At 50.0% G+C, this 526,679-nt stretch overlaps 5 protein-coding genes, 2 long non-coding RNA genes and 1 other non-coding gene across 10 annotated transcripts; 2 read left to right on the top strand and 6 right to left on the bottom strand.

Annotated features, from left to right (window-relative positions):
• Positions 1-70,363: 70,363 nt before the first annotated feature.
• GOLGA5 (golgin A5) lies at positions 70,364-107,031 on the bottom strand. Of its 3 annotated transcripts, XM_047794977.1 has the most exons (13): positions 106,841-107,028; positions 103,390-103,960; positions 97,053-97,280; positions 95,668-95,887; positions 94,871-94,994; positions 92,065-92,268; positions 88,061-88,231; positions 85,065-85,193; positions 82,609-82,707; positions 77,397-77,622; positions 74,947-75,052; positions 72,922-72,985; positions 70,364-70,831 (listed from the first exon to the last, which is right to left on the bottom strand). In XM_047794977.1, exons 2-13 carry the CDS (start codon positions 103,928-103,930, stop codon positions 70,751-70,753), a joined length of 2,193 nt encoding a protein of 730 aa, XP_047650933.1. In that variant the 5' UTR covers positions 103,931-103,960; positions 106,841-107,028; the 3' UTR covers positions 70,364-70,750. The 3 variants fall into 3 exon arrangements, with proteins under 3 accessions (XP_047650933.1, XP_047650935.1, XP_047650934.1); XM_047794979.1 differs by lacking the exon at positions 85,065-85,193 and having other exon boundaries at positions 106,841-107,025; XM_047794978.1 differs by lacking the exons at positions 70,364-70,831; positions 72,922-72,985 and adding an exon at positions 73,821-74,070 and having other exon boundaries at positions 106,841-107,031.
• A 2,153-nt stretch (positions 107,032-109,184) lies between these two features.
• On the bottom strand, positions 109,185-135,473 carry LOC125136406 (uncharacterized). Its single transcript, XR_007137174.1, has 3 exons — positions 135,430-135,473; positions 114,229-114,441; positions 109,185-109,891 (listed from the first exon to the last, which is right to left on the bottom strand). It is a non-coding gene; the product is annotated as an uncharacterized LOC125136406 (long non-coding RNA).
• On the top strand, positions 110,482-111,717 carry LOC125136405 (uncharacterized). The gene is made up of 2 exons (XR_007137173.1): positions 110,482-110,665; positions 111,211-111,717. It is a non-coding gene; the product is annotated as an uncharacterized LOC125136405 (long non-coding RNA).
• Positions 135,474-135,589: 116 nt separating the features above from the next.
• LGMN (legumain) lies at positions 135,590-168,825 on the top strand. The gene is made up of 14 exons (XM_047795500.1): positions 135,590-135,694; positions 145,566-145,732; positions 154,842-154,939; positions 156,104-156,185; positions 156,808-156,893; positions 158,249-158,324; positions 158,810-158,872; positions 159,648-159,714; positions 160,546-160,664; positions 161,007-161,096; positions 162,767-162,967; positions 166,002-166,172; positions 167,931-167,998; positions 168,273-168,825. The coding sequence occupies exons 2-14, from the start codon at positions 145,595-145,597 to the stop codon at positions 168,313-168,315; spliced, it is 1,302 nt and encodes a 433-aa protein (XP_047651456.1). The 5' UTR covers positions 135,590-135,694; positions 145,566-145,594; the 3' UTR covers positions 168,316-168,825.
• A 9,706-nt stretch (positions 168,826-178,531) lies between these two features.
• RIN3 (Ras and Rab interactor 3) lies at positions 178,532-309,382 on the bottom strand. Its single transcript, XM_047796137.1, is given in 11 exon segments — positions 178,532-179,671; positions 182,904-183,067; positions 188,442-188,573; positions 201,900-202,208; positions 204,474-205,845; positions 205,847-206,070; positions 214,740-214,831; positions 223,833-223,905; positions 250,931-251,048; positions 266,797-266,998; positions 309,083-309,382. Coding segments are annotated over 11 exon segments (3,051 nt in total). The 5' UTR covers positions 309,127-309,382; the 3' UTR covers positions 178,532-179,350.
• LOC125137047 (small nucleolar RNA SNORD77) lies at positions 217,007-217,072 on the bottom strand. Its single transcript, XR_007137355.1, has one exon. It is a non-coding gene; the product is annotated as a small nucleolar RNA SNORD77 (small nucleolar RNA).
• Positions 309,383-334,781: 25,399 nt separating the features above from the next.
• SLC24A4 (solute carrier family 24 member 4) lies at positions 334,782-506,261 on the bottom strand. The gene is made up of 17 exons (XM_047796192.1): positions 505,424-506,261; positions 503,339-503,449; positions 393,297-393,373; positions 389,659-389,733; positions 386,940-387,024; positions 386,297-386,400; positions 385,392-385,466; positions 382,130-382,155; positions 381,127-381,180; positions 379,415-379,557; positions 374,777-374,946; positions 368,906-369,101; positions 349,417-349,583; positions 343,729-343,843; positions 339,260-339,372; positions 338,774-338,839; positions 334,782-337,193 (listed from the first exon to the last, which is right to left on the bottom strand). The coding sequence occupies exons 1-17, from the start codon at positions 505,551-505,553 to the stop codon at positions 337,041-337,043; spliced, it is 1,860 nt and encodes a 619-aa protein (XP_047652148.1). The 5' UTR covers positions 505,554-506,261; the 3' UTR covers positions 334,782-337,040.
• A 6,603-nt stretch (positions 506,262-512,864) lies between these two features.
• Positions 512,865-513,468, bottom strand: LOC125135353 (thymosin beta-4). Its single transcript, XM_047795397.1, has one exon. It carries the CDS (start codon positions 513,398-513,400, stop codon positions 513,266-513,268), a length of 135 nt encoding a protein of 44 aa, XP_047651353.1. The 5' UTR covers positions 513,401-513,468; the 3' UTR covers positions 512,865-513,265.
• Positions 513,469-526,679: the final 13,211 nt, after the last annotated feature.

The raw sequence follows: 526,679 nt of genomic DNA, 5'->3' as shown, positions 1-526,679 counted from the left end.
CGCATTACTGCTCTCAACCTGGGGGCCACACTGGGAACCCTTTTTACCATACCGTGGTGTCATAGTGAAGTTGGTATCTGGGCTACGGTTTGGCACTGCCTGGCATCGTCCAAGAGCCCGTCATTCTTCCTGGAAGCCTCCCCTCCCATCTGCTGCTGCTCCTTCCTACCTCCTGCCCCACACCTGTGCCCACTCCCGCCTCAAAGGACAACCTGGCAGAAACTCAGAAGAGACTAAGCTGGTCCTGTTGGTGCATTTATTCGTTCATTCAACAGCTACTTGGTAATCACCTACCTAAGAACAGCACTTCGCTGTTTTAGGGAGGCACAGTCTGTCAGGTGGGGACAAGTACTATGGACAAAAATGAAGAGGCAAAGGGGATGGGTGTGCTGGCAGGGAGGGATTGGGGTTATCTTTTATTTATTTATTTATTTATTTATTTATTTAGTCTTTCTAGAGCCGCACCCGCGGCATATGGAGGTTCCCAGGCTAGGGTTCGAATCAGAGCTCCAGCTGCCAGCCTACGCCACAGCCACAGCAATGTCAGATCCGAGCTGAGTCTGTGACCTACACCACACCTCATGGCAACCCCGGATCCTTAACCCACTGATCGAGTCCAGGGATGGAACCCACGTCCTCATAGATGATAGTCAGATTTGTTTCTCCTGAGCCACAATGGGAACTCCAGGTTATATTTTGAATAGGGTGGCTCTAAGGAGGACTCACCAAGAAAGTGACATTTCAGCAAAGACCTGAAGGTGGTGGGGGAGGGGGTTGCTGGTGTCCAGGGGCAGAGGGCTCTCGGTAGAGGGACAGCAAGTGCTGATGCCCAGAGGGAGGAATGAGGCTGGAGTGTTCAAGGAATATCGAGGAGCTAGAGGGAAGACGGCCTGGAGGATAGAGCTGAATAGTAACGCAGAGTCGGGTCTCAAAAGCTTGCAAACGCACAGAAATTCAGACCATTGCCTGTACTCACACAACCCATACAGAAGCACCGATCATTTTAAAATATATGTTCCACTGTCTTTGTTGAGATGGCTCCCTTTGTAAAGGACAGTTCCCGGTGCAAAACTGGGAAACTGAAAGAATAAGGGCCATCGTGATGTGGGTCACCCTGAACGTGGTGCTGAGGCCTGCAGCGTGCCACCTTGTATGCCAACCTCTGTAGCATCTGCTGTTATTTCATGTAACAACAGGTGTACTCTCGGTCAGAGAAAATGGATGTTTTAAGGCGTTGATGTGCAGTGCCCAACTATGGAAAAAAGGCGAACCACTTTCCCAGCTGAGTGTGTTTTTCTCCTGGGAGGTTTCGGAGCCCCTGTCGCTTTCCCAGGAGCACTCGTTCTCCAGGAGCCTGATAATGTTTGGCTCCTGAAGCTGAGGATAATGGACCAGAAAAAACACAGGCTTTACGAGTGACGATGCCAGTAATTCGCAATGGGGCCATGCTCTATGGCTCTCCAGCGTGTCTGTCACTGATACTTTAATTTTAAATAATTTAAGAAAAAATGTCATTGAGTCCTTACGCTACCCCCTAAGCCAAAGTTAGAACAAGATTTTTGTTTTGGTTTGTTTTGGTTTTTGTTTATTTGGTTTTTGGGTTTTGTTTGTTTGTTATTTGGCCACATCCACGGCATGTGGAGATTCCTGGGCCAGGGATCGAACCCGTGACACATCCAGGGGCGGGGGTGGGGTGGGGTGGGGGAGTGTTCTGATGACTGAAGGAAGAGGAGAAGTGGAGGACAATGCACATTCTCTACCACACAACCCATGGGGGTGATGCCAAATCTAACCCTTGTGGGAAACATACTAGGAACCAGGAACTGTCCTGAGAGTTGCAGCCTTGTGAGGTAGGTACCAGCGTTTTGCTTCTTTACTGATGGAGTTCTACAAGAGAATTAAGCCCACATACCCTAAGGCCTTCATCCCGAATTAGCATCTCTGGCATATGCATCCAGAATGGTATAATTATGCTCCATCCTTGGGAGAACTGAGAATGGTTCTGAGGAGGAGGCCTGTATGGTGCCGTTGAGGGTCCCTTTTAAGCAGCCAGGCACTGGGTTGGGTGCTTTCCTTGGTTTTGCTTTCCCCCAAACTCCCCAAAGCAGAGATTTGGAAGTGCTTCATTTGGAAGTGATTCCATCAACGAGGAAGTAGGAAAGTGAGAGCAGGTAGAGAAAAACCAATCCAGTGTGGGTCGATAAGTGAGTTACCACTGAGGACCGTGGAAACTCAATCTAGCTGGGACTTACTGGGAAACTCATCTCGGGATTTTTCCACTGGGGCAAAGAGGCTGGGATACTTAACTGCCAATTCCTCTCCTTCACTGAAGGTCTCTCCTGGAGGCGTCGACGTCCCCAAACGTCCGTCCTGCCTGCTCTGTAAAAGGACCAAGCAAACTCCCACTGCCAGAGAAAACCCTCAGGCAGAGAAACATCGGAAGCGGAAGCGGTTGGGAAGCGTGTTTGGGAACTGTCTACAGGTCACCTCCAGGGTAGTGCCAAGTGCCATAAATGGGACACTGGCACCTTCTTTGGGGCTTTATACATGTTATTTCATTTAATCTTTGCAATAAACCTGTGACTAGATTGTCAACCTCTCCGCTTCTTGTATGCAGAAGTTGAAGCTCCCAGAAATGAAGGAACTCGTCCAGGGTCACACATAGCTGGGAAATGGTGGAGTGTGGGGGCCAGCCACCTGTCTCATGTCACCCCACTCTCCTTTTCTTGTGCCTTAAGCCCTCTACCAGCCTAATGTTTAACTGGTCTTCACCAGCAAACCTCACCCAAAACTACTACCCTCAGGCTTGCTAACATCTCTTATCTCTGAAAAAGATGATTGACGTTTTTCCAGCTTTTTGGTGGATGAAGCATGGAGAAAATCTCTTTTTATTGCTCCAAGTCTATACATGTAACCTCCATGAAAAACCATGACCTGGAGTACCCTTGTGGCTCAGCGGGTTAAGGATCCAGTGCTGTTACTGCTGTCACTCTGGTTACTGCTGTGATGTGAGTTCAATCCCTGGCCCAGGAACTTCCGTATGGTGCAGGAACAGCCAAAACAAATAAACCAAAAACTATGACCTCACTCTATATATAAAGCTTCAAACACGTTTCCTAGCCTCCATTTCCTTTTTTTCTTTTTTAATTTTTCTCTCTCTCTCTTTTTTTTTTTTGGTCTTTTTGCCTTTTTCTAGAGCCACTCCCACGGCATATGGAGGTTCCCAGGCTAGGGGTCGAATCGGAGCTCTAGCCACCGGCCTACACCGCAGCTCACGGCAACGCCGGATCCTTAGCCCACTGAGCAAGGCTAGGCATCGAACCCGCAACCTCATGGTTCCTAGTCGGATTCGTTAACCACTGAGCCACGACGGGAGCTCCAATTTTTCTTCTTTTTTTAATTTTTGTTTTCGCCCCCATTTCCAATCATGTTGCCGCTCCCTAAGCAACACTTGTCTTGCCATTCTGGAGCTGCTCTGGCTAAAACAAGTAGCTCTCATCTGATGCAGGCGGTCAGATTCTCATTTTTTCCCCAAACAGCTGTTCTTTCTGTGCCTTGCTCCTGCTGAAGTGCAAAGACCTGGGACAGCAAAGCCACATGTGGCTAAATCTCCATTCCTCATGCGCTAAGAGGGAACCTGAGAGGAGGATGGTGAGCTCTGAAGGCGAGTGTTGCAGCCCATCTTAGAATCATGTTAGAGCGCCAAGGAACCAGTATTTCTCAATCTACCCACGGCTCATGCTTCCCCATGACAGTTTCCCAGATCTGCTGCCAAATTTTGATCCACACACAAAATGTGTTATGGTTATAGCTAAGTATATACTGCCTTGGTTTTGTTTCTCTCTTTCTCTCTCTCTCTCTCTCTCTTTTTTTTTTTGTTTTTGTTTTTGTTTTTGTTTTTTTGGTCTTTTGTCTTTCTAGGGCCGAACCCACGGTATATGGAGGTTTCCAGGCTAGGGTCTAACTGGAGCTGCAGCCACCGGCCTTCGCCACAGCCACAGCAACTCGGGATCCAAGCTGCGTCTTCGACCTGCACCACAGCTCACGGCAACACCGGATCCTCAACCCACTGATCGAGGCCAGGGATCGAACCTGAAAGCTTGTGGTTCCTGGTTGGATTTTAACCACTGAGCCACAGCGGGAACTCCCCTGCCTTCGTTTTGTATATTAGATGAAGCATGGGGGTGGGTGGGTATGGGAGCTGTGACATAGCTCACTGAGAGCAGGAGGCAGGGGGGCAGAGTCAGGAGCTCTTTGTCTTGTGAATACATGGAGGGCACTGTGGGTTCATTTGTTCAACCTCTAGTCCAACCCTCTCCAGGTAAGCAGAAGTAGGAAAACAGAAAACTACATTTCCCAGACCCCCTTGCAGCTAAGGACCTGGACATGATTTAGGTTCCACCAATCAGTGGTACCTGCTCAGGAGCAGCGTGGAGGGAAGCTACAGAGTCATCCTGCTGCTAGTGTGGACATGGCAGAGGTGGGTGGCCCTAGAGTCAGTGGCTGTGCAGTTTCGTGATCCTGGCATGGGCAGCAGTTCCTGTGGCAGCTCAGTTCTGGGGTGTGGCTTTGTGAGTTGTTTCGGGAAACACACTCTATAGTCAGCTTCTTCAGTCCCCCTGTAATTCTGTAATCATTTAATATCCTGTTTTCTGCTACTAATCCCCAACTGACACCAGGGAATAGCCAGTTAGGACAGTGAGCAGTTCTGGCAACAAATGGCAACACTGGGGTAGAAGGTGCTCAGGTGAATAGGGTGCTGATGGTGGGTGTGTTTGTAGATTCCTCTCGCTATGTCAAAGAAAAGTGCCTGCTCAATGCCAGGCACTACCTATTTCTGTAACCCAGATAGCGCTCCTCAAATTCATTCAAACCATGAGGGCTTTATAAAGGATGCTGACACTTCAGAGTTTCATCATAGGGATAGAAATCTCCTGGTTAACGGGTAGCTGTCTGAATTAAGCAGTAAAATGATCAGTTACCAGGTCTTTAAGAAACTCAGTGAATGACATTGGTATCGCCAAGATTCTAGTCCCGTTGCTGAGGGTTAGAGAGGGCAAGGCACTTGTCCAAGGTCACACAGCAAGTTGTAAGAGCCAGAACTGGTTCTCCTGGCCCTCAACCTAATTGTTCCACTGCTCCAGCGAATGAAAAAGAGTGAAGAAATGAATGAAAGAGGTGTGGGACTGGCATTCAAAATGCTACCTCCTGACCCTAGAATCCAAGGGCCAACCAGGGCTGAGGAAAAGGAGAGGAAAAAGCAGGTTTGGGTAGTGCAAACTGCACTGAAACGCTTTTTAAAAACTCGCTCTTGGAGATCCCCGCTCTGGCTCAGTGAGTTCAGCATCTGACTGCAGCAGCTCGGGTTGCTGCAGAGGCACAGGTTTGATCCCCAGCCTGGCACAGTGGATTAAAGGATCTGGTGTTGCCATAGTTGTGGCATAAGTTGTAGCCGTGGCTCAGATTCAGTCTCTGGCCTGGTGACTTCATATGCCATGGCGTGGCCATAAAAAACAAAAACACAAACACAAACACCTCACTCTTTAGCCAAATTCAAAGACGGGAAATAGAATGGAGGTTACCAGGAACGGGGGTGGGGATGGGGGTGGAGTTTTTGCTTAATGGGAACAGCTTTTCTGTTGGGGAAGCTGAAAAATTATGGAGATAAAGGGTGATGGTTATGCAACAATATGAATGTACTTAATGCCACTGAGTCGTACACCTAAAAATGATGAAAATGGTAAATTTTATGTTCTATGTATTTTTTTACCACAATACAAAAATTAAAAAGCACTCTCTATGCCCACTCCTGTGTGGGGATGTTGGCCACGGGAAGGTGGCAGCCTCCTGGTCTGAAGGGTACAGAGCAGGGGGATGGAACCAGCATCCCAGTCTCCCTGTGGGGCGGAAGCTGTCACCCATGGCATCCTTGGCACAGGCACGCCAGGCTCTAAGCCAGGAAAGTAGGAACCCAGCTCAGCTGGGGTTACCCACTGGGGAAGGGCACCGGAGCCCTGGACAGAGCTGGTGTCCCAGGGCATCAGAGGTGATTCTCACAGATGCAGCCCCCAGAATTCTGATGCTGAGAGAGACCCCAGAGGTGGCCCGCTGTGTCTGTGAGAAGCACAGGCTCTGGGCTGACCCAAGCCCCAGCTGCCCCCCGCCCCAAGCCAGTGAGTGCAATTCTATAGGATGCAGTCTGCGCCCTGCCCGTGTTCCTTGGACCTCTCAGGAATGCGGCACATGGAGGTTCCCAGGCTAGGGGTCAAATCAGAGCTGTCGCTGCTGGTCTACACCACAGCCACAGCAATGCCAGATCCGAGCCGTGTCTGTGACCTACACCACAACTAACGGCAACGGTGGATCCTTAACCCACTGAGCAAGGCCAGGGATCGAACCCAAAACCTCATGGTTCCTAGTCGGATTCGTTTCCACTGCGCCAGGACGGGAACTCCCCGTACTGCTTCTTAATAGCTCCCTGAGGGATTCAGCTCGTTCCTTGCAGTGGGGTGGGGCTCACACTATTGCTAGCACACTCTTTTTTTCCCCCCCTTTTGGGCTGTGCCCATGAGATGTGAAAATTCCCCGACCAGAGATCGGACCCATACCGGAGCAGCAACCTGAGCTGCTGCAGTGACAACACCAGATCCTTAACCCGCTGAGCTGCCAGAGAACTCCACTGGCACACTATTTATTGACTTCTTTCCTCTTCTCGTCCCCCACCCTCCACCCCCACTTCCCTCCCTCTCCTCTGCCATGACTCCTGGAATCCTTGACCCTTCCTTGACTGGGGGAACCCAAGCCAAGATGCTGACTGTCCCTCCCCCACTCCCCTGTGCTCTCTCTGGGCTGTGGGGGGTCTGACAGCATCCGTCCCTTAATGGTCCTCCATCCTGGGTCACCTGGAGCTCAGGGATGCCAAGACTCTGCCCCTTCCAGACCTTGATGGATTTCTCTCCATCCCTGGCTCTGGGGCTTGACTGTTCTTCAAATTAATTTGGAGGGTGGTTCTGGACTCCTGTCCTACTTAGGAAGTGTCTGGTCTACGAGAGGCCACTTCTGGGCCTCTGACCAAGATGAGGCCCCAATGGGGAGGAAGGACCAAGGCCAAAATCCACTGGTCGGATTGGGGAGCAGGCACTGCATCAGCCCAGCTAAGTGCCAGAATGAGGGGTGGAGAGAACCCTGGAGCCAGACGTAGAGTCTTCCCTGGAGCTACCAGCGAATGGCCAAGTGACCCTGGCTGGTTTCCTCTCTGCCTCTGTGTCCCCGCCCGAAATACAGCACATGGTTGTGCTGAGTGTAAATGAGATCTGAGCCACATCAGCTGACTCTGCGTATGAAGCGTGCAGTCACTGCTTCACACACCTGCCAAAAGCGCCATCATTATCCTCATTAACTTCAGGATGTGGAGTTCCCGTTGTGGCTCAGTGGGTTAAGAACCTGACTAGTCTCTATGAGGATTCAGGTTTGATCCCTGGCCTTGCTAGGTGGGTTAAGGATCTGGTGTTGCCCCAAGCTTTGGCTTAGGTCACAGGTGCGGCTCAGATCCAGTGTTACTGTGTGTAGCTGTGGTGTAGGCTATCAGCTGCAGCTTCGAGTTGACCCCTAGCCCAGGAATTTCCATATGCTGCAGGTGCAGGCATAAAGAAGACAGAGAGAGAGAGAGAAAGGAAGGAAGGAAGGAAGGAAGGAAGGAAGGAAGGAAGGAAGGAAGGAAGGAAGGAAGGAGAAAAAAAATCAGGATGCGGTGGTTCAGAGAGGTCAACTAACTCACCTAATACCACACAGCCTGGTGAGTGGCAGAGGCAGGAAGAGACTCGGGCTGTCTTACGGAAAGCTGTAACGTGGAACTTGACTGCTTTTAGATAAAGAGGCTAAATATTAATATCATCTGACGAAAGAGGAAACAGACTCAGAGACGGGCAGTGCCTTGTCCCAAGTCACGCAGGGCTGCAAAGGCAGCCCAGCACTCCTGGTGCCCAGTCTTGGTTTTCCTTCCTGGACAAGGCTGCCTCACTGCCAGGTCACTAATGATGGAGCTGTCGGGGGAGGGCTGCCCGGGCCTTTCCTGGGGCACACAGTTTCCCCAGGAGGTGCCTTTAGGAGATGCTGCACCTGGGCCTCTCTGGGCCTGCCTCTTTCTCAGCAGTTCTACCAGAGCTTTTAGAGGACTGGGAAGGGTACATTCCTGCATTCCACAAACATTTTGTTGAGCACCTACTCTGTTCCAGGCTTTATTCTCAATGCTTGGAATATGCTAGTAAAGAAAAGAAATGAGAACCCTGCGTTCCAGGAGGCTGAAGAGACAGGCAATAAATAATAAAAAAAATAAGACAGAGAAAGACAAATATCATATGATATCACTTATATGTGGAATCTTAAAAAAACGATACAAATGGGAGTTCCCGTTGTGGCTCAGCAGTATCCATAAGGATTCGTGTTCAATCTCCGGCCTTGCTCAGTGGGTTAAGGATCTGGCGTCACTGCGACCTGTGGTGTAGGTCGCAGACACGGTTCAGATTTCGTGTTGCTGTGGCTGTGGTGTAGGCCAGCAGCTGCAGCTCAGGTTGGACCCCTAGCCTGGGAACCTCCATGTGCCATGGGTGGGGCCATAAAAAGACAAAAAAAATTATACAAATGAACTTATTTATAAAACAGAAGTCATCTCACAGACATAAGAAGCACACTTAAAGTGATCCAAGGGGATGGCAGGCAGTGGGGTGGGAGAGATAAATTAGGAGATCAGGATTAACATATATATGGCACTGTATACAAAACAGGTAGACATGGAGTTCCTGTCGTGGCGCAGTGGTTAACGAATCCGACTAGGAACCATGAGGTTGCAGGTTTGGTCCCTGCCTTTGCTCAGTGGGTTAACGATCCGGCGTTGCCGTGAGCTGTGGTGTAGGTTGCAGACGCAGCTCGGATCCCGCGTTGCTGTGGCCCTGGCGTAGGCCGGTGTCTACAGCTCTGATTAGACCCCTAGCCTGGGTACCTCCATATGCCACGGGAGCGGCCCAAAGAAATAGCAAAAAGACAAAAAAAAAAAAAAAAGAAACAACAACAAAAAGAAAACAAAAAAAAAAAACAGGTAGACAATAAGGACCTACTGTGTAACACAGGGAACTCATTCAATGCACACGTATGAGCATAGTTTCATATATATGAAAATGAAGTATATATGCAAAAATGAATCACTTTGCCGTATACTCGAAATGAATGCAACATTGCAAATTAATTATACCTCAGTGAAAAATGGTTAAAAAACCAGAGTTCTGGAGTTCCCGTTGTGGCTCAGTGGTTAACGAATCCGACTAGGAACCATGAGGTTGCAGGTTTGACTCTGGCCTTTCTCAGTGGCTTAAGGATCTGACGTTGCTGTGGCTGTGGTGTAGACTTAGCAGCTGCAGCTCCAATTGGACCCCTAGCCTGGGAACATCCATATGCCACTGGTGCAGCCTAAAAAGCCAAAAAAATAAAAATAAAAAAGCTTAGAAACCAATAAAACATAATATGTAAGCACATTATATAGTAGGTTAGAAGGTGGTGACGTTGGGGAAAACAGGAGCAGAGCAAAGTGAGAGGCTCGGGCATAGCAGGGTGGGAAGATGTGGCCTCATCAAACAGGTGGTCAGAGTTGGCCCCACTGAGGTGGTAACTTGAGTGAAGACTGGAAGGAGTCGAGAGAGAGAGGGACCCACGTGGATATCTGGGAGGACATGAACAGCCAGTGCAAAGGTCCTGGGGCAGGAGTACACCTTGCAGGTTTGCGTCAGATCAAAAAGGCCAGAGTGGCTAGAAGCAAGTGGGGAGGGCAGTGGGTGATTGACATGAGACAGTTTGGGGCCAGATCATGTAGGGCCTTGGCAGGGACTTCAGCAGTTATTGGAGGAGATGGGCAGCAGAAGCTGAGGCACCCGGAGGCTACAGGGTGTTACATAGATGTGCCCATCAGGCCCAGCTAGCTCTTAGTAGCCCTGACACCTCACTCCATCCTGGGTGGTCAGAAATGTCACCTCTGGGAAGCACCAGATCTCAGGTGCGACTGACTGTCCTCTGGCCGGGGTCCCAGACATCTTTATTTGGGGGGCGGGGGTCCCTGCCAGGGGTCCTAAAGAGATGCTTCCTTCTGTACCCCAGGGAAAGTGGCAGCTGCTCCTCTGATGGGGGAGCCCAGGGCACTGGGCAGAGTCAACACACCCTTGGCCCCGCTGACAAAATCATATTTTCCAAACACACAGCTCCTCCAAGCCCCTTATCGGGCCTCCAGGTAACAAAGCTCTGTTGCCGGGCAATGCTGTTTTATCTACGAGGTCTGCTCGGGGGCCGGTTCGAGGTGATTTCATTAGATCCTTTCCCATCTGTCTCCACAAACATCCCCAGGGGCCTCCAATTAAGGTTTTGCTTTTCTTCTCCGGCAGATGTTTGTTTTAATCTAATAAAGTGGTTTACAGGCCTCGGTGGGTGGACGAGGGCTTTGGGGGCCCCCTGGCCCAGGAGGGTGGTGGGAAGGACAGACAGAGACGGCTGTGGTTGCCAGGCCCTGGCTGTGGAGGTTAGCTCCCGAAGGCCTGAGGCATAGCAGGTTAGAAAGAAGGACGGGACCTGGACCAAGCTGAGACCCGAGGGGTCTTTCCGGCATCCCACCTCCTTTCCTCCACCTGCGGCCGTTTCCCAGAGGGGTCCCCAGCAGCGCCTCACTCCCAAGAAGGAGTTTTCTAGGGAGTCACATCAGGGCCAGAAACTTTTGATCCCCTGGGAGGTGGGTCTGCAGAGGCTCCATTGAGACGACGCTGTGGAAAGATGGCTTAGCGGTATGCAGATCCAATGTCACGCCAAGGAGACCCCACCCAGGAAACCAGGGTCTTGGGGAGAGATGGTGGCAAAGGGAGTTTCAGAGCAGAGGAGAGTAGAGGGGGTGGCCTGCCTGCTTGGGCAAGGTGCGGTGATGGGGGAGGAGGCACCCCTGCCCTAACGACAGGGTCAAAGCCACACAGGGGGCTTCGAGGATGGGGCCAAGTGGCCAGGACACTGAGGGAGAGAGGACCCCCCCCACCCCCCGCCTGCCCAGGCCCCAAGCCCTCCCCTGGGAGAGGACCCTGTCTCCCAACCCCCAAAAGGTTGATCTCTAGGGCCACCCAGGGGAAAGACTGCAGGTGATTTAGGGAGACCCTGGTCCCCCAGGCTAGCTGGCAGAAGCCACTTAGGATAATCAAAGAGCTGCACTTTGGGGTCCGGCTTAGGTTTGGATCCTGGCTCTACTAGGCCTGCTGTGTCGCCTTGCTAAAGTCACTTCCCCTCTCTGAGCCTTATCCGACAAAATGGCCAAAGTAATTTCTTGTGTGATTTCTGTGAATTTCACTTAGAGAATCCAGTCCCCAGGATGGGTCAGCGCTAAGACTGGGGTGGCTCGGGTGCCGATCACAGGCGGGAAAGGCCCTGCACGGTTCCTGGTGTCTTTCTCGTGTCCCCGGTGGCTGTCGTAGCTCTGTCCCTTCCCTCTCACCCTTGGGCTCTGTTCTCTGGTGCAGCACTCAGTTCGCATGGTTCCTTTCGTATCTGACCGACTGAATGAACCACGTGCTCCACGCTTCAGCCTTGGTGGGGCTGGGTAGCTCAAGGTCTGGGAGTGCCTCTGTTTTCTCATCTGTAAAACGGGGGCATTACTGATAGTACCGACCTCCTAGGGCTCTTCTGAGGCTCTTGGGGCTCCTGCGCATGTGTTTTGACACAGGGCCTGGTCCACAGTGAGTGTCGTCTCACTCTATTGTTTTGGATTTTTTTTTTTTTTTTTTTGCTTTTTAGGGCCGCACCTGCAGCATATGAAAGTTCCCAGGCCAGGGGTCAAATCAGAGCTACAGGTGCCAGCCACAGCTACACCAGATCCAAGCTGTATCTGCGACCTATACCACAGCTCATGGCAACATCGGATCCTTAACCCACGGAGCGGGGCCGGGGATTGGACCTGAATCTCCATAGATACTAACTAGTCGGGTTTGTTTCCGCGGAGCCATTATGGGAACTCCTCACTCTTATTATGGAAACTTCAGGATGTGATTTTCCTTCAGGTGATTTGTATCCTGACTTTCGACTCCCCATTCCTGCGTCTAGTGCCCCCCGAAGTTGAGGCCTGGAGGAGGGATGTTGGGGGTGGGGTGCTGGAGACCTGAGTGGGGCTGAGTCTACCCACCACAGAGGGGCAGGTGGTGAGCGGATCCCCCAGCATCCCAGCCGAGGGGCTCTGGGGAGCACAGGCCTGGATGGATGCAGAGGGAGCTCCTAGCCCGAGGGTCCTGCAGGCAGCGTGAGAGCCTCTTCTCTCCTTCCTGGCAAATGACATTTCAGAGCCAATGAGCTGAGCAGCCTTCTCCCCCAAAGAATAGGCTTTTCTCTCCCACCCCCGACTCAGCCCCCTAGCCGGGCTCAGAAATTGCAGCGAGGGAGTTCCCATTGTGGCTCAGCAGTAACGAGCCCGACTAGTATCCATGAGGACACGGGTTTGATCCTTGGCCCCGCCCAGTGGGTTAAGGATCCGCTGTTGCTGTGGCTGTGGTGTAGGTCAGTGGCTACAGCTCTGATTTGACCCCTAGCCTGGGAACTTCCGTATGCCACAGATGAGGTCCTAAAAACCCCAAAAAATTAAAAAAAGAAAAAAAGAAAGAAATGGCGGTGAGCCATCTGGGTTACCGCCTCCTGTCCCCTCTGTGCAGGAGATGGCAGAGCATCCTGGACCACGTGGATTTAGTCGTCGACCTTCCTTCTGACCAGGACCTGAGTCCACGTGCCAACCTGGCATCCTCAGCTCTGTCCCCTGCCCTGGAAGACCTCTCTTCCTTCTCTGGCTGGACTCCGCTGGCAGTGCTCTTCCTCCCTATGGTCAAAGCTCTGCTCCCCCACCTGCACCTCCCAGAGGAGGTGCCACATGCTTGGCTCTCTCAGGCACCTATTCCACAGCATGGGGGACTCACGGAGGTGGGGCGACAGGGCGCCAAGCACAGGGAGGCGAGGAAGTGTCACCCAGAGGGAACGGAACCAAGAGTGTGAGGGTCTGCTGCTGCTTTACCTTCCAGAAAAGGCAGGAATTTGTACCCTTGGAAGGGTCCCGTCGTATTTTGTGGGCTTTTTCTCTTATTATTTCCCTCTTATTCGCTCTCATTTCTCTCTTATCAGTCTGATTCCTATTTCTCTCTTATGATTATTCTTATGATTCGCCCATCAACCACACCATCCTAATGACTGTCCAGACGTCTCCCCACTTGCCCTGTGTCACATGTATTGTCACCCACACCCCTGCCTCCATACCTTTTTCATGTGCTCCCCTGCCAAGAAAGCCTTGTACTCTTATTTCTCTTTCCCAAACCTTAAGCCTCAGACCAACTCCTCTCAACTCCTTCCATGCCAGAAAGTGTTTTTGACCAGCCCAGTCCACGCAGCTCTCGCTCTGCTCAGATATCTTCTAGTCCTTACTGTAGGCAGCACTCTTTTTTTTTTTTTTTGTCTTTTTGCCATTTCTTGGGCCGCTCCCATGGCGTATGGAGGTTCCCAGGCTAGGGGTTGAATCCGAGCTGTCGCCACCCGCCTACGCCAGAGCCACAGCAACGCGGAATCTGAGCTGCATCTGCGACCTACACCACAGCTTGCGGCAACGCCGGATCCTTAACTCATTGAGCAAGGTCAGGGATCGAACCCACAACCCCCTAGTTGGATTCGTTAACCACTGAGCCACAACAGGAACTCCTAGGCATCACTCTTTGACCCTTCTCAGCTACTGTATTAATGTTATCTGGGCATTAACTTCGTATGCAAACATTCTCTCTGCTCAACTAGATTTCAAGCTGTTTGAGGAAAAGGACATTGTTGAAATCATCCTCAACCCTATAGTCATAGGAACAGGATCTATGTTTTTTCATGGAGATGAAAATAACTTAACCCAAATACGAGGACAATGGTGGGTGGAATTTCTCACAAGGTGAGATACTGACTGGAGAGATGTTTGCGGGGGGGGGGGGGTTGCTGTCTGCTTTCAGAATCCCATCAATGTTATATTGCCCTGTGAAGATACTTGCCCTGGCTCTTCATGTAGCGGCATGAATGCTCCACAAACTCTGAACTATTCTGCTGCTACAGATGGAAGGAAGTGCATGCCCTCTCTCGCTCTCTCGCTCGCTCTCTCTCTCTCTCTCTCTCTCCCACACCATGTAGAATTTCCCAGGCCAGGGACTGAACCTGAGCCACAGCAGTGAAGGTGCTAGATCCTTAACTTGCTGAGCCACCAGGAAACTCCAGCAGTGCTCTCCTAGAGGCGCAGATACAACAAGATCCAGGGTGGCCTCATGGGCTGCTGTCTATGGTCCTGAACCATCACCTCGAGGAGAGCCCACAACGCTGCTTAGTGATTTCTGTCTGACAGGTCCCAGGGGTCATAGTTTTTAAGATCTCCCCCCACCCCAATCTAGTTCAAGCTTCTGAAAATTTTATATAATTATGGAATAATTAGAATTGTGGATTTTTTTCAATTAACATGGTTGGTTTATTTCATGGGGTCTTATTTTCAAATAGACATTTTCTACCACTGAGAAGCTGGATGGTAGGGAAGTCACGTGTACACACCATCAAGTCCCTCCCATGATGTTTTTGTGATTCATGACCCTCCTTACTTCACAGGAACAAGTGCAGCCCCACATCTTGCCTCATTTTACAGACATCGTCCCAGCTCTATCTCATAATGACTGGATGATCTTGGGCAGGTCCATTCATTTATCTGAGCCTCAATTTTTTTCCTCTAGAAATGGTTGAAATGATGGAGGGAGGGGTTTGGGCTTGATTTTCTGAGCAATCCCTTTGTCTTTTCTTTTCTTTCTTTTTTTTAGCTGAAATGGTAGCTCCTGAGTCTCTGACCATGTCTCCCCCATCTCCATGAATCCTTCCTCCCAAGCTTTTTAAAATAAACAAGAAAATCTAGGACATTTCCCACATGAAACTCAAGACAGTTTCTTGTGGGTGGCCTCACTTCCAATCGCCAAGAATAAAGGGAGGACTCTGCCTGTGAAACCCACTGGCATCACAGAAGCACATTTAAAACACCCATCCTCTGCTCCTCTTTTTCCAGGTGACGTTAACAATAGCTTATTTTCTCTGGGGGAAGTGACAGGGTGAGAAGCATTTGGCCCTAAATGTAAAGGATGACTTTTGTTCTGTGAACACCACCTCTTCTGGGGAAGATCAGTACCTGGACAGGAGGTTTGGGAGGCAAAAGCCTTCTGACTTGGCCTCAGAACCAGGGAGCTGCCAGCGCAGAAGCCCTCAGAGGACTGCAGCTGCTGTCCCACCCCTGCTGAGGGTGCTCTGAAGAAGCCACAGTCCCCACCCTAACCCCAGACCTCTTGGCCCCCCAGCTCCAGCAGGTGGTTCAGGCTGCTTAAGCACATCATCCAGGGAGCCCAGCGAGAGATCTTATTCCTGAGGCATTGAATACGCATTAGTAAGACATGCCTAAGTGCACACAGAACAATGATACTGGGAGGCCAGAGAATGTTTACCAAAGGTGAGAGCTTGATCTCACCTGCGTTTGTCCCAGAATCACAAGGCTGGAAAGGTACTTGGGAGGTCCCTTTGTGTCCCTCATAGCCTCTCTGAGAGCAGAAGGGAAGAAGGAAAGATGCAGACAGAGAATTCCAGTGGCCACCACACCTCGCCTCACCTCCTAACTAAGAAAGACAACTTGGCCTTGATCAGGGGCGCCTGGGACCCCAGGTGCTTCTCTGGGCACAGCTCACTGCAAGGAGATATCACCGCACCCCTACTGGAGCATCTAAAATTAAAAAGAGGGGTTCCCGTCCAGCGGAAATAAGTCCAACTAGGAACCATGATCCCTGGCCTTGCTTAGTGGGTTAAGGGTCCAGCGTTGCCATGAGCTGTGGTGTAGGTCCCAGACGGGGCTTGGATCCTGAGTTGCTGTGGCTGTGGCACAGGCTGGCAGCTACAGCTCCAATTCAACCCCTAGCCTGGGAACCTCCGTATGCTGCGGGTGCAGCCCTAAAAAGCAAAAAAAATTTAAAAAATTAAAAAAAATAAAATTAAAAAGATCATAGCCCTGTAAATCAACTATACTTCAATAAAACCTAAAAAAAAAAAAGACCGTGCCAAGTGTTTGCAAAAATGCGGAGGACCTTGACCTCACACACTGCTGCTGGGAAGGTAAAGTGGCACAATGACTTTGGAAAACGATTTGTTATTTCTTTACAAATTAAACATACACCTCCCCTATGACCCAGGCATTCTACTCCTAGGTATTTACCCAAGAGAAATGAAAGCTTTCAACGCTGAGTGTATGAATATTCATAGCAGCTTTATTTGTAATCACCCCAAACTGGAAACACCTCAAGTATCTATCAACAGATAAATGAATAAAACATTGTACCATATGCATTAATGGGCTGTGACTTAGCAATAAAAAGAAATGAACTGTTGAAATACACAGTATGGATGAATCTCAAAATAGAAGCCAGACCAAAAAGCGTACATGGTGCCTACTTCCATTTATACAAGATTCTAGAACATGCGGATAAATCTGTAGTGACAGGAAGCTGATCAGTGGTTGGTTGCCTGGGAGGCGGGAGTGGGGGGGGGAGGAATGGATGTGTTCACTCTCTTGATTGTGGTGACGGCTTCACAGGGGTACACACATGTCAAAGCTCACCAAGTGGTACATTTTCAGTATATGCAAATATATGTCAATAAAGCTGTTTTTTAAAAAAGAAGCTGCCACAAGAATCCAGAGCACGCCGAGAGTACACGGAATTGATGGTGTCTCCCAGCCTTAAGCTGGCTTGGTTAGCATGCAGGAGAGTGATTGTCCTCATCTGACCCATGAAGAGCCTGGAACCAGAGAGGTTAAGCGCTAAGCCTGAGGTCACACAGCGAGCCTAGGGCAGAGCCTGGGGCAGAGCCCATGGCAAAGTCCACACTTCCCCCTCTGGATCCCGCGCTTCTTCAGTGGGGCTCTGGCTCTGTTCCCAGGAGTCATTCAGGGCCTGTCAGCACGTCCCGAGACAAGGGACAGGGTGTCCCTGCCACCTGAAGATGTAATCTCCCCTGATAGTGGTCTCTCGCTGTGTGTTTGCAGCCAGGAGCCTGGCTTAATTTGCAGAAAGGCCACGGACACAAAATCTCCCCGGGGAAGTAATAACGAGGAAGAGTGAGATAAGGGACAAATGGAATTACCCAATAATGCTGTTATCTGTGGCAGAGAAGGACCCAGGCCAGGATGGTGATTCCTGTTCTTGTCCCAGCATCCCGGAGAGGCTGACGGGGTCACCAGCCCAGGAGGGCCCCCCGGGACCAGGGGTCATACGTAGGGTGTGGAAGGGATGGGGGACAAGTAGGAGTCAACTACCCACTTAGTCTCTGTCTGGGGGGGTCTCCTTCAGCCCTGGGGACCCAGGCAGCGCTTGGACTCAGTCGAACAGGGGTGCTGGTTGAGCTGAACAGGCACCGGCTTTGAGCATGAACAGGCCTGGATAGGAAACTCAGTGCCAGCAGGGCCTCAGTGACCCCACCTGAGGTCCTTGCCCCCTTTCTAACGGCCTCCCCTGTGAGGTGGGGCTCCCTGCTTCCCCTCCCCTTGCTGTCCTTCTGGTTTATTTTCTCCTCGAACTGTGCAGACCCAAGACGGGCCCAGCTGCCCCATGAGCTGGTGGAGAAATGGGGCCATATTTCCTGGATGCTGCTGTGTCCCAGGAGCCAGACTGAGCTCCTCAGAGGCTCGTCCCAACCCCCCCACACCACGTGTCACACCATGTCGCCAAGAAGGGCACTGAGGCCTTGTGAGATTAAGTTGCTGGCCAGGGCCACGGACGGCAGAGAGAGACAGGGGCAGGCCTTGAACCCAGGCAGTCTGACTCCTGAGTCCATGGCTTTGTGGATGAAGCTCCCCACTGGGTTTCTGGGTCTTTCCTTTCCTGAGTCCTGGTCCCCCCTGGCTGGGAGGCTTGCTCCGACGAGGCTTCAGGTTGAGGTTCTTTCTGCTACTCAAGCCAATCTCATGATCCTCACATGAGCACAGCACTCTACAGTCTACAAAGAACTCTTCCATCGCTTACACCAGAAGTGGTTCCAGATCCCTTGAGAGAGGAGAGGGCTGCTGCTATCCCCACTTCACTGCCCTCACCCCTGGCAGAGAGGGTCATGAGGTACGCTAACTACGAGGTCGATTTGGCCCAAAGGCAACTTGCTAAGAATCATTTTGCCAAATAGCCAACTTGGCGAACTGACCAATTCACTCAAAACTTGTTTCTTTTAGGGAGTTCCCGCTGTGGTTCAGCAGAAACGAACCCAACTAGTATCCATGAGGATGCAGGTTCAATCCCTGGCCTCACTCAATGGGTTAAGGGGCCCGAGATGCCGTGAGCTGTGGCGTAGGTCGCAGCGGCAGCTCGGATCTGGCGTGGCTGTGGCTGGCAGCTACAGCTCCAATTCGATCCCTAGCCTGGGAACTTCCATATGCCATTATACTACTGATATAATTTATATTGAATAAAACATCTTAAAGGTGAGGGTGGGGTGGGGAAGATATGGCTCCCTTCCCAGGGGCAAATGGCTTTACACACATCGGACCCTTTTATCTGCAGAGTGTTCCCGAGATGCAAATGTCATCAAGCCTAATTTACAGAGGCTGAAACTGAGGCTGAAGAAATGAAATAACTTTCCTGCGTTTACAAAGCTGGGGCGTGGCTGAGACAATATTTTCTCCCCGATTTGATGGCTCCCCAAAGCCCAAGCTCCTTACTACCTTGGAACTGAACTTGAACATGGCCTAATCCTATTTCAGCAGAGGGTGTTAATCATTCTAACTCTAATCTAATCCAGTCAAGGGGGACAAGGCTCTGCGATCCTTTAATGAAGGCTTATTCCTGCTATTTTCTGAGCCAATCACATAACATTTATTTATTCGCTCAACAAAAATTCATCAGCACATGCTGTGTCTCAGTAACCATATCAATATTTGGTTTCAGAGGGTCCAGAAGTCACGGGCCCCAGCCTGGAAGAGTTTACTCTCTGCTAAGGAGAGAGATGAGCAAGATGGGCGAGGAACCAACCTGCCCGCTTTGTGAGTGGCGACGTGAAGAAGCCCCACGTGTACCTTGATGTACTCAGTGTATACAGCAGGAACCTCTCTCTATTCTGAGCCTCACTATTCAGCAGTTTCCACGGATACCAGATCATAATAACTAATCAGACCAAATCAAGTGCAAATCAAGGGTCTTTTTCAATGTTTGATGTCATCTGCCTCCAGCATGTGATCCACTTACATTTATTTCAATCATTTGTCCAACACAGAGTACCTGTAAGGCTCTGGACTTGAAGGGATGGCATTGATAATTGTCATCGTGACAACAACCACCAAAAAATAACATTCACTGAGAATTTAGGAAGCGTCAGGCACTGTTCTAAGCACATACGCATCGATGCCTTCACCGCACAACAGCCAGACGTACGGTTACTGTTCTCATATGGGATAAAGAAACAGAGACAGAGAGAGGATGAGGGTTGGGGGCACTCAAGAGGGTATTGGGTGGCTGTTGGCCATCACTGGATTTCTGGGGGATCCTAATACGACCGGATCTGAGCGTTAAGACCCTTCCCCAGGGCAGGTCCCCTCTTCCTCTCCTTCGTCCCTGATTCCAGCGTCAATTTTTCACATCCTGTGCCTTTTATTTATTTAGTCTTTTTAGAGCTGCACCTGTGGCCTATGGACATTCCCAGGCCAGGGGTTGAATCAGGGCTGCAGCTGCCATCCGTCACCACAGCCACAGCCACGGAGAACCCTAGCTGCCTCTTCGACCTACACCACAGCTCACAGCAACGCCAGATCTGAGCCACATCTGCAACCTACACAGCAGCTTGTGGCAACAACGGATCCTTAATCTACTGAGCAAGGCCAGGGATCGAACCTGCATCCTCACGGATACTAGTCAGGTTTTTAACCAGCTGAGCCACAACAGGATCTCCCCTTGTGCCTTTTCTCTAAGGCTCCATGAAAAGCCGCATGGACCTGTAGGCCCGGGGCCTGTAGGCAGGCTCCACGGCAGAGGCCTAGCTGGATGAATGGCTCAGGATGGAGGTACAGGGGACCCACCCAGCAGGACAGGAAGAGGTCTCTGAGAAACATTCAGGGGGGACATGTGACTCCTTCCCCTGTCTGGCCTTGTCCCATCGCCCAGCACACCCCTTCTCTCCTACTCGGTCTATGGAAGGAGGGCGCTGAGTCCAGGAGAGGGAGGAGCCAGCGGGTCCTCAGGCTGAAATGGGGCCGGGCTCTCTCCACTTGTTCTCGTTGCCCTGGGAATGGATAAGCTTGTCCTCCTCCACCCTCCAAACCCAAAGGTTGGCTCCCCTCCAGCCCTCCCCTGACTCTCCCACTCTCACTGACCTTGTCCACAATAAGATCACTGACTCCGAAAGGGCCCTGAGGTCCACCTGAATGCGAAAGCCAGGACCAGCCCCAGCACAGAGTCCTCAGCACGCGACTGGACTGTTTGTGTTGGGTTCCCACATGGCTTCGAGACAGGTCCCGACTTCCCCTCCCTGGCTCCCGACCTCCCCTCCCTGGCTCCTTCTGAGATGCTACGAGTCTTGGGCGCTCTTCCAGGAACATGGCCTGGTCACGCAGCCCTCCTGCCTCACCTTATCCTGGGGTCCTATGGCCAGGGCAGAGGTCTTCCTGTGGCGTCCCCACCTGGAGAGCTGTCTTTGGGTTTGTTCCAGAAACGTGGGATCAGAGGAGCTTCGGTCTCAGAGGAACTCAGAGGGTTTCCTGCTCCAAGTTGGTTTGACGCTTTGAGGGGCAAGACCCGGGGTTGCCTCTGGTTTCAGGTGACTTCTCCGTACAGCGGGGACTGAGCCTTCCGTGGTTGTGGGGATCAGTGACAGCTCCCGTTGCCATGCTCAAATATGTGTTTCACACACAATATTCTGATGTGCCCATCGGCCTTGGTAGCTGCGCAGTCAGCTTGAACCCAGGGCATTTTTGTTTGTTTGTTTGTTTGTTTGTTTTTAGGGCCACACCTGCAGCATATGGAGGTCCCCAGGTTAGGGGTCCAATCGGAGCTACAGCTGCCAGCCTACGCCAGAGCCACAGCAACACCAGATCGGAGCCACATCTGTGAACTACACCACAGCTCATGGCAACGCCGCATCCTTAACCCACTGAGCAAGGCCAGGGGTCGAACCCACAACCTCATGGTTCCTAGTTGAATTCGTTTCTGCTGCGACATGATGGAAACTCCGAACCCAGGGCATCTGCTTCCAGGCTGGAACTCTTCCACCTGCACCACGCTGCCTCTTGCCATGGAAGGTTCTTGAAGAACCTGGAGGCTCCAAACCCAGGAGTGGTGTCCTCTATCTCCTGGACTTTCTAACCACAGGACATGGCCTAATAGACCTTTCTCTGTGTCCTTGGGTGTCTCATTCACATTTTTCTGACTTCTGGACAGGCTGTGTCAGAGCCAACAAGAAACCCCTCCTCCTGGGCACCTGTGGCTGCCTGTCATCCTGTTCCCACGCCTGAGGCAGTTGGCACCGCAGTGCTGCTGTGTCCCTTGTTGTTTTCATGTGGAGGCGTTACCTCCTTCCAAATTGGGAAAGGAGGTTGGAAGAAAATATCTCAGCAGCTGGACCGAGACACGCTCGCCCCCAGTGTTTGGCCAATGCAGGGCTGTTTGTGTTGGGTTCCCATATGGCTTCGAGACAGGCATGGCTTTTCCTTTAGCATCCCTCCTGGGTGCCACGGGTACTCTCACCTCGTCCCCGCGGTTCCCATCGGACCCCGATCGAGGCAGCACAGGCCCCAGTGAAGTGTGGGGAATTCACTTCCCCAGGAACAGCCCTCCTGCCTTCAGTGGGAGATGGTGGTCGGTGGGCATGAGCCCTGCCCCCCCCGCCCCCACTCAGGACTGTTCTGAGGTGCTTTATTTTTTTTCTTTTTAGGGCCACACCCCCCGCACATGGAGGTTCCCAGGCAAGGGGTCACCTTGGAGACGTTGCTGCCAGACTATGCCACAGCCACAGCAGTGTGGGATCCAAGCCGTGTCTGTGACCTACTCCACAACTCACGGCAACGCCAGATCCTTAACCCACTGAGTGAAGCCAGGGATCGAACCTGAGTCCTCATGGATATTAGTCAGGCTCATAACCACTGAGCCACCATAGGAACTCCCCTGAGGTGCATTTTTTGGCTGCACCCATGGCATGTGGAAGTTCCTGGGCTAGGGATTGAACCCTCACCACAGCAGTGACCCAAGCAGCTGCAGTGACAATGCTGGATCCTGAATCTGCTGAGCCACAGGACAAGTCCTGAGATGCATCATACACAGCTCCTGAGAGGCCCCGTGGTGGGATGGAACCCCAGCTGCCCATGCTGCTGGCCAGCTCACTAAGGCACCTGTGGTTGGCGTCCCTCCTGCCCTGCGTATTTCTCTCACTCTCTCACTGTAGCTGCTTGGGCTCACCTCCCAAGTAAACTCCTTGTCTCAGGCTCTGCTTTAGGAAGAAGCCAAACTAAGACCGAGATGTGAGCCAAGTTGGCAGAGAGCCTGAGTAGGAGGAGGGTGAAGCCCTGGCTTAGGAGCCAGGAGACCCAACTTTCAGTCCTACATCACTGTTTCACCAGCACCTCGCCCAGTGGGTTGAATAGGTAAATGTATCAGTGAGCAAAGGAATGATGGTGGATATCACTTTGCCTATTTTGCACATTTGGAAACAGTGATTGGCAGGTTGAGGGCTCACCAGCCAGTTCTGGACAGACACAGTCACCCTCCAAAGAGCACGGTTCCCTTTCTTGAATCAAGTGTGATCATGTGACTCTCTTTGGCCAATGAAATGTGATCAGATGTGATGTGTTTTACTTCTGGATGAAAGCAGTTTGAGGCCAGTTATTTTGTGTGCCCTCCCCTGCCCTGGCCAACCCCGAAGCTGAGTGTTGAGAAGGAAATGCCAGAAAGTTAAAGCAGCTTGATTGCCTAGTCACCTCACAGGGAACAGTGACCCTAGAGTGGCCCAGGCACTGGGCCAGTAATCTGGCAGTAGATTTTTGTGTGTGCATGAGTGAGAAATAAACTGCTGTTGTTTTGAGCCAGAGATTTGGGGGATGCTTGTTACTGCAGCATAACGTAGCTCATCCTGACTGATACACAAACCAAGCCTGGAGCAAACTGAGTTGGGGACCTGGAACCCAGGCATTTCTTTTCAGTCTGGTTAACTCTTGTCCCCGATAGAGGCCTCTATTAACATCCCTATAACTGGAAGTAAGAAAGTGTGGCCAGGAGTTCCCGTCGTGGCACAGTGGTTAACAAATCTGACTAGGAACCATGAGGTTGTGGGTTCAATGTCTGGCCTCCCTCAGTGGGTTAAGGATCTGGTGTTGCCATGAGCTGTGGTGTAGGTCGCAGACACGGCTCGGATCCCAGTGCTGCTGTGGCTGTGGTGTAGGCCAGCAGCTGCAGCTCCGATTCGACCCCAAGCCTGGGAACCTCCATATGCCCCGCGGGAGCAGCCATAGAAAAGGGGAAAAGACAAAAAAATAAATAAATACAGTGTGGCCAAAGCTTTCAGCCATTTCCATTCTATTCCACTTGGTCAACCTCAGGTGAGCTCCTCAAAAGCTCTGTCTTCGGGTTACTCATTTTTTCAAAGAAGAGGTTGGACGAGCTCAGTGGTTCTGAAACTACACTCTGCAGAAGTCCTGGCTACACAGAAGTGTCCTGGATTGGGGCTGGTAGATGGTGGCCACGCTCTCTGTCTTCCTCCTTCAAGCAAAGCAGCTGCGCTGGTGTCTGCTTTGCAATTGGAGAGTTTCACACTAGAGAGGATCCACTGAGAGCAGTTTGATGAATGCGGCCCAGTTGATCTGCGACTTCAAGAAGAGGGCATTTCACCTGCAGACAATGAATTCATCTAGTCCCTCCCACCACTGTCCAACGGTGAACCTCCAGGGCCCTCCTCCCTGGTTCTCAGCCACCCTCCCATCTCCAGGAAGAAGAGCACAGAGAGGGCACTTTCCGTGGACATGGTCTATGTGTCCAGGGTGTGGGAGCCACATGGCTCCTGATGGGTCAGCCACACCCAGAGCCTCCCTTCTGCTGTCAGCCTCACCCCGCCCGCCCGCCGGCAGGGTGAAGAAGCTGGAACCAGGCGTGGTCTGGAGACCTGGTCTCTAACCTCGGCTCCACTGATTTCTCACTGTGTGGCTCAGGTTCCCTTCCAGGAAAGAATAAAGCTAAACCACTGAGAGGCGGGCCAGCACTGTGCTAAGAAGGTGCCACGTGAGGAGTGGAAGAAGGGAGGGGAGGGTGGGGGCTTTGGCCCGCAGGGGAAAGTCAGAGGAGGGGATGAGAACAGGCTTCAAAACTCCAAGAGGAGTTTCCATTGAGCTCAGCAGGTTAAAGACCTAAGTATCCGGAATTCCCATCATGGCTCAGCAGAAACATATCTGACTAGCATCCCTGAGGATGCAAGTTCGAGCCCTGGCCTCACTAAGTGGGTTAAGGATCCGGCGTTGCCGTGAGCTCTGGTGTAGGTCACAGATGTGGCTTGGATCCCGCATTGCTGTGACTATGGCGTAGGCGGGAGTTTCCCAGGCTAGGATTTGACTCCTAGCCTGGGAAACTGTATATGCCGCAGGTGCGGCCCTAAAAAAAAAAAAAAAGAAAAAGAAAAGAAAAAAAAGACCTAATGTATCTGTGAGGATGAGGGTTTGATCCCTGATCTTGCTCAGTGGGTTAGGATCCTGCCTTGCCACAAGCTGTGGTATAGGTCACAGATGCAGCTCCGATTCATCCCCTAGCCCTGGGAACTTCCATGTGCTGCAGGTGAGACCATAAAAAGAAAAAAACAAAACAAAACTCCTTGAGACTCTACCAGAGAGATGGATCAGACGTTATTTTTCATCATTGCAATTATCACCACCAAACAACGTTTTCTATTTGTTTATCTAGGATGTCAGCCCCACGAGGACAGGTGGGGACGCATCTGTCTTGTTTACTGCCATGTGGAGAACAGAGGTGGTGCACAGTAGGTGCTCGGTAATTCTAACTGAACGATTAAACTCGTCCTGTGTGGCTTCCAAAGGATGAAAGTTCCAGGGAGTCCACTGATTTCTCTCCGCCTCCCCGGCCCCCAAGGCTCTCTTTATCCCTCCCTCCTCTGCCCTGTACCCCCTCCGCCTTCTGGAACCAGCCACTTCCTCTCTTAGCTGGAGTCTGAGCCAGACTTCCTGTTGCTTAGGGTGGCGGCTCAGAGGAATCTTGGGGCTGATGGAAAGTATGGGATTAATTAGCTGGGGAGGCTGAAGGTGGGTGGCTGCTGAGCTGAGCCAAGCAGAGAAACAAAAGGAAGTTGTCCCCAGAAAGGGAAGAGCACCCCCAGCTTCCACCCCCCTCACCCAACCTCAGGAGTGCAGAGCTGTGGGCTGTGGCAATCCTTATGTTGGCACCAGCCCGAGGTGGTGTGAGGCGGGGGTGTGGGCTGGATGAATTGGGATTTACTGCAGTGACCGCATCATTTCAAAGTATGATACGGAAAGTGGGCTCCGGATGGGAGAAGGTGTCCCGTTTTGACATAGAGGTAGGTGGGGTTGGACTGATTCCACAGCTGGGAAGAGGAACCCCCAAAGCCAGGGCCATCTTGGGTTGTGTTCCTGGAAGTCTGTTGCCCAACATGAAGGGTTAGTCCGCCGTGGGCCAGGCAGACGAAGCTCTCACTTTGCTCCCCTCCTGAGAAGCCCAGGACCTCCCATCTGGGTGGCCATGGACTCGGTGTGTCAGAGCTGAAAGGCTTTGGAGTCCGACGGACCTGGAGTTCCGATTCTGCACCCACTCCACATAGCTAAGTGACACAGAGCAAGTTACAGACTTCCTGAGCTTTCTAAATGTGTGAAAATGTGGGCAAGGTAATGGAGAGGGTCAGCCCAGTGCCTGGCACAGGCAGGTGCCCACAGATGTCCGTTCCTGCCCCCACCCCTCCACCCTGTGCCATCCTCGCTCCCCAGCCACAGGCTGCCTGCATCTCTCTCTCTCTGCCCCTGAAGTGGGGAGCTCCACTTTTTCCTATTGCCAGGGCTTTTCTTGGCTGCTGGCCCCATTCTGACCCCGCCCAGTCCTTCCTGCAGCTGGTGAGCGGCAGGGCTAACAGCCCATTTCTGACTCAGGACGCCAATTTTTTTTTCTTTTTAGGGCCGCACCATGGAGTATGGAGAGTCCCAGGCTAGGGGTCGAATTGGAGCTGTAGCCACCAGCCTATGCTACAGCCACAGCAATGCCAGATCTGAGCCGCGTCTGTGATCTACACCACAGCTCATGGCAACGCCAGATCCTTAACCCACTGAGGGAGGCCAGGGATTGAACCCACACCCTCATGATTCCTAGTCAGATTCGTTTCCTCTGTACCACGACGGGAATTCCAGGACACCAAATTTATAACCACTCTATAAACTAGCGTGTGGAAGGTTCAGCCACAGCACCAAGGAGGGAGTGGTTAGCTCTGGGGCATCCAGGAGGACTTCTTGGAGGAGGCGAAGCCGGAACAGAGATCTAAAGAATAAAGGGGAGGTCAGTTGGCAGATGGGAGTGGAAAATGACATTTCAAATGCCGTTCACAGCCCCAGGGAAGGGGGGAGGTGGGCAAGTAAGAGTGGAGGAGGGGAGACCGATTGGGAGATAGCTGTTAATCCTGGGGGAAAAAGGTGATGGCTTGGAGCGGGATGGAGGCAGTGGAACAGAGGTTGTGGGCGGATCTGGGGGCTTTTTAGAGCGTGGGGGTGGGTGGAGGGGGAGGGAGGAGTGGGGACGAAGTAAGGATTCAGACTCAGGTGGTCAGGTGGATAGTCCTGCCCGCTGCGCTAATCCAGAGGGCTTGGGGTAAATGAAGGCAGTGCTGGCCATGGGGAGGGTAGAGGCCAGTGGCCCCGAGCTGGGTGGAGATGGGCTCAGGAGGCATGGATCCTAAAGCGGGAGGGGTGGAGCGAGGCCCGGGGAGGGTGGAGCAGAAGCTTGAGGACAATGATATAAAGAACAGGTGAGAACAGCCCACAGGCAGGTTGGAACCCTCCTCTCCTGACCCTGGAGAGGCTTCTCCGATACCAAGGTTCCTTCCTATTCAGCATCCAGAGGATGCTGGAGTCTCCAATCCTGCTGACCCTCAGCCCTCTCTCCAGCACGCCCCTGCCCCCCGGCTCATGCCTTCGCACTTCTGGGGAGCCTGGAATTATGTAAACCCAAATCCCACCATGCCCACAGCTAACTCCACTCCTTCCAGGTCACAGGATCCAATTACAGGATAAATTCTCACTTACATGTTTCATTTGCTTAATCTCATGGGTTAAGTTTCCGTCTTTTGTAACAGAAAGAATTCTCACTAATATACGCACCAAGGCTAATGTCTCTTGGGTGCTAATCTTGAGTCCTGTTGTGAAAATTTTGTTTTAAAGATTTTTTTCCAGGAGTTCCTGTCATGGCTTAGTGGAAATGAATTCGGCTAGGAACCACGAGGTTGCGGGTTCGATCCCTGGCCTTGCTCAGTGGGTTAAGGATCCAGCGTTGCTGTGAGCTGTGGTGTAGGTGGCAGACGCGGCTCAGATCTGGTGTTGCTGTGGCTGTGGTGTAGTCTGACTGCTACACTCTGATTCGACCCCTAGCCTGGAAACCACCATATGCCACAGGTGTGGCCCTAAAAGGCAAAAAAAAAAAAGAAAAAAAAAAGATTTTTCCAGAATCACCCAGACGCTTACAGTTCTCAGGCCACACAGGTTTCTCTAAGGTATTTGACTAATATTAGTTATCTATCATTGTGTAACTAATCACCCCAACATGTAGTGACTTAAAACAACAATAAAGAGTTAATTGCCTCGCAGGGTCTGAGGGTTAGGAATCCTAACAAGGTTCTGGCCCAGGGTCTCTCCTGAGGTTACAGATGTCAACCAGGGCAGCAGCCTTATCCGAAGACTTGGCTGGGGCTGGAGGATCTGCACTCACACAGATGGACAATGGGTGCTGGCTGTTGGCAGGAGGCCTCGGTTCCTCCCTTCATGGAGTTCCTCACCCCTCACAGGGCTGCTCGAGGGTCCTCATGGCATATGCTGCCCCGGAGACAACGGTCCCTTGCCACCTGGCCTCCGAAGCCGTTCCCTGTCCTTTCTGCACTGTCCTGTGATTCACATGAGTCCGCTTGATTCAGTGTAAGGAGGACTACACACACAGGTGAGGATTACTGGGGGCCGTTTTGGGGGGTACAAAACTGGGCCACCTGGTGGCTGTGACTAGGGGACCTTCCTAGCACCCCTGCTGCTCTGGAGAAAAAGTGTGCCCCCTACCCTGTTTCAGCAAGTCTCATCCACAAGGGAAGTAGCACCAACTCGCCCACCCCTGTAGGTGGCTGCCCCTCCCTCTCCCCCAGAACCCTGGACAGCAGGACCCCGAGAACAGCCTCAGGCCCCAGTTTAACACCACGGCTGGGGGCTTCTCTGCTTCTCTCTTCTCCTTGAGTGCAGGAGGCACCGTGACAACTCTCTTGGGAGTATGACTCTAACTGTGGCGTCTTTGGTCTTCTTCTCGGTCAGGGGTGTCATGAGCCATAACAGGTGTCAGACCAGAGGGGTGGAGTGTGATGGGACATGGGCCGAAGCTCCTCTTTCTTTTTTTTTTTTTTTTCTGTCTTTTTAGGGTCACACCCAAGGCATATGGAGGTTCCGAGGCTAGGGGTCAAATCGGAGCTGTAGCTGCCGGCCTACACCACAGCCATGCAACGCTGGATCCAAGCCGCGTCTGCAACCTACACCACAGCTCACGGCAACGCCAGATCCTTAACCCACTGAGCAAGGCCAGGGATCGAACCTGAAACCTCATGGTTCCTAGTCAGATTCATTAACCACTGAGCCACGATAGGAACTCCCAAGCTACTCTTTCTAACACAAAGCTACTTCTAACAGCAAATGTGCAGGAACAGGTCTGTTTAAAAATCTCATTTAGGGGAGTTTCCTGGCGGTCTAGGGTTTATTACTTGGTGCTTTCAACTCTGCAGCCTGGATTTGATCCCTGGGATGGGAACTGAGATTCCCACATTAAGCTGCTGCACGCCGTGGCTAAAACAACAACAACAAAAAAAACAAACTTGTTTAAAGAAGTATGGGGGGAGCAGGGGCTACGGACCAGAAAGGTTCTGATACTGACTCTTTTCCTTTGGCCAAGGTAACCAAATGTTCCTTTTTTTCTTTTCTTTTTTTGCCACCCCATGGCACATAGAGTTCCTGGGCCAGGGATCAGATCCAAGCTGCAGTTGCTGTCTAGGCTGCAGCTGTGGCAACGCAGCAATGCTGGATCCTTAATCATTATGCTGGGCCAGGGATCAAACCTGCACCCCAGGACTTCCAAGATGCTACCTATCCAGCTATGCCACAGCAGGAACTCCTACAACCACATGTCCGGATCCTCAGTTTCCGACCTGTAAAATGGGATAATCAGAGTGCCTGACTCTAGCCTTGAATGAGTAAGAAGACCCGGATAAAGTTCCAACAGTTACTGACCCTCAGGGGGACTTCCTCCTACTGCTTAAGCTCCTTTCTCCGGGAGCAAGGGCAGGGAGTCTGACTCCTCCACTGCCGGAGGGATGGAGGAAGAGGACAGACCGGAATTGGGTTCTGCTGACCGGCTTCCTTCCTTCTCCCCACGGTCCCTGGGCTGCAGGGGGTCCATGCCCCCGCTCAATAACCCCCACCTTGGTGCCATCCACTTGGTCCTGGCAGCCTCCTGGCTTTCTCTGCTCTTTCCCAGGCTGCTCCCAGAACCCATGCAGGATCAGGCAGAGGGATGCTCGCTAACTTGTGAAGGGAGAGGTACGACATTCTAAATTACTTTATTCTTCCTGCCCTGCACAAAATCCTTCAGTGGCCCCCCCTGGTCAAAAGCGCATCTCCTGCCTCGAAAAGCTATGCCAGAGCCCCAGCTGGGCCGCGGGGGTGGGGGTGGGTTCCTTTTTCAAATTCCACTGATCTTCCCCACCCCCCCACCTGCCCTTTTGATACCTTACTAGTTTTTTATTTTTTATATGTTTTTGGCCATGGCCGCAGCACGCAGACGTTCCCAAGCCAGGGACTGAACCCGAGCCACAGCTATGACCAGAGCCACAGCAGTGGCAACGCCAGATCCTGAACCTGTTGAGCCCCCAGGGAACTCCTTGATATCCTACTGGCAGGATGGGTCCTACCCACCAGGTAACCTGAGGCAGAGCAAGAGAAGAGAAACACCTTGAGAATGGCTGGTGTCCACTAGGGACTTTATAGGATAACACCCCCAAATTCCTAAGCCTCTCAAGAGTGTGAGGTTCACCTCTGACCAAGACCTGGGGGTCTGATATGCAGCCCAGCAGAGCCCCCAGACACAGCCCCGCACGTGGAACGTTCTCAGCCAACATTTGCCCACGCACTGGAGTCGCTTTGGGAGGGGAACAGGTGGCTCTGGGTGGGGGGGTGGGAGGGGGCTCATGGCGTGGAAGCGGAGCCTGAGCAGCTCTGGGCCCCGGGCGGGGGTGGAGGCTGCGGTTTGCTCTGGCCTCCACTCTGAGGCCCCACGCTCGGGTTGCCTGGCAACCATTGTTCATTTACTCGGCACCGACTTTGAAAATACAAATCAATTTCCTTCATGATGTGAGTCAGAGGGGCCATATTAACCCCCAGGTTTGAACAGGCCGCTTTTATCGCTCAAAGATCTACCAATAAGGATGTAGAGAGAGCATGATTTATACAGGAAAAGTGTTTGGAAGGGCTGACCCGAAATGTGTCTCCGAGGGGTGGGAGTCAATCCAGGCCCTTTCTCACCACAAAAGATGCTTCAGCCAAGGAAGAAGGACAGTGAAGATCTAGGAGTGCCGTCGGAGTCTCATGAAGGAGGTGCCGAATAACCAGCAGGTTTCAGAACAGTCTGTGCAGCTAGCTGCCAGTTACTATTTCATGAAAAGGGGTGTGTGAGCACCCCTGCATGCCTATCAATAAAACATTCTGGAAGTAATGGCAAGGACGATTTTCTCCAGGGAGTAGGACTGTAAATCAGTTCAATTTTCTGTCTGTTTTTCTGGATTATCTGACTTAAAAAATAAAACAAGGATTTGTTACTTTTTCAACCTGCAAAAACAAAAACAAATGGTATTTTTGCAAATGGAGAATTTCAGCTCTGGGGCCAAGAGGTCCTCAAAGGCCCAAGGAGGTTGAGGTTCCTTGATCAGCAAGGAAGGGCCAGGTTGGGGCGGGAAAGGGGGCAGGAGAGGAAAGGAGACTGCCCCCCCCCCCCCCCCCCCCGTATCTATCCATTTCTCACCCCACCCCCACCCAGGGCAATGAGACCCTCCAAGGTAGTGAGTTCTGCTCTTTGGACTCTTGGGGGGTCAAGGTTGAAGCTGGATGCTGAGGTGGGGGCGGTCCCAGCAGTGATGGAGCCTGAGCCAGATGCTTCCTGGGTCCTAGGAAGTGGGGAAGATTGAACCCATTCCCTGAGAGGCAGAGCATGGGCATCAGGCTGAGATGGACTGGGCGTGAGTTGGAGGCAGCAGAAGGTCCCACCTCCTTTAACCAGTCATCCTCCTCCTCCTCCTTTCTCCAGGCTGGTGTCCCTTTGGGTCTCTCTTAGCCATGCTGCACCCCTCTGGCTGGTCTCATTCCCACCCATGACTTCAACCTTCTGGATGGTGCCCTCTTCTCCACACCTGCCCTCCAGGCTGCCCACCTTCCAGGCTTCTCCCCTTTCCTCAAAGGTCATCCTGTCACTCCCTCACCCAAGATCTTTCATGGGTTTCCCTGTGTCTGCAGAGAAGGGAGGTAAGGCCCTATAAAGCTGACTCCCACCCAAGCCCTCCCCACTCCCATGTAGAGGGTTCCCCTCTCTCTGTGTGTCCACAAAGCTACCCTTCCTTTGTCTACACAGCAAATTCCTAGTCTTCCTTTAAGACCCAGACCAAAGATCAATTCCTCTGGGAAGGCTTCTAAATACTCCAAGCATTCTACATTTTTTTGTTTCTATAATCCTTTGTAACATGCCTGGTCATACTATTTGTTACACTCTATAGTTACCAATTTTGACTGTGACCCAATCTCAGCTTGTGAGCTCTTGAGGGCACATGGCTTATGGATCCCAGCTCACAGCTCAGGGCTGGCACATGGAGACACTCAGGAAATACTGGTGGATGGATGGGTGGATGGATGGGTGAGTGGATGGGTGAGTGGATGGATGGGTGGGTGGTGGATGGATGGGTGGATGGGTGAGTGAATGGATGGGTGGGTGGATGGATGGGTGAGTGGATTGGTGAGTGGATGGATGGATGGATGGATGGTGGATGGGTGGATGGATGGGTGAGTGGATGGATGGATGGGTGGGTGGGTGTATGGTTGGGTGGATGGATGGATGTGTGGATGGATGGGTGAGTGGATGCATGGGTGGGTGGGTGGGTGGGTGGATGGATGGGTGAGCAGATGGATGGGTGGGAGCATGATGGCTGGAGGATTGTTCCTTTCAGTATGTGAACATGTGATTTCTCCCATCTTAAAAATAAAAAACTCCCTCAATCCCACACCCCTCCTTCCATTTGTATCAAAGTTCCTTAAGAGTTGTCCACTGTACCAGCCTCTGCTTCACCTCTCCTGCTCTCTCGCACCTACTCCAGTCAGGTTTTCACTGCTCTACGTTGGCGTTGGGCACGGTCGCCAATGATTTAGTGTTGCTAAATCAAGTGGTCATTCTCCGTCACCTGCTTACTGACCCTTCACAACATTCAACACAACTCCTTTCGCCTAAACACCTTCTTCTCCTGCCTTCCAGGAAATTTACTCTCCTGGTTTTCCTTTTGCTCCACTGACTATTCCTTCTCAGTCTCCACTGCTGGCTCCTCCTATCTCCCCAGCCAGAGACCTTGACCCTCTCCATCTAGTACAACTCCCTTGACGATCTCTTTAGTTTCACAGCAAACTCCTGGGCCACGTGTGACTCTCTTCCATCGCTTCCCCATCTGAAGAAACAGCAATGGCCTCCTTCCAGATGCTCAGGCCAAGGACCTTTTTTTAAAAATTGAAGCAGAGTTGATTTACAATATTGTGTTAGTTTCAGGTATACAGCATAGTGATTCAGTATTTTTGCATATTATCCTCCGTTATAGGTTATTACAAAATAATGGCTATAATTCTCTGTGTATCCTGTTGCTTATCTACTTTATACGTAGTTGTTTGGCCTCTGTTAACTCCATTCCCCCAATTTGTTCCCCTCCCCTTTGGTAACCACAGGTTTGTTTTCCATATCTGTGAGTCCGTTTCTGTTTTGCATACACATTTATTTGTATTATTTTTTAGACTCCGCATATAAGGCATGTCATACAGTATGGGTCTCTTTCTATCTGACTTATTACATCTTCTCTAGGTCCATCCCTGGGACTCCTTTTTCACCCACATCCAGCTTGTGGCTTGTGATGTTGGCGCCGGCTTCATCACATAAGCAAGCAGCCTCAGCCACGTCCGACTTCCTCCATAGCTTCCGCTCTGACTCAAGCCACCACCAGCCCTTGCCCTCTAACAGCACCTCCCCCATCACCTCAATCTTCTCAACCCAACAGCTGGAGTGATCCATTGAGTGGGTCCAGTCCGATATGCGACTTCTCTGTGTAAAAACATCCAGTGTCTTCCTGGGGTTGAGGTCTCCACCGTGGCCTCCCAAAGGCCCCGTGGGAGCTGTGCACCTCCCTCCCCACTCCCTTGACGGCATCCCCACTAGTCTTCCCAGGCACCTCTATGCTGCTCCTCTCATGTCCTCCCAGGTCCACTTCTGCTCACAGGATTTGCACTTACGACTTTCTGCCTGGAGTGCCATGCTCCCAGAGAGCCACCCAGCTCATTTCTTCACCTCCTTAGGTCTGGACCCAAACATCACCTTCTTCTTCCTTATTTACTTATTTATGTTTAGGGCTGCACCTGTAGCATGTGGAGGTTTCCAGGCTAGGGGTCAAATTGGAGCTGTAGCTGCCGGCCAACACTGCAGTCATAGCAACGTGGGATCCTTAACGCACTGAGTGAGGCCAGAGATCGAACCTACACCCTCATGGATGCTAGTCAGATTCCACTGAGCCACAACGAGAACTCCCAAATGTCACCTTCTAGGTGAGGCCCTCCCTGGTCACCCAATTTAAAGTTGCAGCCCAGGAATTCCCATTGTGGTGCAGTGGAAACAAATCCAACTAGGATCCATGAAGACACAGGTTTGATCCCTGGCCTCGCTCAGTGGATTAAGGATCCGGTGTTGCCATGAGCTGCAGTGTGGGTTGCAGCTGTGTCTCAGACCCACGATGCTGTGGCTGTGGTGTAGGCCAGCAGCTGTAGCTCCCATTTGATCCCTAGCCTGGGAACTTCCCTATGCCGCAGGTGCGGCCCTAAAAAGCAAGAAAAATAAAATAAAATAAACTTGCAGCCCAGCCCCAGTGACAGCACTCCCCACCCCCTTCCCCTCGTCGCTGTTCTCCACGGCGCTTACTTTATAACTGCCTCACCTGCTTATATGTGGTGTCTCCCTCCACTAGGTTATTGGGGTCGAGGTTGGGAATGTTTGTTCCCTGCTGCATCTCTGGTGCCTAGAACAGGACACAGCCCACGGTCGTCTCCTTACAGGTGTGTATGAACGGAGGAATGATTTTCTCAGTCCTTGCCATGCCCTCCCCTTCATCCTTTGGATGAGGAAGCAGAAGCACAGAGAGGTTCAGTCCTTGATGGTCACCCCAGTCCTAGACTGAACTCTAGGCCGCCTGAGTCTGCACTCTAAACACTGGATGCTACTATTCTGAACATGAGTGTCTCTGTTGGTAAAAGAGAGATTATCATATAGCCTCTCTGAAGTTCTCACTGGTTGTTTGAGGCACCCATGATATGATGCTTGGGAATGAGTGTTCTTTCAAACAGTAAATGTTGGCTGTTATCATTTTCCCTCTTCTCTAAAGAATTAATGTCCCATGGAGTTCCCATTGTGGTTCAGTGGTAATGAACCCTACTGGTATCCATGACATGGGTTTGATCCCTGGCCTCACTCAGTGGGTTAAGGATCTGGTGTGGCCGTGAGCTGTGGTGTAGGCTGCAGAAGCAACTCGGATCCCACACTGCTAAGGCTGTGGTGTAGGCCACCAGCTGCAGTTCCAATTTGACCCGTAGTCTGGGAACTTGTATATGCAACGGGTTCGGCCCTAAAAAGACAAAAGAAAGAATTAATGTCCAAAGGGCGGTAACTAAGATGAAGACTTTAGAGATCAGCACATCTAATCCACTATTTTACAGGCAAGGATGAAAAATACTTGAATTTAGGACTCCTGGGTCACTTCTGGGCACATGCTGAATGCTTTGAACAAAAAAATTGGGGGCTGACTGCTCAGATTTGTTCCTGGGAGGAACAGTCTGCGAGGCATCCATTTATCTTTCAGTCCTTTCATCCTGCCACTGAGCCTTTCACTCTTCCTTCTATCCATCCAATCATCCATCCATCCTTCCATCCATCTATCCATCCAACCAACCATCATCTACCCTTCTATCCATTATCCGATCCATTCTTTCATTCTCCACCCATTCGTCCTTTCTTCTTTCCATCTGTCCATCCATCCATCTTTTCGCTCATCTACGTATCGCCCAACCCTTCATTCATCCAGCTACCCATCTGATCATTTCCCCGACTATTCTTTCTTACAGTCATCATTTTACACAGACCATTTCCTGAGGCTCTGCTGTGCACTAAATCCTGGACTTGGAGCTGGGGACACAGACATCAACAAGACATCCACCCTTGGAGCTCCTGGCAGCGTTGAGAAGAGAAAGTGTAAAGAAATAGTATGGGAAACCACCCAGCAAGGCCCTCGGTGCACATAAGTGCTTAAACCAGGAGCTCTCTCTATGCTTAAGTCACTTGCTGGAGGTTCCACACTAGTAAGTGGGGGAGCTGGTCCCAGAGCCCAGCTTTCAGTATTCTTACCCTACCATGCTGTCTCTATCCTGAAAGGCTACCCTGACCACTGTCAGCTGTGGGGAGAAAATGCTAATGGGGCAGGGAGGGGAACTCCAAGGGCAGGACTTCACACTATGATGAGGATGCCATGCCAGCCATCCTCACGGTTCTCTAGGATGCCCTCTGGTCTGTGACACATCTCTGCCCAGGAAAGAGTCTAGGCGCAGGCAAGCAGGTTGGGTGCCAGCAGGCAGCAGGCTGCAGGGGGAAGGGAACGGTTAATTCATTAGTCATGCAGGCAAGCCGAGCTTTCGTGTTGAGCCCGTGCGTCTCTGTGCAGTTGCATCCGATCAAGGCAATAGAAAGCAATTTGGGTAAGTGGTGAATTTAATCACACTGCAGCCATTCAGAAACCACTTAACGCCTTTGACAGCACTTGTGCTCTGCTTACCTGGAAAGCACTCTTCTTCAAACACAGGGCTTTTGTAGTTTCAGCTCCTGGTTTGTAGGATGATAAAAACTACAGAACATCAGAGCTGAAAGGCAGCTCCAGGAATGTCCTTCTGGTTCAGCCCTTTCGTCTTAAGGGATGAGAGAGCAGGACTGTGACGAATTCCATGTTTCTCACCTGTTCCTCCTTCCAATCCTCAGGACACAGACTCACCTTCGTCTTCCAGATGCTGAAACTGGTGCCGGAGAGGTGAACTTCTTCGCCTGAGTTCAAATCTGAGAATAATTTATTCCCAAGCCTTTGCTTCCTATTCATTGGACTCATTTTTTGGTAACTACATCTTCACATATTACTTTTGTCATTGAAAAATTTTTCCCCTATGCTACTCGGTCGACTGAGTCTCTTCCATTTTATCTCCTAATCTCGCTCAGGCCCTCATAACTTTGTGCCAAAATCATAGCCACCTCCACCTTCCCCTATGGTCTCTCCGTCTGCCACATCATTCAGCTGCCAGGTTCGCAGCATAGCACACAGCCCTCATCCTGCCTCTTCCTGGCTCAGAATCTTTCTTTGGCCCCCGTTATTTACAGGGTAAAATCGAAGGACAAGGTGCCAGATGCAACCCTGTCTTCCCTCCCACCCACTCGCCATTTCCCAAACAAAACATGCACTTTCCTAGTTCTCTGGTGGCTCAGTGGGTTAAGGATCCCGTGTTGTCATTGCCGTGGCTCTGATTACAGCTGTGGCACGGATTTGATCCCTGACCTAGGAATTTCCACATGCTGTAGGTGCAGCCAAAACAAACACCACCCCTGCCCAAAGCAGAGGCACTTTCAAGCTTCAAACTTAGCAAGTCCCTCTCTACCTCAGATGCTTTGCACATGCTATTCCCACTTCCCCCAAATTCAGCCTCTCCCAGACCCTCTCTGGCTCTTGCCCTAACTGGCTACTTCTCCCACTTTACATCTCAGTCTCAGGATCATCCCCTCACAGAGGCTGTCATTGGTCAAGTTCACGTCAAGCAAGCCCTGAGCTGGGGAGGCGAGGGTGAGTGATTAATTAAGTAATGCTGCAGTGGGGAAGGGAGATGGAGGGAGCTAGGGATGCAGGACGGGCAGAGGGGAGGCACTGGGCAGGCATGTGATCTCAGGCCTGACCCCTTGCGGAGCCTTGGGCAGCAAACTATCACTTGGAGTTTTCCTTGATTTTAGGCAAGGGGGTGGGCTTGGTACTCCTGCACTGGTCAGTGGTGGCCACGGGTCCCAGGCACTTCCCACGCCAATGACCCAAGGGCAGTTCCCTAAAGAGAGCAGATGTGAGCCCTGAGAAGCAGAACCGAAGCAGGGGTGTGGGTCACAGAAGAGCTGATGGGACCCGAGGACGTCTGGGCACAGTGTCTGCCCGAGAGATCATCCCCAACCACCCATCCAGACAGCATCCTTCTTCCCCTGATTCACAGTCTCAACCCCGGCTTCCTTCTGTCCTTCCTTTCATCCTTCCATCCTTCTTTCCTTCCTTTTTTCTTTCTTCTTTCCCTCCTTCCTGCCTCCCTTTCTTTTCTTTTCTTTTCTCTTCTCTTTTTCTTTCTTTCTCTCCTTTTTTCTTTCTTTTTTCTTTCTTTCTCCTTTCTTTCTTTCTTTCTCTCCTTTTTTCTTTCTTCTTTCTTTCTTTCCCTTTCTTTCTTTCTTTCTTTCTTTCTTTCTTTCTTTCTTTCTTTCTTTCTTCCTTCCTTCCTTCCTTCCTTCCTTCCTTCCTTCCTTTCTTTCTTTTCCCTTTCTTTCTTCTTTCTTTCCTTCTTTCTAATAATCACATGCATTTTCCTGTCTGGTTTCTTTGCCTGTTTGTGGTCTCTCTCCCCTTAAAGACCGTGAGGGTCTTGAGGACAGGGAGACCCTGTCTGTTTAGTCCACCATTGTATCTCCAGCGCTCAGCATGCACTTGGCGTTCGTGTAAACAGGCAATAATGGAATGAATGAATGAATGAACAGACACAGCCAGTGAGTGGTAAAGCCCATACCCAAACTCAGGACTCCAAGCCCAATAAACAAGGGATAGAAAATCTGAGTGGGCTAGTGGCCAAGAAAGTGATTGGCAAAGTTATTGTTTAAAAAATGCTTTCAAGTTGGATTTTTTTTTTTTTTTGGTCTTTTTGCCTTTTCTAGGGCCACTCCCCCGGCGTATGGAGGTTCGCAGGCTAGGGGTCTAATCGGAACTGTAGCCACCGGCCTATGCCAGAGCCACAGCAATTCGAGATCTGAGCCGCATCTGCGACCTACACCACAGCTCACAGTAACGCCAGATCCTTAACCCACTGAGCAAAGGCCAGGGATCGAACCTGCAACCTCATGGTTCCTAGTCAGATTCATTAACCCCTGAGCCACGACAGGAACTCCCAAGTTGGATGTTTTTATGGATGAATTCTTCCAAACTGTCAAGGAGGAAATAATCTCAAGGAATAAGTACGCTTGGCAGAGAAAAATAGAATTACCCATCCAATTGATTTTACAAAGCCAATATACCCTAGATGCTACCTGGAGACAGAGCAACACCTATAAACTGGTGATGAATACAGAGAAAACTGTACTTATTTTTCCTCCCCCTTGATCAAAGAGCCCTGATTTCTGGCTGAGCACACTGATGTCTGGATTAAATGTCTCCATTTCTCAGTAGTTAGGATTCAATTGTATATTAAAAGAATACTATGATGTAACCAAGTAGGATCTGTCTTAAGCATAGAAATCTACCAATAAAACGTATCAGTATTAAATTCATATAAGAAAAAGCATGCAGTTATCTCAGTAGACACTTGAAAAGCACTCAATAAAAACTAATCTTTATTCTATTTTTCATTCTATTATTTAATGTTGAATTGAAGATGTGATTACCGTATTTTCCCAAGTAACTACTGTTTTCCAAGGATATCAAGAATTATGGGTCAATTCACTTCAGATTCTTCAATTTCTCTTCTTATCTGATAATAGATACTATAATTCCATTGTTGGTGAATAACTACTTTCTTACACACTGTCAGCTTCATCTTGAATACAATCATGCTCTAAATACGCAGGTTTTATCTAGAAATTTTTTATTGCATTTCCCTAACATCGCTGGGGAATATACAAACTTTACTATATGTTGGCTCAAAATAGATCTTCCATTATAAAGAAAGCCTTTCACAGACCCAGGTATCATGATGGAATAAAATATTGGTTTACAAGTTTACTGTCTTTTTTTAAAATTAAAGTATAGTTGATTTACAATATTGTGCCTATTTCTGCTGTACAGCAAAGTGACTCCGTTGTACATAGATAGTCTTTATTTTAGAAATTAAAAATTAAAAGTATGAGATTGTCTTAACACAATAAAGAATGGGTATTTCAACTTATATGCTTGTATCCCATTTTATGATGGAAGACTAGAGTAAGTCTCATTAAAATCAAGAGGTGGGAGTTCCCGTCGTCGCTCAGCGGTGAACAAACCTGACTAGCATCCATGAGGATGCAGGTTAGACCCCTGGCCTCGCTTAGTGGGTTAAGGATCCAGTGTTACCGTGAGCTATGGTGTAGGTCACAGTTTGACCCCCAGCCTGGGAACTCCCGTACGCCGTGGGTGCGGACTTAAAAGGACAAAAAATTTGAAAAATTTTTTAAAATTTAATAACTTCCTTGTCATTAGGGAAGAAAAAAATCTCTTGTCTATTTTTCACCGTCCTAGTGTTGCCATTTATCCTTAGGTCTGCATGAGTGTCCTATTGCTGCTTTAACAAATTACCACAAGTGTAGAAGCTTAAGTCAACACAAATGTTGTCATAATTCTGGAAGTCAGAAGTCCTAAGGAGCCTCACTGGGCACAATCCATTTGCCAGCAGGGCAGCTTTCCTTCTGGAGACTTTAGGGAAGAATCCGTTTCCTTACTTTTCCAGCTTCTAGAGGCTGGAATTCCTTGGATCACAGCTTCAGCATACCAACTTGACTTTTTCACATTGTTTTTTTTCTCATTCTGACTCTCCTGCCTTCATCTTTTCTTTATACAGAATCTTATGACTACTACTGAGCCCATCTGATGAACCAAGATAATCTTCTGTAGCTTAACCACGCCAGCAAAGTTCTTTTTGTCATGTAACTAACAAACTCACAAGTTCTAAGGATTAAGACAGGAACAGCTTTGGGGGTCATTATTCTGTCTATCAGGTGGCGCAAGACGGCAGCCAGAGTCCCAGCCATCACATCAACATTTCCAGCCATCAGCCTGTAGAAGGGAGCAGAAGACAGAGACTTTGCCAAAGTCCCACATAACACTTGCACTTACATCTCATTGGCCAGAATTTAGACAAAGATTGCTGAGTAATAATGCATCTAGCTAAAAATCACAGTTCTGTTATTAAATAGGGAAGGGAGAATAGAGGTTGGGGTAGGCAATTCACAGGGTGTGCCACAATCACCATTAGTATTTGATAGTATTGGAGATTCTGGCCAATGAAAAAAGACATAAAATAATAATAACTCCCAGAAAGGAATAGATATAGTAGCACTATCTGAAGAGGGTATAATTTAATTACTTAGAAAACCCAAGTTCAGTGAATCTCTGTGAGGGAAGGACCTCCTTAGATAGTTATTGCAGAATCTCTGGAGAATAAATGCTATGTAAGCATGCTGGTTGAAGGAAATAAAAGAAAATGTGAATATTGAACAAGTTGAATAAAATACGAGTAAAGTCCTGTTTCTTTAAATTTGGCATAATTGTTTTCAAGTTAACATGGAAAAACAAATGTAAAAATACAGTTTAAAAAGGTTGAAATGAGAAATGACCCTAACCCGATATAAGAATATAAAAAGACAATAATTAAGATAATGTGCCAACGCATGGGAGTAAATTAGTCAATGGCCTAATCGGATGTTACTCTGACGGATGATCTACAGCTACAAGGGACACATGAACAGGGGAAAGCAAGAAGGAAGTACAGACGTAGGGCCTTAAGGGCACTAAACTTGGAATCCTCTTGACCTCGATTGAAATCCTACCACTCTAGCTGAGGCAACTGGGATATTATGCAATTTATCACAGCTTTGATTTTCTCATCTGTATAAAGAGGATAGTCCTATCTGACTCTTGGATGATGCTAGAAATACCTTAAATGTTCAAAAAGAAAAAAAAATTGCTCATGGCAAATGACAAATATCTTGGGGTCAGGGTCTGAATCTGAGTTCTTTTTTACCAGCAGGCAGTGGCTTTTTCTGAAACACAATCTGACAATCCTTACCTTTTAAATGGCAAAAATTTTGTCCATTTATCTTTACTGTGACTAGTAATGATTTGGACTTATATATACCCTTTTTTCCCAGTTTTCTATTTACTTGGCTAGTTCATCTCTTTTCCTTCTTTAGTGTCTTTCATTGAATTGATTGGGTTTTCTTTTTCCCCTTTGCTCTTCTACAGGGTGTAAAGTCATATATTCCATTTTCCTTCTTGAGTGATTGGTCTTAAATTTTTAACCCCCTTGATTTAATAAAGTCTAAAGTTAGTCAGGATTTCTCTTTTATCCCAAATAATGAAAGAGACTTTCAGAGTTTCCTGGTGGCGCAGAAGGTTAAGGATCTGGTGCTGTCACTGCTGTGGTTCTGGTTACTGCTATGGTGCAGATTAGATCCCTGGCCCAGGAACTTCCGAGTTCTTGGCTTGGCAAACAAACAAACAAACAAACAAACAAAACAAAACAAAAAAACCCAGCAAACAAACTGGGAGTTCCCACTGTGGCTCAGCAGTAATGAACCTGACTAGTATCCATAAGAAAGCGGATTCAATCCCTGGCCTCGCTCAGCGGGTTAAGGATCCAGTGTTGTTATGAGCTGTGGTGTAGGTTGCAGACGTGGCTCAGATCTGGTGTCGCTGTGGCTGTGGTGTAGGCCGGCAGCTACAGCTCCAATTTGACCCCTAGCCAGAGAACTTCCATATGCTGCGGGTGGGGCCCTGAAAAGACAAAACAAAAACAAAAACAAAAACAAAACAAAACCCGCAAGTTTTTCCTTCCAATTCTGCCCAACGTGTTGTCTTAAATGTCATTACTGATCAGTATTTCTATTGTTTTTTCCTTTTTGTCTTTTTAGGGCTAAACCAGCGGCATATGGAGGTTCCCAGGCTAGGGGCTGAATCAGAGCTACAGCTGCCAGCCTACACCACAGCCACAGCACTGTGAGATCTGAGCTGCGTCTGCGACCTACACCACAGCTCACGGCAATGCCAGATCCTTAACCCACTGAGCGAGGCTAGGGATCGAACCCTAATCCTCGTGGATACTGGTTGGGTTCATTAACCACTGAGCCACGACGGGAACTCCCAGTATTTCTATTTTTTAACTTCCTCAAATTAGTCATTTTATGATTGCTGTTTTCCTACAGTGAATATTTGTTTAAATATATCCATGTTTACCAATTGATGTAATCAAGATTCCTTCTTATGACTCTTTCTTCCTTTGGAACTGGCTTTTCTTCTCCCATTAGGAGCCCTTTACACAGAGCAGTGATAACTCAGTCTCTGTATCTCCTTCGTTCTTACATTGATGTTTGCATTTTCCCCACATTCCAAACTATTATTTTTTTCAAACTATTAAGTAAATATCATTCCATCATCTCCTGGATTCCATTGCTATGGTTAACAATCTGTGCTCCTTTGTAAGCACTTTGTCTTTTCTCTCTGAGTTTCTAAGATCTTTTCTTCTATTTCAGGGTCCCGAAGTTTCTCTGAAGTGTGTCCAGCTGTGGAATCACTTATTTTAACCCTGCTCAGATCTCCTAGTGCCTCCTTGTGCCTTATAGCTTTTCTCTATGATGGAAAATTCTCAGCTGTTATTTCTTCCAATATTCGCTCTCCCGATCCTGCATTTGCTCCTCGTTCTGTCCTCTGAGCGATCCTTCGGATTCTCCATCTCCGGAGCTTCTCTATGTCGTTTTCTCCTGATGGAGAACATACTTCCTTATGAAGATGAGCTTCTTCCCAGCCCACCAATCGCCTTCCCGAGTCACCCCCTCAAGGAGGATGAAGTCTCCGAGCCCAGCCCCGATGCGCCAGCAGCTCCTGAGAAGCCCAGATCCTGCTGCCAGGCTGCTCCAGGTTCACAGGAAGATTCCAGAAGCAGGATACGAGACTTTCTTCCAATTTGCCTCCAACATGGCCTACAGGGTGGGCTCAGAAGGTCCCAGCCAGGAGTTTCCACTGTGGCTCAGCAGGTTGAGGATCCAACTAGTGTCCATGAGGATGTGGGTCGGATCCCTGGCCCCACTCAGTGGGTCAAGGATGCAGCCTCGCCATGAGCTGGGGTGTAGGTGACAGACACAGCTCCTATCTGGTGTTGGTGTGGCTGTGGCATAGGTTGGCCGTCGCAGCTCCAATAGGACCCCTAGCCTGGGAGCTTCCATATGTCGCAGGTGCAGCCCTAAAAACAAGGTCCCAGGCCCAACAAAGACAGGGAAAATGGTTCATCAGGAGGCATGAGAAGGCCACCTGAGGCCCGTTCTTCCTATAGCAATGAAAACATCAGAACCCATTAGCTGTGACCCCGAGTGAAGCCCAGGCTCTGCCACTTGCACGGGTTCCTCTCAGTTTAGTCAAGTCGGGGAAGGGAGCGCTCAGGCCTGTTTGTTGTCACTGCTGTTCCCACAGCCCATGCCCTCACGTCACCTGCCCACCCCCAGGAGCCCATGAAGACCCCACACCCAGGTGCTCCAAGCCTGCCTGGGAAACACCCCCTGTGTCCCTCAGACACTTGGGGTCAGGCCTTGACCTGAGGGCCATCGCTTCGCCTGCTCGCTTCCTCCTTTGGCTGCTGAAAGGACTGGCCGGGGACCCCATGTGGCCTGGGGCCGAGGTGGAAAGCAGGACTGTGGAGCCACGTGGCTCTGAGAGAATCCTGCCTTCAACAAACATCACAGGCAACTCTCGGGGGCCAGTCAGGTCTGTGTCATCTGAGGAGGGAGAGGTCACTTTATCGGGGAAAATCCAACTTCACCCCACAATAAAATGCCATCTCCCAACCGTGAATGCTCAAAGCTTGTAAACATTAGTGGACTAGCATTTGCCAGACTCTCAGCTCTAAGAGGGGAAGCAGCTCCGAGGCGGACCTTAGCTGTATAAATACTAATACTGCAGAGCGTTTCTGTGCTCCAGGCGCTGTGCTCAGAGCATTACCTGATGTAACCCTGTGATGCAGGGATCTACTCTCTGCCTGCTATTACTGCGAGGAAAGCTCAGAGAGGTCGGGCCACTTGCCCAAGTTCACAGAGCACGGAAGTGTCTGGGTGAGGACGGAGGACCATTGGGAAAGGAGGGAAGGGAGCTCAGGGTGGAAGCAGGGCTTGAACCCCGACCTCCTGGCCCCTTGTCTGTGCTTTGTGGGTACTAAGGCTGACTCTGCAGAGGTGGCCCTGCTTCATGCAACTCAGCTGTAACCCAAGCCCTCCAGCTGCAGGTTTTGTTAAGTCACAGCTCCCTCTAGTGCTCTGAAAAATGACTGAATGGATAATTAAAGAGGTCGGGGGAGAGACGAAAGGAAGAAAAGGAAAGAGAAGGAAAGAAGTCTCTGGAACGGCTTCTGAGAGCTATGACTTGTGCACAGGAGGCTGGAGTTATTTAAGGAAGGAGCAGCAGCCACTGGAGGCTTGGGGAATAACTGTTCCAGTAAATGCGACCAGGAGGCAGGTGGCTCTAAACACCACAGGGACGTCGGCAAAGCTGGCAGGCTTCCCAGCCCCCAGCCCTGGGCACCGTTTTCGAAGGCTGACAGTGGCCAGGCCGAGAGCTGGGGTCGCCTTGTACCAGGTGAGCCAGCTGCCTTCAGTTCTCAGGCTGCAGGAGCCGGGACCAAGCTCATTGCTGCCAGAAAGGCACCCTGGGTGCCTTCTTCCTGAACTGATTCCAGAAAGACTCACCAGGGAGGGGCGGCGAGGCCCACACCCAGCTCCCCAGCTGAGATGAGACCAGTGTGGGCTGTTTCCCACCCCAAACTGCTTATTCAGAGGGACAGTCACAGAGTGGGGCTGTTGACCCCACTGTCCCAGTGTCTCCAGTCATTTCTCACCCTTTCCCAAACTCCCTTTAAGGCAAATTCCTACTGACCAGGGGAGGCGCCTGAGACACAGTCTCGCTCTAGATTGTCCACCCAACCAACCAACCAACTGTATCTGTTTGCAGGAAACACAGGGGACAGAGGAATGCTAAATCACACTGTGAAAGCCCAATCAGAAAAGTCCAAGAGTTCCCATTGTGGCGCTGTGGAAACAGACCCAACTATATCCATGAGGATACAAGTTCGATCCCTGGCCACACTCGGCGGGTTAAGGATCCAATGTTGCCATGAGCTGTGGTGAAGGTCACAGATGCAGCTGGGATCTGGGGTGGCTGTGGCATAGGCCGGCAGCTGCAGCTCTGATTCGACCCCTAACCTGGGAAACTCCATATGCCACAGGTGTGGCCCTAAAAAGAAAAAAAAAAAAAAGTCCAAAATCTCTGCAAGAAAAAATGCCCTAGCTTCTTTCATAAACAAATTGTAAGGTAAAAAAAAAAATGAGGGAGGGACACATAGAGACTTAAGCAATGTAGCAATGAAATAGAGACTCGCATAAAGATAGACGCTTTGTTCAGATCCTGATTTGAACAAACCAACTATAGAAAAATAAAGACATTTGACTCTGCTGCACAGCAGGAATTGACAGAACATTGTAAATCAACTGTAATTTTTTTTTTTTTTGTCTTTTCAGGGCTGCACCCCTGGCATACGGAGGTTCCCAGCTAGGGGTCAAATAGGAGCTGCAGCTGCCAGCCTACACCATAGCCATAGCCACAACCACAGCAACACGGGATCCGAGCCGCGTCTGCAAACTACTCCACAGCTCACGGCAACCCCGGTTCCTTAACCCACTGAAGTGAGGCCAGGGACCGAACCCGCAACCTCATGGTTCCTAGTCAGATTCATTAACCACTGTGCCATGACGGGAACTCCCATAGTACCTACAACTACTACCCTCTTGTTTCCTTTCACATTTGCTAAGAGAGTAAATCTTCTGTTTAAGTGTTCTTATCACAGCGTAATAGTGATACTAGTAAAGGGAAGAGACTTTGGAGGTGATGGATGTGCTTATGCCAATGGCTGTGACCATAGGTTCACAAGTGTGTACTTATCTCCAAACTCACAAGTTGCATATGTTGCTATGTTAGGTATAGATTTTTGTGTCAATCATACCTCAATAAAGTTGTTTGAAAAAAGAAAAGAAAAAGAAAAAGAAGGACATTTAACACTGACTCAATGGAGTTCACGTTGTGGTTCAGTGGTTAACGAATCTGACTAGGAACCATGAGGTTGCGGGTTCGATCCCTGGCCTTGCTCGGTGGGTTAAGGATCTGGCATTGCCGTGAGCTGTGGTGTAGGTTGCAGATGCGGCTTGGATCCCGTGTTGCTGTGGCCCTGGTGTAGGCCAGGGGCTACAACTCCCATTAGACCTCTAGCCTGGGAACCTCCATATGACGCAGAAGCAGCCTTAGAAATGGCAAAAAGACAAAAACAAACAAACAAACAAACAAAAAAAACACTGACCCCATATTTTCATGGTATTAAGAAATCATTGTTATTTTTAGGTATGTGATGATATTAGGATGATATTAAAAACAAGAGGACCTTCTGTTTTGCAGACAAAAACCAAAGTGTTCCCAGAGGAAATTATATGATAACTTGAAGTCTATTCGGTATTCATCCAGGAGGTGGGGTGTGAATGAGACCAGATCTTGGGACAATCACCTGGGGATCCCTTCTCCTAGTTCCTCTTTTACGTATTTAAATTCTACCTTATTAGAAAAACTTGACATGAAAGGAGAAAAGTCAGAAGAGTCAGATTGTAAATATTCAAATTGCTTTTTTTTTCCATTTTTTAAAGTTTTTTTGGTTTTGTTTTCGTCTTTTCTAGGGCCACACCTGTGGCATATAGAGGATCCCAGGCTAGGGGTCGAATCGGAGCTGCAGCTGCCAATCTATGCCGCAGCTCATGGCAACGCCGGATCCTTAATCCACTGAGCAAGGCCGGGGATCGAATCCACAACCTCATGGTTCCTAGTCGGATTTGTTCATCACTGAGGCATGATGGGAGCTCCTCATTTGTTAATGTTTTATTAAGGTATAGTGGGTCTACAAGGTTGTGATGAGTTATGCTGCACAGCACAGTGATTCACTCCTACACACCCGGACACCCATTCTCTTCTGATACTTTTCCCACATCGATTATCACAGATTATTGGGCAGAGTTCCCTGTGCTATACAGCAGGTCCCCGTTGGCCAGTCATTCATAAACCAGTGTGTGCCTTTGCCAATCCCAAACCCCCAGTCCAAAGTTCCCATTGTTGCACAGCGGAAATGAACTCGACTAGTATCCATGAGGATGCGGTTCAATCCCTGGCCTCTCAGTGGGTCAAGGATCTGGCATTGCTGTAAGCTGTGGTGCAGGTTACAGACGCAGCTTGGATCCTGCACTGTCGTGGCTGTGGTGTAGGCCGGCAGCCGCAGCTCTGATTGGACCCCTAGCCTGGGAACTTCCATATGCCTTGGGTGCAGCCCTAAAAATAAAAAGGGGGAAAAAACCCAAACTCCTAGTCCATCCCTCCCCACCCCCCAACCCGGCCCCTTTGGTAACCATAGAAGTTGCTCTTTCTTATAGTTGGCTTTTTATGCCTCCCCAAGAGTAGTAGCTGATTTAATAAAATCTACGTACAAAGTAGCCTTTCTAAGTGATGAGACAACACTGAGCAGTGCTGGCATTGGTGTCTCAGAGTCCATGAGCCTCTTCTGGGAAGAGGAGAGGGCTCAGCTGGGTTGAGGGCTTGTCCCAGGCAGGTGCAGCTCAGAGCTGGTCCGGGTCCAGCCCCTTCAGCACCCTGGGGGACTTTCCATTGCGCACAAGCCCTGCTCCCGGGAGACAGACCGGCCTCAAGATGCCAGGAACCATTGATCAATAGCAACCTTGGGGGCCACCGACACTTAGCAGGTGGCCTCTCGGAAACAGAGCCCGGCTTGGCTGAGGGTCAGATCCAACAGGAAATGTCAAACCCAAACAGGAATCATGTTCCTCCTCCCCAGAGTTGGGAAGGGTGGATGGGGCGTCCTCACTCAGATCAGGCATATGTGCTGTTTCAAAACCCTGGCCCAAGTCTGATCTGGGGACAGGGCGCCAGGAGGCTCTGGGGGCAACAGGGCAGCCCTTCTTCCAGAGCAGGGGCTGCTTGTGAAAGATCACATCTGATTCCTAAAGTGCTGGTATAAATCCAGCAGAGAAAGAGGTCACCCCCACCCCACCCCAGCACAGACATCAGCAGCACGTGAAAGGAGACACACAGAGGAAGGACTCACACCCAAAGAAATGCAACTCTTCACCAGAAACCAAAGACAGGAAAATTATACCAGGAGGCCATTTGGAGCCTGTCGAGTCAGCCAAGGTATTAAAAAGCTATAACCATCCATGGTGGTTAACAAAGGGGAGGGGGAGGGAGTGGGCTGGACTGGGAATCTGGGGTTAATAGATGCAAGCAATTGCCTTTGGAATGGATAAGCAACGAGATCCTGCTGTACAGCACCAGGAACTGTATCTATAGTCACTTATGATGGCGCATGATTATGCGAGAAAAAAGAATATATGTGTGTATGTGTGACTGGGTCACCTTGCCATACAGTAGAAAATTGACAGAACACTGTAAACCAGCTATAATGGAAAAAAAATCACTAAAAAATACATTTAAAAAAATGCATAATGTTCCAGATTAAAGGTGAGCAAAGAGACGTGGCAGCTAAATCCAAGGTGCAATCAGTCCTGCTTTTGGCTCTTGGATGGGAGGGACATTGTGAGAATAATTGGTAACATCTGAATGTGAACTATGGCTTAGAAAAGAATAGCATTGTCTCAAGGCTAAATTACTGAAATTTATCACTGTACAGTGGTTATGTAAGAAGTTGCCAGGAAACAGCGAAATACTGGGGGGGTGAATCAGCGTGATCCTGCACCTTCCTCTCAGATTGTTTGGGAGGAAGGGGGGAGGACCAAATGGAGGAAATGTTAGCACTTGATAAACCTGGGTAAGGCGAGAGTTCTGTGTACTCTTCTGGTAAGTTTTCTGTAAATCTGAAATTATATTGAAGAGTTTAAAAAAAAAGCTTCGAATGCTGGACAATGCTGAGGACGTTGCACCAGGAGGACCTAAGAACCTTCGTCCTGCCAAAGGCAGAGGAAGCCGGCTCTGTGCTCTGGAGGAGAGTTAGGCCATAAATAGTACCATGACTTTTGCCCTAGCAATTCCCCTCCTAGGTAGTGAGCCTAAAGAAATAACCATCCCTCTGCACGAAGCGGAGCTATTAGGAGTTTCACTGAAGCACTAACTGCTCAACAATAGATTGGTTAAATAGATGATGCCACATGCACAGAATGGAACACTAGGTAGCCATTTAGATGAGTCTGTGAAAGCGTATTTATTCACATGGGAAAGTGTTCAGAATATGTTAAGTGGGGAAAATGTCCCAAGATGTTATGTCCTTGCTGATCATGTGTTGAGCACCAGTCAAAGCCAAACCAGACTGTGTGTGATGGAGGGTGTGTGTGTGTGTTTCTCCATTTCAATCTCCTTGAGGTCTGGAACCCATCTTACTTATCGTACTGTGTTCCCGGAGCCTAGCCCGGAGCCTGACCACCAGTAAGGGCTGATAAGATTTTGTTTAATGAACGAAGAAAGAGCCATAGAAAAAGGCACCCAAAGGGTGTCCTTCACTGTGTCCAGAATGGTATTTCTGGGTGGCGTGACTATAGAAGATCTCAGCTTTCTTTCTTTTTGGTCTTTCTTCAGGGCCATGCCACGGCAATAGGAAAGTTCCCAGGGTAGCAGCCGAATGAGAGCTACAGCTGCCGGCCAACACCACAGCCACAGCAATGCCCCATCTGAGCCAGATCTGTGACCTCCACCACAGTTCATCGCAACGCCAGATCCTTAACCCACTGAGCAAGGCCAGGGGTCGAACCTGCATCCTCATGGATACCAGTAAGATTTGTTTCTGCTGAGCCACGATGGCAATTTCTTAGTTTTCTTCCTTTCTCTCTCTTTCTTTCTTCCTTCCTTCCTTTCTTCCTTCCTTCCTTTCTGGCCATGCCCACATCTTGTGGAAATTCCCCAGACAAGGATTGAACCCATGCAACCGCAGTGGCCCAAGCCACTGCAGTGACAACACTGGATCCTTGACCAGCTGCACCACAAGAGAATTCCAGGTTTCCTTTTTCCATCTGTATTGTTTAAATGTTTCGCACAAAACACTCATCAGTTTTCCAGTAAATTATTTACAATAAGAAATGCAGTTACGTAAAACAATGGTAAATTACTTAAAAACAAAAATAAAAAGCAGGAAAAAGGCAGCCTTACTCTCAGGGCCCTTGGGTCCAGGAGCTCTCTGGACAAACGTTCAAGGTTACCTTAAACCTGGGAAGTCACTCTGGCAAATCCTCAGAGCACATCGGCACCCCCAAAGCCCAATCCCCCCAAAGTGGGAGGAGGCTGTGATCTGAAGCAGGTCCTTAGACCTCCCTGTGGCCTCTGCTTTCTCCCCACAGGGCATCCACACCCAGCACCGGGCTGGACCCCTCCACGCTCACCGCACATCTGGGAGAGTCGGCTCGGGTGGGGAGCAGAGGAAGATTATTGTTCCATTTGCAGACAATGTGACTGAGGTCTGAGGCTGGAACTGGGACTCCAGCGGGGCTGGTTCTCATCATCTCTCTCCCTCCACTCTTGCGCCCGATGTCCAGGAACCACCCCCCCAATCCCGGCTCTGACACCGCCTGGGAACTGACCTCCCCAGGGCGGGTGACCCAGGTGTCCCCTGTCCCATGAGTGTCCCTGGAGAGAGCAATGTCCCACCAGGATGACAAATGGCTGCTCTCGAGTCCAGGCTGAGAGCATCACCTCTGCGACCCAAGGAGTGATTCATAGCTGACCCCTGTCTCTCAGCACAAGAGCCTGTCCAGATCCATCAGGAAGATACACAGCCTGCTAGACGGCTGTTGACAAAATCCAGGCTTTGCTTTTAATGGAAAGCTAAGTAAGGATTTTCTTTTAAAAAGAATTAATACACTTTATTTTTTGAACAATTTTAAGTTTACAGAAAAATTCAGCAAAAATTACAGAGAGTTCCCATGGAGCCTCTACCTCCCCTCCCCCAGCCCGGGGCACATTTCTTCCCATCTGTGAGCCAGTGTCGTTATTATTGCCTAAAGTCCAGAGTTTATGACCTTTTTTTTTAAGTCATGGTAAAATAAATATAACACGAGTTCCCCTTTTGGCTCAATAGAAACGAACCTGACTAATACCCATGAGGATGCGGGTTCAATTCCTAGCCTCACTCAGTGGGTTAAGGATCTGGCGTTGCCATGAGCTGTGGCAAAGGCTGGCAGCAGCAGCTCCAATTTGACCCCTAGCCCAGGAACTTCCATACGCTGCTGCACCTGCAGCCCTTAAAGCAAAACAAACAAAAAACCAAAAAAACCCCTCATACAACAGAGAATGTATCATTCTAACCATTTTTAAGCGTGCGGTTCACTAGCCTAAAGTCCTTTCACGCTCTCGTGCAGCCATCACCAGTGTCCGTCCCCCAGACTGAACCCCTGAACCCTTAAACAGCACCCCGGCTCAGCGCTCTCTGGGCTGCACATTCTGTGGGTTTGGACAGATGTATAAGGACATGTAGCCACCAGCACGGGCCACACAGAGCAGCCTCACTGCCCTCAGCACCCCCTGGGCCCCCCTTCGTCATTCCCCGCTTCCCTCCTAAGCCCTGGCAACCACTCATCTGTTTATGCGCTCCAAAATTTTGCTTTTTTCAGAATGTCAGGGTGGTGAACGCATGTAGCTGAAAGAAGATGTGGCCTTTTCAGACGGGCTGCTTCCATTCAGCATTTGCATCTAAGAATCCTCTTGTCATTCGGGGGGCCGGAAGGGTCATTTCTTTTTAGCACTGGGTGATATTCTGTTGTCTGGAGGCACCACAGTTTTTTTCACTTTGCAAATGTTGAATTGTCCATGATCAAAAATTGTATGCTCATGTTTGGAAACTGAAAGAAACTAAGAGAAAAGGAGGAAGAAAAACAATGCCCTGGGATCTTACGTCTGAAGATTGTGTGGGGAACATTCTGCTGTCATGTCCTGTGTGGGGATGTGTGTGTGTGTGTGTGTGTGTGTGTGTGTGTGTGTGTGTGTGTGTGTGTGTATGAACATCTTTTTTGGCTTGACACAGCATGGTACATAAATCAAATTTTGACCCCTCTTTTTTTTATGAATTACAGCTTTGCTTTCTTCGTGTTATAAATTCTCTGTAAGCATTTTTTTTCTTTTTTTTTGGTGGACTGTTTTAAACGTCTGCAGTATTTTTCCTTGATAGGGGATGTCACGATTCCTCTATCTCTAGACATTGGGGTTGTTTTCAGTTTTATACTAATATAAATGAGCCTACCTTGAACTGTTGACACGTGCATTATTGTATAGGTTTTCGCCCCACTTGCTAAGAAGTGGAGTAGCTGAGCCTTAGAGCATGAAAGCTGTCCCAGAGATTTTTCTTTTTTTAAATGCATTTAAAAATTTTTTTTCAAAACAAACAACTGCTTATTGAAGGATAGTTGATTTACAATTCGTTTCAGGTGTACTTCAGTGCATTTTTATTGTGATAAAAAAACATAAATTTTACCATGTTAACCACTTTTTCTTCTTTTTATGACCACACCCGTGGCATATGGAAGCTCCGGGCTAGGGGTTGAATCGGAGCTGCAGCTGCCAGCCTACACCACAGTCACAGCAATGCCAGATCTGAGCCACGTCTCTGACCTACACTGCAGCTCATGGCAACACCGGATCCTTAACCCACTGAGCGAGGGCAGGATTCAAAACTGCATCCTCAGGGACACGAGTCAGGTTCGTTCCTGTTGAATCGCAACGGGAACTCCTGGAGGATTTTTTGGTTTGATGTTTTGTTTTGCTTTTGAGACTTCTTTTTAGGAGCTGGAAGGGACCCTCAGTCAGTGAGTCCCAAACTTCATGACTTTCTTTTGAGCCCGTGCTTCAAGAGATGTTTGTTCATCAGATACCCATTACCAAGAACTCATTATTCTCCGGTTTCTACCCATCCATCCAGCACACACAGGTCTGGAGATTTTCCCTGGGGCCGACTGCTGGCTGTCTGCCCAATTCTGTGCCCTCTTTTTCCAGGGATGCTTCCAACTGGACATGCTGCCCGGCTGTGGCCACACCACCATTTCCTCACCAGCGGAATGGGGACAGAAGTGATCCATGCAACTTCAGCTGTTTAAGGGCTCATTTGCCTGGGGTTTCTCTTTTTCCTTCCTTCAAACAGGGCCTGGAAGAGTGGCCCACGGAGTGGTGGAACATCCTATCCTGCCAGCCACGGTCTCTTTGTCACAGCATTTGGCCTGAAGGCACCCTCCCCCACCAGGCAAAAGACTGCAGAAGGTACTGTTCCTTCAATGTTATTCCTTGGGGCATTGCTTGCCAGAGCAAAGGACTGCAAACGCCCTCAATGTCCACTTAGCAGGCAACAGCTAAAAAACTGAGACACCAGGGAGTTCCCGTCGTGGCAACGAAATCAACTAGTATCCATGAGGATGTGGGTTTGATCCCCGGCCTCGCTCAGTGGGTCGAGGATCTGCCATTGCCGTGAGCTGTGGTGTAGGTCGCAGACGTGGCTCAGATCCTGCATTGCTGTGGCTGTGGTGTAGACCGGCTGCTCCAGCTCTGATCTGACCCCTAGCCTGGGAACCTCCATATGCCACAGGTGCGGCCCTAAAAAGACAAAAGACAAAAAAAAAAAAGAGAGAGAGAGAGACAGAGACACCAGAAGAATTCCATGCAGCTACTTAAAAAAATGAAGCTAAGGAGTTTCCTTGTAGTGCAGTGGGTGAGGACTGGCCTTGTCACTGCAGCAGCTCAGGTTGCTGCTGTGGCTCAGGTTTGATCTCTGGCCTGGGAACGTCCATGGGCCCTAGGGCACGGTAAAAAATATTGAAGTTAGGAGTTCCTGTTGTGGCGCAGTGGTTAACAAATCCGACTAGGAACCATGAGGTTGCGGGTTCGGTCCCTGCCCTTGCTCAGTGGGTTAACGATCCGGCGTTGCGGTGAGCTGTGGTGTAGGTTGCAGACGCGGCTCGGATCCTGTGTTGCTGTGGCTCTGGCATAGGCCGGTGGCTACAGCTCCGATTCGACCCCTAGCCTGGGAACCTCCATATGCCGCGGGAGCGGCCCAAGAAATAGCAACAACAACAATAACAACAACAAAAGACAAAAAAAAATTGAAGTTAAAAAAATTTAATGACATTTTTCAGAGCAGTTTTAGGTTCACAGCAACATTGAGCCAAAGGGACAGCTATTTCCCACGTACCATGTGCCCTGACACACGTAACCTCCCCACCACCAACACCCCACACAGAGCACTCGTTACAGTTGGTAAACCCACCCTGATGCATCAACACCCAGAGTCCATAGTTGACATTCGGTTCATTCTAGTACATTCCACGGTTTGGACATGTGTATAATGACTTGTAAACACCATTATGGTATCACACAGAGCACTTTCACTGCCCTAAAGAAAAGCTGTATTGTTTAAAAAAAAAAAAAGCAAGAATTGAAACACTGCATTTATATGCTCACATTTTTTTGTTGGCTGCACCCAACAGCATGTATAAGTTTCTGGGCCAGGGATGGAACCTGAGCCACGGCAGTGACAACACCAAGTCCTTAACTGCTAGGCTACCAGGGAACTCCCACTAATATTTTTTTAACTTTTTTTTTTTTTGTCTTTTTGCTATTTCTTTGGGCCGCTCCCGCGGCATATGGGGGTTCCCAGGCTAGGGGTCGAATCGGAGCTGTAGCCACCGGCTTACGCCAGAGCCACAGCAACACAGGATCCGAGCCGCATCTGCGACCTACACCACAGCTCACGGCAACGCCGGATCGTTAACCCACTGAGCAAGGGCAGGGACCGAACCTGCAACCTCATGGTTCTTAGTCGGATTTGTTAACCACTGCGCCACGACGGGAACTCCTAACATTTTTTTTTTTAAGTGGGGAGATGGGGAGTTCCCATTATGGCTCAGTGGTTTCAAACCCAACTAGTATCCATGAGGATGCAGCTCAGATCTGGAGTTGTTGTGGCTGTGGCGTAGGCCAGCAGCTGTGGCTCTAATGAGATCCCTAGCCTAGAAACTTCGATATGCCAGGGGATGTGGCCCTAAAAAGCAAAAAAAGTAAAAATAAAAATGAAGTGGGGAGAGGGCATACATTTGGATTTGCTTGTACATGCAAAGCACCACATCTGAGAAGGAGCCAGAGAAATCCAGAATCAATAGTTACCGGTTTCACCCTTGGGTACGGATCAATGGAAACGGGGCAGACAGGAATCAGGGTGGGAAGAAGATTTCCACAGCTTTTCTTTTCACCCATTTTGATGTTATGTGAATATATAATCTATTAAGAATGTAAGCAAAGGCAATGTAAAATTTTAAATAATTTATTTTTCCATTTTATTGTAACTCAAATTTCCTATACACCCCATTCAGTCTTCAGTTGACCCCTTGAGCTGAAAGCGTCTGGCTGAAGGCAGAGCTGCTCAGGGTTCAAGTTGTCTGTGTGGCCTCCATGCACAGAGGGCAGCTCAGCCACAACCCCTCTCAGGACTCCTGGCCCCGGCCAGCCCGCATCCAGCCTGCTCTGCCCAGGCGAGGCCCAGCCCTCCATCTGCTGCCCCAGACAGGCAAGCTGCTCACCCCTTCCTGCCAACTGAGCATCCTAATTACACGATAAATACTAATTGCCCATGACTAGGATCTTCCACAGTCACAGACATTAACCAAAGTCACGCCTAACGAGCCTCACCGTTAATTATCTGTGCGCACTGCTCCAGGATTTAATTAAGCCTTGGCAGAAATAGCAATCCACATAGGCTGAGCAAGGAAATGGAGCTTGCAAAGATGCCCTGTTTTCATCAAGTGGCCTGGCAAAACTGCTCCAAGTCTTCCTTCTAAGCCCCAGTGAATGGAAGACACTGGGGAAGGAAGCCTGTATTTATCCAGCACCTGCTATATGCCAGGCAAAATCAGATGTGGTTGCATTCAGCACCCCATCTAATCTTGGCAGTCACCGCAGGGGCTTGGTCTCCCCTTTGCAGATGAGGAAACAGAGGCTCAGAGAGGCCCAGTGATTTGACAAGCGGTTGGCAAAGCCAGGTCTGTCTGAACCGCAGGCCAATAAGTCCCACTACTCATTGCTGGAGGAATGGTCTTAATGACACTAGTTTTGGCTCTAACCTTGAACTTGCCAGTGTTCACACTCATTTCTTTCTTTCACGTTCTTTTTTTTTTTAAGTTTTATTGAAGTATAGTTGATCTACAAGGTTGTGATAATTTCTGCTGTACAACAAAGTGATTCAGCCATACATACACACATATCCATTCTCTTTCAGATTCTTTTTTCTCAATGAATTTTATGACATGGATAGCTGTACAATGATCATCACAACCCAATTTTTTTTTGTCTTTTGTCTTTTTTGTTGTCGTTGTTGTTGCCATTTCTTGGGCCACTCCTACTGCATATGGAGGTTCCCAGGCTAGGGGTCGAATCGGAGCTGTAGCCACCGGCCTACGCCAGAGCCACAGCAACATGGGATCCGAGCCGCATCTGCAACCTACACCACAGCTCACGGCAACGCCGGATTGTTAACCCACTGAGCAAGGGCAGGGACCGAACCCGCAACCTCATGGTTCTTAGTCGGATTCGTTAACCACTGCGCCACGACGGGAACTCCACAACCCAATTTTATAGCACGTCCATCCCAAACCCCCAGCCCACCCCTCCCCTCCCCCAATCTCTCTCCTTTGGAAACCATACGTTTTTCAAAGTCTGTGAGTCAGTATCTGTTCTGCAAAGAAGTTCATTTTGTCCTTTTTTAAGATGCCACATGTAAGTGATAGCGTGTGACCTTGGCCTCTGTCTGCTAACTTCACATAGCGCTCTTTCGGATTCTTTCCCACATAGATTATCACAGAATATTGTGTAGAGTTCTCTGTTATACACCAGGTCCCCCAACCATTCAATATACCTCAGTGTTGCATATGCCCATCCCAAACCCCCAGTCCATCCTTCCCAGCGCCCCCCCCCCCGCCACCGCCTGTCCCCTTTGGTAACCGTAAGTTTTTCTGTGAATCTGCTTCTGTCCTGCAAATAAGTTCATATATACGATGGAATGTTACTCAGCCGTAAAAAAAGAATAAAATAATACCATTTGCAGCAATATTGATGGACCTAGAAACTATCATACTAGCTGAAGTTAGACAGTGAAAGACAAACATCATATGATATCACTTATATGTGGAATCATATTTATTTATCAAGAAATCGAAAGGCTGAAGCACCTGAAGCCCAGAGAGACTGTGATGTATACAGAGCCACGCACCAGTCCTCATAACCCCAAGGTCACGGCCAGGAAGACAATGGGGTGGGAGTGGGGGTAAGAGACCGGTCCTGGGGTCAGACTGCCCGGTTCCAGTCCTGGCACATCCTTCTGGGGTTCATTGGACTTCTTGAATCTAAGGCTTGGTTTCTGTGTTAGTCAGAACAAGTAATGCTAGCTGCTGTAACAGACAGCTTCTAAATCTCAGTGGCCTAGCAGAAAAAGAGTTCATTTATTGTTCTCTCCAAACAAGTAGGAGGTCATCAGGTGGCCTACCCAAGGTCCTTCCATCCATGCAGAGGTTGTTAACCACAGTCGGACTGTGGAAAGGTTTATGGATAGAGTTCAGGGGGCCCATGAACTTAAATAGGGAAAGTTAACATCATTATTTAGTCTCAAACTAAAGTTTAGCGTTTTCCTTTAATTATGAATATAGACAGCAAGCCACAATTTTATACTTGTGAATGTTTCCAATGGAAGTCACAGATATTTTGACGTCACATTGTAGTTGTTGCAGATATCTTGAATAATAATAATAATAATAATAATAATTATTATTATTATTATTATTGTCTTTTTAGGGCTGCACCAGAGGCATATGGAAGTTCACAGGCTAGGGCCTGAATAGGAGCTGCAGCTGCTGGCCTATACCACAGCTCACAGCAACACCAGATCCTTAATCCACCAAGCAAGGCCAGGGATCGAACCCGTGTCCTCATAGATGCTAGTCAGATTCGTTTCCTCTGAGCCACGAGGGGAGCTCCTTGAACTATTGTTTAGACTCATTCACTACTTTGAAACTTTGGTAGCAGTAAACCTACCACTAGATTGCATGTGATCAAAGCCTTTCTGACTATAGTTGATTTGTTCAAAGCGGCCGCCCTATTGCTGGAGGACTATGTACCTAATTGTTCAGCCAAAAACTGGTGGCGTTGGTGCTCTCATGTTGGTGATGAGCCTTCTGGGGCTCGCCAGCATTTTCCTGTTGTTGACTCTTGATTAGTACATCAGAGGAAGAGAGCCAAACCCTGAGAGGTGTGCTGCTCCCTCCTGAGAGCGCCCCTGCCCCCGACCTCCCAGGAAGAAGCGCTAAGTGTGAGCAGGTGGGATGGGGGCCACCACCTGTGGCTGGAAGGGTTATTCAGCAGGAAGTAAGGGCTCCTCTGTGGCCTTGATCACCCACCTGGCTGTGCAGGCCATGAAGGGCTGCACTGTTCACCAAGGGGCACCAGGTGCCCCCTGGGTGCTGCCCCTAGGCTGCGGGCCTTGGACCTTTGAGCCTCATTTGCTGGTGACTCCAACACAGTCTGTCCCCCTCCCACTCAGCTGAGCGTGCCAAGCACACACTGTCTAGAAATTACAAGAACCTAAGTGGTATTCATTAGTTCCTCTTTTGCTGAGTCTTCCTCTTAAAATGACCTGATTTTATAAAACATACTCAAATAATAAACATGAGAAATGTTCTACCTGATTATATTCAACCCAACCAGTAATCAACTGAATATTAAACCAATTAGGTACCGTGATCTCCACTGGATTTAAAAAACTCTCCCTCTCTCTTTTTATTATTTTTTAATTATTTTTTATTTTTTTTGGCCACCCCTTGACATATGGAATCCCTGGGCCAGGGGTCCGATCCAAGCCCGAGTTTTGACCTAAGCTGCAGCTGCAGCAATGCCGGATCCTTAATGCACTGCGCCAGGTCAGGGAATCAAACCTGCATCCCAGAGCTACCAAGAGGCCAACAATCCTGTTGTGCCATAGCAGGAACTCCTTAATGTATTTTCTAATAAAAGTGTAGTTGATTTACAATGTTGTACCAATTTCTGTTGTACAGCAAAGTGACCCAGTCATATATGTGTGTGTGTGTATATACACATTCCTTTTCTCACATTATCTTCTCCCACGTTCTATCCTAAGAGACTGGATATAGTTCTCTGTGCTGCACAGTAGGACCTCCTTGCTTAGCCATTCTAAATGTAATGGTTTGCATCTACTAACCCAAAACTCCTGGTCTCTTTTCTGTTCTAATATTTGATCCAGATAAGAAGAATGCACTAAGAATCTGGTCCACTCCTGTCTGACGGCAAACTGGCCACTGTCTCTCTGCAGGGCAGTGAGGCGATTTGCAGAGAGTCTGAAACTTTGCTCTACTTTTAACCCAGTGATTCTGCTCTAGGATATGTCCTAAGGGACTCATTCTCAATTCAAAACAAATTAAAAAAATTTAAACTCACAGCATTTTATCACAGTGTTTGTTTGTTTGTTTTCCTTAGGGCTGCACCTGCAGCATATGAAAGTTCCCAGGCAAGGGGTATCACTAGTATCACCGGGCTTTCTTTTCAACTTTTCTGTGAGTATAAAAGTTTTCGTGTTTATTTTTATGAACATTTGCAAAAATTAGGTGGGAGGTATTTAGTACCGTATTGTTAAATACTGTTATGATATCAAAGTAGGATATGAAGTTGTGTATAAATCTTGAGGTACAACTATGCCTGAGCCCACAGTGGACAGCTCTTGTTTATAATGATTCCACCTTTGACCAGCAGTGCCTTTATTTTCTTTTGGTCCTTTCTCTCCCTCTTTTGATTCGTGTAGTTTGGGTGTGGGATACAGAGCACGTCCATCTGTCCCCAGGGATTGGTGGGCACAGGTCTTCAGTTAGTCCCACCAGAGCCAATGGACATCAACCCCAGGGCTCCTGCTGGACCTGTGGGAAAGAGGTGGTGCTTTTTTCCCACTGAGTTGTCACGCTGACAGGCTATGGACGGAAGCAGTGTGGTCATCTTTGTTTGGGGAGTGGCTGCCTGTGAATCAAGCTGACACAGGAGAGCCAAGAAAGAGAAAGAAACCTGTTTACAATGTTTGAGCACCTGGATTTAAACTCACCGGAAGTTAGGTGAACCTGTGGACTTCCTTTTTGCTTGTACCAGTTTGAGTTGGTACCTGTTGCTTGCATCCAGGGAGTCCTAGCCCTACTCTACGGAAATGCATAGCAAAGGTGTATTTGTTTCCCATCACCACAACTCTAGCACCTTCAAAGAACAGCCACTGGTTATCTCAAAATTTCTGTGGGTCCGGGGTCTGGGCTCAGTTTAGCTGGGTCCTCTCATCTGGGTCTTAAAAGGCTATAATCAAGATGTTGGCCAGGTCTCCGCTGGAGGCTTGACTGGGGAAGAATCTGCCTCCAAGTTCATGCAGGCTGTGAGCAGAATTCATTTCCTTGCAGGTGGATTACTGAGGGCCGGGCTTTTTGCTGGCTGTCAGCTGGAGGCTGCCATCAGATCCTCACATTATGCACAGTCCCCTGACACATGGGCTTCCTCAACACAGACACCCACTTCACCAAGCCAACAAGGAGACTCCAGGCTGCTGAGATGGAATCTTATATAGTGCAAGGTGATCACAAGGCTGATATCCTGTCACCTTTGCCTTATAATGTAACCAAATCAAGAGACAGACATCCTATGGATAAGCAATGAGGTCCTACTGTACAGCACAGGGAATCATAGCCAATCTCTTGCGATACAAGAAAAGGAATGTATATATAGGTATGACTGGCTCATCTCACCGTACAGCAAAAATTGGCGTAACTATTGTAAATCAACTATACCTTAATAGAAAAATAAATTTTAAAAAATGAAATAAGGAGTTCCTGTTATGGCTCTGTGGGTTAAAAACCTGACTAGTATCCATGAGGATGCAGGTTCGATTCCTGGACTCGCTCAGTGGGTTAAGGATCCAGGATTGCCATGAGCCATGGTATAGGTCACAGACATGGCTCGGGTCCCTCATTGCTGTGGCTGTGGCATAGGCCGGCAGCTGCAGCTCCTGTTTGACCCCCAGCCTGGGAATTTCTGCATGCCACACATGCGGCCCTAAAAAGAATAATAATAACAATGATAATAAATTTAAAAACTAAAAATAAATAAAATAAAAGAGAAGCTGACATCCAATTACATTTGGCATATTCTATTGAAGAGATGCAAGTCATGGGAGCACATTGGCAAGGGAATTGTGCCAGGGAGGCAGGAAATTGGGGTGAGCTTAGGGTCTATCTGCAACAAAAGGGATGGGAAGTATTCACTCGACGACTCCCACATCTGCCCCTACCCAACACTAAACAGCTACTTACTGAGTATTCACAACTGAGCACTAAAGCGCACTTCTTCCTTAATTGAAAATTGAAGAGGAGTTATCACTTGGGAAGTAGCTGGGTGGGGAGTGCTGAAAGGGCACTAGTATATGCTCTGTATATGGTATTGCTTGGAATGTTTACAATGAGCGTGTATTATGTAATTTAATAGTATGATTAAAATTGAAAATTTTGTCTCTAGTATGGCTTTCACTATAAGCTGCTTTTTCTCCACCTCTGGACCTTCCTGTGTATGCACACATACACAGCAGGGAAAAAAGACTGGAAGGAAACAAGCCCAAATGTGAAGACATTAGGTTAGAGTGGCGGGTCTATGAATGAATGATACTTTCTCCTTTACACGTCTCTGTATTTTTCACAATAGGAATAATACTCTAATAATCAGATTTTTTTTAAAAAAAAAAGCGATTTGAAATTTTTCTTAGGTATAATATTTCGGCTAAAAATAAAGCAAACCCTCTTGTTTACCTTCTGCAGAAAAGCAATTTCCTGCTTGGGTGGCTGATGGAGTGTCTGCTTCTAAAGCTCAAAGAAATAAATCAGATGGCAGCAGGGAACACACACCTGCTTCCTCTCATGCTGATAAAGAACAATTAACTCTCATCAGAATGTATCTGGCTTTGTCCCAGGACTAAGTGTTATTTGAAAATATATGCCAGGTTTTCTCCAGTAACTAAAAGCTACTTACTTGAAGGTTCCAGCTGCGATGGGAAATAGAAGACTGGATGCCAGACAGAGCTGGTAAGTAACCAGCTAGGCCAAACCCTTGGCTGTATGAAAACAAACAAAAGATATGTTTGATCTTTTTATAGCTAAATGGAGGACCTTGATGGGTTTCCAAGTCCGATTGCTTATCTGTGAATTTAGAATTAAATATGAGAAGATGCTATTGGACCAAAGGCCGCACCTGGAGTCAAAACAAATACATAAAACCCAAACTCCCAGAGCGAGGTTTACCAAGCTTGCTACAGCCAAGAAGACATCCTCAGGAGCAGGGGAGACGAGAGGTGCTTCCTCTAGGACTTGGGTTTGTGTGGGATCATTGCGGGAGCATTAAAGAATCAGGGGCCTGTTCTGTGCTGGACGCTGTCAAGAAGCAGGGGCCGAGTTTCCGTCGTGGCTCAGTGGTAACAAATCTGACTAGTATCCATGAGGATGCGGGTTCGACCCCTGGCCTTGCTCCGTGGGTTGAGGATCTGGCGTTGCTGTGAGCTGTGGTGTAGGTCGTAGATGCGGCTCGATCTGGTGTTGCTGTGGCTGTGGCACAGGTTGGCAGCTACAGGACCCCTAGCCTGGGAACCTCTCTATGCTGTGGGTTTGGGCCTAAAAAGTAAAAAAAAAAGGTCAGGGGGGACCTGGGTGACTGAGTATCTCAGTGATTATTACCTGCTCAGAGAGGTAAAAGGGACTTCAGTTGTTACTGGTGAAATAGCAGCAATTGCTCTGAAAGGAGGAATGCTTGTTGGGGGGGGGGGGGCGGTGTTTGGTGATTTGGGGGCTGACAAGAGGGGCCTTGTCAATGTCTTGTTCTGAGTGCTGTTCATGAGCTGCTGGGAACACGGCTGACGGGTTGTCAGCAGGGCCATTTTCCACCCTGTCAGTCCCGTCCAGCTTTAAAATAAACATTGGAAAAACGAACATTCACATATACTCTCAACTTGGCAAACTCTCTTTTTACTTGGGGGAAATTCTTTGCGATTCTTTCCGGCTTCTAAAAGACGAGGAAATCAGGGTCAGACATGTTTAGGGACTTGCCCATCACCACGGCTAGCAGAGCAGCCAGAAAGCAGCGCATCCAGCCTTAGACTCATGCCCCTTTGTCGCCCACCACTGTGCCTCACTAGTCCTGGTTTAGGAAGTTGTTCATTCCAGAATGATGGAGGGATGGGAAGGGAGGGAGGCATTTGATTCCGTGTCAGTATTATGTTGAGGACACTGCTGGGCTACGGGAGCTCCCAAGCAGGGCAGGACACGGTGTGAGCAGTCTGTGGCTGCAGTAACAAATCACCACAATCATAGCGCCCTAAAACAACTCAGATTTACTCTCTTACTGTCCTGAGGGTCAGAGGTCTGAATTGGGTCTCACTGGGCAGGGCTGCATTCCCTTGTGGAGGCTCTAGGGGAATCTCTTTCCTGCCTTTTCCAGCTTCCAGGTGCTGCCCGTGTTCCTTGGGTCATGGCTTCTTCCTCCATCTTCAAAGCTGGCAATTCAGTTTTGCTTTTTGTATTTTTGTTTTTTGTTTTGTTTTGTTTTGTTTTTGTCTTTTTAGGGTCCCACCGGAGGCATATGGAGGTTCCCAGGCTAGGAGTCAAATTGGAGCTGGCCTACGCCACAGCCACAGCAATGCCAGATCCAAGCCATGCCTGCCAACTACACCACAGCTCATGGCAAGGCCAGATCCCTAATCCACTGAATGAAGCCAGGGATCAAACCTGTGTCCTCGTGGATCCTAGTCAGATTGGTTTCTGCTGAACCACGACGGGAACTCCAATTCAGTCATTCTGAATCCTTCTGTCACGACATCTCTGATTCTGCTGCTTTCTTCTTCCATCTTTTAAGGACCCTTATGATTACACTGGGCACAACTAGTTAATTAGGATAATTTTTTTGTTGCAATCCTTCACTCAATCACATCTGCGATTTTTGCCGTATTTATATGTTCTGGGGATTAGGACACGGATGTGTTTGGGGGGGGGCATTACTCTGCCTACTATAGACACCTAGTCTGGTGTTCTGTGGCGGGGAGGGGAAGGGAGAAGTTCTGACTTAATAGAGATAGAAGCATCTAAGCTGACAGCAGGAGGATTCAGGAGCCCATCAGGGAGGGATGTGCTCTAAGCCGAGGGGAGTAGGGGTGGAGAGAGAGCAAGGGCATCACTGGGTCCATTAGTCACCCACTGACGGGTTATGATGCAGTCATGACCAATCTCCCAAGTCTCAGGGGCTCACAAAAGCTAAACTTCTACTTTTTTGTCCAAGGTACATGTCCACCGTGGGCATATTGCATGTTTTGGCTCTGCTCAATGTCCTCTTCATTCCGGGACCCAGGCTGAAGGAGCGGCCCCTGTCTAGAACACGTTGGGCTCAAGGTGGAGGAACGAGTGAGGGGGAAAGCCACGAGATGATGTTTAGAGCTTCTGCTTGGGAATGGCCCACGTCCCTTCCACTCACCGTTCACCAGCCAGAGCAACTCGGGTCATACGGCCAAGGATGACAGCAGCAGGACAGTAAGCCTGCGACAGTGCAGTACAAGGCAGGAGTGTAACATAAGATGTGGGGGTGGCTTGAAGCTCACGAGGTAGCGAGGGCCATCAGATCATGCAGGACTTTAAAAGCCCAGTATTTCTCAACCTTTCTCCCCTTATTACCACTCTCCACTCCCATAAAATCTTTTTATTTATTATATTTTTTAGGTCCCAGGCTATGGGTTGAATAGGAGCTACAGCTGCCGGCCTACACCACAGCCACAGCAACACCAGATCCGAGCCGCGTCTAAGACCTACACCACAGCTCATGGCAATGCCAGATCCTTAACCCACTGAGCGAGGCCAGGGATCGAACCTGGTCCTCACGGATGCCCGTCAGATTCGTTTCCACTGAACCACTCCTAAGGCTTTAATAATTCTTGAATTCAATTGACGTAAACCACACGTGTGCGTTAAAGCTAGTAGTTGATAAATTTATATACGTAAAACTGCTTACTTCCTATAAACTCAGTTTAACTAGCACTGCAAGGCCAGAGGCCAGTTGGCTAAAGAGGAATCGGTCCAGTGAAGTAGAGGAAACTTAACGATATTAAGGAGGAACCTGATTGTACCTTGGTGTTGCTTTGCAGAACTTTCAAAAATTGAATCTGCATCTTAATTGCTTTAAGAAGCCTTCTCTAGGAGGCCGCATTGCTGGGCTTGTGGGAGAATCGTTAAGCATGACTGAACTTTCCCTGATTAAAGGTCTTCGCTATGAATATCTAGGACCAGCAGTCAGGTCACATTTTGCTTTTGTATTTTATTTTATTTATTTATTTATTTATTTATTTATTTATTGCCATTTCTTGGGCTGCTCCTGCAGCATATGGAGGTTCCCAGGCTAGGGGCTTAACTGGAGCTTTAGACGTTGGCCTATGCCAGAGCCATAGCAACGTGGGATCCGAGCCGTGTCTACGACCTACACCACAGCTCACGGCAACGCCGGATCCTTAACCCACTGAGCAAGGCCAGGGATCGAACCTGCAACCTCATGGTTCCTAGTAGGATTCGTTAACCACTGAGCCACGACAGGAACTCCTTGCCTTTGTATTTTAAAAAAATATATTTATTTCATATTTATTTATTTATTTCAGCATATGGAAGGTGCCAGGCCAGGGGTCGAATCCGAGCTGCCGGCCTACACCACAGCAACATGCTACTACACCATAGCAACATGGGATCCAAGCTGCATTTGAGACCTGCACACAGCCTGTGGCAAGGCCAGATCCTTAACCCAGTGAGCGAGGCCAGGGATCAAACCCCCATCCTCATGGAGACTATGCTGGGTTCTTAACCCGCTGGGCTACAAGGGGAAGTCCCTGCTTTTGTATTTTAAATTCTTACAGCTTTTCCCTCTTTGGAAAATCCCTGACAAGCTGCCCGATCTAAGTTCTCCCCACTAGCAAGACACATGGCCCGTTACAGTTTCTGTTCATTGTTCTGGTTTGGGAAACGATTTAGTCAATGAAGTTCAATGAGCAACAAGTGAAGGCCAGGTATGTGTCGGGCACTGTTCTCGGCACTGAGGCTGTAACAGTGGATTCAACAGGCAAGGTCTTTGTCCTCGGGGCGTCAGAAATGGCAACCAGGGTTCATGAGCTTGGAGAGCATGAAGCAGTAATGCTGGACAGTGAGCTGTGCCAAGGCTGGCTGTCAAAGGACGAGGGACCGTCGTCTGCAGACACGAAGGGCTCCACGCTCGAGTTTCATGTTTCTCTTTGTCCTTGACTTGCACAAAGAGGAGATGTTAATAGGACTGCGGAGACCACGAGGTCATGGGGAAAGGGCAGGTCCACTGATTCGGTATTCTCATAACTACATAGGAAAATTACATCAACTATATAGAAAAAATAAAAATCTTTAAAATTAAAAAAAAGAAAATGACCTCTTCGGGTTCAGTCTGTCTTCACCTCAACAAAATTAGCATTTGCATGTGGAGCCACTTTAGTCTGTGTATTTCTAAGACAGATTTTTTGGAGTTCCCTGGTGGCCTAGTGGTTAAGGATCCAGCACTGTCACTGCTGTGGCTCGGACTCAATCCCTGGCCTGGGAGCTTCCACATGCTGCAGGAGTCGGGGCGTGGGGAGGGGGGAGACTTTAAAGGTTTTCCTTCAAAAAATAAAAATTTTTAAAGGTTTTCCTTGTTTAAAGAAGGTACTGCTTCAGGGGCAGAGGGGTTACCAAGGAGAAATTAAATGGAGTTTCAAGTTCAAAGTCCTTACCTCAGCCCAGAAGACTCTGCCCCCCACCTGTCTCCCTCACTCCCTCTGTTCTAGCCACACTGGCCTCCTCCTTGCTGTTCTGTTCCTTGAACACACCAAGCATGCTCCCCTTCCAGGGGCTCTGCCCCCTGCATGGCCTGTCACCTTATTTGGGCTCTGCACCAGTGTGTCACCTCTGCAGGGAGGACTTCCCTACCCCCTCCATCTCTGTCATCTTACACTTGTCTCATTTTATAGGTACTCCCAGCATTTAACACTTAGTGACCCAGTAGGCATATGCCTGTAGTCTGCCTTCCCCACATAAAGATAAGCTCTGCAAGGGCAGGGACTTTTTTTTTGTTGTTTTAGGCCCACACCCTAAGCATATGGAGGTTCCCAGGCTAGGGGCTGAATTGGAGCTACAGCTGCCGGCCTGTGCCACAGCCACAGCAACTCGAGATCCAAGCCTCGTCTGCGACCTACACCACAGCTCATGGCAACGCCGGATCCTTAATCCACTGAGTGAGGCCAGGGATCAAACCTGCATCCTCATGCATACTACTTGGGTTCTTTACGGCTGAGCCACAACGGGAACTCCAAGGGCAGGGACTTTTGTTCACCACACTATTCTCAGTTCCTAGAAGAGGCCAACAGCACACAGGCACTTAATTTGAACCATCTTATAGTCTTGTGGTGGTTTAAAATCACTTTAGCACCATTTTTTTTTTTTAGACATCTTTTAGAAATGAGGTTTCTGTATGTGACATACTTGACAACTCAATGGGTCATACAAAAGAAACAATTTCACTTACTTTGAAGTGTTTATGTTGGGGAACTGTGGAAGTTCAGAACCATTTAATCCACGGTTTTCTTACTTAAGAAAGAGGCCCTAGGAATACCAGCCTTGGCATGTTCAGAATAACCACAAAGATTTTTCTGTCCTTCCTTCCTGCTGACCAATCACAGCCTCAAGCGCTCTAGCTCATTCGTCCCTTTGGCTTTACCAGTTCTGTCCTACTTCACCCACACCAAGATGCCCAGGCTGGCCTTTTCCAGCTGGCCCTTGCAATCAGGAGCTTGGAGCCCAGAGGCACATGTGAAAAGGTTGCTTTCTTCCCCTCCCTCCAGGGTGAGCTCTGAGTCTTCCTAAACTGAGGTTGAACGGCCCAGCCCCACACACCATTCCCTAATCTGCCAAATAGACAGGGAAGACCTCGGTTCACGTTGTAACAAAACCCAGGCTTCTTCCTTGAAGTTTCTGTTCTGCGGCAGTAGAAATGCTAGCTTTGGGAAAGCACAAAGTCTAGCGAAAGAGACATTTTCTTATAATAAAATAATCATCTTAGTTTCCAACTGACAGCTACAGATACAAAGCAGTTCATTGAGAAGGAAGAAAATTCAGCTCTCACATAATCCTTTTAAGCAGGTCAAGAAGGTTTTGTGTTATCTGAGAATAAGTGAATGGGAGGCTTTACAAAAATCCCCCAGTGCGTTAGTGGTCAAGAATTCTGAAACTGAAACTCAAAGACTTAAGTAACTGCAGAAAAATAATCTCGGAAACACTTTGTCAAACTATTTCCAAGGCCAAGAATGTGTAAAAACCGAACAAAAGATTTAGAGCCATCCCAACAAACGCCAGGAGGACACTGCAGAGACGGGAAGTCTGGCAACACACGATGATGAAGCCTGTGCTGTTTTCCATTTTAAGTGTGCAACCTGGTTTTAATCATTTTCCAGAAATGGTTCCAAATTAGAAGAGGAAAAAAGACCTTTGAAAGATATTAACAGACTGAACTCTTTACTCTGCGATCAGACTTGACTTCAGAGCTCAGACTGACAGGCTATCACACCTAAGAACTATGACATAAATCCTACAGGTTTAATAACGTGTCTTTAACCCTAGCCTCCAAGACCTCATACCCACTTTTAGATGGTGTGGAGCTGCCTTTTAGTATTCCTGTTGAGTTGGAAAAAGGCCCAAACACACGTGCCTAACATGATCTTTAAAATTTCACTGTGTGATGAAAACTAAGAAGGGAGTATATCTACTATACCAAACTTCTGAAGATTTTATAGGACAATTAAATTAATTTCATAGTAGAAATATCATTAAGAACAGAAACTGGTCAAGTCTTCAGTTAGGCACAGCAGGCTGCTGCAAAGGCGTTCCTGATAGGAAGGACCATACCTCTGCCCAGCCCAGGACCTACACGTGTTAATTCCTCAAGAAGAAAGACCAGCAGTGCCCAGGATGGACAAAAAAAGGTTTTAGACATGCAGATGAAATGGAACGCCAAAACACACATTACATGGGACGTAAGGAAAAGAAATGTCCCTTTTCAAAGAATAACTATATCATCTCTGCCTCAGAGTGTTTTAAAAATGTAAAGGGTATTAAACCAAATTTGATTCCTAAATGCTACCAACAGGGGCTACAGACATCCTGAGCTAACCCAAGGTACAGGCTGGAGAAAAGGAAAAGAGCCGGAGGAAAACGTCGGAGGAGTGAACACAAATCAAAGCGAGACAGCACATGGGGCGTGGAGGGGAGGAAAAGACGTGCCCAAACCACTAAGGCAATTACAAGTGACAGTGATTCTGATTTCAGCTCTACTCACGAACGCCCCATCTGCAAAGGTCTTGTTTAATGGGGGTGAAAAACCATTATCTTACATAAAACTCGCTCTGCATTTTTCCTTATTTATAAAAAGATTTACATCAATTGGGCCTTTAACATGTAAAGAGTAAAATCTGTATTTGCCAAGTTAAATATATGAAACTACAAAGCAGACTGAATTATCAAAAGGAAAACATTTTATTTATATTACTAAATACAATTAGTTTCCCTGATTATGACCCATAATGAACATCACCTAAGCTACAGGATGGTCTGTACAGAGGCAAACAACCCCAGCATCTGTGTGTACATATGTACACTGCACCACTGACCCTCAGAAAAAGCAGAGCTCAGCTCATTAAATTGCTGTTCATTTTAGAAAACTCTTACCAGCTGAAGGAAATCAGAAGAAGATTTAGGTAGCACAGTACTTGTATAATAACTTAAAAAGTTAAAAGCTTGTAAAATAATCTTGTGCACCCTTCTCAGGAAGTTTAAGCAAGTGACCCCTTGGCAGACTGGAGACTGGAGACAGACAACCAAGCACTGAAGCGGCCGGGCTGAGTTCATTTGCCATGTGGTTGGTCATGGTGCATTTCTGGTGTGTACGTCAACAGAACGATCATGACCCACAGGTGAAGCAAAGCCTAAAGGAAGAACAAACAACTTATGGATGAGCCGACGAATCAATCCCCCCACCCCAAGGCCCACTGTACAGTGCACTGAGGGCAGCCGTGTCTTTGTATGCTTGCGGCTGGCCCTGCGTCTGCAGCAGCGCAGGGGCTCCACGCGTGTTTACTGGATAAAAGTCAAATGAGCTAAATGCAGGGAGGGGAATAAGAACCACAATCTCAGTTAAGAGGAGCAAAGTCCTGAAGGCACTCATAACACGTACACAAAAATAGCAGGTGCTTTGAATGCAGAGCAGACAGCGTGATGAAAACTGGCAGATGTACACGAAGTCGGCTGGAAAGGCTTTTCCGACCAGGGTTATGGTTGGTGTTTTGACAAAGGGTTTAGCTGTGATTGGTGAAGAGGAGATGGGAAGATATTCCTGACAGGAATAATGGTTCGGGTAGCGGAGGCTGATGCGAGGTCCAGCACAGGCCCTGCAGTGATAAATGCCACAAGCTTCCTCCTGGTGGTGCTGACATGAGGGGTTCCATCACCAAGTGCCCTGCACATGAGCTGTGCAGACGGCATCGCGTGCTGACAGAGAGTGCCTGTGTCCCTCATAACCCCCCACAGCTGGGACATCAGCCCAGATTTGGGCACATTCTGAACCCTTTCTGATGCCATCCAATTTTTTTTTTTTTTTGGTCTTTTTAGGGCCACACCTGGGACACATGGAAGTTCCCAGGCTGGGGACTGAATCAGAGCTGCAGCTACCAGTCTACACCATATTCACAGCCTTGCGGGATCCGAGCCATGTCTGCGACCTACACCACAGCTCATGGCAATGCCAGATCCTTAACTCACTGAGGGAGGCCAGGGATGGAACCTGTATCCTCATGGATACTAGTTGGGTTCATTTCCACTGAGCCATAATGGGAACACCCCCCCCCCTTTTTCTTTTGTTCTCCCCATCCGTCTCTTTTTAAAAAACTTTTTATTTAAAGGAGTAACTCTTCCCTCTAGTGGACCACAAGGAAATTTTTTTGTAAGTATGCTTTTTTTTTTCCTTCTCAAGAAAACTGCCCACCTTAATTCAACTACTTTTAGACATCCCACTCAGAAGAGTTAGTGGGCTTTTTAGGCTCACAGGAGATATGACAGGGCAGCCCAAGCTATGGGAACCAACTAAGAGCTAAGAAATCTAAAAGAATATACGTCAACCTCAAGATCCCTTTAAGAAATACAACAAAACACATGGAAATAATTTAAAACACCTTATATCAAGGTAAACATGAAATCAATTACTTTGCATTACGTTTTTATGATTAGAGGGGTTGAGAAATAAAGGTAACCATTAAACTGCACTATAGTTAAGTTTTCTTGTAGGAGATGAACTGTCAATCTTACTTGCATTTTAAGAAAAAATACATATATATATATATATATATATATATATATATATATATATATTTAGGGCTGCACATGTGGCATATAGAAGTTCCCAGGCTAGGAGTCAAATCAGCCTATACTACAGCCACAGCAACTGGGGATCCCAGCCATATCTGCGACCTACACCATTGCTCATGGCAACGACGGATCCTTTAACCCACTGAGCGGTGCCACGCATCCTCATGGATAGTAGTCAGGTTCTTAACTAACTGAGCCACAGTAGGAACTCCAAGGGGAAAAAAAAAATTAAACTACAGGAGTTGCCGTCGTGGCACAGTGGAAAGGAATCCAACTATGAACCATGAGGTTGCGGGTTCAATCCCTGGCCTCACTCAGTAGGTTAAGGATCTGGTGTTGCCGTGAGCTATGGTGCAGGTTGCAGACACAGCTCAGATCTGGCGTTGCTGTGGCTGTGGTGTAGGCCGGCAGCTGTAGCTCCGATTCGATCCCTAGCCTGAACCTCCATATGCCGCAGGTGTGGCCCTAAAAAGACAAAAAGACAAACAAACAAACAAACAAACAAAAAACACCAAAAAACAAGACAAAACCTAAATTACAAAAACAGAGTTCTCTTTCAAAACTGATTGCTAAATGTATAGTCAAAGAGATCAGCAGCAGAAAAAACTTGTTGAAAATCAAATGCAGCACTGTTTGTTCAAACAGGTTTACTTACCATATATATAATTACAAAAACTCGTGCTATGGGGTATCTTCGGAGAAAAATTCCCAGACGGATGCTGTGCAAGTGGTGGCGGGGAGGGGGGAGAAGAGAAGAGAGTTACACTCAAAACAGATGTTCCTGTGGTAACAACTCATGACGCCTTTGAAAACTTTACTCGTTTAAACCTTTTATGTGGCCACCATAAAAGAAAGATTATTTTTGTTTCATAGCAGATTGTTAAACGATTACCTGAAGAAACCACATAAAATGCCATAGTAGTGAACAAATACTCTGATCATTATTTGGGGATTGACTGTTCACTTTAGCACAAGCTACTTCTCTTAATTCTTCAGCGACAAATGCAGGAGGCAAACTTGGTCCCTCTACCTGTCATTTATCTTTTAGGAACCAAAGGTAAGTGTGAACATAGGAACAGGAAGAAAAGAGTCTAGCTGGAATTAACCTGCACAGAGCTCATCTGGAAGCGTCTGCCTGGACACAACTACAGAAACTCCTTGAGTTTCCATCCAAGGAAGACTGGGAGGCATTACGGTGTCCAGGCCTTCCTACTCACCTCTTCGTGCAACATTTTTCCCCAAGACGATACTGTACTGAGACACCTTGCTTCCCTGCCCTTCTCCTTCTTTCATTACCACTAGCATATGCTCTGCGCACATGTTCTCCAGAAAGTGGCGTGTACGGTGAATAAGCTAACAGCTGAAGGAGATGTGCTCACTAACTTGGTGACGGTGACTATGGTATCCAAGGCCCGGGGCTTCAGGAATCTTGGCCCATCACCCTCCTAATTTTTAATAGCACAGCTCTGTCCTGACACAAAAAGGTATGAAAAGACTGCTCTACTATGCAACAGTTCATGTAAATGATGTTTAATTATAAAAACTAAAAGGCAAAAGAGTTTAGTAGTTTATTTAGACATGAACTTTATCAAGGCTCTATATACATACTGGCAAAACACTTTCGTTATAAGGTGGATGACTACTAGCATAAAAAGTTTATAAATATGGAGGGCCCTCTGTGGCACAAAGGAATGAGCAGTGTCTCTGGAGCACTGGGACATGGGTTCAATCCCTGGTCCAGCCCAGTGGGCTCAGAATCTGGTATTGTCCTAGCTGCAGAGTAGCAGCTCGATTCTGATCCGGCCTGGGAACACCATATGCCATGGGGAAGAAAAAAAAAAAAAAAAAGTCTTATGAATACACATATCATAGAAGTTCCCGCTGTGGCTCAGTGGGTTAAGAACCTAACATAGTGTCTGTGAGGATGCAGGTTCAATCCCTGGCCTCACTCAGTTTGTTAAAGATCCGATATTGCCGCAACCTGCAGCTCAGATCTGGCATTGCTGTGGCTGTGGCATAGGCCGGCAACTATAGCTCTAATTTGATCCCTAGCCTGGGAACTTTCACATACTGTAGGTGCGGCTATTAAAAAAAAAAAAAAAAAAGAGCAAACATATATATAAATTATGTTATCTATGTAGTATATATAAAATACATACTAAAATGAGTACTATTCATTTACATGCAGTGGTACCTCTCTCTCTCTTTTTGGCCTGTGCCTGTAGTATATGGAATTTTCTGCCAGGGATCAAACCCGAGCCACAGCAGGGACCTGAGCCACTGCAGTGACAACACTTGATCTTTAACTCACTGCACCACACGGTAACTCGTATACACAGTAGCACCTTTTATTCTAAGCATATGATAAAGTAAGGATATAAAACATTCAAATGGATGCATGTACAAGATAGAGGCTTTCTTGATGAAATTTAATAAGAAATAAAACTCTATAGAGTTTTTTATAGAAAGAAGACAAATGGTCAGGGTTAATGACCTTCAGTAAAATACAGGCACTGGCAGACCTTTTAAAGCAAGTTCATGTCACTGAAATATCATGAAAGGAATAAGGAAAATGTCATTTGAAGTATCAGCTCTGCTGGGCAGGATTCACTATGCCTGAAACCGATGGAAAAAGGTAAAAAAATCTGGCCCATCACTCCTGGGAGCGGGCACTGCTTACCTAAATTGGTCAATTGAACTAGCAGCTTTGCGGACTTTTCCATACATTCCGGCCAAGTTAGTTTCTGTGTCATTAAAAAGAACAGGAACATTTCGCAGACGTGTGCCTGTTTACATAAGAAAATAATTAATGTACATACACCAAAATTAACTTTCTAACAAAATTACAGTTGAGTATACCTTACATATGGAAGAAATTCTGAAGGGCAACTTTTAAGCAATACAATCAAAGGTGAAAGCATAATGAAGACAGTTTATACCCGTGAAAATAAAATCTTAAATTTAAGAAAATTATTTTCCCATGAAATGAGAAAAATGACAGTTTAAATACTAAACTTCCACACCCGCAAAAATAAAATTTTAAATGTAAGAAAATTATTTTCCTATGAAATGAGAAAAATTCAAGTTTACAAATACCAAGCGTTGGCAAGAATCAGCATTAACGGGCATTTTCTTCCTGTGCCAGTAAGAGCGAGGCCGCACAGCCTTTCCACAAAGCTGGTAGCTCCAGCCCTGACCACCCCCAACTCCAGTCCCCTCCCTTCTCCCCTTTCACTTCCCTATGGAGTCTAACCGGCATCTCGAACTCAACTCGGCATGTCCTAGACCGGTATCCTGCTTTCCTGCCCTCGATGCCACCCTTCTCTCCCTGCAGCTTTCCCCATCTCAGCACACAACTCTGTCTTGCCAAAAACCTTGACTCCTTTCTTTTTCTCGAATGCCCTATCTGCTCTGCCAGCAAACTCTATCTGCTTCCCTTTAAACCAAATCCAGACAATCCCCACTCTGGTCTGAGTCACCAATATCCCTCCTGTGGGTTAATACAATGGCTCCTCCCCGTGTCCCTGCCTTAGGGCTCAGCTCTCCGCAGCCTATTCTTGACACAGCAGCCAGAGGCATCTTGTTACAACACAGGTCAGTTCAGTCGCCCCTCTCAAGAGGCCTTCCTACTTCATTCAGAGCAAAAGTCTACACAGACCTAAACAGCCTCCTCCAAGCTCTCCCCCCTCACTCGGTCTACTCCAGCGGCACTGGCCTCCTGCAACATGCCAACTACACTCCTGTCTCAGGGCCTTTGCACCTGCTCTTCTCTGACTGGAACAGTTTTGCTGTAGACCTCTTCACAGTTTACTACCTACTCCCTCTGCAGCTTTAAGTGCCATGCTTTCAATGAGGTCCCCCTTGACCACCCTGTTTAAATTCCAATCCCGTCCCCACACCTGGAACCCTGTACAACCTTCTCGGCTTCATTTTTCTCTGTTGTGCATCTCACCATCTCACAGAGGCTACTGCCTGTCTTCTCCACCTGTCTTCCCCACCACACCAGAATGTAAGATCCACAGGACAGAGATTCTGGTTTCTCTTGCTGACCACTATTATCTCTGGAACAGCACCTGATACTGAGTAGGGACTTAATGATTTGCTGATCTTGTCAACGAACAGCAAGAGCCTTAAATGTATATACTTATTGACCCAGCAATTCAATTTCTAATGATTTATATTAAAAAAATAGACATGTACAGAAGATATTTCCTTCTGCTTCTACTAGTGACAAAACTGGCAACGATCTAAATCTCCAACCACAAGGAACTGATTAACGAAATTATGGTATTTCCATGTGATAAATTTCTATGAAGCAATACATACATTATTGTATAAAATATATTATTCAACTATATTTATATGAAAAATTACAAATCAATAAAACAGATATTACAAACATATATATGTCTGGAGGTAGATGTTCCAAAATGTTATCTGAGGGTGAAAGATTATCAAGTGATTTTTAATTTCCTTTTTTTGGAATTTCCTTTTATAGTGAGGCCGTGTTATTAAATACATATATATAAAGTAACATATTATTTGAAAAAAAGTTATAAAAATGTAAAGCCAAAGAACTAAGATTTGCTGAATGACTACTTTCGTAGACTTTATGAAGTTCTAAGATTAAAAACCTGATTTTCTTGAAGCTCATGCTAAAATCTTCAACATTCTTTTTGATTAAGTATTTTGAGAATCTATCATTTCTTTATTAAAATTATAGAGCATGGATATACTCATAGGACTACGTATTAACTTGAATATTCATAGTTGTAGATTGGAGGGTGATTAAAGCAAATCTATTTGAAGATTCCTGAAAACCCCTCTTAACTGAATTGTCCCCAACGCCCTGCTAAGTGTCCTACACACTTCGGTCAGATCCTCAGTCCCTGGGCCTCCTCCTTCAGGTCCCAGACCAGTGAGGGATACTAGTCAGCCCCTCATCCGTTCACGAACCATCACATCACCACAGCACTCAGCCTAGGCCTCACATCAGGAGAAAAACAGGTGCTCTGTTGGATAAAGCTTCTTTTAAACAAAAATGGCCTTTCTGTAACTTTTCAAAATCATTTTTGATTTAGCAAGGGTGGAAATAAGGCAATGAAATATTCTTTTGACTTTTTTTTTGACCTTCTCCACTGTCAACTCCAGACATGTTAATAGAAGACCCGTTGCTACTGCTTCCAGAGGCAGAGTTCATCTGCTGCTCGAGGCGCTCCAGCTGGAAGACGAGGGAGTTCTTCTCCGTGCTGAGGCTCTCCAGCATGGTCTGCTTCTGGATGAGCGTCTCTGTCAGCTGATGGAGTCGATTCTCTAACTCGGACTGACTGCTATTGCTTAAAGTTTTATTGGTAAGCTGAAAGGCAAAGTGTTCATGAGATTATTACACAAAAGGAAAAGCAGACCACTTAGAACCACATCACTACATTGCTGCCGGTAAACTCCGGCACTAAGTCGCTTCTCAAATCTCTGATTCCTTCGATTATCTACAAAAGCGGTTTCAAACTGTCACTGGGTCATGACATCAGTTTGGAGCGTCACAGATGGCATTTAAACACAATGTAAACTTTACTTCTTGCTAGAGCGTCATGGTTTAAAACCTCTGAAAGCACTGGTCCATGGGACGAGTTCAAACTTGTCAACCTGGATTCCAAACCCTCCAAATTTCAACAATTGTGCCGTGCAAAGACCACACCTGAGGTTTCCCTCTCTGTTCTGCAAAACGTCCCAGAGACCTGATTTTGGACAAGTTGCCACATCTCTCCAAATCTGTCTGCTCATCTGCAAGTGAGGAAAACAGTGCCTTTTGCACATGGTACTTAGGCGTATGAAAGCATTTTCCTGGCAGGGTCGGGCAGACAGTCGCTTGTAAAAATTCCCTGCATTCGGTCTTCTATTTGTTCTCCTTATATCATTTTCCTCTCCTCTCACTCGGCCTCGGCTCTGCTGTTCACATTTTCCCTGTTTGGCAAATTCCGTCCTCTTCTCTTCTCTAGGCTCTACCTGCCTTCAAAGCCTCTTCCTTGAAGCCAACTACTCCAGCCTGAGCTGATCTCAGCCTCCGTTCAGACTCCCACTGACTGTCTTGGCATTTACCAGTGACTGTTTAGTAAGAGTCAATTCTGCTTCCTCAATGAAACTGCCAATCAGGTCTGTGAAGGCAAGAATCACTGTCTGCATCCATGGAGTTTGGAAAAGAAGCTGACTGACAGTTTAAAACCCCAGCTCTGCCCTTTCCCAGCTATGAATCTGGGACAAACTACACATCTGAGCCTCAGTTTCCCTGCTCAGGGGATGTGATGCCTAAATGAAGTGATAGACACAAAACATCTACCACAGTATCTGCAATATGGCAAGCACTTAATACAAATTGGCTTTTTTTTTCAACTTGTTAGAAACATCCTTAAGTGGTTTTTTTTTTTTTGTCTTTTGTCTTTTTTGTTGTTGTTGTTGTTGTTGTTGCTATTTCTTGGGCCACTCCCGCGGCATATGGAGGTTCCCAGGCTAGGGGTCGAATCAGAGCTGTAGCCACCGGCCTACGCCAGAGCCACAGCAACGCGGGATCCGAGCCGCGTCTGCAACCTACACCACAGCTCACGGCAACGCCGGATCGTCAACCCACTGAGCGAGGGCAGGGACCGAACCCGCAACCTCATGGTTCCTAGTCGGATTCGTTAACCACTGCGCCACGACGGGAACTCCCCCTTAAGTGTTTTTATTTTACATTTTACTTTTTTATTGATGTATAAGTGACATTTAATATCACATTAGTTTCAGGCGTACAAATTAATGACCTGATATCTGTATACACTGAAATGATAAGCACAATAAATCCATCAAGCGTCCTTCCTTCTGAGTCCCTCACAGCACTCTCACAATTAAATGCAGGGCTAGGCCTAAAACAAGTAACCACGAAGTGGAATTATATTGAGTATAAAATAGGGTGTACTTACTATCAGAAAGGAATGCTCAACTTTCAGACTGTACTGTGATCCCCTAATCCACTTACTCCCTATTTCCATGGTTTTTAGTTGAGGTAAAAATTACATTCAGAGTTCCCATCATGGCACAGTGGAAAATAATCCGACTAGAAACCATGAGGTTGCAGTTTGATCCCTGGCCCCGCTCAGCGGGTTAAGGATCTGGTGGTGCTGTGAGCTGTGGTGTAGGTCTCAGATGCAGCCTGGATCCCGCGTTGCTGGGGCTACGGTGTAGGCCAGCAGCTGTAGCTCCAGTTGGACCCCTAAGCCTGGGAACCTCCATATGCCGCAGGCTCGGCCCTAAAAAAAAGGAAGAAAAAAAAAATTACACTGGAGTTCCTGCTGTGGCACCAATGGGATCAGCAGTGTCTCTGGAGTGCTGGGACATAGGTTTGCTCCCCAGGCCGGCACAGTGGGTTAAGGATCCGATGTTGCCGCAGCTGCAGCGTAGCTCTTTCCATTCAGTGAACTGCCCGGATCTTAAGCAGTATGAGTAGCAGAGTATGAGAGTTTCAACTGCACCACATTCTCACCAACACTCGGTATGGCCAATCTCTTCTTTTCTTTTTTTTAAGCATAGCTCACAGCAACGCTGGATCCCTGACCCACTGAGTGAGGCCAAGGATCAAACCCGCATCCTCATGGATACTAGTCGGATTCGTTTCCACTGAGCCACGATGGGAACCCCAATCTTTTCAATTTCTGCCATTCTCGATGGTGTGTGGAGCTACAGCTCCCTGAGGTTTTAATCTGCATTTTCCTGCTGATTGATGATTTTGAGCTATTCATAAATTTTCTTTCGTGAAGTATCTACACAAGTCTTTTGTCCATGTTAGAAAAAAAAAAATTGTGCATCTCTTTCTTTGTAGTAAGAGTTCTTATCTTGGTTACAAATCCTTTGTCAGACATATGTACTGCAAATATCTTCTCCCCGTCTGTGCCTAACCTCTTTTCACTTTTGTAACTTCTTTTAATTTTGTTTATTTAGTTATTTTTCATGGCCACACCTGCAGCATATGGAAGTTCCCAGACCATGGACTGAATCCAAGCCACAGCTGCAGTAACAGTGGATCCTTTAACCCACTGCACCGGGCTGGGGATTGAACCTGCACTTCCTCAGTGACTCAAGCTGTTGCAATCGGGTTCTTAACCCACTGCACCATAGTGGGACCTCCGAAATTTTCAATTTTGATAAAATCCAGTTTTGTCACCTTTTTCTTCTATGGTCAGTGCTTTTTATGTCCTAAAAAATCTATCTGCTCTCAAATTGCAAAATATTTTCCTACACTTTCTCCTAGAAGCTTTGTAGCTTGGGCCCAGCTCCATTCCAAATCAACTTTTGTTAACTTTACAAGTCTAATTAAGGGATAAAGATCAAGGTTCATTTTTTTCCCCAGAGGTTTTTATCTAGTTCCATAGAACAGCTGTTAAAGAATAAAAAATCAGCCAAACTGCAATGTAAATTTTTTTTTTTTTTTGTCTCTTTAGGGCTGTACTTGCAGCATATGGAAGTTCCCAGGCTAGGGATCATATGGGAGCTACAGCTGCTGGCCTACACCACAGCCACAGCAAGGCTGGATCTGAGCTGTGTCTGTGACCTACACCACAGTTCATGGCAATGCCGGATCCTTAGCCCGCTAGGCAAGGCCAGCAGCGATTGAACCCTCATTTTCATGGATACTAGTGGGGTTCGTTACTGCCGAGCCACAATGGGAACTTCTGTAATCTTTTAACCAAGGTATTTTTCTCCTAGGAGGCTCAAAGGTAATAAGACAAGCAGACAAAGCATTTCTTATTATTCATTCAGTATAAATCATAACTCACTCTGATTGAGGGAGGGTTTGCAATGTATTAAGATGCTGATCTCTTTTAAAACTATACAAATTAGCTACCTTCTATGAGACAGCAGTTTTTCTCTTCTTATTTAGAGAAAAAAATCTTAAAGAGGTAGCCTCCTATGGTTAATTCTTTTTTATTTTTTAAATTTCTTTCAGGGCCACACCCGTGGCATATGGAGGTTCCCAGGCTAGGGGTCAAATTGGAGCTGTAGCTGCCAGCCTACACCACAGCCACAGCAAGGCCAGATCCTTAATCCACTGAGCAAGACATCGAACCTGCATCCTTATTGATCCTAGTAGGGTTTGTTAACCACTAAGCCATGAAGGGAACTCCTGTGGTTAATTCTTAATTAACAAAAATAGCAGAATATCTTAGACATAGCACATATTTAACAAATTGGACTGTTTAAGAGTAAACTGATTGGTAGTTTATGTTTAGTAAGTCATCTTATTTGTAATCATTTCATGAATTTAGAAATAGGAAGGAGAAGGGAACATTCAAAATCAGTTAGCTGTCCCCAGCTCCTATTAAAATGGAAAGTTTTTAAACATTTTTTAAAAATGCAATTCATTTTATTTATAGTTGTAAAACATTTTAAATTATGGACTACTAAGAAATCTAAGAACTTAAAAAACTAAAATTATTTCACTTCATGTTCAAATCAAGTCACAGCTAATGGAAAAATGAATTAGTCCATCTTTATGTAAATTATCTGAATGATTAATAAGTTCACTACTTAGTAAGTCAATTGTGTGAGTATAAGGGAAGAAAGGACAAGGCAGTGACAGGGTAAGTGAATGCATCATTGTGTCAGTTAACGGCAAGACTGGTACATCTGAGTGGTAGGCACATGTTATTTTCTATGTTTTACTTTTTCAGTTAAAAAAAGTCTTAGTGACACTAATGAAAGACCTATTAATAAGAAGATTTATCATTGTGGTTTCCTAAGGAAGCTGGCAAGCAGCACACCCAGCACTACAGAGAGAAGGTATAAAATTCTGAAATAATTAGTATCTCCTCAGTGACTGCTACAAGATCCTTGTCTAAGAAGCAAGCCACAGAATATAGCAAATGCAGGCTCAAATGGCATTAGATGAAAACTCTATCAGGTTGAAAATAACTAATCTCACTCCTCTAAACTGGAGAACTCCGGTAAAAATATGGGAAAAGAAAGTCTTACCGTATCCTTTAAAAAAACGTAGTTTTGGAGTTCCCCTCGTGGCTCAGCGGAATCTGACTAGCATCCATGAGGAGGCAGGTTCAATTCCTGGCCTTGCTCAGTGGGTTAAGGATCTGGAGTTGCCATAAACTGTGGTATGAGTCACAGACGTAGCTCAGGTCCCATGTTGCTGTGGCGTAGGCTACCAGCAACAGCTCCGATTTGACCCCTAGCCTGGGAACTTCATATACCGCTAGTTTGGCTCTAAAAAGACAAAAATAAATAAATAAATAAAAAATAAATTAAATTAAAAAACGTACTTTTACAATGGCATCTTTCCCAAGTTGTGAAAGCCGATTCATACCTGATTCCTGAGTTTCTGAATCTCATCTTCTCGATCTTTAATTCTGCTTTGCAATGTGTTCTTTGTTCGATACAGATCTTCTTCCATGTAGTGAAATTCCTACGAAGTGAGGCACAAATAAACCAAAGCTAAATCAGTGCTCTGTAGTTCATCTCCAGTACCTGGAAGTACCTGCCTGACACAAAGCAGGCAGGCACTCGGTCGTTCTGTGCTGGGTATATACTGAATGAAGGAATGAACAGCCTTCAATGGATCCAACGAGAAGTTAATGCTTCGGCCTGACATGTCAATTTGCATGAGATGACTATGCAAGCACAAGCCTTTATTGGTCATACATTTTTGTTTTTCTTGGATAGATACGTAGGAACAGAATTGCTGGATTATATGATAAGTGTATGCCTAACCTAGGAAGAAAATCTGCCAAGTTGTTTTCTGAACAGTTTTCAAAATACCTGTACCATTTTGCATTCCCACAGCAAGATGAGAGGGTTCCGGGTCATCCACAGCCTTTCCAACATTTGGTACTGTCAGTCTCTGTAAGCGTGGCTGTCATAGTGGGTATGTGGTGGTGTCTCACTGTAGTTTCAACCAGCATTTCCCTAATGATTTTAAGCAGTTTTTCATAGGCTTAGTTTTATCATGCAGTATCTTGCACCTGTTTTACTCATCAGTGATAAAAGAGAGGTAAGAAAGAAATACCTCCAAATTTACTAACAAGTACACCAAGCTGGCTTGTCCAAGGTATACAATCCGTGGCGTCAGACCCGAAGTAAAAAGTAAAGCACACGTCGGGGAAGAAAGAGTAAGTCATTAAGTATCTTCAAAGGCACCATGCTTAACTGTGCAGGCAAAGTAGAGGGAGACGTATGAAAAAGCAAATGTGAAATGGAATCAAACTGCTAGAGGCTAATTTAAACATTTATTTCAACCTGCTCATTTCAGACGGAAAAAACTGAGACAAGTGAAAAAAGAGAAAATGAGGAAGGTAATTAGGTAGGGGAGTAACAATTCACAAGAAGTTCTGCCCGGCTTCCTCTAAGCTCTAGGTTAGATTATTTAATCCCAAGATGAAGTATTTCCCATCCAGAACATCTGGTTACTAAATAAACAGCCTAGAGCTACACTTGGCTCCACTCTGCTTACTCACCTCCCTCAATTTAGAAAAGGGCACCGAAGGGGATGTGGTGAAAACATCGGCGGTAACACAGTGAAAGTTATCTCATTAACCATCAAGAACATCCATTCTTTGCCTTTTAATATGTAATAGCTCCTTAAATATGCTAAAATGCAATCTGTAAAAGGACAGCTAATCTTCTAACTAAATTATCTCCGACAGCCTAGGATGTGCCCAACAGGCTGCTACTTAGAGATTTTTTTCTCTAACTACTCAGAAAACAGAATCAAATGCCACTTTCATAAGAAAAACAAACATTTCTCTGAGAATAGAATCAGTTTCAGAAACAATACATCTTCATAAGAAAATATTTAAAGAATATAAATATGCAAAGCTAGAAATGCTATAAATGAGGCGCTGAGAAATATACAAATAGTCTTCTCTTGTGTAAAATGAAGAGAACAATGATTTTACTGTTTAGAGAGAATAAGATAATGCATTCTAAGTGCCTATAATATGCTGTTGCTCAGTAAATTATAGATGTTATTAATATTAAATACAGATTCTTATTCCAAAAATGTTACTGTAAACATGTTTAACTGCATTAATACTATTATACAAGTATATTAATGTAAAATAGTTTGGCTTGGGAAGCAATTATACTAATCAAAAGAAACATAACTTTAAACATCATTTATAAGCATTTTTTCAAACAGAAAGAGTAGTCTATACAACTAATGCTGTATTTCTATTTCTATTAAGTAATATTTATTTATTTTGGTTTTTTTAGGGCCACACCCACAGTATATGGACGTTTCCAGGCTGGGGGTTGAAGTGGAGTTGTAGCTTCTAGCCTACGCCACAGCTCACAGAAAAGCCAGATCCTTAACCCACTGAGTGAGGCCAGGGATCGAACCTGCGTCCTTGCAGATACTAGTCAGTTTCATCACTGCTGAGCCATGACAGGAACTCCCTTAAGTAATATTTACTACTGTTTTTAGAAAGTACAAATGAAATAAAATATGAAAATCGAGTGATGTTTTAAGTGCTCTATACATACACACTCTGACAAGGAGGTATAATAAAACACAGAACCGTAGAAAGAATTCTGGGTTCTGTTCTGGTCTCTAATCAGTTGTGTGATACTAGGCAAATCTCAAAACTATTTTGTGCTTCTATTTTTCATCTGTTAAAAAAAAACAATGAGGAAGGTGGGGCAGCAAGGCAGGAGGGATCTCTGAGCACAACCTCGAAGAATTTCTCTAAGCTGCTTCACTAGATGTCTCCTCACAGGACCGCTAGTGGGCAGTCTTGCCTGGTCGTCATCAACCTTAAACTTCACCTGCTTCTGTCGCTCCAACTCGGCCTCAAGTTCTTGTTTAGATGCTTTCTGTCCAGCTATTTGGTCTTGCAGATCCTGTAGCCGTTCTCTTGCTGATTCTGCTTCACTAACCTGCTGAGCTTCCATGTCCTAAAAAGATGCATTTACATGTGAAGGCAATAATGAGCTATTCAGTCCAATATTTACTAAGCAATCACCAGGCGCTGTGAACAGGGCTCAGCAGGCACTGGAGGGAGAGAGGTGAATGAGACACAGTCGCAGCCTAAGAGAAGCACACAGACTTCACTATAAGACACGGCAAACGGTGAAAGAAATGGACAGGATGGCACAGCAGAAACCACCGTTTGAATAAGTATGCGCAGACAGCGCGGCTCACTGGGAGATTTACCTCTCTATTCAAAAACTAATGATTTTGGAGTTCCTGTCATGGCGCAGTGGTTAACGAATCTGACTAGGAACCATGAGGTTGCAGGTTCGATCCCTGGCCTTGCTCAGTTTCAGAAACAATACATAAGGATTAAGGATTAAGGATCCGGCATTGCCATGAGCTGTGGTGTAGGTCACTGACGCAGCTCGGATCCTGTGTTGCTGTGGCTCTGGCATAGGCCAGTGGCTACAGCTCTGATTCAACCCCTAGCCTGGGAACCTCCACATGCTGTGGGAGCAGCCCTACAAAAGGCAAAAAGACAAAACAAAACAAAACCACTAATGATTTCAAGAAGAATAGAGACATAACCTCAAAGACGATTCACTGCCTTAGTCCCCTGAAACTGCAGGTTATAATTAGCTTTTGTATATGTGTGTATATCAGTAATCCAACACACAGTAAAAACAGAACTTTTCTCTCATATCACCTAAGGTTATTAGCACATTATTTTCCTTTTTAGCTCTATTACTACTATCTGTTTGCACCTCTTCCCACACTAACTTCTTCACTTGGTGTCACTATTCTCACTTCTTCAAACTCAAAAACCACCTTCTAGGTTTCCTGTGAAAGCCACCAGTAAACACAGCTCCCTGTCTCTACGTTTTCCCCACGGGGTAAGCATCAGTGCAGTCATGCAGTACTGCATGAGACAAAAACCTGCACCTTCATGTCGCTTTTCAGCTCTTGGTACCTTGTGTTACACACACTCATCTCCACAACCGCTGGCACCTGGCATGCTGTTTGAAAGAGCTGACAGATTAATGATACTCTCAGATGATCAGTGTCATCACACAATTTGGTGGACTTAGACGAAAACAGCAATAAGTTAAATTATCTTTCCCTACCACTTTCAGGTCAGCAGAAGGGGGGCTAATCTCTGTCATCAATTTAACTAAAGCACATGAATTCTTGAGAGGTAAGCAGTCTGCACAGTGGTTAAGGATACATATTCTAGAATCAGACAGACTAGCTTTCCAACCCTGGCTCTGCCACTTCACGAGTCATGGCAAGTTACTCTCCTCCACACCTGTGTCTCCTCAAACTGTAAAATGAGAACACGGTAGCGCCCTCGTGGGGTTAACGACGAAGAATAAACGACAGGATATATGGTGAGCGCTTCGTGAAGTGCTTGGCATATTAAGTGCTCGGTAAATGACAGCTACTAAAACTGTGAACAGTTCTTCCATGTTGCCAGACTTAATGCTATACTCTTTATTATCAACTTCACAAACTTCTTGAGAAAGGGTAGGAAAATGTGTCAGTGTCATCAGTGATGCTGGGGTAGGGATGCGATATAAATAAATCATTTCATAATTGCAACAAAAAGACCCTAAATAGGTATGAATAAGTGTAGCCTTTACTCAACTTCTAAATTTATGGGACCAAACTCTTTGGAATTGAAAATTATTTACAGAAAAAAGACCCTACTTCAAAGAATAATAAGGAACCCCCCCCCCCCCGCCCAGAAATAACAGCAGCTGCTATTTACTCAGCCTGCTATGTGTCAGGAGCAATGCTCGGCCCTTTACACATATTATCCCTTGTTCCTAAGAGAACCAGGTTCTTTTCTTTTTTTTTGCCCCCTCTGCAACCTACACCATAGCTCACAGCAACGCCGGATCTCTGACCCACTGAGCGAGGCCAGGGATCGAACCTGCATCCTCATGGATACTAGTTGGGTTTGTTACCGCTGAGCCACCATGGGAACTCCTGAGAACCACGTTCTTATCTGCAATTTACAGATAAGAAAACTAAGACCCAGTGAGATGAAGTACCTGGTGCAAGGTAACCCACCTCTTAAGTGTGACATCGGGACCCAGGATCTGCATCTTGATCTGACAGTCAAACCTGAGCCCCAGACAAACTAGCCCACTCCCACCACCGCCACGTTTTCCATGATAGTTCACGTACATCTTACAAATCAGTAATGTGCCGAGCTATGCGAGGAAAACTATTCTTGGCAGAAAGGTTTTTGTTTTAAGAACAGAAGGCTCATTACCCTGCACTTTATCTTCTCTCATCCTCAGAGACCCTCTTATATCAAAGACCCTTATGTCCAAGACGTATGTTTAAGATAAATAAGCAGCTCAATTTTACCTTTAAATATATGAATTACACAGAAACTCTAAATTATTAAGATTATTCATGAAATTATAAAAGATCATCCCTAAGCCCGTTCTAATATTAGAAAACACCCTCTTGCTTTAGAAATTTGCCCAAACCTAATTTTTTTCACTCGAGTGAAAGATCCATAAGTATGGAGATGCTGTCTGGTTCCTTGTTCTAACTCTAAGCCTAGACTATGCCTACGCCTGGCAAATACTTGGTATTTGCTGAATGAATGAATCTGATTACCTATGTTTCTTATTCCTATAACGTGAAGTCAATCAATAGACAGGAGACCTATTGCTTTAGATTCATTTCTATACGGTAACTAGGATTCCCGAAGTTTCACACCTTATCTTACTAATACCCTCCCCGAAATGAATCAATGAATCTGTCATCTCTCAAACCACTAAGAGCTGGGGGTAAATGGCTGACTGTGAAGCTCAACTCTAATGAATCTTACCTGTAACTCAGAGCGCAGCTGATGTATCTGCCCCATCAGTTTCTGAATTTCCTCCCTTTGCATCTCCTTCTCATGCCGAAGTTCTTCTAGTTCCATGCTATTAGCAGTACTGCTATCGAGGCCTTCAAAACCAGAGCCTTCCTTTAAACTGTTAATCAGCTTTTCTTTAGACTATTATAAAAAAAAAAAAAAAGAATAAGCGAAGCAGAGATTAGCTTGCACACTGAGTATCATCTACCACACACCAACTAAACCACTATGGAACTATTCCAGTTTTTTCTCCATCAAAAAAAGTCCACAGATTGTTAAATCCATAGGGATAAAAATGCAGCAGAGGAGTTCCTGTAGTGGCTCAGTGGTTAACAAATCCGCCTATCAACCATGAGGTTGTGGGTTCGATCCCTGGCCTCGCTCAGTGGGTTAAGGATCCAGCATTGCCAGGAGCTATGGTGTAGGTCGCAGGCTCAGCTCGGATCCCACGTTGCTGTGGCTGTGGTATAGGACGGCAGCTACAGCTCCGATTAGACCCCCAACCTGGGAACCTCCATATGCTGAGGGTGCAGCCCCAGAAAAGACAAAAAAAAAAAAAAAGCAACAGAGCCTTGTCATACAGTGTTTTTGGATTTTAGTTCCCAGGACCATGTCATTGTTGGAAAATTTTTATTAACAAGATTTTTCTCACACTTTCTTCTCATCCTTTCTTATGCTTTTTTTCCCCATCGTGTTCCACTCAACAAATATTTATGAAGAACCTACAATGAGTCTAGTGCTGTGCTAAGCATTCTATGTACTAAAGATAATGTCTCTCACTCTGGACAGGGCCCTCTGCCACCAACTTTGCAAACTCACCATAATTTATCACTGTCTCCTTCAATACTAACCTGCTTTTTCCTTTGGTGGCACAAAGGAATATTATTCATATACTCAAACCAGAAACCTGGAAATCATCCTAGATCCCATTTGCCCTTTTCTCTCTTTTTCCAATTCAATCTCCAAGTCCCATACCTTCTACCTCCCACATTGCTCCTAGCAGTCCCTTGTTTGCCATCTGCACTGCCACAAACTCAGATCAGGTCCTCGTCATTTCTTACCATTACTTTGAATCATGGCCTCTTTATCATCTTCATCTCACCACCCCAGGCCTCATCCCTCCAATGTATTCAACACCTTACCGAGTGAGTACCCACTAAGGGCCAGGCAAGGTGCTAGGGATCCAAAACTCCTCTAAGCTATTCGCAGCTGCCATGGTCTTTATACCCAAATCTGACGGTGCTACTCGAATCCTCTAACGGCCCCCGGCCTGCCCCTACCATCACCTATAGGAAAAAACCAAAACTCTTCTGCATGGTAGGCAAGGCCCTCCAAGATCTGACTTCTGCTGTCACTGAGCTTTATCTCCCATCTCTTCACCTCTAACACTTGATGCTGCAGCAATAGAGAACCAGCTACAGTCTCCTAAACACGCCATGTTCTCTCGGGGCCCCTCTGCTCTAGCCCAGGCTATTGTAGCTGAAAGCGCCTCCCACTGATGAGTCTTCCCACTCATCCTTCAGGTTCCCCTTCACACAGCGTCTCCAGTGACCCCTGACATCTCCAGGTTTTAAGAGCCTCTTCTATCAAGCTCCTATGTACTTCATCAATAATTTCATTATATCAATTATAATGAAGTGCCATCCCACTAAAAAGAATACTCCCTTAAAAAAAAGGATACCTTTTAAGCCCAGTATCCTCAGCACCTATTATAGTCCACAGTGAATAGTGAGGAGCTCAATTGAGTACCTCTTAGATGATTTAACAAATTAGTGATATAAACTCAAATAATTAGAGAGAAGAGTTTGGAGGAAATGGATAATGATATTTCACGAAAATGGAATTAAAAGAGGTGTTTGTTCACAACCAATAGGAGGTAGGGGCTAAGGGGAAATAGTGGAATCAAAATGATACTGCCATTTCGAGCTTCGCTGTCTAGGAAGATGTTGATATTATTTGCCAAAACAAAAGGATGAAGGGGAAGCTGACTTGTGCGTTGGGACAGCCCATGTAGAGATGCATGGCAGGCATTTAGAAACCAGGTAGGAAGCTGGAGTAGGGGCCATGCTGAAGTCACAGCAAGTGACAGAAGCAGAGTATAGGATAAGGCAAAGTAAGAAAGAATAACAAGCTCTCTCTTCTCCGCCATCCTATGTGCGGCTGAATGAGTTCCTCACCGTGTCTTCTCACAAGACTTTCAGGATCAAGCAATTCCTGGCCAAGAAGCAAAAGGAGAATTGTCCCATCCCTCAATGGATTCGAATGAAAACTGGTAATAAAATCAGGTACGACTCTTGAGAGAAGACATTGGAAGAACCAAGCTGGGTCTATAAGGAGCCTCCGCACATGAGTTGGTGCACATATTTATGCTGTGTGGCAGTCACTCACTTGCATCGTACCCTGTCACAGTGAAAACAGCACAGCCACTGTTGGATATATATCAGGAAATGGGTTCTCTTTATGTTGTTTCTGTATAGCACGTTGCCTCGGTAATAAATATGTGAAGGCCTCTTGTTGGAAAAAAAAAAAAAAAAGAAAGAATAACAAAAGAGCATGGAAGAAGAGGACCTACCAGAGACAAACAGCAGTCAGGATAAGACAGAGAGCTAAGGCAATACAAGTAGCATTAGAAGGCAGGAAGAGTCACAGTGTCAAAAAACTCTACCAAAATAAAAGAAATAAAAGGGATGGAAACTGGCAAGAGGACTGAAAGTAATTATTTAACAGTGAATAGTTAGGTCATTAAAGACTTTTGAGAAGACAATTTCAGAAACGTAGTGGGGACAGAAATCATGTGACAGGTTAACAGCTCTAGAACAAAGATAGCAGACCTCAGGAGTTCCAGTTGTGGCTTAGTGGAAATGAACCCGACTAGTATCCATGAGGATGTGGGTTCCATCCCTGGCCTCACTCAGTGGGTTAAGGATCTGGTGTAGCTGTGGTGTAGGTCACAGACGCGGCTCAAATCCTGCAGTGCTATGGCTGCGGTGTAGGCCAGCAGCTGTAGCTCTCTCTGATTCAACCACTAACCTGGGAACTTCCACATGCTTTGGGTGTGGCTCTAGAGAAAAAAGAAAAGAAAACAAAACAGCAGATATCACATGAATTCTGACAAGTCTGGCATTAAAAGGAGAAGGACAGGGAAATGGATCAAAGTGGTCAAAAAGGTAAAAGCAGTGTTTTCTTCCTCAGGCAGGTGTTTCAATATCTAGTCTTTGTTCTTCTACTAAGTAACCACGTACCCTTGAGCAAGCTGAGCCAGAAGAATGCAGAAAAGATACAAAGAAAGAAAGAGGACAGACTTACAGAGAAATGGCTTAAATGAGGTGGGAGGAGACAGAAACAAGGCACAGGCAGGAAAATTATCCTAGAAAAAAAGTAAAGGACAGGTGTTCCCTCTGGTGTGAGAGGCAAAGGAAGGAGAAGCTGAAAACCACATTAGATGACTAGTAAAGTGGAGGGTAAGGTCATCTCAGGTCTAAGGGAGCGGGGAAGAGGCTGCGAGAGGGGATCTGTGAGCTGGACGAGGTAGGCCAGCTTCTCTGAAAGATTCAAGGGATCAAAGGAAGAAGATAACACTTTTTAAAAACAAACGCTGGTAGGGAGTTCCCTGGTGGCCTGGTGGGTTAAGGACCTACTGCTGTCACTGACATGGCTTGGGTTCCATCCCTGGCCTGGGAATTTCCACATCTCGGGCACAGCCAAAAAGCCTCAAACAAACAAACACTGATATTGTCAAGGTGATTAAGGTGACAGGTTGAAGACCTGAATTAGGTAGTGGCAAAATGAATGTTTAAAAAAGAAAGAAAGAAAGAAAAGTAACAGGAGACATTTCATCTTTTTTATATTTCCAAGAAAAGGAAGGCAACCAGCCAAATAGGAACAAACCTTCTCATAGCTCTGTAGAGAGCCTGAGTGTCTCTCAGTCAAATGGCCCAGTTTAACCCTCACACATGTGCGTCTCTCATGCTTACCTGGAGTATTCTCGTGGCTTTTTGCTTGTAGTCAATTAATTCCTGCTTGGAGGAATCCACATTGGACTTAAGCGTTTTGACCTGCTGCTGTAGCTCATCCACTCTCTTCTTCTCATCTGAGTATTTTCTTTCTGCCAGAGTGACTGCTTCTGCCAAATTCAGACGCTCTACTTCCATTTTATTAAGACGGGCCGCAAACTCACTCTGTGACAAATGTTTGTATCATGTGTATTATACTATTTTGCTCTGAAATACATTTTACAGCCATCCCTTTAGATACCTTATGGGATTTATTAGCTCAGCCCAACAACGTAACACAGAGGTAAAAAAGTTCTTCAATGGTTAGGAAGTGGAGAACAGGAAATCTAAGGATGTGGCTCCCAAACTTGGCAACAACAACAAAAAAAACAAAATCAATTAGGGAGTCTGTTAAAAATACTGCCCCCCGGGAGCTCCTGTCATGGCTTGGTGGTTAATGAACCCAATGAGTATCCACGAGGACTCGGGTTCCATCCCTGGTTCTGCTCAGTGGGTTAAGGATCCAGCATTGCCGTGAGCTGTGATGTAGGCTGCAGACAAGGCTTGGATCTGGTGTTGCTGTGGCTGTGGTGCAGGCCAGCGGCTATAGCTCCGATTCGACCCCTAGCCTGGAAACCTCTATATGCTTTGGGTATGGCCCTAAAAAGACAAAAAAAATAAACAAACAAATACAGCCACCCAAGGCTGTCCGCAGGCTTACTGAATTGAAATTTCCGAGAATGGGCTTGGAGTTCTGTTTTTAAGACGCTTCCCAGGTGAACCTGGTCACTTGGATACTAGGTCTGGTCTGGTACTAGCTAATCAAGGAATAAAGGTCTACGGAAAACTAGAAAGTCTATTAGAAAACAAATGGAAGATGCAACTACACAGTTACATCTTTTCCAATGTCATGGCTAATGTTTTTCCTTTATTTCAGATTTTCTAATAAACTATTCCTATTCAATGCAATTTTCTTAGCTTAAGAAACTTTCGAAGCACAAACTCTAAAACACACATGGTCTGACCCTTACTAGCCTAGATTTAGTTCTGAGAATTATTTCTATTTTACCCTTATTTTCAAAAGCTCCCATCACCAAAAAACTCAGAAGGTGAGGCAGAAGTAAGAAAGCCTTTATAGACACACACCAGTAACTAAGGCCCACAAACCTTTGATCCAATACTAACTTCCATTTGGAAGAAAAGGAGCAAGACGAGGCCTTAATGAGCATGAAAAATGTGTCCAATGCAACTGAGACATGAATTTTTAAGTTGACTTTAATTGACATAAAAATTGAAATTCAATTCAATTAATAACAGATTTATGGGGATGTAATTCACACACCACAGGGTTTATCGTTTTAAGGTGTATAATTGGGTGCATTCCTGAATACAACTCAGTGTCGTTTAGTGTTTTCAGAGTTGTGCGACCTTTACTATTACCTAATTTCAGAACATTTTCACCCCAAAGAGAAAACTTCCTCCCTCCTTCCCAGCCCCTGGCAACCACTGCCTACTTTCTTTCTCTATAGATTTGCCTATTCTGGACACTTCATATATGTGGCATCATATAATACGGGGCCTTTTGTGTCTGCCTTCCTTCACTCAGCATAATGTCTTAAAGGTTCATGCATGTGATAGCATGAGTCAATGCTTCATTCTCCTTTATGGCTAGATAGTATCTCCTCGCAAGGAGAGACAACATTTCATTTATCCATTCAGCAACCAATGGACATTTGTATTGTCTTCAGTTTGGGGCTATTATGAATAAGGTTGCTATGAACATGCCATGAACATTCATGGGCAAGTTTTTGTGTTGACATGTATTTCCAATTTTCTTGGGTATATACTGAGGAGCAGAACTGCTGGGTCCTATGGTAACTCTATGCTTAACTTTTTGAGGAATTGGTATTGGAGAACTTCTGAGTATGTTTACAACTTTTTCACCTGTAAATCTTATGAACTCTAAATACAGATCAAGTATTTCTGAAGAAAATTTAGTGAATGAATTGAAAGAGGCTCTAAGTGTAAAATATACCATACTTTAAAGAATCGGTGTGCAAAAAAGAATGCAAAATATCTCATGAATAATTCTTAATATTAACCGCATATTGAGATGATAGTACTTTGAGATATACTGGGTAAATATATTAATAAAAAATTTTAAAAGGCTATATTATCTGTTACTCACTTTTATGGCTGAACTATTTTCACCTGTTGAATAAAGACAGCCCTAAAGAGTGGATCTCAACCCTGACTGCCCATTAGCTACACGAGAAAATCTGTAAATCCAAAACACCAACACCTATGCCCCACCTCATACAATGGGATCAGAGTCCCTGGGAGCAAAGACAGCATCAGAAGGTAATAAAGCCACACAGGAGATTCTAATGTGCAGACAGAGCTGAAGATCACTAAACTAGATCCAAAAATTCAGGTAAAAATAAAACTCTAAATAAATATTATGTACATTTTTCTCTTGAAATAATAGACTCAGATTAAACTGAAATCAGAAAAAGCTTAAAAAAAAGAATAAAGCTTTTTATCAAATACTGGTAATGCTGGCTGCACAACCAAATTAAATGAAAAGACGTCGCCAACGAACATGATTTGGATTGTTTTTCAACATACAAAATTAAATAAATTTAGCAAAGATCAAGCTAAAAGTTCAAACATTTAGTTTCTGTCACAGAAACAGCATTTTCTGAAATGCACTGTTGAGTTTTATTAGAGTAAAATGCCATTCCTCCTCATTCAGACGATAAAAGAACCCTGCTGTTCCCATTCTAACCTGCATTTGTTTATAGCTCTCCTGCTCTCTCTTCAGACTGGCGTCTGCTTCATGCAGTCTCTCCTGAAGAGTTTGTAGAGCCTGATTCTGCAGGCTACTGCCTTCGCTGTGATCCTGCATTATTCTAAAAGAAAATAAATCACTTGAAATAAGTCACTTCCACAGTATACGACTGAAAAGTAATTTCTAGACAACTGGCATACTAGTACACAAAAAAGGTGGTTTGATTAAAACGTTCTTAGAGAAATATCTTCTCCTTTTACTGGACTGTAATCGATATTTTTAGGCATCCAAATATAAACACACACCACACATCATCATCTGTCAAAAGATTGATGACACTGCTCTTCAAATATTTTTAAATTCAGAATTTGCTAACAATGCATTGCAAGATTTAAACAATAGGAGCTCCCATCATGGCTCAGTGGTAACGAACCCAACTAGTATCCATAAGGACGTGGGTTTGATCCCTGGCCTCACTCAGTGGGTTAAGGATCTGGCGTTGCCATGAGCTATGGTGTAGGTCAAAGACACAGCTCGGATCCCACATTGCTGTGGCTGTGGTGTAGGCTGGCAGCTGTAGCTCTGATTTGACCCCTAGAGCCTGGGAACTTCCATATGCCGCAGGTTTGGCCCTAAAAAAAACAAACAAAAAACGATTTAAATAATAGATCCATTTTTAATGGCACCACTTTAAGCACTACCAAGAGCTAACCTTTCGTAAGAGAGTATCTGTTTATCATTACTTGCATGGAAACATTCGAGATCATTTCTTCATTATTCATATAGATAGCTACCGTGATTTTTCATTCTGTAAGGCTTCCAGTGCTTCTGTGCGAGCACTCAACAGCTGGTCAGCTTCCTGGAGTCTCACTTTCAAAACGGCCAGCTGGGAATCCTTCGCAGCCACCGCTTCAGTCAGGTCATCGACCTGGGCTCGAAGTTCTCGAGTTATTCGATCACTCTTTGAATGGTCAACATTCCACTTTTCAACTCGTGCTCTTGCTTTGTTTAATTCTTAAAAAGAAAAGAAATGTCTCTCTATAAATAAACGTATCTTTCTCAGAGCACACAGAGATTCTTCTTTGAGTCCCTTTAGGACTTATTGCTAAAACTGGAGCTTAGAAATATCCTCAAATTTTTTGCTCCAAGAGGGACCTCTATTTTTCGAAGCCAACATTCAAAGCTATATTCATTACAGTTAACTGGTTGGAAAGGGGCATGAAGCTAGCTGCTCTTCTACAAACATTTTTCCCTGGAGACATATCATAAAGCATCTGGGAGTCAAAACCAGTAGACAGAGGAGAGTTCACAACACTCAAGTGGTCAGTGAATTCTTGGCATTCTGCTAGAGACAGGAAGGAATGCGAAATCCTAATCAAGGGCAGACAATTTACACCTCAGTAAGACCAAAAGAATCAAAAACAAAACCCGAAGATAAATACTGGAAAGGCTGTTTCTTTAAATAACTATGGCAAAATGATATTCTTTTAACTTAGAAAACTGGTGCAAAAAGAGCAATGTAGCACAGATTTCCATACCCTTTTTTTTCTTTTTTTGCTTTTGTAGGGCCGCAACCGTGGCATAAGGAAGTTCCCAGGCTAGAGGTCGAAACAGAGCTACAGCCACTGGCCTACACCACAGCCACAGCAACATGGGATCCAAGCCTTGTCTGTGACCTACACCACAGCTCACAGCAAGGCCGGATCCTTAATCCACTGAGCAAGGCCAGGGATCGAACCCGAAACCTCTTCATTCCTAGTCGGGTTCGTTAACCACTGAGCCATGAAGGGAATGCCTCCATACCCTTACATACCACCCGTAATTGCAATCTGCCAGCAAAAAAATTTCTTTGATATTAAAGCAAACTGTTCAGGGTCTCTGGAAAAATTCTCTGTCTAAATTAGTTTGGGTGAAGTGAAGCGTCTTCTAAAGTTAGTCCAATGAGTCTTAAACTATCTTCCTATTCATGTTTCCTAAAGAATGACCAAGTGGGCCAGGATTGTTTCAGATGGGTGGGGGAATCATCGGGCCCATTTCCAAACCTGGGCCCTATATTTCTATGGAATTACTATGTCATGGCTCATCTGAAATATTTTTCATAGTTTAGATACAGTCAAACTTTTAGTTTATTTTTGAAATATGAAATTCCTAACCCTGGAAAATTTAATTAAGGTTCTACCTTCCTGAGTTTCCTTGGATCGCTGAAGCAGTGAGGCCATTTCTTGATTTAAAGACTGAACTTCATTCCTCAGCAGTTGATTTTCTAGTCGAAGGTTAGACAGTTCATGTGATTTGCCGTCATCATTAGGTGTTGGGTTGTGATCAGCACAGGCAGCGTTGGGTGATATATTTTCCTTTGAAGAATCCTCTTGCCCTTCATGGCCAGAAACTGAATTAGTGGCGGCTTCTGTAAAGAAGCAAATACATCGTTACATTGAAATGTTTGCTGCATATGCATTAGCAGCTTCTTTTATTATTATTATGTTTTTTTGGCTCAAGTTGACTGCTATAGCTAAAATATCATAAAAAGTGAAGAAATTTTTTTTTTTGTCTTTTTTGCCATTTCTTGGGCTGCTCCTGCGGCATATGGAGGTTCCCAGGCTAGGGGTCGAATCGGAGCTGTAGCCACCAGCCTACGCCAGAGCCACAGCAACGCGGGATCCGAGCCACGTCTGCAACCTACACCACAGCTCACGGCAACGCCGGATCGTTAACCCACTGGGCAAGGGCAGGGACCGAACCCGCAACCTCATGGTTCTTAGTCGGATTCGTTAACCACTGCGCCACGACGGGAACTCCAAGAAATTCTTAATAGATTTCCCTTTGATGAAATTTCTTTCTCATTCATAAAGCATATAGACCTCTAAAGATCCTCAAAGTCTGGATACATTGAAGGAGTGGTGATAAAGAAAGAAACAAGAATACAGTCCCACAAAGGGGAAAATCAGAGAAAACTCATGTGGTTGGGTTTAAATAAAAAGGGTTTTGGTCCCCCTTTTGGCTAAGAATCACTTTTGAGATAAATGAAGTTTCAACATTGGAAATATTGGAAAGGCATAAAAGAACAGCTGTAGGTTTCAGGACAAAAAGAGTAGTAACAGGTCAGAGCAATTTGTTATGTACCAAATTGGTTCCTAAAATGCCTTATCCAAAGAGATACTTGTTCATTCAGATTCATCACTTTAAATTTATTACTAAATATGATACCACCTTTTACTTATTCCAAAAAAATTAAGTATATTCTAAAAAATGAACTATATCTAAATGAAAAAGTTCTCAACACCTTTAGCAATCAAGAAAATGCAAATTAAAACCATGAGAACCAATACACACAAGTTAGATGGCTAAAATTTAAAAAGACAACACCAGGAGTTCCTGTGGCTCAGCAGGAACAAACCTGCCTAGTATCCGTGAGGATGCAGATTCGATCCTTGGCCTTGCTCAGCAGATTAAGGATCCAGCACTGTCGTGAGCTGTGGTGTAGGTCGCAGACGTGGTTCAGATCCTGCATTGATGTGGCTGTGGTATAGGCCAGGAGCTGCAGCTCTAATTCACCCCCTAGCCTGGGAACTTCCATATGCCTCAGGTGTGGCCCTAAAAAGCAAAAAATAAAAAAATAAAAAGACAATACAAAATGCTGGTGAAGATAGGGAGCAACTGGAACTTATCTTAAGACTGCTGGTGTCAGTACAAAGTGGTATAAACCCTATAGAAAAGTTGTCACAGTGTCTTATGAAATTAAATAGGTACCTACCACTTCATCCAGTAATTCCACTCCTGGGTATTTATCCAAGAAATATGAAAACATTGTCCCACAAAAAGACAAGTATAAAAATGTTCAGAGCACCTTTATTCACAATAACCAGGAGTTCCTGACGTGGCTCAGCAGAAACAAATCTGACTCATCCATGAGGGTGCAGGTTCAATCCCTGGCCTCGCTCAGTGGGACAAGTAAGGATCAAGAGTTGCCATGAGCCGTGGTGTAGGTTGCAGATGTGGCTCAGAAACTGCATTACTATGGCTATGGTGTAGGCCAGCAGCTACAGCTCTGAGTGCCTAGCCTGGGAACCTCCATATGGCTATGGCTGCAGCCCTAAAAAGATAAAAAAAAAAAACCAAACAAAACAAAAACAAAAGCACAATAACCAAAAACTAGAAGCAACCCTAATGTTATAAAAGAGAGTGGATAATTTGTGGTATATCCATATACAAAAAAATCCTACATGATAAAAAAGAACTATTAACATAATAACATGAATGAATCTCAGTAACACACTGAATAAAAGAAGTCAGGTGAGAAAGTGCTCATACTATATGATTCTACTTTTTTGCTGGCAAACATTAAATTTTTGAACAAAGAGTAATCTAAGGTGAAAAAAAATCAGAACAGTGGGTGCTTGGGTGATGGGGTGGGGAGATTAACCAGAAAAGGACATGAGGCATTCTGGGCCAAAGGAAATGTTCTCCCTTTTTTTTTTGTCTTTTTTTTGTCTTTTCTAGGGCCGCACCTAAGACACATGGAGGTTTCCAGGCTAGGGGTCTAATCGGAGCTGTAGCTGAGGGCCTATGCCAGAGCCACAGCAATGCCAGATCCGAGCCGCATCTGCGACCTACACCACAGCTCACGGCAACACCGGAACCGTAACTCACTGAGCGAGGCTAGGGATTGAACCCACAACCTCATGGTTCCTAGTCAGATTCGTTAAACACTGCGCCACAATGCGAACTCCAGGAAATGTTCTTTATCATAATAAAGGTGTGAGTTACATCGGTATAGGTATTTGTCTGTCTGTACAGCTGAGATCTGTACACTTCCATACATGTAAAAAGTGATGAGACAAACATGGAAATTTGAATACCGACCACATGTTACTTAATACTTAGGAATTATTAAATTTTTATGGTGATGATGGTGTGAGAGGTTTTTTTTGGGTTTTTTTTTTTTTTTTTTTTTGCTTTTTAGGGCTGCACTTGCAGCACATGGAAGCTCCCAGGCTAGGGGTCGAATGGGAGCTATAGCTGCACCACACCAGAGCTACAGCAATATGGGATCCAAGCTGTATCTGCAAACTACACCACAGCTCACTGCAATGTCGGATTCTCAACCCACCGAGCAGGGCCAGGGATTGAACCTGTGTCCTCAGGGATACTAGTCAGTTTTGCTACGGCTGAGCCACTACAGAAAATCCCTCAATGTTTGTTTTTAAAATCTGCATTTTTCTAGAGTTAATAAAATATTTATAGAAGAAATGATATGAAATCTGTGATTTGCTCCAAAATAATTCTGTGGAGGTAAAGAAAGGGATTAGAAATGAGAGGGTAAAAATGAAACATGAATAGTTATGAGCTATTTATTAGCATCGCTGGATAAAAGGTAGCAGGGAGTTGGAGGGACGTCATCAACCTCTACTTTGGTATATTTGGAAATTATTTTTACTTTTTTCCTTCAGCCACACCCATGGCATGCGTAAGTTCCTGGACAAAGGCTGGAACCTGAGCCACAGCAGTGACAACGACAAATCCTTAACCACCGGGGAACTCTGTGAAATTTCTAAAATAAAGATTTTTGGAGGTGTTCCCCTGGTGGCCTAGTGGTTAGGACTCAGTGCTTTTACCACTACGGCCTGGGTTCAATCACTGTTCTGGAAACTCTGATCCCCCATCAAGCCCCTGCACACTGCAACCAAAAAATTAAAAAGTAAATAAATAAAATGTTTTTAAATGAATACAAATAGGAGAAATTTTAAAAATTACTTTTAGGGAGTTCCTGTCATGGCTCAGTGGCAACAAACCTGACTAGTATCCATGCAGACATGGATTCGACCCCTGGCATCACTCAGTGAGTTAATGATCTGTTGTTGTTACAACACAGGTCACAGATGCAGCTCGGACCCAGTGTTGCTGTGGCTATAGTGGAGGCTGCAGCTGCAGCTCTGATTAGACCCCAGCCCAAGAACTTCTATATGCCACAGGCAAGGCCATAAAAAGAAGGAAAAAAAAAATGAAAGGAAGGAGCTCTTCCTAGTGAGTTAAGTATCTAGCATTGCCACTGCAGGGGCCAGGTCACTGCTCTGGGGTGGGTTTGATCCTTGGCCTGGGAAATTTTTGTATGCTGGAGGCACAGCCAAAAAAAAAAAAAAAAGGAAGGGGAGGTTCTCTGGTGGCCTAGCAGTTAAGGATTCCGCGTTGTCATTGCTGTGGCTCAGGTTCGATTCCTGGCCCAGGGAATGTCCATGTGTCCCAGGCACAGCAAAAGAAAAAAAAATAGGAACTGATAAGTTATGCACCCACCTTAAGAATTACGAAAACAACAAAAATAAACTCAAAGAAAGCAGAATAATAAAGACCAGAAATAACAAAATAGAAAAGAAACACACTAGAGAGCATCAATATACCAAAAACTGTTTTCTGAGGGAGCTATTATAACCTATATTACGTCAATACACTTTTACATGTACATGATGCTGAAACCCATCGAACTGTATAATTTAAATATGTGTAGTTTACTATGTCAATTACACTTTATTAATACTATTTTTAAAAACAGGCATTTAGCACAGTGCCAGATATTGGTATTCTTCAGGTAGCATCTGCGATCTTTTGTTTCTGCAGGGTTAGAATAAATATTTAGTGTGTGCATTAAAATTTCAGCTATAACAACATTATATCCGTGAAATTAGGTAAAATAAATATAGTCCTCCCCAATATATATGAAATAGATTCTCAGGGAAAAAATGTAACTTACCAAAAACAGATTTTTAAAAGATGGAAAACCAATTGAATAAATAGTTAAAAATCCTTCACTGAGAACACACTAGACCCTGATGGCTTTACCAGTGAGTTAGTTATAGCAGAAATCTACTGAAACTTAAGTTTGGTTTTAGGTTTAAATAAGTCAACTGATTTATATACCACATTAATATTAAAAAAGAAAAATAATCTCAATACATTCAGGAAAAAAGCATTGCTAAAATTCAACATAAAAAACCTTAAACTGAGTTCCTGTTGTGGATTAGTGGTAAAGAAGTAGACTAATATCCATTCGGATGCAGATTTGATCCCTGGGCTTGCTCATGATTCCTAGTCGGATTCGTTTTCACTGCACCACAATGGGAACTCCTACGGTTGTTTTTAATCCATCAACTGCTAGCACATGAGCCTGTCTTAAAAGCCCAAATCCCGTCTCTTTACCACTTTACCTTGAAATACAAGAAATATTTTATTCACTGAGTTGAGACTGTGGAAGTAGCTATAACATTTAAGACCATAACAAGGTTCCATTAATCAACTCTATAAAGAATCCCTGTAAGAACCTACCATGTTTATTGTTTCTTTTAAACACTTGGTAGATACATTACCCACATAAATACGTTAATATTTCTGCAAGTGAGAAGATGTACATGCAGAGCTAATTTCATAGCAAATTATACAACTGAAAATCAGGAGTTCCCGTTGTGGCTCAGAAGAAACGAATCTGACTAGGATCCACGAGGACGAAGGTTCGATCCCCAACCTCACACAGTGGGTTAGGGATCTGGCATTGCCGTGAGCTGTGATATGGGTTGCAGACACCGTTCTGATCCTGCATTGTTGTGGCTGCGGTATAGGCTGGCAGCTGCAGCTTTGATTTGCCCCCTCACCTGGGAACCTCCATATGCCGCAGGGTTCAGCCCTAAAAAGACAAAAAAACAAAAACAAAACAAAACAAAAAAAACCTGAAAACCAGAATTCTAAGCTCTTACTTCACTGCTAGGTCAGTAACTTCAACCCTTCAACCTGGGTCAAAGTTCAGTTTCTCAGCTTTACTTCTCGGGGAGGAAGGGGCGAAAACATGCAAAAAACAAACAAAACCCTCACAATCCAGAACATATGTGAAGTATGGCCTCCTGTCTTTTTTTTTGGGGGGGAGAGGCTTTTTAGGGTCACAGGCTACTTGCCAGGCTAGTGGTAGAATCAAAGCTGCAGCTGCCAGCCTATACCACAGCCATGCCAGATCTGAGCCATGTCTAAGACCTACATGCAGCTCAAGGCAATGCCAGCTCCTTAACCCACTGAGCAAGGCCAGGGATGGAATCTGCCTCCTCGTGGATACTAGCTGGGTTTGTTACTGCTGAGCTACAATAAGTCCTAGGCTCCTGTCATTTTTCTAATACCAATGACAAAAAGAAATGAATGGACATGGTCCCAAATCCAAAACTATGTTTTCTTTCAGATTTCAAAAAAAAAAAAAAAAAATTATCTCAAAACATCTTAGAGAATCATTTTGGATATAATTTCTTAAAATGCTGGGCTGGGTAAAGCTACTAACAAACACTCAAAGATCCCTCCTACAACCGTATGTTAACTAATCATGTTCCACATCGTCTCTCTTGTTTACACCGCACGTTTCTGAGAGCCTGCCCTTCCACCAGCAGCAATAGGTAACAAAACAGAGGACAGATGCTCCTGTAACCTTTTAGGCTATGAGGACATCCAATTTACTTAACTCTAAAAGAAACACAGGACTGAGTAACTACCATGGCCTTGGCTCCCAGGATCCTCCTCAACGGTTTTGACGGTGGGCACACCGGTGTTCACAGAATTGACACCTGTCCGAGAACTCTGAAAGACAGGTGTCTTGCCCCTCTCTTTTTTGATTTCCACTTTTCCAGTAGGCTCCTTCTGTGAACTATTAAGAAAATCAAACAGCAGTTCATCATCAGGTTCTGACTTTTTTCTTCGCACAAACTGGGATGAAGGCCTAGGAACAGATGCATTTTCAACAGGGTGGGACGCCTCCCCTGACGTCCGAGATCCTGCTTTCACATTTGCGGTGCCAGCTAAGATGGTGGCTTTTTGATTTCTAATGTTATCAGCTGCTGAGGAAATATAAGTAGTTTTAGATCCCGTCTGATGAGTCAAATCTGCATTTTGCTGGTGAAGCTCGGGATAGTCAGTATTTTTGCTATAAGGGATGTTGCTGGTGTTCTCTTTCCTACTAAGAGCCGTTGCAGCTCCTTGATCAACTCTGTTTAAAAGATCTTCTGCCTTCCCAGCAAGATCAGCAAACCAGGACATGATGGCAGCAGAATAATCCTACTGGTGCACCTGTTAAGAGAGACATAAAAACATCAGTGGGCTTAATAACAGAGCAGGGTGGCTAAGACCAGGTTCTGGAGTCAGGCAGTCCTGGGTTGGAAAGCCTAACCCTGCCTCTTACTATGTAACTTTGAGCAAACCGCTTAACTTTCCCTAGAAAGTCTCCCTAGAAAATGAGGAAAATAAGTGTACTTACACTATTGGATGGTTTTAAGATGAAATAACATATTGAAAAACACTTTGGAGTTCCCATCGTGGCGCAGCGGTTAACGAATCCGACTAGGAACCATGAGGTTGCGGGTTCGATCCCTGGCCTTGCTCAGTGGGTTAAGGATCTGGCATTGCCGTAGGCTGTGGTGTAGGTTGCAGTCGCGGTTTGGATCCCACGTGGCTGTGGTTGTGGCGTAGGCCAGCAGCAACAGCTCCGATTAGACCCCTAGCCTGGGAACCCCCATATGCTTCGGGAGCAGCCCTAGAAAAGACAAAAAGACAAAACAAACAAAAAAAAAACACTTTGAAAAAGGCCTAGCACATAGTAGGCACTCATTTTAGTAGTTGCTGTTACCATATTCCAACTACCACTATTACTGTTGTTCTTATTTCAACGAAGGATAAATCTTAATGTAGCAAAAGCACCCAAATATCAAATAATCAATACCGCAAAATTCCAGTACAATCAAATAAAAATGACACTTCTCTGAAGTGTGTTTTAAGGTGCTGAAACTTGAAACTCCTCAGTAATACAAAAGCTACCTTAGCATTAAACTGCAGCACTATCATGGGTAATTTAGGTGCCCATATATGTAATCTGTCTAAAGTACACCTTCAATAACTTAAATTCTCAGTACCTACCATTTGCACATTAAGCAAAGTTCTGAATAAAACAATATGACTGCATAGCCATTCATTTGATACATAAGTATGAGTACTTATCCAGTGCCACAATAAATCAAAACAATGATAATGAAATCATCAGTCATCATGCTACAGAATAGTATATTAAAAAGTGAACAATTTCTTTCTTTTTTTTTTTTTTTGGCCTTTTAGGCCTGCATCCAAGCTAGGAGTCGAATTAGAGCTGTAGCCGCTGGCCTACACCAGCCACAGCCACAGCAACGCAAGATTCCAGCTGTGTCTGCGACCTACACCACACACAGCTCACAGCAACGCTGGATCCTTGTCTCACTGAGCAAGGCCAGGGATCGAACCCAAGTCCTCACCAATGTTAGGTTTGTTACCAATGAGCCATGACTGGAACTCCCCCAGCAACAGTTTTTTGAATGTGCACACTGTCCCTTCTGCCTGCAGAGCTCTTTCAAAATTAATTCTCATTTGTTCTTGGTAGTATTTAATGTCATCTGCGGAAAAAAACAGCTCTTTTTCATTCCATCCAAATTTGGTCCTATCATTCTCCAGTCGCACGCTATTCTTCTCCCTCATAGCCCTTTATGTTTTATCTGGGTTTTTTTCTTTTTTTTTCTGTTTCCCTTGGGGAAGAGGAGGAGCAGAGTGTGTGGGTAGAGGCCATGACTGTTTTGTCCAATGAATTCTCAGCACACAGTAGGCACCCACAAATACTGCCGAATGGAATTAATTTCTGTTAGATGCCCTGGAGACATTATCTTTAGCACACATAATTTTCACAACCACACTATGGCTAAGTAGCAATACTCCCCCACCCCCCTTTTTTTTTTCACAAATAGGGGAAAAAGGTTTAGAAACAGCCCTAAGTCTAGACAGCAGCTCAGATAGGGAAATCAGCCAAACCCACTCTTTTTTTTTCCTTTTTGTCTTTTCAGGGCTGCACCCTCTGGCATATGGAAGTGTCCAGGCTAGGGGTGGAATGGGAGCTGTAGTTGCCAAACTACACCACAGCTACAGCAACGCCAGATACCAGCCTGCAGCCTACACCTCCTCTCTCAGCAATGCCGGATCCTTGACCCACTGAGCGAGGCCAGGGATTGAACCTGCATCCTCATGGATCCTTGTCAGATTCGCTTTCCCTGAGCCACGATGTAAACTCCAAGCCCACTTTTTAACTCCTTCCTCCCCTATCTAGCCTCCCAGTATCTGAATAACCTAAAGAAGAAACTCACCCTCTAAACCTGTTCCTTATAAAACGGGACGATTATATGCCCGTGTATTATTTCAAGGAGTTTAGGTGAAAGCAAATGAAAATGTAAGTGAAATGTTTGATATATAAAACTCCCTACGATTTATTATTCCCAAATAAACGTTGGTAGTAATCAGGGGACAAATTATCTCTCCTAAGAAAGCAATCAAAACATACTTATTAATTCCTTATATCTTGCCTCCCACTTTAAAAGTTTTAAAGGGCCTTAAAACAAAAGCCTGTGCCTTAAGATTACCCAAATAAACACGAAGAAGGGCCCTGGGCACTTGCCCCAGGAGACGAACAAACTACTCCAACCGACTTCAGAGGTACAGAGCCCTCAAGAAATTCCCCCCAGTAAACATTCCAGGCCCCAGTGGAGAGAAGGTGAGTGTGGGTGGGATGGGGATGGGTCGGCCGACCGCGGTGACAGGGGCTGTTACGAAAGCCAAGTATAAACACAGAGGAAGGGAGACTGCGGTCCGCCGGCTGGTCCCTAGAAGTCCGCTGTCAGTGGATACAGACCCCTACTTCGCTCCCCACCCAACTCGCTGAGGGGGAAGAGCGGCCAAACGAGGCCGGGGGCGGCGAAGGGAAGAAAAAGGGGGGCACAAAGCCACGCCGATGGGGCCCAAGGGGGCTCTCTGGTCCCCTTCCCAGTCCCAGCGGGGCGGAGAGACCAGAGTCTCCGATGAAATGACGCCGCCCCCGCCCCTAATGCCGTTCGCGCCTCAAGCGGAACTATCCGGCCTACTAGGATCTCGCCGCCGCCTCACCTGAGGACTCTGAAGCGGCTGCTGCGCGCGGCCTCCTTTCCCTCCCGGGCCGCCCCCTCAACAGCCGGCCGGGAAAGGGCCCAGGCTGAGCAAACCCAGTCCCCCACCAGCGGCGGCTCAGCTACTCTTCCGGGAGACGTGGAAGAGCAGTGAGGACCCCAAAACAGAGTGGCTTTCGAGCTGCCTGAGCGGCCGGGAACCTAGAGCAGCCAGCTGAAGGCAACTCAGGCGGCAGCACCGGCGGCTTCGGGGTCCTCGCGTCTGGCCACGCCCCTTTTCCTCCCGCGGCGAGAGACGGGGTGGGCGGGGCTTGTGTGCGTGTGACGTAGCTCGCCTCCCGGTCGACGGCCTGCACGCGGCCGACACAACACTGCAAGCCACGCCCTTCGGGGGGCGGGCCCCGGTGCGGCCCATGTGAGTGGCGGAGGCGGTGCCCCTCCTGGAAGGAATTTGAGACTTGAGACCCGCCCGTGCTTACCTCTAAGGCACTTAGCTTAGGCCCTTCTGGTTTTTCTTATGACGATGTCGAGGCCCACGGCAGGAGGTGGGAATACAGAAAATAAGATCCTTGATTTTATACATCTTGCTTTCTAGTTGCAGGGGTATAGTAAGGAAACCAGTGGATGAACAGGAGGATTGCAGGGCCACCAGAGCTGTAAAGACGAGATAATGGGGGTGGGGGAAGTACTTTAAATGATATTATGCTCAGGGAAGTTCTCTTTGAGGAGGTGACATCTGAGTTGAGACCCAAAAGTGAAAAAGGCCAGTAAAGGGCTTTCCATACAGCAGTCTTGTAGCTGTGTATATGCACACGGTTCACTGAATATTTGAAATGAGTCTGAAATCCACGTTCAGTAATTCAAAGAAGGAGTTCCCCTTGTGGCTCAGGGGAAAAGAATCCTATTAGTAACCATGAGGTCGGGGGTTGGATCCCTGACCTTGCTCGGTGAGTTAAGGATCCAGCATTGCCGTGAACTGTGGTGTAGGTCACTGATGATGCTCAGAGCCTGTGTTGCTGTGGCATAGGCCTGCATGTGTAGCTCTGATTCAACCCCTAGCCTGTGAACCTACATATGCCTCAAGTACAGCCCTTGGTAAAGCCAAAAAATTTTAAAAAAAATTAAAAATAAAATAATGCAATGAATACTCAGCACCTACTTTGTGTGCAAGGTTGGACTAATTTGGCCTAAATAACAAGCCTACAACATAGTCCCAAGGACTTCAGAAGTTAATTTATCTAAGATCACGTGCCCTAATAAGGAATCCACATTATTCCCTTAGGCACAGTGTTTTACTGTCTCCAAATTAAATATTGGGTGTGTTAACAGCTCCTTCTTTTCCACCTCTCAAGACAGGTTTAGCCCAGTCCAGTGAACAGAAAAACTCGGCAGCACTAGAAATAATAATGATGATAATAAGAGCCTCTAACTGTTACTGTGCCCTTGTTGAGTGCTGTATACTGTGTTAAGCGTTAGACATGTTAGACATGTTTCACGTCTTACACTAGCCATAAGCAAGTACTGTTATTATCCTGTGGTAGGTGGCATTGTTGTTCCCCTCAGAGATGTAAAAAATTAAGAAACAAGCCTAAGTTAGATAGAGTTGGGAGACCAGAAGGGGGAGCTCTCACACTTTGTTTTGTTTTTTTTTTTTATATATATTTTTTTTATTTTCCCACTGTACAGCAAGGGGATCAGGTTATCTTTACATGTATACATTACAATTACATTTTCCCCCAGCCTTTCTTCTGTTGCAACATGAGTATCTAGACAAAGTTCTCAATGCTATTCAGCAGGATCTCCTTGTAAATCTATACTAAGATGTGTCTGATAAGCCCAAGCTCCCGATCCCTCCCACTCCCTCCCCCTCCCATCAGGCAGCCACAAGTCTCTTCTCCAAGTCCATGATTTTCTTTTCTGAGGAGATGTTCATTTGTGCTGGATATTAGATTCCAGTTATAAGTGATATCATCTGGTATTTGTCTTTGTCTTTCTGGCTCATTTCACTCAGTATGAGATTCTCTAGTTCCATCCATGTTGCTGCAAATGGCATGATGTCATTCTTTTTTATGGCTGAGTAGTATTCCATTGTGTCTATATACCACATCTTCCGAATCCACTCATCTGTCGATGGACATTTGGGTTGTTTCCATGTCTTGGCTATTGTGAATAGTGCTGCAATGAACATGCGGGTGCACGTGTCTCTTTTAAGTAGAGTTTTGTCCGGATAGATGCCCAAGAGTGGGATTGCGGGGTCATATGGAAGTTCTATGTATAGATTTCTAAGGTATCTCCAAACTGTTCTCCATAGTGGCTGTACCAGTTTACATTCCCACCAACAGTGTAGGAGGGTTCCCTTTTCTCCACAGCCCCTCCAGCACTTGTTATTTGAGCTCTCACTTTGTGACCAAAGCAGAGCCCAACCAGAAGTATCTTTCTTGGTAACAACTCAGCCAATGAAAAGCTTCAGACACTTTGTTTACTAAAGCCCTCCCAACTTCCTTTCCCCCTCTATAAAAGTGGTCTCCTTCCTTTGCACAGGTGCACAATTGCAGGCGATTCACCATGGTTGCAAAACCACAAACTGCAGGAGTTCCCTGGTGGTTCAATGGGTTAAGGACCTGGCATTGTCACTGCTGTGGCTCGAGTCGCTGCTAAGGTGCCAGTTTGATCCCTGGCCTGGGAACTTCCACATGTGGCAGGTGTGGCCGAAAAAGAAAAAAATGCAAATTGCAACACTCTGCTGATCCCAGATAAACCCATCTTTGGCAGAGAAATACATGGGAGTCTAGTTGTTTCAGGTCAGTAAAGACTGTACATCATAGCTGTTGCCATGTGACTTACAAGGCATCCTGTAGGAAGAGTGTCTTTTCCAGCCTTTCAGATGTCAGGCTTGATCATGTGACTTGATTTGACCAATAGAAGGGATATGCCTTTCACCACATCTGAGCAGTCATGTTAAGAGCCACTGTGTATTTCTACCAGGGCTCTTGATTTTTTCCTCTCATGAGAATGGCCTGTCCCAGATGGAGCTGTTCTCTCAGCCTGGGTCCTGGAAGGAAAGAGGTGGGAAACAGCCCATGCCTTCCTAACAAATTACATGAGCACAAAATAAACCTTTGTTTTTAAAGATGTGAAGTCATTTCTTACACAGCCTTATCTAATGAAATCTGACTGATACATACCCCGTTTAACAGATGGAGACATTGAGATTTAGAGAGGTTTAAGTTAGGAGTTCCCTTTGTGGTGCAGTGGAATCGAATCCGACTAGTATCCATGAGGATGCAGGTTCGATCCCTGGCCTTGTTCGGTGGGTTAAGGATCTGGCGTTGCCATGACCTGTGGTATAGACTACAGACAAGGCTCGGATCTTAGGTTGCTATGGCTCTGGCATAGGCTGGCCGCCTGTAGCTTTGATTCAACCCCCAGCCTGGGGATCTCCATATGCCATGGATGCAGCTCTTAAAAAAAAGAGAGAGATTTAAGTTACTTTCCCAAGGCCAAACAGGAAGCAAGTGGTACTTCTGGGACTGCAGAAATTTTTTTTTTTTTTTTAGGGAAGTTCCCCAACCAGGGGTCGAATCAGAGCTACAGCTGTCAGCACATACCACAGCCGGAGTGATGTCAGATCTGAACTGAGTCTTCAACCTACACTGCAGCTCACCACAATGGGAACTCCAGAAAGAGTATTGTTCATCATTGAAAGGATGAGAGTGAAAGAAGTTGAAGCGAACCAAATCTCCCATCCCGTCTGCCTAACCCTCAATGCCAATCTCATCTCAAGTAGCTTCCCTGCTTGACTTTCAAGGACGCCAGGAACATGGAGGTAGAACATTCTGCTGAAATGCTGGAGGCATTCCGGCATGCAGGTGTAAAAAGACCTGGTGGAGTTCCCCAGGCCTGAGGTGGGGGGCGGGGTCTAAATCACCCCTCAGGAAGATGCCGTCTTGCAGTTGCGTGTGACATTGGTGGAGGGGCCAAGTGGCAGGGCCAGAGTAGTCCCCTCCCCTTAGGAGCCAGGAGGCTGAGAAGGTGAGAGTCTCAGGAAGAAGGGCTAGTGCAAGCCTGCCTGGTCCTAGAGGGCAGAGGGAGGAGAGAAAGATGCCTTGTGATGGGGCCAGGAAGGGGCACTGCTGTGTCATTGATCTCACCCCCATGTAAACTGCTGTTACTCTCCACTTGGAGGTACAGCATCTGAAGGCAAGTGTGGAAGGTGGGTGAAGTGACTCCCCCAGAGGAGCAGCCAAATAAATGTGTGCTTGCTTCAACTTGGGTCCTTCCCGACTGGCCTTTTCTCCCCCAAGGAGAGAATTGAGGCAGCCTGCGGAGACTCAGTGCCTTGCTTAACCCGTGCAATGTGATTCCCAACAGGTCCCCTCCACTCCATCCAGACAGGTGTCCCCCTTCTGAAGACAAGCCTTGTGTATTCCCCGGGTGCTGGCCTTCTTTCACACTCACCACTCTTCCCATTCACCTATGTTGGGCTCCAAGGCCCCTTCAAGGAGATAGAACTCAAAGCTTCTGGCCAAGACAAGGGTTACCAGACCCTTATCATCACCCCCCACCCCTGTCTCATTGTAATGCCCCTCTCCCACCTTGAGTGACCTGTCTTACTTCTTCCTACCCTCTACCAGGAAGGGTATGTGGCCCACTCTTCAGCCAGTCCCTATGGGCCCTTATATGCTCCCAACCAGCAAGTGTATGTAAGACCCCGCTTTCTCCAACCAATCAGCAGGTCAGCAGATGTATCCCGAGACTTCTCCTCTCCCTGAGCTATGAAAACACACAACCGCTGGCCCGGGGTCGGCTCCCCCTGACCATCAGGAAGTCCCACTGTGCTTGCAGTGTCTCTTATCTCAATAAACGTCTTTCTTTTCACCTCCTTATGCTGGAAAATTCTTCTTTCTGATCCGTGTGCACAGACAATGACCTACTCATTCCATTTTTGTTGAGTTGCCTAGTCTGTGCCAGGCATGGCTAGGCATTAAGATGACAGATAAAATGCTCTCAAAGAGCTCAAAGTCTATGTGGATAGATAAGGACATTGACAGTTATGAACAAGGTAGTGAGTCCTGCAAGGGAGGCCTGAAGCATGAATGACTTGGCACATGGATGAGTACATGTGGCTGTGTGCGTATGTACACCTCATTCTACTCAATGCTGTAGCCCCAGCTGCGTGACGTGACTGACCTCAGAGAGACAGCAGTGCGGAATGGCTTGGATCAAGATCTTAACTCTCTGCTCAGGAACTGCACCGGGGGCACCCCAGGTGAAAACCAGGAATTCTAGCCACGAGACTAACTAGAGGCTAAAAGCAGAATTGCCCGGACCCTTGCCCTTGTTGAAAGCAAGAATGTTTCGAGGAGGCAAAAGACTGTAGAAAGAGGTACAAAGTTTACTGTGAGAAACACAGGACAGCATCTAGGAGAGCACACAGTGCAGTCTATTTATCTAGGGCAGAAGCCAAGCAGGAATACACACTTAGAGGAGCACAGGTGTGAGTGTCCCCCTGCATGAGCAGCTCGCCAGAGAGGTGATTTAAATCACTTACATAGAACAATTCTTCTGAGTCACTGTTTTCCATTGGTCAATTACTATTATTATTATTATTATTATCTCAGCTTTTTAGGGCCACACCCAGGGAATAGGGAAGTTCCCAGGCTAGAGGTTCAGTCGGAGCCACAGCTGCTGGCCCCAGCCCCAGCCACAGCCAGAGCAACGCCAGATCCAAGAGGCATCTGTGACCTATGCCACAGCTCACGGTAATGCCAGATCCTTAACCCACTGAGGGAGGCCAGGGATCGAACCCCTATCCTCATGGATGCTAGGCAGGTTCATTACCACTGAGCCCCGAAGAGAACTCCTGGCCAATTATCCTGTTTCGTCTTTCACACTTGACCAGATCCAGGACACCCTCCCTGATCTCCGTGGGCATTTTTGGCCAAGATGGATTCCCAAGCAAGGCATGGTGGGAAGGTCATCCAGATTTATTACGGCTGGCACCCCCTCCCTTTTTGACCCGGATGGGTCTCTCTGTGCATGTGGGGTTGGGGGGGGTCTCCCTGACCCTAAGGATGGGAACTATGTGACCGCTTGGTCTTTTGCCCAAGCAGGGCTTAGCCCCTCTTTTGATGCTGCCATTACCATTCCTTAACAAGGTCACAGTACCGATTATCTGCCTTGTGCCTATTACGTCTGTCTGGACGTATAGATAGGCGGCTGACAGTAAATGCCTATCCCAGAGCCCACTCATCTCCTGCCTCAGGAGGTGTAAACAAGAGGCTGGTTGCGAATGTCTGTCCTGGAGCCCCATCTGTCTCCTGCCTCATGACCAGTCTTGTGATCAGCAGGTAAGAGCAGACAGATCTAGGACTGAGCTCACAAGGTCATGCTGCTCTCTTCTAAGGATACGTGTGGCATTTTTAAGGCAGGGACTTGGGGAAAGTGGAACCCTTCAAAGATTTCTCCTTTCTATGAACAATAAGGAATTTTACTCTTGATCAGTACAAACTCCAAACTCCATTTCTTTTTTCTTTCTTTCTTTCTTTCTTTCTTTCTTTCTTTCTTTCTTTCTTTCTTTCTTTCTTTCTTTCTTTCTTTCTTTCTTTCTTTCTTTCTTTCTTTTTTTTTCCCTTACCCATGGCATTCGGAAATTCCCAGGCCAGGGATCAAACCTGTGCCACAGCAGTGACAATGACAGATCCTTAGCCTACTGAGTTATCTGGGAACTCCTCCTTTTCTTTTTTAAAATTATCTTTTGGGTATTCCCATCATGGCACAGTGGAAAGAAATCCTACTAGGAACCATGAGGTTGTGGGTTCAATCCCTGGCATCGCTCAGTGGGTTAAGAATCTGGCATTGCCTTGAGCTGTGGTGTAGGTTGCAGATGTGGCTCGGATCTGGCGTTGCCATGGCTGTAGCGTAGGCCAGCAGCCGTAGCTCTGATTTGACCCCTAGCCTGGGAAACTCCATGTGCCGTGGCTGCGGCCCTTAAAAATAAATAAATAAATAAAATTACCTTTTGGAAAATTCATTGATTGATTCGGCAAATATTTATTGAGCTTTGCTATGTGCTTAGTATAAATCTAGGTTCTAGGAATATGTACAGAAGGGACCAAAACAAAGATTCCTGTTCTCATGGAGCTTATATTCTAATAAGAGGATACAGATAAAATAAATCAAATTCTGGCACCTGGGATGGTGCTAAGTGCTAGGGAAATTACAAAGCAGGGAAGGAGAGGCTGGTGTCTGGGATGGAAGTTGTGGTTTTCAATAGGACCGTCAGGGAAGGCTGAATGAGAAGGTGACACCTCTGCAAAGGCCTGAAGGAGGTAAGGGAGTGAGCCCAGAGGACCTGGGGCAGCAGAGAGGAGGAGGGAGTGCACATACCTGGAGGCAGGGCCAGCTGGCCAGGACTGCAGGAGCGGAAGGGGCAGGAGGGTGGACGTCGGGGTGGAGAAGCAATCGGGCTTGAGACATGTGAACTAAGAATATCACCTGCCGTATCAGTAAATGAAGGATGCTCCAGCCATCAAACTTCCGTCTATAATTTTGTCTTGGTCCACATTCCAGGCTCAAAATCCCCAAAATGCTAGGAATTTCCTAAGTGTTGAGAGTGATAAAAAGTTACTTGGACTTCCCATCGTGGCTCAGTGGAAATGAATCTGACTAGCATCCACAAGCAAGCAGGTTTGATCCCTGGCCTTGCTCAGTGGGTCAAGGGTCCAGTGTCGCTGTGAGCTGTGGTGTAGGTCACAGACACGACTCAGATCTGGCCTTGCTGTGGCGGTGGTGCAACAGCTCTGATTAGATCCCTAGCCTGGGAACTTCCATATGCCGAGGGTGCATGTGGCCCTAAAAAGACGAAAAAAAAAAGCCCCCCAAAGTGTCTTTTGTTATGTTAATGAGATGGCTTTTGGAAGCACTAAGAATGGGCTAAACGTGGAATAAATCCAATAAATCTCCGGTGGTCAATGAATATGTAATAAAGCCTCCATAAAAACCCACAGGGACAGAGTTTGGAGAGCATCCTGATTGGTGAACAAGTGGGGATGCCCACAGAGTGGCATGGAATCTCTGCACCCCTTCCCACCTACCTCGCCCTTGAAACCAAGCCCCCCCAAAACAGTTTTCTTGCCGAGGTTTCCTTAGCCTCTCTATCCAAAACCTTACTCCTTTTCTTGTCCCACCCCTATTCCCCTCAGGATTGAGAAATAGCCAAGAAAAAGGGGAATTTAAACTGAGCAGGACCTTTTAGGGCCTTTTCCTGGGTACAAAAGCCCCCTGTATCCCCTGTTTATTGTTTGTAGAAAAAGGCATTGGTCTCCCAGGGCTTCCTTGAGTTCCAAAGAGCAGACTTAAGCAGTTACTAGTTAGGGAAGTGAAGGAATGCAGAAACCAAGGGAAAGCAGCCGAGAAACAATAGTTCAGCAATAAAACGGACCCTTAGTTCCTCCTCAGGGGACTATGTAGAACAATCTGACGCATTTTAGGTGGTTCTGCAGAACTGAAGATCCTCCTCAACCCCCATCTCCATTATTTTTTTCTTTTAATTTTAAAAAATTGTTTTCCTGGGAGTTCCTGTGGTGGCTTAGCAGGCCAAGCATCCGTGAGGACGCAGGTCCAATCCCTGGCCCCTGATCAGTGGGTTAAGGATCCAGCATGGCCGTGAGCTGTGGTGTAGGTCACAGATGTGGTTTAGATCTCGAGTTGTTGTGGCTGTGATGCAGGCCAGCGGCTGCAGCTCTGATTAACCCCTAGCCTGGGAACTTCCATATGCTGCAGATTTGGCCCTAAAAAGCAAAAAAAAAAAAAAAAATTCTTTTTTGGCCTATCCATGGCATGTGGAATTCTCAGGCCAGAGAGCAGATCTGAGCAACAGATCCCATGATCTGTAACCCCTACCCATGCCACAAGCTGCAGCAATGCCAGGTCCTTAACCCACTGTCCTGGGGCAGGGAATGAACCTGCATGCCAGGGCTGTAGCAGGTTACTACATGCCAATCACCAGACTGGTTGGAACCAGGAGGTAGGTGCTGAAGATTCCTGGAACATCGCTCTGTTACCTCATCACTGACCAAGCAGAAAAAAGTCATGCAGGACTTCCCAGGTGGCCTGGCAGTTAAGGATCGAGCACTGTCACTGCTGTGGCTCAGGTTTGCTCCCTGGCCCAGGAACTTCTGCATGCCTCGGGCGCAGCCACAATAACTATATAAATAAAAAAGAATATAATAAAATAAATCTCCCTCAAAAAGAACAAAAGAGGAGTTGCTGTTGTGGCTCAGTGATTAACGAACCCCACTAGCATCCATGAGGATGCTGATTCGATTCCTGGCCTCGCACAGTGGGTTGGGGATCTGGTGTTGCCCTGAGCTGTGGGAGTAGGTCGCAGGTGTGGCTCGGATCTGGCTTTGCTGTGGCTGTGGCAAAGGCTGGCAGCTGCAGCTCTGATTTGACCTCTAGCCTGGGAACCTCCATATGCTGTGGGTATAGCCCTAAAAAGACAAACAAAACAAAACAAAACAAAACAACATCTCTGAAAGCCATTCCAGTCTTTTGAGCATGAGCTGACTATTCTGCCTGTTGGACCCTGCAATCAACACCGTACTTTCCTTCAGCACAACCTAGTGTCAGTACATCAGCTTTGCTGCGTGACAGGTGAGCAGACCCAAGTTCAGTTCATTAACACCCCGGGTGGTTCTCCATCTGGCTTGTCCTGAGTTATATCCTTTCACTACAAACCAGTGATCTAGTAAGTAATATTGTTTCTCTCTGAGATATTCTAGCAAATTATTCAAACCCAAGCAGGGCATTTTGCGGACCTCTGATTTATAGCCAGTTTGTTAGAAATACAGGTAACTTGGACTTGCAAGGAGTGTCTGAAGTCCAAGGAGGGTGTTGGAAGCTCCAACCTTTAGCTGGTTGGTCAGAAGCACAGATAAAACCTGGGTTTGTGACTGGCCTCTGAAGTGGGGCTGGGGGTGGGGGGGAGTCTTGTAGGACGGAGCCATTAATCTGTGGAATCTAATGCTCTCTCCAGTTGACACTCTCAGAATTGAGTTGAATTCTAGGACACCAATTTGGTTAGTTTTCTTAGACTGCTTTCTGTCTACAGAATCTAGGGGGTACAAAGATTTCTTAATTTGTAATATCAGTGCAAACTAGTGGTGTTTCTTCTAACATAATTCTCTTTAAAACTTTGTGAGGAGTTCCCATTGTGGTGCAGCGTAAACGAAAATAACTAGTATCCTTGAGGATGTGGGTTCCATCCCTGGCTTCGCTCACCTTGCCATGAGCTATGGTGTAGGTCACAGATATGGCTCGGATCACACGTTGCTGTGGCTGTGGTGTAGGCCAGCGGCTACAGCTTCGATTTGAGCCCCCTAGCCTGGGAACTTCCATATGCTGTGGGTGTGGCCCTAAGAAACAAACAAACACAAAACCCCTCGTGCTTAATAGTAAGCATTTCATTTTCCTTCATTCTAATTTTTTTTTCTTTTTACGGCCACACCTGCAGCACATGGAAGATGCCGGGGTTGGGGTTGAATTGAAGCTGTAGCTGAGGTCTATGCTACAGCCACAGCAACGCCAGATCCAAGCCACTTGTGCGACCTATGCTGCAGCTTGTGGCAACACCATATCCTTAACCCACTGAATGAGGCCAGAGATAGAATCCACATCCTCACAGACAATATGTTAGGTTCTTAACCCACTGAGCCACAATGGGAACTCCATAATTTTTCTCCATTCTTTCTGTTTTTTTTTTTTTTTTTGGTCTTTTTAGAGCCTCACCCGAGGTATATGGAGGTTTCCAGGCTAGGGGTTGAATTGAGGCTACAGCTGCCGGCCTACACCACAGCTACAGCCACAACCACGCAGGATTTGAGCCAAGTTTGCCACCTACACCACAGCTCATGGCAACACCGGATCCTTAACCCACTGAATGAGGCTGGGGATCAAATCTGTGTCCTCGTGGATGCTAGTCAGATTCATTTCCTCTGAGCCACATGGGAACTCCTCCTCTATTCTTTTTGCCTTTTCTAGGGCTGCACCCACGGCACATGGAGGTTCCCAGGCTAGGGGTCTAATCGGAGCTGTAGCCGCCGGTCTACACCAGAGCCACAGCAACGTGGGATCCGAGCCTCGTCTGCGACCTACATCACAGCTCACGGCAATGCCAGATCCTTGACCCACTGAGCAAGGCCAGGGTTCGAATCCTCAACCTCATGGTTCCTAGTCGTATTTGTTAACCACTGAGCCACGACAGGAACTCCCTTCCTCTATTCTTTTAACGGCACTATGTACTTTTCGTGGATATATACATGCACATTAAAAGTATAGACATTTGCAAGAATAATGAACATTCACTTATGGCAGGAGTTACTTCTGGGCAGAGGAAGCAGGAACAGAGGGGCCTTCAGATATAAGTTGTTCAAGGCTCAGAAACAAATATGGTATGATGTTATTTGACAAAACTGTAATGAGGGTATATGGGCATTTGTTATTCTATAGTCCTGTCTTATATTTGAACTATTTCAAAATAACAAAGTAAATTATTTTTTTAAAAAGCCAGGATACCCACTGCCATTCAGTATTATACTTAAAGTCCCAGCCAATGTAATGAAACAAGAAAAAAAAATAACATATTTGTGGGAGTTCCTGTGGTGGCACAGCAGACACAAATCCGACCAGTACCCTAGGATCCATGAGGATGCGGGTTCGATCCCTGGCCTAACTCAGTGGGTTGGGGATCCGACGTTGCCCTAAGCTGTGGCATAGGGCACAGACGTGGCTCAGATCTTGTGGCTGTGGTGTAGGTTGGCAGATGTGGCTCCAATTCGACCCTTAGCCTGGGAACTTCCATATGCCATAGGTGCAGCCCTAAAAAGCACACACACATACACACACAAAAGAAATAAAATATTTTCAAATTTGGCAAAGATCCATCAAATACTGCCACAGTGCTTAAAATAAGGAGATCTGTTAGCGGAGCTGGGTAAAGACTTTTTTTTTCTTTTATAACAAAAGAACATTTGTTCGGGGGTAGGAATAGTATAAAGCCACAAGGGGTCCTTCTCTGAATGATGTGCGGGAAGGTAAGGGGCCCTGGGAGTTTATTAGCATAAAGCATCCCTGAGAGGATGAGCATTGAATCTGTTTTTATACACTGCATATCTGTTTGTCAAGTCAGGGTCTGTCCACTCATTTAAGAAAGCATGAGGTTGTGTGGGAGTCTCTTACTGAGTACAAAGTTTTGTTAGCCGTTTGCTGCTTCCTGTTTCGATCTTTTATTTCCTCAGTCAGCAATCTCACTTTTAATCAAGTGCTTTGTTATAAAGAAAGAAGAAAAAAGAGGAACTTTGGTCAATCTTTGGTTAACTTGGTTAAGTATTTTGACTTTGGAAATCATGTTAATTACTCTCTGCATGTTTTGCTGAACGACCCAAGCCAGTCTCACTATTGATGCAATTCATCCCTGGTCTGGGGAAGTCATGGGTTCCAGAACATCCCCCTAAGATAACAGTGGCTTTTGCCAATGTTGCTTCCTGATCACTGGAGGCTGCAGAAAGAAGATATGACAAGAGATAATATTGATAGCATTTCTTTGACTTACTGGACACTAAACTTGAAAAAAGTTTTATTTGGGAGAGGAAGTATAAGAAAATGAGACAAGGTGATACCAGGAACTTGATTCAACGAGTGGTTTCCAGGTCATGACCCGAGATCAGCTAGATTCAGCCCAAAGTCTTACACTCTTGGATGAGCAGTAATATCTAGAGAAGCAGCTGGGCTAGAAACCAGAAGAGCCATGCTCACGTCCTACTTTTTTTTTGTCTTTTGTCCTTTGAGGGCCACACCCACGGCATATGGAGGTTCCCAGGCTAGGGGTCCAATTGGATCTGTAGCCGCTGGCCTACACCATAGCCACAGCCATGCCAGATCCCAGCTGCATCTGTCACCTACACCACAGCTCATGGCAACACCGGATCCTTAACCCACTGAGTGAGGCCAGGGATGGAACCCTCATCCTCATGGGTATTAGTTGGGTTCGTTACCACTGAGCCACAACAGAAACTACCTAATTTTTAGGATTTTGTTTGTTTGTTTGTTTGTTTTCTTTTGGCAGTTTAGGGACGCATTCATGGTGTATGGAGGTTCCCAGGCTAGGGGTCAAATTGGAGCAGCAGCTGCCAGTCTACGCCATAGCCACAGCAATGTGGGATCGGATCCGAGTCTGGGACTATACCACAGCTCACGGCAACATCGGATCCTTAACCCACCGAGTGAGGCCAGGGATCGAACCTGCATCTTCATGGATACTAGTTGGGTTCTTTAACCACAGAACCATGACAGGAACTCCCAAGTCCTGCTTTGTAGCTAACTTGCTCTTGATCTCAGGTGTCGTGTTTCCTTCAGTTCCTCAATTTCTTTTTTTGTAAAATCAGGGTCCTAGGCTATATCATCTCCAAAGTTATTCTACATCCAAAAGTCACGAAGGGACTTCACATATCCTAGAAAGAATGTCACCGGAAGTTGCAACCGCAGCACTCCTCTGGTCAACTCTCATGCATTCATTTGATGCACAGCCAACATTTGCAAAGTGCTTATAATGTTTTGAGACACTGGATAAAGACACATATCAGGTAGTTTCCTGTGGCCCAAGCAGTGATTTCTGAACAAGATGTGGTGGAGGCAACCCGATCTGCTAGGAGCATTTTGGCAAAATGCCACTGCCTTCCTCATCTGGGAGCTTGGGCAAAGCCTTGTTCCCAAAAATAATTCTCTAGGGAGGGGACTTTCTTGAAGCTTTTTTCTTGAGCTCTAGGGGAAAAACCTGGTCTTAAGAAAACCCTGAGGTCTTAATAGGGTTGATGGGAGGAAGCAGACATCTTTTGAAAAGTTTAAGCAAATTTTTGTTTTCGTGTCTGCGTCAGGCTATAGCAGTTCCTTTGTTCTGGGAAGACCACATGAATAACAATGACAGTAAATGATTCTGTGTAGTGCTTCCCACACACCAGGTATTGTGCTGTCATTCATTTCATCCTCATAACAGACTGTAAGGGAGGTATTATATTTAACCCCATTTTACAGATAGGGAAACTGAGGATCCGAAAAATTAAGAACACTTATTTGAGATCACATACAGTGAGTAGTCAGGTTGGAATTTGAACCCGGACATCTGGTAAGAGCTCTCAATTGCAACCACTGATGCCTCCCTAAATGGGTCTGTTGGTGACAGTAAAGTAGAGCTAGGATTCTCTCATGACCCAGTGTCTTAGTTTCTGATGGCTGGTGTGACAAATTACCACTAACTTTGTGGCTTAAAACAACACCACTGTATTTTCTTACAGTCCTGGTTGGTTATAAGCCCAAAATGAGTGTCACTGATATAAAATTGAGGGGTTGGCAGGGTTGCGCCCCTTCTTGCTGGCCCCAGGGAGGAATCTGTTTCCTTGGTTTTTCAAAGGCTGCCTGCATCCTCTGCCTGCATCATCAGGTGGTAGAAAACAGCAATAATAGAGGTTTTTTGTTTCCGTTTTTTATTTATTATTATTATTATTATTATTTTTGTCTTTTTCTAGGGCCGCTCCTGTGGCATATGGAGGTTCCCAGGCTAGGGGTCTAATTGGAGCTGTAGCTGCCAGCCTACGCCAGAGCCACAGCAACTTGGGATCCGAGCTGAGTCTGCGACCTACACCGCAGCTCACGGCAACGCCAGATCCTTAACCCACTGAGCAAGGGCAGAGATCGAACCCTCAACCTCGTGGTTCCCAGTCAGATTTGTTAACCACTGAGTCACGTTGGGAACTCCTTGTTTCTGTTTTTTAAATTGTCCCTGGAGGGCCCATTTTGGCTCAGCCATAACGAACCTGACTATTATCCATGAGGACGCAGTTCAATCCCTGGCCTCGAACAGTGGGTTAAGGATCTGGTGTTGCTGTGAGCTGCAGTAGAGGTCACAGACTCGGCTTGGATCTGGTGTGGCTGTGGCTGTGGCTGTGGCGTCGTCCAGTAGCTACAGCTCTAATTGGACCCCTGGCCTGGGAACTTCCATATGCCACCTGTACAGCCCTAAAAAGACTAAATAAATAAATTATCCTTCCTTGGAAAGTAAAAAGGAAATACCTTGTGCCAGTTCTGGAAAAAAAAAAATTTTTTTTTCCCTTTTCTTTTTTAGCTGCCCCTGAGGCATAGCGAAGTCCCCAGATCAGGGATCAAATCTGAGCCAGAACTGAAACCTATGCCACAGCTGCAGCAATGCTGAGTCATTAACCCATGATGCCACAGCAGGAATTCTAGTTCCAGGAAGTTCGTGAGAACTGTGATGATCTGAGAAATCTAAGATTTTGGGAAAAGCCTTAAACCAGCTGTAGAGCCAAAAAAGGTCTTAGGGATCACTGAGTTCGACCTTCTCTTTTCTAAGAAATGAAAGGACTGGAGGCTCCTGGCATTGGAGCCACTCTTCCAAGATTGCCTATGTAGTTTCTGCATAGTTCATTTTGCTGTCACTCTCGCTGCCTCCTCCAAGGTGCCTTCTGATTCCTGATATCTAAGAATTTATCTATCTGCCTGTCCATGCACACTGCAGTATAACATTCTAGGCTGTCAAAATGTTAAAAGGATTCACCCAGGACACAGTTCTAGGGGAAATGCTTGGCTCTATGAACTCAATCACCCTGGATACATCAGCTGACCCAGCGCAACCCACACTGTCACAAGATAGTCAAGGGCAGTGAAGTGCATCTGCCAAAAGACTAAGAAGGGATTTCTAGCCCAAAAGAGATGTTGACTATTTGTGCTGGTAACTAAGGGTACTTCCTCAAGACTCACCAGGATCAGGCATGTGACTTGTAACCCCTGGGACTGGACCACACACCGCATTCTCAATTTTACTCTTGCTGCTGAAAATAAATTGCAAAGGCATCTGTGGAAATGTCCAGAGCCCCAGGGGTCAAGACAATTGGGGAATGTAAAGAAGAATGAGGCATTCTGTCTTTATTTATTTACATCTAACCTCAATTCCAGAAAGGACTGAATGCAGCTTTCAAGGTTGCGTAAAACACAGAGAGTGTAAATTAAAAGGGAGAGCGGGGAGTTCCCATTGTGGCTCAATGGTTAGCGAATCCGACTAGGAACCATGAGGTTGAGGGTTTGATCCCTGGTCTCGGTCAGTGGGTTAAGGATCTGGTGTCGCTGTGAGCTGTGGTGTGGGTCGCAGACGCGGCTTGGATCCCGAGTTGCTGTGGCTCTGGCGAAGCCCAGCGGCTACAGCTCCAATTAGACCCCTAGCCTGGGAACCTCCATATGCCATGGGTGTGGCCCTAGAAAATTAAAAATAAATAAATAAATACAAGGGAGAGTGGTATGGAAAAAACCTAAGTGTCCATCAAGGGATGAACGGATAAAGAAAAGGTGGTGTACATGTGTATGCACATATGCCGGAACACTACTCAGCCATAAAAAGAATGGATTTTGCCATTTGCAGCAGCACAGATGGACTTAGAAAGTATTGTGCTACATGAAGTAAGTCAGATAAAGACAAATACTGCCTGATATTACTTATACGTGAATCTAAAAAGTACAACAAACCAGTGAACATAACAAAAAAGAAACAGACTCACAGAAATAGAGCACAAACTAGTGGTTACCGGTGGGGAGAGGGAAGAGGGAGAAGAAATATAGGAGTAGGGATTAAGAGGTAGCAACTATCACATATAAAATAAGCTACAGGATATACTCTAGAGCACAGGGAATATAGCCAATATTTTATAATAATTATAAATGAAGTACAACCGCTAAAAATTATGGGTCACTATACTGTACACTTGTAACATATGATATTACACATCAACTCTACTTCAATTTTTAAAACATTTTTTAAAAGGGACAGTGAGGAGTTCTCCTTGTGGCTCAGAAGATTAAGAACATGACATAGTGTCCTTGAAGATGCAGGTTTGATTCCCTGGCCTCACCCAGTGGGTTAAAGATATGGTATTGCTGTGGCTGTGGTGTAGACCAGCAGTTGCCTCACTGATTTGACCCCTAGCCTGGGAACATCCATATGCTGCAGGTGTGACCATTAAAAAATAAATAAGTACTTAACTGACTAAATAAATAAATAAAATGGGAGCATGATACTGAAGTTATATAAATATGGAAGTCATGTTCTAACCCCAAATCCAACTTTTTATTAAAAATGTCTACAAAAATAGCCAACTAAAGCTGGTATACCTCTTAGTTCTAAAGTACAAATTTTAAAAACTTTATTGCAGCTTAACTCACATACCATAAAATTCACTCTTTTAGGAAGTTCCCATTATAGCTCTGCAGTAACGAATCCCACTAGTATCCAGGAGGACTCGGGTTTGACCCCTGGCTTCACTCAGTGGATTAAGTATCTGGCATTGCCCTGACCTGTGGAGTAGGTCGCAGACACTGCTCAGATTCTACGTTGCTGTGGCTGTGGCGTAGGCTGGCAGCTGCAGCTCTGATTTGACCCCTAGTCTGGGAACCTCCATATGCCACAGGTGTGGCCCTAAAAAGAAAATAAATAAATAAATAAATAAATAAATAAATAACAATAAATTAAAACTTAAAAAAAATTATCTTAGAAAAATATAAAAGAACACTCATTCCTTTCTGGGGAGAAAACAAAATGGTATGGGCACAGCCACTTTGGAAGAGAGTTTGGCATTTCTTAAGCAAAACTAAACATACTCTTTCCATGTGATACAGCAGTTGTGCTCCTTGGTATTTACCCCAATGAGTTGAAAACTTATGTCCACACAGTATCTGCCCAGGGATGTTAATAGCACCTTTATTCATAATTCCCCAAACTCCAAACTCGGAAACAGCTAGGATGCTCTTCTGCAGATAAATGGATAAATAAACTACGGTACAGTCAGACAAGGGATTATTGTTCAGTGCTCAAAAGAAATGAACCCTTAAGCCATGAGAAGATAAGGAAGAAACTTAAATGCATGTTACTAAGTGAAAGAAACCAATGTGAGAAGGCCACCTACTGCAGGATTCCAACTATACGACGTTCTGAAAAAAGCAGAATGATGGAGACAGTAAAAAGATCAGCGGTTGCCAGGGGTTGGGAGGATGGAGGGATGAACGGGTGCAGCACAGAGGTTTTTCAGGGCAGTGAAACTATTTTGTACGATACTATAAAGGTGGGTCAATATTACTGTATAATTTGGCAAAATCCATGGATTGTACAACACCAAGAGTAAACCCTAAGGTAAACTATGAACTTTGGGTGATATGGATGTGTCAGTGGAGCTTTATTGATTGTAATAAAAACATTGCTCTGGTGGAGTTCTCACTGTGGCATAGGGGGCTAAGGATCCGGCATTGCTCTGTGGCAGCACCGGTCCAATCTCCAGCCCGATGCAGAGGATTAAGGATCTGGCCCTACCACAGCTGTGGTGTAGGTCGCAGCTGCAGCTTGGATTCAATCCCTGGCCCAGAAACTTCCATACGCTGCAGGTGCAGCCAAAATAAATAAACAAAAAAGCAGGACTCTGGTGCAAGAAGAGACTGTGTGCATGTGGGGAGCAGGGGGATATACAGAACTTTCTGTAGTTTCTGCTCAGTTTTGCTGTGAACTTAAAACTACTCTAAAAAATAAAGTCTATTAAAAATAACCCACATAAAGAGATAAACAGAATAATACACCAGGAAGCTATCATATACACCTGACTTTAACAGGATGCATATGTTGTGATGGTTCCAGGGCAGTGGATGCTCCTGGTGTCTTGCCCAGGATCTGCTCGCTGGGCCAGCACCACCTCCTGCCTGCAGGTGTTGGCTGCTAAGATGTCTCTCCATGCCTTTCTCAGGTCAGTTCCCACTCTGCCTTTGGCTATGGGAAGCTGTGTCCTGCCAGGAGATGCCTGGGAGGTTACACTCCCTCTTCATGGCCAATGACTGGCCAGTGTGGGTACCTGACAGCTCAGCCCTCTTGCCTCTGGATGGGACAACCTCTATGGCAAGAGTTGTGCTTCAGAGGTCCTCAGGGGAATCAGGACGAGGTCCACATTTTTGCACAGTTCTTTCCTTTGCTCTGTCCCTTCCCCCACACCCCCTAGTTCTCTCCTGAGTGTAAACCCCCACCCAACAACCCATTGGCACAAGAAGCACCTCTCAGGCTTTGCTTCTTGGGAACTGATCTACGACAGATCCTATGGGCCGCCCTGTCTTTCGAGTGAACCCTGATTTGTTTTGCAAAATATTACACGGAAGTTCATCTTAAAAGGTCAGGTGATTCACTGTCCACATTATTCCTGTGATACAAAGACCTTTAACTACTTTTTCTGTGTTGGTGGGCCGAGACACATGGCATTGCCCTTGAGTCTGTCTCCACAAAACTGAGTCTTTTCCTCCCAAGCACAAGGTTTCACATTAAAAGAGGGACTTTGGAGGGGGGAAAAAAGTGGAAGTAAAAGAAGAAAGGATAGTGGTGGTGACATACAATGTGGCCAGAAATGAGTCTGAAAAACTCTGGGTTTCCTTTGGGTGGGCCACAGATTTCACAATAAGCCACGTGCTTACACACCCACACCCACACCCACATTCACATCTGTTCGTTTATCCAATCCAGTATCTCCCCTTTAGAGACCAGCTCTATGGAGACCAGAAAGAATTTCTACCTTGGTCCTTTTGGGGTTTTTTTTTTTCCTTTTTTTTTTCTTTTTCGGCAGCACCTGCAGCCCATGGAAGTTCCTGGGCCAGGGATTGAATCCGAGCCTGAGCAGCGAGTTACGCCACAGCTGCAGAGACACTAGATCCTTAACCCACGTGCACCGGGCTGGGGATCAAACCAGCACCTCCACAGAGACAAGCTGGATCCTTAACCCACTGTGCTACAGCAGGAACTCCCACCTCGGTCCTTCTGAAAAGCGTGCCCTGCCAGGTGATGCAGACGACCTGGACAGCAGCCGCGGGGGAGAAAAGCCTCAACCCAGTTTGATTCCTGATCCCTCTCTCCAAGCTTATCTCCCTTATAGACTTCTGGCCATTTATTTAATTTTTCTGAGCCTTCATTTTTTAATCTGTAAAAGAGAATAGCAACAGTCACTACTTCATAGGTTTTATTAGTTAATTAATCCTTGATAGAGGATTAAATGATAAAACAATACTCTGCTGACAGGTCCTGAGCAAGCATTGAAAAAGCATGACAGGAGTTCCTGTTGTGGCTCAGTGGTTAATGAATCCGATTAGGAACTATGAGGTTGCGGGTTCGACCCCTGCCCTTGCTCAGTGGGTTAAGGATCCGGCGTTGCCGTGAGCTGTGGTGTAGGTCGCAAACGCAGCTCGGATCTGACGTTACTGTGGCTCTGGCGAAGGCCAGCGGCTGCAGCTCCAATTAGACCCCTAGTCCAGGAACCTCCATATGCCGCAGGAGCAGCCCTAGAAAAGGCCGAAAGACAAAAAAAAAAAAAAAAGAGCATGACAGCTTTAATACTAGAGGGAGAAAGGACTTTTTTTTTTAATCTCTTGTCTTTTTAGGGCTGCACCCTCGGCATATGGAGATTCCCAGCCTAGGGATCCAACTGGGGCTGGAGCTTCCGGCCTGCACCACAGCCACAGCCGTACCAGATCGAGCCACGTCTGCGACCTACACCACAGCTCACGGCAATGCCGGATCCTTAACCCATTGAGCCAGGCCAGGGATCGAACCTGTGCCCTCATGGATGCTCGTCAGATTCGTCTCCACAGAGCCACAACGGGAACTCCAGAAAGGACATTTTAAAACTGGGCTCGTGGGATCCTTGACTTCGGGCCTATCTCCAACCACCCTACAACCTCCTCCTCTTCTGTCATCACGTGGTATTTACTGAGCGCTCCCAGGACCTCTGTGGAGGCTCCGACTCCTCTTGCTATAAGTGCTTCATGGTGACAGTGCTCTTAGGCAACAGAGCTCCCTTCTCCACCTCCCAGCGGTGAGTTGTAGACCTGCCTGGCTGTCCTGGAACAGACTTTGGAATACAAACAGACTCTGGAATACAAACTTTATCTTACTCTGTTTTCTTTCTTAGCAGAGTTAAAAATTTACACAGTGCCCTTAGATGTGCAGAAAATGCTGTGTTCCTCTCCTTCTGCTGGGCCTCAGAGGGTAAAAGAGCAGAGGAAAGATGAGGTCTTAGAGATGCCAGTTAGAGGCTTCACAGATTCTTCTGGCATAAATCACTTTCCTTCAGTTTTTTTTTTTTTTGAAAAGTGATTAGTTGGCGTTCCTGTTGTGGTGCAGTGGAAACGAATCCAACTAGGAAACATGAGGTTGTGGGTTTGATCCCTGGCCTCGCTCAGTGAGTTAAGGATCTGGCATTGCCATGAGCTGTGGTGTAGGTCGCAGATGTGGCTCAGATCTGGCGTCACCATGGCTGTGGCCTAGGCCCGCGGCTACAGCTCCGATTAGACCCCTAGCCTGGGAACCTCCATATGCCATGAGCATGGCCCTAAAAAACAAAAAACAAAAACAAAAAAGCAAAGTGATCAGTCTTTCAGGCTGTCTTCCTCATGGCAGAAATGGCTATATGTCCCCAAATATCCATTCTCTGTTACTTTAATAATAGAACCCCTGAGAGTTTCCAATGTGGCTCAGTAGGTAATGAGCCCGACTAGTATCCATGAGGATGCTGCTTTGAGGATCTGGCCTGGCCATGAGCTGTGGTGTAGGTCACAGATGTGGCTCAGATCGTGTTCCTGTTGGCTGCGGTGTAGGCAGGCACCTGTAGCTCTGATTCAACCCCTAGCCTGGGAACCTCCATATGCTATGTGTACAGCCCTAGAAAGAAAATAAATAAATCAATAAATAAAAGAACCCCTGGAGTTCCTGTTGTGGCTCAGTGGGTTGAGAACCTTGACTAGCATACGTGAGAATGTAGGTTTGATTCCTGGCCTAGCTCAGTGGATTAAAGATCCTGCATTGCTGCAAGCTAGGACATAGGTTGCTGAGGGGGCTCGGATCTGGCATGGCTATGGCTGTGGCGTAGGCTGGCAGCTGCAGCTCTGATGAGACCCCTATCCATATGTGACCCTAAAAAGCAAATAATAATAATAATAGTAATGGAACCCCTGAGTTTTAGCCAGATCCATGGCAGCCCAACTGAAGTCTACAATTCCCAGCCTCCCTTGAAGCCAGGTACAGTCATGTGCCTCAGTTCTGGCCAATAGGACATACCATGCATGTACATTTTCCAGCCCTTCTCAGAATGTGACGTGGTCTGGAGCCATCTTGGACCAACCATCCAGAAACAGAAGAGCTGAAGACAGAAGGAAACTGGGTCCCCAACATCAAGGTATTTCTCTATCAGCCCTCGACTGCTAACAAAAGTGTTTCACAAGGGGGAAACCTATCTTGTTATGTCACTGTCACTTGGGTCTTTGTCAGAGCAGCTGACTCTGTATTCTAACTAATACACTTTCTGTTCCCTCTTTTTCTTTTCCAAATGGCATCTGGAGATGGGGTAGACTTATGCAGCCTTGTGGCCATTGGAAGTAAACTCAATTTGGTTCTCTGTTTAGGGTCTCACAGGCTGAAATCAAGGTGTTGCCTGGTCTGGGTGCCTTCTTGGGTGCTCCGGGGAAGAGTCCAGTTCTAAGCTTATTCAGCTGGCTGGCAGATTCACATTCCTTGTGGTTGTAGGACTGATGTCTCCATCTCTTTGCTAGCTGTCAGCTGGAGGCCTCTCTTAGCTTCTTAAGCTGCCTGCCTGTGGCCCCTCCACCCTCAAACCAGCAATGAATCCCTCTAACACAAACCAGAGAAAACTCTGCTTTTAAAGGGTTCATGCAATTAGAGTAAGCTCACCTGCCCAGATAATGTCCCTTTTGCCATATAACATAATTATGGGAATGATATCTCGTCATATTCAGAGGTTTTACCCATATTGAAAAAGGAGCAGATTATACATAAGTGAGAGGTATAAGGATCATTTTTTTTTTTCTTGTCTTTGGCCATTTCTAGGGCCGCTCCCGCTGGCATATAGAGGTTCCCAGGCTAGGGGTCTAACCGGAGCTGTAGCCACTGGCCTACACCACAGCCCCAGTCTGCAACCTACACCACAGTTCACGGCAATGCCGGATCCTTAACCCACTGAGCAAAGCCAGGGATCGAACCTGAAACCTCATGGTTCCTAGTAGGATTCGTTAACCACTGAGCCAAGACGGGAACTCCTATGAGGATCATTTTTAAACTACTGCTGGAGTTCCCATTGTGGTACATGGAAACAGACCTGACTAGTATCCGTGAGGATGCACGTTTGATCCCTGGCCTCGCTCAGTGGGTTGGGGATCCCGAGTTGCCAGGAGCTGTGGTGAAGGTTGCAGACATGGCTCAGATCCCGTGATGTTGTGGCTGTGGTGTAGGACAGCAGATATAGCTCTGACTCAACCCCTAGCCTGGGAACTTCCATATGCCTCAGGTGTGGCCCTAAAAAGCAAAAACAAACAAACCAACCACTGCCTACCACAGAGGTAAATAAATGCTTATTGATTGACTGCAAATCTTTTTTTTTTTCTTGTTATTTTAGGGCCGTACCTGTGGCATATGGAGCTTCCCAGGCTAGGGGTCCAATCAGAGCTGTAGCCACTGGCCTACACCAGAGCCACAGCAATGCCAGATCCAAGCCGCATCTGCAACCTACACCACAGCTCACAGCAATGCTGGATCCTTAGCCCACTGAGCAAGGCCAGGGATTGAACCCAAGTCCTCATGGATACTAGTTGGGTTCATTACTGCTGAGCCACAACAGGAACTCCAATTGACTGCAAAACTTTCAATGACCACCAAGAAGAGAGGGAGCCTCCCCCAAGTACAGGAGCATAGCAAACAGCACCTAACTTTATCATGCCATTTAATTCAATCAATATTTATTTAATGAGCACCTACTCTATGACAGCTACCCTTCTGGGCTTGGTGGCTCTGAATAAGATCGGCTGGTGATTTAAAAGTAGTTTACGATTTAGTGGAGCCCTGGGAAAGTAACAAATATATAAAGTGAGGTAGTAAAACAAGGTAATAGAGAATGGTGGAGGTTTGTGTGCTGTTTAGGTCCGCTGGCCCAGGACAGCCTTTCTGAGCAGGAGATGACATTTGGGCAGGAGCTAGCTGCGTGCCTGGCAGGGAAAGGGCTTTCTAGGAAGAGGGAACTGAAGAGGCAAAGGCAAGAAAGCCATCAGGCTGGAGTGGAGTCAGTCATGTGGCAGGAAATGGGTCAGTCATGAGAGTAGGCAGGAGTAAAGTGATGCTAGCCGGGCAGGATTTTATTCTGGCAAGGATAGCATGGTTTTGAGCTGGAAATCATGATGAAAAGTCTTGTAAGTCGAGGGTGGTGATCCATAGCCATGTGAATGTAATTAATGCCATTGAACCACACGTATAAAAATGGTAAAATGGTCATTTTTATGTTGTATATATTTCACGACAATAAAAAAAAATGAAAAAAGGAGTTCCCATCATGGCTCAGTGGTAACAAACCTGACTAGTATCCATGAGGATGCAGGTTCGATCCCTGGCCTTGCTCAGTGGGTTAAGGATCTGGTGTCGTCGTGAGTTGTAGTGTAGGTCAGAGACATGGCTCGGATCCTGTGTCGCTGTGGCTGTGGTGTAGGCCGGCAGCTGTATCCCAGATTTGACTCCTAGCCTGGGAACTTCCATATGCCACAGGTGTGGCCCTAAAAAGACCAAAAAAAGAAAAAAAAGAATAAGTAGTACTTGGTCAGAATAAAAACAAAGGGAGTCAGTCGGGGGTCAGAGGGAACAGCATAATTAAATGCCTCGGGGAAGGGAAGACATGAAATATTAAAAGAAAAAAAGATTATCTTAAGAAGCCCTAAGGGAAGTTCCCCTTGTGGCTCAACAGGTTAAGAACCTGACTTAATATTCATGAGGATGTGGGTTCGATCCCTAGCCTCGCTCTGTGGGTTAAGGATCTGGCATTGCTGTGAGCCGTGGTGTAAGTTGCAGATGCAGCTCGGATCCCTCATTGCTGTGTCTGTGGTGTAGGCTGGCAGCTGCAGCTCTCATTCAACCCCTAGCCTGGGAACCTCCTCATGCCCTAAAAAAAGAGAGAGAGAGAGAGAGGAAGGCATCTAGGGTGCTGACCAGGCTCAGTCTTTCCTCTGGATTCTGGTTATCTGGATGCCTTTGGTTTGTGAAAATATATGGAGCTACACATTTCTAATTTGCGCATTTTTCTCTATACTTCCATTGAGATACCTAAATTAAAAAACCTTTCCAGTCTGTCTGAGGTAGGGGGAACAGACTGCAGGGACCCTCAGGGCTCATTTAGCTCACACTTACCATGCCCTCGGGGAATAGCTGACCCTACCTGGACCTTGAACCAAGTTTTTTCATTACCTGAATTATTCCTTTGATCTTTACAACGACCCCATGAAGCACAGAGAAGTGATGTGACTGCCTAGGGTCACACAGCCAGGAATCAGCAGAGATGGAGTTGAAGCCCAGGTGGTCTGGATCCACAGTCCATGCCTTTAACCATCACATCAAATGGAATGAAGGAATATTTTCAGCTCTTTCCCTCTTTAAACCAGAGGTTCTCAACTCAGGAAGGTGAGGGTTTTGTACTTGCCCCCCCCTCCACACACACACACACTTCTGGCAAAGTCTGGGGACATTTTTGTCTGTTTGTCTTTTTGGGGACGCTCCTGAGGCATACGGAGGTTCCCAGGCTAGGGGGCCAACTGCAGCTGCAGCTGCTGGCCTATACCACAGTCATAGCAACTCGGGATCTGAGCCACATCTGCAACCTACACCGAAGCTCACGGCCATGCCAGATCCTTAACCCACTGAGCAAGAGCAGGGATCGAACCCCTGTCCTCATGGATGCCAGTTGGGTTCGTTAACTACTGAGCCATGATGGGAATTCTTGGAGGCATTTTTGGCTGTCACAGCTTGAGAGAGGGGTACTTCTGGCATCAGGTGGATAGCAGCCAGGGATGCTGCTAAATATCTAAGGATGCACAGGAGAGGCCCCACCCTCCCAGGCACAACAAGGATATTACTGGGCCCCGAACCGTCAGCAGTGCTGAGAAGTGTTGAGAAACTGCCCTCAACCAATTTCTTTCACATTCTCCCCAACTCTTGTTGCTTTGTAATCCTAATCTCTCACTTAATCTCTTTTAGACATAAAAAAGGCTGAATCTGCTATGGCTCCTCCTTGCTCTTATCTCTGGTAAGAGTTATCTGCCACATCCATATCTGGCTGAGCCTCATTAACCTCTGATTGCATGATATGGTTGCAAGAGTTCCAGCCTGTGATTTCCTTTGTGAGAATTCTGCTGGAGGCAGTTGATGGGGGGGGGGGGTCCCCATGCTGATACGTCCACAGGGAGCCTAACCCTTTCCTGACACCTGTATCATCCTGCCACGCTGGTGCTGTTTTGCTGCCTACCTCTCTGTCCTGGCGCTTCTCATTGGCACAGCACACCTGACACTGGCTGCCATCCTGTGGGTGGGTACCAGGAGCACAGATGTGACCCAAATCGAAGATTCCCATCATCTTTTTCTTATTGGGATTCTCAATTTATAGCCTAGCAATTCAAGGCATCCCATTGACACAGGGGGTAGCTAACTTTTATGGGGCACTTACTTGGTGTTAAGTACTGTGGTAACAAATTTCATTCTGAGTGACCTTATGAAATAGGTGCTGGTTTTTCTATTCGACAGTAGAGGAAACCTGGGCACTGAGAAGCTAAGTAACTTGCTCAGGTCATCCAGGTTAGAAGGGTAGAAGTGGGAATTTGTATTGCAGAAGCTTGATGGCAGAGCCTGCTGTGCCATCAAGCGCACCCAGTTCCCATCCCGGTCTGTCTCATCTCAGCTTCCTCCTTGTGGTGGCTTAAGCTAGCCACCTTACAGCCTCTTCTGAGGCTCACTGACCATCCCTATGGCAACCCCCAGCAATCCTTTTGGCCCTCAGTTTTCAGCCACCTTCTCTTGTCCTAACTCTGAGCTCTCAGCCCCTACTGTTCTTTGTTTTTTGGTTTTTTGTTTTTTTGCTTTTTAGGGCCGCACCTGTGGCATATGGAAGTTCCCAGTCTAGGGGCTGAATTGGAGCTGTAGCTGCTGGCCTACACGACAGCCAGAGCAGTGTGGAATCTGAGTTGCGTCTGCGATCTACTCCACAGCTCACAGCAACACAGGATCTCCGACCCACTGAATGAGGCCAGGGACAGAACCTGCCTCCTCATGGATACTACTCTAGTTCTTAATCCACTGAGCCACAACGGGAACTCCGTCTCAGCCCCTGCTGTTGCTGAGAGACTGAGGGGGCTACCCCTGGCCCTCTGTTGGCCTAAACATGTCTGGCACCAGGTGACCACTTTTATTCTGTTTCAACTGTGAAAGCCTAACAGCCGAAGGTCACCATTTATTCCAGGTGAACTGAGGGTGTAGTTGAGGTTACACTCTGCCTCTCTTATGAAACAGTAAATTCTCAAGGAGAAGGAACAGAATCCTATTTCTCTCCATGCTCAGCTACACCTGGTGCATGATGCTAATGCTCCCCATTGAGGAAGGCTGTGAAAACGAAGCCATGAGAAGGGAATTTGGGTTTGGATAGGCCTGAGCTTGAAGCTCACAGTCACTTGTGAGCTGCGATCCTGGGCCCAGTATTTAACTTAGGGTTGGAAAACTTTTTCTGACAATATATCCTTTCAACTTTGTGGGCCATATGGTCTTTCCTATAACTTTTTTTTTTTTTTTTTTAGAATGATTTTTATTTTTTCCATCATTGCTGGTTTACATTTTCTATAACTTCTCATCTCTGCCTTGTTCCCCTAAAACAACCAGAGATAATATCTAAACCAATGGGTGTGGCTGTGTTCTTACAGACCTATACACATAAAATAGGCAATAGGCCCAGTGTAATAGGCTGACCCTTGTTTACTGTAGATAAAAGATTATGAAAGATCAAATGAGATACCCCAAGAATGTAGTCCTAGAGCTTGCTCTTGATGTCCTTGGGAAGGACTGAACTTATTCCCCCACAATAATTCCATTCCATTCACCTTTCTGTGCTTCACGACATGGCACTTGTACGTACAGTATTTCATTTTTCTCTCCCTCTGAGATAATACCAAACATGTGAGGAGTAGCATTGCATAGGGATTAAAAGCACAGGATTCAGGAACTAGACTGCCTGGCTCTGCCACTTCAGAGGTATGTGACCTTCAGAAAATTAACCTCCTCCCTCACATAACTTCCCTCAGTTGCCTTATGTGTAAAGCTGGGGTGACGTTAACATCAGCTACTTCTTACAGGGTTGTTACTGGGATTAAACGAATCTGCACATCGAATCACCTGGGGATCTTCAGAGATTCCAAAACTCAGGCCGCACGCAGACCAATGAACTCAAAAGCAAATCTGGGATGAAACAGAGCCCTCTGTGTCTCGGAAGCTTTCCTAGGTGGTTCCAATGAGGGGGTAAGTTTGGAAACAGAGGGTTAAAGGGCTCGGCGCACTGGGTTTGATCCTTCAGCGGACACTGCTGGAACCACTGCGTCCCTGCTCCCAAGCGCACCAGGACCCCCTGCCCTGGATCACCAAGTACCCACCTCTCTCGGTTCCCCCGGCCTCCGGGTCCAGAAGGCCCTGCGCGTGCACACTGGGACTTGTAGTCCCTGCTGCTGTCCGGTCTCGTTCCCTTCTCCCATTGGCTTTCTCAGACGCCCCGCCCCGAAGCTTCGCCAATCAGCGCGGAGCAGCAGGCCCTCATAGTGGAGAGCGAGGGCACAGCGCAGCAATCACTGCAGGGCGGGCGTCGCGAGGTGGCCTGTCTGAGGCTGCGCGCCGTGAGGCGTTCCCACGGTCCTGCAGCAGGTAACCACGGTCTGTGGCAGGGGACTGGGTCTGGGCCCCACGCGCGGGGACAGGATCGCCCTTCTTCCTCGGCTCTTGGCCTCATGGCTGGGATTTTCCACTTTCGCCAGCCCTAAGTAATCCGTTTCTCAGCCAGCGAAAGGGAGTTTCGGCAAATGACGAATCCCGAGGGAAACCCTGAGACTTCTCAGCCTGCCCTCCTGTGGGGCTGTTGAGGGGTGGGGGTGGGGGCAAGGGGTCTTTTCCAGCTAGAGCAGTTGCGCGTGCTCTAGCTGGAAGCCCAGACTTTTGCAAGCACAGGAAGAAACAGGCGCGAGAGAAGGGCACATGTGCTAAGGTTCCAAAGCCAGGGAATGCCAGGAGGGGTCTGGGGCTTGGCTCCGACTTTCGTGATCCAGAAACAGTTTGGGCTGTTGGGGCTTTTAATGCAGAGGATTGCACCTATTTCCAGTAGGTTCTCAGTAGCCTATGGGGAAGGACTCAGGTTAACCACAACAAATATACCCAGACATACACAAAGATACCTTCCGAGAAGTCAGAAAAAGCTCTACTTCTCAGAGGCTTGAGCCGGTGGGAGTTACAGGATGATTCACATCAACCCTGGAAGTGAAAGTTAGCTGGATTTGGTCCCCAGCTCCTGACTATTAGAGTTGAGTTTATACCTACATGTATCAGGCGGTGCCAGGAGTTCCCAGAAACAAGGGGCTGGGAGAAGGAACTTTGTGTCACGTGCTTCCTTTGAGAGGTGAAAATAAATGCCCACGGTTTGAGATTTACCTTGTGGTATGTCCGTAGTGAGTGGAAAAGCCCGGGTTTCTTTACCCCTCCAGGCGGCATTAGTTAACAAACAGGTATTGAGCCTTATTAAGCTTTTTGAGCAGGGATTATTTTGTAAAGGGGAGAGGCAGTCTATAGTGAACCATTCCACTGTGACAGGGACAACATCTAACTCTGACTTGTGGGAAGAGGTCAAGTGTTGTAGAGAAGAGGTTGATTAAGTGGAGTTTGAGGGATGGATAGAGCTACTGAGATGAAGGAGAAGAGCATTTTGTCTGGAGAACAGCTTGATAAAGGCAGAGAAAGAGCTCCAGTTATGCACCTGGAGTCCTGGTGCCTGGTTGGAGCAAGGGATTTCATGTGGATAGTGGAGGACTGAGAGGTACATCTTGCAGGGCCTCCTGTGCTGCTGTAAAGGATTTGGATTTAGTCCCGAAAGCCCCGGAAGCCGAGTTTCGTAGATGTGTATCTTAGATACCTCTGTAATGTGGAGAAGTGTTGGAGAGAGGGCACACTGGGGAGCTCATTGCAGGAATTCTCAGGAGAACTGCTGAGGGTTTTAAAGACACAGAGTTCCCATCATGGTTCAGCGGAAACGGATTTGACTAGCATCCATGAGGATGCAGGTTTGATCCCTGGCCTCGCCCAGTGGGTTAAGGATCCTGTGTTGCCGTGAGCTGTGGTGTAGGTTGCAGACACGGCTCGGATCTGGCATGGCTGTGGGTGTGGGGTAGACCAGCAGCTGTAGTTCCAATTAGACTCCCTAGCCTGGGAACCTCTGTATGTGGCGGATGTGGTCCTAAAACATAAATAAACAGGTAAGGAAGTAGAATTCACCATACCTGCTATTGTTCAGTGAAAGTATGTTGAAAGTAAATTCTGTCTCTTGAGTTTTCCACCTAAGACTATCTTTTAAGGAAATAACCAGCATTTATTTTTTTCTTAAACTGCCGAAGTTGCTTTGTAGTCCAAAATTCAAATCCCAGTTTATTTGGCCAAATTTTACTTTGCTAAATTCCTAAATTTTTCCAACCATTAGTAGATTTAAAAAATGCCTTCCTGGAGTTCTCTGGTGGTTTATCAGATTAGGATCTGGCATTGTCACTGCTGTAGCTCAGGGCACCCTTGTCGCATGGTTCAGTCCCTGACCGGGGAACTTCCACATGTCATGGTGTGCCCCTCCCCACTGCCGCCCCAAAAACTTGCTTTCTTGACTATGTCTATTTTGTTATGTGCTTTTTTTTTTAACTTTTATTTATTTATTTTTGTCTTTTTTTTCCAATTTCTTGGGCCGCTCCCATGGCATATGGAGGTTCCCAGGCTAGGGGTCTAATTGGAGCTGTAGCCACCGGCCTACACCACAGCCACAGCAACGCAGGATCCGAGCCGAGTCTGCGACCTACACCACAGCTCACGGCAACGCCGGATCCTTAACCCACTGAGCAAGGCCAGGGATCGAACCCGCAACCTCATGGTCTAGGTCGGATTTGTTAACCACTGCGCCACGACAGGAACTCCTGATATGTGCTTTTTAAAAGTAAGTCATCACTCCATACAGACATAAAAATGAACACATGTTAAAGGTTATATTTAACTTATTAATGAGGAAACTTAGTGAGGTGTTACATTCTGTTCAAAGGAGACTCCAGAGTACGAAGTACACTTGTAGATGAGGAATATTGAAATGCGTGATGGAGAACCTGGCTTCTTTCTTACCATGGGGAGTCCCTGGAACCTCCCCTAGATAGAATTCCTTTGCATGCCTTTAGAATTATTTGCACTGCTGCTATCCATAGTTTACCGAGTCGAGGAGAAAAATTCCCATAGAATCAGAATTTAAAAATCTCGAAGGACATGCTCTAATCCAGAATCTGCTTTGCCAGCATTGAATCAGAAATTTTCCCTATGGGAAAAAAAGTGGATTAACTTGAACAGAATCCATGTTTCATTTGAGATAAGACCTAGTTGGATTTTGTTTTCATTCCACTTTTTTTTTTTTTTGGCTTTGTAGGATTGCACCTGCAGCATATGGAAATTTCCAGGCTAGGGGTTAAAACGGAGCTACGGCTGCCTGCCTACCCCACAGCCACAGCAACTGAGCTGCATCTGCAACCTGCGCTGGATGAGGCAGTGCCAGATCCTTAACCCACTGAGTGAGGTGAGGCCTGGGATGGAACTCGAATCCTCATGGATATTAGTCGGGTTTGTAACCTGCTGAGCCACAACAGAAACTCCCTCATTCCACTTTTAAAAAAGAAAATCAAAGGATTTGAGAACTGGATGGGCCTTTAATAATTTGGTTCCACCGTCCATTTCACAGACAGAAAATTAAGGCCCAGAGAGGGAAGGGTCTCCCTCGTGTTAGTAACCATGTATCCTGTGTTAAAGAGAAAATTGCGCCTGGCGTTTGTTAAAAATGGCAGGACAGGTTTTATTCCAGCTCTTGCCTCAGAGGAGAGAAATTAAAGTATAGAAGTGAGTTTAACTCTAGATGCATCTGGACAGCTAAGATTTATCACCAGTAGGCAACGCGCGAGGGTCAGTGGCTGGAAAATTACTAGGAGGAGCTTGATTAGATATCAAAGATGGGAGATTCTCGCAGGATCCTTGCTAAACCTGGGCTCAGCAGGCCCAGTCTAGTCGGGAAGAGGGCTTGGAGGGCTTGACTCAAGTTTGGTGAAGGAGGGGCCCTTGTCACCTGTCCTTGTCTCTCTCGCATGTTTCAACCAGGGGTCACTTCATGATGATTTTGTTGTAAGCCCCTGGAGAGCAGAGCGCAGGAGCAAAACTGCGCAGGTTCGAAAGGCCCTTTGCAGATGCCATTGTCTTACTAGAGCAAGTACAGGGCTGACAGCGAGAGGTCACAGTGGTGGTTAAGGTGAGGGCTTTGGTGTCAGATCTGGATCTAAACTTGATTCTGCTGTTTAGATGGTCCTGTAACGGTAGCCTTCTTACTTGTCCTGCTGGTGACAGTTGTATCTAGAATGGGCATTCCATCCCAAACCTCCCAAGTGGATCAAACTCCACCTGACCCTATGCTTCCTGAAGTCAGGTGGAATCCATTGATTGAATCACTGACCTGTAGCCCTGGAGGCTGAGGGGGTTGCAGGACCAGTGGGAAGAGCCTGTCATTGGAGGCTGTGAAATTCATTTGTTAGAACCTTGTACTTTGACTTTGTGTGGTTCAGGTTCTCCTTTGATAGGCTCTTTTTTGGGGGTGGGGGGTGCTGCACCTGTGGCATATGGAGGTTCCCAGACTAGGGGTCTAATCGGAGCTACAGCTTCCGGCCTTCACCGCAGCCACTGCAACGTGGGATCTGAGCCTTATCTGTGACCTCCACCACAGCTCACGGCAATGCTGGATCCTTAACCCACTGAGCGAGGCCAGGGATCGAACCTGAAACCTCATGGTTACTAGTCAGATTCGTTTCCACTGCACCACAATGAGAACTCCTTTGATGGGCTCTTCTAAGAGCTTTTTATACCAATTATCTACAAGTACCTTAAAATAGTAAGGTTGGGAGTTCCCTGGTGGCTCAGTGGGTTAAGGATCTGGCATTGTCACTGCAGTAGCTCAGGTCATGTCTGCGATGAGGGTTTGATCCCTGGCCTCAGAACTTCCACATGCCATGGGTGTAGCCAAAAAAAAAGAGGGCACTGAAGAGCACTGTGGGTGTCCTCCTGGTGGGGGGAAGCTTGGAGACCCCAGGGTGTGGGGTGTAGTGCTCCACCCCTGGTTACCGGGCCTCCTAGATATTCCTATCAATGCTTTCTTGTGACAACTGAGGTTGTATAATGTAAGAAGCAGTCTTTGAAATCAGATCTACGCATCACCCAACAGTGGTAGTTTCTGCCCTCTGAGTGTGTGTCAGTTGAAGGGAGTAAGGAGACTGCTCCAGGCTGTTGTGAGGATTGTAAAGTGCCTGGCACCTCGTGGCTCATAGATGCCCACCAACATCCCACTCTCCCACCCTGTGCAGCACAGCGACACATCGCACTCTCTCGGGAGGCTCTCATCTCTCCCCTGCTTAGAGCAACAACTCTCTGGGTCATTTTCTCCCCGCAGGTGGTTTGCAGCCCCAACACATATCCCCCAAGCCACCCCTTGGAGGACTTTCCACTCTTGGCTCACTACCATCTTCCTGACTCTTTTTTTTTTTTTGAGTCCTTTTAGGGCCACACCCGCCACCTATGGAGATTCCCAGGCTAGGTGTCGAATCAGAGCTGCAGCTCCCTGCCTACACCACAGCCACAGCCGTGCCAGATCTGAGCCGTGTCTGCGACCTACGCCACAGCTTACGGCAACGCCAGAGCCTTAACCCACCAAGCGAGGCCAGGGATCGAACCTGCATCCTCATGGATACCAGTCAGATTTGTTTCCTGCCTTACTCTTTGAAAGGTCACACTGTATCCCATTATAAGGTTGTGTCATAATTGATTTAACAAGACAGTGTCCCATGGGCGACCATTTATGTTGCTTCCAGGGTTTTGGTGCTGTGAAGGGGCGGGCTCCCTCTTGGTACAAATCTTCCCCTTTTGAAAATGATACCTTCCGCTCCCACTGGGATTTCCTGACCTGCCTTTATTTCTTCCGCGCACTCAGCGCCCTCCCCCGCAAGCTGTGCTCTTGAATGGTGTGTCCCTTCCTGTTAGACGGTCCGCTCTGCCGAGGGTTGGGCTCCCTGTCCAGTGCCCGTGAGCAGCCGGTGGGCGCTCAGGCCATGCGAGTTGGGTGGAGGGACAGGAAGACGTAGATGAGAGAAGAAAAAAAGTAGTAGATGATGAATGACGCCTATGTGCTGGGGTCCCCGGAAGGCCCCCAGGTGAAAAGAGCAATCACCGAGAGCTGGTTTGGCGGGAGCATTCACTTTTTCTCCATAAACCTTTCACTCTGATAAAACAAGAATAACAGGGATGCTGCAGGGTTTTTGTGACTTTGTTTTCATGCTTTGACTTTGTCAAGAATATCGCTGACCAGGAGGTGGCCATCCGAGACCTGCCGCTTTGAGACGTGGTCATGGCCAAGGGGAATGGGATGATTCTATTAATTTCACATCTTTCGGAGTTCCCGTCGTGGCGCAGTGGTTAACGAATCCGACTAGGAACCATGAGGTTGCGGGTTCGGTCCCTGCCCTTGCTCAGTGGGTTAACGATCCGGCGTTGCCGTGAGCTGTGGTGTAGGTTGCAGACACGGCTCGGATCCCGCGTTGCTGTGGCTCTGGCGTAGGCTGGTGGCTACAGCTCCGATTCGACCCCTAGCCTGGGAATCTCCATATGCTGCGGGAGCGGCCCAAGAAATGGCAAAAAGACAAAAAAAAAAAATAATAATTTCACATCTTTCCCGTACCTCAGGCTCCAGTATGTTTCCTGAAATAGTAGTAGTGTTCTTGGGTTTTGTTTTTTTTTTTGTCTTTTTGCCATTTCTTGGGCTGCTCCTGCAGCATATGGAGGTTCCCAGGCTAGGGGTCTAATCGGAGCTATAGCCGCCGGCCTATGCCAGAGCCACAGCCACGCCGGATCCTTAACCCACTGAGCAATGCCAGGGATCAAACCCGCAACCTCATGGTTCCTAGTCGGATTCATTAACCACTGAGCCACGACAGGAACTCCAGTGTTCATGTTTTTTTTTAAGTGGGATTTTCTATTCGATTCGGTGCCTCACTGTGAGGCTCTCACCTTGGCATTATGTGCAAGGAGCCACAACGCTGCACATATGGGAGGAGAAGGGACCATGGCCAGACGTTAACTGTGAATCTCTCGTTAACTGTGAATCTCTCACTTGCGTATGAGTGAGGTACTTTCCTGCACTTAGGAGTAACTGGCTAGTATTTTAGTAGAAGCATGAAAGGTAAACTGGAATTTGTAAAAATCAGCGGTGTTTTTCATTTGCTAATTGAGACCCCTGAGCTGGTGGTGTCTGTTCTGTTGTTCACAGTCAGGCCACCCATTCGATTCTAGTATTTGATGAGTTCTTTTGTCTCTGACTATGACGGGAAAAAGTCCCAGACCAGTGCCCCCAGAGGGATGCGCCTCTTTGGGATCAAGTCCCTTGATCCAAACTCCGAAGAGACTGGTAGAGCCTGTTTCCTGATTGCTGGTGAAGGTGATGAAAACCCCAGGCTGTGTGTGGGCTCTCGCCCTGAGGCGGGAACACAGAGGCCGCCTGTTTCACTTTTATTTGAACGTAGCCTTTCCGCATTGTCTCTGGCTGCATTCGTGATACAGTGGGGAAGTTCAAGAATTGAGATGGAGTTGGCATGACCCGCAAAGAATTGGGATGGAGTTGGCATGACCCGCAAAGTAAATGATTACTCTGCAGCCCTTACAGAAAAAGTTTGCTGACACTGCCCACCCCCACCCCCACCCCCACCGCCCCCGGAAGGCTTCCCAGGAGGCTTGGTTGCAGCTGGGGCGCACCTCCCCTCCCGTGTGGGGGCCACTGGAGACCTCTGGGGACAGGAACTCCTCGGCTCTCTCCTGCCTGACCTCACTGTTGCCTCTGCCTACATTTGTATAACGGCACCTCTCATGGGTCCCCCTCTAGCCCCACGGTGGGCCCTGAGCAGGTTGAGAGCATCCTCTGATACAGGCTAACATATTAACAGGTCAGTGGCTTCCGGTACTGGGGTGGCCTTGGGCAGACCGCTGCCCTCATCTGCTCTGCACCATGGCCGTTTCAAGACAATTTTCTTTTCTTTTTTTTTTTGGCTTTTTGCCTTTTCTAGGGCCGCTCCCGTGGCACATGGAGGTTCCCAGGCTAGGGGTCTAATTGGAGCCGTAGCCACCGGCCTACGCCAGAGCCACAGCAACTCGCTATCTAAGCCGCATCTGCAACCTACACCACAGAGCTCATGGCAACGCCGGATCCTTAACCCACTGAGCAAGGGCAGGGACCGAACCCGCCACTTCATGGTTCCTAGTCGGATTCATTAACCACTGCGCCACAACGGGAACTCCTTAAGACAATCTTAAACACCAATCTGGGGCACTGTAGTGTAGTAATGACCTTGCAGTGGGGCTAAAGAAACCTGAATGTGGCACCAACTCAGATTCTTAGTTCTTACAAATTAAGAAGTGAGTCCTTGGGAGGAGTCATCCAGGGATAGAACAGTGTGGTTCCTTGACTGGGTTGCTGGGCTTCTGGACACAGCTGCCAGGAGCCTGCCAGGGTCCAAGAACAGGCCTGCTACATCTGAGTGTGGCCCTGGGCCTCTCCCAGAGCTTTGTCCAAAATGCAGTCTCTTGGAGTTCTTATCCTGGCTCAGGGGAAACAAATCTGACTAGCATCCACGAGTGCAGGTTTGATCCCTGGCCTCACTCAGTGGGTTAAGGATCTGGCATTGTGGTGTAGGTTGCAGATGCGGCTTGGATCTGGCGTTGCTGTGGCTGTGGTGAAGGCCAGTGGCTACAGCTCCGATTCAACCCCTAGACCCTAGTTTGGGAACCTCCATATGCTGCAGGTGTGCCCCTAAAAAGACAAAAAAAAAAAAAAGAAAGAAAGAAAAGAAAAGGAAAGAAATGCAGTCTCAGGCCCCTCCCAGGCTTACTGAATCAGATCTGCTCCTGACAAGTCCCCTGGGTGATCTGGACACACAGTCAAGTGGAAGAAGCACAGCCCAAGGGCTTTTACTTTTGTACACTTTTGCCAGACTCAGGGCTTCCTCTTTTTTCATGTGGGGTAAAAATCCGTGATTTTGCGTTTCCGTGCAGTTTTAGGCACAGATGCTGAAGGTGGTTTCTTAGGCTTAGAGGTGGTTCATACCTTCGAGGGCTGTGCAGCCTGTGCAGACAGAGGCTTTGTCCATCCCTGCTGTGTTCCCAGCACCCAGCCTGTTGTCTGGAGTTCAGGGGACCCTGGCCAGGTGGGTGAGTGAATTACTGAATGAGCAAATGGCCCCTGTTTTGCCAAAAGGCATCAGAGGCAGAGATGAGCCTTGGAGACTGTCCTGCTCTGAGTCCCTGTATCTCAAAACTATTTTCCCTTTGTCTCAGTGTCAGGCCTGGCTTCCATCACAGGAAGGCTGTTCTTTTAAAATAACACGATCAGGACACAGGGCAGCAAAATGTCATACTCATCTGAGTAATGCAAGGTGGCCAGACCCTGGCCTTTGTCTTGCTTTTTGTGCTTTAAAACTCTCTTTAAAGTTTTGGCAGTGAAGTATAAAATCGGGTGTGGACTGAAGCCTTGAGTTCTCTTGTGACTTAGCTGGTTAAAGATCTGGCGCTGTCACTGCAGTGGCGTGGGTTCAGTCCCTGGCCTGGGAACTGCCTCCTGCTGTGGGTGCAGCTGGGAAAAAAGAAATAAAGTCTTGAGATGTAGAACCATGTAGCAGAAAGGCTGGATCAGGTATTCAGAAGGCAAGGGTTCCGATCTGTGGCCGGAGCTGAAGGTCCATTGGGCAAGTCCCTGCTCTCTTGTTTCAACCTCCCCTTCCTGTAAAGCAAGGATTAAAATGTTTGCCCTGCTTCTTGTACAGAAAAATGTAAATGGATTGTCAGGGGGATTCAAAGACATTCATTTGGGCTGCCAGTGTTTGACTGTAGCTTATCCAGATCACTCAGGAACATAAATTGCCCCTCAGTGTTTTATACTGAATGTATGTTGAATTTTTTGCGAACTTTTATTGAAGGAGTAATATACATTACTCTAGTAAAAAGAGGCAAATAGAAAGATCGTCCTTAATTCCACCTATCACCCAAGAATAACCACTGTTAAATGTTGTCTTCCTTCCACATTTTGCTGTGCACATTTGAACAGTACAAACTGTTCATGGTCTGGGGTAGATGTTTTTTCCTGCAGTGAGTTTCGTTGATGGATAGTATCTGCTGTATTTCAAGTTGTGACAGAGTCTTTGGTTTATACTTATAATTTCCGCCTGTAGTGAAGGCTGGGTGCTAGGGGCCACCCCCTTCTCCACCCGGGGAAATGGGCAGGCAAGCTAAGAATAAAATTCTGCTCTGTCATCATTTTTTCCCTCGGTGTGTTCCATCTGACCCTTTTTGACCCACTTACTGAGGTCTTTTCTTAGGGGCCAGGAATGTTCTTTTGTTCTCGTCATTCCTTTTTTGCTTGACTCTGCCTTTTCCTCCCCAGATTCCTGCAGTCGAACGCCAGGGCACAGGATGATTTGGGAAGTAGCCGTGCTGCTCAGCCTGGTCCTGGGAATTGGTGCTGTTCCCGTGGATGATCCTGAGGATGGAGGCAAACACTGGGTGGTGATTGTCGCGGGTTCGAATGGCTGGTATAACTACAGGCACCAGGTAAGGAAATGACTAACCTTTTCCTTTGTGACTCCGACAGTCTGTAAACAATCCTGGATGCTGTTAACAGGAGGGACTTTTTTTTGTTGTTTTTTGTCTTTTTAGGGCTGCACCCATGGCATATGGAGGTTTCCAGGCTAGGGGTCGAATCAGAGCTGTAGCTGCCAGCCTACACCACAGCCACAGCAATGCCAGATCAGAGCCACGTCTGCGATCTACACCACAGCTCGCTGAAATGCCGGATCCTTAAGCCACTGAGCAAGGCCAGGGATCGAACCTGTGTCCTCATGGATGCTAGTCAGATTTGTTTCTGCTGAACCATGGCAGGGACTCCCAGAAGAAGGGACTTTTACATTCCTACTAGGTTGGCAAAAAGATGTGTGTTGGTGAGGATGTGGACAAATGGAAACCCTCTCACGTTGCTGGGGGGGGGGTGGTTAAAATGGTACAGGCTTTTTTTTTTGTCTTTTTAGGGTTGCAAGTGCAGCTTATGGCAGTTCCCAGGCTAGGGGTTGAATTGGAACTACAGCTGCTGACCTACACCACAGCCACAGCAATGCTGCATCCTTAACCCACTGATCGGGGCCAGGGATCAAACCTGCATCCTCATGGGTACTAGTCAGGTTCATTACCACAGAAGCCACAACGGGAACTCCGAAATGGTATAGCCATTTTGGCAAACAGTTTGGCAGTTCCTCAGAATGACGCTTAGGAGGGTCACCTCAGTCTGATGCAGGGGTGCTCAGCCTCACTGATACTTGTGGCCAGGTCATCGTTTGTCATGGGAGGGGCTGTCCTGCACTTTGTAGGATGTTCAGCAGCCTCCGTGACCTCTACCCACTAGACACCAGGAGGGTTACCCCCCCCCCCCATTATAAGAACCAACATTGTCTCCAGCCTTTGCCAAGTGTCCCCAGTTGAGGCCAACCGGTCCAATGCCTTCATTTTATAAATAAGGAGACTGAAGAATTCCTGTAGTGGCTCAGCGGTAATGAACCCAACTAGTATCCATGAGGACGTGGGTTCAGTCCCCAGCCTCGCTCAGGGGGTTAAGAATCTGGCGTTGCTGTGAGCTGTGGTGTAGGTCGGAGACGCAGTTCAGATCCTGTGTGGCTGTGGCTGTGGCTGTGGCATAGGCCAGTAGCAACAGCTCCCATCCAGCCCTAGCCTGGGAACCTACATATGCCGTGGGTGTGGCTGTAAAAGGAAAAAAAAGTTACGTTCTTTTTTAAATTGCTCGGTCACGAAAATGCAGTGTGCATCCACCATTACCATGCATTTGGTTCAGACTGGTCACATTTGAAGTGCTTATCACCAGGGTGGCCCGGGGCTGCCCTGCTGGTCTGTGCCACTCGGGTCTAGCATCGGTGCCCTGACAGCTTGGTAGGGCTGCCTCACGTGCATTTCCCGAGGTGTCAGCTTTCGTATCTGTTCAATAGGGGTTGGTTTAGATGAACTTCCTACCAGTCTGTAGCTGGATTATTGAATGATGGATTTCTTGAATGGTTTTTGTATGTTAGCTGAATAGGAAATTTGGCTTGATTGGAAGGTTGTTATCATGGCAGAATGATCCCTTTTCCTTTTAATACTTAGCCTGGACCTGCCCCAGTTAAAGAGGAGCAACCTGATACTAACTGCCCAGGTCAGCTTCTCCTCCTCCTCTCACCATGCGGTAGAAAGATGGGGTATCAAATACAGGTCATGGACAGCGGATGGGCTCTTTCATCAGCCACCCTGGTTTTGATACAACCATTTAAAAATACATTAATTAAACATTTTTAAGAAGAGGAATCTGATTACCCTTTGCTCCCGGAAAACTTTTGTGTGTGTGTGTTGCTAGGTTCCTTGGGTAAAATACTCAGTATCAAAATGGAATGAAGGTGGAGTTCTTACTGTGGCTCAGCGGTAATGATCCCGAGCAGTATCTGTAAGGATGTGGGTTCAATCCCTGGCCTCGCTTAGTAGGTTAAGGATCCAGGATTTCCGTGAGCTGTGGTGTAGGTCACGGACGTGGCTCAGATCTCGCATTTCTGTGGCGCTGGCGTAGGCTGGCAGCTGTAGCTCTGATTAGACCCCTAGCCTGGGAACCTCTGTGTGCCGTGGATGCGGCCCTAAAAAAGACGAAAAAAAAAAAAAAAAAAAGGAATGAGGGCAGCAGAATGGAATGAAGGCTGAACTCTTCATCCCCATTGAGGGCGGATGTTGGCACCGAGGCAGTCTGTACAGAGGAAATGTGGATGCTGAGTCATCGCTGGGTCAGCCCATGTCCCTGCCGGCCAGGGTGTCTTCTCAGCCAGCTGCCAACATTTGCTTTCTTGACGGAGGCTGAGCATTCAGAGAGCGTTTGAAAGAACTTTCAAGTAGAACCTACACATACTTTTAAACTTAACATTTTTATAGAAGTTTACATTATCCTTGGGTTAACATAGCACTCGTTATCACAAATTTCTTTAGGGAGGATTAATATACCAAGCACGGAGTTCTCGTTGTGGCTCAATGGGTTAAGAACCGGACTAGTATACACGAGGATGAGGCTTTGATCCCTGGCCTTGCTCCGTGGGTTAACCATGTGGCATTGCTTTTTGATCCCTGGCCGTGCTCCGTGGGTTAACCGTCTGGCGTTGCCAAAAGCTGCAGTGTCGCTCACAGATGTGGCTGGGATCTGGCATTGCTGTGGCTGTGGTGTTGGCGGGCAGCTGCAGCTCTGATTTGACCCCTAGCCTGGGACCCTCCACATGCTACAGGTGTGGTCCCTATCCCCCTCAAAAATACACCAGGCTCAATCAAATCATTGCAGAGTGCTTTTCTGCGCTTGAAGATGGTTATTTACACCGCGTTAGTTAAACCGAACGGATTTCTCTGTTTTCCATTTCGGGTTGGGATCCTGGGATCACTGGGTGACAGAGCGGGAGCCGGTCTAGGGTGATGCTGGTGGGACAGGCTGGGAAAGGCCTTGAGGACAGGTTCCTGCAGTGGCGGGGCAGACCCAGACTGCAGCGCTTGGAGGGCAGAGAGAGGTCCCGCAGTGCAAGCTGCACTTGGGGACGGCTGTGTGGTCCAGCCTTCCAACAGGCTTGGAGGGATGCAGAATGAGTACCTCGGTCACCAGTGGAGGAGTGGACAGGAGGAGGGTTTCTTTCAAAGCCGAGATTTGAGCCCATGGAGAAGGAAACTCTTAGGCCCAGCTGGGGCAGAGAGGTGGTGGTGAAGTAGGTTGAACGCCAAGGTCGCTGTTGCACAGGCCGTGGGGAGGACGTTCAGGATGCCGGGAGCTGGGAGGAGAGGCAGATGGGAGCCGGGTGTCACTAGGAGGAGGGCGTGAGGGGGGAGGCTTGAGGTCATTGCTGCCCATGGGGCTCTGAAGGAGAAGGTGGTTTGGCATTTTGGCAGAGTTACTACATTTCTGAAAGATCACCTTTAATTTTATGTATTTTAAAAGTGTGTGCAGTTACCATTTTTTGCAGGCAATATTATTGAGGTATAATTTTGCATGTCATACAATTCACCTGTCCTATAATTTAGTGATTTTTATTTATTTATTTATTTATTTATTGGTCTTTTTAGGGCCACACTTGTGGCATATGGAGGTTCCCAAGCTAGGGGTCCAATCGGAGCTGTAGCCGCCGGCCTACACCATAGCCACAGCCACAGCAACGTGGGATCCAAGCTGTATCTGCGACCTACACCACAGCTTACGGCAATGCTGGATCCTTAACCTACTGATCGAGGCCAGGGATCAAACCTGTGTCCTCATGGATGCTAGTCGGGTTCACTAACGGCTGAGCCACCACGGGATTTTTAGTAAATTCATACAGTTGTACAGGGTTTACCACAGTCCAGTTTTAGGACACTTTGGTCATTCTACAAAGTTCGCCTGTGCCCATCCCAGCCCCATGCATCCAAGGACCTGCCCTGTGTCTCTGTTGTTTTGCCTTCTCTAGAAATTTCATATAAATGGAAACATACAATAAGCAGTCTTTGCTGTCTGGCTTTAGCATAATGCTTTGGAGGTTAATCCATCCTGTTACAAAGTATCACTTTTATGTTAAAACAAAAAAGAAACGTGGATGGAGGGGGGGGGGCTGAGCTGAGGGAATGCGCTTTGACGAGGCAGAGGCTGGGCGGGGTGGTGGAGGTTGGGGCCCGTGGACTTGCACAGACCCCGGGGTGTAATTACCAATCACGTAATTGCACTCTAAAGCTCTGATTCTCCTCTGGAAAATTCGAGATGGCTGTGGTCATGCAAGGGCTCCGTGAGGCAGTCCCATGAAGCCCGGACCCCCAGCCCAGCCTCGGCAGCACTCCGGAGCGGCAGTGTGCATGCTGCTCTCTGCAGGCAGAACCCCGACCTGGCTTGAAAGGGGACCCCTTGGCAGTGACTGAACATGTCAGGTATTTAGACTTTGCTCCGAGCTGATTGACCTCATTTAGCTTACAGTTGGCCTGAGGTGGAGACAGCAAATCAGAGTCAGGACAGCAGCTGGCACCAGGAAGTCACGGGGTGATGAGTAAAGTGGCAGAGCTCCTTACGCAAGCTGTGAAACAGCTGTCAGCAGTCTCTGCTCCGTAGTCCAGAGGCCTTGCCCTTTCTCTGAATCTTGCTCAGTGCCTGCTTCTCACGTGCTCCCACCTACGACATTTCAGTTTTTATGGGGGGAGCGCATATTGATCTGATACGGTCCTGGGAAGTCATTCAAGTGACCTTTATCATTTGACTTGGTTGACTGCTTTTCTCTCTCTCTCTCTCTTTTTTTTTTTTTTGTCTTTTTGCCTTTTCTAGGACCGTACCTGTGGCATATGGAGGTTTCCAGGCCAGGGGTCTAACTGGAGCCACAGCTGCTGGCCTACGCCAGAGCCACAGCAATGTGGGATCCAAGCCGTATCTGCGACCCACACCCATGCTGGATCCTCAGTCTACTGAGCGAGGCCAGGGATCGAACCCACAACTCCATGGTTCCCAGTCGGATTCGTTAACCACTGAGCCATGACAGGAACTCCTCTTTTTTTTTTTCTTTGACTGTGCTTGGGGCATGCAGAGGTTCTCGGCCAGGGATTGAACCTGAGCCACAGCAGTGGTAATGCTGGATCTTTAACCCACCGAGCTACCAAGGAACTCCTAGCCCTGCCTTTATTTCTTTTGGGTGCCAGTAAATGCTTGGCTCCAACCAAACCTCCTTTTTTTCCTGGTCTTTTTAGGGCCTCACCTGCAGCATATAGAAGTTCCCAAGCCAGGGGTTGAATCGGAGCTATAGTTGCTGGCCTATGCCACAGCCACAGCAACTCGGGATCTGAGCTGCATCTGTTTGTGACCTACACCACAAAACCCTTTTGAATTAAGAAAGTTGGAGGCACCCAAGTAACTCCAAGGACCCAAGAGAATCAGGGCTCGACTTGAGACAGCTGCATGTGGCAGCAGGGGTCAGGCAGGGTCAGGGGCAGAAGACCTGGGGTGGATACCCTGAGCCGTCTGAGCTTGTCCCCATCTGTGAAATGGGCGTAAAAGCACCTGCCTGTTAAGGTGGGGGTGAGGAGCCAAACAGTATAAGACAACACTAACGGGACAGGCTGAACCTACCGTTTCTGAAATATAGAACCTTATTGAAGCATATTTTACAGATCATGTATAATTCACCCATTGCAAGCATCCCACTCAGTGATTTTTTTAGTCAACTTGCCAAGTCATGCAAACGCCACGGGCAGTTTTAGAACGTTTCCATCTCCCTGGCAAGATCCCTTGGGCCGTTTCCAGTCCCCACCCTCAGGCCCAGGCAACCACTAATACGGATTCCATCTCTGTAAATTTGCCTTTTCTGAGCATTTCATATAAATGGAGCTGTGCAGAGTGGTCTTTTGTGTCTGGCCTCTCTTAGCATCATGTTTTTGGGGTTTCTCTGTGTTGTAGGGCGTATCAATACTTCATTCCTTTGGTTGCCAAACGGCATTCCAGTGTATGGATGGACCACATTTTGTCTCTTTCTGTGCTGATAGACATTTGTCTCATCAAATCTCCCTCCTCTCCTGCCAGAGGCAAGCCCTTGGGATTTTGGTCATTCTCTTGCTTTGTTCTAGATTTTTGCCATATACAATATATCATGTAATATATACTGTATTATATATACTATATATATAATGTATATACTATATATTTAGTATATATATTTAACTGTTTAAACAGCAGTGTTTACCCTGTTTTGACCTTATAAAGGTACTCATTGTGGATTTTTTCTCTACGACTTATTCTTTTTCTCATTATTGCTCTTGAGATTTATATATTTTGAAGCATGGGTTGCACTTTCATTCATTTTTAGATAATTCCATTTGTGTGAAGTTTTTTTTTTTTTTTTGGCTACCCCCATGGCATGCTGAAGTTCCTAGGTCAGGGATTAAACCTGTGCCACAGCAGTCACCTAAGCCAAAGTAGTGGCTGTGCTGGATCCTTAATCCGCTGAGCCACCAGGGAAACTCCCTGTGTGAGCTTTCTGATATTTTGTTGCATGAATGTAGACAGTTGATTCTTCCAGCTGTTGATGGTGCTTTGGGTTATTTCTTGATTTTGCTGTCACAGCGAGGCAGTGAACATTCCCGTGACACATGGGCCTGGGTTTCTCGAGGGTATAGCTTGGAACAGAATTGCCAGGGTGGAGGGCGACTGGATGACATCAAGACGTTTCCCCGAGCCCAGTGTGCTTTCACCATCACTGTTTCAGTTCCCTACTGTTGCTGTGACAAATTGCCACAAATTTAGTGGCTTAACACAGATTCATCCTGTCACAGCTCTAGAGGAGAGGCATCTGGAATGGGTCTCACTGGGTCAAATCAAGGTGTTAAAAGAGCTACGTTTCTTCCTGGTGACCCTTGGGGAGGTCCGTTTCCTTACCTTTTCCCACCTCGAAAGGCTGCCTACATTCCTTGGATAGTGGGCCCTTCCTCCGTCTTCAGAGCCAGCCGTGGTGGCCCAGTGTTTCTTACATTATGCCTCTGACCTGCCTGCCTCCCTCATGTAAGGACCCCTGACTACATTGGGCTTATTGCAATAATCCAGGGTCATCTCTTTATTTTAGGGTCAGTTGACTAACAGTCTTAAATCCATCTGCTCTCTCAATTCCCCTTTGCCAGTAATGCAGTATATTCATGGGCTCTGTGGGTTGGGATTTGGACATGTTCAAGGGGTAAGTAACCCTACCACGACTGGTATTTAGAAACCCTGTTATCTTACAGCAATAGGGGCATAAACATTTTAACAGAGTGTGTGTGCGATATTTAGTAACTATTTTTAAATCATCTAGATTTAGATTTTCGGAGTTCCCATCGTGGCTCAGTGGTTAACGAATCTGACTAGGAACCATGAGGTTTCCAGTTTGACCCCTGGCCTCCCTCAGGGGGTTAAGGATCCAGCATTGCCATGAGCTGTGGTGTAGGTCACAGACACGGCTCGGATCTGGCGTTTCTATGGCTCTGGCGTAGGCCGGCGACTACAGCTCCGATTCGAACCCTAGCCTGGGAACCTCCACATGCCGTGGGAACAGCCCTAGAAAAGGCAAAAAGACCAAAAAAAAAAAAAAAAAAAGATTTAGATTTTCAGCCTCTCACTCTTGCTAGGCCTCTACAATTTTAATGGATTTCTTTTTTTCTCTCTCTTTTTTTGGCCACCACTCGGCATATGAAGCTCCTAGGCCAGGGATTAGATCCAAACCGTAGTTGTGACCTAAGCCGTAACTGCACCAACACTGGATCCTTAACCCACTGTGCCAGGCCAGGGATTGAACCCGAGTCCCAGGGCTCCCAAGACACTGCCCATCCCTCTGCCCCACAATGGACACTCCTTAGTGGATTTCTTGGTTGTCCCTGTCTGAAGCAATGTCGAGTTCTGGAGTCAGAATGCCTGGGACCTTTCGCTGTGAGCTGTGTGATTTAGACACCCCCGCTCCAGCCTTGATTTCCTCATCTCTGAAATGGGATTGTTACCTTTACCACAGAGGGTTGCCATGATAATTTTTTTTTTGCTTTTTCACACCACACCTGCAGCACATAGAAGTTCCCAGGCTAGGGGTCTAATCGGAGCTACAGCTGCTGGCCTACACCACAGCCGCAGCAACGCCAGATCCAAGCTGAATCTGTGACCTACACCACAGCTCATGGCAATGCCGGATCCTTAACCCACTGAGCGAGGCCAGGGATTGCACCGGCATCCTCATGGATAGTAGTCGGGTTTGTTACCGCTGAGCCACAACAGGAACTCCCCTCATTGTTATTTTTTAAAGAACACGTACTTCATTTCAGTTCCTGAGTGGAACGTTTGAGTTTTCACTCAATTATCTGAATAGTGACTGTGGCAGTTAAAGTTACTGGAACTAGAAGAATCCTGTGTGATACAGAACCAGCTGCTAAGCTTTTAATCTGTTGATTAATCATGCTAAGTCATTCTGTTTTTCAGACCAAAATTGGTGCTTTCAGGAGATTGTTATGTGGTGTAGAAGGAAAAATAAGTTTTTTAGGACTTATAAATGTCTTTGTCACCTGTAGAGGTGGTGGTGGTGGTAGTGGGGGGTGTCTCTGTGTGTAAAATCCATGTGTATACTAACTGCCTGATGAATGAGAGTTTCACAGTGGGTGGTGGTGTGGATTTTAAAAAATTGAGTTGAGTTCCTGTCATGGCTCAGCGATAACAAACCCAACTAGCATCCATGAGAACTGAAGTTCGATCCCTAGGTCACAGACACAGCTTGGATCCCATGTTGCTGTGTGGCTGTGGTGTAGGCTGGCAGCTGCAGCTCCAATTGGACCCTGAGCCTAGAAACTTCCATATGCTGCAGGTGTGGCCCCAAAAAGACTTAAAAAAAAAAAAGTATGTGTGTGTATATATATATACTCATATATATATACATATATATATATACTCATATATATATACATATATATATACTCATATATATATACATATATATATATATATATATATATGAGTTGAAAAAGATACATGAATGTGTTTTAAAATAATTTCAATACCTCACAGCTGGTCTTCCATAAGAAAGGACCTGTTGCTCGTTAGAACTCCAAAACTGACCTCCTTCCAGGCAAAATCTAACACTTAAGCAACCACTTTCCCCAGGCAGATGCGTGCCATGCCTACCAGATCGTTCACCGCAACGGGATTCCCGACGAGCAGATCGTCGTGATGATGTATGATGACATCGCCAACTCTGAAGAGTAAGTCGGGATCACTCCCGCCTGGGTGGTGGGGAACGTAGGGCATTTGGAAGAATGCATACAGGAGTTCCCGCTGCGGCACAGTGGGTTAAGGATCCAGTGTTGCTGCAGCTGTGGCTCAGATTCAACCCCTGGCCCAGGAACTTCTCCATATACCTTGGGGGCAGCTGAAAAGAAAAAAGAAAAGAAACATGTGTACAGACGCGCAGGAATCCTTTGATCAGCGGCCTAACTTTGGAACATAAACAGACTCTTGGGTGGAGTTCCACACAGCTGCTTCCTGGAGGCTTTGGAGGGTTTAAAGTGTGAGTTCCCTGCCCACCGTGTCCTGCTGTGCGTGTCCCTAACCTCCGAGCCCAGAAACGGCACAGATGGTCGCCTCCGGGGCCCTGTACACAAGGGTTCCTTTGTAATAGACCCTACTACCCTTCTTTCTGTGCCTTTTTTTTTTTTTTTTTAATTTGTTGAATTTAATTTTACAGGTAGTCCTCTCATGCCCGCTTGTCTGATTTCTTGAGATCAGAGGCAGCAGATACGGGTATTAAACCTAGCCCGTTTCATCTCCCAGCTCCTCGGTTACCCGACTATGGCCCTGTGGTCACAGGACAGCCCGTAGTCCATTCTGAGCTTTTAACATCTGAGCGCTTGTATTTATTTATTTCCTTATTTATTTAGGCTGCGCCCTCAGCATTCAGAAGTTCCTGGGCCAGGGATCGAACCCATGCCTCAGCAGCAACCTGAGCTGCTGCAGTGGCAATGCCGGATCCTTAACTCGAGGTCCCACGGGAACTCTGGTCCTGTCTTTTTCTGAAAGTAGTTTCACTCTGAGAGATCTCTTGACGAGATCTGGCCCCCAGGATGTAGTCTGGTGTCCCGTGGCAAGCCAGGCGCACCAGGGCTGGGGTCCCTGGCCTCAGTGTTCCCAGCTCCGCCCTTCACTACTCTTGCCAAGAGCTCAGGAGCTGGGGGACATCTTGTGCCCTGAGATGCTAATAAAATCACAAACGCGTTGCTGACCTTGGAGGGGCGGGGGGTGGGTGATGAGAAATGTCTGTGACAGTCTTGGCCGTCCAGTATTCTTATGCACATTGGGCCTGTTCATGAAGAAACAGACTTCAGAGATGTATCAGGTTGTGTGCTTCAGTTGTGTCCTTTGATTCTCAGCAATCCCACCCCAGGAATCGTGATCAACAGGCCCAACGGCTCGGACGTGTACAAGGGGGTTCTGAAGGACTACACCGGCGAGGTGAGGTGGGGCGCGGGTTGGAGCAGCGGGGACTGTTCTTTTCCAGGCATGATTTCCCCTCTCTTTCTTGTATTTCTAGAGTCAGAACCTCGTGAGACTGATTTCTGGTCCATGTTTCATGTTTGTGTTGAGATTTGTGCTTAAAGGCATAAGTTCTGAGAATGGTAATAGAAAGCAGAGGAAAATAAAAGAAAAAAATGTTAGTTGTAGCCTACTGATCTCTTTTTTTTTTTTTTTTTAATGGCCACACCTTTGGCATATGGAAGTTCCTGGGCTAGGGGACAAATTGGAGCTGCAGCTGCAGGCCTGCGCCACAGCCACGTAGTATCTGAGCCGCACCTGCGACCTACATACACCACAGCTCATGGCAATGCCGGATCCTTAACCCACTGAGCGAGGTCAGGGATCCACCGTGCGTCCTCAGGGCTCCTAGTCGGATTCGTTTCTGCTGCACCACAACGGGAACTCCTGGGTCTTTGTTCTTGCTTGCGAAATGTTTGTCCTTAAACTTGAAGCCTTGAAGGTGTGTGCATTAGTGGCCCAGGATGTGTGCCACAGACTCAGCAAGGGCACTGATTTGGAATGACAGTTGTGTCTGATCTCACCTCCCAATTCTTTGTAGGATGTCACCCCACAGAATTTCCTGGCGGTGTTGAGAGGCGATGCGGAAGCAGTGAAGGGCAAAGGGTCTGGAAAGGTCTTGAAGAGGTAATGTCTGTTTTCGGGCTGTCACGCTTTTCTGGCTGACCTGGCGCCCCAGAGTCGAGACTTCAGACAGACCTTGTTCTTTGCGTCCGGCCTGTTTACCCACGAGAGGCGGGGAGCTCTGCCCTAACAGGCTGCACAGAACTGAGGCTTCCTTCCCCCCCATTTCTGTCATGAGGGAACCTTGTGATCCGGGTTCCCTCGTTGTTCCTCGCGAGATATTTCCCGTCAGTGAACATCGCTGCTTTTGCTCTCTCGGATCCTAGCGCAGATCTGGTGGGACACGGAGACAGGCGTGAAGCCCTGCGGCCAGTCAGGCTGCCGGGCCCCTGGCCTGTGCTCTGATCGGAGGTCAGCCCGGTGGGAGCAGGAGAGTCCTAGGTTCAGAGCCAGCCCTCGTATTGGAGAAAAGTGATCCCAGGGCTTGCCCCCCCGGCTCCGGGTTAGAGAGGTCTCCTTTAGCATCTCTTTATGCAGCATTTTTACATGATGTTGGGGACCTTCGAAGCCAGACTTCAGAGAGTCTCAGCTCCTTGGCAAAGGGTGTTGTTTCTCTTGTGCCTGGGGCGGGGGGGGGGGGGGGGGAGCAAGACTTGGCACAAGTAGCTGGTGAGTTAGAGCCCAGACGGACATGTGCGGGATGAGCCAGATTGCTTCCAAGTGAGTTATCACACCTCTGCAGCCCTGAGATGGTGCCCCAAGTGGGAGCCTGGTGAGGGCGCAGGTGGGCTTTCAGGCTGTGCCCAGGCTGAGGGGCCTGGAGGGGCAGTCGGAGCTGCAGGACCGTGTGTCCTGGCCCCGTTGGGGGCGACCTGTGGGGAAAGTGGGGCCACCTGGGAGGAGGCTCATTGGCAAAGACCCCACTCTCCGGATCACCCTGGCTGTCTGTTGAGTGCGTCCCCGCCACAATCCAGAGCTTCAAGGCTGGGACACGCTTCGTGGTTCAGAAGAGCGAGCACTCAGCTGAAGCAGAGGGAGCAGGCCAACGGCAGCCTCTTGGGCTTCTCCTCCCTGGTTGGAAGACTGTCATCCTCAGGCTTCTCCTTCGTTTTTTGCCTTTTTAGGGCTACACCTGCAGCATATGGAAGTTCCCAGGCTAGGGGTCGAATCAGAGCTGCAGCCGGCGGCCTACGCCACCGCCACCACCATGCCGGATCCTTAACCCACTAAGCGGAGCCAGGGATCGAACACCTGCATCCTCATGGACACCAGTTGGGTTCATGACCGCTGAGCCACAGTGGGAACTGCATACCTCTCCTTAGTCTTTTGATCGGGGCGACTTTGCAGAGAGATGGAAACAGATTTCGATAGGAAGTGGTTGGCTTCACTCTCACGCTCGTCTGCGTCTCTCTCGGCAGCGGCCCCCGGGACCACGTGTTCGTTTACTTCACTGATCACGGAGCCACTGGGATACTGGTGTTTCCTAACGAGGATGTGAGTTTTTCTTAACGTCTTAAAGACAAACTGGGAGAATGGGAAACAAAAATCTCGGTGGTGACTATACCCCTGTGATGTGGGTTTCTGACGTCCCACGGGCTGGGTTTGCACGCGGCTGCTGAGTGTAGGGTCACGTTTAGCAGCTGGACATCCGCCCAGAGGCATCTCTGGGGCACATCGGTCTTCCTTGCACGTCTCCTGATGTCTCAGCATCAGTAGCTGTCGCTGAACTTGGGTGCATGGTGCCAGACACAGTAATAGAACACAGGTCCTGAAGGCACTGGGCTCAGTGACAAGGAAGCACATCCTCTTCCCCTTTTTCATGTGTGAATAAAGCCCTTGATGACGTTGGGGGATAAATCTGTGCACTGCGGTTACCTCTAAGGATTTCCCAGTAAGAATTTATAGGGCATCCCTGCCTTATCCGGCCAACAGTCTCTCTCGATGTGTTTGGCCTCAGCGTCCGTGTTCTTACCTTTCAGCTTCATGTGAAGGACCTGAACGAGACCATCCACTACATGTACAAGCACAGGATGTACCAGAAGGTATGTCAGTGCTCGCGGCAGCCCTGGCCATGAACCTGAGGAAGGCGGTGGGAGCAGAGCACACAGGCGACCCGCCTTCTCACTCCGCCCTGCCTGCAGTTTCCGGAATGGGTGACCTTTTGATCAGTCTTGACCTCTGATTTCCCGGGATTAACTTTCTGTGATTCTACCGCGTTCGCTGTTAGATCCGAATTACAGGTGATCCTGTTAAAACATGGGGCGAGCCCCCCCCCCCCAGAATTTGACTCCCCATAGTGCTGGGGAGAGGCCTGAGGGTTTGCCCTGCTGAGTTTCCAGCTGCTGCTGCTGCTGCTGCTGGGCTAAGGATCCCACTTCCAGACACTGTTTCTGGGGCTGTCACCAATTCAGGGCAGCTGGGGAGGAAAGCACTGCCTCCTTATTTTCCTGTGGCCTTTCCTGCCCCGTAGCAGCCTGTATAGCATCTGCACAGCTTGGGCGTGTATGTGTCGGCAGTGGTTTCTCTCTCGCAGGCGGCCTTGTATGGCAAATCAGTTTCCCTTAGCACCATCTAGGGCTCCATTTTCTCTGCATCATTTCAGCCCATCGGTTATTTTATTCTATTGGCCATGTACAAATTTGATTCTTTCTGGCTTGCATGACAACATTGTCTGTAGCCTGTGGCAGCAGCTGTCTCCCCAAAGCAAAAGTGAAGGACTCCTAAGCCGTGGGTCAAGAGTGTGGGAGAGGCAGAGTGGCATTTGCAAGGGGTCTGTGCCCGGCCAGGGTGAGTTCATGTGTCTCCTTCGCTTCCCAGATGGTGTTTTACATTGAAGCCTGTGAGTCTGGGTCCATGATGAACCACCTGCCCCCCAACATCGACGGTAGGTGGTGGGAGCCCTGGTCTTCAAGCCCAGCTGGGTGAGCACCTGGCTAAGTGGTGCAATTGGACATTCTCTGATTCTGTCCATCGGAAGGACCAAGGCAGAGGCCTGGAAGTAGGGGACCTGGGGGCAGCTCTGAGCATCTTCTGCTCCTGGAGATCAGTGGTCAGGGCATGAAGCGATGTGGGCTCTGGAGGTGAGCTCCAAGTGCTCTGCCAGGTTCTGGTTGGATTACCTAAGTCTGAAATCACAGATTGTGGACTGGCCTCCATCCTTTGCAATATGTTGGCTTGCTGGCTCTCTGATCCTGGGGCAATAACTTATCTGTTTGACCTTCAGTTATCCCCATCTATGAAATGGGGATAAAGGTAGCATCTGTGGGAAGAATTACATGTCCAGTGACATTTGCCCAGCACAGTTTTGAGCCCATGGCAGCTCAGTAGTAAATGGTGACTCTTTCATACGTTTAGTCTAAATGTTTCCTTCAATAAATATTCACTTTCTCTGGAAATGAAATTAGGTACATATCCTTCAAGTTTTCTGGCGCTGTGAAAATCTGTCAGCATCCATGTCCTAATAAGCATGCGTGCTTGCTCATTGGTGTAGAAAGCATCTGTCAGCTGGCTTCTCTTTCTTCCACATTTAGTTTTAGATGAGTTACTGTAACCGAGTGAACAGGGGACACCCCGGGGTCTCCCTGCCCTCCCGGAACTGATTACAGGTGATGTGCTTTCAGCACACTGGGAAAGGAGAAGGAACTCAAGCTTCTCGTGGAATCCACGGACAGCCAAGAATAAAATGTGACTGAAAGATGTCTTTAATTTCTCGTAGTTTATGCCACGACCGCCGCCAACCCGAGGGAGTCATCTTACGCCTGTTACTATGACGAAGCGAGGGCCACGTACCTGGGAGACTGGTACAGCGTCAACTGGATGGAAGACTCAGACTCGGTGAGCTGTCCGGGGGGCCGCCTGTCTTGAGGCTTAGCTGTCAGGGGTGACAGTCCAAGGCCTTGAATGTTTTCCTTTTTTTTTTGTCTGTTTAGGGCCGCACCGTGGCATATGGAAGTTCCCAGGCTGGGATTGAATTGGAGCTCTATCCGCTGGCCTACACCACAGCCATAGCCACACCAGATCTGACCCGCATCTGTGATCTACACCACAGCTCACAGCAATGCCAGATCCTTAACCCACTGAGCGAGGCCAGGCATCGAACCTGCATCCTCATGGATGCTAGTCAGATTTGTTCCCGCTGAGCTACAACGGGAACGCCGAATGTTTTCCTTCTTGCAGGAGGACCTGACCAAAGAGACGCTCCACAAGCAGTACCAGCTGGTGAAATCCCACACCAACACCAGCCACGTCATGCAGTATGGAAACAAGGTGAGCGGGGCCTCAGGCTCACTCGCGTGGAACACTTACCTCTTGATGTTGAGAACCAGGACCCATCATCATGAGAAAAGGCCGAGGCACAGAGCCTCTCACGGCCACTCCATCCCAGAGATTCTGTCCAGGCTTTGGAATTGTACCTGCTAAGTTCAAACCACCAAGCAGTGAGATTCAGCGCAACCTACCTGCCCGCTCTGGGTCTCCGTTTCCTCCTTGGTCAGAGCCCTAGCGCCCAAGGTCATCGGAGCATTGAAGAAGGTGGCGCACAGGCCCAGCACGTGGGAAGTAGTCATTGAATCGAAAGGTTTGGTGGCCTTGCCGCCTTGAGCCCCACACCATGGATCCTCCGGGCTGCAGCCTCCCCGAGGATGCAGAGTGTTACTTGACTTTTTGGCTACAAATTTGAGGCTTTTCTCCCCTGCATTTATGTTCAGAAGGGACAGCTGGTACAGTCGCTCAGTCCATCAGGGCTGTCCAGCCAGAGGTCGCAGCAGGTAGTCGCTGGAGGCTTGGGCCGTAGGGACCACCCCTGCGGCTATAGCCCTTGGGATGGGCAGAGGAGGTGATCGGTGCGGGGTCCCCGTCCTAGTCCTTATGACCTGACACCATCCCCCAGGCGGCCTAGCACCATCTGCGAGCTCGCCAGCTGAGATCTCTGATCCAGGCATTAGCCTTCTAGAAGAACATGTGAGCCAGTCAGTCCAGCTGTTGTCTTCGGAACTTGATGGGCAGGGTGTGGTCTGGAAGGGCTTTGAGCCCTCAGGGCAGTCACAGGCTGTGAGATGTGCACTCCGGGGGCCGTGGGCCTGGTCCGGCTTTTGGGGGGCGGTGGGGAGTGGTCCAGGGCGGGGCAGAGCAGAGAGGAGGCTGGGGAAAGGTGACTCAGAAGAGGCAGGGTCACAGGCAGCCCTGGCTTTAGGGGAGATTGGAGGGAAAGGGTCCCCGGCCACAGCAATTCTGCTCCGGGCTTTCTGTCCTCTTTCTGGTTTCCGCAGCATCCGTCATTCCTGCTCTTGGTTGAGGAGATACGAAGGATCTTTTGTAAACATTACGTTTCTACATATGTGGGTGTCTATTTTATTTTTTGTTTTAGAACTGTTTATAAATTAGCGTCGCTTGGTTTAGGAACATGAATGCCCGCAGCCTTTTTTTTTCCCTCTCATCGGGTTCGTGTCTGCAGTGACTTCTGTGGGGAAACAGAGCCTGGGGGGCCGGGCCCGCTTGTTAGGCCCTGATGCCAAGTCGGCTCCCGCTCCCCCTGGCTTTAGCTCTGCCCACCTCAGTGGACCAGACCTCGGCTCTAACCTGTTCAGATGCTCTGCGCTGTCCTCCTGCTTGTCCCTAGGGGGTAAGAGAGTGAGCATGGGGGCAGTGAGCACAGCCTAGGGCCACCGCTGGCTGAAACGACTCTGGTCCAAGCTCGGCATGACTGGGTAGCAGTTCTGCCAAGGGCGCCGGGCATCTTCAGAGTTGGTCATTGATGGGTTTCAGGCACTCAAAGGCGTTGCCCTGCCCGCTGCTGAGAGCTGAGCGCTTGCTTTCAGGGTGCCCTTATGCCCCCTCAGTGGTCCCCAAACCACGTGAGGGAGCTGTGAATTCCAGGACCAGGGTCCCTTGGCACATCTGCTTGTCGCACTCAAAGTGACTCTCTCTCTCTCTCCTAGTCCATCTCTGCCATGAAGTTGGTGCAGTTTCAGGGTCTGAAACACAAAGCCAGCTCTCCCATCTCCCTGCCCCCAGTCCAGCACCTCGACCTCACTCCAAGCCCCGAGGTGCCGCTCACCATCATGAAAAGGAAACTGATGCGCACCAACGATCTGCAGGAGTCCAGGCGTCTTGTCGCGGAGATCGACAGGCACCTGCAGGTAAGTGGCGGCGAGGCGCAGCTCCCAGCCTCGCCGGGCACCGCGCTCAAGCCCTCTCTGCTGCCTCCTGCCCGTTATTCCATGCTGGTGGCAGCCAGGTGACAGAGCTCTGAGGTCACCCTCCTCTGGCCACACGGGTGTATATGGGAAAGGAACCAGCGTCTGTGCTCGCTGTGAAATGGACACGAGTGGGCAGGGCAGTGCAGGCGTCCCTCTTCGTCAGTAAATTAGCCTGGACCTCTTGGAGGCAGGGAGCATAGGAAAGGGGCCTGTCTCTCCCTTCCTTGTCTCCTGCTAAGAAGCCATGGCACATGGCCATTTCTAATTCTTCTTCTTCTTCTTTCTTTCTTTCTTTTTTTTTTTTTGTATTTCTCTAGGGCTGCACTCATGGCATATGGAGGTTCCCAGGCTGGGGGTCTAATTGGAGCCTACGCCACAGCCACAGCAACGCAGGATCTGAGCTGTGTCTTCGACCTACACCACAGCCCATGGCAGTGCCGGATCCTTAACCCACTGAGCGAGGCCAGGGATTGAACCCTCGGCCCCATGGTTCTTAGTCGGATTCGTTAACCACAGAACCACAACGGGAACTCCGGGTGTTTCTTCTTTTATACGTGGTTGCTTGCTTGACATTTTTATTTTGCTGTTTAGTGAGTTATTAGTGAATCCATTTTTTGAAAAAAAAAAAAAAATCCAATCCACAGAACGTTTCTGCTGCTTTGGGATATCATAGTCACAGCCCCAGCTTCTTCCTGAAACGCTTGAGCAGTCTCTTGTGATGGCTCGGTGTGTTCGACATCCATTTGTTTGGAACTGGCCAAATTTCTTTTCAAATTCTAGCTGCGCGACTAGAACCACCAGGCCTGTACTTACGAAATGCCGGGCAGAGATTTACTGTCTTTCCAACAAAGCGAGCTGTGTTGACTCTGTCTCCTTCAGCAGCACAGCTCAGGGATTGACGTGCTGGTATCTGGCCTGAAATGACGTTTTCTTTTTTTTTTTTTAAATGGCCACACCAGCAGCATAGCGAAGTTCCCGGGCCAGGGACTGACTCTGAGCCACAGCTGTGACCTACACTACACCTGCAGCAATGCCTAATCCTTTAACCCACTCACTGTACTGGGCCAGGGATGGAATCTGCACCTCTGCAGCAACCTGAGCCACTGGCTGCAGTCAGATTTTTTTTTTTTGCAGTGGGATTCTTAACCCACTATACCACAGCGGGAACTCCTGGCATGAATTTTCTAAGAAAAAAAAAGTCTGTGTGATCTTGGAGTTCCCTGGTGGCTCATCAGTTTAAGGATCTGGCTTGGGTCACTGCTGAGGTGCAGGTTCAGTCCCTGGCCTGGGAACATCCACATGCTGTGGGCATGGCCAAAAAAAAAAAAAAAAAATCTGTGATCGCTCTTAAGTCGTATAACTAATACTCCTGATAGTTAGTGCCCCATATGTGGTGTAGTAACCAGGCTGTACTTTTTTTTTTTTTTTGCTATTTTTAGGGTCATACCTGAGGCATATGGAGGTTCCCAGGCCAGGGGTTGAATCAGAGCTACAGCTGCCAGCCTACACCACAGCCACAGCAACGTTAGATCTGAGCTGCATCTGCCACCCACACCACAGCTCATGGCAATGCCGGATCCTTAACCCACTGAGCAAGGCCAGGGATCGAACCCATATGCGCATGGTTCCTAGTTGGGTTCGTTGGCTGAGGAACCACGAAGGGAACTCCTCACCAGGCTGTACTCGTCTGCTGGCGTCAGCATGTAGCGCAGGAGTCCTCTGACTTTCTCCTCTTGGACTCTTTACACCCTTCACATTATTGATCCCAAAGAGCTTTTGTTTATGTGGCTGTATCGATTATTTACTGTATTAGCACTGACCGGAGCTTTTTTAAAGATATTAACTCCTTTAGAAAAACATAATAAAGGCTTCCCTGCAGGTACCAAATCTAGAAAAGTAGCACCGAATGTTCATGTTCATTAAAAATTTTTTATTTCAATTAAAAAAAAAGAAAAAAGTAATAGACCCATTTTGTGTTGATATATGGTTTTGTGAAAAACCATCATTTGCTAAAGCGAAAACAACTGGGGAGAGCAGAGGGGCATGACATGACATTTTTGCACACCTGCTTGCCGCCCAGCGTACTGAAGACAGCGGGATCCTTGCACCCATGTCTGCATTCCTTCTGTGGGGCTCTGCGGTTCTGGCTGAAGTGTGTGAAGAGAGCGCTGCCTCCCATGGATGCCTGGTTGGGAAAAGGGAGGACCTTATGGAGCCCCTAGGGGTCTGGGGGACCCCCGTGGTCCCGGACCACCTGTTGAGAACGGCTGGCCTAACACAGTGGGCAGGGCGCATCCAGACAGGAATGAAACGAACCCTGGCAGGGGGTGGGGGGTTGGGCTCGTTGTCCGTTTTGGTCAGTGTAGACGACGCACAGAAGCAGATCCCTCCATGTGGCGCTGGTTTGCATTATCTGATGGGAAGAAAATGATGCCCCTTTTGGTGTCCTTTGAAGCCTTCGATGGCTTCCAGAACAAGCAAAGGTCCCTGTGAGCGCACTGCACTGCTTAGACAGACGGGCTGCTTTGGGGTGCAGTTCCTACGCACCCCCTCTTTCCTCACACTGGGTCATGCCTGCTCTTCAGGTAGATCTCAGTGTCGTTGTCACGCCGGAGGAGCCCTAAGAGGCAAGGTGTTTTCCAAGGTTTCTAGCTGGAACAGAAGCCTTGCTTGGAGTTCCCTTGTGATGCAGCTGGTTAAGGATCCAGCATAGTCACTACTGTGGCTCTGGTTGCTGCTGTGGCATAGGTTCGATCCCTGGTCCAGGAATTTCCTCCTGCTGTGGTCCCGGCCAAAAAAAAAAAAAAAAAGAGCCGCCTCGAATGCACCTCTTTTGCTGCAGGACGCCTACATCTGTCAGTATCTGTTAGCGTACGGGGTGGGGCGCCGTGTAAAAGAAACTGGGAACGGGTCCAGGGCTCCAAAGAGGCTGCATTAAGTCAGGGACGTCTGGCACAGCCGTGTCTCTTCCCAGGCCAGGAACATCATCGAGAAGTCCGTGCGCAAAATCGTCTCCTTGACCGTGGGGTCCGACGCTGAGGTGGACAGGCTCCTGTCCCAGAGAGACCTGCTCACGGCGCACGAGTGCTACCAGGAGGCCGTGTTGCACTTCCGCACACACTGTTTCAACTGGCACTCCCCCACGGTAAGCCCAGGCCGCCGGCCTCTGCACCCCGCCTTCCCTGGGCCCACCAGCTTGGCCTCTCCGTCTCTGCATCTTAAACCCCAAATCCGAATGATTATTGTCCACTGGGAATCACATCAGACGCATTGCCTTGTAGAAGGTTCCATCCAGGCTAAGGAAACCACAGGCGCCTCCAGAGGCCGTGAGTGGGGATGGGAGAGGAAGAAGGTGGCCCCAGATTCACTGACCTTAAGTCTTGGCGCCAGACGCTCTGAGTTGTCCCGGTGGATGGGGGAGCTTCCCACTCAGAGATGATTCAGCGCCCATTTCGGTTGGCTTTTGAGGGGGGGTTTCTTCTCTCCATGCTGTGCTGTCCCCGCCAGGCCCCCGTCCCTTGCTCCTCCCCCTCACACCAGCCACACAGGTTTCTCCCCTTTGGGCCTCTTCTGACCTCTTCCCCAGGTTTATTAAGTCAGACCCTGACCCAGGGGGGAGAAAAAAGTACCTGGTTTCTACATGTCGCAGAATGTCAGGGGTGGAAGGTACCTAAAAAGTTTTCTTGGGAGTTTCCGTTGTGGCTCCGTAGGTTAAGGACCTGATGTCTCTGTGGATGAGGATTTGATCCCTGGCCTCACTCAGTGGGTTAAGGATTCAGCGTTGCCACAAGCTATGACATAGATGACAGATGTGGCTCAGATCTGGTGTTCCTGTGGCTATGGCAGAGGCTGCAGCTGCAGCTCTGGTTCAGCCCCTGGCCTGGGAATGTTGATGCCACAAGTGCAGCTGTAAAAAGTTTCTTTCTGGGGAGTAGCCCCATGTAGTTAGTGGCTGCTGAATTGAGAATGGTATGGAATGTTCTCATCGATGCAGAAAGTTCCCTCTGGGTTGTAGTGTGCAGACCGCGGTCACCCTAGATGCTTCCAGAGGTGGAGGGCAGGGCACGTGGAGGTAGCTCTCCTTTATTCATTATTTGTTTTTTAATTTTTTTTTTTTTTTTTGCTTTTTGGGGCTGTACCCATGGCATATGGAGGTTCCCAGGCTAGGAGCGAATCTGAGCCATAGCTGCTGGCCTACACCACAGCCACAGCAATGCAGGGTCCAGGCTGCATCTGCGACCTATGCCACAGCACATGGCAACGCCAGACCTTTAACCCACTGAGTGAGGCCAGGGATCAAACCTGTGTCCTCATGGATACTAGTTGGGTTTGTTACAATGCTGAGCTACAGTGGGAACTCCTCTCTCTTCGATTTCTCATTTATTTAACAAAGCATTTTCTTTACTTAATAATTTAAAAATTCCCATTTATTTAATATATGTTACCCCCCGGTGTTACTTTTTTGTCCTCTGGAATCATATCAAGGAAATCTCTTCTTTCTTCCTCTTGAGAATTCTGATTCCCTTGAAGTGTTTTTCAGGATAAACATCCCTATTTTGGTCTTATCGGTTGTCATCTGGTTCAGCATTCACTCGCCAGGGTGTCCCTGAACCAAGAGCCAGGCTGCCCGGGGAGGTCCTCACTAATGGGGGGGGGGCTTCTCCCCCAGGAGTCCTGGGCAGGCACTGTAGGAGCCTGCAGAGCCCCTGCACACGTGCTCTTCCTTGAGAGATGGTCCGGAAATCTCAACAGATTTTCCAAAGGTGGGGAGGGGACCCCTGACCCGATAAAATCAAGCACCACTGGTCTAGATGCTTCGCATTTTCCCAGGGTGGGATTTGACTCTGTGTGTGTGTGCTGAAATGGTGATATTTGATTGTCTTTTGGTTTTGTCTTCTTCTAGTATGAATATGCTCTGAGACATTTGTACGTGCTGGCCAACCTTTGTGAAAACTCGTATCCGATTACCAGGTGAGCCAGCACTTGCAGGGGAAGGGTCCGAGGCCTCCTGAAAGCGGAGGGCTGCAGGCGGCTCTGCTGTCCTTTCCCGCACGTGGGCCGTTCGCTTCTGCCGGCTGCCGCCTCTCGCCGGGGAGGGCTTCCAAATCGATGCGTGTCCCCGGGCTCATCGTCGGGCAGGTCCTTCCCGCGTGACGTTCTGTTCCATGTTGGGTTCTGTTTGTCTTCATGGCTTCAGGGCGGACCGACGTCAGGGTCACCACCTTCTTCTTTCCGTTTCTCGCAGCATAAAATTGTCCATGGACAAGGTGTGCCTTGGTTACTACTGACACCGCGCCCCCTCCTGACACTTTTCCAAATGTGAACGCCGCCGTCCCTTAGAATGTGTGCCGATCGGAGACCGAAGACGTGGAGCCAGAGGGCAGCTCGCCTGGCGCCTGCAGGCGCTCCTGGGGATGCGGTCAGGCCTCTCCGGAGCCCGGCTGTCTTTTCCGACCTCCGCAGCTCTTACAGGTCGCCTGCGATCCTCTGGAAAACCCAGATCTGAGCAGCAAAGTTCTGTGCTGAGCTTGGTTCATTTGCTTTTGAAGAGGGTTTTTTGCCCAAACCTTGTAAGGAGTGAGAAGTTCACTGGGGCTTCTGGAGCCAGTGAGAGTCTTTGTTCTGTGGAATTTGAAGCCAGAACCTCTTAAATCTTCACAGTGATTTTATTGAAGAGGAGCATAAACCCCCAAATGCAAAACTATTTTTAGAAAATAGTATCATTTTTGATTGCTTTTGTATTTTATTTTGCAATAACGGACACATCTAAAAAATAAAGATTTATAACTGAGTATTAATTTCAGGTCCCCGACTTTGTAGTTCCTGCTCCTGGTCCCTCCTGGCCCACCCCCCATCTGTCTGTCTCCTAGCCCCGCCACCCCCTCCCCCACCTGCTGCTTCCTGCTCCCCTCGCTCCCCAGACTCTTCAGCCTCTGTGCCCTTGCTCCCTGCCCTGCCCCATGCCCAGAGCGCCCTTCCCTCCAGGTGACAGATGGATCTCAGGGTGGATCTGAAAGTACCGTGTCTTCCTCAGCTTCCTCCTCTCCCACCCAGCAAAGTCCCCTCGTCTCTGGCCATTGGCATTTGCAGTTTCTTCGGTTCTTTTCCAGCACATGTCAGGGTCTGCTCTGATACCACACACGGGTTTTCTGAGCTTCTCTGAGGGCAGAGGCTGCCCGACTCACCCTGCTTCCCTCCGCCCAGTGCGTGTGGGGAGGTACTCACCACGGGTTTGTGAAAGATGGTTCTTTTGTTTTTGTTTTTTGCTGTTTATGGCCCTACCCTGTGGCATGTGGAGGTTCCCAGGCTAGGTCGAATCAGAGCTACAGTTGCCAGCCCACGCCACAGCCACAGCAATGCAGGATCTGAGCTGAGTCTGCAACCTACACCACAGTTTATGGCAACGCAGGATCCTTAACCCACTGAGTGAGGCCAGGGATTGAACCCGCCTCCTCATGGATGCTAGTTGGGTTTGTTTCTGCTGAGCCAGGGTGGGATCACCTGAAAGATTTGTTTAAAAGTAACACTAATGGAGCACCCACTGTGGCGCAGTGGGTTAATGATTGACCTATCTCTGGTGTTGCTGGTTTGATCCTCGGGCTTGTCCTTGATCCGACAGTGCCGCAGCTCTGATGTAGGTTGCAGACGAGGCTTGGATTCGATCCCTGGTCTGGGAACTCCATATGCCATGGATGTGCCTGAAAAAGGAAAAGAAATACAAGTAACATTAACTTGGAGTTTCCTAGTGGCTCATCAGGTTAAGGACCTTGTATTGTCAGTACTGTGGTGAGGGTCCCTGTTGTGGCACAGGTTGGATCCCTGGCCTGGGAACGCCTACATGCCACTGGCCTGGTCAAAAAAAAAAAAAAAGAATTCTCCCTGCCCATGCAGTGGGATATTGTGTGGCAACAAGATGGATAAAGCACTGATAGAGCGCCAGCATTTGGCCAAGGGGAAGAGGCAGACATGCGAGACCATGCATCATATGGCTCCATCTGTGTCTAATGTCTAGAATAAGCTGCTCCAGAGAAACAGAAAGGAGATGAGTGGTTCCCAGAACTGGTGATGGGGAGAGGGAGATGGGAGGAGAGGCAACTGATGGGGCTGGAAATGTTCGGAAACCGATCGTGGTGATGGCTGCCCTACCCGACTGTGTAGAAAGCCATTGCCTGGTACACATCAGATGGAATTATGTAGTTTGCTAATTATATTTCAGTAATGTTTTTAAAATAAGCCCTCTAGGCTTTCCTGTCATGGCTCAGTGGGTTAAGAATTCAGCATCGTGTCTCTTGAGGATGTGGGTTCAATCCCTGGCTTCCCTCAGTGGGTTAAGCTGCAGCGTAGGCTGGCAGCTGCAGCTCTGATGTGACCCCTAGTCCAGGAACTTCCATATGCCGCAGGTGTAGCTGTGGGAGAAAAAAAAAAAAAAAAAAAAGTCCCTATAACTAGATGACTGTTTAAATAGAAAGCAAAGAAAAAAGGAACACCAGACAATGACACTTGGGTCCATCTGACTTTCTGCAGTGAAACATGTCTTAATTAGCAGCAATTGACACCTTCAAAATGTGGAGGTACAGATTGGAAATTGAGATACTGGCAAAAAGGGTTATGTCTTTGACAAATTCTGTGTCTAATGGGTCCGTCTTTATTTTTGGCCACACCCAGGGCATGTGGAAGTTCCTGGGCCAGGAATGGAACCTGCTCACACAGCAGTGACAACGCTGGATCCTTAACTCACTGAGACACCAGGAATTCCTCTAATAAACCCACCTTTAATCAGATTATCCTTTCTCTGTGAGGTTGTCCTACCACAGCCAGTCACACGGCCAGGATAAAGAACTCTCACTGTCCTACAGATCTGGGGGGAGCTTATGGGGGGTGTGTGTGTGTGTGTATCACTAAAGCTCTAGAATGGGCAACCCTGAGGGCCAGCTGATGTTCAAAGATATGTAAATGCTGAAAAGAATTTGGTTTTTTTTTGGTCTTTTTGCCATTTCTTGGGCCGCTCCCGCGGCATATGGAGGTTCCCAGGTCTAGGGGTCTAATCGGAGCTGTAGCCACCGGCCTACGCCAGAGCCACAGCAACTCGGGATCCAAGCCTAGTCTGCAACCTACACCGCAGCTCACAGCAACACCGGATCCTTAACCCACTGAGCAAGGCCAGGGATCGAATCTGCAACCTCAAGATTCCTAGTCGGATTCGTTAACCACCGCGCCACGACAGGAACTCCTGAAAAGAATTTTTTAAAGGAATCTCTTAAAAGACCTCAAGAGTCAGGTGCTAAAAACGGAACTCTCTTCTAGAACTGTCAACTATCGTGGTGATCCTGCCTCTCTCTTTATTTGTCCTCTCTGTGCAGCAGAAATATACTAAACTATTTAACAAGTGCAGAAACTTGAATGTATGTGGTTCTAAAGGTCGCAAGCGGCTTGTTCACTTCTCAGATGATTGACAGTTGCACATGTCTCACTGCCTGGACTTGTTTTCCTACGGTCAGTAGGACCCCAACAGAGTGGCTTTCCACCCCTCCTATTAAGCCATTTTCTGTTAGAATTCTGGTAAGGGTGGCCTTTCTATGTGTGTCACACTTGGACCGGCATTTTTTCCACCTACTTATATCCATCACACCAGCCACCCTGGCAGCCCCTGCCTGCTTGTGCTCCATTCCAATCACAGCACCCCACCCCCGCCCCCCAAAAGTAATCGCTCTGGTGTGTTTTTGGGGTTTTTTTTTGGGTTGTTTTTTTTCTTTTTTTGGCTTTTTTGGGCCACACCAGCAGCATATGGAATTTCCCTGGCTAGGGGTTGAATCAGAGCTACAGCTGCCAGCCTACATCACAGCCACAGTAAAATGAGATCCTAGCCATGTCTGTGACCTACACTGCAGTTCCAGCAACGCCTGATCTCTGACCCACTGATCGAGGCCAGGGATCGAACCTACGTCTTCACAGATACTAGTTGGATTTGTTTTCACTGCGTCACAATGGGATCTCCACGTTCTTTGCGGTTTTATCCTAAGTGTGCATCCCGAGGAGTTCCTGCTGTGGCGCCACAGGATGGGGGGCATAACAGGATGCGTAGCATCTCTGCAGTGCTGGGATGCAGGTTCCAGCCCCAGCAAGACACAGTGGGTTAAAGATCTGACATGGATGCAGCTGTGGCACAGGGCGCAACTGCTGCTCGGATCGGATCCCTAGCCCAAAACCCCATATGCTAAAGGGTGACCAAAACAAAAACAAAAATAAAAACAAACAAAAAAACCCAAGTGTGTAACCCTAGACACTTGCCCACTTAGAAAACGGTCCTGTCTTTTCCGTCTCCCTTAGGCTACAGGTTTCCTCCTCATCTTTTTTTCTTTTCTCCCTTCCAATTTCTGTTGCAGAGTCCAGGCTGTTGATGGGAGGAGTTTCTCAGGCTGGACCTGCTGATGGCATCCGCAAGCTACTGGTGGGCATGGGTTTCTGTCACTGGGGTCTCTTACAAGTCAGCAGCTGTATCCAGAGGATTTTTCCATGACTAATTGGTTTCAATCCATTACACATCTGTATGGGGTTTTTTTTTTTTGGTCTTTTTTTTTTTGGGTCTTTTTGCCATTTCTTGGGCCGCTCCCATGGCATATGGAGGTTCCCAGGCTAGGGGTCGAATCGGAGCTGTAGCCACCGGCCTACGCCAGAGCCACAGCAACGCAGGATCCGAGCCGCGTCTGCCACCTACACCACAGCTCACGGCAACGCCGGATCGTTAACCCACTGAGCAAGGGCAGGGATCAAACCTGCAACCTCATGGTTCCTAGTCGGACTCGTTAACCACTGTGCCACGACGGGAACTCCTTTTTTTGGTCTTTAGGGCTGCACCTATGGCATATGGAAGTTCCCAGGGAAGGGTCGAATCAGAGGTGTAGCCGCCAGCCTACCCCACAGCCACGGCAACGCCAGATCCTAGTGGTGTCTGCAACCGACGCCACTGCTCACGGCAACGCCGGATCCTTAACTCACTGAGCGAGGCCAGGGGTCAAACCCACATCCTCATGGATACTGGTCAGTCAGATTCGTTTCCATTGCACCACGACGGGAACGCCATTGCCCGTCTGTATTAAAGTTCGGCTTGTCTGGTTTTGGCTGATGGAATCTTCCAGGTGGATGCCCTGGCCCTTTACAAGTGACCCTAAAAACTTCCATAGCTTCCTTCCTCTCTGGTGTCTCTGATGTTTTGCTCCACATTTCCTGTCCGGAGCTGCAATCAGCTGTTTCTTCAGGCAACTCTGGTTTCTGTCCCTGAGACACGGTAATTCAAGACAACAGTCTGACTGCCGAGCGCTCATTACAGCCTCCAGCCCCCCCACCCCCCAATCCTGTTCTATGTGGTGGAGAATTTCCAGACTCCCTGTGCTGCAAGGCAGGGCCATTCAGGGCCTGCTGGCTGCCCCTTTGGTCTCCCCGCCCCCACCCCCACCAGTACTCTGTTTCAGGCTTTACGTGCAAATAACCCAGAACAAGCAACCTGGAAACGCACAGTGACTGCATTCAGCACGCGCCTATTTCATTTCTCTGTGCTTTGTCCCTTTCTTTCATCTTCCTGGTACAAAACTGTCAAGAGAGAGTTCCCACTGCGGCTCAGTGGCTTAAGGACGAAACCTAGTCTCCGTGAGGATGTGGGTTTGTTTGATCCCTGGCCTTGCTCAGTGGGTTAAGGATCTGACATTGCCCTGAGGTGCAGTGTAGGTCTCAGACACGTCTCGGATCTGGTATGGCTGTGGCTGTGGTATAGGCCGGCAGCCACGGCTCCGATTCCACCCCTAGCCTGGGAACCTCCATATGCTGCAGGTGAGGATGGAAAAAGAAAAAGAAGAAACAAAAACGGTCGAGAGTCAAAGAATTTCCCCCTCTTGCACGCAAACAAAGTCACCACCACAGTTTCACAGGTGCTGGCAGGAGATATGAGACTCCTGGATAAAGACGCAGGACTGCTACCTGTATGTGTGACTGGGTCGCCCTGCTGTACAGTAGAAAATTGATAGAACACTGTAAACCAGCTATAATGGGAAAAAATAAAAATCATTACACATATATATAAATGCTTCAGAAAAAAAGCTGGCCACTAATGTTTCATTAAAAAAAAAAAAAAAAAGGAGTTCCCGTCGTGGCGCAGCAGAAACGAATTCGACTAAGAACCATGAAGTTGTGTGTTCGATCCCTGGCCTCATTCCATGGGTTAAGGATCTAGTGTTGCTGTGAGCTGTGGTGTAGGCTGGCAGCTATATCTCCGATGAGACCCCCAGCCTGGGGACATCCATATGCCACAGGTGCAGCCCTAAAAGGACAAAAGACAAAAAAAAAAAAAAGAAAAGAAAAGACACAGGACTGCCTACTTCCAGCACCCAGATGCACAGGCTTCATATATGCTTGGACTCCCCTGCCTGCGGAGCACCCTGTGGGGATGCAGAGGGGGGCCCTGGTGGATGCTGTGTGCCTGGGGTGTGGGTCAGGCCGAGATACCACAAGCTGTGGAAAAAGGCTGCGAGCAAACGTGTCTAACATTTGCCCCGGGAGCAGACATGGTCTTCTAAGGTGAGCGTCATTATTATCTTGATCAGGGAAAAAAAAAAAAAAAATCTGCCTTCTTCCCAGGAGGGAGACATTATCTTTATCCTCCAAGGCAAGGCAGCCTGGAATCAAAACACCTGAGGAGTCTTCACCAGACCGGCAAGAGATCCGTGGAAGATTCCAGCAACCTTCAGGGGCTCTTCCTCTCTGCCCTGCTCCTGGCCACCCGTTCTCCTTCCAGACCCCAATCAGGCAGCCCTGTCTGCAGGGGGCCCTCGGCTCCCTTGGGATGGGGGTGGGGGTGGGGGTTGCGGTGGGGTGTGTCCTCTCTGCTCCCAAGGCCCCGAGAACGCCCCCTGCTGGCTGCTGTCATTACACTGATCACATTAAATGGAAAATATGTGCCTGGCTCGGTGGCCTCCAGGTTTAAGGCCACATGGGCCCCCTGCAGGACCACACGATGCCTTCATGCGGAAGAAGTGTCCCGTGCCAAGGTGCAGGCCTTGACAAGTGGAGCCCAAACTTAATTTCTTTTTTCCTTTCCTTTTTGCTTTTTAGGGCCACACCCGTGTCGTATGGAGTTTCCCAGGCTAGGGGTTCAATCGAAGCTACAGCTGCTGGTCTATGCCACAGCCACACCAGATCCAAGCTGTGTCTGTGACTTATACCACATCACACGACAACGCCGTATCCTTAACTCACTGAGCGAGGCCAGGGATCGAACTCACAACCTCATGGTTCCTAGTCGGATTCGTTTCTGCTGTGCCAGCGTGGGAACTCCTCAAACTGGATTTCAACCCCACTAATCCCCGGCAGTGACTGACCTCCCAGCCCTTAGGTGATAGCCCCGAATTTAGTTCTCTTTTCCAAAGCACCTGAGACTTTGCCTACCTGCCCCCACCCAGGAGCGTGTGTGATCCCGGCAACAAGCCTGGGAAATCGGGACATAAGCCCTCTTCTTTGAAGATGGGAGAGACGGAGGCGCGCAGCTTCCCTGGAGCCCAGGTCTCCTGACTGCCAGTTGCTGGTCTCCCCACCCTCCTGCTGAGCACGTTTCCGACTTGGAAGCCAGAGCTCAGAGCTCCCTTTTGGATGAGTTCTGTAGAGAGCCGATTCCTGGAAGGCGGTCCTGGGATAGCGCTGTCTTCCAGCAAATAGCGTGATAGTCGAGGAGGGCAAGCAGCTGCCTTGGGTCAGCTTTTTTCTCCCCAAAGCCCTGCTCCACGTGACCTTCCTGGAAGGGAGGGCCTGGTTCCTGCCCCAGCCGCTCCCCTGCCCAGACGCCCCTGCAAAGGATCAGCCGGTCCCTGGATTGCAGCCAGCTGAGTGCATTCACAGCCGCCCATCTGCAAACCTTCGCCCGGCCTGCCAGCCACGGCATGGGCCCCCAAATGGGGGTGACAGCCTGGTCCATGGGTGGGGGGAAGGGAGGGTGTCTCCAGCACAACCAGAGGACCCTCCCTCCTCTCTCTGTCCCTCTCAGGGCCTCTGTTTTTCTCTGCCCACCTCCCCTGCAGATCTGTCCCTTAACCGCCTCCCCCCCGCCCCCCGCCCCAATGAGCTCATAACTAGGGCGAGTTGGATACAACACACTAAGGTGCCATGAGGCCAGGCATCTGCTGGGCCGGTTTGAGAAATGTCTCGTGATGGCCAGGACCTTGCATCCAGCTGGGGACCAGGGAGCAGCAGGCCCTGGGCATGCCCTGGTCTCTACAGAAGCCCTGGTGGCATCTCCCAGCACTGCTGGCCCTGGCCCAGCCTCGGGCGGGGGGGGGGGGGGAGATGGCGCCAAAGGCAGAGGGCAGAAGGGAGCCAGCAGGACAAGGGGAGAGGGGACAAATGCCGGGAAGGAGACACAGACGAGCTCTTATCCTATGTCACAGCCTGTGGCCCCATCACCCTTAGAGACACTGACCCCTCGATTGGGGCCTATGGAGAAGCCAGGCTGGTTCACTTGGCTCTTGGGCCTTTGGGTTGGTCAGGTCAGCCCTGCCATGCTCACCACGGCCGGCCGTCTCAGGCAAGTTCATCCAGAGGGGGCCTGGCAGGCAGGTTCATCTGACTTTGGTTTTTGACCTTGGAAGGCTGCGTGGGGTAGAAAGAGAGCTCTGAATTTGGGGTAGGTCAGCCCTGAGCTCAAATTTCACTTTGGCCTCTCACCAGCTTTGCGATCTTGGGCACGTCACCCTCTGTTATGAGCTGAACTGTGTCCCCTCAAAGTTCATGTATTGAAACTCTAACCCCTGACATCTCAGACGATGACTGTATCTGGAGAATTCCTTAAAGTACAATGAGGTCACATGGCTGGGCCCTCATCCAACAGGACCCGCGTCCTTCTCAGAAGAGAAGGGCCCAGAGCAGGGGCTGTGTGAGAACACGGCAGGAAGGCAGCGTCTGCAAGCCCCGGGGAAACCAGGCCTCATCTGGGACTTGCACCCTCCGGAATGGTGAGAAAATACATTTCTGCTATTTAAGCTGCCCAGTCTGTGGTATTTTGCTAAGGCGGTCTACGCAGTCTAATTCTCTTCCTTTCTTTGAGTATCTGAGTCCTCATCCATAAATACCTCCCTCAAGGGGCCGCTGTTCAAATTAAATAAAATCACGCAAGGGGAGCTGCTAACCAGCGCCAGGCGCCCATGAGGGCTCAGCCCACGTAAGACCCTGTTTCCGGGCCCTGGGGGCAGAAGCATCCAGATAATGGGGCTCCAGGCAGCCCCGCCCCCTCACTCTCTAGCCTCTCCTGCTGATGGACCTTAGCCCTGGCCTTAGGAGAGTGAGGCTGGCACGCACGCTCACCCATGCACAAGCTGGTCTGGCTTACTGGCTGGCTCTGCACACTGCCCCCCACCTGGGGGCTGGACATAAGAACCTCAGGGCTGGATTGGTGTCCAATCCACCCTCTAAACTTCCACCCACCCCAGGTTTGGGCACCTGTGCTGGGGCAAGAGGGTGCCTGGTTAATCGGATCCCCCTCTGACCTTTCCCACTAGCCTCAGGCCTAGCGGGAGGCAGTGGGCACGAGGTTGCAGAGCCAGCTCAGTTCAGGGCTGCAGGGATCACTGGAGCTCAGAAAGGGGACAATGTCTGCATCAGGTGATACATGGCGGTGGGGGGTGGGGGGAAGGCAAGCTAGGATCGTGGCTGGCTACCTTCAGCTCCTGGGTATCTGCCTGCTTTCTCATGTCTCTTATACTGACCTCCAGCCTGGAAAGTCCTCCAGGCCTGGCTGGTGGCTGCATCCTAGAGCAATCCCTGCATCTCATGCAGGACTGGCCTGGAGCCAGAGTCTGACAGGTGTTTGTTGACTGGCTGCATGAGCTGCTTGCTGCCCAGGGGTATAGTCCAGGTATGTCTAGTCAGCCTGCCCTTGGGGGCATTGCCATTCACACCTGGGTTCCAGGGGAATTTTGTTTGCTTTGCTCTTCGTTGTTTCCCAGGGCCCAGAAGCGTGCTGACATTTAACAGGCACTCAACAAACACGTATGTTTGATCCATGCTGACTGGTCCAAATCCAATGGAGAAAGTAGACATATCCACCGACAAATACAATTTGATAAGCTAGCTCTTATGAGAGAGATGAGCCCCGGGTACTGGGCACGGGAACAAGGACTATCTGGCCAGCCTAGGAAGTTGGAGAAGCCTTCCTGGAGGAGATGGGCTTTGAAGGATAAATAGGAGTTTGACCGGGCAAAGACTCTAGGGATGGTATTCCTGGGATGGGTAGCAGAGGCAGGAATGATGGCAACCACAGAGGGTGGGGAGGCAGGAAATAACCCGGTCGAAGGGCAGACAGGACCAGGGCCCCGAGAGCTGAGAGCATCTGCAGATTCTGTCAGCAGATGGAGCCCTTGGTGGAAAGAAGGGGCTCTTCTGTACCCCACCTGGGAGGAGAGTCGGGCTATTAATGGGGGGCCTGGCAGGCTGAGCAACGCTCTAGCCCCTTGAGAAAAGGAGATGCCATCATCTTCAAAAGGGCTTTTATTAAACACTCCCCACAGTGCGTGTCGCCACAGCTGCCACAGTCCTGGGGTGCCCACCAAGGAAAGGGCCCCATCCATGTCCCCTGGGGCAGAGGCTGGACACATCCATGGAGCCATGGAGCTGGCCTCACTGGGAGGTCCCGGTGTATGTCTGGCTGCTTCTGGAGGGGCTCAGGAGCTGCGGCGGGACTGCGGGCGCTTGATAGCCGAGGGCAGGCTCTGCTGCAGGGTGGGGGGGCCTGTCTCCTCTTACACCCTGAGAAGCTCCTGAGATGCTGAGCAGGTCCAAACAGCGCAGCTCCATCCTGGGGTGGGGACAGCTGTGGCCAGGCCACTCCTCTGCAGGGCAGTCCTGGGGGAAGGAAGCCCCCCAGGAAAGACAGAAAATTGGGTGGGCCTGCGGCAGGGGGCGGGGGACGGGGATGCGGATGTCGAGGCCCGCCCCCCCCAGGGGCTGTGTGAACCAGAGCCAGGCTTGGGCTCCGCTTGCTGCGAGGGCTAGAGAGTCCCATCTGTCTCTGTGAGCCTGGGTTTCCCTTTCTGCCTCATGAGGAATCCGGCCTCTCAGGGCTCGGACCGCCTTCAGGAAGCACGCTGGACACTGCTGGTCATGTCTTCACAACTGTCCTGCCATCTTGGCCTAGGCACGCTCAGTCCGTTGCAAGCATGTATGACGTGTGGACATCCCTGATGGGAGAGTGTGTGTGTGTGTGTGTGTGTGTGCAGCTGAGTGTGAGTGTGGGGGTGAGGATGGGGCCAGAGATGGGTGAACACTGCCTTTGGAAGGGCCCAGGCCGCTTCACAGGAAGTTGGGCTCCCGCACCACGAGGCACGGCGGGCCCCCGCTGCCCCCGCCGCCGTCCAGGGGCCGGTACACGAAGTGGAAGTCGCGCTTGGGCTCGCTCCGCAGCAGGTAGCCCTTGATCCGATGCGGCAGTGCCTCGTCCGCCAGCTGGAAGCAGCGCCCGTCCACCAGCACGAAGAGCCGGTGGTCCTGCGGCTGCACCACCTCGAACTTCTCGGCGCACTGAGCGCACAGCGCCTCGGCTTGCGTGTCCGCCCGCGACGCCAGCGTCCGCGACTGCTGCTCGGGCTCCAGGTATGACACGCAGATGAAATCCTGCGGGGCGAGAGGGAGGGGGCGTGGGTCACCAGCAGGGTCAAGTGGCATCCGGTCTCATCACCCCCACTCCAAGGTTGGGAGCTTGACAGGGATGAGGAGCTGCATGGCTTTGGTCAAGCCCTTGTCCTCTCTGGGGGTGGGGATGGATGGCAGGAGGGGTTCGTGAGGCTGGCAGTCGGGGTGCCTGCGGCTGACCCTGCTGTGTGACCTCAGGCAAGGCTTTTCCCTCTCTGAGCCTCACTTCTCGATGGGGCCTATCACTGTGTGAGAGGCGGTTGGCTTTGGGTCTTGGCCGTGAGCGCGCTCCCTGGTGGCCAGTCCACGGGCTCGCCGTCATTTATTCATCCGTCACCCACTTCCTCAGGTCTTGCTCCCTGAATCCCCTTGCCTCCCAGTTGCTACGCTGGGACCGCAGGGCAGCGGAAGTAAGGTCAGAGGTGCAGACCCACCCCCAGAACCCCACCGAGGAACAGTTCAGCCCTTAGGGGTGGAAGAGCCTGGGGTGGGGGTGGGGGTGGGGGGTGGCTTCTCCCAGCCCTTCCCTGTCGGCCTCGGCAAGTTTCCCAGGATGTTCCAGGGAGGGAGGTGCAGGCAAGCAGGGAAGGGCGGGAGAAACCTCGGTGGAAGCGGGTTGGGGAGGCTGGGCCTGAAGGATGCGGGCTTTAGGACAGGTGGAGAGGCTGCAGCTCTTGTGCTGGGTGGACAAGGGTGAGGCGACGCCTGCCAAGCTGGCGGTGGGAGCATGCGCACACACCGGCACACGCACACCTTGCTCCACCAGAGCAAGATTCAATGCCTGGCTGGCATTGAATCTGCTCCCAGTCACTGTGTAACCTTGACCTCACCGAGCCTCCATTTCCTCAGCTGTGAACTGGCGATAAACCAATCCTTAGACTGCGGCTGTGAGGAAGCACATAAACCTAGTTCAGAGCCTGAAAGAGTCCCCTTCGGCCCAAGCACCCTGTGGGCGGGGAGGCAGTGTGTGCAGGGCTGCCCCCTTGTGGAAGGATGGTAGCATCACAGCCGTCTCGTGATGAACCTGAGGATGAGCACTTCAGGGTGGTGATAATTACGGCTACAGAGTGGCCAGTGGGAAGTGCCAGGCTGTGTCAAGATTCACTGGGATCATTCCTTTCTTCCTTGGGTGTCAGAGGCTGCCTGTGCTCTCCTTGTCCCCCAGTAGGCCAAGGGCCCTTTACACCTGCTGATGACTGTCAGGCTCTGGGCTTTCATTCCCAAGGGAGGGATTTAGGGTGTGGGGTGCAGAGGAGGCAGCGGGAGGGGGCAGAGGGTGGCGCCCTCGCCAGACGCCATAAACAGCGCTCATCCCAAGCATCTTTCTGAGCTTTGCCTTCCCAGTGGGAGGCACTAATTCACCGCCTGGCTCAGCACTGGGGATCCACCTGGTAGAAGTAAGAAGTAATGCCTAGGTCAGGCTTGGACCAAGAGCGTCCATAATGCGAGAGTCGGTAGAGGGGGAGTTCCCACTGTGGTGCAGCGGAAATGAATCCAACTAGTATCCATGAAGATGCAGGTTCGATCCCTGGCCTCCCTCAGTGGGCTAGGGATCCAGCGTTGCCGCGAGCTGTGATGTAGGCTGCAAATGTGGCTTGGATCCCCCATTGCTGTGACTGTGGTACAGGCCTGAAGCTCTAGCTCCAGTTTGTCCCCTGGCCTGGGAACCTCTAAATGCCATAGGCGCGGCCCTAAAACACACACACATACTCAAAGTGTTGGTGGAGGGACAGGTGTCCCAGGAGGCGGTGGAGAGTGGTGGGGTGCTGGAGCTGGCTCTTGCTGACTCATGCTGGCTCCCACCAGCTTGAGAAAACCAATTGTGTACACCTCTTCCCAACTCCAAGTTCAGTGATGCCAAGTTTGTAGTTTGAAACTGGCCACGGTGGGAGTATGTGTATCATGAAAATCAGCAGAAGCAAAAATCAGAGCTTCCGCCCTGCCCCCAGAGGACCAGTTACTAAACATTATCAAGACACCATTGATTACAGGAGGGGGGACATTAGCTTGGCAGCCTAGAGCAAGTGCTGGCAAGGCAGAGTTCCATTGGCTCACAACCCCCTGTTCTGATGGAAACTGAGCCCTAGAGAGGGTAAAACACTGCTTAGGGTCACACAGCAAGCTAGCGGAGAGCTGGGTCCATATCTTGAGCCGTTTGCCTCCTAGGCAGGGTCTCTGCTGGTTAAAGAGCCAACTAGCAAGCCAGGAGTGGGGTTCAGGTCCAGTGTGCCCTGGGTGCCAGGAAAGTGAGACTGTATAGCTATTTACAGCTCTGAACTGCAGCCTGGCTCACTGTCTTAATTCCCTCCATTCTGCATACACCCCAGTCCCCCTTGGTTCCAGACTCTGGGGCCATGAAACTTGTGAGCCATGGGCCCTGCTCTCTCAGGGTGACAGCTTCATACCCAGATGGTTACAATTCAGTGTATATGTGTTGCAATGGGCAGAGCTGCAGCAGGAATCACAGAGGAGGCATCTAACCCAGGCCGTGGGGAAGGGGGGGGGGCGCAGGTGGAGGGTGTCAGGGAGGGCTTCTCAGAGGAAGGGCTGTTGGAGGGCAGTGGCAGCCAGTGAAAACGGAGATGGATCAGCACCAACAAAGGCTTACGGGAGGGAGTTGAGCTTGGCAAGTTCCGGGAGTGAGGGGTGGCTGAAGTGATGCAGCCTGGGGGTGGGGGGATAATGGGAGTCAGGGAGGAGCTAGAAGTCTGGCAGCCAGTGGCTTGGATCCTGAGTTTGTAGAGAGAAGTGGGGAAGGATGGCTGGCTGGATTGGAGGGGGCAGCTAGGGGCAGAGCATCCTTTGATAGCGGCTGCATTTGTCCAGGGGCAAGGCTGCAGATCAGCTCGAGGGCTTCTGTTCCCATCATCAGCCCTAACAGCCTGCTCCATCTAGTGGGTGCCAAGGAATGATGGGTAAAAGTCTCAATCCTTCTATCTCTGTCACTTCCACCCAACTGCAAACACTACAGCCTGCTGATACTTTTTTTAGTCTCTTTAACTTCCACCTCCAACTGGGCTCTGGACTGGGCACACACTGGCAGGCCTGGGCTGGTGCCTCTGTCTGCCACGTGGACCTCTCAGAGCTCCCCTGGGGGCAGGGCTGGCTGGCCAGAGCAGCCGGTTGGTGTCAGGCTGCTGAGCCGGCAGGCAGTCGTGGTGGTCTTGGGGCAGGGTCCCGCCGGCCCCCTCCCACCCTCGGTCCCCGGCCTCACCTGCACGGAGGAGCGCGAGGCCCGGGCCTTGTTGAGTGTGCGCCGGCGCTCCCAGCGATGGATGGAGTCCTGCACCTCCACGCTCAGCTGTCGGGTCACCGAGATCTTGTCGTAGTTCTTGATGTGCTCCAGGGCCCCATAGGTGGTGGTCAGGTAGTAGGAACCTGCCAAGAGGGCAAGGGCCTGGAGGTTGAGCCAGGATCTCCTCTGCCCACCCGCAAGGGAGGGCGGTGCTCTTCCCCGCTAGGCCCGCCCCGCCCACCTCCCCAAGCCCCGCCCACCACCGCTGCCCCGTGGCACCCGCGGCGTGGTCCCCAGGGAAGCACCAGCCTGTGCCCACAGCAGCCTCACAAACTTCGTCAGGTCCAGTCCTGAGCTGTACGGCCCTACTCAAAACTTGTCATTGGCTCCTGTGAGGGCGGGAACTCTTGCTTATTTTTATTTATTTATTTATTTGCTTTTTAGGGCCACACCTGCAGCACATGCACGTTCCCAGGCTAGGGGTGGAATCCGAGCTACAGCCGCCGGCTTTCATCAGCCACAGTAACGCGGGATCCCAGCCGCCTCTGCGACCTACACCACAGCTCACAGCAACGCCGGATCCTCCACCCAATGAGCTAGGCCAGGGGTCGAACCTGCATCCTCGTGAATACTAGTCCGATTCGTTTCCACTGCACCACAAGGGAACTCCCCCCATGACTTCTTTTTTCTTTTTAATGATTTTTATTTTTTCCATTATAGTTGGTTTACAGGGTTCTTGCAATTTTCTACTGTACAGCAAAGTGACCCAGTCTCTCTCTCTCTCTCTCTCACACACACACTTACATTCTTCTTCTCACATTACCCTGCATCACACTCCATCACAAGTGACTAGATATAGTTCCCAGTGCTATACAACAGGATTTCATTGCTCATCCATTCCAAAGGCAATAGTTTGCATCTATTAACCCTCCTTAACTACCTCTTCTTTTTTTTTGCTGCTCTTTTAGGGCCACACCCACGGCATATGGAGGTTCCCAGATTAGGGGTCTTATCAGAGCTACAGCCACAGCAACACCAGATCTGAGCCACGTCTGCGACCTTCACCACAGCTCACGGGAATGCTGGATCCTTAAACCACTGAGAGAGGCAGGGATCAAATCCGCAACCTCATGGTTCCTAGTCGGATTAGTTTTCACTGTGCCATGACAGGAACTCCCGCCCCATGACTTCCTGATGTAAGACACAAACCTGATTCTGATTTAAACCACTGTTACATAGTGAGTTATCTGCAGCCTGAAGCATTCCTAACAGCTATACTGGATGAGGCTGCCTACATATTCCTACAGATTTTACTACTGATGTGGAAAGGGTCACACCCTGGCCAGGGTTGGGGGGATAAGATAAAGTGGTTTATGGCCACAGGATCACTCACCCTTTCATAGCAGTGTGGGAAGGAGACCTGGTTTGGAAGTAGGCATGTCCAGGGCAGCATGGAAAGCTTGGTGTCCCTTATCAGAGAAGGGCCAGTAGACCACTCACGTGTCTCCTTTCCAGCCCAGCTCAGAGCCTGTCTTGCCAGGAAGCTGCTCCTGGTGCCTGCAGCCCTTGCCGGCCAAGAGGCCCTGTCCTCTAGCTGCATTCTTTCCCAGTCCTGTTTCTCATTGTGATCCTGCCCCCTGGCTGGGAAGGGAGGAGCTGAGGGTAGCATGCAGACTGGGAGTTTGCAGTCACAGAGCAGGGCCCAGGTCTCTGCCTTCAGCAGACAGCCTGTGCTCGCAGGTGCGTCAGTGTCCACTCTGCTCCCATTTCCTCAGCTGCGAATTCCTTAATGTGGTGAAAAGTAGATGAGATGAATGCCCATTAGGTGCAGTGTTCAGGAACTGAGTGGCGCATGGGGATTAGGTGATCCTCTGGAGGGTCACCACCCTCTTGGGCAAAGGGGAGGAACTCCTAAACCCTGCCGGCCCACTCCTGCTTGCTTCAAGCCCTGCTTTTTGCGAGCCTCCTGGCCCTCCCAGCCCACTTCCCTTGGACTTGGGGCCCTGCAGTTCCTCACATGACCACTAGATGGCAGGCAACTCCTCCCACTGTGAGTTTGTCAGCCTTGGGCGTGCTCTCCCCTGCATTGATGGGAAAAGCTCATTGCCTCTATTAAGATATTATTCGTCCAGCATGGCCAGCTGTCTGCCAGCATGCAGAGGGGGTGTGAGTAAAGGAGTCCCTGAGGATGCCTCTGGGGGAAGTTTGGATTTTGAGCTGGCTCCAGCTAGGTGCCCAGCAGCTGCCTGGGTCTCCCATCTGCTCCATAACTGCCTAGAGGGAGGGGAGCTGCTGAGAGAGGCTAGAAAGGGGCCAGGGTCCCATCAGCCTCGTGTTCAGGTCCTCTCTACTTCTCACAGAAGGTCCCTCATCTCCCACTTCCCAGAAGGCTGCTACAGGCAAGTGGGCTCCATCCCTGGTCTTTGCCAAATGACAGCACGTGAAACCAGATGAAGGAACACGAAGGTCTACTGTGTGCAGAATCCGACTGGCAGGCTTTTTGTTGACTGCGGATCTGTTTGTGCACACAGACTGTGAACCACAAGAAGGCACCTCTCATCCTGCACCCGGCTGCCTCTGTAGAAGGCTAAAGCGCCCAGACTGTCTGAAAAATCCCCAGTCTAGCCCAATGTCAAGCCAGAGAGGTTCAGCCAATCCCCTTCCCAAGCCGGAAAGGTTAAGTGACTTGCCCAAGGTTTCCAGCCAATCAGAGGCAGACCTGGGACCCAAATCCAGCCTCGAACTGCTGCTCTTTTTTCCTCCACCCTGGCTTCGTTCTCCTCTCAGGGTGCAGCAACTGAAGTTCTCAAGAGTGGGGACTCCCTGGGGGCCTGCCCCCCGTCCCCGGCATCTCTGACTCCGCAGGGTATCAGGGGTGGGGACCAGCCAGCGGGAGCTGGGCCTCTCCCTCCCCTCCCCCGCCAGACATGCACCTCTTTTCACTGCACCTCAGAGGCTTTGGTGCAGTGAAGTCAGGAGGGCAAAACTGGGGGACACAGACCCCATTCCTCTGGTGCTCCGTCCTCCTACTCTTGGACCTAGATACGTCTAGATGGAGGTCTACTGGCTGGCAGACATGGGTGGAAGCCCCTGCTGGAAACCCCCAATCATCCTGCTGCTGGAGTCCAACACTTGTGAGGTCGGGCTGTCCCGGTGCTGTGACCTTGAACCTTGGCTCTGGGAGTAGGGAGAGAGAGAGGGGCAGTGAGGTACCCACGCCACCCAGCTGGTCCCCTGGTGTGCAGCAGGGCCCTCGAGCTGCCCTGGGCGGGGATGGGGCTGCTGGGAGAGGCATATGGGGCTCTGCTCTGCCATCTTTCCTTCCAGCCAGCGCCTGGAGGATTCCTTACAAATCCCCCATGGGGCAGGGGTGGGGCAGAGGCTCTTCCTGCCCGTGTGTGGAAAGGAACAGGCCGAAGGGTGCTCAGGCAGCTTTGAGTCTCAAACTGAGAACTATTTTAAGAAAACATTTTTTTTTGGCCACACCCACAGCATGCAGAAGTTCCCGGGCCAGGGATCGATCAAACCCTCCCCACGGCAACGATCCCAGCCGCTCCATTCACAATGCCAGATCCTTAACACACCGAGCCACCAGGGGACTCCAGATCTTTATGTATTTTTCTTGTACTAGGCTTGTCTCAAAATATTTAATGTCGGGAGTTCCCATCGTGGCTCAGGTTAAGGAACCTGACGAGCATGCATGAGGATGTGGGTTTGTTCCCTGGCCTCGCTTAGTGGGTTAAGGATCCAGTGTTGCCGTGAGCTGTGTTATTGGTCACTGATGCGGTTCGGATCCTACACTGCTGTGGCTCTGGCGTAGGTCAGCAGCTGTAGCTCCGATTTGACCCATAGCCTGGGAACCTCCATGTGCTGCAGGTGCGGCCCTAAAAAAACAAAAGACAACCCCCCCAAAAAAAACCCCTTAATGTAGCTCTATACATAAATTAGATAGACAGTAGGATTTACAGTATAGCATAAGGAACTATATTCAATATCTTATAATGACCTACAATGGAAAACAATCTGAAAAAAATACATATATAACTGAATCACTTTGCTGGACACTTGAAACTAACATAATTTTGTAAATCAACTATACTTCAAAACAAAAGCAAAACTTGCGGTTTCCTGTCACGGCTCAGTGGTAACGAACCTGACTATTATCCATGAGGATGCAGGGTTTGATCCCTGGCCTCGGTGGGTTAAGGAACCAGCGTGGCTGAGAGCTGTGGTGTAGGCCGTCAGCTGCAGCTGTGATTCAACCCCTAGCCTGGGAACTTCCATATGCCTCGAGGGCAGCCCTAAAAAGCAAAAAAAAAAAACAAAAAACAAAACAGCCAAGACGCAATATAGCCCAGAGAAGACCAGCTCTCCTGCCTGCTAGACCTCAGCTTTCCCACCCAAACCCCCATTGGGTTTTGCAAACAGGAAGAAAGACCCCCAGGAGGCCACGGTAGGGTTGGAGTGGGGGATTCAGGTCCATAAGGAGAGGGCAGGTGGGCCAAGGCTGCCCCTATCCTGTCCCTGCTCACCACTGTGCCTGGCCTGGTGCCCCATTGGGCAGCAGGATTCAGACTGCAGACGGAGTAGGAAGCTGGTGGCCAGGGCCTGGCTGCCCACTGTGGGGGCGACGGGTGGCGCTTAGACCGTCTGCAGAGCCTACGACCCCATGACAACCCACAGGGCTGGGCCAATCCTTCATGGCTTCATGCTCCCCTGAGCCGCCAAGAACCGGCCACGTCACGCTGTCACCCCAGAGACTGATGCCTACTAAAAGTGCAAACAGATGCACGGGGGGGCCGGCTGGTCTCAGGAACCGCAAAGCCCAAAGAGGCTGCTGGGGGTCTGAGAGGCTCGCTCATCCTTGGGGGTGATGTCTCCAAGGGCTGTCCAGGGGGCTCCCGCAGCCCGATATCTGGGTGGGCAGGGATTCTTGGTGGAGGGATGGCCAAGGCTAAGTGGGGAGGAAGCGGTGGGAAGGAGGAAAGGGAAGGGAAAGTAAGGGTGGGACAAATGACACCTCGCCCTCATCCTACAGGGCGGCCTCGCCCACAACGTCAACCTCCTCTCACTGACTCCAGGGCCACCTTCATGCTCTAAGAATTGATCATGATCCCTGCTCAAACACCTTCTCATGGGCCCTGCCCACCGCTTCAGCCTTGTCTTTCACCCTGCTGGCCACTGCTCCTTCTGTGCAGAGTGCCTTTCCTCCTCCTTTAGTTGACTGGCTCCTATTTGTCCTTCGATGCTCGGCTCAGGCATCACCTCCTCCAGGAAGCCTTCCCTGATTGCACAGCCTGGGTAATGTGTTCTCATGCCCTCTGGGCCTCTCTGGTCAAGCCTCAGTGGCATGATCCCTTTACTGGCCCAGAGACTGATGCCTGCTAGTCTGTGAGCTCCACCAGGGCTCAGTGGCATCCGGCCTCCAGGAGATGCTGATGGGGCCACCCAGAGAGCCCCTGGGATGGCTGGGTCGGGGGTGGGTGATGGGCCCCCCGGGTTCCAGTAGTGACTCACCCTCCCCCAGCTGCAGGGCGGGGTCCATGAGCTCCATCATGTACTCCACGTTGAGAAGCATCTCCGTGAGGTTGCTGCGGGCCAGCACGTACATGAGCACCGGCAGGAAGTCGTCTGCGCCGTAGGGCTTCCCTGGGAGAGGAAGGGGGCAGAAGGTAGTGAGGGGGAGGTCCCCAGCCCAGGGCCAGGGGACCGTGCTGGGTGGGGGCGGCGGCTGCCCCTGGAGGAGAAACCTTCTTGTTTTCTCTTGACTCTCAAGACAGGGGCCACCCTGGGATCAGGTTGGGTCGGTGTGGGTTGAGGAAGAAGGAACTGAGAAAGGTGCCCTCTGCTGGGTGGGAAAGGCTCAGCTCCTTCCCCTTTCCCAGCCCTTCCCTTTAGCACCTTCGGTCAAGTTCACCTCATTGCAGTTCTTCACCAACCCACCCAGGAGCAGCTGCCTGTCTAACACTGATGCCTTCTGGCGACGGCCCCTGTCCCTTTGAACCAGGCATGTCCTACTCCATCCACCAAACAGAAGCCCTGCCTCAATCAGATGCTGCAGGGTCTGAAGCCGCCCCCCACCCCCGGCCCCCGCGCCTTCCTTCTTTTGGGTTAAGCAGGGCCCTTTCCTGAGGGTTTCTTTTAAAAAGGAAGAACGTCTCACTGCTGCTCTAGTGGGAGATATTCATGGTGCTCAGAGCCTCCTGACAGCAACACACGCCTTGGAGAAGACAGGGGTGGAGGTGGACCCTGAAAGATGGCCTTTCAGGGGTTTTGAGAATGAAATGAGAAAAAGAATACGAAAGTGACTCGGTATCCGTAAGCGCAATGGAAAAGTGAGGTATTATTGGCATCTGTGTTCTGCTTTCTCAAGTGGCCTCAGTTTTTCCACCTGTAAAATGGATAGGCTGAGGGGGTTGGTAATGCGCGGCACTGAAAAGCATCGTCAGACCCAAAGCAGGAGTCCCAGCGCCCTCCTCACCAGCTGTGTGACCTTGGGCAAGCCGCTCTACCTCTCTGAGCCTGCCTTTGTAGCCATGTGTGAACTGGCACAGACAGCGTGAGATTTACAATGGAGGCTCCTACATGGCCCCACGGAAACACCCACTGAGAAAGAACATTGTTCTGGTTCCAGCTCTGTGCTCTGAGGCTCGCTGACCATTTCTCTCAAGGTTCCTGTGCCTCCCTGCACAGGATTAGTCAGTTTCGGAGAAAGCCTTTCATAAACCTTTTTTTTTCCCCCTTTTTAGAGCCACACCTGTGGCACATGGAAGTTCCCAGGCTAGGAGTCAAATCGGAGCTGCAGCTGCCAGCCTACGCCACAGCCACAGCAACACCAGATCCAAGCTGCATCTGTGACCTATGCTGCAGCTCACACCAATACCAGATCTTTAACCCACTGAGTGAGGCCAAGGATCGAACCCGCATCCTCAAATAGTCAGGTTCTTAACCCCATGAGCCATAACAGGAACTCCAGAAGGCCTTTCATAAACCTCTTTCATAAATCTTTATAAGCCCAAGACACTTTTTTTTTTTTTTGCTTTTTAGGGCTGCACCTGGGGCATATGGAGGTTCTCAGGCCAGGGGTTGAATCAGAGCTATGGCTGCCAGCCTACACCACAGCCAGAGCAACACGAGATCTGAGCTCCGTCTGTGACCTACACCACAGCTCATGGCAATGCCGGATCCTTAACCCACTGAGCGAGGCCAGGGATTGAACCCACAACCTCATGGTTCCTAGTCGGATTCGTTTCTGCTGCACCACGATGGGAACTTCAAGCCCAAGACACTATTAAAGCATTCCTGGGGAAAAATTATTTTGTGCTTAGAATTATTTTTCATGTTGATAATTTGATTATTAGAATTCTGGCACACAGGAGAGTCTTTTCTTGTTTGATTTATGAATTAGGGAACAAGGTGTGTCCGGCAGCCCGGATGTGAAACTGCCCTGTGCTTTTTGGAATTTACCTATAACTCCTGCACTGGTTTAGAGCTGATTGAATTTTTCCTCTGCCTCCAAGAACACATTTTTTTTTTCTCGGTATTGTATTAATAACTCAGCAAGGAATCAACCAGGCAACTTAATTTGCTTTTGAGCAGCACTCAACCAGGCTGATTTTGCCCTTCAGGGGCCGTGGAGCAATGTCTAGAGTCGCTTTTGCTGCTGGCATCAAGGCAAGGGACACTGCTAAATACCTTCCAGACCAGGCCTCCATACAAGTGAATTACCCAGTCCGAGTGTCTACAGAGCCAAGGTGGGGACAGTGACATTCAGCCAGAAGGCTGCTCTGGCTCCAGCCGCGGGTCTGAGGACTTAGACGGGGAAGGAAGGCCTCTGGACTGTGGCTCTGGGTCCAGCGGGGATGGAAAGTGCTTTGTCCCCAAGCTCTTCTTGAGAATCTCGGCTGACCCTCAGGAAGGGCTTTGGGGCCCATCTCCATGGTCCCCCCCACCTTGTGTTTAGCCACGCCCCCATCAGGGGACTTCAGCCACCCGTGTCTGTTGCTCTGCCTGCCCGTGAGCACTGCCTCTCTCTCTCCCCAGGGCACAGAGTGCAGCCAGCAGCGGGGCACAGAAGACGGTGCTGAGCGAATGAATGAATGAATGAATGCTGGGCTCCCCACAAGACTCCGGAGCCCGGGGCCTTGGCGCTGACGCAGATGGGCCTCTGCACAGACTCCAGGGGTCCGTCCCCCATCTGGGAACCAACGACATGGTGCCATCCCTCTCCCACTGGACACCTTGCCCACTCCGAGGGCACTTGCATTCCTCTGGCCTCTGAACACGCGGCTCCCGCTGCCTGGGACGCCCTCCCTCCCCTCCCCTCTAGCTTCTCCTTGGCCTCCCACAGCCTCCGGCACAGTTGGACGGCTCTTGCCCATACCCTTGACTCTTTCAGAGCCCGCCCTTTCCCTTGGATAGTGAGCTCCCCAAAGGCAGAGATGGAGGCTGTGTGAGCTTGGGGAAGTCACTTAACCGCTCTGAGCCCCTGCCCCATCACTCCTTCCTGGTCTCCAACAGAGAGCATTGGATGTGACCCTGAGCTCAACTGACCCCACATGAGCTCCAGTAGGCACCACACTGTCCTGCCCAGGGTTGGGGCCATGGTCAAGGGTACTGGGATCCTATGGGTCTTAGACAGTGGGTGTTGGGAATATTTAACAATGGTTCCCCCCACCTCTCCCCGAAAAAGCTCTGATTTGTAGCATTTGTCAATTTTTTTTTTTTTTTGGTCTCTTTAGGGCCGCACCCACAGCATATGGAGCTTCCCAGGCTAGGCGATGAATCAGAGCTACAGCTGCCGTCATACACCACAGCCACAGCAACACCACATCGGAGCCGCGTCTGCAACCTACACCACAGCTCATGGCAACGCCAGATCCTTAACCCACTAAGCGAGGCCAGGAATCAAACCTGCAACCTCATGGTTCCTAGTCGGATTCGTTTCCGCTGCGCCACAACAGGAACACCAAGCATTTGCCAGTTTTTATGGCATAAATATTTCCACAATGGCCAACTTCAATTTTCCACTGTGACCGAGGAGCAGGGAAGAGATGCAGGTGATTAGCTTCCACGGGATGGTTTGCGCCATCACCAGCACAGCACAGCAATGGCCTTGGATTCATCAAGTCCAACCTCACTGTGAGGAAACTGAGGCTCAGGGATGGGGGAAACTGCCCCAAGCCCCACAGTTGGCCAGTAGAATCTGGGTCTCTCTTCCCTGATATGGTGAGAAATACCCACACAGGCTTTCTGACCTGAGACCTACTGCGAACAAAAACAAGCTTGAAGCATCATTGAGATGCTCTGGCTCAATCCACTATCCCGGGGATACTTAGGGCTGTATTGTCCTTCCCTGAAGGCTGGGGCCCAAGGTTCAGGGCTCAGGGCTCAGCCCTGCACCCAGTAGGGCCTCAGGCAGCAGCAATGGGATGCTGGGGCCAGTTGCAAAGTCATTTGCCTGTGATCGGAAAGTCTGTCTTGCGTGGATCAGCGACCACATCCATCAGGCCGTGCCTCTGAAAGCCCTGCTGGGCTGCAGTCTGCATTTCCTGCCTTCTCTTTTTGCCAAAGTCTCATCTGTTTTCCATCTGTAGATATTGGGGGAGCCGATTACATTTTAAAGAGCTGGCTGGGGGCCTTATGCGTGTTTCATCGGCTGGAAGATTTTAGAGGAGAAGAGCTCTGATAAGAATAAGAGCTGAAGTGTGCACACCTGAGTCTCACAAACAGTGAGGACACTGGATTAGGACCCCCCCCCCAATCAACGAGCTGTGTGATCTGAGGCCACTCCCCCTGAGCCTCCGTTTTCTTATCAGCAAGGTGGAGAAAATAATAAAACTCAGTCTGTTACTTAGAGCCCTTGTGAGCATCTAATGAGTGGCTGGGTTAAAAATAAAGTTTTGTCTTCTAGGAAGCATTCTCTGCCCCCACCCATCCCATGCTCACAGCATGCAGGAGTTCCCAGGCCAGGGATCAAACACACACCACGGCAGTGACAATGACAGATCCTTAACCTACTGAGCCACCAGGGAACTCCTAGGAAGCATTTTCTAAAAGAGGAACTGGCAAATTTTTTTTCTGTAAAGGGCCAAGCAGTAAATACTTTTAGTCCCATGGGCCACACGGTTTCTGTCCCACCTTTCCAACTCAGCCATTGTGTAAAAGCAGCCACAGGCACTGTGTCAGTGAATGGCCATGGCTGTTTCTTTCTTTCTTTCTTTTTTTTTTTTTTGCTTTTTAGGGCTGCACCTGCAGCACCTGGAGGTCCCCAGGCTAGGGGTCGAATCAGAGCTATAGCCGCCAGCCTACACCACAGCCACAACAACGCAGGATCCAAACCACATCTGCAACCTACACTGCAGCTCACGGCAACGCTGGATGCTTAACTCAGTGACCAAGGCCAAGGATCGAACCCGAGTCCTTAGGGGTGCAAGTCGGGTTTGTTAACCACCGAGCCACAATGGGAACTCCTGACACGGCTGTTTCAATAAAAATTTATTTACAAAATCAGGTAAATTGGGGGGGGGGGGCTCCTTGCATGGGTCGATCAGGCTCTTACTGAAAGCAAGTGGCTGATGCAACAATCCTGGGGCAGCGAGAGGCTCACAACTACGATGTGCTCTGGTCCTTACCCCCAACCACAATTCCCATTTGAAGCCACTTCCCTCCAGGAAGTCCTAACCCCAAACCCCCTCTTCCCCCATCCCCAATCAGGTTCGATGCTCTAGTCATGCATTTCCCTGGCCCTGTCATGGCAGAATGGAAACCTGTTAACTCAGAGAGGCCTCCCTGGACCTCCCAGCCCAGAACAGCAAAGGCCCTCACACTCCCCACAGCCCTGAGCCTGTTTCAGTGACCCCGAGAGCATATGCGTCAGGGTCTGAGGCTCCACTTTGTATTTCTGTTTCCCTCTTCCTTACCTGTCTCTGCGCTAGAATGAAAGCTTTATGAGGGCGGGGACCTCACTGCGCTCACTGTTATATCCAACGCCTCAACAGTGCCACGCGTTTAATAAATACACTCGCTAAACGAACGAATGCATATCATTTATCGTCCTGCACAGCACGGTTGTCACATGTCACATGCTGCTCTCCCACTTGAAGTGTGACCATCCTAAAAACAGGGGCTGTGTTTTCCTGCTAACATCTGTACGGTCAACAAACGTTTGTTGAACCGCTGAATGAATTTATTTGATAAAAACACAGGATGGCAGGAAGCAGACAGCATCTAGAACAGATGTTAATTTTACTTTTGCAGTGGAAGCCTTTTGTTAAGAGGTTTTTGGGGTTTGTTTGTTTGTTTGTTGCTTTTTTTCAGTTTTTCTGGGGTGCCCTGAGTTCCTGGGGGAGCTGCAGTTGCCACCTAGTTGTAACCTAATGCTCCAGCTGCAGCAATGCCAGATCCTTTAACCCACTGTGCCGGGCCGGGGATCAAACCTGTATCCTGGTGCTGCAGAGATATCACTGATCCTGCTGCGCCACAGCAGGAACTCCTGCTAAGAACTGTTTTAGGAGTTCCCTTTGAGGCTCAGTGATTGATGAACCTGACTAGAAACCATGAGGATGCAGGTTTGATCTCTGGCCTTGCTCAGTGGGTTAAGGATCCGATGCTGCCGTGGGCTATGGTGTAGGCCAGCAGCTGTGGCTCCAATTCGACGCCTAGCCTGGGAACTTTCACGTGCCGCGAGTGTGGCCCTAAAAAGTAAAAAAAAAAAAAAAAGAACTGTTTTATACAGAACTTGGCTTCTCTGGTTGATCAAAGCCGGAAGCTGGCCTGCTGTCCCCTCCTCTCCCCTCCCCCTGCAAGAGGTCTCCAGCCCCTCGAGACTCCCCAGGGAACAGTTTGAAAATCACTGGTCTGGTCTGAACTCCCAGCTGCACCGATGCAAGAGATGGAGCATGCGGGGAGTTCCCTGTAGCCTGTGGCTGACGTAAGACGAGATGCCAGCCTCCCTCCCACTAAACCCCGTTTGGTTCTTTGGGCTTTTTGCAGACACTGCTTAAGTCTCAGTTCTGCTTTGAGCCACCCCGCATCCCTAAGGAAAGCACTCCCGCTCCCTGGGTTCCTCTTTGGAGAGCTCCGCCCACAGGCTGGTCAGCTGGGCAGGCCTCGGGCTCAGAGCCCAAAGTCCAAAGTCCCAGCCTACGATTGGGCCTGGCCTCTCTGAGGTCATCGCGGACCCCAGGGTGCCCTGGAGAGGCAGGAGAACACAGTGGTCCCCCACAGAAACCCGGATCCAAGTCCCCGGGCCCCTACTCATGGCTCAGGTGTAATCCTGAGTGCACAGCTTAACCTCACCAAGCCTCAGTTTCCTCAGCTGTAAAATGGGGAGCACCCCAGTGTCCACACCTCGTGGGGTGGTTATGATGTTTCAGCGACAAGACAGACAGAAAGTGATTAATGTGGCGCCTGCTGGGCTACTGGATTGCAAGAAAGGTTAGAAATGGTTATTATTCAAGACAGGAGGGTAACGGGTCTTCTAATCCTCAGAATATGACATCTTAGAGGTTTTCCGAACCCATTTCTGCTGGGTAGGCTGCCAGGCCTGGCCCATGTGTTCTTTGTCTGTCTGCCTCTCTCTCTGTGTCACCTGGATGTCAAGGCCCAGAAAGCCTCCCTCAGCCTGAATGCCTGAATGACTATATGGAGCAGAGCCCACTCCCCAACCCTCCTCATCCATTCAGCTGTACTTACATGGGTGAGAAATAAATTTGTATTGAGTTAGAGACCACAGGCTTTATCTATTATAGCAGAAAGTATTTCCTTAACTAATCTTCTATTTACCTACCTATCTATGTCTATTTCAAAGAGACCAGATAGAAATTTACCACAGTACTAATCACCTTTTCAAACAATAACCATAAGTGACTTTTGTCATTAGAAATCAGTTTAGATTTTTTTTTTTTTTTGGCTTTTTAGGGTTGCACTCATGATATATGGAAGTTCCTAGGCTAGGGTTCGAGTTGGAGCTACAGCTGCCAGCCTATACTACAGCCACAGCAATGCCTGATCTGAGCTGCATCTGCAACCTATACCACAGCTCACAGCAACACCGGATGCTTAACCCACTGCGAGGCCAGGGGTTGAAACTGCATCCTCATGGGTATTAGTTGGGTTCGTAACCTGCTGAGCCACAGTGAGAACGTCAACATAGATTTTCTTTTTTTTCCTTTTTTTTTTTTCCCCCTTTTTACAGCTGCACCTGTGGCATATGGAAGTTCCCAGTCTAGGGGTCAAATCAGAGCTGCAGCTGTGGCCTATCCCAAAGCAACGGCAACACACTAGCTCCAAGCCGCAAGTGTGACGTGGGTCTCAGCTTAAAGCCATGCCAGATCTTTAACCCCCTGAGCCAGGCCAGGGATGAACCCATATCTTCATGGAGACAACGCTGGGTGGAGCCACCTCAGGACCTCTTATCATAGATTTTTAAAAACCACAGCCTGATCTCCTCTCTATCCCATCTACCCCTAGGCAATGTCACTGGCCTGTCAATCCACACACCCCTGGGGTCTCGCAACCCCTGCCTCTGCTCTGCCTGAACCAGCTACACCGATTATACAAAGAAAAGCAGAGCCGGTTGGCTTTCACTGCCCCCTGGGATGTTGCTTGCTGCTTATCTATGTTAGAAGAAGGTCCTTTGTAACATTTCAGAAGGAACCTCGCATTTGCATGCGCTGCATTCCTCTTTCCTTCCCCACCTCCTATCTCAGGGAGGAGTCCTTGACCTTGATGCTAGTTCTCCCCAACAGCAGGCCAGCCTGAATGGCCGGTCTTAGACACCGCAGAGGTGGCAGGCACTTGCTTGTCAAAGTAATGGGAGAGATGATTCGAACTCCTCTCATCAAGCCTCATGAAGTCCATGAGGTCCAGTCTGCTCCTGGTGGCAGGACGGAGGGCCAAGTTTATCCAAGGCCATTAGACGCCGTGAACTCCCCACCCTGCCGGACGCAGGCCCCTCAACCTGCTATGGTGGAGGAAGTACTTGGCTGGAATTCAGGAACCTTGGGCTCTGTTCTCAGGCTGGCTGCTTGGTACAGTGATGGAAGCATATAGGCTTTGGAGTGAGGAAATTCTGGCTTTGAAGCCTGGCCCATCCTTATCATGGGTGTTAACAGCAGTTATCTTTTTGAAAAAGATGTCCTGGCCTGTTATCTCAAGCCTTGTATCTCTAAAGTCCTGCCCTTTCCCACTGCCCCAGCAGGTGTCACCACCAGTCACGCCCTGTAGGTACCAGTTACTAGTGCCAGCCTCGTGCAATGGGAGAGACAGAGAGACAGAGACAGGTGGAGCTTCTTCCCTGGACTCTGGGGGCTGGGCCAGGGCGGGTGGGGGTGGGGGAGCAAGGGGAGGGCTGATTTCTGAGCAGTAAGGCTCTGGAAGCATCTGGCAGGGGGAACGTGTGAGCTGGAGCCCTGGGGTAGAGGGCCTGGTCCCAAGATCATTGAAAGTCAGAAGAGAATTTAAGAGTCAGTCAAGATCTGGCTGACGGACCAGACCTAACCTCAGAAATGCTGAACTTCAGCCTAATCATGAGGAAACATCTGACAAACACAAAATGAGGAACTTTCACTGCAAAGAAAAAAAGCTGGGGGGCAGGGAAGGGAGCCCGTGTTCCTTAGCATTTCAACGTCAGAAAAGGCAAAGAAAGGATGCGGTGCTCCGGATTGAAGGAGACAACTCAGCGGGCCACCTGACCCTCGACTGGAGGAAAAAATGCTAAAAAGGACCTCGTTAGGTCAGAGACAACCTGGAATTCCAAGGAGGGGATGGATTAAAATACTGTATCCATGCAAATTTACCAAGTGGACAACTTACTGTGGCTTAGGTGATGGAAGAGCCTTATTCTTAGAAGTATTTAGGGAAAAAAAAGAAAAGAAAAAAGAACTCTTTAGGGGTCCAGGGCCAAGATATATGTAATTTACCCTCATATGATTCTGGAAAAAACTACATATGCACAGAGAGAGAGTATAAATGATGACGCGCATAAGATGTTGACAGCCCACTAACGGCAGGTGGATATTTTTATTTAAGGTGCTATTTCTACTCTTGAAGTTTTTGAACTCTGATATTCTTTCTAAATGAAAGATTTTTGTTGTTCAAAAGCCATAATATGTAGCAGCCAAACTGCTTATCTCAAACAAAATCCCAGGTGGAACCCCATGTGTAAAAACAGGGTGGTCTGGGGCCAAGCCCAGCCTTGTGTCCCTTGGCTGGCACCCGGGGTGCCTCCTGGAACCCAGCCTGGAGACCACAGAGTGGATGCAGTGTCCACGTTGTTGGGAACATGTTGAGGAGGCAGCCATTCCTGCAGCCTCACACCTACTCACGCGCATGTCTGGTCGCATCTCATCTTTGCAAAAGCCCCAAGAGAGGCCCCCCTCTTAAGGGAGAAGACCGAGGCTTTGGAAGATTAGTACCTCCTCGGGCCCAGTACCTTCCAGGTATTTTCTATGTGATCCCCCACGCCCTGCGTGACAACCCAGGAGGCAGGTCTTATCACCCCCATTTTATACACAAGCAAAGGCCCCATGAGATTCAAGGCCAGGGCTACAGCACTGAAGCTGGAGTTCAACTTAGGTCCTCGAATGAACCCCCAACTCCCTGCTCTTGGCAGAACCTTCTTCCTCCCAGGTGAAGAGGCTGAGGTTCCAGGGGGCAGCCCGGGCCAGCTAAGCTCACTGGTGAGGCTGGGAGCCACTGGACCCACAGGCCAGCACTCAGCAATGGGAGGGGACACGCTGCCCGCCTCTTGATGAGAAACCCACCTGTTCCTGGCGGATCTGTTCCTGGTGGGGAATCTTCACGCAGAGCCCTGCCCCTGCCCTGAATTTCTGGGCTCAGGGTCTCCCTGTTTCTGAGCTGGCTTCTGAATCAGCAGAGAGATTCCTGTCTCTCCACGTGGCCCTCCTACCCTCCCCACCCCGCCCCCACATGCCCAGGGTCAAGGCCGAGGAAACTACGGCTGTCCTCGTTCTGTTCCATCTTTCCCCGCTGAGCCCCGCTGTGCCTCTCCAGCAACCACCTTTCTGCTCCCTCAGATTCAGCCTTTCCCTCCCTGGTCCCTGGTGGCTGATAAGTTTTTAGCAAGTGAATTCACTGTCAGCAAATCTCACAGGTGTTTGAAGTCACCGCCAAGAAAGTGGCTGTTGAAAAGAAAGCAAAAGGCTTCTGCCTAAGTGGGGACTTGCTGAGGGTGCGGGTCCAAGCTGTCTCCCTGATCAAGTCCCAGGGTCCACACAGCCCTTGGCCCTGACTCTACCCCGAGCCCCCGGCACGGCAGGGAGAATGGCTGCCCGTGTTAGACGTTCAGACAGGGAAGGTAACCGGGCCGGATGCAAACGCAGATGCCACGACATCTGATGACCGTCCCGGAGGGTGGGTGTGGCGGTGCCGATTTCACGCGGGGGACACGGAGGCTCAGGGCAGCAGAGGAACCTGAACACAGACAGTCAGGACTGGGAGGGAAACCTGGGTCTTGCTCTCCCACATTCCTCCCAGGTGCCAGGCCTGCCTGTTCTCCCTGAGGCTGCTTCCAGCCAGGGAGCCTACGGGGCTGTGGCTTCTTTCTGGCTTGATCCAGTGCTACTGCCGTGCCCTCTACACACCACGCAGGGCACCTCCTGAGCCTGCCTCCCTCCCCAGCCGCTGCTGATCTGAGGCTGCCTGGGTCAGAGACGTCTGGCCAGCCCTCGGCCACACCGCCGTGGGACGTAACCTTCAGCTTCACACTGCTGCTGTGGGCTTGGGGTCCCTTCCCAGGTTCCAGACCCCAGGGGCAGGGCGTGTCCAACCCTGAGAACACTGGGTTCTGCAGGCTGCCCACCGACCCCCACCTTCCTTCCTCGGGGGTTTCTGAGGAGGTGCCTCAGGTGCAGATTCACATGCTGGCCTGTTCTCTGGGCTCCAGACGGCACGGGACACCCTGTCTCCAAGTCTAACTTGCATTCCATGAAAAAACCGCTGCACCCTGTCTCCGCTGTTACAACCCTCTCCCTTCCAACCACATTTCCAATATTATGCTAAAGGGTTAATGGGGGCAGCTGCCACTCAGCCTGGCATCTGCTTCCAGGGAATGATATTTGTTCTCACGATTGACAGCTGGACACAAAGCAGTGTAATCCACCAGAGTGACTCCAACCTGGAACCACAGCTCGTACCCGGCCTGCGAGGGAGCCTCTCCACGGTGAGAGGACCATGCACCATGCCCCATCGCACACTAACCAGCGCTTCCTGTTGGCCTGTGGCCAAACGGGCCTGGCCTCTAGGCAGGCGGCGAACCCCTTCCCTCAAACAGCCACCCGCGGGTAAGCCCACTAGGTACCGTGCACCGAGGGTGACATTTTACATATGCTGTTTCTAATAGTCGCAAGTGATCAAGCAGGGCTTCTACCGTGAGGGGGTCTTAGGTTCGCCTCTTTGAAAAGCAGCTTCCCCAGAGGAGGACACGGAGTCTTCAGGGGTTAAGGAGAGCATTCAAGGTCACACAGGTAATAAGGGACAGATCAGGAATTTGAATCCAGGCCTGTATGGCAACAGAGGTAACAATCCTTCCGCTCTCTGTCACCACGGCTGCCATGTACAGTTACACAGGTTGCTTACTGCACAAGGACCTCCAGCCCAAGCAGTCATTAGGAGATGAAATCCAGCTAGCGTTCTGTTCACCAGGCGCGCACCACGTGCTGTGATGCCGGCTCTTGTCTGCCTGGAGGAGCACCGTGGCAGATTGTATGTGGTCCCTCTGATTCCCTCCCTCCATCCGCACCCCTCGCTAAGTGCTTCTGCGGCTCTTCTCATGAAGAAAGGAAGTCTGGTTTCTCATCCCTGAAATCCGGGCTAGTCTTGTGACTAAACAAGTCAGAGAAATGTGTCAAGGTGGCATGGTGCCAGTTCAAGTCCAGGCCGAGAGGTCTTGCAGGCTGCATTCATCCTCCTGGACCCCAGCTACCCGCATGGGCACAAACTCGGGCTTACTTGCTGGAGGAGCAGAAACACGTGGCCCAGGCACCTCCCTTCCAGACCAGTCAACAGCCAATGAACCACCCAGCATATGGGCAAGGCCATCCTCACCCAGCCGGCCTCCTAGCAGCCTCTCTGGGCACGGACCCTCGAGCCAGCACAGCAAAGCTCAGGGACCCCAGACCACATCAGCAGGACTATAAACTGACTTACACGGCTGCCATGGGTGAAACTGGGTCCTTCTGAAATTCGTATGTTGAAGTGCTAGCCCTCAGTGGCTTGGGAGGTGACCTTATTTGGACATAGGTCATGGTGGATATAATTAGTTAGGATGAGATCATCCTGGTGTAGGGTGGGCCTCTAATCCAACATGACTGATGTCCTCAGAAAAAGGGGAAATTGGGACACAGGCACGCACACAGAGAGCAAGCCAGGCCGAGGCTGCAGTGATGCTGCCCCAGGCCCCAGGCAGAAAGGATGAGGACACATCTTCCCTATGGCCTTTAGGGCACAGGGCGCCGTTGACACCTCAGTCTCAGACTGTCAGCCTCCAGACTGTGAGGCCTAGGAGGTGCACAGAACGCCGATTCCTGATTCCTGCAAAGGCACAGCATGGGCTGGCTTGCTCACCTGCCTCCAGTGAGCCAGCCAGTCATGGCCCTCCTCCCGTCCCCAAGTAACCCCTCGAGGTACCCAGGAATTCCACCGCACCACGTCTACTCCTGCCTCCACAGGCTGAATCGGGGAGGCTTCTCTGGTGCCTTCCAGGGGCTCGGGAGTTCTGCTTTTTGGCTACACTTGCAGCATGAGGAAGTTCCCACGACAGAGATGGAATGAGCACCACAGCAACACCCCAAGCCACAGCAGTGACAATGCCAGATCCTTAACCCGCTAAGCCACCAGGGAACTCCTGGCTCTGGAGTTCCTGAGGCGCAGAGGTCGCAGGCTCCTCCAACACTGCTGCTCTGGGGATGGAGTGAGAGCCCCCAGCCCAGACCCTCCCGGCTGCCTGCCTACCTGGGTTGCCGAGGGCCATGGAGTCGTAGATGAGCTTACAGGTCTTGAGCAGGATGGAGATCTTCTTCTCGGGCGAGTAGGCCTTGTGCATGCTGGCAAACTTCTGTAGGATCTTCTCCATGATGGGCACCTCGGGCACGCTGGTGGTCACGCCCAGGTCGGTGGTGGTGGTGGCCAGGATCACCAGCTGGTTCTCCTTGAGCTGCTGCAGCGAGCCGTCCTTGCTGTGGATCTCCCACAGGCAGGTGTTGATGGCTTCCTTCAGGGGCTTTAGGACACACTTGTACAAGGCCGACTCCACGATCGCTTCTGCGGGCGGGCGAGAGCGGGAGGGTGAGGAAACCAGCTGCGGGGATCCTGTGCCAGGCCTGCAGCTATCCCATCCCTGGTCCTCGGTCACACGCATAGTCCCAGCACACCCTACAGTCCCGACATGTGACACACGGTAGCACACTCAGCAGAAAGCCACTCTGCCAAGGGCCCAGGAGCCCTCCAGGATGGAGGCATGGTATCCTAAAGCTTTTTACAGGGCCTAGCACAGGTTAAACTCTCACAGGGCTGCCTACCAGTACAGAGCCTCAGAGGGCACTAGTCACATGGGAAGTTGTGCAGTGTATAACCTGTGCAGCAGTACCTGGAGGGCCTGGGTACCCAGTAAATGTTTGGTAGAGTTATTCCTTTTTTTTTGTTTGGCGGTGCCCACAGCCTGTGTGAGTTCCTAGGCCAGGGACTGAACCCTCACCACAGCAGTGACCTAAGCCACTGTAGTGACAATGCCAAATCCTGAACCTACTGCACCACGGGAGAATTCCAAGGCAGAGTTATTCTTACTTTTGTCTTTTTATGGCTGCACCCAAGGCACATGGAAGTTCCCAAGCCAGGATCTGAATCTGAGCCGAAGCTGCAGCAACAATGGATCCTGTAACCCACTGCGCCAGGCTGAGGATTGAGCCCGCACCTTCCGTAGTGACCTAAGCTGCTGCAGTTGGATTCTTAACCCACTGTGCCAGGGTGGGGACTCCTAGTTATTCTTCATGTCTCTCAATCCCCAAATCCTCTTGCCTCTGATCTCAAGAGTATGGTATAGCCACTTCCACAGCTACCACCTTGACCTGGCTGTCATCATCTCTTACCTGAGCTATGTTCATAGCCTCTTGCCCTGGCTTCTTTTAGTCCATTCTCAACACAGCAACCAGCATAAGCCTTTTATGCCATGTTTGATCACGACATTCCCCTGCTCAGAACCCTGTAACGGCTCCCATCTCATGCACGATGGAAGCCAAAGTCCTTCCTGTGGCCTGCAAGCCCTCTCCGTGACCTTTCTCTGTGACCTCTCTCACTCATCACCTTGCTTGCTCCCTGGGCTCATGCTGCTCTGGCCACCCCGGCCTTCTTGCTGCTCTGGCAGTCTGCCAGGCTTGCTCCTGCCTCAGGGCCTTTGCACCTGCTACTTCCAGTGCCTGCAGGAACACACAGGGTTCTATCCACATGGCTTATTCCTTCTCTGTTCAGAATGTCAGCTTATCCAAGAGGAGGGCTGATCAGCTAGTGGAAGGAGAATTAGTCGTCTGTGATCTCACAGCAACTCTGCGACATACACGCCATTACCCCACTGGACAGATGGACCAACTTCAGGCTCTGCAGGTGGGGGGGCGGTCACACAGCAAGTTGGGGGTTGAACAAGGATTTGAACCTGGGCTGACTTGACATCAGGGCAATGACCAGCTTTGGTTGGCAGTAAGGAAATATTCCTGGGACGTCTCTGTGGATCTACCCAGTCCCAGGGGGAAGATCTCAGCTATTGGTCCAGTGGGGGAAGGTCCCTGTAGGGAGACGCCTGAGCTGTCCCAGGGCCTGGGAGGCGAGGGAGGGGCCCAGGTTCCCAGGACTGAGTTCAGCGGAGGCCCAGATAAACTCCCTGGCCGTGTGGGCGGGGCTGGCCCAGGACTGGGTTTGGGGCTGGTCCTGGCTGCCCTGGGGCCTCATCTTCCACCTCCCTCCTCCCCTTTGCTTCTCCAGCCTCTTCAAGAGGAGAACACGTGGCCGTCCTTGCCTTCCTCGCCCCTCTCCCGTCCATCCTTCCAGGCCCTCAGAGCCTCTGCAGCTAGAGGGGTGGCGACCTGGAAGTGGGGACCTGCGGTCAGCTTCCCCACTGCCCTGCTCCCCCACGACCTTGGCCAAGTCCTTTCCCTTTTCAGGACCTTTTTCCTCATCTGCAAAATAAGACCCCAGGCCCTCTGGGGTCCCTTTATCTCTGAAGCCACCAGGTCTCCAGAGACTGCCCCTGGGCCTCAGCAGCCACGCGTGTCAGCACTTCTTTGGCCTCTGACTGCTCCTGGTGACTTCTCTCCCCCATACCACCAGGAGCAGGGCGCAGCCCAGCTCTTAGGTGGTTAAGGGTCTTCTGCCACCTAACTGGGCACACGGGCCGAACGTGGGACAAAGGGGCAGAAAGGAAGAGGGGTTAGTTCCTGGAAAGGGTGGACTGCCCGGGATTAGCCCTGGCTCCCACCCACTCCCAGCCGCTGCGCTGCCGGGGACTGGACGGGCTGGGGCCGGGGGCCGGGGACCGACCTAGCTCCTCCTCGGAGTGCAGGGCAGGGTCCACCAGCGCCTTGAGCTCGGTGCTCTGCAGCAGGTAGCTCTTGAGCTGGGTCATCATGGTGCGGATCTCCTGCAGCATCTCGGTGCTGGAGGCCTGGTGCGTCATCATCTCCAGGCTGTACACTTTGTAGTCCTGCACCAGGTTGCCGAAGTACGTGGCCTTGTCCTGGGCCAGCTCCACCACCTTCTTGTACAGCTTGCGGTTGTTGGAGAGGAAGGCGTTGAAGACGCTGGAGAAGCTGGCGAAGCTCAGGCGGTGCCGCGCTTTGCCCAGGATCACGGAGGGCTTCTTCTTCATGCCGCCACAGCCGCCTCCGCTGGGGCCGCTGAAATGCTCCAGCTCCTCCTCCGTGCTGCTGGTCGAGTAGGAGTCCTGGTCTGTGGCCGTGGCAGGCACTCCCAAGCTGTCCGAGAGGGAGGCCAGGGAGCCCTTGAACTCCGACGCGCTCTGAGGCTGGGCCCTGGCCCGGGCCTGCGGGCTCTGAGTCCTGGTAGGGGAGGCAGGACCCTGGCCTTCTCTGGGTGGACCAGGCGTGGGATTCTTGGGCGCCGCCCGCTCCGCAGAACGTTCAGCGCTCTCCAAGGGGGTTGGCAGGGCCGAGGCCAGCTGCCGGGAGATCCGTTTCTTCCTGGGGGGCGGGACCGGGGGTTGCCGGATCTTCCTCGGAGGCTCTGGCATGCTGCCCGGCTCGCTGGCTTGGGCCGCTGCTTCCTGGCCTGGCTCTGTGGTCCTCTGAGGCCTGTCCCCAGGACTGTCTGAGGTCCCCTGGGGAGGCAGGCTGAGCGGTGATGCCCTGGAGAGGCTCGGCGGGCCCCCCTCTGCCGCTGCCCCACTGTCCACCTTCCCTGCACCCTGGCCCTCCAGGGAGACCTTCTCCGAGATGCGTCGTCTGGGAGGGGCAGGGGGGAGGGCCTTCTTGGCAGGCACTGGAGGGGCGGGGGTCTGCAAGGGGCTGGGGGCCGCCCCCGGCTTCATCTCTTCCTCCCTGAGGGGGGCCAGGCCTGCGAGGAGGCGTGGGAGCCTCTCACAGGCTGTCATGGGTGGCTGGCTCGGAGAGTCAGGGGGGCCTGGAGCATGGGGTGCGAGGTGGGGGGCAGACGCTGGGGGTGTGGGAGGAAGGGCCTCTGGAAGTGGGGGAGCAGCCGCTGGGGGAGAACCAGGCGAAGGGCAGGCCGGAGCGGGAGCGGGGGGTGCAGGAGGTCGGCTGGAGCTGGGGGGATGGAGGGGCAGCACCGGGGGAGGGGGCGCCGGGCGGCGAGGGGCCCACCTGCAGGTGGGTGAGGTAGCGTCGGAGGTGGGAGGCGGCGGGCGCGAGGGGCCGCTTCCAGGGGGCGGCGGGGGGGGCCGGCAGGGCGCTGCTGCAGTCCTCGATGAAGATGGGGTTCACAAACCACAGGCGGCCGTTTCCTAAGGACAGTTCGATTTCACACGAGCAGTTTTCGCAGTTTTCGCAACGCGAGGGGGACCTGAGGCTGGAGGCTGGGGGTGCTCCGGGGGCTGGGTCTCTTGGGGGCTCTGCTGGGCTCCCACCTCCTCGCCGGGGGTTCAGCGAGGAGTCCCAGAAGCCTGTGGAGATGAGAGAGGGAGAGGCGGTCAGTCCTGATGATGAGGCGGGGCCTGCCTGGCCGGGGTGGTGTTTGTGGTCCCGATGACTGGGGGCAGGGCCGGGGGAGGGCCGTCACGGTGTTTGCTTCAGTGCTCAGAGGGTTGTTTTCCCTTCTCAGACTGTTTTAAGCCTCGCCCACCACTTCCTGCCTCGAGAGGGGAAGCCCCGTGCCATCCTCCCCAGCAGTGCCAGGGAGGGGTCTGGAGGGGGCTGGTACCAGGCTCAGCTTCAGTTCTGTCCACTGGCGTGTGACAGCCCACCATGGAGGGCGCTCATGACCCAGGTGGAGGCAGGTGCGGGATGGGGGGGACAGAAGGCCTGCGTCCCCTGCAGCTGAGCCGGTGGGTGCTCTGGGGCAGGTCACCGGAACTTTCTCGGCCTCAGTCTTGTCATCTTTAGAAGGTGGTTGTGGGGGGGGGGGGGGTCCTGAAAGGAAAGATGCTTTGGGCCTGTTTCGGCCACCATGGTTGTCACAGCAGAAAGAACGAACCTGTGGATTGTGGCCAGTGAGCTCAGACCTGACCACCCGAGTGGGGAATACCTGCCTGCTTTGAAACGATGCTGATTCTGGTCAATCTCGGTGCTAAAACAGGAAACTGCCCTGCGCCCCCAGCCCAGAGAGCTGGGCCGCCTCGCTGCTGCGTGGAGTTCCCGCCCAGGGCTTTCTTCTGACTCAGCCCATGGCCATGGCCACCAAAGCAGGCCTGTCTCTCTCTCTCTCTTTTTTTTTTAATCTTTCTGCCTTTTCTAGGGCCACTTTCCACGGCATATGGAGGTTCCCGGGCTAGGGGTCTACTCAGAGCCGTAGCTACTGGCCTATGCCAGAGCCACAGCAACATGGGATCCGAGCCGTGTCTGCGACCTAAACCACAGCTCACGGCAATGCCGGATCCCTAACCCACTGAGCAAGGCCAGGGATCAAACCCGCAACCCCATGGTTCCTAGTCGGATTTGTTAACCACTGAGCCACGACGGGAACTCCAGGCCTGTCCCTCTTCAGACACTGTTGGCCAAGGCCAGGCTCGTTCAGGGTAGGGGCATGGAATGTCCAAGCTGAAAGGGCGCTGGGGGTCAACTAGCTCAGGTGAGTTCTTGACCTCTTGGTACCAAGCTCTATGAAGAATCTGACAAAAGCCCAGGATGCTCCAAAAAAGGGCCCAGGGGCCCAGTTTGAGAACAGTGTCAGGTGTCCGGCAGGTCACTGTGAGCTCAGTCAAGCAGCTCCTCCTGGAGAGGAGTGTGGAAGCCAGGCCTTGTTCAGTCTGTTAATTTCAGAGATGGATAATGCCAATTCCTGGTGGATGACAGGGTCAGGCCTCCAGCCTCTCACCCAGGGCTCCGCACTGGAGTCACCAGCAAGAAAACTACCAAAAATAACATCAAAGGCAATACCAGGGGAGTTCCGGTCGTAGCTCAGGGGTTAATGAATCTGGCATCCACGAAGACGCAGGTACGATCCCTGGTCTTGCTCAGTGGGTTAAGGATCTGGCGATGCCATGAGCTGTGGTGTGGGTCACAGATACAGCTCAGATCCCGTGTGGATGTGGCTGTGGCTGTGGTGTATGTAGGCTGGCAGCTGTAGCTCTGATTCAACCCCTAACCTGGGAACCTCTATATGCCGAGGGTGTGGCCCTAAAAAAAAGACAAAAAAAAAAAAGGCAATACCAGGAACACACATACATTGAGTTCTGGCTGTGTGGGTGCCCTGCCTCAAAGGAACCTTGTCACCGATCCCTGACCACTGGCCTTTGGTGTAAGCCGTCATGTCCTCATCTTACAGATGAAGATAAGAGACCCAGAGAGATGAAAGAATTTTCCCAAGGTCACCAGGTCACACATGAAGGAGATGGAGTTTGAACGAGGTCACACAAGTTCTAAAGGCCATGTGCTCAGCTGCTGTGTTGCTCGGTCCCCCTTCATAGGAACTTGCAACACTTCCCATCTCGGTTGCTCTCCTGGCGTAAGTGAGCAGCAGGGCGGTGTGCGCCCCGGGACTGGGATGTGGTAAGAACACAGCAGGCTCTTGACGTGGAAAGAAGGGAGGCGTGGCAAGATGGCTGAGTGTGTGTGTGTGTGTTGGGGGGGCGCCCTAAGCAACGGGCACCCCCAGGGATGGGGGGCTTAGTACCTTGCTGGCCAGGGTATCATAAACCCAATCAGGGTGAGCAGGATGGGATCCCAGGGCAGGGGGGCTGCTGAGAAACGGACAGAGTGGTGTGTGAGTCCTCTCTGAGCTGGGCAGTTGCAGAGGAGGGGAGCGGGGCTCCTGGTTTAGCTGGGACCTGGGCAGAGACTTCATGTCTGGAAGTCCGACTGTCATGGCCAACTTGGATGATAAGTTTTACCTTGTCATCCACGGTCAAAAGGATGACAAGCTTTCACGGGACCCTTGCCAATGTGCAAGCCTCTGCGCACCTGCCAGCCTCGCCCGAGGGCACCACCTGTCTCTGGGCTCCCACACCATCCTGGCGGGCTGTGCTTCACGGCTGCCTGGGTGCTTTGCTTTCTTGGGCAGCTATGGACCCCTCCAGGACCGGTCCATTCTCCTTGGAGGTCTTCGTAGCAAGGAGCGACAAGCAGCCAGTTTGACTCCAAAGTGACGGGGCAACAGCCCCATAGGTGAGCTGAGGTCCCCACGGCTCACCTCCAAGTTCCCATAAAGCCCTTCCTTTGGGTGAAGGTGCAGTCACAGGGTAGATGATCCACAAAACTTCCCACCTATGGCCAGACCCTCCCACCATTGCTCCCCTAGATCAAGGTCACAGCCTGCCTCCCCACCCCCACTGTGACCCCAGTCTGTTCTACTCTTCGGGGTGCCATGCTAGGCATATGGTAGGCCCTGGACTGCTATTTGTTCCAGAATTGCTTTGGCCTGGCATGCAGGGGCTGGGGGTTCTGGCTCTGTACATCCTTTCTGCTGCCACCTGCTGGATCTCCACCTGACTCTGCTGTCGTTTTTTCCTGGACGGGCCGTGGGCTGGCCCTCCCCCCTCACCCCCGAGCTTGAGGTCTTGGTCGATGTTGTTCCCTCCGCTTGGAATGCTTTTCCCAGCCCCGCCACCTGGTAAATCCCTGCTCATCCTTCAAGACTCAGGTCAAAGATCACCAGTTCGGAGGAGCCTTCCTGACACATTCAGGCCTCATCCACACTCCCCCGTCCTCCCCAGGCCTGGGTACATGCTCTGACTGAAGAAACCAACCCGGTGGCTGTAATTCTCTGGTTTCATCCTGAACCACGGGAAGACGTCTAAAGGCCAAACGTGAAAATGTGAGACAACGAGAGGAGGGAGGCCAAAAGCTCCCTAAGTGATGGACCCCCAGCCAGACAGCTCACCCCGGGATAACAGGGTTGGGGGTCGGGGTGGGGGCGTGGAGGGGTGGGGGTGGGGCGCTCATCAAACAAAGAAAAAAGAACACATTTTCCGCCCCAGACTTGGATTCTGAGATGAGTGGAAGAGACAGCGGGGTTCAGGGAATCGGGCTCAGGGCCTGGGTGTCTAGGAACTGCTCCCCTGTGCCGCACACAGGCCTGGTGGGTGCGCCCCACCGCACAGAGCCTCCAGGGAAGCTGAGACTTGAGGAGCTGTACCCTGGGGTCTGGGGGCCTTTGAAGGGAACTCAGTGGCAGTGCAGGTCGTTATGCTTAAAAAAGGAAGTGGGTAACTTTCTCTGCAGCCTACAGATGTCAAGGCCAGGGGAGAAGCGGAAGGCTGTCATGCAATCCCAGTGGTTGGCAAGACTGGGAGCTTCTGTGCCCACTGGCACCAGGCCAGGCCTCAGCTCAGTGGCCGGAGTTCCCCTGAGGGCCCAGGCCTTCACGGCTTCTGGGCTGCTCTTTGACCAAGGCAGATGCTTTGCTGGCCCTGTGGCCTCCTGTGTCTCGGCTGGGGATGTCTCTTGGCAGGGGTCCAACCCTCCAACCCTTAGAGAGCCTGGGAAGGGCCAGGTGCTGGACTGTTGACCCTGAGGGCAAAGACGACAGTTGTTTTACACCTGAGGAGCCCTGGGCGCATGGCAGGACAGAGGAGGGATGAGTAAATGCAGCCAAGTATTCCAGGTGCCATGGAAACTGCTAGAAAGTCCAATAAGATCAGTGAGTAATGTCTTTGTGGCATCCCAAAGACAGGTTATGGGACAGCCATTCAAAGTGGACTGTTCAATGAATTTTTTTTTTTTTTTTTTCTTTTTAGGGCCACACCTGCGGCGCCTAGGGGTTGAATCAGAGCTGCAGCTGCCGGCCTATACCACAGCCATGGCAACCCCGGATCTGAGCCGGATCTGTGACCTATGCCACAGTTTATGGCAATGCCGAATCCTTAACCCACTAAGCAAGGCCCGGGATCAAACCCTCATCCTCATGGAGACTATATCCCATCCTTAACCCACTGAGCCACAATGGGAATTCCCTCAATGAATTTTTAATAACTAGGAAAATTCTCATTATATAACATAAAGGAAAAAGCATGGAAGAGCTATGGGACGTATGCTTTTTTTTTGTCTTTTTTTTTTTTTACCGCACCCATGGCATATGGAGGTTCCCAGGCTAGAGGTCTATTCGGAGCTGGAGCCATCGGCCTATACCACAGCAACAGCAATGCCAGATCCAAGCCGCATCTGTGACCTACACCACAGCTCACGGCAACGCTGGATCCTTAACCCACTGAGTGAGGCCAGGGATCGAACCCACAACCTCATGGTTCTTAGTCAGATTTGTTAACCACTGTGCCACGATGGGAACTCCACATATGCTTTTTCTAAACATAGTTTTAAAATATTAAACATATGTACACTGCAAAGCAAACCTGTCTGAGAACCCCTGCGAATTGAACCCCTATGTACCACTGCTTTCTCTAGGTTCCTTTTGCACTTAGAATTAACTGCATGCAGTTTAGTGCTGAACTGTCCCCTGTGTTAGTTTTCTGGCCCCAACATTATACCTCCGTAGCCTGCCCTTTCGCATGTTGGCTTTTTCAAGGCCAAACGCAGACTTTCTTACATCAGCTCATGAGAGAATGTTCTGGGCTGTCACATGGTGCTGAGCCTGCAGGTCAATAGCCGTGTTTCAGCAACATCGCTTCTGACCGAAGAGCGGGCTTGTGCAATGATCTGGATATTTATGACATTTATTCATTCTGTTATAAGTGAGTAGCGTGCCAGAAAAAGAAAACTGCTGACCCCAGTGATAGGAAACACATATGCCTCGTCGACTTATTGCAACGGCGAGATCCTCAGGTGGGATGTGGGTGGGAGGCGGAGCCTGGCTGACAGAGGGATCAGAGCCGGAGCCTGGGGTTAAGGAGGAGGCTGAGCTGTGTGCAGAGATCATTCTGCTGCCCGCAAAGCCCGGCTGAACTTTTGCTCCATGTCACGGAGATTCGCCAGCGTCCTTTCATCAAATCCACTTTTATCTGAGCTAGTTTGAGTGGGTTTCACTTTTTGGCCGCTTTGCCTGGCACATCTGGGCCCTTGGCAAGTGCCGCTCTTTGCATGTCTATCGTCTTGTCGTCACCAGTGCAGGGGAAGGGCGGGGAGGGGGGGCTGCACATCTCAGAGTCAAGGTCTCCAGCTTCTGACAGGACGTGCCCCTCACTCCGGTCTCTGTCCATGCTCAGGATGGGCTGAAAACTTAACCCTTCCTCGGCTCTAGGGCAAGCCTATCCTGGCGAGCCTTGCTTACGTCCTTCAGCCCTTGGGGACGCCAGATCTGATGAGAATCCTCCGGTTCTTAGGCTGCAATGTGCTCAGGTTTCATTTAAATCCCCTTCTCAAGGAAGTGCATGTGGCAGACCATCTGAACTGCTGCTGGCTTCCTAGACGGCAACCTCCCCTCTCCGCGTCCTTGATGTGCCTGAGGTCAAGCTGGCCCAGGATAGAAGGGCCTGTCTGTTCCAGAAAGGAATGTGGTTCTCCCAAGAGGAGCAGCTTGTTTTATAATCAGATGTTGCTAGGGCTTAGGGCCCTCCCCATGTGCGGTGAACCTGCCGGGCCCTGGGGCGGTGGGTCCCCGGGGTTCCTGCCTCCACCCACCCCCAGTGAGCCTATGGGCTGCAGCAGAACGAACCCCCCCCCCCCCCCCCGCCCCAGATAAGCCTCCCCAGACAGAGCTCTTGCTTCTCACTCTCCCCACCAACTTGGCCTCAAAACTGGCCCCTGAATGCTCACGGCAAAAGCAACTGAGAAGGTGCGGGGGCTGTGGGGCGACTGCAGGGAGTCAGGAAGCCCTGGCGCACATCCCAGCTTGCTCGTTCCACCTGGACCGCATCGCGCAAGCTTCTCAGCTGTGCAAAGACTGGATTTTCTGTCTTTCAAATGGGGACACGAGGATGACACAAGCAGTGCCAAGGGCGTGGCAACGAGAGTGTCACTCATGCCATTTGAGACCTTGTCATTGGCACTGTGAGAGTTACAAGACGGTCACCTATCCCACATCCAAGCTTCCGGGAGGCGAACAGCCCAATAACTATACTATATGGGCCCAAGTACAGGGTTTATTCCCAATATCAACTGAAAACTGGCCCTGGAGTTTAGAAACAGGGTAAAACAAACCGAGGAGAGCCTGGATAAAAGTTTAGGGGCAGGACGTCTCCTGTAGTGCAGCAGATTAAGGATCCAGCATTGTTGTGGCAGCAACTTGGGTCACTGCTGTGGCGAGGGTTTGATCCCTGGCCTGGGAACTTCCACATGCCTTAGGACCAGCCAAAAAAAAAAAAAAAAAAAGAAAAGAGTTTAAGGGCAGCATGAGTTAGTGAGTGGGTGCTGGAGCCCAACTGCCCAGCCTTCCACAGGCCATGTGACACTGGACATGTTGCTCAACCCCTCGTGCCTGTGTCCTCTGCCAAACAGCAGGGATCCCAGTGACAGAACCTACTTGATAGGGTTGTTTGAAGATCTGACAAGTCAATGCAGGTAAAGAGGTTAGAGCACGGTCAGTGATCATTAAATATTGACTCCTACTGAAAGAGGACTCCAACTCCCTGGCCTTGGACCATGAGCTGCCTGGTGGCACTTCATGTTTTGCTGCCCCTGGGTGGTGGACAGCGGCTGGCCTGGGAGCCAAGGGGTGTCTTCTCTGATCCCAGATCCGCACCTAACGTCTTCTATGGCCTGGTCCTGCCGTCTTGGTCAGCCTTTCTTCCATTCAATCAGCACTGGTGAGAATGCACCTCTGTGTTCCAGGCACCGTGCTCAGGCAGGTGCAATGCAGGTTCTTGACTGCGGTTTATTTATTCATATATTTATTTATTTATTTTTGCTTTCTAGGGCTGCACCTATGGCATATGGAGGTTCCCAGGTTAGGGGTCTAATTGGAGCTGTAGTTGCTGGCCTACACCACAGCCCCACACAGCAACATGGGATCTGAGCAGAGTCTGCGACCTACACCACAGTTCATGGCAATGCTGGATCCTTAACCCACTGAGTGAGGCCAGGGATCGAACCTGCATCCTCATCCTCATGGATACGGGTCGGGCTCATTATCGTTAAGCCACAACAGGAACGTCCTATTTATTTATTTTTTAAAATATGGCGAATATTTGTTTATTTATTTGTTTGCTGTATCCCCCTCTCCCCACTGCCCCCCAAGGCATATGGAATTTCCCGGGCAAGGGACTGAACCTGTGCCACAGTTACAACCTGCACCACCACCGTGATCCTTAACCTGCTGTGCCACATGGGAACTTCCATCCTGGGCACAATTTAGAGTTCTTCTTCTTCTTCTTTTTTTTTTTTTTTAATTGAGGTATGATTGATTTACACCTATTATATTAGTTTCAGGTTACAACATAATAATTCAACATTTTTATAGATTATCCTCCATCTAAAGTTATTATAAAATATTGGCTATAATCCCTGTGTGTTTTAGTCTTGATTAAAGGCTTATTAACTGCTTTGTCCATAAGGTGACCTGGCCTCTGCCAGGATTGGGGGGCCCCCAGAGGCGCTGGCTTGGCCCTGGCAGCTCCAGACTTGGTGAGCTTGGGTTCCCCGAGGGCCAGCATGGTGAGGCCGTGTCCGGGGTTGGTGCTGGCTCAGCGAAGCCCATCACATGGAAAGGGCCCAGCGAGTGAGCGCTCTCCCTGTAATTATGTGGAAGGGCTGAGATGGAAACTCTCTTGCCTTCTTCTCTCCTTGTACTTCAAAAGGTCGGAGGGGTGAGGGGCGGGGGGGTGCTAAGTCTAGCACTGGGTAGGGGGCAGGCCAGGGAGGTGGGGGTGGGTGGTGGGGACACTCCAGTTCCTGACCACACTCAGACTGCTTTTCCTTCTGTGACAGCCGCTGTCACCCAAGTCTCTGGCCATCGCTGAGAAGGACATTTGGTTCAGCTTCTCCTAGCTACACCCTGCCCCGGGTCAGCCTGGGCAGGCCCTGACCAGCCACAGCTCCCTCAGACCCAGCGAGACTGTGCAGCAGACCTCCCGGCCGCTGTTAAAGGCGCCACTTTGAAAAATGGGGGAGTGTCCTGCCACAGGGCTTCGGCAGCCTGGGGTAGGGTGCAGGTGGTCCCGTGGGAGCTAGGGCTCAGGATCCCGCTTGGGCTCAGCCTGAGGGGCTGCCCCGCTGCACAGGTGGTCATGGGGGCAGTTCTCTCAATAAAGCCTCGCCACCTCCCCTGACCCCCGAGGGGACTTACCCAGGCCCAGCTTGGAGATGGTCTCCAGGTCTGGGAAGCTGCTGGCTTCAAGGATGGCCTGCGGCAGCCTCAGCGTGAAGGGCAGTAAATCTCTGTGGAGACACAAGGGGTTGAGGGTCATGCCTGGGGAGGGACCCCTGTATCTGTTCCCAGCCTCCACCGCCCAGACCCCCAGCTCATAGAGGAAGAACCCTGGAAACCCTGCTGGCTACCAGGCTCTCCACACAGGCTGGAAACTTCCCTGGGACCGAGGGGCAGAGTCCTGAGGCTGAGGGAGCAGCTGGTCACTCCAAGTCCTGTGCCTGCGCCAGCATCCCAGAGATGCGAGGCCCTCCTTGGGGGTAGGGGTCGGGGAGAGGCTTTGTCCCCAGTTTTCCTGACCCCCGGAAGCCAGGCAGCTTCCTCTAGAGGTGCTATTCCAGGTAGAGTGAGTGACCCACCCCTTCCAGCCTCTGACTCTCTCTGCTCCAGACTGAGCTGTGCACTGGGCGCACAGTCAGACTGTCCCTGTGAGCACACAGTCAGACCACCCCTATGAGCACACGGTCAGACACTCCCCAGTGAGCAGAATCAGACTGCCCCTGTGAACACAGTCAAATATCCCCCCAGTGAGCGTACAAACAGCCCCCCTGTGAACACAGTCACCCTCTGTGAGCACACAGTCAAATATACCCACTGTGAGCACATAGTCAGACTGCCCCTGTGAGCGCAGACCTCCCCTGTGAGTGCACAGTCAGACCTCCCCTGTGAACACACAAATATCCCCGTGAGTGCAGAGACACCCCCCCGGTGAGCACACAGACCTCCCCTGTGAGCACAGATATTCCCCAGTGAGCACACACACACCCCCCAGTGAGCACCCCCCCCCCCCCCAGTGAGCACCCTTGCAGCACAGCAGCCAGCTCTATCTGCTGCCATTGGTCTCAACAGGGACCCGTTCAGGGATCTCTCCAGAGACCTCCCAGAAGGGACCTGGAGACCCACCCCCTTCACTGTACAGCTGGGGAAACTGAGGCCTAGAGAGGGAAGAAAGACGTCCAGGCCTGGACGCACGGTGGGTGGAGGGCAGACGGGCTGAGCTGGGCCTCCTGACTTCCAGCCCAGGGCTGTTCTGTGGGGCCAGGAAGGGGGCGTGTGGCCCTGCAGGGGCCCCAGGCTGGCTGGGTCCGATTCTACGTCTCAGCCAACCATCAAGGCCTGTCGCCGTCTGACCCTGACCACTTTTCCAGCCGTATCCCCAGCTCTGTCCACCCTCTCGCCAAACCCCAATTCCATTCCCTGAAATCCCACCCTTCCTTGTCCCCTGACAGCCTTCCCTGATGGCCCTCTGTCCCCGGGGGTCCCCAGGGGTCTTCACGGCCTTACTATCTGCACCACAACCTGGGAGCTTCTGGGGACGGGGGGAGGCAGCTTCTCACCTCTCCGATGCCCCTGCAGTGCTTAGTACACACCGCAGAGGCTCAAGGAGCCTCTGCTGAATGGATCCACCTGAACTCGGAGAAGTGGATCGGGGGAGATGAGGGTGGAGGGAGGGGGTGGGGACGGCAGGGGGCTGAGCCACGATGGGAACTCCTCTGTTATTTGATTATTATTATTCGCACCACTACGACCACAACACAGCAACCTTATGGAGAGGCAAAATAATATCTTCGTATGAATTAATTCTGGATCAGAATCCCCTGGGGGAGCTGCTCAAAATGCAGATTCCCAGATCCATGCCCAGGGGCTCCCAATGTTGGCTCTGAGGGTGGGCCAGGAATCCACATTTTTAGACAGCTCTCAAGTGGATCCTGAGGGCCAGAGTGCTGGGTGGGGAATCAGGGACGCCAAAGCAAGGGCTCTCGATAATTAGAAAAATTAAGCACCTCTCCAGATCTGTATGCGTGTATGTATGTATATATTCCTTATAAACTATTAAACTATTTTTAAGTTAAAAACATTTATTAAAATACACAGTTGTTTACTTTTCTTCTATCCATTCCACAAGCATCCATCCAGCTACCTGTCACTTGGAAAGTGGCATTGACCGCTGCATCTTCCATGCCTTGTGGCCAACCCCTCTCTTCACAGCTTTATACAAGAGTTCCCCCAAATCTGCACCCCAAGCAAGCCCTCCACAGATAATACCAGGTGCCCCCTAAAAAAGCTTGTCAAAGACTCAAGTCCATCCCTTCACCTTTCAGCTAATTCTTGCCTCGCACCTACAAAAATAGAAAAGTTAGATTAGAAGTGGTACTTTAGGCTATTAGCCAAAGTTTGACTAATCCAGATACATCAGACACATGTTACCTCTTTTACATTCAATCTACCAAACTATGCAACCATCATAGTATAAACTATTAAACTATTAAGTCTGTTCAAATTCATTCACAATGGTAGAAATCTGAAAAGCAAGATTTTGAGAATAAGTGTTTTAACATTTGCCCCCGAGCTCTGGTGGGTCAGCTTGTGTACCTTGAGGGGTGCACACGCCCCTCCCTGGAGACTTCTGTTCTTGCTGGTGATTTTTTGCTTTTGTTTTTGTCTTTTTTAAGGGCCACACCCACTGCATATGGGGGTTCCCAGGCTAGCAGTCAAATCAGAGCTGTAGCTGCGGGCCTATGCCAGAGCCATAGCATCGCCAGATCCAAGCTGCGTCTGTGACTTAGACCACAGCTCACGGCAACACTGGATCCTTAACCCACTGAGCAAGGCCAGGGATCGAACCCTCGTTCTCAGGGATACTAGTTGTTCATTATCACTGAACAACAGCAGGAACCCATAGCTGGTGATTTTCAATCATGACTGCCAGTAAGAGACACAGTTGGTATCATGTATAGCGCGCACACACACACACGCACGCACACGGACCCATAGAGTTTTGCAAAACAAGACTTATTCCAACTACATGAGACATGCTCTGATATCTCCCAGCCTAGCCTAATTTTTTACAAAGAGCCGTACGCGGTCTGCTCAGCTGATTTCACGCCCCCTGTGAGGTGTTTTCTCACACCAACAACCAGCTCTCCAATTCTCCAGACACCAGCGGGGTGGGGTGGCCCACAAGTTGATTCCGACACTAAGCGCCTGGAGTCAGTGCAGACCCACAGGTTGGAGCTCAGTCCCACCACTTCAGGTGCCCCCTGCAAGTCCCAGGCCACCCGGACATCTGAGCGACTGGCTACAAATCAGGGATTCCTCAGGTTTCCATAGTTTGCTGGATCGGCTCACAGTACTCAGAGAAACACTCCACTTCCTTTTCCTGGTTAATTATAAAGGATCCGAGTCAGAAACAGCCTGACGGAAGAGGCACAGGCAAGCCTGAGGGCCAGGGGCCCCTTCACTGCTGCTCTGGACGTGCCCCCTCCTGGCACCTCGGGGTGCCCATCAACTGGGAGGTCGGTGGGTGGGGCTGAAAGTTCCAGCCCGCTGAGTGCCTGTCCTCCTGGTGACCAGCCCCATCCTGAAGCTGTCTAGGCCCCCCTGTTTACGGGTTAGCATAAAGTCAGGTGGGACAGAGAGGGGCTCACTATGAATAACAAAAGACACCCCTATCACGCAGGAAGTTCCAAGATTTTAGTTGCTCTGTGTCTGGAAACTGGAAAAAGCCAAATCTATTTTATTTATTTATTGTATTTTTAGGGCCACACCCATGACATATGGAGGTTCCCAGGCCAGGGGTCAAATCAGAGCTGGAGCTGCGGGCCTGCGCCACAGCCACAGCCATGTGGGATCTGAGCCGCGTCTGCGACCTACACCACAGCTCACAGCAACACCGGATCCTTAACCCACGGAGTGAGGCCAGGGATCAGACCTGCATCCTCATGGATGCTAGTTGGGTTCGTTACTGAGCCACGACCGGAACTTCCAAATCTATTTTTATATTATACCCTTACCTTCTAATGGGTTGTGACCCATGGATTAAAACCCCTGGACCATGTGTGTTATCTCTTTAGATCTTCAGTGCAGGCTGGCTTTCTCTTCCCCCGAGGTACCTGGCATTCCCCACCCTGCCCAGTCCCTGTAAAGTTTTGAGGTGACCAGGGGAGCACCTCCAGGATGGAAGGCCCTCAAAGCCCCACAGCTCCATTTCCCCACAGATCCTGGGTGACTTTTGAGGTTTTGAAAGTCGACCATTGTAAGAAGGCAAAACACAAATTCCTTTTGGGTAAAATGTTCTTAAGTGTCAGAATGGGAGAAAGACAGGAAACCAGCAGCATCTTCTGGAATTGACGAGCAGGCTAAAACCCTAGCTGGGTGGTTCTTGGCCAGGTGTCACTTTCATCTCCTGGTCTGACCTTGGACATGATGCCCTCTCATGGGATTACTATAGAAACCACGCAGCACAGCAGGGGGGCACCTAGTGGGGGCTTGTTTGTTTCCTCCTCCTGCTGGGAGCTCTGGTCAAGGGTGCTTCTCCGGGCCTCTGAGCTGTGTGGCCAGGCTCCTTCCCTGGGCCCCTGTAACCAAGACCAGTCCAAAGGCACTAGGCCCCTGGCCAAGGGGGCTGGGGGGGCAGCTCCAGACACTGTGCTAACAGCCTCCTTCAAAAGCCGGGAGGCCCAGCCCACCTCCCACTTCTCCTGCCAGGAGGAAGGGGACAGCTTAGTCACAACCTGGGCGCTGGGCCACTTCCGGTGGGTCCGCCCTTCTTTCCTCATTTTAGTTACTGGCATCCACTTCTTGAGGCTGCTGACTCCTGACCAAAGGTTGCGCTGAGGATCAGACCTCACCATCCCTGTAAGGGGCTTAGCAGAGTGTCTTGCAACAGGAAGTGCTCCAGAAACGATCAAGTGTGTCCAAGCTCCTGTCCCCCAGGACAGGAACCCAGGCTCCCCTCCCCCTGCCCAGTCCTCCCTGCAGTGACAGCTCCACCCTCTCCTTTTCCCCACCCCGTGCCTGGGGCAGATGGCTCCACGAGGGCCTGGATGGCTGTGGCGCCCCCAGCTGGTGTCCACGCTCCGCTTGCTTCAACCCACCACCTGCTGCAGCCCCTGGGCTCTGGGGGAGGGCAGCCTGACCATGAGCAGCAGGGGGCTCCCAGCACCCAGTGCATCTGATGCCCACCCACTGTCCAACTCCCCGGGCAGCCATTCCCAAGCTGCCCGCAGCCTGCCCACTGCCAGGCTTCTGCCCACGCTGTGTCCTCTGCTTGCATTATCCTCCTGCCCTTCTTTGCCTGGCCTCAGTGTCACCCTCCCTCGAAGAGGGCCTGGACCCGCCCACCCGGATGTGAAGGGGAGGAGCTGCTGCTGGAGGGAAGCGGCAGGTGCCTCTTCTCGCTGTGGGCTTGGTACTGTGTGCTGGGCAGCAGCCTCAAGACTCAGGAGTCGGACATGCTTGGGTTCAGACCCGGCTTAGGATTTAGCTGTGTGACCCGAGGCTGGTCACACTCCAGCCACAGCATCCTCACCTCGAACAGCAGTAAGAACACGCTCGAGCCTTTCTGGAGCGCTCACTCCGTGCCAGGCACTCTGCTAGGCTCCTTACAAGGCTCTCCCAGTCCAGTCCTCCTGGGTATAGGCTGGGGCGGGGGTCCGGAGGCTCCTGAAGTGGGTCTGCAGTGATAAGACCTCCCCTGCAGCAGGGGTGCAGGGCAGAAAAGGCTCCGGGCAGCTCCGTGCAAGGCTGATGCCACGCAGACGCTGCCGCCCCACACGGACCCCTCAGGCGGTTTTTCCCAGCTCGGCCCACCCATCGTCCAGCCTCTTCGGGGTTCGCTCCTGATGACCCGGTGCCTGTGATCCTCAGAGGCTTGTCCTGGCACTCTGGAGCCTCACGGCCCACCCCACTGGCCCTATGGAGAGCCACAAAGCCTGGGTGTGCTGGCTTGAGGGTATGGAAGCCCATCCCCGTGGCTTTGTGGTGGCCTCGAGGTCTCCTTTCCGCGCCACAGCTGCCCTGGAGATCTGGCTGTGGCTGTGAGGCCCCTGCAGTGGCACCCCTGTCCCCGTTCTGCTCCCTACTCCCTTGCCCGTTCCTCCTTGGGGGTAGGTCCCTTAGTGCCCCCTGAAATATGGATCCTGCCTCCAAGTCTGCCCCTAGGAGATCCCCAGCTAAGCTTTACTGCATTTTCTTAGAAGCAGTTCCCCAATCCTGGTTTGCCTTCTCCTGCCAGGCACAACGCCCCAGTTTGTGGACTGGCTTGTTACAAAAGCAGATTATACACTATTGGATACCTGCTGAAAGTCTCAGTTCTCTTTATTTTGTATTTTCCAGGGCTGCACCTGTGGCATATGGAAGTTCCCAGGCTGGGGGTTGAATCCGAGCTACAGCTGCTGACCAGCAACACCAGATCCCAGCCACGTCTGTGACCTACACCACAGCTCATGGCAATGCCAGATCCTTAACCCACGGAGCAGGGCCAGGGATCAAACCTGCGTCCTCATGGATCCTAGTCCGGTTCGTTACCACCGAGCCACAAGGGCAACTCCCCTGAAAGTCTCAGTTCTATGAAAGCAGTGCATCTAACAAGTAACTGAGAATAAAAGATAACTCAGGTCACAGAGGTGAGAAGAAAGCCACAGGTAAAAAGAATAAGGGTGGTTGTTGCTTAATATAAATGAAAAAAAAATGTGTGTGTGTTTTATACATGCAGATTCCTGTGCTCCAGGCCTGTGGAATCAGAATCTCTGGGGTGGGACCCAGGAGTCTGTTTTTTTTTTTTTTGCCATTTTCTTGGGCCGCTCCTGCAGCATATGGAGGTTCCCAGGCTAGGGGTCTAATCGGAGCTGTAGCCACTGGCCCACATCTGCAACCTACACCACAGCTCATGGCAACGCTGGATCCTTAACCCACTGAGCAAGGCCAGGGATCGAACCCGAAACCTCATGGTTCCTAGTCGGATTCATTAACCACTGAGCCACGATGGCAACTCCAGGAGTCTATATTTTTAACCAGCTCCCTGAGTGACCGTGGGACCCAGCCAGGACTGGGAACCATCCCCAGAACCCTCACACCAGTCCACCCTCCAGCCCAAGCATCAGGGTTCGAGTTAGGTTTGGGGTGGTCCCCTTGAGGCAGAACCTCTGCCCAGCTCTCACGGGGAGTGCGCTTGATGGACAGGTACCATGCCCGGCCCCAGGGGCCCCACGTGGCCATCAGGGAGCAGGCTCTACCTTAGCCAGGACTGGCATCCATCACCTGGGTGTTCAGCATTGAGCAACGTGCCCCTCTATGCAAGGCCCCGCAGGCCACCCAAAGGCCCTTGAACCCTGCATCTCTGGTTCTGGCCTCTGGGTGTTTGGTTCTAGAGGAGGCTGCTCATTTAGATCTGAGAACTGCAGAGCCACACAGCTGTAGCTCTTTGGGGTTCCACCTTGGCTCGCGTCCCCTTGAGAGATGAGGCAACAGGGGCCAGGAGAGGTCAGGGGACTTGCCCAAGGGCATGCAGCTAGGTCACTCTGAGCTGGGGGCTCTTGCTCCAGCAGCATCTCACTCCTGAGAGGTGGCCCAACCCATGGAATTAGAAACCCAGCATATAGTGGGTATCAGGCAGTGTCCTGGCCCTTTATCGTACCTCTCCCTCTAGCATCTATGGAGTGGGTATTATTATTGCTATTATTATTTTGTCTTTTTATGGCCACACCTGAGACATATGGAAGTTCCCAGGCTAGGGGTCAAATCATAGCTGCAGCCGCTGGCCTACGCCACAGCCACAGCAACATGGGATCTGAGCTGTATCTGTGACCTACACCACAGCTCACGGCAACCCTGGATCCTTAACCCACTGGGCGAGGCCAGGGCTGGAACCCACATCCTCATGGATCCTAGTCGGGTTCATTACAGCTGAGCCACAAAGGGAACTCCTGGAGTGGCTGTTACTGTGCCCATTTTACAGCAGAGGAAGTCGAGAGATTAGGATTAGCCCAGGCAGAGCCTCCTCACCTGCCCGCTTGCATCTCTCACAAGCGTCCTATCTTAATAAATCTATTTCCTGCCTATCAAAAAAAAAAAAAAAAAGCTCAAAATAGGGGTTCTGCAATGACATTATCGTTCATTCATTCGCTCAATTCATTCACATACCTAGCCTGTGCCAAATGCCAGGCTACGTGCCTTCTATTAAGGTAGAATTCCTGAGAACAGGAGAGGGTCTGACTCCAAGAGCTTAATATGTCATAAGGTACAAAGGAGCCAGGGTGCTACTGGTGCTTTGCCTGGTGGGCCTGGAGGGACACCCTAGGTCACGAGAATCGTCGTGGAACCTACACAAGTGTGGCAGCTTTAGTAAAGCCCTTGGAGCTTTATCTCCTTTGAATCTCCGTGCTGCCATTTAGCAAGTGCATGGCCTTGAGTAATTGCTTCGCTCAGTTTCAGCTTCCTCAGTCTGTAAAATGGGACGAACCAGAGTATTCACCACGTGGAACTGTTTGCCAGATTTAAAAAGATAATGGACATAAAACCCTTAGCACAGGGCTGGCTACCTGAGAGCCCTCAACAGGCAGCAGCTCTTAGCAACTTCTTCCCAGCATCACTTGTTCTGCCCCTGGGCCCCAGGAGGGTCCTGGTAGGTGGGAGGGGTGCTCTGAATTGAGTGGTTTTTCACCAGAGGCAGCACGAATGGGCTCTCTGAAGCAGGGAGTGGTGGGCCTGGGGCCCTGGACCCCAAGACATCCTGCAGAGCCCAGGTCAAGTCCCTGTAGCTCCAACCATTGGCTTCTGGCACCACAATGTATTTTGACATTCCGGTTGACCTGCCACCAGTTATGAATAAATAGAGCTGCTTCGAGGGTAGTTACCAGACACTCACTCCACCCAGCCAGATCCAGTCATCACCAGGGCTCTCCCCCGGACCTACTGCCCCTGCAGGAAGTCCCTCCTCTAACTCCTTCAGAGGGGCAGGGCAGGACTCCAAGCTGTCCTGAAGCTGGAAGACAGGACATGGGGTGGTGGCCAGTGAGCCCGGGGGGACAGGGGGTGGTGAAGAAGGGCCTTTATCGGCTGGTCCCAGGGAGCAGCAGGGCCAACACCTCCTTTCATGGTTACTGTCCCCTCTCTCTGCATCCTGTGGGCTGCACCCTTCTCTCTGGGGGCTTTCTGTGACACCCCCCCCCCCCGAGATGCATGGACATCTGCTGCCATCAGATGCCCTCCTGTGGGGCCAGGGTTACTCACCTACTGACACAGTAGAATGCGATCAGTCTGAAGATGTCCTCAAACACAAGCACCGAGCCCTCCAGGTACAGGACTGAGGAGAGATGACAGAGGCCGTGGGTGAGTGTCCCTGTCAGAGGGGAGGACGGTCCCCAGGGGAGGGCGTGTCTGCCCCTTGCTCACTGTGGGTCCAGCACTTGCCACGGTGCCTGACCTGCTGCGGCCCCATGTAGATCAGCTGCCAAGTGGACTACAGGGAGCTGAGAAAGGAACATCTACGGAGTTAATAAACTGAGATTTCGGAGACCTCCCTCTTACAGCAGCTGGTGTTAACTAATACGAAAAAAATCCCCCCTTTTTTTTTTTTTTTAGGGCAGCACCTGCGGCATATGGAGGTTCCCAGGCGAGGGGTCTAATTGGAGCTGCAGCCGCTGGCCTTTGCCAGAGCCACAGCAACACCAGATCCGAGCTGCGTCTGCAACCTACACCACAGCTCACAGCAACATTGGATCCTTAACCCACTGAGCAAGGACAGGGATTGAACCCGAAACCTCTTGGTTCCTAGTCAGATTCATTTCTGCTGCACTATGACAGGAACTCTCAAAAAAATACATTTTGAGCAAAATAACACAGAAGACTGGGCTGTAAAAGCGGAATTTAGAAACACCCCAAATGAAACACGCAGGGTCATCTTCCCTCGACAATTCTGAGGACCGCGAGGGGCCAGCAGGAGGACAGATTCCCCGCCCTGCCGTGGCCTCCAGGAGGTTCACTGGTCCAGGGGTGCTGGACCGGGGCCACTGGCCTTTCACTCCTTGAACCCCAGGGCCTGTCACAGCCTCACTTGATTTGGCTGTACGGGTAAATCCAGGAGGGAGGGTGACTCCCATATTTTCCAGCTCTGACAAGGCAGAGGGATCAAAGCATTTGCCAAGAGCCCATCCCAGAGTGGATAGGGCTCCTCGGAGGGGCAGGATGCCCGGATGGGGTGGTCAGTGCCCAAAGCCGGGGTGGACTGAGCAGAGGAAGAGCCTGGCGCCACTCTGTGAGCTGCTGCAGAGCCCCAGGGCGAGGGGCCCAGCCAAGCCGAGCCAGCTGCTCCACAGGGGCCTGGCAGCTGCCCACCCCACACCTCCTCTCATTCCAGGGCTCCATACACCCAACAAGTGCCCTGCGCTTGGGAACCTACAGTGAACTTCCTTAGGCATCAGAGAAACATGTGTGTATCACACTTCAGCTCTGACTTCTGAGGTTCTTCTAGGGTCCGTGGAGTCGAGGGAGAAGGCAGGACCTGGGCCAGGCCTGGCTCTGCCCCTGGGATCCAAGAGTGACTCTGGTTACATCCCTCCCTTCTCTGCATCTCCGTTCTTCTGCCTGCAGAGGGTCAGGGCCTTTCCAACACTGAACACTCATGCATCTGGGTGACAGCAGCCGTTTTCAGAGCCTGGGACAGCATTCCACTGCACTGGTAATCTGCGGGATGGCTATAGGGGTTACACAAACCAACATGCTTTGTCCTAATGGCTTTTTCAATACTTTCCCTCTTGCTATATACTATCGCACTGTTTTAAACAGTTAACATGAATTTGTTTTTGGTTTCGTTTGTTTGTTGTTCGCTTTTTAGGGCTGCACCCATAGCATATGGCTGTTTCCAGGCTAGGGGTCGAATCGGAGCTACAGCTGCCAGCCTACACCACAGTCACAGCAACTTCAGATCCAAGCCACGTCTGCAAACTACACCAATGCTGGATCCTTAACCCCACTGAGCAAGGCCAGGGATCAAACCCGCAACCTCATGGATCCTAGTTGGGTTTGTTTTCGCTGAGCCACAACAGGAATTCCCTAAACAGTTAACAAGATTTAAAAAAAATTACATTCATTGTCTATTTATGGCAAAGAGATCATGGTTTCCCCTTAGGATAGATATAAAAAATTTAAAAGGGAGTTAAAGAAAAATATGAAGTAGATTACGTACTCAGAGGTACTCGGATGCCTATAAATGACAAGTCTGAGATAAATTGGTGAATGAAATTGCCACCCTCTCCTGGTTTATGGCCATGAGGCGGCCCACAGCGCCACCTAGTGGCCTATTGGTGCAGCGCCGACTCTCTCCACAGGGAGCCACAACCAACTGGCCGAGGGAGGCTGGGGCCCAAAGATCTCCTGTTTGTTGCTGGGAGAGATAGAGAAACGACAGCATCTGCAAAATGGGCACATAAAGACGTTTCTCATGAACCCTTTAAGGGGGATTAGTGTGATGCATGCAAAAAGCCTAGCCTCCTATATAGGGCCTGCTCTGCAGCTTCCCTTCACCATGGAGACCTGGTCTGACCTTTGCAGACATGGAGGAAACATTTCAGATAGTGAGTCCCTCCCTCCCCTGGGCCTCTGGCACTTTCTGTAAAGCCCACAGTCCCTTTAGACCTCGTTTACCCCACTCTGGTCAACTCCTCGGGTGCAGGGACCAGGGCTCTTTCGTCTGGGTAGCGCGGTTCTAGATGTAGTGACCCAATCATAGTTTACGGTGATAACGGCAGATGTGCCAAAGCACAGGTGATGGTGCAGGCGCATGTGGGTTTCTCTGTGATCAGGCTTCTCAGCCCCAGCCCCAGCCTCCTGCGCAGGCCTCCCACCTCCCAGCGTGGGAAGAGCATCTCTGTACACCAAGTGCCGCCCCCCCCCCCGCCCCCGGGGAGCTCCTGTCTGCCAGGGCCAGGGCCTTGCCCACCTTTGGGCCTCCCTTAGCACCTAGCTTAGCGTGAGCAATGTGGTTTGGGAGATGATGGATGTTTGCTAAATGTCTGCCTGGGAGGGAGACCCCAGAGGAGCAGAGGCCCCGGGGGCACCTTGGCCAGAGTCTCCCACCTCATGGCTCAAAGCCCTCCCTCCAGGGGTCCAAGGGACCCCTCAGACTTGAGGGAGTCCTAACAGACGGCCTCACACCATTCACCGTTCGGGGGCACGGAGATAAATGCAAATCTCTGAGTTAAAGACTTCTTTGTCCCCAAAGGCGGTGGTAGGGCTTAGCTTCCTGGACCGCCCCGTGTTCTGCTGGGCCTGGGGGTTGTGTGCGGGCACCCGGGGCCACACCGTCTGAGCATGACTACGTCGCCATCACATCACTGCTTGTCGTCCCTGTGCCTCGGTTTCTTCAGCGGAACAGCAGGATAGTAAAGGAACCTCCTGCTGCGGGTTGAATTGTGTCGCCCCAGAAAGATACCTTAAGTCTTAACCTCTGGTAACCATGAATGTGACCTTATTTGGAAATAAAGTCTTTTTTTTTTTCTTTTTACAGCCGCACCTGCAGCATATGGAAGTTCCCAGGCCAGGGGTTGAATCGGAGCTGTAGCTGCTGGCCTACGCCACAGCTTGGGGCAGCACTGGATCCCTAACCCACTGAGCAAGGCCAGCGACCAAACCCACATCCCCGTGTAGACTATGTCGGTCCTTAACCCACTGAGCCACAACGGGAACTCCTGAATCGTATACTTAAAATGGGTGAATTGTATGATACTGAATAGATTAAATAAGTACATCTCAATAAAGCTATTACTAAAAAAAATGCACACACACAGAGGACTGAATTTCATTTCCTGTATTATGTTTTTCTGGAATTTTTATATTGAGCATATATGAATTCCGAAAGCAAAGAAACTATAAAGATTCTCTAAATTTTTCTCTAATTTTCTAAATTTCTCTGAAGACAGTTCGTTTCCAGAGTCCTCTCAGCTCATGCTGCTTTGGCAGCCCCTCGCAGCCCTGGAGGCACAGCTGACAAGCTCCCCATGTCACCCACTGCTGGCTGGGTCCCCCAACAGAGAAGCCAGTTCCCTCCACTGGGTACAGCCTCCAGTTTCCTCAGTAGAAACCTCAGGAGCATGCCAGACCCTGCCTAAACCACGTCTCCTTCGGAGGGTAAGGAGAGAGACTGGGCACCAGCCAGGTCCACCTGCTACATCCCCAGGTGACAACAGGTGGCAACAATGGGACTCTGTCCCTGCTTAGAGGAAAGGAGACCTTTCACCCCATGATGCAACCTCAAGGTTGAGTCGGGACAAGGTAGAGATTTCGGGTCCACACACACTGGCCTGGCTTCTAGCATTTATAATCTCAAGGTCAAAACGAGTTCTCCATGAGGGGCCAAAAGCTATTAGATATTTTTTAAAAAAAGAAATTCCATTTTCTCCCTCAATAATACGAGTGAACTGCCAAGGCAGGGAGCGCGTGTCTCTTGTTCTCCACCAGCACCGGCCACGGTGTTTCGCACGCTGCAGGCTCTCAGATACTCACATAATTATTTAGGGAGAAAACGCTGTCATTGGAAATGTTTACAGGTTCACAGGAAGTCACAGAGTCATACAGAGAGGGTGCCTGTGCCTTCGCCCGGGTCCCCCCAGCGGCAACCTCATCGTGTGTCACTAGCGGACACTGTCAGAACCAGGAAGCTTGGTTGCTTGGTGCAACCAACAAAGCGCATTCCCATTTCACCAGCTTTATTCCCATTCCACACGCACCAGACTCACGTGCGTGTGCGTGTGTGTCTGTACAGCACTGCGCGATTGACTCCCATGCGTGGCTGCCTGTGATCACCGCCTCGAGCAGGATATTCCTCTGTCCCACCACCAGCTCCCTGCACAGAAAAGCTCCCCGCGCAGAAGAGCTCCCCCTTTACGGCCACATCCACCCCGATCCCTGGCAACCGCTCATCTGTTCTCCATCTCTATGGTTACGTTATTGAAGGCCATATAAATGAAGTCATGCAGGACACATCCATTGGGATTGGCTTGTCCCACTCTGCACAATTTCCTCGAAGGTCATCCAAGTTGCTGAATGAATCAATATCCTGTTCCCTTTTGGAGTGGAGGAGTAACCTGTGGTCTGGAGGTACCATTGCTTCCTTGGCATTCACCTACGGAGGGACATCTGGGAGTTTCCGGGTTTTAGTTAGGACACACAAAGCTGCTGTGGGACATTCAGACACACGTTTCTGCATGACAATGGGTTTTCCTTTCTCTGGGATATATGCCCAGGAATGCAACGGCTGGGTCACATGCCAATCCGTCCTCATGTTCAGAGGAACGGCCAAACTGCTCTCGTGAGCGCCTGGACCATTTCACGCTCCCACTGGTGATGTGGGAGGGATGCAGTTTCTCCCCATCCCTGCCAGTTTGGAGTTGTCACTGGTCTTTATTTCGGCTGTTCTAATCGGCGTTGAGTGATATCTCAGTGTGGGTTCAATTTGCATTTCTCGGATCTGCATTTCAGAAAGATGATGAACACGCGTGCGTTCGTGTGTACATCCTCTTTGCTGAAGTGTCTATTCGTGTCTTTTCCTGTTTTTTTTGTTTTGTTTTGTTTTTTTAGGGCCACACCAGCAGCACACGGAGGTTCCCAGGCTAGGGGTCCCGTTGGAGCTACAGCTGCCAGCCTACACCACCGCCATAGCCATGCCAGATCTGAGCTGTGTCTGTGACCTACACCACAGCTCACAGCAATGCCAGGTCCTTAACGCACTGAGCAAGGCCAGGGATCGAACCTGCATCCTTGTGGATACCAGTCAGATTCACTTCTGCTGAGTCATGACAGGAACTCCTCTTTCCCAGTTTTCTAATTGGATGGGCTTTGTTTTGGGTTTTTGTTTTAATGTTGAGAGTTTTTTTAAAAAAACCATTCTATTCTGAAGACATCATTCCCACACCATACAACGCACCCATTTCAAGGGCCCCGTGGTCCTAGCACAGTCACGGGGTTGAGCAACCATCACCCGATCGATTTTAGGACATTATCCTTATCTTCCCAAAGAAACCCTATACCCATTAGCAGCCACCTTTCACTCCTCCCTTCTCCTAGCTTCTGGGACCCACTAGTCTCCTCTCTGTCCCTGTGGATCTGCCTGTTCTGGATTTTTCGTACACATGGAATCATATACGTGCAGTCCTATGGGTGTAGCTTCTTCCATTTAGGACAATGTTTTCTTTTCTTTTCTTTTTTTTTGTCTTTTTAGGGCTGCACCTGCAGCATATGGAGGTTCCCAGGCTAGGGGTCAAATTGGAGCCTGTAGCCACTGGCCTACACCACGGCCACAGCAATGCCCAATCTGAGCCGCGTCTTCGACCTACACCACAGCTCATGGCAAGGCCAGATCCTTAACGCACTGAGCAAGGCCAGGGATTGAACCCACAACCTCGTGATTCCTAGTTGGATTCGTTTCCGCTGCGCCATGACGGGAACTCCATAGTACAATGTTTTCCACGTTCGTCCACGTGCACGTGGTAGCAGTGGACAGCCTTTCACCCCTCTTTATGGCTGAATCAGACTCTGCTGTATGGACATGCCCTGTTTTGTTCATCCATTCATCACCCATGGAGATTTAGGATGTTTCTACTCTTTGGCTCCTACAAATAATACTCCTGAGGACATGAGTGTACACAGTTTTATGTGGACCTTGTGTTACGAGGACTTCGTTCTCATTTCTCTTGGGTAGATCCCTAGAAGTGGGATTGCTGGGTCCTATAGTAACTCTGTCTGTTGAAGAAACTGCCAGATTGTTTTCCAAAGCAATCACACCCTTTTCCATTCCTACTAGCCACGGATGAGGGTTCAAGTTTCTCTGCACCACTGCCAATACTTTGTCTGAATTATTGATTAAAGCCATCCTAGGCAGTGCGAGGGGCATCTCATTGTGGTTTTGATTTGCATTCCCCTAAGGATTAGTGATGTCAAGTATATTTTCATGTATTTATTGGCCATATATATATTTCAAAAAAAAGTCTATTCAGATCCTTTGCTCATTTTCATTTGGGTTACTTGTTTTTAATATTGAGTTATGAGAGTTCTTCACATGTTCTAGATATAGGGCCTTTTTGTCAGATGTGTGATTTGCAAATATTTTCTCCCAGCTGTAACTTGTCTTTTCATCTTTGAACAGTCTTTCAAATATTTATTTTAAGGATGAAAAAAATGAATGCTGTCCAAGCTTGCAAAATAGGAAGCCCTTGATGGGGTGCATAAATGATACAATAGGGAAATTTCCAGCCTGCTTTAATTAACAGTCAACTCTCTTTTGCATCTGGTAAGATCTATCATTATAATTAAAACATGATGGGCATTTAACCAGTTATAATTCTTTTTTTTTTTTTCCTTCATTTTTGGTGGTCCCATGGCACATGGAGCTCCCAGGACAGAGATCAAATCGGAGCCACAGTAGTGATCGAAGCTGGATCCTTAACCTGCTGTGCCGAGCCAAGGATCGAACCCATGTGCCAGTGCTTCCAAGAGGGGGCCAATCCCGCTGCACCACAGCGGGAGCTCTACCAGTTATTATTCTTATCTAGAACAAAGTCCCCTGTGCAATCTTTTTGACACCATTAAGTCCCTTAGCAGACAATTTCTACCTTCATAGATGGTCCAAAGCTCAATGCCAACCCTGCCTGGCTTTAATTACCACACATTCCCAGGGACTGGGGTGAGTGAACTTGACACATCGAGAACCCGTTCTCACTGTTCCCTTAAAGCAGAGAATGGGTATTGGCATGGGCGTCCTTTAGGGTCTGCTTCGTCTTTGCTAACAAATGAAGGATGAGCATTTGTTCACCTAAGCCTGACCCTGGGCTTTGCTGAGGAAACGATGGTCACACGAAAACGTGGAATGAAGACACACACTTGCCAAAGGTTATTAAAATTGGGACGTGTACGCTGGCGTTTCTGTCCTGGCTCAGCTGTAACGAAACTGACTAGGATCCATGAGGACAAGGGTTCAATCCCTGGCCTCACTCAGTGGGTTAAGGATGTGGCATTGCCGTGAGCTGCGGTATAGATCACAGATGAGACTTGAATCTGGTGTTGCTGTGGCTGTGGTGTAGGCTGGCAGCTGTAGCTCCGATTCAACCCCTAGCCCAGGAAGGTCCATGTGCCATGGCTGTGGCCATTAAAAAAAATTGTGAAGGAAGTTCCCGTCGTGGCTCAGTGGTTAACGAATCCGACTAGGAACCATGAGGATGTGGGTTTGATCCCCGGCCTTGCTTAATGGGCTAAGGATCCGGCATTGCCATGAGCTGTGGTGTAGGTTGCAGATGTGGCTTGGATCCTGTGCTGCTGTGGCTCTGGTGTAGGCCTGTGGCTACAGCTCCGATTCGACCCCTAGCCTGGGAACCTCCATATGCCACGGGAGCAGCCCAAGAAATGGCAAAAAGACAAAAAAAAAAAATTTGTGAAGTGTACAGATTACTCAAGAAATGCCAACTGTCCTCCCTATTGGCAGACGGCCTTGTTATCTAAGAGCGCTCTGTTAAAATGCACTTCGGCTGACAACAGTTGTTAACAGAGTTCCAGTTCGGACTCTCACTGAAGGGCTGGGCTAGAGCTACTCTTTTTCTGGGACATTATGCACTTCTCCATCGACAAATGTTTATCGTGCTCATACTCTGCAGAAATAAGGGAAATGGATTTAGAAACGGAGAGGAAGCGTCACAGTGAGCAGGGTGACAGGGAATTTGCCAATGGCTTTGGTCACAGGACCCACCTGGAACTCCTTCCTGAGAGGAGAGCCTCTAAACAACCAGCTTATTCTCTTTTGATGACTGAACATTTGGTTGGGTGGGGGTGAGAGAGGTGTTTATTGCTTGGAAGAAAAGTCCCTGCGGGAATTCCTGCTGGGGCTCATCAGGTTAAGAACCTGACTAGGATCTATGAGGATGTGGGTTCAATCCCTGGCCTCATTCAGTGGGTTAAGGACCCAGTGTGGCCATGAGCTGGGGCATGGGTCACAGATGCAGCTCGGATCCCATGGTGCTGCTGCTGTGGTGTAGGCCGGCAGCTGCAGCTCCGATTCGATCCCTAGCCTGGGAATCTCCATATGCCACAGGTACAGCTGTAAAAACAAAGGGGGAAAAAAAAAAAAAGAAAGGAAGGGAAGAAAAGTCCCCACATGTAGCAAGGCCTCTGTATGTGTGTTTATGGGCAGGACCCCGATGGATGATAAGTGTCCAGGAGGCAAGTGTCCCCGGAGGGCTGCAGGAAGGACCAGAGTGGCAGGAGAGGCAGAGTCTCGGACCTTTCAGAAAAGGCCACCACACCTGGCTGGGGGAATCTGGGGGAGCCAAGAAGCAGCCCCTCCCCATAGTCTTACGCGACCCTGCCTGCCAAGCCATCTTTCATGCAACGTATCACTCAGAATGGGTTGGAGGACTGATCCTAACAGATTCCGATCCCACTTCCTAAAAAGGGCCCTAGATCATCAAACTGGTCCCTGATAGGAAAGGCCAGGAGTGTGGATCCTGAGGGCAAAAAGCCAATGTGACAGGAGCCTGGGGAGTGCGTCACAGCTGGAGCAGGAAGGAGGGTCACCTGCGGGCCTGCCGGGTGGGTCAGGCCCATTCTTCCAGGTGTCCCTCCCATCCCCGCTCAGCTTCTTCCCCACTCGGAAGGTCACAGTTGCCTTCTGGCTGGCGGGACCCACTGCTGCCCGGCAACGCCAGGGTTGCCATGGGAACCACTACCTGGACAGTTTGTGGCTGAGGTACAAAAAGGACTGTGCTGCGATCGTCAGGTCCCATTTTCTGCAATCGGTGAAAACGACTCCCTCTGTTCCCAGGGGTGGAAGTGGGGAGAGAGGCGATTTCTCTGGAGTCCAGGGGACCCCACGATCCCAGGCCCAGCTCTGGAACCCACTTGCTTCAAGATGACCCTGCCATGCAGCTGGGTCACCTGTGCAACGAGAGAACGGTCCTATCCCTGCTTAAAGGAAGGGCACTGCTCGACTAGGGCTTCCAGAAGCTCTGGTTCCAGTACAGCTGCCAGCAGAAGTGAGAACAAACATCCCCGTGCCAGGCAGCAGATCTCCCTGGTTGCGCAAGCAGGCCTGCTGCCCGCCATACAAGGACTGGGGCCTGGAGTGGGGCAGACCCTCGGTCCCGTGCCAGGCAAAGCCCAAACCTGGACAGGACTGAAGGCGCGGGCTCTTGGCTCCATCCCCCACATGCCCGCAGACTAAAGCCTTCAAGTCTCTGGCAGCTTCCTCTCCACTGCCACGCGAGGACAGGAGTCACGGCGGCTCCTGGGCCCCCCAGCTCACAGCACAGACTGAGCGCTTCCCCACAGAGAGGCCCTGCGTGAGGAAGGGCAGCCCCTCCGTCGATGACAACACCGAGGTCTGGAAAGCCTGGGTGGGGTGGATGGCAGGGGGTGGGCTAGGGCTCAGGGACTGGGGAAAGGGTGCTGATTTGGAAATGTGAGGAAAACAGGCCCCTTTCTCTCTCCCTGGCTGCTACTCACAGTCCAGGCTGGGGGTCTTGGCCCCTGGTTCAGCGGCTGGCCCTGGAGTCCCTTGTCTGTCTCTTTCCCAGGCCTGAGCCTCCCTCTGTAAAGCTCCCAGCCCCTCTCCAGTCCCAAGGCCTCTCAGGAGATCACCCTTCTGCATTCCCCAATCTCCCCATCAACCACAGGTCCCTGGGGCAGGACTCACTGCAGGGCCTCCCGTGCAGAGTCCCAGCGCAGCAAGCCTTTGCCCAATGCACTTATGACTGGAGGCCAGTGAGAAAGGAACAGGGGAGGACCTGGCAGCCATGGTCAGGGGGCCACTTCTAAAGGTTCTCGGTGCCCAGTTAGAGGGTTTGGCAAGGGCTTCCTCCTCCACTAAACTGCACAACGTGACAAGCAGAACACCAGCTGGATTTAATCCTACCAGGCACTTGTGGTCAGTGCACAAGCAGCACAACTGTCCGTGGCAGCCCTGGGTGTGAGTCAAGACCATCTTTGCTGGCTGTGCTTGGCATAAGGAACAATCACCTCTTGATTCTGTCTTAAGAATTTTAGGATGAAAAAGGTACAGCAACATCTTTTTATTGAGTTCTCTACCACACTCCAGGTTTGCTCAGACTAGACCCATGCATCTCTAGTGGGGAACCACTAGAAAACCAGAAGAGAAGGGCCCTTGGAGACAGCTCTGGCCCAACCTCCCTCCTTGCATAGACAGGGAAACTGAGGTCCAGACAAGGTGCTTCGCTGTCCTGGGAAAGAGGGTTAGCCTGGGTGGTGTCTAGAGTTTGATTCTGATGCTCTCCGGAATTTAGATCCTGAGCCTGCACTGCTGAAGTTCTGCCTCCTTCTCCCAACTTTGCAGTGTGGGCTTGTCCAGATTTGAGCCTCCTGATCAGTAATAGAGGGCTATCATTATCATCTGTGGAGTTTTAAAAAGACAACAGTTTCATCTAGTGCATATCATCTACTCTCCACTGAGTGCCTGCTGCGTGCTAGCCTCTCCCCGCCTGCCTGCTAGCCTGCCTTCCTTCCTTCCTCCCTCCTTTCCTTCCATCCTTCCTTCCTTTCTTGGCTGCCCCACGGCATATGGAGTTCCCTGGGCCCTGGACCAGATCCGAGTCACAGCTTAATGCACTCTGTGGGGCCAGAGATCTGACCTGGTCCCAGTGCTCCAGAGACACAGCGGGAACTCCTAACCTCTGTATTCTAATTATCATGACAAGGCCATTATCCTCATTTTAGAGGCAAGGAAACTGAAGTTCAGAGGGTTTAAGTAACTGGCCTGAGGTTCTGACCAGGTGCCTCCAGGCCGGGAGCCTGCTCATCAGAGACCTTGTGTTTAGCAGAAGTGGCATGGAGTGGAGGGAGGGCTTCAGACCAGAATGCACTCCATGTGCCACATGTGGCCTCCTCGGTCCCCGGGCAGGCCCCTGCTACCCTGGGAGAGGGCTTCCTGGGCAGCAGAGCTATGCTCGCCTCCCTCTGGTCTGCCCTGCTCATACACTCTCCCTTAGAGCGTGACAATGCCACATCAGGACATGACCATGACACCCCAGGCCCGACTCTGGCCAGAATGAAGCCCCAGAAAGCAGGGGGCCGGCCTTCCTTCTGTCCCGGGCCCGGGGCCTTGCCTGGATCAGGCCATGTGCTGGACGAGGTTGGCCGCTATTGAGAGCATTCTCCCTGCGCCCGCGTCAGCAGTCACATCTGCAGAACTGCCACGACATCGTTGGAGCTGTAACAAAAGCTTCCTTTTCTTGGACGGTGCTCTTCCTTATTTAGCAACCGTGCAGATGAGGCGTTCAGTCTGGGAAAAGGAATCCAGAACGAGCTGTCACCACGCAGACGGGGACTATTTATAGGTTCAGATGCCGAAACAGAGGGGGAGACATCGGACAGATGTGCAAAGTGCCAAGTGTCAGGGAAGACTAAATAAAGGGTAAGCACACGGGGAGGTGTCTGCGGAGAAGGAACGGGCGGGGGTGGGCGAGAGATGCTGAGCCCGCCCCCTGCGGCTTGAACGACCCACAGGGAACAAGCCTCGATGTCCACGTCGTCGGGGAGAGCAAGCCACCGGCTCCTCTGCTCAGACTGTGGGGCAGGCAGGCTTCTTTTTGACATAATGGACCCATCCTGAAAACCACGGCTCTCTCTGGGAGCAGAAGGGACAGGAGGAAAGGGAGGTGGCCCAGGTACCACCCGGATGGTGACAACGGCCCCAGGTGCCAGGGGGCCGGCCATCAAGAAACTACCTGGCCCAGAAAACAACTCAGCTTCAACTTCAGGAGCTTACAAAGTTTGTCCCCACCCTCGAGAGTTTGGGAACTTTGGTCTGTCTGTGACTGCCGCTTATGAGAGCTCTGAGACCCAGGGAGCTTAGGCAGCTGGCCGAAGGTCACAGAGCTGGGAAGTGGTACCAGGATGTGACCGTAGGGGACCCTGACTCTGCAGCCCGGGCTCTTAGCCAGCACGCTGGGGCCTTGGCTCTCTAGGCCTTGTTGTCCCGTAGAAATATAACGCGAGGCACATGTGCAATTGCACATTTTCTCACAGTCACGTTAGAAAGAAGAAATAGAAACAAATGCAATTAATCATTCTCACAGATCCTATTTCACCCAACACATCCAAAATCGCATCATTTCAACAAACCGTAAATATAAAAAATTCCTGAGACATCTCACCGTCTTTTTTTTTTTTTATATGATGTGTTCAAAATCTGGTATGTCCTTAGCACAGATCGTCTCAATTCAGACTCACGACATCCACAGTGTTTAGCAGCCTCATGTGGTTCCTGGTTGCTGAGGCTGATGGCACAGCCTTACGCAGTGTTCCCAGTCAGGAGCAGGTCTGTGCCCCAGGGCACATCTGGCCGTGAGTGGAGACATCTTAGCTTGTTGGGAGGGGACGGGAGTGGTACCACTGGCATCTAGTAGGCAGAGGCCTGGGATATTGCTAAACATCCCAGAGCACATGGGACAGTGCCCTGCAGCCAAGGATGCCCAAGATTCCAATGTCAAGAGCACTGAGCTTCCGAAACCAGAGAGAGAACCAGCATGTGCTCCTGGGACAACCGGTGGGAGCCCTGGAGCCCTGCGAATGCCAGCCCCTAGATCCACTCAACTCAACGCTGGGATGGAACGAATGCAAGCAGGAGTGTCACCCGGACTCAGGGTCCTTGAGCTCAGCCTCATAAGAATCACGTTACAGCCTCTTCACCAGCAGTACAGAGATACCAAGAGCCACTTCCTGGGTGTGGAACCAAGAACAAGGGATAGGTCTCAAGTCAATGGACATTTCACTTGCTTTGAGATGCTACTGAAACACCTGCTGGTGGACAGCCAGCCAGCTGGCCTCAGGTCTCAGCTTTTTCTCCCTGGCCCTGTTGTAAGCATCTTGGGGCAGGCTTGGCCCTTGCCACGGGGAGCCTGCCGTTCCAGGGAGCAAGTGCAAGGAGGGGCTGGTAATAAGGCTCTTGATTTCAGCTGTAAGTCAGACTGCATCCCCCAGATCAGTCTATCAGGGGGAAAGCTGATGTTCTTTTTTTTTTTTTTTTTTTTTTTTTAATGGGCTCACCCATAGCATACGAAAGTTCCTGGGCCAAGGACTGAATCTGAGCTATAGCTGTGACCTACACCACGGCCAGCTGCAGCAACGCCAGATCCTTTAGCCCCCCGCACCAGGCTGGCTATCAAACCTGTGCCTCTGCAGTGACTGGAGCCACTGCAGTCAGATTTTTAACCCATTGTGCCACAGTGGGAATTCTTTTTTATTTTTAATTTAAAACTTTTTTAGGGGTTCCTGTTGTAGCTTAGCAGTAACGAACCCAACTAGTATCCATGAGAGCACAGGCTTGATCCCTGGCCTCACTCAGTGGGTTAAGGATCCGGCATTGCTCTGAGCTGTGGAGTAGGTCAAAAATGCGGTGAGATGTCTCAGGAATTTTTTATATTTACGGTTTGTTGAAATGATGCGATTTTGGATGTGTTGGACCCTGCGTGGCTGTGGCTGTGGCACAGGCCGGCAGCTGCAGCTCAGATTTGACCCAGAGCCTGGGAACTTCCATATGCCTCCGGTGCAGTCCTAAAAAGTAAAATTTTTAATTTTTATGAGAAAGCTGATGTCCTGATCCTTTATTTCCTCACTGCTTCTGACGGCAGGAGTGGAAGAAAGGGTATTATTCATAGAACCCCTGTGGGCATAGGGCCAGATGCGCTCCTGAATCACTTCAATGCCTGGTAGAAAAGGGACACCACTACTGCTGCCACAAGAGTCATCTCCATGGGTACAGGGAGGTTCCGGTGACCTGCTGGGGGTCAGGGCTCAAAGCTCTTGGGCAATTAGCGTCACAGCGTCTTAGGTTTCTCCAGGCCGTCATCTAATTCAAATCCCCCTTTAGCTACCAGGTGGCACTTTTACTGCCCAGTAAGAAGAGGAGACGTCTCTCGAAGCACAGAGGTGCAAATGGGCCTCCTGAGTCCCAAGGATGTGACTGCCACAGAGGCTGAACATCTTACCCTTGGAGATCCGACATCTCTACCCCGGGCTCTGCCCTCCCTCCAGAGGCCTGGACCCAGGGTCCTGTTCATGTTGCATTCATCGAATGTTTGCTGAAAACCTACCATGTGCCAAGCACTGCTCCAGGCACCAGGGTGAATGTGTGGGCTTCTTTTTCCCTGGCCTGGTGGCTCCCTGTGTCCCTTGCTGTCACCCCCTCTAATCCCTCTTCCCCTGGACCTGGGGTGACACTGTCACAGGTCCCCGATGCCAGGTGCCTCCCAGAACCACAGGTTCCTCTTCCTTCCTCCACAGGTCCAGGTCCCTCACGCGGCCCCTAAAGGGTTGTCAAGTCCCCCTGGGGTTTGTCCCTGGGGGTCTCCCCTGCATTCCAGCCTCCATGCTGCCCCCAGCAGTGTGGGCCTTCTATTTAAAAGGCTCATCCGAGCATCCTCCCACTCCCCATCCCTAACACCCTTCTACGGGTGTTCCCCGTGGCCTTTTATATAAAGATGGAGCTGCCAGACCTGGGGGCCCGCCACCCTGAGATCAGCCAGCCAGTGGTCAGTGACTGTCCCTGCCTTCTGCACACCCTGTATTCCGGCCAACATGTGTGCCCTGGATACACCCCAACATCCTGTAACTCCATGTCCTTGCATGGCCCGTCCCACCACCTCTCATCCAAACAGGACACTTCCATTCAGCCTTTGAGACACAGCTCCCGTGTCCTCACTCGCCAGAAGTGTCCCCCTGGGGTCTCTGCCTCCAGTGTCAAGACCCCTCTCTACAGGTCTCCCCAAACCCATATGTCACCGATGAGGAGACCCAGCTCACAAAAGGCTCTGGAGTTTGTCCAAGTTCAGCCAGGTAGTACGCGACGGAGCAGCCTTCACAGCCAGGTCTGTGTGTGTCGGCTCTTTCTACCACAGCCACTGGCTTCTCCCAAAGAAAATCGTGGAACATGCGCCACCACAGATGGCTTCTCAGTGACCGAGGGCTTTGGCCCTGGGAACCCTGAAGCCAGCAAGAAGGACCCTCTCAGGCATCCACTAGGAAGGACCTCACGGTCTCAAATGGTACCCATGACCTGCTCACATTATCCAGGAAACTGAGCAGTGGTGGAGGGGGGGGCTGGTAATGTTTAATGACCAGCTCTTCCGGGACAGAAAGCCTCAAGGTTGGCCAATTTCCGTGGTCTAAAATACTCCCCCCACGCTGACGTGAAGCACAGACTTGGGAAGAGATGGGCACTGTGAGCTCCCATGGGCGGGAATGAGCTGGCCCCAGAGCGTCACCAAGGCCGTGGCTCAGAGACAAACCCCCTTTCAGACGGTCATCAAGAGGCAGAACATTAAGAGGCCTGGAACTCGGGGGACTCCCTGACTCGAGGCCACGCCTCACCCCGCTGTGCTTATGCCCCCTCTGCCCCTTTCTATCCAGCTCCGGTTCTGTGCCAAGGACCACAAAGCGCTTGGGTATAATCTTAGCTTGCGTCTCAGACTCTTGGGGAAACTCCAAAGTTCTCATGTGTGCTTGGTGACAGTCCTCTCAACCACCCTCGCTGCATCCTGTGTCCCCCTGAGCTGGAGAGCCACATCCCCGAGGACCATGGGACTGCCTGGCCCAGAGGAAGGTGCTCTGAATGTGGAGTTGACATCCCTGGTTCAATCCCAGTTCCATCCTTGGGCACAATTTCCTCAGCTGCAAAATGGGGGTTTGGCACCTGCTTCCTAGGGCTGTGGTGAAGACAAGAGGCGTGGCTTCCATGAATGCCCACCTGGTGTCTGGTACACAGGAGGCTGCTACAAGGCCAGGCACACGGCAGTCTGGTACAGGGCCTGGCACACGGAAGTCTGGTACAGGGCCTGGAACACAGGTGTCTGGTACAGGGCCTGGCACACGGGAGTCTGGTATAGGGCCTGGCACATAGGAGTCTGATACAGGGCCTGGCACAGAAAGAGTTTCCTCAAGAAGTGGGGGGCAAAGGCTATATAAGGTTTCAAGGGTAGGGCCTGGAATTGAGGAACTGGGTCTCACCTGGGGGCTGCCCAGGGCAGCTCTGGACTGGGAACAATGATTGCATTAAATGACTACATTCCCAGGAGGGGAAGTTCCGCTGCAGCAAGTTCCCTGAAAGTTTCCATGGTGAAAACCGAAGCCGAGACAGCCATAAGCACAACGGAATGTATGGAACAGGCCGAGGACTGCCAAGAAAAGCAGTGCCAACTATTTGTTGGTTCTTAACAGATCAGAGGAGATGGATACAAAAGACCCAGGGAAGTCACCAGTCCATTTCTACAGAACTTTCCAGAAGGTCTCACCTCTGGCTGCTTCCTTAAATAGTTTGGGCAGAAAGGAGAAGTTGGTGGGACAGGCATAATACTGTGGCTTCCCAAGGGGCTGGCTGGGCTGTGGGACTCTGAACACAGATATTGTCCTTGGCTATGGTGAGGCTGTACAATCCTGGTGCTCGGGACGTCTGGGGCCCGGCAAACCAAGGGCAGTGCCTTCTCTCTGTGCGGGGCTTTATCCTTCCGAGGCATTTTGTATCCATTTCTTGCCTGATGTGGTCAGTGGTCCCTTTTCCCAGGAGGCCCAGAGATATTGAACGACTTGCTTAAGGTCACAGAGCAAGTTACTGGGGGAGTCGGATTAGAAGCCCCTTCACTGACACCAGCCACAGTTTGCACAAGCTCACACTGATGCAGTCACTCTTCCTGCAGTGAAGCTGCTTGGGAGCTCCCAGAGGCAAGCAAACCTGGGAGGTGCTTGGAAGTAACAGTCAGCTTTTCCCCTCGGGAAAACTCTCAAAGCTGAGCCCCCGGGAACATCTCCTTAGAAGTCCTGAATAAGGAGTTCCTGTTGTGGCTCCGTGGTTAACAAATCTGATTAAGAACCATGAGGTTGCAGGTTTGATCCCTGGCCTCGCTCAGTGGGTTAAGGATCTGGTGTTGCTGTGAGCTGTGGTGTAGGTCACAGAGGTGGCTCGGATCTGGCGTTGCTGTGGCTCTGGTGTAGGCTGGCAGCTACAGCTCTGATTTGACCTCTAGCCTGGGAACCTCCATATGCCACAGGTGTGGCCCTAGAAAAGACAAAAAAAAAAAAAGGTCCTGAATATTTTCCCGGAGCAAGTCTCGGCACAGGGACACCGTCAGAACCACAAAGCACTTGCACAAACACTTAGCCTTCTTTCTTTCTTTCTTTCTTTCTTTTTTAAAAATGATTTTAATTTTTTTCCATCATAGCTGGAAGCTTTGTTTCTTCCACTCGTGCCCCAACCCACTGAGCCTCCCAAGCGATCCCTTCTTTTCTTCTTTTTTCTTTTTTTTGCCCTGGGCCAGGGATCAAACCCACGCCACAGCAATAACTTGAGCCACTGCAGTGACCAGTGACAATGCCAGATCCTTAGCCCACTGCACCACAAGGGAACTCCCAAGTGATGCTTTTAAGAGCAGAACTCGGTCTTATCTGAGCTTAGGGCTCAATAGATGCTGGCTGTGTATACACCCGAATGGAGGAATGAATGAATGAAAGTATGCAGCTCATTCTTGCCTCTCTGCCAGGTTTTAGGTATGTTCAAATATGTTTTCTTGTCCATTCCTCATATCGATTTCCTTGTCAGCATTTTTAATGCCGTTTATGGTGCACAAAAGTGAGGCCCAGGAGTCAAACAACTTGCTCGGGTTCCCAGAGCTAGTTAAGCAGGAGAACTGAATGCAAATCCAGGTTGTCTGACCCACAGACCTATATGCCAAAGGGAATTTCAGGGGCTGGGGGGTGGGGCTGGGCCTGGGGGGATGCAGATGAGCCTTAACTGGAGCAGATGGCCCTCCTCTGCTACTTCAGGACAGCCAGGACAGGCTAACTCCCACTCTGCCAGCCGATGTCTGGTGCTCCACCCCAGTAACATCGGTACAATAACTTTTATTCCCACCGAGCTGCATTACTTCAAGGGGGCATTAGTCTTTCACATGTTAGTATAAATAAATTATTTATTATTTATTTATTTATCTTTTTTGTCTTTTTTTTTAGGGCCACACCCACAGCATATGAGGTTCCCAGGCTAGAGGTCTCATCGGAGCTGTTGCTGCCGGCCTATGCCACAGCCACAGTAACACCAGATCCGAGCCACCTCTGTGACCTACACCACAGCTCACAGCAACACCAGACCCTTAACCCACTGAGCGAGGCCGGGGATCGAACCCTCAACTTCATGGTTCCTAGTCAGATTCGTTTCCTCTGCAGGAACTCCTAAATTTATTTATTGGCTGGAGAATTTCCAGGGAGCAGCGTTCCATGGAGGGTGGAAGAGTGAGGTAGAAACCGACACAAAAGTTGAGCCGAGATAATCCACAGCCCGGACTCTCCTGTGACAGGAAGCCCAGGAGGCGCTGGGGCCCGACCCCTCCGTGCTCGTGCAGAGGCCCCGGCTCTCTGAGACACCATGTTTTCCCTTAGCCCCATTTTCTGAAGCTGCAAAGCCCCTGAAAGTGGCAGTACACATGCGCCAAGGCCACCCACTAGGCCCTGGTGCTGGCACCACGCCCCACCCCCTCAATCCATTTGCTTTTTCTCTTAATTCCAAGGCCATGTGTTCTGGATCTTTCTTCCACCTCTATCAAAACCCCTCGTTCAGATTCCTGGTGTCCCCAAAGCGCACACTCACATTCTAGCACTTATGACCTCTGACCTGCATGTCTAGTTAAGCGTCTGAGTGTCTGTCCCATCACTGCACCAAAGTCAGGGGCCGCGTCTCCCAGAGCCTTCGCAAGCATCTTCTTCCCGAGGCCTTTCAGCATATAGTTCCCTGGATGTAAAGTCTTTTTGATGTTTCATAACACAGAGAAAGCCCATAACAACATGTTTCAATGAAAAAGGAAATGGCTAAAAAATATATGTGCCACCATGCTTCAAAATCTATTTAAAAAACAAATACAGCAATTCACCAGTTTTGCAATGAGGTTCTTGGCATTAGATTATCTGATGATGTATTTTTTTCCCTTGGGCCAACCCCAATTTTGGAGGCCGAAAAGGGAATTCCTGAAAGCAGAAACATACAAACTGCGGTTCGTTTTTTGCCAAAAGCTCTGTGGGTCATCACCAGAATGAGATAAGAGGAATGAATTAACTTCTCAGAGGAGTGCTGCAGGGGCAAGGCGCTGGAGGAAGGGGTGGTTTTGAGGTCTGCGTTGCATGGCACTCAACCTCACAGCTAATTATGATAGCCAGCATTTTTTTGAGTGCTCCCTATACTCAGCCACTGTGATAACTCTGCCCCATCAATGTCTTCATTTGGCCCAGAGGACAGCACCAGGATGTCAGAGAGTCACTCCCATGCTGACATCAGTCCCAGTGGCTGCTTTTTTTTCCAGACCACAGGCAGTTCTCCAACACCAGCTGGGCGTCCTTCAGTTTAACTCAATCCTACATTATCTACGGGAAGATGGGGTTGGATCCCACAGTTAAGGACTCAGTCCTACTACACTCACCCCCTCCCCAGCGCCCGCCCCTCCTTGCCATTGTCCTGCCAATGGCAAGTCCAGGTTGATCACCTGTGCTTGTGACCAAATGGTTACAGATCAGAGGCTCCAAGACTTGGGTTCAAATTAATCTGCTAGGACAGGACATGAAACTCAGGAAACCCATGTACTCATTAGATTACTGGTTTATCTAAAAAGATATAACTCAGGAACAGCCGGATGGAAAAGATGCGCAGGGTAAGGTACGTGGGAAGGGCGTGGAGCTTCCATGCTCTGCCGCAACCCTCTCCCCAGTCGGTCTCCACGTGCACAAACCAGGAAGCTCTCCAAACCCAGCCCTTTTGGATTTTTATGGAGGCTTCATCACACAAAACCGATTGATCAAATCATTGGCCATTGGTGATGGGTGCAACCCCCAGCTCCTCTCCCCTGCCCAGAGGTTGGGGGTTGGTTTCCCTGGCAACCAGCTCCCATCCTTAGGCTCTTTCCAAAAGTCATCCCATGGACATAAACTCAGGTGTGGTTGAAAGGGCTTGTTATGAAAATCAAGACACAGTTACGGCTCTTATCACTTAGGACAGTCCAAGGGTCTTAGGAGCTCTGTGACGAGAATGGGAATGAAGACCAATTATACATTTCTTTTTGTTTTTATGTTTGTTTGTTTTGTATGTAGAGGCACCCGTGGCATATGGAGGTTCCCAGGCTAGGGGTCCGATCAGAGCTACAGCTGCCAGCATACACCACAGCTCACAGCAACGCTGGATCCTTAACCCATTGAGCGAGCCCAGGGATGGAACCCTTGTCTTCATGGATACTAGTTGGGTTTGTTAACCACTGAGCCACGACAGGAACTCTGAAGACCACGTATACATTTCTTCCTGTAAGTTACAACACCACAGTTATGATGCTGAGGGCTTCCTATGGGCCAGGCAACACTGTCCCACGTCCCTACATGTGTTCAATCCTCCGGCTGCTGTGTTGCAGATGTTCCCATTTTACAGATGAGGAAACTGAAGCCTGGAGAAACTAAGTAACTTATCTGATGTCAGAAGGTGATCGGGGCAAAATAAAAATCTGAATTCTCAGCCTTTCCAAAGCTCATGCTCGCAAAAGAGGTTTGCATCCATATGAGTGCAAGACTCGCCACGATAAAACATCCAGGAGTTCCCGTCGTGGCGCAGTGGTTAACAAATCCGACTAGGAACCGTGAGGTTGCGGGTTTGGTCCCTGCCCTTGCTCAGTGGGTTAACGGTCCAGCATTGCCGTGAGCTGTGGTGTAGGTTGCAGACGCGGCTCGGATCCCGCGTTGCTGTGGCTCTGGCGTAGGCCGGTGGCTACAGCTCCGATTCGACCCCTAGCCTGGGAACCTCCATATGCCGCGGGAGCGGCCCAAGAAATAGCAACAACAACAACAATAACAACAAAAAAGACAAAAGACAAAAAAAAAAATCCAGAGCGTGCCTTCTCCACGCCAACCCTGACTTTAATGATAAGCCTTTTTTCCCTTTTAATGGACTTAATACATTGGTCCAAATACAGGTGAAATCTCACTCTGGGATAATAAGACTGTTGGTGAAAGGGTCAAACCCAAGAGCACAGATGTGAATCTCCTGTGTGGACCTCAAAGGCAATTAGGGTGACACTCTGCCCACTCATACAGTCAGCTCTCTACTGCCCGGGAGGACTCATCTGGAAGTTCTCCCCTCCTTGGTTGAAAAGGTCCCCCCAGTCCAGTCGTGAAAACCATTGGCGTCAGTCAATACAAAGTTCACTGCCTTTGTCTATGAGGTAGGCTCCATTCCCAAGTGCAAGTGCTTCTAAACTCCTTGGCCTAAACCCACAGTCTCCGGCGTGGAAGATTTGCTCAGGGCAAGAAGCAATCCTAACTGAGTTTCTAAAGCCAGGCGCCAGTCTGGTATAGGGAATAGGCAGGGAATGAAGTGGGGCTGCCCCCGAAACTTGGGCCAAGTGGCTCAGACTGAGTACTGGGCAGTCACTTCCCGTAGGGGCCAGACCACACCATCCGCTTCTGTCTCATGCTTCCTCTTCTAGAGACAGAGCCAACTGGTTTCCGTTTTCGAGCAGCCAGCAAAATATGTGTCATTGCCACCATCTTCAAGGGCGCAGATTAATGGGAAAGTAGCGAGTGTCCCCCAGCCAGGTGGTTAATTTCAGCCGTAAGGGGGCAGGGCTGAGCCTGGAAGCTGGCCTAGCCTCCATCCAGCCCGTCCTGCTCCTTTGGCCCCTATATCCCCTGCATCTCTTCTGTTGGTTCTCTGCCCCCACTCACCACACACACACATCTGGCCTCCGAGGGTGTGTGATGACCCAGACGCCGCAAGTGTTCTTGTCAGCTCAGTGCAGCACATGGGGGAACTGGGGATGCGGTAGACGGTCATAGTTGTTGGAAATAGTCACTGTCCCTCCCTGCTGGTCACATACTGGCAGGAGAATCATACTTTCCATCCCACTGAGTCTGGCCTGGCCATCCGACCTGCTTTGGCCAATGAGATGGGAGGGGAAGTGACACCTGCCACCTCCGAGGAACACTTTTGGAGCCACCCTGAAATTCTACCATCTCTCTCCCTCCCCTCTGCCCCGCATGTGGGTGCTGTGCTTTCAGCTCAGACTGCGGTGTGGACAGTTTTTGTAAAGAGCCTCAGCTGACACGCGACACGAGTGCAAAATACTTGAGTTACTGTGTATGCATAAGTACTGTGTGTGTACAAGCCGCCGCAGAGTAGGAGTGTTTGTCACTGCAGCATAACTAGACTGAGCTGACCTGTTCAGGATTTTGCAAAGACATTTTTTTTTTGTCTTTTTGCATTTTCTAGGGCTGCTCCAGCGGCATATAGAGGTTCCCAGCCTAGGGGTCCAATTGGAGTTGTAACCGCCGGCCTGTGCCAGAGCCACAGCAACTGGGGATCTGAGCTGTGTCTGCGACCTACACCGCAGCTCACGGCAGCGCCGGATCCTTAACCACTGAGCAAGGCCAGGGATCGAACCCGCAACGTCATGGTTCCTAGTCGGATTCGTTAACCACTGAGCCACGACGGGAACTCCTGCAAAGACACTCTTAACAAGGAACTGGAGGATGACACAAGCACAGAGATGGCCAGTGTGAGTCTCTCGTTCAAAGCAAACCGAGGGGGGCCACAGATGAGGCTGACCACCCACTTCTGGGGAATCCCCTCGCCTCCTTCCTTGGCCTCAGCTCTGTGTGGGGAACCCCAACAGAAGTCCCAGCTCCAGGCTCTGGGCCTTTCTGTGGCCCACTTCCTCCTCAATCCACCCTCCCCCTGCAGCCACCGTGGCTACAGGAGACTCAGTCCAGTGAGGAATGAGGAGGCAGGCCCCACCTGCTGGGCTAGGATTTACTCAGAGCCTTGGAACCCTGTGGTGCAGGCTTAGCCCACTCCTCCTTTTGGTTTAAACCTGCAGGAAGCCTACAATAGCAACAGCGACAGCAACGACAACAATAACAAAACACAATTACAACCTTCTCTTGTGCTTTGGCTATTGTCCTAAGCAGTGTAGGCACATAGCTCCTCCTTCCAGCACCCCATGATGGAGGCACCATTAGCACCCCCATCTTAGAGGCTGGAGAGGTTAAGTAAGGCGCCCAAGGTCACACAGGTAGTAAAAGGCAGAGCTCGGATTCTGACACAGGCTGTGTAGCTTCCACGGTCTGTGCTTGGCCACCGTGCTAAGGACGCAGGTACCCGACAGGAAGGCAGCACAAAGGTCAAAGCAGCGCATCAACACGGCAACGAAACACAGTACTTGCTGCTTTCTTACTGCTGCCTGGCTTCCCTGGGGGCAGACTTCAGGGGTCTGAGGTTTTGGGGAGCAGTGGAGGTGAATAAAGAAAGAGCAAAATGAAACACATATAAACCTACAGACGGCCTCTGTGTGGTCACAGTGAATGGACGTGAATCGTGATTTGGAAGCGTTATGTTTCATGAAGGATGGTGGATTTGAGTCTTGATGCTCTTTTCAGCTAAGCTGAGCGTTTCATTTTTAAAGGTTTAAAAATGGAAAATGAGATCCTACTACGTGGCCCTGGGAGGAAGACATGAAACAGGGGAAGTAAGCTTGCTCCATCCGCCAGTGCCTGGGTTTATTCCTGGGGCTCCGAATCAGAAATGAGACACACACCCAGTCGTGACATCCAAGTTCTATGGGGTAAGGCTCCTGTGTGCTTCCTGACCAAATTCCAAAAGGCTAGAGCAACCAGAGGTGTCACAGGGGTGGGAAGCCCTAGAAGTGATTGCTCAAAAGATGGGGCACGGAGGTGGGGAAGGAAGCACCGAGGCAAAGGAGAAAAGAACTTCCAGATGTGCTCTCAGTCCAGCCTGACTCCCTTTTCCTCCAAAATGCCTTTCTGGTCAGCGCGCCCTTGAAGCCGGGCTCTGTCTTTGCACTCCCAGTGCACAGGCTAATAGGCTCAGCATAACACTACTCCCCACTGTCAGCTACGTTCCAGTGTTGGTGCTGAAATTCAAGAGCACAAGTGGCTTCTGGGTTTCTAAAGGATGGTAGCTACCTGCCTGAGCAGCCAAGTGTCTGAAAGCCTGGTTACTCTCGATAAGAAGCAGGGCTACACTAGTCCATTAGCAGACAGGTTGATGGTTGTCTTTCTCCCAGGAGACCCACAGCGCTCCCTCACGCTCCCCTCACCCCTTCTGCATCATCCACGGGTGCTAAATATTTGGTCTGGCGGATGCTGTAACACTCTCCTTCCTCTCTGAGATCTCTTCATTTTTCTTCGCCCTGCTGAATGCTACAGGATAGGCGTCATTAAGGATTGCCACATAAATTAACCACCCTCCCATTCTCCGTACCCCTTATCCAGAGAGCAGACTCCTAGCAACTCACCAAGATTGGGGTTGTCTGCCCCTTCCTGGACACATACCTGGACCACATCTCCCAGTCTCCCTTGCAGTTGGGCCTGGCCACGTGACCAAGCTCTAGCCAATGGGATGTGCGCAAACGTGACACACCCACTTTCAGGCCCAGGGGGTAAGACCTGCCCACAATCCTCGGTCACTCTCTTTTCCCTTCCAGCCTATGGGCAGGGGGTCAACGTAGGAGCCTGTAGGCTGCTTGCTCAAAGTGTCAGGGCCTCTGTCAGCAGGGCCCCTGAATGAACCTCTCCCACTGTCCAGGAATCTCGCACAGGAGCGCGAAACCAGCCTCTTCTGGGTTTAAGCCGGTCCATGTTTTTGCTGCTACTACAGCAGGTGGCTCATCTTCCTGCTTCTATTCTCCATGGCGTGGCTCTCCACTGGAGCACCACCTACATCATTTACCTCTTTATCATCTCCTCCCTCCACCAGGGGAAGTGCTCAGAGGCGGGAACTGTTTTGTTCCCTGCTGTGTCCCCAACAGCTCCTGACAAGGAGCAGACACTTAATACCTATTCGTTGATTAGACGAATGAGTGAATTACATTCACCCGTTCAGGGTATGGCAAGAACAGGAAGGCGCCCCTGCTTTTGCTTCCTCCTCCACCTCTGCAGCTCACCCTTCCGGACCCGCCTGTGTGCCCTCCTCTTCCACACCCTCCCAGAATCCTTCCCACCATGGCCTGCATCCTCTGTGCGCCACCCCCCCACGCTAGAAGTCACTTTGGAGTTACACCTGCCACACTGCACTGCAAGTGCTGCTGTCTGTGTCTCTCCCATCCCCATGTCTCCCACCCTCCAACTAGACTGGGAGACCCTTGAGGCCAGAATTTTTTCATCTTTGCATCTTCCCGGTGTCGGGCACAAGCGTCTTTTCAGAAACAAGCACTCTTAAAATACTGAGTAAATATTTAACAAATATTTCTTACATGCATATAATATTTAATTGTGTAAATATATAATTATCTGATGTATAATTGATATATACTTATAATACTTATAAAGTACTTAAACTTAAGAAGATAAACATTTTATCTTCTTAACTCTGGTCACTCTGTTGCTAACCAAGAGTAAAAGCTCCCCACACACCTGGATCCCTTTAGAAGAGAGCCTAAGCCGGTCTTGGGAATAGTCTACAGATTCTTCTTCTTCTTCTTTTTTTTTTTTGCTTTATAGAGCCGCATCTGGGGCATATGGAGGTTCCCAGGCTAGGGGTCAAAACGGAGCTGCAGATAGCCACAGCAATGCCGGATTGTTAACCCACTAAGCAAGGCCAGGGATCAAACCTGCATCCTCTTGGATACTAGTCAGGTTTGTTACCGCTGAACCATAATGGGAACTCCCCCATGGATTCTTCTCACAAGCTTTTTGGATCTTAATACCTGGCATGGCCTATGAGAGGAGGAGAAGCCCAAACTGTTTCACTGTGTACAAACCCACCCTTGATGGGAGGCCCCCTAAACATTTTCCCACGAGGCCCAAGCCAGCAGCCCTGTGCACATGCAGGATTTTTGTCTTTCAAAGTGCCTGCCCATTCGGCCCTCACAAAGTCCCTGTGATACGGACAGGAAGTGACTATTATCTCCATTCGACAGATGAGAAAACCGAGGCTCAGAGAGGTGAAGTGACTCATCCAAGATCATGGTTTAAGTGTGTGCGGAGCTGTCACTAGGGCCCGGGAGGCCCTGACATGCTCTCGCCTTTTCCTCCCTTTCTCCAGCATGAGCTAACAAGGGGAAATTTCACCAAGACCTTGAGGAAGCAGAGCCAACAAGCCATGACCTGGGCGAGTGGAAACTCACAATGACTTTGAGCGATAAACTGAGTTCAAAACAAACTGGGCCAAGTAACTTCAACAGATGAAAGCTTTTCCCCCTTCTTCTATTTTTAAACCCTTCTTGCCTGAGAAGGGCTTGTGGTTACCACGTGTAGCATCTGCTGCTGCTGTGTGGTCGGAGGCAGAACGGGGCCGTGGTACTCACTCGATTTTTCTTCTTTGATGGTGTATTCGAGCACCTCGGACGAACTCCCGTTCAGGGAAGGGAGGTGGACACAGAGCACCAGGTGCTTCGAGCTGCTGTCCCGGCAGACCAGGAACGCCTGCAACGGGGGAAGAGGGAGCTTTGTGAGTCACAGATTGGGGGGCGGGGGAAGGTTAGAAGGACAACAGTGAGATGGACGTCATCTGGAATGTTCCAGAAACAAAGAGGCAGGGTGGGGAGTCAAGCATCCCTCAAGAGAACTAGAGCTTCTGCCCCAAGAGCCAAGTGTCCCCTGGCTCATGTCCTCTGGCTCCTTGAGCCTCAATTTTCTCATTTGCTCATTGAAGGGGGTCAACTAAACCAATTCGGATCCCTGGGTCCCAGCCCCTGAGACGCAGGTTCATTGCAGGAGGGGGTCGGGATTGCAATCAGCTGGATCTGGTACAGGCAGTGGTCTGGGGGCCACCCTTGGAAAAATTCAGATGTATAGGTTGCATTTCAATTCACACCCCAGCACATATGCTCTGGGGGAGGCAGCTGGAAATAATCGTAGATGTTAGTCAATTCACACTTTTTTCCCCCATGGAAACAAAAGAAGCGAATAACTCACATGCTGCTTTCTCTGTGACAGAAACTGTTGTGACTACTTTGCATATATTCACTTGCTTGGTCCCCTAAATAACCCTGTGACATAAGTTTTGCTGTCATCCCCACTTCACAGATGAACACACTGAGGCGTGCTCCGACTTTAACAGGACCTGGCTCCTCGGGCTCGTGCGAAGATTGAGTAAATACACGTGCGGGCTTGGCTCCCAGGACATGCCCTGGAGGCTCTGCGGGGCCAAGGCCTCATAGCTGAAGGGAGCAGAGTTGGGATTCAGCCCTGGATGCTGCTGTCTACACCCCAGACTCCACGCCACGCAGCCTCTCTCTGTCCCACACACCCCACCCAGGGAGGGACCTGTCCTTTCTTCTCTTGTAGATTTGCTTTAGGCAAAAATGATGCTCCTCAGAGTTCCCTTGTGGCACAGTGAGTTAAGGGTCCAGCGTTGTCACTGCAGTGGCTTGGGTTGCTGCTGTGGCATAGGTTCAATACCTGGCTTGGGAACTTCCACATGCAGTGGGTGCAGCCAAAAAAAGTCCATAAAAATGATGCTTCTGGGCCCTGAGGACCTATCTGTGCTCTAGTAACCAAGCATTGCCCAGAGCTGGCGTATTTATAGACACTTCGCTCTTACTTCTCTTGCTCTAACCAAGGGTTCCGCTCAGTTAAGGGGACTGTGACTCTGAAGTTTTCCACTGTCACACCCACAGTGGCCCCGGGACCGTGCCCTCCCACGGCCATCATGGGAGGGCACTCCTGCTTCCTTTCACAAACTCTGTGGCTTAAAAATGTTCTTTTTGGTCTTCATTGGCCCCATCGAGGCTCGTCCAGGTGATGACAGACACCTTCTGGAATCATCTCGGCCTCCTTGGGCACGGCTTGCTCTGGGCTGGCCCTCCCCCCGTCCTTTTCTGAGCAAGGATTTGGTCACGGTGTTTCCCCCACCCAGCTTCCCTCCACCCTTTTCCCCACCCAGGGGCTAAGCTGCTCCCACTCAGGCTTCTCTGGAGTTTGGAAGACAGGGAGTCTGGCCAAAGGTGCTGAGAGATGACTGGGGAGCAGGGCCAGTGGGGCCCCCAGAGGACGTGGCCCCCAGCATGAGAGGCTCTGGAGGAGTGCAGAGATGGCACACTGTCCCACCGCCCCTTGGGAGATGCTCCAAATTACTGATTACTATTTATCATTATCATATTACGCGCGCGCTCTCTTCTCTCCTCTCTCTCTCTCTATATATATATATATATATTTTTTTTTTTTTCCCCCAGGGCCGCCCTGCAGCATATGGAGGTTCCCAGGCTAGGGGTCTAATTGAAGCTACAGCCGCTGGCCAACACCACAGCCACAGCAACGCGGGATCCGAGCCGCATCTGCGACCTACACCACAGGTCATGTCAATGCCTGATTGTTAACCCACTGAGCGGGGCCAGGGTCCTAGTTGGGTTCGTTAACCACTGAGCCATGAAGGGAACTCCTCATATTGCTATATTATTCTAATTGCTAATACAGTGTCATTAGAAGGCATTCCCGTTGTGGTGCAGCAGAAATGAATCTGACTGGTATCCATGAGGATGCAGGTTCGATCCCTGGCCTCACTCTGTGGGTTGAGGATCTGGTGTTGCCATGAGCTGTGGTGTAGGTCACAGATACAGCTCAGATCCTGCATGGCCATGGCGTAGGCCAGCAGCTAAAGCTCCAACTTGACTCCTAGCCTGGGAATTTCCATATGCCGAGGGTGTGGCCCTAAAAAGCCCCCACCCCCCCAAATTATATATGTAGACAATGTCATTAGAATTAATAAAATATTACAATGCCATTATCGACTAGCAGCAGCTACACATTCTCCCCTGGTCTGCCCGAGATGTAACCCCAGTTCCCTAGGTTCCTTGATCTTACACGTGAAAGCTGTGAGAGGGGCTGCTGTCATCATCCCCATTTTACAGATGAGGAAACTGAGGTCGAGAGAGGCGGGTGATGCCCGCGGTGTGAGGCGAGTAAGTGCAGGAGCTGAGATCTGAGCTCAGGCCCTTTGGCTCTAGATCCTGAGCCCCACGCCCAGCCCACAGAGGGCGGGCTCTTGGCTCCAGCTTCTGCTCTGTGTGAGAGTGTGCCCCTGGGACACAGGGACACGCCGCATCCATCGGTCACTGAACTGCGGTCAGAGATGAGTTAGCGGCCTCTCTCCTCACCAGGCCAAGGTGGAGAGAGTGGGACAATGCAGCGGAGAGAGAGAGGAGGGCGGGAGGCTTCTGGGACAGAAATGAGAACAGATGGGGGGGTGCTGGTGCCCCGGCTGGAAGCCAGCTCGCCTCTAGAGGCCTCTCTGCCCTCTGCTCACACAACGCCTGCCCTCCTGGCACAGCCTCATCTACTGTGAGCTGTGGCATCACGGGACTGACGCGGCCACTGGGACGTGACCCGCCCCCAGGAACGTACTGTCTTCAAAGAGGGCCTCTTTGCCTCTGCTCCACGGATCCAAGGCCACACTGCCTCCTACCCCCCAGGTCCACGGGAACCAGCATGAGAGGGGGGATGTGGGAGTGAGTGTGTGTGTGTGTGTGTGTGAGAATGAGTGTGTGAGAAGGAGAGTGTGGGTGCTGTAATTGATACATCTGGTCTTTGTCCCTGGTTCCTGGCACAGAGTTTCAAAAGCCCATGGCATTTCCTGAGTGATAGGGGTCTTTCCTGATTCACAAAGACCCCTTTGGGCCATACCTAAGCTTCTGCCAACAGGTGGCTCAGGTGGGCCCTTGCATTCAAAGAAGGGGCTGCCCCAGCAAGAGAGTCATGTATCTAGAGGGTTGGAGCTGCAGCCTACCTTGACCTCAGGCTGAGTTCGAGCACAGGGCAATGATTCAGTTTCCTGACTGGTGAGCACACCAAGGACACGTGGGGAGGGAGTTGTGCCCCATTCCACCTGGAGAAGGTATAGGAGCTCCATGCCCACCCCCACCCCCCACCTCACCCCGTGTGTCTCTCCTTCAGTTGCTCTTGAGTAGTATCCTGGGTTTTTGTTTTGTTTTGCTTTGGCCATGCCTGTGGCATGTGGAAGTTCCTGGGCCAGGGACTGAACCTGAGCCACTGCAGTGACTCAAGCCGCAGCCATTCTGAGTCCTTAACCGCTAGGCCACCAGGGAGCTCAGAGTTGTATACTCTATAATAAAACTGTAATAATAATATGTATTATTAATAATAAACTGTAATAATATGCTTATAATAAGCATATAAGAAATACAGTGAGTTTTCTGAGTCTTTTTAGCGAATTGTCAAACCTAAAGAGGGGTCATGTTTTCAGTCAAGTCAGACAGAAAATGTGGGGAGTCTGGGCTCCCCCACTTTGTTGCCATCTGCAGTCAGGGCAGTCTTTTGGGGGACCTTTCCCTTACCTTGTAGGGTCTGCATTCATTCCAGGGAGTTGTGTCAGAACTGAATTGAATTGCAGGACATCCAGTCGGTGCCAAGGAGTCATTGGCAAGAGCGTAGTGTGTGTGTGTGTGTGTGCGCAAGTGTGTACATAGTGAGTGTGGAAGGTGTGAACTCCAGGCTGGCCCTGGGGGAGCAGGGCACTGGGAGGGAGGCCCAAACTGGAGCTGGTGGTGGCCCTGGGAAAGCAGAGGGCAAACTTGTGTCCTTGACTCTGAGCCAGGGCAGGAGCTGGGGCGGGCGCCCCCTTGAACAGAAACCAAGCTGGGGGTTCCTGTCTTTTCAGCCCCTTGGGTCACTTGTTCAGAAGCACATGCGCACGGCAGAGCCGCCCCACGCCACCCTGGAGTATCAGGAGGAAAGGGAGTGTTTTTCAAACTGGGGGTCATGCACCCATGAGGGCAAATGCCACCAATCTTATTTTTTTTTCCCCCAACAAGAAAATACAAGAGGCTGAAACAGAAGAGAATAAGGACTCCTAAACGGAGGGCTGTTTTGCCAGCGAGAGGGAGGGAGAGACCGACGGAGGGCCAGGGCCACGGAAAAACATTTGACTCTACCGATGGTCTCCCTCCACGAGCTCCCCCCAGGGACTGCGATGACCAGTCATGACAGCCGGCCTCAACTGGGACCTCCCACAGGGCCACCCTGCTGTCCAACCGGCTCTTGCACTCCCTGCCCGTAACTATTTCTAGATTTCTCCACTCTGGAAGAAAGAAGAGGAGAGCCCTCGGACAGAACTCCTTCCCCCAGCTGCATATTGTCTTGGGCTCCTGGAGGGCCCTGAGCAGCCAGCGATGAGCCCCATGGCCCCCCGTAATGCTGTAGCTTCTCTGAGCCTCAGTGTTCTGATCTGGAAATGGGGATGACACCCACAACCACCCAGCAGAAACAAGACATGAAACCAAAGCCCCACTCCTCCGCGTTGGAAGGAGCAGCCGCGATGTTGCCCAGAAAGCACCCGACGGGATACACGGGTCTCCACTGCTGCCCTTGGAGGACTCATTCTCCATCTGCCCCCACCCTCCTCGCCCACCGCTGGTGTACATTCTTCAGTCCCCCAGTCTCCATCTAGAACCGAGGATCAGTCTGCCACGTGTTTCTTGTGAAAAAGACTCATGAGGGATTTCCTCGAGAGAGTGGCTCTGTGGAGAATAAGGAGCCAGAAGCTAAAACAGCGGCTGCCATCTGCACTCTGGGGTGGGCACCTTACACTGGGTGTCACCCAGCTCTCCCCACAGCCCCTGAGAGGCAGGCACTATTACCGTTCCCTCTGGTGGATGAGGACTCAGGGCACAGAGAGGTTAAAGAAACCCAAGGCCATGCAAACAGGAAGTGGAGAAGCAAGAAGCAGACCCAGGTGTTGCCAAAAACATCTCACTTATCTCTTGCCATCACGTCTGTGTTATCTACTCGCTGGGGCAGCGGTGTAGACAGGGGTGGAAAGTCCCCCAGGACTGGGTTCAGGTCCCTAATTCTGAGCACCTAACATCCACCCTTTCAGGTGGCCACTCTGAGCTGCGGGACTTTTCTGGGGCTGCCTCTTCCTCTGCAACATGGGATCTTAAAAGTTCTGCCCTGCCCGTCACTATGAATTAGCTCCTCGAGAAGCAGGTCCCTCCCTCTCCTTGCTGGGTGCCAAGCATCCAGCCTCAGGAGATGATGAATCCTGATTGATCAAAGCCACTCATGGCTATTCAGCTTCCCTCTGCCACTCACCTCCTCCTTTAGCCTCCCTCACAGTCAGGGGGTGGCAGTAGGTATCTGGAAAAACATCCGTTCTCTGACAAAAAGACTGAGCCTAGGAGAAGAAAGCCTTTTGCCTGTGAGCCCTTGCCTTTGAGAAGGTGAGATGGCTGGAGTTGCAGCTGCTATTTTGTAATCATGAGGCAACAATCCTGAGGACAAAAAGCCAACCTTAAAGATGGGGCAACAGAAAGGTGGGAAGAACCTGGGTCTGGCCCGAAGCCATCACTGAACTGTTAAACTAGCCATGCACCCCAAAGCCTCACTAGGTAACAATTGTAGCTTTATGGCTGAAGCTACCATAGGCTGGGTATTACTTGAAGCTGAAAGCATTCTCAGCTGATCCAGTGCCTCCAAGGATTCTTGAAAGAACCAGAATGACTTCAGTAGGGTGCCTGCTATATAAGCACCCAACACACGGCATCTCTGCCTGCCTCAGAGCCCCCTGCTGTACGGAGGTGGTGATTCTGTCCTCCGGTTCTTGGATGGCTCCATGATCCCAAAAAGCAACCTGGTGGGGTGCTGGGCACCCTGGACATGGAAAGACATGCTCATTAGTGGTCTCAGATCTCAGGCCCGAATGGAAGGATGAGCCCAAGGTGAGCAGTGAGGCAACATGAGGTGACAAGTCCAGCATTGGGGCCTCCTCTGTCCTCCCCCAGGACCCTTGCCTGTGGGCTGTTGGGGTTATAAGGAACAGAGCAGCTCATGCTCCTGCCCACAGTGGGACCCTCCCTGAGTCACTGCTCCCAAAAGCCTTCCCTGATTAACCAGGCCCCCAGCCAAGGTCGCTGTGCCCCAGCGTCCTCATGCCACCTCTCTCCTCTCTGGGGACCAGCGTCGACTGGTGCCTTGCTGAGCTGACATCGGAGTCAGCCCCCTCCTGCTGTTCTCTCTTTATTTTTGCCCCTTTTGTCAGCTGCCCCAAGACCCTGGATTAGGAACTTGCCAAAAACCAAAGAACCTTCTTCTTCCCCAACTGTACAAACTGAAGGGTGTCATGCCCATGCTGAGGGCCCAGTTTTCTGTGGAGAGCTAGGACTGCCCTGCCCCTCCCCCCCAACGACAGTGGGGTCGTGGTCAGAGCCCTGGGCTGCCAGGCAGGACATGAGGTCCCTCCCAGGTCTGACTCTGGTTTGCTGTGCCCTTCAGCAAGTCCCTTTCCCTCTCCGAGCTGGCTTTTCCAGTCTTGTGAGGGAGGGGACTCAAGGGACCAGGATTCCTTCCTTCTAGAAGATTCTCTCCCAGCCTCAGTGTCCTGGGGTCTTTCCTAAACCCCAAAGGCTTGCATGAGGGTGAGTTTCATGGATAAATTACTGCAATCCGGGAGGTTTGAGCCCTGGGCTGGCGTGGGAGTCCCTCCCTGCCCACTTTCAGCCAGTGTGGGTTTTGGTAAGACCAGCTGATTTCAGCAGCAGCTGGGACAGAATATGCTCAGGGAGAAAATGATGCAGCCCTGGCACTCCCCTCCTCCTCTCCAAATAAATACATAAAAACCCAAGGCAAAATACACTATAAATGGTTTTGTTTTTACTATCCTTTTTTGGCCTGGATAATCCAGAGCTGTCTGCTTTTCCACTTTTGTTATTTTCGAACTATTTTCCAGTTTCTTGGGGAAAATTTCCAATCACGCTCTTTAGGGCAGGAGAAGAAGAGGCTGGTTCTTCCTAGAAATCACAAAGGCAGGGGCTCCTGGGTCCGCTGAGGTTGAGAGGCCAGTGGCCAAGCCCACTCTAGACACATGGGGTCCACCTTTCCCATTCCTTCTAACGAGGTTATAGCGTGGTGTGGGGTGGAGTTTCTCAATCCTGCCTGCACATCAGATTCACCTAGGGGGTGAGCCTCACTCTAAGCCAAAGAAATCAGCATTTCTGGGGATGAGACTGAGACACTTAAAAAAAGCCCAGCCAGTTGGTGGGTTTGCATCACTCTCCATCGCCTGGCCATCTTCCTCAGAGCAGGCTCCTTACGTCGGAGTTGAGTGTCCTCACTTAGAAAAAAAGAGAGCTGCCCCCTGCTCTGCAGGGCTGCTGGAAAGATGAGAGGTGGCGCTTGGCACACAGCACATCTGCTGACTGAAGGAGCAGGAAAGGGGCTTCACGGATGCTTTCGCCGAACTACTATTGAACAGAACGGGTATTCCTTAGGCTCAGAGCAGCGGAAGATGCCTTGAACCACCCAAGTGGCCGGCCCACATCGCAACTCAAGTTATGGCAGTCTTTGAGTTCACCCCTAATGACAAAAAGCAATCTTACGAGAGGTTTCTTTCACTAACCGACCACCTCTTGGTCTAGAAGCAATGACACGTCAATAGCACGGAGCACCCGGATCTTGGTTTCTAATATTATCCCCAGTGAAAGGAACAAGGGCTCCTTGGAGAAATGGCTGATCCTAGAACGGGGCAAGAACACACAAGACAAGCTGGAGCATCTTGTAGTGTCAGGAAGTGAGGAAGTGCTCCATAAACCATCTGATCACACACACACACACACACACACACACACACACACACACACACATGATGAGCAAATGGTTACAGTTAGATTGGATAAACAATAAGGTCCTACTGTACAGCACAGGGAACTATAGCTAATCTCCTGGGAAAGAGCATGATGGAAAATAATACAAAAAATGAATATATATATATGTGTGTGTGTGTGTACGACCGAGTCATTTTGCTGTACAGAAGAAACTAGCATAACATTGTAAATCAACTATACTTTAATAAAAAAATGGGGACCCTTCCAACACACACACAAACACACACACAATGATGGGCGTGTGTCAAGGGACACGGAAGATAACTGAAAGAGCTCCTGGTGGCCAAAGTTGGAACAGTTTGAGCAAGAAAATAAGAGTAGTACTGGATTATAACTCAAAGCATAAAATAAATATCTATCAGTCCATATTGATATAAGCAAATGACTGAATAAGTAAATAAGTGGTGAAGAAGAGACAAATCCCACGTGCAGAAGAATTTCAAATAATTCATGCACATCCTCTGCCCTTACGGAGGGCGCCTAAGTCCCGACTCCGAGTGGGGGCTGTGCCAAGTGACGTCCTTCCAAAGGTCCGGAAGAGGCGGGCAGAGGTAGTTTTGCAACAGAGAAAACGGACCAGTGGCCAAGGTCAACATCAACAGTGAGAAGTCATGTGGATGGTATGTACCCTGGACAAGGGGCGACAAGAATGGCACTTGGCCTCTGGGATCTTCCTCCACAAGCCCGTGAGCCCTGCCTGACCATCAGACAAATCCCGATTGAGGGATGGTCTACAAAACACCGATCCGTATTCCTCAAAAATGTCAAGGTCATCAAACAAAGACAGTTTGACAGACCCGCAGCCAAGAGGAGCCTCAGGAGACCTGAGGACTGAAGGTGATGCGGTGCCCTGGAGGGGAGCCTGGAAATCTGAATGAAGTGTGGGCGTTAGTTACTACGAATGTATCAACACTGGCTCATTCATTGTGACAAACGTACCACACCAGCGCTAGAGGTGAACGGTGGGAGAAACGGGGGAGGAGTTCATGGGAACTCTCGGTACGATCTTGATAATTTTTTCTGTCAATTGAAACCTTCTAAAATAAAACAAAAATATATATATATATACCCCCTCCTCCCAGTTTGGGTGCACAATGAATAAAGGTGGCTTTTGAGTGCCTTGCTTCAGGAGACATGCAGGTCAAAAATGGGCCAATACGTTTCCAGCACCTTATCAGAGAAGCAGGCTGCAGGAAAAGGGGACAAAGGGGCCAGATCCTCCATCTCCTGACCACTGGCCCTGGACACAAGGAAGCGCTGTCTCTCACTGGAGCCGCGAGGGGTGGGTCCAGGGGACCTCCGAAGACCCTCTGAGCTCTCACAGCCTGGGGGCCACCCAGCGTCTCTATCTTCAAAACGATGAAGCCATTGCACTGGTGCAATTCCATGCAGGTCTATGGGATCTCATGCGGCAAAGGGCCTTCCCAGCATCCCCGAAGCTCACACCATGCAGACTCTGCTCTTATTAGCTGTGTGAGCTCAGGCAAGTGAGTTAACGTCTCTGTGCCTTTGTTTCCTTATCTGGAAATGGGGATGCTAATGGCACCAGCCAGAAAGAGGTTGCCGTGAGGATCAAAAAGATGGCGCCCAGGAACAACTCTGGGTAAAAGCTGGCCCATCTTTATAGCAGAGCGTGACCTTTAGGGCTTTGCTTCTGCTTAAAAATACAGAAGCTTGCAGGGAGGAGTGAGGTGTGAGGGAAGAGAATTTAACAGAAGGGGCATCTGTTCAGATTCTGTTACCAACAGGGTTGACCTGCCCCCTCACCCTCAGTGGGGGCAGTGAGTGGGCAACAGTGGGAAGGGCCTGGCTGACCTCCCTTGCCCATCACCCTCAGTCTCTCTTTTTTTTCTTTTAGGGCCGCACTTGCGGCACATGGAGGTTCCCAGGCTAGGGGTTGAATCGGAGCTGCAGCTGCCGGCCTACACCACAGCTGCAGCAACGTGGGATCTGAGCCGTGTCTGTGACCTCCACCACAGCTCATGGCAATGCCGGATCCTTAACCCACTGATTGAGGCCAGGGATCGAACCTGCATCCTCATGGAGACTATGTAGGGTCCTTAACCCACTAAGCCACAACAGAAACTCCCACCACCGTCAGTCTTAACAGTAGCCTGTGGTCTCCTCCTGGGATTGGATTCAAGGCTCCCGACAGGGGTGTCACTTGGGGTCCCAGCCCGAGGTTTTCTGTTTTCTTTACTCAGCCCCTGGGTTGTAGAACAGCAGCCTGGGTAACGTCCCCTACTTGCGGTAAAGAGGTATCTGGGCCTCTTGCAATCACGGAGGCTGGGATTAAGACTTAAGCCCTTGTGTGACAGGTGCTCACCTGGAAAGTAAACTCAGCTACGTGGCTTTGCCCCTTACTGCAGGCAGGCTCTGAATGGCTGGCCGGGCTTTGCCAGGTCTCCAGAACTAGCCCCACCCTTCCCATCTTTCCTCCTTCCTTTGTTCTAATGGACACTCTGAGCCAGAGCTATTCTGCACCCAGGCCTGAGCCAGAAGCTGGCATCACAAAGCAATGAATGCCACGTGGTCCTGTCTTCCAGCAACTCCAGCTGGCTCCAGCCATCCATTCCCATGTGCCCCAGCCTGGCTCATGCCCACCTCTGGGGCTCAGCCTGTGCTGGCCCATCACCCACCCACTCTCCAAAATCCTCTCAGCTTCCTCATCCCAATCCTGCCCATCCATCTCAGCAACTGCCTCCTCCAGGAAGTCAGCCAAGATCACCCCACCTGGACATGCTCCCTCCCTCCTCCAGGTCACCGCCGTCCCGCCTTTCACACAGCACTTAGACACCCCTCTCCATGTCTTGTCATTCATATCCACGCCTGGAGTCCCCACCAGACCCTCTGAGAGGACAGGATCATATTTTACCCATCTTCATAAAGAGGCCTCACACTTAAGCCCATCTGGCATTAACCTCAAAAAATTACTTCCTTTGTTTTTGTCTTTTTTTTTTTTTTACGGCCACACCTATGGCATATGGAGGTTCCCAGGCTAGGGGTCTCATCAGAGCTGCTGCTGCCGGCCTACACCCCAGCCACAGCAACACCAGATCTGAGCCGTGTCTGCAGCCTCCACCACCGCTCATGGCAACGCCGGATCCTTAACCCACTGAAGTGAGGCCAGGGATCGAACCCGTAACCTCATGGTTCCTAGTCAGATTCATTTCCACTGCGCCATGACAGGAACTCCTCAAAACATTACTTTTTCTTTCCTGCTACTCACCCACTGCCCCTGTGAGGGGGGTGCACTGGCTTAGCTAGGACTGGGACCAAGTCTCAGCTCTGTGACTCACTAGCGGTGTGACCCTGAACGGGTGACCTCACTCTCAGGGCGGATATTGCTGGTGGCCCGCCATGCGCCCTGGCACCCTCTCTTTGTGGTGGGGACCCCAGTGCTGCTTCCAACAGCCACTTTGGCATCGCTTGGCCCACGGGCTGGTTCTGGCCAGAGTCAGATCTTCTCCTTCGGAGGATGGACAGGAGGTGCTGGACATGAATCCTCACCCCCCACAGCCTTGACCCAATGGCTATCAGGAGTCAGTGGATAATACCAGCTCCTCCTCCCCTCTGGGTGGGATGACCTTGAGATGTGTGTTCCACTCTGGCTCCCAAACTGTCTGCGCCACCTTCAGCTCCATGCGTCCCCGGGGTAACTTGCATGGACACAGCTTTACAAGTTGCCTTCCCTTCTTTGTCTTATTTCCCCCGCTGGTAGTCTCTGGGGTCCCTTCCCAAATAAACCACTTGCCTTCATCCTCGTCCTGCGGTCAGGACGGGGGCGCTTCTGGAGAAGCCCCAACCAGGGCATCCTCTTAGCCTCAGTGTCATTATCTGTGAAGTGAGATCAACAGCAGAGTCCGCCTCACAGGATGACTGGGAGGACTGAATGGGGGACACTCCTGCAGTACTTGGGCCAGACATTAACAAGCGTTCTCCATGTAGAACCACTATTGTTATTTTGAGTTGGGCTCACCTGGAACTTTGTCAAGGAGGACTGAGCCCTTTGACAAAGTGGGCCTGACTTACACCCGCTCAGCTCGCCTTGGACACCCTCTCCCAAGTCGGGTCCGCACTGTCTGGTCCACCCGAGAAAGGCCCAGAAAATGACCAGCCCTTGTCATCACGGCCTTGCACTTGGGCCTGTTTTTCAGCTACATCCCCCCTGAGAAGGGTGGGATGCTAATCCCCTCAGAACCTAATGCAGGGGTGGACGATGGGCCGGGCTGCAGCCTGGGAATGCTGCCTGCAACACCTGCTGGCAGGAGCTCCCATTTTCTTTTTTTTCTTTCTTTTCTTTTTTTTTTTTTTAGGGCTGCACCCACGGCATATGGAAGTTCCCAGGCTAGGGGTCAGATCGGAGCTGTTGCCGCCAGCCTACACCATGGCCACAGCAACAGGGGATCTGAGCTGAGTCTGCGACCCACACCACAGCTCACAGCTCTGCCAGAGCCTTAACCCACTGAGCGAGGCCAGGGTTGAACCCACACCCTCACGGTTCCTAGTCGGATTCGTTTCTGCTGCACTGCGACGCGACAGGAACTCCCAATTTTATTTTCTAACCGGGTTTGTCATCAGCTCTGAAGCTCTTAGTTCAGAACTGAAAGGCTTCAGGTGGAGGAATGAAACAAGAGATCTCGTTTCCTTGAGGACCAAAGCCTTCCTGCCTCCTACCTCCAACCCCCCTGGCAGACCCTGCTGCCCAGGTGGGGCTGGGCTGGCACACAGGGGACCTGCCACCATATCAGGATTCTGCCAGGATTGTGCTGGGCCCTCAGGCCTCTATGCTTCTCACTCACAATGGTGGGAGCCTCTGTGTGACTCTGTGGGACTGGAGACCCCATAAGTTCCAGTACTTCTCATTTTCAACTTGCAATTCTCATTCTCAAGTTGCAATTGCCAACTTGATGGATTGTATCTAGTCCAAGGTCAGCAAGTCCACTCATCACTTGAGCCCCCTGTGTTTAGGAGCCTGGACTATTACCTGGACACAGTGTGTAGCCACACCCACCACACTGAAAGTGAGAACAGCAAAGACAGTGAAAGGATGCGACTCCATCAATGTCAAATAAAACCCATGTGTGTACAATACAGCACGGGGACACCCCCACTGCCTGGGTTCAAATGCCAGCTCAGGCACTTGCTCACTCTGCTTTCTCAGGGAGGTCACTGAACCGCTGCATATCTCAGTTACCTCATCTGTGAAATGGGCATATTTGTAATACCTACCTCAGCGGGCTGCTGTGGGATAAACTGGGCTAATTAAGTGGAGAACTCAGAGCCCAGAACACAGTAAGTACTTGGTGACTCTCAGCTGCTATAGATATGGGAGTCTGTGTGGAAGAGGAATGTGGGAAGATACTCCACACACCTGAGCAGAAATGACTTCTGGAAGCAGACTGGTGGCTGCTGGGGGCCAGGGAGGAAGGAAGGGGGAGTGACTGCCCAATGGACATGGGACTTTGTCTGGGTGATGACATGTTTTGGAATGAGGTAGAGGTAGTGGATGCAGTCTTGGGAACGTGCAAAAGTGTGCACTTAAAAATGGCTAATTTTATGGCCCAAAGGACCCTATCCACAAAACAGAAACAGACTCACAGACATGGAGAACAGACCTGTGGTTGCCAAGGGGGAGGGAGGAAGAAGTGGGACGGACTGGGGGTTTGGGGTTAGTAGGTGCAAACTATTCCATTTAGAATAGATAAGCAATGAGGTCCTGCTGTCCAGCACAGGGAAACTGTATCCCAGGCTCTTAGGATAGAACATGATGGACAATAGTGTAAGAAAAAGAATGTATGTGTGTGTATGACTGGGTCCCTGTGCTGTACTGCAGAAACTGACACAACATTGTAAATCAACTCTACTTTAATTTTAAAAATGTTAACATAAAAAAATGGCTGGGGGGGGAGGGGGTGGGGTGGACTGGGAGTCTGGGGTTAATGGATGCAAATAATGGCATTTGGAGTGGATAAGCAATGAGATCCTGCTGCATAGCACAGGGACCTATATCCAGTCACTTGTCATGGAACAGGATGGAGGATAATGTGAGAAATAGAATATATATGTATATATAATATATGTGTGTATGTGTGTATATATATATATATTTGACTGAGTCAGTTTTCTGTACAGTAGAAATTGACAGAACACTGTAAATCAACATATAATGGAAAAAATATTAAAAGATAAGTAAATCAGAAAAAAATGGCTAATTTCATGCTATGTGAATTTCACCTCAAAATTTTTTTTTTTTTGTCTTTTTAGGGCCACACTCTTGGCATATGGAGGCTCCCAGGCTAGGGATCTCATTGGAGCTGTTGCCGCCAGACTATGCCACAGTCACAGCAACGCCAGATCTGAGCTGTGTCTTGGACCTCCGCCACAGCTCACGGCAACGCTGGATCCTTAACCCCCTGAGTGAGGCCAGGGATCAAACCTGCATCCTCAGGGAAACTAGTCAGATTCCTTTCCGCTGAGCCATGGTGGGAATGCCTCACCTCAATTTTTAAAAAGCCCCAAGTGAACAAAGACCTCTGGGAAACAGGTCGGGTGACAAGGAGGAGGCGGCAAAGATCTTTAGCAGACATTTTACCTCTTACTTGATCACTTCTGTCCATATTGATTTTTTTTATGATAAATACATAGAGATATCACTTTAAAACTTGAATTAAAAATTTGTTAAAGGAGTTCCCGTCGTGGCTCAGTGGTTAACAAATCCAACTAGTATCCATGAGGTTGCGGGTTTGATCCCTGCCCTTGCTCAGTGGGTTAAGGATCCGGTGTTGCCGTGAGCTGTGGTGTAGGTTGCAGACACGGCTCGGATCCCGCGTTGCTGTGGCTCTGGCGTAGGCTGGCAGCTACAGCTCCGATTCAACCCCTAGCCTGGGAACCTCCATATGCTGCGGGAGCGGCCCAGAAATGGCAAAAAGACAAAAAAAAAAAATTGTTAAAGGAAACAGCATGTAAGAGAAAATGCGTGGGGGTGCGGTGGAAGGCGGTGGCATTTGATGAGCTCTGACTCATCGTTCATCCTCTTATCTATCTTCCTCTGTGATGCTTACACCACGGGGAGGAAAAGACCATCAGTGGCTTCATTGCTAAATGAGAAAGGTGAGGCTCAGAAGATCGAAGCCTTTTCCCAACTCACAGAGCCTAACTCCAAAAAGTCTTTGAATTCCATCCCCTGGCCCCTCATTTTGACATGGACAATAAGCGGATGCAAAATGATTCCTCAGCTCCCTCCGGCTCTGATACTCTCCAGTCCCTGGATGCCTGGCTGAATTCTCCAAGTATCGCTTCCTCCTCTCAGGCACCCCAAGGCCCCACCGGCCCCACCAGCTACGCACTTCTCTGGCGGGACACCCATTCTCCAAAGCAGAAACTTAGCCCTGCCACCAGCCCCTTGCTCCTGAGTTCTGGTGGAAAAGCTGATAAATCTAGGAAAAGAGAGCAGGTAGACAGCTGTCCAGAGGGCATCTGCTTCGTAGGAGCTGGAGCAGCTCCTTACAGCTGTGCCCACCCACCAGCCACCAGGTGGAGAGACCACGACTCACCCCGGCCGCCTCCTGCTGCAGGATCCTGGCCACCTCCGCCTGGCCCAGACCCAGCTGCAGCCACACCGGGCATGTTCTGACGAGCTTCTCCAGGACGCTGATGCCCCGGCGAGGAAGGCAGTTCTTGGGAGCAACCGGCAGACAAGGCCCCACGTCATCTTCCTCCTCCTGCTCTTCTCCTTTGCCAGCATCTGGAATAGGACTGAGAACAGAATCAAACGATCAGGCCATCCTGCTGCCAGCCCGGAGCGGGGTTTACAGCCAACGGGGATTCAATTCAACCATGCTTATTTATTCAGCATCTATATAGCCAGGGGCCTTTTGAGGAATTAAAAAATGAGCAAACCATGACCTTCATCTTAAAGCATTTATAATAAAACGAGAAAGACATGCATGGAAACAACCAGCTGTAGCACAAGATTGGAGTAAACCTAACAGGAGCACGGAGCAATGGAAGTAGCTAATTCCAACCCAGAGTGGGTTCAGGAAAACACCAGCATTGGAGCAGAACCCTGAAGAAAATGAAAAGAAACTAAAATTTACACAGTAAACTATGCACCAGTTTTTAGTAGACAGCTAGACAAATTTGTACATATGTCTATACCCGTGTAACTATAACCCAGATCATGACAGAGCGCTATGCTGTCCATACCACAGCCACTAGCTATGTGAGCTCTTAAAAGTGAGTTGGCTGCATGCCCACGCACATTATGTTAAAGTGAGTACATCCTTGCGATTATTCTATTTGTATTTTTGTTTTCACCATTGCCAAGGTGCTACGGGAAATGAACACAAAATTAGAAAAAATAAAATTAACAAAAGCAGGGGGAAAAAGTGAGTTGCCTGCAACTCATGCATATTATGTTAAATGAGTACATCCTTGTATTTGTATTTTTGTTTTCAACATTACCAAGGTGCTACAGGAAATTAAAGGAACACAAAATTGGAAAAAAATGAATTAGAAAGCAGGGGAAAAAGTGAGTTGTCTGTACTGAGATGTGCTATAAGTGTAAAAATACACACAGGATTTCAGACTTGGTATGAAAACAGCTCATTAGCATAAACTAGTTCATTAATGTTTTACACCAATTACATGTTGAAATGACAGGTTTTTTATATATTGGGATAAATATAACAGCATTAAAATGAATTCCACCTATTTCTTTTTTTAGTGTGGCTACTAGAAAATTTATTTATTTTCTTTTCCTCTTTTTAGAGCCACACCCACAGCATGTGGAGGTTCCCAGCCCAGCGGTCGAATCAGAGCTGCAGCTGCCGGCCTACACCCACAGCAACATCTGCGAGCTGCATCTGTGACCTACACCACAGCTTTCGGCAACCCTGGATCCATAACCCACTGAGCGAGGCCAGGGATTGAAACCACATCCTCATGGATACTCGTCGGGTTTGTTACTGCTGAACCACAATGGGAACTCCTGCGACTAGTAATTTTAAAACCACATGTGGGTTTGTGTTATATTGCTTTTAGACATTTCCAGAAGGCTCTCTTGTGACCCTCCCAGTCAACACTCCCTGACCCCTAAGATGACCCCCCCATGACAGGTCAGGGTCCCGGGCGGGGGGGAGGAGGAGGAAAAATCACAGGCCTGAGGAACAGCAAGGCAAAGTACAAGTTCAGTTTACGAGATTCCAGGTCCGCCTCAGCATCTTCATCTACCCAGCCCCGCGCCCAACACTGGCAGGTGAGTTTTGATTCCAGAAAAGGAGGAACAGCATCTCGGTGCCTCGAATCCTAGGTCGGGTGAGCCTGTGTGGCCTGTCTGCCTTCTCCCCGAGGAACAAAATCTCTCAGGGTATCTGCAGGGGTGAAGACCTAAATCAGGCAGAAGGGGGTCGTTATAAAGCCAGGAAGATGTGGCCTCTCCTTAGTCCTGTGTCCCTGGCACCAGAGATCAGGCTGGTGTTTGCTGTTCAGAGCCGCCTAGGGGGAGGGGGAGGCCAGGATGCGCTCTGTCAGAGGCACAGAAAGGTGGAACCACCTGCTGGGGTCAGAGGGCAACAGGACCCAGGAGTCTGGGGGAGAAAGGATCACTTCCTAAAGAGGAGGGTGGGGTCCCGGCTGGTCTCTGCGTGCTGGGGAGGCTGGGAGGTGCGGGATAAACAGGCCTGGCGGTGCTGGGTTTTGCAGAGACCAGACTAGAAAGACGAGTCTCCTCCGGACTCCTGGGTCCTGCTGCCCTCTGACCCCAGCAAGTGGTTCCACCTTTGCAGTGAGAGCAATGTCAGGGTGCTAAAAATTCCCTCCTCTGACGCTCCCCCCGCAATGCTGGGGATGCTGGGGGTACTTATAGGTTGTCCCCTCTGGGTCCACCCGGAAGAGCGTGCCAGGTCACCAGGGCGACAGGAATGTCCCAGGCAGCCCAGGCATCTCGGGTCTGGGAGGGGTAGCAGGGCAGCCACAGGGACGTCCAAGCTGTGCAGTTGGGTCTGTTTTGGAGCTCAAGGCCCGGGCGGGGCAGCTCACACTGATGTGACCTCTTCCCAGGCCCCAGACTGTGGTCCAGCATCTCCTCTGGGAAAGCAGTAAAAAACAGGGGAGGCCGCAATTACCCAGAAAAGAAGCATTCTGGGCCTGTTTGCTTCTTCCAACTCCCCTTGGAAACACGAAAATATCTTCTGGCATCAAAAATCTTTATAATCATCCTTAAAACTTCTCGCTTGGCCCGGGGCCTCCCCCAGAGGCCAATTAGGGCTCCAACAGCAGCTGGAGTGAGGGCAATTGGCTCCCGTTTCCTCCTGGCCACTAACTAGGCTGAGGTAGCTTGGTTAAGTCCATCGACAAGTCTGTTCCATCTTAGGGTCTCAGTTTCCGCATCTGTGCAGTGGGGGGAGGGGTGGGCTGGAAGAGTCCTCCTTTTGCAGGGTGGCCTCATGGGACCTGGGCTTTTGGGACAAGGGTCCGCATTTTCTCCTGTAGATCCAACCCTGATCAAACAAAGAAGCTCTGGGAGAAAGGAGGAAGTTTGCCTCGAATTCACTAGTCCTGTGAATATTTTCTGAGGACCTGCAAGCACCAGCTGTTGTTCTAGGCACTGGATTAGAGCAGAGAACAAAACAGCTGAAAAAGAAGAAAAATCCCTCATCTTTAGGGAGAGGAGTTAGACCATGGCCAAGGGAAACAGGCAGATGGAAGGGAGGTTGGATGGTGCTGTGTGCCAGCCAGGAAAGCAAAGGGCTGGGGCCAGGGGACCCCTCATCAAAAAGGAGACCTCGAGTGAATACCTGGATGCAGACCCCTCGGGAAGAGATGCCAGACACAGGGGCAGCAAAGGCCTTGAGGATCAGGCCCTGAGTGGCCTGATCCAGGAGGAACCCCGAGGAAGCCTCGGGGTGGCAGGAACTGGGAGGAGGTGAGGTCAGAGGGGACTTGGGGGGGAGTCCCCATAAGGATTCTGGAGCCACTGGGAGAGTTGACTCTAAATCCATGTACATAAGCCCCTTCCCTGGGCTTCCAGCTAATAACTTGCCCACGCCAGCCCCCAGGGCTTCCTCTGCAAGAAGAAACAGGACCGGAGTTCCCATCATGGCTCAGCAGTTAAGGAACCCAACTAGCATCCATGAGGACTTGGGTGTGATCCCTGGCCTCGCTCAGCAGGTTAAGGATCCGGCATTGCTGAGAGCTGTGGTGTAGGTCACAGACACGGCTCAGATCCAGCATTGCTATGGCTGTGGTGTAGGCCAGCAGCTATAGTTCCGATTCGACCCCTAGCCTGGGAACCTCCGTATGCCATGGGTTTGGCCCTAAAAAGACAAAAAAAAAAAAAAAAGAAGAAGAAACAGGTCCCATTAAGACCAGGTGGGGCCTGAAGTTCTCTGTAGCACAGCAGGTTAGGGATCTGCCATTGTTCCTGCAGCAACCTGGGTTGCTGCTGTGCCGTGAGTTTGATCCTCGGCCTGGGAACTTCTACATGCTGAGGGTGTAGAAAAAACAAACAAACAAAACAAACAAACAAACAAACAAAAAATGCCAACAAAAATCCCCCAAAACCCTGATGGGGCCTGGGCGCCATCCACAGAGAGGAACCCACTCCCTGCCCCTAGCCCCCGGCAGTCCCACCTGGATTGTGAGACACAGGCTGCTGCTTTCAGGGTGACCAAGTAGAAATTCTGGCCCAGGCTCCAGCATCGGGGGACTGCGTCATCCCTCCTCTTGTGATCACGTCCCTTTTCCCGCTCTAAAACCTTCCATGGCACCCACCGCCAAAAGAATCCAATCCAGTCCCCAATATCGAAGGCACTCCCCTTCTGAGCCCCCACCGCCACAACTCCCCCTACAAAGGCTACTGTCTGTCACCCAGCAGAACCTGCATGTCCCCACCTGACACCCCTGCTCTGGCTGCCGTGTGCACCTGCAGCTCCTTCGGATTCTCTATTACCTCCTCCCAACCTGCTCTCCAACAGGTAAGCAACAGCTGACCAGACCAGACACAGAAAGCAAAAGCCATAGAGGAAGAGATGGATAAGCCGACATATTAAAATGTAAACGTGTTCCCATGAAAACACCTCGCGAAGAAAGTGAAGATTCAAACAACCAGCTGGGAGAAAATATTTGCAAAGCACACCCCTAATGGAGAACAAGCAAATTGATTTTTAAAAGGCACAAAAGATGGGAAAATACTTTAGACAAGAAGACGTATGGGTGGCCAAGAGGCAAGTGGAAAGTGCTCAACGTCATGAGTCATCAGGGACATGCAAATTAAACCGCAATGAGATACCACGACACAACCACTAGAATGTCTAAAATTAAAAAGACTGCTAACATCACATGTTGGCAAGGATGGGCAGTAACCAGAATTCTCATGCATGACTGGCGACAATGTAAATTGGTGCAACCACTTTGGGAAAAGACAGGTTTTAATAAACTTATATATACGCCTACCCTGCGGCTGAGCCATTCCACTCCCAGGTACGTTACCAAGGGAAAAGGAAGAGTATGTTCACAAAATCACCTGTAGTTAAATGTTCATTTCAGCAGTATTCTTTCTGTGTGTGTGTGTGTGTGTGTGTGTGTGTGTGTGTGTATGTGTCTTTTTAGGGCCACACCTGCGGCATATGGAGGTTCGCAGGCTAGGGATCTAATTGGAGCTGCAGCTGCTGGCCTACACCACAGCCACAGCAGCACGGGATCCGAGCCTCATCTGCGACCCACACCACAGCTCACGGCAAGGCCAGACCCTTAACCCATTGAGCAAGGCCAGGGATCGAACCCACATCCTCATGGTTCTTAGTAGGATTTGCTAACCACTGAGCCACGACGGGAACTCCCATTTCAGCATTATTCTTAATAGCTCCAAACTGGTCCAGGTCTCCACCAATAGGAGAACGGACAAATAGATAATGGTACATCATGGAATGGTAGCAATAAGGAGAAACCACTGATACACACAATACATGAAAACATTGAATGAACCTCAGAAACACTGTGATGATTAAAAGGAGCCAGATGCAAGGAAAAAACCCACACTGTATGAATCCAATTATATGAATTCAGATGGTACTCTCAGATATGTGTGTGCGTTTTATCGTATGTAAATTTTACACCAAAACAATAAAAAAGAACCATAAGTAAATACCCAATGATATGAATGCTAGCATATTAGCAGAACTTTCTTTGAAATGCGTAAGGAAAAATAAGGTGGACTCACGAATAGATGGAGAAATGGATAGACATGAAAAAAGCAAATATACAAAAACATTAAGACCAAATGGTCGACATATAGATGCTTACTGCAAAATTTTTTCAACTCCTCTGTATGTCTAGTATTTTTTGGGGGGGGGGGCAGCGTGTCCATGGCATGTGGAAGTTCTCAGGCCAGGCGTCGAACCTGCACTGCAGTTGTGATTTGTGTCGTAGCTGTAGCAACGCCAAATCCTTAAACCACTAGGGACCATCCTGTTTAATATTTTTGATTGTAAACTGTTGCAGATAAAGTTCTCCCATCCTTCAAGGCCCAGCAGAAGAAGCCTGCCTGATGTACTCCAAGCCCTAGGTTTGAATTCTGCTGTGTGATCTCTGGCCAGGTCCTTTACCTCTCTGGGCTTCCGTTTATTCACTTACAGAAAAATAGCAATAGTCCGTGCCTCACAGGGTTATTGTGAAAATTCGATGGGACATCTGTCAAGAACTTAGCACAGCACACGTAATTCAGCAAACATTAGCTATTGTTTTTCTCTCGTCCACCTGCGAGTGGGAATTCTGCTCCTCTTCTCACTACAGTTCTCCCACTTCGCAGCCTTGATTTCATGACTTAGCACATTAGAGTACAGTGGGTACACCTCTGTGTGCTCCACTCATCTTGTGCCCAAGACAACATCTGGCCCCAGAGGTTACCCCTAAGTTCAAGTGTCTGGGAACCATAGGCTTGCCATGAACAAAGAAGTCAACTTGGGGGACCCAGAAACAAATAACTTGGAGGATCCCTTTTATATTTTGAGCTCAGTTCCACTGGAAAGAGGAACGAGACCCGCGGTTACCCTGAAACCTTCCAGAGTGGAGCGCTGGAGGGGCTCAGCTTGGCTACCTGGACTAAACCACTCAAGAGGCCAAAAGCTCTTAAGATACTACTTTCTAGGAATTGTTCCAGTCTTTCAGTGCCCTCCGTCCCCTCTGCGTGGGCCAGTGAGGAAGCAACAAGGGCTTGGCAGGATCTGAGTCTTGGAGAGGAACCTGTGTCCAAGGCCACAGCAAAGTCTAGAGGTTCGAGAAGGGGCAGCGGGCAGCTGAGCCTGGGGGAGGTTTGGGCCTTGCACCTGGTCATAGGAGCAGGACAGAGTGACATGGGCACCTGCTTTGAGCAGGCCAATGAAGGGTAATGGGGCCAGGAGGTTGCCCCCCAATCCCTGAGTCCCTGCTGACCTTGGGCCTCGGGTTGCTTGAGCTCTCTGGGTGTCCACTTAGGATTAAGAGCCGGTGCTGATGCTGGGACTCCAGGCTGGATTGTTGGGCTCAAGCCTGATGGCAGAGGTGCAGGTGCCCCGAGCCAGCCCCAGGGCAGGCTGTTCTGCTGTCAGGATTACTGGTATTAATCAGCTTTGGCCACACCAGCTCTAACTGCTAGGGACTGTCACTGAGCCCACATGGCATCGGATATGTCCTGTGCTGGCTTGGCTGGCCACCCCGACACCCATGCCTGCCCTCTCACCAGCCAAGCTCCAGCTGAGGGCTCTGCAAAGGCAGCTACAGGAACCCTGGCAATTAATGGCACTATTAGCGTCAAACGACGAGCCCAGAAACTTTCAAGCAGTTCCACCGGAAAGAGAAATCACTCCGTGACTAGTTTTCCCCTGCTGGCTCACAGGGCATAGAGCGATTAGCTCTAATCATCAGTCTGACAGCCTTCGGATTCAAGGGGTGGGCTGCCGGGGACACCAGGCTGCCCCATCCAGACACAGGGTAGTCAGACGCCAGGAAAACCCTCGCCCTGGACCTCAGGGACCAGGCCTGGACTCAGCATCCTGGCTCTTTGGGGGCTTTCTCATCAGCTCCCAGAGAAGGAGTGGCCTGCCATGACATGCCCTCACTCCCTGGCATGGTGCCTGCATCCAGTCACACGCCTGTGACACCTGGGTGAGAAGCAGCGGAAATCCCTGTCTGGGGTGGAGAGGCTGCCCAAGGGGCCACTCAGGTGTGAGGTCGATTCAGGGGTGTGGGACCCTGGCTGGATGCTCCTTGTCTGGAAGAAGGCCCTGGAGTTTCCCAGATCCTCAGGGCGCCAGCCGTGGGCCTCCTGTGAGGGCTCCGGGGCAGCAGCTCAGAAAGTTCAAGTGACGCCTCATTATACAGATGACTGAGGCCCCCTTGTGCAGAATTGGCTTCCACCCAGGTGGAATGTGGGATGGGAGGCGAGGGCCGGGAAAAGGCCATCTCTGTGCCACCCACAATCCTGACCTCAGGCAGGCCGGGCCCCCAGCTTTCAGACCAAGGGGGTCTATGGGGATAAAGAGACCTGATCCCAGGGCTCAAAGTCATGGGATGGCCCCATCACTGTACAAGCTGCATGAGGACATAGATGACACAAGGGGGCCACGTGGGAGGGGCCTGGTAATGCCAATCAGAAGCAGCCCATGGCACATGGAGCCCAGCACGGGGCCACATCCCATTAACTCTGTCATCCCCACACCACTGGAGTGGGCTGCATGGTGTCCCTTGAAAGATATGCCCAAATCCTAACACCCAGCACCTGTGATTGTGACCTTATTTGGAAAAGGATCTTTGTGGACATAATTAAGTTAAGGATGACATCATGGGCCCTAAATCCAATGAGAGGCAGGGACATGTTCTCTCTCAGAGCCTCCAGATGGAACCAACTCTACTGACACCTTGACCTTGAACTTCTGGCCTCCAGAACTGGGAGAAAATACATTTCTATTGTTATTGGTTGTGGAGTTCGTGATTAACTTGCTGCTGCAGCTCTAGGAAACTAATATACCTACCCTGTACCTGATAATCCCAGGTAAAGATGAGGACATGGAGGCACAGAGAGGTTAAGAAGCTCACCTAAGGTCACACAGCCAATAAGTGGCGGAGCTGAGATTCAAACTGGACAATGTGGATCCAGAGTCTGTGCTTATAACCTTTACACTACTCCAGTGCATCTTGGTATCCCAGCTCTGCACCGACTCATTAAGGGGCTCAGATGCCTGTCTAACCACGCTGACCACCTCCAGTTTCCTCTTCTGTAAAATGGGGACTAAGTAGAACCAGCTAGGAGGGTTCCCCTTGGGAGTAAATGCAATGAGGCAGGGCAGGCACAAAGAGGGCCCTCCGTGTGCGATGATTATCCCTGGAATGATGAAGAGTAAACTCCAGTGTGGAGGAAAGGGAACCTTCCCACACTGTTGGTGGGAATGTAAATTGATGCAGTAACTATGGAAAACAGGATGGCAGTTCCTTAAAAAACTAAAAGCAGAGTTACCATGTGATCCAGCAAGCCTACTCCTGGCCATATATACAGACAAAACTCTAATTTGAAAAGATGCATGCACCCCTATATTCAGAGCAGCACTATTTACAACAGCCAGGCCACGGAAGCAAACTAAATGTCCACTGACAGATGTATAGATAAAGAAGATGTGGTATGTAGACATAATGGAATATTACTCAGCCTTCAAAAAGATTGAAACAATGCCACCTTGCAGCAACACGGATGGACCTAGAGAGGAGCATAGTAGGCAAAATAAGGCAGAAAGAGAAAGACAAATACCGTATGGTATCATTTGTATGTGGAATCTAAAATATGACACAAATAAATATATCTACTAAACAAAAACAAACTCACAGTTATAGAGAACAGACTTGTGGTTGCCAAGGGAGAGGGGTGGTAGGGGAGGGAAGGATTGGGAGTTTGGGATTAGCAGAGGCAAACTCTTATATATAGGATGGATAAACAACAGGTCTTAGTATAGGGCACAAGGAATTACACTCAATATCCTGTGACAAATCATAATGGAAAAGAATATGAAGAAGTATATATATGAATATATAATATATATATATATATATAAAAGACTAACTTTGCTGTACAGAAGAAGTTACAACATTGTAAATCAACTATATTTCAATACATTTTTTTTCTTTTTTTTTAGGGCTGCACCCATAGCATATGGAGGTTCCGAGGCTAGGGGTCCATTTGGACCTGCAGCCACAGGCCTACACCACAGCCACAGCAATGCCAGATCCGAGCTGCTTCTGCAACCCACACCACAGCTCACGGCAATGCCAGATCCTTAACCCACTGAGCGGAGCCAGGGATAGAACCTGCAATCTCGTGGATACTAGTCAGATTTGTTTCCACTGAGCCATAAAGGGAACTCCCTTCAATAATTTTTTTTGTTTTGTTTTAAAGAGTAAACCTCTAAGAGCCATAATCAAATTACCTGGTGGGGCTCCATGGCCCACCCTGAGCTTCTGGAAGCCCAAAGCCTTCCTCTTTTGTTTTCGTTTTTTGTTTTTATTTGTTTGTTTGTTTGTTTATATATGGAAGCTCCCAGGCTGGGAGTCGTGCTGCAGCTGCCGGCCTAGGCCGCAGCCACAGCAACACAGAATCTAAGTCCCATCTGCAACCTACGCGGCAGCTTGCAGCAACGCCAGATCCTTAACCCCCCGAGTAAGGCCAGGGATCAAACTGCATCCTCACAGACATTATGTCAGGTTCTTAACCTGCTGAGCCACAACGGGAACTCCAGCCTACCTCCTCTTTGAAATGGCACCTATTTCTCCAGCTGGGACAGGGCTGTCCTGAGGCCCCAGAGGGGAGTTTTTCCTGCGTCTGACCCTGGAAACTCTAAGAAACAGCTGTACCTTGACTCTCCCAGGGGGAGGAGTCAGCTGCTCATTGCCGCCCCCACCTCCCCTCCTCTCCCATCTCCTGCATGCTGAGAGCTCCTCAATGCATTGACTCCCTCTGCACAGAGAGGGAGGGACCTGATGACAGGGGCAGGTGTGCGTGTGTTTGTACAGGGGCAGGAAGGTGAGACATCAGCCTCTCACTGGATACCTCTCACTCACAACCAGCGACTTGGGGTCATTTCACACACTCTACGTAGCCCAAAGATGAAGAACTAGGACTCACACATCCTTGGTCCCAATGCCTGGCACAACCTGGCTATGTGACCTTGGGGCAAGGTATTTAACCTTTTGGGGGTCTCGGTTTTCTCATCTGTGCAGTGGAACTGGTAATACCCACCGCATGTAACGTGCATCCAGCAGCACCTGGCAGGTGAGAACACCTCAAAAAGGTCATTGTTCTAGTTGCGGTAACCACGCCTGCGGTCGTATGCCCCGTGAACACCCGCCACCTGAGACATGGCCCCAGATAGGTGAGATCCCATTGCTCAGCCCCCAGAGTGCTAACGGGTTAAAGCACCCCACGAGGATGAAAACAACTGCACCTGCTCTGAAAATGATTTTCAGACTCTAAAAGAGATGGGGTGCTGTAGCCCAGGTCCCAGCAGGCCCACTCCCAGGACACACACGGGTATAAGGAGACAGGTGATAACGGCTTCTGCTGCAGAAGTGTTTACAGGGAGGGAAAATGGGAACAACCATCTGTGAGAGAATAAGTAAGTTGTGATTCGTCCATCCTGGACTATCAGTCACCCAGCTGCAAAAGGGTAGGAACTAACTGCTACACAGTTAAACCTCAAAATCCTGTCAGGCGCATGAATGTTAATTTCCTGATATTGATCCTTGTGCTGAGGTTAGGTAAGAGAATGCTCCAGCTTGGGTAATGTCCACTGAAATATATGGGGTTAAAGAGGCACAGTGTCTGCAATTTAGTCTCACAAGGGAAAAAAAAAAAAAAAAAAGAAGGGGGGAAAAAGAACAAGGAGATGTGACAAAAGGTTAATTATTGGTGAATCTGAGTCAAAACTGTACATAGAGAAATTCATGGAACTTTTCTAGGAATCTGAAATTATTTCAAAAGAAAAAGTTGGAGTTCCCATCGTGGTGCAGCGGAAACGAATCCAACTAGGAACCATGAGGTTGTGGGTTCAATCCCTGGCCTCGCTCCGTGGGTTAAGGATCTAGCGTCGCTGTGGGCTGTGGTGAGGTCACAGATGCTGCTCAGATCCCAAGTTGCTGTGGCTGTAGCATAGGCTGGCAGCTACAGCTTCGCTTCTACCCCTAGCCTGGGAATTTCCATATGCAGCGAGTATGTCCCTAAAAGCACAAAAGACCATTAAAAAAAAGAAAGAAAGAAAGAAAGAAAAAGTTAACATGTTTTAAAATCAGACAAACAAAAAACCCAATGTTGAGTGAAAAAAGCAAATTACAGAACGAATAAACACACTTAGATAAAGTGTGAAAAAACACACAACTGTTCTGTGCCTTGTCTGTGGATACACACATACATCAAATTGAGGATGACAGAGACTGCCGAGGGGGCTGGAAGTAACGGGATCCAGGAGCTGTGTGAAGGAGGCTTCAGCCTGTTCTGTAAAGATTTAATCTTTTTTTGGGGGGGGGGTCTTTTTTTTAGGGCTGCACCCATGGCACATGGAGGTTCCCAGGCTAGGGGTTGAATCGGAGCTGTAGCCGCCGGCCTACGCCCACAGCCACAGCAAGGCGGGATCCGAGCCGCGTCTGCAACCTACACCACAGCTCACGGCAACGCCGGATCCTTAACCCTTAACGAGGCCAGGGATCGAACGTGCCCTCATGGATGCTAGTCGGGTTCGCTAACCACTGAGCCACGATGGGAACTCCAGGATTTAATCATTTTAAAAAAACGTCTGAAGCAAATACAACGAAATGATGGGATTTAACAGAGCTGAATTACGGGGGCTCAGGGCACTGCTATGTTTTTCTCTAGATTTCCTACCCTTGAAATGTTTAATTTTTAAAAAAGTGCAAACTATTATATATAGGATGGATAAACAACAAAGTCCTACCATATAGCACAACTATATTCATATCCTGTGATAAACCATAATGGAAAATAATATATATATATTCTCTCTATATATATACACATACACACACACACACATATACACTCACTTATATATACATACACACACATATATACATAATACACACATACATATACACACATATACAGATATACACATCCAAATACACACATATACACACACACAAATACATACATATATACATAGTACACACATATACATACACACATTACATATATACACACATGTCTATACACATATATACATGCACATATGCACATACATATATATATACATGGACACACATATATAAACATACATACATATATATAACTGAATCACTTTACTGTACAGTAGAGATTAACACAATATTGTAAATCAATTTTACTTCAATAAAATAAAATTAAAAAACTCAAATACCCCACACATCTCTCCTCCCAGGGTCCCAGAGCATGTCACAAGCTGAGGGGACAGAGACTGGGGTGGGGGGGCTCCAAACACCGAAGCCTATTCCTTCTGCCAGTGCCACTGTCCTGGGATGACTCTAGTTATTTCTTGGCATTTTTCAGTCGGTTCTGGAGCCTGAGGGCCCGCGTTGAAAGGTAATCAAGATAAGGCCAACTGAAGAATTAGGCCCCAGGAGACCTTTAGGAAAATCCTCTGACAGAAGCCAGAGACAGTGGGGGGGGGGGGTAGTGCTTTTCTCTCCACTGTGGCAGCCACAGGACTTGGGCCAAGGATCAGCGTGGATGCCAGTGGGAGTGACAGCTTGGGCAGCAGGATGTGGGGCATGGAGAACACCCCCTGAGGTCCGTGTGACCATCAGACACCCCCTCAGGGTTCAGTGTCTCCCCTCTGTAAACAGGGAGGCTAAGCCACTGATGAAATACAATTCATATTTTATGGCAAGATGAGAAAATTTAAACATAAAGTTTTTCCTTGCCGGTTTGGGCCCCCTCCCCTGCTTTAGTGTGTTTTAAGCATCGGCACCAACCAGACCTCCTTAGGGGATCACCTCCCTTCTTAATCTCGCAAGGGGCCGTGATGACCCAGGCCCCACTACTGGCTTTGTAGTGTAGATCTGGCTTGTGTAGACTGTCGATAAGACACCATTGGAGTATGATCTTTGGTCTTAAAAACTTACGTATCTCTGCTTCGACCTTTCACCAGCAGCGGAGTCGCCAGAACTTTCCAAGAGTGTCTCCTGGGTTATAATGCTCAGGATGGCTCATGGTGCAAATAAAATCTTCCATTTCTTTCTAGATTGACGGTTGGTTAATTCTTTCGCTAATACTACCTCCCTCAAAGATCCGGTGAGGATCAAAGGACAGCCCAGGGAAGGAATCCAGCCACAGCTGACACTCTGGATGAGATGGAGGACTCAGGACAGTTCATGGAGGAAACCAAAGGTCATTAGACCCCGGGCAGAGCAGGGAAGGAGTTCCTGTTGGTGAGGGAGGAGGATCTGGGGACATTGGGGTAGCGAGCATGAAACCAAGCCTCCCTAGAACTGAGTTTCCTTGCCAAGTTTATGATTAACCTCTCTATCCAAAACTTTATTCCCTTCTTTTGTCCCACCCGTTTCTCTCAGGATTGAGGTGTAGTAAAGAAAGGGGGGGGGGATTGAAACCGAGTAGGACTCTGTGGGGCCTTCCTGGGTCCCAAAGCTCCTTCTTGCCCCCCTTTTCTTATTCGTAGGTAAAGGCTTTAGTCTCCTAGGCCTTCCTGAGTTCCAAAGAGCAGACTCAAGCAGTTACTAATTAGGGAAGTGAAGGAATGCAGAAACAAAGAGAAAGCAGTCAAGCAAGTAAAGATGTCTTAAACAATAGTTCAGCAATAAAACAAATCTTAATCCCTCCTCATAGGATACACATAACAATCTGATGTGTGCCTTTGAGTTGTTCTGCAGCAACTAAGACATCACACCCCCACCCCCAACCCAGGTGGAGGATAGTGACTAAATACTGACCATAAGCACGTAGACCCCAGACTGGCTGGAACCAGAAGGCTGATGATTAAGATTCCAAAAACATCACCCTGTTACGTCACCACCAATCAATCAGAAGAAGGTCCACGAGATGCAGACCTGACTCCAGTTATCCTCTTTAAAAATCTCTTCCCTGAAAGCCATTGAGGAGTTTGGGTCTTTTTTTGTTTATTTATGTTTCTGGAGTTTTATTTGTTTTGTTTTGTTTTGTTTTTGCTTTTTAGGGCTGCACCCATGGCATATGGAGGTTTCCAGGCTAGGGGTTGAATCAGACCTGTAGCTGCTGGCCTACACCGCAACCACAGCAACACGGGATCCAAGCCACATCTGTGACCTACGCCACAGCTCACTGCAATGCCAGATCCTTAACCCAGTGTGTGAGGCCAGGGATCAAACCTGCATTTTCATGGATACTAGTCAGATTTGTTTCTGCTGAGTCACTAGGGGAACTCTGAGTTTGGGTCTTTTGAGCAGGAGCTGTCCATTCTCTTTGCTTGATGCCTGTAATAAATGCTGTACTTTCCTTCACTACAACAGGGTGTCAGTAGATTGGCTTGGCTGCACTCAGAAGAGTAGACCCAAGCTGTGTTGAGTAACAAGCACACCCAGAGACTTATTGGGGCAGTTGGTTTGGATCAGTGATGTGCTGGTAAAGCACCTGTCCAGGACACAAAAAAGTCCTGATATGTAGTGAAAGCTGAGAGTGGTAAGTACTCTCCCTGTTGCTGATAACAAGCTGATTTAACAACCAGCTTAAAATTCCTGCATATTTAACAAGAGGTCTTTGGGGGCCTATTAGCTGCTGCACACCATTGGAATTTTAAGGCTGGCAACTACACCAGACATTCACCTAACACTGGAGTCCTCCCTGTACCATCCCAATATGGAGTTGTATCAGTTTGAAGACCTCTAGTGACAGGGCCCTCACCACCTCATTGGGCAACCCATTCCAAGAAGCAATTCTCAATTTCTATTGAGATGAAATCTGTTCTTCTGAAGTTTTTCCTCTTGTTGCTTTTTCTAAAGTTTATAAAGGCCATAGGGACAACTCTCCTCCCCGCCCCCCTCTCCAGCCCTTCAACTATGTGGAGAAGGCCAGGGCATCTCCTGCCCCCATGTCAGGGTCATCTCTTCTCCAGGATGAACAGCCCTCTTCTTCCGGGAGGTGCCTGGAGGTAATATTTACTGTTCCCCGAAGCTGGCACTGAGCCACACATGGTTTTACCCACATTGTTGCAATTATTTTGCATATGGAGTCGTTTGTTTTTAACATTTTAAGGGGAGTTCCTGTTGTGGCTCAGCGGTAATGAACCTGACTAGTATCCATGAGGATGTGGGTTCGATCCCTGGCCTTGCTCAGTGAGTTAAGGACCTGGAGTTGCTGAGAGCTGCAGTGTAGTTTGCAGACGGGGCTCAGATCCCCCGTTGCTGTGGCTGTGGTGTAGGCTGGCAGCTGCAGCTCCAATTTGATCCCTAGCTGGGGAACTTCCAAATGCTACGGATGAGGCCCTAAAAAACAAAGACAAAAAAATTTAAGGTGTACAATTCAATGGTTTTTAGTATAATCACAGAATTATGCAACTATCACTACAATCGATTTTAGGACATTTCCGTCACCCTGAGGAATCCTGTCCAATGGCCATTATTCTCCCACTGTCTCAGCTGGTGGTAACCACTAATCCATTTTCTGTCTTTATAGATTTGCCTTCTGCATCTTTCACATATGGAGTCCTGTAATATTTGGCCTTTTATGTTTGGTTTCTTTCTCTTGGCATAATATTTTTAAGGTTCACCCCTGCTCTCATAGCTGACAGAATGCATCAGGGCTTCATTTCTTTTTATTGACAAATAATATTCCATTGTATGATTATTTTACTTATCCAGCATTTTACTTATGTATCAGTTGATGGGTGTTTGGGCTGCTTCCACTTTTGGGCCATTAACGCTGCTGATATTCATGTACGAGTTTTCTGTATAGACGTTGCTTTCAATTCTCTTGGGTATATACCCAAGAATGGAATTGCTGGGTCATATGGTAACTCCATATTTAGCATGTGAGGAACTGCCAGGCTGTTTTCCAAAATGACTAAACCAATTTCCAGCCCCACTGGCAGCATACAAGGTCCAAAATTTCTCCACATGCTCGTCAACATTTGTTATTAGAGCCATCTTAGTGGTGTAAAACAGCATCTCACTGTGGGTTTTTTTCTTTCAGTTTTATTGTGATATAATTGACATAGGACACTGTATTAATTTAAGGTGTACTACACAATGATTTGGCTTACACACATCATGAGACAACTACCACAAAAAAAGTTTAGTGAATATCTCATTGTGTATATGTTTTTGTTTTCCTTTTACAACATACCTGTGGCATATGGAAATTCCCAGGCTAAGAGTTGAATTGGAGCTGCAGCTGAGGCTTACACCACAGCCACACTGATCCAAGCCACATCTGCAACCCACAATGCAGCTTGTGGCAATGTGGGATCCTTAATCCACTGAGCGAGGCCAGGGATTGAACCCACATCCTTACAGAGAATATGTCAGGTTCTTAACCTGCTGCTGAGCCACAATGAGAACTCCTCATTGTGGTTTTGATTTGCATTTCTCTGATGTATAATCATGTTGAGAATCTTTTAATTATTGACAAATCTCTAGAAACATGTTTATTCAGATTCTTTGCCTACTTTAGAATTAGATTATTTATCTTTTTATTATTGAGTTGTATGTTTTTTATATATTCAAGATACAAGTGCCTTATAAAGTGTTTGATTTCCAAACATTCCTTTCATTCTGTGGATTGCCTTTTAATTTCCTGGGTGAAAAGGTGAGGATGTGCTTTGAAACACAAGAGTCTTAACTCTGGTGAAGTCCAAGCTATCTATTTTTCTCTTTTGTTGCTTTGTATTTTTGGTCATATATATATATATATATTTGCTTTGTACTTTTGGTTTCATATATATATATATATATATATATATATTTTTTTTTTTTGGCCATGTCTGTGGCATGTGGAGGTTCCTGGGCCAGGGCTCAAACCTGCGCCACAGCAATCCAACCTGCTTCAGTGACAATGCTGGGTCCTTAATCCACTGTCACAAGTGAAGTCCACTTTTGGTGTTCTATTTAAGAAACCATTGCCTGATCCAAGATCGTGAAGATTTACCCCTACTTTCTTCTTAGACTTTATAGTTTTACATTTTACACATAGGTCTTTGTTCCATTTTTGAATTGATTTTTCTGTATGGTGTGAGGTAGGGTCCAACCTCATTCTTTTACATTTGGATATCCTGTCGCCCCAGCACCATCTGTTGAAAAGATTATTCTTTCCCCTAGGGAAGTTTCTTCATATCCTTGTTGAAAAATCAATTGACTAAATGATGGAGTGGTTTTGAGCCCCCTCATTACACTAGTTTTATCCTTTTGTGTTTGTACCTCTGAAATGCAGAGTCTCAAGCAGGGAGATGATTCCCTGGATGTGCCCTGAGCAGCTAAGAGCATGACCATCACCTCCCTCAATCTAGATTTTCTACTCCTGTTAACATGACCTAAAACAGCATCAGCTTTTCTGTAGCTACATATACAACACTCTTGGGGAATTATGGGAAACTTTTTAGATTCTGAGGTTGGGATCACCTTGTGGAAAGGAAGGGAGATAAGAGTTTATGAGATGAGTAGTGACCTGCAAAAGCTGTATTCATCAGGAGAATGGGTATAATATAAAGGAAATGGCCCAGAGTTCAAAATCAGGGGACCAGGGAGTGTGTTGTTCACTCACAACTTCAGGCAACTCCCTTCCCCTCTCTAGGTTCAGCAGCCTCTTCAGGAAAATGAGAAGATGGGACTAGATGGGGAATGGAAAGGCTGGATTTCCCTGTGAACCCCTGTTGACATGCAACAGCTGCCTGGATGGTTCTGCTAAAGGCTCAGCAGAGAAAGAAGGCTGGGATCTCCTAGTGATGTCTGCCACGGGCTCCACGTGCATTGCCTGAACACGGACAACACCTAGGGCTAAGGGTCCTTCTAGCACTCTGCACTCCATGATTCTGTGACTCAGCCGACCCTTGGCCTGGTTCCAACAGAAGGCTCTCTGCCAAGCCAGGCTGGCTCTGCCCCAGCAGACAGCCTGAGGGAAGGCAGGCAGGCAGGCCAGCTTCTCTGTGGCATCCTCTCTGCCAAATGCTCTTTCCTGGAAGTGTGGAAGCTGAGCTGCAGCTGCCGCCCAATTCCACTGTTGGCCCAGCCTCTGGAGGACACAGGACCTGAATGGCAGCTCCAGGCTGACCATGGAGGTCACGTGGAGATGGAAGAGAGGCGGCTGGTTTCAGCATTAGCATCTCTCACATGGACAGTGTGCCAGTGCTCGGCAAATGCTTACAGCCCAGTGCCCCAGGCCAAACAATTGCACGAGACCTGGGGGTGCCAGCAGCTCCAAGGGCAGCGCTGGGAACACTCTTGTGAGAAAGCTGCCTGGGTGTCTCCTCACCCAGAGACCAAAAGGCCTCCCAAGATGAGGTGGGGCACAGGGTGCAGCCCAAGCCCCCAGCCCTGGGTGGGTCAGCCCCAAAGGTGCCAGGACAGGGCCTGCAGGGCCCCTGCCCACAGCCTTGCGAAGGGGAAATCAGCTCACGCAGGTCTTCCGGACCCCGGAAGCGCGGAGAGCAGGTCTGGCTGTCTTGGTTCACACGTCACAGCCCACATCAAAGCGTCGAGCAGGTCAAAGCCCTTCAAACTTTCCACACCTGTGTGCTGCAGCCCTTCTGCCACTCGGCCGCTGCCAGGCACTGCCCGGCTCCCAGCCCTGCCTGCCAGCCGCTCTGCTGTCCACCTGCCCACTGGGGCCCAGGTGGAGCCCGGGGGGAGGCACCTGCCTTCAGGGCTGAGGCCTTTCTGGTGGTGGCTCCCAGACTTTGTTTCTCAGATGCTCTGCCTGCCAGCTCGCAGCATCCCTCAGCCTGGCCTCTGGAAGCCCATGGCCTTCCCGGTACTAGCGCTGAGTTCGCTCCCCCTTCCTTTGTAACCAGCTCTGGCTCACAGATCCAGCCCCTTTCCCTACCCCAGCCAGGCCCTCGAACCCGGCCTAGCCCAACTTGGCCTCTCGTTCTGCTCATCCCTCCTGCCCAGTGCCAGGCTTAGGCAAGGACTGTGTTCTCCCATCTGGACTAGGTTCGTGGGCGATGGTACCAATTCTGTCCCTGGCGCTGTGTGCAATTAGGCCTTGAGTGGTGCGTCGACTAGCAGTTTAAGTGTGGGCTCGGGAACCAGACCGCCTGGGTTAGATCCCGGCTTGGTGGTTTTGGCAAGTGGCTAGATCTCTCTCTGCCTCCATTTCCTCACATTTAAAATGGGCAACAGAAGCATTACTACCTCAAGGACTTGCTGGAAGAGTTCAAGATAGCTCCCGGCATCGAGCAAACATTCAAAGGTGTTATTTATCCTGCGTTCATTGGCCAGTATTGTGTGAACATCTACTATGGACCAACACCTTTCTAGACATCCAAAGACTACTTTTAATAGTCGTCCTATAGATGAAAAAGCATGACAGGAATTCCCGTCGTGGCGCAGTGGTTAACGAAGCCAACTAGGAACCATGAGGTTGCGGGTTCAATCCCTGCCCTTGCTCAGTGGGTTAAGGATCCGGCGCTGCTGTGAGCTGTGGTGTAGGTCGCAGACACGGCTCGGATCCCCAGTTGCTGTGGCTCTGGTGTAGGCTGGCAGCTACAGCTCTGATTGGACCCCTAGCCTGGGAACCTCCATATGCTGCGGGAGGGGCCCAAGAAATAGCAAAAAGACAAAAAAGAAAAAGAAAAAGAAAAAGCATGACATTCCCCCCTCTTCCTGCCCCCCAGATCCCTGGAAATTTCACTGAACATGGAGATGGTTACTGGAGATTATAGGATTTCAGGGACGGATTTCCTGGCTAAGACTAGAGCTGGAGGCTGCGGCGACACAGAACCCAGGTCACGAAGGGTCATGGGCAGGCCTCATGCAGCTTTGTGACATGTACATGGTGAGACGCACTGAGGCCGCCAGTGACTCCAGGAGACAGGGGTAGGGTGGGGTGGGGGGGTGATCAAGTGATGCCCCCCAAGGGGAGGGGTGGGGAACTGGGAGGTAAACCGAGGCGGGAGAGGGCGCTTCATTGTACATCCTTTTGTACCTTTTGGATCTGACCATGTGACTCCATCATTTATTCGAGAAGTAATTCAATTTGTAACCTTGAAACAGAGCAGAGCTCTCATTGAGGGAGTTTCAGGTGTGAAACTGAGCTGAGTTCTGTACACACAGATCTAGAGAAATCCGATGACTTGTTTTGGCCCAGATGACACAGGATAGGTCGCTCCCCTTCTAGAATCTGTCTCAAAGAGATATTTTAAAAATTCAAATACAGCTTAATGGAGAAAGATGCTCACTGCAACGTGACGTACACTCGGCCAAAACTGGAAACAATCAAATGGTGAACAATATTGCTCATCACATGCTCGCCTCTTCCCCTCCCCAAATGCTGTTTCCCCGTGTCAGTCACGTCTACCCTGTGTGTCCAGGCCCAGCGCGGAATAGGTGCGCAATCAAAATTTTGCAATGATCGGGTGGGGAAGGAAATATTAGCACTAAATGAAATTGGGCAACATTCTACCCGTTTTGACTTACAAAGGAAGTGATTTTAGATATTCAACCTAATACAAGCACTGAAAAATACAGGAGTTCCCTGGTGGCCTAGAAGTTAAGGACTTGATATTGTCACTGCTGTGGCTTGGGAATTTCTGCATGCCACAAGGTAGCAAAAAAAAAAAAAAAAAGTTAAACACCCATCAACACTGGAATAACATAACTGCAAAGATACAGTTGCACGTGTGCAAAATGATGAAGGGACAGGTATAGCAACGAGTACAATGCCCCTGTAAATATGAGGAAAGAAAAAAAGGAGGGCACTCTCCATGCACTGACATGAAGAGGTTTCCAGGATACGCAGTAAGTGACAAAAGCAAAGTACAGAACAGTGTGTAGACTGTGCTTCCTTGTTGGGGAAAAAAAAAAAAAGAATAATTATTCGTATCTGCATAACGTCACTCTGAAAAAACCACAAGAGACTAATAACTAGAGGGGCCAGGGTGGGAACAGGCACACAGGGGACAGAGGTGGAAGACTTCTTCACTATACATCTTTTTAAAAATATATACTTTTATTTTCCCATTGTGGGAGTCCCTATTGTGGCTCAGGGGCTTAAGGACCCAACATAGTCTCCGTGAGGACAGGAGTTCGATCCCTGGCCTCACTCAGTGCATTAGGGATCTGGCATTATGGTGGCTGTGACGTAGGCCTGAGCTGCAGCTCTGATTCATTCCCCCAGCCTGGGAACTTCCACATGCAGCGGTTACATGTGGTTATCATTCCCACTTCACAGAGAGGGAAACTGAGGCATAGGGAAGTGAAGGAACTCACTAAGGCCATGGAATGAGTAATTGCAGGGCTGGGATGGAACCCTGGTCTACGTTCTTACCACTCCACCAAATCTCTACGGATTCCTACTCAAAATGTAAGATGAACTATTAAACATTATAACATACAAGAAAGAAACGGAGGGTAGGTCTCCTCTGCGGAGTGGAAGACGTAACAGTCTCAGGGAATGAAGTCTATCTACATAAACTGATGGAAAGAATCGGCACAAGCCCAGGTAACCCCACAGGTGTTCTGAGAAAAAGCACATGAGATTCAAAGGGCCAAGAACACCCAAGACACACTTGAAGAAGAAGGTAGGATCTAGTCTGCTGCAGAGCAAAACTTATGATGGAGCCACAGTGATTAAGAAGGCGTGGCAGCGAGTTCCCTTTGGGGCTCGGCAGTTGACGATCTCAACCAGGATCCATGAGGACGTGGGTTCGATTCTTGGCCTTGGCTCAGTGGGTCGAGGATCTGGCGTTGCCGTGAGCTGTGGTATGGGTCACAGGTGCTGCTCGGATCTCACGCTGCTGTGGCTGTGGCTGTGGCTGTGGTGTAGACCAGCAGCTGTAACTCCAATTCAACCGCTAGCTTGGGAATCTCCATATGCCACGAGCAAGGCCCTAAAAAGCAAAAAAAAAAAAAAAAGGCGGCGGCATGGTATAGATAGGTCAGTGGACTAGAGGCGTCCAGAAATAGACAGCCACACAGTCACTTGATGTACATACAGTTACAGTAGAACCCCGAGGAAAGGACAGTCTTTGCAACAAAAATGTGCTGAGACAACTGGGTATCCCCATGGGGAAGAAAAAGCAATGTGACTGCTGCTTCACAGCTTCTACAAACATCAGTTCCAGGAAGACCCCATTCTGCCTTAAATGTAAGAAGCAAACAAAAAAGCTTCTGGAAGAAAACAAAGAGTACCTTCATAGTCTGAAGGAAGAGAGAGAGACTTCTTAAACAGTACACACACCCAACCTTAAACAAACTGATACATTTGACTGCATTATAATGAAGACAGACTTCTGTTCCTCAAAACCCCATCAAGAGAGTGAAATTGAAGCCCTGCGTGGGAGAGGATACTTGGAACACAACCAACAAAGAGCTCAGCGCCAGATGCTACACGGAACTTCCACACATCCCTAAAGAAAAGACAAATAAAAACAAATGGTGCTTGACAGAGAAATTTATAAATGGACACATGCATAAATATGTATATATTCTGTATGCACACATTTGTCTACATATGTGTCTATTTTCCTGCATCTTGTAGCATAATATAAGTGTTGTTTGACAATGCATTCAATAAAGCACAAAGAAGGAAAACAAAAACCAAAACAATGAGAAAAATGGGCAAGAGGCTTGAGCTGGCGCTATGCACAGAGGCTCGCCAAACGGCCAACAGGAATCTGAAAAGACTCTCGATGGCATGAGGAATTGGGGAAGCTGCAGTGAACACTCCAGGAGCCCACAAGCCTGGTTATCACGAAGCCGACCTACACACTGAGGCCTGGGCTGGGGAGGAACGGGAGGGTGAGCCGATCCTAGACCGGCTGCTACTGCTGAGCTTAAGTGACTTCTTTCTCCCTGACACTTTTTTGTGCACATTCCAATTTTTTACACTGAGTGTGTATTACTATGAAAATCAGAAAATAACACCTGCACATTTCAGGGGAAACAACTAAAATGGAAGAAGAGATGCCCAGGAACAAGCCTTCCCGGAAGCTCGATTTGCTCCTCTGGGTCTGCCTCACGTACAGTAGAGGGCAACGTGCAGGGATGTGAAAAGAGCCCCGTACCCCCTGCCTGGCCGCCCCGCGGCCACCCTGGACACACCAAGGGAAGGGCCTCTGTCCTCAGGGAACAAACCTGTTCCGACCCTTCCCATCCTGGTGGCCCATCTACCAGCTCTGAGGCTCTGTTTCCTCTTCTGGAAAAATGAATAGAAAATATCATTCTCATACTCAAAGGGCAGCTGGCAGGTAGATCAGACAGAATTGCACAGGAGGGAAGGTGGATGCTCGGATACACATACATACACAGAACAGGCCCAAAGGAACCGAACTGAATCCCCAAGTTATTTCTCAGCTGGGAGGGTTTTCCCAGTTCACGGTCTAGTCAGAGCTGCCCCCGAAGAACTGTGTGCAGTGATGGAAGCGTCCAAGGTCTGCCCTGTCCAGCGTGGTCACCAGCAGCTGCCTGCGGTTACGGAGCCCTTGCAACACAGCCACTGCCACGGCTCCTTCGTTTTAATTCATTTACTTTGCAAAATAGCTACATGTGATTAGCAGCTAATATACTGGACAATGTGGGTCCAGCTTTTCTATTGTTTAAATCTTTTCAGTGTGTGTGAATTCACGCACCATGTGTGGGATTTGCTCTTAATGAGAAAGAAAAAAGGAAGTCGATAAGAAGGAAAGCAGGTGTATCGAGTGTGACTACCGTCAGCATTACCCTGTTTGGAAAGTTCCCGGGGAGTGGGGATCGAGCTCTTGGTCATCTGTTCCAGTCCCTAAGGCCCCCTTCGCCAGGAGCTCCCTTTGCACCCCGGCCCCAGGCTTGTCCCTACCGAGCAGCCAGAGTCCTGGCCCAGCTTCCTTCTGCTGCCTTTCCCTCCCCAGGAAGGATCAGGCTTGAAGAAGCGGAGGCCCAGATGGCTCAGGGGAGGCCTGTCCTTTGCCCCTGGCAGCTTCCCTCCCTCCCGCCAGGAGTGCCCACACCACGTGGCAGCCCATGCGTCCCACCATGACCCTGGCCTCTGGCCCTGCCTGCTGCTTGCTCAGCAGTTCCCCATCATCTGGGGGAAATGGGAAAGAGGTCACAGCCCTGCCCTCCCCGGCCTGATGCTGGGGCTAAGGAGGGGGAGGCAAGAGGAAGGGGCAGCAGCCCCAAGGTGGCCAGGACTCCGCCCAGAAGTGGAGACGAGGGGCCTCCACGCCGTCACCCTAGGACCTCCTGCTCGACCTCTGCTGGCATTCCTCTCCCTCACCCTTAGCCCTTAGCCCTGAGGTCTGGGCTGAGAATGGTACCGACCCCACAAGGCTGCCGTGAGGACAACGTGGACAACCGCGTCTCGAGCATCACAATGGCTCCGTCCACGGTCGCTGTGGACACTATTCATGCTGGACAGTACTGGGGGCGCAGAGAATGCTCTGCCCTGGAAAAGGAGCGGGGTCTATTCCAGCCTCTTGCTATAGGCTCGCTGTGTGTCCTTGGGCAAGCCTCTCTCCCTCTCTGGGCCCCAGTCCTCTCAGTTGTGAAATAAGAGAAAGGATACTCACCCCCACCTTTTCAGAGGCTTGTCAGAAGGAAAAACATGACCACAGAGCAAGAGGGATGTGGTTTGATAAAGTGAGCCCCCGTTTCCAAACTGGAAGTGGGGGCAGGCCCGGGGGCCAGCCCAGGGCTCAGGGCCAAGGGCGATGCTGATCCCGGACAGCTACCCCGAGGACGCAGGCTGGGACATGGGGCCCCACTTGCACCTTGCAGGAAACTTCTGCAGCATCACACTCCCCCACCCCCTGGCGACACTGAGTCACCTTGCAACCCACCTAGCAGTTGTTGTGACCACATTTCCTCCGCTGGTCATGAGCACGCCCCGGGCTCACTAGTCCTGAGGCTTCTTGGCAGCAGCCGCCTCCTGGGCCCGGGCCCGCCTCACAAAACTCCCCCCTGGCTGAAATCCCACCCTTAGGGCTGCGTTCTTACCGGGGTTTTGGTCCCCTGTCGGGCTTTACAGTGTGCACAGCCCTCGTGCCCTGGCAGCGGGGAAATTACCGAGGGTGACTTTTCAAGAGTGGGAGGGAGAGGAAGCCGAGGCCACTGGCTCGTTACTCTGGGGGCGGCTGGGAGGCACTGGGCTGGGGAGGGAGGAAGGAGCTATAGGGGATTACACTCCATCCCTCCCGGCGACTCCAAGGACAGGGGTTATAGGGTGGATGACAAGGGAGAGCCTGGTCCCTGGCATAGGGTCAACTCAGGGAGGGGGCTTGGAGGTCACCCCCTCAGTGGGGCTCAGAAGGCTGGGGAAGGTTCCAGCAGCATTGCTCCCAGGATCCAGGCACAGCTGGATCTCGGGGAGGCAGCAAGGTCCTGGAACCTTGGGAAGCAGTACAGGGATGCAGGGGGTGAATCCAGAAGTTCTGGCCTCACGGAAACCTGGCCTCGGACCCTGTTTCTGCCACTGACTGCTGAGAGCGTCCACTGAGTCACTGCCTCAGCCTCCTCGCCTATCAATTGGGCACTGCCACCCCAACCCCACGGGGCTGTGACAGTTGACTGAGAAACAGCTCTTAGCAAAGAGGTCTGCAGGAAACCCCAAGAGGTAATCACTGTCATTATTAGTGTCAAATCTTTGAATGCCTAGGATCCTCTATTTTTATGCCTTGATCAATACGCTGCTCCCTCTAAAGACCCTTCTGTAAGACTCAGAGAATGTGGAGTTCCCGCGTGGCTCAGCAGGTTAAGGTCTGGCATTGTCACTGCAGCAGCTCAGGTTGCTGCTGGGATATGGGTTTGACTCCTGGCCTGGGAACTTCCACATGGCACAGGCATGGTCAAAAAAAAAAAAAAAAGAATCAGAGAATGTGACACCTTAGGAGGGGACCATTCCCCTCCTTGGAAACCATCCTTTACAAGCTTTGAATTTCACTAGGGGGAGAGAAGACCCAGGCCCAGGAATAGTGGGGATGGTGCACATCCCAAGGACACGTGCATTTTAAAGACAGATCGTATGAGTGGCGTATCAAATATGGCACCAATGAGCCTCTGTGTGGAACAGAAAGAGACTCACAGACACAGAGAACAGACTACTTGTGGTTGCCAAGCTAGGGCGGGGCGGGTGGGCGGTGCGGAGGGACTGGGAGTTCAGGGTTAGTAGATGCAAACTATTATAGTGAGAATGGATGAAGCAAGGAGGTCCTACTGTGTAGCACAGGGAGTTACATCCAATCTCTTGGGATAGATCCAGATGGAAGATAACATGAGAAAAAGCATGTATATATATGTATGACTGGGTCACTTTGCTGTACAGCAGAAGTTGACAGAACAGTATAAATCAACTATACAGTAATAAAACATTTTTTAAAAAAAGACAGACTGTAGAGCACAGAGAACTCCACCCAATATTCCAGAATAATCTATGTGGGACAAGACTCTGAAAGAGAAGGGACGTGTGTCTATGGATGTATAATTGAATCACTTTGCTGTACCGTGACGTTGTCACAACACTGTAAATCAACCAGACTGCAATAAAACTTTTAAATAGTGGAAAAAAAAAAAAAAGATAAACCAGACATAAGTCAGGCCTTTGTTAATCCAGAGGAAGGAACTGCTGATAGCGGCTGGGCCGCAGAGAGATTGGGGCGGCTGATCTGCGCGATGTGGGTACAGTTCAGCCTCGGCATCTGCGGTCGGTATGTGCTACAAGGTCGCCTCCGACACTGACTGGGGGGAAAGGAAGCGTTGCTTCTGGGGTAAACACAGGGGTAGGTTCCCGGGAGCCACTGGTCACAACCTTTTCTCAATTGACCAAGACATGATCTTGTTTCCTGTGTTTCAAGACACCTTATTCAAGACACGTTGTTGATTCACTAGCATTGAACCTACAGCCAACACCATCACTCAGGTCTGAGCCAAGCTTTTTGAACACCCGCGTTTCTGGATGATGCCCATCGCAGCCTTCCTGCCCCTGGGAACCCCGGATGGCCCCGCAGCACTAGGCTCGGGGGATATTTTAAACAGCGAACTCATCAGCCAAAAGCATAAAAATTCAAAAATCATAATAGACCATGACGAGGACACTGGTTTGAAGCATGAGAACAGAACCAAGAGGGCGGATTGGTCTTATTTGGCCTCAGGTGGGAACGTGCAGGTCAGAAGATTCAGATTTTTTCATCCCTGTCCACGTCTGCGAATGACTCCCAAAGTGCTGGGACGACAAACTGTGGTGACAGATACATTTTAGCAAGTAGGTGAATCTGTGAATATAGAATCTGTGACCGATAAGGATTGACTGTAAATGTCCCCTGGTTAGGCTGGCACCTATTGTGGCCATGAACCCTGCTCACAGCTTGGGGCCTGTCAGACCCTCGGCGCCGTGGTAGCCTCTGACCTAGGACCCTCCATACCTCTCACCATGGAGCCCAGGCCAGGCCCCAGCTCGACACTGACCTTGGAGCTGGCTGAGGCTGCTGGGCTGCCACGTGGGGCAGTTCCTGTCTGAGGCAGAGCACAGATCTGGGCAGAAAAGGGGAGGATGATATTTGGGGCCACTACCCGGCCCCAACCTTGTGCCACTCGCCTGCCTCCCCCTACAGTGTCATGAACCATGTCTTTGTGAGGTGCCTAGTGGGCGGTGCCCATGCCACGGGCTGCTTTACACACACAGTGGGGGCTCTGTGCTTCCATGCTTCGTGAGTGCAGGAAGCAATGATCAGAGAGGGCAAGGAGCCAGCTCAGGGTCTCACAGCAAGTCAGGGCAGACGACCAGAAGGGACAAGAAGATGTGCAGGTGGGGTCCCTCCGAAGACCTCAGAACATGGTTCACATTTATTTTTTCTCTCTTTCTTTCTTCCTTTCCTTTCTTTTTTGCTTTTTAGGGCTGCACCCAACAGCATATGGGAGTTCTCAGGCAGCCTACGCTACAGCCATAGCAATGCCAGATCAGAGCGACATCTGCAACCTACACCACAGCTCGCAGCAACACTGGATCCTTAACCCACTAACAGGGATCGAACCCACATCCTAGTTGGGTTCCTTACTGCTGAGCCACAATAGGAACTCCTATGGTTCACATTCCTTGAACACCTGCTATGTGTCAGACTCTTCAAGCTCCTTTCATGCATAAATGCATGTGATATAACAACAGCTCTGTGAATGTGGAACTATTAGTCCCCCATTTTACAGATGAGGAAACTGAGGCAGAGAGCAGAATGTGAACCTTGAGAGTTTGCTCCAGGCCTCTACACCTCACTGCTACGCTGTACTCTTCCACCCCTCAGTGTCCTCAGGTCCAGACAGCCAGGCAGGCCCACAACAGCCACTTCCCCTGGGCAGGTAGAGGGTGGGCTGAAAGAAGGTAAGAAAGGAGGCCTCCTTGCCCCCAGGGCACACACCCCATCCACCACCAGGTTCTCACCACTCTGCCTCCTAGAGCCCCTCCCGTGGGCCTCTGTTCCCCATCCCCACTGCCAAGACCTGGTCCAGGCCTCCACTACTGCTCCAGCCCCAACAGTGGCCTCCTTCCTGTGTCTCCCTGGGCTGCTGCCCGAACGCCATGTGCCTCTCATGGCAGCCGGGCGCAAGGTGGCCTGCACGACTCCTGCGCGAAACCCCGTACCCCAGATGCCAATGTTTGCAGCAGCTTCATTATAATTGCCGGAAACTGGAAACAACCCACATGTGCCACGGGGGGCTGGGGGGTGGATGAATACACACACTGCCATCTATCCGCACCGTGAAAGACTTTCAGCGATAAAAAGGAGCCCAGTAGCACCAAGACGCACGACACGGGGTGGGGGGGTGGGGGGGTGTCTCCGATGCCTTCGGCCAGTGAAAGGAGCCAGGCTCAAGAGGCAGCGCTCACGCAACATTCTCCAAATGGTGAAACTCAAGGTCAGAGAAGAACGAGGGATACTGGGTGTGGGGTGGGGGAGGGGCTAGCTACAAAGAGCACAGGGGCGTTTTGGAGGTGACGGAACTGCTGTATATCCTGATTGTGGTGGCAGTTACCCAACGGTCTAAGCTTGCCAAACCGGGTAGAAAAGTACCCCAGAAAAGGGTGAATTTTACTCTATACAAATTTTACCTTGTTATGTGTTGAATTAATATGTTGAGGTCCTAACCCCCAGGTCCTCAGGACGTGAGAATGCGACCTTAGTTGGAAATAGGGTCGTTGCAGATGTAATGGGTTAAGATGAGGTCACACTGGAGCAGGGGGGTCCCTGATCCCATAGGACCAGTGTCCTTATGAGAAGAGACAAGGAGACAGACACACGGGGAGGAGACAGGCCTGTGACAAGGCAGAAACTGAAATGATGCAGCCACGAGCCAAGGGATGCAAAGACTGCCGGGGGGCCCCAGAGGCTGAGAAGCGGCAAGAAGGATTCTACCCAGGGTCTCAGAGGGAACACGGCCCTGCTGTCACCTTGCTTTCAGAACGCTAGCCTCCAGAATTATAAGAACAGCCATCCAGTTAGGGCTACTTTGTCACAACAGCCCTAGGAAACCAATACACAGCCCAACTCAAAAAGCGGGAGGACGGGAGTTACTGTCACAGCTCAGCAGAAGCGAATCTGACTAGTATCCATGAGGACGCAGGTTCGATCCCTGGCCTCCGTCAGTGGGTTAAGGATCCGGTGTTGCCGTGAGCTGTGGTCTAAGTCACAGACACTGCTCAGATCTGGCGTTGCTGTGGCTGTGGTGTAGGCTGGCAGCTACAGCTCTGGTTCAGCCCCTAGCCTGGAAACCTCCATATGCAGCAAGTGAGGCCCTAAAAAGACAAAAAAAAAAGAAAGAAAGAAAGAAAAGCAGGGGGACAAGCCTGTCTCAATCTCTATGGCCTTCAGGGTTCAGCTTAAGAGCCTGTGGTCTGGTCCCCTCTCCCGCACAGGCCACCCTCCATCCACTCAAAGTGACAACACCAGGCAGGCTGAGCCTGCAGCACCCACAAAGGGCCATGCTGGTTCACCCCCACACCCCATGTTTACCTGGGAAACTCCCAGGTATCACCCAGCTCAGCTCTCGCCTCTGCAGGAAAGCTTTCAAGATGTGCCCTAGTGTGAGCTGGACACCCCGAGCCAGCAGGGGACCCCAACACTCCACCTGCATCCTGCAAGACTGGGGATCCTGGGATGACCAGCACCGTGCAGGCCAGGGAGAGGCCCTGGGACCCAGTGCTGGGTGGGAGTCTAAGGACTGGGGAGGAGCTGGGGGCTTGGGCAACTGCCCACACTGTGATCTGCTCAGCCCCAGCCCTGCAGAGTAGAGCCAGGACGAGGCCAGGTATGTGCCTGGTTTCTCCGGCCACAGCCTCTGTTCTCAGGGCCTCCTGCCTAGAGTTGACCGCGACAGCCTGGCACTCACCCCCCACTCTGCTGCTCAGGCTTGCACAGCCCACAGCCCCCTCCACAAGCTCCCAGCAGGCCCCTTCCCACCACGCAGAGGCCCTCTTCCTGGTCAATCCCTCCTCACCTCTCTCCGTGGCATTAATCCGCCATATATTCATTCAACAAACACTTTCTCGCCTTTGCTGGACACTTGTGTCCAGCTCTTACAACTCTTGCTCAAAATGAGTGTTCTCTGAATTGAGTACTCCGTGCCCCGCACAGTACTGACCTGGCAATGACACCAAGCCAGGAGGAGTCACTCTCTCTGCCCTTGGGAGCTTACAGTCTAGCGGGGCTACAGGTGGAGGATACGCCATGACAGGCATGAGGAGCGAGCCTCTGAGGATGCAGATGGGGCTCCTGCTGGCTGGGGTCCCCGACAGCCTCTGTGCAAATTAGGAAAAGATGTTCCTTGCTCCCCCACGGATGCGGGTAACCCCACACACAGGGCTTGGCAAGAGAATGAAATTTCAGTGCCCCTTGTCACTCTCCCAGCAGGTGCCTTTGTGCAGTAAACAACCTGCACAACTGTACGCATCAGGCCTAGAGGCTTGGCAGCCTGGAAAGCTTTCACAGAAGGTGGAGCTGGGGCTTGTAGGCTTAGCCCCTGAGGCAGGAGAGAGCTCAGCACTTTCTAGAGGCTGGAGGGAGAGGCAGCCAGTGAAGGCTGATGTGCCCGTCTCCCCCACCATCCATCCGTAGGCCTAAGGCAGAGCAGTACCCCAGGTGCTTGCATGGCCTTAGAAAGAGCCTGGGTCCAGCCATGAGACTCTGGGGTGACCACTTGCCCTGTCTAAGCCTCATCTGTGAGCAGGGGCTGGATTAGGGGGTCGCCAGAGCAACATGGAGTTCTGAGGCCCAGTGATGCCAGAGCCAGGGATGGGGGCTGCTTTAGCCTGTGAGAAGAAGCTCCCGGATGTCTTTAAAACTACTCAGGAGTTACCGTTGCAGCTCAGTGGGTTGAGAAGCAAACACAGTGTCTGTGACGATGCAGGTTTGCTCCCAGGCCTTGCTCAGCGGGTTAAAGATCCGGTGTTGCCATAAGTTGCAACATAGGTTGCAGATGCAGCTGGGATCCGGCGTTGCCGTGGCTGTGGCATAGGCCCAGGCGTAGTTCCAGTTTGATCCCTAGCCTGGGGACTTCCATATGCTGCAGATGGGGCCAAAAACCAAAAAACAAAAAATAAAAACAAACTACTTCAAAGGCACCTGCTCAATCCCAGGGCACATATGGGGCCTCTCAGACAAAGCCCTGAGGGCCTCCCCGTGCCCGTGTGTGGTGGTGGTGGCCCTGGTCTGTGGGAGGGCAGCTCAGAGCAGAGTCTTACAGGCTCCAAATGAGCGTACGCTTTCCCTGGAAACGGGAAGGCCAGCTCTGGCCATCTCAGGACAAACCTTTCCCAGGGCCAAGCAGAGAGATGAGATGACAACTCAAGACCCCCGGCGGCCAGTAGTCAACACTAACCCAGCCTGGCACCCAGCAGGTGCTCAATAAAGAGGCAGTGAGTGAATGAATGGTGGCAGCCAGCAAGGAAACAGGCAGTGCTCAGAGCGGGCCCTGGCTTCTCCTGTACTGCTCAGTCAGAGGACCAATCTCAGAATGTCAGCACAGGGAGGCTGACCTAGGAGCGGTCTCCAACTAAAGCAGAGATGAGCAAAGAGGCTGAAGGAAGGGACATGGCTACCTTGCTCAGCAATAGTTAGACTTGTCAAAGCACAGAATTTGGGAATCGGAACTTAAACCAGAATAACGAGTCTGAAGCGTCTGGTGAAATCTAAAACTCACAAACACCCAATATAAAAAAAATATTGCAATGCAGTCCTTGAAATAAGAAGCTTAGTTGGTGCAAAACCGCCTCTCGCCTCTCCTCCTTTTCCTCCTTCCCATGTCCACTAGGAAATAAAGGCTTGCAGGTAGCCCTGCAAAGCAGCTTTGGTATTTCCGGCATAGAGTCTGGTGCTATGTGACAAGAAATAAATTCATGTGTGTGTGTGTGTGTGTTAGAATTATCTGTGATAGAAAATCTAAAATAATAGCGCTTTAAATGAGATAGATATGTATTCCTCTCTCATATATAAGTCTGGAGAAGTAGTGCATGGCTGATGTGCCAACAAGTCTGAGACCCCTACATTTATCTATTATATTGTTGCTCTACTCGCTTAACTTCCATTCTCAAGTTCACTCAAAGTCCAAGATGGCTGCTCCAACTCCAGCCATTACATCTAAATTTTAGCCAATAGTAAAGAGGAAAAAAGAAAGGCATGACACATCTCTTTAAAAACATCACCAAGCAGATTTTACTTCCCACATATTTTACTGTCTAAACTTAATCACATGGCTACATCTAGCTGCAAGGAAATCAGAGCGTGTTCAGCTAAAATTTACACCTAACTAAAACTCAGGGGACCCATCCACAGGCTCTGCTTCATCCCTGAACTCCAAGATGGTGACAGATCTTGAGGAAATGGTCCCCAAACCTGAGACCCATGTAAGTTTTCAGAGGCTTCATTTAAAACAGAGGGGGCTTGGAAAAAAGTTGACATATGGCATGCCAATTCTAACCATTAAAATGATCATAATATAGGGCCATCAAAGATGACAGACAGGCAGCACATGTCCACAGCGTGGTAGGTAGAGATTATGTGTAGGAAATAACAGTTAAAAAAAGAAAAAGAGGAACATAAATTAACATATACACACAGATCAAAACTGTGCACCAAAGACTGAGATTAAGTAAACATGAACTTTGATTGGGTGTGGCCTCAAAGATATGAACCTGTTTGAGGCTTTAAGTTTCACTATTTTGTGTGTCTGTGTGTGAAAATTTTCAGGTACAAAATAAACTTCTTTTTGAAAACCAAGAACACACACACACACACCATGTACACAGAGGTAGGAGCCCCTATCTGGTCTCAAAGCCCAAATAAGTAACAACATCCTCTGCTGAAACAGTCCTGCGCAGCAGGGTCACTGCTCCCCTTGGCAGAGGAGGAAGGTGTCTTGGCAGGTAGAGGCGCAGGAGCCCAGCGTTGCCCAGCTCCTGGTGGGACAGCAGAGCTGTGGTCTTCACCGCCCTGCTAAAATCCAACACTTCCACCTATAGCCGAGTGGGCCCCACCTCCCTCACTGGGCCCATCGCACAAGGCGGCCTTCCTCCCTGTCCCCACGTTGGGCTCTTGAAGGCTCCCCCAAACAACAGGTCCTTCCCCACGTTCCTGCTTCATGCTTTTCTCCTGTCTAGAACCTTCCCTTCACCATGCCCGATTTCAGCCGTTAAAATCCTACCCACCCTCCAAGACCCAGTCCAGATGGCCCCTCTGCCAGGAAGTCCGTCCTGCTCGCCACGGCTAAGGGCAACAGGGCCTCAGCCCCTTTGTCATGTAGCGCTCTGTATTTTATCGTGGTGTGTGTTTTCTCTTATTTTTCCTAGTAGATAAACTGGAAACTCCTAGATGTACAACAAACGTTTGAGAAACAGACAGGGAGGTGAAGGGATGTGGGGATAGACGGATGGGCAAATGGGTGGAGAACTGGAGAGCTGGAGGCAGGGATGGATGGATGGATAGAAGGGTGAAGATGGATGAGGGAGACGTTCACTGGGAAAAGAATCCCTGAAGAGATTTCTGACGGATGCTCTGTCAACATGTCACGGACGGAGAGAAGCCAGCTTAACAGATGCTGTCATCAGGTCCCACTGGTAGAGAGTCAAGTCCTTGCTTGGAACTGCACTGTCCCTAGAGACATGTACAGTGTCCTTCTCTGACACTGACCGAGATGAAGGAGGCCAAGGAAAGAGATCCCCAGGGTATTCCTTCTTGAGAGCGTCCTCCTTTAGCCAGAGATCATCAGACGGTGAAGTTCAGAGGCAACGTCCTTTATCTCTTCGGCCGGAGGTGGGTGAAGATGCACCTTTATGCGCCCCGGGAAGAACTGAGCTCTGGGACACCTGTGCTGGCGGGGAAGGTGGTTCTGCGGCCCCTGTGGTCCCCTCCCCCTCTCCCCCCTTTCTTCTCTTTGTGTCTTCAGATGACAGGCCCTTTCCTCAACCCTGACCCCCTCATAGTCAGTGTCTGTCAAGGGGTCGGGGTGATGTTTGGCATCTGAAGTCCCATCTCTTAACTCGAGGATAGAAAGGTCTTGGCTTTGATAAAGACCCCAGAGTCAGGGATGAAATGGGGACCATGCTCATGGTGGGGGAGGGGGACTGTCCCCTAAGAGTCCCCTCCAGGGCAGCACCTCACCGCCCTGGCCTCCCTCCCCTGGGGTCCTGACCTCCCCGGGGCTCCAGGTTTGCGGGTGAAGCCAGGGTCTCGGGGAGCACTCACCCCGTCTGGTCCCAGGACGGGGGACAAGGCAGGGGGGCCTGGTCCTCAGGCGGGTGCCATTACCCCGTCGGATGTGGCCCAAGCGTGTGCTGCTGCTGCTGCTGCAAATACAGCGGCAACAGGCCTTGACCACAACCACTCCCTGGGCTGTTTCTTCTAAAAGGGAACTGACATTTCATAGCAGGCAGGGTGGTTCCTTCCAACACGTACAGGTTGGGGTGGGGGTGCCCCCAGAAGGTACCGGCGAGATGGGCTAAGGGGCTCTGCGGCCGCTTGGGCAGCTCCTGCCCAGCAGAGGTGCTGTGGGCCCCGGGGCAGCTCCTCCAAGCCCCACGCGGAGCCCAGCCGAGCCGAGCCTGAGGCTGCTCACGGGCCTCCCTGGCTCGGGCGCAGAGACAGAGGCGGCGGCTATGATGGTGCCTTCCAGAGGCTTCTGCCAGAGGCCCGAGGCGGACAGCGCACAGGCAGGGAGTCAGTCAGGCCTCCCCACTGCCCTGCGGACACCTGGGTGGAGGGAAGGGCTCCTCTGTGCCTACCCGCCTCCTTTCCTCTCCTTCAAGACCACGATGGCAGGAGGGAAAGGGCTGGTGTCACTGTATTAACACTGGGTGTGCGTGTCCGTGTGTGTGTGTGTGTGTGTGTGTGTATGTGTGTGGTTGGGGGGAGGGAAGCCTGCACACTGTGTCATCCGCCCCCCTGTGCAGGGACAGGCCGCTGCCTGTAGGCCAGTAATTGGGGGATTTGAGTGTCAGATAGAACGGGGTCCTCAGAAAACACTGAGTTCATTTCTCAGATGGAGAAACTGAGGCCCAGGGAGAGTAAGCAACTTGCTCCCCCGAGGACAATCCCAAATTCCCAGAGGGCAAGGGAACCCTGGAGAGGCCCCCCAGCCCTGCCGATGTCCTACAGCAGGCAAGCCCCCCAGCATCTTCCAAACCCGCAGAGGTGGATACACTTAGGTGGACTCTGAATGTCGGGCAAGGCGGGGACAGAAGAGGCCGGAACGGGACACAGCGTGGATCAAGTCCCCCAGAGCAGCTAGAGCTGTGTTTCTCAGACTTTCCTCCAGAAAATGTTTATTTTGCCAAAAAGACATTAAACACGAACAACCACCAACAACGCACCGAGTCATTTCATAAAAGAAAGGAGGCCTAATCTCAGCACAAGGAACAGTTCTGCCTGAGAAAAGATAGTCTGGCAACCTTGGCTGATATGCTCGAGCTACACAAACACCCACCCCCCAAAAACAACGCCTTATTTTCCCAGTTTCTCAGCGGACCACAGACCTTCATTTGAACAGCCAGGGTCCCCCACCCCTCGCCGACCCTGTACATGATTCTTTTGGCTGAGGATGCCAACCTATTCGTGATCCAAAGCTGGCTTCACCTTCTCCCAAGCTCTCTGCCAGAGAAGTGAGGGACACAGAGGGAAGGATAAAAGGAAGGGAGCAGGGGCCATGCAAGGCCCCACTCAGTTCTCTGGGTGACCAGCCCCCCTCCCCATTCCAGATTGGGGGAGGGGCATGGTGGCCTTGGGTTCACCACCTGCTGCAGAGGGAGGTCAGGCTCCTTACCTCCCTGATCTGGGTCTCCCCCTCCCCTATTTGCCCTGCAAATAGCTCCAGAAGTTCGGGTGCTTCAGGACCCAAAAGAAAGCCATGCAGCAGTTTTATACTCACTCAGTATATCATCATCTCCAAGCATTTATTAAGCGCCCACTGTGTGCAGGACAGAAAGCTATGGAAGGGTTCTGATCCCTTTTAACTGGAGGCTTATAATCTAGGTAGGAAGTCATAATAATTTAAAGGTGTTCTGGCGTCTCAAAAATTGCGAGGGAAATAAGTAATTTATGTGGTGAGCCACATGGGAAGTCTGAAATGCGTCATCGATGTAAAAAGGTTTTGGAATATTTAAAAGGGAAACACCTCTGGGAGCTGGTGTGGATGGAGCTGGCATGGAAGTCTTCATGGAGGAGGTGGCGGCATCCCCAAAACAAGATGCCCCCCCACTCCCTTCTGAAGGGGACTCCCTAATAAGGGGCAGATAGCCGGGGACAAACAGGAAGTCTGGGTCTTTCTGGGTCCCTTCCCCCACGCTGGGACTCCTGAGCACAAATACCCTGAGCCGCTAGAGTACCCTGGGCTGAGGATGGGGCCCGGGGCAGTCCGCTTCAGACTTCTGCCCCTTCCCACCAGTCTCTCCCGGCCAGAACTTGCCTTCCTCCTTCCCTCAAACCCCTCTGCTAACCCGGGGTAGACGCGCTCCCTGGCTTCCTTCTGCCACCAGCTCACCTCCATGCCTTTGCGCGGGCACTGCCCCCCCATCGCTGCCCACCCAGCTCTGCTCATTTGTCACTGCCTGAATGACACACCAAGGGGACGACTCCCATGCAGCAGGGACTCTTGCCATGACAGATGGAATCTGTGCCGGTCGGAAGGACGGCGTTTGCGGTTGTCTGTCACCTGTCCTTGCCTGCCCTCTGCTCTGGCCCCGGGGCTGGGAGGCAGGAGCTCCTGGGAGGACTGAGAGGGCAGCGAGGGCCCCGGGGCAGGTGCTCCCTTCAAAGGGCACGCCCATTCCAATTTGACGTCCTCATCTCCTGGGTTGAAAGACAGGAGTCCTTATTGTACTTTAAGCTTGTAACACGTGCTACCTCAGTAAAGACCAAGAAACAGGGACCCAAGCCCAGGCTAAGGCCTGTCAAGTGGCTGAGGCTCCCCAGCCCCGAGCTGACCCCGGGTCCCTACCCCATGCTCTTCTCCATGCTTCTCAGGGGTGCCCTGGGGCTTCTCAGGGGTGCCCTGGGGCTTCTCAGGGTGCACTGGGGCTTCTCGGGGTACACTGAGGCTTCTCAGAGGGCACACTGAGGCTTCTCAGAGGGGAGCACTGGGGCTTCTCAGCACCCGAAATAAAGGCTTAGGCTGGTGAGCAGTCTTTTGCTTCCTGTGGGCCAGTCTCTTTTAGGGTCTGGAAGGGGGTGAGCATCCCAGCTGAGTGCCGGCCAGGACCACCTGGGAGCACTGGCCCGGAAAGCAAAGAAACCCAGGGCAGTGAGCAGAGTGGCAGCTGGGACCCTGAATTCATCACTGGCTCCTTTTCCGGGTGGGCCTCAGTCAGGAAGAGCTCCCATTTTAGAGCCGCGAGTGCTAAAGGGCTCCTTAAGGGGTTCAGCAGGACCCTTGCATTATGTCAGGCACAAGGCAGGAAGCCAGGGCTCTCCCAAGCCCTGGGGCCTTGCCCAGGCAGCCCCTTGCAGGCCCGCGGCTCTGGAGTCCTGGGTTCTAGGCCCAGCTCCCCCCCCACCCTGGGTAAGACACTTCCTCTTTCCGGGTTTCTTTTCTTGCTGTCATATAAGGGGATTGGATGAGGTCTGTGATGGTCACATTTTTTCCAAGACTGGGATCCTTTTGCAAAATTTTTTTTTTTTTTTTTAGGTCCACATCAGCAGCATATGGAAGTTCCCAGGCTAGGGGTTCAATCAGAGCTGCAGCTTCCAGCCTATCCCACAGCCACAGCCACACCAGATCCAAGCCAAGTCTGTGGCCTACACAGCAGCAGCTCATGGCAATACCGGATCCTTAACCCACCAAGCAAGGCTAGAGATCAAACCCACGCCCTCATGGATACTAGTTGAGTTCTTAACTTGCTGAGCGACGATGGGAACTCCTCAAATAAAATCTTAAACAGACCCTCAGATTATCAACTACATGAAAGCTTGTGGGCGCTGAGCACACACGACCTCAGGGACGCCAACCCCTCGGTTAGTCCAGCATCTGGCCGCCTGGCAGTTACAGCTTCAGCAGCATCTGTCTCCCACCTCGCCTGCACTCCACCAGCTAATCTTCTGGCTCCAGCTTCTCACGTCTTCCGTGCCCACTGCCCCCCAACCCCGGCACTCTCCCCCGGCCTCCACAGGGGCCTCCTTGCCTCCGCTCCTGCTCCCCCATCTGTCCTCCATACAGCCCAAATCCAAACCGTCTCCCTCTGTGCACACCCTACCCGTGGCCCCCCGTACCCCACTCACACAGAGCACCCCCCAAAGCCTTTACCCCACCCGCCAGCCTTTTTCTATTCTCCTCTCCCCCACTCCACTCCAGCGCCCCCCGCCTCCCAGTGTCCCGCATCCCAACCACACCCCCACACCCCCCAGGAACATGACTCAATCTCCCCACTTCCTCAGGCCTCAGCTAAACACCAGATTTTGGGAGTGACCTTCCCTGACCACCTTCTCCAGAATATCCCCTCCTGGTCCCACACCCCTAACCCTGACCTTGTCTTTTCTGGGAAGCTTAGCTGCAGGCCACCTTAGGGCTTGGATTAACGCTGGGCTCCTGCCTCCACCTAATGCAGATATTATTTGTTGAACGAAATTGAATGAATGCAGGAGGGAAGTGACAGCGTCCAGAGCACTGGGCAGCCTGTCTGCATTTTCTTTCTCCCCTGTCGGCGTTTTCAGCAAGAAGTAGACAGCTTGCTTGCCAGGATCCTCACACTCCTATTCCAGGGGCTGACATCCAGGCAACCCCCTCCTAGCCTATGGGTGTGGGGTGGGAGGTATTCCCCTAGCCATCTGGACAGCCACCTCCTGCCAGAGAGGAGGAGGGGGCTTCGGGGGCCAGGGTGGAAAGAAGAGCTCAGTTAAGGACTCAGGACCCAGCCCTGAGTGGCGAGCAGGATCTGGGGGCGGCCTGGGGGTGAGAGGTCATACGGGATAGCTCCTCAGCATCTTTGAGCACTGTAACACAGGTAGATGTGCAGCCCAGGAACAGAGGATACAGGGGGGCGCCTGAGAACCGCCTTCTAGCATTTGCATGTCAAGAAGGATGGGGCTCCTCTGAACAGCGACTCTAATGGGAGAAGTTGGAGGAAGACTGCAGCTTAAGGTCAGGAATTCCTTTCTTTGGTATCTGCCTGCCAGAAAAGCTACCTCAGTGGTAGGGAGTTCTCCATCACTGGAGGTATGCAAGTATCTTTTGGGAATGTTGTCAAAGGGATTCCTGTGCTGGGTGTGAGATTAAATGAGATGCTATCTAGTAATTCTTCCAACTCCAAAGGTCCTTTTAAATAAAGCAGCATTTTTAGGAACAAACTAATATTTACGTAATTCTTGGGATGTGCCAGGCGCTGTTCTAAGCAGACCTGAGCTGGTGTGTTAAACTTTAGCTGCCTATGGGCGGCCACTTAAATATTAATTCATCCAATCCTTATAACATCTTACAAAGCAGGTGTTATTATTATGCCCAGTTTACAGGTGAGGCCAAGGCCAGGTCTCTTGTCCAAGGTTAAACAGTTGGCAAACAGAGGGGTTACACTCAATACATGATAATCAGCAGGAATTATGACTAGTACAAACTTGCCCTACAGGCCCATGTGCAAAACTTTTAATGCATTATCTCATTTAATTCTCACAACAACTTTAAAGGGTAGTTACTATTACTTTCATTTTATAGATAAGTAATGAAGGGCAGAGGCTTAAGCAAGTGACCCAGTCATGAACAGAGAAAGGCAAGAGGAAGCCGGTAAGGAAAGGTCCTTCTGGGGAAAATATGGGAAGTCAGAGAGCTCAGGACCCTGGCCCCTCACCTCCCCTTCCTCCCTGGGAAACTCCTAGCTCCCCCCATCAATACTGGGTGTGGTCGATACTTGCCCCTGGGGGGTCCCCTCCCCAACAGAATTTCCAGTTCCTCCAGCCCAGTGGCATTTGTCTTTCCATTTCCAAGGGAAAGCCTCCAGGCGGAACTTCCCGGCTGGCGCGGAAATGGAGGAGAGGGGAGGAGGAAGACATTCAGATGTAGTTGCTTACAGGCCCCTCGGAGACACCCCTCCCACTTGAGTGGGGGCCAGGCTGCCCCCCAGTTCGGAACTGCTCAAGAACAGCCCAGCCCTCCGTTTTAAGCAGCGGGAGAACTGAGGCCCTGGAAGCTGCGATCGCGGAGAAGGCCAGGCAGCAGCTGGGTGTCCATCACTGAAGGAGTCAGAGACTTTTAAACCCCAAAGCCGGGAGCGAGTTCCCCCGAGGGGCGCCCATCAGCCTTGGCCCCCAGAAAAGGTCTAAGAGGCTTTCCCAGGAATCTGGCTCCACTGGAGCCTCCTCAACCCTCTGAAGCTCCCCGGGACGCCGGCTGGGCTGGGCGGGGCAAGGGAACCTACTCCTCGGAACGCAGCCCTGAGCACCGTGCGAGGTTGCGAGGTGGCGGGTGGGGGACAAGAAACAAGAGACCCCTCTCGAAAGCCAGTTCCCAAGCCGGTCCCGCTTCACGCATTCCAAGCTGCACCTTCTCCCCGGGGGATCCCGAAGGCCACGCGCAGCTCGTGCGCCCTGGACCCTCCCCGTGCCCCAGGCTTCGCAAAGGCCGGTCCGAAGGTCACCGTCCCTACACCCGCTAAAGGGGTGGGGGAGGGGGTCCCGGTGGGTCTTCGGTCTAGGCGGGCCGGTCTGCTATTAGACCGCGCGCGTCCCAATTTACGGGGACCCAGGTCCCCAGCCCCATGCCCGGCCGAGTGCCAGCACCCAGGGAAGCGCGCGGGGCACGGGCGGAGCGGCGGAAGCGGGAGGCTGGCGGGGCTCGGACCGCAAGGGATTGCAGATAACCTTCCAGCGGGACTAGAGGCCGGGGAAGAGGCCGCGTTCACACAGTTCCTCCGCTCCGGCTCTGACAGGTTCGAGACACCCCTCTGACACCCGCCCGGCCGGTCGCCTAACGTGCCGGCTGGTTTTCCGGCGAGCGATGTCTGGGCTTAAAAGTTTAGCCAAGTCTCCAGGTCCTGCAGAGGCACCAGGGCCGCCCCCTTCGGCGCAGAACCCGGGTCCGGCCTTGGCCGTGGCCAGGGGCTCTGTCTCAGCCTGACACCCCGAGGTCCCGCGGCTGGGGCTCCTCTGGGAGTTCGAGCACCCTCGGGGGCGGGGAGGAGTAGTGGGGCGAGAGGGACGAGGGCCGAGCGGGGCCCGGGGACCCGGAGGGAGAAGGGGACGTCGGCCCCGGACTTACCCCGCGGGGTCCCCTCGCGCGGGCGCCCCGGCCCGTCGGATCATGCCGCCGGCAGCTCCGGGACGATGAACGCAGGGGCTCAGGCTCCGGGCGGTGCGGGTTGCGGGGCCCCGGGCGCCCGCATGTCCCTGGCGCTGTCCTCGGGAAGGGCCCGGGCAGGCACCGCCGCCAGCCCCGCGCCCAGTCGGGAAGCCGCCGCCGCCGCCGCCGCCGCCGCCGCGCTCTGGGGCGCTCGCTCCCTCTACTTCCTGTATCGGAGCGAGCGGGGCTTTCAGGAAGAGGCTGGCCTTGGTGGTCAAGTTTTTTTTTTTTTTTTGTCAAAAGCCTCTCGGCGGCGGCTCGCGGCCCGGAGCCCCCCGGGGCACACGGAAGCCCGGCGGCCGCGACCCCGAGACCCGGCGGCGTCGGACTGAGGCGCTGGGTGCCGGCGTCCAGCCGCGGGGTGCTGCCTCCGCCGCTCCGGCGGCTCCGGAGACCCGGGAGAAAAACTTAGAGAAAAGTTTCCAACTTGGCGCAGAGTCGCGTAGGAAGGAAGGCGCTCCCGCTTCTGCTCCTCCGGCGGGCGGGGGAACGTGGGGCAGGTGGGGAGGCCAAGGGCTCTTCCCAGGGCACTCTCCCGCCCTACCTCCTGCCTGAAAGAGCCTCAAAATCGCTCAAGGCCAGTCCCAGAGCCTCCTCCACAGCTGTGACAGGTGGCCATGCTGCCTCCTCTTGGATGCCTCCGCTGACGATGAACTCACTACCTCATAAGGCAGTTCATCCGCCACACCAGGCATCTAATTCACCTGTTCTGGGTACCGTACTTAGATGGGAGCAGAGGGAAAAAGCCAGTCAGTTTACACAAATACACCACCTACAGCAACCCTGGCGGGACCAGAAGGCCACTCTTCTAAATGCCTGGGTACTCCAAAATGCCTCCCTGAGCTAGGACTGCCCTCAGAGCATTTCACAGTGACTAGTCAGGACTGCACCCCTGCAGGGTGACCTCTGTCTACTGCAGGGTTTCTCAGCCTTGGCACTGTTGATATATGGGACCGGATAATGCTTTGTTGTCGGAGCTGTCTTGTGCATTGTAGGATGTTCAACTGCATCCATGGCCTCTACCCCCTCTGCCAGTAGCATCACCCCCTCCTTGTAACAACTGAAAATGTCTCCAGACGTTGCCAAATATCCCTGGGCACCAGAATCCTCCCAGTTGAAACCCACCTATCTAACTTTATTTCATAGATAAGAAACTGAGACTTAAAGCAAGGAGGTGGCTTGCAGCAAGAAGAGGTGCAGACTGGACTGACGCCCAGGTAAAAAGCATCCGGAGGCCTCGTTACCCTCCATCCCTCTGCTTGCTCATCTCTAAAGGTGGGAGTAAATGGGGTGGCACACCAGAATGACATTATTAGTCCTTTGCTGTTGCTAAAACAAGCCTCTAGGCCGCTCCTGGGGCTCCCTGGACCCCAGGGATGAGTTCTAGCCAACACTCACACCTAGAGTAGTCTTTCAGGCCCCTTTATACTGATCTGGACTGTGATTAACCCTACTTTTCCATGTACCCCCTCCCCAAATAAAAATTTCCTTCAGCTCCCTGGGCCACCTCTGAGAGACTCAAGACAAGCCCCTCTAAAGCCTCGGTTCCATGGAATCAGCCCCAAGGGTCTTGTCTTGTCCCCACAGAGGCCTCTGCAAGGCCCACTGCTTACCTGCTCTGTGAAGTTAGGATTCCTCCGGTGGCCACCTGACGAGGTCCCACTTTGACCCTGTTGCTGGCAACTGACCAAAGGGGAGGCACCAAGATTCCAGAAATCTGAGCAGCCCCTTGTAGTTCTGGCCTCTGCCAAGGTTGCCCTCAGACCCCTTCCTGGGTCCCCTTTGCACACTTCTCTCCTGGGAATGGATCTCAGGGCTCCTACTGGGAAGTGAAATCTACTGCTCTTTGGGCCGGCAAGCTCTTTCCTCTACCCTCACCTTTTTTGGTTAACAGCACCCTGGAACCTGGCTTCCATTTAAGGAGTCACCCCTCCTCAATTGGGTTCAGGTGAAGATAACAAGATTCTACCCCCATTTTAGAGGGAACTCATGATTCTAGTCTGGCCAATCAGAGCCCCACACTTACTGGGCCCAGTGATTGGCTTATGGATGAACACATGACCAAAGCTGGGCCAATAAGGTCCCTCCCTGGGACTTTTTGTTGGCACTGTCAGGGAATGCCAGCCGTCTTCCCCTCACCCCAAGCTGGCCTTAGTCTGGGAGAGTATAGACTTGGGGCAGCCCAAGAGACACCTGGACCACCATGAGGTGAAGTGGCGCTCAAGAAGACAGGCAAGATGGAGGAAAGCAATGCAGAAAGACCATGCCCTAGTGACATCTTCGAGGCCTAGATTCTGATAGACTTAAAGCCAGATGCACCATGAAACATCTCAGGTACAAGAACCAATATAGTCCTTCTTAAAAAACTCAAACACAATGGAGCGGAAACCAACCTGACTAGCATCCATGAGGCCACAGGTTCGATCCCTGGCCTCACTCAGTGGGTTAAGGATTGGGCATTGCCGTGAGCTGTAGTGTAGGTCGCCGAGGAGGCTTGGATCTGATGTTGCTGTGGCTGTGGTGTAGGCCGGTGGCTATAGCTCTGATTTGACTTCTAGCCTGGGAACCTCTGTGTGCTGTGGGTGAGGCCCTAAAAAGACAAAGTAAAATAAAAAACTGAAACACACTCTGAGTCGGGTTTCTGTTCGTCATCACCCAGAGACTCCTGGCTGCAGCCCCTCCCTCCACCTTCCACTCCTTGCTGGGTCTGGAAGGTGTGCAGTGTGGCAGGACTGTAAGGATGAAGAAGTATATAAACTTTCCATTTGTGGCCCCCAAATAAGAGGCTGCTTTGTCTCTCCGAGGTCCTCATGGGGTGGCTCTCACCTCCACATGCTCTTCAGCCTCCCCTTCTTCCTGCGGGAATTTTCAGGGGAAGGTCACCTTTAAGAGGTCAACTCCAAACCTCACCGGAGTTTTGGGGAGATGATCAATGAAGAAAGAAATCTCACAGTACAGTTTCGTTTTGCATCATCACCCCAAATCTTGCTTTGAGTTGGATAAGAACCCTTGAGGAAAGGCAGAAATTTTCCTGCTATAGAAAGTAGTTGATGAGAGCAGGGGCTTGAATAAGGCTGCCAGGGTTCAAATCCCAGCTCTGCCACTTCGTACTGTGTAACTTTAGACAAGCTATGTCACCTCTCCATGCCTCAGTTTCCTCATCCATAAGATGGGATAATAACCAATGCCTGTTTCATAGGGATTCCGTGAATGTTGCATGAGCTGTATGGGGCTTAGAACAGAGCCTGGCACGTAGGACGTGCTCAAGAAATTTTAGCTGCTATTTGTGCTATGACTAAGCCCAAATATATCAGTCGGATCTCACAGGAAACAAATGGCACTTCTGATTAGGATAATTTAAGGAAGATTTAATAAACGTGTAGTGGGGGAGGGTCTGCGCTGTAACTCTCAGATCTAGTATCTTCCTCAGCCTGACGATAAGGAGAGAGTGTGGTTACCAGACCCCAAAGCAGAGTCCTGTTCTGTACAAAGTCCACCAGGGAAGAGCTTCAAGGCCCCTCAGTCCAGGGATGAAGGTAAATCACTCTTCAGAATCGCCTCCCTCCCTCCAATCTCCAGCAGGTAGTGGGGCCCCCAGTGGCCAAGGCTGGAAGCCACAGGGCTTCAAGACCATCAGTCAATCCCTAAGGATGTGGAGTCCCTGTGGGTGAGCCTCCTGGGGTGTGGAGAAGGGCCAGAGGAGGGCAAAGCTGTGGAGTCAGACAAACGGGGCTCAAATCCTCCTGGGCTTGTAGGCTGAGTATCTTGGGCAAATCTGCCAAGGTGCCAGACATGTGAGTGAAGCCATCTTGGATCCTCCAGAGCAGCCCCTCTATTTAGCCAGCTAAGTATCATGCAGTGACCTCTGTCAGTGTCACAGCGAACAGGAGAATCACTGGTCAGGCCCGGCCTGAATTCCTGACTGGTGAAATCGTGAAATATAATAAAATGCTTGCTGTTTGGGATAGCTTGTTTTGCCAACATAGATACAGAAAACTGGTCTCTTTCTGGGGCTTTTCCTGTCTTTTTCTGAGCCCCCAAAAATCCCACATTTCCATTCCCTGTCACTTTTGAGAAATCTTTTTTTTTGGGGGGGGCAGCTTAATTATTGCAAAATCAATCGGTATCCTCAGGGCCAGCTGGGAATGCAATGTCTGCACTGACTGGGTAGGGGCTGGGGTGACCTGAGAACCAGGCTCTGGAAAAAGCAGCTGCTTCTTTTCAGTTTTCGCCAATAGATGTCTATAAGAACGAGGGCCTGGGCCTTAAAAATTAGGAAGAAAGAAAGAAAGAAAGGAAGAAAGGAAGAAAGGAAGAAAGGAAGAAAGAAAGGAAGAAAGAAAGGAAGAAAGAAAGAAAGAAAGAAAGAAAGAAAGAAAGAAAGAAAGAAAGAAAGAAAGAAAGAAAGAGAAAGGGAGAGAAAGAGAGAGAGAAAGAGAGAGAGAGAAAACTGTGAATATGAATTTTTATAGCACTATCTCAGATTTCTGAAAAAAGCATGCTGGCTAAAGAAGTATTTCTAAGGGCCCTATGGAGGCTGGCTTGGCATCTGGCCACACCCTCCTCGCCTGAGTCCATTCTGAGGCTCCAAGTGGCAGGAAGGTGAATCGGACACAGATGTAGGAGCGGCTGGTGGAACTTGGAGGTGCACAGGGATTCCCCACCTTTTGGAAAGGATGGGGCCCCAGAAGAGGTGCTCTGGGTCTTTCTCCTAAAACCAAGCCCAATATCTTTAGCCCCACTCTCTGGAATTCTGCCTCATCGTCCTCTCTCTGCAGGTCTCCATCTTCTTCCCTTTTCTCTGCAGACAGACCATCCCCAATCCACAAGTTTCTATGTCTCGGTCACAACTCTACAGAGACTGACCAGCATCCTGCAGCCTCAATTCCTCACTCTCTGCAGGGATAATCTGATTGCCCCATCTTGGCTGTGAGGAGAGGTAGGCAGTCTCAGAGAGAGAAGGTGCTCATGAGCTAAAGAAGCCTCCACCAAATTTTTTTTTGTTTGTTTTTGCTTTTTAGGGCCACACCCATAGCATATGGAAATTCCCAGGCTAGGGCTCAAATCAGAGTGACAGCTGCTGGCCAGCACCACAGCACAGCAATGCAGGATCTGAGCTGCATCTGCAACCTACCCCACAGCTCATGGCAACACCAGATCCCGCACCCACTGAGTGAGCCCAGGGATTGAGCCTGCATTCTCATGGGTACTAGTAGGATTTGTTTCTTCTGTGCCACAATGGGAACGCCCCCTCATCCCAAGCATTTAAAGCATGGATTATTGGGGCATCTTCTTGTCTGATGTCCCATTTCCCCTAGGCCACCCCTACCCATCACTCCGGTAGAAACTGAAGGCTTCCACCGTCTTTCCCTGGGAACTTCTCTTCTGCCCAGTCAGCTGCATTGGTTCATGTGACTCGAAGGTCCATCTCTGAAGAGCCCATCTGCTCCCCACTGGAGTGCCCTCTTAACCTGCTCTGAGTGCATACCTCTAGCCACCGTAACGTTCCCATGCCTTCGCTATCCTCAGTGTGAGCGCTGGCCTCCTAGGAGCAGGTGGTACACTCTCCTTTTCCATTTTTTCTTCCTCCTCACCAATGTCCAGTGGAGGAATTATAACCAGGAAGAAAGGCTTCTCCATTTCTGGGTCTCATGTCATTGTTTGGATTGTGCCTGCTTTGTGCTGTCAGAAGGGCAACTAATCGGTACAACCACTATGGAAAACAGTATGGAGGTACCTCAGAAAACTAAATATAGAGCTATCATATGATCCAGCAATCCTACTTTTGCGCATATACACAGACAAAACTTTCATTGAAAAAAAAAGGTACATGCACCTATATGTTCATTGCAGCACTATTCACAATAGCCAAAACATGGAAACAATCCTACTCAGCCATAAAAAAGAACAAAATAATGCCATTTGCAGCAACATGGATGGAACTAGAGATTCTCATACTAAGTGAAGTAAGTCAGGAGGAGAAAGACAAATACCATACGATATCACTTATACCTGGAATCTAATATATGGCACAAATGAACCTTTCCACAGAAAGGAAACCTATGGACTTGGAGAGCAGACTTGTGGTTGCCAAGGGGTAGGGAGAGGGATGGACTGGGAATCTGGTGTTAAGCTATGCTAACTATTGCATTTAGAGTGGATAAGCAATGAGATCCAGCTGTATAGCACAAGGAACTGTATCTAGTCACTTGTGATGGAACTTGATGGAGGATGATGTGAGAAAAAGAATATAGGTATATGTATGACTGGATCACTTTGCTGTACAGTAGAAATTGACAGAACACTGTAAATCAACTATAATGGAAAAAATAAAACATAAAATTTAAAAAAAGTAAAAAAAAAAGGGGGAGCTAAAAGTAGGATGAAGAATGTCCTTAATTCATATCGTCTACAAAGTTGCAACACCAGTGAGGTTCTGGAAAGACATGGAAGGCCTGTCCTAGAGAAGATTTCATGCTTGTGGGAGGAGACACACCTTTGCCATTTCTTGGGCCGCTCCCGTGGCATATGGAGGTTCCCAGGCTAGGGGTCCAATCGGAGCTGTAGCCATCGGCCTGCACCAGAGCCACAGCAACATGGGATCCGAGCTGCGTCTGCGACCTACACCACAGCTCACAGCAACGCCGGATTCTAACCCACTGAGCAAGGCCAGGGATCAAACCCGCAACCTCATGGTTCCTAGTCGGATTCGTTCACCACTGAGCCACGACGGGAACTGCTAAATATACACTTTAAACATGTACAATTATTGTATGTCAGTTCAGCTTCAAAAAAGCTATTTCTAAAGGTATGTCATATCATTAGTCCTTATGTGATGAAAAGCACAAAAAATTAAGCCAATGTTCTCCTGGTTTTCAAAAACTTGTCTGATTCTGCAGAGAAGTCATTCATGTCATCGACAAATGGGTAAAATTCTGACATGCATCGTCATTGTTTTGCTTTGCTTGTTCCCAGTAGTGTAAACAAAATTGTGTTATGGACATTTCTGTCTCTCATCAGTTGCAGTCATAGCTTGGTTACAGGTACGAGAGTTTTGGCAAAGAGCAGTGAAAGCATTCTATGCAAACCAGTTGGCTAGGTGGCATCTACAGCAGAGGATTACATATTTTATTATTTAAGAAAACAAAGCATGAGTTATAGGTATCATTCAAGTTGCTCTGACAATGTGGTTCACAAAGATGCAGCATCAGGAGTCAATTTTCAAGATCATTTTCTTTCTTTACCCCACCACCCGTGGTGAGGGATGACCCGGAAGGCCCAAAGGTGGAGGCAGTCCTTTGCTGGCCTTGAAGGACACAGGCTGAATATCAGCTGCAGGCAGGGGAAGGCCGCTGGCTCAGGAAAGGACAGCCTGGTCTGCACTGTCCTGCCTCTTGGCAGCGTGCAGAGTGAGGGAATGGAAAGAGGCTTTGAAACAGTGACCTCTGAGAAACAAACCCGCATTTTTGACACGAGGCCAGATGATTGAACATGAACAGCTCATCATCTCTTAAGTTGGCTCATTTACCAGCAGGCAAGCCAGGAGGTGGAAGCTGTTCTCTGGGAAGCAGAGCTCCTACTGTGTGCCAGGTCCTATGACCCTACTATGTGCCAGGGTGGGGCAAGGACTCCAAGGGCAAGAATACATATGACATGATTTCTGCTCCAGCCCCAGGAACTCCTTATGTTCTGGTAGGTAGTCTTTAGCCATGTCTGAATCATCCACGTGTGTTCAGGTTGGGGGCTCAGGACAGTTGAATAAACAGACTAAACCTGAGTTATTCATTGATGCATAACAAGCTACCCCCAGATTTAACAGCTTTAAACAACAATAAACTCTTCTTTTTAATCAGACACAGTTTTCTTGAGTCAGGAATTTGGGAGCAGCTTAACGGCTTGGGTCTGACTCAGGATCTCTTATGAGTCTGCAGCCAAGATGAAGTTAGGCAGCTATTTTGTGCTATGAGGCAGAAACTATATCCCAAGGAAGACAGAGCCACAATAGAGAAAGAGGCTGGATCACCAGCCCCACGGGGTGCCACAGCAGCCTGGACGGAGCACCCCTGTCTCCTTCCACATGCGAGAGAAATAAAATCTTATCTGTTGAAGCCACTGTGTTTTGGCCATTTTCTGGAGTAGGGTTTCAATAGGTAGAAATAAGGGAAGGCCAGGCAAAGGGAAGGTGACAGTGACGTGAGGAAAGCCCTGGGAGCAGGACCTACTTACTTCTCAAGATAGTGTGCGTGGCAAAAAAAGATGCTCTGTTTCAACATGGGAGTGAGGCCGTGATTTATTTCTCTTTCACTTTTCCGTTTCGGGGATATTTACTTCCTCTGAACATCAAGTGGGGTACCCTCGAGGCGTCGCCTTCGTGAGAAAAACCAGGGTGGTTTCTTTCGCATCATGAAGTGGCCACAAGCCAGTCAGTTTGAGAGGAACTAGGACTCAGCGCTGGGCTTCTTGGCTGCAGGTCCAGCCTGGGCTTCTGCCGCCGTCCCAGGCGAGCGTCCACAGACAGGTGCGCACTACCCAGGAGGCTCCTGGGACCTCAGGTAAGGACACTCCCCCTTGTGGAATCCCTGCCCTCAGGAGCTGCCTTGCGGCAGGCTGGGTGCTGAGGGGGCACCACTCTGGCTGCTTCAAAACCATATGGTATGGAGTTCCCATCATGGCTCAGTGGTCATGAACCCAACTAGGATCCTTGAGGATGTGGGTTCGATCCCTGGCCTCACTCGTTAAGGACCCAGCGTTGCTTTAAGATGCTCCAATCCCGTGTCTCTATGGCTGTGATGCAGACTGGCAGCTGCAGCTCCGATTGGACCCCTAGCCTGGGAACCTCCATGTGCCACAGGTGTGGCCCTAAAAGGACAAAACAAACAACAAAAAACCCCCACATGGTACAGTCTCCTCTCAGCTCCACTCTTGCCCTCTGTGTGACTTTGGGCAAGTTTCCTAGCCTTTCTGGGCCCCAGATTCTTCTTCCAGAGGAAAGGCGGAGGCCTGCATCATGGAGGCTTCTGCGAAGAAGATTTGGAAGGCGGCCAGCTGTGTGTTGAGCAGCAGGCTTGTAACAAATGTCAATTTCCCTTCATCGACTTATTTTTTTTTATTTTTTCCTTTGTTGACTTTTGTAAGTACAGGACAGACGTCCAGCTCCACAGGCTGTGCTCCGATGGCCTGCCACCCTGAGCTCTGCCCCTGCCAGGGGTGCCATGAGGTGCATTTAAGGATGTGTGGGTTCAGTTTAGCTGCTATTAATTAATGCTGCCTTGAACAGGGTGATACTGAGGACCAGCAAGGAAGGCGTGATCTCCCTGCCTGCCAGGGCTGTCATCCACAGAGGCCTGCGAGGTGTGACCGTTACGGAGGTCTTGGCCCAGGGCAGAGCCAGCTTTATGATTTGCAAGATTTAATGCAAAATGAAAATGTGTAGGGAGTTCCCGTCATGGCTCAGTGGTTAACGAATCCGACTAGGAACTATGAGGTTGTGGGTTCGATCCCTGGCCTTGCTCAGTGGGTTAGAATCCGGCGTTGCTGTGAGCTGTGGTGTAGGTTGCAGATGTGGCTCGGATCCCGTGTTGCTGTGGCTCTGGCATAGGCCGGTGGCTACGGCTCCGATTGGACCCCTAGCCTGGGACCCTCCATATGCCGCAGGAGCGGCCCAAGAAATGGCAAAAAGAAAAAAAGACAAAAAAAAAAAGGAAAGAAAATGTGTAACCCTTTGCTCAAAAAGTATTACAAATTTCAGGAGTTTCCACTCAGTGGAAAACCAATCTGTCTATTATCCATCAGGATGCAGGTTTGATCCCTGGCCTGGCTCAGTGGGTCAAATATCTAGTGTTGCTGTGGCTGTGGTGTAGGCCGGCAGCTGCAGCTCGGATTCGACCCCTAGCCTGGGAACCTCCATATGCCAAGAGGATGGCCCTAAAAAGACAAAAAAAAAAAAAAAAAGGTATTACAGATTTCAAGACAGCAAGAGCAGAACATTAAACCAAGCCCAAATGCGTCTAAGCGTGGGACCCTTTAGGTGTGGGCCACATGTTCATGAACCTGGCCCTGGCCTGGGGTGACCAGCCACTTTAGTTTGCCCTGGCCTGAGGGGTTTCCCAGGACATGGGACTTCCAGTGCTGGAAGGTTCCAGCTTGGTCACACTCAGCCTCAAAGGGAGCCTCTCCATCCCCGTGGCCCAGAGGCCCATGTCAGTGGTGGCTTGCTGGTCAGGGGTCCCGTAGGAGGCGCTATGGGTCCTGCCCCCAGGGAGTGTCCTCTCTGCATGCCTGGCTGTGCCGCCAGCCCCTGGGCTCTGCCACCTGGCCAGCTGGCTCTGACCCACCCTGTACTGCACCTCCTCCAAAGGCCCCAAGGTGGAATGTGGCAAGTAGTAAAGAAAAAATTATTCATGCCTAGTTTTTGTTGTTGTTTGTTTGTTTGTTTGTCTTTCTCTCTTTTTAGGGCCCCACCTGCGGCAAATGGAGGTTCCCAGGCTAGAGGTCCAATTGGAGCTGTAGCCACCAGCCTACGCCAGGGCCACAGCAATGTGGGATCCGAGCTGCATCTGTGACCTACACCACAGCTCATGGCAGTGCCAGATCCTTAACCCACTGAGTGAGGCCAGGGATCAAACCTGCATCCTCATGGATGCCAGTCAGATTCGTTAACTGCTGAGCCATGACGGGAACTCCCACGATGCCTGTTAAAAAACAGGTGGGCTGGGAGTTCCCATCATGCCTCAGTGGTTAACAACTCCGACTAGGAACCATGAGTTTGCAGGTTCGATCCCTGGCCTTGCTCAGTGGGTTAAGGATCCGGCATTTCCATGAGCTGTGGTGTGGGTTGCAGACGTGGCTCGGATCCCACGTTGCTGTGGCTATGGCTGTGGCCAGCGGCTGTAGCTCCGATTGGACCCCTGGCCTGGGAACCTCCATATACCGCAGGTGCAGCCCTAGAAAAGACAAAGAAAAAAAAAACAACAGGTGGGCTTTATTCAAGCAGGACAATCACCTTGGCTGTGGGGACCACTACAGTGGGGTCTTACAGCGGAGGAGAGAGATTGGGTTGGATTCTGCATACAACAAAGGAAAATGGGATTTGTACCCAAGGAGCTGGCTGGGCGGGGGGGTGTCAACGGATGCAAAATATTAAGAGATAAGATCGGGGTGAGGGGGATTTTGACTAAACCAACCTAACAGGATTCCTACTGAAGGCAGGCAGGCTGAACAGACACCACCTGGGGTCAGTGGGAGCTGAAGAACGGGGTCAGCTATTGAAGGTGAATCGTATGGGGAATGGAAGAGTCTGGCTGAAAGGACTTGGCAGGATTCTTGCTAAAACTGGACAATGTATCTACATGTTTGATTTGATTTGGTTTGATTTTTTCATTTAGTTTGCCCTTTTTTTTCCTTACTATGCCACATACGAATGAAGTCATGGTATTTTTCCATGCGACTTACTTCATTTAGCATAATACCCTCAAGGGCCATCCGTGGTGTCACAAATGGCAGGATTCCCCCTTTTTTTAATGCCTGAGTCTATTTTACATAGGTATGTTTGTTGGTTGGTGGGTTGGTTTGCTTTGCGTTTTAGGGCCGCACCTGTGGCATATGGAAGTTCCCAGGCTAGGGGTCGATTCGGTGCCAGCCTACCCCACAGCCACAGCAATGCAGGATCTGAGCCATGTCTGTGACCTACACCATAGCTCATGGCAATGCCGGATCCTTAACCCACTGAGCGAGGTCAGGAATCACCCACAGCCTCATGGGTCCTAGTCAGGTTTGTTAACCACTGAGCCACGAAGGAAACTCCACCATACATATGTATATCTTTAATATCTTCATCCCCATTGCTTAATGGGCACTTAGGTTGTTTCCATGTCTTGGCCCTTGTAAATGATGCTGTGATGAACAGGGGCGTGTGCGTATCTTTTTGAATTGGTGTTCTTGTATTCTTTGGATAAATACCCAGACATGGGATAGCTGGATTATCCGGTAGTTCTATTCCTAATTTTATGAGGAGCCTCCACACTGTTTTCCATGGTGACTGCACCAATTTACATTCATACCAAGAGTGTACGAGGGTTCCCTTTTCTCCATATCCTTGCTACCACGTGTTAATTCTTGCCATTTTGATAACAGCCATTCTAAAAGGTATAAGGTGATAACTCACATGGTTTTGATTGCATTTCTCTAATAGTGATGTTGGAACTTTTTTTTTCATGTGCCAATTGACTATCTGTGTATCTTCTTTGGAAAAATGTCTATGCAGGTCCTTTGCCCTTCTAAAAATTGGGTCTTTTTTTTGTTGCTGAGTTGCACGAGTTCTTTATATATTTGGGGTACTAACCCTTAATTGGATATGTGATTTGCAAATATGTTTTCTCATTTGGAAGGTTTCCTTTAATTTATTTGGTTGATGGTTTCCCTTGCCGTGCAGAAGCTTTTTGGCCGGATGTAGTCCCCTTTATTTTTGCTTTTGTTTCTCTTGCCTGAGGAGACATGTCTGGATGGTGTTGCTAAGACTGATATCAACGTGCAACCTGCCCACTTCCTCCTGGGAGTTTTATGGTTGAAGGTCCATTTCGAGTTATTTTTTGGTGTATGGTGTTGAAACCGAAACACCTCTGACTTAAAATCAGCCTAAACCCAGATCGAACTTCCGTATGCCACGGAACTCAGTTTCTTTAGAAATTAGAATCACTCACTTGGTGTCTGGACTTACCGACGCTCAGGTTCTTTGTGTCTCAGCACAGAAGGAATTTAGCGAGAGACAAAGGGAGAGGCAAGAAGTAGATTTATTAAGCTAGGACCCTTGTGAGCGATACAAGCAGGCAGGCGAGGAGGCTCTGCCCAAGGATTAGGTGGGCTCCATTTTTATAACCCAAGGAAAGTGGGGGAGTCAGAAAAGACTGCCTTCTTCCTCGTTCTGTGAGTAGATGTCAGGTTTATTTCACTAGCTCCTCTTTCGCGTAGGGTAAGGAGTATTGGACCCTATGAGGGTCAATACACCTATTTGGACGGTCACGGTGTTTATTCAAATCATGCTAAAATATGTTGAATCATCTCAGATTTCTTTAAAATAAGGGTCTCCTACTTTGGAATGTCCTCTTTCCCTTAAATTCCTCTCCTTGGTCCTAAGGATCATTATCTTGCTGAACTTGAATGCAGGGCCTCATTTTATCTTTCACTTAATGACGTGACACATATCACGTGATTTTATTGATGGCTTTATAGTTAAGCAAACCTGCTTCATTCCACAACATTCTGATAGCATTCTTTTTTTCTTTTTAGGGTTGCATCCATGGTATATCGAAGTTCCTGGAGCTAGGGGTCGAATTGGAGCTGCAGTTGCTGGCCTACACCCCAGCCAAGGCAACACCACATCTGAGCTGCATCTGAGCTGCATCTGCAACCTACACTGCAGCTTGTGGCAACACTGAATCCTTAACCCAGTGAGCGAGGCTAGGGATTGAACTCACATCCTCATGGATGCTAGTAAGATTCTTAACCCGCTGGGCCACACCAAGAACCCCCTGATAGCTTCCTTGAACCACCACTAACTTACAGTGGTCTCCCCAAAGTTTTCTTCTCTGCCTACGGTCTCCTGCTGGGACTTGTACAACTACCTGTGTAACTATCCTAGTCTATCCCTATCATCATGAGATGGGGGTCTAGTTTCTTTATTTTTTCGTTCTTTCTTTTTTGCATGTCACTCAATTTTTAGAAGAGCATTTATTAAAGAGATTATCCTTTCTCCCTTTTTTTTTCTTTTTCTTTTTTTGCTTTTTAGGGCCACGCCTGCAGCATATGGAGGTTCCCAACCTAGAGGTTGAATCAGAGCTGCAGCTGCCGGCCTACACCACAGCCACAGCAATGCAGACTCCAAGCTGCGTCTTCGACCTACCCCACAGCTCATGGTAACGCTGGATCCTTAACCCACTGAGCAAGGCCAGGGATGGAACCTGCTTCCTTATGGATCCTAGTCAGATTCATTTCCAATGAGCCATGACAGGAAGCCCCATCCTTTCTCCATGGTATGTTCTTTGCTCCTCTGTCGTAAATTGTCCATGTACATGTGGGTTTATTTCTAGGCTCAGTTCTTTTCCATCGATGTGTCTGTTTTTCCTGCCAATATTATCATGTCTTGATTACTATAGGCCTGTGACATAGTTTGAAATAACATAGTCTGATACCTCCAGCTTAGTTCTTTTTTTATCAGGATTACTTGGGCTTTTTGAGGTCTACCACCTGTAGATGGTTCCACATAAACTTTGGAAATTCTTGTTCTATTTCTGTGAAAAATGTCCTTGGGATTTTTGAAGGGGATTGCTTTGAATCTGTACATTGCTTCAGGTAATCAACATTTTAGCAATGTTAATTCTTCCAATTCATGAGCATGGACTATCTTTCCATTTATTTGTGTCTTCAATTTCTTTCAACAACATCCTATAGTTTTAAATGTGCAGGTCTTTCACCTCCTTGGTTAAATTTATGCTTTGGTATTTTATTCTTTGTGTTGAGATTGTAAATGGGATAGCTTTCTTAATGAACAAGCCAAACCAAACATGTAAATATAGATAACAGAGTAGTGATTACCAGAGGGGAAGGGGAGGGGGTGTTGGGGGGGGGACAAAATGGGAAAAGGGGGTGAGCTGTATGGTGACAGATGGAAACTAAATTTTGGTGGCGAGTAATGTTTGGCCAAAGAGAGACCTTGTCACAAAAAGCCCTTGGCCTTCTGTTCCCCAAAGATTTATCTCATATATGCTTCCTCTGAGGGCAGAAATCCCCAAAAAGGCAGTTTGAGACCATCCCATCAAACCGCCCTTCCAATTTCTCTCTGTCCCTCTCCCAGGCCCCAGGGCTGAATCTCAAGGCTATCTAATCTTCTCGCTGAGATGGGAGAAACATTTATCCCGCCCTATAGGCTTGGTTCTTGGCACAGTAATTAAATTCCTCAAATCCTCTCCATGCCCAAGCCTGTGTCCCATCTTTGAGACGTCAAGGGTGTGCCCTCCCTTCCCCTGGGGAGATAAACCTTCTGGAGAGAAAGTCATGAGGGAATAAGAGTCAGACCTGCAGCTGGGGAGGTCCATGGGTTGCTGCACCGAGTTTGTAGTTCCACCTGCGAGAACAGCTGCCTTTCCCAGGTGCTGGCTGAACTGGAGGCCTTGGGCCAGGCAGTCAGGACCCATCATCTCACTTCTTGGACCCAACAATTCCGTGCTGCAGGTGTCAGGATCTTAGTTTTGCACAGTTTCGGAAGCTTTAGGACAAAATGTTTCCTGCTTTTCCTATTTCCAGAGGCTGCCAGAATTCCTTGGTTTGTGGCCCCACATCACTATGAGCTCTGCTTCCATCATCACATCCACTTCTCTTCCTAAATCCCTATTTTTTTTTTTTTTTGGTCTTTTTAGGGCTGCACCTGCAGCATATGGAGGTTCCCAGGCTAGGGGTCAAATTGGAACTGTTGTCGCTGGCCTATGACACAACCACAGCCAACACAGCAGACGCGACCTACATCACAGCTCATGGCAACGCTGGATCCTTAACCCACTGAGTGAGGCGGGAGATCGAACCTATGTCCTCTTGGGTACTAGTCAGTTTTGCTTTGTTGAGCCATGATGGGAACTCTTCTTCTTCTTTTTTTTTTTTTAAATAAGGACCCTTGTCATTACATTGAGCCCATTAAGATAATCTCCCACCTCAAGATCCTTAATTGAATCACATCTACCTCTGCTGTGTAAGGTACCATTTTCACAGGTTTTGGGGACTTAGGATGTGGACATCTTTGGGGGCCATTATTCCACCTACTATAGGTCCCATGAATTTTCCATTGAGCTACTTGGAAAGTACCAACTGAAAAAACCACACAACCTAAAAGGTGAGAATTACGGTTTATCCATGGACCTCACTATAGCCGAGGAATCAGCCTCTCAGGTAGCTCTGAAGAACTGTTCCAAAGAGGTAAGGGAGGATCCAGGATATATCAAGAGTTTTCGCTGGAAAGAAACATTTAGTTGAATAGCAAAGGATTACTCATAATCCCAAAGCACATCTCAAGTTAATGATTTTTTTTTGTCTTTTTTTTGGTCTTTTTGTTGTTGTTGTTGCTATTTCTTGGGCCACTCCTGCAGCATACGGAGGTTCCCAGGCTAGGGGTTGAATCGGAGCTGTAGCCACCGGCCTACGCCAGAGCCACAGCAACGTGGGATCCGAGACGCGTCTGCAACCTACACCACAGCTCACAGCAACGCCAGATCGTTAACCCACTGAGCAAGGGCAGGGACCGAACCCGCAACCTCATGGTTCCTAGTCGGATTCGTTAACCACTGCGCCACGACGGGAACTCCTCAAGTTAATGATTTTGGTGCTTTTCTATGTATGGAAAGATGCAAGAGACTGGGCTCATTGAAATGATTCCTTTGAGAGTTTTTCTGTGACTCAGTGGGTTAAGGACCCGACATTGTCTCTGTGAGGATGCAGATTTGATCCCTGGCCTAGATCAGTGGGTTAAGGATCTGGCATTACCATGAGCTGTGGTGTAGGTTGCAGAGGTGGCTCGGATCCAGCGTTGCTGTGGCTGTGGGGTAGGCTGGCAGCTGCAGCTATGATTCAACCCTTAGCCTGGGAACCTCCATATGCCACAGGTGTGGCCCTAAAAAGAAAAAACAACTTATTCCTTTGATATGTATCTTAACTATTTAGGGCCAGTATTCCCGCTTTTCTCCAGTCTGAATTCCCGTTTGGGTGCACCATTTGGGGCAGCTACTTTGACGGCGGGCAACATTCATTGTTTACAACATTTTTTTTGGTCCAAAAAAAAAATTTGTCTCTATGTCTTATTTTCTCCTGGTTATTCACTGCCTCTCTTTCCATCATGAAATATTCGATGTGATTTGACTTATACATGGCTTACCTGTGGGTATGTGATTCCTCATCCTACTCCCGGAGCTCCTCATCCATTAAGCCACAGCTTGAATCAGTGTCTCCCCTGACCGCTAGGATGCTTGAGTGCCCCTTGTCTGAGCTCCTGGTTCCTGAGCTCACGCCCTCCCAGAACTTGGCGGGGGTTGGGGGGGGTGCTCTTTGAAGCGACTGGAGGTCAGCCTTCCATCTCTGCGACCTGCAGTTGGCTGGATCCTCGCAGAGCAGGCTTTCAATACACGTTTGCTGAATGACTCAGTGGGTGACAAAATGCTTTGTGCTCTCTCTCATTTCTAGGGCCCATCTGAGAGGGGTGGTTTAGATATCCCCAACTTGGTGCCCTTCCGTGGTGGTTGGAGGCTATGGTTGAGTATATTTCCTATTGAGATGGTTCTAGAAAATTCCAAATGCATCACTGCCAAATCATAACAGAAGCAAGCTTCTAGACAAGAGATAATTACAGAACAAAACAGAAGCAGGTGGTTCATTCTGGTCTGGAGGCCTAGGAAGGCCTTAAAAGAAGTGTGGGCCCTGCTGGGCTGGAAATCATGCAAGGGCTGGGGTCACCACTTCAAGCAGAGGAAACAGCAGAGTCTTTGAGGGGAGGCGCATCATGCGAGGCAAAGAGGGAGAGCTCACTGTCATGGCTGTGGAGGGTCTGCATGGCCTGTGGGGGAGACTGGGAATCATGGAATGTTTCTGAGCAGGAGAGGGATGAATCAGATTTCTGCTTTAAAACATCCCTCAGGCTGCTGGATTTTTAAAATGCTGGATCTTATTTATTTATTGTCTTTTTGCCTTTTCTAGGGCCACACCTGCGGCATATGGAGGGTCCCAGGCTGGGGTCTAATGGGAGCTGCAGCCGCCGACCTGCGCCAGAGCCACAGCAATGTGGGATCTGAGCCTCATCTGCAACCCACACCACAGCTCACAGCAACACCGGATCCTTAACCCACTGAGTGAAGCCAGGGATCGAACCTGCAACCCCATGGTTCCTAGTCGGATTTGTTAACCACTGTGCCACGACGAGAACTCCTTAAATGCTGGATCTTTTAAATGCTAGAGTGAAGGCTGGACTGGGAAGGGAAGGAGAGAGGAGGTGGGGAGACGGGCTTGGAGGCTGTGGCCTGACAGATGAACGCTGACAGTGGGGAGGTGATGGCTGCAGCAGAAAGGAAGTGAGAGGCTGCAAAAATGATTGCAAGGGAGAAAATGAGAAGACAGGTCACTGTGTCTAGTGCTGAGGTGGTGGGAGGAGCTGACATTTTGCCACTGATGACCCCTGAGATATTGGTACTACCGAGAGGGGGGCAGGGCAGGGAGGCAATTGGGATCAGAGGAGAGTTTGGGGTTTTTCCCCTGAGCATTATGAAAAATTTCAAACATTACAGAGAAACAAACAAACAAACAAACAAACACGAAACGGTGCAGTGAACACCCACATTCCCGCCATCTCCGTTCTGCCATTAACACTGCCAAACAGGCTTATTCACACATCTGTCCTTCACTCACGTGGCCACCTTACTCTTTCTTTCTTTCTTTCTTTTTTTTTCTGTCTTTTGTTTTTTTAGGGTCGCATCCTCGGCATATGGAGGTTCCCAAGATAGGGGTTGAATCGGAGCTACAGCTGCCAGCCTACACCACAGCCACGCAACCCTGGATCCTTAACCCACTGAGCGAGGCCGGGGATTGAACCTGCATCCTATGGATACTAGCTGGGTTTGTTAACCACTGAGCCAGGATGGGAACTCCCATCTTACATTTTCAACACATTTCAAAGTAAGTTGCAGACACTGGTTAACTTTCACCTTTCACCCTCTTATCTCTTGAGCCTGCATATCATCGCCTGGAGTCCAATATGTAAGATTATTTCTCCCCTCAATGATAATATCAGCATTTCTTTTCTTCTTCTTTTTTTTTTTTTGGTTTTTAGGGCCGCACTTGCGGCATATGGAGGTTTCCAGGTGAGGGGCTGAATTGGAGCTGTAGCCACCGGCCTACACCACAGCCACAGCAACTGGGGATCCCAGCCGCATCTGCGACCTACACCACAGCTCATGGCAACGCCCGATCCTTAACCCACTGATCGAACCGTCAACCTCATTGTTCTTAGTCGGATTCGTTTTTGCTGTGTCCCAATGGGCAGAAGGTCAACATCTCAGCATGTCTGTATTTATGTCACCCTTTGTTATGCCATGCACTGTTGATGGACATTTGAGTTGTTTCAAGTTTTTTGGCTCTTGTGAAAACAATTGCTGTGAACATTTGCCCACTTTAAAAAACTGGATGCTTTTTGGGAGGGGGGGCACCCACAGCATGCGGAAATTCCCAGGCCAGAGATAGAACCCACACTATAGCAGTGATTGGAGCCACAGTAATGACAATGCCAGATCCTTAACCCACTGCACCACCAGGGAACTCAAAAAAATTGGATTATTTTTCATCATCATGACTTTGAGGCACGTCGGAGGCTGAAACCTCCTTTTCCCTGTCTGTGCAATGGCAACATTTTCTGTTTCTGTCCTGTGTTTCTCTGGCTTTGCAAGCCATGTGGTGCCTGATGGACTGTGGGACAATGAGAGATGCTTCCAACCAAGAGCACGAGGCTGCAGGGCCCACACAGCTACTTGGACTGGAATTGCCAAGTCAGAGTCCTTCACACATTGTGGATTGACTCTGAAGCAGGAAAGAGTTAAAACCAAAGAGGGTGGGTCCTCTTTCATCTAAAGCACAGCTTCTCATTCAAAGTAGAAGCTGTGGCAAAGATCGTCTTTTAAATATTTTAAAAATGTCAATTCATTATGGACAGATGTTTTTATCAGTACAGTAAAAAGTTATTAGAAAAATGCAATGAAAAAACACGTTCAGACATAAAACTACTCGTCTCATTGCCATAAATGTTTATGTGCTCTTTCAGTTTCTAAACTTGTCTTGCTGCAGATGGAGACAGTCTGCGAGGCTGCGCAGGCGCCCAGGTCACACCCTGAGTGGGCGGGGCCACCCTCTCACTGTTCCAAATGGACCAGCAGCACCGGAGGCACCTGGGAATTTGCTAGAAATGTAGCGTCTTTGGCCCCATTCCATTCCTGCTGAACCAGAGTCTGCTCTTTAACAGGCCACCCGGAGGAGTTCCTGTTGTGGCTCAGCAGATTATGAATCCGACTACTATCCATGAGGATGCGGGTTTGATCCCTGGCCTCGCTCAGCGGGTTAAGGATCTGGATTGCCATGAGCTATGGTGTAGGTCGAGGACGTAGCTTGGAACCGGTGTTGCTGGGGCTGTGGTGTAAGCCAGTAGTTGTAGCTCAGATTTGACCCCTAGCCTGGGAACGTCCATATGCCACGGGTGCGGCCCTAAAAAGAAAAAAAAAGAAAGAACAAGATGCCCAGGTGACTCATGGGCATGTTATTATGGTGGCACCCGAGGCTGCTGGGACTCAGGACACTTTCGTAGAAGGAAAGAATTAACCCGAACCTTTCCCCCACGTCTCAATTTCTCATAAGACCTGATGCCATAACCTTATTTGTGACGAGTAGGACCAGATCATAATTGGCCAGGCTCAGGGCAAAAAATGAAAATATGGGCTACAAGGATATATGGTACGACACAGGGAAGAGAGCTAAATTTTTGTAACTACAAACAGAGTGTAATCTTTAAAAATTGTGAATCACTATATGGTATCCCCGTCACTTACAAAAGATTATACTGCAACTATGCTTCAGTTTTAAAAAATGTGAGGTCCCTTTACAGACAATCATTAAGAATTTCAAGATGGTGACAACCCAGCCTAGGGCCCTTCTTTTTTTTTTTTTTTTTTGTCTTTTTTAGGGCCACACGGGCAGCATATGGAGGTTCCCGCTAGGGGTCCAATCGGAGCTGTAGCCACAGGCCTATGCCACAGCCACAGCAACTGGGGATCCCAGCCGAGTCTGTGATCTACACCACAGCTCATGGCAATGCCAGATCCTCAGCCCACTGAGTGAAGCCAGGGATTGAACCTGCATCCTCATGGATGCTAGTCGGGTTTGTTAACTGCTGGACCGCAATGGGAACTCCTGGGACCCTTCTAAGGGAGGCCCTGTATATATAATCTTTTGAAAGTAACAAAAGATTATAACTATACCCACTCAGAAGTCCCCTGCATGGGTCCCCTGCCCATAAAGCTGGCCTTGCTGACGAGGCAAGAAAAGTCTGGGTCATTCTGGATTCAGTCACACTAGTCAAGTTATGAGATTTCTGCTTTGTTTTATTTATTACTCATCATTATAATTAAAAAGCTCCAACCCTCATCCTTTTTGAAGTTTATTTTTTTCTCAATATGCAAATAGAAATGGCTTCAATCAATGGCTGTTATTCCAGTGTAAAGATTTCTTTCAAAAAAATACAAATATGCCCGTGTATCTTAAAACATGACTGGAAGCTCTCTTCAGGGAAGGACAACTGGTGTTCATTTATTTTATTGACAGTGTACAGATTTTCATATATTGCATGACAATACTGACTGCTAGATTGCTTATAAAGATTTAGTTCATGTTTAGTCTAGATTTTTCTTCACAATAAGAATAAAACTCATGCCAGTGTTTCGTAACCAATAAGATCAAGTCATTCAAATTTAATGACAGTTTTATGAAACTAAGAATCTCATATCACAGAGCATTCACAGTGCAGGAGGTCACAGTTATTGAAAAAATAAATAGCGGGATAAATATATTTATTATTTACAACTTTTCAATTCATTGCTCCTGCTTTGCCCATTTGGGAAGATGAACAAAGATGGCAGCATTCAGCCCACCATGCCAGAATTATCTCACGGGGACTCCAGTGACATGTAACCAGCCCAGAGGTTTTTGGTTCTGGTTGATTCTACGGAGGTTCTTTCTGAGCACGAGAGCGCTCTGGTTCTTTGTAGGTCATGGCTGGGCCCCAGGAAGATCACATGGTCCCGAGGAAACTGTGCCCAGTGTGCCCAGTCTGCTAGGCTCTTTCCTTGGCAGTGCCTGTGTCTGCGCACGGCTGGGCCCCATCTTTGCTGGCAGCCCTCTTTCCTCTCTAGGTGATCAAGGCTCTCTTTGTGTTCGGATTCCCAGCGACTGCTCCGGGCTAGGAGGCTGGATGGGAGACACATACAGAGGGGACCCAACCAGGGGGGGCCTGTGCTCTGACCTGGACACTCAGCCTCCCAGACTAGCAGCTCCTGGAGGAGACTCCCCAAGAGCGGGCCACAGAGGCCCAGCCACGACTCTGGCCACTGGGGCCCCAGCTATCCCTGGTCCAAGCCACATGGAGGAAGTGCCAGGCGGTGTTTGGACAGCTCAGAAGGGCCCCTCTGGAGGTGAGGGCAGGAATGTCCCAGTGGCCAGAGAAAACCCACCAGAACATCCGATTTAGAAAAACAGGGCTGCCTGGCTCCCATCCCAGCCATTTTCAGTGAGAGGAAAGGCCTGGCTCTTTCCATTGAAAGGGCGCTGTGTGTCCGTCTGAATACTTGGGAAGTCCCTCCTTGGAAATTCTGGAGCGGGAGCAGGGAGGGCTCTGTTGTCTGGGACTCTCATTTATATACAAAGGCTGGTCACACCAAACCACGCGACCCGAAACCAAGAGCTGCACATACTTCTGATCGTTAAAAAAAAAACCCTTGTTTTCCAGCAGTAGGGTGGGAGGTATGTAGTCTGTCCAGGATCAAGGGCTTTGTTGGCTTCAGCTGTGGAAAAGCCCCAACCAACGTGTTGCATAAAAGGCAACTGTTTGAATTCTGGCAACGATGAGGTTAGGGGTGGGGAAACCCATATGGGTCAGAGGGCTTTTAACCAAGAGACAGCCCATCCCAGACCCATAGATCTAACAGGTGGAAAGGCCACATAAGCAAGGACTTATGGGCTTGCTCAGATGGCTACAGGGGGTGTTTCTGTCAGAGCCACCTCCTGTGGCCCTGGTTCTGTATCCCAGTGTTCAGGCAGCAAGGGTTTTTCAGACCAGAAGAGGGAACGTACTTGGCTCCTGTGACGAAGTGTGTGGACGATACTCAACCCTGGTGAATGGACACTGACCCCACAGGAGGCGACGGAAGGCCTTAGAGACATGGGGGTAGAAGATGATACTGAGCCTGGCCCTCAGCAACATGTGAGGATTTAGCAGAAACCAATGGAATCGGGCAGCCCTTTGTGATCGACCAGTTAGACTATTTTAAAAAATCCCCATAAAATAATTGGCTTCCCTGTTGGGATGGAAAGAACTCCTCCTGGGGGGCAGGATGGGAGAAAAGCACCTCTTCTCCTGATTTCACGTAGGTACCACTTCCTTGAGGTTGGGCAGCAGGTGACTTTGGCTACTGACCATTGGCTACTAAGCCCGAGGTTAAGCATGTACTAGCGCCCAATCTAGTTTCCCCTACTAAGAAGCCAGCGCAACGTCTTGTCAAAACCTGCACCCTTGTGACTGCCCTTTGGGGAAGGGTTCTCTGTGACAAGGCAAAGGGGCCTCCCACGAGCCAGGTAACAAAGCCTGTGTCCCACCCCCATCCTTCGCCTTGTGGGATGGGCCCAGGCAAAGACCCTCTTGTTCTACCACGGCCATGGCTGAGACAGTGGGGGAGATTTACCCAGGCTGCAGAGGCCCTTTCCGTATGCTTCCAGAAGGCCTGGCGAGGGCTCGCGTGACCAGTTGCAGAGAGTAGGGCTCACAGCTGGTGGGGTGCCCTGGGCGCTCTGGGAGAATCCACATGGGGAGGGCAGGGGCCAGAGGCAGCACGTTGGGTCCAGGCATGGACGGAGAGTGATGCAGTTCCTGCTGCCCAAGCGCTGCCCCGAGAGCGTTTTCAAAAATTTCTGGAAGTTCCTATGAGAATGACTTGGCAATATGAAGTTGCCAAGAGGTGGCCCACCCCAGGGGCCCTGGATGCACCTGCTGGCTGCCCCAAAGGGCAGGAACACTCACACAGAAACAGTGTTCAGAGGGCATTAGGGGGGACCTGGCCTGTGAGGGAAGAAGAGGTGGGGGTGAGAGAGGAGAGGCTCACCCGGCCCAAAGGGCCACTGGGTGTCAGGCTGGACAGAAGGACCACGGGCTCAACGAGCAGCGCCGGCCCCTGCTGGAGGCTCTGGGTCTCTCCCTTGCCCTGTTCTAGACCTTGACCTTGCAGCCCATTTCACACCTGGGAAGGAGGACAGCAACTGTCTACCTCACCTCTGTCCACCCCCAGCTTAAGGGGAGGGAGGGGTCTGAGGACTCGGGGGGGTCAGGCCAGGAGGCCGCTCACACCCTTCTCGGGGTCCCAGCCTGTTTGCGGAGTCCAGTGTTCCCTGAGGGCGGGCTCCTGCTAATGCTGCCAGGCTCCCAAATCCCCCAGGAGGGAAGAGCAGGCAGTTTCTCTCTTTGGGACCTAGACCATGGGCAGCCGAGGAGGGGGTCTTTGGTTGGGGTCTGCAAGACGGCCCTAGAGCGATGGGCGTGCCCACCTAGTTGAAGTTGGCTCCGGGAGGGTCAGGCCTTTTCAGCTGCTTGGGTCTGCAAGGCAGGGGATTGACAGGGCGAAGCAAGAAACAGCGCTAACAGGAGGGGTGGCAGGGAGCGAGGGGAGCAGGTCATGAACTCACAAGGTCGGTGCTCGAACAGCGGCCAGCAGACCGTGCGTTACAGGAAGGATGGGGTGGGACGACTGTGACCTGCCCTTAACATTAGCCTCTCCCTGCAGCTGATCCAGAACCTTCCTCCAGGGCCACATTCTCAAGACATGGCACACCTTCCACCCCCATCTTTCCAGGGCTGACAAGGGCAAATTCCAAGACAGAAACGGACAGATAGCACCTACTTCAGCTTCTAGAGACACTTTCTGAGACCCATGGTTCATTTTTCTGCCCCCCTATTCGAAGAGCTAAGTTTATTTTTTTTTTAATTGCCTATATTCATAGCAGAGTAATTACTCCATGCTAATTAGCTTCAGGAGTAAGACAAAGGAAGTAATTCTATGCAGTGATGAAAGCATTATTTTAAAATGAAGGCCTAATTAATCAAGCAATTCTTTAAACTTGAGATGGAAAAATATTTAGTTAAAAAAGACAATTCTTCACCTACCGTGTATACCTCTATATATCTATATAGATATATAGATACATAGTTTCCTAGCTACAATAAACGCATAGATCCTTTAAGGAAGTGACATTGGCACATGAAAGTCATAAAAGACTTAGCCAGGAGGACTGCTCTACATGCTAAAAACATTATTTTTTGTCTCAAACTGCAACTGCAGTATACCTTATAATATCTCAGATGGGTGCTGCTGAGAAAGAGGCGCATAATTTGGATTTATTCTCTGAAAGCTGCATAAAGATTCAAAGACTTGAACACCAGCATGGGTGTCATCGGGAGCCCTGTGGCCTGGGTCTTGTTGTAGCTAAAAATATTTTTTGATTTTTATCAGAAAAAATAGGGACATAGGATTGGGATTTACCTTAGGATGTGAGCTGGAGCACCGAGATGTCAATTAGAAACGTGATGAAGTTTTTATTTTTTTTTCTCCTTTTACTGCCGCACCTTCGGCAAATTGAAATTCCCAGGCTAAGCACTGAATCAGAGCTGTGGCTGCCGGCCTCCACCGCAGCCACAGCAATGCAGGCTCTGAGCTGCATCTACAACCTATGTCACTGCTTGTGGCAACGCCACATCCTTAACCCATTATGCAAGCCAGGGACTGAACCTGAATCCTCATGGAGACTATGTCAGGTCCTTTACCCAGTGAGCCACAATGGGAACTCCAAAATGTGATGAAGTTTTGACTCAAACAATACGGACCAACCTCAAGGGCAAGGACACATCCATGCCTGGGCCACCAAGGATGGCCACACACTGGACTGGCTGAGCTGGGAGGGGTGATGATCTGGAGCTTGGCCCCCGTCCTGCTACTTACTAGCCATTGATCCAGAGTCACCTGCCTTTTCCAAGACTATATTCCCTGTTAAACAAGGAAAATAATCCCTCCTTAAATCACAGGGCAGTTTTGAGCATCACAACAGGGACAGATGAATTTTGAAAACTGGATGAGTCTGTAAGACGGAGAAGACCAGCTACTATTCTAGACGGACAGAGTGGTCCTGAAGGAGCTGCTACCTGCATGTGAAAGTTTACAGTGATGCACTTACAGGCTCCCTGGCCTCTCCCTTAGCTAATTTCTTAGGAAAATTGCCCTTGTCCTCAACTTGCAGACCACGAGAAACAAAGGGAGAAGCCTTAACCTGGTGTAGCTACTAACACTGATGAGGATCCAGAATAGAAGCTTGCTGATGGCGCTGTCACATCTCAGGCTCACACTAAAGGAATTTAAGGGACACAAGCTTGAACACGTTCTCCTTCTGAAATGCAGGAGGCCCTGAAGAGCCCAGCCACAAATTCCACTGCGGGTCCCAACCTGCGTCTCAGGAAAGAATCGGCTGTTGGATTCACACTCATCACCCATGGCCGATTATCGGTGACTCGATAAAAGCCTCCGTTTTTTTTTTTTTTTTTTACACAGTCACGGGGCATTCCCATACGGTCTTCTGTGCAAAATATCCCAATATTAAAAGTGCATCAAATCTGATAGACCTCTGCAATAGAAACATTAAAAAAATAAAAAAAAAACCCGCCTCTATATAAAATTCATTGTGCTTTCTGTTCAGAAACCACGGATGGTTTGTGTTCATAAATCTTTTTAATCTATATTGGAGAGCTCTGAAGCAGGCGACAATTGTCAAGTATTTTTCTATCTACTTTTGAATCCGCCTCCCATCTTTGGCCTTTCATGCGTAGCAGACTAGAAGGTTCAAGAAACTTAGTTCTAAAAAATTCCAAGTTACGGTTTTCATACTTGCCTCCAGCTAACCAGAGAGCAACCAGTGGTTTTTCAGGACCTCTCTCTTCTTGTCACTAACTATGACTTCTGGCACACTCATTCCAGTTCAGCGGGCTCTGAAATTTGTTGGGCATATAAACAATTGGGTCTTTGAACAGGGCGGTTTGGAGAGCAGAGCATGAACAAAGAAATGACAAACCCAAGCGGACAGCACGTCACATCCCACAGGAGGTCTGGAATGAATGGCTGTAAACGACAGTCTCCAGCGTGTCTCTGAGTTAGCACCTGTTGAGATGTTAGTCTTTCCCTCTTATGTTCCAAACCAGTCATCTTAGTGTCAACACAACGTGACACACACAGGATCTGTTTTCCATTAAGCATTCCCGTTTTGGTTCCCATCCAGGTCCTTTGCATGGAATGATATGTTTTCAAGTATGATGATCTAGAGCTGACATTTGATGTTGAATGTTTCATTGCTCATTCTCTGATTGCCTCCATACACATGATAAGAGAGTCACTCACTGTCTCTCTTTTGCTGTGAACAACTGTTTCCAGTCTTCCAATTTTTCTAGAAAAAGGGGTGGAGCATTTGCTATCATCGCCTCCAATTCCCAACAGGTCGATCGAGCCTTGCGCCCTCCAAGCTGAGATGCTCCCGACAGGATTCAGAGGCTCTCAGTAGAGCCCCCTCCGGCCCAGAGGGGGCCCCTGAGAACATTTCTAGTTTGCACTCACCCCAGGAGGCCTTGTGTTCACCGACCGCCTCATTTCCAAGGCTGCCGTGCAACAGAGAGGCAACCCGCGCACAGAAGTCCTTCTGACCCAAGTGTCCAAGAGAGGAGACACATGCCACAGCGCTATGGCTGGCAGCTCAGAGGTCTGCGAAGCTGCTCCAACAGTGGCCCCCGAATCTTGCCTATTGGGGGGCCAGAACTCTGAGGAGGAGGAGGAGGAGGATGCCCAGCAGCCTGGCCCGTGGCCAGACAAAGACCATGAGGGCTCTTCCTTCCTGTGGATGAAAGAACAGACGGTGGCTGCTGATGCAGGAGAGACTCGTGTCGGGGGTGGGGGGGGGGAGGGAAAGGAGGACGCCAGCCCAGAGCAGCTTCCAGGAAGGGGGCAGCAGCTCCGCTTTAATCGTCTTCTCGGCACATTGGCAAGTTGACGAAGGTGAAGACGTTAAACTCTATCATGATGGAGAAGCACAGGAAGACGGCGTAGAGGACCAGCACGTAGACCCCCAGCTTCCGGTCCAGCCTCCACTTGTTCAGGTGGATGCCGAGGACCTGGAAGAGAGCGCACGGACTGGGCTTGAGGGCAGACCCGTACAAAGGCATCTTACTGGGAAACTCCACCTGACTCTGAAGCCAGAGCTTTCTCCACAAGGTGGACAGGAGCAGAGGGTGCTGCCGGCTCTGTCCTTGGTCGGATCAGAAGGCGCCCTGCCGGCTTCAGACTTGTCTCGTGAAAGGGGGCCGGCTCCGGGCACACACAGCAACTGCTCTCAGGGCACCGGCCCTCCCGGAGCAGGCCTAGAACTTCCTCGGGACGCAGTGCCCTCCAGGGACTTTCACGGGTGCGCCCTTTGCTTTAGAACTTGGCATCCTCAGCCCCCTTCAGCAAAACTCCCAAGGCTCCTGTTGGCCCATGGTCTGGCCAACTTCAGCTTGGGCGACCTCTTTCTACATGTGTGTATGTGTCTGTGTGTGTCTTTGTGTATCTGTGTGTCTGTGTGGGTGAATGTGCGGGTATCTGTCTGTCTGTGTGGGGGTGTGTCTGTGTGTGTTTATGTGTATATGTATGTCTGTGTGGGTGTATGTGCATGTGTGTGTGTGTATGTGGTGTGGGGGGGTATATGTGTGTACGTGTGTGTGGGAGCGGGTGTACGTATGTACGTGTCTGTGTGTGTGTATCTTTGTGTGTGTGTGTATGTCTGCATGGGTGTGTGTGGGTGTGGGTGTGGGTGTGTGCGTGTGTTTGGGAGACGGGGCTGGAGCACATCTTCTTTCTACGATCCTTCCAGACTCACCCACGTGTCCTTTTCTACCTTCTTTCCTGTCCCTGTATCGAGGCTTCCTGAGGGTTGGACCATAGTTACCTCATCAGAGCAACGCCATGGGGCCTTAGAGACAGGCCAGAGTGGGTTCAAATCCCAACTTTGCCATGTCCTACCCCTTGTCCTACCCTGAGCCTTGATTTCTTCCACAAAATGGAATGGCATCAACAGGTGCTTGTAAGGGTGGACTAACGGCAGCGGAGGTTGAGTGTTTAGCACAGTTTGGGGCACGTGGAGGAGACCCCGGTTTCAGGATGTGCCAGCCCCGGGGCCTGGCCATTGTGTCCCCACATCAGCTCAGACAGGCTGGGACAGGCCTTGTCTCCTACTGGCACCAGTAAGAGGAGACAGATGGGGTGGCACCAAGAGAGAGAGGCAATTCACTTCCTCTGGGGACTTCTTAGTCACTCCGGGGAAAGTAGATGCTAACAGTCTTGGCACAAATTATGTCCGGGGGTATCTGCAATTTTTTTTTATGGACACACACACAGCACATGGAAGTTCCTGTGCCAGGGACTGAACCTGAGCTGCGGCTGCAACCTACGCCACAGCTGTGGCAACGCCAGATGCTTTAGCCCATTGCACTGGGCCAGAGATTGAATCCGAGCCTCTGCAGCAACCCAAGCTGCTGTAGTTGTATTCTCAACCCACTGTGCCATAGCGGGAACTCCTACCTCTGAATTTATATAGCTTCATTCCTCACTGCCAAGGGGAAGGGAGGGGGGGTCTCAGAGACATATAAACAACTGTGCAGAATCAGAGGAAATGACGTCTGCAAGAAGCTTCTATTTTGGAACTGCAAACACTCACAGTGAGAGCAACAGAGCCCAACAGCAACACCACGGAGTAGACCAGACCCCGACTGTTGATCTTTACCTGGAAAACAAAAACAAGTGCCCTGAACCTCTGGGCTGCTGAGGGCTCCATCCGTTCTGGGAGCTGGGGTGCTCAGGCATGCCCCTCCCCTCATCTGGAAGCCACAGGTGGGGGTCCACGGTGGGCATGTGACCATGGATTCAGGTGTCTGCTCATGGGAGGACATAGACGAGGAGAGGACAAGTGTGCCCGTGGGCAGAGACACAGGATGAAGCCTTGTGAGTGCTGGGCAAACAAGGGCTGCCTCCTGTAGGCACCTCCCAGGCTGCTCTGGATGCCTCTGTGCAAAGTAGGTGCCAGAGTGCCAAGGAGAAGGGGGCAGTGTGGCCTCAGCCGGAACAGGGCCAACACCGGCATCAGTCCCTGTAAAGCACCTGTGCCTGGCTTGTCTGGGTTACGATGGAGGCGAGAGGAACTTACTGTGGATCCGTAACTAATAACCATGGTTTGTAGCCCCCACGGTATGCCGAGTCCCACAAGGATGTCAAACACGTTGCTTCCTATGGTGTTAGAGACCGCCATGTCACCAAGGCCTGCAGGGGACAATCGACATGTCACGACGGGTCATTAAGAGCAGGCTGCTGGGAACCCTCTCTTCTTTCCCATAACCGTTTCATTATCGGTATTCTTCAGAAAGGAATTCCTTCTCATGGGGCCCACATCTCTAAAACCTTTTTATGAGCCTAAGAGCCACTCCCTTCATGAAGTCTACAGGGGCCTGTTATGGGCTGAACTGTAACCCCAAGATCCCATGTTGGAGTCCTAACCCCCAATATCCCTGAATGTGACCATATACGGAAATAGGGTCTTAATAGGGATAAACACATTAAAATGAGGTCATTAGGGTGGATCCTAATCTGAAATGACTGGTGTTCTCATTAAAAAGGGAAATTAGGGTGCAGGCATGCTGGCCAGGAGCACTCCACTTACACATAAAGAAAGCCACCTGCAGGCTACGGAGAGAGGCCTGGAACAGAAAGAAAGAACCAAGCCTCTGACACCTTGATCTTGGACTTCTAACGTCCAGGACTGTGGGTCAGTTTCTGTTTCTCCATCTCCCAGTTTGTGGTGGTTACAGCCGCCCTGGGAAGCTAACACAGAGCCCTTCCTTATGCCTCCTGCTAGGCGTGCGAGCTGGTTGCAGGAAGAACCTGCTCTGTGCTTTTCCTCATCTGGGCCTCCTGGTTGTTCTGGGAAGGAGAGGGCTTTGTCCAAGGAGTATATTTGTGACCCAGACGATGGCCCCCCAACCATGACCCAGATGACAGGGCATCAGGTCTTACGCTCGGATGGTCTCCTAAGAATGAACTCCTCCCCCAACCCGCAACCAGACTAGAAGCATCTTAGAGGCAAGGGGCCATGTCACCACCTTTTCCCTGCATCCCCACTGTCCAGCATCATGCCTGCCACACAGTCTGGAAAGCTTAATAACTTGAGCAAACAAAAAAGTTAGAAAACAAACTTTTACAAATACTCAGGCTGGCTGAAATCTGTGCTCACCTGGTCCCTTTGCCATAAAGCGACACAACGGTCATAATCTGGCCACATACAAACGCCCATGGAATAAACAGCCTGAAATACACATTTCTGTGACCATAAAGTCACCCTGGTCACTGAGAAGGTCACAGAGACTTAGGCCAGCATCCAGACGACCACCTCAGCTCTGTCTGCCCCCCTGCCCCCGTGTTAGCCAGGCTACCTCTTCCTGCCCTGCTGCCACCATCTGCTGATCTGTAGGACACAGAGCCTCCCTTAAGGGCCTTGCAGCTCCCTCCCTGGCTGCTCGGGCACTGACCCGAGTGTGCCTTCAAAATCTTGGCAGCCTATGCCTACTGGGGCAGTACCTCTGGGAAACCTGCCTCCCCATCTCCCAGGATCCTATGAAACAGGAAGGTGCAGTGACTGCTTTGGAAGAGCTAGTTGTCCCTGGTGGGGAGACAGGCACCAGCCAGACAGGTCAGAAGGCACAGAGATGTTCGAGTTTGGGAGAAGAGACAGGAATGCTTCTCCAGCTTGGCAACTGTTCAATCTGCACATACGCTGCTCTCCGAGGAATCTTTTTTTTTTTTGTCTTTTTGCTATTTCTTGGGCCACTTCCGTGGCATATGGAGGTTCCCAGGCTAGGGGTCTAATTGGAGCTGTAGCCGCCGGCCTTCGCCAGAGCCACAGCAACGCGGGATCTGAGCCGCGTCTGCAACCTACTCCGCAGCTCACAGCAACGCCAGATCCTGAACCCACTGAGCAAGGTCAGGGACCGAACCTGAAACCTCATGGTTCCTAGTCGGATTCGCTAACCACTGCGCCACGACGGGAACTCCCTCCGAGGAATCTTAACAGCAGCACTTCTCAAACTTTAAGAGACTCATGGGGCGGGCCGGGAGGGGGGGGGTGCTAAAAAGTCTCTGATTCGGTGGGGCTGGGGCAGGGCCTTGAGTCTGCATTTCTCTCAGGCTGATGCTGCCAGCCTGGACCACAAATTGGGTTTTGCACCTTCAGGATGCAGTGTCTCCTTATGAGAGCACTTTGCATGGATCCTGCTTTGTGTGGTGGATTTGGATCAGAGGTTTCTGTCTCCTCCGCCATAAAGAATCCGTCTAGGCTTTAACCTTCTCTGCTGGGTCCTCTGTCAGTCACAGCAGCAGCATCCTTAGGACAACGGCCCGCCCCTCCCCCATCTCATCCGTCCTCAGTCTCCGTGCTTCTTCTGCATTCCATGGGAGCCACTCTGAGATGAGGTCCTCTCTCAGAACCCCCGCTGTCCTTGTCCTACAGAGCCTGCAACCTCGCTGGGAACCCCCTCCAAGCCCTTGACCTTCTAGTGTCATGACTCCCAAAACACTAGTCTGGACTCGAGGCTAGTTGTTTAAACAGCACATTCTCTTGCCCCCTTGACCTTCGGCTGTGTCCACCCACCCAACCTCGGCTCTGGATGAATTGGTCATCTCCCATCTGTGTGACGCTAGAGCTGGTATGACTCCAAATTCATGCTGGGATTCCACCTAATTTCATGCCAGACCCTCGGGGGTCACTGGCTTTCCTTTAACTCACTGGACAGGGTGGAATGGTGCCCGCCCACTCGTGTCCACCTGAAACCTGAGAATGGGACCTTATTTGCAAAGAGGGTCTTCGCAAACGTAATCCAATTAAAATGAGGTCATGCCGAATTAGGGTGGTCCCAGTCCACTGACTGGTGTCCTTAAAGCAGCGGGAAGTCTGGATACAGACACATAGAGGGAAGAACACTATCTGAAGATGCAAGCCAAGGATTCCTGGCAACCTCTGGGAGCTGGGCGAGAGCAAGGAAGGACTCTTGCCCAGAACCTTCAGAAGGAGTAAGGTTTTACCGACACCTTGATTTTTTTACTTTGGATTTCTAGCCTCCAGAACTGTATTTTTTTTTTTTTTTTTTTTAGAGCTACATGCATGGCACATGGAAGTTCCAAGCCTAGGGGTTGAATCAGAACTGCAGCTGCCCGCCTACCCACAGCCACAGCAACGCGGGATCCCAGCCGAGCCTGCAACCTACACCACAGCTCACTGCAACGCCAGATCCTCAACCCACTGAGTGAGGCCAGGGATCGAACTCGCAACCTCATGGTTCCTAGTCAGACTCCTTTACACTGCGCCACTATGGGAACTAGCTGGGTTCGTTTTTGCTGTGCCACAAAGGAACTCCAATTTCTGTTATTTTACGCCACCCTGTTGGGATACTTTTGTTGTGACTGCCCTAGGAAATGATTACATTCACCTCAGAGGTCACTCGAGTCAATTCCGTCCCCCTCAGCAGCTGTCCCCAACTGTCCCCATTCTCCACAAGGCTCTGGCCTTTTGTCAAACATGTTCCTCCCCTTCCTTTCCTCTCACTTCATGTTTTCTCAGGACCAACCAACTCTTTTATCTTGTAGAAGAAAAACATATTCCTTCTTTCCCAACTGATCTTCCCGCTGGACACTTCTTTGCGGGCCCCTCGGAAATGCCCCGCCGTTATCCGCCCATCCCGCCCCCAAACCCCGCCCCCTGAACGCCCCGCCCCCGTGCACCCCGCCCACCGAACTTTCACTCTTCCATCTACGGAGGAAGATCTGTTGGGGTCTGGGCTTGGAAGCTACTTCACGGGTAGAAAAGGAGCAGGAAGTGAAGGCGACTCTTCACAGCCCTTTAGTTCTGCCACCAAAGAGCACGGAGAGAGTCTTCACCCTGCTTACCTCATGTCAGGTAGTCAGCCCCCGTGGAAAAGACCATGAAACCCATACACTACCCAAGTTCCAGAACCCTGAAAAAGAATCAAAAAGAACTGGAGACATAGGGTATCCCCACTTGGCCTTCCTGGGACCAGAACACTTCTGTTACCCCTTCATTTGCTGTAAAAAGTCTGGGCTCAGAGTTCCCGTCGTGGCTCAGCAGTAATGAACCTGACGAGTATCCATGAGGACACAGGTTCGATCCTTGGCCTTGCTCAGTGGGTTAAGGAGCCAGCATTGCCGTGAGCTGAGGTGTAGGTCACAGATGTGGCTCAGATCCTGTGTTGCGGTGGCTGTGGCTGTGGTGTAGGTCGGCAGCTGCAGCTCCGATTGGACCCCTAGCCTGGGAACCTCCATATGCTGAGGGTGCGGCCCTAAAAAGAGAACAAAAAAGTCTGGGCTCCAGCTCTGTTCAATCTCAACTGGTGATGTGAGAACAAGTTCATTTTTGTACAACTCTACATAAGCAAAGGCTTCTAGAGGTCTGGAAGGGTTGACCTTGGCCGTATTCTTGCCATGGTGGAACCTAATACAGGATGTTTTCCAGTTGGCACACTTTCCTCCACAGAAGGACTTGACTTTGGGTCAGGAGAGCCTGGAACCGGAGCTCTGCCAGGGGAGGGGCCGGGGCTGGGGCACCGTGCATACCTTGTCTCGCCACGATTAAGCTGGCCATGCAGTCTGGAACGCTCGTGCCTGCTGCAAGGAAAGTAATGCCCATGATAACATCAGGGATCCCGAGGGTGTATCCAATAATAGTCACCTGCAGAAGAGGGGGGGAAACGTGAACCCACAGAGGAGCACCCCGGGAAAACTGCTTGTTAGGTTTTTAACTGAAAGGTAGGACTGCTGCAGGCAGCAGAAAGATCTGGAACACGGGTTTTTTTTTTTTTTTTTGTCTTTTTAGGGCTGCACTCGTGGCATATAGAGATTCCCAGGTTAGGGGTCCAGTCAGAGCTACGGCGGCCGGCCTACACCACAGCCACAGCAACGCCAGATCTGAGCCGTAGTCTGTGACCTACACCACAGCTCATGGTAACTCCAGATCCTTAACCCACTGAGCAAGGCCAGGGATTGATCCTGCAACCTCATGGTTCCTAGTCGGGTTCGTTTCCACTGCACCAGGGAGGGAACTCCTGGAACATGCTTTTAATTTAAAAACACCTTTTGAATGTTCTTCCCCTACCTCCCCCCATATTTACTATTTTTTGGCCACACCTGCAACATACAGAAGTTTCTGGGCCAGGAGGGGAACCTGTGCCACAGCAGTGACCTAAACCACAGCAGTGGCAATGCTAGATCCTCAACCCACTGAACCACCAGGGAGCTCCTGTATTTACTATTTTAAAAAGTCAAGCAAATAAAGTAAAATGAAAACAAAATAATCTACCGTTTCTCAAGACCCTCAGACACCCATTATTAACACTTTCCATCAGCCAGGGGTCTCAAACTTGAATGTGTAGGAAACCTCTGGAGGCCGGGTTAAAAGGGGACTGCCAGGTCCCATCCCCAGTGTTTCTGATTCAGGAGGTCTGAGGTGAAGCCCAGGAATTCACATTCCCTACAAGTGCTCAGGTGGTTGAGACCCTGAGGCTGCTGGTCTGGGAACTACATTTGAAAACCTCTGCATTGGAGTTCCCGTCGTGGCGCAGTGGTTAACAAATCCGACTAGGAACCATGAGGTTGTGGGTTCGGTCCCTGCCCTTGCTCAGTGGGTTAACGATCCGGCGTTGCTGTGAGCTGTGGTGTAGGTTACAGACGCGGCTCGGATCCCGCGTTGCTGTGGCTCTGGCGTAGGCTGGTGGCTACAGCTCCGATTCAACCCCTAGCCTGGGAACCTCCATATGCCGTGGGAGCGGCCCAAGAAATAGCAACAACAACAACAACAAAAAAGACAAAAGACCAAAAAAAAAAAAAGAAAGAAAGAAAACCTCTGCATATATCCTCGGGCTCCTTTCTGGGGTGTGTGTGTGTGTGTGTGTGTGTGTGTAAAAGAAATCAGATTACACTACCAACATCTATTTGTCACTGCTTATTTCATGTCATAACACCTTGGGAATATCTTTCTATCTTAAGTATTCATCTAAAATATTACTTTAAACTGAGGCACAGATTCCACTGCACGACTGTAAAGTTTTCACCACTCTGTGACTGTTGGATACAGAAGTGGTTTCTCTTTTTTGCTCATACAATATCAACGAGCACTTACTGGGTACCAGGTACTTCCCAGGTGTTTCACGTTCACAACCTCACATACTCTATCATTCATCACCCGCTGGTGGGGAGGCACTATAATTATGCTGATGGAGATGAGGATCCGAGAGGTTAAGTTACAGTGTCATTGGGTATGAAGCCGGGGAGCAGGGGAGCAGGGATTCCAGGCCAAGACTCTCTGACTCTAAAGGCTGTGCTCCAAACCTCACCATCAAATGCTGTCTTGTGTGAAGACCTCTGGTTCTCATCTTACTATGCCTTTAGGATCAGTTCCAAGAAATACAGTTGTTCGGTCAAAGGATACACAGCCTATTAAGGATCTCAGAGCAAGAATACACAGCCTTTTAAGGATCTCAACACGTGGTCACATACTCTTCTAATAAATGCCTGACACTTGAGAGATGGTTGTGCCCTGAGCAGCAGCCAGATGGAAAGATCTAGAAGCACTTGGACAACCCCATTCAAAACAACCATTAGCTCTGGCTTGTCCCATCTAGAAAATGGGAAAAGTGGCACCTCCCAGGCTTGTTCACATCCCTGCTAATAGGTCCAATCCCGGCAAATGGTTGGGTGACTTGGGAAAAGCTGGTTTGCTTCTCTGAGCCTCAGCTCCCTTGTCTGTAAAATGGGCTTTCAAATGAGGATTAAGTGAGCAAATACGAGGTGACAATGCCTGGCCTGTGCAAGACATACACAGATGTATGTTTCCCTTCTCTTTCAATCACTCATTTTGCAATGGGGGGGGGGCAGAAAAAATGAGGGTGATTAGATCCAGATGAAGTGTGCTTTCTAAGTGCAGAGCTCAGCCCTGATATGTGGCCAGAGCTCAAGGACCAAAACAATAGTCCTCCTAGGACAAAGCTCTGCAAAGGTGTTTGAAGATGCCCCATCCCCGAAAGTCAGGGCTCGGCTCAGCATCAGCAGGCATGGGGCAGAGCGCACACTAGCTGGCCTGTGTAAGGAGAGAGACAGGGGGGACAGAAACACACGCAGCGGATCCATCAGTGCTTAATCCACGCTGGCGGTGAAGGTCCCCACAAGCACAGCCAGGCTGTGGCTATGTTTTTATGGGTGATGCCAGATGTCATAAATACGGGAGCCTGGGTTAGTTTGGCAATACTGATGATGCCTCCACTTTTTTTTTTTTTTTTTCCCTTATATCGCTGAACTATGTGGTTAAGAAGCTGGGGGCGGGGTGTGTGAGGTGGTAGTGGAAGGACAGAAAGAAGGTTCTGTGCGTGTACACACACTCTCCAAGTGTCAGGACCAGAGATGCTACCTGAGCGTCACTTTGCTTTGGACTCCATCCCTGGGCCCGCCCAGCCCTCCTGATGCTTAGGCTTCAGAAAGGGAGTCCAGAGCTGGAGGTGGGGGGGTGGGAGGGGCACCTGCTTGACCTTGTGGAGCTCATGCCTCCGTGCCGGTCCTCCGTCTCCCTAGCTGTGTAGAAGCGCTGGACAGGATGACCCATTTTCAGAGAATCCCCCTGTGGACACTGACATTCAAGAATGGTGTCCCCAAAGCCCTGGAGGTGAGAGATGCGAAGGGCAGTGGGGTAAGGGGTGGGCAGGAGAGAATTCACTGCTCCCCGGTGCCCCCCTCGGAGCATGAGGGAAGTCAGAGCATGGCCCCTGGTGAAGGTACATCCTGCTTCGGCAGAAATAGAGCTAGTCGTCCTTACCGTTTTCTATTATGGAGGGCATTCAATTACCCCAAGCTGAGGGCAGCTGAAGTTCAAAACCACAGGTAAGCGTGTCCCACAGCAAGGTGACTCCGGCCAAGTCACTGCCAAGACTCTGCTTTAAGAAGCGGGAGTAAGGTTTCTAAGTCAAGGTTGGGGGATGGGAGTGTTAGTAAAGGTCTGACCTCACTGCTAATTCATAGAACTGATTTCACAATATTGTTGTTTTCATTCATTAGAGAAGAAAAAAAAGTCACAGTCATTAATTTGATCTTCCCCAATGCTCACACCCACTCAAATGTTACGAAGTACTTTTGTCACTTGCAGTGTTTTGGGAATGCACTTTAGTAAGAGAAATCACTGGATCATTTAATTGAATGTAAAGATTGGCTTTCATCCTGCTCAAAAACTTAAGTTTGCAAACTCAATTTATTTATTTATTTTGTTTTCATTTTTTTGCTTTTTAGGGCTTCACCCATGGCATATGGAGGTTTCCAGGCTAGGAGTCCAATTGGAACTACAGCTGCCCGCTTACGCCACAGCCACAGCCACATCAGATGTGAGCCGTGTCTTCGACTTACACCACAGCTCACGGCCAATGCCAGATCCTTAACCCCCTGAGCGAGGCCAGGGATCAAACCTGCAACCTCATGGTTCCTAGTCAGATTCATTTCTGCTGTGCCACAAGGGGAACTCCCCCCACCCCCTGCCCTTATTTTGAGGCCTAGTTTTCACTCTGATTGCCATCCTTTTCTGGGGGGTTTGGATAGTAGCGATTTCCCACTCATTTTCCAAACACACACACACACAGCCACACCCAGCATCCATGGGGATTTTTAACCTCCAGCCGAACAAGTGCAGAAGTACTACTGGCTGCATCTCATGGTGACCATGGCCGATAGATACAGTTATACTCAGTTTGCCATGCTGCAGGCGCAGGCCTGAGGCCTGAACAGAGACTGTGACGGGGTGACTGTGGCTCATGGAGGCTGTCACCTCCCCAGGTTTTACGGCTCAGAGGGGAGAACAAGGATTCACATCCATTCCCATGTGACCACACATCTCTTCGTTCCCCACTGAACTGCTCCTCCAGAGTTAAAAGAAAGAGGGTCCTGGAATTCCCATTGTGGCGCAGTGGAAATCAATCCAACTAGGAACCATGAGGTTGCAGGTTTGATCCCTGGCCTCACTCAGTGGGTTAAGGATCCAGTGTTGCTGTGAGCTGTGGTGTAGGTCACAGACACGGCTCGGATCTGGTGTTGCAGTGCTGTGGTGTAGGCCAGCAGCCGTAGCTCCAATTAGACCCCTAGCCTGCGAACCTCCACATGCCGAGGGTGTGGCCCTAAAAAAAGCAAGAAAAAAAAAAGGAAAAAAGAAAAGAAAGAGGGTCTTTTTGCCTTTGAAATCGACACGCCATTGTCCTGTGTGTCGGGAGGGGAGTGAAATGACCCCATGGATACTGATGAGATGTTGAGTGGCTGACGAGTGAGCTTCCAGATAGAAATGCAGAGGTCCTGTACCCATGTCTCTCCTTGTCCCCTGGATGGGGGAGGGGTGGGGAAGGGACCCCACAGGGGGATGCGCAGAGCGAGGGGGGAGGGCTCCTGCTTGGCTCCGCCCAGCCAGTGAAAGGTTTGTACAGGGAGCTGTCATATGCAGCCAAAGGACCAATGCTGATGCCTTTCTGCCTGAAAACCTTCGGTCCACATAGCACCTGCAAATTCCAGCAACAAACTGAGAGGCCTTTCAGGAGTGGTTGGGATCATAGACCCTGGAGGCCAATACTTGGCTTCTAATCCCAACACTAGAACCCATGACTTGTGTAACTAATCAGGCAAATGACTCAATCTGGATGCCTCAGTTTCCTCATCTGTATAATGGGCACAACCGCAATGCTTATCCCACTGGGTTGTGATGAGCACCAGAAGAGTTTACCTAAAGTTTATATATGTGCCTGAGCCTAGAAAGGGGAGTGGAGCATCCTCTGGCATCCCTCCGGGAATGGAAGGGGTTGCCCTGTGTTCATCTTCCACTGACTCTAGCCTCCATCGAGTTGCCCTACGGATGCTGAAAACAGAAGGGGGCCTAGTGATTAGCCCTCCAGAGCTCCTCACAGCGAGTGCACACCACACCTGCCACATTCCTCTTCCCATCACACCAGGGCTGCGTGTCTCAGGCTGTCTGTGCAAAGTCTTGTCTCCCTCCCACGGACACCAGGGACCACGCCGTGTCCATCAGGGTCTCCCTGGCGCACAACACTGCTCCACGTCCCTCTGCTGAAAGCCCTTCCTAGTGAGAAATAAGCCAAGGTCTGGTAAGGTAGGTGACTTAACAAAGGTGGCACGGCAGTGCCTGAGGTTGGTCTTGAGCCCAGTTCTCCCACCTCTGGCCGGTGCTGGGCATGGGCTGTCCATACAGTCTACCTCGCTCCCACCACTCACCAGCCACACCATCAGGTAGGAGAAAACAGCGATCCACAGTGTGGCAATGACGAAGGTCAGCATGAAGAACTTCTCCCAGCGGGGCTTGCTGCAGTTGGGGATGGTGATGCACAGGAGGAAGATGAGTGGCCAGGTGAACACCCATTTGGCTTTGTCCCCTCTGGTCTCTGCAGGAGGATGGGGTGGATCCAGAAGGGAGGGGGAGAGAAACACACACTGGGTTACACACCTGCCAGTCTACCTGTCGGCTTATTTTTTCAAGCCAGACAAGAGCATGGTACCAATAGGACTCCCAGGAACAGATCTCCCAGAATCATGCAACTTCACATCAACCTAGAAGTGATCTTAGCAAAACCATTAAGTGTTTGTTGACTGAATAACCTCTGTCCAAATCCTTCATTTTGACAGGCTGAGGGGAGTGAGACTGCAAGTGGGAAAAGATTGCACAGGGCAGCTGGAATGGGGATGGGGAATACGGATGGGCTTTGGAGTCAGAGAGAACTGAGTTGGAATTCAAATGGCCTTGAGCAATCTCATCCATTTCACTTCCTCTTCTGACAATATCAGCTGTAGTAGTAACAATAGTAACAATAATCCAGGTAGGGAATATTTGCAATGTGTAGCAGGTCCAGTGCTAAGCATTTAGCATTTTAGTAGTTTCTTTACTTGTTAAATGGGAACATTATCGTTTTCTTGGTTGCTGCAAAAATGACATGATACAATGTACATAAAAGACCCAGCACACAGAGCCTGGCACTGCAGGTGCTCTGGAAATCTCAGTGCCTTTGTTCCAAGGTCATACACTCAGCCATTGGCAGATGCAAGACTAAAATGTCTATCCTATTGGCAGGTATGACCTCACTGGCCCCTACCAAGGGAATCCACAAACAATTCAACAGAGCAAAAGTGGTCTCAAAAGCCACCAAGTACTAGCACAGTATCCTTAATAAACTACTGGGTCTTTTGAGCACACGCAAGCTCAAAACAGCCTTGAGGGTCATGCCAATGAAATGGTGGAGGAAGGACCTCTGAAAATTCTCTCTTCTGTAAAAGTAAGGCGAACACTAGCAAAAATGGCCAAGATCAACTTCTAAAACTCTGGAGTTAACCAAAGCCTTGTAGCATTCCAGGGAGAGTTTATTTAAGAAAACTGGCTGGGTATCAATAAGAACAGTGGACTTTTATAGTTTTAACTTGCTCTGTTTTAATTCCCTTTCATGGGTTTTTGAGTAGCCTTGAACACCAGTAGCCTGGCATCTACCAGGAGGGGCAGGACAGGATTACACCTCCTTCCAAGTCCATTCCCAGAGAACTGGCATTATCTGACCAGTCTGCTGGCTTCCTAAAATACCTCACTTTATTTGACTTGAATCAGAGCTCACTCAGTCTGAAGAGCTTTTTCCTTGAGGGCATTTGTTGAAAACAATCAGAGGCAATTGTTGGAAATTGTGCTGCCCAAGGTAGTGCATAACAGTTAGACAAACAATAGGTTAATGAAAAAGCTTAAGAGGAAAAGCTGGGAATGAGCTATCCAGAGAGGGCTTGGTAAAACTCCTACATGTTTCTGGGAATCAGAGAGTCCATGTACATGCAGAGGCATGTTCCAAGAGTTATTTGCATGCTTAAGAAAGACTTAAAACACCCTAAGCTTTTACTTCTGCCTAACACTGAAGCTCTGAGAAAACAAGAAGTAATGGCTAAGCTTGCATTGTAAACTGCCTGCCTGGTGTTAAAAGCATGCCCCCAAGCACACAAAGAACCCATCAGCAAAGACTGGGAGACTTGTTTTGATCCTGCATCTAAGGAAATCTCTGTGTAATCATTAGATGACCTTAGGTTAATCGATTTCAGTGTCTATAAAACCAAGAATACAGATTTTATAAAATTAGTTAGACAAGTCATTTAACAAATAAAACAATAATAAAGCAAGAACAAATAGCCCTGGGAAGGGGAAAGAATCTAACTTCTTCTCCCCCTTCCCCTACCCCTCCTTATTATTCGTCTACATTACTTTCTTTCTCTTTTTCTTTCTTTCTTTCTTTTTTTTTTTGCTTCTTAGGGCCCTACCCACAGCATGTGGAAGTGCCTAGGCTAGGGGTCATATCAGAGCTGCAGCTGCTGGCCTATGCCACAGCCACAGCGATTCAGGATCTGATTCATGTCTGTGACCTATACCACAGCTCACAGCAACACTAGATCCTTAACCCACTGAGGGAGGGCAGGGATCAAACCCACATCCTCATGGATACTGGTCAGGTTCGTTACCACTGAGCCACAATGGGAACTCGGACATTACATTATTTTAAATGCCCAGTTTCAAAAACAAAAAATTATTAGACTTGCAAAGAAACAGGAAAATATAGCTCACATGAAGGAAAAAAGCAGTTAATGGAAACTCTCTGAGGAATTCCAGAACTTGATTTACTAGACAAAGGCTTTAAATCAGCTATTTTAAAATATGCAAAAAAGAGTTTTTAAAATGTCTCAAAAATGAATGGAAAGTATGAAGATGATTTCTCATTGCAGAATATCAATGAAGAAGTAAATATTATCTTTAAAAAGCCAGCAGAGTTTCTGGAGTTGGGAAATGCAGTAGCTAAAATGAAAATTTCACTGGAGGGGCTCAACACCAAATTTGAAGGAAGAAGAAAAATAATCATTGACCTTGAAGACAGATGAACTGGAATTATCTAGTCTCAGGAACAAAAAGAGTAAAGAAAAATGAACTGTGCCTCAGAGACCTGTGGCACACCATCAATCATGTCAACATATGCTTAATGGGGGAATCAAAAAGAGAAATATTTGAAGAACTCATGCTAAAGAACTTCCCAAATCTGATGAAAACCATCAATATATACATTCAAGAAGATTATACCTTCTTCTCAAGTTCACGTGGAACATCCTCCAGGATAGACCATATGTTAGGTCATAAAACAAGCATCAATACACATAAAATAATTTAAATAAAGCAAATATATTCTACAACCATGCCACATTGGAGAGAAATTAGAAATCAATAATAGAATGAAAACTAGAAGATTCACAAATATGTAGATATTAAATAACACACTCCTAAACAACAAATAGGTCAAAGAAAAAAACACAAGGGAAATTAGAGAATACTTTGAGATGAGTGAAAATGGAAATATAACATACCAAAATTTATGGAATGCAGTAAAAGCAGTGCTTAGACATTTATAGCTGTAAATTTCTATATTTAAAAGGAGGAAAGAACCTAATGATTTAACTTGCCAACTTAAGAAATAAAAAGAGCCAATTAGATCCAAAAAAAGTAGAAAGGAGGAAATAATCAAGATTGAAGTAGAAATGAAATAGGAAAAAAAAAAACCCAGAATCAATTAAAAATTGATTCTTAAAAAGATCAACAAAATTGACAAAACTTTAGCTAGACTAACCAAGAAAAGAGAGATGGCTCAGACTACTAAAATCAGGAATGAAGAGAGGACTCCACCATTGACCTTACAGAAATAAAAAGTTACTAAGGAAACAACTGTGTGCCAACAAATTAGATAACCTAGGTGAGACAGACAAAATCCTACAAACACAGAAACTACCAAAACGGACTAAAAAAGAAAATCTGAATAGGCATATAACAAGAGATTGAAATAGTAATAATAAAACTTCCTTTAAAGTCAAGTCAGGACTAGGTGCTTTTATGGGTACGTCCATCAAATGTTTAAAGAGGAATTAGTATGAATCTTTCACAAACTCTTCCAAAGATTAAAGAGGAGGGAACGCTTCCTAATTTTCTCTATGAAGCCAGTAATAGCCCAATACCAAAGCCAGATTTCAAGAGAAAACCAAACCACAGAACAATATTCCTTATAAATGTGGATGCAAAAATCCTTAACAAAATTCTGACAAATTGAAGCCAACAACATATAAAAAGGATTATACACCACAACCAAGTGGGATTTAGCCCAGGAATGTAAGCTTGGGTCAACATATGAAATTTGATCAGTGCAATGCATATTAATAGAATAAAGGGCAAAACTGCACAATCTTCTCAATTGAGGCAAAAAAAAACCCCAACTTTTTCACTGTGCAAAATGAAAGAAATACAAAAGGTCACGTTATATGATTCCCTTTATATGAAGTGTACAGAATAAGCAACTCCATGGAGACAGGAAGTAGAGTGGTGGGGCCAGGGAGTGGAAGGAGGTGGGCAATGAGAAGTGATTGCTCATGGGTATGAAGTTTTTTGGAGGGTGATCAAGATTTTCTGAAATTATATTTAGCTGTGATGTTGCACAACTATGTGAATATACTGAAAAACACTGAATTGTACACTTTATAAGTGTGAATTTTAATGGCATGTGACTGATATCTCAATGAAAAAAGAAATTGCCAAGTAGGCTGGCAGTAAATGTTTTAGCTCTGTGCATCTGTTCCTGAATCTTCCTAAATCATTAAAAACATATTTGTCAAAGGAAAAAAAAAACACACACATCCATCCTGCTTATAATAATGAGTCAGGAGAATATGGTTAGCTCAAAATCAGCAAATCCATTCATGTATTCATCCTAGATGCTGTATCTAGAAAAACATCTGTCTTCCCAGATCTTCCTCTATATACACCTTTCTATGCCTGTAATTCTTACACAAATAGCAGCGAGGTTTCCTGCCTGGTTGGGGAGTCCAAAATTTCGGCCCACACATCCCAACTCAGCTAGGCTGCCAGGAAAGGCCTAGGCCATCTCCAGAACTGACTGAAAACTCTGTACATAGGGGAAGAATTCACTTTGGGGATTAGCAACCCTGGACACTTAGATGCTCAGGAGCATCTCTGCAGATATATACAAACGCCCAGTAGAAAAATGATTTCTTATTTTCACAGCCACTAAATTGCATCTGATATGTGTCTTTTTGCCTGGTATGGGTTTCCCCATCTGGGTTGGACATCTGCCCTGATCTGGCCCCATCCAGCCCATTGTTTCCTAAGAAACAATGCTCCATCAGACCTATTCTATGGCTGTGTTTTTCAACTTTGGGTGAGACCAACTGCAAAATCAATCAAGTGGCTGACAACTGGCATTTCCTTAAAAAGAAAAAATAAGTATTAGAGTTATGGTATATAGGAAGAATTAAATATTATTCCAGAGACTTCTTTTTCCTTTTTATAGATAACCGTGCGTAAGATATTTATTGCTGTGAGTCATGGTCAAAGTATGGAAAACTTTCAGTGATCACACTGCCCCTCCCCCACCTTCCACCTGCCTTCAGCGTCTCCATTGTTCGGACTCTTCTGGAACGCCTTTCTTCATCAGTTCAGTTCATGGTGATCTCAGCTGTTCTCCAACCTAGCTGAACACCCATGTCTCCTGGGGGCTTGTTAACATACAGATTCCTGAGCCCTCCCAAGATTCTAAAGACTCTTTCGGGAGTACCCTGGTGGCTCAGTGGGTTAAGGATCAGTCATTGTCATTGGCGTGGCACGGGTTCAATCCCTGGCCAGGGAACTTCTGCATGTTGTAGGCATAGCTAAAAAATAAAAAAAGATTCTTTCTGCTTTAACGCTCTTAAGTTCTAAGATCGTGCTCAAATACATATCGTCTTGCCAAACCAACAAATAACTTGTTTTAAGACACACTTGGCCTTTGTTTAATCAGGCACAGTAAGACACCAGACACGGAGGTGATTATCATGGTTTCTGCGAGAACATGCAAGGCAAGGTGAGCAGGTCTTAGGATTGGCTACTCCAGACATTTCAGTGGGCTCTGGGGGATAGGAGCTGTCTCCAGTTGTCTGGTACTTGAGCCTGGGCGATCAGGGCAAAGGAACAGTGCCTCCTGGAGTGTGAAAGCCAGACAGAGGCCAGCGGTTATGGTTAGTCTGCATACAAAAGTCTTATTTCCGGATGGGTCATTTGCTATCTCTAAGAACTGGCTAGCCCCAGCAAAGCTGGGTTGTGCTGGGTATTCCCTGTTCTCATCTGCCCAGCATCCACCCCCCTCTACTGGTTACAGCATGTTAATGTTCTTTTACCACGTGGTTTGGGGCTGACTCTACCTCCTAGCTCTACTGGAGTGTGAGTCAAGCTTGGCTGATCATGCATTCCATAAATTCACAGCGTGTTCATTCTCTGTGCTCGGCACTATTCTTCGTGCTGAGAATCCACCAGCAGACAAGGCAACAACCCCTGCCACTGGGGGCTTTACATAGATTTGGGACTGGGCAGATGACTCATTTAGAGCATGGTGTATATATCTCGCTGGGAATCACTGCCTCTAAGATCCACTGTCCCCTCCTCCTTACTAACAGAACCTCATTTTACTTGGGACAGTTGGCTCCCAGCTAAAAATCTTCATTTCCTAGGCTTCCTGGCAGGTAGGAGTGGCCCTGGACAATTCTAGGCAAAGAGATAAGTGGAGGGGTTTCTAGTAAGAGACTATCTTCCTGATAAGAAGAGACAAGCTGAGTGACACAGGTCCCCTGCCCTTTGTCCTTCCTCCTTGTTCCTGCCTGGAACATGAACACATAAGCTGCAAGAGCCACTTGGCAATCTTGAAGACAAAAGTCACCCGCTAAGGATGGGGGAACAGACACAGGACACTGACCCCCTAATCACAAGACTTCTTACTACATGATAAAAGTAAATCCCTTGAGGTGAAGGCTCTGTCACTCGAATTTTCTGTTACAGGCAGCCGAACACAATCCTTAACCCAAGCCTCCACCTGTGCACTGGGTTAACCCAAGGGGATGGAAGCCCAGATGGCTGGCGGTCATCTTTACAAACTGCCACGGGATGAAGCCAATGCACGAGAAAGCCTTGCTGAGAGATGGACAGGACCTTGTGACCATGTAAGCCCAACGTCAAGCCTTACCTGAAGGTACATTCTGCCAACTATGGGCCCTTTGGCTTAAACCAGCCTGGCTGGGTTTTCTCTAACCTTGAGAGTCTAGACTAATTCACAGCTGAAGCAATAGAGTTTGGGGACTACAGGGGTGAAAATGGGACCCCATCTATAGATGAGACTATAGATATCCCACTCCAGTACCACCAGGAGCCCCGCCTGCCTCTCCCCCAACTGCCATCCCTTAATGTGCAGTGTCACGGACATCCGAGAGATGCTCGCCATGGACCCTGACGGATGCACTAACGTGAGCGAGGGAAAGAAGGGCTGCTGTGGTTTCTTTTACTCTCAGATTTCTTTTTTGAAGTAGGAAATTACAATTTAATTATGTGTACAAAAATCTTCTAAAATGAACTCTAACAAAACAGATGGCTAATCCTACTGGAGGGAAAAATTAAGAACTGTGGTGTAGGTTGCAGACTGGGGCTGTGGCGTAGGCCAGTGGCTACAGCGCCGATTCGACCCCTAGCCTGGAAACCTCCATATGCCATGGGAGTGGCCCAAAGAAATAGCAAAAAAAAAAAAAAAAAAAAAAAAAAAGACGAAAAATTAAGAACAGATGCAGTGACTAAGGAAAAACTTCAAACAAAATAATTTGGACACTTAACTACCCAGAATGGTTAACTTGTGGTGTGTGGGGATGTGTGTGTGTCATCAGATGAGGCAGACATGCATGGGCCCTGGAGCAGGAGTGTTTGCACGATCTAGAATGCAGAGTCAAAGACCAGTGGCTCTTGAACTTGAGTATAAATCAGAATCTCAAAATAGTGGAATAGAAATAACACATCAGGTCTGATTATTACTCCCTCTACAGCACTGCTTCCTTTAAATGCATTTGGGGAGTTCACGTCGTGGCTCAGTGGCTCACGACTAGCATCCATGAGGACATGGGTTCAATCCCTGGCCTTGCTCAGTGGATTAAGGATCTGGTATTGCTGTGAGCTGTGGTGTAGATCGAAGATAAGGCTCAGATCTGGCATTGCTGTGGCTGTGGTGTAGGCCAGCAGCTACAGCTCCTATTCAACCCCTAGCCTGGGAACTTCCCTAAAAAAATTTTTAAAAATTAAAAATAATGCATTTGAATGAAGGATGAAAAAAAAAAAAGAATCTCCTGGAGAGCTTCGAAGACCTTGCCTCTCCTGGGGCTGATGATTTGCCAGCTCTGGAATTGGGTTGTGTGTCCAAAAATCTGCATAAGTAACAAGTTCCCAGGTGCTGCGTATGCTGCTAGTCCTGCCCTTTGAGAACCACCCTTTTAGATTCATTCCATTTAAAAACTTGAGCTAATTAAGATATAAAATTCACTCATTTAAAGTGTACAATGAGCTGGGCTTTGGTATATTAGAAAGCCGTATAATCCTCACAGCTGAATAATTTCAGATTTTAGGGCCTTGAAAAGAAACCCCATCCCTACTAGCAATCGCCCCCCCACCCCAAACTCTCAATCATGGATCTACTTCTGCCTCTGTAGACTTGCCTATTCTGGACACGGCATATACATGGAGTCATAGCACAGGGCTTTCTGTGTCTGGGTTCTTTCATTTAGCATCATGTTCTCAAAGTTCATCCGTGTTGTAGCGTGAAACTGTACTTCACTCCTTTTTATGGTTAAGCAACACTCTAGCATATATAGCAATGTATTTTGTTTACTCTGTTCATAACAATGGATATTTGTTCCTATTTTTTAGCTGCTATGAATGATACTGCCACGAACACACACATGTTTTTGTGTGGACATATGTTTTCATTTCTCGAGTATATAACTAGGGGCAGAGTTGATGCATCGTACAGTAACTCTGGGGTTAACTGAGGACCTGCCAGCCTGGTTTCCAAGAGGCTTCACCATTTGACATTCTACCAGCAGTATACGAGGGTTCCAATATACCTGTATCCTCACCAACAACTGAGTGTTGTCATTTTTTAAAAAAAATTTTTGGCTGCACAGGCAGCATGCGTAAGTTCCTGGGCCAGGGATCAAACCTGTAGCACAGCAGTGACAACGCCCTAAGCCACCAGGGAATTCCTAGTGTTTTCTTTTTTGACTGACTTCAGTGAGTGATAAGTAGTATCTCACTGTGTTTTGGTTTGCCTTCCCCCAATGATTAATAGTGTTGAGTATCTTTCATTGACTTTTTGGCTACTTGTAAATCTCTTGAGATGTCTATTCAAATCTTTTGCCCATTTAAAAGACTGAGTTGTGGAGTTCCCACTGTGGTGCAGCAGAAATGAATCCGACGAGGAACCATGAGGTTGTAGGTACGATCCCTGGCCTCACTCAGCGGGTCAAGGATCCAGCATTGCCGTGAGCTGTGGTGTAGGTCGCAGACGTGGCTCAGATCCAGCATTGCTGTGGCTGTGGCATAGGCTGGCGGCTACAACTCCAATTAGACCCCTAGCCTGGGAACCTCCACATGCCACACACATGTACAGCCCTAAAAAGACCAAAAAAAAAAAAAAATTGAGTTGTTTTCACTGCTGAGTTCTAGGAATTCTGTATATATTCTAGACACTAGGTCCTTGGTCAGAAATATAATTTACAAATGTTTTCTCCTATTCCATGAATTTTTTTTCACTTTCTTCATAGTGCCCTATAAATCAGAATTTTTTAATTTCAATAAAGTATATTTAAATTTTTTTGTCTCCTTATGCTTTTGTTATATTTAAGAAACCACGGTCTAATCCAAGGTCCATGTACACTTATATTTAGTTCTAAAAGGTTCATTTTTTTTTTTGTTTTCTTTTTAGGGCCACACCTGCAGCATATGAAGGTTCCCAGACTAGGGATTGAATCAGAGCTGTAGCTGCCGTCTTACACCACAGTCACAGCAATGCCAGATCCTAACCATGTCTGTACCTACACCACAGCTCACGGCAACACCAGATCCTTAACCCACTGAGTGAGGCCAGGGATCGAACCTACATCCTCACGATGCTAGCTAGTCAGATTTGTTTCTGCTGAGCCATGATGGGAACTCCTAAGAGGTTCATTTTTAAGTTACTACTTTTAAGGCTGTTTCATATTTTCGTATATTGTGTGAATTAGGGGTACAACTTTTTTGGGGGGAGGCATACCCGCAGTATGTGGAAGTTCCCAGGCCAGGGATCAAACCTGAGCCACAGCAGTGACCTGGGCTGCTGCAGTGACAATGCTGGATCTTCATCTGCTGCGCCACAAGAGATCTCCGGGGTAAACTTTCAAAAAAGTGTGGCTACCTTGCTTTCCTAGCATCATTTTTGAAATGACTATTCTTTCTGCCACTGAATTGTCTTGACACCCTTACCAAGAATTATTGACCTTAAATGTATGGGTATACTTTGGGATACTCAATTCTATTCCATGGATCTATATTTCTACCCTATACTAGTACCAGGCAGGCTTGATTACTCTACCTTTGTAATAAGGTTTGAAGTGTGAGGGGTTCTTCAACTTTGTTCAAGATTGTTTTGCCTATTCTGGGTCCCCCACATTGCCATGATCAATTTTAGGACCAGCTTGTCAATTTTTGCCAAAAAAAAAAAAAAAAACAACAAAAAACCCTTTACCTTGGTTTTTGATAAAGATTGTATGGAATCTGTAGATCAATTTGAGGACTACTGTCCTCTTAAAATTTTTAAGTTTTTCCAACCCATGAACTTGGGATGTCTGTTTATTTAGATCTTTAATTTCTTTCACTAAAACCTTGTAATTTTCAGTGTACAAGTCTTATTCTACCTTTGTTACATTTATCCCTAAGTAGCTTATTCTTTTTGATGGTATTGTAAATAAAACTATCTTCTTAATTCCATTTTCAGAACGTTAATGTATAGAAATGCAACTGAACTTTGTATACTGACCTTGTATCCTGCCAGCTTATTAATTCGAAGAGTTTGTGTGTGGATTCCTTCGGATTTTCTACATACAAGCTCACGTTATCCATGAATACACTTTTCCTTCTTCCTTTCTAGATTGGATGCCTTTTATTTTTTCTTGCCTCTTTAGCCTGGCTAGAACTTCTTTTTGTGTGTGTGGAGATGATCATGTGGCTTTGGTCCTTAATTCTAGTAATACAGCGGGGTAATTGTTTTTCATATGTCAAACTAGCCTTGCATTCCAGAGACAAATCTCACTTGGTCAACTGTTTATAAAGAGGAAAACCAAGTCCCATGAAGGTGAATGAACTCACAGAAAAGTAGTGGCAGAGCCACACACAGACCCTGTTTCCTCAGCCAGTAGCCTCTGAGCTGGTCCTCGTGGGGAGGAAGGGGGATGTGGGTGAAAAACGGAGCCTTGTCAAGGCTGGACTAAGGAACAGCCTCCTCACCATTATCCAACATTTGCATTGTGCCTCACGTCTTGGAGGTGGTTTTCACAAATGCTTTTTTTTTTTTTTTTTTTTGGTGGTCTTTTTAGGGCTGCATCCACGGCACATGGAAGTTTCTGGGCTACGGGTTGAATCAGAGCTGTAGCTGCCGGCCTACACCACAGCCACGCCAGACCTGAGCTGCACCTATGACCTATACTGCAGCTCACAGCAACGCCAGATCCTTAACCCACTGAGCAGGGCCAGGGATTGAACCCGCATCCTCATGGATACCAGTCAGGTTCATTACCACTGAGCCACCATGGAAACTACAACACTATTTCTCATATCAACTTGGGGGGATAGATATTCTTCTTATTTCACAGGTAAAGAAGCCAAGGTTTGGTGAAATTCAGTAACTTAAACATCACAAAGTGAGAGGTAGTGCCAGGACTTGCATGCAGGGCTTTAGAATCTAAGTCCTGGGCCCTCTGTACTGTATTGTTCACCTGCCCTCAGTCCTGTGACTTTAAAGCCTATGGAAGTCCTTTTACCACCCAGTGCGGGACGAAGGTGTCAACGGTCTTATGAGAGCCTTATACTTTTAGCTCATGGCTGTGACCTAAACAGAAACATCCTCTTGAGAAGAGTGACCATTAAAGCTTTCTGGTTCCTGGGGAGTGGATGAACTTTAGAACTCATTTTTACTTTTAATATACATTTTTTTGTCTTTTTTTTTTTTTTTTTGCCATTTCTTGGGCCGTTCCCATGGCATATGGAGGGTCCCAGGCTAGGGGTCCAGTCAGAGCTGTAGCCACCAGTCTACGCCAGAGCCACAGCAATGCGGGATCTGAGCCGCATCTGCAACCTACACCACAGCTCACAGCAATGCCGGATCGTCAACCCACTGAACAAGGGCAGGGATTGAACCCGCAACCTCATGGTTCTTAGTTGGATTCATTAACCACTGCAACATGACGGGAACTCCTTAATATACTTTTTATACTTTAAACTTAGACTTAGCATTAAATGGACTGCTTTGTAAGGGGCACAGAAGCTTCATGATTAATGGTAGCTATAACCCCAGGTTCAAATCCCAGCTCTAGCATGCTACCTCTGTGACCTTGGAAAAGTATTTAGCTTCGATGAATCTCAGTTTTCAAACGGGCAAAATGGGAATATCAACACTCCCTACCTCAGCGTGCTAGACCACTGAGACTCAACTGAGCCAACACATGAGACTCGTTTAGAACAATGCCTGGTGCAGAGTAAGCACTACATATTAGCTATTGCTGATATTAATGGCTAATTAACTTCCACTTACTAAGTACCTACTACTGTCAAGCACTGGGTTGGGTGATTTTTTGAACACTAAAACAGGCTCAGAAAGGTACACCATCTAGCTCAAGGTCACACAGCTAGGAAGTGGCAGACTCAGGAGGCCAACACCAAAGCCCCTTAGTATCACTGACTGCTCGAGGGCAGGTTTTGATCTTAGGACACTAGAGGGGCGAGGAGGGAGCCTATGGGAAGCAGACGAGATCAGGGCTGTAATCAAACTGAGCTGCCCTGCTGAGGTTTGGATGTAAGAGAAAACACTAGGCTTCAGCAAGGTCAGGGGCGAGCCCTGCTGAGGGTGAACACGGAGCTGTGGGCAGAGGGGCCAAAGGCCCTGTGAGCAGCCTGGCAGCCCAGTGCGGAGGCCTGGAGAGACTCTGGGGCTTAGGGAGCCCTTCCCCAGGGAGGCGGTCTTGGCTTGGTCTCCTCCCTGCACCAGCACGGTCAGGACACACGGTTCAGCCTCTGGGACCCTGTTCACACTTCCCCAAGCAGCAGCTTCCCTCCCAGGGAAATGGGACAGACCCGCTGCCTAGCATCTTCTCAGAGGAGCCGGGTCCAGAGTCTCCTCAGCGGGCGCAGATCCCGGGACCAGCTCTGCATACGCGACCACAGCCCCCACCACGTCCAGCGCCAGGACGGGATAGAAGGGGGTCCCAGAGCTGGAAGGCAGGCATCGGGGGTTAGGGCATCAACTCCCTTATTCGAAAGATGAGCCCAAGTTATGGCCCGCTTTGCACACCACCTGAGCAATCTCAAGGCCTGTGGCCAAAGAGAGCTGTTCGTGCTCTGTCACTCTCGACTGTGTGGCAGCGGGTGGACCCTCAACCTCTCTGAGCCACCCTGTCCTCATCTATGAGGTGGTGTTTGCTGTCTTCCCCCACCCACCCCTGTGGGGAGACTAAAGAAAAGCAACAAGTACAGAGCTCCGAGCTCGTTGTTCTGCCTCCGAAGGCCACACTTGAACCTGGAGGTCCTGGGAGCCCAAAACAGAAGCCACTGGCTCCGGAAATACCAGTGGAATCAGTACCCCCACCCCAATGCCCCTCGCTGCTGGGCACGCTTGCCTTAAACACTCAGCAACATTCAGGGCAGGGCTGTGCGTTCCCGGTGCTTACAAACCACGCAGACCTGGCAGCTGGCCGTCTCCCCTCCCTTCCTTCCTGCAGGTCCCGGGGGGCGGGCACCCCCGCTGCATTCCAGCTTGGCAGGGGGCCCTCTTCGCCAATGTCAATATTGGGACCAAGCCGAGGACAGCATTTAGGGGTCAGGCAGATCTAGGGGAGCAGCCCTGTCTGTGGCCCCTACTCACCTGGGTGCAGCTTCCTGAACCCCCGTTTCCTTACCAGGGACCCCACCAGTCCCCCCCTCCCCCTGCCGGGCTGCACACAGACTCTAAGCACAGCGTGGGGCCTGGGCTCCATGAAGGATGTGCCTGCTGAGCTATAGGTCGGGGCCCTGCCTCCTCCTCTGTCGCTATGAACCTGGAAGACACACAAGTTCCTGAGCAGGTCTGCTCTGGTCCAAGTCATCAGTTAAGATGGATTGTATTGCTTTTCTCCAAGTTTCGCTGCTGCTCCCGTGGTCATGCCCCTGCTGAGTGGGCCCTCGGCAGCCTCCATGCCTTAGCCCTGGGCTGCCCAGACCGGAAACTCTGATCTCCGCTTAGTAGCTGGGTGACTGTGAGCAAGTCGGTTAACCTCTCTGTGCGTCCCTTTCCTCCTCCGTAAGATGGAGGTGATCATCGGCCCTACCCCAGGTGGCACTGAGGATACAGGAGGGAATACACGTAAGCTCTTACAACAGGGCTGGTGTGGCACACAGAAGCCCCATAAGAGCCCTGTAAGAATTCCCTATTTTTTACTAAAAAATTTTCTTTCTTTTTACCCCTGCACCTATGGCATATAAAAATTCCCAGGCTAGGGGTTGAATCGGAGCTGCAGTTGCTGGTCTATACCGCAGCCACAGCAATGCGGGATCCAAACCACACCTGTGACCTACATGGCAGCTTGTGGCAATGTCGGATCCTTAACCCACTGAGCAAGGCCAGGGATCGGACCTGTGTCTTGACACTATGTTGGGTTCTTAACCCACCGAGCCACAACAGAAACTCCAAGAATTCCCTATTTTTCCCTCTATGCCTGACATGCAAGTTCCCTGTAGATACGGCTGCTGTAATATAGGCAAACATGAGTGTCAGTCTCCCAGAACACAAGCTGTGATTTTCCTAGCCTTTTGGGGGCAGGAGACAGGAGTTCAGCTGGAAGGCCAGGGTGTGGCCCATGGTGCTGGTGGCCCTCCCAGACGACGTCAGCCACCGACGGCCCATATAGAGGGCTTTCCCCAGCCCGGCTGCGGCTCTGGGTCCCCGGCTGGCCTGCAGATCACAGTCTCCACGAGAGGAAGAGCTCCCTCTTCTCCTCTTCCCTCCAACCAACAGCCAGCCCAGGAGGCCCAAGTACCAGCCTCTGTGGCCTGCAGTGGGAAGGGCACAGCCTCATTTGTTGCTGATGTAAATCCAGCACTGGAGCAAGCGGGCACCAGAGCCAGGCTGTGGCGGGGTGCCCCAGGCTCTGATGCACAAGCCCAGTGATATTTCATGGGGGTAATGAGCAGAGCAGGGGCCTTGGGCTGGCTTTTGCCACACCCCACCTCCCCACCCCTATCAGCTGTGCCATTAAGAGCAGGAGATGACATGTACCCTGCAAGCCTGAAAGCTGTCCTATTCCCACCTGGATCCCCAAAGCCCACGAGAGTCTGGTACCCAAATGTTTCACCAACTAACAGAATCATCTTGCCTGCAAATCGCCTGAAGCCCAGTGCCTGGCACAGAGCAGGCACTTAGTAAATACCAGTGCCTTCTCCCCAGCCCTGGGGATGACGAGGGCGCCTAGGTCTCTGAAGATTCTGGACCTTTCTAGAACAGTGCTTACAGTCCAAGCAGGGGAGGGCACCAGAAGCTGGGTGCAACCGAAGCCATGTGATTAAAGCTGACTGTGACCCGAATGAATGCTTACCGAGCACCCCGGTGTCAATACCTGGAGGCCACAGAGGTGGTGACTATCTATCTATCTTACTGCTCTCAGAGACCCCGGATGCCATCGTCCCGCTCTGTGGACGGGGAACAGAGGTTTAGGAGGGAAAGCTGCTTGCCCAGGACCACGGCACTGGCGAGTCGTAGGACAGAGATTCAAACCCGGGGTTTCCAGACTCCAGCGCCTGCCCCCCAGGCTGCCCCTGACCACGCAGAAGCACTGCGGGCCAGACGGCCTGGTTCATTCCTTGATACCTGTGGCCAATCTGGTTCTGAGTTGACCGGAGGGATGGCTTCTCCCCTTCCCCAGTGCCCCGGCTCCTATCCCTTCCCTGGCCCTGTGATTCCTTCCTGGGGTCCAGCTGAGAAGAACACTAGCTCCATCCACTCCTAAAGCCCCTCAGGGCTGCTCCGCAGAGCCAGGCCATCGCAAAGCCACAATCAGAGAGGACTTGAAAAGATAAGAGCACTGAGTGGGTGGACCGTGGACTGGCTCAATGTCCTTGAACCTCTGCCTACACCGGCCTTGACTTGTGCACACCTAACCCGGCGGCAGCCCCACCGTTCCGTTCCCACCCCCGCGCCTCTTTTGTGTGGCGGTGGGGGAGGGTAGAAGGGGGAAGGACGTAACTTGCGGTTTCCCAGGGCCACACCTGGACACACTGCTGCAGGGCCAAAGGGAGCTTGCGCCAGGGACACAGGAAGCCCTGGCCCCGTTCCCAAGGGCGAGGAGAGGCGAACACTGGGCGGAAGCCCCCAACACTTGGCTCTGCTGCGGGCCAGCCCAGGGGAATGTTCCAGAGCCTCTGGCTTGAAGAGGAATGTGCAACTGACTCCAGCAGGAAGTCCCGGCCCACCAGGAAGGGCTGAGTTCCCTGGGGAGGCGCTCATGGGCGCAGAGAACCTGAGCGCCCTCTGTCCCAGCCCTTGCAGGAGAGCAGCATTCTAAGCCCACCACCCTGGGAAGTGACCCGCCCAGAGTCCCCACGGGCAGCTCAAGCTGATTTCCCACCAGCCGCGTCTCTGAGGAGTGTCAGATCCTGGTATGAGGATAACAGGAGGGATGGCCGGTCCTGAGGTCCGACCCACGCAGTCCTCAGACTCAGGGTTTCCAGGAAATGGAAAGATGAGCTTCCTGGACACGTGGCTGCCTCACTTTACAGGAGAGCAGCTGCCAAAAGGGCATGTCCCTCCCCCGTTTCCTGAAGAGCCCTGGATGATAAGCAGCACCAGGACCAGGATTCGGATGAAGTGGCAGCGGGGACCCCATCAGGCCCCACGACTGCAAAATGGGGATTCCATCCACCTTCTGGGGCTGGAACAGACCTCACCCAATGGTAGCTCCTTCTCACTCTGACCCAGCAAGGCAGGTTGTTTCCTGGACTGTGGCTGCATCTCCCTCCCCATGGCCCTACCCCAGCCCCAGCATCTGGCCTCCAAGCCCCGAGGAACTGAAACTCCATTGGTGACTCAGACCTGGATAGGGCTGTGCAGGGCAGCCAGGGGCCTGTGCCTGGACCTCTCAGGACACAGAGGTAAGAAACTCTGGGCGGGGCAAGCCCATCTTGGTCCATCAGCCCTGGAGCAGGCTCTCCTCTGGCTGTGCACCCTGACCTCCCAGGATTCGGCCCCGCAGAAAAGAAAGTCATGTCTAAATGGGTGATCTGATAGTTTCTGGGATCCGGGGAAGGCCACCCCTTCCTCCCTCAGTGTCCCAGCCCCAGAGGCCAAGCTCCCACCCAAAGACAGTTCCCTCTTAAGTCCACCAGACAAGCTGGCTGAGCAGGACCTTGGCTCCCACAGAGTGTTCTGGCAGGTGGGCTGGGATGCCAGGGTTGTGTGAGAGGCCAACAGAGACAAAGACCCTCCATTGCCAGCCAGCCTTCTGGTCAGCAGAGGGGGCCCTGGGGAGGCCCAAACCCCTGGGCTGGGCTCCTCTGCGACCTCGGTGGGGGTGTGAATTTCATTTTCTGGGTCTTCCCTTAGCATTGAAGGAGGCTGGGAGGTGCTGACCAGGAGCCGCAATTCCTAATTCGGAGGAAGCCCCAGGAATCACATACAGGAGGTTCGGGAATGCTGATTCCCAGGCTCTGCTCCCGTCTGTGGCATGTCTGGGTTTTGGAAGCAGGTCCTAAGTTTGGGGAAGAGCCCAAGGCAGCTGTGCATCCAGAAACGAATCCAGAAACTCTGAGGAGGCCTGCGATTGCAAACAGAACCTATATTTGCCAGACAGAGGACGGTGACCGAGGAGCCCACTCTGGGAAGGCCCACGGCCACCTACGTGGGAAGCAGGAGTGCTCCCATAAACACGGGGACGGGGGCACTGGGGCTGCCCCTCCCTCGTCCTTCGCAAATCAGGCGTTGTCTGTGAGCCTGATGCTAAACCCAGAATTCTTTTCAGAAAAACATCAAGTTCTGGACTTGAAAAGTTTGGAATCCTCTCCTGCCTCTCGGGATAGCAGGACACCAAGGAAAAAAACCTCGAGAAAAAAACAAAGAGTTCTGGCTGTCATTTCCCATCGTGGATGGCAGAGGAGTTTGGTTAAAGTTGAACACAGACTGGGTGTGTCTAGGCTCCTCTCACACATGAACTCCTGGGTTCACTCATTTGATGGACATCTACTAAGCACCTACTATGAGTCAGGCTTGGGCCCTGGGGATACAGCAATGAATGAAAAATATCCCTGCCCGTGCGGAGCTGACATTATAGCTGGGGAGACACACACGATTAAAAAAATATAAAATATTTAAAGTAGAGTGGTCAGGGAAGGCCACACTGAAAAGGTGTTTTTTTTGGGGGGGGGGGGGCATAACCGAATCCGAGCTGCAGCTGTGTCCGATGCCACAGGTACGGGAACTCCAGATCTTTAACCTGCTGTGCCAGGCCAGGAATCAAACCTCTGCTGTCCAGAGTTAACTCTGGATACTTAACCCACGGCGCCACAGCAGGAACCCCATGAAGGTGACATTTAAGCAGAGACCTGAACAAGGTGAGGAAGTGAGCCATACAGATAACTGGGGAGACGGCATTCCAGCAAATGGCACATACAAAGGTCCTGGGGCAGGAACATACCTGCTATGTTCTGGGAAGGACAGTGAGGAAGCCACTGTGGCTGGAGCAGAGGGCAGGAGGGGGAAGAACAGAGGTGAGATTAGCAAGGAACCAAAAGTCAGAAGACACTGGGCCTTGAAGGTGAGACTCCAAGGAGATCGGAAGTCACTGAGGGCTCAGGGAAGAGTCACAGCCTGACCTGACTTACTTATAGGTAGGAGATGTCATCAAATACATAAGGTGTAACTATGTATTAGAATATCCTGTCCCTGCACATATGCAACACATGGGGAAAATGGCCTGCCCACGATGAAAAGGTTGCTGAGTCTGAGTGTGTCCATAACTCACAATGAACGTGGTTCCTTTTCTTTTCTTTCTTTTTTTTTTTTTTTTTTTTTTTTTAGGGCCACACCCTTGGCATATGGAGGTTCCCAGGCTAGGGATCCAATCAGAGCTGTAGCCAACAGCCTACGCCAGAGCCACAGCAACACCAGATCCAAGCCGCGTCTTCGACCTATACCACAGCTCATGGCAATGCTGGATCCTTAACCCACTGAGCAAGGCCAGGGATTGAACCTGCATCCTCATGGATGCTAGTCAGACTAGCATCCAGACTCGTTTTCACTGAGCCACAAGAGGAACTCCGTGGTTCCTTTCCCAACTACATGAGAAAGCCCTGTTGCCCTGGGCATTTGAGTGCAGTCACTAGGGGTTGTCCCCAGCGGGCTGGCTGGCACACAGGCTCCCCCACACTGGGAAGTGTCCCATCCCACTGCACCTCTAACCCACAGTTCAGCACTTGGGGACGTTCACTGAGTGACTTCATGTCCACCACGATCATGATCATGGAGTTTGGTCCCCCGGAGCCCCCAGCAGCGTAGCCCGAGAGCCCCGCTCCCCCAGAACTCACCGGGTACGGAGAAGGGGGACAGGAAGGCGGCCTCCACCGGCTCTGGCTCCGGGGGCGGGGGCGGCTGCTGCTCCTGCTCCCGCTGCAGCTCTTCGGGGTTCTCCACGGGAACGTTCCCATTCTCTATGCTCTCGTGTCTCCCGTTTTGAAGCGGTTTGCTGCTCACACCGTTGGCCGAGTTGATCAGCCTCTGCCTCTGTGTGGACAGGAGGCAAGGCAGACACCGAGGTGTGAGATGACATGCTGCCCTGTTGCTTTGCTCCGTGCATGCAGGCAGCCCTGAAAGTTGGTGAACAGAGCCTCGGGAGATGGGCTTGCCTGAGAAATGGCCCAAGGACCGTGGGTTCCCGCTAAGTTTGCTCATTTCCCCTTGGACTAATACTGGCAGGGGCACTGGTCAGAGCCCCGGGCCTCCTCCTCTTAACGCCAACCTGACTGCCCAGCCTGTGACACTAGATGACAGTGATCATTCCGACTTCCCCGTGGATGGTCGTAAACCACATGAGGACGGTCTCGGAAGAGGCTCTGCATCGTCTTTCACACATTTTAAAAAATGTTATCATGTGACAAGTGCACTTACAGTCCATGAACAATAGCTCAACGATGGTTCACATCTTGATGTGAACACTGCCAGCCCCTCTGAAGATTCCCTTAGGGTTCCCTCGCTCTGTAAGTAACCAAGGTAACCCTTATTCTGAAGGGTTAATATTTTATAAATATTAATTTTATAAATATTAATTCGTTTTTTTTTTTTCTGAACTTGAGCTTCATATAAATGGATTGAAAGAACATGTATGATTTTATGTCCAGCTTCTCTCACTCACCCAAATATCTATGAGGTTCATCTCTGTTGTTGCTATTTTTCAGGGCTATATAGTATTCCACCATATGAATAACCCACAATGTATCCTTTGCCTGTAGATGGGCATCTGGGTTATTTCCCCTTTTTGGTACTATGAGGAATGCTGTGAACATTTGTGTGCATGTCTTTTTGTGGACATAGGCACACACTCCTCTTAGGTGTTTCCCTTGGCGTGGGATTGCTAGGTCGTAAGGTGAGGGCATGATGAACCATTTTACACGTGTACCAGAAACGGATCATAATTTTAGTGGCATCCCATCCTTGTTAACGCTTGATATTGTCAATCTTTAAACTTCAGCCATTCTGGTGGATGTGTGGTGACATCTAATTGCGGTTTTAACTTGCATTTCCCCAACAACTAATGATACTGAACATCTGATTGGGTTACTGGCCATCTGGAAGGCTTATACTGGCCAAGATTTTTTTGTCACGTCTAATGAGTGTGTGAACCCGCCTGTCCCCTCCCCTGCCCCATCTCCTGGTAGCTACAGACTAAGTCTGCCTCCTTTCCACCCGAGCAGAGGGTGACTTTCCTGGCCAAGTCTGTGGGTTTCTACTAAACCAGGGAAAAGCAGAGGCCACTTTTCAAGAAATCAACAGGTTCCCCTGTTCCTGAGAACCTGTTTGCTTCTGCATAGCCTATCATTATGTGGTCCTTCTTAAAAATATTTCTAGGTCGGCTTTAGGCCCTGTGGATAATGATCGTCACGCAGTGGACACACACATATCCTTCAAGTTCAGCAGGTGATCAAGAGTCAGTAAACATGTCCCCAAGGCAATCTCCACAGCTGTGTGCCTAACACTTATTCTTGTGGTTACTGGAAGCAAATAGAGGGTGAGGGGGCTGGGTGGTGGGCTGGGAGGGAGTTATTATTACTTGAAATGAAAGCATGTTATTTTTCTAAAAGAAAGGAATAGACTGTTACCCGGCTTCCTGTTGGTTTTAGGCAGGGACTGCTAAATCATGAAGTCTAGGGTTGAGTGGAAATTTCAACCTTTTTTCCCTACAAGTGTGTCCACAATACACAGCTACCAAAAAGAACAAAATCATCTATATCTGAGACCCAGGCCAAGACCTGAGGCATGATAATTTGCTACCCAAACAGGGTTAAATGAAACGTCATCCTTATAGTAAAACAAATCAAAACCCCCAAACCCCCAAATAGCCATGCAAGGACTGAATTGTAAGGAGGTGGGCGTGACTGAGTAGGAACATGAATGGGAGCGAGTCACAACTCTAGCTTAATGGGAACCAACAAAGAATTATATTTGAAAAAATATCTATGGTGACCTGAGGTTGTATTAAAAGAGGTACAGATTACAACACAAAGGAGGTGACAGGTCCCCATGCTGAGAGAAACAACAGTTAAGTTTTCTATAGGAGAGTAAGCAGACGGCAAGGACTAGAACTCTGTCCAATTAGGGAGAGTGGGGAATTCCAAGGATGTTTAGATTCAAAAAGAAATTGAGGAGGGGGCAACTGCTGCCTGATGTCTGAGGGGACGACACATGGAAGAGGCAACAAATAACAAGCAATGCAAGGGGAGTTTCCTGGTGGTCTAGTGGTTAGGACTCTGTGCTTTTACCACTGTGGCCCAGGTTCAATCTCTGGTCTGGGAACTGAGATCCCACATCAAGTTGCTATACACCGTGGCCAAACAAACCAAAAACAAAACAAGACCAAGCAGGGACTGGATATTATAGAAGGAATAACGATATCTTATTTATCTTTAAGGGGGCAGGGGAGGTGGGCTAGACTGACTCCTAAGAATCTATGCAGCTCTCATAATGCAGTCAGGACCCTGATTTTGGCTGGAATTGCTGTTCTTATTAGTCACGTGGCTTGGGGAAAATTACTCTAACTCTCTGATAAATTGACAATATCATCAGAGGATTAATGCTGTAACACAAGTAAAACATCCAGCCCCCTGCACTGGCACACAGCAGGAGCTCAGAAAATCAGAGCTAATTGTGGCAGCTCAAAATGACCAGCATCCAGGTGTGAGAAGAGGAAGAGTGAGTTATGGGGATGAAGGAGCCAGGGGACCAGGTGGGATGGGCACTCAAGAGGAAGGGGAAACCCAGGGTGAAATTCTAGGCCTCTCGGAAATGCAAATCAAAACTACAATGAGGTACCACCTCACACTGGTCAGAATGGCCATCGTTAAAAAAAAAAAAATCTACAAATAACAAATGCTGGAGAGGGTCTGGAGAAAAGGAAAGCCTCCTACACTCTTGTAGGAGTGTAAATTGATTCAGCCACGATGGAAAACAGTATGGAGGTTTCTCAGAAAACTAAAAATAGAATTACCGTATGCTCCAGCAATCCCTCTCCTGAGAATATATCTGGACAAAACTATAATTTAAAAAGACATATGCACCCCTATGTTCATAGCTGCGCTATTCATAATAGCCAAGACATGAAAACAATCTAAATGTCCATCGACAGATGAATGGATTAAGAAGATGTGGTACAACGGAATACTACTCAGCCATGAAAAAGAACAAAAGAATGGCATCTGCAGCAACATGGACGCAACTAGAGATCATCATACTAAGGGAAGTTCGAAAGAGAAAGACAAATACCATATGATGTCGCTTACATGGGGAATCTAAAATATGGCGCAGATGAACCATCTATGAAATAGAAACAGACTCTCAGACATGGAGAACAATCTTGTAGTTGCCAAGGGGAGAAGGGAGGGAGAGGGATGGACTGGGAGTATGGAGTTAGTAGATACAAACTCTTATATTTGGAATGGATAAACAGTAACGTCCTCCTGTATAGGGAACTATATCCTATCTCCTGGGAAAGATCATGATGGGAAAGAATATAAAAAAGAATGAGTGTGTATGTATGCGGGTGTGTGTGTGTTTAACTGATGTTTACCTGAGTCACTTTGCTACGCAGCAGAAATGGGCACAACACTGTACATCAACTATAATTTAAAACACTTTTAAAAATTCTCAGCATCTTGGCCACTCATCGCAGGGACTATGGATGCAGGGGGTCAAGGCAGTCAAGGGTAGGCTTGGAGTGAAGGAGAAACAGAGCCCACCGTCCACACCCCTCATACCCCCTTTCCTCAATACCCACCCCCTTAGACTCTCTCTGATGACAATGAACAAAGGATGGCATCCATCCCACAGGCATTTCTTCCACGGATTAGTTTTAGCTTTGCGAACGTATCTGTAACATTCTAGAATGAAAATGAACAGCGAACAAAACCAAAGACTCTGGAGAAACAACCTCAAAACTGGGCATTTTGTGGGGTTTACCCCCTCTACTCCCACCCCGTGATGCGTTTCCTCGAGAACACGGCTTAGCCCTGGGCAGAGCCCTTCTTGGTGTCAAAGGTTTTAGAGTTGGAAACACTCTGTCCAACACCTCCCAAAGAGAAACTGAGGCCCAGGAAGATGAAGCGAGGCAGAAGCTAAAGTGAGATTAAAACTCAGAATTTCTTCCTCCTGAATCCGGCCTGACTCCCCATGCTGCCTTCCAGGGCAGGCTGGTCCCAGGACAGTGGAAAACAAGGTTTTCTCAGCAGCTCAAGACATCAGGGGGCAGGACAAGCAGCATTTTAGTGACTCCATCAAAAACCCCATCAGTTCCCTGGATGTGCATGCCATGAAAAATATACCATAAACCCAAATCCCCAAATCCCTAAGAATTGTTCATCCAACATCCAGTGGGTGCAACTATTGTACTTTGAGAAATGGCCAGGATTTGTTAAAATTTCCCTGATTTAGGGAGTTCCCTTGTGATGCAGTGGATGAAGGCTCTAGCGTTGTCTCTGCAGCGGCCTGGGTCACTGCCATGGGGCAGGTTTGATCCCTGGCCAGGGAACTTCTGCAAGCTGTAGGCATGACCCCCCCCCCCCCCAATTTTTCACTGATCTAAATTTGACTGATTTGGACCAAACTGATGCAGGATGGCTCAAAGTTTGCAATGCTTCTCTTTCTTAATACACTTTCCACAGAAAGTACACATGACCTATAGCAATCAAAGTAGAAAGTTCAAAATCCAGAACCCTTAAGCACTGTGCATTATCCGTCTTCCACCAAATTCATTAGCCAATGAAGTTCCAAGCTCCTCATGTCTGAGGATAATTAATGGCTTAAAACTCTAATAGGCACATATGCAGCAAAGTCTGGAAAAGTCAGGAAGCAAAGCCTGTTAACTTTGCTAGACGGTTTTTTGTTTTTACATGAAGGAAGATTCAGACTTATTTAAGATTTTTTTTTTTTCAAATTTGAAAAAGACTTGGCACGAATACCAAGCAGAACGCTGGGGAACAGTGAAAATGGGGTAACTGCTGTCCATAGTGCCTAAGTTTCCTTTTAGACTTGCTCCGTCTACAGAGAACAGGTGTGTTTTCATATTTTTTTAAATTTTTTTTAGTCCTGAGTAAAATTAAAAAAAAAAATCCATACTTCAGGAGGTCCTGTCATGGCTCAGTGGTTAATGAACCTGACTAGTAACCATGAGGTTGTAGGTTTGATCCCTGGCCTCGCTCAGTGGGTTAAGGATCCGGCATTGCAGTGAGCTCTGGTGTAGGTCGCAGATGCCACTCAGATCCCGTGTGGGTATGGCTGTGGTGTAGGCTGGCAGCTGCAGCTCTGATTTGACCCCTAGCCTGGAACCTCCATATGCCTCGGGTGCAACCCTAAAAAGATAAAGGCAAAAAAAAAATTAATAATCTGTATTTCAGTCTTGCTTTTTTCCTATTAGTTTTACTCTAGGACTTGACAAAATTACTCAGTGGAACATGGCAGGTATGTATTGTATTCTGGTATTTGATGGCTAGCTGCCTTAAAATCCTTCCTGAGAGAATCACTTGCTGCCTGCAGGTGATGCACCAAATAGGTGCGGCGACCAGTGCCAGCCTGGCAGAGGACACGTGGGGCCCCACACCAGGAACATCCCGACGAGCCAGGGTCTCCTCAATGTGCCAGAACCCAACCCATCCAAGGCCGCCCGTGCTCATGGTCTCACGAAGCAAACTCACCTCGTTAATTATGATCCTGCTGGCCATCCGCAGTCGAGTCCTGGGCCCAAACTTGTTGGTGATCATTATACGCAAGCCCGCCTCCGGGAAGTTGAACTTGGGAGGGCTGGAGCTCATGACCTCGTCCACCATCACCACTGGGTTTTTGCTGTACTGCGGCTCCTCCTTCACTGCATTGAGCGCAAAGCCACGATGAGGGCTGGGCTCCCGCCAGGGAGCAAAACCCAAGGGCTGGGGGGACCGATGGACCTCCCCTCGGGTACCGACTTCTCCGACTGTGGTCTCGGCGGCTGGTAGCCGCCTGAGAGCCCAGCTTCAGCTTTTCCCATTAATCAAGTGGGCCACTGGGTCTGAAATGCCCACCGACAGCAAGCATTAGACAGAGCCCCATGCTCTCCCGTCACAGCACCCCTCCCACATCTGGCCCCTCTGCCAATCGATGCCCTTTTCTTCAGGGGCCCAGTCTTGGCCAATGGTAAAGGTCCTTCAGTATCCCATGGGGCAGCCCTCCTCCCAAGTGGATCAGGACCCTGCCACCGCTCACCGGTGCCTCTGGGGGGGCCTTTCTTCCCCTCCCCCCATAAACAGAGGCTCAGACAAGGCTTTACAAATTGACAAGGACCTCCTGGCAGGGGACATGCTGGAGGGCACCAGAAAGCACTGGCTCTAAGCTTCCCAGGAGGCCCCCTGCTCTGTCTTAGAGGAACCATCTCTGCCTGGCACAGAAGGATAAATCTGTTCTCCCTGGGGCAGGCAGTGAGGTCAAAGAATCAGCTCCCAGGCCCTGGATGAGGCGACAGAGAGCCAGGAAAGGAGCCTGGGAGCCGGTCTGCAGGGGAAGCTGCTGGCCGAGCCCAGTGTCTCCAGCGCCCTCCAGAAGGGAGGCCACGCTCTCTGACCCTTTGCTTCCACTGATGAGGCTGAAGGACAACTCCTCCCAGTGCCCAGATCTTCCCTGCCACCTTCACCAAGATGCTCCGGGCTGGAGACTGGGGGGTTGACATTTAACTCCGGAGCCCCCGAGGGTCCCGAAACAGAAGCATTCACGAACATGGCCCACAGAAGCAGGTGGCTTTCCCCTCCAAGGGGCTATCAAAGCAGACACCCCCTGCCCCCCCCACGGGTCACCAGCTCCCGGTGAGCGTCCTTCCCTGACAACAGAGAGCCGAGAGCAAACCCTCGGGAGAGTTAATGGCATAAACACGAACAGATGCACACCAGACACACCACCCTCACCACACAGGCAGCAAGGCTCAGCAGACAGGAGGCGTGTGGTTAGAACCAAAGCTTGGAGGACCATGCATCTGTCGGAGACAAACACTCACCGCCAACGAGGCGTGCGTTGGACGTGTGGTTTTTTTCTTTTCTTTTTTTTTAAATGCATGTGTTATTGCTTGGATGGAAGCAGATTACTTACAATTTAGAAGAGGAGAAGAGTTAAGGAGGCAAAGGCCGACAGAGATTGCCAGAGATGATTAGCTTGCGGTGGATGCCGGGAGTCTGGGGCAGCATTCTTGATGGGGGCCAAGATGCCAGAGGGTTATTGGAAGGAGGATGTTAGTGGAGCGGCTTCAGGGCGCAGGGTCTCTGGCCTCCGGGTAGGTCCCTCTCCTGGCTGAACTCTACGGCTGGGTCCCACTCTGCGGAGCAGGAACCCCCCCGCCCCTCCCTGCTGCAGGAAAGCTGCAACCCCTCCCTCCTCTGAAGCCTCCACCCCAGAGGGAGGTGGAAACCCGCAAAGCAGAGGCAGGCTCCGTAGGTGGAACCAGCCTTGCCGTGGGTACCGCCTCGGGGAACAGCTGGGCTCAGAAGGAGGGCAGAGACATGATGCCCGGCTTCTCAGGCACCTTGTCCTGGCACTGCCCACCAAGTGGCAGCACAGGGTGATATATCCAAGCCACAGGTGCCTGCCCGGCAGGAAACCTAATCCATTGCAGCATTTTTTTTTTTTCCTGGAGGTACAGCCTGAGGCCAGGAATCACTCCCTCCCTCTCTGCTCCAAGCCAAAGTTGTATCCAGGCCCAGGGAGGCTTGGAAAGGCTCCCTAAGTGAGCTGAGCCAGTGGTCATGATGGCCCTGGCTACCAGGATGCGTGCAAGGCCACCTGACAGCCCACAAGAAGAGGCTGGACCCCCAGCAGTGGCAGGAAACGGAGCGCCTTCCTGCTTCAGCCCCTGGCTCCTTTTCTTGGCGTATCGGGCTCTGTTTTCTTGAGCAAAATTGAAGGGTGACGTAAACAATGTGTAACAGCTTTAGGGGAACCCCCCCAAACCACTGAATGCAGAACAAAGTTGGAGGATGTTATGCCCCCCAAAACAGAAACTGGCCTGAGCTGACATGCTGAGCTAACTGCATAATTTTTAAGACCATTTCAGTCCATAAAGGCATTTTTTAAGAGTAGAGATAAAAAGGCAGTGTCTTCTCCTGTCAAGAGGTTGGGTTAAAAAGTTTTTGGTTCTACAAATATGGGAAATACCAAAATTGGTAACAGAAAAGCCAGGGCTGTGTGCGTACGTTTTCCTAAAATAACCCACCAGCCAGCAATGACTGACACCCCTGGCCGGGGTGTTGATGCCACCTACCTAGAGGCTGAGGACCAGGGGCGAGGTGCTCCGGGTTGCAAAGATTTTGTGACAACACCAGTGCCAAATGGCAAAGTCCCCCCGCCCTTTGGGATGTCATGGATGCTCCCTTTTCCTGGTCCAGTCGGTCTCCCTCTAGGGGCCAGCAACTCCGGCACACGGCCCTCTGGGGAGAAGGGCATCCAGCAACCTGGGCTGCATCTCCAGGCCTCCCATCTGTCCTGGTCCAGGCCTGCCTCCCCCCAGACTCCCTGACCTCTTCCTCCTTGGCCTTTATCTAAATGCATCTACCCGGATAAGAATCACAGGGAGACCTATCTTCTCTCCTTTCCATGTGCTGGGGGGTGGGAGGGGGGAGGCAGTCCTGTGTCTAATCTTCCAATTTTCCAGAAATTTCCTTGGACTTCAAGATGTGGGGAAAAGTATTCAACTTGGGGGAAACCCCTACTGTCACGGGTACACAAGGGAGAGGGCTGAGCATCTGGAAAGTCCCCACATGGGCTGCGGCCTCTGGGCAGCCAGATGTCCCTGCAAGAGGAAGGGGCTTGCGTCCTCATCATGCCGGCCACATGGCAGCAGGGAGCCCCCGGGGCTGGCACCTGAGGACAAGGGCATTTGCCACTGGCCTGAATGACTCAGCACGCGGACCTCAGGAGCACTAATCTCCGTATACAAAGGTGGCCGGGAACAGCCTCTTGAGAGTCTTGTTTGTGGGGCCCTCAGAGCCAGTGTCTATGGAGCTAAAATTCCAAACAGCAGCCACACTGTCCCCTCCCCTTCTGAGGAGGTTGTCCTGGAAACGGGCCCTCCGCTGGGGTGGCCTGCTAAGAAACAGGCCACGCGGTGGCCTAGTCCCACGCTCTGCAGGCTGCCTTTCGCTGCATCTGTCCCCTGTGCCCAGCGGCCTTCCTCCTTCCATGTGGGGAGATCTGTCCCTCCAGTACCTACGACAGGTGCCTTCCCCTTGGGGGTTCCCTGAGATGGGACAGGACGCACCAGGCCAAAGTGGACATGGTAGGAGCTCCCTACCCTGACCCACCCCAGGGCGGAGGCTGGGGAGGGGACCGAGGCGTATAGGTTTTGGCCCCCATGTGTCCCAGACACAGGCAAACAGTGCCCTCTGAGACAACGTGGTGACATCAGGGAAGCCATGAAGGAATTAAAGTCACCTGAAAGAGGGACTCGCCCATGAGGAATAGAGGAGGGAGAGGCCCCAGGTGGCTGGCCCACGGCGCTCTCTCCCCGTTAAGGAAGCCTGTACCAACATGTGGGTGGAAGTCAATGATGCCAGCTTAAGCTGTTGTTTTGTTTGTTTGTTTGTTTCCCTAGATTGTAACTACAAGAACCTATTCAGCCTTTGCACAGGTCTTGGGTGCCAAAGAATGGGACCCTCTCGGCTTCCTGGCAGCTGCCCCCACTGACAGAGTCACCTGCTAACCAGCTGGGTTAAGAATTGAGGACAAGATTTCCAAGGCAGTCACCAGTTGGGCCTAGACCTTTGGGGAACTCGACAGAGATGACATGGGCTGGCTCTGGAGGCCCAGAAACCCCAGACATGGTGGCCAAGGAGAAGCTGAGGAGACGAGGCCGCTGTCCCCAGGGAAAAGGGTTCCTGGCAGGGCTACCGGGGAGGTCTGGGCTTCCTGGTCAGCTCCACGGCCTCTTTCCCAGGCTCGCTGCTCCTTTGGGCAACAAACCAGAGGTCTCTTTAGAACAGAGCTCTCCAGAGCTGGGTCTGGCCTTTGAGAAGCCCCGGGGAGCCCCGGCCTGCTCTGCCACTCCCTGTCACTGGCCTGTCACATGCGTCAGCATGTAATTCATTTCAGGAAAGCCAAGCAGGCCCTGAGCCGTCCTCGGGAGCCCGAGGAGATCCCCAAGGACGTGACGGTTGACTCTGGACTCGTCCTTCTCCACCTCCTACATGACTCGCCCTTCTCAGGTAGGGTCCTGTGACCAAGGGTAAGAGAGGGACAGTTTAAGGGCAGCGTGTGTGTGTACCAACGAAGGGGGTGGTTTCGATGACATGGTGTGCCCGCTCCTGTCTGCTCAGCCTTACCTTGCCCCAGCAACGGCACGGAGGGGTCATCAGAGCTGTTATCACAGCAGTCATTACCATCCTCCAGCTCACTGTTCACCGTGTTGCCATTCGCAATGGTCTTTTGTCTGACTGTGAAAAAGGCCTGCATCTTCACATTGTACCTGCAAGTTAAGGTGGGAGGTTGGAGGTGAAGGAAAGGCTGGGCTAGGGAGTGGGCGGGGACCTCCCCCACCCCCCATGCACCTGCCGCGAGCATGGTCCGGGGCGAGGGGGCGGGGAGCTAAGGCTGATCAACCAAGCTGACAGTTTCCGGACAGGAACCTTGGAACAATGTACGGTCGCAGGGGACCTGCTCCTACTAAGGGGCCACTGGGCTTCCTGGGGGCGCAAGAGACCTGCAGCCTAAGAAAATGACCGATGCCTACTCCTGCACGCCACGAGCCTGTCCTAACACGACAGGTACAGCCAGCCTCAGGACAGGCTGGAAGCAGGTGTGCTCAGGTCCACCCTCTCCTCCACAGCCACTGGCCTTGCTTCCACAGGCTGCCCAGAGAGAATCCCCACGGAGAAGAGCCCACACCAGGCTCCAGGCTGGCTGGCTGCCCCACGGAAAGGCACTGGAAGAGGAGACCACTTCAGGATAACCTCCTGCAGTTTGACAGCGTATAGCCTGTTCTTATAAAACAGTATACATGTTTTACGGAAATGGGATTCACAGTCTCATAAAACCCTGTGGCGTTTTCCTCTTTAACTACCTGTGGAGGTATGAGCAGAATGCTAACGACCTGGATGTGGCTTAGCTCACGGGCACTTTTTTTTTTTTTTCCTTAAGAATGGAAAAATACATGTAACATCAAATTTGCTATTTTAATTCTTTTCCTTTCTTAGGGGCACAATTCAGCAGGAGTAATTACATCCACGAGGGTGTATCTATTTCCCAAACAGAGCGCCGCCCCTATGAACCCGTCAAGCATTCATGAATTCCGCCCTTAAGCACGTGGTAACCACTCTCTGATTTGCTGTCTGCCTCGAGGAATTGGAGTCTCCTGAGTCCCTCATACAGATGGAATCATACAGTTTATGTCCTTCTGTGACTGGATGCCTTTTACTCAGCATCAGGTCCTCAGGGCTCAGCCGCAATGGGGCATGAATCAGAATTTCCTTCCTTTAATGGCTGATAACATTCATTGTGGGTAGTTTTGAGCAGATTCTGATCTGAGCGGTTTCCGGAGGACCTCACGGGTGCCCAGGCCTGGATGCAGCATCTGCCTCTTTAGAACGAGTGGCGCCCCCTGCAGCTGTGCAAGGTGATGGCCCCGAGTGGTGGCATATTGTGAAGCCTGGAGAGAGTGGGGCTGCCTGGCTCTTTCAAAAGAGTGGTTTTAAGTTATCAGGCTACGTATAGAGACAGCACAAAAGAGTGGTCACCCTGGGGTGCAGCCAGGGCCGTGGAGCGGGGCGGGAGAGAGGGCTTTGCCTGCTACTTGCTTGGGAAGGGGCTGCATCTTCCTCCCACCACCCACGGCAGGACGCCCCCGGCCCACGTGTGAAGAGCGCTAAAGCAGGGTCTGGGTCCCTCTTTCCCACCCTGTCTGTGCCAGCAGGGGCCCCCAGAGAACGGGGGTGGCCGAAAGGGACCAGAAGGGTCTGGCGGAGGTTTTCTCCCCGCTCTGACAAAAGGCAAGCGCGGGATGGGGACGCGGGGGCCGGCGACTGGGAGAGGCACTTACTTCATGATCAGAATGTAAAACACGTACAAGATGATGAGCACCAGGCCTTCCCACCTCCGGGAGAGAAAGGAGACGGGTTAGAGCCAGGGAGGCGTGGCGGGTGGACCAGGGCGGGATGTCCCGTCACCTCCCTGACCCCACACCTGGCCTGGACCCAGGCCTGTGGGCGAGCCGCCCAGCCCCCCGCTGTCCTGTGATCTGAAGCCCGCCTGGGGACAGGGAAGGCCAAAGACAGGTCCTTCTCCACCACAGGGGGGTCTGCGAGACTCCGGAAAAGTTCCCTCGGCCACCTAGGAAAAGGCGGGACCGGGGCCACCTCACGGCCTACATCACAGCCACAGCAACACCAGATCCAAGCCGCATCTGTGACCTATGACGCAGCTTGCGGCAACCCAGGATCCCAAGCCCACTGGGCGAGGTCGGGGACTGAACCTATGTCCTCCCAGAGACTATGTCGGTTCTTCACCCGCTGAGCCACAACGGACACAGTTCACACCCGCTGAACTCCCTAAATTGTTTAGATTTTGCTTCTTACCACGGTATCTTTAATTCACCTGGAATTCATTCTTGTGTAAGGTGTGAGGGGAGGATCTGATGTTATTTTATCCCATGGGGATTTCTAGTTGTCCCAGCAGCATCTGAGACACCCCCCAACTCACCGCCGTGTCATGACACCTGTCACTTCCCCCAGCCCAGAACCGGGCCCTTTACCGGGTTCTCAGATCCACATTCCACACTGGCCTACGCTTATCCCTGTGCAAAACTTCGATTTTCATTATTTTTGCTTTACAATATATCTTTATATCTGGCAGGGCAGGAATATTAAGGGAAACAGTCTTTGCCACTTTGGAAGGATAGATAAAGCCATGATTGTTTAGAAGGAAACCCTTTTTACCTGCAGAAGTGCATAAGCTTATGTTTATAAAAATATTTTTTGAAAAGATTCAATGAACCCAATAAGCAAGGATATGAACACAAAAGGAACAATGAGAAATAAACTTACCATACAATCTCCTCATCATATATGAACTGGAAGGCAAAAGAAAAAAGGGTGCGGGGGGGCGGGGGGGGGAGGGACAGATTTATTCCAAAGAAGAGCAAACACAGGTCCCCGAGCACCCCGAGCCGACACATACTGGCTTGTAACGTGCTTCACCGGAAGCTGGGCTCTTCCTTCCGTGTCTGGGTTTCCCAGCTGTAAAAGGCGACCTCTCCTGAGCAGAAACCTGGGTCAGCAGATGCTGAGCTACGAGAAACGGCCTGTGCTTCACGAGAGCACAAGTAGCCACTGGGGCCAGCCTGGCAGGGCTCTGTCTTCCTTACTGGCACAGAGTGGCCAGAATCAAGAAACTTAAAGCCTGAAAAGGGCTCTCCCTCTGTCTGTCTGTCCATCTGTGTCTATCTACCTATCTATCTACTCATCTACCATCTCTCTATGGTAACTGTGTGTGTGTGGGGGGGGGGGTAAGGGAGAAGGAGGTGTCATTTTCTTTATTTATAAAATTAAAAAAAAAAATTTTTTTTAAGTGCTATACCTGCAGCATACGGAGGTTCCCAGGCTAGGGGTAGAAACAGAGCTGCAGCTGCTGGCCTATGCCACAGTCACAGCCACACCAGACTCGAGCCACATCTGTGACCTACACCACAGCTCATGGCAATGCCGGATCCTTAATCCACTGAACGAGGTCAGGGATCGAACCTGCATCCTCATGGATACTAGCTGGGTTCATTACCACGGAGCCGCAATGAGAACTCCTCATTTTCTTTAAAAACAAAACAAAAAACCCCTTTGGAAACTCTGAGGACAAAGGACCTGCCTGTACTATCTGAAGGGAGGCCAGGGGTGACAGAAGATGCAGTGGCTTCCTAAGAGGGCAGTAATGCTGCCCGACACCCCCACCCAGCATCTCTGCGCGGGACACAGGTGAATGCTACTTCCGTGGTCCAAGGAGTCCTGTGACAGCCCCAGCCGGGCCCTGTGTGTGCAGGAAGCTGGAGGGGCTGTGACCCACCAATCTGATCTTAGAGACACGAGGGTCCCTACAAGAGATGCCAGGAGAGGCCAGGGGCTGCTGCCTGGACTTGGGCTCCCTGCACCCCAATCCTGGCTGTCACGGCAGGTAGCACACACAGGAACCGCTTGGGAAGACCTGGCCAGGTGTTGCTGCGAGGTTCCCCAAAGCCAGGACTCTGAGGAAGGGGCACTCAACAGAGGGGAGCCTGGTGCCACCACCTGGGAAGCTGGGGGGACATTTATGGGGATAGTTTCAGTTTTTACAACCCAACAGAGGGCTACTGGCATTTAGAGGCAGTGAGGGCCAGGGGTGCTAGTCAGCCTGGAACATGGGGAATTGATGCTATTGGAGGGGATTTTGCATATTTGTCACACATCCTGAATCTCCTGCTAAGTATTTAGGCAAGTGGAAAAAAAAACGACCTGAGCCTTGAACTTAACTCCATTTTATAAATCAAAGTATTTTTACATGGTTTTAATAAACACTTGATTTTCTTGTGAGTTAACGGTCCTGGGAATGGAAGGATGACTGTTCTTGGCTCTGTTTAGAATTTCGGCAGGAGTCACTCATAATTTTGGAAAATCACATTGTCAGCGCTGGCAGCACTCCCAGGGTTTAAGGCGCTAGCCAAACATACCGGCCTCAGTCTGCACTGAGATTAGCCCTATGGGGGCAACGGATTACATCACTGCGTGTTTTAGCATCTTCATGCCAAAATGTTTTCACACTGAAAGATTTATTTTTTTAGTATAAATTACTTTTATTTGTCCTTTCTAGTATAGTTTGGCTTTTTTTTTTTTTTTTTTTTTTGGTCTTTTTAGGGCCATACCCACAGCATCTGGAGGTTCCCAGCCTAGGGGCTGAATCAGAGCTACAGCTGCACAGCCATAGCAACTCAGGCTCTGAGCCACATCAACGACCTCCACCACAGCTCACAGCAACACCAGAGCCTTAACCCACTGAGCAAGGCCAGGGATCAAACCAGCGTCCTCATGGATGCTAGTCAGATTTGTTTCCACTGAGCCATGACCGCAACTTGTTGATTTTCTGTTTTCTCTCTTAACTTTCATTTTTGGGGGGAGTGTGGTGGGAAGGCTCTCAGATGCTCCAGGGATCCCACTGCCTCATGTTCACGCCCCCTGCCCATACGTGGCCTGGACTCAGGGATTTGCTCTAAACAGAATATGGCAGAATGATGGGCTGTCACTTCCAACATTACAAACTGTGGCTTCCACCTTGGCGCCTCCTCACCCTTTCTCGGCGGGACACCAGTGTCCAGGCTGTGAGATGCACTAAGAAGAGCCAGGGAAGAAGGACCTGAGACCTGCCGGCAGCTTTGTGAACGATCCTAAAAGCAGATCTATGCAGGGAGCCCTGAGATAACTGTACCCTGGCTGACACTTGTGAGAGGCCCTGAGCCAGAGGAGAGCGCTCGGCTAAGCACTCCCAGACCTGGAGCCAAAGACAATGGGAGCTAAGATGTGTGCTCTTTGAAGCTTCTGAGTGGGACGGGCAATTGGCTACACAGCAGCAGGCGACTAATCCAAGGGTCACGATGGTCATATCCAGTTGGATCCAGATGTTCTTCAGCTGGGAACTGTCACTCTAGGACACATGCCTCTGCCCTCCTTGAATACGACCTGCCCTCATGCCATCACTTTAACGCTCTTTTTTGGACGGACACTGCTCCTCCTGGGATGACATGGTCCTTAGCAGTCACCTGTGTCATGGGCTGATGTCACACCAGCCCTCGGTGGGGGGCAGGCACAGAGATAATACTTCTAACACCCTAACAGGCCCCAGGGGTCTCTGCTTTAGCCCCCTCCCCTCCCCCCGCCCTTTCTGCCCACACCCTTGTTCCCAGCGGCCAACCCTGACTGCTCCCCGCTGGCTGGTCTTGTTCCTGCTCCCATGAGCTGGGGAAACAGAGACTCTGCTCCTTGGTAACCGGGCTCTAAGAAGGGTCTGCAGGCCTCTGATGACCATGTGCTCGAGGTGAGCTACAGGAACCCGGCCTTCGCTTTTTTCAAGGCCTGTTTGCCCTCGAGGGGGTCCCCAAGGGGCTCCCATCTCCAAAGCGTCAGGTATGAAGTTTTCCGGAAAGGGAGGCGCCCGGCTGGGGGTTGGTCCCATGACCTCAGTGAGGAGCCAGCACACCCAGGGGTGGGGACGCCAGGGATTCTCTGACTCTAGTGCCAGGGACAGAGGTGGGCAGGGCTCAGGGCCTTTGCAGGGGCATGGGGAACTCACAGCAATGAGCACGATGACAGAGAGGGTGTAGTACACAGAGTCGCGGCACACGGCCCACCACGTCAGATGCACCACCTGCCGAGCAAAGGGCCACCTGCTGTTACTGGCTGGGGGGATGGGGTGCGAGGGCAGGGGGATGCAGCTGGGCAGGGGCGGGGGTGGGGGGTACCACCACGCCCAGACCCTGAGGGTGTAGAGACACATCCCCGGAGCTCAACTTAACTGTGCCACCAGAAACACATCTGGCCTGGCCACTCAAGGCCACCCTGTGCTCTTCGTCGTATTTGGGGACAGAACGACACCATGCCATGTTTGTAAGTGGTGGCAAAGCTGCCTTCCCCTCTTCCAAGGTGACCACCTGGCATGTTTCCTAGGAGAAGTCATGTGTATGTGTGCGGGGGAGGCCAGACGTACCCCTTCTTCCCTCCCCCTGATGCTGGAACCTTCCTGGGGGTGACCAGCTACCCACTTCTACCTCCACCGCCCTGGGCCAGGCAGAGCCCATCCATGACCCTGACTCTCTGAGGTGGAGTCTCATGTCCACCTGTGACTCTGAGGACCAGGAAGCCGTGATGGGGCATCAACAACAAGCCAGATGCCTCTGCCCCCTGGGGTGGCCAAAGGCCCCAAATATTTCCAGAGTCAAGCTCAGGGTCATGGTTACAGAAAGCACCTCTTAAGCATTTTTTTTTTTGCTGTCAGATGGATGCTCCTGGGACAGGCCAAGGCGTTGAGATGCCTCCTGCTCTCAGACCCACCGGAGGAAGGAACAGAGGACGTCACTACTGTTACATGCAAGGAAATGGGCTCAGAAGGGAAGCCCCTGCTCAAAGCCACCGGGAGTGATGGGAACAGTGGAGGCTGAGATGGGTGTTTCACCTCAACAGAAGAGAGAAGCCACTGACCTGTCCTGCAAATAATCCACAAACTCCAATTATACACAGGATGTTGAACACAGCAGAGCCCACGATGGTCCCCACCCCGACGTCTCCGTGGGTGATGAACACGCCTGGAGAGAGAAAGGCACAACTCCTCATCTGCAGAGCCCGCCACCGCCCCCCGCCCCCTCCTCAGACTCCTGCCCGCGGTGACGTCTGTGTCCCCCACCCCACGAAGGGCGAGAAGTTGTTTTTACTATCGGAGAGGGCCCCGCGATGCTGGTGAGAACGGCAAAACCAGAGGTGAAAGTGCCCTTGGGGACCAGCTCTGCCATGTTTCACCAGCTTCACCGAGACGTAGTTCACGTGCCATAAAATTCACCCATTTAAAGTAGCGATTCAGGGTTTTCTGGTGTTGCCACAGAATAGACGGTCATCACCCCGATCTAACTTCAGAATGTTTTCATCACCCCCCAAATAAGCCCCATTCCAATTAGTACCCCCACTCTGCCCATGGCTCAGGGAACCACTGATTCACTATCTTTCTTTCCACTTCTCCCACTCTACAGATGAGAAAACCGAGGTGTGGGGCTGACAACTGCCCGCACTAGCTTGGGCACCAAATCTGGGCCTTCTGCATCCCGTGTCTCGGGCTGGTGGGATTTCTCACCAATAACAGAGGCAAAGAGTTCTGGTGTCGAGCTTCCTGCAGCCATGAAGGTGGCTCCAGCCACGTCTTCGCTCAGATGGAGTTTCTGAAACAGAAGTGACCGAAGACCCCTCAGGCTGTGACGTGGGGAACAGTGGGCACACCCACTGGACAGTCACCAGCCAGGAAGAGGGCAGGGGAGCCAAGCTTCTGGGCGGGTGCCTTTGCCTCCCTGCACCCCAAGCACACACCCTCCTCTGCTTTGCAAGATGCTCAATCCAGCATCCCCTGCCCCCTTCCCCCACCTGTCAATTTCTGTTCATTCTCTGAGCCCTTAAATAATGTCTCCCTGATGAAGCCTTTCTAGTGGCCACCACGAGCCAGCCGCTACCCCGGGACAGGCGTAGCATTTAGTCGTCCATTGCTGAGACACAAACCATGCGGTGAGAGTGGTCCACGCGCTTGGCTCCCCACCAGATGCGGAGGGCAAGGCTGGTCTCTTTCATCTTCGGATGCTTAGAGCAGGGCTGGGGCTCTAGTGCCCATCTCCGCAGGTGCTCACGCAGACCTTGGGGACCACGCAGCCCTCACTTGTCAGGGCTGTGGTACCCGGAGGCCTTGGAGGCACAGCCTGCCTCCTGAGACCAGAAGGCCTTCTGACGGCGGCCCCACCACCCAGCTGCCCACTGAGACAAAGGCCCCCATGGCCCATCCCCAGGGCCGAGGCAGCAAGGGGCAGGGCTGGAACTGTCAAGGCCCACTCTGCTTGGCGAGACTGTTCTGGCCGCAGAGGCCCGCCCTCTCATCCGGAATGCGGGGCTGGAGGCTTTGGGTGCTTGGGGAAACCATGGAGATGGCTGGGTCCACCGGAATGCCAACTCGAATGTGCCCATCTATGGTTCTCGGAAGGCCTCTGGGCAGGCTGGCTTGTGGCACGCTCGGCCTCCTCACCATCCCCCAACACCACCTCCGCCAAAGCACTCCTGGGCAGCCTGGGCCATGAGGCCACTGAGGAATCCACTCCCTGGGCCAGCACAACCTCCTCACTGAGCCTGCTACACAAGGGGTCCTTGGAAGGGCTGGAGCCTTGCGCTTGATCCCTGACCCCAGGCAGAAGCCTGGCCACCACAGCCCTGTCAAAGGAGGTGCCATAGAGGTTCAGCCATCACCGTGTCTGTAAGAGCTTTCAGCAAAACCCAAACCGGGCTACATCCTGTCCTGCCTCCTCTCTGCCTCCGCCTGGGTCATTCCTTCCCTCGGCAAGGCCCTTCTCCTTCCCGTCTGCTTGTGAAATTCCTTCTCACTTCCAAAGCCTGGAATAAGTGTCACCTCCTCCATGAAGCCTTCCTGGGTTTCTCACCAACAGAGATGCTTCCTCCCTCCTTCTGGCATCTCAGTCTCTGGATGGCTATCACTGAGCCGCTGCCATCAGTCTTGTCTATGGGGCCAGCACCACCATTCTTGCCCACCTCTTTGTTTTTAAGGAGGCAACTCCACTGTCTGAGGCCCTATGCCATCATCAGCTACCCATCTTCCGTGGACTTTTGTCATCCCCAGAGGGGCAGGGGACCCATCCCCCTTGCTGTGGTGCCCCCCCCCCAAGTCCTTACTGTGGGGCACCTGGAGTCCATGTTCTGTAAGGAAGGACCAGCTGACTGTGTTCCCTGAGGGCTTCCTCTGAAGAAGCGACAGGCCACCTGCAATAACTCCTGCACCCGCAGCCTGCCACGCCAGAGCCTAGGTTGAGCCTCCCGCCCTGACGTCCTAGCTGCCGTTTCCTGATTCTGTTCCCCTGGCTCAATTCTCATATGAGAAGCAATTCGATGGAAGTGAGCGCCTGGCTGGAACTGAGTGGAGCGAGGGGTGGAGCAGGGGGCGCAGGGAGGAGAGGGCAGGGCAGAGGGAGGCTTCTGCATGCTTGTGCCCGGTCATCCACTATTTAGGGGACCCAGGTGAAAAGCAGCCAGTCTTGCTGTGTGCTGATCAGTGGGGTAAAGGAATGGGAAGTGCCGCCCCTCACAATCCGAGTCCCCAGCTGCAAATGTCCCAACAACAACACGGCCTCAAATAGCTGGGATATTTCATGGGGACAACGCTGGCCATGCCCAGTGCAGTCTGCACGGAGCAGGTGCTGGGAACAGAGGTAATTTTCCTTCCTTGGCTGAAGACCAAGAGTAAGACAGGGTAGAGAGAAAGAGCAGCGTCTTGTATACGAGGAGAAAGAAGAAAAGTGAAAATGAACAAAATCATTAAAAGGAGAACATGTCAGACCTAAAAGGTGAGGACCAAGGGCCATCCCTGCTGTGGCAGCTCAGCATCCTTCCTGGGGACAGAGAGGCCACCTGGTACCTGCCACCTGCAGCTGGTTCTGGCAAATGCTCCCAACTAACCAGGTTTGGCTTAACTACCAACACCCACTGTGAAGCCCGAGGTTCTGGGTAATGATTTCACCCCAGAAGCACTTTCTTCTTCTTTTGTTTTAACTCAAAGAATTGTACTGTATTTTTATGGTTGTACAACACTGGGGCACGTCTCTTCGGCCAAGCTCTGCCTCCCTCTACCCTGGGGTTTCAGAATGAGGCTTGGCCATGGCGATGCTCGGGTCTTGGCCCGACCACCTTCACCGCCAGAGTGCTCCCCACGCCAGCCCTTCCTGGCCTGGTGCTGACAAGCCACGGGTCAATCCCCCCCAGGCCCTGATCCAGGCTTTGCCAAAGGGTCCTACGTCCCTCCCACGTACCTCGCAAATCTTCTCTAGAGACGGAACAAAGAAGTCATCGCACACGATGGCCAAGGCATAGAACATGTACAGAGCCTGCGAAAGAAACGGGGAGACGGGGTCAGCCAGAACTCCAGCTGTCGCTGGGCACGGCCAGGCATCCATCATGCTCCAAACCAGCCTGGTGAGCAGAGGCCAGGTGATCAGACAGAGGCATGGAGGAAAATTCCTGCACATGCGAGATGTGCTTCTTCAGCCCGGCACTGACAGATGCAGAAACTGGGGCCCAGACAGGAGACTTAGCTTGCCAAGCAGCACAGGGGAATGGAACTCAGGCCACAGGGTCCAGTGCCCCTGCCTCTCTCCTTAAAGCAGCAGCTCCCTCTCCAGCACCAGGGTATGTTCTCAAAAGGTTAGATCGCGGGAATCCCCGTCGTGGCTCAGCAGTAACGAACCCTACTAGTGTCCATGAGGACGCGGGTTCAATCCCTGGCCTCGCTCAGTGGGTTACGGATCTGGCGTTGCTGTGAGCTGTGGTATAGGTCGCAGACGTGGCTCAGATCCCACGTTGCTGTGGCTGTGGTGTAGGCTGGTGGCTGCAGCTCCAATTCGACCCCTAGTCTGGGAACTTCCATATGCTGTGGGTGCAACCCTTAAAAGAAAAAGAAAAAAAAAAAAGGTGAGATCCTAACCTCAGGGCCAAGAAGGAAAACACTGAAAAATCACCATTTTAAGAGTTTAAAATAATTAGCATCCTGACTTCCCCTCTTTAGTTTTAGCAAAAGCATCATTTCCATGTCACCAACCGCCCTCCTCCTGTTAAAACAAACAGCAGCTTGAGGCCCAGCATTTCCTGGGATGCTGCTTGATGTTGGCCAAGGTTGAAATAAACAAGCCATCAACACCAGGAGGCTCATGGGACAGAGAGTCCAGATTCTAGTGCTGATCCTGTGAGTAATCTGCCTGTGACTTTGGATAAGTCACGTCTCCAGATCTCAGTTTCTTCATCTGTTTGATGGCAGAGTAAGGACGGATCAGCAGTTTTTAGATGGTTTTATCCACAAAGCCCCTCCCTGACCTGTCCACCCAGCACGGCTTTATTGAGCTCATCTTATGTGCCGGGCACTATTTTAGCCATTGGGGATAGGCAGCGAGGATGCCAGGAAAAGCCTCTGCCTCTTTGTGGGAGACGAACAAATGGGCACATAAAGAATCTATAACTGCCAGTAAACAGCAGGTGCAAAGGTCCTGAGGCGGGAGCAGGTGTGATGCATCTGAGGCACAGCAAGGTCAATGGTGCAGGTAGAACAGAGTGAGAATAAGGGGGCAAGTGAAGAAGGCGAGGTTGGAGGGCGAGGCAAGGACCAGGACCTGTGAACAGGGGATGCGAGTTTACACTAAGCACTGGGGGGAGCCGTTTCTTCCTTCAAAGAAAAAGTGATAGAAATGCCCTATTCACAAAAGTGGGAAAGGCTGGGCTGCTTCAGCTACACCAGTGTGCTATTCAGATAACTCTGCAATTAATGAATTGTGGTTAAATAAAGCCGAAGATCTAGCGACTGTGACCAAAGCATCCAAGGCAGCTGTCCACTGGAGTCCAGGTGTGGCTGTCCCTGGATTTGACTCATTCATTATCTCTTGGGGGCAGGGAGGCGCACAGAAGAAACAAATACGTGGGGTGTGAGTAAAGTGGAGCGAGACAGGAGGGAGAGACCCTGCTATAAATCTCAGGATCTCAGCTGGAGTTCATACCCTTGGAAATGCCCCCCAATATCATCTCCCAGGAAAAGGGTGTCCTGTGAGGCTGAGAGCCTCTGGCTCTCCTGATGCCTCAGAGATACTGGACCAAAAAGGGGGCCAAGAGGGCATCAGTATGTTCTTCTCTCGCATCAGGAGGTTCTGAGAAGCTTCTCAGGGCTGCAGACAGAAACTGGCTCAAGCCTTTTCTTGCTCTAAAGAAGGGCTCCGCCAACTTTTCCTGAAAGGGTCCGATAGTTAAGTATTTTCATCTTGGCAGCCCGCAGAGTTTGTTATGGCTGCTGCTATAGAAGAATAGCCATGGATGGCCATGGCTACATCCCAATAAAACTTTATTTATAAAGGCAGGAGGGAGGCTGGATTTGGTTCTCTAGGCATAGTTTGGCAATGCCTGCTCTCAAAAAAAAAAAAAAAAAGTCCTGCAAAATTCCTGGGGTCCTTTCAGGTTCAGGGAACAAGGCTTTGTGCTAGAAATGCCAAGACTTTCATGAAGCAGAGGGACAGAACTGCTGGACTAACTCACAAACCCCATGTCCCCTGAGAGAAAGGGGGAGGCTTAGGAAAGCCAGGGAGCTAGGAAGATGATCACTCTGTTACAGAAATAATACACAGGCCTGTCACTCAAAATTTGCCTACAACCTTTTTTTTCATTAGTGGCTTATCCTGTTAATTAAAACTTCACTCATTCACAATTCTCGGGGGGCCAGTGAGAATCCCAGCTTTCACTTGCTTAATTACCTCGTAGAAAGACAAATACTTGGTTGGGTTTGAATATTTTAAGCAGCTGGTGCTGGATGGTTGGAGGCCTAATCAGGACGAGCGTTGCTGTGGCTGAGCCAAAGTAGAAAAGTGAATTCTGAGCACCTGCATTTCCCTGCACCAGGCAACCAGGCTGGCAAACTTTTTCTTCCAGGGGCCAGGCAGTAAATATTTTTGGCTTTGTGGGTCTCGGAGCCTCTGTCACAACTACTCAGCTCTGCCACTGAAGTACCAAAGTGGCCGTAGATGAGATGGACACGGTGGAATGGCTGTGTTCCAATAAAACTTTATTTATAATGGCTGGGGCTGCAGTTTTCTTGCAGAGAAGAGCAACTTCTACCTAAAATTTAGGTTTTATTTTCAGGGCTGCTCCCATGGCATGTGGAACTTCCCAGGCTAGGGGTCGAATTGGAGCTACAGCTGCTGGCCTCTGCCACAACCACAATCACAGCCACGCTACAATTTAGGTTTGAGCTCACTACGCCTTTAAAAAAGTTTTATTTTTCCTTTCCTTTTTTGGCTGCCCCGTGGCACATGGAGTTCCCACCAGGGATCAGATGTGAGCCAGTTGTGCCCTGTGCAACAGCTGTGGCATCCTTAACCCCCTGGGCCAGGAATTGAACCTGTGGGAGCGGTCCCAGTGCTCCCAAGATGCCGTGGACCTCGCTGCGCCACAGCGGGAACTCCCCACTCTGCCTTTTGGTACCGCCGCTTGAATTCCACCTTTGGTCAGCAAGGCCCATCCAGCCCCGAGAGAAGCTGGAGAAGAGAGGCACCAAAGTCTGATGCCACAGTTATGCTGGGGGGCGGCGGGGTGGGGGGGAGATCGTGACAGCGAGCAGGGTCTGACTCCCTTTCATGTGTATTTACACGTCTGGGAAAGATGCCGCCACTTTTGCTTTGTAAAAGTGGAAAAGGAGCCCCAACAAGACGCAAATCCTTGTCTTGGCTCTGGGGCCCCTCGCTGAGTGACAAGGCACTTCATGTCCTCAAAACCTCATTTCTTTGTGGTTCAAACACATCCAGTGTCTGTTCTCCCCGGGCTCTTACGAGGGCCTGGAGGAGACCTCAGACGCTGTGCTCTGAAGACAGGCTTCACCTGCTCAAGTCTAGGGACGTCCCACCCCAAGAGGGCCACTTACACCGAGGACGTGCAGCAGGACGGCTCCGTGCTGTCGCTCCTCATTGGAGAACAGGTCAGTGGGGAACTCGTGAATCGCTGGAAGACAAGAGGACACGGTGAGGTGTTCGGTCTCCACGGGTCACACCTGAGGTCAGCCGTGGGACGGTGGGGCACCCCCCTCACCCCCCCGGAAGGAGGCCAACTGCTTCTCTGTGGAGGCCAGACCTGCGCTATTAGGAAGACAGAGCTGTGTGTGGAATTATCCAGATAGCCTAGTACCTTCGAGTGCATCATGTTTTCCATACCCCTTGAAATTAAAAAAAAAAAAGTGTGACACTTCACACCCACTAGGATGGTTATAAACAAAAGACAGACAATAATAAGTGCTGGCAAGGATGGGAGAGACTGGAACCCCCATATGTCACTAGGGGGGGATGCAAAATGGTACACGCAGTCCCTTTGGAAAACAGTCTGGCAGTTTCTTAAAAGGTTAAACAGAGTTATCGTGTAACTCAGCGACTCCTCTTCCATGTATCTGCTGAAGAAATAGGACAACATGTCCCCACAAAACCTGTAAGTAAATATTCATAGCAGTATTTTTTTTTTTTTCTTTTTAGGGCCGCAGCTGCAGCATATGGAGATTCCCAGGCTAGGAGTTGAAGTGGAGCTACAGCCGCCAGCCTACACCACAGCCGCAGCCATGCAGGCCCTGAGCTGCATCTGTGACCTACACCACAGCTCATGGCAACATCAGATCCTTAACCCACTGAGCCAGGCCAGGGACTGAACCTGCATCCTCATGGATACTAGCCGGGTCCGTTATGGCTGAGCCACAGCGGGAACTCCCAGAGCAGTATTATTCACAGTAACTCAAATGTGGAGAGAACCCAAACATCTACCAACTGGTAAGGAGATAGATAAAGCAGAATATATCCATATGAATGGAATATTATCTAGTGATAAAAAAGAAATGAAGGACTGACACAGCACAAAGGAAGCCTGAGACCATTTTTTCAAAGTGGAAGAAGCCAATCACAAAAGACCACCTACGAAATCGACTCACGCACACAGAGAACAGTCTTGTGGTTGCCAAGGGGGAAGGAGAGGGATGGCCTGGGAGTTTGGGGTTAGTAGATGCAAACCATGACATTTAGAATGGATTACCAACGAGGGCCTACCGCCTAGCACTGGGAACTATATCCAACCTCCTGGGACAGACCATGATGGAAAATAATATTTTTTAAAAAGAATGTATGTATGTATTTAACTAAGTCACTTTGGGGTACAGCAGAAATGAGCACAACACTGTACATCAACTCGAATTTTAACAAGGATCATCTAGCATATGATTCCATTCCTATTAAATGTCCGGAAGAGGCAAATCTATGGAGACAGAGGTAGATCCATGGTTGCCTATGGCTGGAGTGAGGTTGGGAGAGACAGGGTTTCTCTGCGGTGGGGGGGGGGGGGGGCAGGGGGAGGGATGAAAATGTTCTAAAATTGCTTGCTGCAATACTGGCACAATTCTGAATACTAAGAGCCACTGAATCGTACACTTTAAACAGATGACCTCTGTGGGAAGCAAATAACGTTGTTACCAAAAAATGTGTAAAGACGTCAAAAGGCACCAAAGAGGAAAATCAGGGGACAGCTCCTTGTTTTGCCAAAGGACTCTGATCCCATCCCTGGCAGAGAGCTTCTAAGTGGCTTCAACACGCACCTGGATCTGTCAGGAACACAACCCCCGTCAACGGTCAGGCGGAGACGGAAGACGGCTGCCCCGCTCGGGAGGGCAGGTGCTGAGGTCGCAGTGCCAGGCCCTACCATGCGCAGGCTGGGCTGACAGGGACACATTCCTCAGCCTCTCTGTCTGAGCCTCGGTTTCCTCATGGGTAAAGGCAACACTAGTCTTAATAACACGCCTTCCCTGTAAAGTGTATCAAGCCTGCGGTGAGCTTCAAACCAGCACCTCGCCCCCTGGGATTCTAGAATCCTCTTTCCTCGTGCGAGAAGCAGGCTCCACGAAGAGAAGAGGGAGGCTCATCGCCTCCCTCGGTGTCATATCCGACGCCAGGACAGGCAGTCCCCTGCAAAGTCCCCCTTAACCTCTCCTCCCACCCGTGGTGGATCTGTCACTCTAGGGGGGGGAGCTGTCATCCCGGAGAGGTTGTGACATCAACAGGGTTGGGATGGTAGTGCTGGCGCTAAAAAACCCTGTGCTCCAGGAGAACATGCTTTTAGCAGAGCGACAGAGCAGGAAAATGATCCTTGGGTGGGGAGGTTCGAGGTAAGGCTTGGAGGGAGCCCTGAGGCTGGAACAAGGGAGGGGGTGAGGGCTGAAAGCATCCTTGTCCTCTTGTCACCTGACCTCTCGGACCCATTCAGGTGCCAGGTGTGCTTCCGCTGGCATTTCAGGTGGCATCTCAGGTCATTGAGGACCATGTCAAGCCCTCCTATAGGGTGGGTACCACCACTCCTTTTAAGGGCTCCCATCATCCCACGTGGCAGGGGCAGCTCCATGAAGCACGGGATCCTTGCTCTGGGAGTCAAACACTGGGAGTTCCGATGCCCTGACGCCCCCAAGTGGTCTGAGCAATTCATCTGCTTCATGGGCCTCTGGCTGTTCCCATGTTGTGGAAGAATTCCTCCTCCTCCCACCCCCCACTGGAGAGGACCAACAGGTAAATATTTTGTGACTGTCATTTCTGCAGGTTCCCCGTCAGGTGCTACACACCCATGTCCTCATCATCGGCCTTATCACCTCAGCCAGGCCAGAAACTTCTGGAAGGCAGGCATCTACACTGCCCTGTAACGCATGGGCAGCTCCTCAGCCAGGCCTGGCACACAGTAGGTTCTCAACAGTCAATTGAATAAACCCATGCTAAAACATCAGCAGAAATGATGACCTGACCCTTACAATCCCCTTAAAGACCTGGAATGATACCCAGTTCATAGGGGCACTCAATAAACGCCTATGAACCGCCAGGACAAAAATCCTTTCTCTGTAAATATAATTTGGTCCTAAGCTCTGGAAGTGATGTTTTCTCCCTTAATCAGAAAAAAACCCCCACACCTTTTCTGGTTTTTAAGATCAGATTCTCCCAATGAGACCTAGAAAACATTAGCTCTCCAGACTCCCAGAAAAATGTTCCCACTTTGAAACAAACAGCATTTAATGAAATATAGATTCCCCCCCCCTTTTTTTTTTTCTGTCATCAAACTTCTCTAATAGAATTGCTGCTGTCAGTTCAAGGGCACGGGTCTGCTTCAAGGTTCGTCGGCTCCGAGATGGAGAATTATAAAGGGAGAAACCGGGCATTCTCCGTCCGGGATCTTATTTCCAGGAGAAACCTAACTGTCTGGGATATTTCAGGGCAGATCAAGTAGACATTTCTGCTGTGAAAATTCGAGACAGTTTTTGATTCTCCAAACCAGGGATTTGAAAGCTTGTGATTTATCCAATCCTGGGTACTCTTCAAAAATTAGAATCAAGTGATGCTGGCTTTCTGCTCTAAGAACATATCCTTTGGGGTCCAGGAGGGAAGGGATGTGGGTTATAAATGGCTTTGTCCTTGGTAGGAACAGGCTTCTACTGCTTTGGCCAGAGTGCCTGCTCTGTGACCCTCTGCGTACGCTGGAGGGCTGTGGAGGGGAGCAAATGCCACCATGGCCTTAATTTCCTCGGGGGGATAGAGTGACCAGCAGACCTACCAGCTGCTAATGACCCATTGACCTCTGTCACCACCCAAGCCCTCTGGACACACCCTGAGCCCATGAGGCGGGCACTGCAGCCACAAATGTCCCTGTTTTCCAGGTGAGACTCAGTGGGACCGTAACTGGTTCAGGGACCATAGAAGCCAGGACTCAGCAGAGGACCTTGAGCTCCTCGTTAAGGGTTAAGGGCTGCCTCTGACACAGATGGAAATCAGGCTGTGCTGGGGAAACGGAAGACTTGAATTGGAGACTTGATTCAACTACCCATGAACCCATGGGAGCCTGGCCAAGACATTTAACCTCTCTGCCCTTCTCCTTCTTCAGCAGCAATCTGCTGCCACGCAAGGTGGGGAAACAGTCACTGTTTCTGTGGGCGCTGTGCCCTGACACAGATATCAAGGGTTGCTTGCAGGTAGATTCCCCTCTCCCACCCCTACCCTAGTTGGCAGTTGGTAGCTGGGACAAGTCTATTCCCCAGTTCAAGGGTCCAATCCTCTAGAAAATGGCATGGAGGGGGTGAGTAGAGATCACGGAGCACATGCAGCAGGAACTCTGTCCCTCCCAGCCTTGTCATCGACGGCAACAATTTTAAACTGCAGGCTGCCCACGCAGCTGCTCAGGGCTTTGTCTTTGGAAGCTGGTAAGTTAGGTTTCAGGAAGTGCCTCTGTCCCTCATTTGTTATCTGTGTGACCTTGACAAGTTGCTTAGCACCTCAGGGTGGTTACCTCACCCGTAAATGGGGCTGCTATAGAACCTGCCCAGCAGGCTGCTGCAAGGGTTCAGTGATGGAGACAGTGTGTGCGCAGCCCTTAGCCTGGCTAGGTCGAGGAGCTGAGGGTCCCTCCTCCACACCAGGTTCATCCTTGCTGTTCCAGAGAACAAGCCTTGGTTTGAGAAAGCAAAAGAGAAGACAAAACCAGCTTAGTGGGGGAAAGAGTGAGCAGGATCAGACCGGCCATGTTAGGATTGGAATGCTGGTGCCACTTAATCCCAGCTTCCTGAGAAAACCTTCTCCTCCTCTCTTGGGCTTGCTGGGATCAGATGCCCCTGGTCATGTTCAAGGGCGGGATGCTTGTGTGTCTGAGAGCAGCCGAGCTCCCTATCTGCTCAAATCCCCACCAGGGGGAAGGGGGGAATCAACGGGGTGTGCACAAGCTGCTTTCAAGGTCACTCCTAAGCCTTTAAGCCGCAGAAATCTGGGGGTGGTGGGTGTGGGGAGACAAAAGAGATGTGCCTGCAGGTAGAGCCGAGCTCAGGAAGCCAGAGATGATTCCAGCACCCTCCACAACTGGGGGAGGACTGGGAGGGGGAGGGGGTAGAGGGAGAAGGGGAAGTAAAGCTGCCAGCAACCCAGCAGCCACTAACCCCCCTCTTTTAGGGTTCTTTCCTATGGACCTCAGCATAAGAGCAGCATAGGACCTCAGCAGCACCCAGAACTGGCTTCTCCCTCACTCTTGGTTCTGGACAGCTCCCTCTCCTTGCACCCCAGATGTCTGCCTCCCCCCAGGCTGCGCCCTCCTCCACCATGTGCAGACCAGGGTGGGGGCAACTAGAGCAGGGGTCTTTCCTGCCGGTTTCCTCTCCCTCCACTGTGTGTAGGGCAGGGGTGGGGGCAGCTAGGGCAGGGCTCTTTCCTGCCAGTTGCGTTCCTAAACATAGAGGGGAAACTATAAGGTCCCGGGGGGAAAAAGCATCTCCCCCCCCCCACTCCCCACCACCAGCTACCAAGTTCTCTAACACCTTATAAGCCAGACCCGTGGGGCACACTTGACCTTTTTTGTTGACACACAGTTCCATGAGGGATGCCATTATATTTCAGAAACCTTGAATTCGTGTTGCCCTTTCAAGGCTCTGTACATTGGCTGACATTGCTGCTACTTCCCTAATTGTGCTAATTCGTTCAGTGAGTATTTACTGAGCCCCACTCAGCAGTTGGACACGATCCCAACGCATCTGTGAGCATCCTCAGGCCTGGCAGCTTTTTATCACAGAGGGTGACTGGACTTCTGGAAAATGCCAAAGTTATTCAGAAAGTGCTAGGTTATCAGCATGGTGAACACTCTGACTCTGAATGAGGACAAGTCAATACACATTTCTTGAGCATTTACTGTGTGGCAGGCACCAGGCTGGGGGTTGAGCCTTGACGATATGCCCTTAAGGAGCTGGTAGGGGTTGGCCAAGTCCACAAATGATGGAGAGATGGTGGGGAAGCTTGCTATGATGGTAAGGAGTTAAGGAAGCCAGGAGCTGCTGAGCAGGGGGGGGTGGGACGGGCAGCAAGCTGGCATCAAGTTTCAGTTTACTGTCTCTTCTGAGTCTTTTAATCTGCCATCAGTCCTGAGAAGATCATTATTTCCACTGTGTTGATGAGGAAAGGGAGGCTCTGAGAGCTAGAGGATTTACCTACAATCATAGGACCACAATTTGGGAGAGTTGAGAGAAGAACCTAGGCTGGAAGCCCAACCAGTACCAGGCTCTTTTCATCCAAGCATTTTACCCACAAGAGGTGCACATCTCAGGACTAGGTGTTTTCCTGGAAACTCCAAGGGCCAGGGCAAGAAGTTGTGCTCTTGAGAAGAGGAATGCTCAGCGCCTCTATTAGGTCAGTTCCACTGACATCTCAGGACCCACCCATACAGAGGTCTAGCTCATTATTCCGTGGGTCCAGGGGAAACCTGTCACTCATCTTTCTTGACTTCCATGACACATCCATAAAACTACTTCCTATTATGTATGAATGAACATATGTATGAATGTATGTATTATATACCTACCCACCCATACATCTATCTTCCATACAGTAAAAGTCATTCTTTGTGGTGTGCACGTCCACGGATTCCTACGCCTCTAAGACAGATGAGTTCATCATCCCCAAATTCCCTTGCACAGCTTTTCTGTGGTCAAACTCTCCCCCAAACCCTAGCCCAGTGGCAACCACTGATGTGTTTCCTTTCCCTGTAGGCTGCCTTTTCCAGAATGTCCTATTAATGGAATCATGGAACATATAACCTTTTTGGTCTGGCTTTTTTTTTTTTTAAAGCAAAATACATGAAGATTTATCCTCACTGTTGCGTGCCCCCACCTTCTTGCAATGTTCTTGCTTAGTTTCTTTGATCCCACACTGTCGCACCTGCCCAGTCTCCTTCCGAGGGCACCCTTCTCTGTGGGACTTCAAGTGCTGGGGTTCTGGGGGCTTTGCCCCTGAGCCCTCTTCTCCCCAGGTGACCTGGCTTTGACTTTCTAATCTCTGCAGAATTCTCCCAAATCTCAATTTTTTCTGAGCCCAAGACCTAACATACCCAACTGACAACTGGACATCACTCCCCAGCCATCCTGTAAGTACATCAAACCTTCCCCCAGCGAATGGCCCACCCTCCGTGTTGGTCTGGTGCCATCCTTGATGACCTCCTCCTCCCTCACAACCTGTGGAGGGGTGGACAGGCCAGTTGGGACCCAGCACCCATTTCAACTTCCTTCCGTGAAACTTTCCATCAAGGACTCTAGGTACGGGTGGGCAGTCTGTGCACTGCATGTTCACACTCACTAGCCCTACTTTCTATCCTGTGGAGCCTGGACCACCTTGCAGCTAGGGTTCAGAATGAGAAGTATGTTCTGCCAACCTAGCAGATTCAGAGGACAGAAAAGAGGCAGAGATGTTCTTTCTCTGGCAAGCAAAGTTTTGGAGCCCATAAGTGTTGAAAGGCTCTCCTGACAATGGCATCTACTTCCTTATACCCACATAAGATAGATCTTCTTGAATTTGAATATTCCATTTGCAATTCTTGCAAAATGTTGTAGGTACCTAATTCCCTGCATTATATTCCTTTCTGTTGAAAATACCGAGAATAGCTTCTATTTCCTGCGCTGAAAGCTAACTGATGCACTCTGCCCTCTTTTAACCAATCCTCCACAATCTTCCTTACAAAACAGCTTTCTAGTCCATCTGCCTCCCCATTCCCACCACCTGCATCCTTGCTGGCTGGACCACGGCACCAGCTTCCCACCTGATCTCCCCACATCCAATCTCAATCTGTTCCTTTCTGTTTTCCACAAGGCAGCCAGACATGCACGTGTGGCTTAAAACTCAATGGCTTTCAGCTATTCCTTTGGATAAATGCTTAGGACCCTGTCAAAGTCATCAAGGCCCCACACAGTTTGGCCTGACAATTTCTCCAGTCTGCTCTGCTCTGGCTGTGCTGGTGAAGTCTGTGCGTTGCCAGGTCCTGGCACAAGGTAGGTGTTCAGGAAATGCCTTCCATCTTTCTTCTGACACAAATCCAAGAGCTGGTAGGATGAGCTCTGCCTGGAAGGATGCCCAGGAGATGTTGTGGCCAGCCCTCCTCTCTCAGCTCCTGGCTTTACAAACTGCTGCCCGGATGCTAACCCATGACCCTTCCCAGATGGAAAGTGCTGGACAGAGATGTGCTTCCATTAGACATGGATCTTTCTTAAACCTTTTAATTAGTCGATTCTCTTTAGGGAATAGAAACTGTGAACTGAATTTTTCAAAAAGTTGCCTCAAAACATGCCATTCTCTCTTTGCTTTCTAGCCTGGTTAAAAATAACCCCATATTCTAAGCCCTTGACGTTTATTCTGAAATGATGAAAGCTAGTCGGGAAGGCTAGGGCATAATTTAAATAGCTTCAAATTTCCATCATTTCAACTTACATGTTTTAGAAACCACCCAAGTACCAGAAACCAAAGCAAAAAGCAAAAAAAAAAAAAAGTGATTTCCTCCAATTCTAAGGTTTAAAATAACATTGCTAAGAATTGTATACCTTTCGTGGGCAACGAGCGGAATGTCTTTTATAGCGTCATCTTCATGTCCCAAACAGGAATCAAAATAATTAGATTAGGTCATTGGCTTAACCAACATGAAAATGAGTTTAAAATCCTCTCTCTCATTTCAGTACATTCCAAAAGAGATTAAGCGCCACAAAAAAATAAAAATATGATCAGACGACCCAGCAGAAGGATTGCTCTCTCCAGGAGAAACCACTGTGGAATTTTAGGGCTGGAAGAGGCTCCAGATGCCACAGGGCCCAGCTCCTCTCCACCTGGGAGTGGGCACGGGCTTGTCAAAACCAGAAGGAAACGTCTTCCAAGCCATCCTTGCCATCCCCACCTCTCTCCCTGCTCTGATGCTGGTACCCTCGTCTCCCCCACTGAGACCCATTTATTCTCCCATTTTCTCTCTTTCCCCTCCCTCTCCCCCACCCACTTTCTTTCTTTTGGCAGAGGTGTGTAGTGACTTGACATGAGATCTCAGTTCCCAGACCAGGGGTTGAACCTTGGCCACAATGGCCAAGGCACCAAATCCTAACCCAGGATGACCGCGTCTTGACGCGCTCCATCGGCAAAGGACTTATTTCCAAATAAAGTCACATTCACAGATGCCAGGGGCTAGGACTTCAACATATTTGGCGGGGGGTGGGGGTGAGACACAGCCCAACGCAGTGTTCATATGTGTTGAACCTGGTGAACCCTTTGTCTACTGAACTCAGGCACAGAAAACGACTCCGCCTTAATGAGCTCTTAAGAAGCCCACGGCAACGACGGCCATCGTATGCTCTGATTTGCCCAGAACCCTCCGGATTCACATCTGCTGTCGAACACAAGTACTCATGTGCCCTGCACTCTCCAAAGTGTCTCAGTTTCGATGATAAATTTCATGGCCACTCCATTCATTAGGCGTTCAATGCCCCGTAGTGAAAATTCATACCAATTAGTCAAGAGAGTCCCAATTAACCCACGCCGACCTCCATCACTTGCAGCGTGGACACTCGATATGTCCCCTTCCTAGACAGCCGCAAGCAGGTGTCTAGGGAAGCACAGACGCTGGGGCACAGTGCATGGGTTAAGGGATGCCTCCTCCCCAAGGACAAAGCTGAGGGAGGGTGGGTGACGTGCCAATAGTGAGTGGTCCAGGCTCCTGCTAACCAGCAAGGGACCTGGAGGAAGGCTGGAACAGCCCCTCCCTCTACTGCTGACACACGCTGGGCCTGAGGTCAGGGCCAGGCTGTACGGTGGGGGGGATGGTTTATTTTATGTGTCAATTTGGCTAGTCCCCAGCCATTTAATCAGACACAAATCTAACGGGTTGCTGCAGATGTATTGTGTCGATGTGTGTTAACAGCTACCATTGGTTGACTTTAAGTAAAGCAGAGCGCCCTTGATATTGGGGGTGGGCCTTGTGAAATCAGTTGAAGGCCTTAGAAGCAAAAACGGAGGTTTCCTAGAAGAGAAAAAGAAGAAATTTCTTTTTTCCCCCCTTCTTTTTAGCACCTGCAGCATGTGGAAATTCCCAGGCCAGGGTTGAATAGGAGCTGCAGCTGAGGCCTACACCACAGCCAGAGCCACACTGGATCCGAGCTGCATCGGCAAATTATACCACAGCTCGTGGCAATGCTGTGGATCTTTAACCCACTGAGTAAGGCCAGGGATCGAACCCACATCCTTACAGACACTATGTTGGGTTCTTAACCTGCTGAGCCACAACGAGAACTCCGAAAAGGAGAAATTCTGCCTCCAGATTGTAGCATCAGCTCCTGAGAGTTTTTTCAGCCTGCCAGCCAGCCCTACTGATTTCAGACTTGCCAGCCCCTATAATCCCATGGATGAATTCCATGAAATAAATCTCTGCATGGATACATAAACACACACAAGCACATACATACCTCTGTGTGTGGACCTCTTATTGGTTCTGCTTCTCTGGAGAACCCTGACTGATATGCTGGACCTTGGCGAGTTGGGATTGGGATGTGAAGAATGAAGAGCCATTCCTGGAGTTCCCGTCGTGGCTCAGTGGTTAACGAATCCGACTAGGAACCATGAGGTTGCGGGTTCGATCCCTGCCCTTGCTCAGTGGGTTGAGGATCCAGCATTGCCGTGAGCCGTGGTGTAGGTCGCAGACGCGGCTTGGATCCCATGTGGCTGTGGCTCTGGCGCAGGCCAGCGGCTGTAGCTCCGATTAGATCCCTAGCCTGGGAACCTCCATGTGCTGCGCGCATGCGCGCATGCGTGTGCGCGCGGATGCGGCCCTGAAAAAAGACAAAAAAAAAAAAAAAAGAGCCATTCCTGCCCTGGATGGAGCCAAACCAGCAGAACAAGGGGCCAGGCTGGTGGAGGGGCCTGACAAGCCGCCGTCACCAGTGACAACCCACAGCTGTGGGTGGGGGTCACCCCCGCCTCAGCACTCCAGGTCCTGCTCTGTCTCCCCACCCCCCACCCAAGAAGTTCCCTGTCTGGCCAGTAATCCTGCTTCTCCTCCCAGACTTAACCCCTGCTGGGCCCCTAAGCAGCCCTAGGGCAGGAAGCCTCAGAAGAGGACTGAGTACAAACAGGGGCTGAGCCCCTCAGTGATGCCTGGGAAGGCCCCCTGTTCGATCCTGGCAAGGACACGAGAGCTTCTCCTGCAGTACAGATCCTAGTAGTCCCTTGGTGGCCCTTGTCAATGCTGACAGTTCCTTTTTTTAAATTTTTTATTTTTAGGGAACTGGCATATGGAAATTCCCAGGCCAGGGGTCCAACCGGAGCTGCAGCTGCCAGCCTATACCACAGCCACTGCAACGTGGGGTCTGAGCCACATCTGTGACCTACACCACAGCTCACAGCAATGCCGGATCCCTGACCCACGGAGTGAGGCCAGGGATCGAACCTGCATCCTCATGGATCCCAGTTGGGTTCATTTTCACTGCAGCACAATGGGAACTTTTTCTTTACCTTTTTGTGTGTGTGTTTTTGTTTTGTTTTGTTTTGTTTTGTTTTTGCTTTTTTGGCCCACCCACGGCCTATAGAAGTTCCTGGGCCTGGGATCGAATCCAAGCCGCAGCTGCAGACTATGCCACAGCTACTGCAATGCCGCATCCTTAACCCACGGCTCGACAGTGGGAACTCCAACATCTGCAGTTCTCATGAGACCACTGAGCTCAACTAACAGGGGGAAGCAAGGTGACAGCTGGAAAGGAAGACCTGCACAAGCTTGACCGCTGTGTCCAGGGTGTCTCGCAGTGAGGTGCTTAACTAAACAGCAGGAGAACATCTGACGGGTCTAATGTAGACTCACAGTCCCTCTTTCCTAAGATTGCAGAAGAACAAAAGAGTCGGCCTAATTCTCCCCGAATTCCGTGCTTACTCTCCATCCTTGGCTTCTGTCAAAAACATTTCTGATGAAGAGCCACTAGGGTCTGAATTTTATTCCTGGCTTTCCTCTGTGAGTTTGTGGAAAATTACTTTGCTCCTTAGTTTCCGTGAAGCCTTGTGAGGCTGGAGGGGGAGTTAGCTTGTTATAAACAGGAGAGTCATCAAATCAGAAAACAATCTAGAAGACGAACCACAAGAGTTTACTTAACCTGCACTTGTGTGGCCCTATGTATTTATTTTCAGCTGCATGGATGTTCCTGCCCGGGATCGAACCCAAGCCACAGCAGTGACAACGCCGAGTCCTTAACTGCTGGGCGACGGGGGAACTCTGACTTGTGGCCTCTTCTCCCGAGATGTCTTCTCAGGCCCACGCGCCCCCTTCAAGGATATCAACAACGTTCAGATTCACGAGGCGGTCCTGAACAGGGTAACGTGGCATGGCATGGAGAGTTTAGAAAGTTCTGTTCTGGGCCCCGTGCTGCCACTAAGTGTCATTTTGACCAAGTGGCCTCAGGGTCCACCTCCATAAGTGGAGAGCAGGGGGTCACCAACGAGACACCTGACCCCAAGAGCCCCTCGGCTCAACTCCCATCTGTGTCTTGCCCCCTCCATGTCGCCTGCACAGCACGCGGCGGGAGAGATGCTCATCACTGAGCTGCCAGCCGCCGTCTCTGCACGCACCTGCCTGGTGCACCGCACCCACGATCCTGACTTATGATGGTTTGACTTAGGAGTTTTCGACTCTGTGACAGTGCGAAAGCGATACCCACTCAAGAGGAACCCCGTATGCGTCACTTCTCCTCGAACAGAGAATGAATGAATGTTCTCGAATATTTTTCTGGGTCCAGAGCGGTGCTAAAGTGACCTCTTTGCTACCTGAGTGTGACGGGAGAAGGGAAGGGTGAGATTAACTCCTTTAAGCCACTGGACTCGGTGACAACCACGTGTGTGATCGTTTGTCGAGTGATTCGCTTTTCTAGTATTTTACAAACGCTTTCCTCGTATTTCACAAGAGTGCTGGTGAAGTAAAGAAACGAAAGCGTCCACCACAGAATGCGTGAGAAGCAGTCAGCTGGGAAAGTGTTTCCCAACCGAGAAGAATTTGTGTCCTGCTCCCCAGCCCCCCGTGCCCGCCCCAGTCACAGGGCAAGCTCTAAAGACACTGCTTGTTGCCACACTGGGAGCAGGGATGTGACTGGCATTGAATGCACGGAGGCCAGGGATGCTATCTAACATCCTATAATTCACAGAACAGCCCCCATGACCAAGAATTATGCAGCCCAAAATGTCATAGTGTCTGGGTTGAGAAACACGGGTCGAGGGAATAAAACACATTAACATGGTGGCTGCTGTCTTTCTCCACTGAACACTGATGCCTGCCTCACTCTGTCTCCCTGTAACTAACACCTGCCCACTCTCTGCCTCTCACATGTGGGTCTACCAGTCCACATGCTGCTAAGCACAGATCTTCCTCTCTCACACAACCCTCTCTACCCAAAACGGGTGGCTAGGAACATGCCAGAAAACTCTGATTCTCCCCTTTCCCCCCTCAAAGTCTCATTAAGTCAACTCAGATCCCCGTTCCTTCTGTCTTAGTTCCCTATTTTTCCCCTGCCAGCTGCAGTTCTCCAATGCGTGTGTGCCTGTACGCTAGCAGGTCTGTCCCTGGAACAGAAGCTGCTTCCCGACTGGACTCTGAGATTCATCCCTTCTGACAGGCACCGAGTGTGGACCACCCACCCGGAGGATCTGTGCTGGGGGCTGCGAGGGCGCAGGGATAAACCCGGCAGCATCTGCAATCTACTGGGGAGGAGGAGACAGGTGTGCAGCGGATGGCACCTGTAACGAGACAAATGCCACAGGGAGAGGCTGACACAGAGCTTTAGCGGAACGCAGAAGAGGGAACGACCAACTCCAGCTCAGAAAAAATGACTCAGGGAAAAGCGGCAGAGGAGAGAGCTGGGCTCCGAAGGATTTTCTGGATTCTCCAAGGAAGGAGAAGAGAGGCTTTTGAGGCAAAGGGCTGAACCGGATGTGGAGGCAGGAGGGAGGGAGCCCGGGATGGGGAAGGTGGTGCAGTCAAGTCCCAGGCAGTAGGGCAGGTGACCGGAGGAGGAGAGACTAGACCGGATCGGAGGTCCTGAGCACCAGGGTGACAAATCTAACTATGTCCCCGTAAGAGACACTAGGAAGCACTAGAAGATGCTGAGCAAAGGAATGACAGGATTAGAGTCGTTTAACCCAACCATTGGAAGCTTGTTTCTGTACAGGGCCAGAGAGTGAGAATTTCAGGCTTTGGTGGCCATATGGTCTCTGCCGCAACTACTCAACTCAGCCTTTGTAGCATGAAAGCAGTCATACGCAATACATCAACAAACGGGCATGGCCGTGTGCCAATAAAACTTTATTTACATTCACTGCCATTTGAATTTCATGTGATTTTCCTGTGTCACACACGACACACTGTAACACGTTCTTCCAAGCATTTCAAATGCAAGAACCATTTTTAGCATATGGGCCATCTACACACAGGCAGGGAACTGCAATTGGTTGCCAGGCTGTCGTTCGCTGATACCTGTTTTAGAAACGTCATCCCAGGTGTTGGGGAGATGGGGTGGGGAACAGGTGGGGGTCAGGCAGAAGCTTCTGGAATAACTTGAGGATGGAAAGGAAGAGACAGATGCAGAAATGCTGTGGCCACCTGAGCTACAGGAGGGAGAACTGAGGGGGGTGGGGAAGGATGCACCTGTGTTTTCTGGCTACAGGGATGAGAAGATGCTGTGATGCTATGCACACAGACAGGTGATGATGTGGAGACAGCACGGACCAGGAAGGCTTGTGGCCACACACCCTATACCCAAGAGAATAGATGTGCCTGGCCCCCAGTGCAGACCAGCCTGCCTCAGGGAGAGCCAGGTTATACCAGAGCTGGGTACTAAAGTGTCCCCGGGTGGCTGACATAACTGACATTTGTTTGTACCTGCCCAGCATCCTGCAGCCATTCTCCTTGGGGGAACACCCTTTCCCTGTTCTTGTCCATATGATACGATGGGGCCGGTCCCTCCCCAGAGCTACAAGGTTGGTTCAGAGAGGGGTAAATGGTGTAAAGAGAGTCAATCCCAGGAATTTGGGGGAAGGAAAAGCTTTCTTTCTGCGAAATCTAGTGGTAGAGTGCAAGCCATGACTTTCTAGGGCTCCTCTGCAGAGCGAGACTGGCTGGGAAAGAAGCCCGCATGGAAGAGGGCTGAGCCCATCCTGTTGCTGCCCACTGACCCCTGGATCCAGCCATACCTGAAGCCGGCCCCAGACCTCCCAGCTCAGGAGCCAGGCATTTCCCATCACTTGCTCATGCCAGTCTAGGCTGAGTCTTTGTCACTTCCATCCAAAGTCCTAACTCATGCAGCTTTTAGATTGAAACCTGGGAGGGCAGAGGCCTTGATCATGGAACCATGCGTAACAGTGCCCTAGTCCAAAGCATTTGCATCTGTCTTACTTATCTCTGGACGGGGCCCCTTATATACAGTAGGTGCTCACTAATGCTGGCACAAGGATGAAGGCATATAACCCCAGGGCATTGACACAGTGACCCGGGGAAGCTCTTGGGAGAGAGGCACCAGCTGACAGTATGGATATCTTGTCCTCCTCCATCGACTAACCCCGTGCCACCCAACCCCAGCCCCAGGTCCAATCCTCTATCAACAGAGTCTCCTCTTAGGATCTGGAGTTGCTGACGTCAGCTTGCGGGACCCCTGCGTGTCTTTGTGACCCTGACTGAGATGGGAAGGGCCTGGGGAGACTGAACATTCCTCAGAATTGGCTGCACAGGGGGTGTGCTCCATAGGCCATCCTGACCCAGCCCCACCTCTGCCTGCAGAGCCCAGTCAAAGCCCCATGCACACTCGGTACACCCCCAGGGTCCTCAGGCCAGACTTCCTTTCCTGTGGCTTCTTCTCTCTCTCAGCAAACTCCAGCCCCTGGGAGGTTCTATTTAGTCCTGATGATAATGCCTTATAATCTGCACATATTAATCAAGGTTCCCCATGGTTTTTTTGTGGGTTTATTTTGGTCTTTTTGCCGTTTCTAGGGCCGCTCCCGCAGCATATGGAGCTTCCCAGGCTAGGGGTCTAATCAGAGCTGTAGCTGCTGGCCTACACCACAGCTCACAGCAATGCCGGATCCTTAACCCACTGAGCAAGACCAGGGATCAAACCCACAACCTCATGGTTCCTAGTCGGATTCGTTAACCACTGAGCCACAACGGGAACTCCATAGGTTCCCCATGTTTTCACACGAGGAAAAGGCTTACATAAATACATCTGCGCTACCGTGTTCCACAGGGAAACTCCCTGTTGGGAGAACAGATGTAGATTAACCTGTTTCAGGACAGGACCTATAAAACTAGGTCTCATTATCCCCATTTGGTAGATGAGAAAACTGAGGCTCAGAAAGTGACTTGCCTAAGGCCATCCAGCCTGGAAGCAGGAGAGCCAGAGCTCCTCGGGGCAAACGGGCCTGGCTCCGATGCCTGGAGTTTTTCCACCTCGGCTCATGCCCCACAGCCGCCAGCTTAAAACAACAAGTCAACCTAGAAGCCTTCCAGGTAATGGACTCACACGCTGGCAGAGACAGGAAAGCTTTAGCCGCACTTTCCAACACACAGGCACCTACTTACTGCTTGCTATCCTGGGATGATCAAGTAAATAATGAAGTCAGCCACTTCCTTAAACAAATAAACCCTGAAGACTCAATTTAACCATAACAAATACAATAATAGATTCTAATCCCAGGTCAATTTAGTCACCCCTTTTTATCTTCCATCCTGACTCATCCCCTCTTGTGGATGGAAAACAAAACATATCTCTCTCTGTCTCTCTCAGCAACAAAAAGCACATGGATACCATATAAGCATCCATTACAATTTAACACTTTGGTTTACCAGAAATCATTTGTGCCTGAACCCACTCTAGGGAGAGGCTTAGCTTCCCTCCTGCAAAATACATATACGTACAGACGTATATATGTATTTATATAAATACACACACACACACACACTCATATCTCTCTGCCTTCACTGTATCTGTTCACCCTGCAAACTGATTCTAACACTGTCCTCAGCCCTTAAAGCTGGAAACCAGTGTAGCGAGGCCCGTGCTAATACTTCCTGGCTCCCCATCCTGGGGTCTGAGAGGCTGATGGAAAAGCTCCCACTTGAATGTTCACAGTTACCTCTTGGTCCCAAATACAAACAGCAACTAAAATGCTATTTTTTAATCCTGTTATTTTTCTGGAGGGGATAAAACTCCCAGCTGAAGGGCTACCTGATCCATCTGGTCTGTCTGGCTAGGAATACACCATCCCTGAGGTATGGCAGAAATTTCTGCAATAGCTGAGTATAGAGCACAGAGAGGTCAGGGACCCGGCCCACAGTCACACAGCAAGTGGCAAAGCAGTGGTTCATACCCAGGCGGTCAACACTTCATCACACACTGCATTCCTCTCTGCGCAGGGAGATGGACGTGCACAGGACCTCCAGTACCAAGGACAGTGTCGGGTTTTTCCATTTCGTTTAAAATTTACACAACTCACCCCTTTCTAATATAATCACTGAACTGAGGCTCTGACAAGTCCAGGGTGAAGCTTTTTCAAATACTTCATTTTTTATTTTATGTATTTATTTTTTTCTTTTTGCCATTTCTAGGGCTGCCCCTGCGGCATATGGAGGTTCCCAGGCTAGGGGTCTAATCGGAGCTGTAGCCGCCGGCCTACACCAGAGCCAGAGCAACTTGGGATCCAAGCCGTGTCTGCGACCTACACCATAGCTCGCGGCAACGCCGGATCCTCAACCCACCGAGCGAGGCCAGGGATCGAACCCGCAACCTCATCGTTCCTAATTGGATTCGTTAACCACTGAGCCACGATGGAAACTCCAAATACATTTTTTTTAAAATGCTATTATGTCCTAAAGAAAGAGAGCTGTCAGTCAACTATGTATGAGTATAAATGAGCCCCATCAGCTTTATAAATTCTCAATACTGGGCAGCAGCAGCCCGGAAGAGAAGGGAGGTAGGGAACGCAGGAACAGAGTATGTGAGGGGCGGGGGAGCAGAGGCAGGGCCCAAATGGAGATTTTTTGGCAGAGTCTGCAGAGGAGAGAACCACAAGGATGCAAAAGAAAGAAGAAACGGATGTGAGAAGATGCCTCCTTCAAACTAAAGGCTGGCCCTAACAGTTTCCAGAATAATTGAAGGTGATTCTCCCTGAGTCTTGAGGTCCCAGACACAGTATTCTCTGAGCTTTGGACAGTCTGCTGTTTTGAACTAATTTTGTGGGTATTTTGAGGTGTGGGGCTACTATTAGTAATGCCTGCATGGTGGCAGAGACGTGAGAGGGGAGGCTTCCCGAAGATTCAAGCTCCCTTCCACAGGACGGGGTTGCCACTGATAGAAACTGCTGTGCTGTGCCCCCCACCCCCACAACCCGCCCCAGAGGACTGTATCGGCTGGGCCACCGGTACAATACGTCACTTCTGTTCCAAAGAGCTGCAGGAGCTGGTGCTTCTCAATCCTCCCGCACCTTCCCCGGGGGCTCTGGAATGGAAGTGGAAGGACCCTGGGTCCCTGTGTCACTGCCTGGAAGGCCCCCTGCCAAACAGGCACACTGCATTGCTGAGGAAGCAAAAAACAAGCGCCTAGTGGGTGAAGCTGCTGAGATTTGGGGGTTTCTCAGTTACCGTTGGGATGGTTCCCTTCACCTCCAAAGGAATAGCATTTTCTGATTTTCCAAACACATGCGCTCCAACAGTCTCAAAGCATCCACCTGTGAGATCTAATCGGGGGTTCTGTTCAGGGTCTGTGGACCACGCCAGGGGAAGTGAAGGATCCAGGATGCTCTGCGGGGCTGCCCTCCAGGACAGACACCCAGAAAAGGGGAGAAGTTTCAACTACCGGTAGGTAAATCAATGTATTTCAGGACCATCCCAATTCAGCCAGTGGCCACACGAAATGAAGTTGTGAGCACATTTCGCCCTCAATAATCCTGCCTGCCTCACAGAGGTATTTTTAGAAGCCAGGGGATCCAATTTTATGTCTTGCTTTTGACATATGTTTATTTACTCCAGCCCACATTCATCTTGCTCAGCTTTGCCCTTGTACCTTGAAACAAGCGTAGTGATTGATAAACATTATCTGAGGACCACAATCAGCAAACTCTAAAGTGCTTCAATGGTATGGAACCAATATATCCCATGGCTTTTAGTGGTCCATCATCAAGGAAATCAGGCAATGGAGCTAGAGGAAGTTGAATATATTTGTCCCATATTTTCCGTACTTTGGTGAGCTCTGGTGTTTAGAGGAGAACTGAAGTTGTCTTGTCATTAGTGGATGTATTTGACCTTCATCCAGTCTGCACCCCAGGAAAAGGCTGGGGCATTTTGCGGAGAGGGTGTGAGTGCATCGGTCCACACGGGAAGTGCTGAGATGCTTCCTTGCCCCGCCCCCACCCCTTCATTCCTACAGAAGCACCTGCCTGGCTGGAGAGACAAGTCGGGGGCAGGGGTGGGGGGGGGGGCTTGTAGAATTAGTAGCAACTCAGGAAGGGCGGAGAGGTTAGGTAACTGGTCAAGATCGCACAGCAAGAGGCACATTTGAGATGTGAACCCAGGAAGTCTGGGTGTCGAACATAATCTCTTTCCCATTACATAACACGGCCTCTCTGCCCAGGGGGGCAGTCTCCCCAAGGACCGCCTTGGCAGTGCTTCCACAACTGCGGCTCCTTCTACTAAGTCTGTCTTTTGCACACATGTCCTCTCTGAGCACTGCCATGTCTGTACTGCAATTGCTTTTCTTTTTTCTTTCTTTTTGCTTTTTAGGACCCACCTGGGGCAGGCGGAAGTTCCCAGGCTAGGAGTCGAATCAGAGCTACTGCTGTCGGCCTACACTACAGCCACGGCAATAAGGGATCCGAACCCAGTCTGTGATCTACACTGCAGCTCACAGCAACACCAGATCCTTAACCCACTGAGCGAGGCCAGAGATCGAACCCACATCCTCATGGTTAGTACTCAGATTTGTTTCCACTGCCCCACCATGGGAACTCCTGTCATGGCTCTTCTGTCTGACTCTGTATTCAGGCCATACTAGTCCATAGGGTGCCTAGAATTAGAAAGAAGTGTCCCCTCTCAAGACATTTTACTTCCATCTACTGGAATAGTCTCACAAAGAAGAGACAAATCTAGAGTTGTGCAGTGCACAACCTGCACAGCTGCACACAGGGATCTACTACCAGACCTTGAACACAGGTTCCTTGAGAACAGTCTGTGTTTCTCCATTCGGTGCTGCCAGCTCCTGGTGCAGCATCAGGCACACAACAGATTTTTGTTGACTTGATTTGTGAGCATTGCTAGCTACCTCAACTGTGAGAGGCAGGTGACTTCTGCCTCTTCCCTATGAGGCCGAGGGATGCGGCTGGAGTCTTCTCCTCATTGTTTCCCCTGTCCCGCTGGTGGGAAATCAAGGACCGCAGTTACCAGACATCTGGACGCCTGTGTGAGTTCCTCCCTTGCTGTGGACACACTTTAAAAACAATCGTTCCCACCCAGGCTTTCACTCTCATTTCCCATTTTCTCTCTCAAGTGACCTGGGACAGAAGTGCCAACAAGGCTTGAGATTCGCTTCCTTCCTTTAGCCAATAACTCCTCGAGCATGCTTGTTTACACCAGGCATCAGGACTACTGGCAAAAACGCCTTCTAACTTGCTTGGCAAAGTATGCATCGCTCAGTAACCACCGAAGCCCAGGGAAATACACAAGAAAAGGGAAAGATAACGGGAGGCCTGGGGTCCCAGGTTGCTTTTAGAACTGTCAGAGGAAAGGAATTGGCTTTGTAGCACTGCAGTTAATTAGGACCTGGTCTCGTCTAGCACAGGCTCGGCTGTACAATGGTAATGCTTCTCGGGGAGGGCAGGGCACTCCTGATGCCCTGGGGGTCAAAGCTGCGGTGGAGGCAGCTGCAGTTCTGCACTGGTCAAGGGAGGCGACTGCGGCCAGAGCTTCCCAGCCAAGCTTCACGTCATCTTCTCTCCCCTGGTTTACCTGCCCTCTGGGTGGCTGGGTTTGTATTTCCCCCAATTCTGAGCCAGCAGCTTCTGATTCTTCTGGTTTATCAAGGCACAGATTGCTAACAGGGCACCACCAGTTCCGACATACTGGCACTTGATTTAAAAGTGCACCTCACCCAGGAGTTCTCTTGTGGCATGGTGGGCTAAGGAACTGGGGTCATTGCTGTGGCATGGGTTCAATCCCTGGCCTGGGAACTTCCACATGCTGCAGGTAAGGCCGAAAAAGAAAAAATAAAGTAATAAAATAAAATGTTAAAATGGGAGTTCCTATTGTGGTGCAGTGGGAAACAAATCTGACTAGGAACCATGAGGTTGTAGGTTCGATCCCTCAGTGGGTTAAGGATCTGGCGTTGCCGTGAGCTGTGGTATATGTAGGTCATAGATGCGGCTCAGATCCTGCATTGCTGTGGCTGTGGTGTAGGCTGGCAGCTGTAGCTCTGATTGGATCCCTAACCTGGGAATCTCCATATGCTGTCGGTGTGGCCCTAAGAAGCAAAAATAAATAAATAAAAATAAAAATAATAAAATGAAATGAAATAAAATGAAATTGTCCCTCACCCACCCTCTACTCCTTGACTGCCACTTTCAAGGCTCAAGGCCAGCTCTCCATCTCTGCAAAGCTTTCTTTAGGTCCCATTCAACGCTCTTCTCTAATGACCTTTGCCATGAATAAATTTCACTGCAGTTGTCATTGACCAGTGGGACAGAAACTCTGACAGAGAGGTTCATAACCTTCTCTGGGCTCTCAGAGGATGGGGGGCGGGGGGGACTAGTTTGGCTCCACTGTATAGCAAAGCCCGGGCAGCCAGCTGAGCTCCAGCCCCAAGAACTCCCCAAAATAAAGGCAGATATAAAGAACTAAAGATGCTTCAAGATTTCACAACCATTCCCAGAAGGCAAATGGCTTTCTCTCTTTATTTTTTCTTTCTTTTTTTTTTTTCAGGACCGAAGGCCCCCCCCCCGTCCCCCCCGCCCCCCGCATACGGAGGTTCCCAGGCTAGGGGTCTAATTGGAGCTTCAGCCGCTGGCATATGCCACAGCCACAGCCACACCAGATCCGAGCCGCGTCTGCGACCTACACAACAGCTCATGGCAACACCGGATCCTTTAACCCACTGAGCGAGGCCAGGGATCGAACCCGCAACTCGTGGTTCCTAGTCAGATTCGTTTCCGCTGCACCACACCGGGAACTCCAAAATGGCTTTCAATCCAAACATGGGGGTGACATGTAATTTAAAAGTCCACACCATGAAAGAGTGATGTCTTTCCTAGGTAACACCTGGCGTATGAAACGTGACAGCAACATCAAGTTTTTTCTATCCACATTTTGTAAAAATCCAATTGCCTTTTCCATTTTCTTTTAGGGATGTTTGCTCTACCCCTTCTGGGAGAAAAGAAACATCAGAATCAGTGGCCACTCATCTGAAGTGTTTATATGCAGCAGGCCAAATGGGAAAGGTTTATCCTTTTCTAGCAGGTGTCAAAATCAAGGTGAGATTCGGCTGCAAGGTTATGGCAATTTAGACCCTGTGGAGAGACATTTTTAACTGGATGAGCATGAAAGTAACAACATGTTATCTTCTGAGAACCTGAGTCTCGAGAACTCTGTTTCCTACTGAAAATGCATTTTACCATCCACGGAGGCCTGAAAAAATGAGCAGGGCTCTCTGCAGGTAGTTCATGAGAGTTGCTGGCATTTAAATGGCACCTAACCGAGCTGAACAGAGTTAGGTGCCCAGGGTTGTGAATTAAGATCCTGCGTCTTGCTGGACTCCCCGCCTCCAGGAGGCTACGTGATCATCCTCCGTCGCTAGACAGTTACCGAGCCTGATGCCCCGGGGAGATCTCACGATGGGAAAGCGGCAGGAATTGGGCAGGGAAGGGCCACCCTGCAGGGAGACAAGTGTCCCTATCGAGGTAACTCCACCCAGCGTAGCCCACTCTCTTGGTGGGGTTTCACACCCAAATAATCCCCCTCCTAGCTTGGTGAGGCTCAGGAAGGCTGTGTTTTTAGTCGTTTGTTTTTGTCTTTCTTTTTAGGGCCACACCAGTAGCATAGGGAAGTTCCCAGGCTAGGGGTTAAATTGGAGCTGCAGCTGCCGGCCTATGCCACAGCCACAGCAACGCAGGATCTGAGCCACATCTGCAACCTAGGCTGCAGCTTGTGGCAATGCAGGATCCTTAACCTGCTGAGAGAGGCCAGGGATGGAACCTGCATCCTCACAGAGACGATGGCGGGTCCTTAACCTGCTGAGCCACGGCGGGAACTCCAGAAGGGCCATGCTTGAACCCATCAGGTGGGACAGGTATGAGGGAACATATCTGAGCAGCCCTTGCTGGCTGGGGGGGTGGGGGGTGTTGGGAGGCAAGGTGCTGAGGCTAACAGGCTTTTTCTTAGGACATGGGAAGCTTCAGAGGAGGAGGAGATGGCAGTAAAACCAGGTCGGGGCGGGGAGGGGCCAGCTCATGCCCTTCCCATCTCTCCCTTCCGTCTCCGTTCTCCCTTCAAAATGGTTCTCACACACCCATCCTTCTCATGCCTGGCATGGATGCCTGCCCTGAGCCCTTGGTGGCCCCTGCTGCCATGGGGTCAAGGCCATCCTCAGTGTGCCACTGAACCACACTTCTGTTGCCCACTGGCTTCCAGTGACCCTTTACCAGCCACGGGGGCCACCTGCCTGTGTCCACAAACTTACACATGCAAACACCAGGCCGTTTAGAAATAAGGGTGTGGGTATGGGGTGGACCTGGAAGAGGTGATAACAGTGGCCCATCATTCTCAGGGCTCAGCCCCGAGCCAGGGCCCAGGTGAAGGGGCTGTAAGGAATTCCCACAGTCCCCAGCACAGAGATGGGCCCCATTGGGCCCTATTTTGGGTGCGTGGCTTATTCTCAAAGAGGAGGGGGCAGGCTGGGTTCCCAGGGACCACTGCCAAGTTTTTGGATTCAGGCTACTTTGGAGTCAAATCTACGTGTTCTATTGGAACCAAGCAGAACCCTACAACAACCCCCCACCCCCTCTATGTCCCCTGCCCCTTGTTTGTAGAAAAGCCCAAGTTTCCCGGGCTCCTGGGGTCATAAAAGAGCAGGTTCAAGCAGCGAATGATGAGAACAAGAGACGCACGGACTCACTGTCTGATGTACGTTCCTAGTTGCTCTACAGACACCATAACCGCCACCGGAGGGAAAAAGCTAACGGCGTGACCACCAGCCTGTAGCCGTGCCATAAGCTGCTCCAACCTGAGCCGCACCGAATCTATGGCCGGTACAACGCCAAGATCTGGCCTCAAGAGAAGGGGATGAGCATTGTTGCTCATACTAACCTACATACCTTTGTGAGCAGCAAAATCACTGTAGCTTTCCCTGCCCGTCTACGTAAGCGGGCAACGAAAACCATCAGCAAAAGGGATGCTACAGACCCACGCTGACACCTTCCATGCCGAGAATGCAAGGCCCTAGGTCAGCATGAAGAAGTCACAGAAGGTGGACCTTCCCCCCTAATCCCATAGAAACGGACTGATGTTTGACCGTGGGGAACTGAAAGCAGCTCTTCTGGCCCTTTCCTGTTGACCCCTTCCTGTCCTCCAATAACCTTAGAAACCTAAATCCAGGAATGAGATCGCTAAGCAGGAGAAACTAACCCCTGAGTTACACCTTTCCTGAGGCACTCCATGCCTTGCCTAACCTGGTGATGCTTTTCCCAGATAAAAAGAAGAATGACACATTAAGGAGGTAACGCATGGTTAGCTTTCTACCCCTGCAGCCCCCTAAACCATCCCGCAGGTAGATCACGCAGGCAAGAGAACAACTGCAGTGAGAGCCGGCCAGTCTACACGCAAGGGACAGCAAGGCAGAACCCAGCCTCCTGCCTGCACGATTCCCCAAGATTCTCCCCCGTCTTCCCTGGAAAAACTGTCCTGCCCAGCAGAATCTTCGCAGCTGGTCTCAGGACCTGGGTGCATCCACCCTCTCCCCCGTCTGCTGGCGTTTCCGATGAAGGCAAGTTTCCTTTCTTCTGACACTTGCCTCTCGAATTGCTGCCTTTTGAGTGGCGAGCAGCTGAACCTGAGTTTGTCAACACCGTGACTCCTCAACAGCAGGATGTCACTTGCTTCTATTTTTAGGCTGAGAAAAATAACACAGGGAGGAAAAAAACCTCTCCGCCAGGTGGGCTTGCTCTTGACTTTTAAGATCAAATCCCAACTCCCAATATCAGATAATCACAAATACACCTTTCAGAAACATCCTTCCTGCCATTCAAAATTGATGCCCTGGGTGACCGATCCAACCTTGCCAGCCAGTCCCTGGGGGGAACCTCGCCCCTCCAGCCTGATCACTGTGCCACACACAGTCTCTGGCCAAGCTGACCTCTGCATGTTTGCTCACATCCACTTCTGAGCCTCTCCGTCAATTTAAATCCTCCTTGAGCAGAGACCTCCTCCACCCAGGACAATGAGGCAACTGCTCCCTTGCAAAAGTGCCTTTCTTCCTTTAAGAATGTGGGAGAGAGCCCCGACTGAGAGTTAAGGAAATTGGAGCCTGCTCATCACAGCCTTGTTTTTAAGGCACAGACAGACACCCAAATAGCTCCAGGCTGTGATCCTCCATCAGTCCCAGATGGTGGCTCCACGTGGTGACTCAGGGACTCCTTCCAATGCTGCAGCCTGAGAACCAGGCAGGAACAGAAGGAGCTGGGCACGGAGGGAGGCTATTTTCCGTGGGATTCTGAGAACTGACACCTCTGCATTCCAAATGCAAATTCTGGATTATCCACTGTGATATATTTCACACCATCCTCCAACCTCAGAGCAACTGGGAACCCCTGATGTGAATCACGACAGTGAAAGGGGCAGAGAACTTCCCTCTCCCTGTGATGCTTCTCTCTGTAAGACTTCATAAGCCATAAAAACTAAGAGATCAAGAAGGAGAAAACAGGAGTTCCTGTCATGGCGCAGTGGTTAACGAATCCGACTAGGAACCATGAGGTTGCGGGTTCGGTCCCTGCCCTTGCTCAGTGGGTTAAGGATCCGGCGTTGCCGTGAGCTCTGTGGTGTAGGTTGCAGACGCGGCTCGGATCCCGAGTTGCTGTGGCTCTGGCGTAGGCCAGTGACTACAGCTCCGATTTGACCCCTAGCCTGGGAACCTCCATATGCCGTGGGAGCGGCCCAGAGAAATAGCAAAAAGACCAAAAAGAAAAAAAAAAGAAAAAAAAAGAAGGAGAAAACATATACTTTCCACCTACCAGACTGTGAAAAAATGCTACCAGTACCTGGGAGGCTGGTGAAAATCCCTGGGCATCACAGGGTCTGGTGTGGAGCTGGTGCCCTACAACCTTCTATGTTATAGAAAGTCTCCAACTCGAACCTATACACTCATAAAAAGAAGGTGTGTAGGTGGCAGGGGCATCGTGAGCAGAGGTGGTGAGAAAGATTCAGGATGCCATTCAAAGCCCCTGTCAGCTCTGCCAACATGGCATCAAAAGTCAGCCGACAGCTGCACACATGGGAAAAAGGATTCTCACCCCCAAAGAGAGACACGGTAAAGAATAGGAGACAGAAGCAGCAGAATACTCAGTGGTACTCCACACTGTGTATACAGCTTACTCCATCACAGATAAAGAGATACAGATGCACGAGAAGGAATGTGAGTCTTAAGACAAAGAGGTCGTGAGTGTATTTTTCAACACGACATTAACTAGAGCAACGTGGGATGTCACACTTCTAGGTTTGGTCTCCATTCCTTTCGGTAGGATTCCTGTATCCTAGACTTTCTTTGATCAGAAGCATTGAGTTCCCACACCTTTCACTTTTTTTTTTTTTTTTTTTTTGTCTCTTTAGGGCCACACTTGCATCATATGGAGGTTCCCAAGCTAGGGGTCGAATCGGAGCTGGACCCACTGGCCTACACCACAGCCACAGCAATGCGGGATCCGAGCTGCATCTGCGACCTACACCACAGCTCATGGCAATGCCGGATCCTTAACCCACTGAGCGAGGCCAGGGCTCAAACCTGCGTCCTCATGGATACTAGTCAGATTCGTTTCCTCTGAGCCATGACAGGAACTTGATCACTTATTTTTTTTAACACCATGGTCCACAAAGGAGGAATAAGAGCACATGGGGTTCACCCACCCTCATCTGCCCCACTTCCCAGGGAACAAAGGATTCCAGGATGAAGGCAAGGCCTCACTCCCCAGCCATTTAGGGGGCGGAGAGAGAAGTGAGAGTGGGATTTAGTCAAAGGAAAATGTAACTCTCAGTCTAACTACTGGCCAATGACAAGCCAAAATATGCAGGTGTGGCAAACCTCAGCCTGTGATGCAAACAACCAGGCCAACCTAAACTGGCAATGAAGCCAGACTAAGAGTGATTTGCTTATAAACAAAAAGCAAGAGCAGCAGCAATCACCAACTGTGGGTATCTCAAGTCAGTAAGTGGATGGTGCACTTACAAAGCAAGCGTTCTCCAGGTCAAGGAGATTCAAACTCCAGCTGGACACCTGTACAGTCGGACCTGGGCGTCTGGCCAACTGCCACGTGGAATCCAGATTTCCTACAGAATCCTGAGTTAGGGCCCTTAAACGCTAGAAACTCACTAATTTTAGTTTACAAATAAAAACTAGACTTCAGAATTTTTTAAAAAAATAAAGTAATGATCCCATCATGTCCCCTCTCCACCCCCCACCCCCCCCAAAAAAAAAGTCTTAGCAAAACAACCCTTAATAGCGAGCTCAGGTAACAGTTGCCCTTCACAAGTTCTGCAAATGAAGTTTGCGGAGCTGGTTCCAGGTACATCATCATTTGCCCACGAGAACCAGAGAGGATTTTTCTTTAATCAGCCCCGGCCTGGCAGAAGACCCTGCTCTGAGAATCACTGATCTAGACTTGTGCCCCACTGCCCTGGGTACAGGCGGCAGGGTTGGGAAGCCTGGATTCCACTCATGGCAACTCAGCGCAGGGTAAAAGTAGGGCAGCCAAGAGGAACCCTTAACCCAAGACACCTGTGCCCCCTGGGCAGGCAGAAAGAGCCGGCTGTAAGAGGCCAAAAGATGGGAACCGCTACTTCCTAATGGAAATATGAGGCCAGTTTATAAACCCACCTGGGGTCAAGTACAGAACGGCTGGGCTGTGTGGTCCATCCTGGAGGTCATTTGGACCCGTCCCCCCTTCACTGCAGCCCTTTGTGTTTTTTTCTGCCCCTCCTACCCGGCATCACTCTTGCTGTTGGCTTTGAGTGGTGGTGGTGGGGGGTCCCTTACAGCACCAGCCTCAAAGCATCTTTTAATTGACACCTCGCTTTCCTCTGGGTGGAGGGAGCCGGGAAATGTGCCCTGAAACAGAAGAGCCTGGAATGACGGAGTACAATTTAGTACCTTCTTTCCCACGCTCCCCACCCACAGAAGACGTGTCAATGGCATCACTGATAGCCTGCATGATCATGTATGAAGCAGCTATTTATGGCTCAGAGCAGTTTTTTTTTGTTGTTTTTTTTTGTTTTTTTGTCTTTTTGCCTTTTTGCCTTTTCCAGGGCCGCTCCCACGGCATATGGAGATTCCCAGGCTAGGGGTCAAATCGGAGCTGTAGCCACCAGCCTACACCAGAGGCACAGTAATTCGGGATCCGAGCCTTATCTGCAACCTACACCACAGCTCACGGCCCCATCGGATCCTTAACCCACTGAGCAAGGGCAGGGATCGAACCCGCAACCTCATGGTTCCTAGTCGGATTCATTAACCACTGAGCCACGATGGGAACTCCAAACAAGTGGTCGCACCTGCAGCATATGGAAGTTCCCAGGCCAGGGGTCGAGCCACAGCCACTGTAGAAGCAACGCTGAGTAGTTATGTTGTGAGCCACACGGGAAGTCCTCGGAGCCGTTATTAAAGAATCATCTGAAATTCTAGGGACATAACATCACGTGATCTTTTCTCCAGTACGACTGTTTTGAACACAATTTGATGTAAGATTAGGTACTATGATAAAAACAATGCTGTAAGCATAGCAACTCCTCATTCGGATGATCATTTTTAACTGCTTGCAGGAGTGTGTACTTTTTTTTTTTTTTTTGGCATTTGAACAATACGGTAAACGAGTGTGACTGGACCACATCCAGGAACACGCTCTAATTTATAAAGAGCGAGGAAAAGACAAACTCCAAACTGTGAGAATTAAAGATAAGGGAACATTAGGAATCACGGCTTTGTTCCCAGTCCACGCTGCCCTTGGATGGAACAAGGCAGAAATCATGACCATTTTCCTCGGCCCCTATTTCCGATCACAAGCATCCTTGTGGAGCAAGCCCCCTGGATCCTCCGTGCTGCACGAGAGAGTAATTACCTGAGGGGCAACAGTAGAAACGTCTGGAATCTCCAAGTAGAAACTGTTTCATAGAAACCTCCAGAGGGGGTTTGGAGAGTTTGGATTCTTGAAATGATGGAAAAGGAAAGTCAGTCCCAACTGATCCTTTTTCCCTCTTGCTCTCTGCCACCAACTTGGAGGGCTTTGCAATTCCACTGTTGAGGTGTCTGGGAACCTAAGTCCCACTCTAAGGCCTCCTTCAGGGGGTCAACACTGGCTACCCAGGAGGGCATGAAAAGCAGCCAACAAACCCCGAGGACCCCACGGCTGGAGCCGTCCCTTGGAAACAAGGCTGCTTTCCTCCAAAGCCCAAAGGTGAGAAGCTATTGCCGCAATATATAAACTGCCCACAACACGTGGGAGTTTGCAGACCAGGGATCAAATCCATGCCACAGCGGTGACAACACTGGATCCCTAACCCACTGAGCCACCAGGAAACTCCAACATATTGTTTGTGAAGGTAGGAAAACTGGCCCAGGATTCAAACAGAGCAATCAGGGCCCAGACATCCAGAAGACAAGTGGCAGGCAGATGGGGCATCAGGATGAAGTCAAGCAAGGCTGACAAAATCTGGGGACTTGGGAGGAAAAAAAAAAAAATCTGTGATTGTCTCATCTTTCAGTGATCCTAAAATTGTAAGTGGGAAGATAACCATCCAACATATTTTTCGGATCAAGATAGCATTCAACACACTAATCTCTAACTCCAGAAATCCTGCCTTATTCTCTAGAAAATTATACCACCAAGAGTTTCTGATACTTCGAAAGAGAAGAATCAATACAATTGATGGGTCACTGGGGAGAAGGAAAGGGCAGTTTGAGAAAGGTGCTTCCCAGGACAGTGGTCTATGCAGCCAGGGCTGGTGGCGATGGTTCTGCCTGGGCTGGGGGGCTCCATGGGAAGAGTGGGCAGGAGAGAGAATGTGGACTTGGGCTCAGAAGAGTCGTTCTCAGTTGGGGCCTCTCAGGCAATCACAGCCAGATGTTGGCTAAAGTTGCTGTCATCTGAAGGCTGGAGTGGGCTTCACATTCCCAGGACTGTATGTACACGGCTGGCAGCTGATGCTGGCAGTCGGCTGGGAAGCCAGTTGGGGCTGCCAGCCAACTGGAATATCACTGAGGTCACGTGCACTTGGTGGGGCATGCATCCCGCTCTCACCAGTGGAAGCGAAGCACCCTTCCAGACCAAGGTTGCCAAGCAGCAGGTGTGTTTATTCCACCCTCTTCTTAGCCCTGGAGCAAGCACCACAGATGGAGAAGCCTGGATCCCTGAATGACCATGTGGAAGACACTCCACCAGCAGGAACACACCCCGGGGAGTTACAGAGTGAGAAGTAAACCTTTATCGTGCTAAGACGTTGAAATAGGAGTGTCTGCTAGCCCAGCTGGCGTCCTATCTAATACTACATGCCTCCTGGGCACAGTCAACTCAAGATTCCTAAAATAAGAATTGGAGTTTTCCCTGGTAAACCTGGTCCCTTTTGTTAAAAAAAAAAAAAAAAAAAAGAAAGTGTTGCAGGCCTCTCTGGTGACAAGTGCAATGATCCAGATGGGCCCAGGAAGGCTGATGGGACTCACAGATCACCCCCACCCCAACCCCCACCCAGTCTGGTGCAGGGGACAGAGTATAGCCAACAAGGATGCATTATCATGATGGTGACTGTTCTCATTTCAAACTTACGGTGATGGAAGAATGAAGTTTCAGAAACCATTTTAAGAAAACATACTGTCAGATCTTAGGAGGAAAATTCACCGGCAGGGGAGCCATGGTTTAACTGGGAGAAGGGTGGTTAAAACAAAGGCAAAAGTGTTAAGAGTGTTTAAAAATATCTTAAATGGAATAAAGGCTGACAGGCTGTTGAAACCGAGTGGGAGGCTGGGATTACAGGTCCTGTTTGGCGGGAGCCATGCCCTCTGCTCAGGGGAAGGCGAGGTGGTGCGGGCACGCCTCGGCGTGCGTGGAGAGAGACCTGCTCCCTCCGTGAGGGAGGGAGAGGCCCATCAACCTGGGCTGGGAGGGCACGACCTGGGCTGAGCTGGAGACCCAGGCCGGAGGGGAGCAGGGAGGAAAGAGGGGGCTGGGAGAGATGCCTGGCACAGATTCTGCAAAGGCGACGGGGTGGGAGAAGCCATCTCTGCAGAGGGGACCAGCTGGCATCAGACCCACCGAGCAGAAGAGGCAAGTTGAGAAACCAAGCAAGACCAGGAGGAAAACAAGTGCAAGAGGATGCCTGGGACTGTGACTTGGCAGGGACTGCGGGAGCCCCAGGGTGAGGGGAGAGCTAAGCAGCAAAGTTCAGGAGTCCAGGGAAGACACAGGAAATGAGAGCTGCTAATGAGGCGCGTGTGCGGCCCCTGGGGGCTGGAGCAGGAGCAGCCAGGAGCGGCCCTGCCCCTGCCCCAAGGAGCTGAGCGACCCAGGCCAGGTCACTACCTGGCTCCCTTCCCTATGACCATCTCTAGGTCCTGCAAGCTGGACTCCCTGGGGACTGGAGAGGGGAAGGCAAAGCCACAGGGACAGGGTCAGGGACACAGGTTTCCAGGGGCTGAGCCCTGGTCCAGGCTTGAGATCCCAGTTGACAGGTGGGGCTGGGACTCTCCCTGCAGGGGCTGGCAGGTCCGAGGAGCAGAGCAGAGGTATGGGGACCAGACACGGTTCAGATCCCAGCTCTGCCACTTTAACCTTGAAATGCTGAGCTGCCTCCATTCATTCTCCTGTAAAAAGGGGAGAAGAGCCCCCAGGGACGTGTCTTGTGAGCATTTACCAAGAGGACAGGAAGTGCCCAAACACAAGGAGGGCTCCAGCGAAGGTTAGTTTTCTCCCAAGAGTGAGAAAGGCTATGTTTTTCTGAACTTTCAACACGGAAAATGTCAGACAGACACAGGCATAGCAAGAACAGTATAATGAGCTCTTGTAGATCAACCATCCAGCCTCGGCTATCAACTCAGGACTGGGCCTGGGTTCATCTCAGGACCCCACTGACGGCGCAGGCTGGCTCCCTCCGTTTCCTCTCCCGGTTGATTTTGAAGTATTTCTTCAAAATCAACCGGGTCGCAGTACTTCTGCCATAAATGTTCTAGGGCATGTATCAAAAATGAGATGTTTTTTAGTTGTTGGTGCCTTTTTTTTTTTTTTTTTTTTAAGAAACTCAACAGAGTCTGGCCAAGTGTGCCTGAGAGCCCAGCGGCATCCTGTGCTCCAGGCACAGGGGGAACAGAGGTGGGCCTGAGATGTCCCCAGGGCCTGTCGTGACCTGGGAGGGCTGCCCTGGAGCCTGAAGTCCTTGCCCCAGATACCTGGACATCACTAGCCTTGACTGACACCCCTCAGCGTCGACAGTGTGAGTTCCAGAACCATCACCTGGAACTGGCAGCGACCATCCCAGATAAGCAGCTGGACAAGGACACCTCTGACGTCCCCTTTCCTCCTTCCTGTTACCCAGAGGGCAAGGGGAGGTGTGGCATTCCTGCTCCGCAACTGCCCAGCTGTAGACCCTAACTGGCTTATGAGCCATGAGGAAGGGGGCAACCCAGGCATCAGCCAAAGTCCACTCCTGAGGACAGGTGTCCCCACATCAGTGCCTGTGGCCCATCTTCCAAAAAGAAGGTTGAAGTCAGCCACTGGAAGCTTCCAAGAACCAAAGAGGATGTGGCTGGGTGACCAGGCTGAACAGCTGCAGCCACAGACCTCGCCACCCAGTTTTGAGGGCGCCCACCTTGGGTGACGGGGACACCATCTCAGATCTTTATGCTCCAGACCTAAATCTCACACTCAGGTCCCGAGGTCGCTCTCAAAGCTTTATTTGGTTAACAACAGGGGAAAACGTTAGAGGAAAGGGGTCCCCCGGGGGGCCGGGTGTGTCAACCTGGATGCAGGCAATACATGGGTGTGCTATGCAAAAAGAGCTTAAAGCAGCGTGGTGGTTCTGCAAAAAATTAAACGACAGGAGGGAGGGAGTGGGATGGATGGGGAGGAGTTTGGGGTTAGTAGATGATACAAACTATTGCATTTCGAATGGGTAAGTAATGAGGTCCTACTGCACAGCACAGGGAACTACATCCAATCTCAGGACAGAAAGAGATGGAAGATAATATAAGAAAAGGAATGTGTGTGTGCGATGACTGGGTCACTTTGCTGTACAGCAGAAACTGGCACACCACTGTAAATCAGCTATAATTTCAAAAATAAATACAATTCAACAATGAATTACCATAGGATATAGAAAGTTCTCTTCTTTTCTATTTTGTTTTTGCTTTTTAGGGCCGCACCCACAGCATATGGAGGTTCCCAGGCTAGGGGGGGGTTGAATTGGAGCTATGGCTGCCGGTCTACACCACAGCCACAGCAACCAGGGATCCGAGCCCGTGTCTGTGCCCTGCACCACACTCACAGCAATGCCAGATCCTTAACCCACTGAGCAAGGCCAGGGATCGAACCCACAGCCTCATGGTTCCTAGTCAGATTCGTTTCCACTGAGCCACGCGGGAACTCCCAGAAAGTTCTGTTCTGGGTATGTACCTCAAGAACTGAGAGCAGGGACTCAAATAAATATCGTACATCCATATTCAGAAAGCAGCACTATTCACAACAGCCAAGAGGTGGAAGCAGCCCAAGTTCCTTCCATGAATGAATGAGAAACACAACGTGATGACCACGTTCGGTGGAACATTATTCAGCCTTGAAAAGGAACGCAGGATAGAGACACCTACAGCACAGATCAATCTTGAACACATCACACCAAGAGAAATAAGCCAGTCAAAAAAAAAGATAACTATGAGATGATATCATTTATATGAAGTCCCTGGAATAGTCAGATTCAAAGGGACAGAAGGCAGACTGGTGGTGACCAGGGACTGTGGGGGTGAGGAGTTACATAATGGGTGAGAGTTTCCATTTGGAATGTTCTGGAGACGGATGAGGGTGATGCCTGCCCAAGAGTGAATGCACTTAGCACCACTGAACTGCATACTTCACCATGGTGAAAACGCCAACATTTACGGTATGTATATGTCCTACAATAAAAAAACAAGCAAAAAAAATAAAAGTTGGATGACTTAAGGTCACCACTGGCCAACCTCTGCCTGCTGTCCCTGGTCCCTCTGGACCCCGGAGGACAACAGGAGGCTGGGGGAGGTGGGTCCACTGGACTGAAGATAGACTCGCACAGGGGTGAGGGGTGAGAGTAGGCGCTTCTTAGACGTCAAGGGCAAAGTGCACGTGCAGTCACAGACTGTTGTCTTCGACGACACATTTTTCTAGCTATGGAAGCCACCTCCTCCCACCCAAATCGCCCACTGGGGACCACGTGGAATTCCAATAGAATCGAAGAATCCAGCCTCAATGGTGGTGCCACAGGCCAGAGACGAGCAAATCATCCCGCAGGGAAGTCCCCGTTCTGCTCAGATGATCTGCTTAGACGCTAAACACAGATCACAGGAAACGTCAAACCAACCCCTTCAGTGGCGTGGGCTCACGCTGTGGACTATATTCTTCTCTGACTTTTGCTGATGTAACTGCTTTGTGGGGGAGAAGGAGGCTGGCTTTAAATAAGGCTCAATCTGGTTAACAGGGGGTGCCACGCATCATTTAGAGGGCTTCTCACTTATCAGGCACTGTGCTAAAGGCTACCCTGCGCCCCTCAAAAAGCAGACTCCACGAGGCAGGGTCTGTCTTGCCCACAGCAGGATCCCAGGTGCCCTACTGGTTTCCGGCACTCACCAGGAACCACACAAGAAAGGGCTGTTAGGTGCGTTCTGTGCATTCGGTGAATCGGCACAGTGACCTCAAGAGATACATCTGATTCCATTTTACAGCTGAGAAGACTGAGGCCCGGAGCATTTTGGCGATTTCCCCAGAGTTACAGGAGTGGAGCCCAGGCCCAGCTTTCCAACATGGTTCCAGTGCTTGTCACAACATTCAGTGCTGCATGCTGTCCAGAGAGCTGCCTGGAACCTGCCCTTTCACTGAGCCTTCACTGGAGGGGGAAGATAAAACTATTCTGGGAAACACACCTACTTTTAAGCTCTGGAGGATGGGGATCTGGAGTCTGAAGATTCTCCTTCTGAGGGATCTCACAGGTCTTTTATTTATTTTTTGTTGTTGTTTTGTTTTGAGGACCACATCCTCAGCATATGGAAGTTCCTAGGCTAGGGGTTGAATCAGAGACACAGCTGCCGGCCTATACCACAGCTCACAGCGATGCTGGATCCTTAACCCACTGAGCGAGGCCAGGGATCAAACCCACATTCTCACGGATACTAGTTGGATTCGTTTCCGCTGTGCCACAATGGGAACTCCTTAGATCTGGGGTCTCTAAGTCTCACAAGCGGCTTCCTTTGTTGCTTAGGAACCACCCTACCTCCTGGGTGCTTCCCTTAATTACTTTTTCCCCTTAAGGTCTTTTAGAGGCCCGGCCCCCACCACCCCATATCGGTGCAGGGCCCAGTGCCCTCACCAGGGGGGCAGCTGCCTTGAAGCCCCGGGGGGACAAAGGCTCCGAGGACCCAGAGCCCGGCCACCTGGAAGCCCTTCCTTTTCGGTAACGGCTCACCTTTGCTGTCCTGTCGCAGAGGCAGACAGTGTCCAGAACCCTCCCCTCTTCCCAGGAACCCTGGGAGGTGAGACATCACGTTCAAGAAGAGCATGGACGGTCAGGGAAAGAGACATAGGATGGGCAGATGGTATCCTTGACACATCCCAGCTCAGCCTAGAGATAGATCTGCACCCAAACTTCGAAGGTGCCAGCTTGACCTATGACAAAGATCCATCCCTGTTCCTGAGCAGCTGTGGGAGCCAAGCCATTATGCAAAGCCCTGTGTAGACATCTAAACGGGGCTGTGCAAACTTGACCTCCAGCCGAGCTGGTTTCCCACCTTTGCAGATGCGGGAACAACCTGGCCGACCCCTCCCAGGTATTTTATAAGAGCTGGGGCGGCACTGTGTCTTAGCAGAGATGCTAAGAGTTAAGGCATGACCCAAATGGAGCAAGATCGATCAGAGAGTACCTCCAACAAAAGCAAGAGCAGCCCACATTTATTAAACACTTGCTGTTTGGCAGGCATGGCCTCTAAGTCTCACAAGCGGCTTCCTTTATTGCTCAGAACCACCCTACCTCCTGGATGCTACCCTCATTATTTTTTCCCTTTAAACTGTAGATGGGGAAATGGAGGTTCAGAGAGGGTAAATCACTTGCTTGCAATCACACAGGTCGGGCGAGCAAGAGCCAGGTTTCAAGCCCTGGCAGTGGGTGCTCCGCACCCCCAGCACAGTCTCTTAAATGTTCCTCTCCTCTTAGCATCGGTCAGTCTGAGTCAGGCTTCAAACAGCAGGTGGGAGTGGGGGTGGAGGCAGAGAAGCCAGATCCATCCTTTCCCTGCATCGTGCCGCGGGGCCACTTAGTAACCCACCCCCAAAATCTGCCCTCTGTGCTCAGGGAGTGAGAATATTCACCCGCCTTCTCCAGCTGGCAGGTAGGAGTCTACGGCTGTCTGCATTTCCCCAACTGGAACCTGCTGTCACAGGCCCCCAGGGACTGCAGCTCTCCTATGCCAAGGGCAGCCATTGCCAGGAGCATGACTCTCAAACAGCCCACCACGTGGCCCCCACTTCCCTTCTCAAGTTTGTCCCCTCCCCCTTCTGACACTCCCGGCTTCTGAGCCAACTGCTTTGCTGGGCTGCCTTGCCCCAGCCCCAGCCAACACATATTGAAAGCATCCGTGTTTCCAAGGCCTGCCTAGGATTATCACCTCCTCCATGAAGCCCCTCCAGGATTGACTGCTAGGGCCCTGACCGTGCTGCCTTTTCCTAGAGCCCCCAGACCTTTCTACTTGTCCTTCCACCTAATTTGCAGCTGCCTGCTTGAGGGCAGGCTTCTCATCCAGCTCACCTTTCTATCATCCACCCCACCCCAGGCCGGGTACAGAGCAGGCCCCCAGTGTTCACGCAGGTAATGCTTTTAGAAATCAGAACTGACCTAAAAATCTTCTCTCCATTAAAATTCCCTGAAAAAAAAAAATCAGCTCTAAAATGGGACTTGACTGCATTATACACGCTGGCCCTCAGTCTTGATAAATGCAGCCCTGAAATTTAAAGCACATTTGAATTACACAGAGAAGCTAAAACCTCTGCCTGAAGAGACCTGTCATTTCCCCATCTTTTGCTACTTCAGCATCACTTTACCCCAAAGGCCCTGCCCACCAGGCTCTCTCCTAAGGACCCGCGGAGTGTATATTCCTGCTTGAGCTGGGGGAGAAAAACACAGGGCGAGGCAGGCAGAAATATTCACAGTGCCCGAGCGGTGATCAAAAATTCATCTCATCCGGTGTTTGCTCAGTTCCTATCTCGTCTGAGTCAAGCTGGAGTCATTAAATGGTTTGGTCTAGACTAATTCTGGCTTATATTTCAGAGTCACTGGGCACGTGGCCGAAAGCACGGTCTCTGGTAGCTGCGAGGGGGCTCCAGCCAGACAGGGCTCTGGGCTGCACTGAAGATGTTTGTGACGGGGCATCTGTAGGAAGAGGCCCCTGGGGCACAGGGACTGGGTGTCTGGGTAGCGGCCTTCGTCCTTGGCCTCCTCCTTCACTCACTCACCCATCCATCCATCTATCCATCCATCCACAAACACTGGAGCCCACTCCAGTGTTTGCTGAGTAGGGGAAATGACTCTGATGGCTGATACAGTCTCTGCCCCGAGGGGGAAGCTCCCAGTCTTGCAGGGAAGGCCTGGTGGGAAACAGAGTGGGGCAGGCATGACCTGTGTGCCTGAGCGGGGGGGGGGGGGGTACAGAGGTCACACAAGGGAGGACAAGCAGTCCATGCCACGCTGCCTGGAGTGTGGACAGACAATGTTCTAGAAGAGGGAGATCAAGCAGCACCTTCAAGGCCAAGGGGTATGGGTCTGGAGAAGGTCTGGAGAAGGAAGTGAGTCCGGGGGCGTGAAAAGCCCCTAGCATCCAGGGCCTTTGGCCTCAAGTTCGGGGCATCTGTGAGGCCGCCTTCCACAGCCGAGTCTCATTTCTCTCCGTGTCCTCTGGGGTCCATGTAAGGGCCATGTGGGTGGGAGAGGGGGCACGAGATGAGGCTGGCAAACAGGGTGGGGGCCAGACAGAGGCCCTTCCATGACAAGCATCCACCTCCGGTCAGGCCTTCAGTAAACACTGGGTTTTCTGCTCCTGCCATGAGGGTCTTTGGGGGCTTTACACATGAAAATGCCAAGACCACATCTGCTGGTTGTGGAGACAACTGGGAGGTGATATGAACCATGGCTCAGGGAGTGAGACAGACAGGCAGACAATGCTGGGGGCGGCGGGAGCAGGTCTAAGGTGGGGTGGGTGCAGAAACTGGGACTGAGAGAAATTAGCCAATGACTTCATTGCTAGTGAGCAAAAGACACACAACCCGTGATACAGACTTTCTGACTGTGAATCCAGGGCTCTTTATGCCAGGCCAAGGCGCCGGGGCCTGAAAACATGTACTTCCTGGATCTGCCACTGGAGGGCACTGGAGAGCACAGTACCCCAGCCTGGACCCTCCGAGTCGCAGCATCAAAAGACAGTCCTGGGGCCGCTTCGGGGGCACAAGATTCTCTGAGACTTGCTCCAGGACTGACGTATGGCACTGATCAGTTCCTCTGTGTCCAGGCAGGGTCAGATGGCCAATACGTGACCTCCTGAGAAGGTAGCTTGAGTCTGTGTCCCAGCCCTGTTCCGACAACCACCAAAGGCAAGTTATGCTTCATGAACCCTCAGTTTCTGCTTCCACCTACACCATGGGTTTGTGTGTGTTTGATTAAGTGAGATGGTTTATCTAAAATACACTGGTAAAAATATACTGGTATACCTACTACCAGTAGTAAAAGTAGCAGCCAATACACACTGAGGACTCCTTATGGGCCCGGCAAAGTTCTAAGTACATATACCAATATATTTAATCCTCACCATAACCCTGAGGCTGAGACTGTAATTTCCCCATTTAACAGCTGGAAATACTGAGGCTCAGAGAGGCAAATTTACCTACAGCAGAGCTAGCAAGTTGTAGAACCTGGTTTGTCTGGCTTTAGAGTCAGGAGATTTTATATAATTTTTTTTTGCAAGCCAGAGCATTTCTGGATGAGAAACATCAAAAACATAAATCTCTGCCTTTAAAATTTCGTATTTCTAGTTATAGGAAATACTCATTATTGAAAATTTTCAGAATAGAAAATAATCACAAAGAAGAAAATGAAACTCCTGGCTCTATCCTGCAGCCCAGAGATCATCACTTGACTTTTGACCTCTGTCTTCACTGTTACAGTCGTTTGGGCCTATGTCATTATAGAATATTCATACGACCCCAAAGCAGAATTGTACCTACTTGAATTTTGTACTTACTTCAATTCTCCCTCCCTCTGCAATGGCCTGAAGCAAATCTTAAAACAAACTGGTCTTTTTCAGTTTAGATGTTTAAGTGTATGACAAGTTGATGAATATATATATATATATATATATATATATATATATATATATATATATATAAATTACTTTTTAGGGCCACCCCCACGGCAAATGGAGGTTCCCAGGCTAGGGGTCGAAATGGAGCTGTAGCCACTGGCCTACACCACAGCCACAGCAACACCAAATCCAAGCTGCTTCTGCGACCTACACCACGGCTCACAGCAACACCAGATCCTTGACCCACTGAGCGAGACCAGGGATCAAACCTGCGTCCTCATGGATACTAGTCGGATTCGTTTCTGCTGAGCCATGACGGGAACTCCAACGAATATATTTTTATGTATCAGCACCACTTGTGTCTCTACTCTCGTGCCAGGCACTGCAAGGGGCGTAAAGGGACTCAATCCTTAGGCCTGTGATCCGGGGCCTTACAAATGCCAAAGAGGCACATCCAACCCCATTTACGTTTAAGTGGTACGCACTCATTGGGTGCTTCTCACGCGCCAGGCCATGCCAGCAATAAGAGCAGAGAGTGAAGCTCTCAAGGCTCACGTTTAAGAACAGAGCAGCCAGCAGTAAGAAAATAAACAGGGTAATTACAGCAGTTCCGGCTGCGAAGATAAGACCAGGGAGAGGGTGATTGAGACTGGAAAGTCTGAGAAGGCTTCTCCGAGGAGATGACACTGAAGCCAGCCCTGTATAGATTCCAAGGATCCTGCCTTATCAAGATCTGGGAAGAGTTTTCAGAATGAGGGAATGACAAGTGCAAAGGCCCTGAGGCAGGAAGGGGTTCAGAGGACTCAAAAGAAAATCAGTGGAGATTTTCAGCTAGGGAGTTGACCCACACACTTCAAATGACAGATGATGATAGCCACAAACTGGCACATAAGGCAACATTTCTGTTAAGAACTTAAATGAATGTTTTCTTTTGTTTTGTTTGTCCTTTTAGGGTCGCACCCATGGCATATGGAGGTTCCCAGGCTAGGGGTCTAATCGGATCCGTGGCCACCAGCCTACGCCAGAGCCATAGCAACGCCAGATCTGAGCTGTGCCTACGACCTACAGCACAGCTCACGGCAATGCCCGATCCTTAACCCACTGACCAAGGCCAGAGATAGAACCCACAACCTCATGGTTCCTAGTCAGATTCGTTTCTGCTGCTCCACGATGGGAACTCCAAGACCTTACATGAATTTTTAAATTATCTGTCTTGGGTTTCCCTCAGATTTCTGAAAGGTGGTGAATTAAAGAATACCTGTGACCTCCTGAAACAGGGGCTTCTCAGCTTTAGGATCCCCTGGGGGAGCTTTGAAAAATCCTGGTGCCCAGGCCACACTCCTGTGATGACATCATAACATTGGGAGGAGAGGGCCATGAAGGGTTTTAACAAAAATTTAAAGCTCTCCGATTGAGAATCCCTGGTCTAAAAGAAGAAAAACACAAAGCAAGGAGTTCCCATTGTGGCTCAACGGGTTGAGAACCCGACTAGTATCCACAGGATGTGGGTTCGATCCCTGGCCTCACTCAGTGGGTTAAGAATCTGGTGTTGCCATGAGCTGTGGTGTAGGTTGCAGATGTGGCTCGGATCTGGCATTTCTACAGCTACAGCTCCAATTCGACCCCTTGCCTGAGAACTTCCATATGCTGCAGGTGGCCCTAAAAAAACAAACCTTGACTCTGTGTGTGTCCCATACCCTTCCTGGCTGCTGTTGCCACACAACCCCTACAACAGGCCTTGCAGGGGTCGCCTCCCTTGCCCATGGTCGCTGGCTCACAAGCCCAGGCCCCTTGTGCTTCCAGAGCCTTGGTCCTGCCCACCTGGCTCCCAGCCTGGCCCCTGCGCCGGGTGGGGGAACAGCCTCGCCCATGGGCTGAGAGCGCTGGGCGCCGAGGGACCCCGAGCAGGACGCGCAAGTTCCTTCCACACCTGCCTCAGAGGTGGGACCCCACCAAGGCAGACATTCCACAGCTGTTACCCTGAGAGCCTGGATTCTCAGAAAAGCAGCGCCTCTCACTCGGATGCTCAGACGGGCCCTCGGTGTGGGGTGGGGCGCTGAGAACAGAATCGCAGAATAATAAGATCTCAGCACCAACCGTGTCTGCCTAGACACCGGAAAGCCACTTTCCCACCTCCTTGCCCTGGCCGAGGGCCACCTAGCCCTGCTCTGAGCCCATCTGGGGCCGTGGTTGTCATGGCAACATGTGGCTCGGAGGGACAGGAAGCAGCCTCCTGGGGCAGACCCCTCCCTGAGGCTGGGACACAAGGCCACATGCTGGCTGTCTCTTGCGACTGTCAGGGCCAAGAACTATAAGGGGCCCTAAGCTCAGCTGGGTCACCTCTTAGGAAACTCGGACTTGCCCTTGGAGTTCAAACCCCTCTCCCAGTTCGCTTTAGATGAGGACAGAGGGCATCCGTGGAAGGGGGAGTTCTCCCACCTCCAGTCCGTCACTGCCACCCTGTTCCACCATCGGTGGCAGAGGACTCACTTCTTGTTATTGAGGGTCTGTGTCCCTCTGCCTTCGGGGTTTGTGAGTCCCTGCTACGGACCAAGCACAAGTATGCGCCCCAGGGATGCAAGAAACGGGTGAAGTTATGGATTCAGTGTTGTCACGGCTGTGGCCCAGGAACTTCCACATGCCTTGGGCACAGCCAAAAAAAAAAAAAAAAAATCGCATTAGCCACAGCACTAGGCTTCCTCTGATTTTCTAAGCTACCACTTTGCTCCATTTTTAATAAAGATGTTTATTTTATTGCCATCATTAACTTCAATTTATTAAGATTAAAAACGTTCATTCCAAGGATACCAGTAAAAGAGTGAAAATGAAACACACATGGGGTAAGAATGACTCTGACAAGGGACCTGGATACAAATACATCAGCAGATGACAATCTAATAGAAAAATGGACAAAGACTTCGGCACATCATGGGGGGGGAAAGATAAATGAATATTGAGTAAACCCAGGCAAAGAGGTCCAGAATCATTCATCTGCAGGAAAATGCATATTAAAATCACGAAAGGAGTTCCTGCCATGGTGTAGGGGGTTAAAAATCAAACTGCAGAAGTTCCTGTTATGATTCAGCAGTAATGAACTAACTAGTATCCATGAGGACATGGGTTTGATCCCTAGCCCCACTCAGTGGGTTAAGGATCCGGCATTGCCTTGAGCTGCAGTGTAGGTCGAAGAACTGGCTCGGATCTGGCATTGCCGTGGCTGTGGTGTAGGCCAGCAGCTGCAGCTCTGATTCGACTCCAAGCCTAGGAACTTCCATATGCCATGGGTTTGGCCCTAAAAAGACCAAAAAAAATAAATAAATAAAATATATATATCTCAAACTGCAGCAACTCAGGTCACTGTGGAGGTGCAGGTTCAATCTGCAGCCCAGCGCAGTGAGTTAAAGCATCTAGTGTTGCCACAGTTGTGGCTCAGATTCAATCCCTGGTCCAGGGACTTCCACATGCTTGCAGGTACAGCCATAAAATTAAAAAATAAAATTAAAAAAAAAAATCACAAGACACCAGAAGAGAAATGTTGGCAAGATACAACGTACCCAGAACCTACCTACATTCCAGAGGGAGAGTAAACACTTTGCAAAACCCATGGGCCGCGTCTACAAAAGAAGTCCAAGCCCATTCCCGTGACCTAGCAATTCCGCCCCTGCACACCCAGCCAAAGGGAGAGCCCAGTCCCTTAAAAGGCGCTTATGAGGGAGAAAGGCTTGGACCTACACAAAGCAACAGAATGCAAAGAAACTGTAAGACCCAAAAATAACAGCCTACTGTAGCGTTGGGGCCACTACAAACAGTAAGATCCAAAAAGGCCACAAACCAACTGCCATTTCCCAAGCGCTGGGAGCAAAAGCAGGGCACCCACTGCACGCGATCCCTGCACACAGCACCCCCGAGCGGGTGGGCAGACTCCCTAAGCCACTCCTCCTGCGTGACCTACTGATCTGACAAACCCACCCCATTTAAGGAACGAGCTTGCCTTGGGGAGCAAGCACCAGCACCTGTTACTTGTTTTTGCTGCCCCCTCTGCTGCAGCAGAAGTCCCCAAAAAGTCCTGCCTGAATTTCTTGTCTGGCCTCTTGTCAATTCCTACTGATTAAGGAGGCCAAGGACCTGAGTTGATAACCTAAGGAGGTTCTCAGCAGCATTATTCCTAATAGTGCCAAACAACTTAACTGCGCACGGACAGCTGAATGGACAAGCCAACCACTTAGGTATTTATACCACGGAATAATACAGAGCCATGAAAAAGGGTGAGCTGTTGTTTCCGCAATGGGGAGGAATCTCACAGGTAAGGTGAGGGAAAGCAGCCAGCCAGTGCTCACACCTACCACCCCGAAGAGAGACTCAATTCTGTCCTGGATAAATTCCTCTGTTCATCCTATAGCAGCTCAAACCCAGACCTCTGTCCCCAGTCTCCTGTGTCCTTTTTTTTTTTTTTTTGCTTTTTAGACTGTACCCGTGACACATGGAAGTTCCTAGGCTAGGAGCTGAATCGGAGCTACAGCTACCAGCCTACACCACAGCCACAGCAACCTGGGATCCAAGCCATGTCTTTTTGTTTTTTGTTTTTTTGTCTTTTTAACTTTTTTAGGGCCGCTCCCATGGCATATGGAGATTCCCAGGCTAGGGGTCGAATGGGAGCTATAGCCGCCGGCCCACGCCAGAGCCACAGCAACGCGGGATCCAAGCCACGTCTGCAACCTACACCACAGCTCACAGCAACGCCGGATCGTTAACCCACTGAGCAAGGCCAGGGATCGAACCCGCAGCCTCATGGTTCCTAGTCGGATTCGTTAACCACTGTGCCATGACGGGAACTCCCCAAGCCACGTTTTTGACCTACACCACAGCTCATGGCAATGCTGGATCCCCGACCCACTGAGCAAGGCCAGGGATCGAACCCTCATCCTCACGGATACCAATCGGATTCCTTTCCACTGTGCCACAACGGGAACTCCCATCCTGCGTCCTCTTTTTTAGGTAAGATAGCAACATTCCCCTTCGCCAAGCTAGAACCCTGGGAAAAGCCCCGGGCCCCTCTCCCTGTCTCCTAGAAGGCAAGCCAATCTGCCTGGCTCACCTCCCACCTCCAATCCATCTCCCCTCTTCCATCCCTGCTGATTCTGCCCAAGTTTACTGCCTAAAGTGACCCAACAAGCTGGCCCATCACCACTCCACGTCTGTCTTCCACCGCAGCCAGAGTGCCCGTATCTCCCTCTCGGCTTGAGGCCCAAGCCCTTCTGCCCGGATACAGTCCCCTTCCTAGAATCTCGCTTCTTTCCTGTCACCTGGGCTTCAGTGCTCAGCTCCTTCTGCAGCTCCATCCTGGTTCACAGCCCCATCCTTCTGTTCATGCTGTTCCATCTACTCAGAACACTGTTCCCTGCTTTGCTTCAACATGTTGACTGCCTCTCTCTTGTTTGCAGCTCAGGCAGCACCGCCTCAGTTTGGGTTTACACGTCTCCCTGAGGCGCTCAGTCCTTAGCAGAGTAGATTTAATTTATCTGTTTAAGGTCTGGCCCCTGCCCAGCATCACGTTTCTGGGGCCTTGTGAATGAGGACCACCCCACACGGCTCCCTGGCAAGAGGCACTGAGGAATGCTAGTTTATCTAAACAGAAGATGCCTTATCTGTTGTTCTCCATCAGGAAGCCTAGACACACGTTGTTCTCCCTGTTTCGGGGATGGACAGTTGAAGAAACAGGTGCTGGAGCGAGACAGACCCAAGTCCGAATCCCAGCTCGGCCACTTGGCAGTTGCGGTCCCTGGACAAAGTCGCTCATCCCTTCTGGGCCCCACTTTTTTCATCCATGAAGCGGGGAGATACCTGCATGGCTGTTGAGATAACGAATGGGACGCACGGGGCAGGCAGGAATGGTCCCCCCGGGCATTTCTCTATGTTGTAAACCCATCTCCTGACAGAAGCGTTTGGCACATGGGTCTCAACCTGGCACTGACGCTTGGCTGCCAGCATCCTGGCCTCTGCTCTCTAGATGCCGGTAAAAAAACCTCTTCCTCCCATGGGGCTGTGACAGCCAAACTGTCTCCAGACATTGCCACATGTCCCCTGGGAGGCAGTCAAGAACCACTGACTCGATTTTGGTCCTAGAAACTCCCAGACCTGAGCTAAAGCTGGTTTAAGCAGCTGATCCTGGTGCTGGGCTAATCTGTGCCTGGAAAAACCTGCAAGCCCCAGCTGGGGACAGGGTACACTGGTCACCTCTCAGCAGGAGTGGGACAGGTATGGGCCCGCCCGTCACCTGACAAAGGCTTGCCCGGGGGGGCCTTTGGCTCCAGCCCAGCCTCCCACAGGCAGAGTGCAAGGGACAGATCACAGAGAAAAGAAAAATCAGGTACTTTCTAAGTTCCCGGAGTAGCCCATGTGGCCTGAGCACAGGCACAGAGGCTTGGAGTCACCGAGCACATTCCTGCCCATGAGCTCTGTCCCCCCCCCCCCACCCCCGAGCTAGGCAGGCTCCCACTCTTAGTTTTGCAGAAGCAGCAGCCCCAGCGTGGAGATGAGCTTTCCAGAAGAGAGAACTATAGAGTCTGGAGAAGTTGCACCCCCCTGGCTGCCAGTCTGAACCCATTCGTGACCGACCTTAAGAGCGTGTCTTCTCAGCGACCCTGTGAGGTAGGTACCAGGGCAGCTTCATGTTACAGATGACGAGGCTCAGAGAGGTGAACTAACCTACCCAGCAACACACAGCTTGGAGAAGTCAGGATCTGGAACCCACAACTGCCTCCCTCCAGAGCCTGTTCTCCCACCCACAGCACCACACTGACCCACAGGCCGTCCCCCTAGCAGATGCTCTCCAACTCACTTTCTTTAGCCTCATGGCAAGCAGATAGCGTCTTTGTTATAAGAAGCAAACTGTCATTCTTTTTTGCCCTTGAATGAAATTCTTATAATATAATGTTAACCATTTTTATTTTATTTTTTTTTATTATTTATTTTATTTGCTTTTTAGGGCCACACCCAGGGCATATGGAGGTTCCCAGGCTAGGGGTCGACTTGGAGCTACCGCTGCCAGCCTACACCAGTCATAGCAATGAGGGATCCAAGCCTCGTCTGCAACCCACACCGCAGCTCACAGTAACACCGGATCCTTAACCCACTGGGTAAGGCCAGGGGTGGAACCCGCAAACTCATGGTGCCTCGTCAGATTCGTTTCCACTGTGCCACGACAGGAACTCCAGTGTTAACCATTTTAAAGCACAAAATTCAACGGCATTTAGTACATCCACCACACATACCTCCATCTAACCGCAAAACACGTGCTTCACCCCCAAATAAAACTCCTTACCCACTGCCCAGTTACTCCCTTTCAGCTCCCCTCTCCCCAAAGCCCTTGACAATCACCAATCTGCCTCCGTGGATTTATCTCTTCTGAACATTTCCTATAAATGGAATCATACGATACATGGCCTTTTATGTCTGGCTTCTTTCGCTCAGCCTGACGTCTTGCAGGCTCTTCCAAGCCACAACACAAATTAACCCTTTGTTCCTTTTAATGGCTGACTAATATTCCATTGTCTGTCTCAAGCTCGATTTGTTTATCCATTCATCAGTTCACGGGCATTTGAGTTGTTTCCACTGCTCGGCTATTGTGAATCAAACGGCTATGATTATTGGCACACAGGTTTTTGTGTGAGCACCTGTTTCCAATTACACTGGGCCAATACTTAGGAGAATTGCTGGGCCGTATAGGAATTCTATGGTTAACTTATTTAACCTCCAAACTGTTTTCCATGGTAGCTGCACCATTTTACATGCCCACCAGCAGCGTAGGAGAGCCCCAATTTCTCCATGTTCATCAACCTTTGTTTCCTTTTTTTCCTTTTTTTTTTTTAAATCACAGCCATCCCAGTGGGTGTGAGGAGGCATCTCCCCAGCTCTCTCTTGCTTATACACTCCAGGAACCTTATTCTCAAGGTGCTCAGCTCACAGATGGGCATACAGGGTTGAATATACTCCACCTACCAAGCCCAATCCCCAGGAAAAAAAAAAAAAAATCGGTTGGAAAAAAAAAGTTTGAAGGGAACCTAATCATTGGTTTAATTTCTCACGTTTCCCTGGTCTTATTATCAGAGGATCTGGGGTGAGGGTGGAGGAGTCATGACCTCATTTCTAATCAGATTTAGATTACTGCTGTAACTCTGCAGGCCAGCAGGCACCGAGAAAAAATGTACTCTATAATCTGTTGACATTTTGTTACCCAGAGGACTCGAAAACACATGTGCATTTCAAAATTTAATAAAAGCAAAAGATAGGAGCAAATGTTTAAAGAGAATTAAAGATCTATTAACAAAAATAGGGCAAGCAAGCCAATTGCCAAACATCATACCCAATACTTAAAGGTCCCCTGACTTGGTGGAACAGGATGTGGGAAGTCCTGCTTTTTAAGGCTCAGTTCATGGAGAGCTAGAATTTAAAATGCAGCCTCAGCTCTTCAACCCAGAGGAGAGTGAGAAAGTGTGGCAAGAGCAGTGAAGCTGAGAGTTAAGGAAGGGAAAGCAGAGCCAAGGGATCGTTGCAAGGGACAACGATCTTTCTGGAATGTCCGTGCCATCTGCAAACTGGGTACAAAGCACTCAGTGCCTACCTGGTGGGCACCTGCCTAGCACCTGCCTGCCTGTGGGAGTAGCCCTGAGTATGGAGAACATGGCACAAAGATCCTCTGTTTATGGAGTTTAGCTTTGTGACTTCATGCCACCTTCCAAGGGACTGATGTATAAAAGACAGAGAAGAGAATAATTATTGCAAAGCCCAACACCACTCTCACTCTGGGAATATGTGCCAAGTGACAGGAGAACAGAGGGTCAAGGAGCTAAAGCAGGGCTGCAGCCCCCTCAAGCAGCAGACACAGACCTCTGGACAGCAGCCTGGCACCCTGGGCACCACCTCAGCTCACTCTGGCTCCTGATGGACCCGGACAAAGCACTCCTCCTCCGGGGACCTCTGTGTCCTTCCAAGGACCCATTTTTCTTAAGAACTACAGTAACAGCCCCTGTGCTCTTGGGCTGGGCAAGGTGCAAAGGTAATGCGATGGGCCATGTTCCACCGACACCTTCAAAACCCAGAGGGTGACGTCATCCCCACTCCATGGACAAGAGAAAGGACATCAGGAAGGCTAAGAAATTGATGAAGGTCAAGGGCACGAACCTCATTCCAGATTCTGGAAGCCTGAGCACACTGGGCTACAAGACATGACCTCCGAAGTCCCCGAGTAAACGCTGCTGCTACATCCCGGCTCTGGGACCCATGCTCTCAAATACAGCCCAATGTGTGTGCTTGTGGCCATGACGTGGGGCACCTGCCAAAGGACTTAGGCGCCCCTGCCCATGCCCTGCCCACCTCTTGGACGCCCCAGAGGCTGACCATCACAGACCCCCGCCTCCTCTCTCCTGTGTCATCCTCAGGCCGCCAGCGGTAATTACCTGTGGCAGGGGCTGCTCAAGGTCAGAGCCATGAGTTCCCTGGACACCTGCTGCTCTTATTCCCTTGGCAGGGGGGGGGGCATGCAAGGTAGGTCCATCCACTGAGACTAATGTGCTCTGAGGGGTCCCCAAGGGCTGTGAGGAAACCCAAAGTCACAGGAGACCCCTCTACCTGGCAGGGCCCCCCCCCCCCAAAAACAGATTCACGTCTGTACAACTCCCCAGTCCCTCCTCTGCTGGCCTATGCCACAGCCATGGCAACACCAGACAGGAGCAGCGTCTGTGACCCACGCCACAGCTCGCAGCAATGCCGGATTCTTAACCCACTGAGTGAGGCCAGGGAGCGAACCTGCAACCTCACAGAGACGTCAGGTCCTTAACCCACTGAGCCACAACGGGCACTCCCAGTCTCTCCTGTTGATTCACACACCCACTGACTGTGACACCTGAGGGTGGATCAGGGCCACCACCCCTTAAGTGTACACTTATTGAGACACAGCCCAAGTTCAGAGCAAGTGTCAGATTTGAGGAAATACCCAAGGCCAAGGGGTGTCTTCTCCCTGCTGGACCAGGAATCCAGCCCGGCCTGGTGATCAGTGGCCAACGGCATGAAAGAGAGGCCATGGGAGAGGGGACGGGTGTCCCCTGCCCTGGTGACCAAGAAGGGGCAGTGCCAGTTGAGGACACAACCAGGCTCCAAAGGCCACCCAAGGAGCAGACCCAAGACGCTGACACGAGTGTGTATCTGCGAAGCTGCTGAGACAAGACGCATTTGCTTCCACGTCTGCAAATGTCATTATTCTGCCCTCCACCTTGACCAGAGGCTCAGCAGGACAGAGAAGTCTAGGCTGGAACAGTTTTCTCCCAGGATTTCCAAGCTGTCGCTCCGCAGCCTTCCGGTGTCCTGAGCTGCTGCCGAGACGGCTGATGCAATGGCTCTTTCTCCTCGTTTTGGGAAACTTCTGGACACTTTACTAAACACTGGGGACAACTTTATAGTGAGAAGCCTGAGTGAGGCCCATATTCATCCATTTTGCCAGGGACTTAATGGGCTTTTAATTGGGAAAATCAGTTCTAAGAATTATCCTTGAATTATTTTCTAATAACTGCCCCTCCATTTTTCCCATCCTCTCCTTCAAGATTATTCTAATGTTAGACCATCTGATCTCCTCTCATTTTCTTGTTCCCTGTTTAACAAAAAGCATGCTTATTTGTAGATATTTTTCCTCTCTTTTTTTTCTTTTTAGGGCCACACCCACGGCATATGGAAGTTCCCAGGCTAGGGGTGGAATCGGAGCTGCAGCTGCCGGCCTACACCACAGCCACATGGGATCCGAGCCACATCGGTGACCTACGCCACAGCCTGCAGCAATGCCAGATCCTTAACCCACTGAGCAGGGCCAGGGATCAAACCTGCATTTTCACAGACACTACCTTGGGTTCTTAACCCACTGAGCCACAGCGGGAATTCCCTATAGAAGTATTTTCGAATAATGTTTCCTGAATGAATGAATGGGGAATGGAAGCAAATCAGAGCAGCAAGTACCTGAAACACCATTCACAGCAAGGATCTCGAAGGGTCAGAGAGATGCACTCCATAAGGACAGCAAGCTCCTCTCACATCTGTGTGGGAGGCAGGACAGAGCGCATCCTCTCGACAGAGAACTTGACCTCCACAGAGGTCACCCAAGGTTCCCAAAGTCACCCTGCTCATCTGCGGCAGGAAAGCATCTCCTGTGTTGAATCATTGTTCTCTAGCTAGGAGACGCTCCATTTTACCTATTAGCCATTTTTTAAGCTCCTCGCTTCAACGGTACTAAAATTCTGCAGGCTCTCTTTTGCTAATTTTTAATATTGACTTCGAGACTTTTCAAACCTAAAGTGTAAAGAATAATACAGCGAGCACCCATATGCCCTTGACCTTGACTGACTAATTGACATTTGCCATGTCCACGTTCTCTCACACATTTGCTTTGCTAAACCATTTGAAAGTCAATTGTGGACATGAAACTTGGCCCTAAATACTTCAATACCTTTCTGCTTAGAACAAGAATCTTCGCCCCTCCACCCAAGGGGTCTCAACCCAGGGCGATTTTTAGCCTCTGCGCCTTCCCTTCCCAGGAGGCCTTTTACAAATGTCTGGAGATACCTCTGATGGCCAAGACTTGAGGGGGTGCTGCTAGAATGTGGTGCACGGAGGCCAAGGATGCTGCTAAACCTCCTACAAGGCGCAGGACAGCCCCCAGCACAAAGAATGATCTGACCTAAAATGTCAACAGTGCCAAAGCGTAGAGACCCTGCTACCACCCACATCAACACCACGACTGGCAAGGAATCTAGCCTTGATACCTATTACTCACATCCGGATCTCTCCAACTGTGCCCAAAATGTGTTCTGCAAATGTATACCTTTTCCAGTTCTAGATCCAACCAGGGCATTTAGTAGGCATGCCATCTTCATCGCTTTTGTTCTAGAATGGGGCCAACTTTTGTCTCCCCCCTGACAGCCTTGAGGTCTCCACCTCGGTTTCATGTAGACTGATCCACACACAGCTTTGTCAGTTTCCCCAGGGTCTGAGCCACACTAAACATCTTGGCAAGAATGCTACACAGCAATGCAAAGCCCACGTTCCTCCCACAGGAATACATGCCTGGCCCCACCTTTCGCCACTCCCACCCCCATGCGTAGCTGGTTGTCTCCAAATTGCTGTTCTTCTGTTTGTCATACAAAGTCGGGGCTCTCCTTGGATGCCAGGTGACGCATGGCCACCTGGGCTCACGTAAGAGGCACAAAGAGCGGCCAGGACCTGTGGGACACACGGGTGAGGCAGGCACGGGTCTCTTCCAGCTCATAAACCTCCCCCTTATCCCTTTTCTCCAGGAAACCGCAGTTTCACTCTCTCCAAAAAGTAAACCCTCATTTTCGGCCACAGCAGGCAGGGGGAAAGCGATCTGGTTGTGCCACCCGGAGGAGAGGTGGGGGAGGATGGCAGACTGCTTTCTTGAACACCTGCCAACATTCCTGTCTTCAGCTCCCCCCATCCTGCCTCTTACAGTGGCCCTTGCACTGTCCCCCAACTCTCACTGTCCCTCTATTTGGAGGATGACTTACTAGCCACACTTCCGCTCCCTAGCTTTCAAAATTCTTCTTTCCCTAGCTTTCATTTTCTTCTTCTATTTCTGGATTATAGTTTACAGGAAAAACAACAACAACAAAAACCCTCCTACTGATCTTCTAGTGGGATTTTGGAGTGAAGGTGATTCGCATTTTCAATCCACCACCTTTATCTGCGAGCCTGTGTCCTTCAATATTTAAAGAGCAGGGAGCATCCCAGAGCGGCGGTGAGAGCCATCTACTACAGGAAATTCAGAGGAACCTCTCTCCAGATGTCTCTAAGGAAAAATTATCTACCTCTGGAATTAGGCAGATGGAAGTCTGCTGTCCCTTCAGTGACGCCCTGGACCATCATCTAACGTGCCCAGCAGAAGGTCATCCGGCCCACCTGGGAATGCTACCTTGACCACTTCCCGCCTTGTGTCTTAGGCTTTGCGAAGTTAGAGGTCTGGCTGGGAACTGGAAAACCGCCCCTCATTTCTGTCTGGGGGGATAAAAGACAATCCCAAAGGCAGTGGTTTCATTGCCCTGCAGGATGTCCACCAGTTTGGGTATCTCACTTTGGAAATCACTCCAGCATCCTTTCCCTAACAGGGATGTGTGTCCCCTGTATCTTTCCTGGAACCAGCTTTGTCATTAAAGTTACGTCTCTGACACCGGCGTGTTTGTATGAGAATCATGTTTAACTTTTTCAAAAGCATACTGACAACTCTCCAAGTACTTCTGAATTTCTACTTCTCTCAAACACTCATTCTCCACCCTGGGACCCGCAGGCAGCAAACACTGGCCTTTCCCCACTTTGCCCAATGCCCTGTCACCGCCTGTTTTTTTAATCCCCCAAAGCACCCTAACCACAAAGCACTTCGCAGGCAGTGGCTGAAGGTTTGACGTAACACAGTACAAACACACCTAAAACGGAGCCTCACGGAGCCGCTCTGAATCCACCTGACCATTCCCGGAGGGATGGGCCATCTCTCTGCTTGAGAAGCTTGCCACCCTCATTCTCCTGCTGTTTCCCCCAGGAAGTGCTATTTTCCACCTGCTGACGCCCTTCGTTCTTGGGCATTTCTTGGGCAGAGATTTCAGCCACCATCTCGAATCTTCCACACTGGGCGGGGGCCAATCTTGGGAAAAACAAAATTCCATTGCCTTGCTCTGCAAGCGGTGTGGGATTAAGAGCCCGTCTGGAGGTCGGGGATGGAATCCCAGTTCTGCTTAGTAACTGGGCAGCCTTGACCTCCCTCTGCCTTGTGATGATGTGGCGCGTTGCTATGACACTGTTGGAACAGTATCCCCCCACCTCACAGAGCCAGCACTCAACAGCTCCTGGGTGTACGTCTCCATCTCTCACCAAAACAACACCGAGCGTGAGCAGAAGCACTGAGCATGCTCCTGACTGCTCGTGATCGGAGCCAAAGGAGAGAACTCCCAACGTCTGACTTGGTAGGGCCAGGGGTGCCCCTTTTCCCTTCTTCCTGCTGCACCGGGAGGCACTGAATGATGACGGCGAGGACTCCAACAATGTCTGGATGGTACCCAGAGCATCAGCTGCCCCCTCCCTGCACTCCTGCGAACATATCACCCCAAAGCCAGACAGAAAGCTCGAGCTCCTCAACCAGAGCCAAGGAGGGGGCTTTGCAAAGTGGCTGAGAGGACCCTGAACCCAGAATAGGAGGCCCAGGTCTGGTGGCAGCATGCTGGTTACCTGCTGTGTGACCCTGGGCAAGTGACTCAGGCTCTCTGAGCCTCAGGCGGAAAGAGAAATGGAAGCGACGACCCCTTCCCTGCCCACTCCAAGGTTATTTCAAAAATCTAAGAAGGTGCATATAAAATATAAAAAACAGAAAAATATAAAGAATTATGATCACCACCATCCTCCTTATCCAGCTGACAGAGGGGTTATATGGCTTATGTTTAATATCTTTAAAAAAGTTGTCAGTATTGGAGTTCCCGTCGTGGCGCAGCGGAAATGAATCCAACTAGGAACCATGAGGTTGCAGGTTCGACCCCTGGCCTCACTCAGTGGATTAAGGATCCGGCGTTGCTGTGAGCTGTGGGGTTGGTCGCAGATGCGCCTCGGATCTGGTGTGGCTGTGGCTGTGGCGTAGGCCGGCAGCTGCAGCTCCAATTCAACCCCTGGCCTGCAAACCTCCATATGCCGCGGGTGTGGCCCTAAAAGAACAAAAAGACAAAAGAAAACAAACTCGTGATTACCAAAGAAGAGAGGGAAGTGGGGAGGGGTAAATCAGGGGTAAGGAATTAACAGATACAAACTATACGATTTAAATAGATGAGCAACAAGGATATAATGTACAGCACAAGGAATTATAGCCAATATCTTGTCATAACTTTTTTTTTTTTTTTGTCTTTTTAGGGTCATGCCTGCGGCATATGGAGGTCCCCAGGCTAGGGGTTGAATTGGAGCTATAACCGCTGGCCTACACCACAGCCACAGCCACGCAGGATCCGAGCCACATCTGTGACCTACAGCACAGCTGACAGAAACACCGGATCCGTAGCCCACTGAGCAAGGCCAGGGATCGAACCTTCGTCCTCATGGATGCTAGTTAGATTTGTTTCTGCTGAGCCACAACAGGAACTCCAATATCTTGTAAGAACTTTTAATGAAGTAAAATCTGTACAAATACTGAATCGCTATGCTGTACACCCAAAACGAATACAATACAGTAAATCAACTTCAAAAAAAAAAGTTCTTATTAAAAAATTAAGTTTTCAGTATTTAGATAGATACTAAAGAAAGAGAAAAGAATCATATACAGCAAGTCTGGTTTGGGGAGCCTTCACCTAGGCCCTCCCCGAAAAGATCAACACTGTCACCCAAGGGCAAGTCTTAAGGAGGTGGCAAGTTTAAAGACCGGTGTCCGTGGCTCCTTCCGGTTCCCACTGCACTTGTTTCTCACGGGAGTGCCAACGAGGTGTGCAGGAAGAGGCACCATGGCTCTGCCTGCAGAGGTGACACCCCACATTTTAACCTAGGCTGTGGGGGTGGGAGGGATGCAGAAACAGGCTCTTCCAAAGGGCCCACGAGCATGGACTGTCATCCAAGAGAGTTCTGAAGACATCCTGCTGTTTCATTTCTCTGCTCCAAACCCCGGCCCAGGACAAAGGGGACGGGATCCATTCTGGACAAGGAGCTTTCACCCTGAGGGCTGGAGTCACAGGGCAGCCCTGAGCATAACAGCCCAGTAAAACCCGACACCCATCGATAACAGTCCTTCTGTCCAGGACACAAAGGTCACCCCTATTTCTACCCCCTGCCCACACTCCTGGATAAACAAGCTGCTCTGAGCTCATCCCTCTGGCTGGGGACCAGGGCTGCGGTTTATCCCAAGCAGCTTCTGGCAAACCCCATCATCCCAGGACTGGCTGCCCACTGGAGGGGTCTGCGGGCAGGAGCAGAACCATGCCCCCTCCCCCTACACTCTGCCTCCTCCCTTCCCGAAGCCTGACCTTGGAGTCGGGAGCTCCCAGGAGAAGGTCAGGACGGCCAACATCTGGACAGCGCATCCCGCAGGGAAGACAGCCCTCCTTCCCACTTCATTCAGCCTCTGCTGCAACTACCAAACTTCCCAGTGCCTCGGCTGAGAACAATGCCTACCCCGTAAAGGCTCTGCAGATTAAACCAGTCTGTACAGGTAAAGGGGAGTTCCCATGGTGGCTCAGCGGGTTAAGACCCTGATTAGTACCCATGAGGATGTGGGTTCAATCCCTGGCCTCGCTCAGTGGGTTAAGGATGCGGTGTTGCCGTGAGCTGTGGTGTAGGTGGCAGAGGCAGCTTGGATCTGGTGTTGCCGTGGCTGTGGTGTAGCCTGGCAGCTGCAGCTTTGATTCGACCCCTAGCCTGGGAACTTCCACATGCCGCAGGTATGGCCATAAAAAGAAAAGGAATGGTTATAAAGGTAAAGGACCTCTAACGGTGCCTGGCACACAGTAAGCTGTCAAGGGCAAGGTGTCACAATCCATGCTGGAATGCCACAGACACGCGGTACAAGGAGCATGGAGTGGTGGTGTGAACGTGGGCTCCGACCCCAGACTGCCTGGTTCAAATCCCACCTCTGCCACTCACACCATGTAACTTTGGGCACGTTCATCAGTCCCTCTGCCTCTGTTTCCCCACAGTCCTGTGGCAGAATTAATAGTTAATGTTGGAAACGACCCAAATATCTCCCAACCAGTGAAGAGATAAACTGAGGTACGTGTATCTCTACCATGGGCGGCAACTCAGTGGCAAGAAGGGAAACTGTATTTGGATACCCACCACCTTGGGTGGCTCTTAACAACTTTACATGCAATGAAAGAAGCCAAAGACGAAGGCTATGTGCTGTATGATTTCACTTATATGAAGCAACAGAAAAGGCAACATTTTAGTGACAAAAAGCAGATCAATAATCTCCTGAAACTAGGGATCAGGGATTGACACAGTGCAAGTGGGCATGAAGAAATCTGGGTGGTGGAGTTCCCGCTGTGGCTCAGTGGGTTAAGAACCTAACTGCAGCAGCTCAGGTGGCTACAGAGGTATGGGTTCGATCCCTGGCTTGCCCTGACACAGTAGGTTAAAGGATCCTGTGTTACTGCAGCTGTGGCACAGGTCACAGTTATGGCTCAGATTCAATCCCTGGCCTGGGAACTTCCATATGCTGCAGGGGCAGCCATAGGGGCGAAAAAAGAAAGAGGGAGTTCCTGTTGTGGCTCTGGGCAGCTTACACTGGATGCGTACCCATGAGGATGTGGGTTCGATCCCTGGCCTCACTCACTGTGTTAAGGATTTGGTGTTGCCTTGGCATAGGCTGGCAACTGCAGCTCCTATTTGATCCCTAGCCCAGAAACATCCATATGCCACAGGTGTGGTGGTAAAAAGCAAAAAAAAAAAAAAAAAAAAAAAAGAAGAAGAAGAAGAAGAAAGAGAGAAAGGAAGAAAGAAAACAAACTGGGGCAGGTGAAGGAAATTTCTACATCTTGTCTGCAGGGGTGGTTACCCAGGGGTACACAGTAAAATCCTCCTCAAAACTGTACACTTAAAATGGGAGAATTTTAGTACTGTATGTCAACTCTACTATAATAAAGCAAAAAAAATAAAATCAAGAGAATAGTTAATGTGCATGTAATTCCAAGACAAGGGGCAGTGAGCATGCACTGCTATTATAATCCCCTTCCACCTGTTCAGGGACCCCCCCCCCTCCGTGTCACAGCACACACCACTCAGCGATATTAAGACCCAAGGCTGGCTCATTTCCGCTCTCTGAGCTTCAGGTCCTGGAGACAGAGGGGTGAGTAGACACAGTCCCCTGCCTGCACAGTGGGAAAAAGGAAGCCACCAAGACGTCACAACCAAGATATGCTAGACTGGGGGGAACCGGCACAAGGGGAGGGCCTCAGAGGGAGGGAGAGGCACAAAGCAGCACCCAGAGGCTCCAGCGTATCCCTGATCACAAATGCTGGGGCCCGGGGTGGGGGTGTCACCCTGCACCCTCCTGAGCTGGCCCATCCAGACATGAAGACCTTGCACGTGAGCCACAAGTCCCTGCAAGAAGCTCGCCCCCAAAGGAGGTCATTAAGACAACAGCAAGTTTTGAGAATATAAGATCGTGGTTTATGTTCATTATACTACACTGTGTCTCTAGTGTTTGTTCATTCTGTGTTGTATGTTTGTACTGTTGAAAAAAAAAAAAAAGACAATGGCTGGCCTTGGAATCACTGTAGGTATTTGGCTGATCTGTAGCCAAACCTCATCAAGATCTCATTATCGGAGTTGACTAGCATCCATGAGGACACAGGTTTAATCCCTGGCCTCATTCAGTGGGTTAAGGATCCGGCACTGCTGTGAGCTGCGGCGTAGATCGCAGAAGCGGCTCGGATCTGGCATTGCTGTGGCTGTGGTATAGGCTGGCAGCTACAGATCCAACTGGACCTCTAGCCTGGGAATCTCCATATGCCACAGGTGCAGCCCAAAAAGGACAAAACAAAACAAAACACCTCATCACTGCTCCATTGGTCTGGGAGGTGAACAGAGATTAACTCAGACTTTTCCCAGTGAGCACCAGGTATGCCAGACCATAGCTGTGCATCAGCAGCCAAAGGACAAGCAGGTGCTTCTTGTCCTCAGGGAGCCCTCAAGTCAGGACGGGGTCAGACAGGTGGTGAGACTGTCAGCCTGTCTACACTATGCAGCCCCACTGGAGGGAAGAGGGCCCAGTCAGCATTATGGGGTATCCAGGAGGGCTTCAGGAGGGAGGCACCACACAAGTCAAGCTGGAAGGACTGGGAGGGAGGAGGGTCAGGCAGCGGAGGAAGGGCAGGAAGAAAGGACTCACAGGGTGGGGCTGGGAGAGCAGGAGGCTCTGGGCCCCATTGCCAGAGCTTCATTCATTCAACAAACACTGGCTAAGCCCCTGGCTCACGCCGAGACTCTATTGGACACACACAGCAGGAGCCACAGCTGTCTGGCCATTAGTGCAGTTTGTCGTCTGAGGGTGCAGGGGGAGAGGCTCTGAGTTCCCAGGGATGACATCCAGAGGAGGAAGCGGAGCCCCCCTTGAAAACACAGGAAACGGTAAGTGTGCAATTCTCTGTCCTTCCTTTCCGGCTTCCCAACTCCTGTGATGGGGGCTGGGCCTCCGGAGGGAGCGGATGGGCCGCGTGCTCCAATGTCACCTCCACCCTGCCTCCCCCTACGCCCGCACAGGTGTTGCTGTCTGTGTGCACACTTGTTTCATCCTGTGTTTAGGGATAAACACCAGTGCTTCCCCTGCCTTTCCCCTGATCCCCCTCAAGGGCAGCCACCCCACCCCCTTCCTCTTGTCCTTCCCATCCTCCCTGGCCCCCAAGAGCCCAGCAGAGAGGGTGCCCTGAGAGGATGTGGGGGGCACCACGGAGGGAACTGCGGCCATCACGGATTCAGAACTTTCTGTGAAGGTTTGAGACCATCACGTGCCAACCATTGGCTCGGTGCTGGGTGAGCTGAGCTGCTCACAGCACATCTGGAAAGACAGCTAATTATGTGACACACTCATCATTAGGATCTAATTATGTTACAAAAGCAGTAGTGGAGAAACAGAAGGAACAGCTAAACCTGTCTGATCGAGTTGGTTGTTGACCTTGGTGTTGAAGAAACAAGTTGAAGTGGCCAGAGAGAGGATGCTGGATGCGGGGGGGCGGGGGGTGGGTGCACAGAGGAGGCATCCACGGGTGAGTGATGCAGGCGCAGCCCCCGGAGCCAGGGGCTCTAAAAACCCAGCTGAGTTTCTTCTCCATCCAGAAAGCACCGAAGCATTCTGGAGACTTAACCGATAGTGACAGTGTTTGGAAGGACAGTCTCAAGGCCACGTGGACGAGAGTGGAGGGCAAGCCTTTCAGCACCATAAACCCACAGCATAAAGATCCCAAGTGCCTTTTGTCCTGAGCGATGCTGGCTGAGCAGCAGCCACTGGCCACACGTTGGTGGCCAACTGACCACAGAACACAAAGCAGCCTTCAGACATCGTGTGAGAACGGGGTCACTCACAGACTGCAGGTGTCTGTGCACCCTGCACCCAGCTCTGTGCTCAGGCCCCAGCTCGTCTGCTCTGCCTTCACATCCTGTAACTGTTACCTCCAAAGCCCGGGATGGGGACAGGCTTGTCCTCCAGGCACCGGCTGGGCCACCTGTCTGACTCATGCTCCCTGGTCTGGGTGCAGCACCAACCACCCGAGAGGGAAGACAAACAGGAGAAATAGGAATTTTCACTTCCCTGGTGTTCTTTCTCTTCCTCTTTATTATTATTTTTTTTAAACTACCAACATACCCCAAATTTCATTAACTAGGGTTTGGCTAAGAGAAATCCAGCTAGGCTGACAGCCTCTTCTTGTGGGTTCCTTGCTGGCTGCCACCATCTGGCATACAGTAGGTACCCAATGTTTGCAGATGGAACACCAACAGCGTTGCAGCTTCTGCCCGGAGCTGCCTCCTCTCTTTGCAGCTTCATTCTGCAAAATGTGTTGATTAACAGACACCAGTGCTGCATGGGGTCAGGGTGAAGGGGTTAGCAGCGTTACAGGAGTAAAGGAAACTATTTTCTGAAGTCCTCCTTTTAAAGCCCAAATTCCCATTTCCCTGGAAGCTCTTAAGCTGGAAGCCATCTCTACCAAGCCCCTCAAAAATCCTTTTTAGGGATGCCATCTGCATCCATGGCTGTGTGAAAATACTGGCTTAATGACCTGAGAGTAAATTTCAGCAGGTCAACCCAGCTGCCCACCTGGTGCATCTCCCAACCCCCAGGCCTTTCTGAGCAAGCAACAGGAGGCGATCCTGGGAATGCTGAGGATGGAGGGACCCAAAGAAGAGGAAAGGCCAGAAGGAGAAGCACAGGGACCAAAGGGCCAGAAGTCAGACGGTGCTTCCCGAGACTGGCTTTGCACCTGCACAACCCCCCCTAAGATCCCATATCCAGCCCCCATGGCTCCAGGTTCCTCAGCCTGGAGAGATGCAGCGCCTGGGCACCGCCAGCCAGCATCTTGGAAATGGAACTCAGAAGCTCTCTCCCCAGCGACCCGGAGAAGGTTGGGCCTGAGCTGCCAAGAGTCTCGTGAGCTGAGAGGTCCCTGAGGTGAGACCCCAAGGCCATGTGCATCAGGCTGGTTTGGGACAAGAAAGCCGAGGCCTGGGATTTCTATTTCAGTCTGACCAAGCCAAGATAGGAAAGCCCCAGGCCTTACCTGCTCTAACTTCCCCGTGTTTCAGGCCCATCATCAGGATTTATCACATCAACATATCCTCCCTGTGCGCCTGTGAGCCAAGCAATGCAAGAGTTCTCTTCCCAGCCCCAGAATGGGGTGCTTCCCAAGACTGGCTTTGCACCTGCACAACCCCCCTAAGATCCCATATCCAGCCCCCATGGTTCCAGGCTCCATCTCCAACCTCCAGCTGGGCACTGGCTCCTACCTGGAGGACCCACAGAGACCTCAAATTGAACACCACTGAAGCCAAACTCATCGCCTTACCCCACCCCCTCCCCAGACACCCCAACTCAAGCGGAGTCCTTGCCACCCCCCCCCCATTCCTGCTTCTCTGTAATCATCACCTGCTTGGTTTTCCCGCCCCACACGGTGCTTGTTTACTTTTGCTCTCCCCCAACGCTAGACGGCAGCATCTCGAGGGCAAGGACTTGCAGGGAACGGCTGTCCTAGCCCTTAGCAAACAATCAATCTTACTGAATCTGTCCACTGAACAGACCCAGTCGCGCTGCCCTCGCCTTTGAAAGGTCCCTCCCCGCTGCCCTCATTTCCTCTCCATTTCAACCTCACTTGGCTTTTTTACTTTTCTGAAGCGACCCAGCAACCAGAAATGCATGCAGCTGAGATCTTAAGGGTGGGACCAAAATCGGCGGTGCCCCTCTTTGACCTTCAGGAGGACCACCCCCCCACCCCGCGCCCCACTCTGACGCTGCTTCTCCACCCCTGCGGCATTTTCCAGAGAGAAAGCCCAAAGCCTAAGTTTTCTTTTCTTTTTTTTTTCCACAAACATTTTTTTTTTCCACGAGTGCAGGGAACACTTTTGCAGTTTCAAATGCTATCTTCAGCAAAAAACATCCTCTTACACAATCAATACCTTCAAAATGAGAACCATGCAGGGAAAACAACGCCGACTGCAGGACAAGCTGAAGCGCCATCCAGTCTTGCGCAGATTTTGGCCATGACCACCTGTGGCTTCTTCCATCCTGACACCTCCCACCGGGAAGCTCGCTGGCGGCATGGCAACGCCACGTCCTTTTTTAAGATTAGAGTCTTCCCTTTCACTTCAATCGTGTACTTAAAACCCTGGATGGCTTTATGCTAATTACTTTCACACAGAATGGCCCGTCCCCTCTGAAATACAAGAATGACACCGTGCAGCCGAGGTGGGCGTGGGAGACACTCAGAGAGGCTCCGTGGTAACCTGGAAGCCTGGGGGGGTGCAAAGGGGAAGACAGCGTGCCTGAGGGCTGAGATTGCCACTGTCATCCCGGTAAGTGACCAGCACCAGATGGAGGACAGGCAATGTGCTGGCATCGCCCACACGGATAAAAGGATAAAAGGACAGCCATCCTCAAAACACTTACACATCTACTGGTGGTCCTAGGGCGGTCCGATAACTGAGCCCCTAACTCCTCCAGAAGCCGCTCCATTACCTGGCCCACGGGGCATCATTTCATCTGTAAATGCAGTGAGCATTTTCTCTCCCTCACGTGGCTCCGTGAGGACTGAATGACAGATGTGGGAATATAAAGCTTTATTATTGTTAGCAGTGGGTAGGCATCTCTGTCCAAAATATCTTCTCCACTCCCCAGTTAAAATGACCCAGCCATAAAAAAGATCGAAAAAATGCCATGTGCAGCCAACATGGATGGACCTAGAGATTATCAGACTAAGTGGAGTCCGTCAGACAGAGAAAGACAAGCATCACATGAGAGCACTAATAGGTGGCATCTATTACAGAATGATACAGGGGAACTCGTTCACAACAAATAACTCAAAGGCTCAAAACCAAACTTATGGTTGCAAAAAGGGAAGGGCTGGGGGCGGGATAAAATGGGAGGTTGGGATGGACATATACACACTGCTTTATATGGAATATCAGATGAGCAACAGGGACCTCCTGTACCACGCAGGGAAACCGACCCAATACACTATGGTGGCCTGTAAGGGAAAAGAAGCTGAAAACAAACAGGTGTGTGTGCGCGTGTGTAACGGATTCACTCTGCTGTGCCCCTGAAGCTAACACAACATTGTATGCCAACTATACGCCAATACAATTTTTAAAAAATTGAAGTTAATAAAGCACCCAAAATCTTTTGGACTTTGGAGGTTTGGGGGGAGGGATGTCATCAAGAGGTTACTAAAATGTAGATGATCTGGAACAAACACACTCATCTTCTCTATTGGCTCCACTGTGAGCAGAAGGAATCATATCTGGACCCCTTGGGGGTCTCAAATGTTGGACTGGGCTCAGCCTAGAAGGGCCTAGCTCTTAGGTAGCCCCATCCCAAGCCCCTCAGCAGCCATGCTGAATCTTAGTATCTGATCAGGCCTTTCCCTGGTCTGCTTAAAAAACACAATGCACATTTGCTATATAACCACAAAATTTACAGAAAAGAGAAGTTACAAACCTTGAAATGCAGAAGAATTACTCTTTTTTTTTTTTTTGGTCTTTTGAGGGCTGCACCTGTGGCATATGGAGGTTCCCAGGCTAGGGGTGGAATTGGAGCTGTAACTGCCGGCCTACACCACAGCCACAGCAACATGGGATCCATGCCATGACGGCAACCTACACCACAGCTCATGGCAACGCTGAATCCTTAACCCACTGAGTGAAGCCAGAGATCAAACCTGCCTGCATCCTCATGGATGCTCATCAGATTCACTTCTGCTGAGCCACGACAGGAACTCCCAGGAGAATGATTCTTGAACAACGAACAACGCTCTTATTTTAACACATGGGGGACCAGTTTAATTGTAAGAATATAAAAATCCGTGGCATCAATTATCCACTTTGCAGTAGAATTTTCTAAATAAAAATGGGTCACCAAAGTTTGTTTAAAAACAAAGAATTTTATATCCTTCAGACAGCAAACTGGCACCATTCTGTTAGAAAGCAGTTTAATAGATCAAGGCCTTTTAAAATGTGTATGCTCTGCCCAAGTAATTCCACTTTCAGGAAGTAGCTTACGGTAACAATTGCAAACATTTTTTAAAAAGCTTTCTCACAGACGACATTTATCTCAACACTATTTATTTATGAGAGCAGAAGTTAGAAACCACCTATAAATCTAACAACTGAAGTAAACTTTGTTTTACTTAATAGTGTAGCCATTTTTCAGGATATAATGTAATTATAAGAAGTAATCTTTGATATTAAAAAAAATAGATAAATGGAACAGAATACAGAATGCAAAAGTTAACGTACCCATATATGGATAATTAACTTACAGCATAGGAGCCAAGAATATACAATGAGAAAAGGTCAGTCTCTCCAATAAGAGCTGTTGGGGAAAATGGACAGCCATATGCAAAAAATAAATAAAACAAGACTACCACCTTAACCACATACAAAAATTAACACAAAATGGATTAAAGACTTGAAGGTTAAGGCCTGAAACCATACAACTCCTGGAAGAAAACACAAAAGCTCCTTGTTATCACGTCTTGGTGATTTTTTGGATCTTAATCCAAAAGCAAAGGCGACAAAAGCATCAATAAACATGTGAAATGATATCAAAATAAAAATCTTCTGCACAGCAAAGGAAATCATCAACAAAATGAAAAGGCATTTTAGATATATGGGAGAAAATCATATATCTAATAAGGGATTCATATCCAAAATATGTAAAGAACTCATACAACTCAAGAGCAAAAACCCCCAATCTGATTTTAAAATGGACAGAGGATCTGAGTAGACATTTTTTTTTTTCCAGAGATGACATACAGATGGACAACAGGCACAGGAAAAGATGCACTATCACTAATAATCGGGGAAAAGCTAATCAAAATTACAACGAGCTATCACCTCCCACCAATCAGAATGACTATTATCAAAAAGACAACCAATAGCACGTGTTGGTGAGGATGTGGAGAAAAGGGAAGCCTGGTGCACTACTGGTGGGAATGTAAACTGGTACAACTTACTATGGAAAATAGAATGGCAGTTCCTTAAAAAAATTAAAATAGAACTACCGTATGATGAGCAACTCCACTTTTGGAAACTTATCTGGAGCAACTGAAAACACTGGTTAAAAAATATATATGCACCCCTGTGTTCACTGCAGCATTATTCACAATAGCCAAGTTATGGATACAACCTAAGTGTCCATCGACAGACAGATAATGGATAAAGGAGATGTGGGGTGTGTGTGTGTGTGTGTGTGTGTGATGGAACATTATTCAGCCATAAAAAAGAATGAAATATTGCTCTTTTCCACAACATGGATGGATCTTGAGTATATCGTGCTAAGTGAAATAAGTCAGAGAAAGACAGATACCATACCATTCACCTATGTTTAAAACTTATAAGTAGAATTTTAAAGATCAAACCAAACCAAACTAGAAAAACAAGCTCATAGATACAGAGAACAGATTGGTGGTTGATAGCATGCAGGGGTGGGAGGTGTGAAATATACGAAAAGGGTCAGATTTTTTTTTTAAGTAAAATTTTTTTTCAAAGAATTATAAAACAAAGTTTATGAATCAAATGTTAATTGGAAAAAAATTGAATAGAAAAGTATTCATTCACCTATGTTTAAAACTCATGACAAAATACACAAAAATTTTAATAAGAGCTATGTTTACATGTCTGTTCCCCTTACTTTTAAATTATACATAGAGAGGTATGGCCAAGACGGCAGAATAGGAAGACCCTGAGCTCATCTCTTCCATGGGGACACTGAAATTACAACTATTTACAGAGCAACTATCCATGAGAACAACCTCAAGACCAGCAGAAAAGATTTTCCGCAACTAAATATATAAAACAACCACAGCAAGACAGGAGGGAGGGAGAGGAGGCATAGTCAAGACTGACACTGCCAGGTAGGCAGCTCACAGATGGCAGGATAACCACAGGTTCTCCCCAACAAGTGAGGGGTCCAAGCCTTACCCTGGCTTCCCAAGCCAAGCATCCTTCATCAGGAAGATGATCTTCCCCAAACATTTGAAGGCCAGTGAGGCTTGCATATGGAGAGCTAGAGGGTACAGAAAACAGACTCTGCTCTTAAAAGGTATGCACAAAGTCTCATGTACTCTGCATCCCACCACAGAGGTAGTGATTTGAAAGAAGCCTGGGTAGGAAAGACCTACCTGCTGTCTTGGAGAGCCTCACGGAAAGGCAGAAGCAAGTGGGACTTCCCCTGGGGACACAAATGATGGTGGTGGTGGGGAGCTCACTCTACCACAAGGACACTGGTGCTAGAAACTGCCATTTTGGAGTCCTCCCTCTATCCTCTGCCTATTAGCATCAGGGGCTTACCCACCCACCAACAGGATAGCACCAGCCCTGGGACCCAGCCTTGCTCACCGGTCAGCCAGAGCCACTAAACAAGGCAGGGCCTGGCAGTCAACCAGGCTCAGGGCCAGCACTACCATCTCACCCACTGTAGTCAGCCCCAGCCCCACACAGCCCACATAGGGAGCACCTCTAGAGCATGCAGTTCTGGTGACCAGAGGGGAGTAAGCTTCAGGGATCCACAGGATATCTCCCACATAAAGCCACTTCTCCAAGATCAAGACATGTAACTGACCTACTTAATACTCAGAAATCAACACAGAGAATTAGGCAAAATGAGGAGACAGAGGAATTGTCCCAAAGGAACACGATGAAACCCCTGAAGAACAACTAAGTAAAGTGGAGATGAGCAATCTACCCAATAAAGAGGTCAAAGTCATCAGCATAAAAATGCTCAACAAACTTGGGAGAAAAAGGATAAACACAGTGAGAAATTTAACAAAGAGTTAGAAAATACAAAGAAGAACCAAGCAGTGTTGAAGAATACAATAACCAAAATAAAAATGCACTAGAAGAAATCAACAGTAGATTAGATAATATAGAGGAACAGATCAGCAAACTAGAAGATAGAATAGTGGAAACCACTCAAACCAAACAAAACAAAACAAAAAAAAAAGAATTTTTAAAAATGAGTTTAAAAGACCTCTAGAACGATGTCAAGCATACTAACATTCCCATTATAGGGTCCCAAAAGGAGAAGAGAGTGGGAAAGGAGCAGAGAATTCATTTGAAGAAATAATAGCTAAAAACTTCCCTAACCTGGGAAAGGAAAGACATCCAGATCCAGGACAACAGAGAGCCCCGAACAACATGTACCCAAAGAGGTCCAGGCCAAGAAACATTATAACTAAAATGGTAAAAATTAAAAATCAAGAAATTGAAAATATGAATATATAGATTACCAGTAGTTAAACTGAATCAGTAGTCAAGAAATTCCCAACAAAAGTCCGAGCCTACACAGTTTCACAGATGAATCCTAGCAAACATTTAAAGAGCTAACTTACCCTTGTCAAGTAATTCCAAAAAATTGCAAAGGAATGCTTCTCAACTCATGAGGCCAGCACCACCTGATACCAAAACCAGAGTATCACATGAAAAGTTAAATGGCAATATCACTGATGAACACAGACGCAAAATTTTTTAATGAAATATTAACAAACTGAATTCAGAGATGCTGTCAAAGAATCATAAAGCATGATCAAGTGGGGTTTATCCAGTGGATGCAAGGATGGTTCAATGTCCACAAATCAATCAACATGATGTACCACATTAACAAGTTGAAAAATAAAAACCATATGATTATCTTGATATAGAAAAGGCTTTTGACAAAATTAAACATCCATTTATGATAAAACTCTCAACATAGTGGATATAGAGGGAATGTACCTCCATAATAAAAGCCATATATGGAGTTCCTATCGTGGCGCAGTGGTTAACGAATCCAACTAGGAACCATGAGGTTGCGGGTTCAGTCCCTGCCCTTGCTCAGCGGGTTAACGATCAGGCGTTGCCGTGAGCTGTGGTGTAGGTTGCAGACGTGGCTCGGATCCCGTGTTGCCGTGCCTCTGGCATAGGCCAGTGGCTACAGCTCCGATTCGACCCCTAGCCTGGGAACCTCCATACGCCGTGGGAGCGGCCCAAAGAAATAGCAAAAAGACAAAAAATAAAATAAAATAAAAAATAAAAATAAAGGCTATATATGACAAACCTACAGACAACATCATACCCAATGGTAAAAAACTGAAACATTTCTCTAAGATCAGAAACAAGACAAGGATGCCCACTTTCTCCACTCTACTCCAACACAGTATTGGAATTCCTAGCCATAGCAATCAGAAAAGAAAAATAAATAAAAGGAATCCAAACTGGAAAGGAGGAAGTAGAACTGTCACTGTTCGCAGATTATATGATACTATACACACAAAAACCCTAAGGAGGCCACCAAAAAACTACTATAATTAATAAATAAATCCAGTAAAATGTCCGGAAACAACACACAATTTTATTTATTCTACACACTAATAAACTATCAGAAAACCTGTTACAATTCTACACACTAATAATAAACTATCTGAAAGAGAAATTAAGAAAACTCAAGAATATAGTATGGAGGTTCCTTTAAAAATTAAAAATAGAACTACTATATGACCCGCCAATTCCATTCTTGGATATTTTTCTGAAGAAAATAAAAACACTAATTGGAAAAGATACAGGCACCTTCATGTTCACTGCAGTATTATTTACAATAGCCAAGGTATGAAAGTAATTTAAGTGTCCCTCAATGTATGAACAGATAAAGATGTGGTGTGTACACATACACACACGGTATCCATGCACCGTGGAATATTACTAAACCATAAAAAAGAGGGAAATCTTGCCATTTACAACATTGATGGACCTGGAACATATCATGATAAAGGAAGTAAGTCAGACAGAAGAAAAATACTGTGCAATTTTGCTTGTATGTAGATCTGAAAAAACCCCGACATAACAAAACAGAAATAATTCATAGAAACAGAAACCAAACAGTGGTTGGGGGTGGGGGAAGAAAGCATCACTGAAATAGGTTAGGGAGATCAAGAGGCACAAACTTCCAGTTGTAAAACAAATCAATCATGGGGTATAAACATACAGCATAGAGAATATAGTCAATAATGTAATAACTTGTGTGGTGACAGATGCTAACTAGACTTGTAATCATCTTATAAAAATACTGAATCACTATGTTGAACTGAAACTAATATTGTAAGTCAATTATATTTCAATTTTTTAAAAAGCAAAAAAACCTCAAAACAAAGATAGCCAAGTGGGAAATTATATTAATTATATTTTTGTATATAATTATATGTAATATATTTACTATAAATAAATTTTATTATACCATATAAAATTATATATATATTTGTATATAATTATACGTTATATATTTACTATAAATAAATTTTATTATACCATACCATTATTTCCTAAAATGTGTTCAGAGAACACTTATTAATGGACTGTTAATAGTTATTCTGAAAGGGGGCTGTGCTCATATCCGCTGCGAAATGTTGGGCTCAAAGGATGGAATTCCTGCTGCAGGATTTCTCTTTACCATGTGAATGTGGGCTGTGATGCACCAAAGGGCACAAGATTCACTTCTCCCAGCATCCTTTACCCACGGTTCATCTTCAGGGTTCAGAATTCTATGCAACACCATGGGAGATGCTGTAGCAAACTCTGCTGCTCCCCAGGGACACATGCAAATCTCGAGAGAGATACAGCACTGCTCACACGCCTCCTCTTTCTCCATTTTCACTACAGTTCACGTGAATCCTGCCTGGGTTTGAATCCCAGCTCCCCAAAACATTTCAATTTGGTGACCTTGGATATTTATTGTGTATCGTCCTCATTTTCCCCTCCTGCAAGATGGGAACAACAATTATACCTACTTTGAAGGGGTTTTACAAAAATTAAATGCGTTTGTATTTTGTTTTTATTTTTTATTTATTTATTTTATTTTTTCTTTTTTAAAAGGGCCCACATCTGCGGCACATGGAGGTTCCCAGGCTAGGGGTCTAAATCGGAGCTGTAGCCACCAGCCTACACCACAGCAACATGAGATCTGAGCTGCGTCTGCAACCTACACCACAGCTCACGCAAGCAATGCCAGATCCTTAACCTACTGAGCAAGGACAGGGATTGAACCCGCAACCTTATGGTTCCTAATTGGATTTGTTTCTGCTGTGCCACGATGGGAACTCCTAAATGAGTTCGTATTTTGTAAGCAAAAATTTAAAACAGTGCCTAGCACATGTCAGCACCACAGAAGTGTTTGTTAGATAAGAAAAATCCTGACAACATACATCAACTACACATCAATTTTTGCAAACGTCCTCTATGGCCCGAGTGGCCATTTTCCACATAAATTGTTTTACAAAACTCTGATTGATTTATTCAGTCATTCACCCATGGGTGTCCACTGTTAGCAAGGCTATGTTTTGGTACCAGAAATACAGCAAAGGATAGGCCCGACAATCTCTGCCTTCAAAAAAACTGACCTTCTACTGGAGAGAGAAATGAAAGGAAAAATTTAAGGCAATGACCAATGCTTTTAGCAGAGGAGGAGGAGTAATGGGGAGGAAAGATCTAGCAGGTAACCTGGGAAGGCTCTTGCATACTAAAGATACAAAGGAGACGCCCTGGCCAAACTGAGAGAGAAGACTATTCCGGAAAGAGACAAGCAAGTTCAAAGGCCCCGAGGCAGAAGTGAACTTGGCCTGTCTGAGAAACAGAACTAAAACCAAAATAGCTAAACAGGAGGGTAAGCAAGAGATAAAAGAGTTTGGACACCATTTAAGGGTTTAAATGTGGCTGATTCAAGAGAGGAGGTGACATGCCCTGATTTACATTTTTAAAAGGTCACGCATTAATGGGACTCTGGGTTTGGCTACCAGAAAAAGTGACACTGGACTCCTCTCTTACAACATGCTCAGGCAAATTACAGAATTGAAGGGGAAATTTAAGAAACAATAGCGTTTTCGAAGGTAAAGCAGCATATCGGGTGACCCTGAGGTGGGGAAATTGACCTTTAACAAAACACAGGACATACTACCTATGAAGACGGATGCATTTGACCACATTAACATTAGACGTCTCTTTATCCAAAGACAGCCTTAAGGGAACCAAAAGACACCCTTAAAAGGGAGAAAACAGGAGTTCCCGTCGTGGCGCAGTGGTTAACGAATCTGACTAGGAACCATGAGGTTGCGGGTTCGGTCCCTGCCCTTGCTCAGTGGGTTAACGATCCGGCGTTAGCCATGAGCTGTGGTGTAGGTTGCAGACGCGGCTCGGATCCCGCGTTGCTGTGGCTCTGGCGTAGGCTGGTGGCTACAGCTCCGATTCGACCCCTAGCCTGGGAACCTCCATATGCCGCGGGAGCAGCCCAAGAAATGGCAACAACAACAACAACAACAACAAAGAAAAAAAAAGACAAAAAAAAAGGGAGAAAACAGGCGAACCACAGAGGTAATTGTAGCAAAAACTCTTCTCCACAACATAACAACTTCCATAAAGTCAGTCAGACAACTTACAGAAAAGTGTGTAAAAGAGATAAACAGGCACTTTACACAGAGGCTGTCAAGTGGCCGTGAGACTGATGGAAAGGTACCCAATGTCCTGAGAAACTGGGGAAGGATGATTCCAGTGAGATACCACTTGTGCAGCGCCCTGCCCCACAAAAGGCAAAAGTTAAAAAGGCCACCAATACCAAGGGCAAGGGTGGATGAGGAGACGGAGCAACCAGAATTCACGAACACAGCTGCAGGGAATGTAATTGTTTTGTTTGTTTTTTAGGGCCACACCTGTGGTGCATGGAGGTTCCCAGGCTAGGGGTCAAAGCAGGGCTGCAGCACCGGCCTACGCCACAGCCACAGCAATGCGGGATCCAAGCTGCACCTGTGACCTACACCACAGCTCACGGCAATGCCGGATCCTTAACCCACGGCGTGAGGCCAGGAATCAAATTGGCATCCTCATGGATGCTAGTCAGATCCATTTCCACTGAGTCACAATGGGGAACTCCCATGGAGGGACTGTAAATGGATACAAATGCCTTGGAAAGCTGCTGGGAGGTATATGCTCCAGCAATGCTGTTTCTAGAAGTAAGGTAAGTGCGTGGACCAGGGAACATGAACAAGGATTTATACAGGAGCATGACTGGTATACAGCCCCATGCAGGAAACAGCCCAAATGTCCAACAATTGCAAGCAAATAAATAAACTGTACAGTATTCAATGAAATGCATAGTATCATAGAAAATAATCACAATGGCAGTGAATTACAGCTCCCGGGAACACATGGACAAAGCAACACTGAGTAAAAGTGTGTATATTTTAGCATAACTGTTAATATAAAGATTTTTAAGGCATAATTAAACTAGTTTTGCCTAGTTTAGGAAACACAAGGCAATGATTACATCTAGCTCAGGATGGTGGTTACTGGAGCAAAGGGGGTGTGGTTGGCAAGACACATCCCTGGGAGCTCCTGGCAATGCTCCATTTCCTGACCTGAGTGATCTTTTTTTTTTTTTTTTTTTTTTGCTTTTTTAGGGCCGCACCTGTGGAAGTTCCCAGGCTAAGGGTCAAATCAGAGCTGTAGCTGCCAGTCACAGCCACAGCCACACAGGATCCGAGCCGTGTCTTCAGCCTACACCACAGCTCATGGCAACGCTGGATCCTTGACCTGCTAAGCGAGGCCAGGGATGGAACCTGCAGCCTCATGGTTACTAGCCGGATTTGTTTCCGCTGCACCATGATGGCAACTCCCTGAGTTTTATACGAGTATTCACTTTACAATGATTTGTTATATTTACACTGGTGTTTCATGCACATTTCTGCCCTTGTAGTAGTTGATTTCAGAAAGGATTTAACAATCATCATGACCATTGGGAGAAGGGACTGTGGGGACAGAGACAGCAGGGGGCTCAGTAAGATGCTCTCCTGCCAGTCTTGAGGATCCCAACAGGCGAGGCGAGATAAGGGCAGACAGCTCCCGAGGCTGGTGTAGACCAGACTGGACAAGTCCTCATCCAGACCACGTCAAAGAGGAAGCTAGCCGGGACTGGGGAGGCGATAACAGAGACGGGAGAAAACTGGACAGAGTCAGGGTCTGTCTTAGAGCTAAAGGGGGTGGGACAGATCAGAGGAAAGCATGAAAGAAAGACACCTGATAGCACCTGGACAGCTGGTGACTGTCACTGAGTCCGTGAAGAGCTGGGACTGGGAGTGGTGTGGGAGGACATCAAGAATTGATGCAGGGAGCTCCCACTGTGGCTCTGCAGGTTAGAAACCTGGCTCGTATCCACAAGGATGCGGGTTTGATCCCTGGCCCCACTCAGTGGGTGAAGGATCCGGCGTTACCATGAGCTGTGGTGTAGGTCAGAGATGCTGCTCGGATCCTGTGTTGGTGTGGCTGGGGTGTAGGCCGGCAGCTGCAGCTTCAATTCGACCCCTAGCCTGGGACTTCCCTATGCGACAGGTGTGGCCTTAAAAACAAACAAATAAAATTGATGCATTGACATGTCAACTTGGAGATGCCCACGGCACATGCCAGAGGAGGTGTCCGGGAGGCCACTGGAGAGGTGAGTCTGGAACTCAACACCCCAGGATGAGTAAAGAACGCTGAGCACAGGTCGCTGGGCCGCCCAGCCAGGTCACTCTTCCCTGTTGCAGGTCAGCCCCTTCTAGACACAGGTGGAGCAGCAAATAAAATCTTCTTCTAGGTCATGGGATTTCAGCCTGTGCCCCCACATAGCAGAACCCGCAAGCACTGTTTCACTGCAAAGGGTCAACTTTAGTTAAGTTTACTTTTAGTTAAAATAAATGTGGTTCAAAACGGGTCACCACCATTTGCTCTTCAGATGGGGGGCGGTGGGGGGGGGGGGCCCCTAGTCCAGTTGAATGCATTTAAACGGCCTCTCTAAACAGACTCTTTTTCTTTTTCCGTTTCCTACACAACATTTCTACCTTCTGTCCCCTCGAGGCAGAACTGAAACAAGTCACTTTTGGAACAGGAGAATTTCATAGAATCTCTCTCTCTCGATGCCACACTCTTTGCCAAGGCAGCCTCAAACAGCAGGCCTTCCAGGAGCATCCTCAGAAGCTGACTTACCCAAAGCAAACGTGTTCATACTTAGTTTTGTGTTCGAAGGAGATCTGAGTACCTTCTATTGCCTGACTTCCATTAAAACCAGCCTAAGACGTGTTGAAACGATCTGGTCACATTCTTGAAATGCAACCTATATTGTCTTCACAATTTTTTTTAAACTGTAGAAAGATACACATAACAAACTCGTCCCTCTTAGTCACTTTAAAGCACACAGTTCAGGAGTTCCCGTCGTGGCGCAGTGGTTAACAAATCCGACTAGGAACCATGAGGTTGCGGGTTTGGTCCCTGCCCTTGCTCAGTGGGTTAACGATCCGGCGTTTCCGTGAGCTGTGGTGTAGGTTGCAGACGCCGCTCGGATCCTGCGTTGCTGTGGCTCTGGCTTAGGCCGGTGGCTACAGCTCCGATTTGACCCCTAGCCTGGGAACTTCCATATGCCGTGGGAGCGGCCCAAAGAAATAGCAAAAAGACAAAAATAAATAAATAAATAAATAAATAAAGCAAGCACACAGTTCAGTGGCATCACGTACATGCACCTTGTCATCTGTCACCGCCCTCCATCTCCAGAACCCCTTTCCTATCGTAAAAATCAAACTCTATACCCATTAAACAGTAACTTTCCAGTCCCTCTTCCCCTCGGCCCCAGGTAACCACCATTCAATTTCTGGATTTATCATGTGACTGCTCTGGGTACCTGACAGAAGTGGAATCACACAGTAATTATATTTTGGCGAGGGGCTTATTTCATTGAACCCAGTGTTAAGGTTTATCCATGTGGTCACGTGTGTCAGAATATCCTTCCTGAACCCTTTTCCGTTGTATGCACTTGCCACATTTGATCTATTCATCTACTGATGGACGCTGTGGGTTGCTTCCACCTTTTGGCTGTTAGGAATAATGCTTTTGTGAAGGTGGGTGTACAACTGTCTCTTCAAGTCCCAATGTGCAACATGCATTCTTCACAGGTAAGTTTCCTAGATGACATTTCGTCAAGCAGACCAATTCCTGGTGTTACACCAGGATATCCAATTCCTTTTTGCAACCAAGCTTTTTGTCTGGGTCTTAACTGACTTTAGAAGACTTTCTTCCTAGATCTTAACCATCCCAAGTCCTGCCATGATCCTCATCTTATCCTTCCAAGGAAGGCTGTAACATTGACTTGACCTTTGTTGATGAAATAGCCCGAACAAGTCATCAAAAAACTTAAAAAAAAAAAGTGATTCAAATACTGAAAGGATGTTAATTATGCAAAGCTGGGGATACAATTGAGTAAAATACAAAGGCAACAACTCCACTCCGCTAACAGAAGCCAATGTCCCACCTCCAGTTACCTGGGAAACCTGAAACATCAGCATCAGACATCTAAGAGTCATTCAGCGCTTAAAGTGCTTTCTCTGGACCGTGAGAGTTGTGAAGGGTTTCAGCTTGGCGTTAGATCCTCGGGGACATGTAGCTGTCACATGTGTATGTGTGACAGTGGTTTATCAGCACACCTGGGCTATCGGGTAGGCGAGGGGCATGAGGTGAGAGGAGCTAGAGAGGGAAAGAGGGGCCAGAGCCCAGAGAGAACCCCACTGCAGAGACTGGACCTCATCCTGTATCTGTGGGACACAATGAAGCTTCGTCAAGGAAGAGGACATGGTGCATTTCCTAAGCTTATCCTACGTGCCAGGCACTGTGCCGCATGATGTAATCCATTAGTTCTCCTAGCCCTCACAACCACCCGGGGAACCATCACTGCTGTCCCCACATACAGTCAGAGAATCTAAAGCACAGAAAGGTCAAATGGCTCGCCCAAGGTGACACAGCTAGTAAGGGATGGATCTGGCATTCGAGTGCAATGCATTGGCTTCTGGCTAAGAAGCTTTACTACCTTGCAACAGTCCACAGAGCAGCACGCTCATCCTGGCTTGCAACAGAGAAAAACATGGAATATGTCTTGCTAATTTCACCAGCACTGTGTGTTTTCTGTTTAGACCGGGCAGGTGCAAGGCAAGTGCGGTTCAGCCCTCATGCCTCCCGTGGCATGTCTGCACCCACACGCAAAGAAACCTGACGCCAGCCAATCAGGCTGTAGGCAGATAGCGTGGGCATCCTGCAGAAGAGAACCAGGCATGGCTTATCTTGACATAGGAGCAGCCAGTTTAGGCCGAGACCATTCTGTGATCAACCCTTGGCCCCGATGCTTGTCCACGCAGAAGAATGGGTCTCAGTAGTTAATAATTTGGAGGGAACAAAAGAATGTGGGAATGAGCTTCAATTGCCGGGCCAGGGAAATAACTTAACCACGTCGGAGACAATCGGTCAGTCACCAAAGACTTCCAGTTCTGCCTCCAGGGTAAAGAATAGCCTGACGCAAATTCTGGAGCTGCTTTTTAGGGTCCAGCTCCCCTTGAACAATCAGCCACTAGACTAAATGGAGCCAGAGAAGGGCTGATGCCGGCCTTTGCTGGCTCTCATGACTTCAGGCACCAAAGGCCGGGACTCCTTCAACCTGGCACGACTCTTGCCCCAATTCCAGGCCCAAATCTTCTCTGCACAAGTCCCCTCGTGACTGCATGAGCTCCCTTAGCTTAAAACATCCCCACTTTTGCTGTTCAGGGAGACACTGCTTGGGGAAATAATCCGGATCTTCTTCTTCTTCGCTGCGAGTAATCAATTCTGCCCCCTCCCGCTCTTTGGCTTGGTTGTGGCTTTTGGCGCAATACCTACCCAGAGGCAAACCCAGTTTTGGGGTGACAAGGGGACCATGAGGGCAGGTGAGCACCAACAGGAACCCGCCAGTGGAAAGATTTCCTGCCGAGACGACACTCAAGACCCCTCACCCAGCTGGCATGTGGGGCCAGTGTCACTTGGGGCCACTGTGGGCGACTCGGGCCAAAGAGTGAAGGCAGGCCCTCCAAAGCCTGGGAACCGAGCTCCTCCAGATGCCCTGGAACTCGACAGGTGGCCGCCCCAGGCAGCCCTGAGCTCCCCCTTTGTCCTTGCCCCCTACTCAGTCCAGTCCTGCATCTATTATTTGGACAAAAAGGCATTATTACACAGTACCAGATCAGCCGTTCCCTGGTGGCCTGGCGGTTAAGGATTCAACACTGTCACTGCTGTGGCTTGGGTTCCACCCCGGCCCAGGTTCTGCAGGCCACGGTCACAGCCAAAAAATAAATACAAAATAAAAATTTTTCAAATACCAGGCCACAGAGGAACCTCGCTATAGAATAGAAAGAGACCCACAGACATAGAGAACAGACTTGCGGTGGCCGAGGGGGCGGGGGAGGGACTAGGAGTTGGGGGTTAGTAGATGCACGCTCTCGCGCTGCGAGTGGATACGCACAGTCCTACTGTGTAGCACAGGGAAATACATCCAGTCCCTTGGGATAGACCATGATGGAAGACAGCATGGGACAAAGAAGGCATATGATGGGGTCACTTTGCTGCACAGCACAAACTGGCAAAATAGCGTACATCAACTACCCTTTCCAAAAAAAAATTTTTTTTTTTTTTTTGCATGTAAAACAGGAAAGAAAAGTTCTAAGTCTCCCCTCCACATCCAGCACAGTCCCAGGCTGTCCTCACACATTACTCAAAAAAGGACGCTCTCGTAGATTTTGAAACGAAACTTATGATTACCATAGGGGGAACCGCTGGGGTGGGGGGGGGAATTAGGAGGATGAGAAGAACACAGACACAGAACTGTATATAAAGTAGATATTAGCAAAGACCCACCGGACAGCACAGGGACACTACTCAATAGTCGGCAATAACCTACATGGGAAAAAAGAATGGATCTGGGTACAGGTATGACTGCGTCCCTTTGCTGCACACCTGAAGCTAATACAACCTTGAACGTCAACTTGACGCCAATACCATTTTAAAATGGAAAAAAAAAAACAAAAAAACAAAAAAAAAACATGCCAGACCAATTTCTGCGTGAGCTGACAAAGTTTCCACACCCTGCAGGACGAGAACTTTGTACACGTACAAAATCTGGGGTCTGAGGGCCTGGGCTCAGGGCTGGCTTTCGAGAACCCATCAAACCTCCCTAGCCTTGGTTTCCAGCCAAACGTGAGACCCCTCTCCCCCGACCCGCTGCAGTGAGCATCCCATGAAGGGAGCATTCGTGTTTCTACAACTTACGAGACCCTCTGCCCCACATCTTGAACCCACTTCCCCACTGCCCACCCCCCCGCCACTGTCCCCCAGACCCACCAGCCCCTCTCCTGCTACTGTGAGGCCCACCTGCTGGCGGTCCCCTCAGTGTCTGCAAGCCTGTCCCCCGACCTCCGCTGCCCACACACCACCTTCTCAAGGAGGCCTGGGCTGAGCAGCCTGGATGACAGACCCACTGCCCCACCCCCAGCAACACTTAGGGCCCCTGACCCTGCTCTATCTTCTTCCCCTTTCCCACCTGCCAGGGCCTTGCTTCTGAGAGTGGGGTCTGCAGACCACCATCAGCAGGACTCCTGGGAGCTCATCAGAAATGCAAAAGCTGGAGTTCTCACCATGGCTCAGTGGAGACAAATCTGACTAGAATCCATGAGGACGCAGGTTCGACCCCTGGCCTCCCTCAGTGGGCTAAGGATCCGGCATTGCCAGGAGCTGTGGTGTAGGTCACAGATGCGGCTTGGATCTGGGGTGGCTGTGGCTGTGGTGCAGGCCGGTGGCGACAGCTCCAATTGGACCCCTAGCCTGGGAACCTCCACATGCTGTGGGCGTGGCCCTCAAGAAACAAACAGAAAAAAGAAATGCAAAATCTCAGGCCTTGCTCCAGACCCGCCGAATCCAAATCTGCATTTTTCACAAGATGCCCCCGGGGATCTGTGGGCACAGGAGAGAGATGCTGTTGGAGCATGTTACCCTCTGCTTGCTGACTGTCTCCTCCCCCACGCGGCTGTTAAGCTCTGGGCATTTGTCCATCCCGGTCTCTGTTGTGGTTCCCAAACTACAAAGGTGCTGGTCACATGACCGGCAGGCCAAGAGATAACAAACAAATGAATGAACAACGCACTCAGGTCAGGACCGTGAGGAGGCTGGTTGCTAGCAGGTGCTTGCCAGGGGCTAACCACACCTGACCAGCGAGCAGTGAGCTCCCCGGGGTCTAAGACCTGGCCTTGGGTTTCCCCAGACAGAGCCCTGTGGCCAAACTCACCAGGAGGGCACAGAAAACTGGGAGGTGATTCAGATCACCTTCTCACAGTGTGACGGGGGGGGGGGGGGACTGCAGTGCTTGTGCCAGCAGAGCAGAGGGTCCTCCCACCTGCTGGGTCTGGGCCGGCCGTGTGGGAGCCTAGAAGGAGGACCAAGGTGGATGCGGGCAGGACCCATGGGGCTGAAGCTCCGACCCCTACAGGGTTACAGCGGCCTCCAGGAACTGAGCCCTCCAGGCCCTGCCCCTGTGGGGTTCTCTAAGCTCATCTTGACGGTGGCAAGTCCCTTTCTGACAATACAGCCTAAGGAGCGTGTAACCAAGTGTCTGCACAGAAGAAGATGATCATAAGCAGAAAGGGGAACACAAATGAATGGCTCAGACAGGAAAAGATGGTCAACCTCCCTCACGAGAGAGAGAAAAAAATCACCCCCACCGCCCCCACCCCAGACTGGCCACCTCGACAAGCCTGATAAGCCCATGGGTGCTTCATCCCTGGCTCCCGGGACAGAGGCTGGTCGTTGGTCTGAACTGGATGCAGGGCCATGGGCATCATCTGTCAAAATCCCCAAATCACATATAGGGGCAATCTCATGTCTCAGCTACGCATCACCACACTGGGCCTTTCCCTCCATTACGTCACCACATCTCCAGGACAATCCATCACAGCCCCATCCTACAATTAAAGAGGAAAACGAACCTGCATTTACTAATGACCTGGATTCAACAGCAAGGAAAGGTGCAGAACAATGCGTGGACGATGCTAGCTGTGAAGTAAGGCATCATCACACAGCCCCAGGCTCCAAGCATAAACCCACGCCACGACTGGGGAGTGGTTTGGGGGCAGGATTTGGGCAGCTGTCAGATAGCCGTGGGAGGAAAGAGTTTCTATGGTATCTTCTCTTGTCCTTTTGGAATTTTGAATCACGTGACTGTATTACTTACTCAAAGACTATGTTTTTTAAAATTCCCTATTCTGAACTAGGGTTACTTTCCAGGCTCATCTTAAAAGCATAGCCAGGGGAGTTCCCACTGTGGCTGAGTGGGTTAAGAATCTGATTCAGAGGAAATGAATCTGACTAGCACCCAAGAGGACACAGGTTTGATCCCTGGCCTTGCTCAGTGGATTAAGGATCTGCTATTGCCAAGAGCTGTGGTGTAGGTCACAGACGTGGCTCAGATCCTGTGTGGCTGTGGCTGTGGTATAGGCCAGTGGCTACAGCTCCAATTGGACCCCTAGCCTGGGAAACCCCATATGCTGTGGGTTCGGCCCTAAAAAGACAAAAGACAAGAACAACAACAACAACAAAAGAATCTGACTACAGTGGCTCGCGTCACTGTGGAGGTGTGGATTAGATCCCCAGCCCAGCACAGTAGGTTAAAGGATCTGGCGTAGGCCGCGGTTGTTGCTCGGATTCAATCCCTGGCCTGCAAATGTCCATATGCCACGAGCATGGCCACTGGAAAAAAAAATAAAAAAGCCCAGCCAGGAAATCCTAAGCAGAATTTTGCAGGTTCTCAGTCTTTCCAGAATCACATTCTTGGACAACGGGACGGTTACAGAATGAACGTTTGTGTCTCCCCCAAGGTCCTGTGTTGAAATCCTAACCCCTGGGGTTATGGTATTTGGAGGTGGGGCCTGTGGGAGGTGATTAGGCCATGAGGGTGGGAGCTTCACGAATGCGACTGATGCCCTCAGAGAAGGGACCCCAGGGAGCCCTCTTGCCCTCCTTCGGCCACAATGAGGACCCAGTGAGAAGACAGGTCTGCAATCCAGAAGACTCTTCCTCAGAACCTGACCACGCTGGCACCTGATCTTGACTTCCAGCCTCTGAAAATCAGAATAAGTTTCTCTTGTTCATGAGCCACCCAGTCTACGTTATTGTTATGAAAGTTCAAACAGACTATGACAGGGACTTATCCCCACAGACGGCTGATGGCATTTCTTGAGTGTAGATTTTAATTTTTTAAATTAAAAACCCATAGCACATGGAGGTTCCCAGGCTAGGGCTCGAATCAGAGCTGTAGCTGCCGGCCTACACCAGAGCCACAGCAACACGGGATCCAGAGCTTTGTCTGTGACCTACACCACAGCTCACAGCAATGCTGGATCTTTAAGCCACTGAGCAAGGCCAAGGATCGAACCTGCATCCCCATGGATGCTGCAGCACAGATTCGTGACTGCTGAGCCACAATAGGAACTCCCAAATTTAATTTTTAATTTAACAGGCACCCTCCACTGCTTTCCATAATCCTCAAAAGGAGGTCCCTCATTCCCACTCCCATAAAGTCCCTTGCAACTCCAACTCACCCTAATTTAGCTGGAATGAACCTCTGACATCAGCTACAACCTCCCCTTTTGAGGCAACAAGGCCCAGGGATGAAGAGATCTTGGGACCACTTTCTGTTGTCCAGCTGCCAATGTGCTTAACCTGCGTGGGTCTCAATTCTTCATCAGTTCAATGAAGATGCCACACATCTGACAAATCGTCTGCAAACAGAATCTCTACCCATGGCAATGCAAAGCCCTGCCCTCCATCAAAGTCCAAATTCCATCCCCTGGCCTCTAAGGTCCTACTGAATGTAGTTCCTACAACCTTAGAGCCTCACCGGCCACCTCCTTCCCTCATCACACTACTTCAAACACGCCAAACTCTGCTGCACTGCTGCAACAGACCACGTTCCTCCCTGCCCCAGGGCCTTTGTACCTGCCAGTCTCATCTCCCATCTCTCTCCATGGAGGTAACGCCTACCTGGTCTGGTGTGGTTTCTAGAGGCAAACACTCTGCGTCAAAGAAGCTTTCTCTGGGGAGGTCAACCTCCTTGTAGGCTCTGATGGCCTCGTGCACTTGTTCATAGCTCATCTCACTCCTGGCTCTTTGTTCAAGGTCTTTCTTCTCTGGCAGAGCCCCACCTCTCCCTGGGGACCAGGACTCTTGTTCACTGTCACCCACGACAGTGCTGATCATAGAGCAGGGGCTCAAATGCCAGTTCCCTTCCCCTTATATACCCCCCAGGGTCTGCCATTCTTACTCCCATCCCTCCAACTAAAACAAAGCCTGCAACTTTTCGGTCAAAGAAGAAGCACCTAAGAAAGATTCTGAAGGGGACCTGTCTTGTTCATAACAGTGGAGGCAGAAGAAAGCTGAGAAGCATTTTTTTTCACCTAATAATAGCAGCTAACATTTTTTTTTGGGGGGGGGGCACCACACCCACAGCGTATGTAGGCTCCTAGGCTAGGGGTTGAACTGGAGCTACAGCTATTGGCCCGTGCCACAGCCACACTGGATCTGAGCCACATCTGCAACCTACACCACAGCTCACGGCAATGCCAGATCCTTAACCCACTGAGCGAGGCCAGGGATCAAACTTGCGTCCTCATGGATACTAGTCAGATTTGTTTCCACTGAGCCATGATGGGAACTCCAACAGCTAACATTTCTTAAATTCCACCAGCAACTCTCTGGGTGGGGAAACAGACAAGTTAAAAAAACTCATAAAATTTTTAAAAATTAAAAAAAATGGAGTTCCCATTGTGACTCAGCAGATTAATAACCCAACTAGTATCCATGGGGGTACAGATTCAATCCCTGGCCTCACTGAGTTAAGGATCCAGTGTTGCCATGAGCTGTGGTGTGGGTCACAGATGAGGCTCAGATCCTGTGTGGCTGTGGTTGTGGCAGCTGTAGCTCCAATTTGACTTCTAGCCTGGGAACTTCCATATGCCACGAGTACAGCCCTAAAACAAAACAAAACAAAAAAAACACCTCAGAGCCCCCACAGTCTCTAAGTGTTAGAGATGGCATTCTGAGGCTCACTAGCTAGCCACTTTTTAAAGACGCCTATAATTACCCTGAGCTTTTAGCACAGGCAGCGTGATGTGTGTATATGTGTGTGGTTTCAGCTAAGCTCCAGGGGAGGTCACTGGGAGTTGGAATTCCAATGTGAGGGGTGATGAGTTAGTGTGATGAATGATGGCCAAACCCCAAAGTCCTCCGGTTGATTTCCCATCAACGTCAGGGACTCAGCCAACCTGCGGAATAAGTTGGGTTTTCTGGTAACTTGGTGACATGATAATCAGCATACCGGGGGGTTAGAAGCAGACACGCCTGGATGAAAGCTGCGGCCTTCGAGATGCATGGATAGGCTGAGATATTCTGGAGGTCATCCCCACCCACGGTAACTAGGAAGTGAAGCCTGTATCCTGCATCCTTAGGGATGGTGCCCAATCCCCAAATGGTCCAAGTCTGGCCACTGGCTTGGGCAGGTTCTGATGGTCTGATCCGGGCCCTAAGGACTGAATCTTGACATTTGAATATAATTGAGTCTACCTTGAGCCAATCCTCCCTACAAAGCTGTGCTCAGAATACCTGAAAGGATACTGTGTCAGGACTTCCCTTCTCTTACTGATGGTCATTCGTCCATGTGGGGCAGAACCTGACCGGCAACTTCCTCTTTATAACCCGGCAGCAAGGGGGCCGAGGAGCAGCTGGCTCTCACCCAGCACTGTTAGCAATTCCCTCGGAGAACTTAGCCACCCGTGAGCGAACGGCGGAGGTCGGTTCACCAGTTACGACTCTCCACTGTCTTTCTAGACACGGAGACTTTAAGAGGGTCCAATCCACTGGTGAGCCTGCAGCTATGGTTTATAAAAGCATCTTCGGAGCCTGGATAAGTTTCCCCTCCATGATCAGCCTTAAAACGATTCCTTTTGACCCAATGTCCCCCAGACTGAGTGGCAAGCGTCTGCCCTCCGACATGGCCCAGCTTCACCCAAGAACTGCCTCTCAGGAAGACAAGCAATTACAAAGCTCCTTTACGCATAATTCAAAAAGGAGACTCCTGCTTTTGGAAATGAGACTTGCCGCCACGAAGTATTTGAAAAAAGTCATGAAAATGATTGAACCGCTCTGCTAGCACGCCACCCTGCTTGAATGCCCCCCAATTCAATAAAAGTTGGATTTTATTTGTCTATTTGCTTTTTTGGGCTGCACCCAAGTTATATGGAGGTTCCCAGGCTAGGGGGGTGAATCTGAGCTATAGCTGCCAGCTTACTCCACAGCCACAGCAATGTGGGATCCGAGCCACGTCTGCAAACTACACCACAGCTCACGGCAACACTGGATCCCTAACCCACTGAGTGAAGCCAGGGCTCAAACCCAAGTCCTCATGGATACCAGTTGGGTTTGTCTCTGCTGTGCCACAACGGGAACTCCAAAGTTTATATTTTGAAAGGCCCTCCAGCAACCTGAGGGATCCTCGTGGTGGTGGAAACGCTCTGTACCTTGACTGCATCCGCGTCAACAAGCTGTGATATCGCAGTGTCGTTTTTCAAATTATCTCCATCAGGGAAAACAAGGTAAAAAGTACATGCAACCTCCCTGAACTTGCAACTGTGCATGAATCTATAGTTCTCAAAATTAAAACCTTTTAACATTTTTTTTTAAAGGTGAAAAAGAACATGCCCAGGAGTTCCTGTCATGGCTCAGGGGTTAACAAACCCGACTAGTATCCATGAGGATGCGGGTTCCATCCCTGACCTCGTTCAGTGGGTTAAGGATCCAGCGTTGCCGCCGTGAGCTGTGGTATAGGTCTCAGATGTGACTTGGATCCAGCATTGCTGTGGCTGGGGTGCAGGCTGGTGGTCTCAGCTCTGATTTGACCTCTAGCCTGGGAACCTCCATAGGCCATGGCTTTGACTCTAAAAAGCAAAAAAGACAAGATAAGCAAAAGAACATGCCCTGTGTACTCAAGAAACACCATCCAGTTACTACGATTATTTAGGACACTGAAGTCAAGGAGTGGATGCCAGCAATCCTGGCATCAGGCCTCCCACCTGGAACGGGACAGGGTCCCCATCCTTTGCCTTTTGTCTTATGATGGTGCATTTCCCAAGCCTCCCGGTGGCTTCAGCCTGATTTGCTGCATCCCTGAGAACTGGAAGCTCCAGATCATAAGCCACACTCAGCGGCTAAACCTTAGGCTGAGAGTCTGCTTTCCTTGCCAAGTTCAGACTGTGACTCCTGTGCACTCTTCTCATTCATGTGGTCCCCAGCTTCAGAGGAGCCTGGCTCCATCCTTTGGTGGCCCCAGGCTCTAACAAGCCTTCCCCAAAGGGAGCCCTTAGCACCACGTGGCTCAAAGGATCCTCCCACACATATGGGAGGATGAGGCCCCAAGCAAATACATGGCAGGATGACAACCTTGTTTCAGATTTCTCAAGATGAAACTCTGCCTTAGTAGGAATCTTGGCGGGGAGGAGGGGGGTGCCGGAAGTAACCCAGAAAGCTAATAGTTTGGACAACATACTAATTAGGCAGTCTCTACATCTGACGGTGGGCAATGTGGGTCCAGAGGAAGAGGCCTTAGCGACTGGATGCCAACTGGCTGCGTGACCTAGATCTGGGGTCAGCAAACTGCAGCCCAAGGTTAATAAAGTGTTACTGCAACACATCCACACACGCCTTTACCGATTCGCCCTACAATGGCAGAAGGTGAGTGGTCGCCGTGAATACCACGTGGCATAAAAAACCTAAAATATTTACTATCTGGCCCTCTCCAGAAGGAGTTGGCTGACCCCTGACTTAGCAATAATCATGATAAAAATGCTCCTGTGTCTGTGCCTAAGTGCCAGGCACCAGGCCAAATGCTTTATATACCTTAATTCATCCAATCCCTACAACAAACGGGCAAAGCCAGGAAGCTCTCCATCTCATAAATAAGGAATCTGAGCGCTGAAGGACGTTAACAGCTGCCCAAGTTCACATACCTAGGAAACAGAGAAGCCAAGATCCAGACTCCTGCACATCTGATGCTGAGTGTCCAGCTCTTTAAACCGTCATGAAATCTTACCTCCTGAGCGAGTCCTTCCTCTCCCTCGGCCTGAGTCCTCAGAGCAGAGGATGTCAGGTTGCAAAAGCAGCTCTCACATTCCAACTGCTCCTCTGAATACAATGAGAACGACTCTTTTCTGATCAGATATAAAGACACAGGGCAGTGTCCAAAATGTCCAGTGCCCAGATAATTTTCTTTAAAAGTACTTTTATCACTCAAATCCAAAAAGATTAAGATCAGAGTTCCCATCGTGGCTCAGTGGAACGAATCTGACTGAGCATCCATGAGGATGTGGCGTTCGATCCCCTAGCCTGAGAACCTCCAAATGCTGCAGATGTGACCCCCCCAAAAAAAAGAGAGAGAGAGAGAGACAAAAAAAACAACAACAACAAAAAAACAACCCACTAAAAGGGGTGGGGGGGCAAGATCTGGTGTAGGGTCGCATGCGTGGCTCGGATCCTGTGTTGCTGTGGCTCTGGCTTAGGCCGGTGGCTACAGCTCTGATTGGACCTCTAGCCTGGGAACCTCCATATGCCGCAGGTGCAGCCCTAGAAAAGACAAAAAAAAAAGAGTAAGAAAAAAGATCACATCAGAGTAAAAAGCTGAAAGCCGGGGAATGGTATGGAGAAGTAATAGTAACAAGGGAATAGATAATTACAAGTTTTATATAAAGTCTAAGAGAATCTAATACAAATGAGCATAAAACACATCTGAGTTCCCTGGCAGCCAAAGCAATAAAGGAAAACAGTACAAACAATGAGAATTTCACTAACGAAGAGAAGCATAGTCCTTTCCTGGTTGCTCCCTCACCTCGAAACCTCAGTGTTCCTGAATCTGCCTTTTGCCATTAGTGTGGTTTTATGCCACAGAGAGACATACCAGGCTGCTGGTGCCTTTGGTTCCTTGAAAGATCTGGTGCCTCACAGCACAAACCAGGTGGAATGAGCCCATTGTGGGCCCTGAATGGGATCAACAGTATATCACATTAATTCCCATCGCCACGCTGGCTAAGGGTTATCACTAACTCCCCAGGAAGAATAGGAGATGGAGATCAGAACCTATTGAGACCCCGAGCTCTGGTTAATAAGCACAGAGAGTCCATTGTAAAGCACTTTTTTTTTTTATGACACTTTTCTTACAAGATTAAAAATAAAGCTATGTCCAGCTATGTAAATGAACCATTCTGGCAGTGGAAACAGCTTCTACCACTAGAGGAAGCCGCTTAGTTAGAACCCCGACTCTTGAGGTCTTTCTTACCCCAGCACCACCCTCTGCCCCAGGCCCATATTATAGGAGCAATGATCATGGATCCGGCACACATGCCCCCGTGTCTCCCTGAAGAATCTTCCAAGCCAGAAGCCCAATGAAGCCAGCTCAGTGGTTGTGAACCACGGCTGCACATTCAAATCCCCAGGAGAGTTTTAAAAACCACTGCAGACTGGTCCACACCCAGAGGTTCTGACTTCATTTGTCTGGGACATGTCCTCAACATCAGGATTTTTAAAACATTCCCAGGTGCGTCTAAGGAGCAACCAAAGGTGAGAACCACAGCCCCCAGCTCAAGGCCAGTTCACAGACGTCATAATCGTTTTCCCCCTTTGCAAGTAAAATTACTACTGCCAGTAGCTATTACTGCCATACAGCAGCTTGAATGTAATTGTGTTAAGTAGATGGTTACAATAACGATCCATCACTCCTCAGATTTGAACTCAACCTGTTATATCAGAGAGACGCTTCCATCCTCGCCCTCGATCACTCTCTCCCAAGGCTTCTGATAATTACTGTTTATAGAACACCTCCTGGGCACAGAGGCTGAGGACACATGACCTCATGTATCCCCGACAACCATCCCAGGAGGTAGGGAAGACCATCCCCATTGTACAGATGGAAAAACTGAGGCTCCGAAAACAACAGAAGCTTTGCGGACAACCGACTTTCATATTCCTGAACTACTCTCGATCCCATTTGCTATAGTATCTGAACTTGTAATAGAAGCAGAAAGCTCCCATTTCCTTAAAGAGAAATGGAAGTATTTCACTGACCAAACTCTGTTCAAGCCACGTCGCCTTCTTGCTGTTCTGGAACTAGCCTCCTCAGGGCCTTTGCACTTTCTGATCCCTTGGCCAGGAACACAACTCCCCTTTCCTCTAGTAGAAACCACTAGAGAGCCTGCCCTCGTCCATTACCCGCCCTTCCCCGGGAATTCCTGTTGTGGCTCAGAGGTTAGCGAACCTGACTAGCATCCCTGAGGACGCAGGTTTGATCCCTGGCCTCGCTCAGTGGGTTACGGATCTGGCGTTGCCATGAGCTGTGGTGTGGGCTTGGATCCCGCATTTATGTGGCTGTGGTGTAGGCCGGTGGCTACGGTTCCTATGGGATCCCTAGCCTGGGAACTTCCATATAATGTGGGTGTGGCCTTAAAAGACAAAAAGACCAAAATGAGAGGGGGGACCCCTCCCAGTAGCCCAATCATAAATCCTCAAACCCATCCTGGTCACCATCTTCTCATCCCAATTTACTTGTCCTCATGCCATTTATTACCTGACATCATGTATCTACTTACGTGCAAGTGCGTGTGCTGCCTGCTCCACAAAGACAAGACTCCACGAGGGCAGGGACTCTGTTCACTGCTGTGTCCCCAGTGCCTGAAACAGCACCTGGCTCCTGGCAGGTGCCCAATTAAATATCCCCACCGCCACCTACAAGAGCCCTTACTGTGCATCAAATCCCAGCCTAAGTGCTGTATGTATATGAATATGCACTGGGCCCTAAGACGATTCACCTCAGGGCTGTCACCACCACGCTACAGATGGGGAAACTGAGGCACGGGAGGGTAACTAACTTGCCCAAGGTCACAGCTAGGTAAGGGCAGGGCCAGGATTCAACAGAGGCAGTCCCGCTCCAGAGGTGGCACCGGTCCCCATGCTGATGAACGAGTGATGAATGAAGGAGTGATGCTGCGACTCTATCTGTGGCTCCTCGTCCCCAGACTCAACCAACCACAGGGTAAGATTTGAACCACAGTCGGTTGAATCCACAGATGCAGAATCCACGGATAAGGAGGGCTGACGGCACTGCTCCATTTTCTGTAAGGGATTTGAGCAGCCTCAGACTTTGGTAGCCCTGGGCATCCTGGAACCAATCCTCCAGAACAGGGAGGGACCGCTATAGACTCAATGAGCAGGGCATTCTGCACTCACCCCTCACTCTGCTCTGAGGGACAGCACATCCCAAGCGGACCCCATCCCTCCAGGCATTTTGTTTCCTCGGTCAGGCCCCATCACACCTTTGCCCTGTTTGCACCACCGTTTGGGCAGCAGCAGAATTTTAGGAGGTCTCAAAGCCAGGTGAGAACTTGAAGTCCACCCAGTACCTGGCACGTTTCCCCAGACCTCTCATCTTAACACAGCAAAACACAGCATCTTAGAAGCAGGCAGTGCTCAGACGTGGGGGGAGCCGGCCAGGATGGCCGCATCCCCCGGCTTGTGGAGGCTGCGACAAGAGAAAGCGCCTCCCGCGGGCACCCGGACCCCATGCCACTGTCCCTCCCTCACTTTCTGGGAGCTTCCAGGTACCTGTCAATGTGGCCACGACCCAGTCTCAGAAATTGGATCCTCCCTCTACTCCACTGTTGCTTCCCTCCTCTCCATCTGCCTGCACCCCAAACAACCTCAACATCCCCCCAGAACCAGTTCCATCCTCTCTCCTGAGGTTGGAGCCATCTTCCCAAAGCACATTCCTCATAGCCATCCTTTGGCCTGGAAGCCTTCCCCGACTGCCACTGCCTCAGCAAGAAACCTAAACTCCTTAGCTGGACCACAGAAGCCTGCTGACACCTGACTCTAAGCCACTCTCTCTTCCCCACATCTCCCCCTCACTTAGCACTACATGTGGGCGAACCCGGCCATTCTTCTACTGAGACCATATCCATCAGCCTCCCCTAGACGACGTCCTGATGCATCACAACCAACCCCCCAAACACCAGGGGCGTACAACACACATTTGTTTCTCATTGGCATCACATACTGGGAATCACGGGTTGGCTTCTCCTGTCTTCCCATTCTAGAATCTAGGCAGAAGGCTAAGCCCCATCCAGGACGTGCCATCCTCGTGGGAAAGGAAAAAGAGCAAGAGCTGGCAGAAACGCACAATGGCTCTTCCTGCTTTTGTTCAGACACAGCATGCATCGTATCTGCTCATGAGCCATTGGCCAAAGCACGCTTCGCATCCAGTGTCAATGGACGGAATACCCCACAATGCAGGTCACACCCTCACCTATACGGGAAAGTCTAGGAGGGAAGGAAATGCAGAAAATAACAGGTCATCACAGAAGAGTCCAATCTCAGGGCCCAGGTCCATGTAGTCTCCTCCATCTGTGGGGGTCAAAGGTTGTCCATGCACCTTTAAAGGTAGAGCTCCTCCATGAAGGCCCACAAGGAAAAAATGCTTGCTTCTCTGGGCCCTGACATGGCTGTTTTGGTTTTTTGTTTTTGTTTTTTTTGGGGGGGGTCTTTTTGCCTTTTCTAGGGCTGCTCCCATGGTATATGGAGCTTCCCAGGCTAGGGGTCCAATTGGAGCTGTAGCCACTGGCCTATGCCAGAGCCACAGCAATGGGGGATCCAAGCCACATCTGCAACCTACACCATAGCTCACGGCAACGCCATATTCTTAAGCCACTGAGCAAGGCCAGGGATCGAACCCACAACCTCATGGTTCCTAGTCGGATTCGTTAACCACTGCACCACGATGGGAACTCCGACACGGCTGCTGAAGGTCTGTGGATCTGAATGTCCCTCCATCCTTGGAGAGCACTCTAGTTACTGGCCCTCCACAGTTCACCTGCCCTGACAAATGATTATCCAGGATCCCTGAAAGTCGAACTGGTTTTCCCGTGTTTGGCATTCTGCAGAGTATGGGCATCTAAGCAATGTTTATTTCACATGAGAATGAGTTTTTGGAGTAAAGGGTTACATTTCCATTTGACTTTAGAGCTTGGGGTTTTTTTTTTTTGTTTTGTTTTCCCCTGGCAAAAGCAGTTACTTTCCCCATCTCGACACGCTAATATGGGATTCACGTTTCCTCTTCCTCTCCCGCGCTGTGTGTTAGCATGAGCCCTGTTCGATGCATCTCCACTTGGCAAAGTGCTCTCCCTATCAGAGGCCCTTAAATTTCTTGGGTAAATGAGCAAACGAGGAAATAAGTGAGTGAGCAGATCACCTGAGCTGACTTCAACCCCAGAGGCAGCAGGAGAGGTGTGAGTAGAAAACCCCATCACTCTGAGAGGCAGGGAGAAGCTCAGTGGAAAAATCTGGCCTCGGGGATTAGCTCGGCTCAAAATAACAATTATTCAATCAATGGGAGAGTGAGGGTGAATTTCTGATAAGTCTGCAAACTGCTTCTCACTCTGTCTGCCAACCACTCCTGGAAAGAAAGTACTACAATTTAAGATACAGATCCCATCCAAAAGACAACTCCCAAGATACAATCACAGGAGAGAAAAGAGGTAAATGAACAGATGAGCCCTAACCAACCGTATCAAGCAAACCAGGAGGGATCACGTCTACTAGGTAGTTTCAGGGGCACCCCATCACTGGTTGCTATGTTAACACTGTGCTACATGCAAATAGGGAAGCCGCAGAATGGGGAACCATGGGCTTCAAAGACAGATGGACCAGACAGGCAGCTACCCCACAAATGGCGTGAGCTGAGCAGGCACCTGCATTCAACAGCCAGCAAAGCCAGCTGCTAGATGAATATTCAAAATCTAATGCCTGCAGCTCACGAACGTCCCAGACCAATTCACCCACGCAGGATTCTAGGCTGACTCTCAAGCCCAGAACGGCAAACATCCCCGCTCATGGTCCACCCTTCATGATGGATTTTCACAGCCAAATCAAAAGAATGCCTGCAAGAAAATGGGCCAGGAGGAGCCTGATACAAAAAAAAAATAAGGAAAAACTGCCTTTATCCTCTGCCTGCATAACGATGAAGACCCGGGCCATTAAAGCGCCATAAAAACTCTCTACAATGAAGATATGGTCAAGAATTGAAATTGTTCTGTTGTTGGGGGAGGGGTTGTTTTGTTTTGTTTTGATTTTGTCTTTCTGTCTTTTCTAGGGCCGCACCCGTTGCATATGAAGGTTCCCAGGCCAGGGGCCTAATCGGAGCTACAGCTGCCAGCCTACACCAGAGCCACAGCAACGCAAGATCCGAGCCGTGTCTGCAACCTACACCACAGCTCACGGCAACACCAGATCCTTAAGCCACTGAGCGAGGCCAGGGATTAAACCCGCAATCTCATGGTTCCTAGTCAGATTGGTTAACGGGAACTCCAAGGGTTTTTAAAACTCAGTCCTTTGCATTCATGTCTCCCTGTGGAGTCAAACAGCCTGAGCATATTTCTGCCAGTTTGTTCAAAGCGTGTCCGCCACACTCTCCAACTGGCAAGAGAGTGAGGGGGCGTGGTCCATAGCCCCATGACATCACGGTCATGTGTGCCCAGTAAGAAGAGGGTTTTCTGGTCCCCAGGCTCTGCAGCTCGGCTGGGGACTGGTTACTAGGTTTGAAGTGGATGTGTGGGCTTGGTTACCATGGGTTCACCAGCTCTGCTCTTGCAAATGGTGCTCCAGGGCCCAGGAAAGGCGCAGGCCCCCTGGCGCTCGTCTCACCCCAGCCCCAGGATGTTGCTTGGCAGGAGCTGGCAAAACGCTGATGTGATTTCTTTGGATTGAAAGATCTCCTTCCAAAAGACCCCAGGATCATACACTCCCAGAAAGCGACAACTGAACTGGAAGCCTTAACTTAGAATAAAAACGGGGAGTTCCCATCATGGCTCAGTAGAAACGAATCTGACTAGCATCCATGAGGACACAGGTTTGATTCCTTGCCTCAATCAACAGGTTAAGCACCCGGCATTGCCGCGAGCTGTGGTGTAGGTTGCAGATGCGGTTCAGATCCCGCGTTGCTGTGGCTGTGGTGTGGGCCAGTGACTACAGCTCCAATTCGATCCCTAGCCTCGGAACTTCCATATGCCTCCAGTGCAGCCCCAAAAAGACAATAAAAAAGGGGGGGGGCTTTTGGCTTGTTTTCCTGGGCCCCTGGTATGCTTTGACAAATAATTTGCAGGCCTTCACGTCTTTCCTCTACACTATTACACATCAGACCAGAGTGAGACTGGACAATCAAGACAGCCAGATCCCAGAAATTAACTAGGGATGACAGCCCACTAAACAGGGGCTCCCAAGGTCAAGTCCTGCTGAGACAAATCCCTGTCTCGGGGAGGAGCGGCCCTGGCCATCTGGCCCATAGCATGAAGGCCAGAAACTCAATCTCTCAATCTCAAGAGTGACAAGGAGAATCAACAGTGATTTTCCTGGATGAGAAATATCTGAACAGCGGTACTGCTACGGCCCTCTGTAAACAAAAACCATCCGGAAACTTGGAAATGCTTTGCCTCCTCTGCATACCGCACAGAGGCAGCCTTGGTGAGCTCCCCAGGGTGCGGGCCTGCCTCCAGCTGCTACCCCTCGGCGACAGGGCCTCCCTGGCCGAAGTGAACAACAGACGCTCATCAATGTGGGCTGGATTTACGGGAGGCCCAGGGGCTGCCAAGCACAAGGTCCCCCCCTTGCTTTCAGGCCCCTGTGGCTGGAGCTCCAGGGGAGAAGCCCACGGAGGGGCTGCAGCGTGCGACATCCTGGGACTCAACGGGCTTCACAGTTCTCGTCCCCCAAATCGCCACCGAGTGCCAACCTCTGTGAGACACCCCCCTCCGCCCCCCCGCACTCACTCACGTCACCTGGGAGCTTTGAGGATCCCTCTGCCCAGGTCCCAACCTTAAAGATGCTGACTTCATTGGTCCAGGGTAGATTCCAGGCATAGGGTTTTTTTGAGTGTTTTGTTTTGTTTTGAAAAGCTCCCTGAGTCTAAAACACAGCCGGGGTTGAGAACCTCAGCCACAGACCTGGGAGTCCCTCCAGGGCTGTGACACGCAGGGTTGGAGAGAGTGAGTTGAATGGTTCAGCATTTCTGAATCCTCAGTCCCCCCAATAAATACTTGGAAAATATTAGGTTGAAAAAAGTTTAAAGCTCAAACAGATACCTGTATACCTTGTAGCAGCACCACTCTTCATAGTCAAAAGATGGAAACAACCACACACCCAATGGTGGAGAAATTAACACAGCATGGTCTAGACATACAGTGGAATATTACTCAGCCATAAAAAAGGAAGGCAATTGTGACACATGCTACAATATGGATAAACCTTTCGAACACTGTGCTAAGTGAAAGAAGCCAGCCACCAAAAGGGAAATATTGTCTGATGCCACTTGCATTGAGGTATCTACAACAGTCAAACTCAGATGGGCGAGGGGAGTCACTGGTTAATGGGTGTGGCGTTTCAGTTCAGGATGATCAGAAGGTTCTGGAGGTGGGTGGCAGTGATGGCTGTGCTATAATGTGGACTGACCTGCTGCCACTGAATACCTGGAAATGGCCAGAAGGCTTTTTATTTGTCTTTTACCATGATACAAATTTTTAAGTTTAAATGTTTCTTTTTTTTTTCCTTTTTTTTTTTTTAGGGTCGTACCCTCGGCATATGGAGGTTCCCAGGCAAGGGGTGGAATCGGAGCTGCAGCTGCCAGTCTATACCTCAGCCACAGCCATGCAGGATCCACACCTCGTCTGCGATCTACACCACAGATCACAACAATGCTGTAGCCTTAACCCACTGAACAAGGCCAGGGATCGAACCTGCATCCTCGTGGATACTAGTCAGGTTTGTTTCCGCTGAGCCACAACGGGAACTCCAAGTTTAAGTGTTTCTTTACTGCAGAATATCCTTGAGAAGGCTACTGTCTCCCAGTCCATCTCCACTAGAGGCAGACTTCACATGTCTTCCCCAATCCTATCTGATCACGAAGACTTTTTTGAGGAGGAGATGCGGAGATGGACAGATGACCTCGAGGGACCAGTGCTTCTCCAAGCAGCTTGCAGAACGCTGGACCAAATTCTGAGCACGAGCTCTCTATATGCAAGCGCTGGCGATGCAGCCGTCACAGCACCAAGCCAAGCAATCAACAGGCACAATCTCATTTCATTCTACCAAGACCCCCCCCCCCGCCCCCGCCAGGTAAGGAATACAACTGCCACTTCACTGGTGGGAAACTGAGGTTCAGAGAGACCAAGCAACGGGCCCAAGGCTGCTCAGCTCACTGGCAGGCCTGGGACCCAAACCCAGGACGGGAAGACTACTCCCACCACCCAAAGCACGGCCTGCAGAGAAGGAGTGCTGACATCACTGAGGAGCTTGGTTAGAGGTGCACCCAGCCTTCCCCCACCTGCTTTTTAACAAAGTGCCCAGGTGACCCACAGGGGCATTAAAGCTGGAGAGGCACGACTCTGAGCTCCAACACGCACTGCCTCTCTCCTGAGTGGATTGTATGAGTCTATTGGAGCTTGGGGGCTGTGGAAGCAGCAGCCACACTCACAGGGCCTGTGGTCTGCAAATCAGATGCCAATCCCTCCCCTTTTGTCCTTATTCCTCCGAGGCATGTGGGTCACCACCCAAAGCCTGCAAGTCATTTAAATACTTGTCGTACATGCTAAGTTGGGATTTTTGCCAGCTAAGGAAAAATAAGCAAGGTTTAAATGATCAAAGAGATTTCAGAGCAATTCTTTCAAGGGCCCAGAAATGAGAGAAAAGATGCTACAGCACAGCCAGCCCGTCCTGCTGCCAGTGCTCTTATAAACAAACCATCGGCTCCCTAGCAACCTCATTTACGTAGCCTCAGGGATGGGGGGTCCCCTCCACTTTCCTGGAGAGGCTGCTTGAGGAGCCAGGGTTTCCCCTTTGAGAGGCACTAAGAGGAGGGGAGCTGCCCCGGCTCCCCCCGCCAAACCCCCCTCCCACCCCGAGCCCGAGGGTTCCCGAGGTGCAGCCTCCTGCAACCAGGTGAACTGCTGAAAAACCACGTCAAGGGCCCCCTGTCCACACAGCCCTCTTTCACAGAGGCTTAATAAACCAGAGCAACCTCACTGTTCTAATTTCTGCTTCGAAGTCATTCTATCTATTCCATTAATCACCTTCAGCGCCACGCCTGTGTGTCTCCAGGGAGTTTTCCACTTCTGTCTCAGGTGGGTTTCTCCAGGCTGCAGACGGGCCTTTCAACACAGGGACGCCCATCTCTGGCTTTCATCCATGCCCCGTGCATCATGGCCTGCATTGCCCAGTGCTCTGTCCACACCGCGGGGGTCAGGCAAGGTCAGAGGCCAACTTTGTGTCGTTCGGCACAAAGGACAATCCACACGGCATGCGGACGGTCCCCCGTCCGGGGCATTCACCTCCAAATAAGGTAAGACCATCTTGGAAAACGGTGGTGTGTCAGGGACCATTCATCCGCATCTGTGATGAGAGCCGACCACTCTCACCTCCAACATTTGCCCAAACCTGCAGCTTCTGCCTCTCTGGATCTTCTCCTTCACATCCCACACAAGACTTTGCCTCCATCTCTTTAAAATAACCCCTAATTGTGCTCCCTGGCTTCATTTCTTTCTCTCTAAAAAGCTTGTTAGGCATGATGCTAAGAACTTTCGCCTATTATCTCAATTGAAGTTGTTTCCCACGTTGCCAGCAGAGTTGTCTGTTGCTCAGGAAGAGCCAGTGGCCCCCGCTGTTCACAGGGTGAAGTATAAAGGCCTTCAGGTGTTCAAGGCTTTTGGTCCAACACATCAGTTACAGGGCATCTCGCCTCCCACACACCTTGTGCTCCAAGCTTACGCAAGACCTACTTATCCCCAGCCCTTCATCACCTTCCCCAAAGAACACAGGCTTTGGGGACAGGTGGCCTGAGCTCCAGTCGCTGCTCTGCCAATTCCAAGCTGGGAGAACTTGGGCCAGTTAGTTAAGCTTTCTGTGCCTTCTTGGCACCTTTCGTCAACTGGAGAGAAGAACGACACCAACACCACCCACCACCTCCCCTCACAGGATCGCTACAAGGGCCAGCAAGGGAATGTAAGGCCCATCCCCAGGTCCCTCGCTTTGAGCTGATGCTCTTGACCCTGACATTTAGGACTCAGCTGTCCTTCCTCTGTTCTTACCACCAGGACTGTGGCACTTCACATCCTGCCCTGTCTTCCAGGTGAGTCTTGCCTCTTGATCCTCTCAACTGGAATAGAGGCTCCCTGGAGGCAGGGGCCACATCTAGGTCCATCTTAATTTCCCCACAGGCCCAGCCAACAGGGTTGCCCAATCAACACTCATCGGACCACCAAATATCAAGGACAAGAATGGTTTCCTAGCTGAACTCTGAGAAACTGCCCTCAGGAGGCCTCTTAAGTCATTTTTTTCATCCGTGTGATGATTTTAATAAATGCAAATCTTAGGTACAGAGCTGAATCAGTTGGTGTGGGATCAGCCCTGCTAAATGGCTGGTCCCTGAACTTGGCACTTATATTGGAATCAACAGTCGGGCATTTATAGCGTGAAATGAGATAAACTGATGAGGGGGGGTCATAAGAGTCGGTATTTGGAAGGATGCTCTAAAAGATCCCCTGAATCTTTCTCTTCTAGCCAGACACCCCACCAATGGGGTCTTTGTAGCACGCAGGCCATGCACAATGCTTTCCCCAAATCCTCTTTGTGGTTTTATGGGTCAGTTCTGAAAAGCTCCAAGTAACTGATTTTCTCCATGTCACAAGGAAGGGACATACTTCAAAAATACACACCCCACCATGTTCCCTGCAGCACCATATACAATAGCCAAGACATGGAAGCAACCTAAATGTCTATCAACAGAGGAATGGAGAAAGAGGATGTGGTACATATAGACAATGGAATATTACTCAGCCATAAAAAGGAATGAAATACTGCCATTTGCAGCAACATGGATGGGCCTAGAGATCATGCTAAGGGAAGTTAGTCAATCAAAGACAATCATATGATATCACTTATACGTGGAATCTAAAAAAAGAGATACAACGAACTTATGTGCAGAACAGGAACAGACTCACAGACGTTGAAAACAAACTTACGGTTACCAAAGGGGACAGGTGGGGTGGGATGGCCTATGGTACATGGAATGATTGGCCAATGGGGACCTGCTGTATAGCACAGGGAACGCTGCCAATAGTTTGTGATGGTCTATGTGGAAAGAGAATCTGAAAAAGAATGAACGTGTGTATGTGTATAACTCAAGCACTTTGTTGTGTAGCAGAAATTACCACAACATTGTCAATCGACTATACTAGAACTTGAAAAAATGAAAAAAGAGGTGCTCATCTAGTAGTTACGCAAACAAAAGTAACAATATTTGCACAGCACTTGGCACTTATACCTTAAAAGCCTCAGGAAAGACAGCATTATGCCCATTTCGTAGGCAGAAAATTGAGGCTCTAATAGACAAAGTGACTTATGCGGAACTGCACAGGTTGTCAGGGCCCTGACGCAAACTCTGATCTCCAAATAATAGTTCTCTTTCATCAGGTCCTGCTTCACCAACAGAAAGATCCAGATCTGGAGCACACACGAGGCCCACTGCAGCCTTTACGATCTGGCCTGTCTCAGCATCGGCCATGCAAAAAGCCACCAGCTTCTTGTCCTCAAAGAATAACAGGCCAACCGAAGTCCAGACATCCATTTAACTTTTTTCCTTGAAGTAAAGCAAGGGCTGCCTTTACCAAATTCATCCTCAAACCCTTGGTTCTAAAAATTTTATCCTATAACTGGAACTCCAACTGTGGCTCAGTGGGTTAGGAAGCTGATGTTTCCATGAGGATGCAGGTTCGAGGGGTACAGGTCACAGATGCAGCTCAGATCTGACGTGGTTGAGGCACAGATCTGAGCTGCAGCCCTGATTTGACCCCTGGCCTGGAAACTTCCATACGATGCAGGTGTGGCCATAAATTTTTTTTTTTTTATCCCGTAACATTACGTAACATTACGTTCAAGTTATCTTTCAGAGGTAATTTCAGCAACAGAAATGTGTACAGCACTTGCTCTGTGCCAGGCCCTCTTATAAGTATATTACATAGATTAACACACATAGTGCGCACACACACACACATACACACACAGCACCTTCTAGAGTCTGGGATACATCAGTGAACAAAACAAACCTTGCCCTTTCCCCACGTTAGAAGATAAAGTAACCAGTTCAAGGTCACATAATCAGTAAGGGCAGAGGCAGGATTAGAAACCAGGGAGTTTGGCTTCAGAGTCCATGTACTTAACCCTTGAGCTCTTAACTCTTAATTCCTCCTGGCTGGGTGTCCTGAACTGTCCCAGGGGAGCCCAGGGGACAGGAGCTGCTTGTATGGGCCACAGCTCCCTGAAAGGCAGAACAAAGGGCTCCTCCATCTTGGAGGTGCTGCTACCCAAGTTTATGCCCAGCTCCAGCCTCAGGCCTAGAGCCATAGATCCAGGGAACAGAACCCTGCCCTCGGGGAGCTCCCAGGCTAGTGGGGAAAACTAGCAAACATTTCTATTAGTTTAACTACCGTCTGCCCTGGGCCCGGCACAACCTGGGAACTGGGGTGATTGCCCTGATTGTGGCTTGGAAGATGGCGGGGGCAACGTGAACCAGTTTGCCAACTTCATCCTGGGCAGCCCGGGCACATTTCCAGCCCTACCTTCTTCTGCTTAGAAACAAACAAAAAATCAAAGTAATTTGATTCAGCCTAACCCTGGTTGAGCACTGACTCCATGCTAAATCCCCAAAGTCTAATTACTTAACTACTGTGCACAGTAATCTTAGCAGGTGTTTGTTTTCTCTCCCCCCTCAGACAGCCAATGAGCAAGGGGCAGTGGCTGCTAGTAAGCCCTGCACAGCAGGGAGATGATGCGGCGATTTCTCAGGCAGCACTTGTCTATGCGCTGAGCCCCCTGCTTTAGAATGTTCTTCCACAGCCACCCCGACCCTTCCAGGGTGAGCGCAGATATCGCCTCCTCCAGGGAAGGCGCCCTTGCCCTGCACCACTGCGCTCTTTCCTCTGGAGGTATTTGTGTGGGCCGATCTATTTCTGAACCCCTCGTCTCCTCTGTGCCTTACACGCTCCCTGGCAGCAGAGCCTGGGTGCCTTCCAGCTTTAGAGCCTAGTACAGGGCAGGCTGTGGAGATAGTCAAGAAATAGACGTTGCAATTAATGCCGCAGGAACTTGCATGAGACCCAGAGCGGGAGCCCCGTTCTGTGCTGAATTAGCAAAGTAGACCCAGAAACTGGTGGCACTTTCCCACGTGCAAGGGGACAAGCCACTGGGCACACAGAGTTCCTCTGCTTCTCAGTCACACAACAACTTTTCTGTTCCTTTCCAAGGGAGCCATCCACTGCCCTTTCAGAAGAACACCGCAAATTATTCCAGCACATTTATTTTTCTTCTTTTTCAGTAAAATGCCATGCTCCGATGGTCTCTTCATAATGGACAATGTTTAATAGAAAAAAAAAAATCCCTTTTCAAGCATTTGACTTTTCTGTTGAGCCGAATGGCTAGATCTCCTCCACCCAAGGTAACACATGGCAATGCTGAATGATTTCCATTTTTAACTCGGGGAGAAACGCTCCCTCAGGGTTCAAGAGGAAGCCGAGTGGGCGCTCTCTGAATTGCGGGAGGCCCGCATGGCACCGAGAGCTGAGAATCTGGAAGTCAGGGGGTAGCAGATGGCCCAGTTAGGAGGTGAGATTGCGAGCAGATGGCCCCGAGAGTTTGGATGAGGCAAGAAGAAAAAACAACTTTTGATTGCAAACAAATCAGTATTAGAAGCATACCAAGAAGTGGGGCCCACACAGATGTTTGCTGTTGCGATGGAGAGGAATTCCCTGTCTCTCAGGGGCTACCCGACAGCGACGGAGGCTGGAAGTTGCAATGCAAGTCCTCATCTCTAAGCTGGCTTTTCGGAGTTCCCGTGTGGCTCAGCAGGTTAAGAACCCAACTAGCCTCCATGAGGATGGAGTTCGATCCCTGGCCCTACTCAGTGGGTGAAGGATCCGGTGGTGCTGTGCGCTGCAGTGTAGATCAAAGAACGGGCTCAGATCCCACATGGCTGTGGCTGTGGGGTAGGCTGGCAGCTGCACCTCCGATTCAACCCCTAGCCTAGGAACGTCCATATGCTGCGGGTGGCGCTGTATAAATAAAAAAATTAAAGATAAAACATAGACTGTCTTTCTTTCATCCTATTTTTTAATAAGGATGGATAAGGGCATAAGCTCATCATTCCGACTACCCAAATTAAAAATCTGAGCCCCCCAGGGGATGGTCGGCAGGCTCTGGTGATAGTGGATGCATGCCATTCCCCATCAAAACCTAGAGAATGCACAGCACAAGAGTGGATCCAGATGGAAACGATAAACTTTAGTTAATAAAAATGTATCCATATTGGCTCATCAACTGCAACAAATGGACCACAGTGATTCAAGGTGTCAACAGGGGAAGCCAGGAGGAGGGAGAGTAGAGACAGGAACCTGTATGCTCCCGTCAGGTTCCTGGTAAACCGAAGACTACTCTAAAAATAGTCTATTAATTCAAGTCTATTAATTCTCCCTCCTTCTCTCTCTCTCTCTGTCACTTCCGTGTGCGTGCTCGCTCTCTCTTTCACACCCGTTCCTCGTTCTTCTTGCTGGCTGGGTGACCTTAGACGGGTTACCTAACCTCTCTGGGTCTCCTTTTCCACATATGCAAAATGAGGACGTTAAAAGCACCCACCTAAAGAGTTGTTATGAGAAGCGAGTTTGTTCAGACACAGAAAGCACTCCGAATAGCACCTACACATGGCAGAATGGTGCCAGCCAATGTGACGATGATGGCGGCAGCTCCTATGCTGGGTGTGCCTTAAACACTTGGATGCATCATGTGGTCTGAGGCTTGCAGCAGCCCTAGGAGGCGGGTGGGAAATGCCACTATCCTCATTTAACAAAACAGCAACCCTGAAGCTTAGAGAGATTATATAACTTGCTGAAGGTCACATGGCTGGCCAGCAAGGGTGCGCTGGGACACAAATCCACACATCTGCCTTCGCCATGACAAGCTCCCATCTCCAAGGACAGGACAGGTGCATGCTGGGACTGGAGCATCTCCTAGCTGCTGGAAATCCTATGTAGTCTCATTTTGGTGTGAGGGGGAAGGGAAGAAGGAACAGGGGAGGGGGTGGGAGAGAGAAAGATGGAGGAGAGACCAAGCCCCAAAGCAAGCAGGATCTTGGCAGAGCTGATACTAGAATCCAGATCTTTGGCACCCAAGCCACTTGACCCACAGTATAACATTCCCACGACCCCCGCCCCGAAGCCAAGAGGGATCTCACGGATGACAGGCTGCTGCCTTCCTCGGCCTCCACTTGTGACCACCTATTCCACGGTGGTTGGTGACAACTGCCCCAAGAAGCCACCTGGCTCTCTGGAGGTCACCTTGCCCAGGAAAGTCCCTCCCCAGGCTGGAACTCCTGCTCCACCCTCAGGGACAGTACCTGAACTCTCATCTCCCTGCCCACAGGAACGAGTTCAAGGCTTGCTTTTACATAACGATTCTAAAACTTGGGATGTGTGACTTGTCTGCGCAGCCTGCCGAAGCAGCATCTGAACAGACGTTCGTTCAGAATCCAGACACTTCAGCTCGTCGCCGGTACCACCTCACCTCCAACACCCACACGTGATGATGTACTTTTTGCAGCTCTGGGTCTCCTCCTCCTCCTGTTTTCTTGTGATTTCTGCACCCCTGCTCCCCACTCAGGGGCACCCACAGAGACCCACTGCCTGGGGTACCTGCCCAGGGATCTCATGGGCCTTAACCCGCCTGCAGGATCAGGCCCCTGCCCACCTGCACCACACGCGCTCTCCTCTCACGATGGCCTCTCCATCAGCCCCGGCCAGGAATAAAAGCAAAACCTCCACCCAGCGCTTGCATCCAACTCCTCTGCGCCCCTGAAAATCGAGAAACCACCCCCATCTCCGGATTTCTCCCAGGCACCTCTGTGTCAGCCCTCTTTTCCCAGCCCTCCCACTCTGGCCTCTATTATGGGCTGAAGGTGTCCTCCCCCAAAATTCCTGTGTGGAAGCACTACCCCCCCCCCCAAGTAATGGTGTTGGAGGCGGGGCATCTGGGGGACCACTCAGGTTAGAGGGAAGGTGGGCCTTTGGCCTGCTGGGCTTGGTGGCCTTCGAAGAAGAGACAGCAGACAGCCTGCTGTCCCTCGCCTTCCCCTGCACACGAGGTCACCACCAAGCCAGGAGGGAAGCTCTCACCAGGCCCGGATCGCAATGACACGCTGACCGTGGACTTCCGGCCCCCAGGACTGTGAGAGAACACATTTCTGGTGTGTGAGCTGCCAGCCTATGGAGTTTTGTTACGGCCACCCACGGCCGCCCGCCACCCCCAAAGACGTAGCTGCAAAGGGGAAAACCAAACATGACAAAGCAAATCCCTCCAACATCGACGGGGAGAACGAAGCTCCTCTCCCCTTTATCAAACATCAGGCGCAGGACGTTGGGGACCCAAGCGAACAGCGGTGACCTAGCAGAGGAGGGACCACTGGTTCCATCTCGAATGTGCAGGAAAGGGCAGTGTAAGAATGAAGGCGGCATTCCCAGCCCAGCTAAAAAGCGAAAATGTAAGCCACCAGCCAGCTGTCAAGACACAAAACCAGTTTTTTCCATTCAGTGGCAGGTTCTGCAAAGCATCCCCCCATCTCCGAAAGGTTAAAAAACAAACAAGCCAGGATGTGTTCCCAGAAGAAAAAATAAACAATGTTGCTTTAGCAAGATGTTTACTTCTTAACTGGTCCTCATAAAATCCAAGGGACATGTGGTTTTCAGTACCTATAATACACAATCGCTGTGTCCTCTCTGGAATAAGCAGATTAAAAAAACGATAATGAAAATGGAAACTAATGCCAGATCATGTACGTGTGTTAAGTGCTTGATGGGTATTAGCTCATTTAATTCTAACACTATGAGAGGGATGCAATTATCACCCTTTAACCACCCTCATTTTACAGAGGGAAAAACTGAAGGACATCTATGGTTTTAAAAAGCAAACAAGGCTCCCCGTTTATGTCCTCGTTCAAGGAGGCGAACTAACAATGTAACAAACAACACATACAGTGTCTGTAAAAAGCTGGACCAGGAGAGCCAGGGACATAGAAGGCCACCTTGGGCTGGCTAATGGGGAGCGGTCAGTGGACTTGGCCATCACAAGAAGGAGCCTGTCTTGGAAGACCTGGGGCAGGAAGGGAGGGGGAGAAGAGCGTGGTTCCCACAAGTTCCACACGCCAACCACGGAATGTGGCCATCACTGGTTCTGATTTCACAGGTCACAGCCAGGCCCAGGCATCTGTGACTTTCAGAGCCTCCCAGGCATTTCTCACCTGCAGGCCAGGGTTCCACCCTAAGCCCTCCAGGCGCCACCACTGGAAACCCTTTGGGTTCTGATGGGGACTGAAGGTTTGTGTCTCCCTGAAATTTCCTATGTTGAAGTCCAAACCCCTCCCCCCACCCCCGCAATGTGATCGTGTACAGAGGTGGGGCTTTGGGGAGGTAGTCTGGCTTCAGTGAGGTTATGAGAGGTGTCACCGTGATGGGACTAGTGCCCTTTCAGGAGACGTCCTCCCCCCACTGTGAGCGCACAGCAAGAAGGCTGCCGCCTGCAGGTCAGCAGTGGAACCAGCCAACACCTTGATCTTGGACTTTCCAGCCTCCAGAAGGAAAGACAGGTCCACTGCTTAAAGCAGCTGGTCTGTAATGTTTTGTTCTGGCAGCTGAACTAAGATCCCCAGAGATTCAAAGTCACTGCCTCTCATGATGACCATTTCATGCATTTTGCAGGGAGGGACCCACTTCTTCTGGGGGTGGGGGTGGAAATAAACTAATAACTTTTCCATAGACCTCAGTGGTCAAACATAAAGTCTGGTTTTTGCTTATTTCTTGATGAGCTTCCCTACATTTAAAAAAGAAATCACACTGTTCTCAGGAAAATCACTATATTAAACCAAGTCTCAGCCTTCATTCAACATTCAGATACCACTGAAAGCCTACCAAGTGTCAGGGAGTGACCCAGCCCAGGGCTTCCTGGCCACTGGTGGGCACAGGAGCCGCCTGGGAGATCTCGCTAGGATGCAGATTCTGGTTCCACAGTATGGCTGGAGGGGGCCTGAGAATCTGCATTCCTAACAAGCTCCCAGGTGATGCCAACCCCGCTGAGCAGCAGGGTTCCAGCCTGGTAAGGATCAACGCTGGCTTCAACGTGGAATCAGCTGGGGAGCTCTTAACAGGAACAGATTTCTGGGTTCTACCCCAAGGAAATCAGACCCTCCAGGGGTGGGTCCTGAGCCTTTAAAAAGTGCTTCCATGATCTGAACATGTGGTCTGGGTTTAAAATCACTCTTCTGCGCACAGAGCAAGGAAGCCTTTAAAAGGAGACAGGTGACGGGTAACTTCAGATGAGATACATGTTGTGAAAATCATATATGGTAGCCTGGTGGGGGAGACACTTAAACTGAAGCACAAATAATGAGATGGAAATCCCATCAAGATCTGGGGGGGAGGGGGGGTGGAGTTCCCATTGTGGCTCAGCAGAAATGAACCTGACTCACATCCATGAGGATAAAGGTTTGATCCCTGGCCTCCCTCAGTGGGTTAAGGATCCGGCTTTGTCATGAGCTGTGGTGTAGGCTGCAGAGGCGGCTCGGATCTGGCATGGCTGTGGCTGTGGCATAGGCTATGGGTTCAGCCCTAAAAGACCAAAAAAAAAAAAAAGATGTGGGGGAATGACCCCAGGCTGGGCAAAGAGCCCACTTTCCCCCTCAGGTCTGAAGGGACGACTAGACCAGGGTCCCATTCATGTTTTTAGGAAACAAAGCTACATCTCACAGGTGAATAAGAGTACTCAGACGCAGACAGAAAATAAGACACAGTCCCTCCCCTGGAGGTTCTTTAAAAACTGCAAACTAATGTTTGCGGACCTCCTATTGCTTTAGCTCCAGGAGCTGACACAGCAGGAAAGTCTTCAAGCTCCATCTTCCGACATCCCTGAAGGAGCTCATCTGGTGAGTCAGACCTGGGGACCCTCGAGCTGGGAGAGAGGGATGCAGGGCAGATGCTGCAGAGGATGCAGCAACCGCGTGGTTCATTACGGGCAACTCCTTTAACTGTAGAAAAGGCAGCCACTGGACGTCACCCAGGCACACCCCTGAAACTCCAACTCGGAGGGCGCTCCGGTCCACCTTGATCGCAGCAGCATCCCCAGGACAGGGCGGTGAATAGTGACAAAGCACTGAGGGCCAGCTTCCAAAACCACCCACCCAGACAGAACCCTAGTACTGGGGGAGGAAGCTTCAGTCCCCTCCCTCCAAAGGCAGAGCCTGTGACCCAGGTCTGAGCCTGTCCAGACCCAACACTCCCCTGGCCAGGCAATTGCCTTAGGGAAGTCATGTGACCCAAGCTGAGCCACCAGAACCCTGGGGGCTTCTGCAAAAGCACCTCGGCCAGCAGCATTCTGTCCCAGCAGTCTGGGGTCTGGAAGGACAGAAAGCCAGAGTTGTGGTCACCACCTCCCTATGCTGGATGACATCAGAGTCCAGAAACAGAAACCGAGTCACGACACGTCACCTTTGATCTCACACTTTCAGTGACCAAGCCAAAAGACTCCCTTTTTTGCTAAATAAGCCCAGTCTGGGGAGGTTTTCTTTTCTTTCTTTTTAGGGTTGCACCTGCCGCATAGGGAGGTTCCCAGGCTAGGGGTCAAGTTGGAGCTGCAGCTGCCGGCCTATACCACAGCCACAGCCACGCAGGATCTGAGCCCCATCTGTGACCTACACCACAGCTCATGGCAATGCCGGATCCTTAAACCCATTGAGCGAGGTCAGGGACTGAGCCCAATCCTCCTGAATACTGGTCGGGTTTGTTTCATCGAGTCCCAGTGGGAACTTCCCAGAAGGGTCTCTGTCACCACCTCATCTAGACCCCAAGAATCCACAGAACTACATCGGACTCGCTCACCCACCTCTGAGCCTCTGATGTCCCATGAGCTGCAGACCAGGGGACCTCTGCAGCCCTCCTACGTTACCCATTTCCCTGGGTGGTGAATCTGTCTTCTCTACTCGATTGCGAGCTACGTGAGGACAGGGGCTGCCTCTGTCACTTGCTTATACTCCCCGCAAGTGCCCACTGCAGAGCTGGACACACAGCAGCAGAGGCACCGCCACACAGCTGTGAAATGGAAAGGGGGCTGGGCTTTCTCGTGGTCCAGGGATGAGGAGGCTGGAAGGCAAGGCAGGCTTCAGCTCCACCTAGGTCAGGAGGGGAGCCAGAGCTGGGGCAACGGAGCAGGGAGGGTACATGTGTTGAGCCAGGTAACCCGGGGATGATCCCGTCAGCCAAGGGATCGTGGGAAGTCACCAAACTTCCGAGCCTGGCATTCCTCATTTTTGCAAAAACACTAAGGCTTAGAGCACTTAATATTCAAAAATGCACTTGCATTCCATCTGGTATCTACTGAGCCCTATCCTGTGGGCAGGACTCTCCCCCAGAAAAAGTCAACACAGAGCATCATCCACATGCTACTTATGGCCAAATATTTTGCCAGCTTCCCTCCTCGTAAGGGGGACAAGGCCAGGCCTTCCTCCTAATAAGGACTGGCTACTCCACCGGGGAATAATTTTTGCTCAGACATGGCCAACCATGGGGCATAGGAGACTCTATCCTAAGAAACAGAGCCCTAAGCAGATGTGCCCAGACTGGATGTCATAGAAGCTAGAGGAGAAGGACACAGCCAGCCCACGATGAGGGCATTAATGAGCTAGAACCCGGTCAAAAATGCACTGGCCCTGCTCAGGGGTTTAAGGATCTGGCATCGCCATGTTCCCCAAGGGGATGGGGCCGATTCTGGCATCTCAGGTGCCTGGAGCGAGGATGGGCCACAGCAATAGTTCCTGGCCTTACACATGCTCGCTCGTTAGCACTGCGCATGTGCCGAGCACTTCCAGCCAGTGGAAGGAGGCTGGGGAAGGGATGGGCCAGGCACGGCTGCCCACTGGGTCACCGGGATAGATGGGAGTTCAAAGGGACTCCTAGCTGCTCCTCCGCAAGTCCTTCCAGTTCCCTCCCCATCAAGCAGAGGACAAACAATTTAGAGGTTTACCCAAACCTCCCTCCGTGTCCCTAATGGACTTCTCAGAAGGCTCCAGAAAGCACTGAAAGTGGTGTAGCAAACAGGCCCTGAGGGAAGGCCCTGGTCTTAAGCTCGTGGAACGAACCAAACATTTCAGACACACAGGCCTCCAGGGCCAGCTCCACCACTTACAGGTTTTAGGACTTGGACTCGTGTCTCCTCCCTAGATGTTTCCCAACCTATAAAACCCAGTTAAGACCCGCCTATGGAAATAAGACGCGTGAAATGCCATTCTAACCTGCTCCTTTGGCCTGGGTTTCTATGTTCTGTACACACAGCCCCATACAGAGCCTTGCCGATTCCTCCAACCAGCCAGAGCAGGAGACAACGTGCTATTCTACCCACTTTATAGGGAAGACCATCTAAAAAGACTGACTTCCCCAGCAACTCGGTGCAAAAGCCAAGTGGTACCCATCTCTAATAAAACCTCCTGGGGTACGGAGAAACAAGAATCCTCCTACACTGTTGGTGGGAATGTAAATTGGTGCAGCCACTATGGAGAAGAGTATGGAGGTCCCGTAGACTAAAAACAGAGTTGCCATATGATCCAACAATCCCAGTCCTGGGCATATATAGGATAAAACTAATTTGAAAAGATACATGCACCCCGAAGTTCATAGCAGCACTATTTACAGTATCCCAGACTTGGAAACAACCTAAACGTCCATCAACAAATGAAAAGGGTCAAGAAGATGTGGTATATACACACAATGGCATATTGCTCAGCCATCAAAAGAAATAAAGAATGCTATTTGCAGCAAAAGATGGACCTAGAGATTATCACACAGAGAAAGACAAATACCATAGGATATCACTTATATGTGGAATCTAGAAAAGTGATACAAATGACCTTATTTACAAAACAGAAACAGACGCATAGACCAGAAAACAAACTTATGGTTATCAAAGGGGAAGGCGGGTGGGGGGAATTAATTAGGAGTTCAGGATTAACGTATACACGCCACTACATATAAAACAGATAACTAACAAGGACCTACTATTCTACAGCACAGGAAACTAGACTTAGTATCTTCTAATAACCTACAATGGAAAAGAATCCGAAAAAATATACATATACTTTTCATATCCACTTAGTGTATATATATATCACAAGACAGTTATATAAAAACTAAAACACTGTAAATCAACCATAAAAAATAAATAAAATAAAATCTGATCATTCCCAGAGGGCTTTCAAGTATATCATTCCATAGGGTCTTTCTCACCAAAGCCCCCAAGTTGTGAAGCCAGAGCTAAACCCAGGACTGGCCTGTCTGAAGCCTGGGCAGCTTCCCTTCACTGGCCAGTACTCTCTCTTGTGCTAAGAGTCCTCAACCATTTAAGCAAACCCTGCCTCTGGCAAGAGAGGCAGCCTCTGACCCCCTAAGTCAGAAGAGGAGCATCAAACCCGCCTCCCAGAGCAAGCAGAACACATCTTCGGGCTGGCACAATACCTGGCCCTTCTCTTGTAGAGGCGGGACCCTGGGACCCCAGCATGTCCTACCTCTGCAGCGAGCCTGGGTGATCCGGCCCTAGGAGGTCATCTCAAAGTGCCCCCTGCCGGGGCTCGCTGTCCCCCAGAGCTCCATCAGATGGACACAGCAAGCAAAAACAAAAAAAAAAAAGGAAAGAAAAAGACGACACCCAGACAAACAAAATCAAGAGAGCAGCGGTGACACATGCTTTAGGAGCATGGTGAGAGCAAAAAAATGACAATTTAAAACCCTCTCATGTGACCTTTTCAGCTGTTGGATAAAGAAAGTACTTGAGCTGCTTAGCAGCACAACTGATTGACGTCCATACATTACCTTTCGGCACCTTACAGCTACCCTTTCCCACGCAGGTTCACAGAGCCACCTTTTCCAGCTCTGGTTCTAACAGTCCATCTACACACCAGCTCGAGGCCGGGCCACATGCCTTGGGAGGAGACTCTCTCTTACCCGGGTCTGTGCAATTCTTAGCGGGTTGAGTCCCATTCACTGGTGCCATCAGCCTTCTATTTCTCCATGTGTCTTGCAGAACGTGTTTGCTAGCAGAAGCCGTTTTGTGCCCTGGATTGGAAAATAAGCCACAAACAACCATGAGATCAACGTGGTGCCTGCATTCTCACAATGGCCTATGTGCCTGTATCTTGCTATGTCAGCAACAGCCCTGTTTGACTATGTAGGGCCCTCTGCAGGGAGTGATACAGGGAGTGGAAGCACAGTATCACCTGCTCACCTACAGTAATCTGTTTCCTACGTCCAGTTCATTGTCTCTGGTCCCAGATGGCCAGCATGGGATCTGACCTTGGCTAAGACTGCCCTGGTCCTCGGCCCCTCACAGGTGCAACAAAGGGTTTTGAGAGGTGACCATTAAGATCTTGACCTGGAAACACGCTCAGGTGTCCCTGTCCTGAAGGAGAGCAAGTCAGCAAGCAGGTAGGAAAAACTGCTGGGGCCTGGCCCCGGGCTCCCTGCCCTTGAATGTTCACACAAACCACCTGGGAACCACGTTAAAATGCAGATGCGGATTCAGGAAGTCTGGGACGGGACCCAGGATTCTGTACTAACAAGCTCCCAGGTGATGCTCATTCTTTTGGTCCAAAGGTCGTATTCACTAACAAGGGATCCCCAGTGTGGATGCTTATGACCAAGCACAGTGAAAACTTCAGGCCTCCTCGATCCAGCAAATGAAAAAAAGTCTCACTTTAAGACCTTGAAAGCACTCACTTATCTCTCCTGATGTGCACACCACTTCAGCTGGGTAACAATTCCTCTCCCATATATAATGCTGACTTCTAAGCGCCTCTAGGTATTTTGACATTTCTGGTATGTAACTCAGGGAGAAGACACACCAACTCGCCCAATTGCGAAACACGAGGGTATTAAGATGTTCAAAGAATCTTTCTGGATTTCTGTTGGAAAGAGCCACTTTTTGACCTTATCTCCTCAAATCACAAAAGGTGGGTTTTGAAAGGCAGTATTAGGAGCTTAATCAAGCTCCACCTGATTTGTATTAATCAGTATAAACCTTTCTAAGTTGCCCCTTCCTAACGGCTCAGGAAGGTATCATCTGCTCTATTCCCAATGTCCAGGTTACTAATCACCGAATTTCATTTTTTAAAAAATGTTAGAAAAAAAATCGAGGAAAAAGGATATACCTCTGAATCACTTTGCTGTACACCTGAAACAACATTTTAAATCAACTATATTTCAATTTTAAAAATGAAATTGCTAAAGGACATTAACATTTTACTATAAGGGGACTATTAGCCAGTGAATATCTTCTGAAGGTTCCACATGGGCTCACAGCCCCTCCTCCTCCCCCAAACATTTTTTTGTAAGTCTCTTTTCCTCTCCATGTCATATGTGCATATCCCAAGCAACTCCCAAATCCCTCGAGTCTCTTGTTGGATGAAGGAGTGTGACAGTGGCCCCAGACACCAGTGCTCTCCTACCGGTGGGAATTAAGCGCAGTTGAGAAGTGATGCTGAAACACAGCAGCAACCTCCCGAGGGGACAGACTGCCCCCAACATTTTTAGGGTTTGGAGGCGGCTCACCAGGACACCAAAGGCGCCCCTTTGACAGGGGTGGGCTGACACTCGGTTCCCAAGCTCATTATCTGGGTTTTCCAGGAACTTGGAAGAGCACAACCTTCTCCACTCCGCAAAACTGCAAAGCAGTCGAGTCAGTTTCATGCGCCTCAGGCCAAGAGAATACACACCCTGACCCCTCCGCTGCGCTGCCCCCTCCCTGTGCTCTCCAGGGACAGAACTCTGGCGCCCGGGGGCCAATGGTTCAGGCTTTCGCCTTAGTAACACAGAGCTGCAGCCGCGTTCTGAGCCCCCAGGGGCTGCGCGCAGCTCAGGCGAACAGGCGCCACAGCTCAGAGCGTGGATGTCAACCCTCCTGGGTGCGCTCTACCTGACAGGTAGGGAGGGGACCAGCCTGACTGGGAAGGAAGGGGAGATGTCTCCGAGCCTCCCTGCTGCTTTCTAGTCCAAGACCCCCAACACCTGGGGCGGGCCCACGCCGGTACCTACCCCAGCTGCCAAAGAAACCAGATGCACAGCAGACCAGAGCCAGCACCGCGCACACGAAGCCAACTTGCTGTGACAGCATCTCTCGCCTCCTGCGAACTTTGCGCCGCCCGAGGGGCCCGCGGAGCGCCATCCCGGAGCGCCTGGATGCTGTCTCTGGGAGAGGATGGGGAGCTCCAGCGGCCAAGGTGCTATCTGTGGCTGAGCGGCGTGGACTAGAGCGGGCTGCGCGAGCCTCAGAGGCGAGGGCCTCCGGGCCACAGCTTCATGGCCCGCGGGCGAGGTCGGCGGGGAAGCCGGGAGGGGAGGGTGGAGGTGGGGCCGCGCGGCACGGCCGGAGCTCAGAGTCCCGCGCTCGGCGTGCGCGCTCCGCGCACCATGGCTCCGTGGCGAGGAGGCCGACGCCGGCACGGTGGCGCTGGCGGCCCTGGCTTACAGGGCTGGCGCAGTCCCGGCACTGGTACCGCTACCTGTCCGCTCAGCCTCGGCGCCCTCGCCCGGCCGCAGCCCTGGTAGCAGTGGCCGCGGGCGCCCGGGGGAGCACTCAGGGCGCCCCCGCGCCCCGCTCCGCAGCTCCCACTCGCAGCATCCTCCCCCACCAAGTTTGGCGGCGGCCGCTGGCCAGCAGCGCTCCCGGCTTCCCAGCACGCCGAGCCCAGGCGGCCCAGGGCGCTCAGGGGGAAGGCAGGCGGGACGCGTGGGACCTACGACCCTCGCCAGGAGCAGCCTCGACGTCGGCCCTCCGGGGATGAGCTCTCCCCGGGAACTTTCTCTCCGGCTGCTGGCGCCTGCGTCTGCGAGGCCGTGGCGCCTCCCGCCCTCAGCTCTCGCCTGCCTTCTCCTCCCCTCCTGCCCGCCTCTCACCCCCGCCCCTCCCCAGCACGTGTACTCCTCCCCTAGGGTGCTCTCGCCCGTGCGCTCCTCCTCTCCCCCGTGAGGCTCAACTACTGACCCACACAATCGCCCTCCTTCTCCTTTTTCTCTCCTCCCCCCCCCCCTCCCTCGGGAGCCGAAACAAACCCTCTAACCCTCCGAGGCTGGGCTGCCGCGGAGAGGAACAGGTTATGGCACCGCAGGGACTCGCAGAACCAGGGTTTCGGTAGAGCAGCCGCTCTAGTCCGGGTTCTGCACGACCCCCGAGGCGACCGGAGGCCCCTCCACCCCCCTGGGGCGGGAGATGCACGAGAAGATTAATTGCTCGAGCAGAGCTAACAAACAGGCTTGCACCAAGCCAACAAGCGCCCGCGGGGACCGGCTCCTACTGGGCTCTCGGGGCGGGTGGGGGAGCCGGCGGCGGGGGCGCAACGCGGACCTGCAAAACGCTGGAGAGCCCCGCGAGTTCTGCGGCCCCACCGCGGAGAGTTGTGCTTTTCCTGTTCTGGAGCCCTACGGTTTCACGCGGCTTTCTGGCTTTTGTTTTCTCCGTTTCCCTGATCGGCTCTCTAGTGTGAGCCGCCTTAAAAATGGGGCAGGAGGGAGCATTTCAGAAGAGCAGCAGCTGAGTTGTAAACCAGGTGTCAGCAGGTGGAGGGGCCCTTTAGCCCAGGGGGTTTGTGACACTCCCTGGGACTGACTTCCTTCCCTGGCCAATTGTCAAGCTCCACATTAGGGCCTGCTAGGGGTTAAGTCCACTTAAAATCCCTTTTGGAACAAATCCAGCTCTTTTTAATTAAATAAACACACACCCACCATGTGCGGGACCTGTGCCAAGTGCCAGCCAGAGAAAACAAAGCAACCCCAAAATGCATAAGGTCCAGCTCTTACTTTCAAGGAACCCCAGATCAAAGGGGAGCCAGACCCTTAGATAAATGCCTGTTTAATGGGGTCAGTTCTAAAAGTCGCTGTTGCTGCAAAACACAGTTACTCCATCACTGCTCAAAGTGTGGTCCACAGCCGCATAAGCATTGCCTGGGAGCTTGCAAGAAATCCAGGCCTCTAAGATTCCAGCCCAGACCTACTGAGTCAGAATGTGCCTTTTAAACAAGACCCCCCTGGAGATCCGTGTGCACATTCAAGTTTGAGAAGCATGGCCCTTGCAAGTCTGTCCCACTGCTTCTAGCCGGGTACTGTCTGCATGGTTCTTCTTGGACTGGCTAAGCAGGGATAATGTTGCTGGTGTTAGCCTGGCATAGCGACACAGGTAAGAGGTACCTGGAGGGCCGGGGGAGGGAGAAGATTCACTAATTATTTTCCGCAGTTCCATTTCAGTACCCACAGCTACCGAAGGCATGAACACAGGACTAATTGCAATGGCAACCCCCAGAGGAAATGAAATGGAAAAAGGCTGGGTTGGCCTTGTATATAACAGCCCAGAGTTCTGTTTTGTGTGTAGAGCAGCTTTACCTTTGAAAATCTCCTCCTGTATTGGGGACCTCTACCAAGCATACCTGCCTGTGGCAGGAAAAGCACTTTTCATGTTTGCAGAATTTTCTCCTCATCGACCAGGCTGTACAAGGATGCATTTGTCAATGGCAAATAAAAGCCCATAGACCAGTGTTAAATCTGTCATTTGGAAACCGAGCCAAGAGCCCTTGGCATCGTATTTTAGCCAAAGAAAAAGTTAAAGTGATAATACACTCTTGTACTGCTCATAAGACAGCATTCAAGTCGTGTCGGTTAAAGCAACCCTAATGAATCAAATAGCATATCATTACCAAGATTTCGTATTTTCTTAAAACCTTTGTCCATGGGGATCATGCAGGGCTGGTGAAAACAGACACTTTTGAATCCAAAACAGGCCGAAGGAGTCATCAGGTGTCTGTCTTTAAACATTTAGCCAGCTCTTTCCTAGAACATTTCTTTGACATTGTTCACCTGCTCTCAGTTAATAGTTAGAACCCTTGGAATAATTTCACATGCACAAATGGATTCCTTTTATTTGACAGTTTAAAAAGCAATTCGTTTGAAATTGTACTTTTTGCTTCATTTAAATAGTGCCCATTACCAAATAGCCTTTGCTGCAGCTCTAATGACTCACCCGGCAGAAGAGAGAATTGGGTTTTATGTACCTTTCAGATTCAAAGCATCCAGGAGCATTTGCTAAGCAAGGCCATGGAGACAAGTGGAAAATGCTTTTCTGGGTTTATCTTAGTTCTGGCTAGTTCTGGCTTCAGTGATGATGGGCTCAGAGTATCCAGTCTGCAACAGGATATGTTTCCTTCTGATGTGACATAGGAGACTGTGCATATGACCAAATTTCACCATGTTGGTAGGAAGGCTCAGTTGGTGGGGATAGGTACAATTTTTTTTCTTAATAATTCTTTCCGATGGCAAGAAGAGCCTCACCACTTCGTCTGTCCTCTTGTTTTTTTTTTTCAGGGAACTTCTCTACGAATTCTGGTTCCTCCTCCTCTGTCTTTCAGATGGCTGTAGCAGTAGGCACCACTTAGGGCAGTGGTTCTCAAACTTGAGTGTGCCTCAGAATCTCTTGGAGGGTGTGTTAAAGCTCAGATTGCTGAGCTCCACCCCAGGGTTTCGGCTTCAGAAAGTCCAGGGTGGGGCCTGAGAATTTGTATTTCTAACAAGCTCCAGAGAGAAGCAGATGCTGCAGGTCCAGGAACCACACTTTGAGAACTCCTGGGCTAGGTGATGCTGTGGTAATTATGACAAACAGTAAAACAGGAGTTCCTGTCCTGGCTCAGTGGTAACAAATGAACCCGACTAGTATCCAGGAGGACACAGATCCATCCCTGGCCTCACTCAGTGGGTTATGGATCCAGCGTTGCCGTGAGCTGTGGTGTAGGTCGCAGATGCGGCTTGAATCCCGAGTGGCTGTGGCTGTGGCTGTGGCTGTGGCATAGGCTTGCAGCTGCAGCTCTGATTCAAACCCTAGCCTGGGAACTTCCACATGCCAAGGGTGTGGGCCTAAAATGACAACACACACACACACACACACACACACACATTAGCTTCAGGGTAGCAGAATAGGCAACCCCAAAATGTGCCACTTTAGCATAGGATTATTTTGAGCTGAAGGCAAGTAAGAAGCAGAGACAAGGAAAGCTCTCTGCACTTCCTGTATTTGCTTAAACACAAGAAATAAATGTATAGAGACGTCCTCCATCCTCCCAATACCAGGAAGGACAGAAGTTAATCACTGGCGACAACTCTAGGTTTTTATCAGCCCAGGGACAGCCCCAAAGGAAACTCTACAAACTTCGCTAAAACTTGCCTTCATCCGCCTTTGGTTTCGTTTTGTCTGTGCCTTCTCGTGATTTGCCGCCCCTAGAAACAGTCTTTTTCTTTTGGCTTCTCACTTCTCTAAACATATACTATTCTTTTGTTAAAATGCTATGATTTACTCATCACTGGGTGATCCCCTGTGTATACACCATGCACGTATTAATAATCTTCCATTTGGTTTTCTCTTTTTTTTTTTTTTGGTTTTCTCTTGTTAATGTGTTTTTGTTTTTGTTTTGCTTTTTAGGGCTGTATCTGGGGCCCTATATGGAAGTTCCCAAGCTAGGGGTCGAATCAGAGCTGCAGCTGCCAGCCTATGCCACAGCCACAGCAAGGCAGGAGCCAAGCCGGATCTTCAGCCTACACCACAGCTCAGGCTATGAGGGATCCCCAACCCACTGAGCCAAGCCAGGGATCAAATCCGCCTTCTGATGGATTCGTTTCAGCTGCGCCACAACGGGGAACTCCCTCTTGTTAATGTCTTTTGTTGATCTGATTTACAAGGTCCCAGCCCAAGAACCTAAGATAGGGAAAACAGTCTCGCCTCCCCTACACTTGTCTGTCTAGAGATGGTGTGTCTTGAGGGCAGTTACTCTGGTACCTGGGAGGAGCCACCACTCTAAACTATGACCGTTCCTGCGCCAGCGGGAAGAGAGAGACAGCTGGAGGGTCGGGAACTGGCAATTGAGGACTCTGGTTGCTGCTGCCCGCCACTCACCGCTCATTGGCCAAAGCTAGTCACGTGGCCCCAGCAACTCCCCAGGAGGTCCGGAAGCGCTCCACTCCCACCGCAGCCTGAGCCCTACACTCTGTGGAGGTTGACCCCCATGCCAGCCACGCCTGTGCAAACCTCATCCTGCTTCCCTGCTTTCTAGGACCTTTCTTGCCTGTTCCTTCCTCCTCCCTGATAGGGTTGGTTCCAAAGTCCCCGGCTGCCTCTCCATTATAGAGCTTCCATCACGTGGTTTCCTGATCTGCGTGAGCGTGTCTGTCTCCTCCCCTAGCCAGTGAGGACCTCGTGGACCTGCTATCTTATCCACAGCTCTGAGCACAGTGCCCAGCACGTTGGGTGCTTGTTAAAGTATTTCTGGGATGAATAAATAAACACATTTTGGTTACAATGTGGAGAAAATAAAGAACACGTGCCCAGGTAGGTGGGACCAGCTCTCACCTCACATCAGCACCACCCCAAGTGTCCATCCATCTTCACTGTCAAGGCCACCAGCGACCTGTGGATACATCTCAGCAGAACTGGACGCTCTTGAACGCACCCTTCTGACAACAGCCACATCCCTGACTTTCTTAACAGCATGTGCTTACAGTTTTTCTCTTCTTTGACCAGCTCTTCCCTCTGCCTTCTGGGCCTCTGTTCTAGGCCCATTCCTTCCCTCTTTATGCCTTTTGCCAGGAGAGTTCATCAGTTCTCTGGCTGAAGTTTTTTGTTCTCTACTGCAGATTCAGAAATCGGAAGCTGGAGCTGGAGTCTTTTCAGAAACTCTGACCTGCGTGTTCAGGGGATTGACCAGGTCAGGAGTCATCCTTGTTTTCCTGCCTCTTCCCCATCATCCTCCAGTCCAGTCCGTCATCACTCAGGCCTCAGGTTTGTCCCCTTTCTGCCATCCCCACCAGGGGCTCCATTCCTCACCTGCACCCTCAGCAGCCCTTCTTAACCAATGTCTCTAATCCCGGTCTGTCCATCACACTGCTTTCTCCTCCCAGCAGCTAGGGGGAAAGGAAAAATCCGATTATATCCCTTCCTCCCATTAAAATCCTCAGAGCCTCCCTGCTGCTTTGGGAGCTTGAGCTAGACTTCCAGCTCCTGAGCTTGGCACATAAGATCCTGTGTCATCTAATCAGTGCTTTCAACATTGGCTGCATGTTCAGTTCACCTGGGGAGCTTCTAAACCACCCGGAGTTGGGAACTGGGCATCAGTACTTTATCCAAACTGCAACCAAGAGTGTTTTATTCACCCTGCCCCAGACCCTCCTGGCTCCTCCAGCCCCATCTTTTGCTATTCCCTTCCTCTCACTCCAGGCTCCAGCCGTTTAGAATCTCTTGCAGGCTCTTTCTTGCTTTTCAGAGGTGACCTGTGTTTTATTTTCCTTGAACAAGCCTTCCCACATCCAAAGTCCCCTTTGTCTAGTGTCTCCACAGAATTCACACATTTCAGTCTGTTGTCAAATGTGATGGTGTTAAGAGGTGGGGCCTTTGGGAGGTGATTAAGTCATGAGGGTGGGGCCCTCACATGTGGGATTAGTGCCCTTATTAAAGGAAAGAGCTCCTTCTCCTCTGGTGAGGACACAGTGAGAAGACAGACTTCTCTCAGTCCTAAACTGGATCTCATCAGACACCCGAATCTGCTGGCACCATGGTCTTAGACCTCTCAGCCTTTAGAACTATGAGAAATTGGAGTTTCCATTGTGGCTCAGTGGTAACAAACCCAACTAGAATCCATGAAGATGTGGGTTCAATCCTTGCTCAGTGGGTCAGGGGTCCAGCATTGCCATGAGCTGTGGTATAGCTCATAGATGCAGCTCAGATCCTGTGTTGCTGTGGCTCTGGTGTAGGCCAGCAGCTACAGCTCCAATTTGACCCCTAGCCTGGGAACTTCCATATGCTACAGGTGTGGCCCTAAAAAGACCAAAAAAAAAACCTATGAGAAATAAATTTTTGTTGCTTTTAAGCCATCCAGTTTATGGTATTTTTGTTATAGCAGCGTGCACCAAGACACCTGGATAACTCTTTCTTTTGCTTCCAATCTTAGAGATCATTTCCCCTAAGAAGTCTTCTAGGATCACTGAAGTCTGAGTTCAGAGCCCTCTCTTCTATGTTTCATGGTGGCTTGTACTTCTGTCAAATAATTCATCATGCTGTATTGTAATTACCTATTTGCTTGTGCATAGTTTTCACCAGACTCTAATCTTTGTGGGGACAGGAACCACTTCTAAGTCACTCCCTGGACTTAGCAGGTGCTCAGAAAATACTCATGGTAGGAAGGGGCATGGCTCCTTCACATTCAGCAAATATGACTTGACCTGTTATGTGTCTCCCATTGGCATCTGCCACACGTAATGTTTTCAACATCTTGTGTCTTTTCATTCCATAATAGCCCTGGAATAGGCAGAGCCAGAATCATCATCCCCATTTGATAGATGCCTCAGGAGGCTGAGGCTCCTCACAGTGAATTGGCCCAAATAAGTTTGCAAAAGGAGTGAGAGGTACCGCTGGGATTTGAATCCAGGTTTTTGTTTTGTTTTGTTTTTGTTTTCACGTTTTAAACTTTTTATTTGCATATTTAAAAAAATTGTGCATTCCAATAATTAAAATCATTTGAACAAAAAAAAAATGGCACTCTGATTAAACTGCATTTTACAGCCCGCAGGACACCTTGGACCAGCTCGCTTTTTACTCTAAATTCCACCCAGCTTCCTCCTTCACCAACATGCAAGTTCTTTTCCTTCCCTGCCAGCCACCCAGGCAGATGGGAGAGGCAGGCGCGGCCTTCGTGTCAGTAGTTCTCCATTCTTTGATGTGAAAAGGGGCAGCACAGTCATTTAAACTTGATCCAACCTCTTTGCATCTTACAAAGTTAAACAGCTAAAAGAAGTAAAATAAGAAGGCAATGCTTGTGGAATGTACAGTGCATACTGGCGGCGCGCGCCTCATTACGACTCGCCTGCTTGCTTCTCCTGTTCAATTGTTTCTTTTGAAGGCAGTGGATTTTTCTCTTGCGTTTCTGTCTTCTTCAATTTCGACTTATCGAATTTCTCAATCTCAGCCATATCGGGTTTGTCAGACATGGTTGCAGAGGACGCGGAGTGAGGCGCAAGCGAGAGGAATCCGATCTATGCAGTGGCCGCCGCCGAGTGCCCTGAATACAGTTTTATTCTGCGCGTTGACCAGCTACACCATGACACAGCTCCTCATTCTGAGAGGTGTGCTAAATAGTGCTTTGTAGAAATTTGTTCTTAGAAGAGACAGAAAGTTGTATATGATAGACCTGTTTTTTGCCTGGTTACTAACTAATGGTGTAAACTCCCAGCCAAGGCCAACTAGCAAGGAAAGATGATTAAATAGGCTGAACCTGGGGTTCCCTGAAATCAAGTTAGGTAGCTGCTCTAAATTTTATAAGTCTGATCCTCAGGTTTCTTGGATTTAAACATGGAAATGACCAATCCCTTTGCTCATCATTTATTCAGAAAACATGTATTGAGCACCTGACTGTGTGGCACTTTATCCTTATCTTACCTCGCTGTAAACCCATGAAGAATGCTGCCAGAGAGATGAACTTACTCTGTCAAAGAAATCCAGCACGAGCATGTCTTAAAGAGCAAGCAGTTTCTTGTCTTTTTTTCTTCTTTTTATGGCTGGATGTGCCACATATGGAAGTTCCAAGCTAGGGGTGGAATCGGAGCTGCAGTTGCCAGCCTATGCCACAACCACAGCCATGCCAGATCTGAGCCACGTCTGTGACCTATGCCACAACTTGCAGCAACTCCAGATCCTTAACCCACTAAGTGAGGCCAGGGATCAAACCTGCATCCTCAGAGACACCATGTCAGGTTCTTAACCCACTGAGCCACAACAGGAACTCTCAAGCAGTTTCTTATAGGCAGGAGTCGCCAGAGAGCCATCCAGGCTTGTGAGGTAGCTCTGCTCCCTCATCATCACTCAGGGACCCAGGCTCCTGCCACATTGTAGCTCTGCCATCCCTACATGGCAGAGCTGACTCGCCAGCACACCCGGGTTGCAGTCAACGGGATGAAGGAGGAGAGCACAAAGCAGGAAGCCCCAGCAGCATCATTGCCAGCCCCAGCCCACGTCACTTCTCACAGCCCATTGGCAGAAACAGTCACAGGACCACACCTCCCCAAGGAAGGCGTAAAACGCCTAGCTGAGCAGCCTGTGCTCAGGAGAATCTTGTTACTATGGAAGCAGAGGAGAAGGGATTTAGCTGGGCAACAATCAGCCTCCATCACAGACGTGACATTGCGACTGAAGGGGACTAAGTGACTTGGCCACGCCTCCACTCCAAGGGCCAGACCCCCCAAGTGCCCGCCACCCTCTGCCTCTCTGATCACTTGGCCCTTGTCCATCTGAGCGTAGAAATAAGGCAGGTGGGACTGACCACCGGGGATGGTAGGAAGGGCTATTTGTCAGGGGACATGGCTCACAGGTGCCTCCAATTTAGACCCTTGCTGATTTTCTGCTGTGGGATCGGCCTCTCCACACTCGGTATGAACATGATGCTACACCAAAGCCGCCGGCTTTTCCTTTCTACTTGGGGTACTGCACGGCCAAAGGCTAGAGCAGCGTGGGGTTTTGTTTTTCTGAGAAAGGGCTCTATTTTGTTTTCACATTTCTTTCTGTCTTTCTGATGGCGCCGGCCTCAGAAGTCCTGGTCTCTCCACATCTCTGCAAGGGCCCGAATACAGGAGTAGAAATGACCATCATGTCAGGAAAAAAAAATGTCCGGAGTGGAGAGAGAGGGACAGAGAGCGGGTTGGAGGAGACTTTCATCAAAGGGAGAGGAACTCTGCCACAAAGGGAATTGCTAAATGCCTCTGGGACCACTGGGACATGTGCGTCTCCAACTCAGGTGCACTGTCAGCAAATCACTCCCCACCAGAAGCCAGTGCCACACCCCGAGCATCTTTTGGGCCCTGGCATCGTCAGAGTGAATGTTATATTTTTTTTCTCTTTTTAGGGCCGCACCCATGGCCCATGGAAGTTCCAGGGCTAGGGGTGGGATCAGAGATGCAACTGCCGACCTACGCTGCAACCACAGCAACACCGAATCCAAGCCGCACCTGCAACCTGTGCTGCAGCTTGCAGCAGCACGAGATCCGTAACCCACTGAGAGAGGCCAGGGATCGAACTCGAATCCTCATGGATGCTAGTCAGTTCTTTAGCCGCTGAGCCACCACGGGAACTCCAAGTGTTATATTTTGAGTTTTAACGAGAAAAAGTTTCATTTTGCCCATTTTGGAGGCTTCTGTACAAACCCTCCTGCTAATTCCCACTCAAGGGACAGCCACGGGAAAGAGCGGGGGGTGGGGGAACAAAGATCTGAGGACCGAAATGAAATACCTTGAACAGGGGCTACTGCCTGGGGAACCTGAGTAGCTCTCCATGGCATCTGGGCAGAAATGAGGCCCCATTGTCCAGAAAGCGGAGGCAGCCAGCCCAGGCGGCCAGTTCAGGCAGCTGTCTGCGGAGAGCTTGCCAGAGACCCGGCCAGCACTTGCTGGATGTACAGGCTCTTGTCCCCAGCCAGAGAACGGGGTGTCCTTTGGCTCTGTTGCCCAGATAACGTCAGAAACTCAGAGAACCACCACAGGCAGACCAGGCCCCTCCGGAAAGATGTCTGAGGCTCCACAAATGTCCACCCTAGCCCAGCATCTTGCCACAGTCACTCTAGCCACCCAGATCTCTCCCTGGTTTAGCACCTCTGAGGCTTATTCTTTGCCCAAAAGAAGTCGGAACTGGCAGGCAGTTCTCCAATCGATTAGTCAGAGTCCATGGTCCCTCTCATCTCGTGGCCACACATCCTCAACAGGGGCTTGCAGGGGTGCCAGGCTCATCTGCACTGGAACAGCAGAGGGGAGAGACAAGGAAAGTCCCCAGGGAAGGTTGTTAGGAGTCAGATCTGGAGGTGGTGATTTCACTGCCATCCACATTCTGGGCTTAGGACTCGGCCATGTGGCCAGGGCTGCAAGGGAAGCTGGAAAACGCATGCCCGGGGGCCAAGGGAGTGGTGAGTGGCCAGGGGTCTCTGCTGTGCTCGGGCCATCAGCTGGCCAGGGCCCCAACAATTAAAATAATCTATCACATTGATCACTCCTTCCTTGGGGCCAAGCTGTGGAAAATACTCTCCTCTATTAATCCCCTTTAATCCTCCCACCAGCTCAGTAAGGTAAGAACCGTTTTATAATCATTGGTCTACAGAGGAAGGAGCCCAAGGCTCTGAGTGGTTAAGTAACTTGCCCAAAGTCACACAGCTGGTACGTGACAAAGCTGGGATTCAAATCCAGCCAGGCCGGGTCCAGGACCCTTGCTCTTCACTGTCCTGCCTCGAGAGTGTGCCTTCCTGACCAAGTCCTCTTTTGACAGATGGAGAAATTGAGACCCAGAAAAGACAAAGTGAGACAGAAGCTCGGTGCTCACCCTCCTTCTTGTAGAAGCCATCAGTAAACACCTGCCAAGTCAATGGATGGGTGATTCTGCCCTTGTCTTGGATTCAAAGTGGGTTTCTTGGGAGTTCTCGTTGTGGCTCAGCAGTAACAAATCCAGCTAGTATCCATGAGGACGCAGGTTCCATCCCTGGCCTTGCTCAGTGGGTTAAGGATCCCTTGTGGCCATGAGCTGTGGTGTAGGTTGCAGATGAGGCTCGGGTCTGGCGTGGCTGTGGCTGTGGTGTAGGCCAGCAGCTTCAGCTCTGGTTTGACCCCTAGCCTGGGAAGCTCCATATGCTGCAGGTGCCCTAAAAAGACCAAAACAAAGTTTTTTTTAATTTTATTGAAGTATAGTTGAATTACAATGTTGTGTTAATTTCTGCTATACAGCAAAGAGATTCAGTTATACATATATATATTCTTTTCATACCCTCTTCCATTATGGTTTATTACAGGATATTGAATATAGTTCCCTGTGCTATACAGTAGGGCCTTGTTGCTTATCTATCACATATACATACGAGTCCAAGTGTTTTTAAAATATCAAGCACCTTTCAAGCTGAACATCAATGTTCACGAGGTCCACGATCCCCGTGCTGAGGCCAAAAGCTGAATGGGAGGTTGGGATCAACCCAGGCTCAGCCTATTTGAGAATAAATGAGCAAACGGCAACTCTTTTTGGGATTAAAAAAAAAAAAAAAAAAAAGGCCCCAGAGGAGATTTACCACTGGGTTGCATAATAAAATGCCCCCCAAAGTACCACTAATACTTTAATGGCTGTTACGCAATGTGGATGGTGCGTGTGACTCAGCGTTTTCAATTAATTTAAAGGATTTCACATGGAGGTTGCCCGTTAGCTTGGGGGCCTGTCCTTTCTCTCTGCCCCCTTTTAACCAGGTTCTGAAAGCAAATTCTTACCTGCAGGGTGGAAATGGTTCAGAGGCTCTCTAAGGAGAGGGAGAAAGAGCTTTTGTGAGAACACACGGCAAGGAACCCGCTCCCCTCCACTAAGCCCACGCCCTGCAGGGTCATGTGTGTGAACAGTCATGAGGCCGTTCAAGCCGAGAGAATTCTAATCCCTCAGGCTGCTGGTAAACACTAATGTATAAACTTATGATTAGCATTCTCTTGCAAAGGCCAGTGATCAAAGAGGGTGGTTGGTAGCCTGTGAGAATGGGGAGATTTAGAACTCTGCCTTGGCATGACTGCCGTGATGTCTCCCTCGGTGGCTCTGGCCTTTCGGTTGCGGTTCTACCAGAACCTTCTCTGGGCCACGCCGCAAATGCCCACTGCCTCCGGACACGCTTGTGGGGGCCAGCTCTGCTCTGTCACGAGGGCGGTTTCCTGCCACGATTTCTCAGCTGGCAGCAAACTCTGGGGGTTGCTCAGAGGGAGTCCAAGGTGGAGGGCCTGGTATCTACCAGGAAGAGACAGCGTCTGGCCTTGAAGAGGCACATACCTTCAAGACATGGGTGCCCTGGAGGAACAGTTTAATAAACGGAGCCCCGGTGACCTGTAAGAGATGCAACCTTTCAGAGACAGTGGTAATTTCCTACCTGCCACAGAGCATTAATATTCAGTAACCAAGTTCCATAGCTAAGAAGCAACGGGAAGATGTTTCGAGGCATTTATGGTGGGGGGTGGGGAGGGGCAGAGCCCAAGGAGGAAACGAGGAATGCCCCGCCCTGCCCTGATGGAGCTGCTGCCAGGCCCTCTCTGTTGCCCAACCTTATTCTGTCCACGTTCCTGTCAGTTCTGTTCCCTGTCCCCAACTGCCGTAATGCCAATCAAGATATCAGTCTCAGAGTTCCCGTGTGGCTCAGCGGTAATGAACCCAACTAGTATCCATGAGGACGCAGGTGCGATCCGTGACCCCCCTCAGTGGGTTAAGGGTCCGGCCTTGCAGGGAAGTGTGGTGTAGTTCCCAGATGCGGCTCAGATCCTGCGTTGCTGTGGCTGTGGTGTAGGCCGGTGGCTACAGCTCCAATTGGATCCCTAGCCTGGGAACTTCCATATGCTGCTGCAGCTGCGACCCTAAAAAGCAAAGCAAAAAAAAAAAAAAAAGATACAAGTCTCGTCCAAATGCCAACCAAATGAAACAACTTCTACCAAGAGCTGAAACACCATGCTTCACCACCTTTGGGGTACAGAGGGAAGCCTTCAAAATTCAATGAATGCTATAGACGCTGGCCCCGCAGGAACGTGTGCAAACCCTACACATCAGCTTTTGAACACAGTTTCTGCAGGAATGGAAACATCCCCACCCCAAAAGCATCTTCTAAAGACTTTCAAGAACCTCTGGTTTAAGACGGATGCTCACCCGACCCTGAGGACCTCACCAAGGACTATTTATACTTTAGAAATAAACTGGAAAAAAAAAAATCAGTCTTAGATGCTCAAAGAAGTGAAGATCAATGACTTTGCCGGCTCTTCAAGGAAAGAAAGAATTTTAATGCTGACACTGAAAGGGTTTAGAGGGTCTATGTTTAAATACATTCGGCGATACCTTACGCTCTAATCTCCTTTTGGAAATCTGCAAAGTAAATTAAAGGCTCTGAGAAGATCCGAAGCAATGGAACATATAATTCTGCTGAATTCAACATTTCCCCAGCTTATTGGGCCCTGCTTTCCTTTCTGCTTTTATCACCAGTTACTAACCCCATAGAACTGGTGTTTAGAGGAATCCTGATGGAGCCTGACCCCTGCACTTTACAGATGGGGAAACTGAGGCCCAGAAAAGGGGCATGCTTTCCCAAGATCACAGTGAGTCAGCGGTGATCCCAGGTGACCAGGTGAACAGGCCCTGATCCCCTGGCTTGTATCTTTCCATTTGGCAAACTGCTCCAGCGAAGAGGGCTTCGCTGAGGACAGGAGGGGCAGTGCTGTTCCCAGCCCCCTCTTTCCTTGGAGAGGAGGCAGGAGAAGGGAAGGCGGAAACCACGAGGATGGAGGGCGTGGTCAGTGGCTCAGGTTTAATGCTCCACGTGCCCTTGGGGCGTCACAGCCTTCCTCAGCGCTGCCCTGAGGGTGTGCTCATCATGAGGGCCCAGGCAGGACCAGTCCGGCACATGCTACTGGCCCGGCTCTCAGGGACAGCACAGATCTGGGACCCCACGTGGCATCACCAGGGAAGCCTGGTGTGTCATCCGGGGGGAGTCCGGTCAGCAGGAAAACTCCCATCCCCAGTGCACACCTTTATAATCAGCAAAACCAAATCCAAAACTGAATCCACTCTGATGGGTGAGGGGAGCGGGCTCGGGGCCCCTGGGATGCAGGTGGTGAGGGAGGAACTGCACCAACTAAATTAGGGGTGCGCCTCCCTCCCCCTCTGTTCGCTTGTCTATGACCTTCAAGTGTTGGACTCCATCCCCCCACGGCTCCCAAGCCTGGCTGGCAGCTAAATGGGGGAAATCCTGCCCCCACCACCCATTTCCCAAAGTCCTGACCCCAAGGAACGGCAACCCACTCCCACAGGACCCTGCTGGTGGCATTTTCCTGGACCCGCTAGCTGAGCCTCTCTTCATTATCGTAAAGCCCAGAGCATCCTTTGACGCCCTGCTAAAGACACAGCCATTGTGTGATCATTTGCTCAGAAATCAAAGGGTTGCTAAGATGCTGAAAGGAAAAGGTCTGAGGTGTTTCTATTTTAAAAAAACCAACAATCCTCCCTGTCATGCTTATAACTATGCAGAAAATGTGTGCATTACTATGTGTGGGTAGATACTGGAAAGTACAACATCTCCTTTGATGAAAAGAAAAGACGACGCCTTTAGTGGGGTCCTGAGCCGCTCCCCCAGGTAGCAAGCCAAGTCCCCATGTCCCTTAATGCAGGGGTTCCTACAGTGGAGCTGCCTGAGCCCGGAGCCCACTGAGGCCCTCACAGGACCCAGGGGTGTCCCTCTGGGCTGACAGGATGCACCAGGGAAAAAGGACATATGGCTTTCCTCCGGGCACCCTTGCCTGGATGGATCAGCGCCTTTCCTTGAAGCAGAGGCAGGGGTGCCAGTTTGGGCTGCCTCGAGGAGTACTCTGCAGTCAGCAAGCCCAGAGAAGGCAATTCTCAAGATGAGAGGCACAGACAGTGTCGCCACCAGCTGCTGAGGAAGCCGGAAGCCAGACAGCTCTGGAAAACCAGCCCCTACACCGGGACCCCGGAGAAAAGGGGGCGCCCTCACCAAGCACCTGCGGGACCCTAAGGTCCCTCTACTCTGCCCCGTCCCTCTGCACCCCTCCCCACTTCTGCCTCTCGGCTGTGCTTTCCCCCGAGGCCCCACACCTACCAGCTTTGGGCTTGGTCTTCCATTTTTGGCCCCACTGTGGTGCTTGGTTTGGTCCTTCGATCTTGGTTTCCCCCGTGCATTCCTTGGATCACTTCATGGACTTGCTTTGTCTCATCCTTATGATGTCAGAGTGTTACGTGCAGCCTCTGACCTCTTCCACCTGGCCCTGCCCCTCTGTTGATGGTTGTCTGGACTGAGCCAGCACTCAACTCAACTCTCCTTGATTGGGGATCCTGTGGGTTTCAAAGATGAGACTGGATCATGCATACGGAAGCATCGACTTCGGTCAGCATCTGGCTCCCAGAAGATGCTCGAATGAGTTACTTTCTTCCTGCCTTAGCTGCCTGTTTCTTGGATCTCCAGGCTTCTGGAACCTATGAGTGAACCATACTAATGCCATTCTTTTTGCTGTACTGGATCTAGTCCTTGACATGCTGGAATGGACACGGAACATCACCTCACATGCCATTTCTGATCAACTGACAATGACGGTTGTGCTAAAATTGAGACGTATGTGTCTAGGCTGAATGGGCAAGAATTCCAGGATGGACCAACAATGTCTGCCATGGGCACAGGGATGCTGGGGAACCACATGCTGGGTGAGCGCGTGCAGTTCCTGCACATGCCCTGGTTCTGGTCTTGTCTTTGGCACAATTATGTGACGATAGGAAAGTCACTTCAAGCCTCAGGTTCCTCCTCTAAGTGGTAGAAGAGCCCATGCAAGTTCAGTAAGTCCTGAGCCCCTCACAGAGCCCCTGACCCCTTAAGAGAGAACAGAGTACTTAGTGAGTGACTTTTAGCCCTGTGTCCATCAAAGACCTGGCTCAGGCATCCTCTGCTACACACCCCCCCCCCGGCACGCCACCTCTGAGCAGCCTCCCAGGATTGAAGGAGGCCTTTATTTCTAATGGCAGGCCTGCTGGCTCTGGCTCCAAACTCCTAAATTGGGAAACATTCAACTGCAGATTGTTTACATTGTGTATTCAGAGTAGGAAGTGGTGTTTGAGAAGTGTTGCCATGGAAACAGGGAAGTGAGGAGGCAGCTAACTATGAAGAGAAATAATCCAATATTAATACGCACAAGCTACGCTCTTGGGCTGCTGTAAATGAAATAGCACGTTATTGGGCAGGCAGCCGCTGTATGTGTGCCTGGCCTTCGTCTCATTCCAACTGTCAATGGAAAAGGAACTGTGTGATAGCATGTAATGCCCCCATCCAGGCAAATGGGAGGAAGCCGAGGTGCGTGCTCACATCTGCCGTTGCCACAGGGATGTGGGTGGTTTGCATGTGGTCCTATCAATGACGTTAACATCTAGTTATTGGAAAACTATAGACTCCCCAAGGAGCTGATGCATCGGCATCACTGCACACTGCAGGGCTAACCAGACAGCTGGCGATCAGCCCCACGGATGCTGGCGAAGCTGAAAAGCACAGGCTGCACAAGGCAGCACCAATGGGATGCTGGCAGTGTGTAGCCTTCCCCGAGGTTGCAGGATTCCCAGCCATCTCCGATGCCAAGAGCTGGAGGACAGCCAGACCTCTTAGTAGCATCCTGAATTAGAGTCCTCAGTCAACTCTAGCGAAAGGCTTCCTTCTCCTTCTAAGCAACTAGCACTAGAAACCCTCCGTACTCACTCCCTAAGTAACTTTGGTCTTATGAGACCGTGCCCGCTTTTGGGGTGGAGTGTGCTTTGCCTGGGGAAAGGGTTTACATGTTTGTATCAGCAGGGTCCCCGAGGCCCTCCCGTAGCTGCAGTCACAGTCACGGAGAATCGTGAGGCAGCAAAGTCAAGTAGGTAGGTTTGCCTTCAGCTCTGTGTCTCCATCCCCAGTTCCCCTCTCACTCACACCCCTCCCCCTGCCCCCCACATTACTTGGTGTAGCCTAGTGCTGGAGGATTTAGTCCCCCAACCTGGTCTGTGGACCAGCTGTACAAGGGTTGCCTGAGGAGTTTCGAAAAAAATAACTTCCTGGGCTTCAGCTCTGGAAATTCTGGTCTACATGAGGTCAGGGATGGAGGCCAGGGATCTATATGCTCAAAAATGGGCCCTCTGCCCTGCACAGGTCAGGAAACCCTCAGAGGTGCCTCTGTGTAGCCAGGTCTAATGTCTAGCCCTGGATGTCTTCACCATGTCCAGAACCTCAGGCAGCCCCTCGAGGCAGAAGTCCACAGGGTGTGGTTCAAAGACCACCATCACCACTAGCAGCAGCATCACCTGCTAGAAATCACTTATTAGAAACGCAGTTCTTGGAGTTCCCGTCATGGCTCAGTGGTGAATGAATCCGACTAGGAACCATGAGGTTGCAGGTTCGATCCCTGGCCTTGCTCAGTGGGTTAAGGATCCAGTGTTGCCGTGAGTTGTGGTGTAGGGTGCAGATGCAGCTCGGATCCTGTGTTGCTGTGGCTGTGGTGTAGGCCGGCGGCTACAGCTCCGATTCGACCCCTAGCCTGGGAACCTCCATATGCCGTGGGTGTGGTCCTGGAAAAGACCAAAAAAAAGAAAAGAAAAGAAATGCAGTTCTTAATAGGAGAAAAAGAATGCGTGTGTGTGTGTGTGTGTATATATATATATTCAACTGGGTCACTTTGCTGTATACCAGAAATTGACAGAATAATGTAAATCAATTATATTCTAATAAAAAATTGTTTTGAAAAAGAAGTGCAGTGCTTTGGGACCAGCAATCTGGCAGGGGGTGGGGGTGTTTTTTGTTTTTTTGCTTTTTAGGGCCACACCTGCAGCATATGGACATCCCCAGGCTAGAGTTTGAATTGGAGCTGCAGCTGCCGGCCGACACCACAGCCCCAGCAACGCAGGATCCGAACCAAGTCTGCAACCTACACCACAGCTCGAGGCAATGCCGAATCTTTAACCCACTGAGCGAGGCCAGGGATTGAACCCGCATCCTCATGGATACTAGTTTGGTTTGTTAGTGCAGAACCACAACAGAAACTCCAATGATCTGTGTTTTAATAAGCTGCCTGGGTGATTCTGATGAGTTCAAGTGTGAGAACCACTACCCCAGGTTCTATCTTCTTGGGCCTGATTGATACATCCTGTATCCCAGCTGTATACAGGGGGGTGGGGGGGACATGGTCATGGAGGAGGAGCCCTGTCCAGTTCTCTAAAGCTTAGACCAGCAAGTGGCTCACAACCACTAGTGAGATTGTCCCATGGCCACACTTATCTGCAAGGAGGGCTGGGAAATGTCATCTCCAGTTAGGTGACCACCTGCTCAGCTACAGCTCTCTAAGGGCAAGAGAGGACAGATTCTGGTGGGCGGTTAGCAATTTCTGCTGTTACCCTGGCAATCACAAGATGGGAAATTGAAGCAGCTTAGTTAGCAAATGCAGTTCCTGAACTTGGGGCCTTGCGGGGGAGGGCAGAGAAAGTGGGCGTGTGGCTGATCCAAGGGCCTCTTTTCTTGGTCTCTTTCTAGAGGTCCCAGCCCTTGCAAGGCCCTCACCATCCTGTCCCCAGGGTAACCTCCTCCCTGCAGATCCCATCTTGCTTGATTTCATTGTGCCAAATCTCACCCTTCTTGTGTCTCATTGTTCTAGAATCTTCTTGGCAAATCATACCTTTCCTGTAAGAGTCCATGATTCTTTCATCAAATCCTACCTTTCCTACATCCCACTCTTTTTGGTGAAAGCTGGAGAAAAGAATGCATGTGGGCTCCGGTGGCATTAATACAAGCACAGGGCTCCAATCTGAGGAAAGGATAGAAGCAGGTACCTCTTTCTCAGGCCTCAAGTAGACAATCATGTCAAGTTCTGATGGATCCCGTTTTTCAAGGAATGTTAACAATTTAAAATCTCCAAGGAGAGTGACCACGATAGTGACGGGGTATCTCAAGATGTTGGGGAATTGTCTGGCTGGCAGAAGACCTGGGAGTGGAAGGTACAGGAATCACCCTGAGACATAAGAAAGATTGTCATGAAGAAGGAGTCACCCTATTCCAAGCAGCCAAAGAGGGTTGGGACACTGGATGTAAGATAAAGGCGGGCAGATGTGGGTTCCATAACATCAAGGAGAACCGTCTGACCAGGAGGCTTAACGAACAGTGCAACAGAGAGCTTGTCTCATGGGGAACTGAGCATAATTCTTGTCTCACTGAAGCAGAAGAGAGGTGACTCCTGTTTAGGATATTAAGAGGCATCTGGAAAGAGATGCCTGAGCTTTGAGTTAATCGCAACCATAAGAGTACTTGGTTCTAATGTGTGTTACGCTGGTGACCCTGAACAAGTCATGGAACCGTAATGAGTCTCATTTCTTTGTCTATAAACGTGGGAGTTTCTGCCTTATATTCCCCGATAGGAGTGTTGCAAGGGCTAAATGACAAAATAGCAAAAGCTCCTTGTAACCGTGAATACTAATCAAGGGCACAGCGGTGACGATGCTGCTGACGATGCTACTGCTGCTGCTGATGATAAGCACATCCCCTACTTGCACTATTTAGAGAGAAGCTTCAGGGGCCCAGTGTCTCTAATCATCTAAAAGACTGGCTTGAAATTGGACACTTCAGCCATGAAAGAGGATCGTCGCATGTTCATCTAAACAGGACATTGTGAAACAGCTCAGGTCTCACACATCCGCTGCCCACGTCTGTGAGCGAGTCTAGGAGAAGCCCTCTCAGCTGGACCTCCGCTGGGCAGGCAGGACGTGGCATCCATGCTCTGCCCCTGCATCTCAAACTCACCTGACATTTGAGTTTATTGATTAAGGTTCTGCCGGCCTCTGGCTCGTGCTAAGGAAGAGCCCCTGCTCATTACAGCCCAGCATGGTTTTGCTGGGTGTCTTTTAAAGTTTCCAGCAGAGGCAGAGGTGGGGGGACACATTTGTGCGTGTTTCAAGGAGCATTTGTTTCAAAGTGGGCTTCGAATAATGCTGCGGTGCAGAACCGAGCCATTGTGAGCGGATCAATGCAGGGCTGACGGCTGTGGGCCTATTATCTCAACGGCTCTAACCTCCCGGGAAGGGCAGGCTTGCTGACCATCACAACTCACTTGACCAAAAAGCATAGGGGGGTGGGGGCAGTGCACCCAGCTCTCTGCTGATCACGTCACTTTGCTGATTGTGGAACAAGAGGCTAGAGAAAGTTCCATCAGCTGGCACCGCACATCTGTGGCAGAGCAGGAACTGGTAGGGCTTCTGTTCCTCCTGTGGCTCTTGAAAACCAGGCCAAGAAAGGGGAAAAAAAAGTAGTGTCTCATTCTATATTTTACTCTCTACCCTGTTGGAGTCTCAATTTTCCCTGTTCCCAGTATCAGTTCGTCTTATCTGGGACCCAGAGAGCTGCTGATGAAAACATGACGTTTATATTATTTTGTTAGATCAGTTTCTCCCATTCAGGAAGATAAAGACATATGGGCACATGATCTAGAACTACAGGTATTCAGTATTATTAGGGTCAAAGCTTCAACATTTAAGAGGTGGAGTCATTTTTATAGCTAAAGAAACCGGCTTGCTCATACTCAGAGTCTAGGATTCAAACCCAGGTTTCAAGTATTCTTTCCATTATAATGTAAATGCATTTCGTCTTTTGGAGTTCCCGCTGTAGCCCAGGGGGTTAAGAACCTGACATAGTGTCCGTGAGGATGCAGGTTCGGTCCCTGGCCTCAGTCA

Source organism: Phacochoerus africanus, chromosome 9 (genome assembly GCF_016906955.1).
Source record: "Phacochoerus africanus isolate WHEZ1 chromosome 9, ROS_Pafr_v1, whole genome shotgun sequence".
Classification (NCBI taxonomy): Eukaryota; Metazoa; Chordata; class Mammalia; order Artiodactyla; family Suidae; genus Phacochoerus; species Phacochoerus africanus.
This window is presented reverse-complemented; position numbering and strand designations above follow the sequence as displayed.

Excerpts from the sequence above, each read along its gene's own strand:
- LOC125135353 (XM_047795397.1), bottom strand. The coding sequence starts at position 513,400 with ATGTCTGACAAACCCGATATGGCTGAGATTGAGAAATTCGATAAGTCG.
- GOLGA5 (XM_047794977.1), bottom strand. The coding sequence starts at position 103,930 with ATGTCCTGGTTTGCTGATCTTGCTGGGAAGGCAGAAGATCTTTTAAAC. Across the intron at positions 95,888-97,052 it reads ATCCAAGGAAACTCAGGAAG|AATTAAACAAAGCAAGAGCA; the intron begins GTAGAACCTTAA and ends TTTCTTTTTAAG. Across the intron at positions 94,995-95,667 it reads TTACAGAATGAAAAATCACG|AATAATGCAGGATCACAGCG; the intron begins GTAGCTATCTAT and ends ATTTTCTTTTAG.
- LGMN (XM_047795500.1), top strand. The coding sequence starts at position 145,595 with ATGATTTGGGAAGTAGCCGTGCTGCTCAGCCTGGTCCTGGGAATTGGT. Across the intron at positions 145,733-154,841 it reads GGTATAACTACAGGCACCAG|GCAGATGCGTGCCATGCCTA; the intron begins GTAAGGAAATGA and ends CACTTTCCCCAG. Across the intron at positions 166,173-167,930 it reads TCAACTGGCACTCCCCCACG|TATGAATATGCTCTGAGACA; the intron begins GTAAGCCCAGGC and ends GTCTTCTTCTAG.
- SLC24A4 (XM_047796192.1), bottom strand. The coding sequence starts at position 505,553 with ATGGCGCTCCGCGGGCCCCTCGGGCGGCGCAAAGTTCGCAGGAGGCGA. Across the intron at positions 386,401-386,939 it reads ACTCTTTGCCTCTGTTATTG|GCGTGTTCATCACCCACGGA; the intron begins GTGAGAAATCCC and ends TTCTCTCTCCAG. Across the intron at positions 379,558-381,126 it reads TTTTACATTCTGATCATGAA|GTACAATGTGAAGATGCAGG; the intron begins GTAAGTGCCTCT and ends CTTAACTTGCAG.